This window comes from Scyliorhinus torazame, chromosome 6 (genome assembly GCF_047496885.1).
Source record: "Scyliorhinus torazame isolate Kashiwa2021f chromosome 6, sScyTor2.1, whole genome shotgun sequence".
NCBI classification, from domain to species: domain Eukaryota; kingdom Metazoa; phylum Chordata; class Chondrichthyes; order Carcharhiniformes; family Scyliorhinidae; genus Scyliorhinus; species Scyliorhinus torazame.
In genome coordinates, this window is record NC_092712.1 from 292,995,922 (window position 1) to 293,474,837 (window position 478,916).

A 478,916-nucleotide genomic window follows, 5' to 3' on the forward strand; every position below is an offset into this window, starting at 1 on the left:
GTGGAATGCCCTGCCTGCAACAGTAGTGGACTTGCCAACACTAAGGACATTCAAATGGTCATTGGATAGACATATGGACAATAAGGGAATAGTGTAGATGGGCTTTAGAGTGGTTTCACAGGTCGGCACAACATCGAGGGCCGAAGGGCCTGTACTGCGCTGTAATGTTCTATGTTCTATGTTCTAAGATTCCTCAGAGCTCCAGTTTATAAACATTTTTCAGGCGGGACCAGAGGTTTTTGGAAACACAAACATGCAGACCTTAAAAGGATTGTTGTTCAAACTAAAGGACGAAACTGTTTAAAGGTAGGTGGAAGATTCAAATATGGAAGCAACATTTTTCAGCCCTAGTCGTATTTCAGTTATCATCAATCAAAACAAATTCAACCGAATAAAAGTGTCCCCTTGTAACAGGGCATAAACAATAAAATCTTATTTGTAAACAAAACAAAGGAAATGTAATAAATTAAATCATGACATTGCTTTCTGTGTCTGACAATGCACTCCAGTTCCTCCTGTCTCGGAAGGCTAAATCATATGTGTAAAGATGTTTTCGATTCAAGGGCAGCAGTTTGGTGCAGTGATTAGCACTGCTGCCTCACAGTCGCTGAGGAAGCGGGTTCAATCCTGGCCCCGGGTCACTGGCTGTGTGGAGTTTGCACATTCTCCCTGTGTTTGTGTGGGTTTCACCCCCACAATCCAAAGATGTGCAGGGTAGGTGAATTGGCCTCGCTAAATTGCCCCTTCATTGGAAAAAAAATAATTGGGTATTTGAAATTTATATTTAAAAAAAAGATGTTTTAGATTCAGACCTAAAGGAATGTTCATGCTGTTCATGCAAATTACTTGATTCATCGACCAGAAACTAAATTAGACCAGTCACGCAAATACTGTGGCTACAAGAGCAGGTCAGGGGTGAGACATTCTGTGGTGAACAATTCATCTTCTGACTCCCCAAAGCCTGTCCACTCATCATCTACAAAGCACAAGTCAGGAGTGTGATGGAATATTCTCCCCTTGAATGAATGCATCTCCAATAACACTCAAGAAGCTCGACACCATCCAGGACAATGGCACCCCTTCCACAAATATACACTCCCTCCACCACTGATGCACTTTGGCAGCCATTTGTCTCGTCTACAAGATGGACTGCAGGAATTCACCAAGCCTCTGAGGCAGCATATGCCAATCTCATGACCGCTACCATCTAAAGGGACAAGTGCAGCAGATGCATCAGAACAACATCACTTGGAAGGCCTCATCCAAGCTACATATCATCCTGACTTGGAAATATATCGCTGTTCCTTCACTGTCGCTGGGTCAAAGTCCTGGAACTCTCTTCCTTACAACACCGGGGGTGAAACTATACCACATGGACTGCAGTGGTTCAAGATGTGGAGATGTCGGCGTTGGACTGGGGTGAGCACAGTAAGAAGTCTTACAACACCAGGTTAAAGTCCAACAGGTTTGTTTCAAACACTAGCTTTCGGAGCGCTGCTCCTTCCTCAGATGAATGAAGATGTATGTTCCAGAAACATATATATAGACAAATTCAAAGATGCACGACAATGCTTAGAATGCGAGCATTTGCAGGTAATTAAGTCTTTACAGATCCAGAGATAGGGGTAACCCCAGGTTAAAGAGGTGTGAATTGTCTCAAGCCAGGACAGTTGGTAGGATTTCGCAAGCCCAGGCCAGATGGTGGGGGATGAATGTAATGCGACATGAATCCCAGGTCCCGGTTGAGGCCGCACTCATGTGTGCGGAACTTGGCTATAAAAGAAGTCCTACCAACTGTCCTGACTTGAGACAATTCACACCTCTTTAACCTGGGGTTAACCCTATCTCTGGATATGTAAACACTTAATTACCTGCAAATGCTTGCATTCAAAGCATTGTCTTGCACCTTTGAATTTGTCTATATATATGTTTCTGGAACATACCTCTTCATTCACCCGAGGAAGGAGAAGTGCTCCGAAAGCTAGTGACATCGAAACAAACCTGTTGGACTTTAACTTGGTGTTGTAAGACTTCTTACTGTGGTTCAAGAAGGCAGCTCCTCACCACCTTCGCAAGGGCAATTAGGGATGGGCAATCTACGCTGGTCTAGCAGCAAAGACCACATCCGTGAAAGAATAAAAATAAAATCGGCTTTAACTCGCTGTTACTTATATTTTTAGAACAAAAATCTATTTGTAAGCACTTTCGAGTTTTCTGAAAGCGTTGTGGTTAAAGAACAAATGTTCAGAAGCTTTTGATGTGACGGTTTGATTCTTATTTCAAAAGTTTCCTGTTTCCATGTGTTTCATCTATTTAGGGAAATAAGAAAAAAAAACTCCATTCAGTCTGCAGAAATTAGAAATCTATAAAATAGTCTCAATGACAACAAGAAGAGGAAAATGACACAATCAAAGATCCTTCCCTTATTTCGATGCCTCCGCTGTTTGCACTATTTGTCCAACATCCTGTATTAGATTAGTATAAATTTCCTCCAGATAAACTTAGGGAAGGAGGAAGCTACACTCTTTGGTCTCTCTAACAAACTCTGTTTCCAAGCCAATGACACCATTCCTCTTCCTGCCCACTGCCTCAGGCTAAACCATACCCTTCACAAACGTGGCATTCTATTCAATCCTGAGATAAGCTTCAAAATCCATATCATCTCTCCCGTCAAAATCATCACTTCCACCTGCATAAAATGATTACAGCACAGGAGGAGGCCATTCGGCCCCTTGTTCTGGGCCGGCACACTGCAAGAGCCACTCACCTCCCCATTCCATGAACTGGTGTATTCCCTGTCGACCGCAAATTTTTTCCCTTCAGATAATTTTGCTGGATTCCACCCATCCCTGCTGTTGCCTAAGCTCAACTGCTGCTGGAACCTTCATCCAAGCCTTTGGTATGTCCAGACTCACCTTATTCTAATGTTCTCCACGCCAGTCTCCTATATCGCACTGTCCATAAACTTTTTATTTGAAATATGTTTTAATTGTTTTTTGCATTTAACAACAATGCTGAATGAAGATTTAAATAAAAGAAAAGAGAACAACAGATCCAAAGGCAACACACACAATAGCACAGTTGTTAGCACTGTTGCTTCACAGCTCCAGGGTCCCAGGTTCGATTCCCGGCTTGGGTCACTGTCTGTGCGGAATCTGCACGTTCTCCCTGTGTCTGCGTGGGTTTCCTCCGGGTGCTCCGGTTTCGTCCCGAAAGACGTGCTGTTAGGTAATTTGGACATTCTGAACTCTCCCTCCGTGTACCCGAACAGGCGCCGGAATGTGGCGACTAGGGGCTTTTCACAGTAATTTCATTGCAGTGTTAATGTAAGCCTACTTGTGACAATAGAGATTATTATTATGATGACAGTACAAAACAAGACGAAAACGGGGAAAAAAGGTGATCTGCTATAAATACACAGGAAACCTATATACAGGTTTTGAGGCCTGTACAGGTATTAGGCCCCCAGTAATCGATTATCCCAAACGTGCTGTTTCACTATTTACATGTGGCCCCATGGACTGCCAGCAGCCACAGCATTTTGGGGGGAACTGGGTTACAGATTTCCACTACACTTTTGTGTTCAAAAAACGCTTCCTGATTTCTCTCCAGAATGGTCTGGCTCCAATTTTAAGGTTATGGTCCCTTGACCGGGATTCACCCATCCAAAAAAATAACTTTTCTGGATCCACCTTATTGAATACTTTCATCATTTTATACACCTCAATGCTCTTCACAGCTTAACGTGATACACCAATAAGATTGGGATGTAGGGGATCAAAGGAAATGGGGTGTGGGAAGGCAGGATCAGGCTATTGAGTTGGATGGTCTGCCATGATCATAATGAATGGTGGAGCAGCCTTGAAGGGCCGAATGGCCTCCTTCTGCTCCTATATTCTATGTTTCTATGGTACCATGAGGAGCAAATACCAGCTCTGAACAATTCATGTTGCAAACAAATAGTTCTGATAAAATAATACATTACAAAATTAAAAATAAGGAAAGTAGATCATAAATGATTTTTAAAAAATTAAATGGAGTGAGAGGAACAGGGAGCCATCCATGTGCCAAGCTGGAACATAAAGGGATAGAAGTTATGTTGCGGTTATACAGAGGCTGACAAATGTTTGTCCGGCAAAGGTATTAAAGGTTATGGAACCAAGGCAAAATAGATGGGGTTGAGATAGTGAACAAAGAACAAAGAAAAGTACAGCACAGGAACAGGCCCTTCAGCCCTCCGAGCCTGCGCCGACCATGCTGCGTCTAAACTAAAATCTTCTGCACTTCCGAGGTCCGTATCCTTCTATTCCCATCCTATTCATGTATTTGTCAAGATGCCCCTTAAAAAGTGGAAGGCGGGGAAGGCCTCAGGGAAGGCTGTGCTTGGGGAGCAGTGAGATTAATGTTGTGGCTGTGGTGAAGAGTGCATTGACCTCAAACAGGCTCGAGGTGTTGAATGGCCGACTCCTGTTCCCACATCCTATGTGTCATCTGAAAGACAGCACCTCCTACAATGTGGCACTCCATCGGTACTGTGTTGGAATGCCAGGATAAAGACTTCCTCTGAAGAAGCAGAAAGTATATCTTCCTTTCAACATTTTCCAGCAAAGGATAATAGCTGCCAGAGAACAGATTGCAACCAAAAGGCGCTTATTCATTAATTTGGGTGGCTTGCAGTTGCGTCAGTGAACTTCTCTGTCTGGTTGTTCCCTCACAGTTGCCTCACTGCCTGGCTCCATGAAGCCCAAATTACTTCCAGCCTCAAAATTATTCTGTGGAAACATGTTTTTCAGAACTCGATCACTCCCACTTGGGGATTGACTTCATCGCTCATGCTTTACAGCTGGAACCAGTCCAACAAGAGCTAATCATTTAACTGCGGCTCAGATTAAGGGGAGAGAAATAAATAATTAGCACTGCGATTTTCAAAAGAATTTATTTTATGGCAGATTGTTTACTCGAGGAAACATTTTCTTTCAGGACTTCAAAAATCAGAAGGCAAATATGAAACGAAAACTCAATGGAAAGATCAAACGGAGGAGGAAGTTGTTCCGTTTAAACGATTCTGCTTCTAGGCACCACATTCGATATCATTTCTGATAACCCGTGTTCTCCTGCAGCCTCGAGATATAGGTCAGTGAGCTGGTAAACCACAAACGTAGAGCAATGTCCTGTGGTTCCAGGTTTGAATCTCACCATGCTAGATGGTTACGTTTGAACTTGAATTCTGAAATAAATGTATTAAAGGCACCTTTAACATAGAAAAGTGTCCCAAGATGCTTCACAGAGGTGTAATCGGACAATAACATTTACACTGAGCCACAACAGGAGTTATTAGGAGTATTTGAACAAAGAGATGGACTTCAAAGAGGAAAAGGGGGGGAATTCTTGTATTTGGCATCTAGATCAATGAAGGCATGGTCACCCTAGGTGGGAGATGAGGTGATGGGATGGACCAGTGAGTGTTATTTTGAGATGGTCCCTCTGATCGGTGGAGTCAAAGGGCGGGTTTCCCCGACCCCCGCCCCCCCGCCGGGTCAGAGAATCGCCGTGAATCCCGCCACGCCGCTCCGACGGCGGCTGCCAAATTCACCGGTGCCGGTTTTTTGGCGGGGTCGAGGATCGCGCCGCGCCGGTCGGGGGCCGTTGGCAGTGGCCCCCCCGGCGATGGGCCGAGCGGCCGCCTATTTCCAGCCAGTCCCGCCGGCGTGGATTAGACCAGGTCCGTACCGGCGGGACCTGGCTCTGAGGGCGGCCTGCGGAGTCCTCGGGGGAGCACGGGGTGATCCGGCCCTGGGGGGGGGGGGCACGGTGGCTTGGCCCGCGATCGGGTCCACCGATCTGCGGGCGGGCCTGTGCCATGGGGGCACTCTTTCCCTCCGCGCCGGCTGTGTAAAGCTCCGCCATGGCCGGCGCGGAGATGAAACACCCTGCGCATGCGCAGGAAATATGCCAGCGGTTCTGGGAACACGCTGGCGCTCCTGCGCATGCGCCAACTCACGCCGTCCAGTGGAGGCCCTTCGGCACCAGTTGGTGCGGCGCCAACCACTCCAGTGCCAGCCTAGCCCCCGGAAGTGCGGAGGATTCCGCAACTTCCGCGCGGCCCGACGCTTGAGTGGTTCACGCCACTCTTTACCGCTGGTATGGCCCACTCGCCGGTTGGGGGAGAATGCCGGCCAAAGGGTACCAACGACAGATTGTAGTCATACCCTGCTACTTGTTTCATACTTGTTTATTAATATTGCATCTAAATAGATTACAAAGTAGGAATCTAGCTACAGAGCATGATGTCCCCACCTCTCTCAGAGTCTAACACAGGACTGATTGATGTCAGTGATACATCATCATCTATGTACGTCATGTATTCGCACATCAATCCTGTTAACCCTTCTTCCACTGCCACCTCCCCCCAAGTATGCTCTCTACTTTTTAACAACATGAAGCTTCAACTATTTACATTACATTTCTGTAACTCCCTTTTTATAACTACAGCTTCTACTGAACTCCAATTCCCGTTCTTCCCCCTCCCCAAGTCACAGTTATGAGGGATTCAATCTCCCACAGTATTCTCAGTCCTTAACGGAGATGTCTTGGAGACATGTAGGCTTTCTTCCTTGTCTTGGAGGGCATCATCATCAGCAGAATGGGACAGCAATTTTTCAGCACTTTTGATCAGCAGAGCGTAGGTCTGAAGATTACTGAACTGCAAGGGAAAGAAGTATTTTCCAATGACAGACTGATCCAAGGCAGAAGACTGGACTCTTTGGGGCTAGAAGAGCAGAGATCAGGATTCCCTGAAGAATGTGTTGCTCCCCGAAGCACACAGGGGGAAAAAACCTTTAGAAGACGAATGATCTTCAGCTCCAGGGAAGACTCTCTCAGCTATATCACACACTACTGCATACGGCAAAGTATCCACCTGACTTGCCCTTCCACCTTCCATGACCACCAGGTGCTAAGGCCATGACAAAACACAAGGACATTTATTGCAATGCTTCCTGACAGCTCTGTCTGACTCCTCCACAACTACTGGCAACCTTCAGGGAGCTGTCTCTGCAGTTTTTGAATCTTTCACCTGGTCCCCCAATGCATTCCCACTCCTACATGCACTGAAAAGTGTACCGGCTGACACGTTTCACATTGGGCAGGCCACAATTGGCCAACCCAGCGTAATATTGTGTGAACTCACTGGGTGCCAGTTTTACATTTGCTTATGGCTGCGTCCACTTCACGTGCATACCAAAGGTAAAATTCAGGCCGTATCACACAAATGAGTACTATGGTATAGAAATGTCAGTGTCAGTATGATGCTAGGTATGTAGGCCCTATGTCCCAATGACTGGCGGATCCTATGAAACAGCATCTCCCTCTCGTTATTCGCAATGGGCATGGGTACAGAAATGAACCCAACCAACCCTAGCTGGCATAACTCAAAACACAGTGTCCAACATTAGATGTGATTCCGTGATTGGACAACATTTGCTAAATAATCCGCAGTGTGCTAAAAATTATGTTGACAACCAATTTAGGATTATCAGTTGGGCTCGCAGTGTGGTGCATTTGCATGTACTGGAAGTGACATATATTAACATGCAAGGCCCTGTTCTTTTCAGGCAGAAAGAACATTGATGCACTATCAATTGCCACAAAGACAAGAGTAGTGGAATAATCGAGGCTTTATTGAGCAAAGATGTTGTGCCTCCTGTAGCTGGGACCAGAATGGCTGCAGCACCGGCGAGCACACACATTTATACACCGCCTACTGGGCGGAGCCAGCAGGCAGGGATTTACCCAGGTACCTCTACTATACGGGCAGTGCCGTAATATATGTAATACAACTAGTGGTGACTACCACAAACATGGACACACATTTCTCTTGTTTCAGCTAAAGAAAATATGTGATAACCATTTGCTAGTTCATTGCTCAGGGCACTGCCTTGATCAATCAGAGTCAAGCTGCCTGGTTTATTTTTGTAAAATGTATTTATTGATGCAAGGCCAGTATTTTGCCCATTCCTAGCTGCCTTTAAGAAGCTGGCGGTGAGCTTCCTTCTTGAACCACTGCAGTCCTTGAGGTGTACGTACACCCACTGTGCTGTTAGGGAGGGAGTTCCAAGATTTTGACCAAGTGACAGTGAAGTAATGATGTTATTTTTCCAAATCAGGATAGTGAGTGACTTGGAGGGGGAATGTTTCATAATTGTATGGAAACACCTCAGAGTGCAACTTTTAAAAAAAAAAAAATTTTTATTCAAGGTTTTCATAAAATATCAATAACAAAATGAGAAAGAAAAAAGAACCCAACAGGGTTAAGTACAAAACACAATCTAAAAAAGCAACCCCCCAAACCCCTCCCCCCCCGTACCTAAATAATAAATTAAATTAACACCCCGACTTAAGACAACAGGTGTATACACCCCCTCAGACCCTTCCAGTGTAAATAACATAAACAAATGTTATTTACCCCCACCCCCCACCCCCTGAGCTGCTGCTGCCATTGACCAATGTCTATCGTTCTGCCAGAAAGTCTAAGAACGGTTGCCACCGCCTAAAGAACCCTTGTACTGACCCTCTCAAGGCGAATTTCACCCTCTCCAATTTAATGAACCCTGCCATATCGCTGATCCAGGATTCCACGCTTGGGGGCCTCGTATCTTTCCACTGAAGGAGAATCCTTCGCCGGGCCACCAGGGACGCAAAGGCCAGAATTCCGGCCTCTTTCGCCTCCTGCACACCCGGCTCCTCTGCCACCCCAAATATTGCGAGCCCCCAGCCCGGTTTGACCCTGGATCCTACCATCCTCAACACCGTCCTCGCTACGCCCTTCCAAAATTCCTCCAGCGCTGGGAATGCCCAGAACATATGGGTGTGATTTGCTGGTCTCCCTGAGCACCTAACACACCTGTCCTCACCCCTAAAGAACCTGCTCATCCTTGTCCCGGTCATGTGTGCCCTGTGCAGCACCTTAAACTGTATGAGGCTGAGCCTCGCGCATGAAGAGGAAGAGTTCACCCTCCCTAGAGCATCTGCCCACGTCCCCTCTTCGATCTCCTCTCCCAACTCCTCCTCCCACTTACCTTTCAACTCCACCACCGAGGCCTCCTCCTCCTCCTGCATCACCTGGTAAGTTTCCGAGATCTTCCCCACTCCCACCCACTCCCCCGAGAGCACCCTGTCCTGTACTGTGTGTGGCAGTAGCCGTGGGAATTCCACCACCTGCCGCCTGGCAAACGCTCAGAGTGCAACTTGATCTAAGTAGACAACCTTTGCACCATTTGTAATGACCATTGTGAAATGTCTGTAATGTTTCTTTGACTGTATTGAAGGACCTCAAAGTGCAACATGATGTATATAGAAACCGCTGGCTTGGAATACAGAACAAGGCCAGCAGCGCAGGTTCAATTCCCGTACCGGCCTCTCCGAACAGGAGCCGGAATGTGGTGCCTCGGGGCTTTTCACAGTAACTTCATTGAAGTCTACTTGTGACAATAAGTGATTATTATTATTATATTATTATTGTATTGCATTTTGTGTGATGGCCATTTTGAAATGTTTGTAATGTTCTTTCAGGTATTTTATGAATATAGTATACTTTTGCAATAAAATGTTAAAATTCCAGGTTGGCCTTTTGGCTAAGATCATGTGCAGGATCAACTGTGAGATAAAGTATATGCCTGGTCTTCTCAGCTTGGATCCAGTTTGGCTCTTATGCAGGGACCATGAACTAGATTCAGTTTGCATTTGAATTGTTTTCTGGAGCAAGTAATAAGATGGAGTAAATGTTTATTGCTGAACAACAATTGACCTGTAAACCATGGGAAACCTCCTTTCTGTATATCTCAGTCATTTACTTTAGGATAAGAAGATTGTCCTCCTCCTTTGTTGGCATGCTGGCCTTCATTCCTTCTTCAGAATGTCCATTCCAGCCACAATCGCTACTTTGCGTTCCCACGCACCCAAACTACAGAATCATAGAATCCTTACACTGCCCCTTGAGGCTGCATCGACCTGCCAAAAGAGCACTCTACCTAGGCCCCCCCCCCACGTATCCCGGGAACCCAGTAACCCCATCTAAACTTTTGGACACGAAGGAGCAATTCAGTATGGCCAATCCAACTAACCTGCACATCTTTGGACTGTGGGAGGAAACTGGAACACCCGGAGGAAACCCACGCAGACACGGGGAGAGAGTGGAAGCTCCACACAGACACTCACCCAAGGCATTTTAATAACCTCTGATCCACACACTGTTATTGTTCGCCTTTAATAGTGGCCAAAAACTGTTTGTAACTTACGTCTGCCCCCATATGTTTGGCTGACCTGGTGTTTTTAATCCACCGAATTAGATTTGTCCAAAACCAATTTAGCGTGGCTAATCCACCTACCCTGCACATCTTTTTGGGTTGTGGGGGCGAAACCCACGCAAACATAGGGAGAATATGCAAACTCCACTCGGACAATGACCAGAGCCGGGATTGATCCTGGGACCTTGGCGCCGTGAGGCAGCAATGCTCACCACTGCGCCACCATGCTGCCCATGAGATCAATTATTACACCATTGCCTGGCGACAAGCATGTTCCCTTTCAAATAGTCCAGTTGTAAGTTTGTGGCGATTTCGAAGTCCTGTGATAAAAATGTGTTCTCCTTTAGTTGTTGCACCTTTGTGGATGCTTTCTCACATTTCTGGCCCACGGTGTGATCACAGAATCACACAATGCATAAGAGGCCCTTTGGCCCATCAAGGCTGCACCGCCATGTGAAAGACACCTGACCTACCTACCTAATTCCATTTGCCAGCACTTGGCCCATAGCCTTGAATGTTGTGACAGACCAAGTGCTCATCCAGGTTCTTTTTAAAGGATGTGAGGCAACCCGCCTCTACCACCCTCCCAGGCAGTGCATTCCAGACCGTCACCACACTCCGGGTAAGAGATGTTCCTCACATCCCCCCTCAACCTCCTGCCCCTCACTTTGAACTTGTATTGACTTGTGACTGCCCCTTCAACTAAGGGGAACTGCTGCTCCCTGTCCACCCTGTTACATGCCCCTCATAATCTTGCACACCTCGATCAGGTCATCCCTCAGTCTTCTCTGCTCCAGAGAAAACAACCCAAACCTATCCAACTGCTCTTCATTTGAAAAAAAATAAACTTAGTGTCAAAAATTATTTTTTTTCACTTAAGCGGCAATTTAGCGTGGCCAATTCACCTACTCTGCTCAACTTCTCTTCATAACTTAAATGTTCCATTCCAGGCAACATCCCAAGCGGCATGGTAGCACAGTGGTTAGCACTGTTGCTTCACAGTTCCAGGGTCACAGGCTCGATTCGCGGCTTGGGTCACTGTCTGTGCGGAGTCTGCACATTCTCCCCGTGTCTGCATGGGTTTCCTCCGGGTGCTCCAGGTTCCTCCCACAGTCTAAAGATGTGCAGGTTAGGTGGATTGGTTATGCTAAATTGCCCTTAGTATCCAAAATGGTTAGGTGGGATTACTGGGTTACGGGGATAGAATGGAGGTGTGGGCTTAAGTAGGGTGCTCTTTCCAAGGGCCGGTGCAGACTCCTTCTGCACTGTAAATTCTATGATTCTATGAACATCCGAGTGAATTACCTCTGTACCCCCTCCAGTGCAATCATATCTTTCCTATAATGTGGCGACCAGAACTGGACATAGCACTCCAGCTGTGGCCTCACTAACGTTCTATCCAACTCCAGCATGACCTCCATGCTTTTGTAATCTATATCTCGATTGATAAAGGCAAGTGTCCCAGTTGCCTTTTCCACCACCCTAATAACCTGCCCTTCTGCCTTCAGAGATCTATGGACAAACATGCCAAGGTTCCACTGTTCCTCAGAACTTCCTAGTATTATGCTGTTCATTGAATATTTCCTTGTCAAATTACTTCTTCCAAAGTGTATCATCTCACACTTTTCAGAGTTAAATTCTATCTGCTACTTATCGGCCCATTTGACCATCCCATGTGTATCTCCCTGTAACTCAAGACACTTAACCTCACTGTTAACCACCGAGCCAATCTTTGTGTCATCAGCAAACTGATTGATCCCACATAGTCATCAGTGTTGTTTGTGTAAATTATGAATAATAGGGGACCCAGCGCAGATCCCTGTGGTACGCCACTGGACATTCGCTTCCAGTCACTAAAGTAGCCTTCTGTCATAAACCTCTGTCTCCCACAACTAAGTCAATTTTGAATCCACCTTATCAAATTACCATCGGCAGGATTCTCCAACGGCGTGATTCTCCATTTTACCGGCAACCTGGGGGTTTCCCGACGGCGTGGGCTGCCCCACAATGGGAAACCCCATTGACCGACCGGCGTTACGGAGAATCCCGCCGGCGGGGTGAGGCAGAAATGTGGCGCGGCAGGCCGGAGCATCCCGCCCCATGTATCCCATGTGCATTTGCCTTCTTTATAAGTCTCCTATGTCGGACATTGCGAAAGGCCTCGCTGGAATCCATATAAACTACATCAACGGCATATTTTTAGTTTTGTATTTTTGTTGAAAATTAAGTGACTTGTGCGAAAATTTCTGGAAGTTTATCAGACACCTTGCAAGTGGGGAGGACTGAGTTACAGATAGTCAATATGTAGAGCAGGTAACCTCCGTGATCAAATTCCCAATGTGTATCATTATCATTCGCATTTTACAAAGAGAGCGCTAATTTGGAAAATGTTTTCGTATTTGGGTTTGCAATGCGGCAAGACTGGGATGAATAGTCCAACCCTGTAAGGTAGGTGATGTGTTGGGTGTTCTGGATCACATACAGGTCATCAACACTTGAAGTAGTGCAACACTATTTTATTAAAAGGTTAACTATTTAAACATACTTGAACTGTGGGTAAATACGATACTAGCTTTAACTAAAGACCTTTGCCTTGTCCTAACCAGTTGATGCACTTAGCACACGGTGAATTCTGTGTTGCAGGTTGTGAGCTCTGTGCTCCTAGCTAGCTGCAACTCGAATGAGCGGGAACTCTGGTGCCCCCTGTCTTTATGGTGCGTGTGCTCTCACTGGTGATTGGCTGCAGTGTTGTGTATGTTGATTGGTCCCACTGTGTGTCCATCAGTGTGTGTCTGCACCATGATATACTGGTGTATATTATGACATCCCCCCTTTTATATAAAAAAATGTGCCTGCGTGACAATAAATAGTGTGTGGTGAATGTCCCTGACTACATGTGAGAAAATATTTACAGGACTATGTACATAAAACTAAGCTATTTACATGGGAAGGTGCCTGGTGCAGAAAAAACAGCGCGTCACACAAATAACGAGATGAACACTATATACAAACCACTTGAACGATTAAACGGAAGAACAGAACAGACCAGAAAGTCCATTAGTGCACAAAGTTCACAAATTAAGTCTCTGACGTGGGCGACGAATTCTGGTTGACCGCCTCAAGGGTGGGTCAGGAGACACCGGCTGAGGAACGGGCTGGACTGCGTCAGAGTGAGGAGGATGCAGAGTAACCGGAATCTCCGCATAGTCCAGGTCAGGGACAACAGGAGGGCGTGGCACTGGCGGAGGATCACGTAGCGAGCGTGGAACGAGACGCAGGGCATGTCGATTACGGCGCAGAATGGAACCATCCGGTAGACAAACCAGGAACGGGCGGGGAGCCACCTGCCGAAGAACCACAGCAGTTGCAGACCAGCCACCATCCGGAAGATGGATGCAGACGTTGTCATCTGGAGCCAGAGCAGGGAGATCAGCTGCACGGGAGTCATGAGCCGTCTTGTGCTGTGCATGAGTCAGTTGCATTCGTTGAAGGACCGGAACGTGGTCGAGGTCTGGGACGTGAATGGACGGCACCGTCGTCCTCAGGGTACGACCCATGAGCAGCTGGGCTGGCGGCAGGCCAGTGGACAGTGGGGCCGAGCGATAGGCCAGCAGGGCGAGGTAGAAGTCGGATCCCGCATCGGCAGCCTTGCAGAGGAGCCGTTTGACTGTGTGGACGCCCTTCTACGCTTTGCCATTGGATTGGGGGTACAGGGGACTGGATGTCACATGCACAAAGTTGTACCTCCTGGCAAAGTTGGACCATTCCTGGCTTACAAAGCAGGGACCATTGTCCGACATCACAGTGAGTGGGATGCCGTGACGAGCAAAGGTCTCCTTACAGGCACGGATGACTGCAGACGATGTGATGACGTGCAAACGTACCACCTCCGGGTAGTTTGAAAAATAGTCTACAATCAGAACATAGTCCCTGCCCAGCGCGTGGAACAGGTCGATGCCGACCTTGGACCAAGGGGACCTGACCAACTCATGGGGCTGTAGGGTCTCACGTGGTTGGGCCGGCTGGAACCGCTGAAAGGTGGGGCAGTTGAGCACTGTGTTGGCGATGTCATCATTGATGCCGGGCCAGTACACTGCCTCTCGGGCCCGTCGGCGGCACTTCTCCACGCCAAGATGGCCCTCGTGTAGCTGTTCCAAGACAAGCTGGCGCATGCTGTGCAGGATAACAATGCGGTCCAGCTTCAGGAGGACACCATCGACTACCGCCAGATTGTCTCTGATATTGTAGCACTGTGGGCATTGGCCGTTGAGCCACCCGTCTGTTAGCATGACACGCTGTAGCAGGGGGTCAGCCGCAGTCTCGCGGCGAATTTGGACGAAGCGTTCATCCGTGGCCGGTAGATTGGAGGCCACGAAGGCCACATGGGCGTCAACCTGGTAGACGAATCCCGCTGGGTCACACGGGGTGTTGACTGCCTGGACAGAGCGTCGGCTATGATCTGGGGCGAAATTCTCCGGAAACGGCGCGATGTCCGCCGACTGGCGCCCAAAACGGCGCAAATCAGTCGCGCATCGCGCCGCCCCAAAGGTGCGGAATGCTCCGCATCTTTGGGGGCCGAGTCCCAACCTTAAGGGGCTAGGCCCGCGCCGGACGAATTTCCGCCCCGCCAGCTGGCGGAAAAGGCCTTTGGTGCCCCGTCAGCTGGCGCGGAAATGACATCACCGGGCGGCGCATGCGCGGGAGTGTTAGCGGCCGCTGATGGCATTCCTGCCCATGCGCAGTGGAGGGAGCCTCTTCCGCCTCCGCCATGGTGGAGACCGTGACGAAGGCAGGAGGAAAAGAGTGCCCCCACGGCACAGGCCCGCCCGCGGATCGGTAGGCCCCGATCGCGGGCCAGGCCACCATGGGGGCACCCCCCTGGGGCCAGATCGCCCCGCGCCCCCCCCCCCCAGGACCCCGGAGCCCGCCCGCGCCGCCTTGTCCTGCCGGTAAGGTAGGTGGTTTAATCTACGCCGGCGGGACGCCTGGCTTTTTCATGGCTGTGATGGCAGTCACCTTGTCCGCATCCGGCCGCACACCCAACTGGGAGATGTGGTCCCCTAGGAACTTGAGTTCCGTCTGGCCGAAGGAGCTTTTGCTCTGTTGAGGCGTAGGCCCTGCTCCCGTATGCGTTTGAACACACGCTGGAGGCGACTGATATGCTCCTGCGGGGTGGTGGACCAAATGATTATGTCGTCGACATAGGCGCGCACACCTTCAATGCCTTCCATCATTTGTTCCATGATCCTGTGGAACACTTATGACGCCGATATGATCCCAAACGGCACCCTGTTGTAACAATATCTGCCAAAAGGGGTGTTGAAGGTACACAGTTTCCTGCTGGATCTGTCTAGTTGAATTTGCCAGAATCCTTTCGAGGCGTCAAGTTTGGTGAAGAGCTTGGCGCGAGCCATCTCGCATGTGATCTCTTCGCGCTTGGGGATTGGGTAATGCTCCCTCATTAAGTTGCGATTCAGATCCTTTGGATCAATGCAGATTCTGAGCTCGCCGGAAGGCTTTTTTACGCACACCATGGAACTGACCCAGTCGGTTGGTTCCGTAACTCTGGAGATCACTCCTTGGTCTTGGAGGTCCTGCAGCTGCTGTTTGAGACGGTCCTTGAGGGGTGCTGGGACTCTGCGAGGTGCATGCACCACAGGCGTGGCGTTCTATTTGAGTATGATCTTGTAAGTATATGGGAGCGTGCCCATGCCTTCGATGACGTTGCAGTGCTGGTCGATGATGGCGTTGAGTTGCGCCCTGAAGTCAGCGTCCTGGAAGGCAGACGCGTCATCAGGAGAGAGAGAGTGAACTCTTTGAACGAGGTTTAGCAGCTTGCACACCTGTGCGCCAAGCAGGGAGTCCTTCGAGGAGCCCACAATCTCAAAAGGAAGGATGGCTTCTCGTGACTTGTGCGTCACTTCGAGTTGGCATGAGCCGGTAGCAGGAATGATGTTGCCATTGTAGTCCAATAGCTGGCAGGCCGATGGAAGAATGGTTGGTTTGACACAAAGGCTTTGGAAAGCAGACCACGCCATGTGATTGGCGGAGGCACCAGTGTCCAGGCGGAATCGTATTTGGGACCGGTTGACCGTCAGGGTGGCACACCACTCATCGTCTGGATCGATGCTGTATACCGACAGCGGCTGGTGTCTTTGCTTCGGGGACAGCCTGTTTTTCGTTACGGCACCGACTCAAAAAGGTGCCTTCGGGTCCTCGGTGTCACTGCTGTGCGTGAGGTCGGAATTGGACTCGGTGACTGTGGGTTGAATTGCCCGAACATTCCTGCGAGGCTGGCTGAAGCAATATGAATTGGAAGGCTGAGCTGCTCGACAGCAAGCAGCATAGTGGCCAAGTCTTCCACATCGTAGTCATTGTCGAGATTTTGCGGGGCATTGCCACTTTAAATGGCAGAGCCACAGTTGCCGCACATAGTGATGTCAGCACGTTCGCTGCGCCACCGCGCATGCGTGGTGTGGTCATGCATGGTGCGCGCCTGTGCATTACGTTCCTCCACGTCGCCATCCCCTTGTTTGGTGCGTGCAAGCACGGGAGTCCGCGAAAAGCACGCAAAATGGCCGCCTTCATCCAACGGTGCTCAATCACTTGGACCCGTTTCACCTCGTGGGGACCTTGCCGCGCCGTTTCAGCCGCTTGTATATGGGACTCCCGACTGGTGGCATTTTCATGTAGGACACAGGTCTCGATGGCAGTCGCTAGTGTGAGTTGCTTTACTTTGAGGAGCTGCTGACGTAGGGAGTCCGACTGAACACTGAAAACGATCTGGTCGCGTATCATGGAGTCGGAGGTGTCCTCCTGAAGCTGGACCGCATTGTTATCCCGCACAGCATGCGCCAGCTTGTCTTGGAACAGCTACACGAAGGCCATCTTGGCGTGGAGAAGTGCTGCCGACGGTCCCGAGTGCATACTAGCACTTCTTAGACCTACCTGCAAGTGATCTGCCTTCCGCCAGCATTCCATCATCCTGCAACATGGACAACATCAGCCCATCGCCGCCGCTCTGCATCGCCGGCAACCTCGGGGCCAACTGGAAGATTTTCAAACAGCGCTTCCAGCTCTTCCTCGATGCCACGGACAGGGAGAGCGCCTTGGACACCAGAAAGATCGCTCTTCTCCGCTCCACGGCCGGGGACCATACCATCCACATTTTCAACTCTCTCACCTTTGCAGATGGCGAAGACAAGACAAAGTTCAAGACGGTTCTCCTCAAATTTGACACTCACTTCAGCGTAGAGGTGAATGAAAGTTAGAGCGCTACGTGTTCCAGCAGCGTTCGCAGGGTAAGGACGAACCTTTCCAATCTTTTCTAACGCACCTCCGCATCCTTGCGCAATCTTGCAGCTACGGGCCCACCCCACTCCTGGTACCATGATGTGTTGGGTGTTCTGGATCACATATAGGTTACCAACACTTGATGTAGTGCAACACTATTTTATTCAAAGGTTAACTATTTAAACATACTTGAACTGTGGGTAAATACGATACTAGCTTTAACTAAAGACCTTTGCCTTGTCCTAACCAGTTGATGCACTTAGCACACGGTGAATGTCTGTGTTGCAGGCTGTGATCTCTGTGCTCCTAGCTAGCTGCTACTCGAATGAGCGGGAACTCTGATGCCCCCTGTCTTTATAGTGCGTGTGCTCTCACTGGGGATTGGCTGCGGTGTTGTGTATGTTGATTGGTCCCACTGTGTGTCCATCAGTGTGTGTCTGCACCATGATATACTGGTGTATATTATGACAGTAGGGGGCCTCTTAAACATTGGCTGTTCTTGGAGAATAAGACAGGGAATTCCAGGATTTGGCCCAGCAACAACAAAGGAACAGCTGTATATGTGGAAGTCAAGGTGTTATGTTACTCAAAAGGAAAAGTGCAGTAGGTGGTATTCCTGTCTTGCTGTCTGGACCTCCTGGGCAAGAGGTCAGTGGAATGTCGATGTAAACATGGTGAATGCTACAAGACCATAAGACATAGGAGCAGACGTAGACCACTTGGCCCATCGAATCAGCTCTGCTATTCATGGCTGATCTGATAAAATCCTCGACTCCACTTTCCTGCCTTATCCCCATAACCCTTGATTCCCTAACTGATTAAAACTCTCAGACTTACTACCCTCTGAGAGAAGAAATTCCTCCTCATCTCTGTCTTGAACGTACGACACCTTACTCTGCGAGTATGCTTTCTATACCTAGACTTTCCCACAAGGGGAAACAACCTCTCATCTATAGGATATATACACTGTGGCCATGGTACACCAGAAATGAAAGAGGTGAATAGTGAGTTCAGTTGCAAGATCGGCAATCAAGTGAATTGCAGGGTTGAGTTTTGAGCTTCATTGAGATTGTGCTCACTTCACTGATCACATCACATCAGCGTTGAAACAAAATCAAAGCCATATTGTTGATTTTTGGCACGCATATTCGCCCTGAAAGAGCAGCTGTCCCTAAGCATTTCATTTCCCTTCTGTTTTCATTCTGGCTATGCTTCCACAATAAATAGTCTTATCATACGAGAACGCTTTGGTACTCGACAACATGTGGAAGGAATCAATAGGTGCTGGTAGGATTCAGCTGTGGCTTACTGCACGCAAGGTGTATATTTCAGTTGATAAATGACTTGTTGGCTGGGTTTGGTCTCTTCCCCTCCTCTTCCTCTTTCTTCCATCCTTCGCAAGCCCCGCTCAACAGCTATCTTTCATTTACCATGAAAAAGTATGCCACTGTGATAAGTTTGCCCAGAACAAATGTTTGCACTGAAGTAAGCCCTCCGGTATAAGAAGTATGGTGGCACAGTGGCACAGTGGCTAGCACTGCTGCCTCACAGCACTAGGGACCCGGGTTCAATTCTGGCCTTGGGTAAGTTTGCACTGTGTGGAGTTTGCACATTCTCCCCATGTCTGCATGGGTTACCTCCGGGTGCTCCCGTTTCCTCCCACAGTCCAATGGTGTGCAGGTTAGGTGGGGATAGGGCGAGAGCCTAGGTACGGTGCTCTTTTGGAGGGTCGGTACAGACCTGATGAGCCAAATGGTCTCTTTCTGCACTATAGAAATTCTATGATTCTATGAAGTGACAATGGTGCAATCAGGGACGATCTACCATTTAACTCCAAATGGTGTGGTGATAACACCAGTGATACTTTGACTGTGCTGACTGGTAATCCTGCCTTGTTTTCTGTATGTCCCTGGTATCAGCTGTGACTTAGCATGCTCACCCCCTAGTTAGAAGTCTCACTCCAGAAACCTGACTGTCACTCAACAGATTGGGGCGCCATCTTATGTTAAACCAGGGCTCAGTCTTCCAACTCAGATGGTGAAATTGGAATTTCTGCCGTGGTGGGATTCGAACCCAAGTCCCCAGAGTAATTATCCCGGGTCTCTGGATTACTAGTCCAGTGATAATAGCACTACACCATCACCACTGCTCTGACCTAACTCAGATGTATTCAAAGATCTCAAAGCACTACTTTAAAAATGAGCAGAGTTCTCCCCAGTGTTCTGATGATTAATGTATTTCTCCATCAGCGTTAATAGGGCTTCAGAAAGATCAGTACAGCATTTCCGCTGGCGGAGGAATCCAGAACAAGGAGGCATAATTCTAAAATTAGTGCCAGGCAATTTAAGAGCAAATTAAAATGTAGTGAAAATCTTGAATTCTCAAGATATTGTGGATGCTGGATGAATTGAAGCTTTCAGGATTGAGATTGCTAGGTAAGTGTTCGGTAAAGACAGCATGGAACATGCAACCAAGGTGGCTGAACAGAAATGATGAGCCATGATCTAACTGAATCGTGGAACAGGCTTGAAGAACTGAAAGGCATACTCCTGTGTCCTTTAGATCTTGCTGGCCACAAAATTAAGTTCTGTCAGTGGGGGGGGGGGTTTCCGCACCCTCCCCGGGGCTAGTTCCTCGACAGCGGGATGAGGCCTGCCATTGGCCGGATATTCTGGTCCTGCCACTATCAATGGAATTCAATTGAATCCACTGCCCCCCCCCCCCCCCCCCCCACCCAACCACCACGTGCCCCCCCCCCAACCACCACACCACCCTGGTCACCAGGAAACCCACAGCGGGTTGCTGTCGGCAGGACCAAATTATCCCACTGGCGAGAATGGTCAGGAAAACCACCCACCACATGTCTCACACTGAGCTAGCAGGTTGACCATCCCTTCCGCACCGAACGCTTGCCCCGTTTTCTATCTCAGAAATCAAAGCTACCAGAAAAGAAAGATAACATTTAGCACAAGCAGATTGTGATCGTTGTGGTGGAGACTGTTTTGACAGTCTTGTGTCAACAAGAATCCATTGCCCACTGTTAAATTTCAAGTCAATCTCTTTAAAAAGTAAATTAGTCCTATTGGATCTCAAGAGAAAGAGTGCACACAAATATACAGAACCTCCAACGTCCCAAAACCACACGTGTGGCCCGATTTATTCTCGAAATAAAAACGTTTTACAACCTAGCAACCTGTGACATTCATGTTCTAAATATGGAAGAGAATCATCCCTCCAAAATGGGAATTAGAGGTGGATCAAACCAAAAGGGGAATTTTCCATTGCATAGCAGCCAGGACTAGGGAATGTCTTCCAGCAGTTGAATCGAATCCAAGATTCAATTCTTGTTAGAGACATTAAATTTCTGAATAATACTACCGGAACCGTCAATTTGGGAGCGAGGCTCTGTTTGAGTGAGACTTTCAGCCAGCAACAAGGAACCGTATCCATATAAAATTGCAGGTTTTTCTTTAGGCTGCCTGCCTGCCTGAGTTAAATAGCCACAGCGACTTATACCCCCAACCATTCGGCTACCTTGCTACCAGTCATGTTCTGAGCAGGCAACAGCTGCCAGAAGATATTAGGTGATGCACGATCAATTACACAAAGATGTGAGTTGGATGCAATTGAGGCTTTCTTACACTAAGATGTGTGGCCTCCTACAGCAGCTGGCTAAATGGCTGCTGTACGAGGAGCACACATATTTATACTCCGCCTGCTGGGTGGAGCCAGCAGGCAGGGAACTACCCCTGTACCTGTAGTACAGGGCCTTACCACAAAGCACCTGATATATACATCAGTGGTGATTACCACATTAGGCTCCTTCTTTAACAACTAGGCCCCAACTGTAATGATGACCAACACGAGAACATGCAGACAAAATCCATGGAGTGAGGAGACAGCCATTTTGTATTCCAATTTTTATCAGCTGCAACTGAAATTTTAAAAATATTTAGAATACCCAATTTTCCCCCCCCCCCCCAATTAAGGGGCGAATTAGCGTCGCCAATCAACCTGCCCTGCATATCTTTGAGTTGTGGGGGTGAGACCCACGCAGACATGGGGAGAATGTGCAAACGCCACACAGACAGTGACCCGTGGCTGGGATTGAACACAGGTCCTGGGCTCCATGAGGCAGCGGTGCCAACCACACTGCGCCCCCGTGCCTCCTTAGCTGTGACTGAAATAAGTGGCTCTGTGCTTAAACCAGTTCAAATTCCAGCCAAAGTGAATGAACTTTGGGATGAACACTGGCACTCCTGATTTAAATATGCTCAAAGCCCCTGACAAAATAACCAAATTTAAAATCCTGACTCTTAATGACGGTCTGCAATTTTGTAATATTTAACATGTTGACACACTGTGGTGATAATTTTCACCTTTTCCCTTTGGCAGTAAACTGAGGGAGCAATTCACCCATCTATTGTAGAAACTGCCCGATTTTTAGTCTCCACTGACCAAGGAACAAAGATTAAAATCTTGGGATATTATGTTACTCATATTCTCTGTTCCTCATTTAGTCAATCATCCTTCCGTTGCCGATGAAATTATTCCACAAAAAGGGCACTGGAAATCTGGAACCCTCTCTCCCTGGTCTCAGTTGGAAGTTTCAAAACGGAGTTTGATAGATATTTGTTCGGCAAAGGGTATATTTTTAAAAATATAAATTTTGAGTACCCAATTATATTTGTTTCCAATTAAGGAGCAATTTAGAGTGGCCAATCCACCTAACCTGCACATTTTTGGGTTGTGGGGGTGAAACCCATGCAGACACGGGGAGAATGTGCAAACTCCACACGGACAGTGACCCAGGGCCGGGATTCGAACCCGGGTCCTCAGCGCCGTAGTCCTTGTGCTGATTACTATGCCACGTGCGGCCGCAGCAAAGGATATATTGAGGGGATATGGGGGGGTGGGAGAAATGCCAAGTAAATGGAGTTGGGGGCTTGTTGTTAAAGAAGGAGCCTAATATCTTCACGCATGATCTGGTTGAGCGGCACAGCAGGCCCGAGGGGCTGAATGGCCTATTCCTATTTCAACGTTCCCTCAATGGCAAAATATTGCCTCATCCTGTAACGGCAGTAACAGGGCTGTCTTCCGATTGGCATTTCAGATCCTGAAACAGGATAAACTAGACCAACTCTATTTATGAAAGCGCTCTTTTAAAAAAAATAAATGAAGCATGGTTTTCCAAATGTTAAAGGTCTTTAACAATGTTCTGTTGAGGGACTTCATAGAATCAACTGTGATAACTTTTGTAGTCTATTGGAAGAGGCAACAGTGAGATGGCAATCAAAGAAGTCGACATCTGCTGGTGTTTCATTAACATGTTTAGATATTAGAATTTATGCTCGAAGTTGAGATACAAAAGGTGCTGTTGTGTTGTTCTGAACACTGAGGTTTTATGTGCAGTCCATTGTTAAGAGAATTGGAATGGTCTGCACTGGCAATTAGGTTTTAGAGGAATGGAAATGTCCCAGGGCTGTTACTGATTCTTGCTTAATTTTCCATAACATGCACCGCAGAACAGGGCCCCCACATTTCTAATTATGATTGTTGTATGCTAATTTATTGGGCTGTTTTGCCAGAGATTGAGCCAAATTTCCTAAAGAAAGATTTTTGTTTTTTAACTTGTGTAAAGCCCATATTTTCAAATCTGTTTCATATTTGCTGCAGTTTAGTTTAACAGTGGACTTTTAACTATTTATTTATCTGGGTAGAAAGAAATCATCACATCTTCTGCCAAATAGCATCCCTGATGTGAAGTCACATACCGTGGTTAGACTACACTCATTGGGGCAGCATGGTAGCAGGGGCAGCATGGTAGCATTGTGGATAGCACAATTGCTTCACAGCTCCAGGGTCCCAGGTTCGATTGCGGCTTGGATCACTGTCTGTGCGGAGTCTGCACATCCTCCCCGTGTGTGCGTGGGTTTCCTCCGGGTGCTCCGGTTTCCTCCCACAGTCCAAAGATGTGCAGGTTAGGTGGATTGGCCATGATAAATTGCCCTTAGTGTCCAAAATTGCCCTTAGTGTTGGGTGGGGTTACTGGGTTATGGGGATAGGGTGGAGGTGTTGACCTTGGGTAGGGAGCTCTTCCCAAGGGCCGGTGCAGACTCGATGGGCCAAATGGCCTCCTACTGCACTGCAAATTCTATGATTGCTTGATTAGTCAAATGGGGCCATACAATTGTCTGAGACACCAATGCTGAATTCAATTTTAACAATAGCAAATTCTGGAAATGCGCGGCACGTCAGGTAGCATCTGTGGAGAGAGAAACACAAAGCTAATGGAGAGGATTTGTGACAAGGAAGTACTGAGGGTTTTGGCCAAGGTTAGTATCATGACTGGTGCAGGCTTGGAAGGCCGAAGGGCCTGTTCCTGCGTTGTATTGTTCTTTGTTCTTTGATTTTTTTAGCCCCTGCATGGAGTTGGGCAGGAGCAGAATTTTGTGCCATGGACCTGTGTGTCCCTGCCTGGCGGTCTCCAGTGGCTGAAGTAGGCCGCCCTATGGAGGGGTTCCCCCAAACCCCAACACTCAATTAACAGTGTGGCCCTGCTTCAAGGCCATTTTAAATTTTATTTTAAGTTTTAAAATGTTCGAGAGAAGGCACCTCCATTTTGGAATCTCCTCTCTTTAGCTTATCTGCCATGGCATCCAACTGGCCTTCCAGCTTTGAGAGACCTTAATTGGAGTGGGAGGGCCCAATACCAGACCATTATTGGTCCAAAGTGGGGGGAAATCACAGGTGAGTGACTGCTTCCCACACCATGTAGGCTTCTGACCTCCATTTAAGCCTGACAGCAGGGTTCGGAAGCCCACAGGGAAAATCCTGCCTGATAATGATTCTGGGCAATTACCTATTGTCAGAACTCAGAAAGGTTAGAGATGGAACAGATACTAAGCAAGTACAGAGGCAGGGAGAGAGAGAAAGAGAGGGTAAGAATGATAGCGAAGATCTGTGACAGGATGGAACATGAGAAGAGATTAATTGTCAAAATGGATGATGGGGCAAAGTAGTGATAGTAATGGGACAAGTATCAAAACAAATAAAAAGTTTCTAATGAGGTCGAATCAAGAATAGCAGGAACATCACAATCTACATGCCTAGTCAGATAGTCGTTCCGCAACATCTCCATGTTTTACTAGTTAATAAACAAAGAAAAAAACGCAACATTATTTTAATGCGTGTGTGAATTTTCTCCTGGTTTACTCGCAACAGCCTCCAGCAGACCAGTGCTTCGCTCCTGGATGCTCCAGGCCATTCCTGGAGGATTAGCAACCTTAGGACGGTGTTTTTAAAAATTCCTTCACAGGATGTGGGTGTTGCTGGCTAGGCCAGCATTTTTTGCACATCCCTAATTGTCCTTGAGCTGCCTTTTTGAACCGCTGAGGTGCAGGCACATCCACAATGCTGGTAGGGGAGGGAAATCCAGGATTTTGACCCATTTTGAGTTCCGTTTCGACACAGACCTACAGCTCCTGCCTTCAGTGGGTGATCGACCTCCCGTTGCTCTGTAGACCCTGAGGCTGCAGTGACGGTGACAACAGTCTTGGCCCATGCCTTTTTCAGAGTGTCGTCACCCCATTTCCACCAGGTGGAAGCCTGGAAACGGGGTCCAATAACTCTTAATCGTACAAGTAACTGAGAAAAGGCAACAAAGTTCTGGGTTGTGAATGTTGAAATAAACGGAACTTCAGGAGAGAGAGGAAAAACAGAATCATTTGCATCTTAGGCCAGATTTGTAATTAGAAGGTAAATAGAATTATTTTTCCAAGATCTGCATTTTCAGTGTCAGTAAGGTAGAATAATTTTGCTTCTGCATTTCAGGGTATATTGTTTAGGCTCATTTATTATCTTACAGTATTGGTGAAATGTGTTTTAGCTGTGACAGGACTGTAGTACTTAGAAACCTTCCTGTAAACACTACACCAGGAAAGCAACTAAAGTGGAAGAAGAATTTGCATTTCACATCATAAGGAGGTGCCTTTGGCACCTTGTAGCCAATTAAATACTTTCAAAAGCGGAAATGTAGGGAAAAATCAACCAACATATACACAGAACGTTCCCACAACGCCCGTAAGATCATGACCAGATTGTTTTGTGGTGTTGGATGAGTTGCTAAATACTCACTCAAACATCAATAGGAACACCCCTCCCTTTCTAAGATTAATGTCACGGGATCTTTTGCGCCCACCATAGAAGAAGACGGGATCGTGGTAAAACATCTCACGTACAACAGAGCTGCAATCCTTCAATACTGCACTGGAGCGTAGTCAATGTCATGGGAGCTTTAACCCACAACCTTCTGAATCAGAGATGAGGGTGTTACCTCTGAGCCATGGCTGATATTAGTCACACACTAAATTTAAAAATGAAGTTAATCCACAGACAACAGAAAAAGAAACATTTCATGATATGATTAGATAAACCAATGGGACTAAGCCACTTTGGACCATCCTGCTGTGCAACAACTCAGGGAAGAGTTGTTTAATCAGTACGGAGTCTGATATTTGAGGAATATCGCTAGCTTTTTCTGGAAAGTGTTTGCTCAGTTCTATGGGAATGGAAAATAGTAATGGGTATATAAAAGAACAGAAAACCCTGTATGGCTTGATGATCTCTGCCTGAATTTCCATTACCCGTTGCTGGCCACAGGCTAAACTCTTTGAAAGGAAGGCACATTTGTGAAACCTATTCTAAAAACAAAATCAGAGCAAATTAAACGGGTGAATCTGGTGTTTGTGCTGTGTCAGCCATGAATTAGTGGTAATATTATCAACCCTGAGGCAGAGGTTTGTTAGTTCAAGCCCCATTCCAGAGACCTGAGTGTCATGATATTCAAACACACACATCATGATAGACACACCAACAGACAAATCAGAACACACAACACCACAACCAATGACAGAAAGATATGAAAGCACAGACACGACCCCGGTGGTCAGTATTAGCTGCAGAGGAGGACCAGGACAGATCTGTTACCAAACACACTCAGGGAAACAGCACGTGCAGAGTATCCAGAACGAACTGTATTATAAGAGTTATAATAAAATAGAGTTGTACCACATACAACTGTGTTGGCTCATCTGTGCACCAGAGCACCCAACACCACATGGTACAGGAGTGGATCGATACCTGCCGGCATACCTCAGTGTACAGAGACAACCAGCAGTGCCCAGGCAAAATGATAGAGCTCCCGGTTCCGCAGCCGCTCCAGTGCTACGGCGATCTCCGCGAAAACTGGCGGCGATTCCGGCAATGGTTCGAATTGTTCCTGGTGGCAGCTGAACTCCAAGACCTGGATGATAGCGAAAAAATTGAATTTCTCCTCACCATCGCCGGTGCAAGGGCAAGAGAAATATTCACAAGGTTCAGGTTCTTCAGGAGGCAGCAAAGGTACGATTACCAGGCAGTCCTGGACAAATTCTCCAAGTACTGTGAAGAAAACGCAATCCAATCGGCAAGTAAAGGTAAGAAAAGCTGCAGTACTCACCTCGTGGCTGGGATCCCGGAGCCCGAATTCCCAGAGGCCGAAATCCCGGGCCTGAGAGAGGGCTGGGTCGAGGTTGGCGGCCATCTTGCTAAAGGTATCACGCTAGCACAGTTGCGCGAGCAGTGCGCAGAACCGGAAGTTTCGTTTGCGCATGCGCGAGATGCTGCGCATGCGCAGTCAAGAAAACGGCCATCGGTAAAGGAACAGCGATCTGAGCATGCGCAGTCGCTTCCTACGTGCTACATACCGAGCGTCAGGATGTCAGAGGCCCCAGACTGCACCAATTTAAAGGGGAAATGTCCCAAATCCAATTTAAAAGGGAAACATCCCAAATCAAAAAAACAAAAATCTGTTAAAGCTGTAAAACAACCTTCCCTCACCTGGAATGACAGCACATTGCCGCAAATTGACCCAGGAGATGAATTTGACCTCCGAAGAACCCTCCGACAAGCAGTTACCTACGCACAAGCCGATGATTCCGACCTCGAATACTTCGATGACGATCTTTACAGTGTTTCCGGACCTCGCGAGCCCAATGATAGCTCCGTGGTCCTATATGACTATGACTCGGACGAACCTTTCGTGTTGCACATTGGCGGCCCCCACATTGAATCCGACGCAGATGCGGATTCATTTTTCGGATTTGAGGATCTTCAATCCAGCAGATATGACGTTCCAACTTATCAGTACCGGATGATGCTGCAGCCTGACATTAACAGACAGGGAGCGGTGCAAGCACACGGAGAGCGCCCTGCTGCCACACAGAGCGTGGTCCACGTCCCGCTCAACGTTCCCGACTCTATGAAAGAAGACATGCAAGACTCCAGAGTGCAGTCCTCGCATGAACCAGAAGTGACTCCAGTGTCACAAGCTTCCACAGCAAGCTCGTGGACAGACTCCACAATTGCAGAAATGCAAGACTCCAGAGCGTAGTCCTTGCACGGACAAGAAGTGACTCCAGTGTCACAAGCCTCCACAGAGAGCTCGTGGACAGCCTCCACGATAGAAGCAACGCAAGACTCCAGAGCGCAGTCCTTGCACGAACAAGAAGTGACTCCAGTGTCACAAGCCTCCACAGAGAGCTCGTGGACAGCCTCCACGATAGAAGCAATGCAAGACTCCAGAGCGCAGTCCTTGCACGAACAAGAAGTGACTCCAGTGTCACAAGCCTCCACAGAGAGCTCGTGGACAGCCTCCACGATAGAAGCAATGCAAGACTCCAATGTGCAGTCCTTGCAGGAACAAGACCATGAGGGTCTAGCAACCTCTCCTGACCAACCAGCGGCAGACGATGCAAGTCTGCCATGCTCACGTGAACAGCAAGAAGGCTATAACAGCCTACCATGCTCCACTACACAGCAGCATGACCATGACGGTCTCTCATGCTACAATGAAGGGCACAGCGCTGAAGACTGTTCAAGCCCAACTGAAGACAAGCCAAAGGAATCGCCTCGTCCAAGCCCGAAGAAAAAAGGTTTATGCGCTGACCTTCAGGATCATTATAGCCGAACAGAGATTAATAATGCTGCACGGCCACAGAAGGATGCTGAGGATTTGCTAACGAAATTAATTGAATGTTTAACTTGCAAGGAGCAGACTGAGAATTGCCAGTGTTTTAGTACGGATCGAAAAAATGGACAAGACATTGATCCTCAGGTAATGGAAATAACACAACCTGAATCATATCTACAGCAGGGACAAATGTCTCCCTTCAACACAACGCCGCAAAATCCCAACTTCGGAGACCAGCAGTTAGTCAGTAATGACTCTTCAAACCTTGAGGGGAACATTAATTGCATTGAACCTATACACACTCCACTGATTATTGAGCAGAACATTGGAGCAAGAATCCTGAGGACACCGACATCGAGTAGCCAGATAACGAATTTAAAACCCACAGCAGTTTCAAGTGAACCAAGTGTGCTTTCCACTAATGGTGAAGATGCAGATAAGGTCGACCCGATTATCCATTGTACCACACTAACCCCAGTGATTAAGCAGTTATGTATGGGGAGTATAATGTGAGCAATTGAGAACAGTAAAAGAGAGACTGTGACCATGCCAGTCCCAGCAAAATCAGACCCAGAGACCATGAAGGCATGTACATTAGACAAAGATACATATGAGGTACCTGAGAAGAAAAGTGAAACGGAATGTTCTTTGGAAAATAGTACAATGTCGATAGAAACATTGGATCCTATATTCGAGACCATACATATGGGAGAATTTGGGGGTAATAAACAAGGTTCTGCAATGTCTGGGGGAAGATTTAAAATTCCAAAGAAGAAAAGCCCAAATGAAGGACAACGGCAAGACAATGACAGTCCACCGACATGGTGTGCACCACCAGATGAAAACTCTGACAATTTACCCAACCCTAGTGAACAGCAAGCTGCTAATGAGGATCTATCCACGGGATGTGAGACGAGTGACGACAGCATCCCACTTCCCATGCAAAAGGTGCAAGGTGACAGACCTCGCCTAGTGCGTACCGAGGCACTCGACGATCACGGTGGGACCACTGACGACTGCGGTGGCGGCGCACCGCTTCCACCCTCGATGGCTCGACCCTCTCCACTGGTTGGTGCATTCCTGCATGTTCCGACTCCAGAAGAGCAGCTTCAGGGAATCTCGGCTGCCTCCAGTGAACCTGTTGGGACTCCGGACGGGGGGCATCGACGGAAGGCAGACCGGACTCCAGATGGGGAGCAGCCAAGCGCCGACTCTGATTTGCGCACGCCAGACCTTGCTCCGGACGGGCGGTGTCGCGGCCTCGGTGATGGCACGCTCAGGGTGACGGCGGATGCCACGGCGACAGGGAATGGATCGCGTGGCAGTCCCACTGGGTCGGCAGTGGCAACCAGCACCGGCGGTCCAAGATGGACACACCAATTCGCGCCATCGCCAGACGTTGATGCGAGCAACAATTCTCTCTCCAAGGCGACATGCTTCGACGTTTCTCTGCGGAGTCGCCCTTCCGGCACAGCAGGTGGCCGGAACCAGCGTGCACAGTCTCGGCCAACTTCCACATCTGGCACCGTCATCGCCTTGCATGATATTGGTGATGGTGCTACTTCGATGGCAACGACCCATCGGCTACAAGATGCCGTCCACCACAAACATAAAAAGAAAAAGACTCCACCTTGTTCCTGGCATGCAGGGCGGATGGATTGGTGCGTAGGCGCAATCAGCGAGCTTTGCGCCGCCTTCCATGCTCGCAACTGAACCGTACGCACACGCCGGATCCTCCACTGGTTCCCAAGGATGACTTCGTGGAGATGCCACGGATCATGCCCCTTCCATCGCCACCAGAACCAAACCACAGCCAAGGCACCACTAACAAAGATGTTGAATGTTATATTTGCACGAATGAAAAAACCAAGCACTGCACGAAGTACAACAAATGGTAAAGTAGAGACTTCGGCAACAGCATGACCTCCAACAGTCCAAGGTGAACCAGTGTGACCCCAAATCTCCACAGCTGAACCAGCTTGAGGACCAGCCCATTCTTGAGGCGGTCACCCATTAGACTGGACTTATAACGCTGTTCATACGTTCAAAAAGTCAAACACTTCTGTATTATAACCTGTTGTTGTTTATTGTTCCAGATATCGTCTGACCAGACCAATGTTCAAGTTTTTTTTTTCTCTCGCATCCAAGTTTTGTTATGGTACAACCTTGTTAGTGTGACGCACCCGACATCGCCCCATGTAAATAGTTACGTCATATACACACGCTGTACACAACACACACACACACTCTTAGGTGCACTCACGACACAATTATATTTATAACCACGTAGGCACATATCTTTGTAAAAAGGGGGGATGTCATGATATTCAAACACACACATCATGATAGACACACCAACAGACAAATCAGAACACACAACACCACAACCAATGACAGAAAGATATAAAAGCACAGACACGACCCCCGGTGGTCAGTATTAGCTGCAGAGGAGGACCAGGACAGATCTGTTACCAAACACACTCAGGGAGACAGCACGTGCAGAGTATCCAGAACGAACTGTATTATAAGAGTTAAAATAAAATAGAGTTGTACCACATACAACTGTGTTGGCTCATCTGTGCACCAGAGCACCCAACACCACACTGAGCACGTCATCCAAGCTTATATGTCAGTGCAGTCCTGAGGGAGTGCTGCACTGTTGGAGTTCCCATCCTTTAAATGAGATATTAAACCAAGCTACCTTAAAAGATACAAAAGATCCCACAACAGTACTTTGAACAAAAACAGGGGAGTTTTCTGCTGTTTCAGTTTTACCAGAGGAGTGGGAGGATGAGGAGGGGGCTTAAATTTACAAAAAATCTTGGCCAAAGCAATGGTTTTAAATCTGACCTTTAAAGAGGAAAATGGAGTAGAGAAGCGGAGGGGTTTAATGGAGAACGTTTCAGATAGCTGAGCGCGGAGACACCAATGGTGTGGCGAAGGGGTATTGCACAAAAGGCCAGGATTCAGGGGAATGGAGACGTCAGTAATAGGGATGGGGTAAAGATGGCATGACGGGCAGCATGGTAGCACATTGGCTAGCACAGTTGCTTCCCAGCTCCAGGGTCCCAGGACCGATTCCCGGCTTGAGTCACTGTCTGTGTGGAGTTTGCACGCTTTCCCCGTGACTGCGTGCGTTTCCTCCGGGTGCTCCATTTTCCTCCCACAGTCCAAAGATATGCAGGTTAGGTGAATTGCCCATAGTGTTCAAAAATGTTAGGTGGGGTTACTGTGTTGCGGGAATAGGGTAGAGGTGTGGGTTAGGTGGGTAGGTCTTTTCGATGCAAACTCGATGGGCCAAATGGCCTCCTTCTGCACCGAAAATTCTATGTCTATGTCTATGGCTGGAGGGTGTCACAGAGGTATGGAGGGCCAAAGCCGCAGAGCCATCCGAACATAAGGGTGGCAATTGGAGGTATTGGAAGATCAGGAGTCAACGTGAGTCATTGACAGAAGGGTTGATGTGAAGGGTTGGATAAGCGTAGCAGAGTTCTGAATGTGCTGAAATTCACAGATAGTTATATCTAATTCAGAGGAAGATTGTGACAATAACCTAAAGTTCCGAATTGTTTCCCTTTATAGGATACACGATTCCCACATGCAAATGTTCCTTTTTACGAAGCAGTCTTGACAGGTTTCTGTTAGGCCAGGGATCTGGTGCAACGCCGGGTAATTAGGGATGAGCTACAGTGCAGATTAGTCATGACCTAATGATGGAACAGGCTCAGGGAGCTAAATGGTCTCCTTCTGTTATGTTCCCTCACATAAAGGGAAGATTCAGTTTTATTCCCTGAGATGAGTAATATGTGGGGTTGTCAACTGTGATTAAATATATTCCTGGAGATTTTATCACGTGACTTGTCCCCGCACTCCAGGCTTTCGCCAGCCAACACCTCCATCCTAGTGACACACTGCCTTCCTACACCAATTGGAAAGCAAAGTTTTCAAAATGCCTCAATGATTGTTCTCCAGGGTTGCACACCGCAGTGTCCTGGTGATTGATCTTCAATTCCTGGAGACTCCAGGACAATCCTTGAAGGTTGGCAACTCTATATCTACAATCTATGGTATTCGAATGAACAGCAACACTACACTGCTCTACTCTGATAGCATTTTCCTAATGTTCACCTGTTAACCTTTAGGGGTATATCTATTTGAGGCCTTTCACTTCCCATTCAGGTCCTCTATCTTCTCTGTCAGTCAACCTTGCAACAAAGATCAATATTCTTCTAATCCGACTTCAGGTGATTGCCATTGACCTCGGCTGTATTAACTGGCTGACTGTGAGACAATGACCGCTCTTCAGACCCTTATACAATGGCTGTGTTTGATTGAAGACTGAAGCCTGCCTCTCACCAGCACACTCTTCCAGAGTGCAGATAAAAGGAATTCTGCGTGCATACCTGAGTTAATCACCCAAACCAACAGAGGCCCAATAAGCCTTGCAAGCAAAGAATTGCTTGCTTTAATTACTTTCCTAGCTACACAGAATTTATAGGTGTAACTTAGACCATAACATTTTCTTTCATTTTACTATTGTTTCCTGCCTCTGATGAAAGTGACTGGCTTCGAATTCCTCAGCAAGAATTCAGCTGCCCAGGACTTCCGGTGGTGGCATATAGAAGGAGGTCGCCCGCAAGGTAGATCCCACCAGAGTGCTCGGTTTTTGGCCCTTTTAACCCAGTTCCTGGGGGTAATTCATGGGACAGACCTCTCCCATTTGATAGCCTTTTACAAGGAGATATCAAAGTCCGCAAAAAATACTTGAAAGAAGGTTACAAGGGTGTGGTAAACATCACTAGTAACATTGCATGTCTTACAGTACTGCCCCTGTATTACAGGTACAATAGTAAATCCCCACCTGCTGGCTCCTCCCAGCAGGCGGCATATACAAGTGTATGCCCTCCTGCGCTGCTTCCATTCTGGTTCCAGCCGCAGGAGGCACAGCATCTTGTGCAATAAAGCCTTGATTGTTTCACCGTTCTTGTCTCGTGATAATTGATGGTACATCAATTTATTGTACAAGATTTTATAAAATAATTTTTATTAAAGGTTTTCATAAAATATCAATAACAAAATGAGAAAGAAAAAGAACCCAACAGGTTTAAGTACAAAACACAATCTAAAAAAGTAACCCCCCAAACCCCTCCCCCCCGTACCTAAATAATAAATTAACATTAACACCCCGACTTAAGACAACAGGTGTATACACACCCTCAGACCCTTCCAGTGTAAATAACATAAACAAAAATAAAGTAACCCCCCCCCCCCATACTCCCCGAGCTGCTGCTGCCATTGACCAATGTCTATCGTTCTGCCAGAAAGTCTAAGAACTGTTGCCATCGCCTAAAGAACCCTTGTACCGACCCTCTCAAGGCGAATTTCACTCTCTCCAATTTAATGAACCCTGCCATATCGCTGATCCAGGATTCCACGCTTGGGGGCCTCGCATCTTTCCACTGAAGGAGAATCCTTTGCCGGGCTACCAGGGACGCAAAGGCCAGAATTCCGGCCTCTTTAGCCTCCTGCACTCCCGGCTCCTCTGCCACCCCAAATATTGCGAGCCCCCAGCCTGGTTTGACCCTGGATCCTACCACCCTCGACACCGTCCTCACTACGCCCTTCCAAAATTCCTCCAGCGCTGGGCATGCCCAGAACATATGGGTGTGATTTGCTGGGCTCCCTGAGCACCTAACACACCTGTCCTCACCCCTAAAGAACCTGCTCATCCTTGTCCCGGTCATGTGTGCCCTGTGCAGCACCTTAAACTGTATGAGGCTGAGTTGCACAAGATTTTAAAAGATGAACATCTTAATCAAGCCTGATCACCTGGAGCTGAGCCCTCACGCAGCCAACGCCACATCCACCTTCGACCACTGGCTAGCCTGCTTCGACGGCTACCTCAGAGCAGCCAATGAAGAACTCTCGGACCCACAGAAGCTCCAAGTCCTCTACTCACGGGTGAGCCCTGAAATGTTCCCCTCATCCGGGATGCGCCCACGTACACAGAAGCGATGACGCTACCAAAGGCACATTATGTTAAGTCGGTGAATCAAGTGTACGCCAGGCACCTCCTGGCCACGAGACGGCAACTCCCAGGAGAGACACTGGACGATTTCTTGCGGGCCCTACAGGTTCTCGGTAGGAGCTGTGACTGCCAGACATTTTCGGCAGTCCATCACACCAAACTATTAATCAGAGACGCTTATGTCACAGGCTAGAAGTCTACGCACGTTCGCCAGCGACTATTGGAAGGGGGTACACTCGATCTTGCAGAGACTAGGCAGTTCGCTAACTCACTAGAAGTGGCCTCCTGTAATCTGGAGGCTTACACCCCCGACCGCGCGGCACCCTCGTGGGCATCGTGGGCCCCACCAGCTGCCGACTCGAGCTCACCGCAAGCCTGCGCCGCGCGGCAGCCAGCCAACTCCGGGGGGCCCAAGTGTTATTTTTGTGGCCAGAGCAAACATCCCAGGCTGCACTGCCCGGCGCGGAGCGCGACCTGCAACGGGTGTGTGAAAAAGGGCCACTTTGTTTTGGTTTGCCAGGCCCGGTCGGTTGCCGCTGTTTACAGGCCCGGCATTACTACACCCCCCACATGTGATCCAGGGGCGCCGCCATCTTCTCCACCACAAGCCACGTGCGGCCCATGGGCACCGCCATCTTTGATGCCACCCGCCATGTGTGCCCCGTGTGCGCCGCCATCTTCGCCGCCATTTTGGACCGCGCCTCAGGACCCCTGCTCGGCTGGCTGTTCGTTGCAAGCTGATATCTCCACCACTGCTGATCAGCCCGGGACCTCCCAGCATCCTCCGCAGCTCGCCTCCATCACCCTGGACCAGTCTCGGCCCCGCAACCTCGCGACCGCTACGACGATGGTGAAGATCAACGGGCACGAAACGACCTGCCTCTTTGACTCCGGGAGCACAGAGTTTCATCCATCCTGCTACGGTAAGGCGCTGCTCCCTCCCTGTACTCCCCGTCACCCAGAAAATTTCCCTGGCCTCCGGATCCCATTCCATTGAAATCCAGGGGTACTGTGTCGCGACACTACCGTTCAGGACGTAGAGTTCAGCAACTTCAGGCTCTACGTCCTCCCCCACCTCTGCGCTGTCCTGTTACTAGGCTTTGATTTTCAATGCCACCTCCAAAGCCTTACTTTGAATTTTGGCGGACCCCTGCCCCCCCCTCACCGTCTGCAGCCTCACGACCCTTAAGGTCGAGCCACCTTCACTGTTTGCGAACCTCACCCTGGACTGCAAGCCCATCACCACTAGGAGCAGATGGTTCAGTGCCCAGGACAGGGCCTTCATCAGGCCGGAGGTCCAATGGCTTCTGCGGGAGGGGATCATTGAGGCCAGCAACAGCCCCTGGAGAGCTCAAGTGGTGGTAGTGAAGACTGGGGAGAATCACAGGATGGTCATTGACTACAGACAAACCATCAACCGGTAACGCAGCTCGACGCGTATCCCCTCCCATGCATATCTGACATGGTCAATCAGATTGCGCAGTATTGAGTCTTCTCCACAGTTGACTTGAAGTCCACCTACCACCAGCTCCCCATCCACCCGGAGTACCGCCAATACACTGCGTTCAAAGCAGATGGCCGCCTCTATCATTTCCTTAGAGTTCCCTTCGGCGTCACCAATGTGGTCTCGGTCTTCCAGCAAGATATGGACCGAATGGTTGACCAGTACGGGCTGCGGGCCACCTTCCCATACTTGGATAATATCACCACCTGCGGCCACGATCAGCAGGAACACAACGCAAACCTCCAAAAAGTCCTCCATACTGCCAGACTCCTTAACCTCACCTACAATAAGGAGAAATGCGTTTTCCGCACCAACCGCTTAGCCAGCCTTGGCTGCATAGTGGAAAATGGAGTCCTAGGGCCTGACCCCGACCGCATGCACCCCCTCCTGGAACTCCCTCTCCCCCACTGCCCCAAGGCCCTGAAACGATGCCTGGGGTTTTTCTCGTATTACGCCCAATGGGTCCCGAATTATGCGGACAAGGCCTGCCCACTCATCAAGTCCACAGTTTTCCCCCTGGTGGCTGAGGCCCGCCAGGCCTTCAACCACATCAAGACGGACATCGCCAAGGCCACGATGCATGCGGTCGACGAGACCCTCCCCTTTCAGGTGGAGAGTGATGCATCAGACGTAGCTCTGGCCGCCACCCTCAACCAAGCGGGCAGATCCGTGGCTTTCTTTTCCCGCACCCTCCATGCCTCCGAAATACGGCACTCCTCTGTCGAAAAGGAGGCCCAAGCCATTGTGGAAGCTGTGCAACATTGGAGGCATTACCTGGCCGGCAGGAGATTCATTCTCCTCATTGACTTATGGTCGGTTGCCTTCATGTTTAACAATACGCAGCGGGGCAAGATCAAAAATGACAAGACCTTGAGGTGGAGGATCGAGCTCTCCACCTATAACTATGAACTCTTGTATTGCCCGGGGAAGCTCAATGAGCCCCCTGATGCCCTATCCCGCGTACAAGTGGACCAACTCCGGGCTCTCCACTATGATCTCTGCCACCCGGGGGTCACCCGGTTCTTCCATTTTGTCAAGGCCCGCAACCTGCCCTACTCCATTGAGGAGTTCAAGACCATAACCAGGTACTGCCAAGTCTGCGCAGAGTGCATGCCGCACTTCTACCGGCCAGATAGAGCGCATCTGGGGAAGGCCTCCCGCTCCTTTGAGCACCTCAGCATGGACTTCAAAGGGCCCCTCCCCTCCACCGACCGCAACGTGTATTTCCTCAACTTAATTGATGAGTACTCCCGGTTCCCTTTCGCCATCCCATGCCCCAACATGACTTCTGCCAAGGTCATCAAAGCCCTGCACAGCATCTTTACCCTGTTCGGTTTCCCCACCTACATCCACAGCGATCGGGGATGATCCTTCATGAGTGATGAGCTGTGTCAGTTCCTGCTCAGCAAAGGGATCGCCTCGAGCAGGACGACCAACTACAACCCCGGGGAAACGGGCAGGTGGAGAGGGAGAACGGGCCGGTCTGGAAGGCCGTCCTGCTGGCTCTTCAGTCTAGAAATCTCCCGCTGGCAGGAGGTCCTCCCCAACGCGCTCCACTCCATCTGGTCGCTCCTGTGCACCGTCACTAATGAGACCCCTCACGAACGTGTGTTTGCCTTCCCCAGGAAATCCCTCTCCGGGGTCTCACTCCCAACATGGCTGACAGCTCCTGGACCCGTCCTCCTCCGGAAGCATGTGCGGAGCCATAAATCGAATCCCTTGGTTGAGAAAATCCACCTCCTCCATGCAAACCCGCAGTACGCCTACGTGGCACACCCCGACGGGTGACAGGACACAGTCTCCCTCCGGGACCTGGCACCCGCTGGGTCCCCACCCACAACCCACAACTTGATACCGCTCCTTCCCCCCCGGTTGCCTCATTCACCCCTGCGCCACCCACCTTCCCACCAGCAAACCTCACCGCAGCCCCCACCCCAGCAGGATCCGTCCCCTCACGGAATGCACTAAGGGGTGACGAAGCAGAGGACAACACGCTCCCAGAGTCGCAGGTGACCATGTCGGCGCCCACATCACCACCAGGAGTGAGGCGATCGCAGCGGAGGGGCAGAGCCCCCGACAGACTCAATCTGTAATGTTTTTCTTCACCCGTGCCGGACTCTTTTTTAAACAGGGGGTGAATGGGGTAAACACCACTAGTAACATTGCATGTATTACGGTAATGCCCCTGTATTATATGTACAACAGTAAATCCCCACCTGCTGGCTCCTCCCAGCAGGCGACATATAAAAGTATGTGCTCTCCTGCACTGCTCCCATTCTGGTTCCAGCTGCAGGGGGCACAACATCTTGCATAATAAAACCTCAATTGTTTGACCATTCTCGTCTCGTGGTAATTGACGGTACATCAGAGGGGTAACCCTTCAGAGGAGTTGGGGAAAGTGCGGAGTCTATTGGGAACAAAGATGGCAGAGGCAAACCCGTCGGGTGGGGCTGCACCTATTACAGCGGACAAGCTGATCGAGGTAATGGCGACCAAATTTGAAAGACAATTTGGCAAGCATTTTGAGAGGCAAGGGTGGGAGTTGATGAAGACCCTCAAAAGGTCAGTGGAGGATGTGCTGGGCCCGATAAAAGTGGCATTGGGAAAGATCTCGGACACAGTGCGGGGGCAGGGTGAGATGCTGAAGGGGTTGGAGGAGATCCTGCCGCAACACAGTGGCCAGATAGCCTTATTGGACGCTGAGCTGCTGATGGTGAAGGACAGGAACAAGGGCCTGAGGGATAAGGCCGAGGACCTGGAGAATAGGTCGAGGAGGCAGAATCTCAAGATCGTGGGGTTGCTGGAGAGGTTTGTAGCCACGTAAAATGGCTGCTTCCCGATTAATTTGGCCAAAACCTGATTTAAAATGGCTAACCGGAAAGGCTGATGGGAAAAGCAGGTAACAAGACACAAACGGACAGCTGCAGGCAGAATATCATATTCGGCTCTGGGGAAGTCGGCCCAGATTGATACTCAGGGCTATTAACAGCCCATCAACCCATACATTTTCAGTTATACTCAGGACTCTTAACAGCCCATCAACCCAGACATCTGCAGTTTAATCGGCTATCCCCGGGAACAATTGCAACATATTAGCAATTGAATACCGGGCCAGACCTGTCGGCGCCTGCAGTGGCTGAAACAAAGGCAGGTGAACGACCACCCCCCGATCGGGGAATCGCCTCGCAATTGGACGTATCGAACCCAGTGATTGGGAACAAATCCAATCACTTGGGACTCAGGGTCAAGGGCCACCCCGGGAGGCGGGAAGCCCCTGGGCCCTATAAAGTGAGGGGCCAAATTCAGGTCTCTCTCTTTCGCCCTTCTTCGCCTGCTCGAGACCTTAGAAAGAACAGCAACCGGCAACTGTAAGTTTGAATCCAGCGATCGCTATCCGATAAAGACTCCTAGCCATCGACCTGTATCAGCCTTTTGAATCCCGCGGGTCAGATCCGATTGGATAAGCCATTCGTTCCCTGACCTGGTGGGCTCTTCCTAAAGTTAAGTATTGACCAGTAGTGATAAGTTTATTATATAGATAGTAGGATTATTGCATAAACATTACTTGTTGTATATAATAAATGACCATTGATTTCAATCTTACTAAGCGGTGTGCTGACTTATTAATCATAACTCGAGCTTGAACCACGTGGCGGTATCAGAAAGATACCTGGCGACTCGTGAGCAAAGGTGACGTAATCAGAGCTAATAAACTAAGGCTAAAAAGAGCAACAGGTTGGAGGGCCCATATCCGACTGAATACTTTGCTGCGATGTTCGCAAAATTGTTGGGGGAGGAGAATCGGATTCACCCCCAGAGTTGGACAGGACTCACCGATTGCTCCAGGTGAAGCCTCAGTTGAATGAGCCACCACGAGTGGTGATAGTGTGCTTTCATAGCTATCGGACGAAGGAGAGGGTCCTGACCGGCCAAAGGAAATTGAGAGGTGAGGTGGGAAGGCAGCAGTATTATAATATGCCAAGATGTCGTGGCAGAGTTGGCAAAGAGGCTTGCGGCCTTCAACACAGCAAAGTCGGCTTTGTATAAGAACAATATGCATTTTAGTGTGGTGGATCCGGCGAGGTGGAGAGTCACACACAATTCCAGGGATCATTTCTTCGAGAGGGCAGAGGCAGCGGAGGGATTTGTTGAAGTACGCGGACCTGGACTGAGCGGAGGGGGTTTGATTGGGACGTTGATGGTGGTTGGGATGGGACTGTTTGGGGATGTTGTATTGTTTTTCCTTTTTGGATATAGATATGGTTAATTGTAATTTATGATTCTGTAATGAGGTAGTTGATGTTTTAGCACACTGGCTTAGCACACTGGACTAAATCGCTGGCTTTTAAAGCAGACCAAGGCAGGCCAGCAGCACGGTTCAAATCCCGTACCAGCCTCCCTGAACAGGCGCCGGAATGTGGTGACTAGGGGCTTTTCACAGTAACTTCATTTGAACCTACTTGTGACAATAAGCGATTTTCATTTTCATGTTTTTGGGAGTGCGGGGGCAGCCAAGCGTGTTGGGGATACAGATAAATGGAGAAATCCGAGTAGTTTGGGGCCCAAAATGGAGGGTGGGGATGTTAATGAGTTTGGGTTTTGGCGATTTCTTTGCAGAGAGAGGGGTCGGGGAAGTTTTGTTTCTTTTCTGTTACTCATTTGATGTGGGCCATGGTGGTGGGGACTACCTCAATAGCAGGCAGAGGTTGGCTTGTGAACTGGCCAATTGGAACCAATGAGCCTAGAATGTGTTGTCGGTGGACGCGGATGGTGAGGAGAGATAATAGTTCGAGAGGAAGTAGTTGGGGGATTGCTGGGATGGGGAGGGGAAAGTGGGGGGGAAGGGTAGATTGCTGATGGTGACCAGGGATTTTGTTCTTTGTCTCATCCTGTGGGTGGGGCTGGGTGCTGTCTTCGGTGTTCAGGAGTCTGTGAGATGGAGGGGTTAATCCCTCGTGGTAGAAATGGCTGACTTGAGGAGGAGGGTGAGGGAGAGTCAGAGACCTCTGATTAGATTGGTCACGCGGGATGCCGGGGGGGTTTGGTGGCCCAGTGAAGAGGACAAGAGTTTCCTCTCATTTGAAGAATTTGAGCGCGGATGTGGTGCTTTTGCAGGAGATCTATCTGCGGGTGAGGAACCAGATTAGGCTTCAGAAGGGTTGAGTGACAATAAAAAGATTTTCAAAAATAAAAGAAAGGTTGAGTGAGTCAAGTGTTCCATTTGGACTTTGATAGCAGGGCTCGGGAGGGTAGCAATTTTAATTAATAAAATAATTTGGTTTCAGATGGGGAAGGTTGTAGCCAATCGGGGAGTGGGGGTGGAGGGGGTAGTAACGTAAAGTTACTGGGACATTGGAAGTCAGTGGTGTTGGTAAAGGTGTACACTCCAAACTGGGAGGACGTAGCATGTATGAAGAAGGTGTTGGCCGCCATACCAGACATGGACATGCACCAGCTGATCTTGGAGGGGGTGGATTTGAACTGTGTTTTAAATCGCAAGTTAGGCAGGTCTAAGACAAAGACGTTGGCCCCTTGACAAAGGTATTGGCAGCGTTTAAGACGGAGATGGAAGAAATGGATCCATGACGGTTTCTGCACCCGGGATTAGGGAATTCTCTTTCCTTTCTCTGATGTGGATTGACGTCTTCACCATGGGGAGGTCTCTGCTGTCACGGGTGAAGAAGCGGATTATTCTGCGAGAGTTATTTTGGATCATGCTCCACATTTGGCAGAAGTGGTATAGGAGACGTGGCCAGCATGGAATTTGGATGTGGGGCTGTTGGCAGATTTGGGGTTTTGTGTAAGTATATCAAGGGTGATTGATGAGTGTGAGTTTAATAAGAATGGGGATGTTTCGCCCTCGGTTCTGTGGGGTGAAGATGGTGGTGAGAAGGGAGATAATCTTGCATAAGACGCAGATGGAAAGGGAGGCAAGGGAGGAACGCCAGTGGTTGGTGGATGAGATCTTGGAGGTAGATGGTAGGCACTTGAGTAATCCCACCCCAGATCTCTTGGCCAGAAGGAATAAACTGCAGATGCAGTTTGATTTATTGGCCACAGATAAGGAGGTTCGCCAGTTACGGCGCTCAAAGGGGGGGGGGGTAATGTACGAATTTGGGAAGAAGGCCAGTCATCTCTTGCCTTGCCAGTTGAGGCGCAGGCGGCCTACTGAGAGATTGTTCAGGTTTGAAACTCGGGTGGTGTGTTGATGTCTGTGCCAGATAAAGTCAATGGGGGCGTTTGAAGCTTTCTATAAGAATCTTTATAGGTTGGAGCCGCCTGGGGAGGAGTCGGATGTGGTGGAGATTTTGGAAAGCTTGGCGTGTCCTAAGGTGGAGGAGGAAGATCAGGAAGGGTTGGAAGAACCTTTGGGTGCGGATGAGGTCCTGACAGCAATTGGGCGAAGGCAGATAGGTAAAGCTCCAGGGACTGATGGGTTTCCGGTGGAATTTTATAAAACGTTTACAGGGCGGCTGGTACCGTAACTGGTCCCGAGACGTTGATCCTCCCAAGACATGGATGCAAGCGTCCATTTCGTTTCTATTAAAAAAGAATAAGGACCCGGTGGAGTGTGGGTCATACCGTCCAATTCCCCTATTAAATATGGATGCTAAGATATTGGCTAAGGTGCCCAGAACTAAGGTTGGAGCAGTTTTTCCCTCAAGTTATTGGGGCAGATGCCCACCATGGAAACCATTCCTCACATTTTGCAGCCAGAAATGTTCAGCTCGCTCTGCTGTTCTAGGGTAGTCTGTTATGTTCCGATGAAATATCAACAACCTGACTCTCTCACCATCAATGCTGTCTGTCCCTGTTGCAAATCTCCAGCATTTTCTATCACATCTCCTGCTTCTTCAGTATTTTGCTTTCACGCTATTGGAAGATTCCTGTGCATTCAATGGAATGGAACAGGATCTGGAATAGACGAGTCAGCTCTTCAGTATGTAAATGTTAAAAGAATCCTATTCTTGCAAGTCCGCAATCAGTATCTACGGAACACTGATGCGTGAAGGTTAACAGCTTTTACAAACTCATAAATCGAATTGTCTAAATAGACTGGTTCATTGGAGATGGAATACTTTCCATGGTAAATATCTCGGCACAAGTGAACAGTTCTTTTATCTTCCCAATTGTGATCTTCAAAATGAGTGAGATTGCATTTGTGAATAATGGGTGAGAGAGACTTTTATCAATTTTAATTACATTAGTTCTGACTTTGGGGAAAGTTTTCAGACTTTGGGTAAGAGATGCAGGGCGGATACAAAGAAGAACTACATTACACAGCGATCGGTGTTGACCGTGAGCTTGTTTTGCCAGTCAACGAGGTCATGGCCGATCCATGGCCTAACTCCATACTGAACCTTTGAACCATATTCCTTAAGGGCTGGTTTAGTACAGTGGGCTAAACAGCTGGCTGTAAGGCAGAACAAGGCCAGCAGCGCAGGTTCAATTCCCATACCAGCCTCCCGGAACAGGTGCCGGAATGTGGTGACTAGGGCCTATTCACAGTAACTTCATTGAAGCCTACTTGTGACAATAAGCTATTATTATTAATACCTTTGGTTAACAACAGTCTACTGGTTCCAAGTTTAAAATGATCAAGTGATCATCAGCTGACATTTACAGAAGAGAGTTCCATACTTCTCTCATCCCGTATCACTAATTTCACTTCGGGAAGGTCTGGCTCTAACTTGTAGGCTCTGTGGTCCTAGACTCGCCAATCTGCAGGAATAGTTAAATGTTGCGCCAGAAAGCTGCAGTCTCAAATTATTCTGAGGCTTCATACATTTTTCTAGCCCTCAATTTTTGTGTATGACTCTTTAATTCATGTCAGGTTTTAATTTACTCACTCCAAATTAAAAGAATGATCATAAAGCATCTCATTTTAAATCTTGAGTAAATGCAACAAAACTAAATTCCTTCTCCCTCTACTGTGTTCATCTCCTCTGCCCCCACATAGAATTTCTAACATTCCAGGATAGCCCTGGAATCTGCAAGAAGGGTCACAAAATACCCTGCTCAGTATGCCTCGTGAGATCTAACGAGATCTCGCGAGACGTCACAATCTGAATCCTGCCCACAATAGGTGGGACCCAAGTCTGCATATTGAAGTGTGCAGTAAGGCATGCTTTCATATGCACTTGCCGGAGTTACTCAAGGTGCAGGATCAGAGGTGGGGGGTGGGGAGGCGCGACGAGCCCCTTAGAGGTCAGTTGGAGGCGGGTCCAGAGGTTGCGGTAGGGGGTTTCAAGATTGGGGTGCTATTTCAAAAGGGTGCCCTGATCTTTTCCTGCACTGGCAAGCAGAGCTCGTTAGAGTAGGAAATGGGACTGAGTGCAGTCTTGGCAGAACGTACCTCACCGAGGCCCCGAAAGGAAGCAGAGTCCCGTTCAATAACGGTATCGTTCACGGCGCTCAACACGGACTCTGTTTCATTTCCGTTAGATCGTGCCCGATGTGTTCTTCTCCAATTTTTGTTCAATGAATATAAAAAATATTGAAGATGGGAGAAAAGGCTGTTGATTGGATAGGGTGGCCAGTGGTCATGTGATGAAGCCTTGCAGGAATTTGTTCAATCAGAGTTGGTTACCCAGATAACCGAGGTGCACACGAAGATGTCAATTTCAAGTCAAGTTTACACACAACAGGACATTGTGTGCATACACCTGGATCATCATTGTAGTTAATGTTTGAGGATAGAACAGCTTTCTCCCAATCTTTGTAACCTTCTCCCGTTCAGCAATTCTCCGAAATCACTGTTCTCCTCCAATTCCAGCCTCCTGCACATTCCCGATTTTCTTCACGCCACCATTGGCTATGCCTTCAGCTACATAAGCCCAGAGCTTCGGACTTCCCACCCTAAATCTCCCTGCATTCCTGCCAGCTTCCCCTTCATTGAATCACTCCTTAAAAACCTGCCTTGTGTTTGTTCTTTCACAGGAAGTGGGCGTCGTTGGCTGAGCCAACGTTTATTTCTTTGATCTCGTTGGCCAAACTGTTGGTCATGTGTCTCCTTTATGCAGCTCAGCATCACCTTTTGCCTGATGACGCTACTGTGAAACACCTTGGGACATTTTACCATGCGGGAATAATGATCTCGGACCACGCGTCACGCTACTTGGCATTTAGGCCTGGGCTGGGTGGGGAGGGGAGGGGACCAGTGTGGAGGCTAGATTCAGAGTTGTTGGCAGACAATGAGTTCTGTGGTAAGGTGGCGCTGGCGGTTAAGAACTACGTTGATCTGAATCAAAATGGGGAGGTCTCTGTGACCCTGCTGGGAGACATTGAAGGTGGTGGTCCGGGGAGGAAATTAATTTGTTTAAGACCCATGGAGACAGGATTGAGGGGGAGGGAGGGGGCAGAGACTGTTGGACTGTGGGGGTGGATCGAAGGTGGTCCCGACTAGGGAGTTGCTGGCGGAGAGGAAGAAGCTGCGGGGGCAGCTCGATCGGCTAACAATGGGAAGATTGGTGGATCAGCTGCGAGTATGAGTACGGTGAGAAGGCGAGCTGCTTGCTTGCCCATCAGTTGTGGTGGCAGGAAGCGACGAAGGAAATTGGCCTGGTGAGGGCGGCAGGCAGTGAGGCGGCGTCAGAGCCGGAGAACATAAATTGAGTGCTTGAGGCCTTGTATTGGGGGTTGTACAGGGCTGAGCCAGTGGGAGAGGAGGAGGCAGACGTTGGTCAATTTCTGGATGGGTTGGTATTCCCGGAGCTGGAGGAGGGGATACGGCAGGCACTGGGGGAACCGCTGGGGTTGCAGGAGGCAGTGGAATGTATTGGGATGAAGCAGTTGGGTAAGGCGCTGGGGCCAGATAGCATTCCGGCAGAATTTTATAAGCAGTTTGCGGGGGAGTTAGCCTCTCATCTTCTGAGTATGCTTAATGAGGCAATGGAGAAGGGGGAAATGCAGGCTACATTGGCACAGGCATCTATTTCGCTGACTCCGAAAAAGGACACGGATCCGATGGAGTGCGATTCCTAAAGGCCCATCTCGCTGTTAAACACGGATGTTGAGGTGTTGGCCAAGTTGTTGGTGAAACGCCTGAGGAGTGTGTGCTGGAGGTAGTGTCAGAGGATCAGACAGGGTTCATGTAGGGGTGACAGCTCTTGAGTAATATTAGGAGGCTATTAAATGTGGTTATGGTCCCGTCGGAGCGGCAAGTTCTGGAGGTGATCGTACCAATGGGCGCGGAAAAGGCTTTTATCAGGTGGAGTGGCGGTACCTTTCGAGATTTTGGGAAGCTGTGGGTTTGGACCAAAGTTTGTGGTTGGGTACGCCTACTTTATGCGTCCCCTATGGCAAGTATGAGAATGAATGAGAGCAACTCGGGGTATTTTGGGTTGCATAGGGGACCAAGACAGGGAAGCTGTTGTTGCCATTGTTGTTCGCATTGGCGATTGAGCCCTTGGCGATTGCGCTCTGGGCATCAGTGGAGTGGCAGGGTATCGTGACAGGAGGGTAGGGAGTTTAGGGTGTCGCTGTACACCAATGATTTACGGTTGTACATGGCAAACCTGCTGGACAGTATGGATCTGTTGGGGAAATTTGGAGCCTTTTCCAGGTACAAATTGAATGTTGGGAAAAGTGAGGTTTTCCCGGTGAATACTCTGGAGCCAGGTGCGAACCTGGGGGCACTGCTGTTTAGGGTCGCTAGGGTCAGATTTTGGTACTTAGGGATTCAGGTGGCGCATGATTGGGCTGCGGTGCACAAATGGAACTTGACAGAGCTGGTAGAGAGGGTAATAGGGGACTTTAAATGGTGGGATACCCTGGGCTGGATTCTCCAATCGCCGGCGCCGAGATCGCATTCGGCGATCAGCCGGAGAATCCACGTTTACGGCAGAATTGGGGCGGTGCTGTTTCTGCGGTGCTCCGCCCCCTCAAAACAACGTACTTGTGGAGTACGCCGCAAGCTGAATGGACAGCCTCAGGACGTCACCTGAGACCCTTCCCCAATGCTCCGCCCCCGATGGGCCGAATACCCAACGACGTGGGACACGTGTGCTCACACTGTTTGGCGACCTTGCGTGGCGGCTGCGCACTAAGTCTAGCGCCACCACAGTTGGGGGGGAGCCATTCCACTGGCAGGGGTGGGGGGGGTCGACGGGGGCTGGGGGGACTGGTCGGGGGTGGTCTGGGGGTGGCAAATCTGGTTACAGGGGCAGCTTTTGTCAGGCTGGGTCCGCACATGGCCGGCGCCATGTTGCACGGCGTGGCCGCCGCCGTGCGCATGCGTGGCCACGGACACGGCCATTTTCCGGCCGTATCCGCAGGTAAAGCCGTCGCTGTGCGGCTAATAGCCCCCCACCGGACAGTGGATCGGTGCGAGGGCGGCGCCGACTTTCTGGTCGTAAGACCAGAAGGATCGTGCGGACATAGCTGCAGGATCGGAGAATCCACCCCTCTGTACCTGACATTGACAGGGAGGGTACATGTGGTAAAGATGAATGTGCTGCCAAGATTCCTATTTATCTTTCAGTCCCTCCAGATTTTTTCCCCTCAGGCCTTTTTCCAAAGGGTGGACAAGCTGATTTTGGAGTTTGTTTGGGCTGGCAAGACGCTGAGGGTCAGTAGGACCCTGTTGCAAAGACAAAGGCAGGAGGGTGGGCTGGTGTTCCCAAATCTGCTACATTATTACTGGGCAGCAAACGCTGAGAAGATAAAACAGGGGGGGAGGTGCAGTGGGGGGAGGACTGAGTCCAGTTAGAGGAGGACTCGTGAGAGGGGATGAGTCTGAGGGTCCTGGTGATTGCCCCGTTGCCGTTTTCCCGGGAGGTGGAATCTTCAATTAAGATTTGGAATCAGATGAGGAGGCACTTTAAATTGGGGCATATGTCGGTATTGACTCCGCTATGTGGGAATCATAGATTTGTACCGGTGGGGACGGATGGCATGTATGGGAGGTGGTGAGAGGAAGGGTTAGTGAAGGCGAGGGACCTGTTTGGGGAGGGTAACTTCGCAGAGTAGGAGGAAGTGTGGGAAAGGTTTAAGCTGCCAAGAGGGGGTGAGTTTCGGGACTTTGCGCAGAAGAAGCTGCCCTCATTCCTTCAGTTGCCGGAATATACATTGTTAGAGATATTGCTGCTCCCGGATGTCTGTGGGGGAGGAAGGATTGGGAATATCTATGGATTGTTGGGAGGAAAGGGATCGGCTTTGCTAACAGGGATCAAGCGGAAGTGGGAGGAGGAGTTGGGGATGGAGATGGGATGGGGGATTTGGAGTGAAATAATGCACTGAGTTAACTCCAACTCCGCCTGTGCGAGGATGAGTATCAAACAATTTAAGGTGGTACATCGGGTTCATATATAACTCAGACCCGGATGAATGGGTTCTTCCCGGGGATTGAAGATGTGTCTATGAGTTGCGGGAGGGGGCCAGCTAATCATTCCCATATGGTTTGGAGGTGTATAAAGCTGGACAGATTTTGGTAGGCAGTGTTTGAGAGTCTGTCAGGGATTGTGGGGGTCAACAGCTCTCCAGACCCTATGGTGGTGGTTTTTGGGGCTTCAGAGGCAAGAGGGGAGGGGGGCCGATGTTGTGGCCTTCGCCTCTCTGATTGCCCAGCGACGGATACTGTTGAACTGGAGGTTGGCGGTGCCACCGGGATTGTGGCGTGGTTGGTAGATTTGCACGAGTTCCTCAGGTTAGAGAAGATAAAATTTGCCCTGAAGGGGTTGGAGGCGGAGTTCTACGTGCGGTGGAGGCCGTCCCTGTCCATGTTTGAGGAACATGTTTGTCGCTGGACGTGAGCGGGAAGGGGGGAGTAAAAAAGGGGGAAAATTGAACAGACTGTATGTACCATGTTTATTTTTGCACGATGTTGTTGTGTTGGAGTGTGTTTGGAATAAAATAAAGTAGAAAAATACTTGCAATTCAGATGCACCATTGCAAAGCAAAGTTCTATCTCTGGCCCAGTAACAATCTGAATCTCAGAAGAAAAATCTTACTTGTATGACTGTGAAGTATCCCGCATCGCATTGCAACCACTCCTAAATTCTTTCTGACTATGGCTGTCAAGTAATTGACAAATTGCGAGAGATTTTGTGATTGGGTTCATTACTTATCAGAATTGGCTCAAGACTGGTTCATTTAGGTTCTATGCAATAGACAGAGCACAGGAGCAACTCATTCTGCCCAAATGGTCTATACCGGCATTGATACACCACCCAGCCTCCTCCTACACTAATTACTTCTTCCTACCCTGTTCCCAGATTCCTCTATTCACTTTTTCCTCAGTTATACACCAAGCCTCCCCTTAGATGTGGCAGTGCCATCTCCATGTGGCACCAAGTTCCAAATTCTCACCACCCAATGGTCTGGGTTATCTCGTGGGTTTTCAGACTCCAAAATCTTGAACGTATAGATGACCTGACCCCACATTGGCTGGCAGCAAGACTAGCTCAACTATTCTCCAGGAGGAAGCCTCTCAATTTGCTGCTTCTGCTTTCGCCATTCTTTTAAGGGTGGCAAGTGGCTAGAGACCCTCAATGCTACCAGCCCAATTAGTTCTAGAGTTCTTCACCCCCCCCACCCACATCGGGAGAGATGGGCACTGTTTGTTTTGTTATGCTCTTGTCGTAGCATAAGCTGCTTCCTTGATGTGCACTCTGACAAAGGAAGGTTCAGACTTGGAGATAGCTTTAACACATTTATTAAAACTATTAACAATTCTCCTACTTGGATTCGATGCTACTGTTAATCCTGCTACTGCTACTCAGACTGACGAACCAGTCTGCTACAATCCACGTGGTGGGTGTGATGTTCAATCAACCCTGTGTCTGTACTCACTGAAAGTCTCCACTGGAAAGAGGAAGATCATGTGTGTCGTGTCCTTTTTATATGGGTTGGTGTAATGCCCTCCTGTGGTGGTGTCACCTCTATGTGTATCGTGAATACCCATTGGTCGTGTCCTATCTTACTGACCTATTGGTTGACTATCTGTGTGTCATGTCTCTGGTGCACTCTCTAGTGTCTAGCTAGGTGTAGTATATGTACATTAACCCTTTGTGTACTTACAGTGATGTATATCACCACACTGTTGAGGCAAGTCGATGAGCATGAGGACCCTTCGACATGCAAAGGCATACATTAAAATAGAAATTCTGAGGGGCGAAGCTGGTAGGCACCCAAAGTGGAACGGAAATTTCCCGGGTGGATCAGTTGGGCTGTCCCATCATTGGCTCCCGGCCTATAGCAGGGAGGCTGCCACCATGAAGTTGGCATCCTCCACCAACAGCTGAAGGCCGCTCCGCAACTGGCAAAGTGCTGGCGAGGCTACAAAATTACACCCATGGAACAGGCAACTGATCCATCAGCCAGCCCACCTCTTGATAAATTGAATGCCTTGTAAATCCATCTAATGTGATTCCCTGCTAGTTACCCAGTACCCTGCCTTCTAAACCAACAACAAAATTTAGCATTTTCTATATAGACATTTCTCCCATGTTATTTATTTGATCACTTAGTACCTATCTTAATGTCTAAGCTCTCATGTTCTGGATGCTCCCACAAGTGGGAACAGTTTCTCCAAAACCACCTTACCAAACTTTATCAGAATTTTAAAGACCTCTGTCGCGTCTTCACTTAGGAGGGGTTATTGGGTTACAGGGATAGGGTGGAAGTGGGTCAGTGCAGACTCGATGGGTCGAATGGCCTCCTTCTGCACTGTATGTTCTATGTTCTTCAATTTTCCAGAGAAAAGAGCTCCAACTTACTCAATCTTCCCTGATTGTTACAGCCTCTTAATTCTGGGAACATCCCGGTAAGTGTTTTCTGCACTTTCTCCAGTGCGTCAATATGCTCTTTGTAGTTCAGGTATCAGAGCTGCACACAGTGTTCCCAAGTGTGGTCCAAACAAGGTTGGCTGTAAATTCAACATTACCTCCCTGCTTTTTGTTTTCCGGTCCTCCAGGAATGAACCTTTGTTTGCACTTTATTAATGTCCTCATCGACTTGTCTTACGGAATTTACTGATTCATGTATCTGCATCCGTACCGAGATCTCTTTGACTCTGTCCTCGGATGGGGAATTCAATAGGGCATCTCCCCAGGGAGGAACAGTAATGACAATCCAGCTCTTTCCCCTCGGTGTGGCTATTGGCAGCTGGCAGTGCAGAACAGGCAGGGGTAGGTGGAATTTTTCACAATAGTATTTGAAGTATTGTTAGAAAAGAAAGATTGGAATGTTGCTTTTGGCCTGGGATGTCAAGCGATTTCAAAAGCAGTTGGGAGAACTCTCCACAATATAAAAGAGAACATTACAATAGTAAGCTGCTTTTTCACTCAACATCAGCAAGTCTATCTGGGCTTTGGCAGTTAAAAATGTTTTTGTACTTCCTTTCTGTTTTTACAGAGTTGATTTCGTTCCTTAACTTTCTTCAACAGCATTTCTTTTTGGCCAAGACAGAACGAAAGAAAAACTTGCATTTACGTAGCGCCTCCCAAGCTGTTAACGGTCTTTTACAATCAAGTAAGCACTTTTGAAGTGTCATCGCCGTTGTAATGCAGTCAACATGGCCGACGATGTGTGCAGAGCAAGATCCCACGATGTGATAGTAAAGTCGCCATAGTCCCAGATAACCATAGGCTGCTTTGAGGGGGGAGAGCTGACTGGTGGCGATTTAACCTGAGGGTCAACACACGTCAGGCGAGGGGCAAGGTTGAGAAAGCGGGGCCTTCTAAAATGACCTCAGTCGGTACGGGAATTGAACCCGTGCTGTTGGCCTCGCTCTGCATCACAAACCAGCTTTCCAGCCAACTGAGCTAAACCGGCCCCCCAGTGATGTGATAATGGTTGGGTTATCTGTTATTTTTATTTGTTCATGGGATGTGGGCATCGCTGGCTGGGCCAGCATTTATTGCCCATCCCTGAGGGCATTTAAGAGTCAACCACATTGCTGTGGGGATCCTTACCTGACAGCCAGGTAAGGGTGACATATTTCCTTCCCTAAAGGACATCAGTCAACCAAATGGGTCTTTAGGACAATCAACAATGTTTTCATGGTCATCTTTAGACTTTTAATTCAAGATTTTTATTGAATTTAAACTTCACCATTTGTCATGGCAAGATTCAAAGCCAGGTCCCCAGAACATGACTGTGGGTCCCTGGATTACTAGTCTAGCGATAATACCACTACACCACTGCGTCCTTGGGATGTTGGTTGAGGGATAAATATTGTCTAGAATACTTGCTCTTCGAATTGTGCCGTGTGATCTTTTATGTCAGCGGAGCAGGAAGCCAGGGCCATGGTTTAATTTCTCATCTAAAAGATGGCCAAACTTTGTGGACCCATTTGCCTTGTGGATGCACTTGATAAAAGTGCAGATTTATTTTTAAATAAACGTTTTATTGAGGTATTTTCTTTGGCAGTTTAACAGCAACACAATCCACAATATAAATAATAAGAAAAGAAAAAAATATATACATAGTGCAAATTCCGCCACTCTCTCCTGCAGGACCTGGCATTACTTACCCCCCCCCCCCCCCCTTCTGCTGACGTTTAATTTTCTGCGTGGAAGTCGCCGAATGGTTGCCACCTCCAGGCGAACCCTAACAGAGACCCTCTCATGGCGAACTTAATTTTTGAAAGCCAGGTCTCCAATTTCGGGGGCTTTGAGTCCTTCCGTGCGAGCAATATGCGCCTCCGGGCTACCAGGGAAGCAAGGGCCAGGACATCTGCCTCTTTCTCCTCCTGGATTCCCGGATCCTGCGATACCCCAAAAATCGCCACCTCCGGACTCATTGCCACCCTCGTATTTAATACCGTGGGCATGGTGTCGGCGAACCCCTGCCAAAATCCCCTCAGTTTTGGACATGCCCAAAACATGTGGACATGGTTCGCTGCCCCCCCCCCCCCCCCCCCCCCCCCCCCCCCCCCCCCCCCCCCACCCCCGCACACATCGCTCATCTGTCCTCCACCCCAAAGAATCTGCTCATCCGGGCCACCGTTAGGTGAGCCCGGTGAACCACCTTAAACTGGATCAGGCTGAGCTTGGCACATGTTGCGGTGACCCTCCTCCATCTCACCCCCCCCCCCCCAGCTCCTCCTCCCACTTAAGCTTCATCTCCTCGGTCTGCATCTCCTCCGAAAAGTGCAGATGTTAACAGACTGACTATCAACTTCTGGGAAGCCGATAAGCAAACATTCTCTCTGGCTTTAATCTCTGAGGCACATGATTATCATACTTCTGGTTGGGGCTTTGGGTTCAGACCTTGTGGAGGGCTCTGTCTCTCTCATGGCATTCATTTTCTGAATTGACAATGGGCGGGATGTTCCCTGTTATATTACTTGTTTGTAATATGTCGTTACCCTTTGTTTTACTTCCAGAATGGTCTGATGGTTAGATTTCAAAGAAACTAACAATCTTCAATTCAAAGCAAAATAGGTTTAATGAATAACGAATTAAATACTAATGAGTTTGTTCACTCTTACAGAACTATAACTGGTGATAAAGTAAATCGGAATATGAATTAGCTATATTTAACTACAAGCATTAACTATGCTTTAGCTCTCTCTAACTGCTGTCAAGTCACTCCTGGTTCGAAGAGACCAAGATCAGTTTGAGTTCACTTATTTATACATGAATCTAGTGCTACCATCTAGTGGTTGTCTTACACTATGATGTAGTTATTAACTCTTGTATACCAGCAGATATGCATACCACTACATTTCCCTCCGCGGGCGAAGAGTGGTGGCAGGCAGTCAAAACGGCCTTTTCTCCTCCGACCAAAATGGCACATTTTAATGTCTGATTGTCTGCCTCGCGCCTCATTAAACGTGCACCAGCTGGACTTACGTTGTTTCTCCAGCGCGTGGCCTGTGATTCACTCGTCCCGCCATGACCTCAGTAGATCCTTGTTCCTGGCGCCATATTTAAACTGTACCAACAAACACCGATGTTTCAATATCTGCCGCCCAGGACTGCTCGAGGAGAGAGGTGGGCCCCAAAAGCAGGAAGAGTGCAGCACCCAGGTTTAATGACACCTCGCTGGGTTACCGTCTGGGTTACTGTTAATGCCTGCCGTGATCTTCTCTGTCTGTGGTGATGAGTGCCAACTCAACCCACGGTGATACAGTGCTTCAGCTGGATGAATGATCTCTTCCGCTTAGCCCACAATCTCACAAGCCCCTCACACATTCACAGGATGACAGCCCACAGAGATCTTACATATTACCAGCACAGGGCATGTCACCACTCACTCTCCCACACCCCCCCTGACATCTCCACCTGGCCTCACATCCTGTGCAGTTCGTGTCCTACGTAGAATCATAGAAACATAGAAAATAGGTTCAGGAAGAGGCAATCTGTCCTTCGAGCCTGCTTCGCCATTCATTATGTTCATGGCTGATCATCGAACTCAATAGCCTAATCCCGCTTTCTCATCCCATACACGGATGCATTTAGCACCCGCACATGGCAGACATTCCTTATCATCTACCTTAGCATACTTCCTGATCACACTCTCTCCGTCTGTCTTCATGTAAGCCAAGATCACCCACAATATGAGGGAAAGGATTCAGGCCAGTGGCAGAATGCCAGAGATCAAGGCTCTCACCCAGTATGTCGAGCGTGCAGTATGGCAGGGGGGACCGGGACTTGTCCTGTGGCACCGTCTCTAATGGTGTCGCTCAAGAGATCAGCAAATTCACAGTATTCAGCTAATTTCTTCAATGTAGCTGCGAATTGTGTGATTGATTCACCTTCTTGTTGGTTACATTTATGGAACCTGAAACTCTCAGCAATATCCAAAGGTTTAGGTGGGAAGTGGCACGACAATATTGCCACAATCTCATCATAGATGTATGCACGAGCGTACATCTCCCCCATCTCCAGCAGCACCAAAGGCACCAACGACCCACCAAAGCCTCTTCTCATCAGATACCAGACCCATCACTCGGAGTCAAGCACGGATTCTTCACACCCACCGTTACAGAAATAAAGAAAATATGCAAAAACCCCAGATCTAAGGGGAGTTACACATAATGCAATTTAACCCAAAACTCAATAGCCTTCATGCTTCATGCACTAGCAACATCAATCCATACTATTGTGCAGAGAGGACCAGCAGCCTCATGTCCGGATTATGATCGAACCTTCACTCCCTCCCAAGAAAGCACAAAGAAGAAACAGGAAGGAAAGGTGAGAACCACCAGAGCCACAGGATAACAAGGGATCAGGACCCAACCCAGGCTCCGTATTGCCCTGACGCATGCCAAGCAAACAGCAACGAAGAAGTGAAGAGAATAGCTTGCTCAATCAACCAAAATGGTCAACCACCCCCCAGGGGAACACCAGGATATCTGGCAGAGAACGCAGCTCATCCCCAGGCCCCTGTGTACCTAAGATGAAAATCCTCAGGGTGCCCCCAACAAGTACCCCTGAAATGGGATACTCAAAGCCTCCGGAGGCAACAGGATACTAGCCACAGCGCAGGACCTGGCCTAGCCCAACATATCCAGACACACAGGAAACCAGAACCCCAGGGCCTCTAGCACAGTGCTAAAACCTGCCCCCAAGCCAAACCATTACATCTCCCATCCCATCGAGGACATTGTCCCCACTAATACCAAGAAGAAAAGGATGATCACTCCAGACACAGTCAGGGAGGGACCCAAACCCAAGAAGAAGGACTGTCATGACCCCTAACATTTGAGCATCCTGGGAGGGAGTGCCAAATCACTCCTCCCTCGTACAACCAGGGGAACCTATCTCAGGGGGACAGACTAGACCAGGATTAGGGACCGCACACTGTTCACCCGGATGAAGAGAGAAAGAAAGAAGACCCCCCTCAAGGGACACTCACCCAAAATGACCCAGAATGACTGCCATAATAGCATGGATGCCCTGAGCAATACCTATCCTCAGCTACCCATGCACATAGTGCCCCAATATTAAAGCTTCCTGTTCTAATAGCTCAAAAGAAGGCCACAGAGAGAGAGCCAAATGAAGGAAGGCTCACCCCTCAAGAGTCAGAAGGAACCCAGTCCTCCCCAGTATACAAAATCTGCCCAGACCATCAAAGAATAAAGGCATGTAATTCTTAAATTCAAATAACTCCAAATTTATAAACAATATAAATCCCAAAAAACCCTGACATGGATTAGTTCTAACTGGGAGGCTATCCTCAATCACAGTGAGGACTGTACTAACCCTACCAAGCCTAACCGACCACCCTTCAACCCACTCCAGCTCCACTCAACCTTCTTATAAACAAAATAGGGGGTGATTAAACAAAACACTCGCCTTCCGCAACCACAAGGACTATAAGACAGTGTGCACAGATTGCATTTCACATGCTTGACTTAACAAGATACCCGCCCTCACGCTCACATCTTGCATTCCTTTGCAGGAGAAAAGACAACGTTAAATAATCAATAACATAATCACAAGGCAATAACATCTAGGATTATAGAAGAATTGCAGAAGCGGCACAGTGGCGCAGTGGTTAGCACTGCTGCCTCACGCTGCCGAAGACCTGGGTTTGTACCTGGCCCTGGGTTACTGCCTGTGTGGAGTCGGCTCATTCTCCCCGTGTCTGCGTGGGTCTCACCCCCGCAACCCAAAGAAGTGCAGGGTAGATGGATTGGCCATGCTAAATTGCCACTTAATTGGAATTTTTTTTTTAAATAGAAGAATTGCAGGGTGAATTGCAGAATAAAGACATTGCAAAAGAAGATAAAGGATAAGCTAGGATTAGTGGGCACTCTTCAGGATCTCGCAAGGATTCAAATGATCAAAGCATAATGCACCTTCACTTCCACTTTCCGTCTCCCTGATGCCCAGGCAGTCCACAGCCTAGGTAGTGGGGGGGGGGGGGGGGAGGACACTCGCCCAGGCGCACACAGCAACATTGAAGCAAAGGCCTGCTCAGCAGCAACTGCATAACTGCAAGCTGGGCCCCACCCAAGTCCACTCTGACTGCCACAAATAAATAAGGATTTGTACATGATTATCTTTACAAAAAATTGGCAGCACAGTGGGACAAGTGGTTAGCACTGTAGCTTCACAGCGCCAGGGTTCCAGGTTCGATTCCCCTCTGGGTCACTGTCTGTGGAGTCTGCATGTTCTCCCCGTGTCTGCGTGGGTTTCCTCCGGGTGCTCCGGTTTCCTCCCACAGTCCAAAGACGTGCAGGTTAGGTGGATTGGCCACGCTAATTTGCCCTTAGTGACCATAAAGGTTAGAGGGGGTCATTGGGTTACGGGGATAGGGTGGAAATGAGGGCTTAAAGTGGGTCGGTGCAGACTCGATGGGCCGAATGGCCTCCTTCTGCCCTGTATGTTCTATGTTCAAATATGAAATGTGCGCCAGGCTGAAATAAATGATGAAAGGATGAGCAGAGTTGGAGCTCATGAAAACACAACTGCTCCTGTGCCCACATCACGGAGCCCCCCTCTGTGTGGTGTTTTAAAAAAAGAAGCTTTCAGACCAGCCAGGTACAAAACAAACAAGAGCTTTATTGGAAAGGTGTTTTCACACAGGCTGCTACAGCAGACTGGCTGCTAGCCCATCCAATTTGTTGATAACATCATTAGTGAGTCAAGTGATTGGACTATTAAAATGACTTTATTCGAACTAGGAACAAACATGAATACACAACAGTGGTTGATATCCTTGTGTCACCACCCCCTGCGTCGATTGATGTGGATGTGGCAATGCCCCATGTAGATCTTACCCTTCCCCATCATGAGACCTACCTGTACCATCACACATTGGACTGCCCCCATGAGACCATCAAGTGCCTACCCCTGTACTGTCTCTTCCCGATCTACAGGCAAAAAATGCCTACCCTGACTGTGACTGTACCATCTGCAGCTGAGTACAATTCCAGAAACCACCCCCCTCTGCCCCCGAAGAAGTGATGACGACGCCCTATGCACAGTACGCTGAGCACAACAGACAGTGGACTGATGGAACCCCCCAGGCCCCTGCACTGGGAGAAGGATTGTCAATTTTGAAAGCTCAGCAATGGAAGCTGAAACATTTCTTCACTCCAAAGCTCGCACTGTGGCCGCAATACGCAATATCCTTCTGTAAGGGACTCTCTCCCAACTCTGACCCAGAGGACACTTCCTAACTAACCCCCGGTCATGTGTCTGAGTGCAATCATCCCCAATTTTTTCCATCCCCTAGTCACATCCAGCCCATTGCCTTGCCTCCAATCTGTCTCCCCTCCCCAGCTGTGCTTTTGCCATCCAACCCCTTCCCTTGCCTCTGTCTTGTCTCTACCTCTCCACCGTCCTCCAAGTTGATCCCTCACCCTGCCTTACCACTGGTCTGGCTTACAGAGCCTTGCCTCTGGAACTCCTTGAAAGTGAAGTGTTGCTGCCCGCAATACCCACATGGAGTCCAAAGTGCCACGGGCACTGCACGACGCAAGGTAGGCATTCCCGACATGGTGCAACGGGAAATGTACGTCATGATTGAGGGCGATGGAAAACAGAATTTTTCCCTCCCGGGATATTTTCCCCTCCCAACCACCATTAGACCCGCCACAGGCGGGTTGTGGTTTCAAGACCAGTGGAGTGCAAATCAATTGGGAAAGGACTGAAGCAATCTATTCTCATGATGGGTGTGTGGAAAATTTTGGGCAGCTTCTTCACCCTCATTAAAGATTCCAGGCCCCAACATCAGCAACAAACAGTAACAAAAGCTGCTAACAACTTCTCAAAAACTTTTAATAGCTACGACCACTCGAATGGAAGTTATTCACTTTGAAAGTTGCGTCCAGTGGTTAAAGTAAACACTGAGCAGCAAGCGGATATTACAGGGTTGTTCCATGTAGTCTGTCTAAAATGTTTTGGAAGGTTGTCTTTTCATTTAATTTCCTGGCCCGGTGTAAAACAAAGTCCTTTATTGCTACGTCTCTCATGTTAAGTCACATGCCAACCCTCCCAGATTGTCCTGGAGATACCAGGAATTAACTATTAAATTCCTGGATATAGCTGCAAAAAATGTAGAACAGGGTTTCTCAAAGTGCGGGTTGCGACCCACGGGTGGGCAGGTGCCAGGAGGGTCGCAGAGCGATCCGTTGTGCCATTCCCGCGGTGGTCCTATTGCGGGAGCAGTGCCCAACGGCCACGACCAGCTTTTACATTGAGAATGGCGGCCGCTGCTGCCTTTTAAATTAAAATAAATTAGGCTGTGTGGAGTCTTCTGGCCAGAAGCAGCAGCAGAGTGCAGAGCACGCACTCTGCGTGTACAGTTGACGTCAAGCAAACGTTCGAGTTTAGGTACCAAATCACAGAACAGAGTTGTTCCATTATCCAGCTGCAGACAAGAGCACTGTGAACATGGATCATTTTCTTAAAAGTAACAGATGGCCAGTGACTCAAATAGGCATGTACCCACTGGACAGGATCTCACAACAGGATCTGCTGGAGAGAGCTGCTCAAGAGAGTCTAGGGCAGACAGAATAGTGCTGGTGTTAGCTCTGTACAAAGCTCCAGAGCCTCTGCTTAACAGCCTACAAAAAAAAAACGTATCTTGGGAGCGAAGCAGTATAAAGATAATTTCTTGAGGGATGATTTTTGTCAATTGTGTCAATGCAGATAAGGATACAAAGCCCATGTGTGTTATATGCTGGGAGGTACTGGCAAATGAGAGAAGTTCCAGATATTGGAAGAGAAATGGTGGGTGAAAAATTCCTTTTGAGGCTGAGACCCCAGAGTCAGTTATTAACTTAGAGCTCAGTCCAAATTAAAAAACTACACTGCTGTAGCTGACCTGTAATATCACATTAAAAGCACACCAAAAGCCCATGAGGCTGTCAGCATTCTGGTGTAGCATCTCCCAGGAGTATCCAGTGCTGAGTAAAACAAGCATTTTGTGGCTATTGCCCTTCACTGCGACCTACACGCGCGAGGTTGGATTTTCCGTTTTCATAAAAATGAAGCCGGCACATAGGAACTGGCACCTGATATATGCATTGCCCTCTCCGCCAATGAACCTAATTCAAGTGAGATCATGAGGACCAAGCAGACCCCCCTTTCACATTTAAGGTAAGCGAACGTGGGTTCCTGACACTGTGAGGCAGCAGTGCTAACCACTGTGCCAACATGTCTCTGGGCAGCACTGCTGCCTCACAGCGTCCAGGGACAAGGGTTCAATTTTGGCGTTTGGTGACTATCTGTGTGGAATTTGCACGTTCTCCCCATGTCTGCGTGGGTTTCCTCCGGGTGCTCCGGTTTCTTCCCACGGTTCAAAGATGTGCAGGTTAGGTGGATTGGCCATGATAAATTGCCCTTAGCGTCCAAAGATTTTTAGGTTGGATTACAAGGTTGCGGGTATAGGGCGGGGTAGTGGACCTGGGTAGGGTGCTCTTTCAGAATGTCAGTGCAGACATGATGGGCTGAATGGCCTCCTTCTACACTGTAGAGATTCTATGGAGAAGACATATAGGAGCATGGGGAGTGGGGGGTGGGGGGAGAACAGTACTTTGAATGACAGACAAGAATCATCCAATCAGATAAGAATGATTCTGTTTGCTCCGCAACTGGGTGTGTGGAGGTGGAGTGTCATGAATATGGACATGTCATATGAGCAATGGTGGAATTGTAGTTAAAGGAGTAAAACCATGTGATGAAGCTTCCATCTTTGACAGCCCTAATTCATCTGCAACTATAGCTACTGCTGTATTTCTCGCACTTTACTCCAAACATGTCACTTAAACCTCCCTGTTCACCCTGACAGCAGTTGTGTTTGGCCCCTTGTACTTTATGAAGTAACTCAGCAAACACTTTGATGTCCAAACAGGATCCTTTTATTATGTCCCGTGGTAGGATACAGAGCATGTTATCATGGATTCTTGCTACTCCCCTGGAAATTACACCTAGCACTGACCAATTAAATGTACGTCTTATTACCCTCTCCTTGTTCTCCTGAAGATGGCCGGATAAACCTCTCTTTATATCGGGTCACAGGTCACATGACCTTGGTCTGGAGACTGCATGGTGTATCTGTACCGCCACCTGCTGGTTGGAGGTCTCACACCATCCAACTATGATATAGCCCATAGGCATATCACCATAACAGCCTGTTCTAAATGCAAGGGAGCTTGTAACATGAATGTTCTCTCAATCCACTGGAATTCCGATGGGAACGTCTCTTGTTCAGAATTCTTACATGCCTTCTACTTCCTTCGGCCCCCATTGTGTACTTGCTGAAGATTTGTTTGCGCCGTACTCTCTTATTCAAAGGAATTTCTGTCTTGTTTCCTGATTTGGAATAGTCGATTTTGAACAAAGTCTTCTTTTTTTGTCCCCCTTTGATGTTGTTTAAACACGTATCAGGAAATGGAAATGTTTATCCCTTTATTCCAGGCAATAAGGTTTGAATGTTAACGGCCCCACACAAAAGCATGCCGAGGCGAAGAATTTGATTCACAAGGAGTGAAGGGAAAATCACATCCGAAGACCCAGTAATTCCTAAGAGGTAAGGCTTCCTACCAGAAGGTCAAATGTGGAAAATTACCTTGTTGTGTATTGAGGAAATCTCCTTGGTCCCTGCGGTTAAGTCTAAGAAAAGGCTCCGAAGTGTTATTGGATAGATTAAAACTGAGGATTTATTCATTGTTGCCAATTATGTTGAATTATGTGTTATGCTATTACGAGTAGTATGACACAAGCTTATAAAAATGTTACACTGAAGCCACTTTTCTTGGCCGCAGAATTTCTATAAAAACTGAACAGGAGTATACCGTTCGGCCCCTCAAGCCTGTTCCACCATTTAATTATATGATGACCATTTTTCCACCATGTTCGTTAATGACCTGACCCTGCAAAATTCTATCATATCAAAATTGAAAATTTTTCTCCATCTGCTGTATTTTAAGGTTTTCACTAACCTTTCTGTTAAAAAGTGACTTCATTTCTGAAAGATCTGGGGCGGGATTCTGCAGGATTCAGCCCTAATCGGCGGGGCGGGCAACTCCAGCGGGAAGGAGTGGCGTGAACCACTCCGGCGTCGGGCCGCCCAAAAGGTGCGGAATCATCCGCACCTTCAGGGGCTAGGCCGGCCCCAGAGTGGTTTGCGCTGCGACGGCCGGCAGGAAAGGGGCTTGGCGCCATGGCATCCGGCGCCGAAGGGCCTCCGCCGGCCGGCGCATGCGCGGGAGCGCCAGCTTGTGCTGGCGTCATCCCAGCGCATGCGCGGGGGGGGTTCATCTCCACGTTGGCCCTGGCGGAGGACCACAGCAGCCGACGCGGAGGAATAGAGTGCCCCCACGGCACAGGCCCGCCCGCGGATCGGTGGGCCCTGATCGCGGGGCACCACCCGGGGCCAGATCCCCCCCACCGAGGACCCTGGAGGCCACCCGCGCCGCCAGGTCCTGCCGGTAAGGACCTACTCTAATTTACGCCGGCAAGACCGGCAAAAACACGGGCGGCCACTCGGGCACTCACGAGCCGGAGAAACGTCGGGGGGGGCTGCTGCCAGCGGCCGCCGGCCGGCGCGGCGCGATTCCCACCCCCGCCAAATCCCCGGTGCCAGAGAATTCGGCAGCCGGCGGGGGCGGAATTCATGCCGCCCGCCGGCGATTCTCCGACCCGGCGGGGGGGGTCGGAGAATCCCGCCCCGACTTTACATGTAAGATAATACCACATTTCTCTGACTCGCCCGCCTGAAAAAACAGTTTCTCTGTCTCCACCTGTCGTTTGCTCTGATTTCATTCCCAACTGAAAAAACTATGTCAATGGCGTTAAATCTTTTTATCCTTCAAATACCTGGGGCGGGATTCTCTGACCCCACGCCGGGTCGGAGAATCGCCGGGGGCTGGCGTGAATCCCGCCCCCGCCGTGTCCCGAAGTCTCCGCCACCAGAGATTTGGCGGCGCAAGAATCGCGCCGCACCGTTCGGCGGGGGCGGGAATCGCGCCGTGCTGGTCGGCGGGCCCACCCCCGCCGATTCTCCGGCACGCGATGGGCTGAAGTCCCGCTGCTGGTATAGCTGTCCCGCCAGCGTGGATTAAACCATCTTTTGAACGGCGGGACAAGGCGGCGCGGTCAGACTCCGGGGTCCTGGGGGGGGGGGCGCGGGGCGACCTGACCCCGGGGGGGTGCCCCCACGGTGGCCTGGCCCGCGTTCAGGGCCCATTGATTCGCGGGCGGGACTGTGCCGTGGGGGCACTCTTTTTCTTCTGCCTTTGCCATGGTCTTCACTGTGGTAGAGGCGGAAGAGACCCCCTCCCCTGCGCATGCGCGGGCTGACATCAGCAGCCGCTGACGCTCCCGCGCATGTACCGACCTGCGTCGCCCGGCATAGACCTTTCAGCCACGGCTGACGTGCCGCCAAGGGCCTTTCCCGCCAGCTGGTGGAGCGCAAACCACTCCGGCGCGGGCCTAGCCCCTCAAGGTGAGGGCTTGGCCTCTAAAGGTGCGGAGACATTCGCACCTTTGGGGCGGCCCGACGCCAGAGTGGTTCCCGCCACTCAATTAGGCCGGAACCCCCCGCCCCGCCGGGTAGGGGAGAATCCCGCCCCTTGATTTCATTCCCAAGAGGATGGTCTCTAATTTTAAGATTTTGCACTTGTGTTGCATTTTATGATTGATCGGAATGGAAGGAACGCATTGGGTATCTCCCATCTCCATTTCATTGCAAAAGAAAGATTTTACCTTTACAGAGCACCTTACACAACCTTAGGGTGTCCCAAAGCACTTGATGGCCAATCAAGTATTTCAAAAGTGTAATCCCTGTTGTATTGTAGGAAGCACAACAGCCACATTGCACACAGTGGTATGTTGCTCATAAAAACAGCAATGAGATAAATGAACGGATAATCTGTTCTAGTTGTTGGGGCTGGGAGCTGGGGGGTGGATTGTGCCCCGTCACCTTCCCCACCTCCACCCAAATCACTCTGGAGTGAGGAAGGTTTAAGGATGGCATTCCCACTGAGGGGCCAATTCAGGCCCTTAAGTGGCCAATTCATCCTTTGAAGGCCGGTTTCCACTGGTGCTGGTATTTTAGTAGCAGGAGGTGGGGATTTCACCATGTCGGCAGATCACCCAGTAAAGATTTAGTTGGGGATTGGAAGTGGGGGTGCGGGAGGGGTAAGGGGTGACCTCTTGATTGGAGCCCCCCTCATCTGAAACATCCCCATCTGCCTTACTGGTTCTGATGAGCCAGGCACCACTTACCTGGGTTCCAGGCCCCGCTCCAACTTGCTTACTTCCGGATGGGTACAGTCCCAGAAATGGCCACCATTCTCAAAGCTGCTGCTGCGACTGAAGGGCTGTCAGCTCTCGGATTAGCTGGCAGAGTTTGGAGGCAGAATCTCTGCCCTTAAAGCAATGGGGCCTTCACGTCGGGCAGTGCCTGATGGGCACAGGGCACGGAAATGACTGGGATGGGGGGTTGCCCCCAGCTTTCCATGTCGCTGTCAATGCCACCAGCACCTGTATTAAATCCTTTGGCAGGTAGGATCAAGGATAACCCTAAAGCTTTCTATAGATATGTCAGGAGTAAAAGAATGACGAGGGTAAGAGTCGGGCCAGTCAAGGACAGTAGTGGGAAGTTGTGCGTGGAGTCCGAGGAGATAGGAGAGGTGCTAAATGAAAATTTTTAGTCAGTATTCACACAGGAAAAGGACAATGTTGTCGAGGAGAATACTGAGATACAGGCTACTAGACTGGAAGGGCTTGAGGTTCATAAGGAGGAGGTGTTAGCAATTCTGGAAAGTGTGAAAATAGATAAGTCCCCTGGGCCGGATGGGATTTATCCTAGGATTCTCTGGGAAGCTAGGGAGGAGATTGCTGAGCCTTTGGCTTTGATCTTTAAGTCATCTTTGCCTACAGGAATAGTGCCAGAAGACTGGAGGATAGCAAATGTTGTCCCCTTGTTCAAGAAGGGGAGTAGAGACAACCCTGGTAACTATAGACCAGTGAGCCTTACTTCTGTTGTGGGCAAAGTCTGGGAAAGGTTTATAAGAGATACGATGTATAATCATCTGGAAAGGAATAATTTGATTAGAGATAGCCAACACGGTTTTGTGAAGGGTAGGTCATGCCTCACAAACCTTATTGAGTTCTTTGAGAAGGTGACGAAACAGGTGGATGAGGGTAAAGCAGTTGATGTGGTGTATATGGATTTCAGTAAAGCGTTTGAAAAGGTTCCCGAAGGTAGGCTATTGCAGAAAATACGGAGGCATGGGATTCAGAGTGATTTAGCAGTTTGGATCAGAAATTGGCTAGCTGGAAGAAGACAAAGAGTGGTGGTTGATGGGAAATGTTCAGACTGGAGTCCAGTTACTAGTGGTGTAACACAAGGATCTGTTTTGGGGCCACTGCTGTTTGTCATTTTTATAAATGACCTGGAGAAGGGCGTAGAAGGATGGGTGAGTAAATTTGCAGATGACACTCAAGTTGGTGGAGTCGTGGACAGTGCGGAAGGATGTTACAAGTTACAGAGGGACATAGATAAGCTGCAGAGCTGGGCTGAGAGGTGGCAAATGGAGTTTAATGCAGAAAAGTGTGAGGTGATTCATCTTTGAAGGAATAACAGGAAGACAGAGTACTGGGCTAATGGTAAGATTCTTGGTAGTGTGGATGGGCAGAGAAATCGCGGTGTCCATGTACATAGATCCCTGAAAGTTGCCACCCAGGTTGAGAGGGTTGTAAAGAAGGCGTATGGTGTGTTAGCTTTTATTGGTAGAGGGATTGAGTTTCGGAGCCATGAGGTCATGTTGCAGCTGTACAAAACTCTGGTGCAGGCGCATTTGGAGTATTGCGTGCAATTCTGATCGCCGCATTATAGGAAGGATGTGGAAGCATTGGAAAGGGTGCAGAGGAGATTTACCAGAATGTTGCCTGGTATGGAGGGAAGATCTTATGAGGGAAGGCTGAGGGACTTAAGGCTGTTTTCGTTAGAGAGAAGAATGTTAAGAGGTGACTTAATTGAGGCATACAAGATGATCAGAGGATTAGATAGGGTGGACAGTGGGAGCCTTTTTCCTCGGATGGTGATGTCTAGCACGAGGGGACATAGCTTTAAATTGAGGGGAGATAGATATAGGACAGATGTCAGAGGTAGGTTCTTTCCTCAGAGAGTAGTAAGGGCGTGGAATGCCCTGCCTGCAACAGTAGTGGACTCACCAACATTAAGGGCATTCAAATGGTCATTGGATAGACATATGGATGATCAGCGAATAGTGTGGATGGGATTTAGAGTGGTTTCACAGGTCGGCGCAATATCGAGGGCCGAAGGGCCTGTACTGCGCTGTAATGTTCTATGTTCTATGTTCTATGTTAAACCCTGATCCCTCTTTCTACCAGGCGGGGGGCAGTTACAATCTTTCCCCATTGTCTTCTACTTCCATTACAGTATTTCTAAAAATTGCCATACCCTGTTTGTCTCCTAAAGCATACCCCGAAGAAGCTAAGCTGTCTTGGGCAGTGAGTCTGAAGAATTTATAGCATCTCCTGCACTGAACAGTATAAGGAACTTTGATATCATTTCATACCATCAAACAATATCGCAAATTTAAACAGAACTTGAAACAAAGCTTGCTGAAGTTCAAGCCTCCTGACCCCCAAACTACCACTCGGCTACACACCAACTATCTTTACAAATGCTCTATTCTTTGGGCTCCATAATAATTCCCACTCATACTTCATTGAACAAACTTTATAACTTAGAACAATCTTAGTCAGGAACTGCACATTTCTCACATGACCTACTGACCGGGGCTTGGTGAGGAACGTTCAGCCCAGCAGGTTCCCGAGGCCTTCAGTGCAAGGCAGCAGCATTGGGGAAATGGAGCCACCCTCCCATTTTACAGCTCTTGCTGCCGTGAGGCAGGTAAGTTTGAAGGTCCCAGCCCCTTGAGAAGGCAGGGAGTGTGTAAGTGGGCAGGATGGGAGGACATGAGGCGGCAGCATGGAGAGGTAAGGTGGGTAGGATGAGGGTGGTAGAATAGGTAGGAGGGGGGTGTTAGGATGAAGGAGTAGGATAGGAAGGGGGTAGGATGGGTATGATGGAATTGGTTTGGGGAGTTAAGATGTCTGGATAGGATGGTGGGGGCAGGAATGGTCAGCGGGGATCGGTTGGTCAGTTGGGTGTATAGAATGGATCAGAAGGGATGGATGGTCAGTTCAAGATAGCCGGGGGTAGTCAAGAGGGTCAGAGGGTAGTCTGGGTGTGTGGAGGCATAGTCAGGGGTTAGGGGCAATCGTGGGGTTGCAGGTAGTCAGGGGTAAAGGGGACAGTTGGGGGTGGGGGGTAATCGTGGGGCTAGTTGAGGTAGATCAGTGGATGGGGTGTGTAGTCGGGAGCTCCGTTGGTGGTGTTGGGGGTGATCACTACTGGAGGGCAGGATTTCCTGGCCCTGCCTGCTGCTGGGATCATCCAGCTCCACCGAAATTCAATGGACTTTGGGCCAGGCTGCCTAATATCCTGCGGCTGGTCCCACCAGAGTGGAGCTGGAAAATCCCAGCCATAGTTATCCAGGAATTGGATGTGGTTTTAATTCTTCCAACTGTTCCACGGTAACTATTCTGCTAAAAGAGTTGGAACCATCTGATGTCTCCAACTCAAATTGGAGAATTGGATGGTTCCCAGTACTGGGTTCATTGTTCACCGCAAGTTTGAACTTCCCGGGAAATTCCCATGCCATCCTTGCCTGGGTACTGCTGTGGGGTCCCCTTAACACATCTTCTGAGGTGCCTCCAGGGTACCTGCCCCCCTGGAGGGGAACTCAAGTTCTGTGCCAATACTTTTGGTCCTAAATTCTTCGCTGCATTTGCCTGCCCTGGCTATCATCTGCCTACTGCTATCCTTTAGAAACTTAAATTTACATAGAACCTTCCAATCAATTGCATATTTTCTAAATATTCAAGCCTTCAGGGCATATTGTCACAGTACCACAGAGCATTCATTCTCCATTAACAGCAAGGTTGTTCTTTCTGGTTCCACTCACAAACATATCCTGCATTGCAGTTTAAATGTGGAAATTGTGGCGGGAATCTCTGTCCCGCCAGTCCCCTTTCCCTGCTCGGCGCACCCTCACCGGCAGCAGGATTCTCCATTCCCACAGCCGGCCAATGGGGTTTCGTATTGTGGCCACCCCCACGCGTCGGAAACCCGCGGGCTGCTGGCAAAGGGTAGGATCCCGCCGACGGAGAATCCTGCAGAAGAATTTTCTCCTCCTCGCTTTCTCTTTTGATCCAAACTCACTCATAGAAGAGCGCGAGGACAAGGCATCCATGGTTGACGAGGGAAGTCAAGGACAGCATAAACAAAAACAAAAAGCATACAAAGTGGCGATGGTTAGTGGGAAGCCAGCGGATTGGGAAGCCTTTAAAAGCGAACAGAGGACAACTAAAAAAGCAATAAGGGGGAGAGAAAATGAAATATAAATGCAAGCTAGCTAGTAATATAAAAGAAGATAGGAAGAGTTTTTTTCAATATATAAAAGGTAAGAGAGAGGCAAAAATAAACATTGGACCACTGGAAAACGTGGCTGGAGAAGTAACACTGGGAAAGAAAAAAATGGCAGACGAACTGAATAGTTACTTTGGATCAGTCTTCACGGTGGAAGACACCAGTGGGATGCCAGATCTCCAGGAGAAGCAGGGGGCACAGCTGAGTGCATTGGCCATCACTGGTTAGCCTGACTTTGGTCATTGGTAAGATTTTAGAGTCCGTTATTAAAGACGTGATCGCGGAGTACTTGGAAGTCCATGATATAACCGGACTGAGTCAGCACGGCTTCGTCAAAGGGAGGTCATGTCTGAACAAGTCTGTTAGAGTTCTTTGAGGAGGTAACAACGAAGTTAGACAAAGGAGAACCAGTGGATGTGATTTATTTAGATTTCCAGAAGGCCTTTGACAAGACGCCACATAGGAGATTGCTAAATATGTTAAGAGCCCATGGTGTTAAGAATAAGATCCTGGCATGGATAGAGGATTGACTGACTGGCAGAAGGCATGAGAGTGGGGATAAAGGGGTCTTTTTCATGATGACAGCCGGTGACTAGTGGTGTGCCTCAGGAGTCTGTGCTGGGACCACAACTTTTCACAATATCCATTAGTGATCTGTAATAAGGAACCGAGGGCACTGTTTGCAGATGATACAAAATCTGTAGTATTGAGGAAGCAAGGGGGCTGCAGAAGGATTTGGACAGGCTAGGAGAGTGTGTAATGAAGTGACAGATGAAATACAATGTGGAAAAGTGTGAGGTTAGCACTTTGGAAGGAGGAATTTAGGCATAGACTATTTTCTAAATGGGGAAATGCTTAGGAAATCAGAAGCACAAAGGAACTTGGGAGTCCTTGTTCACGATTCTCTTAAGGTTAACGTGCAGGTTCAGTCAGCGGTTAGGAAGGCAAATGCAATGTTAGCATTCATGTCAAGAGGGCTAGAACAGAAGACCAGGGGTTTACCTCTGAGGCTGTATGAGGCTCTGGTCAGACCCCATTTGGAGTATTGTGAGCAGTTTTGGGCCCCGTATCTAAGGAAAGATGTGCTGGCCTTGGAAAGGGTCCAGAGTAGGTTCACAAGAATGATCCCTGGAATGAAGAGCTTGTCGTATGAGGAACGTTTGAGGACCATTTGCATCAGTCTTCACAGTGGAAGACACCAGTGGGATGCCAGAGCTCCAGGAGAATCAGAGGGCACAGGTGAGTGCAGTGGCCACCACTAAGGAGAAGGTTCTGGGGAAACTGAAAGGTCTGAAGGTGGATAAGTCATCTGGACCGGATGGATTACACCCCAGGATTCTAAAAGATGGACTACATCCCAGGGTCTGTACTCGTTGGAGTTTAGAAGGATGAGGGGGGATCTTATTGAAACTTACAGGATACTGCGGGACCTGGATAGAGTGGACATGGAGAGGCTGTTTCCCTTGTAGGAAAAACTAGAATCAGAGGACACAGTCTCAGACTAAAGGGATGATCCTTTAAAACAGAGATGTGGAGGAATTTCTTCAGCCAGAGGGTGGTGAATCTGTGGAACTCTTTGCTGCAGAAGGCTGTGGAGGCCAAATCACTGAGTGTCTTTAAGACAGACATAGATAGGTTCTTGATGAATAAAAGGATCGGGGGATATGGGGAGAAGGCAGGAGAATGGAGATGAGAAAAATATCAGCCAGATTGAATGGCAGAGCTGACTCGATGGGCCGAGTGGTCTAATTCTGCATCTATTTCTTATGGTCTATGGTCTTATGGAGAAACCCAGCAAAGAACTGGTGACAGAGAAAGATAGACACACTGAAGGACTGGGAACATGGGAAGACACACATTGGGAAACCTTTATAACTTGTTATAATCACAGTAATTCCTGGAAACCTGAAAGATATCTGCATAAATATCACAGTGCTGGTTAACTCTTTGCAACCACTTTGAGCTGTGACCTATTGGTTGCTTAGGAACCCAGCCAGCCATGAGAAGAAGTCTAATAATATGGTTTGGACCACATAAATGACTCATTACTCTAAAAGCATCATTTTATTCCAGCTCTCCTGTAGAGGACAATTTTCTTTCTTTTTGCCCTGAGCAAAGCACTTCCATCAACTAAAGTCTCATCAAAGATGTATGGGAGAAATATGTTCGCATAATACCAGGATGTAGACTTCAGTAATATGGAAACACCAGGGAAGCTGGGATTGTCTGCTTACAGCAGGGAACTTTCGGGAGCGATTTAATAGAGGTGTCCCAAATCATGAAGCAAATAAGGCAAACAATTTACAGTGGCAGAATGGTGGATAAATAGAGGATACAGGTTTCCGATCACTGATTAAGGAACCAGAGCTAAGATGTGAAGAATTGTTTTTCTGCAATGCATTGCTATGATCTGGAAAGTGACTTCAAGAAAGGGCAAAGGAAACAAATTCAGTCTATGATCCTGTAAACATCAAGCACAGGTCTGTGGCTGTATCCCTCTTGTGATCCCCAAGGACTGGAGAAAGTGGCAATTATGGTCATTTTGGTTTCAAAGAAAATAAGAAAATTAAAATGACAGCATGAATAATTATGCTAAACAAAACATTTACATTAAAAGGGTCAAAGGTAAAAAAAATAGATATTACCTTTCTTCCAATTCTGGCTTCATACTTGCATCTGATTTGAATCAAAAAAATTGTGATTGTGTACTGGATCTATTACATTATAACAACTAACACATGGCATTGAAAAGATCTGGATTTTTAAAAACTAAGCATCCATTCTTAGTTTGTGCACAATTGCCAAAAATAAGGCACCACAAGCAATTTGGCAATTACTATAATGTGAAGCACATAGCTCAGTAAAAATCAGAAGGTAAGCAAATTTGGTTTTACATTGAGGTTTATAGGAGCAATGCGATGGAGACAACAGGGCCGTGATTCTCCCCTACCCGGCGGGGCGGGGGGGTCCCGGCGGGATGGAGTGGCGGGAACCACTCCGGCGTCGAGCCGTCCCAAAGGTGCGGATTTCTCTGCACCTTTAGGGGCCAAGCCATCACCTTGAGGGGCTAGACCCGCGCCGGAGTGGTTTCCGCTCCACCGGCCGGGAGGAAAGGCCTTTGGCGCCACGCCAGCCGGGGCCGAAAGGACTTCGCCGGCCGGCGGAAGTCCGCGCATGCGCGGGAGCGTCAGCGGCTGCTGACGTCATCCCCGCGCATGCACGAGGGGTGGTCTCTTCCGCGTCGGCCACGGTGAAGGCTGTGGCTGAGGCGGAGGGAAAAGAGTGCCCCCACGGCACAGGCCCGCCCGCGGATCGGTGGGCCCCAATCGTGGGCCAGGCCACCATGGGGGCACCCTCCGGGGCCAGATCGCCCCGCGCCCCCCCCCCCCCCCCAGGACCCTGGAGCCCCGTCCCGCCGCCAGTCCCGTCGGGAAGGTAGGTGGTCTGATTCACGCTGGCGGGACTGGCATGACAGCAGTGGGACTTTGGCCCATTGCAGGCCGGAGAATCACCGGAGGGGGCCCTCCGACCGGCGCGGCGTGATTCCCGACCCTGCCGAATATCCGGTGCCGGAGAATTGGGCGGCCGGCGGGGGCGGGACTCACGCCAGCCCACCGGCGATTATCCGACCCAGCGGGGGGTCCGGGAATCCCGCCCCGATCAGTCAAATACATATCAATGTAAGGTGGTGTCCAGGAGACAGGAATGTCAACTTGCCAGTGTAGTTTTCGATCTCAACCAGGCCCAATTGGATGTATTGCTTAGTGAGGCACATCCCGATAAGCATCATTCCAACCTGAACAGCCACGCCTTCCGCATTCTAGACTTAAAACAGTGGAATTCCTTCCAGAAATCTCTTCACTTCTCTTTCCTCCTTTATGACACTCTAAATCCTGGGCGGGATTCTCCGTTGCCCGACGCCGATATCATAATCGTCGATCGCGCGGAGAATCGATTCCGACGCCCAAATCGGGGCTGTAGCCGGTTTGACGCCCGTCAGCCATGCTCCAGCCCCTCGGAAATGGCAGCATCATGTTGTGTGCCATTGTAACTGTGTTGACGCGTCATCGGCCAGCCCTTCCGCGATGCTCCGCCCCTGATGGGTCAAGTTCCCGACTCGGCGGGAACTCGGCGTGGCGACTGTGTCCAGCTACAGTATCCGTGCTACTGGCCGGGGAGGCTTCCACGAGGGCTGGGGGGACTGGTGAGGTGTGGCTATGGGGTGACCTGTGCGGTCACGGATTGGGTTGGCTCCGCGCACGGCCAGCGCCATGTTTTACAGAGTGACTGCTGCAAGTCGTCAGCCATGCGCATGCACGGCCAGGGACCCAGCCATTGTCTGGCCGTTTTTGGCGCGGGAGCCGGGAGTTTCACCTGGCACCGCTGCTCACCGCTCATCAGTCCCAGAATCGGTGAGGGGTCACCGACGACGTCTCCCTTGTAAAGCTTCTGTGGATTCTCCATTCGGGCTGGCTTAGCCACTGAAACAGAGAATCCAGCCCCCTATCTCTTTGATCAAGTATGTGGTCACCTATCCTAATATCTCCTAATGTGGCTCGTTGCCAAATTTTGCTTCACCATGGCCCATCTTGCTACATTGAAAGATCTACACAAATGCAATTTGTTGTTGTTGCCACCTCACACAGTAGATCCTAGCAGCCTCTGATAGTGTAATGAACAGAGTGCCAATCACAAGTCAACAATATGCTCCATAGTTTAAGGAGTCGTGGGTGGTGCGTACGTATGACGTTATGGGTGTACATCGATTGCTCAAGAGACAAATCAAGAGAAAGATACAGGATTGCAACAAGCAACATTCCCGCCACTGAATCTTAGACAATCAATCTAGAACCATGCAAAAATTAACCCCCCCCCCACCCCCATGGATCTGACATTACTGTTTATGAATAGAAAACAGTCGTGGGAAGGTGGTGCAGTGGTTTAATTTTTTATTAAAAAAAGGAAAACATTATATGTAAAAAAAAATTTTAAATGAATAGAAAACAGGTTCCTGAATCAAGGTTTTTGACAATCCTTTTTTCTTTACAATCTATATCAATGTTCAAACTTCACTCACACTTTGGCATGGCATACGTTTGTAAATCACAGCTTTCAATGTTAGGCTTTTCCTGATGGTGATTATTTGAGCCAAGCTGTCAAGCTGTCAAGATTGACTCAAATATTAAAGCAACCAGCAACTCCCAGAAAATCAACCAAATTGGTCCGGCAAATGTTTGCAACTTCTAACGGTGGCCATAGCAACAAGCATTATTATCAAGCAATGGCACAATACCAAAAAGAAGCAAATAGCAAGAACACAGATGTTCGTCTTGCTGTGGTTACCTTCTTGTTTCAACCAGGTGCCCACCTGGCAGATGGACTTTGCAGCGATAGAAGGGGAGTAACCATAATACCCTCAACCAGATTACGACAGTCACCTGAAATCATACATGGAAACTTGTCAAGTTTTTCTTGATTCGTGTTGGAATATACTCAAAGATTTTGACTGTGGGTTGTTTATAACCTCTTCAGAGAGACCCGTCCCATTATATCTGTGAGCTTCTGTGCAAAAACATCTCGAGTAAAAAATAAGTTCCCTTAAAGGGTAAGTCAACATGGCAGAAACTAACCACGATAAGGACTGGATGACCTACATTCTAAAGCAAATTATGGCAAATCAAATACTCTTGCACAGTTATAGGAAACATGGCAGCCAAATCTTGCGCAGCAAGTTCATGCAAACACCAATGGCATAAGAAGAAAATATAGCTAATCCATTTTGGTTGCTTTGGTTGAAAGATAAATAATGGGCAGCGCACTTAAGAGAACTCGTCTGTTGTTCAGGCTATTGGCATCAGTTCCTTTACATCCACCTGAGGGGACAGGTGGGGACCTTGAGTTAATGCCCTATCCAGGCGATGGCACTTCGGATAATGCAATAGCACCACTCTCTGCTACAGGAGCGATATCCACATTCACAGCTTACTGTCACTACACTCGAGTCTTCGTCAGCCTGAAGCTATATGTCAAACCTGTCAACCCTTTCATTACTTACTTGCAAAACAGTCATAAATACTTAATTACAGACTAACAGCTGACAGGAGACTGCTTTCATCCACAATAACACTAAAAGAATGGATGAGCTCAGTGTTCCTGCGGGGAAGTACAAAACATTATAATTTCTGTACAAATTGGGCAGATAATAATAGATCTACACAGATACATGACGTTTTGATTGATGGCTTGATTCATTGACATTTACTGAACAGACATCCACACTAACAAAATAATTGATACCATTGGCAAACAGAATGTCAAAATTGCTATCTCACCCCCTCCCATCCCATTCCCCATCGCTCTTGTAGTAATGTTAATTGCTTGGTCGAAACTTGGATGCGTAAGGGGATAAATTCAATTTCAGCCGGAGGGTGAAAATAGGCGGTATCTCAAAGAATGGGGCAAGCAATCTACACTTTCTTGTTTATCACCCCATTTGAGGTTGAATTTCATTCCCTAAACTCTTTGTTCGGAGCCAAGCATTTACCCATTTGCACCCATGTATATACAGGAGATATTATCCATTGAAAAGAAGTAGCAAATGTCTGAAGCATATTTAAAATGTCAGCAAAGCACTTATGCTGACAGTTCTTTCAGATGATACATTAAACTGAGGCCCCTTCTGTTCTCCCAGGTGAATATAAAAAGTCCAATGATGCTACTCTCTCCAGTGTCCTGGCCAATTTTTATGCCTCAGCCAACATCAGTCAAGCAGATTACCTGCTTTATTTGGGAGTTTACTGTGCACAAATTGGCTGCCATGTAAAAAAATGTTGCCACAGTGCCAGATTTCCCCATTGAAAGAGAGCTGACTGCATGCAAGAGGCAAGGTTGAGAGGACGGCGCCTTCATGAATAACCTCAGCCGATACGGGAATTGAACCTGCGCTCTTGGCGCGCTCCACATCACGAACCAGCCATCCGCCCAACTGTGCCTGGACAAGCTGGGGAACTGTCAGCCAAACAGATTGACCGACAGCTCCACAAGGCAGGACTTCCTTCCAAGGGTGGTTACGTGTCCCGCCCACTGCCAATCAGAGCTTAATTCTGCCCCAGCTGCATCAAGCAAATTTTAACACCTCCATTGCTGGTCCAATCAAGATCAGCCAACTCAGCGGGGGAACGGTTCGTAACGAGACATTCCTGTTCTGTGTGACTCAGAGCCATTAGCACACATACCCAATACACAGGGGAGTTCCTGGTTACCTTGAGAAACAAGGTCAACCAAAAGCATATTAAAGGCAGACTGAGACAGTTGAGACAATAGAGCATTATAATTTGTTACCTCACTTTGGAACTGACCTCCACGCTTATTTCAGATATCAATGACACATAGTGCTCCATCTATCTTTGCAACAACCTGGATTAAATGTGTAATAGATTAGTGTTTTATCAAAGTGCAGGTCGTGACCCATTATTGAATTTCTCCCATTTCATTGAAGGGCATTTCCACTGTCACAGGGACTGGCTAAAATTACACAATCCAGGTCTTAATATTCTGGCCACCAATCTCCCATCTGCCCGGAGAAATTACAGCAATGGGAAAAACCTGTGTGGAGAGGGAAACAACTGAAAAGAAGGTGTTCTACACAACTAGAAGCTCCGCTATCACCACCCTAGACAATGCAATGTTGCAGCCTGAACTGGGGGCGGGATGGGGGGTCAGGTCTTGAGCATACAAAGCTCCCAGCACATAACCCCATTCGCCAGGAATACTTAGCAGAGTCAGGTGCAGATGCCGGCACATCTGATGTCACTCGTCTCGTAAAAATTGCCCTACATCCCAAAGGCAGCGTGTTCAATAGTCTAACACAAGAAGCCAGCCGCTGCCTTTCACTTGTTGAAATCCTGCGGAAACCTCACTCTAGGTGTAAGTCATTTGCAATGGTCACTTATTGAGTGTTGAGAGTTTGTGCTGAAATGAGTGCTGACAATCTGAACTTGCCCTGGGAGAGGTGGCAACATATTCCGTCTTCAGGAATGGGCTGGCAAAGGAAAAGGAAAAGGATCACTGACTGTGCAGACACTCAGCTGTGTCAAACACGTTGGCTACTCCAGATCTTGTGAAAATTCATCTTCAGAGTCCAAGGCATAGTCACCTATTTAAATCTAGTTTAGTCCTGGTCATTTACTCATAGATTTTCAATTAAGCTTGTCTATCAAAGTGTTTCTTGTACAAGCATTTCCAGAACAAATTAGACACTTTTAGTCATTTATTTCCATCTTCATGAACTAATTTAGAAGTCAGCAATATTGCACATTATATAGAATGCTTGGCACAAGATTTAAGGAATACCAGCAACAACAAGCAGCAACAATGAGTTCTCCCAGTGAGCCAGAGAAGACACAGCCAGAGTGAGACAGAACCAAGAGTGAGTTTGGGAATTTGAATCTAGGTGGGAATTCGAAGCTGGGTGGGGAGGAAGTGCTTTTTATCCCTGGTAAGTGACTGGTAAGTAGTGTTTCTGTTTTCTTTTTCTTTTCATTGGTATATTTATTAATTTTTTTCTTCTTTGTTTATTTATTTATTTATTTATTTGGGGGGGGGGAATTGTAATTGTTGAAGTTAACCGAAGGTTTAAGACATGGCTGGACATCTCAGACCCGTGTCATGCTCCTCGTGTGCAATGTGGGAGCTCAGGGACATGTCCACTGTCCCTGGCTCCTTCACGTGCAGGACGTGTGTCCAGTTGCAGCTCCTGTTAGACCGCTTGATGGCTCTGGAGCTGCGGATGGACTCACTTTGGAGCATCCGTGATGCTGAGGACGTTGTGGATATCACGTTTAGCGAGTTGGTCACACCGCAGGTGAAAGGTACTGAGGGAGATAGAAAATGGGTGACCAAAAGACAGAGCAAGAGTACGAAGGCAGTGCAGGTGTCCTCTGCGGTCATCTCCCTGCAAAACAGATATACCGCTTTGGATACTGTTGAGGGAGATGGCTCACCAGGAGAAGGCAGCAGCAGCCAGGTTCATGGCACCGTGGCTGGCTCTGCTGCGCAGCTGAGCAGGAAGAAGAATGGCAGGGCTATAGTGATATGGGACTCAATTGTTAGGGGAATAGACAGGCGGTTCTGCGGACGCAATCGAGACTCCAGGATGGTATGTTGCCTTCCTGGTGCAAGGGTCAAGGATGTCTCGGAGCGGCTGCAGGACATTCTGTCGGGGGAGGGTGAACAGCCAGCTGTCGTGGTGCACATAGGCACCAACGATATAGGTAAAAAATGGGACGAGGTCCTACAAGCTGAATTCAGGGAGTTAGGAGTTAAACTAAAAAGTAGGACCTCAAAGGTAGTAATCTCAGGATTGCTACCAGTGCCACGAGCTAGTCACAGTAGGAATGTCAGGATAGATAGGATGAATGCGTGGCTCGGGAGATGGTGCAAGAGAGAGGGATTCAAATACCTGGGGCATTGGAACCGGTTCTGGGGGAGGTGGGACCGGTACAAACCGGATGGTCTGCACCTGGGCAGGACTGGAACCGATGTCCTAGGGGGGGTGTTTGCTAGAGCTGTTGCGGAGAGTTTAAACTAATGTGGCAGGGGGGTGGGAACTGATGCAGGAAGTTGCAAGGTAGCAAAACAGGGAAAGAAACAAAAGGCAGTAAGGGGGAAAGTGTAACGCAGAGAAGCCATCGTCAAAAATCAAAAAGGGCGACAGTACAAGGTACAGTGACTGAGGGGAGCTTAGTGAATAGGACCAGGAATACTAAAAGGAATAAAACGGGAAGAGAAAACATTAATGGTAGGCGACGCGGCAGGTTGTTACATGAAGATATGGGTTCAACGACAAGGAAAATTAGGAGAAAGGTTAAGAGGAAATATAACTTAGGAGAGGTTACTAATCGAGGTGTTAGGATTCAGAACAGAGGTAAAAAAAAGCCAACATAAGTGTACTTTACCTGAATGCTCGTAGTATTCGGAATAAGATAAATGAGTTGATGGCGCAAATCATCGTGAATGACTATGATTTAGTGGCCATTACTGAAACATGGTTAAAGGATGGTCACAACTGGGAGTTAAATATCCGAGGGTATCAAACTATTCGGAAGGACAGAGTGGATGGTAAGGGAGGTGGTGTAGCTCTGTTATTTAAGGATGACATCCGGGCAACAGTAAGGGATGACATCGGTGCTATGGAGGATAAGGTTGAATCCATTTGGGTGGAAGTCAGGAATACTAAGGCGAAAAAGTCACTGATAGGAGTAGTCTCTCGGCCACCAAATAGTAACATTATGGTGGGGCAGGCAATAAACAAAGAAATAACTGATGCATGTAGAAATGGTACAGCAGTTATCATGGGGGATTTTAATCTTCATGTCGATTGGTTTAACCAGGTCGGTCAAGGCAGCCTTGAGGAGGAGTTTATAGAATGTATCTGCGATAGTTTCCTAGAACAGTATGTAATGGAACCTATGAGGGAACAAGCGGTCCTAGATCTGGTCCTGTGTAATGAGACAGGATTGATTAATGATCTCACAGTTAGGGATCCTCTCGGAAGGAGCGATTACAATATGGTGGAATTTAAAATACAGATGGAGGGTGAGAAGGTAAAATCAAACACTAGTGTTTTGTGCTTCAACAAAGGAGATTACAATGGGATGAGAGAAGAACTAGCTAAGGTAGACTGGGAGCAAAGACTTTATGGTGAAACAGTTGAGGAACAGTGGAGAACCTTCCAAGCGATTTTTCACAGTGCTCAGCAAAGGTTTATACCAACAATAAGGAAGGACGGTAGAAAGAGGGAAAATCGACCATGGATATATAAGGAAATAAGGGAGAGTATCAAATTGAAGGAAAAAGCATACAAAGTAGCAAAGATTAGTGGGAGACTAGAGGACTGGGAAATCTTTAGGGGGCAACAGAAAGCTATAAAGAAGAGTAAGATAGATTATGAGAGTAAACTTGCTCAGAATATAAAAACAGATAGTAAAAGTTTCTACAAATATATAAAACAAAAAAGAGTGGCTAAGGTAAATATTGGTCCTTTAGAGGATGAGAAGGGAGATTTAATAATGGGAGATGAGGAAATGGCTGAGTAACTGAACAGGTGTTTTGGGTCGGTCTTCACTGTGGAAGACACAAATAACATGCCAGTGACTGATGGAAATGAGGCTATGACAGGAGAGGACCATGAGAGGATTGTTATCACCAAGGAGGTAGTAATGGGCAAGCTAATGGGGCTAAAGGTAGACAAGTCTCCTGGCCCTGATGGAATGCACCCCAGAGTGCTAAAAGAGATGGCTAGGGAAATTGCAAATGCACTAGTGATAATTTATCAAAATTCACTAGACTCTGGGGTGGTCCCGGCGGATTGGAAATTAGCAAACATGACACCACTGTTTAAAAAAGGAGGTAGGCAGAAAACGGGTAATTATAGGCCAGTGAGCTTAACTACTCAGTAGTAGGGAAGATGCTGGAATCTATCATCAAGGAAGAAATAGCGGGGCACCTAGAGGGAAATTGTCCCATTGGGCAGACGCAGCATGGGTTCATAAAGGGCAGGTCGTGCCTAACTAATTTAGTGGAATTTTTTGAGGACATTACCAGTGCAGTAGATAAGGGGGAGCCAATGGATGTGGTATATCTGGATTTCCAGAAAGCCTTTGACAAGGTGCCACACAAAAGGTTGCTGCATAAGATAAAGATGCATGGCATTAAGGGGAAAGTAGTAGCATGGATAGAGGATTGTTTAATTAATAGAAAGCAAAGAGTGGGGATTGATGGGTGTTTCTCTGGTTGGCAATCAGTAGCTAGTGGTGTCCCTCAGGGATCAGTGTTGGGCCCACAACTGTTCACAATTTACACAGATGATTTGGAGTTGGGGACCAAGGGCAATGTGTCCAAGTTTGCAGAAGGCACTAAGATAAGTGGTAAAGCAAAAAGTGCAGAGGATACTGGAAGTCTGCGGAGGGATTTGGATAGGCTAAGTGAATGGGCTAGGGTCTGGCAGATGGAATACAATGTTGACAAATGTGAGGTTATCCATTTTGGTAGGAATAACAGCAAAAGGGATTATTATTTAAATGATAAAATATTAAAACATGCTGCTATGCAGAGAGACCTGGGTGTGCTAGTGCATGAGTCGCAAAAAGTTGGTTTACAGGTGCAACAGGTGATTAAGAAGGCAAATGGAATTTTGTCCTTCATTGCTAGAGGGATGGAGTTTAAGACTAGGGAGGTTATGCTGCAATTGTATAAGGTGTTAGTGAGGCCACACCTGGAGTATTGTGTTCAGTTTTGGTCTCCTTACTTGAGAAAGGACATACTGGCACTGGAGGGTGTACAGAGGAGATTCACTAGGTTAATCCCAGAGTTAAAGGGGTTGGATTACGAGGAGAGGTTGAGTAGACTGGGACTGTACTCATTGGAATTTAGAAGGATGAGGGGGGATCTTATAGAAACATATAAAATTATGAAGGGAATAGATAGGATAGATGCGGGCAGGTTGTTTCCACTGGCGGGTGAAAGCAGAACTAGGGGGCATAGCCTCAAAATAAGGGGAAGTAGATTTAGGACTGAGTTTAGGAGGAACTTCTTCACCCAAAGGGTTGTGAATCTATGGAATTCCTTGCCCAGTGAAGCAGTAGAGGCTCCTTCATTAAATGTTTTTAAGATAAAGATAGATAGTTTTTTGAAGAATAAAGGGATTAAGGGTTATGGTGTTCGGGCTGGAAAGTGGAGCTGAGTCCACAAAAGATCAGCCATGATCTCATTGAATGGTGGAGCAGGCTCGATGGGCCAGATGGCCTACTCCTGCTCCTAGTTCTTATGTTCTTATTAACAAACTTTCTGTTATCTGAATTTAAGAGGTTATTTGAAGTTGCATTATAACATATACAAGATGGTTGATGTATCCTGAGAATTACTGTAAATAAAAATAGACTGCTCACAACAAAAGCCTAGTCCAACCAACACAATAGACTTTAAAGTCCTACATCTCATGTATCTTTTTCTATTGTGTCCTCGGTCCTATGTCACGCAAAGTCTTGAAACAGCTGGGTGTGCCTTGGCTGCAATGTATGTTATCAACAGGATGTGCTACAGTAAACCCCAAGGCCTCTCAAACCTCCACCGTCTGGAAGCACAGGGCCTGCAGGCACATGGGAACATCATCACCTCTAGAATCTCCTTTGAGTCACAGGCTATCCTGACGTGGCTCTGTGAGTCAATAGCCCACCTATCAGCATTGTGGGAGCACCTTCCACCTCACAGAACGCAGCAATTCAATTCAGGTCGCATCATCATCTTTTCAAGGGCAACTAGGGATGGGCAATAATGCCAGCCTTGCCAGCAATATTCACATCCTGATAACGGATACAGAAAATACAGCTGTAGTACAAAGGGCTAATTGGTTGTGGAGAATTTGGACGAGATTCTCTGGCCTCCTCGCGACATTTCTCAGCGGCCGGAGCTGGCCAGCCGTTGGCCAGCAGTGGGATTTTCTGGTCCTGTTGCTGCTGATGGGATTTCCCATTGAATCCATCCCACGGCGCCAGGAAATCCAAGGCGGGGGTGCACTGTCAATACGACCGGAAGTTCCTGCCAGCATGCACAGGCGGAATATCTCACCGATTATATATATATATATATATATATATTATATATATAAATATGCATGTTTGTATAATATATAGATGCATGCGTATTTGGAAATAATTGTCTATGCTCCGAAGTAAGTATTGACAATGGAAGCTAATAAAAATGATATCTAGGCCATAGAGCCATAGAGACAGGGGGCGAAATTCTCCGGAAACGGCACAATGTCCGCTGACTGGCGCCCAAAACGGCGCCAATCAGACGGGCATCGCGCCGCCCCAAAGGTGCGGAATATTTTGGGGGCCGAGCCCCAACATTGAGGGGCTAGGCCGACACCGGAGGAATTTCCGCCCCGCCAGCTGGCGGAAACGGCCTTTGTTGCCCCGCCAGCTGGCGCGGAAATGACATCTCCGGGCGGCGCATGGGCGGGAGCATCAGCGGCCGCTGACAGTTTCCCACACATGCGCAGTGGAGGGAGTCTCTTCCACCTCCGCCATGGTGGAGACCGTGGCGGAGGCAGAAGGGAAAGAGTGCCCCCACGGCACAGGCCCGCCCGCGGATCGGTGGGCCCTGATTGCGGGCCAGGCCACCGTGGGGGCACCCCCCGGGGTCAGATCGCCCCGCGCCCCCCCAGGACCCCGGAGCCCGCCCACGCCGCCTTGTCCCGCCGGTAAGGTAGGTGACTTAATTTATGCCGGCGGGACAGGCAATTTATCGGCGGGACTTCGGCCCATCCGGGCCGGAGAATCGAGCGGGGTGGCCCGCCAACCGGCGAGGCGCGATTCCCGCCCCCGCCGAATATCCGGTGCTGGAGACTTCGGCAACCGGCGGGGGCGGGATTCACGCCAGCCCCCGGCGATTCTCCGACCCGGCGGGGGGTCGGAGAATCCCGCCCAGGAAATGGAAGGTTGTCACAACAAAAATGAATAAAGGAAGTTAAGGAATGTCACTGAGGTGCACATCAGCAAGTCAGGAAGTGGTTCTGGATTACCAGCTTCTACTCGACTGGTGACACATTTACAGTTTTGAAAATTAAAGCAGTTTCGGACTAAATAATAATAATCTTTATTATTGTCACAAGTAACAGGGCAGTACGGTAGCACAATGGTTAGCACTGTTGCGTCACAGCGCCAGGGTCTCAGGTTCGATTCCTGGCTTGGGTCACTGTCTGTGCGGAGTCTGCACGTTCTCCCCGGGATAATTTAAGCCTACTTGTGACAAAAAAGATCATTATTATTATTAAGTAGGCTTACATTAACACTGCAATGAAGTTACTGTGAAAAGCCCCTAGTCGCCACATTCCGGCGCCTGTTCGGGTACACAGAGGGAGAATTCAGAATGTCTGAATTATCTAACAGTACGTCTTTTGGGACTTGTGGGAGGAAACCGGAGCACCCAGAGGGAACCGACGCAGACACGGGGAGAACGTGCAGATTCCGCACAGGCAGTGACCCAAGCCGGGTATCGAACCTGGGACGCTGGCACTGTGAAGCAACAGGGCTAACCACTGTGCTACCATGCCACCCCAGAGATACAATGACTGGGGGGGGAGACCTCAAGGACCAGTAGAGGCCAGTTCTGATTGTCTCACCCAGTGAGCCAGTGGCACTACCTCATTGGTATAGTAGTGTGCTATCTCGATAAAACTAATTACACAGCACACAGTCAGCAGCAGCCTTGTGACTGGTTACATCCCAAAAGGAATTACAAGTAAATGAGCAACTGGAAGTCTTGCTATAAAAATAACCTTGTAAAATCCCACTAACAGCCAGTGATTGGTATCTTGCATTTGTTTAAATTACAGCCAGTGTAGCATTCACTTCCTCGCATCAATCTACTAAAAATCTGAGATGACTTTTGAATACTGATAAGTTGGCAGCACTTTGCAACTTCCTTAGATAAGTCCAAGTGGTACGGATTGTAAAGAACCGATAGCATGAAGGATTAGAGTGCCCTTGTTCAATTCCATCCTGATCCTTTTAATGTAGATTGTGGGCGAGATTCTCCGACCCCCAGCCGGGTCGGAGAATCGCCGGGGGCTGGCATGAATCCCGGCCACGCCGGTTGCCGAATTCTCCAGCACCGGAGATTCGGCGGGGGCGGGAATCACGCCGCGCCGGTTGGCGGGGCCCCCCCGCGATTCTCCGGCCCGGATGGGCCGAAGTCCCGCTGCTAGAATGCCTGTCCCGCCGGCGTGGATTAAACCATCTCTCTTACCGGCGGGACAAAGTGGCGCGGGCGGACTCCGGGGTCCTGGGGGGGCGCAGGGCGATCTGGCCCCGGGGGGTGCCCCCACGGTGGCCTGGCCCGCGATCGGGGCCCACCGATCTGCGGGCGGGCCTGTGCCGTGGGGGCACTCTTTTCCTTCCGCCTTCGCCACGGTCTTCACCAAGGCGGAGGCAGAAGAGACTCCCTCCACTGCGCATGTGCGGGAATGCCATGAGCGGCCGCTAACGCTCCCGCGCATGCGCCGCCCGGAGATGTAATTTCCGCGCCACCTGGCGGGGCACCAAAGGCCTTTTCCGCCAGCTGGTGGGGCGGAAATCAGTCTGGCACGGGCCTAGCCCCTCAAGGTTAGGGCTGGGTCCCCCAAGATGCGGAGGATTCCGAACCTTTGGGGCGGCGCGATGCCGGACTGATTTGCGCCGTTTTTGGCGCCGGTCGGCAGACATCGCGCCGATACCGGAGAATTTCGCCCTGTATATTTGACGGGTGATTCTCCCTACTGTCCAATTTTCCCTTGCCAACTCTGCATCCACCAAAAATGAACAGATAGCGCTCACTTAGATTAATTAAGTTTCCTCGGGTCATTTGCAACTTTTTTCCTTTCAAGGGGTTTATATCTCGAGGTTTTCTGCGTGTATTTTAAGTTTCCCCACATGCACGCTTTTTGAAGTCCTGCCTGATCAAGACCTTAGTCTGTAACTTGCAACTTTTCCATTTCATCTCGCAAAGCTTCATATTGCAAAGATTCAATTGGATTCAAAAAGATCCAACGGCACACTCTTAAACTGCAGGCAGGTTTCTCCTAGTGCCTGGGCCAATATTTATGCGTCAATCAATACTACTAAAATAGCGGCACGGAAGCACAGTAGTTAGCACTGTTGCATCACAGCTCCAGGGTCCCAGGTTCGATTCCCGGCTTGGGTCACTGGCTGTGCGGAGTTTGCACGCTCTCCCCGTGTCTGCGTGGCTTTCCTCCGGGTGCTCCGGTTTCCTCCCACAGTCCAAAGATGTGCAGGTTAGGTGGATTAGCCGTGATAAATTGCCCTTAGTGTCCAAAAAGGTTGGGTGGGGTTACAGGGTTATGGGAATAGGGTGGAGGTGTGTACTTAACTGGGGTGCTCTTTCCAGGGGCCGGTGCAGACTCGATGGGCTGAATGGCCTCTTCCTGCACTGTAAATTCTAATCTTCTATAAGATGATTTTGGCCATCATCACATTGCTGTTCATGGGATCTTGCTATTTGCAAATTTGTTGCATTTTCTACGTTACCACAGTGACCACATTCCCAAAGTACTTCCCCGGTTGTAAAGCACGTTGGAAAATTGAAGTCATGAATGGTACTCTAGAAATGAAAATTCTTTTTTTTTTACCTATGACATGTTGTGGATGATCAACTTAACCAATGTGTTCACATATTTAAACTGAGCTCTGGTTTTAAATGCTCTTAACTAAAGGGTTGTGTAAAAAAAAGCATCTCCATTTGGAAAAGTGGTCCTGGCTCCATTACTCTGAAGTATGTCCCTCCTTTCATTCATTCATGTCCCAAAGGCAATCTTTGGCTCATTATCTGCTGATGTTCAATCCAAAGATGGGTTCTTGACAGTGGCAGTGCGTTGCTGCCTTCCACGCTCGGGGATAGGACCAAGGAGGCAGATCCCAAGTCGAGCTTCGCTAGAGCAGAACCCACGCTGTTGATGTGAGTTATACGCTAGCCATCTCAGCTAACCACTCCCCATATATGGGACCAAAGTTCTGTTTTCCTTTTCTAATGGGTGTTTGAGTCCTGCTAAAAGAGGATGACAGGTATCAGTCACACATTGCCCAAGCACAGTCACTGCTAACACATGTTTAAAATGAAGTACCTGGCAGCTGTGATGAAGGTCAGTGCAGTTGTTCGATATGGAAAGGGGACTGTCTAAAAGGAAAGAGGGTTAAATATAGGTACAAGGTGAAATGCTGTCAGCTGCTGAGGACCCAAAGCAACCATAGATCTTAAAGTCCAACTATTCGCACCAGCGGTAATGGAGCAGAACAAAGAACAGCGTTTTCCCTTTGTTAATGACCAACTCCGTTTGTTTTGCTGATTTTGTTATATCATGTTCTCCAGCCATTAGATAACCTTCCTCCTTCACCAACAAAAAAATGCCTTTCACGGACAGCCAAGTCAATGTAAAATATGCGCTGTTAGAAATGAGTGTGACCATTCATGTATATTGAGAGAATTCAAAAATGGCATTTCAACAGTGTTGATCTCAATATGTTGTCCCTTCACCAGTTTGAACCCAGCCTGGGATGAAATGCTTTGTGTTTCCTAAGTGAAAGTGTCCTTGGAACATAGGGGCCTATTGCCTGGAAATGGGGAGGTGTTTTTCACTTGGAAAGACATTAAAAAACACATTGTGCAGGGAATAGAAATCAGGGATGAGCAACTTTGGTTTTTGTGGAGAGGCAGGACAAGTCAGAAATGTTTCTACTGGCAGGAGGGTGGGTAACTAGGGGCCCATCACGTCACCCATCACGGACGCGTGAGCCGTCGCAGCACAAAAGACGCCCCCCCCCACCCCTCCCCCCCCCCCCCGGAGACCCATCAAAATGGCCACCCGTCGCGCAGCGGGACATCGAGGCTCGCCTGGACGCAGTGGAGCAGAGGATGGAGGCCCTGTAGCCTGGACACGGCCGCAGGGTCGCACCACGCCTCAGCTGGCGCCTGTGGAGGGAGGGGGCAGAGGCCATCAGTGCCATGGCCGTAACAGCAAGGACAGGCGTTCAGTCTCAGAAGAAGATCAATGACCTTGTCAGGGCAGCCAGGGTGACTACCCCCCCCCCCCCCCCCGCCCCCCCCCCCCCCCCCCCCCCCCCCACTTCCGATATGCGGCACAGCCCTCGGTGCAACTGACATGGCTGCACCCACCCATGCAGGCTGCAGTGTCAGGATGGGTTGTGAACCTCTGCCAACATACACACAACCGCTGGTCCCCATGTATATGTCTGCCTAACACTATTGCCCTTTATCACTGCCACCCACCCGCCCCCCACAGGAGAAGCGTGCTCACAACAACCAGGAGAATGAGAAGACCGGAGGGGGTCCACATGAACTGCGACCACTCACCATCCATGAGGAGAGGGCTCTGGAACTTGCAGGTGGACCCGAAGACCGGGAGGTTGCGGATGCAGAGGTCAAGGGCGCACCACCAAGTGAGACCCCCATGGCTTGCCGCCCCTTTTCCCCTTCCCCATATCCCCCTTCCCCATATCCCCTTTCCCCCATATCCCCCATATTCCCCTTCCCCCATATTCCCCTTCCCCCATATCCCCTATATCCCCTTCCCCATATCCCCCTTCCCCCATATCCCCATCCCCCATATCACCCATATACCCCTTCCCTCATATCCCCTATCCCCCTTCCCCCATATCCCCCACCCCCATTTCCCCCTCCCCCACATCCCCATATTCACCATATCCCCCTTCCCCATATCCCCCTTCCCCCATATCCCCCTTACCCATATCCTCCTTACCCCATATCCCCTTCCCCCATTTCCCCCTCCCCCACATCCGCCATATCCCCCTTCCGCCATAACCCCTTTCCCCCATATCCCCTTCCCCCATATCCCCCTTCTCCCATATCTCCTTCCCCATATCCCCCTTCCCCCATATCCCCATTCCCCTATATCCCCTTCTCCATATCCCCTTCCCCCATATCCCCCTTCCCCATATCCCCATCCCCCATTTCCCCTCCCCTACATCCCCATATCCACCTTCCCCCATATCCCCCTTCCCCCATATCCCCCTTCCACCTTATCCCCCTTCCCCTATATCCCCCTTCCCCCATATGCCCCATATCCCCCTTCCCCCATATCCCCCATATCCCCATATCCCCCATATCCCCATATCCCCCTTCCCCCATATCCCCCTTCCCCCACATCCCCCTTTCCCCATATCCGCCTTGCCCCCTATCCCTGTCTGCGTGTCTAACCATGCATGCTGTATTGTGTATTGCAGGACCAAACGTTGACCCACCCGTCCCCGCGGATGCCGACCACCCCCAGGACGATCCAGGGCGGCCACGGTCCAGGGACAGACCCGTCCCATCAGGCATACGACGCCCCCAGGAAGATCCAAGGCGACCGCGAGCCAGGGACAGACCCGGAGCACCAGGGAGACGACGCCCCCAGGACGATCCAGGGCGGCCACGAGCCAGGGACAGACCCAGAGCACCAGGGAGACGACGCCCCCATCTAGTGCGAGTGCGGCGACGTCAAGCGGGCCACACCCAGCGACGCGGGGGGCAGCCACAGGAACAGGCCCCGTCTCAGCCGACCCAGGACACACCTACCCAGGACACACCTACCCAGGACACACCTACCCAGGACACTGACGCACAGGACACTGACGCACAGGACACTGACGCTCAGGACACCGATGCACTGGACACCGACGCACAGGACACTGACGCACACGACACCCACACACAGGGGACGGATGGACAAGAACCACCACTCCAGGGGACCCTGGATTTTGGGTCGGATGAGGAGCACGACACTATGCCACTGCTATTCTTTAAAAAAAAAAATTTGGAGTACCCAATTCATTTTTTCCAATTAAGGGGCAATTTAGCATGACCAAGCCACCTACTCTGCACATCTTTGGGTTGTGGGGGCGAAACCCACGCACACAAGGGGAGAATGTGCACACTCCACACAGACAGTGACCCAGAGCCGGGATCGAACCTGGGACCTTGGCGCTGTGAGGCAACAGGGCTAACCCACTGCACCACCGTGCTGCCCCTGCCACTGCTATTCTTACACCCTCCACCATCGCAGAGACACTCACCTCGGTTGGGCACTTTAGTGATGAGGCATCACAATAACTGGTGCGCACAACACAGCCGTCCTGGTACAGCAGGTATAGGCAGGAGCAGCCGAGGGGCCGGGCGGTCGGAGGGCAGCCCGGCGCAGGCAACCATCTGATGCCCAGACGGGTCCCGGGTTCCTGGAGATACCACACCCACCCATAGGCCCAATGCAGGCACGGACCAAGGGACGATCGAAGAGGGTGACGGCCGGCTTGCGGCAGCTGCAGATGCAGGTGGAGGAGTCACACTCTACAATGCAGGGGCAGGGAGTGGTGTGTACCACCCAGGCCGAAACCGCACGGGTGGCATCTGCGGTGGAGGCAATGGGTGCGACGGTGGCAGACATGGGTAGCAGTATGCAAGGCCTGGGGCTTTCCGTGCGGGCGGCGTCCGTGGCCCAGGACATAGCTGCCCGTTCACAGGAAGCCATGAGCCAGAGCCAGCAGCAGATCGCAGAGGCGCTCAATGCCATAGCCCAGTCCCAGCAGGCCATGGGGCAGTCTCTGCAGGCCATGGCCCAGTCTCAGCAGGCCATCGCTGAGGGCATCGGCGCCATTTCCCAGGTGCTAGCCGGCGTCGCCCAGACACAGACAGGGATGGCCAACTCCCTGAGCTCCATGGCTGCAAACTTGCAGACCCTTGTTGATACCAGGGCGGGCCTCCAGGACTGGCAGCGCCAGGTGTCGGAGGGGCGTCGGATGGCCGGTCCGTTCGCATCCCTGGCCCATGTAGAGGCCCGGAGACCATCGGGCACCCAGAGGGAGGAGGAGGTGCTGGGGCCCATCCCGGGTCCCCCTGTAGGGGAGGCCCTGGAACACCGCAACACCTCGGACTCCCCCCCCCCCCCCCCTTCCGTTCCAGGTGTATCTGGTGGGCAACAGGCAGGACAGGCTGGCAGCTCGCCATCCCAGTCGCCCGAGCCGCAGCCTGGCCCACCTAGGCCAGGCCGGCCCAGGAAACGGCCGCCAAAGGGATCCCGAGTCAGAGGGCAGGAATCACAGGAGTCCACCTCCAGTTCTGCTGTACCGTCTGGGGAACCACCTAGACGTAGTCAAAGGGCCCGTAAGGCCAAACAATTAGACACTGAGTAAGTTGGCACGGGTGCAGGACACAGATTAGTTGCAGGGGCTAGGGCACGTATATGAACTGTTTGTTATTAAAATCACTTTCACACCTACAGAAGCTGTGCTCTGTCCGATGCGTGCGGGGGGTGTGGTGTGAGGTGAGTGCCAGTGGGTGTGTGAGGGGTGATATAACGTCGGCCTCAGGTGAGTGTGCCCCCCCTCCCCCCGGGTCGCCCTCGCCATCCTCCCAGACGACGGGACCGTGCGCTGCAGTGTCACGGCCACATGCAGGGACAGTCCGGCTGGAGGGTGGTACTGTGGCCATGGGTCAGACATTGTCCAACGATGTAGAGCCCAGAGCTCATTGCAGATCGGGTTGTCATCATCCTCCATGGCCTTCAATAGACACGCTTCCACCGGCGACCGTGTGAGCCCGGCCCGTTGTGCCGCAGGTGGATGTGCAAAGGAGGGGTGGTGTGCATGTGGGTGGGGTGAGGGTGGTTGATTGTGGGTGGGTGGGGTGAGGGTGGTTTGTGATGGGTGGATGGGGTGAGTGTGGTTGATGGTGGGAGGGTAGGGTCAGGGTGGTTTGTGATGGGTGGGTGGGGTGAGGGTGGTTGATGGTGGGTGCGTGGGGTGAGGCTGGTAGGCTGGTGGGTGGATGGGTTGAGGGTGGTCGGCTAGTGCCGTAGTGTGCAGTCTGTGCCTATGCACGGCGATTCCCACGCCCCCCTAGTCCGTGAACTGGGCGGCTATCAGCCTGTCCCGTGCCCGCTGGCCCAGCCAATAATGGTGGGCAGCCTCCCGTCCATGTCCAGCCCGTCTGTCCTGACCATTGCCCCCATCCTCCTCATCTGGGGAGGTCTGCGCCTCGTCTTGCTGCTCCTCCCCTTCCCCCTCCTCTGCCTGCCGCACATCGCCCCTCTGTGGGCTACGTTGTGCAGGACGCAGCAGACCACAACGATGCGGCCGACCCTATCTGACGGGTACTGGAGGGCCCTGCCAGAGCGGTCCAGGGACCTGAAGCGCATCTTTAGCAGCCCATAGCACCTCTCTATCACACTCCTGTCGCTGCATGGGCATCGTTGAAGCCGTTCTCCGCGTCAGTCTGTGGCCTCCGTATAGGCGTCACCAGCCACGACCGCAACGGGTAACCCCTGTTGCCCAGCAACCAGCCCCTCAGTCGGGGGGGGGGGTCATCCCTCCAACATGGTGGGGATGATAGATTGCGCCAATACGAATGAGTCATGTACACTGCCCGGGTACCAGGCGCAGACGTGAAGGATCATCATGCGGTGGTCGTTCATGGAATAGGTCCCCTTCCTATTCGTGAACACGGCCCTGTTATCTGCAGGTGGCCGCATGGTGACGTGCATCTCATCGATCGCCCCCTGGACCATGGGCATCCTGGCCGCCGCAGCAAAGCCCGCTGCCCGGGCATCCTGGCTGACCCGGTCCCCAGGGAGCTGGATGTAGCGGTCCGCAATGGCATATAGGGTGTTTGGCACTGCACGGATGCACCGGTGCACCGATGCCTGCGAGATGCCGGGCAGGTCCCCACTTGGCACCTGGAATGACCCCGTGGCATAAAAGTTCAGGGCCACGATAACCTTGACGGCCACGGGGGGAGGGTTGCCTCCCCCAGTGCCACGCAGTGCCAGGTGTGCCATCGGGTGGCAGATATGGGCGACGGTTTCCTGGCTCATCCGGAGTCTCCTCCTGCATGCCCGGTCTGTGAGGTCCTGGTACGACGAGCGGGGCCGGTACACACGGGGCCTCATCGGGCGTCTCCGTCGCCGTGGCACCACCTCCTCCTCCTCCTCCTGGTGCTGCTCCTCCTCGTCCTGTCATGAGGGTGGCCCTCCAGCCTGGGTGGCTGCCACCTGCCTCCCTGCAGCATGCTCCTCTGCGGCAGCCTCCGCCGCCTCCCTGGCAAGCTCCTGGTCCCCCGGGGCAACAAGTAGAAGTGTGGCTTCCGCCACGGCGGCCAACATCGCTGGGTGATGACCAAACATAACGGCCTGCGGGGGGTGGGGGTTGGGGTTGGGGGGATAGACGACATGTCATCATTGCCCGTAACACCGCCCCCCCCCCCCCCTCCCCCGCCCGCAGCCAGGTGCCATGGACTGCATGGTCGCGACTGTTGGAAGCTGCCACCTGGCCAGGCGGACAATCTCCCAAACCCATCCCTCCCCGGCACTCGCCCTCTCCTCCCCGTCACTCACCCTCACCTCCCCGGCTCCCCCTCTCCCCGGCACACGCCCTCTCCTCCCCTGCACCCTCCCTCCCTCCCAGGCACGCGCACTCCCCTCTCCACCTCCCACTCCACACACCCCCCTCCACACACCCCCACCACTCCACACCTTCCTCCCTCCACACCCCCCCTCCACACACCCCAACTCCACACACACCCCACTCCACCCCCCCACTCCACCCACCCCACTCCACACCCTCCCCCTCCACACACCCCCCCCCTCCACCCCCCCCACTCCACCCCCCCACTCCACACACCCCACTCCACACCCTCCCCCTCCACACACCCTGCTCCACACACCCCCACTCCACACACCCCACTCCACAACCCCCCCACTCCACAACCCCCCCACTCCACTTCCGGGATTGGGTCTGGTGCAGACCTGATGTAAGCTTCGAAACAAGCTAGCCAGTGTTGAAAGTCCTTTTTGGCGTCACTTGATTGCGGATCCAGCTGCAGGCGATTTCGCCAGCTGCTGTAGGAGGCAACACATCTCAGAGTAATAAATTGATGCACGATCAATTGCACAGTGACGAGAGTTGAATACAACTGAGGCTTTATTACTCTAAGATGTGTAGCCTCCTACAGCAGCTGGCGAAATGGCTGCTGTATAGGGAGCACACATATTTATGCTCCGGGTACTGGGCGGAGCCAGCAGGCAGGGACTACCCCCGTACCTGTCGTACAGGGCCTTACCACACATGTCCTAATATATACAACAGTGGGGATCCCAAACTTCTCCTCCAACTCCCCAAAACATGCAAACCGCCCTTCTAAAAATAAGTCCTTCATTTCCATCACCCCTCGCTCCTCCCATCCCCGAAATCTCGCATTCATTCTCCCTGGCTCAAATACATGGTTCCCTCAAATCGGCATCAACTTTGACCCTGCCCCCCCCTTAAAGTGCTGCCAAAATTGCCTCCATATTTGCCACATGGCCACCACCCCCGGATTCCCGGGGTACTTCCCTGGGGCAAAAAGGAGTGGCACCATTGTCAGCGCCCGCAACCCCGACCCCTTACAAGAACCTTCTTCATCCTCACCCACAAAGCCTCCATCTCCCTGCTCCAACCCCACACCTTCTCAGCCTTCGCCACCCAATAATACTATAACAGGTTCGGAAGGGCTAGGCCCCCTGACTGCCGCCCTCTCTGAAGCACCGTCCTCCTAATCCTTGCCCCCTTTCCTGCCCACATAAATGACAAAACCAACCTATCTACCCACATTAAAAAGGATTTTGGTAAAAAGACCGGAGGCACTAAAATAAAACTGCGGCAAGATGTTCATCTTAACCGCCTGCACCCGGCCTGCCAATGATAGGGGGAGGCTGTCCCACCTCAGTAAATCCGCCTTTACCCTGCCTACCAGACTCGTGAAGTTCAACTCACGGTGCCGAGTCCAGTCCCAAGCCACCTGAACTCCCAGATACCTAAGGTAGGTTGTTGTCACACGCCCACCCCCCACCCCAAAACCCTGCCCTAACTCCCGCCCTTGGCGAAGACAACTCAAAAGAAACACTCATTTTTTCCCAAATTTATCTTGTAGCCTGAAAAAGCCCCGAATCTCCTAAGAAGTCCCATTTTATCCCCTACTGAAGAGCACGGGTTGGAGATACACAGCAACAGATCATCAGCATACAGGGTCACACTATGCTCCACACACCACCCACACCCCTTCACAATCACCCTCCATTTATCCGAGCACCTCAGCGCTGTGGCCAAGGGCTCTATCGCCAACGCAAACAGAAGAGGAGACATGGAGCACCCCTGCCTGGTTCCCCTATGCAACGGAAAGTACCCTGAATTCATCTAATTTGTGTGACCACTTAAACAGATGATGGAGTTATTTATTTCATTGCTATTTATGGGAACCAGCTGAGCGTACACAGACCGACAACTTGCTGCAACCTGTAATGATTTTACCAAACTATCAGCGATAAGAGGGGAGTGGTAAATTGCGCAAAGGGACAGCTTGTTAATCAAATTTTACGGGATATAGTTAGGGTGAAAGTGATTCACCACTCTAATTAATAACTTCAAGCGACAGGATTAAAACAAATGTAATCCCATCAGACAACTCACATTAACTGAACATGTCCTTCGTGTATATAACACTTGCACAAAACAAAGCCATGTGTCTAGTTTTGGTTACATTTCATTTAGTCTGACTCACTATAGTTAGAACTCAGATAATTACCTGAGAGATTGAAACTTAATGTGTAAATGATCAAGGCTGGCAATGGAGAACCATTGCTTTAGCAACATTTTAATTATTCCTTCAATAATCATTCTCTGCTCCAGAGCATCAGCAAAACATAAAATTACATGAAGGTTCCATGGTTTCTGAGTCCATCTGGTTTGCCTTCCCATTGTTGATGTTGTTTGAATAAATATTAATGCGTTATGCTTACACGGATGAAAACAAAATTGTTTTATAGGAATTCGATTTGTATTGGTAAATATTAGAAATAAGGTATAGTTTTATGTGGGTTTAATTTAATGTTCATGTGCCTGGAAGGGGAAATCCTAAAGCTAGATTAATGTTAAACAAAGGTGTTTGTATGTATGGGGGTTGGTTTCAATTCAAACTGTGATTCTATTATGCTAAGAGAGGGCTACAAAGTGTAAATAAACCCGCAGTGGATGCTAAGAAACCGGGGCCTTGTAAGGCAGAGAAGCTTTTAAGTTTTAGTTTAGCTAATTTGATTGTAGCTGGAGATAGGTAGTGAGTGCTCTGCTAGAAGCAATTTGTTTTCATAGGCTAAAGACAGAACATCTCTCTCAGCCTTGCTAGAAGAAAGGCCATACTATGGAGTAATGGTTAAGAAAACAAATGCTGGAAACCTAAAGTCCATTTAGTTAGGGAAACTAAACAAAGGAAGAGAAGTTTTCAAGAAGTCTGGAGCTAACATAACAGAGGAAAGAAGGAAACAAAACAGATTATTGTTCAGTAAAATCACAGAGAGTTGAAAAGGCATTGAATCATGAGAGGCCAGAAAGATATCTGCAGTAGTGCTAAGGCTTGTGAGAAATTACTACAGTTTGGGAGATCCTATTTGAAATTATTGTGAATAATTGGTGGCTGATCCTATGAGTTTGTGTAAAAGCCTTTAAGGCAAAGGAACCCTGAAGGGGGAGGAGTAATGCCTGAAAGTGAAACCTTGGTGGAACTAGCGGAGGGAAAGCAGAATTTAAAAGAAGATTTGAAAGTGTGACTTTGAAAACAAAATTTGAAATCACTTGTGTGGAAGCCAGTGAGAAAAGGTGGCTCATGGCACGGTGACGGCGTGGTTAGCACTGCTGCCCACGGCACTGAGGACCCGGGTTCGATCCCAGCCCTGGGTCACTGTCTCTGAGGAGTTAAGCATATTCTCCCCGTGCCTGCATGGGTCTCAGCCCCACAACCCAAAAATATGCAGATTAAGTGGAATGGCCATGCTAAATTGTCCCTTAATTGGGAAATAAATAATTGGGTACTCTAAATTTTTTTTTTTTAAAGAATCACCTGAGGGGGATTTTGTGGAGAAATCCACAGACATTCACTTGTGTTCAAAGAGGAGTGTGTCCTGCCACAGTCATCTTATATGCTTAAAATAGACTTGGTGTGTTAATGAGACCATTGTAGTTTAAGGTGTACTTTGTAATCCATGTTAATCTTAAATCTGAGTGTAATTGTTAAGCTAAAGGGGGGGGGGAGTAAAGGAGTATTGAATCATATTCCAATTTTTTATGTTTAATAAATGTTTCCTCCTTGTCATTTAAACTAATCAGCAGTCCTGTGACTCTTCTTCTCCATGTTTTATTAATAAAAATAAAAATAATGCTCCTTTAAACCAGTGTTCCATTCTGTGAGCTTCCCACCTAGTTCTGACATTGACTGGAATCGTCACACTTGAATGAAATGAAATGAAAATTGCTTATTGTCACAAGTAGGCTTCAAATGAAGTTACTGTGAAAAGCCCCTAGTCGCCACATTCCGGCACCTGTTTGGGGAGGCTGGTACGGGAATTGAACTGTAACGCTGGCCTGCCTTGGTTTGCTTTCAAAGCCAGCGATTTAGCCCTGTGCTAAACAGCCCCTTATGACTATCAGGAAAGAATGGCTGGAACCGTTTCTTCTGGGAAAGATAAGACCAAGGGCTGGCCTGATAGAAGGCTGTAAAATTATGAAAGAGGGAGGGTAGACATTAAAAAAAATTGTGGACAAGTTCAAAACTAGAGGACACAAAATTAAGACAGTCCCTAATAAATAGAATAAGTAATTCAGGAGGAACCCCTGTGTCCAGAGGGTGGTTAGAATTTGGAAGACCCTGCTACATGTCATTGTGGGAAGTAGCGTAGATGCGTTTAGGGAAAGTGAATTAAGTACAGGAGGGAGAAAGGAACAGAAGGAAATGCTAATCAGTTGAGAAGAAATCGTGTGGAAGAAGGTCAAGTGGAGCATAGGTACCAAAGGCCTGTTCATGTGTTGTAAATGCTATGTGGTTCTGTTTTTAGAACAACTTTCATTTGAATTTGGACATTTTGCCAATGAGTATTCTTAAAGGAGATTGTGGTTTTTTGTGGTAGGTGGATGAATGCTTGTTTATCTTTAGGAATCTACTGGGACTGAGATGACACAGTGAGCTGTGCTCCAATGAGCTGTGGCAAGTACAGAGAAGAACATGCTACCAGAGCTAAGGGTCTCGCACTCTTGATTGTCCTATCTTCCTTCTCTACTATAGCTGAGTCAGAAAGCTGTGACATTAAATCCTACTCTGGAGGCATGGGCACAATATCTAGGCTGGCATGCCCAGTACAGTACTGCAGGAGTGTTGTCCAGTTGGAGGTCCTGGCCTTCAGATGAGCCCTGCTGCCCTCTGAAGTGAAGGTAAAAGATTAAAAGAAGAGCGGGGCATTAACTGGTGAATATTTACTCCTGAGCAAGTATCGCCAATAAACAGAGAGTGGGATTTTCCAACCCTTCCCGACGGCGAGATCTTCCAGTCCCACTGAAGGTGACTCCACCCCACGATGGGTTCCCCAGTGGCAGGGTAGGTGAGCCATGCAAAACACCATGGGCTGGATTCTCCATCGGCGGGTTCCTCCGTTTCACCGGCAGCGCACTCATGCCCGCAGATTTCCCCATTGTCCCGCCCACAATGGTAAACCCCATTGGCCGGCTGCCGGGACGGCGAATCCCGCTGCCGGCGGGGGCGAGCCGCACCAGAAAACGGGTGCGGCGGGGCGGAGAATCCTGCCCCATAGACTTCAGTGGTACTGGAAGACACCATCGGAAGTCAATGGCAAGCTGCTTCTGTCACCTCCACCATTGGAAAACATACTGCACGATGTGTGTGAATGTGTGTGTGTGTGTGTGTGTGGAGATCCCAGCCAGAGTTTCGGACCATTGTCACATCACTGTGCGCAAATTCGTACATTGCAACAGTGACAACATTCAAAAGCTACCCATTGGCTGTAAAGCACTTTGTGACATCCCGAGGCCATGAAAGGTGCTATAGAAATGCGAGTCTTTCTTTCTTCCGAACTGGAGTCTTGGCTTCCAAACTCTCTAACTGGACACAGCTCAGTGAAGCATTTGTCACTCACAGGCGTCTGTTCACATCCAAGCAACCCTTCGTTAACTCCACCACTTGAAGATGATTCATTTTCTTGGAGGGGAGGACCATCATTAGACATAATTATCATGTTGCTTGTGTTAGCAGAGTGGCCATGCGCAGGCAGGGGGCACGCATACCGAACGTTTAGTGCAAATGTGGAAACATTTATTCCGACACCATTTCTCTCCCTCCCTGCTGTTTAATGTTGCCTATTTACAGGAGGCAAAATGGAAAAATAAAGTGGTCGATGCAACTATTTGGCTGTAAACTAATTCTCATCAAATGCCATTATGTAACTGTTTAAAGACTGGAGCCATGCAGTAAATTAGCCAACAGATCCATCCATTTTAATGATACCATCACAGAATCGAGAATCCTGTGTGAGAAGAGGGTGTGAAGAATTCAGCTCAGAATTGAGCTGTGGCTCAATCCGAAAAGCCACTCTCCCTTCCAAATTGTGGGTTCAAGTCCCACTCCAGAGACTTGAGCCCCCAACCTTGGTTGGCACTCCAGTGCAGTACTGAGTGCCATCTTCTGGGTGAGATGTTGAAATTAATTCTGTCTGCCCTCTCAGGTGAACAGAAAACATCCCACAGCACCATTTTAAAGAAGAGCAGTGAGATCTTCCCCCTGTGTCCTTGGCCAAGATTCATCCCTCAACCAACATCACTGCTTTAGACTGCACCACAGTGGAATAATCAGCAGCATTAAGAGTTGTTTGACTGATAGGCAGAGGCATTGGCTGCCTTCGCCTATCAGTCAAACTTGCCTCTGAGTGTACTCAGACGCAGGCATCGTCTGGTGTTAGGATACAGGCCAGACCCCAATTTATGTTAGGATACCAGACAAAAAATAAAAATAAAACATTTAACTTATGCCCTACACATTCACTATAAATATTCCAACCAAGCAACCCCAAAACAGTTCAACTGCCACTTATAAATAAAGTGAACAAAACAGATTTACTTGCTGTCCTCTGTGTAGACATTTTGGAGGAAGACCATTTCAAGAGCAGATCCAGTACACCTCTGTCTTGTCTGCTCAACCTAGCAGCATTTGTCAAAACTACAAACTACGGACAGACCTGGCTCCTCCCATTATTTACATCACCTGTATCCCGCTAAGATGTCCCATGACCTGCTTCACAAGGGCTCAACATGATCCCTCAAATTATCTATATCCCAGGAAATCATTCAAAATATAAACACTATTCCATTAGCCCTTAATAATATTACCACAATAAATATATATCTTAACCCAAACTTTAAAAAATATCTTTTTATTCTCCTCATTTTCAACATGATTAATAATTAATTAATGATTACCTCACTTTTACAACTGCTGAATTACACCTTTGGCAGACATACAGTCAGGGTACATTAACCTATGTTATTTAAAAATATTACCACAATAAATATATACCTTAACCCAAGTTTTCAATAAAAGTCTTTTTATTCTCCTCATTTTCAACATTTTCATCAAATAAACAACAATAAACAATAAACAAAAAACAAATACAATAACAATCCCCCAAACAAAACCAGCACCCCCCTCAATATACAGACCAAAACAACCGCCCATATGTTCCAGGTAAAAAATTAACAGTCAACCAGTAAGCGGTGCAATCAAAAACAACAAAAGCCCCAACTCCCTCCTTCCCCCAATGTTCAATGGCAACCAATTCTCGAACATGCATAATAAACAGTCCCCATGAATTGAAAGTCCCCTCCTTCATCCTCCTCAGCTCAATTTTCACGTTCTCAAGAGTCAGAACTTCAAGTAGGTTCCCCCGCCATGCCAAGGCACAGGGTGGAGAAGCTGACCTTTACCCCAACAGGACCCGTCTCCGGGCAATCAGCAAGGCAAAGGCTAACATCTGCCCCCGCACCCGCCTGCTGTCCTGGCCGGTGCAACACCCCGAAAATGGCTTCTAGAGACCCTGGTTCCAAGTTCACGTGTACTACCCTTGAGGTGATACTGAAAACCTCCCTCCAGTACTTCTCCAGCTTCGGACAGGTCCAAAACATATGTATATGGTTTGCGGGGCGCCTCCCACACCGCTCACATAATCCTCCACTCCCTCAAAGTGCCGCCTCATCCTCACTCTCGTGAGGTGCGCTCTATACATGACCTTCAATCGTATCATCCCCAACCTCGCGCATGAGATTGAGGCGTTCACACTCCGGACCACCTCACACTACACACCTTCTTCCATACCATCCCCCAACACTTCCTCCCACTTGGCTTTAATCCCCTCCATGGAAACCCCGTCCTCTCTCAAAATCTTCCCAAATGCCAACACCACCTCCTTCTCCATTCCCCCTGCCATCAATACCTCTTTCAACAGCAAGGGGGTGGCACTATCGGGAAGCTCTGAACCTCCTTCCTTGAAAAGTCACAGAGCTGTAGGTACCTAAACCCTTCCCCTTGCCCCAGTCCATGGGCGGGATTCTTTTGGTCTTTTAATACCATGATCCCCCTCTCCTCCCATCTCCGAAACCTCCCATCCAGTCTCCCCAGCTCAAACCAGTGATTCCCCCTGACCGGCATCTCCCCTGACCCAGACCCAGCTTAAAGTGTTGCCTCAACGGCCTCCAGATTTTCAGCATTTCCACCACCACTGGACTCCCAGAGTACTTGCCCAGGGCCATCGGGAGCGGCGGGTGTTGCCAGCACCCTCAACCCCGACCCCTACACAGACCCCTCTGTATCCTAACCAACCCAACTCCGCCCCCCCCCCCCAACCCAAGTCTTCACCTTTTCCGCATTCACCACCCAATAGTACTACAATAAATTCGAGAGGCCCACCCCCCCCCCCAACCCCGACAGAGTGAGGTTGTCCCACCTTGCCAAGTCAACCCAAGCTTTTAATAACATTACTGCAACAGACATAATATACAATATATATACCAATTCCATACATTCATCACACCGCATACCGCAGTTCAATGACAGAGGATGGGCCAAACTCGGATCTGGCAAGCGAGCCCCAGGAGGGCATCCTCAAAGCTCCCCTGAAAAAGTGCAGCGTCCCCACCGACATCTGGGAATCCCTGGCCCAAGACCATCCAAAGTAGAGGAAAAGCATTTGGGAAGGAGCTGAACACCTGCAGTTTCATCACCGAGAGCAAGCTAAAGCCAAGCATCGATAATGAAAGGAACGTGAGGCAACTGAGGCATCCCACCCACCCACTCCTCCAACCACCAACTGCCCCACCTGTGACAGAGGTCTTGCATTGGACTCCTTAGCCACCCGAGAATTCAGCTCTCATGTGGAAGCAGGATATCCTCGACTCCGAGGGGCTACCCGAGGAAAGACACTGGTGGAGTGACAAGGGCTCGGGCACAAATTCTGCCACTCTGGGAGGGCACACCAGCGAAACTTATCCAGGGCAGCCCCTCAGCAATCATTGTAACCCCTGGCGCGCAGATTGGTGCCAGGAGCCTGGAAGCCCATTTGAGCATTGTCATCCACAATCATGATGCCAGCAGCTGCAACCTGCATGGCAAGAAGCTCAGCTTGGATGGCAACAAGCAGTGGTCTCATGATCTCAGTGTGAACTTCCACTGCAGCACTCTGGTGTTGGTAGCTTCTGCATTTCCTGGAGTGTGTGGTGTTCTTTGTGTGGTGTTCTTAAACAAAGCTATACATTTATTAACATTACTAATCAACACGTACTCCTAAAGAATACCCAGTTGATTATTAACATATAAACTACACTCATCTACAACTAATCTCTATACTGATACAAGCTATGATCTGCTCTTACTCACACTAACTGTACTTCTAACTCTCTCTAGCTAACTCCGGCACACTCTCCCCCCACAAGGCTTAACATCAATGCCTTATATACTTGTAACTGTAGCTCCCTCTAGTGGCTACTCTAGACATTTCATTATGCCTTGCACTTCATACATTTATGATAATACCACAGAATAAAAGATCTGACATCGACTACCAGACACTGCATCACAGTTGGGTCTTAAGTGTCCTCTCGGAGTTGGTCGCCACCTCCATGATGGAAAGGATTGGCATAAAGCTCTGGACAAAGCGCCTGCTCACCGACAACTGCACCTTCCAGGGACATGATACACAAACTATACTTAACCCCTTAGTCTTGCTGCAACCCACCTGTGCGCAGCGACCCACCAGCTGAAGATGTAGGCAGTGGTCCCGAAACTTTCCAGTAACATGACACACTTCAATGAAACAAACAATTCCACGGTTGCCATTGAGGGGAAGAGCCAACATTGCATCCAATTCACGAGTGCTGCCTTCGGATGCCTAAGGATGAGAGTCTTGGTTGACCACGGCATCCATGCTGATACCAAGAACCCCACGTACACGAGACTTCCGGTAGTGACCATGGAGTGAAATGAAATGAAATGAAAATCGCTTATTGTCACAAGTAGGCTTCAAATGGAGTTACTGTGAAAAGCCCCTAGTCGCCACATTCCGGCGCGGCTGTTACGGGAATCGAACTGTGCTGCTGGCCTGCCTTGGTCTGCTTTCAAAGCCAGCAATTTAGCCCTGTGCTAAACAGCCCCCTGTGTGAGTGAGTGGTCACACGCAGGACAACACCAGCTCAGGGGTGTGGATTTGAGTCCTTTTTGCCAGAAAATGGGAACATTTTGATGGGAAAATGTAGCTGAAGGTGTGAAGGAGAAGTTGCCCCCCGGGAATGGCATGTTTGCTGGTGACTGGGAGAAGAAAGTTAAAGACCTTGCCAAGGAATTATGAGAGACCTGTGGCGCAGCAACAATTGGAAAGATGGCAGAGAGCGAAGAGTCCTCGCATGTTGGAAAACCCCAGATGGAGCAGCTGATGCCGTTTATTAGAGAAGAGTTCCACCAGCAAAGAAAGGAGATGCAGGAAGACCAATCGAAGGAGCGGTCGCATCCCTGGAAGGCTTGATGGAGAGAGTTGAGAAGTGCTTGAAGGCGCAGGGGTCGCAGATCCGAGAGATGGAGAGGGTGATGTCTGACCACAGTGGTGGCATTGGAGGAGGAGGTGGGGCTCCTGGGGAACCTTTGTAAATCGTTAAGAGCAAAGGTATTGGAACAGGAGAACATATCTAGAAGGCAGAACCTGGACACCATTGGCTTGCCTGAAGGGTGGACGGCACGAGTGCTACGAGATATGTTTTGAGGATGCTGGCAGGCTGGTGCTGGAGATAGTGCTGGACAAGGCCCCAGAGGTGAATAGAGCGCATAGGTCTCTAAGGCAGAAGCCAAAAGTGGGGAAGGCGCTGCGGGCGATGATTGTGAGGCTCCGCAAGTTTGTGGAGAAAGAGAAGATCCTGCGGTGGGCCAGGGAGAAGTGGAACTGTGAATGGGTGGGGAATAAGGTCCGAATATACCAGGACATTGCAGCGAAGCTGGCTAAAAGGAGTGCTGGATTTAACAGGGCCAAGGTGGCTCTTTATCGACAGCAGATTAGGTTTGGGATGCTGTAACTGGTGAAACTATGGGTGAATTTTGAAGGCCGGGAGTATTATTTTGGCCCCCAGAGGAGGCCAATGACTTTATTAGAGAGCATAAACTGGGGGAGAGCTGGACTTTGATGGGAGACGGAAGAGTTGGAACAATGGAGTTCAGAAGGCGTGAGTGGTGTGGGGGCCGGGGGTTTTCTTTCTTCTTGGGAGGAGTGATTTCATTGTGCCGATTATTTGTTAAGGGGTAATAAGTCTGTAAGGGGGCAGCTGCCCCCCCACCCCCCTCCAGCCGCCTGTAGTGATGTTTATTCTTTGGAGGAGGTGACCTGTGGTTTTGGATGTGTCTTTGTTTGGAAGGGGGAGGGTGGGGTCCACAGGGAGCCATTTACACAGATCAAGGAGGAAAGAAGGGAGGAGGGGTAGATAGGAGGACCCTTCGGATGGGAGCTGCCATGCTGGCAGGTAATGCAGGGGAACGGAAGTGATGTGGGGAAGATGGCAGCGAGGGTTGTCCGGGGTGGGGGGGGGGGGGGCAGGAGAGGGGGGAAGGGGGAGGGTGATGCGACATGACAGTGTTGGAGGAGAAGCGTGATCATGGATGGAGAAGAGGGCCATCTTGGAAGGCCTGGTTCAGGGTGAAATTAAAGGGGACAGAATCGGCATGAGAGGATGGCGGGTAATAGAGGGGAGTGGAGGCGCAAGCCTCTGGTAAGGTTCATAACATGGAACGTACGGGGGCTGAGCGGGCCGGTGAAGAGATCTCGAGCCTTTGCACTCTTGAGGAGCTTGAAGGGGGGAGTGGTCTATCTGCAGGAGATGCACCTCCAGTTGATGGATTAGGTTAGGTTGGGAAAGGGATGGGTGGGTCAGATGTTTCACTCAGGGTTTGACTCGAAGTCACGGCGTGTGGCTAGTCTTCTGAGTAAGAAGACGGAGTTTGTAAATGCCAAGGAATTGTGGGACCCCGGTGGGAGATACGTGATAGTGAGCGGTGTGCTGGAGGGGACGGCAGTGATACTAGAGAATGTATCTTCACCGAATTGGGATGACGTGGGCTTCGTGCAGGGTTTGCTGGGAGGGATTCCAGACTTGACCACACACCAGGTGACTTTGGGAGGGGACTTTAATTGTATGTTGGAGCCGAGGGTGGACAGATCGAACCTCAGGTCAATGGGAAGGCTGCGGATGGTGAAGGATCTGGGAGGGTTTATGGAAAGGATGGGTATGGTGGACCTGTGGAGGTTTAAGAACGTGGGGGGAGGGAGTATTCCTTCTTCTCGCACGTGTATACATCCGAATTGTGGTGAGCCGTGAGGCGTTGGTTGGGGTAGTGGGGGCGGAGTACGTGGGGCTCGTAATTTCGGACCGCATGCCGCACTGTCTGAAGATTCAACTTCGCTCGAGGCAGGAACAGAGACTGGGATGGAGACTAGACCCGGGGCTGTTAGCGAACAGGGGGTTCTGCGATGAGGTGCGGTCGGTGATTAAGGACCATGTGGAGCTGAACCAAAAGGGGGAGGCATCAGCGGCCACATTCTGGGAGGCATTGAAGGCGGTGGTTCGGGGGGAGATTATTTTGTTCAAGGCGCACGGAGATAGGAAGAGGAGAGAGGAGTATGGATGATTATTGGATGAGATAGTCGAGGTGGACAGGGAATATTCGAGAGACCCTACTGTGGAGGGATTGGCGAAGAGAAAGAGGTTACAGGGGCAGTTCGATAGGCTGACGACGGGAAGGGCTGTTCGGCAGCTACGGAGGGCGAGGGGGTGCAGTACGAATGTGGAGAGAAGGTAAGCCGCATGCTAGTCCACCAGCTACGGAGGGAGGCCATGTTCGGAGAAATCCTGAGAGTACAGACAGGGAAGAGGCAGGTAGTGTCGGAGCCGGGGAGGATAACTGAGACATTCAGGGTGGATTATGGGAAATTGTATAGGGCCAATCTGGGGGGTGAAGAAGGGGATATCGGCCTTTTCTAGATGGGCTGGAATTCCCACGGCTGGATGAGAGGATGAGGCAGGCACTAGAGGAGTCATTAGGGGTGAGAGAGGTGATGGAAAGCATTAGAGGGATGAAGTCGGGGAAGGCCCCAGAGCTGGATGGTTACCCGGCGGAGTTTTATAAGGAGTTTGCGGTGGAGTTGGCACCACATTTATTGGGTTCATTTAGCGAGGGGCTGGGGAAGGTGTTGCTTGTTTTAGCCTTAGTTTAATTTCTCTAATTCTGTCACCTTTGCTCTTGAATCGCCAGGTATCTTTCTGATACCACCACGTGGTTCAAGTCCGAGTAATGATTAATAATCCAACACACCACTTAGTAAGAGTTAAATCAACACTCATTTATTATATACAGCAATTAATCACATCATTTTTGTTACTTTCCATTCCCTGACCGGGGGGGACACCTCCCACATGGTCTCTGCTCTGACCATAGCTATGCACAAAATTTTTAACTAACAATTCTAAGGGTGCTATGTCAGACAGGGACATGCATTACAAAACAACAAACTTGGAACCTCTAACTTATCCTTAATATACTACACTCGCTAAACATTCCATTATCCTACCTTCCCCAATCATACAACAAAATCACAGCATTTCATACAATCTTTCCTGGCTTGGCAGTCAAGCTCAGGATCATACAAATTTATTTTTTGTTCATGCAAAAGTTTTTGTACATCTCTTTATTTACAACAACAATAAATGCAAGTGAATGCACTTTATTATTTTATAATAGATCGCGGGGGTCGGGGGTCTGGTCGTAACCGAATATAGGGGATCTGATCCTATATACCGGGGTTCGAGCGCGGTAGGCTCTCCTTCTCCATTTACGTAGGCGCATAGTCTGCACTACACAGCAGAGTATCGCCAACGCTAGTAGTGTTTCAATCACATAGGACAGGGAGTACCAGGCTATGAACCTGGCACACTTCCCAAGATGATGCAGTGTCGCTGGTGACTGGGCTCTGGGTACAGCGGGGCAGTGAAACATTAACGGCTGGGGGGTTTGAAGTCATGGGGTTTGCGGTCACGCGCAACCAAATGTCCAAAAACAGTATGTTTTTTTTAATTAAATATTTTATTGAAAATTTTTGGTCAACCAACACAGTACATTGTGCATTCTTTACACAATATTATAACAACACAAATAACAATGACCTATTTTGTAAACAAAAAATGAATAAATAATAAATAACAAAAATGGAAACTAGCCCTAATTGGCAACTGCCTTGTCACAAGTAACACTCTCCAAAAATATAATTTAACAGTCCAATATATAATTATCTGTAGCAACGACCTATACATACTATACAGTATATATTAACAACCCTGAGAGTCCTTCTGGTTCCTCCCCCCCCCCCCCCCCCCCCCCCCCGATCCTGGGCTGCTGCTGCTGCCTTCTTTTTCCCATTCCGTCTATCTTTCTGCGAGGTATTCGACGAACAGTTGCCACCGCCTGATGAACCCTTGAGCCGACCCCCTTAGGACGAACTTAATCCGCTCTAGCTTTATAAACCCCGCCATGTCATTTATCCAGGTCTCCACCCCCGGGGGCTTGGCTTCTTTCCACATTAGCAATATCCTGCGCCGGGCTACTAGGGACGCAAAGGCCAAAACATCGGCCTCTCTCGCCTCCTGCACTCCCGGCTCTTGTGCAACCCCAAATATAGCCAACCCCCAGCTTGGTTCGACCCGGACTCCTACTACTTTTGAAAGCACCTTTGTCACCCCCATCCAAAACCCCTGTAGTGCCGGGCATGACCAAAACATATGGGTATGATTCGCTGGGCTTCTCGAGCACCTCGCACACCTATCCTCCACCCCAAAAAATTTACTGAGCCGTGCTCCAGTCATATGTGCCCTGTGTAATACCTTAAACTGAATCAGGCTTAGCCTGGCACACGAGGACGACGAGTTTACCCTGCTTAGGGCATCTGCCCACAGCCCCTCCTCGATCTCCTCCCCCAGCTCTTCTTCCCATTTCCCTTTTAGTTCATCTACCATAGTCTCCCCTTCGTCCCTCATTTCCCTGTATATATCTGACACCTTACCATCCCCCACCCATGTCTTTGAGATCACTCTGTCCTGCACCTCTTGTGTCGAGAGCTGCGGGAATTCCCTCACCTGTTGCCTCGCAAAAGCCCTCAGTTGCATATACCTGAATGCATTCCCTTGGGGCAACCCATATTTCTCGGTCAGCGCTCCCAGACTCGCGAACTTCCCATCCACAAACAGATCTTTCACTTGCGTTATTCCTGCTCTTTTCCACATTCCATATCCCCCATCCATTCCCCCCGGGGCAAACCTATGGTTGTTTCTTATCGGGGACCCCCCCAAGGCTCCAGTCCTTCCCCTATGCCGTCTCCACTGTCCCCAAATCTTCAGTGTAGCCACCACCACCGGGCTTGTGGTGTAGTTCCTCGGTGAGAACGGCAATGGGGCTGTCACCATAGCCTGTAGGCTAGTCCCCCTACAGGACGCCCTCTCTAATCTCTTCCACGCCGCTCCCTCCTCCTCTCCCATCCACTTACTCACCATTGAAATATTAGCGGCCCAATAATACTCACTTAGGCTCGGTAGTGCCAGCCCCCCCCTATCCCTGCTACGCTGTAAGAATCCCTTCCTCACTCTCGGGGTCTTCCCGGCCCACACAAAACCCATGATGCTCTTTTCAATCCTTTTAAAAAAAGCCTTCGTGATCACCACCGGGAGGCACTGAAACACAAAGAGGAATCTCGGGAGGACCACCATCTTAACCGCCTGCACCCTCCCTGCCATTGACAGGGATACCATATCCCATCTCTTGAAATCCTCCTCCATCTGTTCCACCAACCGCGTTAAATTTAACCTATGCAATGTGCTCCAATTCTTAGCTATCTGGATCCCCAGGTAACGAAAGTCCCTTGTTACCTTCCTCAGCGGTAGGTCCTCTATTTCTCTACTCTGCTCCCCTGGATGCACCACAAACAACTCACTTTTCCCCATGTTCAATTTATACCCTGAAAAATCCCCAAACTCCCCAAGTATCCGCATTATTTCTGGCATCCCCTCCGCCGGGTCCGCCACGTATAGTAGCAAATCGTCCGCATACAAAGATACCCGGTGCTCTTCTCCTCCCCTAAGTACTCCCCTCCACTTCTTGGAACCCCTCAACGCTATCGCCAGGGGCTCAATCGCCAGTGCAAACAATAATGGGGACAGAGGGCATCCCTGCCTTGTCCCTCTATGGGGCCGAAAATATGCAGATCCCCGTCCATTCGTGACCACGCTCGCCACTGGGGCCCTATACAACAGCTGCACCCATCTAACATACCCCTCTCCAAAACCAAATCTCCTCAACACCTCCCACAAATAATCCCACTCCACTCTATCAAATGCTTTCTCGGCATCCATCGCCACTACTATCTCCGTTTCTCCCTCTGGTGGGGCCATCATCATTACCCCTAACAACCTCCGTATATTCGTGTTCAGCTGTCTCCCCTTCACAAACCCAGTTTGGTCCTCGTGGACCACCCCCGGGACACATTCCTCTATTCTCATTGCCATTACCTTGGCCAGGACCTTGGCATCTACATTTAGGAGGGAAATAGGTCTATAGGACCCGCATTGTAGCGGGTCCTTTTCCTTCTTTAAGAGAAGCGATATCGTTGCTTCAGACATAGTCGGGGGCAGTTGTCCCCTTTCCTTTGCCTCATTAAAGGTCCTCGTCAGTACCGGGACGAGCAAGTCCACATATTTTCTATAGAATTCGACTGGGAATCCATCCGGTCCCGGGGCCTTTCCCGCCTGCATGCTCCTAATTCCTTTCACCACTTCTTCTACCTCGATCTGTGCTCCCAGTCCCACCCTTTCCTGCTCTTCCACCTTGGGAAATTCCAGCCGATCCAAGAAGCCCATCATTCTCTCCCTCCCATCCGGGGGTTGAGCTTCATATAATTTTTTATAAAATGTCCTGAACACTCCATTCACTCTCTCCGCTCCCCGCTCCATCTCTCCTTCCTCATCCCTCACTCCCCCTATTTCCCTCGCTGCTCCCCTTTTCCTCAATTGGTGTGCCAGCAACCTGCTCGCCTTCTCCCCATATTCGTACTGTACACCCTGTGCCTTCCTCCATTGTGCCTCTGCAGTGCCTGTAGTCAGCAAGTCAAATTCTACATGTAGCCTTTGCCTTTCCCTGTACAGTTCCTCCTCCGGTGCTTCCGCATATTGTCTGTCCACCCTCAAAAGTTCTTGCAGCAACCGCTCCCGTTCCTTACTCTCCTGCTTCCCTTTATGTGTCCTTATTGATATCAGCTCCCCTCTAACCACCGCCTTCAACACCTCCCAGACCACTCCCACCTGGACCTCCCCATTATCATTGAGTTCCAAGTACTTTTCAATGCACCCCCTCACCCTTAGACACACCCCCTCATCTGCCATTAGTCCCATGTCCATTCTCCAGGGTGGGCGCCCTCCTGTTTCCTCCCCTATCTCCAAGTCCACCCAGTGTGGAGCGTGATCCGAAATGGCTATAGCCGTATACTCCGTTCCCCTCACCTTCGGGATCAATGCCCTACCCAGCACAAAAAAGTCTATTCGCGAGTAGACTTTATGGACATAGGAGAAAAACGAGAACTCCTTACTCCTAGGTCTGCTAAATCTCCACGGGTCTACACCTCCCATCTGCTCCATAAAATCTTTAAGTACCTTGGCTGCTGCCGGCCTCCTTCCAGTCCTGGACTTCGACCTATCCAGCCCTGGTTCCAACACTGTATTAAAATCTCCCCCCATTATCAGCTTTCCCATCTCTAGGTCCGGAATGCGTCCTAGCATCCGCGTCATAAAATTGGCATCATCCCAGTTCGGGGCATATACGTTTACCAAAACCACCGTCTCCCCCTGTAGTTTGCCACTCACCATCACGTATCTGCCCCCGTTATCCGCCACTATAGTCTTTGCCTCGAACATTACCCGCTTCCCCACTAATATAGCCACCCCCCTGTTTTTCGCATCTAGCCCCGAATGGAACACCTGCCCCACCCATCCTTTGCGTAGCCTAACCTGGTCTATCAGTTTCAGGTGCGTTTCCTGTAACATAACCACATCTGCCTTAAGTTTCTTAAGGTGTGCGAGTACCCGTGCCCTCTTTATCGGCCCGTTCAGCCCTCTCACGTTCCACGTGATCAGCCGAGTTGGGGGGCTTCCTACCCCCCCCCCCCCCTTGTCGATTAGCCATCACCTTTTTCCAGCTCCTCACCCAGTTCCCACGCAGCTGTATCTCCCCCAGGCGGTGCCCCCCCGCCCATCCTCTCCCATACCAGCTCCCCCCTCTCCCCAGCAGCAGCAACCGAGTAATTCCCCCCTCCCACCCCCCCCCCCGCTAGATCCCCCGCTAGCGTAATTACTCCCCCCATGTTGCTCCCAGAAGTCAGCAAACTCTGGCTGACCTCGGCTTCCCCCCGTGACCTCGGCTCGCACCGTGCGACGCCCCCTCCTTCCTGCTTCTCTATTCCCGCCATGATTATCATAGCGCGGGAACCAAGCCCGCGCTTCTCCCTTGGCCCCGCCCCCAATGGCCAACGCCCCATCTCCTCCACCTCCCCTCCTCCCCCCATCACCACCTGTGGGAGAGAGAAAAGTTACCACATCGCAGGATTAGTACATAAAACCCCTCTTTGCCCCCCACATTCGCCCCACCACTTTGTTCGAACGTTCTTTTTAATAACCCGCTCATTCCAGTTTTTCTTCCACAATAAAAGTCCACGCTTCATCCGCCGTCTCAAAGTAGTGGTGCCTCCCTCGATATGTGACCCACAGTCTTGCCGGTTGCAGCATTCCAAATTTTATCTTCTTTTTATGAAGCACCACCTTGGCCCCGATTAAAGCTCGCCCTCCTTCTCGCCACCTCCGCACTCCAGTCTTGATAAACGCGGATCACCGCGTTCTCCCATTTACTGCTCCGAGTTTTCTTCGCCCATCTAAGGACCATTTCTCTATCCTTAAAACGGAGGAATCTCACCACTATGGCTCTGGGAATTTCTCCTGCTCTCGGTCCTCGCGCCATCACTCGGTATGCTCCCTCCACCTCCAACGGACCCACCGGGGCCTCTGCTCCCATTAACGAGTGCAGCATCGTGCTCACATATGCCCCGACGTCCGCTCCCTCCACACCTTCAGGAAGACCAAGAATCCTCAGGTTGTTCCTCCTTGCGTTGTTTTCCAGTGCCTCCAACCTTTCCACACATCGTTTCTGATGTGCCTCCTGCGTCTCCGTCTTCACCACCAGGCCCTGTATATCGTCCTCATTCTCGGCTGCCTTTGCCTTCACGACCCGAAGCTCCCGCTCCTGGGTCTTTTGTTCCTCCTTTAGCCCTTCGATCGCCTGTAGTATCGGGGCCAACAGCTCTTTCTTCATTTCCCTTTTTATCTCTTCCACACAGCATTTCAAGAACTCTTGTTGTTCAGGGCCTTATGTTAAACTGCCACCTTCCGACGCCATCTTGGTTTTTGCTTGCCTTCCTTGTCGCTGTTCTAAAGGATCCACTGCAATCTGGCCACTCTCTCCTCCTTTTTCCATCCGTATCCAGGGGGGATTCCCTTCTGGTTTACCGCACAGTGTTTTTAGCCGTCAAAATTGCCGTTGGGGCTCCTATCAAGAGCCCAAAAGTCCGTTTCACAGGGAGCTGCCGAAACGTGTGACTCAGCTGGTCATCGCCGCACCCGGAAGTCTCCCAAAAACAGTATGTTGATCATGATGAAGGAAGTCCTCATGGCTGTTCTTGGTCCTTTTCTTTCTTTGTGTTCTCTTTATTTTCTCCGGTCCTGGAGCTTCTGGAGATCTGTAGAAACAAGCATAGTGTCTGTAACTATCTTTGTTTAATATCTGGTATGCTAGTGTGTCTGTCCTTTGGTGCCAATTATTCCCTTTATAATTGGTCACTATGTGTGACTCGCTCATTTTTTTTCAAAAAACAAATTTTAGGAACGGCACACTTCCCAATCATGAACCAGTGCTGATTTACCACCCAAATGTTCCAGGATGTAAATAGCAGATGGCCGGAAACCTAAGGGTTACCTAAACAAACAAATCTTTTTGAAATGAAAAATGCCAAATGAGGTGCGTATCGGCCGCGACGGGTAAGATTTGGATGGAGTCCCCGGGTAGGACGGCTACCAATGCCGTATCTCCCCTACCCAAGTGTGATTTACCAGCGGGGGGGGGGGGGGTCCCCAGGCAGGGCGGGTCTCAAGCCGTTTCTCCACAGCCTGAGCAACCGACAAGAACGGGCAAAAATGTAGTCATCGTGGTGGGGCTGCCGTAGTGGTTCTATCCTTCGATCCAGAAGGGCAGTTCCGAGCGGGCGTCTGATACCCGGACAAGATTCAGCTGAAAAGCTAGTGCCTCTGAACAAGCGTGTGGCAACGGTGGGTCTCTGAGGGCAAGTCCTCAGAGGTTTCGGCCGAATGGGCGTGTGGCAGTGAGAAAAATTCTCCTGTCGGACAACATTTAACAAACGTACAAACAGCATAAAACATTCTGCAGGTTCCATCAGAATACGGGACATCGTAAATCACATTTGGGCTGGGGTGTAATTAGCATATGGAGGGAGTGCAGCGTGACCGAAGAAGAAAGGAAGGAGGAGTGAAACAAAAATGAAGTGGCCTTGCTGAGGTAACGCTACCATGAGAAGTGGTGGGTAAGCACTCACAGTTTGCATGGGGCAGCTGGGACCTTGTAGCTGCTGTGGGTGGTGTTCTCTTTCATATCTGGGGGCTAGTCTAGCTGGTGGGGGTCTCCTGCAATCTCGGGCGAAGTGTCCTGGCTGCCCACAGTTGTAACATGACCCCTGGGGCACATAAGGTGGAGCAGGCTCTCTGGTGCATTGTACCCTTGGGTATGGTTCCCTGGGTGGGGGGGGGGGTCGGGGCTGTTGGTGTCTTTGCTGGTTCGGGGGGCATTTGTGGGCTGATTCCGTTGCAGTTTCTGGGCGGCTTGACATTCTCGTGCGTAATGTCCTAATTGTCCGCAGTTGTAACATTCCGGCGGTTTCTGGGGGGACTGTTGCTTCCTTCGTTTACCCAGGCGGGGTTCTGGTGCGTTTTAACTGGATGCATGTCTGCCTGCTCTTCCTCGGGTTCCCTAACTGCGGGTTTGTCTGCTTCTGCCTGCTGTTCTTCAGGATTTTTAACTGTGGGTTTACTTTGTACAGACTGCTCCCAGGTGCGGGACAATCTTTTTAAAACCCATTTCTCATTGTGGGCTTCCTCTGAGGGGGTCATAATTCATACAGGCTTTTTGTCCTGCCTCTGTGGCATGGGAGATAAGGGTGTGGGTCCATTTGGCCATATTGTCTGCGGACAAATGGGCGCGTTCTAAATTACCGAAAACTGCTGTGAAATGAATCCACAGGCGTCCAGCAAACGCTGTGGGGTGTTCTGTCTTTTCCTGCCTGCACTTATTGAGGCCATCTACGGGGTCACCCCGGTTATACCCGATCGCATCCAGGATCGCGGTATGCATTTCTGCAAGGGTGCCTCCTCCTACATTCTGTGGTTCGGGAAGGGCTGCTGCTACCGATGGATCTAAACTTAAAACCATGAGCTTTACATGCTCTCTCTCGTCCAGGCCGTACATGTTCGCCTGATGTTTAACTGTGGCAAAGAAATGGTGGGGGTCTGAAGCGGGGAGGAACGGTGTGATCTTCTCGCACGCGTCCCGTAATTGGGTCACTGGTAAGGGGGTGGAATATAGATATTCCACATCGTCCAATGTGGCTATGCGGTGGGTTGTTACAGGGTTCATTGGAGCCTGAACTACCTGCTGTGTGGGGAGTTGGTGTGCTTTTCTCTTTTGGGTCTTTCCCTGCGCACATGTTCCCTGAACATATCTCTGCGCTGTTTCTTGTAACTCTTCCCAATCAGGGCCGTCTTCCTGGTCTAACTTTTCCCCAAAGGTTTCCTGAAAACCTTTCTGAACAGAAAGCAGTGATTGCAGCTCTGCAATCTGCTTCCGGCACTTTGCATGATCTAAGGTGCTCTGTCTTTGTTCTGTGGTGGCAGCGTGGAGTGCTCTTAAGGCTGCCTTGAGATCACTACACTGTTTCTGTAGCGTCTCTACCTGTTTCTCTGTCTCTTTTCTTACTAGGACTGCACGTTGCGTGTCCTGATAGGCCTTTTCATACTGTGACTGGAAACTGCTTAAATGGGCCAGACAAGACTGGTGACCCCGTTTGGCATCAGCCACCTCTTCATCCTTTGCTGCCAATTTCCTCCTTAACTCTAAATTCTCTTTTTCAACTTTGCTTACATCGACTTTACTCATCCGATGTAGGCCCTCAACTTCTTTGTGGAGATTCTTGACGACCTCCTCTGTGCCTCGCAATTGTGCCAAACAGGACACGATTGCCATCGGCTTGCGAGCTTTTCCCAAGCTCTTTTTGTGTATCTCGCTCAGGTTCTCCCACCAAGTATGCCCTATACTTTCGGGACCTGTTTCTTCGTTATTACAGAAATCATTCCACAGGGGCCATCCTTTGCCCTTGAGATATTTCCGGATTTCCTCGTCCCAAATGGGACACTGTCCCACTCTACTGCTGCTGGTTGCTGCGACCGCAAATTCCTCAGGGTTCATGAGGCGCTGCATTGCCTGCATGGCCATCTTTCCTATCCGACTGCTTCTTCTAAATTTGGAACAGGGGGCTAAGGCGGTGTTGTAAATGCGGGTACGGCTTTCGCTACTTTCCGAAAATACAGACTTCCGACAGTTTTGACGCAACAAAAATCTATCAGTTTTACCTTATAGCCCTGTTAGTTACGCATGCATACACACACTTCCGAATTATGACTATTGATCAGAACTGCTTGAACACTTGTGGTTTTCTGTTTCCAATTGGGTTTCTAGTTCAAATTTCTTGGGTTCTCCGGGAGTGGTTTTCCACTTCTAGATCGAGTCCCGTCAGGATGTCACCAAAATGTTGTTCGTTTTAGCCTTAGTTTAATTGCTCTAATTCTGTCACCTTTGCTCTTGAGTCGCCAGGTATCTTTCTGATACCGCCACGTGGTTCAAGTCCGAGTAATGATTAATAATCCAACACACCGCTTAGTAAGAGTTAAATCAACGCTCATTTATTATATACAGCAATTAATACTTATACATTAATTCTACTTCTAAGCTACTTCCTACAACTAACAGGTCAATACTTAACTTTGGAAATGGCCCACCAGGTCAGGGAAACGAATGGCCTTTCGTATGGATTCTGAGCCTGCGGGATTCAAAGCTGGTACAGGTCGATAGTCAGGAGTGTCTATCTCGTAGCGAGCGTTGGAGTAAGACTTACGTTTCAGCAGAAGGGTCTCCAAGGGTGCGGAGAGGAGACGAAGGGAAGAAGGGGCAGAAGGGTCGATTTGAACTTGGCCCCTATTCTTATAGTCCCCAGGGGCTTCACGCCTCTCGGGGTGGACCTTGTACCTGGTTCCAAATGATTGGACTTGGTCCCAATCACTGGGTTCGATATTCTCCAATGCTGGAGCGATTCCTTGATCGAGGGGTGGTCGTTTACCTCGCTTTGTGTCAGCTCCTGCTGGCGCCGAAAAGTCTGGGTCAGCTTTGTGTTACTAATTTGTCGCATATTGTTCCTGGGATTGCTACTTTATATGCAGATGGCTGGGGTGTTGTTATGTTGATGGTTGCAGGTATCGATTCGGTCTGGCTTCCCCAGAGGCGAATACACTGTTTTACCTGCAGCTGTCTGTTTGAGTCCTGTTGGCTGATTTTCCCATCAGCCTCTTCCGTTCCCCATTTTAAATAGGGGTTTGGCCATTCTAATCGGGAGTTAGCCATTTTAAGCGGCTACAAAGGGGGAGCTGCCGGAGACAATGACACAGGTGACGATCACGCTACTTCCAAAGAAAGGGAAGGACCCGCTAGAGTGTGGGTCAAACAGGCCCATATCACTGCTGAATACAGATGAGAAAGTGTTGGCTACTCTCTAGTAATATTAGCTGGATTTGAATGTGAGCATGGCCTTGTCGAAGGGACAAGTACCAGAGGTAGTGGTCGATGGATGTGGAGAAGACTTTTGACCAGGTGGAGTGGCGGGACCTGTTCGAAGTTCTGGGGAGGTGCGTGTTCAGGCCGAAGTTTGGGGCTTGTGTACGTCTGCTGTGCGTGTCTCTGGTAACGGGTGTACGGACAAACTAGATTAGCTCACGGAGTTTCCAGTTGCATAGGGTAACGAGGCAGGAGTGTCCGCTGTCACCGCTGTTGTGTGCACTAGTGATAGAGCCCTTGGCGATGGCTCTTCGGGGGTCAGCAGATTGTCAGGAAATTATTAGGGGGTGTAGAGAGCACCAGGTGTCGCTGTATGTGGACGACCTGCTGTTATATGTGGCAGACCCGCTGGAGAGTGTGGGGAGAATTATGGGTTTATTCGAGAGGTTCGGGGCTTTCTCGGGTTATAAGTTGAACGTGGGCAAAAGGGAGGTGTTCCCGGTGATCAATGTGGTCAGGGGCTAATTTAGGGGTGTTGCCATTTAGGGTAGCCAAGGATAGGTTTTGGTATCTGGGGATCCAGGTGACAGGGGAGTGGGCGGCATTGCACAAATAGAACTTAACAAAGTTGGTGGAGGAGATAAAGGAGGACTTTAGGAGGTGGGATACATTACACCTGACGCTGGCGGAGAGGGTTTGAGTGGAGAAAATGGATATCCTGCCATGATTCCTATTCGTATTTCAGACACTCCCGTTCTTTATTCCGGAAGCCTTTTTCCGGAAGCTGCATGCAGTGATTTTGGAGTTCATGTAGGCAGCGAGAGTGCCAAGAGTAAATAGGGCCCTGCTACAGAGGCAGAAAGGAGTGTTGGCGTTACCGAATCTGTTGGATTACTATTCGAGTGTGGAGAAAGTGAGGCGGTGGTGGGAAGGAGAGGGGTTAGAATGGGTTGGGATGGAATCTTGTAGGGGGTGTCATGATATTCAGATAAACATATCATGGTGCAAACACACATACACACTGATGGACAGATCAACGGACCAAACAACACACACACAACACCACAGCCAATCACCAGTGAGAGCACACACACTATAAAACGGGGAACACCACAGTTCCCGTTCATTCCAGCAGGAGACAGCTCAGGGCACAGAGCTCACAGCGTGCCACTCAGACATTTACCATGTGCTGAATGCCTCTCCAAGATAGTGTTAGGGCTAGGTCCACAGGTTAACGGGTAAATTACGAACCACAGTCATAAGTTTACAGATGTTGTTATCAAGAGTAATAAAACAGAGTTGTACCATCTGCAACCGTGTTGGTTCGTCTGTATAGCGGAACACCCAACACGACAGGGGGTTCAGCAAGAGGACCATGGCGACGGTGGTTCTACCGCTGGCACCAAGGATATATACGGAGAGCCCGGTTGTACAGTCCACGATTAGGGTGTGGAACCAGCTGAGGAGATACTTTAGGATGGAGGGGATGTCGGTGTTAACACTGCTGCGTGAGAACCACGGGTTAAAGCCAGGGGATTTGGCATTTACATGGAGAGACGTGGGGCTGGTGAGGGTGAGGAATTTATATTTGGAGGAGAGGTTCACAAGTTTGGAAGATCTGTGGGAGAGGTGGAGCTCCCGAAGGGAAGTGAATTTAGGATATACAAATGAGGGAGGATGTGGAAAGGGATCCCAGGCTGCTGAAGTTTACCCTATTGGAACGGTTGATGCTTCCGGATGTGGAAGGGAAGGGTAGGGTTGGGGACATTTACGGGTGGCTGGGGGAGCAGAGGGGAGTGCAAGTGGTGAGGATCAAGGAGAAATGGGAGGAGGAGTTGGGGGCGTATAGGTTGGGGAGTGTGGAGTGAGGCGCTGCACAGGATGAATTTGTCCTCGTGCGCGAGGATGAGTTTGATACAGTTTCCACATAGGGTGCACATGACTCAGGCAAGGATGAGTTGGTTCTTCCAGGCGGTCATGATGGGGAGATCCAGGGGGTGACAGACGAGTGTGAGAAGTGTGGGCGGGGACCAGCAAACCACGCGCATAGTTTCTGCGGCTGTGAGAAGCTAGAGAGATACAAGGTGGGAGTGTTCGGGACGCGAGCAAAGATTTTGGGGGTGGAGGTCGGCCGGACCCTATGGTGGCGATTTCTGGGGTATTGGAAATGCCGGAGCTGATGGAGGGGAGGAGCGCCGATGTCGAGGCCTTCACCTCACTGGTCACTAATTTTGCTGGAAAGGCGGTGGTCAACGCCGCCAGGGATGAGGGCCTTGGTGGGGGGACCTATACGACTTACTCCGTTTGGAGAAGATTAAGTTTGAATTGAGGGATCAGCAGAGGGCTTTTAGACATGGTGGGAATTGTTCACGGCCGTGTTTGAGGAATTGTTCGTCGTGGTGGGGGGTGGGGTGGGGGGGGGGCGGGGGGGGGGGGGGGGGGGGGGCGGTGGAAGAGGGGGGGTGAAAAGGGGGAAAAATCTTGTACAGACTGTAAAATTGTGAGCTGGGGAGAATGTTCTCCAAATTCTTTATGTTTTTGTATTTCGAATGTGTTTGGAATAAAATACATCTTTTTTTAAAAAGAGCATCGTGTACAAGTCAGTCGTCCTCCCAACCCCTCTATACACGGCTCAGAAACTTGGAGGATGTACAGATGCCACCTCCAGTTCCTGGAGAGGTACCATCAATGCTGTCTCCACATCAGCTGGGAGGACAGGCGTACACCAATGTCCTTGAAGGAGCCAAGAGCACCAGCACAGAGGCCGTGATCATCCAAAGCCAAATCCGCTGGGCCGGCCCCGTGCTGATAATGCCAGTCCCCACTGCCAAAGCAAATCTTCTTCGCCCAGCTCAAGGAAGGCTCCCGAACAAGGGGACAAAGGAAGTGCTTCAAAGACACCCTGAAGTGCTTACCTCAAGAAATGCAACATAGACGTCAATGCCTGGGAGACCCTTGCTCAGAAGAGGCCGACTTGGAGGAACCTCCTGATTGAAGGGACACAATTCTTCGTGAACACCCAGAGGCAATAAGGGGTCCGGAAATGGTGGCTGAGAAAGGAATACCAGCGATCCCGAGTCCAAGGACCAATCCCATCTCCCAGAAACACCTGCCAAATGTCGGATATGCGGCTCGAGGATCGGGCCCACAGAACGCATGACCATTGACAGGGAGTTTTTTATGTGGACAATCATACTCGTTAACAGCTGATTGCCGAAGAAGAAGAATACAAATGGGGTCAGAAGAGATCACTGAACCCTGTTTGGTGCTGTGGAAATATTACCGATACAGCAGCAAAATCAAGGGTTAAATTGTGCTGCAAGAAACTGACTGTTGGTTTGTCTAAGACACAACACTGCCATCTAGTGTTTGTGAATAGTGCCCACTTGTGTCTGAAAAAGAGCCATGTATTAGCATTTATTTAATTTTGTCCATCATACCAGAAAACCTCAGGGAAGTGGATTTTGTTTGATGTGTGTTCATTTATACACCTAGCTTTGACAGTTACCTTATCTTATTTGGGACCTGTTCAGGACCAATTGAAGGTGACAGTACAGATTTGGTTAAGTTTCCCTTCCAGCCCATTTATCACAATACACTTACATCAAGGGGGCCTTAAGGCAGCAGAAATCTAACACGGATTAGAGCAAACACATAGATTAAGAAGCAATTTATCTGCCTACACATCAAGCTAGAATAGTGTTTATATTTCTCCTCAATCATGTCCACAAGAACTCCACCATCCACCAAGGGCGGCACGGTGGCACACTGGTTGGCACTGTTGCCTCACAGCGCCAGGGATCCGGGTTCAATTCCGGCCTCGGGTGACTGTGTGGAGTTTGCACTTTCTCCCCGTGTCTGCGTGGGTTTCCTCCGGGTACTCCGGTTTCCGCCCACTGACCAAAGATGTGCAGGATAGGTGGATTGGCCATGCTACATTGCCCCTTAATGTCTAAAGGTTAGTTGGGATTGCCTGAGAGGGCGGAGGATTGGGCCAAGGTAGGTGCAGACTTGATGGGCTGAATAGCCGCCTTCTGCACTGTAAGAATTCTATGATTCAAAAACTCTGGTGTTTCCCACATCCTCCTTTTGCTTCACACATCATTGGAGCTTGCACCTTCAGCCACCTTGGCCCAAGTTACTCGAATTCCCATCCTAAACGCTTCTATTTCCCAGCCTCCCTCTCTCTCTCTCTCCCTCCTCATAACTAACATCTTTGACCAAGCTTTGACCCTCTTAACATCTCCTTCTATTGGGTGGCATAAAGATGATTATGCCCATGGAGGGAGTGTTTACATTACGGCTTGGAAACCTTGGCTGGGATTCTGCGGGAATCGGCGGGGCGGGCAACTCCGGCGGGAAGGAGTGGCGTGAACCACTCCGGCGTCGGGCCGCCCCAAAGGTACGGAATCCTCCGCACCATCAGGGGCTAGGCCGGAGCCGGAGTGTTTTGCGCCATGCCCGGCCGGCGGGGATGGGGCTTGGCACCATGCCAAATGGCGCCGAAGGGCCTTAGCCGGCCGGCGCGAGTTGGCGCATGCGCGGGAGCGCCAGCGTGTGCTGGCGTCATCCCAGCGCATGCGAAGGGGGGATCTTCTTCGCGTCGGCCATGGCGGAGGACCACAGCGGCCAATGCGAAAGAATAGAGTGCCCCCACGGCACAGGCCCGCCCACGGATCGGTGAGCCCTGATCGTGGGCCAGATCCCGCCGCGCCCTCCCGAGGACCCCGGAGGCCGCCCGCGCCGCCAGGTCCTGCCGGTAAGGACCTACTCTAACTTACGGCCGGCAAAAAACGGGCGGCCACTAGGGCCATCGCGGGCCGAAGAATCGCCGGGGGAGGCGCTGCTAGCGGCCGCCGACCAGTGCGGCGCGATTCCCACCCCCGCCAAATCCCCGGCACCGGCGAATTCGGCAGCCGACAGGGGCGGGATTCACGCCGGCCACCCGGCGATTCTCCAACCCAGCGGGGGTTCGGAACCGTGAATCCCACCCTATATCTTTCTCCAAAGTAGTACCCTGAAGGCACCAAAACAATAACAACATCACCCTGCCAGATTATTAATCAAGATGTGAATTTTGTCCACTACTTCACATTGCACTCTAAGGAAGAATGCATGGATTCAACAACAACACATCCTACTGAGTGGACCATCATTGGAAATGCATATTGGCATATCGAAATCTACTGTCAAGGGAATTAACAATCCCAGTTTTGGACAACCTTGCAATAACGATTCAGAGTTGCTGGACTGGATTCTTCAATTGCTGATGCCGAAATTGCGTTCAGAATGCGTTTGTACGCTGGAATCGGGGCTGGCGCCCTTTTTCCGATGCTTCGCACCCTCAAAAACGGCGTACTCGAGGAGTACGCTGCACACTGTCGTGATGGCCTCAGGGCGTCACCTGAGACCCTCCCCCGATGCTCCACCCCCGATGGGCCAAATCCCCGACAGCATGGGGCGCTTGTCCTCACAGCTTTCAGGGAGCTCACATGGCGGTTGCGGACTGTGTTCAGCGGACTGAATGCCAGGGTGGCACTGCCAAGGGCCAGGGTGTTTGGGAGGCTTGTTCATAAAATGAGGGTGGATAGGGGTTTGAAGGGTGGGAGAGTGCTGGGCAGGTAAGTAGGGGCCTCTGGGAGGTTGGGTGGGTGATGCGTGGGGGTCCTGGGAGGGAAGGGATGCTGTTCGGGGGCTTGGCGGGGCCTGAAGAGGGGAGACCCCCAGGGACCCCATAGCGGGGTGTCCTTACTTGGGCGGTGTGGGGTAGTGCCCATTTGGGGGATGACATTGCCCATGGGTGGGAGGTGTGTGAGACCCACAAGCTCACATAGAGATTGGGAACCCTTTCAAAATGACGGCCCAATCTCTGAGTTCAGCTCCCCAGTGCGAAAAAAAATTCTGCGCGGATGCTCCGTTTCTGAGACTAAGGACGCTGAAATCATGTTCGGCGATCGGGCGGAGAATGGGATCCTATGCCGAAATCGGGGCCGGCGCCAGCACTGGTTTGACGCCGGTCAGTCATACTCTTCCCACTCCAAAATGACGTCATCGTGACACGTGCAATGCCATTGGCATCTCATTAGTCGGCCCCATTAGTCGCACCCGATGGGACGGGTTCCTGTCGGCGTGGACCACGTGTGGTCACACAAATCGTGAACCCAGCGTGGCAGCTGCGGACTGTGTCCAGCACCGCCATACTCAGCCAGGATCCGTGCCATTGGTCAGGTGGGGGGGGGTTGGTATTCACCACTGTTGTATATATTAGGAGATGTGTGGTAAGGCCCTGTACTACGGGTACGTGGGTAGTCCCTGCCTGCTGGCTCCGCCCAGTAGGCAGAGTATAAATATGTGTGCTCCCCATACAGCAGCCATTTTGCTAGCTGCTGTAGGAGGCCACACATCTTAGTGTAATGAAGCCTCAGTTGTATTCAACTCTCGTCTTTGTGCAATTGATCGTGCTTCAGGGAGTTGTGCGAGGGCTGGGGGTCTGGTGAGGGGTGGCCAGGGCGTGGCCAGGAGGTAGGTTGTGTGGTCACGGATGGCGGGTTGGATCCGTACATGTTGTATGGTGCGACCGTGCAGGTCATCAGCCATGCGCATGCGCCGCCCTGGACCTGGCCATTCTCCAGCTGTTTTCGGCACGGGAGTTTCAGACAGCGCCGGTGCTAGCCCCTCTCCGGTACCAGAATCGGTGAAGGGTTCGCGCCGATTTGACGGTCGTGAAACATCACGGTTCCCACACCAGCGTTGGCACTTAACCGCAGAAACGGAGAAACCAGCCCCAAGTGTTGACGCCAATGGAGAATTTGTGGGCTTTTACAACAGAAAAACCGAGCGCTGCATTTGGAGCGATTCAGCTACTGTTAAGGGGTTAGCACTGGTGCCATGTGGAACACAATCGATTCTAATGGGAAACAGTCCATGATTGACACCCAAAAGCTGACAAGATGCAGCTGCATATAAACACTTCTCCCCCTACACACACCAGCCCAGCCAACAAGATGGCTGTAAGGAGAGTGGCACCAAAGTTCGCGGGCGCAGAGCTCGAGACCCTCTTGGGCGCCATGGAGAAGAGGAAGGAGGCTGCCAGACGCCGCCGTTCATCGTGCTTGGGTGCAGGCGGCAGAGGCCATCAGTGCCATGAGCAATGTCGCCCGGACCGGCCAGCAGTGCCGGAAGAAACCGCACAACCTTCTCAGGGCGGCAAGTGACAGTAGGCAGCACTGTGTCACTGGCACAAACCCCGTTCCTTCCCCCCCATCCCCGTAACCCGCGCCCCCCCCCCTCAAACAGAGGATGGCCGAACCCCCACCCTGCCCCACATGCCGGCACCCATACAAGCTGCCATGGCTGATTGCCCTGGCACTGGGGCCGCCAGCTACCCACTCGCTGCAGACTTGCGGCCCCTCACCGTGGCAGAGCAGAAAGCCCTGGGCATGATTGGCGACCCGGAGGAAAGGGAGGGCGCTGACATGGAGGTCAGCCACGGGAGAGAAAGTGAGACCCCGCAGAGTTGCGGACCCAGTGACACGTGTTTCGAACCCCCCCCCACTCCCAACACCACCCCCACACCACCCTCACCCCCACAGCACCCTCACCCTCACCCTACAGCACCCACACCCACACCCTCACTCTACACCACCTTCACGCCCAACACCCCACGGCCCGTGGCCTAATCATGCATTTTGACTTGTATCCTTCAGGATCTGCTGAGGATGGGGCGGGTCCATCTGACGTCCCCCACCCCCAGCCAGTGTCACAGCCGGAGCCCCTCCATGAGCCGAGCAGCGACGGGGAGATCAGCTCAGACGCCAACCCTCCGCCTGACACTCAGGAGACTCGGAGGGTGTCACTGATTTCCTGTCACAGCTGTCTCCAACACCCTCCGCCATCCCAGAGACACTCACCTCAGTTGTGCACTTTAGTGAAGAGGTTCCTCGGACACTATCTGGTGCACACCACACAATTGAGCCAGTACAGCGGGTGGAGGTAGGAGCACCCAAGGGGGCGGATGGTTGGAGGACAGGGCGATCCCAGGGACTAACTGCCATCCAGATGGGTCTCGAACTGCTGGAACAAACAGTCCCATCTATAGTGGAGATGCAATTGCAGAGCCGGGGATTACATGAGACCATAAGACCATAAGACATAGGAGCGGAAGTAAGGCCATTCGGCCCATCGAGTCCACTCCACCATTCAATCATGGCTGATTTCAACTCCATTTACCCGCTCTCTCTCCATAGCCCTTAATTCCTTGAGAAATCAAGAATTTATCAACTTCTGCCTTAAAGACACTCAACGTCCCGGCCTCCACCGCCCTCTGTGGCAATGAATTCCACAGACCCACCACTCTCTGGCTGAAGAAATTTCTCCTCATCTCTGTTCTAAAGTGACTCCCTTTTATTCTAAGGCTGTGCCCCTGGGTCCTAGTCTCCCCTGCTAATGTAAACAACTTCCCTACATCCACCCTATCTAAGCCATTCATTATCTTGTAAGTTTCTATTAGATCTCCCCTCAACCTCCTAAACTCCAATGAATATAATCCCAGGATCCTCAGACGTTCATCGTATGTTAGGCCTACCATTCCTGGGATCATCCGTGTGAATCTCCGCTGGACCCACTCCAGTGCCAGTATGTCCTTCCTGAGGTGTGGGGCCCAAAATTCTCAGGGGCTCACAGTATTCTAAATGGGGCCGAACTAGTGCTTTATAAAGCTTCAGAAGTACATCCCTGCTTTTATATTCCAAGTCTCTTGACATTGTATTTGCTTTCTTAATTACAGACTCAACCTGCAAGTTTACCTTTAGAGAATCCTGGACTAGGACTCCCAAGTCCCTTTGCACTTCAGCATTATGAATTTTGTCACCGTTTAGAAAATAGTCCATGCCTCTATTCTTTTTTCCGAAATGCAAGACCTCGCACTTGCCCACGTTGAATTTCATCAGCCAGTTCTTGGACCACTCTCCTAAACTGTCTAAATCTTTCTGCATCCTCCCCACCTCCTCCATACTACCTGCCCCTCCACCTATTTTTGTATCATCGGCAAACTTAGCCAGAATGCCACCAGTCCCGTCATCTAGATCGTTAATATATAAAGAGAACAGCTGTGGCCCCAACACTGAACCCTGCGGGACACCACTCGTCACCGGTTGCCATTCCGAAAAAGAACCTTTTATCCCAACTCTCTGCCTTCTGCCTGACAGCCAATCGTCAATCCATGTTAGTACCTTGCTTCGAATACCATGGGCCCTTATTTTACTCAGCAGTCTCCCATGAGGCACCTTATCAAAGGCCGTTTGGAAATCAAGATAGATAACACCCATTGGCTCTCCTTGGTCGAACCTATTTGTTATCTCTTCAAAGAACTCTAACAGGTTTGTCAGGCACGACCTCCCCTTACTAAATCCATGCTGGCTTGTCCTAATCCGACCCTGCACTTCCAAGAATTTAGAAATCTCGGGCGGGTTTCTCCGACCCCCCCCCGCCGGCGGAAATCAGTCCAGCGCGGGCCTAGCCCCTCAAGGTGAGGGCTGGGCCCCTCAAGATGCGGAGAATTCCGCACCTTTGGGGCGGCACGATGCCGGACTGATTCGCGCCGTTTTTGGCGCCAGTCGGCGGACATCGCGTCGTTTGCGGAGAATCCCGCCCCTCATCCTTAACGATGGATTCTAGAATCTTGCCAACAACCGAGGTTAGGCTAATTGGCCTATAATTTTCCATCTTTTTTCTTGTTCCCTTCTTGAACAGGGGGGTTACAGCAGCGATTTTCCAATCCTCTGGGACTTTCCCTGACTCCAGTGACTTTTGAAAGATCATAACTAACGCCTCCACTATTTCTTCAGCTATCTCCTTTAGAACTCTAGGATGTAGCCCATCTGGGCCCGGAGATTTATCAATTTTTAGACCTCTTAGTTTCTCTAGCACTTTCTCCTTTGTGATGGCTACCATATTCAACTCTGCCCCCTGACTCTCCTGAATTGTTGGGATATTACTCATGTCTTCTACTGTGAAGACTGACGCAAAGTATTTATTCAGTTCCTCAGCTATTTCCTTGTCTCCCATCACTAGATTCCCAGCGTCATTTTGGAGCGGCCCAATGTCTACTTTTGCCTCCCGTTTGTTTTTAATGTATTTAAAGAAACTTTTACTATCATTCCTAATGTTACTGGCTAGCCTACCTTCATATTTGATCCTCTCCTTCCTTATTTCTCTCTTTGTTATCCTCTGTTTGTTTTTGTAGCCTTCCCAATCTTCTGACTTCCCACTAGTCTTTGCCACATTATAGGCTTTCTCTTTTGCTTTGGTGCATTCCCTGACTTCCTTCGTCAGCCATGGCTGCCTAATCCCCCCCTCTGATAACCTTTCTTTTCTTTGGGATGAACCTCTGTACTGTGTCCTCAATTACTCCCAGAAACTCCTGCCATTGCTGTTCTACTGTCTTTCGCACTAGGCTCTGCTCCCAGTCGATTTTCGTCAGTTCCTCCCTCATGCCCCTGTAGTTACCTTTGTTTAACTGTAACACCTTTACATCTGATTCTACCTTCTTTCTTTCAAATTGCAGACTGAATTCTACCATATTATGATCACTGCCTCCTAAGTGTTTCCTTACTTTAAGATCTTTTATCAAGTCTGGCTCATTACATAACACTAATGTCCAGAATGATGTTATTAATATATTCATGTGATCAAATTCTTAAACTGACCTTGTTCCAACCAGGAACTAACATAGATACATAACATTTTCCTTCCCCTTTACATTGGAGGTTCTTGCAGTAAAACGCAAACGCGAACCGCAACTGGGTGGAGAATCGGGCATCCGGCCAAAATCGATGTTCGCGCCCAATGCCGATTCAGGCGCAATGCCGCAGTCCCTCACAGGTGCCGATAACGAGGCTTGCCGGCGGCGGAATGCAAAACCGGCATTTGGATACATTTGAATGTGATTAGCGGATTGGAAACAGTCTGCTCCACCCTTCCGCGATGCTTCGCTCCTCTCAGGCAGAAGTTTCACGGGTGTGAATTACTACAATCATTTACAAACATGTACTGGGCACCATGTGGCAACCAGGAGGGTAAAAAACACTGAAGGAGCGTTGGAAACTCTCGGGCTTGCTAGGACAGGGTGGCTACCCAGGCTGGGGGCAGTAGCGGTAGTGACTTGGTGCCAAGTCCATGGACTTGGGGTGTCCCCTTCGGGACCCATTTGCATTCATTTACATGCTCCCGCTGGCGTGTGGCGTGGAACCCGTTCACCCCGCCAGCAGTGTTCGGGGCATGCCGTTCACTTTGGCGCCTGGCGCCGATACCGATTTTGCCCCAACGCCCGATTCTCTGTCCGAGCAGGGATCACATTCTGGGCATCCGGGGACAGAGAATCCAGCCCAGTCTCCCAAATGGAGAATTCCCCATTGGGGAAATGGGGACCCAATATAATGTTGACAATCAAAATTCACAATAGGAACAATTAACAGTCAATAAGTTAGATGTTTCGTTGATTTATGTGCGGTTATCGGTGAATCTTAGGTGTCTGCCCCCTCCCACCTCCAAATCCACACTCTACCAGACCACCCCACACACCGGCCACCACCCACCAGGGCCAGAGGCCCCCACGGTGCCAGGCATCGATGGGGCCCAGGGTACGGAGAGGGGGGGGAGAAAATGTGTGTGTGTGGGGGGCAGAGTCCATAGTGTCATCTGGGGCCACCATGTAGCCCATCAGACCTGGTTGGACACAGGGGTATACACCATGCTAACATATCGGCCTTTCACCCCCTGCAGACAATGGATATTGGAACTCAACCAGAAATGGTGGCCTTCCTGCTAGTCACCGCAGCCCTGGGGGATGCCCTGCAGCTGTACAAGCTGGAGCTGCTCGAGGAAGAGGAGGAAGCTGCAGCAACAGATTGTGCAGCAGCCGAAACCTACAGCAGCGGAACAGGAGGCAGTCGCTCACAATGGAGAGCCAGCCGCCCAACAGGCCGAAGAGAGGGAGGTGCAAAGGAGGTGGCACATGAGGCCCCCTGTGTACCAGCAGCGCCTGTCATTCGAGGACCTACTGTACCAGGCATGCTGTCGAAGACTCTGGTTGAGCAAGGAGACAGTGCAACATATCTGCCAGATCATGACGCACCTGGCCCTGCGGGCCAATGGGGAAGGACACCCACTCACAGTGGCCATCAAGGTGACAGTTGCCCTGAACTGTTACACCACGGGCTCCTTCCAGGCGCCAAATGGGGATCTGTCCGGGATCTCACAGAACTTGGTGCATCTGTGCTGTCACAGAGGCCCTGTATGCCCGGTCGGCACAATAGATACATTTCAATATGGACCGAGCCCACCAGGATGCCCAGGCAATGGGGTTTGCTGCCATCGCCAAGATACCCAGGGTCCTAGGGTGATTGACGGGATGCATGATGCCCTAAGATCACCTGCAGATGACGTCGCTCGACACAAACCGAAAGGGGTTCCACTCGATGAACGTGCAGCTAATATGTGACCGTCAGCTGCGCGTCATGTCCGTCTGTGCCCAATACCCGGGCAATGTGCATGATGCCTTCATCCTGACACACTCGACGATTCGCCGGTTGCGTTGGCTCCTGGGTGACAGGGGTTATCCGCTGTGGTCATGGCTGATGATGCCTATCCAAAGGCCACAGACCGACACGGAGACCCGCTACACAATACCCATACTCAGCATCATACTGGAGGCCCCTGGGGCATGATCGAGCAGTGCTTCAGCATCCTGAAGATGTGGTTCAGGTGCTTGGACTGCTCTGGAGCGGCCCTCCAGTATGATGCTGAGAGGGTCGCCCGAATCGTGGCGGCCTGCTGCGTCCTCCACAACATCGCACAACAGAGGGGCGACGTGCTGAAGGAGGAGGATGATGGCCAAGTCCCCGACGACGACAAGGATATGGGTGAGGGCAAAGATAGGCAAGGCTCGGCAGGCACGGGAGGGTGCACAAAGTGTGCACCACAGCCACTTGCACGGGATGCTCTGATCGCCCAAGTTGACCGACAGGGTGGGGGGTGGTGCATGGACACCGCATCCCACCACCCACCCCCACCCCTCTGGCCCTGGCTGCTGCTCAGGTGTCCCAGATATCGCAGCACCTAGTACTCCCCCCCCCCCCCCTCGGTGCCCACCTGATGCACCAGGGAGGGCACAGAGCTCATTACAAGCCACTCAGACATCCACCAAGTGCTGAGTGCCACTACAAGGTAGAATAAGGAATAGGTCCACAGAATCAAGGGTCATGATCGAACCTCAGTAAACAGTTTACCAGTGTAAATAGATGTTTAAAATGAAACTGCGTTGCACCATTCGCAACCGTGTTGGTTCATCTGTGTAGCAGAGTACCCAACACGTCAATGACGCGTCAGCCTGTCCTGCCTGCTGCCCCCCATGAGATGTGCCAGTGTCAGATTGGGGGTGTTCAGAAGGACAGAAGTGCTCCAGCACCTTCCCTGCAGGAGGCGCTGGCATGGGCCCCATCTATTCCTCCTCCCTCGGGATGCTCACTGGCCCCCAGGCTACTCCATGGGACGGAAAGGAGGCAGGAGTGAGCTCAGGAGGCTCCACGTTCACCTGGCGCTGCCAGTCTTGGAGGCCGGCTCTCGTCTGAGCCATTGTCCCGAGGCCCTCAGCCATGGTGCACTGAGACTGGGTCATGTCCCTCAGTGAGTGAGCCATGTCCCTCTCTGCCTCCGTCATGTCCCTCTGTAACAGGCCAAGGTCAGTCAGTGCCCGACCAATGATCTCGATGCCCTCAGCCTTTGTAAAGCTCTGGAGCGCAGTAGCAATGTCCATGGGAATGTCTGCCTGTGACTGGTCTCCCTCTCCTGCACCTCAGCCGTGGACAGGACAGTGTGTCCCAAACCTTGGACATCCTGACACATGGCTCTGACGTCTTGCTCCAGGCCTTACACCATGGCCACCACCCTTTCAGTGTTGGCCTGGGTGCCACACATTGTCGGCGCCATCTCTTGCGATTGACGGCTGTTGGACTCCTCCAGCTCGACTTACAGGTGCTGGAACGTTGCTCACAGCCGCTCCTGTAGATTCTGGCTCCACATCTGCACCAGTGACGGGACCATCTTTTCCAGAAGTGCAAAATCTGTCTGAGTGACAGCTTTTCCCTGGGATCAGGGAACCCTCCAACCATCCCTGCCTCCACCTGATCTGCTGCAGCATGTGTGAAATGGTCACCAGAAGGTGAACCAGGAGCCTGATGGCTAACATTATCCACCGAGGTGTTAGTCTCTACGATGTTGGAGGGTGCAGGCGAAAGCAGTAGCGAGACGTCGGTGTCTTCCCCGCAGTGATGCTCCGGGCTGTGCTGAGGGTCTGGATGGGGGCAAGGGAGGCCCGAGAGTCCGACCTTTCCTGAAGGCGATCCTGCAAGACAAAAGACATGAGGTGAGAACTTGGGAGGGACAGGTCTGTGGGAGAGGGGTGACTCACCTGCTCTAGGGACATCTGCATTGCATTGGGCTCTCAGTTGTCTGATGCATAGCGAACTCGATTGCAGCCACTGCCCTCTCCTCAGCCTCCCCGTGAGTTTCAGAGCCCTTTCCTCTGAGGGGGTGTGGACCCGAATATCTGGGATGCCCCATCCCGTCTTCAGATGCTCCCGATGATTATGGGTCGCCTTATCCTTGGGGACACCGAAAGCACTCGAGTTTTATTGGGGGTCTGTAGCCAGTGGCATGTGTGTGCAGGGCCCCTGGTCAAAGAAGACAATACCATGTATTGGGGTTTTGTGGAGGGTGGGTTGTAAGGGAGATGCAAGCAGGCCGGGTGTTGTTGGCCTCTTTGGGGGCTGATGTGAGGGGTGAGATACAGGACTGATGCCAGGGGCGCAGAGGAGGTGATTCATCCCAGCTGCCCTAAAGAGGTTGTTCATCTTTCGGCATTGCATGCCGGTCCTCCTGGTGAGGCTGGCAGCACAGACAGCCTCTGCCACCTCAACCCAGACTTTGTTCAGAATGGCAGACTCGAGTCTCTGCCCAACCTGGGGAAGAGGGAGCCCCTCCTCTCCTCAATGGCATCTAGCATTTTGTGAATCTCCGGCTTCTGGAACCTTGGAGCAGGTCTTTGTGCAGTCGACGTCATGGCTGGAATGACAGTCTGTGGTGAGGGGAGGGCTTAAAAATAGCTCCATCTTGTCAGGCTATTAACACGAATCACAACCCCAGTGAATCAGACGCTAGCGTGGCCAGGAATCGCTCGAGGTGCACGTGGGCAGCGTGCTGGTCCATTCGCATGACCTGAATTTCTCCCGTCCGGCGCTCCCGCCATGATTCAACTCTGGCAGCAGCACTTAGTCTCCAGAACAGAGAATCCAGCCCAGTATTTTTGGTGTGGGCATTAAGCCTACCATTATTTACCCAGCAAATTCTGGGCCATTATATCGTAGATAATGTTGGCTGGGGTCAGGGTTAATGGAAGTTCAGTTGAGCTTGTTTTTGATGTCGGACGTGGTGTTAGTTCAGTGTGTTATCACAGTAACACATTGTACGGTATTATAAAGTGTGGAAACTTTATGAGTTCGCCTTTGAAGGATAAAGTTTCTCACAGTCATCAATTTCTATCTGTGTGCAATTGAATTGCGACTTATAAACTTGTCTAAAATTGTGACGGTGTGCACTTTTTAGCTTTGTTACATTACATGGGGAGGCAGTGACATAGTGGTATTGTCACTGGACTAGTGGGTCCAGCGTAATGTTCTAGGGACGCTGGTTCAAATCCCACCATTGCAGATGGTGAATTCAAGAAAATTATGGAATTAAATGATGGCCATGAAATCCTTGTAGATTGTTGTAAAAACTCATCAGGTTCACTAGTGTCCTTTAGGGAAGGAAATCTGCCATCCTTACCTGGTCTGGCCTACATTTGAGTCCAGACTCACAGCAACGTGGTCAGCTCTTTACTGGAAGGGCAATTAGGGATGGGCAATAAATGCGAAGCCCACATCCAAAGAATGAATTTTTTTTAAACAATTCACCTCTGTGCTTCTGAAGCTATCCCATCAGCTCTTGTGGTGTTAAGATTGAGGGTTATTTTTGCTGCTAAATACTGGAGACTATGCCATAAATTAATTTGCACAATCTATTCACCAAAGCTCCTTCACCAGCACCTCCCGAACTTGTGCCCCCTCCCACCTAGTCAAGGGCAGCAGATACATGGGGTCACCACCACATGGACGTTCCCCTCCAAGCCACACACCATCCTGGCCTGGAAATATATCATCATTCCTTCACTGTCACTGGGTCATCCTGGAATTCCCTTGCAAACTGCACTGTGGGTATACCTACACCACGTGACACACGACCACCTTCTCAAGGGCAATTAGGGATGGGCAATAAATGCCGGCCGAGCCAGCGATGGCCACATCCCGTGAACGAATACTTTAAAAATAATAAAACTCACGTTAACTCGAGTCTGGTTTACATTTGTTTTAGTCAGGCATAACATTTCATTGTTTAACCTTGAAACGTCAAGAGGAATGGAACATGGTTCATTCTTTTGAATGAGAAAGTTGTGGGTTTAGCCCCACTATAGCAGTGCCTGGGAGAGAGGGATGCACCTGGTGCAAAACACTGGGGTCTGGAGGCGAGGGAGGTCCAGGCTGATTGTCATAAATTGAGTTCTCATCATTGACCATGCTGAGCAGCAAGAGGCTTCAGACCCGAAAAAACAGCTTTTAACAAAAAAATAGGAACTCACAGTTTCCGATTTTTTGAAAGCCCGCCAGAGCACGCAGAGCTGTCCGAAGGTCTTTCCCGCACAGCGCTCAGGGGCACCAAGCCCGGGCTCTGGTGCACGAGAAGGGCCTTAATCATCAGAAGGATATATCAGGCTTGCGTGGGCTTCTTTTTACTGGTATGGAGGTGAAGGAACTTATTGATTTGATATGGGGAGGTGTGAGGGGGGAGGGGCGGGCACATAGCTGAGGCAACCTTATGTTCTTGAGGTCTTGATGACCTTGATCCAAACCCACTGGACTTCCACATAAAGGCGACCTGCGAGAAGACACACTACCCGCTTTGACATAATAATAATAATCTTCATTATTGTCACAAGTAGGCTTACATTAATACTGCAATGAAGTTACTGTGAAACCTAGTAAACCTCCTGTCATTGCCAATACCGCATATCCAAAGTTTAAATACATGATCTGAAGGGGGTGGGGGTAAGTGTCAGTTATTCAAGAATTTTGTCCTGTTAATTTAAGGCCCACTTGACATTGAATTTCTCTTTCCCCCCCAAACCAACAAATTAGTCGGAATTCTCAGGCTGTTGGGCTGTTGCCAGCAGCACACCGGCTCCCATGGCTTTCCAGGCGGCCTAGGGTGACTTCAATGGGAAATCCCATTGACAAGCGGCGGGAGTGGAGAATCGGCCCGCCAGCGAACGTTGCGCTGCCGAGAAATACGCGGCTGGGGGACCGGAGAATCCAACTCATTTTACAGCCCAGTCTGGTTATTGTGAACAAAATATAAGGGCCCTGATTCTATGTAACCTCCCAGCAACTCGATTTGGATCTTTTTAATGTAAGACTGCGTTTCATGCTCGTGGATGGACTTCTATGACTGGTATAAACGATATGAGAAATACACCAGTGATACAATGTGTCAGAGAGGCTCCTTGTTGTGCATGGGGATCAAAATTCACAGAATATTTGTTGCGTGCCAACTCACCCTCATCAGAGTGAAGAGGACCCTTTCTCCTAGAACCCTTTAACATAGAACATACATTGCAGGAGGAGGCCATTCGGCCCATCGAGTCTGCACCGACCCACTTAAACCCTCAATTCCACCCCCCACCCCCACCCCCGGTAAGGGCTGGTTTAGCTCAGTGGGCTAGACAGCTGGTTTGTGATGCAGAACAAGGCCAGCAGCGCGGGTTCAATTCCCGTACCAGCTGAGAATTCTGAATTCTCCCTGTGTACCCGAACAGGCGCCAGAATGTGGTGACCAGGGGCTTTTCACAGTAACTTCATTGCATTGTTAATGTGACAATAAAAAGATTATTACAACCCAGCAACCCTTCCCAACCTTTTTGGACACTAAGGGCAATTTAGCATGGCCAATCCTTGTTATTTTTGATCATGATGTGTTCGGGACAGGAAGTGTTTTGAAAATGCGGCATAGGGAAGTACTGTAAACCTGTGCTCTGTGTCAAAATTTACTATTCTTTGCAAATATTACATGGATCCTCTGGCTTAGCTGAATTACTTAAAGAGCCAAGGTTAAGTAGGAGACCGGGGGTAGTAAAATGAATGTGAAATGAATTTGTTGGTTATTCACTTCAGTGGACTATACACATTAAAGTAGGGTGCCATTGGCATTCTAGAGAGGAGGTGAAGGGTTATTGCTCTATCTTTGGACTAACCGTACTAAAGAAATAGATTGCCGAAGCACGTGGGTTTAATGCAAGGTCAACAGAGTTTTATTGTACAGGTCTTCACTGTATAAGGGTTGGTATTAGATTAAGGGCTAAAGCCCGCAAAGTAGCCAATGAACTCATGCGTGTCACCTAACTCAGTTCTTAAAGAGACATTGCACACAACTACAATGACCCACATATATAACATCCCTCCTCCATTACTTTGAAGGTCCAACATAACTAATATTCTAACATAGTCACTTACATCCATATACAATAAGAAGTCTTACAACACCAGGTTAAAGTCCAACAGATTTGTTTCAAATACTAGCTTTCGGAGCAGTGCTCCTTCCTCAGGTGAATGAAGATGTATGTTCCAGAAACAAATATATATAGACAAATTCAAAGATGCAAGACAATGCTTAGAATGCGAGCATTTGCAGGTAATTAAGTATTTACAGATCCAGAGATAGGGGTAACCCCAGGTTAAAGAGGTGTGAATTGTCTCAAGCCAGGACGGTTGGTAGGATTTCACAAGCCCACGCCAGATGGTGGGGGATGAATGTAATGTGACATGAATCCCAGGTCCCGGTTGAGGCCGCACTCATGTGTGCGGAACTTGGCTATAAGTTTCTGCTCGCCGATTCTGCGTTGTCGCGCACCCTGAAGGTTGCCTTGGAGAACGCTTACCCGGAGATCAGAGGCTGAATGGCCTTGACTGCTGAAGTGTTCCCCGACTGGAAGGGAACATTCCTGCCTTGTGATTGTCGCGCGATGTCCGTTCATTCGTTGTTGCAACGTCTGCATGGTCTCGCCAATGTACCACGCTTCGGGACATCCATTCCTGCAGCGTATGAGGTAGACAACATTGGCCGAGTCGCACGGGTATGTGTAATGGTGATATTCATGTCGATGATCTGGCACGTCTTGCAGAGATTGCCATGGCAGGGTTGTGTGGTGTCGTGGTCGCTGTTCTGAAGGCTGGGTAGTTTGCTGCAAACAATGGTTTGTTTGAGGTTGTGCGGTTGTTTGAAGGCAAGTAGTGGGGGTGTGGGGATGACTGTGGCAAGATGTTCATCTTCATCAATGCCATCGCACCTCTCTCACACACCTCAACCACCTTGTACGCCAGCTCTACAGCAGACTACGCAACCTGGAAACCAAGATAGAGGCCATATTCTCAACTTGCGCTCAGGACGCAGGGGACCAGCTGTGGAACACCGCCAAACAGATGAGACAACAATACTATGCCACCTATATGCACACCAAGAACAGGAAGCTTGAGAAACTCGGCATCACCACCAGCAGCAACCAAGCCTCCCCCAGTACCACAGTAGAAAACAATACAGGGAAATCTATTGTCAACTTGTCAGACAACACCCTTCAACCAGACAAAATCGAAGTCCTCAGCAGAGGGCTCAATTTCTGCACCACCACCAAAATGGACCCCATCAGTCTCGCGGCAGACACGGAGGATTTCACCAGGAGAATGAGGCTCCGGGAATTCTTCCACAGACCCCAAGAGGCCGACAGCGAACCCAAGGAGACTACCAATGAACCAGAACAGCAGACCGAGAGATCTGCGGTGCGGCAACCAAAGAGGAAAGAGCCGAATTGGACACCTCCAGAAGGCCGCTGCCCTAGACTCGACACGTCGCGTCAATGCCAGATTCAATAGTCGCATTCACAAGACAGCCCCGAACGTCACCCAAGCACAATGCAACGCCATCCGCGCTCTCACGACCAACCGCAACATCGTCATCAAACCAGCAGCCAAAGGAGGGGCCACCGTCATACTGAACAGAACGGATTACTGCAAAGAAGTGTACCGACAACTCAACAACCAGGAACACTACAGACAGTTACCTGCAGATCCGACCAAGGAACACATCCGCCAACTCAACAGACTGATCAAGACCTTGGATCCAGACCTTCAGAGCACCCTACGTGCTCTCATCCCACGCAATAGTAAGCTCAGAGAAGGAGGCAAAAGAGGGGGAGGTGTGGCGCTGCTAGTCAAGAGCAGTATTACGGTGGCGGAGAGGATGCTAGATGGGGACTCTTCTGCCGAGGTAGTATGGGCTGAAGTTAGAAACAGGAAAGGAGAGGTCACCCTGTTGGGAGTTTTTTATAGGCCTCCTAATAGTTCTAGGGATGCAGAGGAAAGGATGGCGAAGATGATTCTGGATATGAGCGAAAGTAACAGGGTAGTTATTATGGGAGATTTTAACTTTCCAAATATTGACTGGAAAAGATATAGTTCGAGTACAATAGAGGGGTCGTTTTTTGTACAGTGTGTGCAGGACGGTTTCCTGAAACAATATGTTGACAGGCCAACAAGAGGCGAGGCCACGTTGGATTTGGTTTTGGGTAATGAACCAGGCCAGGTGTTGGATTTGGAGGTAGGAGAGCACTTTGGGGACAGTGACCACAATTCGGTGACGTTTACGTTAATGATGGAAAGGGATAAGTATACACCGCAGGGCAAGAGTTATAGCTGGGGGAAGGGCAATTATGATGCCATTAGACGTGACTTGGGGGGGGGATAAGGTGGAGAAGTAGGCTGCAAGTGTTGGGCACACTGGATAAGTGGGGCTTGTTCAAGGATCAGCTACTGCGTGTTCTTGATAAGTATGTACCGGTCAGACAGGGAGGAAGGCGTCGAGCGAGGGAACCGTGGTTTACCAAGGAAGTGGAATCTCTTGTTAAGAGGAAGAAGGAGGCCTATGTGAAGATGAAGTGTGAAGTTTCGGTTGGGGCGATGGATAGTTACAAGGTAGCGAGGAAGGATCTAAAGAGAGAGCTAAGACGAGCAAGGAGGGGACATGAGAAGTATTTGGCAGGAAGGATCAAGGAAAACCCAAAAGCTTTCTATAGGTATGTCAGGAATAGGCGAATGACTAGGGAAAGAGTAGGACCAGTCAAGGACAGGGATGGGAAATTGTGTGTGGAGTCTGAAGAGATAGGCGAGATACTAAATGAATATTTTTCGTCAGTATTCACTCAGGAAAAAGATTATGTTGTGGAGGAGAATGCTGAGCCCCTGGCTAATAGAATAGATGGCATTGAGGTACGTAGGGAAGAGGTGTTGGCAATTCTGGACAGGCTGAAAATAGATAAGTCCCCGGGACCTGATGGGATTTATCCTAGGATTCTATGGGAGGCCAGGGAAGAGATTGCTGGACCTTTGGCTTTGATTTTTATGTCATCATTGGCTACAGGAATAGTGCCAGAGGACTGGAGGACAGCAAATGTGGTCCCTTTGTTCAAAAAGAGGAGCAGAGACAACCCCGGCAACTATAGGCCGGTGAGCCTCACGTCTGTAGTGGGTAAAGTCTTGGAGGGGATTATAAGAGACAAGATTTATAATCATCTAGATAGGAATAATATGATCAGGGATAGTCAGCATGGCTTTGTGAAGGGTAGGTCATGCCTCACAAACCTTACTGAGTTCTTTGAGAAGGTGACTGAACATGTAGACGAGGGTAGAGCAGTTGATGTGGTGTATATGGATTTCAGCAAAGCGTTTGATAAGGTTCCCCACGGTAGGCTATTGCAAAAAATACGGAGGCTGGGGATTGAGGGTGATTTAGAGATGTGGATCAGAAATTGGCTAGCTGAAAGAAGACAGAGGGTGGTGGTTGATGGGAAATGTTCAGAATGGAGTACAGTCACAAGTGGAGTACCACAAGGATCTGTTCTGGGGCTGTTGCTGTTTGTCATTTTTATCAATGACCTAGAGGAAGGCGCAGAAGGGTGGGTGAGTAAATTTGCAGACGATACTAAAGTCGGTGGTGTTGTCGATAGTGTGGAAGAATGTAGCAGATTACAGAGGGATATAGATAAGCTGCAGAGCTGGGCCGAGAGGTGGCAAATGGAGTTTAATGTAGAGAAGTGTGAGGTGATTCACTTTGGAAGGAATAACAGGAATGCGGAATATTTGGCTAATGGTAAAGTTCTTGAAAGTGTGGATGAGCAGAGGGATCTAGGTGTCCATGTACATAGATCCCTGAAAGTTGCCACCCAGGTTGATAGGGTTGTGAAGAAGGCCTATGGAGTGTTGGCCTTTATTGGTAGAGGGATTGAGTTCCGGAGTCGGGAGGTCATGTTGCAGCTGTACAGAACTCTGGTACGGCCGCATTTGGAGTATTGCGTACAGTTCTGGTCACCGCATTATAGGAAGGACGTGGAGGCTTTGGAGCAGGTGCAGAGGAGATTTACCAGGATGTTGCCTGGTATGGAGGGAAAATCTTATGAGGAAAGGCTGATGGACTTGAGGTTGTTTTCGTTGGAGAGAAGAAGGTTAAGAGGAGACTTAATAGAGGCATACAAAATGATCAGGGGGTTGGATAGGGTGGACAGTGAGAGCCTTCTCCCGCGGATGGATATGGCTGGCACGAGGGGACATAACTTTAAACTGAGGGGTAATAGATATAGGACAGAGGTCAGAGGTAGGTTCTTTACGCAAAGAGTAGTGAGGCCGTGGAATGCCCTACCTGCTACAGTGGTGAACTCGCCAACATTGAGGGCATTTAAAAGTTTATTGGATAAACATATGGATGATAATGGCATAGTGTAGGTTGGATGGCTTTTGTTTCGGTGCAACATCGTGGGCCGAAGGGCCTGTACTGCGCTGTATTGTTCTATGTTCTATGTTCTATGTTCTATGTAACAGGAACCTCTGATAGAATCTCTTTTTCTGTCAATGGACTAGAAGTTACACAGTCAGATTGGACGGTGACAGTTACCTTTTGAGGTCGTTCTGGCACTGACATACTAACCCATGTTGACAATAATTGGCCCGCATGGTGTCGCCACACGAGTTTGTCTGTCATTTGGACCATATAGGATATTGGACCAGTCAGAGCCAATATAGTCGCAGGAACCCACTTCTCACTAGTAGTGTAGCTGTGCGCTAACACTTGTATCTCCTCATGAAAATGAGTGTTTTTGTGAGTTACTTTCTCATCTGAAGATCTGTGACTGTTGGTTTTGCTCTGTGTCAGATGTCTCCTCTGGCAGGAGTAAGTCAAAGGTTGGCCTCAGCTTTCTTTCCATCAATAGCAAAGCTGGTGAACTGTGTGCCGTTGCATGTGCCGTATTTTAGTATGTTGCTGAAAACGTGTTCACATGGTGATTAAGTGAACCTTGGTCCTTGAAAGCTTTCAGTACATGCTTCAAGGGCTGGGCAAACCTCATGGCTAAACCATTTGTGGATGGGAGGTATGATGCTAACTTTATAAGTTGAACTATACATATCTTTAAGTAGTCTTCAAACTCTTGGGTTGTAAACTCATTGGCCCATTGTCACTCACAATCTACTCTGGTTTTCCAAATCTCACAAAGATCTCACTGAATTTCTCAATGGGTTGTTCCACAGTGGTTGACATCATTAGGACCACCTCAAGTTATTTTGAGTGTGCGCCTCAATGGCCTTGAACATGTGCCTCTTGAATGGACAGGCAAAGTCAATGTGTAGACGTTACCATGGCATTTTAGGCCTTTCCCATGGATGCAAAGAGGACAAGGGTGATGCGTTCCTTACCTGTGCACATGACTGGTACAGTCCTGCTTTTCCATCTAACTGGGCATCGATTCCTGGCCACCAAAAGCAGATTTGTGCTAGTTCCTTCATTTGAACTATACCTGGGTGTCCTTCATGTAACTGTTCCAATACTCTATGTTGCAAATTTCTCAAATGTCTCATTCCCCACAACAGATATCCACCTTGTCCTGTCGATCTGTGTTTCCTGGAAATGTACAATTTTAATTCACAATATTTTCCTGCTATCCTCCCTTTTGATACAATTTCCAGTACTTTCTCCATCACAGGATCATTTCTGATATGTCTTTGGGCTTGAGCTGCAGTCACTGGAACACTTGTGCACAATAAAAAATATTATCATGGCCAGGTAGTATTTGACCAGCTGACAAAGGCAGACAAAGGCTGACAAAGGATAATATATCTTCATTGGCTTGATTTTCTGACTGCCGGTTGTGGTGATATGCCTGTGCACAGTTTTGTATACCGTTGCCTATCAATGTATATGGTTACCAATGCAACCTCCAACCAGCTGGTGGCGATGGAGATCTACCATGTGATTCCAGATATCCGGCGGTTGGTAGTAAGTCGTACAAGAACATAGAACATAGAACAGTACAGCACAGAACAGGTCATTCGGCCCTCGATGACCTGCCGAGCATTGGCCGAAACCAAGATCAAGCTATCCCACTCCCTGTCATTCTGGTGTGCTCCATGTGCCTATCCAATAACCGCTTGAAAGTTCCTAAAGTGTCCGACTCCACTATCACAGCAGGCAGTCCATTCCACACCCGAACCACTCTGAGTAAAGGATATTCACACTAGAAGTTGTTCCAGGCGAATTCACTGAATTCATTTATTCATTACTGTTTGTATCACAATTCGTTAGTTACCTTACCACGTGTTCATCTTGTTAATAAATCGCCTTACTAGTCAAAGAACTAGATATTCTGTGTGCATCTGTACTATGGCCATAACACAGAACGTAACAACAGTATTTGATCTCGTAGGAATGTGCAGAAAGTATTTAAGACCGTTAATGGACCACACTGCAGCCAATGAAAGGATACCTTAGTCTGACTCAAAAATATCTGTGCAGGGCCTGTGGTCCGTCAGTAATGTGAAGTGGCGACCATACAGGTATTGGTGAAATTTCCGTACACCAATTATAATACTCAGTGCCTCCTTTTCCAACTGAGCATAGTTAGATTCAACACTTGTTAACATACGATAAGCAAAAGCAATTGGGATGGATTCTCCTCTGGAGGGATTCTCTGGTGCGTAGACAGTGTACCCACACCCGGGGATTTCTTGATGGCGTGGGGCTGCCCACATAGGGAAACCCCATTGGCCGGCTGGCAGGATGAAGAATCCCGCTGCCAGTGGGGGTTCACCACAGCAGAAAACGGGTGTGGCAGGCCTAAGAATCCTGCCCAGTGGTTTTTCTTCCCCTGAAGGTACTATGCGTGACTGCTGCAACATTGTACGGTGAAGCAACACAAGAAAGTTGTAATGGTAACTTTGGGTTGAAATATGCCAACACTTCGGACTTCTTCCGTGCTTCTTTTCCTGATTGATTTGCGTTTTTGCAGTCTGGTGTCATTGCCATCCCTGTTTTGTGTACAACAATGTATGGTTTCAATAGGGTGAACAGGGGCGTCATTCTCCGACCCCCCAGCGGGTCGGAGAATGGCCGTTGGCCGCCGTGAATCTCGCCCCCGCCCCCGCCGAAGTCTCCGAAGGGAGAAAAGTCGGCGGGGCGTTAATGGCGCCGCTGCCGCGGAGAATGTCACGGGTCTGCGCAAGGCAGCCGATTTTCGGCCTGCCGATATTCTCCCTTCCGGATGGGCCGAAGTCCCGTCGACGTGATGGCCGTTCACGTCGACGTGAATTAAACCTCCTTTTCATGGGCGTGACCCGGTGCTCCAGGCTCACGCCGACCAGCGAGGAGGTGAGTGACGGCCTGGGGGGTTGGCTCTGGGCAGGAAATGGCGTGGCCGCAGACTGATTGCGTGAGGAGAGGTGTGTCTCGGGTTGTGTGTGTGTGTGTGTGCGGCGGGGGGGGGGGGGTTGGTTAGAGTAGGCTGGGCTCCGGGGGAGTGCCGGGAGGGGGTCCGTGCTGGGGTGGAGGTTGGGGAGGGGGTCCGTGCCGGGGAGGAGTTTGGGGGGGGGTCCGTGCTGGGGTGGAGGTTGGGGAGGGGGTCCGTGCTGGGGTGGAGGTTGGGGTTTGGAGGGGGTCCGTGCCGGGGTGGAGGTTGGGGAGGGGGTCCGTGCCGGGGTGGAGGTTGGGGGTTGGAGGGGGTCCGTGTCGGGGTAGAGGTTGGGGAGGGGGACCGTGCCGGGGTGGAGGTTGGGGGGGCGTTCCGTGCTGGGGTGGAGGTTGGGGAGGGGGTCCGTGCTGGGGTGGAGGTTGGGGGTTGGAGGGGGTCCGTGCCGGGGTGGGGGTTGGGGAGGGAGTCCGTGCCTTGATGGAGGTTGGGGGGGGGTCCGTGCTGGGGTGGAGGTTGGGGAGGGGGTCCGTGCTGTGGTGGAGGTTGGGGGTTGGAGGGGGTCCGTGCCGGGGTGGAGGTTGGGGAGGGGGTCCGTGCTCGGGTGGAGGTTGGGGGTTGGAGGGGGTCCGTGCTGGCGTGGACGTTGGGGGTTGGAGGGGGTCCGTGCCGGGGTGGAGGTTGGGGAGGGGGTCCGTGCCGGGGTGGAGGTTGGGGGGGGTCCGTGCTGGGGTGGAGGTTGGGGAGGGGGTCCGTGCTGGGGTGGAGGTTGGGGGTTGGAGGGGGTCCGTGCCTGGGTGGAGGTTGGGGAGGGGGTCCGTGCTGGGGTGGAGGTTGGGGGTTGGAGGGGGTCCGTGCTGGGGTGGAGGTTGGGGGTTGGAGGGGGTCCGTGCCGGTGTGGAGGTTGGGGAGGTGGTCCGTGCCGGGGTGGAGGTTGGGGGGGGGTCCATGCTGGGGTAGAGGTTGGGGAGGGGGTCCGTGCTGGGGTGGTGGTTGGGGGTTGGAGGGGGTCCGTGCCGGGGTGGAGGTTGGGGAGGGGGTCCGTGCCGGGGTGGAGGTTGGGGGGGGGTCCGTGCTGGCCTGGAGGTTGGGGAGGGGGTCCGTGCTGGGGTGGAGGTTGGGGGTTGGGGGGGGGTCCGTGCTGGGGTGGAGGTTGGGGAGGGGGTCCATGCCGGGGTGGAGGTTGGGGGTTGGAGGGGATCCGTGCCGGGGTGGAGGTTGGGGAGGGGGTCCGTGCTAGGGTGGAGGTTGGGGGTTGGAGGGGGTCCGTGCTGGGGTGGAGGTTGGGGTTTGGAGGGGGTCCGTGCCGGGGTGGAGGTTGGGGTGGGGGTCCGTGCCGGGGTGGAGGTTGGGGGGGGTCCGTGCTGGGGTGAAGGTTGGGGTGGGGGTCCGTGCCGGGGTGGAGGTTGGGGAGGGGGTCCGTGCCGGGGTGGAGGTTGGGGAGGCGGTCCGTGCTGGGGTGGAGGTTGGGGGTTGGAGGGGGTCCGTGCCGGGGTGGAGGTTGGGGGTTGGAGGGGGTCCGTGCCGGGGTGGAGGTTGGGGGTTGGAGGCGGTCCGTGCCGGGGTGGAGGTTGGGGGTTGGAGGGGGTCCGTGCCGGGGTGGAGGTTGGGGGGGGGGGTCCGTGCTGGGGTGGAGGTTGGGGAGGGGGTCCATGCCGGGGTGGAGGTTGGGGGGGAGGGCTCCGTGCTGGGGTGGAGGTTGGGGAGGGGGTCAGTGCTGGGGTGGAGGTTGGGGAGGGGGTCCGTGCTGGTGTGGAGGTTGGGGAGGGGGTCCGTGCTGGGATGGAGGTTGGGGAGGGGGTCCGTGCTGGGGTGGAGGTTGGGGAGGGGGTCCGTGCCGAGGAGGGTGATGGGAGGGCAAATGAGTTGGTCCACCTGGCCAGGTGCCAGCCTCCAACAGTTGGACCCATGCGGTCCATGCCACCCGGCTGGGGGGAGGAGGGGATATGGGCAATGACGACATGTCGTCGTTCCCCTCCCCCCCACCAGGCCGTCATGTTTTCAGATCATCCAGCGATGTTGGCCGCCGTGGTGGCAGCCGCTCATGTCTATGTTGCCCTGGATGAGGAGGAGGAGGAGGAGGAAGAGGAGGAGCGTGCCAGAGAGGCGGCGCAGGCTGCCGCAGAGGGGCAGGCGGCAGCCGCCCAGGCTGGAGGGACACCTGACCGACAGGACGAGGAGGGGGAGGAGGACGTCGCGGCCCCACGGCAACGGAGGCACCCGAGGGCGCCCCGTGTGTACCGGCCCCGGCAGTCATACCAGGACCTCACGGACCGGGAATGCAGGAGGAGACTCCGGATGAGTCGGGAAACCGTGGCACACATCTGCCACCTGCTGGCACACCTGTCACCGCGTGGCACTGGCGGGGGACACCCTCTCCCCGTGTCCGTCAAGGTTACGGTGGCCCTGAACTTTTATGCAACGGGGTCATTCCAGGCACCGAGTGGGGACCTGTCCGACATATCGCAGACATCGGTGCACCGGTGCATCCGGGCAGTGACAGATGCCCTTTATGCCATGGCGCACCGCTACATCCGCTTCCCCGTGGACCGGGCCAGCCAAGATGCCCGGGCTGCGGGCTTCTCTGCCGTGGCCGGGTTCCCCATGGTCCAGGGCGCGATCGATGGGATGCACGTCGCCGTGCGGCCACCTGCAGATAACAGATCTAACTAATAGGAAGGGGACCTACTCGATGAACGTACAGGTGGCCTGCGACCACCGCATGATGATCCTGCACGTCTGCGCCCGTCACCCAGGCAGTGTACACGACTCATTCGTGTTGTCGCGGTCATCCATCCCCGGCATGTACGAGGGACGCCATCCCCGGCTGAGGGGCTGGTTGCTGGGCGACAGGGGCTACCCATTGCGATCGTGGCTGATGACGCCTATACGGAGGCCACGCAATGAGGCGGAGAACCGCTACAATGATGCCCATGTAGCGACAAGGGGAGTGATCGAGAGGTGCTTTGGCGTGCTGAAGATGCGTTTCAGGTGCCTGGACCTCTCTGGGGGCGCCCTCCAATATCGGTCAGATAGGGTCGGCCGCATCATTGTGGTGTGCTGCGTCCTGCACAACATCGCCCAGCAGAGGGGCGATATGCCGCAGGCAGAGGAGGGCGGAGTGGAGGAGCAGCAGGAAGAGGCACAGTCCTCCCCAGATGAGGGGGATGGGGGCAATGGTCAGGGCAGACGGGGTAGACACAGGCGGGTGGCTGTCCACCGTTAACGGCTGGCCCAGCGGGCACGGGACAGACTGAGAGACGCCCGCTTCACTGACTAGATGGGCGTGGGAATCGGGTAGTATGGCCACAGACCGCACACCATGGCAACAGCCGACCACCCACACCCCCCACCCATCCACCCACCCAGCACCCTCACCCCCCTCCCCAACCCCACCCACCCCACCCGCATGCACACCACCCCCCCCCCATTGCCGGTCCACCGGCGGCACAACGGGCCGGGCTCACACAGTTGCGGGTGGACGCGTGTCTATCGCAGGCCACGGAGGATGATGACAACCCGCCCTGCGATGAGCTCCTGGCTCTACATCGTTGGACTATGTCTGACCCATGGCCACAGTACCACCATCCACCCGGACCATCCCTGCATGCGGCTGTGACACTGCAGCGCACGGTCCCGTCCTCTGCCCGGGGGATGTTGATGGCGGCCCAGGGGGAAGGGGGCAGACTCACCTGGGGCTGAGGTAAGACCACCCCTCACACACACACTTGCGCTCAACGTACATGACACCCCCGCACACTTTGGACAGAGCACAAAGGCAGCTTCGGTAGGTGTAACATTGACTTTAATAACCAAAGGAGTTCATGCACGTGCCCTAGCCCCTAAAACTCATCTGTGCCCTGCACCCGTGCCAACTTACTCAGTGTCTAATTGTTTGGCCTTACGGGCCCTTTGACTACGTCTACGTGGTTCCCCAGACGGTACAGCAGAACTGGAGGTGGACTCCTGTGATTCCTGCCCTCTGACACTGGATCCCTTTGGCGGCCGTTTCCTGGGGCGTCCTGGCCTAGATGGGCCAGGCTGCGGCCCGGGCGACTGGGATGGCGAGCTGCCAGCCTGTCCTGCCCGTTGCCCACCCGATGCACCTGGGACGGAAGGGGGGGGGGGAGTCCGAGGTGTCGCGGTGTACCGGGACCGCCCCTACAGAGGGAGCCGGGACAGACCACACCACCTCCTCCTCCCTCGGGGTGCTGAGACTGGGCCATGGCCTGCAGAGACTGGGCCATGGCCTGCAGAGACTGGGCCATGGCCTGCAGAGACTGGGCCATGGCCTGCTGAGACTGGGCTATGGCGTTGAGCGCCTCTGCCATCTGGCGCTGGCACTGGCTCATGGCCTCCTGTGAGAGGGCAGCCATTTCCTGGCCCACAGACGCCGCCTGCATGGAAGGCTCCAGGCCTCGCAAACCGTTCCCCATGTCTGACACCGTCGCAACCATTGCCTCCACCGCGGACGCCACCCGTGCGGTGTCAGCCTGGGTGGCATGCATGACCGGGACCACTCCCAGCTCCTGGACGCGGGTGGCCTCCTCCACCTGCGACCGCAGCCGCCGCAAGCCGCCCGTCACCCTCTTCGCTCGTCTCCGGGTCGGTGGTTGCATCGGATCTATGTGTGGGTGTGGTAACTGCAGGAACCCGGGATCCATCTGGGCGGCAGATGTTCGCTTGGGCTGGGCTGCCCTCCGACCACCCGGCTCCTCTGCTGCTCCTACCTCCACCTGCTGTACCGGGACGGCTGTGTTGTGCGCACCAGTGAGTGTACCAGACGCCTCATCACCAAAGTGTCCAACCGTGGTGAGTGTTTCTGCGATGGTGGAGGGTGTTGGTGACAGCAGTGGCGTTGTGTCGTGCTCTTCGTCCCACTCTGACTCCATGGCACTTTGGGGTGGGGGTTCGTCTCCACCCATCCACTCTGAGTCACTGTCCGGTATTTCGTCTTCCCGGGTAGGGGTGTCCTGGGTAGTGCTGTCCCGGGTAGTGCTGTCCCGGGTAGGGGTGTCCTGGGTAGTGCTGTCCCGGGTAGGGGTGTCCTGGATAGTGGTGTCCTGGGTAGTGGTGTGCTGGGTAGTGGTGTCCTGGGTAGTGGTGTCCTGGCTCGGATGTGACGGGGGCCTGTGGCTGCCCCCCTCGTCGCTGGGTGGTCGCTCCCGCACGTGACGGGGGTGTCGTCTCCCTGTTGCTCCAGGTCTCTCCGTCTCCCATGGTGTGCGAGGGCCATCCTGCGGGCGTCGCATGCTGGAGGGTCCGAGTCTCTCCGTCACCCGTGGTGTGCGAGGGGCATCCTGCGGGCGTCGCATGCTGGAGGGTCCGGGTCTCTCCGTCTCCCGTGGTCTCCGAGGGGCATCCTGCGGGCGTCGCATGCTGGAGGGTCCGGGTCTCTCCGTCTCCTGTGGTCTCCGAGGGGCATCCTGCGGGCGTCGCATGCTGGAGGGTCCGGGTCTCTCCGTCTCCCGTGGTCTCCGAGGGGCATCCTGCGGGCGTCGCATGCTGGAGGGTCCGGGTCTCTCCGTCTCCTGTGGTCTCCGAGGGGCATCCTGCGGGCGTCGCATGCTGGAGGGTGCGGGTCTCTCCGTCTCCTGTGGTCTCCGAGGGGCATCCTGCGGGCGGTGTGCATCTGCGGGGATGGGTGCCTGGACGTTTGGTCCTGCGATACACAATGAAGCATGCATGGTTAGACATCAGGCAGTGATCAGGTGATACGGGGGAGGGGGATATAGGGGAGGGGGGATATGGGGACGGGCTGTCGGTGGCTCACTTGCTGGTGGGCCCCCTACCTCTGCATCAGCAACCTCCCGGTCCTCAGGTCCGCCAGCCAGTTCCAGGGCCCTTTCCTCGTGTACGGTCAGTGGCCTCTCATCAGCGGGCCCTCCTTCAGTCCTCACATGCTCCCTATTGTTGTGTGCGCGCTTCTCCTGTGGGGGGGGGGGGTTGTGGCAGGGGTGAAAGGCAACAGTGTTAGGCAGGTATATGAATGCACGCCATCGGTTGCGCGTGCATTGCAGAGGTTAAGGTTAGGGCTGGATTCACTTGGGGATATGGGGGAGGGGGGATATGGGGGAGGGGGATATGGGGGATATGGGGGAGGGGGGATATGGGGGATATGGGGGAGGGGGATATGGGGGAGGGGGGATATGGGGGATTGGGGATATGGGGGATATGGGGGAGGGGGGATATGGGGGAGGGGGGATATGGGGGATATGGGGGAGGGGGGATATGGGGGAGGGGGGATATGGGGGAGGGGGGATATGGGGATATGGGGGATATGGGGAGGGGGGAGGGGGGATATGGGGAAGGGGGGATATGGGGGATATGGGGGAGGGGGGATATGGGGAGGGGGGATATGGGGGAGGGGGGTATGGGGAGGGGGGATATGGGGGAGGGGGGATATGGGGGAGGGGGGATATGGGGAGGGGGATATGGGGGATATGGGGAGGGGGGATATGGGGGAGGGGGGGATATGGGGGATATGGGGGAGGGGGGATATGGTGGATATGGGGGAGGGGGGATATGGGGGAGGGGGGATATGGGGGAGGCTCACCCTGCCTGCTCTGACGAGGTCGTTCACCTTCTTGTGGCACTGGGTGCCTGTCCGTGGTGTCAGGGCCACAGCGGTGACGGCCTCTGCCACTTCCCTCCACAGACGCCGGCTGTGGCGTGGGGCAACTCTGCGGCCGTGCCCGGGATACAGGGCGTCCCTCCTCTGCTCCACCGCGTCCAGGAGCGCCTCCACATCACGTGACTCGAACCTCGGGGCTGAGCGACGGCCAGCCATCCAGTCGGGTGTTGCGGTCGGGTGTTCCGGTCGGTTGGGGGGAGCTGCGCGGCCTTATGAGCCGTCACGCCGTGCAGCGCGTATGACACTGCACGGCGTGAACCACTGCGCAAGCGCGGATCCCGTTACGTCGCTGCTAGCCCATTTTGGGCCGGAGACTATCGTCCCATTTTTATGACGTGACGCAAGTGGGATTTGCGCCGTTTTTCGCGCCGATCGGCGGACTTTCCGCCGATAACGGAGAATTTCGCCCCAGATTCTGGACCAATTTTTCATAATAGTTGATTAACCTTGGGAATGAACTAAGTTGAGTGACATTCGTTGGTCATGGAGCCTCCACAATAGCTTACATCTTTTTAGGTGCTTATGTAGACACTTATTATCAATTACTTGTCCTAGATATGGATGCCTGGAAGAAAACACATTTATCTTCCCTGGCACAAAGCCCATACATCTGAAGGCACTTCAGTGCAGCTTCTAAGTGTCGGAAGTGTTCTTGTTCATTTGTGCCAGTTATCAATATAGTGGGCGGGATTCTCCCGCAATTGGCGGGATGGTCCGATGCCGGCGCCAAGAATGCCACAAACCACTCCAGCGCAGGCCAGCCGGAAGTTCCGGTGGCTATGCTGGCGGCGGAGGGGATGGCGCCACGCCAAACTGCGCCGAAGGGCCGCCGCGAAGTGGCGCATGCGCAGAAACGCCGGCGTGGTTCCACGCATGTGCAGGGCGGTTCTCCTCCGCGCCGGCCATGGTGGAGCCCTACAGCGCGGAAGGAAATAGTGCCCCCACGGTACATGCCCACCCGCAGAGTGTCCCCCGATGCCAGGCCACCATGGGGCCCGGAGATTTGCCGGGGTGCGGCTGACAATGGCCCTCAACAGGCGTGGTGTAAACCCCACCCCCGCCCAAAAACCGGCGCCGGAGAATACGGCAGCTGGCATCTGAGCGGCGGGGCAGATTCCCGCCACCCCCTGGGAATTCTCCGACCTGGCGGCGGGTCGGAGAATCCCGCCCATCATCTAGGTCAGGGTTTTTTTAAACTGTGGGTCGCGACCCACGGGTGGGTCATGGGCAGGCATCAGGAGGGTCGTGGAGCAATCAGTCGCAGCATTCCCAATCACGGGAGAAGATGCTTTTAAGAGTGTCGGTCGCAAACGGGCGCAGAGGCAGATGTTGTAGCCTTCGCCTCGTTGATCGCCCGCAGGTGGATCCTGTTACGGCGGAGATCAACCTCTCCACCCTGCACCCTGGCGTGGCGGGGGGGTCCTGCTGGAATTCTTGACGTTTGAAAAGATGAAATTTGAACTGAGGGGAAGGATGGAGGGGTTCTACGATTCATGGGCGTTATTCATTATGCACTTTTGAGAATTGGATCACATCAAACACTAGGTGGGGGGGCTGGGAGGGTTGGGGGGAGGGGGACTGTATGTGTTAATGGTGACTATGGGTGATTCCTGATTCCTTTTTGTCATTTGTTTATGTTAACATGCAGGCTAATGTCTGGGGTTTGGTGGGAGGATGGGATTGTTGTTATTGATATGGGGATTGATATTACATTCGTTACTGATTATTGTTTATTGTTGGGTGTAAATTTGGGAGAAAATGTGAAAAAGGTGGAGAATACAAAATATTTTTATTTTTAAAAAAGAATGTTGGTCGCAACCAGTTTTTAAATTGAGATTGCCAGCCGTGACCGGCTTTTAAATGCGAACGATGCAGTCTTCACGCTAGAAGCGGTGGCAGAGAGTAGGTCACGTGCCTTGCACGTACACTAACGTCAAACGCCCTGTTTTCCCATGCTTTTGCCACAAACTCGTGGAGGAAAGATTCCTATTCCTCCTAGCTGCGAGCAAACAAGCAACAGGATTGCGAAAAACGAGGATGGATCATTTTGTTATAAGGTAAAGAGGGCCAGAGACACAAACAGGTCAGGATCTCACAACTAAATTTGCTGGAGAGAGCTGCGCAGGAGAGTCCACAGAAGGACAAAGCAGTGTTAGTGTGAAATGCTCAAGAGAGTTCATGGCAGGACAAAGCAGTGTTCGTGTGAACTGCTCAAGAGAGTTCATGGCAGGACAAAACAGTGTTAGTGCGAACTGCTCAAGAGAGTCCACAGCAGGATAAAGCAGTGTTAGTGTAAGTTGTTTAAAGAGCTTCAGGCCTCTGGTGAACAGCCTACTAAGAAGAAACTGAAATCTGAAACAAAGCAGTATAAAGATGATTTCTTGAGGTATGGCTTTGTTAATGGTGCCAATGCAAATCAGGATGCAAAGCCCATGTGTGTTATATGCAGAAAAGTACCAGCAAATGAGAGTTGGATGCCAACTATGTTTTACATTAGAGACGTGGCGGCATGGTGGTGCAATGTTAGTACTTCCGACCCGGGCACTGAGGGCTTGGGTTCAATCCCGGCCCCAGGTGACTGTCTGTGTGGAGTTTGCACATTCTCCCCATGTTTGCATGGGTCTCACCTTCAGAACCCAAAAAGATGTGCAGGGTAGGTGGATTGGCCATGCTAAATTGTCCCTTAATTAGAAAAATATATAATTGGGTACTCTAAATTTAAAAAAACAGGAAAAAAATGTAGCTTGCAGGCATGTTATTAATTCGAAATGAACTGAACCTCGAATTACAAGGGAAGGATGATGATTGCTTTTGGCACTGTGAAGAAATAGATGCTTTCCAAAGTCATTGAAAATTTGGCAAGTGTGAGTACAAAGCCAAAACTATTACATGTTCCCCACACTACTAGGATAAGTTGAAGAAAACAGTGTTTGTAAGGGACTTGTCGATAGACATGGGTGTTTGCTGGTACAAAGTACAGGAACAGATAGAGCTAAGAATTCTCCTACGGGTGGGCATGTCTCAGCTCTATCAAAAAAGCAGTGCAACTGTAAAGATGCAACAGTCAGACCAGGAGCTTTCGAGGACTGCGGTAGAAGGAAAGATGGCGGAGAGCTCTGTAGCGTCGTTGCCCGCTCAGATGTCCACGGAACAGTTGGTGGAGTTTTAGATGGTCGAGTTAATGCAGCAAAGGCAGGTGGCCTAAGAAGATCGGGCTAATGTGGCTGACCCGATTCAGGTAGCCATTGAAAGAGTGGAAAATAGGTTGGAGGCACATAGTGTGTCACTCCAAAAAATAGAAGAGTTGGTTGCGACCATGAGGACCGGTTGGCTTTGTTGGAGGCAGAGATTACATTGGTGTCAGAGGGGCAAAGGAGTCTTAGGGAGAAAGTGGACGATTTGGAGAATCAGTCGAAAATCTCCGGATTGTGGGATTGCCCGAAGGCTTTGAAGGAACACAAGCCACAAAGTATGTAGCTAACCTGTTTGGGATGCTGGTAGGGGAGGGGGCCTTTGATCGACCCCCACGAGGTGGATTAAGTGCACACATCCCCGAGGAGGATGCCAAAGGCGGATGAGCTGCCGAGGATAATGGTGGTACGACTGCACAGATGTTTAGACAAGGTGAAGATTCTGCGGTGGTCGAATGAGACAACAAAGTGCACCTGGGAAAAGAATGTGATTTGGATCTACCAGGGTTTGGGTGCGGAGTTGGCAAATTGCCAGGCTGGGTTTAACAGGGTCAAAGTGGTCCTGTTCAAAGAAGGAGTGAAGTTTGGGGTGGTGTACCTGGCCTGGTTGTGGGTCACATACCAGGAGAACTACATGGACACACTGGAGGAGGCGAGTGGATTCTTGTGAGACCATAGGCTTGGGGACTTGTAAAAACTTTGGACGATGGAGATACCAGTGGGGGGGGGGGGGGGGGGGGGATGTTGTATCATGTTGTATATTATGTGGGTTATTGGGATTGTAGGTCAAGGTGGAGGAGAGGGTGCGAAGTAGTAGGGTGTTTGGGGGAAGGCAGTTAACTAGCGGATAGGCTAGTTAACAGGAGTGAAGTGGGGGGATAGATCTGTTGCAGGGGAGGTGGTTTTCTTTTTCTTGTTCTCTGTTGGGGCTGGTGGGGGGGGGGGGGTGACGGGTGAGTTGCTAACGTGGACTGAGTTGATGTGGAGCAGTTGCTTAAGGAGTGATGGCAACGGACATCTTGGGAAGGCCTTAGGGGGACGTCGGGTGTGGACCTGCGGGAGCTGGTTAAATCAGAGATATGGCTGACTGGAGATGCTGGGGGAGACGGGGACCCGGCGGATTACATCAACGTTCGGTGATCAAATGGATCGGTTAAGAGGTCGCGCGTGTTTGCACTTTTGAGGAGTCTGAAGGTGGACATCGTGCTTCTGTAAGAGACTCATTTGAGGGTGGCAGAACAATGAGGCTGAGAAAGGGACGGGTGGGACTAGTGTTTCATTCAGGGCTGGATATGAAGACGAGAGGGGTGGCAGTGTTGGTTAATAAGAGTGGGTGTCGTAGGAGGTGGGGAGCAGAGTGCTGAGCCAAGGGGGTAGACTTCTGATGGTGTGCGGGAGGCCCATTTTTTTGATGAAAGTTTATGCTCTAAACTGGGATGATGTGGAGTTTCTGAGGTGAGTCTTGGCAAAGATCCTGGGGCTGGACACTCACCAGTGATCATGGGGGGGGGATTTTCATATGGTGTTGGATCCGAGGCTGGACAGGTCGTGCTTCAGGTATCCGAGGGTGTCGCCAATGATGAAGGAGTTGCTGGGGTTTATGAAGCGAATGGGAGCGGTGGACCATTGGCAGTTTGAGAGACTGAGGGCAAAGGAATTTCCGTTCTTTTCACATGTACTCAGGGGGTATTTCCAGTTTGATTTTATTGTCCTGGACAAGGCACTGCTGGCGGGAATAGTTGGGACTGAGTATTCGGCGATCGTGGTGTCTGACCATGTGCCACACTGGGTGGATTTGCGGGTAGAGGGGGCAAGCGCCCAGAGGCTGGAGTGGAGGTTTGATGTGGGGTTATTGGCCGATAAGGAGGTGTGTGAGAAGATAGGGGTGGCTATCCGGAGCATAATAAGAAGTGGGAGATCTCGGCGGCTATGCTGTGGGAGGCATTGAAGACAATGGTTAGCGGGGCGTTTATTTTGATTAGGGTGCATAGGGTGAGGGTGGAGTGAGCGGAGGGGCTGAGGCTGAGGAGGCGCTGCTGAAGGAGAGACAGAAGCCCCAAATGGAGTTTGGGTTAGTGCCGACAGAGGAGGTGGTGGGACAGCTGTGCAGAGCCAGAGGGTCAGTGTACAAGTATGGGGAGAAGGCACGCAGGATGCTTGCGCATCAGTTGAGGAGGAAGGCGGTGGCAAGGACGATTGGGTGGATGAGAGACGGGGGGGTGGAGGGGCAAGTTGGTAATAGGGTCGGTGGAGGTAAATGGGGCTTGAGGCATTTTATCGGAAGTTGTATAGTTCGGAGCCTTCGGCGGGGGATGAGGGCATGGTCGGTTTTGGATTGTCTGGAGTTCCCGAGTGTGGATGAGAGAGGGTATCGGGGCTGGGGCCCCCAATTGGTCTGGGGAAGGGGATGGAGTATGTGGGGGCGATGCAGTTGGGGAAAGCTCTGGGCCCAGAGGAGTTCCCTGAAGAGTTTTGTAAGAGGTTTGGGTTGGAGCTGGGCCCCTGTTAGTGGAGATGTACCATGAGTCGGGGCAGGCTTTCGGTGTCTCAGGATACATGTGGCACAGAGGTGGGCCCACCTGCATAAGTTGAATCTGGCAAAACTGGTGGAGGGAATGAAGGAGGGCTTTAGGAGGTGGGATGTGTTGCCTTTGTTGTTGGCTGGAAGGGTCCAGACAGTAAAGATGACGGTGGTCCCAAAGTTTTTGTTTGTGTTTCAGAATCGCCCAATTTGTGTCCCCAAATCTTTTTTTAGTCGGGTGAATAAGATGATACTGGGGTTCGTGTGGGAGGGTACGGTTCCCCAGGCCAGGAGGGTACTTCTGAAAAGAGATGGGTGGGTGGGGGGGCGGCTGGCGCTGCCGAATCTGCAGAATTATTTTTGATCGGCGAACAAAGCTATGATAGGGACGTGGACGGTGGAGGAGATGTCGGTGTGGGATCAGAGGGAGGAGGCTTTGTGTAAAGAGATCAGTCGGAGGGCGCTATTGTTGACACCTCATCCATTCTCGACAGCCAGGTGCTCCATGAGCCCAGTGGTGGTATCAGCATCGAGGGTGTGGAATCAATGTCGGCAGCACCGTGGGATGGAAGGTAAGCCCCTCTTGGGTGCCGATTTGCAGCAATTGCAGGTTTGTCCCGGCGGTTCTGGATGTGAGTTTTCAGAGGTGGGGCCAGTTGGGGTAGTGTATTTTCCGGGCCTGTTTGTAGGAGGTAAGTTTGTGGAATTGGAGGAGCTTGAGGGGGTGTACTTGCTGCTGAAGAGGAATGGGTTCGATGTAGATTAGATTTAGATTTATTGACACATGTACCGAGGTACAGTGAAAAGTATTGTTCTGCATACAGTCCAGACTGATCGTTCAATGCATGAAAAAACATAGGACATACGATAGATACACAATGCAAATACATAGACATCGGCAGGAGCATATGGAGTATAGTGCTAACAACAGTAGAGAAGACGTGTAGCGAGAGTAAACATAAAAGAGCATGGTTAGTATGGTGGTATGCATTAGGGGTATTATGGTACCCTGTAATGCCGAGAGGCTATTGGTGGATAGACGCCGGGTCCCGATTGGATCAGCCACCTACTGGCTCCACCCAGTAAGGCGGAGTATAAGAGCCCGGGTTCTCCCAGCAGCCGCATTCTGTAACTGTGCTGCTGGGGAACAAGTCTGCATAAGAAATCCATCGATTGACTCCTTCTCATCTCGTCTCATGAGTGATTGATTGTGCTACAGTTAGAGATAGCATTAGTTTCAGAATTAGGTTTAAAAGGTTAGTATGAATATAAAGGATGGAGGAAGAGGATCTGTGGGGGAGAGCTCACAGAGAGTTACCACACTCACGCGCCATCTTGGATTTCCATTCAGGTACCTGCTGGTGAGGGACTTCTTGAGGAAGGAGTTGGATTTGTTCCCGCAGCTGCCTACTCCAGCGCTACAGGACAAGCTTCTGTCCGAGAATGAGATAGGCGAGGGCAAGGTGTCAGATATATATGGGGAGCTGATGGAGAGGGAGGGCGTTCTGGTGGAGGAGGTCCGGTGCAAATGAGGACTAGGGAGGGGCGGTGCATGCCGGGGTGTTGAGTGAGGCACTGGGGAGGATAAACTCATCTTCATAGTGTGAAAGACTGAGTTTCATACAGTTTAAGGTGGTGCATAGGACTCATACAATAGGGTCAAGGATGAGTCATTTTTTTCCAGGGGTGGAGGATAGGTGTGGGCTGTGCAGGAAGTCTGGCGAACCCTATCCATATGTTTTGAGCATGTCTGAAGTTGGAGGGGTTCTGGAAACAGTTTGCGAATGTAATGTTGAAGATATTGGGAGTGGGGGTGGCGCCGAGCCCGTAGGTGGTGATATTTGGGATGTGGGGGGATCTGGGAGTGCAGGTGGGGAGAGAGGCTGATCTTTGCCTCCCTGATAGCTTGGAGGCGGGTCTTGTTGAGCTGGTGGGTCTCGGAGCCACCAAAAGCAGGGGCATGTGTGAGTGGCTTGGCAGAGTTCCTCCACCCAAAAAAAAGATCAAGTTTGCCATAAGAGGGGCGGAGGAGGGGTTCTCCACAGGACGGAGGCTATTCATTGACTTCTTTAAGGGACATTAACACATCAGTGGCGAGGGGGAGGGGGTGGTTTTTGTGTTCTGTTTGGGTTGGGGGGGGGGGCTGGGTTACATTTTTTAAAAATCGAATTAAAATAATGTTACCTCTGTTGATCATAAATGATCTGCATTTAAAACAACATGCACACTGAGAGTTTATAATGGATTCTATCGTTGGCATCCCCGACAGCAGTTGTTCTTCATTCTCTGCTCTGTTGAATAGCAGCCTCTTAAATATAGGAAGATACCAAATCTTAGACTTTGTGATTTGCAATTTGCTTGTAAATTAATTAAAGCAATAAACATATCTAATCTCCAAAGTAATTGTATTAACCAACAGTTTGCTACATCACATGTTAGAAAGATTAATCATTTTACTGATAAGGGGAGGTAGTATTCAGCAGGGTTATTTAACTGACAGCAAGTTGCTCCGACAGCCTTAGTCTTCTGATTTTACCAGCATGAGTTGTCGGGTTTTCATTCTTCTTTGCAGCCTATCTGTGACCAGAGCATCTACTGACTTCATTAGACAGACGGACCTGGGCTTAGTTCATGGGATATTGGAACAATGGGACAACAGAAGTGTGGAATGTTATCTTGGGATCCCCTATGCTGCACCTCCAGTGAATCGCCTTCGATTTCAGCCTCCCCGTCCACATCCTGGATGGAATAATACACTGAATGCAACCGAATTTGGACCAATGTGCCCTCAAGAACTTCTAATCCATGATCAGGTGGCTGGCAAAGAAGACTGCCTCACGTTAAATATCTACGTGCCCCACAGAGGGATTAATTCAAGCAAGTTGTTACCCGTGATGGTGTGGCTTCACGGAGGGGCCTTTGTCCTCGGCTCTGGGAATTACAAGGCTCACATACTGGCTGACTTTGGCCAAGTTATTGTGGTGACGATCAACTACAGATTAGGGGTGTTTGGATTTCTTTCCACAGGAGACAGTGCGGCTGCCGGCAATAGTGGGCTGCTTGACCAGCGTTTTGCAATATCATGGGTGAAGGCCAACATTAAGACCTTTGGCGGTAATCCAGAGGCTATTTCGATATTCGGCCAGTCTGCAGGAGGAGCTAGTGTTGGTCTACAATGTCTGTCGCCTCTCAACGTGGGGCTCTTTAAACGAGCAATTTTACAGAGTGGAGTGGCCGTTGCACACTGGGCAACAAGCTTGGACGATCCTTCCATCTGGGCGAAAAAACTTGCCTCCCTGTTACTTTGCCCAGTTAATGATAGTTGGAGTCTGATTAGCTGCTTGCAAGCAAAAAAAACAGTGGAACTCGTGAAAGGTGCGATTAAATTGCACGACTTTAATTTTAAATTTGCTCCGACTGTGGATGGGTCATTTCTTCCTAAACCACCGCAGGAACTTTCAAGAAACATAAGCCTAGTCAAGCGATTCTCCTACATGGCAGGGGCCAACAGCCGTGAGGGGAATTTCGCTTGGCCACAAATAAAGAAGATCAAATCTCAAGCTGACTTTGTTGACTTGATGTCGTCTTTTCTCCATTTGCCAGCTGATAAAGTGTCAATGGTGTCTGATGCCTTATTGTGGGAATACAGGGATTGGAAAGACCTTAACAACAGCTTACTTCACCTTCAAAGAGAAGCACTAGATGTAGTTGGCGATGCAGGGTCAATCGCACCACTGGCAATGACAAGTGACTTTATAGCTAAAGCGACCAAAGATGTTTACGTTTATTACTTTACCAGACACCCGAACGCATCTGTGTCCCCTGAGTGGATGGGAGCAGGGCATGGAGACGAACTTGTGTTTGTATTTGGAGTTCCAATAACGGGAGGACCACTTGTTGGAAAAGAAGAGCTAGACCTGAGTCAACAGATAATGTCCTACTGGACAAACTTTGCTAAAACTGGGCAAGTAGCAAATGCGTTTTATCAACATCCTTTCAAAAGTAATTTTTAGTACAAGATAGATAAAGCAGATAGAAAGATGACTTGTGGTTTAAAGTATCCCTTTCACTGTTTCACTTTCTTAATCAAATCATTGAATCCCTACAGTACAGAATGAGGCCATTCGGCCCATCGAGTCTGCACCGGCCCTCCGAAACAGATCCAACCTAGGCCCAGTCCCCTGCCCTCTGCCCATGACCCCACCTAACCTTTGGACAGTAAGGGGCAATGTAGCATGGCCAATCCACCTAATCTGCACATCTTTGGTCTGTGGGAGGAAACCGGCGCACCCGGAGGAAACGCAAGCACACACGGGGAGAACGTGTAAACTCCACACAGTCACCCACGGCCGGAATTGAACCCAGGCCCCGGCGCTGTGAGGCAGCAGTGCAAACCACTGTGATGTTTCTCCATTAGGTCCTGTTTGAGGATGCCTTGTGAGCCAGCTTGCTTTCAATTATTTATGGAGCTGAGCCATTTATAAAACAAAACATTTACCACAAATCAGTGAAATTATTTGCTTCCCAAATATATCTGCTGACTGTGGATAGGAATACTGGACGTTTACAGATTCACATGTTTCTTGCTGTCACCAGTGCACAATTGTAAAAATCTGTAAATTATTGGCATTGACTTTAGTGCCAGAAAATGTTGGTAATTCTGTGGGGGGTGTAACCTCCTTTAAGACCTACAAACATCTGGGAGCTCCATGCTCCTCCAAAGTTGTTTCCCTGTGTGTCTCCCCACCCTAACCAGTGGGCAGGCTTTCAATAAACCAGGCTGATGTTCTGGAATACATCCATAACGCCCTTCCAACACACCCGTGACTCCTCCACATCACCTTCCTCGATCTAATGAACTTCTTTGTCAAGCATTTTAGTCACGTCTGCTAATAACTCCTTCTCTGACTCAATATGCAGTTTCATCTGATTGTATTCTTTGAAGCATCTTAAAATGATTTTCTGGGGCTGTTTAGCACGGGGCTAAACAGCTGCCTTTGAAGGATGGGTGGAGGTGAATAGTGAGGGTCAGCACGGGGGTGTGTGACTGTGTGGTTACTGGGTGGGGTCCCATGAGAAGCCAGGCTTCAAGGGCAGATTGGGTGCCTGAGGAATGGCTTGCATCCTTGCCTCATGAGTAATAAAGACCCTCTCCCTTGAGGAAGCACAACTGAACTCCACACTCAAGCAGCACTCTAAGGACCAAAGGATTGAACTCTATCGAATATCACTTGCAATTGACTTGTCTCTAAGGAAGAAGTGTGTAGGGCTGTGAAATGGGTGAAGGAGGGTTCCCTCTAGGTGCGTGCTTGCCATGCTCATTGCTGGCTTTACTCTAATCAGCTGTGCTTCGTCTGTCACAAGAGATAGTCAATTGATTGGAATGCAATTACACCCTTCATTGGCAAATCAACAGAGCCAATGAGATATGCAAAGCTAAAGGGAAATGTCACTAATTTTCAGTCCCAACCAGAGTTTTGGAGCTGCTGGTAGTGGTGGTGCCTCCCTGTCTGCCGTGCCATTTCAACTAAACAAAACTGTCTTTTGTCTGGAGGAAGATCTGCTGTCTGGACAGGAGGCGGCAGTCTCTGTCTCTGCCTTAAATCTTTGCTGGTGGAGGAGTGAGAACACTGCAAGGAGCTGAGCATTGAAGAGTGAGACCAAGACTGTAGAACTCCACATCAGACCTAGGGGCTGGGCTTGGAGCAGGGCCTACCTTTAACAACTGCAGCCTGCAGGAGAGGGAGAATCAGGTGGATTATATCACAGCGACTGGGGCTAAGTTTGGGCCTGCGGATTCCAACACCAACACACACAGATGGCAAAGGGCTTGAGGCCTCCCACCCTGCAAGAAGGGGAGGTACAGGAGGTTTGCAGAGACTGGGGCTGAGTCTATGCTGATTTTTCAACATCTCCAGAAGCCTCAAACTCTGAAACAGGGAGAGGAAGGTTGTAGCGCACAAAGACTCACGAGAGACGAATAGAGATGAAGTCGATGAGGCTTTATTAAGCGTGACTTGTTCCCCGCAGTTCAGTAGCAGACTGGCCTGCGGGGGAGAACTCCAGGTTCTTATACTCCGCCTTCAGGGCGGAGCTAGAGGTCAACAGCCAACCAGGACCCGAGATCTGTCAGCCAATGACATCACGGCTTCACAGTCCCACATGACCCCTAATGAATACTACCACAAAGGTCAGTGTGCTTTCTTTGTTGAAGGGGGGCGTTGTAGCGAATCTTTCTTCCCTTGATTGTGCTGAGCCAGGGACGGGAGGTGAAGAAAACAACCCTTGCTGTTTTTGCTGGGCCCCTCCTGGGCTGAAGACCCTGCCCTCCCACTCACTGACAATAGAGGAAGACCTTGAAGCTTAATTCGTCCCGCCCCTCCACCTGACCTGGGCATCGATTGATCATTGTGCCCTATCCTTGAACCTCCCTCCTGCTCCTCTCCTCCCACTCTGTGGTGAATGTATTCACCATAATGCATGCATGATACCATAACCTGTGACCTATGACCTGGAAGTGGTGATATGAACTGCGTCAAGGTACTGTACTGTAACCCCGGTATGGCTCCGCCTCTGGCTCCGCCCACACCAGGGCATATATAGGCCGGCCTCTTGTGAGTGGCATTCATCTGTACTACTGACTCTGGCTAGGCAAGTTCATGACTAATAAAGCCTTATGTTCACTCGCTCTCGCTCCCTCTCTGTGGATTGAAGGTACATCAATTTATTAGTCATAGACAGCACCATGGAAGCCGCTCTAAAGCCAGACAGGCTCGAACTCGACGCCCGCGCAACCGAAGCCAAGGAAATATTTGAACATTGGCTTTGATGCTTCGAGGCCTACATCGACTCCTCAGCAACGGCTCCCTTGGAGACCCTCAAACTGCGACTCCTCCACGCTCTGGTGAGTCATCGAATCTCGGTAATGATTGAATATCATAGAATTTACAGTGCAGAAGGAGGCCATTCGGCCCATCGAGTCCGCACCGGCTCCCGGAAAGAGCACCCTACCCAAGCCCACATCTCCACCCTATCCCCACAACCCAGTTACCCCACCCAACACTAAGGGCAATTTTGGACACTAAGGGCAATTTAGCACGGCCAATCCACCTAACATTCACATCTTTGGACTGTGGGAGGAAACCGGAGCGCCCGGAGGAAGCCCACACACACATGGGGAGAACGTGCAGACTCCGCACAGACAGCGAACCAAGCCGGGAATCGAACCTGGGACCCTGGAGCTGTGAAGCAATTGTGCTAACCACCATGCTACCGTGCTGCCCCTAAAAAGCGGCTATGTTTGAGGAAGCGGTCGCAACCCTCAAGGCGCACTTCGTGAAGCCCGTGAACGAGGTGTTCGCTAAGCACCTCCCCACTACTCGCCGTCAACGCGCCGGAGAATCGTTCGACGAGTATCTGGAAACCCTGACCCTACTCGCAAGAAACTGCAGCTACCGAGATGTGACGGCGGAGGAACACATGAACTCACAGGTCCGGGACACCTCGTGGCGGGGGTCCGCTCGAACTATATCAGGCAGCACCTCCTGGAAAACGGGACCTCCAACCTGCGGGACACGGTAAAGCTAGCCACCTCGCTAGAGGTGGCCTACCAGAACTTCAGCGCGTTCCCGGCGACCCCCTCCTGGACACTATCATCACGACCCCCATCGGACCCGCCTATGCCGCAGGCCTGCGCCGCGCTTCTGCCAGCCCAGCCCGGAAAACCGCAATGCCACTTCTGTGGCCAGGGCCAACACCCCTGACAGCGCTGCCCAGTCTGCACGGTGACGTGCAGCGACTGCGGGAAAAAGGGGCACTACGCGAGAGTCTGTTTGAGCCGATCCAAGGCCCAGAAATCGAAAGCGCACCAGGCCCGACCCATGAACTCACAGCCCCACAGACCCCACAATGTGGCTGCGTGCCTGCCCGGAACGCCCTCCCCTGACGAGTCACCGGCATCATGCGAATCGTGGGGGCTGCCAATTTGGCCGCCGGCCCCAACACCGACCGGCACGTGCGACTCATAGGGGCCACCATCTTGGCCGCCATCTTCAACCCCGTCCGACATGTGCGACACATGGGGGCCGCCATCTTGCGACTCCACCGACCAGCAGGCTACCCACAGATGGGCGCGGTGACCCTTGACCAGTCGCAGCCGAAACCACTGAGGAACTCCATGATGGTTGTCCGGGTCAATGGGCACAAGACCCCCTGCCTCTTCGAGCACAGAGAGCTTTGTCCACCCCGATATGGTAAGGCGCTGCTCCCTCCACACCTACACCGCCTCACAAACAATCTCCCTTGCCTCCGGATCTCATTCGGTCCAGATCCGGGAGTACTGTATCGCCAACCTCGCGATACAGGGCGCAGAGTATACCTGTTTCAAGCTCTACGTCCTCCCCCACCTCTGCGCCCCCCTACTGCTCGGATTGGATTTTCAGTGTAATCACCGAAGCCTGAACTTGCAGTTCGGCAGACCCTTGCCCCCCCCCTCACAGTATGCAGCCTCGTGACCCTCGAGGTTTCCCTCGGGGATACGGGCCCCCGCACTTCCGGTTTCGAGCCCGTGCATGCGCATGGCGGCGGCCGCGGACTGAGTCCGCAGCCGCCACACAAGCTTTCCGAACAGGCAATAGTTGGTTAGACCACGCCATCGGGATCCCGGCTGGTTGGGAGCAGGGGATTGCTAGGCGGGCCCTGGCAATGGCACCCGGCTGCGCGGAGTACTCCGTGAACACGCCCATTTTCAGGTCCCAGAGAATCGCGGACTGGCGCCGGGCCCAATTTTGGCATGAAAGTTGATTCTCCGCCCCTGCGCCAAAAGCGATTTCGGCGCGGGGCTCCGGGGGATCCAGCCCTAGTTCTTTCAAATATCTTACCCTTCATCCCCAGTGAGCTCCTCCTCCCCCACCTCTATCTATTGGGTGGGGGGGGGCGGTGGGTCCGTTCCAGGGTGGTGCCGCCTCCGTTCGGCCTCAGGGAGGCCAACCTCTACCATATCTCCTCCAGGTGGTTTCGCCGCCTGGCACAGGAGGAATGTTTGGAGGGGGTGCTGCCTACTGTATCGTCTGGTTGGTGGACAGCGTGCAGTGCCACACCTGCAAGGGGGTGCGGAACACCCACAAGAACTGCCCCCCTCCAAGACCACAGACAACACTTCCGCCCGCCGCTCCTGATAAATGGGCGCCCGGTATGGAGAAGGGTGGGGAAGTAGGAGAACCTCCTCCTGAACCTGCTCCTGGGCCAGGCCAAACTTGTCAGGCAGCGGGCGATCAAGTGGGTCATCTGAGCTGGCTGTCTGCGCTTCTACCACGGCAACATTAATGGCTGGGTTTCCCTGGAGAGGGAGCATGAGGTGTCCACCAGCACCCTTGAGACCTTCCATGTCTGCTGCGCACTGCAGGGACTGATGTACCTTATCGACCCTTTTAATCACATTTTAATTTGATGTTTTAAGTTTCATTTGTGGTTTGTTTTTGTTTAGGGCGGTATCTCTTTAAGGTGCTGCCCCTTTTAATTTGTCCTTCAGTTCTTTTAATTTAGTTTATTTGGTTTCACACCCAATAGTTGAGTCCCAAGCATTGAACCCCACAGTTCAATCGAGAGTTTACATCACACAGGATATACTGAAGTGATTGGCAAAGCAAGGCTGCATGGTGGAGTCTATCATCACTCACCCCGTTACAGGTCATAAGAACATAAGAACTAGGAGCAGGAATAGGCCATCTGGCCCCTCGAGCCTGCTCCGCCATTCGATGAGATCATGGCTGATCTTTTGTGGACTCAGCTCCACTTTCCGGTCCGAACACCATAACCCTTAATCCCTTTATTCTTCAAAAAACTATCTATCTTTATCTTAAAAACATTTAATGAAGGAGCCTCAACTGCTTCACTGGGCAAGGAATTCCATAGATTCACAACCCTTTGGGTGAAGAAGTTCCTCCTGAGCTCAGTCCTAAATCTACTTCCCCTTATTTTGAGGCTATGCCCCCTAGTTCTGCTTTCACCCGCCAGTGGAAACAACCTGCCCGCACCTATCCTATCTATTCCCTTCATAATTTTATATGTTTCTATAAGATCCCCCCCCGCATCCTTCTAAATTCCGAGTACAGTCCCAGTCTACTCAACCTCTCCTCGTACTCCAACCCCTTCAGCTCTGGGATTAACCCTAGTGAATCTCCTCTGCACACCCTCCAGCGCCAGTACATCCTTTCTCAGGTAAGGAGACCAAAACTGAACACAATACTCCAGGTGTGGCCTCACTAACGCCTTATACAATTGCAGCATAACCTCCCTAGTCTTAAACTCCATCCCCCTAGTAATGAAGGACAAAACTCCATTTGCCTTCTTAATCACCTGTTGCACCTGTAAACCAACTTTTTGTGACTCATGCACTAGCACACCCAGGTCTCTCTGCACAGCAGCATGTTTTAATATTTTATCTTTTAAATAATAATCCCTTTTGCTGTTATTCCTACCAAAATGGATAACCTCACATTTGTCAACATTGTATTCCATCTGCCAGACCCTAGCCCATTCACTTAACCTATCCAAATCCCTCTGCAGACTTCCGGTATCCTCTGCACTTTGTGCTTTACACTCATCTTAGTGTTGTCTGCAAACTTGGACACATTGCACTTGGTCCCCATCACCAAATCATCTATGTAAATTGTGAACAATTGTGGGCCCAACACTGATTCCTGAGGGACACCACTAGCTACTGATTGCCAACCAGAGAAACACCCATTAATCCCCACTCTTTGCTTTCTATTAATTAACCAATCCTCTATCCATGCTACTACTTTCCCCTTAATGCCATGCATCTTTATCTTATGCAGCAACCTTTTGTGTGGCACCTTGTCAAAAGCTTTCTGGAAATCCAGATACACCACATCCATTGGCTCCCCGTTATCTACCGCACTGATAATGTCCTCAAAAAATGCCACTAAATTAGTTAGGCACGACCTGACCTTTATGAACCCATGCTGCGTCTGCCCAATGGGACAATTTCCATCCAGATGCCTCGTTATTTCTTCCTTGATGATAGATTCCAGCATCTTCCCTACTACCTAAGTTAAGCTAACTGGCCTATAATTATCCGCTTTCTGCCTACCTCCTTTTTTAAACAGTGGTGTCACGTTTGCTGATTTCCAATCTGCTGGGACCACCCCAGAGTCTAGTGAATTTTTGTAAATTATCACTAGTGCATTTGCAATTTCCCTAGCCATCTCTTTTAGCACTCTGGGATGCATTCCATCAAGGCCAGGAGACTTATCTACCTTTTGCCCCATTAGCTTGCCCATCACTACCTCCTTAGTGATAACAATCATCTCAAGGTCCTCACCTGTCATAGCCTCATTTCCATTAGTTACTGGCATATTATTTGTGACTTCCACTGTGAGGACCAACCCAAAAAACCTGTTCAGTTCCTCAGCCATTTCCTCATCTCCCATTATTAAATCTCCCTTCTTATCCTCTAAAGGACCAATATTTAACTTAGCCACTCTTTTTTGTTTTATATATTTGTAGAATCTTTTGCTATCTGTTTTTATATTCTGAGCAAGTTTACGGTCATAATCTATCTTACTCTTCTTTATAGCTTTTTTGGTAGCTTTCTGTTGCCTCCTAAAGATTTCCCAGTCCTCTAGTCTCCCACTAATCTTTGCCTCTTTGTATGCGTTTTCCTTCAATTTGACACTCTCACTTATTTCCTGAGATATCCGCAGTCGATTGTCCCTCTTTCTACCGTCCTTCCTTTTTGTTGGTATAAACCTTTGCTGAGCACTGTGAAAAATCACTTGGAAGGTTTTCCACTGTTCCTCAACTGTTTCACCATAAAGTCTTTGCTCCCAGTCTACCTTAGCTAGCTCTTCTCTCATCCCATTGTAATCTCTTCTGTTTAAGCACAAAACACTAGTGTTTGATTTTACCTTCTCACCCTCCATCTGTATTTTAAATTCCACCATATTGTAATCGCTCCTTCCGAGAGGATCCCTAACTATGAGATCATTAATCAATCCTGTCTCATTACACAGGACCAGACCTAGGACCGCTTGTTCCCTCGTAGGTTCCATTACATACTGTTCTAGGAAACTATCGCGGATACATTCTATAAACTCCTCCTCAAGGCTGCCTTGACCGACCTGGTTAAATCAATCGACATGTAGATTAAAATCCCCCATGATAACTGCTGTACCATTTCTACATGCATCAGTTATTTCTTTGTTTATTGCATGCCCCACCATAATGTTACTATTTGGTGGCCTATAGACTACTCCCATCAGTTACTTTTTCGCCTTACTATTCCTGATTTCCACCCAATAGATTCAACCTTATCCTCCATAGCACCGATGTCATCCCTTACTATTGCCCAGATATCAGAGAGCTGAACACATCCTGCCAAGGAAATGGCTGATCATTGACGCAAGATGAGATCTCAACTGCTACAGCCCCCTCGAGGTCCGGGGTCCTGGTGTTTTCCTCCAACTCACCCCCAGAGTGGGTCAGCCTCTTCTACACTTTGTCAGTCCATTGCATCCTCATCACCGGAGGGGAGTGGCTGCAATGAGAGGCCTGAGCTTTGAAACCCTACTGATGAACCACCTCCCAGATTGCGGGTACAGGACTTCCCTCGTCTGCTGCAAACCATCCAGGAGTGTGGCCAGGGCTCCCTCTGTGAAACACAGTGCTGGCTTTCCTGCTGCCATCCCCCCGATGAATCTGGAACAAGTGCTGGGGAAGCGTTTATATGGAGCTGATTGCAGTGATTACGTTCCCCCGGGGCGAGTGAATCCACTCATTTATAAATGTAAAATTCAGTTTAACACATTTATTGCAGTTGTTGAATGTTGCTGAACTCCACTGTGCACCTTGACAGAGACGTTAGGCAGGCAACTTCTATCGATCCCCACTGCTCCACGCACCACCCCGCCCCCACACAGTATAAATCCCACCCTATTTCCAGTTCTCTCCAGGTTTGTTAAAGAGTCATCCAGACGCGAAACGTGAACTCTGTTCTCTCTCCACAGATGCTGTCACACCTGCTGAGATGGTCCAGCATTTTCTGTTTTTGTTTCCGACTCCAGCATCCGCAGTGATTTATCACCAAGGATTCAGTTGTACACATCCAATAGCCATTGTCTGAGCGCTCTATTAGCATACCCATCTGGGTCTTCTACACTATCCTTGTCTCCCCCTCCTGGCTGCAGGCTACCCGCTCCTAGTGAATCATCGCATATCGATCCTGTCTCTATGCTATTCTCCAAATTTTGCACAGTGCCAATATCTGCGCTGGTGGCTGTCAGTGTGAAATTAACCAACGGTGTTGTGTCTTCATCGTAACTGTCTTCTTATGACATGGTGGCACAGTGGTTGCACTGCTGCCTCACAGCTCCGGGGACCCAGGTTCAATTCCGTCCTCGGGTGACTGTCTGTGCGGAGTTTGCACTTCCTCCCCGCGTCTGCGTGGGTTTCCTCCGGGGGCTCCGGTTTCCTCCCACAGTCCAAAGATGTGCAGGTTAGGTGGATTGGCCATGCTAAATTGCTCCCTAGTGTTCAAAAGGTTAGGTCGGGTTACTGGGTTTACGGGGCTAGGGTGGAGGCGTGGGCTTAAGTAGGGTGCTCTTCCAAGGGCCTGCGCCGACTCGATGGGCCGAATGGCATCCTTCTGCACTGTAAATTCTATGATTCCATGATTCTGTTCCTCCACTACCTGGCTAGGTTGCTCTACTTGGGTATCTGCGAGGAGGATGGCACAGGGGTAAGGCTGTGGTGGGGGAGAGGGGGGTGGGTGGAATAATGAGAGGTGCCATGCTTACACCAGTTGTAGCTTGCAGGTGAGAGCAGAGTGTGGATGAGGGAATGGTGGGATATGAAAGGGAGGGTTAAGTACATAGATATTGTCACCACTGTGGTTTCAGCATCCCTGCTGCACAGCTGCAGCAATGGCATTCCCAATAATGAATGGTCGGTCAGCACCTTCCACTCCCTGAGGGTTAGGGTAGGAAAGTGCACGTGCCCCCTCCAGTTTGCTCCTGTTGCCTCCAGCTGTGCACTATTTTGTCCTGCAAGAGAGGGAAGTGTGTCCGAGAGAGTCGTGCAACCTGTTTGGGTGATGTGGACATCATGGTTGAATAGTCAGCTGTGTCAGCCAGATGTGGTTCTATTGCAGCAGCACTCGGTGTGTGAGGCTGTAGTGAAGTGTAGGAATGTCAGATGTGCGGGGTGTTGCACCATTCTCCTCTCCTTCCCAGGTCAGAATCATTTGTAGAATGATTTCCAGTACCTATTCCAGTCACAATGCAGGTGAGCAATGCAACCTTACAGAGGTGAAACCTGTCTATACGTAGTGCAGGTGAGTTTTAACTGGTACTATCTCCTTATGATTTTGGGACCCCAACTGAAGCTTCCAGGTAATGAAAGGTGCTGTTAGCACTGGCGGGATGCTGAAATCACTGAAATGAGCAGGCAGCACAAAGTTGGCAGTCCCCGGGTCCATTTTGGGAGGTCTCTCGAATTTAGTCCCCAGACAGAGGAGATGTACAAGACAAGTTTTTTACACAGAGGGTAGTGGGTGCCTGGAACCCGCTGCAGGAGGAGGAGGGACGATAGTGACGTTTAAGGGGCATCTTGACAAATACATGAATAGGATGGGAATAGAAGAATACGGACCCCGGAAGTGTAGAAGATTTTAGTTTAGACGGGCAGCATGGTTGGCTCAGGCTTGGAGGGCCGAAGGGCCTGTTCCTGTGCTGTACTTTTCTTTGTTCTTTGACAGCTTCTTGGCTATTCACATCAGTCTGAGGTCCCATGTCGAGTCTGTGGGCATGTGTTAGTGTGATGAATGCCTGTTGCCACTGAGAGCAAAAAACAGACAAATATTACTTCAGCCCATTGAGTGGACTGCTACATTCTATACCTATAAGGTTTGTGTGCACAAGAAAATCTTACTAGACAACACGTAGCATTTGGATGGGAAAGTGCTATCACAATAGTTTCCATATATACCAACAACTTGCCATATTAATCTCTTTATTCTTATTTATAGAAAGCCAAATTCGCCCATGAAAGTCCCAGTTGTCTGGCCCAGATACAATAAGAGAAGTTCCCAGTATCTACAGCTGGACATCGGATTGTCAAATCAGAATATAAAGAAAAATCTGAAGCCCGAACAGGTTACTTTCTGGAATCAGTACATTCCCAGCTTACTGAAGGTTAAAGAATGTCCAATAGCAAAGGTACAGTTCAATTAACTTTACTGTTTCAACGCAGTAAGGCTTGTTGTATCAACTTAAGATCGCAGAAATAAAGAAGGATTTTTCAGTTGCACTGGGCTAGGAAGTAATTCTGGGTGGGTTGTCAACTGAATAGATCTACACGTGGCAAGAAGGCTGGTAGAGTGATGGGAACCTGTTTACAACTGGACCAAACTTTGCTGTGGCTTGTTAACTCAGCCAGGGCATTAATGTCCTGCCTCCAAGTTACCCAGCCAAACTGTAGGCAGGTCAACCCACACCTCCTCCCTTAGATCCTTCATTCTAAAGTCTGACCTGAACCCATCTGGGTGGAGAATATGGTTAAGACTCACAACCTTGGTACTCTTTTAAAAGTTTATTGTTCCACTGGTAACTCACAAACATCAGGTCCCTGCTCCCTTCAAGTCAAATCAAAACTTGCGAATGCTGTTCTGTACCTGCCAAACTGCACCCGGTCCTGTTGATCAATCAAGAGGAGTACGTCCCCATGCGGACAGATGATCAGTCCCGCCTACAGTTACTTTGCAAGTATCTGCCCTTGCTCCTAAACACACATATCTTACATTTCAAAAATCACACCCATGACAATGATCGTTGCTACCCTTCCCACTTTTTGTTGTGCCTTCTTACATCTTGCAACATTCCAACATTCTGGGTTTGTGACTAGTCCATGAACCTACAAATCTGTTTCAATGGGGAAGATTTTAACTTATCAGCATCATTAGATTGGCGGCTGTGCTTCACTCCAGTGAAACAGTTTTCGGGCTTAGCATGCACAGGAAATGTGAAGGCCCACTCAGACATACTGGAACCCACAGCTCGTTAGCTTGGAAGTACTTTTTACAGTTCTACAGATTGGCCACAGGGGTTCAACGATTGAGAAAAATAATTTTAACTGGATAGACAAACACTGGTTTTGCGGTCTGATTGCCTCCACCATCTCTTGATTTGTCACTTCACTGCGTCTGTGTTCCATCTCAAGGTTTTTTTTCCTCAAGTCCCGTGGAATGCTGGGAGGTGAAACTTGACCAATTTCTGACAAATATCCTTTTTTTTTAATCCAATGCAGTTTCTTGAACGTTAAAGGTTGTCTCCTTTTAAATTCATTTGCATTCTTTTGAAGGGCTGCCTGCAAATCAGAAATGTGGGCTGGGTGATATGCCAAATCTCGCAAAGGATTTCAATTTAAGAGAACCCTGGCAAGGGTCAGAATGGTTGAACTGTGCATTGATCTCTCCCCCCCCCCCCCCACCCCCCCCCCCCCCCCCCCCCCCCCCCCCAACCACCACCACCCCGGCTCCTACTCTCACCTGCTGTGAGACCCTGCTGTGGGATTTGAGGGACGGAAGTGAAGTGTTGTTTTCCCAGGGCTGGAGGAGGCTAGGCGCTCAAACTAAGCAGGCATGGATGGAAGTGACTGGTTCCTGAAACCAGAAGACAGTGCGCAAAGAGGTCTAAGGACTTCAGAAGGGCAGGAAGATTGAGTGGCGTAACACGTTCAAGTGCAAAGCACCACACTTTCCCTTTCCCAGCATTATCCTGCACAGTAAATAACCAACACATCTTACAGCCCCACCCACTCTTTTCTCTCCAGGCACCTACTCACACCCTCATCTCAACAGACAGCTACAGACACTGACCCAATCTTTGTGCCATCTCACACCCATGCCTCGCAGTCACCCTTCACAAATCTTGTTCCTCCCTCCGCTCCACGCAATCCATTTCTCAACCTGATAGAACTGTTTCGCTCGCTGGTGAAGAGAGCACCGAGCTGCAGGTAGAGGCATGGAAGTGATTGTGGGGGGGTGGGGGGGTGGCCCGGTCCTCTAGTGATAGTCAGCTTAAAGGTCACTGGCAATGCATGCCCACCTGGTCCACTGAGAATGAGGTCTTGTTCCAGAAGGCCGAAGGTAATCTAACTAGCGAGAGCCTGAACTAGGTAATGGGGGCGAGGGATCAAATTTGGAAAGATGTGATAAATGAAATACAGAAAATAAGGCAAAGCGGCAAGGTCAATTAATAAGGCAGAGGTGGATAGATTCATGACTAACAAGGGAGTCAAAGGTTATTGGAGATAGGTAGAAAGTGAAGTTGAAGACATAATCTGATTAGCCATGATCTTATTGAGTAGCAGAGCAGGTTCAAGGGGCAGAATGCCTACTGCTGCTCTTAACTTGTTTGCTTGCATGTTGGAACGTAAGCTGAGTAGCACTAGACAGGCGAACTGATTTCCAAGAAGTTGGAAATCACCAATCAAACTGTACCGCACTCTTACAAGAGGTTCTGTGAATAGTGCTCTGTCTCTTTTCGAAATGACTGCAGCTATTCAGTTCTAGGGTTTGAAGGTCTTCCCAGTTTCACTGAAGAATCTCTCCATGCTGTGCTCTTGCCTGGCTGACCCTGGCGGGCAGCAGACTGCTCAGGAAAGCTGTGAACTGGCTGTTACAGCTAGAATGCTGGGCTATGGGCGGCACGGTGGCACAGTGGTTCGCACTGCTGCCTCACTGCGCTGAAGATCCGGGTTCGAATCCAGCCCCAGGTCACTGTCCGTGTGGAGTTTGGACGTTCCCCTCGTGTCTGCATGGGTCTCATCCCCACAAACCCAGAGTTGTGCCTGGTAGGTGGATTGGCCACGCTGAATTGCCCCTTAATTAGAAAATAATTGGGTATTCTCAATTTATTTTTTAAAAATAGAATGCAGGGTTAACTCCTCCGATCACTGCTCGCCAGCTCCATGTGGATTCCCCGTGCACTTGCAAACCACCCAGGAATGGGAGTGGTCATGTCGGATTCCTGATCTGGCAGAATTGTTCAGGGTTTTAACCCCCAACCGCATCTGAACTCACTTCTTTTGGCGGTTAAAATTCTGCTGCTATTTCTGCACTTACAAAAAATGTACTAAAAATGGTTAGCAGGCCAAAAAATGAAGAATGTACAGAGAATGCTTTTTGTGTCTGTGTATAAAGTTAAGGTGGGCTGCAAAAGATTACAAATGGTGCCTCACATCCCATACATGATTGTGATTCACTGGCTGACACAGTGGTGTTAATTGTTTAAGGTGAGTTATGATAGCCCTGCCTATCACCTCCTTCTCCTCAAATTCCCAACTTTGCAAATAAAATGTTGTTTATCTATGCAGTTAACTCTCAGCTGTTGATAGATGCAGAAACAAATGTAATCCCAATGCGTAGTCATGTTTGCTTTGTGAATTCGGGTCCACGCTGTCTTTTATTCAAATCATCACTCAAAAGGTGTTTCTCAATAAGTATTCAGGACTTTGTCCAATTTACTGGAATGGTTTCAAATTTGAGGACGTTACAGCCTGCCAGCGGCATTGGGTTTTATTATTTGAGTTCATGCCGAAATGAATGCACTTCATATCAATCCAATGTAAAACAATACTTACCACTCGAGACCACAGTATGTGAAATGCTATGTATTAGATGACTTGAGTTTTCCGATGTCATTCATCAAAATGTCTCATATAAAACTAAATGACAAATTGTCTTAATGGATTGAGAAATGATTTAGGAACAGGGGACAGAGGGATCTAATATAAAGGGATAAATGGAAATCTTCAGGAAAAGTAATAAGAAATGTTCCACTGGGATCTTGTTTGGGAACCATGCTGTAGTGGGATTATTAAACTTCACGGACCATATAAAATTTTTTGGGCAGGTAATTAGTAGAAAGGAATGTTGGACCAGTTACGCATTTGAGCTGATATACTGCAGATGGATTTTAGCTTGGGAATAAGTGTAGAGTAGGTAACATGTGCATAAAAGAAAAGGGATTTATTTAGTATTTCCGTTGGTAGAGGTCATAAAAGAAAAGAAGTTGAATGATCATTGATCATGCCCTGAAAGTATTCAATCAAAGCAAAGCGGTTACGAATGTAGAATTCTGGATGCTGGAATCCGTCTCCAGAACATTGGATTATAAATCAAAGAAAGTTATAAAACAATGTTAAGATGGATTCTGGAGTGAGTGATATAGATTTGGTCACTGTACCTCAAAAATATGTATATATTAGAAAGGGTTCAGTGCAAAGTGGACATGATACAAAGATGTGCAGGTTAGGTGTGGTTGTGTGGATAGGGCGGGGAGTGGGCCTGTGTGGAGTGCTATTTCTTTTTTTTTAATAAATAATTTTAATTAAAGTTTTCACAAACTATCAACAACAAAATGTAAAAGGAACCCAATAGAATTAAATACAAACAAAACAAAACAACCCAGTGCCCCCTCCCCCTATACATCAATAATATATTAACACCCGCCGAAACACATAGCAAACATAGCAAATATATACACCCCCTCAGATCCCCCAGTATAGACAAACATAAATGAAATAGAATCCCCCCCCCCAACCACCCCCGGGTTGCTGCTGCTGACCACTGTCTACCGTTCTGCCAGGAAGTCCAAGAACGGTTGCCACCGCCTGAAGAACCCTCGCACCGATCCCCTTAAGGCAAATTTCACGCTCTCCAATTTAATAAACCCCGCCATATCGTTGATCCAGGATTCCACGCTTGGGGGCCTCGCATCCTTCCACTGAAGAAGAATCCTTCGCCGGGCTACCAGGGACGCAAAGGCCAGAATTCCGGCCTCTTTTGCCTCCTGCACTCCCGGCTCCTCTGCCACCCCAAATATTGCGAGCCCCCAGCCCGATTTGACCTTGGATCCTACCACCCTCGACACCGTCCTTACTACGCCCTTCCAAAATTCCTCCAGCGCTGGGCATGCCCAGAACATATGGGTGTGGTTTGCTGGGCTCCCTGAGCACCTAACACACCTGTCCTCACCCCCAAAAAACCGGCTCACCCTTGTCCCGGTCATGTGTGCCCTGTGCAGCACCTTAAACTGTATGAGGCTGAGCCTCGTGCACGAAGAGGAAGAGTTCACCCTCCCTAGGGCATCTGCCCACGTCCCCTCCTCGATCTCCTCCCCAACTCCTCCTCCCACTTACCTTTCAGCACCTCCACCGAGGCCTCCTCCTGCATCACCTGGTATGTTGCCGAGATCTTCCCCTCTCCAACCCACGCTCCCGAGAGCACCCTGTCCTGTACCGTGCGTGGCGGCAGCAGCGGGAATTCCACCACTTGCCGCCTGGCAAACGCCCTTACCTATAGATACCTAAAGGCGTTTCCCGGGGGGAGCCTGTACTTCTCCTCCAGCTCACCCAAGCTCGCAAGCTTCCCATCCACAAACAGGTCCCCAACCTTCTTATCCCTGCCCTGTGCCACCCCGAAAACTCTCCACCTATTCTCCCTGGGACAAACCGGTGGTTCCCCCGTATCGGGGTCCACACCGAGACCCCCACTTCCCCCCCTGTGCCACCTCCATTGCCCCCAGATTTTGAGGGCAGCCGCCACCACCGGGCTCGTGGTATACCTCATTGGAGGGAGCGGCAGCGGCGCCGTTGCCAGCGCCTCCAGACTCGTACCCTCACAAGACGCCGTCTCCAGCCTCTTCCATGCCACCCCCTCCGCCTCCATCACCCACTTGCGCACCATCGCCGCATTGGCGGCCCAGTAGTACCCACAGAGGTTGGGCAGCACCATCTCCCCCCCCCCATCCCTACTCCGCTCCAGGAACACCCTTCTCACCCTCGGAGTCCCTCGCACCTGTTGACCCGCCTAAAGAAGGCCTTCGGGATAAGAATGGGAAGGCACTTGAACAGGAACAAAAACCTTGGGAGCACCATCATCCTGACTGAGTGCACCCTACCCGCCAGGGACAGCGGCAACGCGTCCCACCTCTTGAACTCCTCCTCCATTTGCTCCACCAACCTTGTGAAATTAAGTCTATGCAGGGCCCCTCAGCTCCTGGCCACCTGGACCCCAAATATCTGAAGCTCCTATCCGCCCTTTTTAGTGGGAGCTCGCCAATTCCCCCTCTCCTGGTCCCCTGGGTGAACTACAAACAACTCGCTCTTCCCCATGTTGAGCTTGTACCCTGAGAAATCCCCAAACTCCCTGAGGATCCTCATTACCTGCGGCATTCCCCCCACCGGGTCCGCCACATATAGCAGCAAGTCGTCCGCATAGAGCGACACCTTATGCTCCTCCCCACCCCGCAGCAGCCTCCTCCAGTTCCTCGACTCCCTCAGTGCCATAGCCAGGGGTTCAATCGCCAGTGCGAAGAGCAGGGGGGACAAGGGACACCTTGTGTCCCTCGATGCAACCAAAAGTACTCAGACCTCCTCTTGTTCGTGGCCACACTCGCCATCGGGACCTCTTACAACAGCCTAACCCACATGACGAACCGCTCCCCAAACCCAAACCTCTTCAGCACCACCCACAAGTACCCCCACTCTACCCTATCGAAGGCCTTCTCAGCGTCCATCGCCACCACTATCTCCGCCTCCCCCCTGCCTCGCCGGCATCATAATAACGTTCAGGAGACTCCAAACATTCGCATTCAACTGCCTCCCCTTCACGAACCCCGTCTGGTCTTCGTAGATGATCTTCAGCACACAATCCTCAATTCTCGTGGCTAAGACCTTCGCCAGCACCTTGGCATCTACATTTAACAATGAAATCGGCCTGTAAGACCCACACTGCAGGGGATCCTTGTCCCGCTTCAGGATCAAGGAGATCAGTGCCCGGGACATCATCGGGGGCAATGCACCCCCCCTCCCTTGCCTCATTGAAGGTCCTAACCAGCAACGGGCCCAACAGGTCCACATATGTTTTGTAAAATTCGAACGAGAAACCATCCGGCCCCGGTGCCTTCCCCGCCTGCATGCTCCCTATCCCTTTGGTCAGCTCCTCCAGCCCAATTGGGGCCCCTAATCCCGCCACCAGTCCCTCCTCCACCTTCGGAAACTTCAGTTGGTCCAGAAAGTGGCCCATCCCTCCCTCCTCCAGTGGGGGCTCGGACCAATACAGTTCCTCATAAAAGTCCCTGAAGACCCCTTTGATGCCAACCCCACTCCGCACCACACTCCCCCACCCCCCCACCCCCCCGCCCCCCCCATCCTTAAATCCCCCAATCTCCCTAGCTGCGTCCCGCTTCCGAAGCTGATGCGCCAGTATCCGACTTGCCTTTTCCCCATATTCATAAATCGCCCCCTGGGCCTTCCTCCACTGCGCCTCTGCCTTCCTGGTGGTCAACAGGTCGAATTTGGCCTGGAGGCTACACCTCTCCCTCAACAGTCCCTCCTCCGCCACCTCCGCATACCTCCTGTCTACCCTCACCATCTCCCCCACCAGCCTCTCCCTCTCCCTCTGCTCTCTCCTCTCCTTGTGGGCCCTAATGGAGATCAGCTCTCCCCTAACCACCACCTTCAGCGCCTCCCAGACCATCCCCACTTGGACCTCCAGGTATATCTTTATGCTTCTTCGGACCCGCTCACTCACCTCCTCATCCGCCAACAGCCCCACCTCCAAGCGCAACATGGTGGGTTCCGCTGTGGGATAAACAATGCAAGACCCTCACCGGCAACCAATGAGGAGCCACCCCTGCCGCCGGAAAACATGCCAGCGGGGGCGAGGGTTGGGGATTTGGAATATCCCGCCTTATGTCTTTTCCTTATTAATTCTTGGGATGTAGGTGTTGTGAACAAGGCCAGAATTTATTCTCATTGCTCTTGTACAATTGTGAGGTGTGTTTGACCATTTTTGTGGGCAATTATGAGTCTACCCCATTAGGGTGGGACTGGAGTCACATTTGATTCAGACTAGGTAAAGGGAAACAGATTTCCTTCCTTGGAGGCCATTAAAGTTCAAAGTTCACAACAATTATTACTTTTTTTTCTCTAAAATTTAGAGTGCCCAATTTATTTTCTCTAATTAAGGGGCAATTTAGCGTGGCCAGTCTACCTATCCTGCACATCTTTGGGTTGTAGGGGCGCAACCCACACAAACATGGAGAGAATGTGCAACCTCCACACGGAAAGCGACCCATAGCCAGGATCGAACCTGGGACCTCGGCGCCGTGAAGCAGCAGTGCTAACCACTGTGCCACCGTGCTGCCCTCAAAGTTCACAACAATTAAGCAAGGTTGAAGATTTAAAAAGAAAACTTTATCTCCCACAGAATAATGGATACCTGGAACAGACTCTCAGAGATTGGAAATAATTTGAGGTCAAAAATGCCATTTTCAGCAAAGGAATTGGTTTGATAAATGTTGAGAAATAAGTTGATAGTCATAGAATTATTGATAATACTGCCCAATGGAGTTCAGGCAGGATTTAAAACCTTTAAAGGTGATAATAGGGAAGAGAAAGTCCAAAGAGAATGACCAAACATGGCCTCTGAACGTGATGCTCATGATGAACAGAATAGGCCTTTCTTGCTTCAGAATTTCTCACACTCTGACTATTTCTCCTTTGTCAGCCCCTCTCTGGCCCTCTTGTTCCGACGGAGAATGGTCTTTTGCGAGGTATCAGAGTTCAGCAGAACGATAAAGTAACAGACATTTTCAAAGGAATTCCTTATGCACAACCACCTATTGGAGAACTTCGTTTTCGAAAGCCAAGACCAATAAACGCTTGGAAAGGCATTCGGGATGCGAGAAAATATGGAAGTATCTGCATGCAGGACCAGGTGATTGTGAAGGATGTCCATGGTGATGAAGATTGTCTCTTCTTGAACATATGGGTACCTAATGGTGTTCAAGGTAGCGTATCAAAACCCTACAAAGTTTCTGTTATATGAACCAAGGGGAAAGTTGGTAGAGGGCAAACTTTAGTGATTTATTTCAGAATTATTTCATTTCTTAGGTACTTATTATTTTAGTCCTTGAATATTTGATGTCTCTTAGTTTTAATAATGGGGAGTATGGAATCCTATTGATTGAACTCCTAGAAGTCAATGATGAAAGAAAAGGCTTTTTAAAGGGGACAATGCCAAGTTATTGAAATTGTTTGATGATTTTGTGGTGCTTGCTTTTTGTTCGTAGATAGAGCATTTCCTCTGTGTCTAAATGTGAACCAATCAGAACAATGGATCATGTGAACCATTTGAGTTCTTTGCTCTACAAATAAATGACATTAATTGGCAGTTTTTTAATTATATTAATTCCAGAACCCAAATTTTTACTTAATCTCAAGACTCTTTATGCAGAATTGCAATGCTCACTAAGCAGCTGCAATCTTAGAAGTTTGTACATATTATTATGGGATAGCGTGCTGCTCCAAATCACGTGCCTTATTCATAGAAGAATGAGTCTGATTCAAGAGTGATCTACTTTCCAGAACTTCTGGCATTACAACTCCAGATGCAAAGCCAAGAACAAAAACATTCGGCCACAGGGTACCCAGCAATCATAAAATAAATGCAGTAACGTTTTGCCAACTGCAGGTGTGCCAGGTGATCAGAGGTCATTCATGAGATGTCATGTGATCAGATGTCACATGATCAAGTGTCATTGAACCTCCACGGTCGTGTTCAAACAGAGTTGGTAACATTAGCTTCTCCAGGATTGGTAGCAATGCCACTTTTCTCAGTGAACATGAACTGTGCTTTGAAAGATGAAACTGGTTGCATTGGTATGGCATCGCAGTGGTTAGGTTACTGGACTCATAAATTAATCGCATTGAAGACTAATCCCGAAAGTGTGTGTTCAAATCCCACTGTGAGAGCTAGAGGAAAATTCAGTTTCAAAAATCTGAAAACAAAAAGCTGGTGCACGTGGTTAGATTTTCAGAAAAAAACTAACTGGCTCTTTCAGTAAGAGAAGCCTATTATGGCCGATGGTGAAGCGATTGGAATCACACAATGAGATTGGCCCAACTCCCCTCTGAAGGGGTCTATTAAACTCTTACCAGGAGTTCAGGAAGAACTCCCACATCAAGGAAAATAAACTTCTGTTCCTGAGAGATACCTTATTCAATAAGATTGTTGTGAAACAGCGATGCCTGGTCAATGGGGACATTTACGTTTGAATCTCATTCATCGGTAAGATTACAGGCGGAATTCCGGCCCTTGCCATGTGTGTGCGACCATGCCAGCTCGCTCTGCACACCTATTAACAACTACAACCCAAAGGCTCATTTGTCCATCTGCAGTATCCATGAGTTAGATCACAGCTGGACTATTGTCTAATTGCAGGTGCCAGAGTCTGGGAAGATCCCAGGCCTCGGAGGTGGCGCAGAAGAGATTTATTAGTTTGGAACCAGGTATAAATGACTTTAGTTGTGTGGAGAAAATAGTAGAGCAGCACGGTAGCACAGTGGTTAGCACAGTTGCTTCACAGCCCCAGGGTCCCAGGTTCGATTCCCGGCTTGGGCCACTGTCTGTGTGGAGTCTGCACATCCTCCCCGTGTGTGCGTGGGTTTCCTTCGGGCGCTCCAGTTTCCTCTCACAGTCCAAAGATGGGCAGGTTAGGTGGATTGGCTATGCTAAATTGCCCTGTGTGTCCAAAAAAAAAAGGTTAGGTGGGGATACTGGGTTATGGGGATAGGGTGGAGGTGTGGACTTAGATAGGGTGCACTTTCCAAGGGCCGGTGCAGACTCGATGGGCTGAATGGCCTCCTTCTGCACTGTAAATTCTATGATAATCTCTGATAGAGCTGTGATTGTTCTCTTCAGAACACAAGAGATCAAGGGGCAATTTAACAGAGGTGTTCAAAATTCTGAGGGGTTTTGAGTAAATACGGAAAAGCTGTTTCCACTGGAAGCTAGGCCAGCGACCAGAAGGCACGGACTGAAGCTAATTGGCAAAAGGGCACCAAGGGAGCTAAGGAAATAATTTTTTAGGCAATGAGTTGTTACGCTCTTGAATGTATTACTTGAAAATCATGGGTTTGAGCCGGGGGGATGGATAGTGTACACAGGAGGTGGGGGGAAGTGGGGCTGGTCAAGGTGAGGGATTTGTATTTGGAGGAAGGGTTCGCCAGTCTGGAGAAGCTAAGGGAGAGGGTAGAGCTGCCGAGGGGTAGTGAGTTCAGGTATCTACAGGTTAGGGACTTTGCACAAAAGGTCTGGAAGGGGTTCCCTAGATTGCCGGGATACACCCTGCTGGAGCGACTGCTGCTTCCGAATGTGGAAGGGGAGGGAAGAATTGGGGAAATATATAAGTGGCTGGGGGAGCAGGGAGGCGAGTGGGTGGTGAAAATCAAGGAGAAATGGGAAGCGGAGTTGGGAATGGAGATCAAGTGGGGAGTATGGAGTGAGGCACTGCGAAGGGTAAACGGGATCTCCTCTTGTGCAAGGATGAGCCTGATACAGTTTAAGGTGGTGCACAGGGTGCATATGACTCGGGCGAGATTGCGTGGGTTCTTTCAGGGGGTAGCAGGTGGGTGTGAGAGGTGTGGGCGGCGGCCAGCGAATCATGCGCACATGTTTTGGGGTTGTGAAAAATTGGGAAGATTCTGGGCGGGAGTGTTCGTGGTCTTAGCCAGGGAGTGGACCCAGACCCTTTGGTGGTGATATTTGGGGTTTCAGAGAAGCCGGAGCTCATGGAGAGGAGGAAGGCCGATGTCTTGGCCTTCGCCTCTCTGATTGCACGGCGATAAATTTAGCTGGAGTGGCGGTCGGCATCGCCACCGGGGGTAGCAGCATGGTTGGGTGACCTGTATGACTTCCTGCGGTTAGAGAAGATAAAGTATGAGTTAAGGGGCTCAGCAGGGGAGTTTGAGAAAAGGTGGGGGATGTTTGTGACCGTGTTTGAGGAGCTGTTCGTCGCTGGGGGGTGGGGCGGTGGGTGATGGGGAGGGGAGGGTGATAAAGGAGAAAAATCTGTACAAACTGTATATTTGATTGTTTCCCAGGGTGTTTATTTGCTGTAACCTACTTTGATACAAGTTTGAATAAAATGCCTGGGGAAAAAAAAAAGAATGTTTTACTTGAAAGTGTGGTTGAAGCAGATTCAAAAGTAATTTTGAAAAGCATACTTGAGGAGAAAAAATGAGCAGTGTTATGGGCAGGAAGATGGGAATACTTAGTTATTTAGTTCTTTCAAGGAGCAAATACAACCACGATGGGCCAAATGATATTCTTCTGTGCTTTACGATTCGCTGATTTTAATTCCATGTTGTCTTCTCAAAATTCATTTGAAAGCGAGGAAGTTAATTTGATTAATCCAACAGTCGTATCCGACACCACCTGGTCATTCTTTCAAATGCACCGTATGAAGGCCTTTCAAAAGGGAAATGTAGCCAGGACAAAATGTGCTGAAGCCAGTGGAAATCTGAGCCTTCCGAATAGTTCAGTAATTTGAATCCCTTTCTGCCAAGTGGAAACACATTTGTTATGTGGTAACCCGAGATCTTTGTGTAGCTCTTTCATGGCTCTGCTTATATTTTTCCAGTCTCTACAAACGCTTACCTTTTCAACTTTGTATTCTGGGGGGGATAACACCGAGATGAAAGGGATCGTCTTTTATCCAAAAGTGTTTGGCAAACTCTGCTTCATGTCGATGCCAAATACTTGGCTTGATGAGGTAATATTAAAAACACGTCATTAAATCATAAAAACAGTACATTGGGAGCACAATGAGAATAATGGGCAATATTTTGCTGCCCTCCTTCCCCATTATGAGGATAGCCCTCCTTTGAAATGTTCCCGTTCTATCTTCATTTACCAACAAATTGAGACCAGTGTTATTCATGTGACTGGTTTGAACTGGGAACATTTGTAAAGTGCAACAAACCCTCCTTACAATAGAGCCAATGATTTAATTAAAACGTGCTGAGCATCAACATGGTGGAATTGCTGAGATGTTAAGAGTCGGGTTTGTTTTCTTTGGTATGGAAGCTTTGAGGTGATCTCATTGAAGGAATTTCGTAAAGTTAAAACATTCACAAAGTGAAATGTCCAAAATCTAGGCAGTAGAAATTTCAGAAATTGGAAGGGAATGTCAGGGAGACCTTTTCTAATGAAAAGAAACAAAAATGTTCTAGAATCAGTGACCGGAAAAACCAAAGAGAGCACTAAAGTTGTGAGAATAAATAGCAATAATAATAAAAAGGTCCCTTCTCATTTGTTCCCTATCAAAGTTTATGAATCTAAGTAGAATAGAAAAGATTAATCCTGTCACTCTTTCAAGTTACCCGTGCCAGCAAATTAAAGGGATTTAGATGCACAAGGCAGGTTCAGGAAGTAAGAATGTCAGGAAGCACCACTTTGCACAATGCAATTAACACATCGTAAAACCATCCAATAACTGTGCTAGCACACAAATGTGATGCAGAGAATTCCAACACCGGGATTAGTAACTTTATCCAAGATAGAGGTGTTCGCATGGATTCCACCAATATTCCATCAACGTTATACCACTCGGGAGGATCCCAGAATAATTTCTGGATATGTTTCACTGGAAGGATAGGCTAGATGGGCTGAATGGCCAATCTCATCTGGACTCGAACACTGAGACCTGAAATTCTGCAGTGAACCACCAGCCCCTTACCTATCTTTTTTTTTAACAAACAATTTTATTGAGGTATTCTTGGCATTGTAAACAGTAACAATATACATTAGTGTGCAAATATCAATTACAAAAACATAGTGCAAATAACAGATCCTCTCTCGCAATTAGACCCGCCTATTCTTCCCCCCTACTCTCCACTATTCTACCCCCCCCTCCCCCGCTGATGATTAGTTCCCCGCGAAGAAGTTGATGAATGGTTGCCACCTCTGGGCGAACCCCAATAGTGATCCTCGTAAGGCGAACTTGATTTTTTCCAAGCCGAGAAAACTTGCCATATCTGATAGCCATACTTTGGTCTTTGGGGGCTTTGAGTCTCCCCAGGCCAACAGCATTCTTCGGCGGGCCACCAGGGAAGCAAAGGCCACAATGTCGGCCTCTATCCCCTCCTGGACTCCCAGGTCATCCGACACCCCAAAATCGCCACCTCTGGACTCATCGTCACCCTTGTTTTCAGTACCCGGGCCATGTGGGCCCGGTGAACTACCTTGAACTGAATCAGGCTGAGCCTGGCACATGTTGCGGTTGCATTTACCCTCCTCAGAGCGTCTGCCCATACACCTCCCTCCAACTCCCCACCAAGCTCCTCCTCCCACTTGAGTTTCAGTTCCTCGGTCCCTGTGACCTCCGCTCCCATAAGCTTCTTATAAATATCTGAGACTCTCCCCTCTCCTACCTCTCCCCTGGAAACTACCCTGTCCTGAATCCCCCTTGGTGGAAGGCGTGGAAAGGACGGGACCCGTCTACGTACAAAATTCCGCACCTGCAAGTACCGAAAGTAATTTCCTCTTGCCAGCCCGAACTTCTCCTCCAGCGCCCTCATGCTCGCGAAGCACCCTTCCAGGAACAAGTCGCCCATCCTTCCGACCCCCGCCCTCTGCCACATTTGAAACCCGCCGTCCATCTTCCCCGGGACAAATCGGTGGTTGTCCCATATTGGGGACCAGACCGTCGCTCCCACTTCCCCCGCATGCTTCCTCCATTGGCCCCAAATCCGCAGAGCCGCCACCACTGTAGGGCTGGTGGAGTACCTGGCCGGCGGGAGCGGCAGAGGAGCCGTGACCAGGGCTGCCAAGCTGGCGCCCCTGCACGAAGCAGCCTCAACCCGCTCCCAAACCGACCCCATACCCACCATCCATTTCCTTATCATGGCTATGTTAGCCGACCAGTAGTAGTTGCTGAGGTTCGGCAATGCCAGTCCCCCCTCGCTACGGTTCCGCTCCAGCATTCACCTCTTTACCCGCGGGGACTTCCCCGCCCAAACAAACCCCAGGATGATTTTATTGATCCTTTTAAAGAAAAACCGCGGAAGGAAAATAGGGAGACACTGAAAAATAAACAGGAATCTCGGGAGGATCATCATCTTCACCGTCTGTACTCTCCCCACTAGTGACAGCGGGAGCGCATCCCATCTCCGAAACTTGCTCCTCATTTGCTCCACCAGCCAAGACAAGTTCAACTTATGCATCCTGCCCCAGTCCCGCACCACTTGTATCCCTAAATACCTAAAACTTTCCCCAACCAGCCTAAACGGTAGCTCCCTCCGCCTATTCTCCTGACCCCTCGCCTGCACCACAAACATCTCGTTCTTTGCCATGTTCAACTTGTACCCCAAAAACCGGCCAAATTCCCCTCAGATTTCCATAATCCCGTCCATCCCTGCCACCGGATCCGACACGTACAAAAGCAGGTCATCCGCGTAGAGCGAGCCCTTGTGTTCTACCCGCCCCCCTGGCCATCCCCTTCCATCCTCTTGCTGCTCTCAGAGCAATTCCCCTTACCCACCTTGCCCCATAACTTGAATGGGAGACCACGAGACACCTCGGTGGAATTTATCCTATGCACCCACTTCTCTCTCTCTCCACTCATTTTATTAACTTGATTAATTGAGAATCACCTTGTCATGTGGCATTGCTGATTAACTCTGTTGAAATTATGGGTGGGATTTAATGGGACAAAAACAAAGGCCCGTTTTGGGAGTGTTTAGCGGGATGTCTCTCAGTGCCTGCAGCACCAAGAACGACCCCGCTATTTTTTTCAATATAAATTTAGAGTACCCAATTCTTTTTTTCCAATTAAGGGCCAATTTAGCATGGTCAATTCACCTATCCAGCACATCTGGATTGTTGGGGTGAGACCCACGTAGACACTGGGAGAATGTGCAAACTTCACAACAGACTGTGACCTGGGGCCGGTATCGAACCTAGGTCCTCGACACCATTTGGCAGCAGTGCCACCGTGCTGCCCCAAGACCCTGCTATTTAACGGGACTTTGTCTTCTTTTTGGTCTCGGCGGGGAACGTCCTGTCGAGTTCGCACTCACATCATTTCCTGCACTGACGAGCTCAGCTCACCAGTGCAGGAAGACTAGTCGCAGATCATGGCACCATTTTAAATGCCGCCCTGATCTTCTGAGCTTTCTCAGCCATCCACCATGACCTCCGGACTCCTCCACTACACCCAAATTACCTCTTGTGGGGTCCTCAAAAGGCCCCCTCACCCCACCGCTTATGGGCAAGGCACCTCGGGCCTGATACCTGGCACCTTGGCACTGCCAAGCTGGCACCCAGGTCGTGTGCTGCCAGCCTGCCAGGGTGCCCAGGTGACACTGCCAAAGTGCCTAGGTGTCAGCGGGAGTGTGAATATGCCACCCTGCCCATAGACCGACCACCTACAGGTCTCTAATAAGAACATAAGAATTAGGAGCAGGAGTAGGCCATCTGGCCCCTCAAGCCTGCTCCGCCATTCAATGAGATCATGGCTGATCTTTTGTGGACTCAGCTCCACTTTCCGGCCCGAACACCATAATCCTTAATCCCTTTATTCTTCCAAAAACTATCTATCTTTATCTTAAAAACATTGAATGAAGGAGCCTTAACTGCTTCACCGGCCAAGGAATTCCATAGATTCACAACCCTTCGGGTGAAGAAGTTCCTCCTAAACTCAGTCCTAAATCTACTTCCCCGTATTTTGAGGCTATGCCCCCTAGTTCTGCTTTCACCCGCCAGTGGAAACAACCTGCCCGCATCTATCCTATCTATTTCCTTCATAATTTTACATGTTTCTATAAGATCCCCCCTCATCCTTCTAAATTCCAACGAGTACAGTCCCTGTCTACTCAACGTCTCCTCGTAATCCAACCCCTTCAACTCTGGGATTAACCAACTAATGGCCTGGGAGACCTCCCCAAGTGTCGTTACGCCTAGACCACGTTTGTGGAAACCATTGCTAAACAGCACCATGGTGAGGTCTGCCAGGCATGGGCATTAAGGGCCCAGGCCCCGGGAGAATATGATGCAGACATACTTAAATCGGCCTAATGGCTCACTTAAATAGGTTCATTTGGATCTGGCCCAGCGAGGGTGAGATCCAAATTGCGATGTCTCACGAGATTACGTTGAATCTCGCGAGACATTTCGAGCATCACAAATCTCTTGAGTGGCCTCTCGCGAGATTCAATGGCTCGACACGTTCCCCAAGTTGGGTGGGACGAGGCCATTAAATCGCGCCCATCATTTAGGGATGAAGCCTTTGCTGCGTGTGTTGACATTCCCACCTTTGTATCAGGAGGCTATGGAATCGGGCCCATCTTCAGAGGGTGCCAAGAGCAGAGCCAAGAGGTTTTTTTTTAAATTTAGAGTACCCAATTCATTTTTTCTAATTAAGGGGCACTTTTGCGTGGCCAATCCACCTACTCTGCACATCTTTGGGTTGTGGGGGCGAAACCCAAGCAAGCACGGGGCAAATGTGCAAACTCCACACGGACAGTGACCCAGAGCCGGGATCGAACCTGGGACCTCGGCGCCGTGAGGCATCAGGGCTAACCCACTGCACCACCATGCTGCCCCCCTGCAGAGCCGAGAGTTGACATACTGTGGGATATTCATGCTTAATAGGAGTAGAGTGGGGACTCCCCATCATGTTTAGCCTAGTCTTCTGGTAGAGAGCTGTGAGTCAGGCTGACAACAGATTTTCAATAGCACCATGTGATGTTTTCAGTCAAGCTGAGAGGCCAGCCGTGGCTTGGTTAACACCTGATCGAAATGACAGTACAGCCTGTGTCAGCCTAGATTTCCCGCTTAAACCCCTAATCTTCTGTAGTATATATAAATGATTTGGAGGAAAATGTAACTGGTCTGATTAGTAAGTTTGCAGATGACACAAAGGTTGGTGGAATTGTGGATAGCAATGAGGACTGTCAGAGGATACAGCAGGATTTAGATCGTTTGGAGACTTGGGCAGAGAGAAGGCAGATGGAGTTTAATCCGGACAAATGTGAGGTAATGCATTTTGGAAGGTCTAATGCAGGTAGGGAATATACAAGAGTATTGAAAGTCAGAGACATCTAGGTGTACAGGTCCACAGGTCACTGAAAGGGGCAACACAGGTGGAGAAGATAGTCAAGAAGGCATACGGCATGCTTGCCTTCATTGGCCGGGGCATTGAGTATAAGAATTGGCAAGTCATGTTGCAGCTGTACAGAACCTTAGTTAGGCCACACTTGGGGTATAGTGTTCAACTCTGGTCGCCACACTACCAGAAGGATGTGGAGGCTTTAGAGAGATTTACCAGAATGTTGCCTGGTATCAGAGAATTTACAGTGCAAAAGGAGGCCATTCGGCCCAACGAGTCTGCACTGACACTTGAATAGAGCACCTTACCTAAGCCCACCCCCCCACCCCATCCCTGTAACCCAGTAACCCCACACAACCCAACCTTTTTGGACACCAAGGACAATTTAGCATGGCCAATCCACTAACCTGCACATCTTTGGACTGTGGGAGGAAACCGGAGCACCCGGAGGAAACCCACGCAGACACGAGGAGAAAGTGCAAACTCCGCACAGAGAGTGACCCAAGCCAGGAATCGAACCTGGGACCCTGGAGCTGTGAACCAACTGTGCTAACCACTGTGCTAACGTGCCCACCTCCCCCATGACTATTTCAGGCACTTTCCCCACCCCCCCAGATGGGGACATGACCACATCCAAGACTAGTCCGATTTTGCCAGCCTGGTCTTCAGAGGCCCCTTTGGCAAACAACCCTCCAGACCTTTGCAAAAACCTTAGCTAACACCTTTGCATCGGTGTTCAGTAAAGAAATAGGCCTACAAGATCCACATTCCACCGGATCCTGGGTCTTCTTCAGGATTAGGGAAATCAAGACCTGCACCAACGTGGTGGGCAATTCCCCCCGTGACAGAGTCATTGTACATTCCCAATAAATGACTAAACCTCCCCCCCCCCTCCCATCTGCTCCGTAAACACCATTATCTCTTTTGCCATCCCCGAAGTTACTAAGGACTTGGGGCTCGACCTCTCCATTCTCCGGTCCAACACGCAGTTCAAATCACCACCCATGGTCAGCTGATGAGAGTCAAGGTCGGGGAAGGCTGCCAATGCCTTTTTTTAGAAAATCCATGCCAGCCCAAATGGGAGCGTAAATGACCAAGACTTGTCACTCACCATCACAAATACAAATCTTCTCAGGATCCAGCACCATGGAGGCTGCTCTGAAGGCCACCATCTTATTAAACAAGCTCGCAACCCCTCTCGACTTCAAATCAAAATTTCAATGGAATGCCTGCCCCACCCATCCCTTCCTTAGCCTTGACTGATCCCGAACCCTCAAATGAGTCTCCTGCAAGAAGATCAAATCGGCTTTCAAGCTTGTCAATGAAAAAACACCCTGGATCTTTTGACCGGACCATTTAGCCCCCTCACGTTCCACATAATCATCCTGACGGGGTTTCTAAATGCCCTCTCTATTCGGATCTGCCATATCCACTTTGTACAGCAATCCAGTCAAATCCAGGCCTGCCTCGGTTTGGGGCCCAACGAAAAGGGAGCGGTTGAATAAACTTGGTTTGTTCTCACTGGAACGACGGAGGTTGAGGGGCGACCTGATAGAGGTCGACAAAATTATGAGGGGCCTAGACAGAGTGGATAGTCAGAGGCTTTTCCCCAGGGTAGAGGGGCCAATTACTAGGGGGCATAGGTTTAAGGTGCGAGGGGCAATGTTTAGAGGAGATGTACGAGGTAAGTTTTTTACACCGAGGGTAGTGGGTGCCTGTAACTCGCTGCCGGAGGAGGTGGTGGAAGCAGGGACGATAGTGACATTTAAGGGGCATCTTGACAAATACATGAATAGGATGGGAATAGAGGGATACGGACCCAGGAAGTGTAGAAGATTTTAGTTCAGTCGGGCAGCATGGTCGGCACAGGCTTGGAGGCCGAAGGGCCTGTTCCTGTGCTGTACTTTTCTTTGTTCTTTGTTCTGACTCAAATGCCACCCACTGAGACACAGATGACACAAAGGTTGATCAACTACCACAGGCAAGGTGCATCTCATAAAGTGCACAATGTGAGGTAATAAAGAGGGTTCACTTTCTCGGCTGTGTCACTGGTGTTGCTGCTTCTTATTTGCAGAAGCACTGAGGAAGAAACTGGCCGTCATGGTTTGGATTCACGGAGGGGCATTTGCTATCGGAAAAGCCCAGGGCGGCAGTCTCAAAAACAGTACTAAGTACGATGGCAACGAGCTGGCACACAGTGGGGAGGTCATCGTCGTGAGTTTCAACTACCGCCTGGCTGCACTTGGCTTCCTCAGTACCGGGGATGGCAGTGGAAAAGGTGATGCCGTTTTTTCTACAAACAGCACGAAGGACATTCACATTAAAATACACTGCGGAGAACGCAGACATATTGAGTGCAGATCCTTTATGCAATAGTGTGCAGTAAAAACAACAACTTGAATTTTTATAGTGCATCTCCACAGGAGTATTATTGAACATAATTTAACACTGAGCAACTCAAGGAGGTATGGTGATATATGACCAAATGTTTGGTCAAAGATGTGGGGCTGGATTCTCCGATCCCCGACGCGGAAATCGCGTTCGGCGACGCAGCGGAAAATCCCAGATGGTGACAAAATCGGGGACGGCGCTGCTCTCGTGATGCTCCGCCCCCTAATAAGCGGTGTACTCTAGGGGTGCACCACACGCTGTATCCACGGCCTCAGGCCATTGCCCGAGACCCGCCCCGCGATGCTCCGTCCCCGACCGGCCGAGTTTCTGATGGCGTGGGACTCTCATGGTCTCACCCGTCGGGAACTCAGCGTGGCAGCTGCGGACTCAGTCCAGCACTGCCACAGTCGGGGGAGGGCCGATCCACAGGCAAGGGAGGGCTTTATTCGGGGCTGGGGGCACTATGGGGGTCCGGGCTGCCAAAGGAGGGACTATTTTTGCGGTCCGGGACCACGGGCTACATCCGCCACGAAGCAAGGCGCGGCCGCTGCAGGCCGCCGCCGCGGGCATGCGCAGCCACGGACCCGGCAATGCTCCGAGCCGTATCGGCAGCTAGAGCTGGGAGTTCTACGCTGCCTGGCTGCTACCCCCCCACACCTCCCACCAGAGCAGGGAATCGGTGGCCATTTTGCACCAGCTTTCCTGGCGTAAAACATCACCGTTTTCACGCCAGCGTGGGGACTTTGTCTCCCAAACAGAGAATCCAGCTCCTGGGTTTTAAAAAGCAACTGAAAGGAAGATAGGGAGGTAAAGAGGCAGAGAAGGCAGGGTATTCTATAGTTTAGGGCTGAGGGTATGGGTGTCAATAATGAGGTGATGAAAATCAAGGATGACAAAGGGGTCAGAATTGGAGGATTGCAAAGATCTTCAAGATTGTTGGGCTGTATGAGGTAACAGGGTCAAGTAGAAGTGAAGCCATAAAGGGATTGAGGATTCTAACATCAAGACAGCACCGGATGAGGAGCCCGTCGGTCGACGAGCACGGAAGTGATGGGTGAGTGGAATTTGGCGCCAGTCGGGATATCGGCGATAGAGTTTTTGATGAGCTGAAGTTTACAGAAAATATTAGGGGAGAGGGCAGTGAGACGACTTTGGAATAGTCAACATCATGGGTAACAACGGCACGGACAAGAGTGCTCAGGTGCTCTAAACCGGGGCAGAGATGGAGGATTGCCAATGGACAGGCTGCTTTGTATCTTCCCAACTGAAGGCAGCAGAAATAAAAAGGTGGAGATATGAAAGGGGGCTGTGGCTATCAACTTGCACCCAGAGAGGGAGAGAGAGCGAGATATCCACATTTCCACGTTTTATGATGAAGTGCTTCCTGCTAACACCCGTGAATGATCCAGCTCCAATTTGAAGATGATGCCATCCAGACTCCCACGCTTTGGAAATAATTTCCCTCTATCCTATCAAATCATGTTTCACACCTTCATTAGATCACTCCTTTACCTTCCACACCCCAAGTCAACAAACGTAATCTATGCACTCATAATTCTCATACTCCAACCCTTTTAACCCCAATTCTGCGCTTCACCCTCTCTGAAACCGAATTATTCTTCCTGGGGTTTTGTCATAACCTGCACGGGACGTGTGAAGTGGCAATGATTAAACTCCCCGTGACCCTCGCCGAATACGAGCTCCCCCGTTAAAGGGGGCAGGGATCCCTAAACCATGTATAGCTAAACTTCTGTATAAAGTCAGCCAGTTTGGGTGGCGACAACTCCGAGCCCCGACTCATGCAGCGTAAATAATAGTTATTGTAATAAAACTTTCTTTCTTTCTACCACTCGGTATGGACTCCAATCATGGTCTACTTCAGGTTTGGTACCCAGAATTGAACAGAGTACCCCACACGGAATCTTAGCTTTATACAACTCCACACAATGATGTATTTTGTTTTCCTGTTGTACACCATAACAAGAGGCTGGATGTTGTGCCACTCTGGTGGTTTGAGAAAGTCATAAGTATAAGGTAGTCGCTACAAAATCAAATCGGGCATTTAGCTGAACCACTTATAACCTAGGAGGTGGAATTCCAATCACCCATCACACCTGTTCTCACCGACCAGCAGCGGCACCTGTTCTCGTACTGCTTTCATTTTAGAATCTGCATTTTTAAATCCCTCCACACCTTCACCCCTACTTGACTCTGTTACCTCATGCAGTCCAACAATCTTTGAGACTTCTATCACATTGGGTACTTAAGATGAATAAAATATATGTATTGAAGGAGTATCTAGATAAATAGATGAGGGAGGTTAGACTAAAAGGTTATGGCAATAGGCTTAGAGTGGAAGAGGATTTGTGTGGACATTAAACACTGGCCTAGATTAAAGCAGCCAAGCCTGGCTGTAGGGTAATCTGTGAAATTACCCTACAGAGAATGGCACGCGTGAATGTGGCTTGCGGCCCAGACCCTGGCCTGTCTTTGACTTCACTCATGGGTGAGAGCTTGGTAATCTTCACTGTCAAAGCTCTTTCTTCGTGCGGTAGTGAGGAACCTCCGTGCCTGTAGAAATTTACCCCAACATGAGGCATCACTTCCAGACAGAAGACACTGAGGGCGAAAACAAGTAATAGAAAACTGAAACCCAATGCTTCTTTTCAATCAAATTTAGGTAATTATGGCTTGTGGGATCAGCACCTGGCCATAGCCTGGGTGAAGAATAATATCGCAAGCTTTGGAGGAAATCCAGAGCTCATCACTCTCTTTGGTGAATCTGCTGGAGGTGCCAGTACAAGCATGCATGTATTATCGCCAATGAACAGAGGGCTCTTCAGGTATTTATGGAATAGAATGTTATATTCTTCCTTTCTGATCACGGGTCATCAGCAATTTGTTTTTTGTAGTGCACAATTGACTTGTTTACATGTGCAGTACCTTTCAAAGGCATTAACATTGGTCATCAGTTCCCAAGCACTGTCCTGATGCAGCCAGGTCTTACTGTGAACATACCGGGAGTAAAACCTTGATCCTCTAAAAAATATTGTGCATCTTTATTGTTTTTCACCACTTTTGATCATTATTCATAAAAATATTGGAGTAGGGGAAAAAAGGCTCTTTGGCCAACAGTCAGGAATTCTCCAATCAGGTAACAAAGAGTTTGTTCGCTTTCCAATTGGTAGATATGGCAGAATGCCACAAGTGTGGGTATGGAGGGTGCCACAAGTGTGGGTATGGAGGGTGCCACAAGTGTGGGTATGGAGGGTGCCACAAGTGTGGGTATGGAGGGTGCCACAACTGTGGGTATGGAAGATGCCACAAGTGTGTGTATGGAGGGTACCACAAGTGTGGGTATGGAGGGTGCCACAAGTGTGGGTATGGAGGGTGCCACAAGTGTGGGTATGGAGGGTGCCACAAGTGTGGGTATGGAGGGTGCCACAACTGTGGGTATGGAGGATGCCACAAGTGTGGGTATGGAGGGTGCCACAAGTGTGGGTATGGAGGATGCCACAAGTGTGGGTATGGAGGATGCCACAAGTGTGGGTATGGAGGGTGCCACAAATGTGTGTATGGAGGGTACCACAAGTGTGGGTATGGAGGATGCCACAAGTGTGGGTATGGAGGGTGTTACAAGTGTGTGTATGGAGGGTGCCACAAGTGTGTGTATGGAGGGTGCCACAAGTGTGTGTATGGAGGGTACCACAAGTGTGGGTATGGAGGGTGCCACAAGTGTGTGTATGGAGGGTGCCACAAGTGTGTGTATGGAGGGTACCACAAGTGTGGGGATGGAGGGTGCCACAAGTGTGTGTATGGAGGGTACCACAAGTGTGGGTATGGAGGGTGCCACAAGTGTGGGTATGGAGGGTGCCACAAGTGTGTGTATGGAGGGTGCCACAAGTGTGGGTATGGAGGGTACCACAAGTGTGGGTATGGAGGGTGCCACAAGTGTGGGTATGGAGGGTGCCACAAGTGTGGGTATGGAGGATGCCACAAGTGTGGGTATGGAGGGTGCCACAAGTGTGGGTATGGAGGATGCCACAAGTGTGGGTATGGAGGGTACCACAAGTGTGGGTATGGAGGGTACCACAAGTGTGGGAATGGAGGGTGCCACAAGTGTGTGTATGGAGGGTGCCACAAGTGTGTGTCTGGAGGGTGCCACAAGTGTGGGTATGGAGGGTACCACAAGTGTGGGTATGGAGGGTACCACAAGTGTGTGTATGGAGGGTACCACAAGTGTGGGTATGGAGGGTGTTACAAGTGTGTGTATGGAGGGTGCCACAAGTGTGGGTATGGAGGGTGTTACAAGTGTGTGTATGGAGGGTGCCACAATGTGGGTATGGAGGGTACCACAAGTGTGGGTATGGAGGGTACCACAAGTGTGGGAATGGAGGGTGCCACAAGTGTGTGTATGGAGGGTACCACAAGTGTGTGTATGGAGGGTGTTACAAGTGTGTGTATGGAGGGTGCCACAAGTGTGGGTATGGAGGGTGTTACAAGTGTGTGTATGGAGGGTGTTACAAGTGAGGGTATGGAGGGTGCCACAAGTGTGGGTATGGAGGATGCCACAAGTGTGGGTATGGAGGGTGCCACAAGTGTGTGTATGGAGGATGCCACAAGTGTGGGTATGGAGGGTGTTACAAGTGTGGGTATGGAGGGTGCCACAAGTGTGGGTATGGAGGATGCCACAAGTGTGGGTATGGAGGGTGCCACAAGTGTGTGTATGGAGGATGCCACAAGTGTGGGTATGGAGGGTACCACAAGTGTGGGTATGGAGGGTGTTACAAGTGTGGGTATGGAGGGTACCACAAGTGTGGGTATGGAGGGTACCACAAGTGTGGGTATGGAGGATGCCACAAGTGTGGGTATGGAGGGTGCCACAAGTGTGTGTATGGAGGATGCCACAAGTGTGGGTATGGAGGGTACCACAAGTGTGGGTATGGAGGGTGCCACAAGTGTGGGTATGGAGGATGCCACAAGTGTGGGTATGGAGGATGCCACAAGTGTGGGTATGGAGGGTGCCACAAGTGTGGGAATGGAGGGTACCACAAGTGTGGGTATGGAGGGTGCCACAAGTGTGGGTATGGAGGGTGCCACAAGTGTGGGTATGGAGGATGCCACAAGTGTGTGTATGGAGGGTACCACAAGTGTGGGAATGGAGGGTGTCACAAGTGTGGGTATGGAGGGTGCCACAAGTGTGGGTATGGAGGATGCCACAAGTGTAGGTATGGAGGGTGCCACAAGTGTGGGTATGGAGGGTACCACAAGTGTGGGTATGGAGGATGCCATAAGTGTGTGTATGGAGGGTACCACAAGTGTGGGAATGGAGGGTGCCACAAGTGTGGGTATGGAGGATACCACAAGTGTGGGTATGGAGGATGCCACAAGTGTGGGTATGGAGGGTGCCACAAGTGTGGGAATGGAGGGTACCATAAGTGTGGGAATGGAGGGTACCACAAGTGTGGGTATGGAGGATGCCACAAGTGTGGGTATGGAGGGTACCACAAGTGTGGGTATGGAGGGTACCACAAGTGTGTGTATGGAGGGTGCCACAAGTGTGGGTATGGAGGGTGCCACAAGTGTGGGTATGGAGGGTGCCACAAGTGTGGGTATGGAGGGTGTTACAAGTGTGGGTATGGAGGATGCCACAAGTGTGGGTATGGAGGGTGCCACAAGTGTGGGTATGGAGGGTGCCACAAGTGTGGGTATGGAGGGTGCCACAAGTGTGGGTATGGAGGATGCCACAAGTGTGGGTATGGAGGGTACCACAAGTGTGGGAATGGAGGGTGCCACAAGTGTGGGAATGGAGGGTGCCACAAGTGTGGGTATGGAGGGTGCCACAAGTGTGGGTATGGAGGGTGCCACAAGTGTGGGTATGGAGGGTGCCACAACTGTGGGTATGGAAGATGCCACAAGTGTGTGTATGGAGGGTACCACAAGTGTGGGTATGGAGGGTGCCACAAGTGTGGGTATGGAGGGTGCCACAAGTGTGGGTATGGAGGGTGCCACAAGTGTGGGTATGGAGGGTGCCACAAGTGTGGGTATGGAGGATGCCACAAGTGTGGGTATGGAGGATGCCACAAGTGTGGGTATGGAGGGTGCCACAAGTGTGTGTATGGAGGGTACCACAAGTGTGGGTATGGAGGATGCCACAAGTGTGGGTATGGAGGGTGTTACAAGTGTGTGTATGGAGGGTGCCACAAGTGTGTGTATGGAGGGTACCACAAGTGTGGGTATGGAGGATGCCACAAGTGTGTGTATGGAGGGTGCCACAAGTGTGTGTATGGAGGGTACCACAAGTGTGGGTATGGAGGGTGCCACAAGTGTGTGTATGGAGGGTACCACAAGTGTGGGTATGGAGGGTGCCACAAGTGTGGGTATGGAGGGTACCACAAGTGTGGGTATGGAGGATGCCACAAGTGTGTGTATGGAGGGTGCCACAAGTGTGGGTATGGAGGGTACCACAAGTGTGGGTATGGAGGGTGCCACAAGTGTGGGTATGGAGGGTGCCACAAGTGTGGGTATGGAGGATGCCACAAGTGTGGGTATGGAGGGTGCCACAAGTGAGGGTATGGAGGATGCCACAAGTGTGGGTATGGAGGGTACCACAAGTGTGGGTATGGAGGGTACCACAAGTGTGGGAATGGAGGGTGCCACAAGTGTGTGTATGGAGGGTGCCACAAGTGTGTGTCTGGAGGGTGCCACAAGTGTGGGTATGGAGGGTACCACAAGTGTGGGTATGGAGGGTACCACAAGTGTGTGTATGGAGGGTACCACAAGTGTGGGTATGGAGGGTGTTACAAGTGTGTGTATGGAGGGTGCCACAAGTGTGGGTATGGAGGGTGTTACAAGTGTGTGTATGGAGGGTGCCACAATGTGGGTATGGAGGGTACCACAAGTGTGGGTATGGAGGGTACCACAAGTGTGGGAATGGAGGGTGCCACAAGTGTGTGTATGGAGGGTACCACAAGTGTGTGTATGGAGGGTGTTACAAGTGTGTGTATGGAGGGTGCCACAAGTGTGGGTATGGAGGGTGTTACAAGTGTGTGTATGGAGGGTGCCACAATGTGGGTATGGAGGGTACCACAAGTGTGGGTATGGAGGGTGCCACAAGTGTGTGTATGGAGGGTACCACAAGTGTGTGTATGGAGGGTGTTACAAGTGTGTGTATGGAGGGTGCCACAAGTGTGGGTATGGAGGGTGTTACAAGTGTGTGTATGGAGGGTGCCACAATGTGGGTATGGAGGGTGTTACAAGTGTGGGTATGGAGGGTACCACAAGTGTGTGTATGGAGGGTGTTACAAGTGTGGGTATGGAGGGTGCCACAAGTGTGGGTATGGAGGGTACCACAAGTGTGTGTATGGAGGGTGTTACAAGTGTGGGTATGGAGGGTGCCACAAGTGTGGGTATGGAGGATGCCACAAGTGTGGGTATGGAGGGTGCCACAAGTGTGTGTATGGAGGATGCCACAAGTGTGGGTATGGAGGGTACCACAAGTGTGGGTATGGAGGGTGTTACAAGTGTGGGTATGGAGGGTACCACAAGTGTGGGTATGGAGGGTACCACAAGTGTGGGTATGGAGGGTGCCACAAGTGTGGGTATGGAGGGTGCCACAAGTGTGTGTATGGAGGATGCCACAAGTGTGGGTATGGAGGATGCCACAAGATTGGGTATGGAGGGTGCCACAAGTGTGGGTATGGAGGGTGCCACAAGTGTGTGTATGGAGGATGCCACAAGTATGGGTATGGAGGGTGCCACAAGTGTGGGTATGGAGGGTACCACAAGTGTGGGTATGGAGGGTGCCACAAATGTGGGTATGGAGGGTGCCACAAGTGTGTGTATGGAGGATGCCACAAGTGTGGGTATGGAGGATGCCACAAGTGTGGGTATGGAGGGTACTACAAGTGTGGGTATGGAGGGTGCCACAAGTGTGGGTATGGAGGGTGCCACAAGTGTGGGTATGGAGGATGCCACAAGTGTGGGAATGGAGGGTGCCACAAGTGTGGGTATGGAGGGCACCACAAGTGTGGGTATGGAGGGTACCACAAGTGTGGGTATGGAGGGTGCCACAAGTGTGGGTATGGAGGATGCCACAAGTGTGGGTATGGAGGATGCCACAAGTGTGGGAATGGAGGGTACCACAAGTGTGGGTATGGAGGGTACCACAAGTGTGGGTATGGAGGGTGCCACAAGTGTGGGTATGGAGGATGCCACAAGTGTGTGTATGGAGGGTACCACAAGTGTGGGAATGGAGGGTGCCACAAGTGTGGGTATGGAGCATGCCACAAGTGTGGGTATGGAGGATGCCACAAGTGTGGGTATGGAGGGTGCCACAAGTGTGGGTATGGAGGGTACCACAAGTGTGGGTATGGAGGATGCCACAAGTGTGTGTATGGAGGGTACCACAAGTGTGGGAATGGAGGGTGCCACAAGTGTGGGTATGGAGGATGCCACAAGTGTGGGTATGGAGGATGCCACAAGTGTGGGTATGGAGGGTACCACAAGTGTGGGAATGGAGGGTACCACAAGTGTGGGAATGGAGGGTACCACAAGTGTGGGTATGGAGGATGCCACAAGTGTGGGTATGGAGGATGCCACAAGTGTGGGTATGGAGGGTACCACAAGTGTGGGTATGGAGGGTACCACAAGTGTGGGTATGGAGGGTGCCACAAGTGTGGGTATGGAGGGTACCACAAGTGTGGGTATGGAGGGTGCCACAAGTGTGGGTATGGAGGGTGTTACAAGTGTGGGTATGGAGGATGCCACAAGTGTGGGTATGGAGGATGCCACAAGTGTGGGTATGGAGGGTGCCACAAGTGTGGGTATGGAGGATGGCACAAGTGTGGGTATGGAGGATGCCACAAGTGTGGGTATGGAGGGGTACCACAAGGGTGAGTATGGAGGGGTACCACAAGGGTAGGTATGGAGGGGTACCACAACGGTAGGTATGGAGGGTCACCACAAGGGTGGGTATGGAGGGTCACCACAAGGGTGGGTATGGAGGGTCACCACAAGGGTGGGTATGGAGGGTCACCACAAGGGTGGGTATGGAGGGGTACCACAAGGGTAGGTATGGAGGGTCACCACAAGGGTGGGTATGGAGGGTCACCACAAGGGTGGGTATGGAGGGTCACCACAAGGGTGGGTATGGAGGGGTACCACAAGGGTAGGTATGGAGGGGTACCACAAGGGTAGGTATGGAGGGGTACCACAAGGTGGGTATGGAGGGGTACCACAAGGGTGGGTATGGAGGGGTACCACAAGGGTGAGTATGGAGGGGTACCACAAGGGTGGGTATGGAGGGGTACCACAAGGGTGGGTATGGAGGGGTACCACAAGGGTAGATATGGCAGGGCACCAATGATCAAAACATGGGGACAGAGTGGTTAGGATTTGGGAATGACCTCTGCATGGCGTTTGAATGCAGTTAACATTTATTTTTCCTCCCCAGCACAACATTTGGGCCTTGGGACCTTCTGGACGTTGGGATTTTCTTGTCCCTGCCCCCCAGCAACTGCTGGAATGCTTAAAGGGTAGCAGCCAGGATTGCTGATGCTGGCTTTTCTAGCGTGTCCAGGTGTGAGGCCCAGGTAGAAAGGCTGTGCCAGTGATTCACAGGGATTCTCCTGGGACCATGTCAATCGTTTGAGAAGAGCAAACAAGATTAAGTCCAATATCACGAGATCTGAGCAGAGATCTGGATGTTTTTCTCATCTTATTTCCATTTTTTTTCTCGTCCTCAAACTACACCCCCCCCCCACTCTCCTCCCAAACCCCTCTCCAAACTCCACCACCTGTTCCCCGATCCCTGACTGCTCTGCAGACGTGCCATTTCACAGAGTGGTGATGCCCAGGCAATATGGACTGTGAATCGAAACCCACTCCGCGCTGCTCACCGAGTCGCCCAGGCTGTGGGATGCCCACTGGAGGATAACGCTGCCATGATGTTTTGCCTCAGGCAGGTGCCTGCTAAAGATATCACATTGGCGGTTCGAGTGACAGAACTACTTAGCAAAGAGGAGATTGTATTTTTCCTTCCATTTGTCCCTACAATAGATGGTAATTATTTTAATAATAAGTTATGAAAATATCAAAGAAAGCCTCAGCCAAATACAAAGCCCAAGACACACAACAGTGTCAGTTAACATAGTATATTAAGGTGTTAGGCATGGCTCACAGGTAACAATCTCAAAGTCACAATTTGTGGATTTAAGGCACACTTCAGAGACTTGAACAGAAAACTCTGGACTAACACATCAGTGCAGTACTGCAGGAAAGTCTTTCAGGCAAGATGTTTAACTGCTATCTCAGCTGGGCATAAAATGTTCCATGATATGATTGAAAGAAATATAGGGAGTTCCCATTGGTGTCCTTAAATTACAATTAAAAATAAGATTATTTAGTCATTATGTCATTTTGTTTACAACATGACCTGGCTGTGCAGAAATTTGCTCCAGCATTTCCGAATTAAAAATTTTTTTTTAAAAAGAGTATCCAATTCTTTTTTTCCCCCAATTTAGCGTGACCAATTCACCTACCCTGCACATCTTTGGGTTGTCGGGTGAGACCCACACAGACATGGGGAGAATGTGCAAACTCCACACAGGCAGTGACCTGGGGTGGGATCGAACCCTGGTCCTCAGCGCCGTGAGGCAGCAGTGCTAACCAATCCTTTTTGAAATTATATGATTATCTACAGGTCAAATTTGTTTAATTGGCTGCAAATCATTTTGGGATGTCGCAAGGTCATGAAAGACAATGGACATGATCTAACCAAAACAAAACAGAGTGCCATTCTATGTGGGATTAGCGGGGTTGTTCCCGGCACTTGTATCCCACCACATACAGGCAGGGCATCCCTGGGTCTGATTCCCAGTGTGGGCACAATGCCAGCTTTGCACATTGACACTGCCAGACTGGCACCCTGACAGTGCCCCTGTCAGCCTGGCAGTGCTTGGTTGGCACCTGGGTAGCACCACCAGGGTGCCCAGGGAGTGCTGCCTGGTTGTCAGGTTGGCAGTGTCAAGGTGCTTGGGTGGCACTAGCAGTGCCAGGGTGCCATCCTTCCCGGAGGCCAACCACCCAGTGCCTCTGATCGCCTAGGAGACCGACCACCCAGTGCCTCTGATTGCCTAGGAGACCCCACCCCATGCACTGCTCCTCTTGGTCCCCGTTTGTGGGGACCAGTACTGAATGGCGCCCAGCTGGCATCTCTCCGCCGGCAAGACAGTAGATGCTGGGTGGCCGTTGGATCGGGCAAACACCGAGGTAAGTCAGCTTATAAGCCGTCTTCACTCTCCAAGACTGGATCTCGCCCATTGTAGATCTCTCAAGGCATAACAACTGTCGGGAAGCCCAGGGGATGCTACTCCCAGCATTCACCAGCCATGTTGTGACCCTGTTTGGGTGCAACCCAGCCGGTAGATCGCGCTGACTGTGCGTGGGATTTTCTGTCCCCTCCTGCCAGCGGGCTCTTCCAGTCCTGCCGAAGGTGACCTCCTGCAGTGGTGTCCCTAGTGGTAAAGTGTGCAAGTCACATAAAATGCTGTAGATATCGACGGGACTGTAAAGCCCTTCCAACAATCAATAGCAAGCCACCTCCGTGCTGGAAAAAATACGCTGCGGTGGGGGTATAGGTGGTGGGGGGAATCCCGACCACTGTATAAATGTGAGCCATTCTTTTTTTGCTGTTATTTGAACCTTGCTTATTTCCTCATATATATTTTGTACTACTCGTTTGTATGTTAATCCATCAAGTGGTGTGGGTGTTGCTGTATGGGTGTATTGGAGAGAGTTGAACTGCTTTGGTGCCCCAAGAAGTTTAATCCAGCTTTGACTAAACCAATCAATTGGCCGGCGGCTCTTGCATGTGGGATCTCCTCCCTTAAACTCCTCCTCCGATACAACTTATTAATATAAATTCTGGTTAGAGCTCCCAGAAATGGGATGTGTTGCCCCTAACTTTCTGGTCCAGGGGCCACTGTTACCCTGCAAAATCCCGGCCTTAATTTCCGCTTGCCGCAGTTGATGTTTATTCTTGTTCAAGTTCCTCCTCTTCACGCCGGCAGTGTTACTCCTCTTCCCCCTAGTTCATACTCACACTCTTCTATCCTCTCAATCACCTCTCCCCATCCCATACCCTGACCATTCAACATGCTGCGGTACGAGGTTTTGATGTCGGGGGAAACTATCGAAAGATCAGCAGTTTCGGATCACATCGTTCAGAAGTCCAATTTGTGCAAGTGGGGATGACTTTTTGAATTGAAAAACCTGGATGTGATTTTGTTTTTAATTGACCTTAACTGTAAAACTAAGAACTCGGGGTTTAATTCCTAAAGCCATGAGGGAGGGATGGGAGGCAAGATTGTGCCTTCTCACCACAATCATAGCTCTCCGTGGTAGCATCCTCACCTCTAACTCTGAAGCTTTTGTGTTCTTAGTCTAGGTCCAGAAACCTAAGTGCAAAACCAAAGCTCCACTCTAGAGCAATACCGAGGGAGTGCTGCACTTCCAAGGTGCTGTCTTTCAGTGTGCTTCTACCCCAAGGCTTAATCTCTCTTAAATCATGAAAGATTCCATGGCAATGCAAGCCTTTATTTCTTGTTTCATTGGGTAAAGCATTTATCCACTGTGTTATTGGTGAGGTGGATTGGATTGGATTGGATTTGTTTATTGTCACGTGTACCGAGGTACAGTGAAAAGGCAGGGGAGAGGCTTACTCTATGTATATCTAAAAGGCAATTGTCATATTCTTAAATCACTAATATATGCCACTCTTTTCTTTGTTTTGGGCAGATTTAAAACATTGATTCCCATCATTCTAATTACAGGTGACTTTCTCCCTTCTGAGCCAGAGACCCTGTTTGAGAATAGTAGAGGTATTGACTATTTGCTGGGCTGTAACAACGGAGATGCCCATTTGTTTGTGTCGGCCTGGTTCCCCGGAGTGAACATTCCTTTTGGAATCAGTGAGGCTAAATTCCGAACAGCGGTGGAAAAGGGGATGGGTGAGTATCAATAAATCGAGCGACTATTGTGCAACATTTCAGATGAAATCAAGGGATGTTCCCAGGCTTTCTTGGGATTTGGGATGTTACCACCCCCACCCCCACCCCCCACCCCCGCACGACCCCTCCCCCAACCCTGCCATTCTGGAAAGGGTGGATTCTTCATCTTCTGATAGCTCCGCTGGGAGCTGCAAAGTTGAGACCGTTCTGTCTTAATGAGCCCCAATTGTCAAGACACATCTGCTGCAGGGTTGCTGAGCTTCACTGCTTCTGCTGCTGTTCACCGCAGGCACAATGTGAGGGAATGTCAGAGGCTCATACCGGTTACAGACATGCACTCTAACCCAGTGCATTCCCCAATATTCATTCCTGACTGTCCACAGCCAAGAGAAAACCCCCTTTGTGAAGCAGTTGGGGGGATTAGGCTGAAGCGTGGCATAAAGTTTCATTTTAAACATAATAATAATAATCTTTATCAGTGTCACAAGTAGGCTTATATTAACACTGTAATGAAGTTACTGTGAAAAGCCCCTCGTCGCCACATTCCGGCACTCGTTTGGGTACACAGAGGGAGAATTCAGAATGTCCAATGCACCTAACAGCATGTCTTTCGGGACTTGTGGGAGGAAACTGGAGCACCCGGAGGAAACCCACGCAGACACTGGGAGAACGTGCAGATTCCACACAGACAGTGACCCAAGCAAGAATCGAACCCAGGATCCTGGCACTGTGAAGCAAATGTGCTAACCACTATGCTACTGTGCCCCCCATGCCGCATCCGAAGGCAATGCACCAGCACTCAGACGTTGCAGTAAGGAACAGGTGTTGAGAAATGCTAAAAGCTTCATTTGTATTTTTGTCACCTGTAGCCATGGCAAATCAGCTACCCTGAAGAGACTCCCATCTGGCATCCTTCGTAAACTCGAGCCCACCAAAAACTCTGCTGCCCACATCCGAACCCACACCATAACTCATTCACCCACCTGGCCTGTGTTTGTCGACCTATCTTGGTCCCTGATTGAGCAACGCCACAGTTTTCAAACTTAACATTCTTGTTTTCCAATCACTGCGTGGTCTCCGCCTTTTTTATCTCTGTAACCTCCTCCACCCCTACGACTCTCCAAAGGTGCCTCTAATTCTTCAGTACCCCTGATTTGGACATTTCACTGTGTTTAAAGGCACCATATAAATGCACAATACATAAGCAAAATTCTGCGGTGCTGGAAATCTGAAATGTAAACAGAAAATGCTGGAAACACTCAGCAGGTCTGTCAGCATCCGGAGAGAGAGAGGGAGAGAGAGAGAAAGACAGACAGACAGGGTTAACATTTCAGGCCTGTTGTTCTTGTGTCTGTTGCAGGCTCTTTGGGCGAGGCCGCTGTGGAGTCAGTTATATTCGAGTACACTGACTGGGAGAATCCAACGCAGTTTTCCAGAAGGAAGGAGTTGTCGCAACTGTACACAGATTTTGAATTTTGCGGCCCAGCATTCAGCTCTGCTCAGAAGCATGTGGTGACCAGCGGGTGAGAAATTCAGTCAGAGTAAATTGGTGGACGTGCCATGGCGACTGTCATACACATTAAAGATCGGTTTTTGCTAACCAGAACTGAGATGGGCTCAGGCAAGTGGATAGGATTAGGATACAGATTCATGATCCCATTGAATGGTACGACAGGCTCAAGGAGCTAAATCTGCTTATGCCCTGAGTAGAAATATATTTATTTTGTATCCTTTTACGGCATGTGGGCATCACTAGCACGGCCAGTATTTGTTGACCATCCCTAAGTACCCTTGAACTTTGTGACTTGCTGGGCCATTTTCGCGATTAGTTAAGAATATGGAACTGCTATATATGGAATATGGAGCTTTCTCCCCAAAAACGCCTAAGGCAGATTGAATTGTAAATTTCCCAAACTGAAATCGATAGATTTTCATTGGGCAAGGAGATGAAGGATATGGAACAAAGGTGGGTAGATGTGCTGAAGGTGCAGAACATCCATGAGATTCTAACTGAACGGTGCAACAGGCTCAAGGGGTTGAATGATTTACTCCTGTTCCTATTCTAAATTCCTATGCTGTTGAAAATATTTCATTGTAGTTGCAAGCATGAAGATTGCATTTACATGTTAAATGTTTCTTCCACCTAGAAATGCCAGTCGGACATATGCCTACCAATTCACATACCCATCCAAGATGCCAAATGTAATCTGGCCAGAGTGGATCGGTGCCATTCATTCAGAAGAACTGCAGTATATCTTTGGTAGACCCTTTTCTATGCCAGAATCCTACAACGATCTGGAGAGGGAGCTGAGCCGAGTCATGATGAACTACTGGACCAACTTTGCGAAAACAGGGCAAGTCCAAGGAGCGGGTAAATGCGTGCAGGATGTGTGCAGTGGTGACATGTCAAAGCCAGGCTCACCCAAACTGGATGTGGGTGCCATTGGCATTGCTGCAGTTGGCTGGGGCAGTAGGTGGAGCTCTACACGAAAGGGGCCAATATAATAAAGCTGAACGCATGGATAAGAAATGCTTTGCTCTTTCTAAAAGTCGAGGGTGGAACCTCCAATTAGTGAAGTTCAAGCGCAATTACTTCACCCGCTTGTCCTACCAAATCAGGGGTACATCCTGTGTAAAGTATGCAGCCAAGGATGTATAGCAAGCCCGATTAAGTGGTTAAATGTGAATCTCACCAATCACAAGTCTCTTTAGTTTCGGACAATTCGATGAAATCCATTTAAGGTGATATTGTGTTCAGATATGGTTAGTAGAAAAATGTTGCAATCATTGTCCTGGAGACTCCAGGAATTAAAGATTGATCTCGTAGATGCTGATGCAAGGAAACCCAGGAGGAATATCATATTTCAGTGGTAGAACAAATTGTGTGTTTTAATTTCATTTTCCTTGAAGACTTTTGATTATTCATTATAAGAAATATTGGGAATGGAAAAAAAATGTCTGTTTGACCAGGATGGATAGATGGAGATCATGCATTTAAATCTCCAGGAATATGCCCAACTAGTGTGTTATTTTAATTCTTTAACAGGATGTGGGTATTGCTGATGCGGCCAGCATTTTTATTGCCAGTTACTAATTGACCTTAAGAAGGTGGAGGTGAGCTGCCTTCTTGAACCACCACAGTCCATGTGGTATGGGTACACCCAGCTGTTAGGGAGGAAGTCCCATGATTTTGACCCAGCGGCAGTGAGGGAATGGTGATATATTTCTAAATCAGGATGGTCTGTGGCTTGGAGGGGAATTTGCAGGCGGCGGTGTTCCCATATATCTGCTGCCCTTGTCCTTCTAGGTGGTAGACGTTGCAAGGTGCTGTGGAAAGAGCTTGGTGAGTTGCTTCAGTGCATCTTGTAGATGATAATCACGGCTGCCTCTGTACATCGATGGTGGAGGGAGTGAATGTTTGTTGATGGGGTACCAATCAGAGCAGCTTTGCTCTGGATGGTATCAAGGTTCTTGAGTGTTGTTGGAACTCCACTCATCCAGACAAGTGGACAGTATTCCATCGCACTTTTGGCTTAAACCTTGTCGGTGATGGACAGGCTTTGGGGAGTTAGGAGGTGAGTTACTCCCTGCAGAATTCCTAGCCTTTGATCTTTTTTTGTAGCCACAGTATTTATATAATTAGTGCAGTTCAGCTTCCGGTCAATGGTAACCCTCACGCTGTTAATAGTGGGAATTCGATGATAGTAATGCCATTGGATGTCATGGGGAAATGTTGGATTTTCTCTTGTTGGAGAGAGTTCTTGTGAGGCACAAGCACTCATCAGTCCAAGCTTAAATGTTGCATATGGACACAGACTGCTTTAGTGTCTGGGGATTGCAAAAGGTGCTGAACATTTTGCAATCATTAATTAACCTCCCCACTTCTGATCTTATGATGGTGGGAAGGTCATTGATGAAGCAGTTGAAGATGGTTGGGTGTCACCAGTCCTCCAGGGCTACACATTTTTCTAATGATGTCTTTAATATATATAATGGTGCAAAAGTAAAGAAATGTTTTATCTTGAACAAGATACCATTTTAAAGTTTGTCCCTCCTTTGTGCCTTGTTGTACTATCTCTGCTGGAGATATTGGGGGTGATTTTGAGCCCTCTCCATCCGTGATAAAGTCGGAGAGAGGCGAGAAATGTCATTCTCTTTGGCATGGTTGTCTTTCGGAATCTTACCTCTTCTTCGCCAGTGGAGTAGTGTGAAATATTAGATATAATAAGCATAGTGAGGGAGAAAGTACTGGAGAGATTAGCATCAGATGGATTGTATCCCAAGCTGCAGAAGGAAATTAATGTCGGATGCTCTTGAGGATCATTTTCCAATCCTCACTACCTTAGAAGATACAAGCAAAGTCTCAGAGGATTGGAGTTCTGGGCATGTTGTATCATTATTTAATAAGGTGCAAGGTATACGCCAGAAAATTATAGGCTGGCCAGTCTGACTTGACGGTGAGCAAATTAATGGAAACAATTCTGAGAGGCAGGATAAACTGTCACTTAGAAAGGCACTAATTGATCCGGGTTAGTCAGCATGGTTTTGATGGGGAAGATCGTTGCTTGCTAACTTAGTAGAATTTTTTGAGGAATTAACAAGGAGGGTTGATGAGGGCAGTACAGTGGATGTTAACTACATGGATTTCAGTATGGCATTTGACAAGGTCCCCACGTGGCAGACTGGTCTGAAAAGTGAGGTCTCATGGCATACAGGGGGAGATGGTCGGTTGGATCCAAAATTGGCTCAGTGACAGGAAACAAAGGGTAATGGGCGATGGATGGTTTTGTGAATAGAAAGCGGCTTCCAGTGGTTTTCCACAGGTCTCCATGTTTGGGCCCCTTCTGTTTGTTGTATACATGAATGATTTAGACTTAAATGTGGGAAGCATGATTGGGAAATTTGCAGATGACACAAAAATTTGTCGTGTAGTTGACAGTGAAGAGGACAGCTGTCAGCCAGGATGATAGCAATGGTTTGGTTGGGTGGGTGGAGAAGTGGCAAATTGAATTCAATTTGGAAATGTGTGAGGTAATGCATTTGGGGAGAGAAACAAAGCAAAGGGAGTCCTCACTAAACGGGAAGATGTTACAAGGGGTTGAGGCCTTGGGAGTGCATGTCGACAGGTCCTTGAAGGTGGCAGGACAGATGAACCAAGTGGCCAAGAAATCATATAAATGCTTTTCCTTACTGAACGAGGTGTTGAGTACAAAAACAGGGATGTAATGATGAAACTGTATAAAACACTGGTTAGGCCACCACTGGAATTTTGTGTACAGTTCTGGCCATCACATTGTAGAAAGGACATAATTGATCTGGAGAGAGCATAGAGGAGATTTACAAGAATGTTGCCAGGGCTTGAAAATTGCAGCTATGAGGCGAGTTTGGATAGACGAGGGTTATTTTCCTTAGAACAGAGGAGGCTAAGGGTGAGCACATAGAACATACAGTGCAGAAGGAGGCCATTCGGCCCATCGAGTTTGCACCGACCCACTTAAGCCCTCACTTCCACCCTATCCCCATAACCCAATAACCCCTCCTGACCTTTTTTGGACACTAAGGGCAATTTAACGTGGCCAATCCCCCTAACCTGCACGTCTTTGGCCTGTGGGAGGAAACCGGAGCACCCGGAGGAAACCCACGCAGACATGGGGAGAACGTGCAGACTCTGCACAGGCAGTGACCCAGCGGGGAATGGAACCTGGGACCTTGGCGCTGTGAAGCCACAGTGCTATCCACTTGTGCTACCGTGCTGCCCCATGTAATGGAGTAATGGAGGTATACAAAATTATGAGGGGCCTAGACAGAGTAGACATGAAAGACTTGTTTCCCCTAGGTGAGGGGTCAATTACCTGGGGGTGTAGATTTAAGGTGAGATTGGTAGAAGGATTAGAGAGTACTTGAGGAGAATAAATTTCACCCAAAGAGTGGTGAGTGTCTGGAATTCAGTGCCCAAATTGGTGGTTGAGGCTGAAATGCTCACCTCATTTAATTTTTCTTATATTTATAAATTTAGAGTACCCAATTGTTTTTTTGTCCAATTAAGCGGCAATTTAGCGTGGCCAATCCACCTAACCTGCACATCTTTGGGTTGTGGGGGTGAAACCCACACAGACATGGAGAGAATGTGCAAACTCCACCTGGACAGTGACCCAGGGCCAGGATTCTAACCCGGGTCCTCAGCGCCGCAGTCCCAGTGCTAACCGCTGCGCCACATGAAATGAAATGAAAATTGCTTATTGTCACAAGTAGGCTTCAATGAAGTTACTGTGAAAAGCCCCTCACCTCATTTAAAAGGTACCTGGATCTGCATCTGAAGTGATGTAACCTGCAGGGACCAGGGGCTGGAAAATGAGATTGAAATGAGTGGCTACTTTCTTTTTTCTCTTTTTTTCGGCTGACGCCGATACGCTGGGCTGAATGACCACTTTCTGAAGGCTGAATGGATATCTTTTCAGTGGTTCTATAGGTCGATTCTATTTGCTGGTTTGGTCACCACTGTGTATAAGTTCCAAAAAATTTTATTATTTCTTTTCCTTCGATAGAAATCCTAACCTTCCTCAATCAGTTCCTGTTAATTGGCCAGAGCACAGAATTGGGAAGCATTATATGGACCTGAATGTGAACTTCAACCAAGGATCAGTGGGTAGCAACCTCAGAGCAAAGTAAGACCGCAGTCTCCACGTACCCATTTTGCAATGTCACTTGTCCAAACACATGGGGAATATGATTCATTTGATACTTTATGTCTAACAGGCAGTTTGGACTGTGGAATGAGTTGATCGCAAAGATAGTTTCCAGAAACCTCGAATGTCTTCAGGACCAGATCCCGGCTTTGAATGGGACAGCCCCAGTGCTTAACCCACCGATTGTCAAAACTCAACAAGGTCAAGTGAAAGGTACGAAGGCAAGCATTCTAACTGCTTGACATACTACAATATACTGAGCACAATTAGCTTCTGAATACACTGACAGTGAAAATGATGTGCTCGCAATCTGTCAACGTTCCGTTAGAATGGCAGCTGTTGATCAGCGGAGGCAATCTCATCACTGAGGCAAATGTTCAGGGGTTCAAGTCCTAATGCAAAGGCTTAAGCACAACATCCAGATTGACTCTCCAGTATCATGCTGAAGGAATGTACGGCACTGTCGGAGGTCTTTTTCAGAGATGTCCAACTGGGGCCCCATCAGTCCTCTCAGGCAGATGTAAAATAGCCTATGGCAGAAGAACAATGGTGTTCTCCTGGTGTCATGGCGAATGCTCATCCCTCAACTGATTTCATAAAACAGATTATCTGGTAATTATCATTGCAGTTTGTAAGATCTCACCATGTGAAAACTGGTTGCTACATTTCCTATTATTTGGGGCCAGTGAATAATGTCTCGATTGCATTGACTCTATTTCAATTACAGAAAGAAAGACTTGCATTTATATATCACCTTCAATCGCCTAAGGATGACCCAAAATGTTTTATAGCTGGTGAAGGGCCTTTGAAGTATAATCACTCTTATGAAGCTGGCAGACACATAGGTGGATCATAGGAGGATGCCACAACAATAATGAAATAAATGACCAGCTCACCCACTTTAAGGCCTTTGTTCTGGATAGATGCTGTCCAGGCTAACTTCTCCTGCTGTTCTTCAGATAACGCCATGGGGTACTTTACAGCACGCTGAGATAAAGATTTAGGTTTTTTTGTCCCCCCAGGATGCTGCTGCTGCTGACACTTACTGCTCCCCTAGAAAGTCAAGGAAAGGTTGCCACAGCCGGAAGAACCCCTTCAAGGACCCTCTCAAGGCGAACTTTATTCGCTCCAGGCTGAGAAACCCAGCCATGTCGCTAACCCAAGTCTCCACACTCGGGGATTTTGAGTCCCTCCGCATTAACAGAATCCGTCTCCGGGCTACCAGGGAGGCAAATGCCAGGACATCGGCCTCTTTCGCCTCCTGCACTCCCGGATCCTCCGCCACCCCAAATATCGCTACCGCTGGGCTCGCCTTCACGACAAGCGTCCAAAACCCTAGACATCACCCTTGCAAACCCCTGCCAGAATCCTTTAAGCACCGGGCATGCCCAAAACATATGGGCATGATTTGCCGGACTCCCCGCACACCTCAGCACCTGCCCTCCACCCCAAAAAACCTACTCATTCTTGCCGCCGTTATATGCGCACGATGCACCACCTTAAACTGGATTAATCCGAGCCTGGCACATGAGGAGTTCACCCTGCCCAGGGCATCGGCCCACAGGACCCCATCCAGCTCCTCGCCCAACTCCTCCCACTTATCCTTCAACTCCCCCACTGAGGCTTCCTCTACCTCCTGCAGCTCCTGATATACGTCCGACACCTTCCCCTCCCCTACCCAGACGCCAGACACCACCCTATCCTGGATCCTACGTGGGGGCAGCAGCGGGAATGTCCCCACCTGTTTTCTAAGGAAGTCCCGAACCTGAAGGTACCTGAACGCATCCCCCAGGGGCAGGCCGAACCTCTCCTCCAGTGCTTGCATGCTGGGGAAAACCCCGTCTATAAACAGGTCCCCCATCCTCCTAATACCTGCCCTATACCAGCCTTGGTATCCCCCATCCAACCTACCCGGAGCAAATCTGTGATTATTCCGTATTGGGGTCCACATCGAGGCCCCCTCCTCTCCCCTGTGTCTCCTCCATTGCCCCCAGATCTTCAGTGCCGCCATCACCACCGGACTAGTGGTGTATCGCGCCGGCGAGAACGGCAGCGGAGCCGTTGCAAGTGCCCCTAGACTGGTGCCTCTACACAACGCCGCCTCCAACCGACCCCACGCCGCCCCCTCCTCCATCATCCATTTCCTGATCATGGCCACATTGGCCGCCCAGTAATAACTGCAGAAGTTCAGCAGAGCCAGTCCTCCACCCCCCCCCCCCCCCCCCCGGTTACGCTCCAAGAATACCCTTTTGACTCGCAGGGTTTTATTTGCCCACTCAAATCCCGTAACATTCCTATTCACCCGCTTAAAGGACTTGGGGATGAAAATGGGGAGGCACTGAAATACGAAGCGGAACCTGTGGAGAACCGTCATCTTCACAGTCTGCACCCGTCCCGCCAAGGAAAGCGGGAGCATATCCCACCTTTTAATCTCTCCCTCCATCTGCTCCACTAGCCGGGTTAAGTTGAGCCTGTGCAGGGCATCCCAGTTCCTGGCCACTTGTATCCCCAAGTACCGAAAGCTCCTCTCCACTATCCTGAGCGGGAGCTCCCTCAGTCTCTCCTCCTGGCCCCTAGCGTGGATCACGAACAGCTCACTCTTCTCCACGTTTAACTTGCACCCCGAGAACCTCACGAAGTCCTCCAGGATCCGCATGACCTCCCCATCCCCTCTAACGGTTCCGAAATATACAACAGCAGGTCATCCGCGTAGAGGGAGACCCAGTGCTCCTCCCCTCCGTGCACCAGCCCCCTCCAATCCCCCGAAGTCCAGAGCGCAATGGCCACCAGCTCAATTGCCAGGGCAAACAGCAACGGGGACAGGGGACACCCCTGTCTCGTCCCCCGGTGCAGCCTGAAATATTCCGACCTTAGCCGGTTTGTGGACACACTCGCTACAGGGGCCTGAGACAGCAGCTTGACCCACTCTATAAATCCCTCCCCAAATCCAAACCTGCCTCGCACCTCCCGCAGATACTCCCACTCCACCCTGTCAAAGGTGACTCGTATTACCTCCCGTAGAACTCCCTGAAGATTTCATTAACCCTCTCTGGGCTCAGCACCATGTTGCCCTCCCTATCCTGCACTCCCCCAATCTCTCTGGCCGCCTCCCTCCTGCGCAGCTGGTGCACCAGCATCCTACTCGCCTTCTCCCCATACTCATAAACTGCCCCCTTCGCTTTCCTCAGCTGCGCCTCTGCCTTTCCTGTGGACAGCAAGTCAAACTCCGCCTGTAATTTCCGACGCTCGTTCAACAGCCCCCCCTCTGGGGCCTCCGCGTACCTCCTATCTACCCTGAGTATCTCTCCCACCAGTCTCTCCCTCTCCTTCCTCGCCTTCTTCTCTCTATGGGATCTAATGGAGATTAACTCTCCCCTAATGACCGCCTTCAGAGCCTCCCAAACCACTGCCACCATCACCTCTCCTGTGTCATTCGCTCCCACATAATTCTCAATACTCCTCCTTATCCGCCCGCACACCTCTTCGTCTGCCAGCAGCCCCACATCCAGTCGCCAGAGAGGGCGCTGACCCCGTTCCGCCCCCAGTCGCAGGTCCAGCCAGTGCGGGACATGGTCCGAGACCGCAATGGCCGAGTATTCTACCCCCTCCACCTTCGGGATTAATGCCCTACTCAACACAAAGAAGTCTATTCTTGAATAGACTTTATGGACATGGGAGAAAAAGGAAAACTCTTTCATCCTTGGCCGTGTAAACCTCCGGGGGTCTACTCCCCCCATCTGGCCCATGAACTCGCACAAGGCCCTGGCCGCCGCCGGCCTCTTTCCCGTTTTGGACTTGGAACGATCCAAGCTCGGATCCAAGACCGTATTAAAGTCCCCTCCCATAATCAGGTGACTTATCTCCATGTCCGGGATCCTACCCAACACACCCCTCATAAAGTCCGCATCGTTCCAGTTCGGAGCATATACATTCACTAACACCACCCGGGACCCCTGCAGCTTGCCACTCACCATTATATACCGGCCCCCCCTTGTCCGCCACGATGCTCCCCGCCTCAAATGCCACTCGTTTACTGACCAAAATGGCCACTCCTCTGGTCTTTGAGTCTAACCCCGAGTGAAACACCTGTCCCACCCATCCTTTCCTCAGCCTCGTCTGGTCCGCGAGCTTTAAGTGCGTCTCTTTCAACATGGCCATGTCCGCCTTCAACCCCTTCAAATGCGAGAACACGCGGGACCGCTTGACCGGCCCATTCAGGCCCCTCACGTTCCACGTGATCAGCCTGGTCGGGGGGTTAACCACCGCCCCCCCCCCCCCCCCCCCCCATCTCCCTTTTTCGGCCAGCCGCGTGCCCCCGCCTCCCTCCTCCAGCTCTCCCGCCGGCGGTCCCCCCGCCTGACTCTCCATCCATACCCCTCACCTGGCTCCCCTTCAGTCAGCAAAGCAGCAGCACCCCCCCCCCCCCCCGCCAAGCATCCGCTTAGCTCTGGTTTCCTCCCCATTGTGCTTCCGTGAGTCAGCTAACCCATGCTGACCGCGGCCGCTTCCGCCTCTATATACCAACCCTTAACTTGATGTCTCCTTCAGGCCCCCCTCCCCTCCTCCCCCGCAGGGTAGAGGGGCAAGCGCCATCTGGGATCCCCCCGGGGCGTTTCCCGCCCCCTCGCACCGAACACCTGGAAAACAAAACACCTGGAAAACAAGCAAAACAAACAACAAAACCCCCTAACCAAACTAGGGCAGACATGCCCATAAACGTATGCTTTACCCGCCGTCCTCCCCTCGGTCCCTCCCCACCCGCACATTTCACCCCCATACAACAGTCCTTTAGTTCAGGTCCAGCTTCTCCTGCCTGATGAACGACCACGCCTCGTCTGGGGTGTCAAAATAGTGGTGCCTGTCCTGGTATGTTACCCAGAGTCTCGCCGGGTGCAGGAACCCAAACTTCACCCCTTTACCGTGGAGTACCGCCTTTGCCCGGTTAAAACCTGCACGTCTCCTCGCCAGCTCAACTCCCAGGTCCTGGTAAATTCGGATCTCACCATTCTCTCACTTACTGCTCCGCTCTTTCTTCGCCCACCGCAGGACTCGCTCCCGGTCTGCCAAGCGCTGAAACTGTATCACCATCGCCCTCGGTGGCTTGTTTATCCTCGGCTTTCTGGCGAGAACCCTGTGCGCCCCATCCAGCTCCAAGGGCCGCGGGAAGGCCCCCGCGCCCATCAACGTCCCCAGCATTGTGGCCACGTACGTGCTCGCGTCCGCCCCCTCCGCTCCTTCGGGAAGGCCCAGGATCCGCAGATTGTTGCTCCGAGACCTGCACTCAAGATCATCCAGCCTCTCCTGCCATCTCTTATGGAGCGCCTCGTGCGCCACCACTTTCACCACCAGGCCCAGGATCTCGTCCTCGTTCTCCGCCACCTTCCTCCTCACCTCCTTTATCTCCTCCTCCTGCGCCTTCTGGGTCACCACAATTCTTTCCATGGAGGCCAACATCTCCGTTTTCAGCTCCATGAAGCAGTTTTTAAGGAGCTCCTGCTGTTCTCTGGCCCACTGGGCCCACACCTCCCGATCTTCTCCGACCGCCATTTTGTCCTCCCAATCCTTCTCGACCTTCTTCCCCGGGATCGCGCGTCTGCCGGCTCCGCTCCTGGTCCTCTCCATGCACCAGTGGTGGGGGGGGGTCTCCCACGTCTGTTCCCACGCCGGTGCCTCCTGTCAATTGCCGCTCCTTTTAGCGGCCCGAAAAACTGATCACAGCGGGAGCTGCCGTTTGCGTGACCTAGCAGGTTATGGCCGCTACCGGAAGTCCGATAAAGATTTAGTTTAACATCTTAGAATGATAGCTCTTCTGATGCTGCACTGAAGGGTCAGCCATGATTGCCTACTCAGGTATTTGACGTGGGACTCAAACTCATGACCTCTGACTCAGAAGCAAGAGTGCTACCACTGAGCCAAGCATGACCTATTAAATGCTCGTCTCCATGCAGGATCGAGAGCCGCCTCCATTACTTTCTGTGCCTATAGATTCAATATGCGCTCCCATGGTGAGGTAGCTGCATGCATTGAGAAGATAATATTCAATGATAATCTATGATTAATCTAGGACAAAGGTTCGGCACAACATCGTGGGCCGAAGGGCCTGTTCTGTGCTGTATTTTTCTATGTTCTATGTTCTAATACAAAGCAAATTTACAAGCAGATCAGCCACAATCTGATTGAACTCCTGGGCGAAATTCTCTGGAAACGGCGCGATGTCCGCCGACCGGCGCCCAAAATGGCGCAAATCAGTCGGGCATCGTGCCGCCCCAAAGGTGCGGAATGCTCCGCATCTTGGGGGGCCGAGCCCCAACCTTAAGGGGCTAGGCCCGCGCCGGACGAATTTCCGCCCCGCCAGCTGGCGGAAAAGGCCTTTGGTGCCCCGCCAGCTGGCGCGGAAATGACATCTCCAGGCGGCACATGCGCGGGAGCGTCAGCAGCCGCTGACGGCATTCCCATGCATGCGCAGTGGAGGGAGTCTCTTCCGCCTCCGCCATGGTGGAGACCGTGGCGAAGGCGGAAGGAAAAGAGTGCCCCCACGGCACAGGCCCGCCCGCAGATCGGTGGGCCCCGATCGCGGGCCAGGCCACCGTGGGGGCACCCCCCGGGGCCAGATCGCCCCGCGCCCCCCCCAGGACCTCGGGGCCCGCCCGCGCCGCCTTGTCCCGCCGGTAAGGTAGATGGTTTAATCTACGCCGGCGGGACAGGCATTTTAGCAGTGGGACTTCGGCCCATCCGGGCCAGAGAATCGCGCGGGGGGGTGGGGGCCGCCAACCGGCGCGGCGCGATTCCCGCCCCCGCCGAATATCCGGTGCCGGAGAATTCGGCAACCGACGGGGGCGGGATTCACGCCAGCCCCCGGCGATTCTCCGACCCGGCGGGGGGTCGGAGAATCTCGCCCCTGATCCTAATTCCTGTGTTCATAAATTGTTCTCTGATTGCTTCATACAGCAAAGAAACTGGAAATTGAAACAAAATTAGACACAAATTCAGAGGAAATGGATCCAGTCAATTATTCAGAGTCCCTAGGTGTTACTTAAAACAGCAAAGATATACTAATTAGCTCCTAAATATAATAAGCTCCCTCTGCATATTTACCTGCAAAGACATATACAAAATAAATATGGAAAGATTGAAGCTGATAAAACATTTTGGTCTATTGTGAGTTTTGAATACTTATAACTCACTGCCCCACTGGGGTTTTCAAATTCCACTCTAAATACTATGATTCCACTTTTAGTTCAGTCTCCAGGTCATGAATTTCTTCACGGTTACCATGACAAAATGAAGCCTTGTAGCTGCACTTCATTATAACAACTGGAGCATGAAGACTTGCACTGGATCACAAACACTGGTACTTATTATTTGGGGGAACCTGGAGTACAGTGGGGCCATGTTGGGGTAAAGAGCTGGGGAGAGGCAGAGCACAGGGTATACTTCTGGCCCCCCTCTCTTCAGCAGAGAATGATGCACGATGCAAAACAGAAGAGAAGGCAAAAAATGCTTGACATGGCAAGCAACTCGATGGCTAAGACCAACCCATTTTATTTTCAAATAACAATTGATCAATGATTAAAATGGTCTCCTACCCTAAGTATGCAAAGAGTAAAATTACCTCCATTTAAGTAGCAAATTTGACTTTGTTCATTCACAACTTTGGAGAGGTACAAAGATTGATCTTCCGTGGAGCATTTGTGACATACTGCCCCATTCTGCATGCAGTGAGATACAGAGGATCAAGAATGAGAGGGCACAGATATAAAGTGATTTGCAAAAGAAGCAAATGTGGTGCTAGAAAAAACATTTTCACACGAGTGGTTCAGGTCTGGAATGCTCTGTGGTGCATGTGGTGGAGGCAGATTCAACCAAGGCATTCGAGAGGGCATTAGATGATTAAGCCACAATGTTGGTTTGGAGAGTTGGTGCAGACATGATAGGCCAAATGGTCTCCTTCTGCGTCGTAACAACTGTGATTCTGTGTTCAAGAATAGGTGGTGGCGATGTTAACCCATAGTCTGAACCTGGGCACTGCATTTGGCCTCAGTGCCCAGCATAGAGGGGTCGATGAAAAAGGCATTCAGGATGCAATCCCAAGGATGGCATGGTGTAGGGCTGCACGGTGGCGCAGTGGTTAGCGCTGCTGCCTCACGGCGCCGAGGACCCAGGTTCGATCCCGGCCTCGAGTCACTGTCCGTGTGGAGTTTGCACATTCTCCACATGTCTGCGTGGGTCTCGCCCCCAAAACCCAAAGATGTGCAGGGTAGTGAATTGGCCACGCTAAAATTGGCCCTTTATTGGGAAAAAAAGAATTGGGTACTCTAAATTTTTTTTTAAAGGATGCAACTCCCAGTTACTGACCACTCCTGCTTTAAAGGGGGACATCGGGGCAAAACAGGGATCGGTCCATGTGTGCTGCCCACTTCACTGTGATCAAATAGCTTGTCAATCTTCCCTTTTTACAACTCGAGGCTCCTCAGAGTTCTGTAGTGATGAGCACCTCAGTTAAATGGAATGCTTTTCAGATAAAGTAAACTGAAAATATCGGAGCCTGTGACCTTCCCTTGGACTGGCAGGATGAGTGGTTTCCTGCCTAGCAGCCATTTAGACTGAGACAAAAATAAATGTCTGTTCAGGTAGGTTTACTTGTCGACTGACTGAGGTAAGGCTTTGAATGAAAGCCAGCTAGATAAAAGGCCAGCGGGTGAACTGGCAAGAACATTTCAGAAATCCGCACTAACCCTAGTCCAACCAAAATAAACTCCGAGCACGCTCAAGGCTGAAAGGAAAAAGAAAATTCTAGAACTGGCCAGTCATATTCTCAGTATGTTCCTATCATGTTTTAAGCTATCCCAGCGTGAAACTTGCTAACAATGCCTTTTCAAACTGATTTAAAGATATTTGTGTATTAACAGTGGACCTGCCCTCTCATGAACAAATGTTGTGTTAAAAGACAGTAGGTTAAAGACCATTTTCAAAAGCAGGCCACGCTCTGCAGGCGGCTATTGATGGTAATGATAGTGTATCATTCCAGTGTCTAAGGATGTAGCCTCGGGAGATCATAACATGTTTTTCTAACCTGGTTCACTCTTCCCTCCTCCCAGGGTAGTACACTATGGTTTGGCTGTTTCTGAAATAACAAAGCTTTCTGAAGCAGTAATCCCATCAATTGAAAATAGCTGAAAGATATTTTTTGAAGTATAAATTACTAAATGTGTCCGTGCATGGATTCCAGGCCTATTCCAGAGGGTTGAACACATAATCCAGCCTGACGTTCCATCGCAGCACTGAGGGAACAGCACACTGTCAGAGGTGCCACCTTTTGGATGAGACTTCGTGAAGTCGAGGTCCCATCTTCCCCCTCAGGTGGACAGGAGACACTCGATGACACTGTTTGAAAAAAAATAGATGAGTTCTCCCCAATATCTTGGCTAATGTTTAGCCCTCAATCAACATCAGTAAACCAGGTTATCTGGGTATTATCTTAATGCTGTCTCTGAGAACTTGCTGTGCGCAAATAATCTGCTGTGTCTCTTATATTGCAGCAGTGCTTCATTGGCTGTACAAGCATTTTGCGATGTCCTAAGGCCTCTAAAGGGGAATATAAGTTCCATCTTTATTGGATTGATCTATAATTTCATAATTATTTTGCATGTGAAATAAAGCTTAAAAAAAATGTGAAACATAAGTTGCAGGGCAGAACTGGACATCTGTGTGTGTGTTTGTGTGTGCGGAGGGGGTGGGTGGACTGCTATTTCCCATTGAGATAAGCATCTCCTGGTGCCAGCATTCTCCTTTGTATTCAATACATGCACATTAAAAGGAGGCATAAATGCTCATTGATATCATAAACTGTGTTTAAAGGAGGCTTAATAAACTGTACACATCTGGGTCGCACAGTGGTTAGCACTGCTGCCTCACGTCGCTGATGACCCGGGATTGATCCCGGACCTGGGTTTGATCCCGGCCCGGGGTCACTGTCCGTGTGGAGTTTGCACATTCTCCCCATATTTGCTTGGGTCTCACCCCCACAACCCAAAGATGTGTAGAGTAGGTGGATTGGCCTTGCTGAAATTGTCCCTCAATTGGAAAAAAAAATAATTGGGTACTTTAAATTTAAAAGGAAAAGAAAACTGTACGTGTGTAAAGTGTAGAAACAAACAATAAGAAATAAGTAAATTTTACTATTAATGTTGAATCTGTGCACGATGTGGCAGCCTTTTCCTTTGCCAATGTGGGGTGCCGCAACAGGTGGATATGGGCGGCACGGTAGCACAGTGGTTAGCACTGTTGCTTCACAGCGCCTGGATCCCAGGTTCGATTCCCGGCTTGGGTCACTGTCTATGCAGAGTCTGCATGTTCTCCCCGTGTCTGCGTGGATTTTCTCCAGGTGCTCCGATTTCCTCCCACTTGTCCCGAAAGACGTGCTGTTAGGTAATTTGGACACTCTGAATTCTCCTTTTCCCGAACAGGTGCCGGAATGTGGCAAGTAGGGGCTTTTCACAGTAACTTCATTGCAGTGTAAATGTAAGCTTACAATAAAGATTATTATTATTAATGTCCCCAGCTGTAAACTTCCTTTGCCCTTTTAAAATATTCCATGTTCCTTCAAAACACCCTCAGGCCTGCATAGAAGTGATTTCGTGGAAGGTGGGCTCAGATCTCTGTAGCTTCTAGCTACAACATTCTGACTGAGGCAAGTTATTAAGCTAAAGTTGCTGTCAATAGAAAAGTGTTTGGAAAAATTCCACTGCCCAGTCCAATATGACAATGTTTCCACTCCAATTCTTATCACGCACATATATAATTGTTTGTGAGTACTTGCAGCAAATGTATTGTGTCTCTTTCTTTTTCCATTTCTTTCTTAAGGCTTCACAGTTCAAGATTTCCTGGGAGGATTTCTGCACGTTTTCTTGCAAATTCCGTATGCATCCCCACCTGTTGGACATCTCCGATTCAAAGTAAGTCTCTGAATTGACCACTACCACCATTGTTCTGTGACATTCTGAAATTCCCCTTCAGTCTGTCCTTCCTGTGGATATCAGCGGAATCTGAGTAAATTGGATTTCCAGCTCAATATAAGAGATTCCTGGCACCAAAAGGGAGCCAAGTGGGTGTCGGATGCTCCTCCACAGGGACACAGAGGAAATCATCTTCGTCAGTCCGCACACATTTGCTAGCACCTATCTTCAAACGATCTGCAGTTGTCTAGTAATGTGTTTCCCCCTCTGCTAGGTAGAGGCAATCAATCAAGAGTCCAACGTTTGAGGGCATAAATATAACCACAGAATTGGTACTTGACACTACGAGGCCATTCGGCCCATCAATTGTGCACCAGGTCTCCAATTGAGCATTACGACTTTGTGCCTTTCCCCAATACATTACCTCGACACATTTTTTCTATTCAAATAATCATCGAATGCCCTCTTGAATGCCTCGATTGAACCTGCCTGCCTTCAATACACTCCCAGGCACTGCACTCCACACCTGAATCATTCGCAGTGTGAAAAAGATTTCACATTTGCTGTTTTTGCAAATCACTTTAAAAACTGTGCGTTCTCCTTCTTGGTTTAGATGATCTGGCTGGATGGCATAGAGTGTCACTTGGTCCTGGCTCCTCTGCCAAAACTGATCAGTAGATCTCCTGGACTGCAAATATAACTCCTAGCTTCTCTTCTCCAGAGGGGGGGGCATGGTGGCGCAGTGGTTAGCACCGTTGCCTACGGCGCTGACGACCCGGGTTTGATCCCGGCCCCGGGTCACTGTCCGTGTGGATTTTGCGCATTCTCCCCATGTCTGCGTGGATTTCACCCCCACAACCCAAAGATATGCAGGGTAGGTGGCTTGGCCATGCTAAATTGCTCCTTAATTGGAAAAAAATAATTGGGTACTCTAAATGTATTTTAAAAAAGCTTCTCTTCTCCATTACAGATCATCTTCTTAAGCCCCTTTCCCCTGTCTACCCCACACGAGGAACATAGCAAGAGGAGAGGGCAATTGAGCCCCTTGAGCCTAACCCTTAATTGAGATCATAGAATCATAGAATTTACAGTGCAGAAGGAGGCCATTCGGCCCATCGAGTCTGCACCGGCTCTTGGAAAGAGCACCCTACCCAAGCCCACACCTTCCCCATAACCCAGTAACCACACCCAACACTAAGGACAATTTTGGACACTAAGGGCAATTTAGCATGGCCAATCTGCCTAACCTGCGCATCTTTGAACTGTGGGAGGAAACCGGAGCACCCAGAGGAAACCCACGCAGACACGGGGAGAACATGCAGACTCCGCACAGACAGTGACCCAAGCCGGGAATCGAACCTGGGACCCTGGAGCTGTGAAGCAATTGTGCTAACCACTATGCTACCGTGCTGCCCACGGTATCATGGCCGATTTGTGCCCTAACGCCATAAACATTCCTTTGACCCTTATCCTTTAATGTCTTTGGTTAACAAAAATCTATCTGTCTTGAATTATAAATTAACAGTTTCCTGTTTAAAGAAGACTATGTACTTCAATGTTTTTCCTAATTTAGTTCCTTTGAGGTTCATTGACTCGTCAACCAGTGGAAATTGCTTTTCTTGATCTACTCAATCTGTTCACTTTAATTTCTTGAAAACATCAAACTAATCACCCCAACCTTCCAAATTCTAGATTGTCTAATCTCTCCCCATAATTTAATCTTCTGAACTCCAGGCAAATCTCGCGGCACTCTCTCCCAGGCCAATACGTCCTTAAATATCCACAAAACAAAAACAAAACACTGTGGATGCTGGAAATATTCAGCAGGTCTGGCAGCCTCTATGGAGAGGGGAACAGAGTTAATGTCTTAAGTTGAACAGTTGCAATGAAAGGTAATTTACATTAAGGCCTCCTATAATGTCACCTAATTCCATCTCTGCCTCAAGACATTCTGCTCAAACCCTCATCCCTGCCTTTGTTACCCTAGACTTACTCAAATTGTCTCCTTGCAAACCTCCTATTTTACACCCTTCATTAAACTTGAGCTTATCCAAACCCATGCTACCTATATCTTAACTCACCATCAAGTTGCATGCATCCATTGCCTTAGTGCAAGCTAACCTACATTGGCTCCCAGTCTGACAATACCTCATTTTAAAAATTCTCATCCCTGTTTCCAAATCTCTCCATGGTCTCACTTTCCCTATTTGTGAATGGCAGCTCAATCCCTGCCCCCCACCCCCCGAGATCAATGTGCTCCTCCATCATTAGCCTCTTGTGCATCCCTGACGTCTATGTCCCCACCATTGGTTTCCTTGCCTTCAGCTGCCTAGGCCTTAAGCTCCGGGCATTTTTTCCCTAAACCTCTTTATTTATCTGGCCTCCTTAAAACTATCTCTTGGCTAAGCTTTTGGTTTCCAGACATAATATTCCAATGCCCTCCTACCAAGCCTCCCATCCTCCAGAAACCTTACCTCATCCTGTCCTACATCAGGTAGTGATGGTGAATGAAAGTTGTTCATGGGATTTCTCCCTTTCGTTTGTATGTCAGCCCCCTGAGGATGCCAAGCCATGGAGTGGAACACTGGATGCCACAGAGTTGGGACCTGCTTGCCCACAATCTCCCACCAAGTTACCTGACAAAATCAACCGAACGAATGAAGATTGCCTCTACCTCAATGTCTATGCACCAATCAGGGTAGGAAATGAGTTATTAATGCTACAAATCCTGTCGGCACTGCACTCTACAGAACAGTTTATTACAGGTACAGTGCCTCAAATTCAGCTATCCGAAAACTGGCGATATCCAAAAACTGGACATTTTTTAAACTGCCATACATGAATTTTATTACTATTACTATATTACTAGATGAGTAAAATACCTTGCTGGCTTGTTGAGCATTGGTACGGTTGTGTGTCAACTAATTATCAGTTTCACGCACCTTTCTTTTCCCCCACTCCAAGTGGCCCCTGACTCAACCCAACCTGGTCCAAAGCACCTGACCTGGAAACCGGCAAGATATGAAACCCAGCATGGATTCGGCCCTAAGATTGCCAGATTTGAGACACTCTACCTGTATACCTAATATAACATTACAGTATGAGTATTAGTGACATAAACCTGGGATCTTGCTGTTCTAATTGGGTCAAGACCTTACGATACCTTAACCCACTAAACCAGTTAGATGGACCAAGTACTTGATCACATAATCCAGGCTCACACATCTGGGCGGTACTGAGAGCAGGCTGCATTGTCAAAAGTGCCGCTTTCTGGATGAGATGGAAAGCCAAGACTTTGTTTCCCCTTTCAGTTAGATATAAAAGATCCCACGGCGTTATTCCAAAGGGAAGGGGGGTTCTCCTGATTTCCTGGCCAATAGATATCCCTCAAATAACACCAATGAAAGTATAGATCATCTGGTCATTATCACATTACTGTTCATGGGATCTTGCTGTGCGTAAACTGAAGACAGTGTTTTCTACATAACAACAACAAGTACACTGCAAAGGCACTTCAGTGACTGTGAAGAGCTTTTGGGGGCAGCACGGTAGCATTGGGGATAGCACAATTGCTTCACAGCTCCAGGGTCCCAGGTTCGATTCCGGCTTGGGTCTGTGTGGAGTCTGCACATCCTCCCTGTGTGTGCGTGGGTTTCCTCCGGGTGCTCCGGTTTCCTCCCACAGTCCAAAGATGTGCAGGTTAGGTGGATTGGCCATGATAAATTGCCCTTAGTGTCCAAAATTGCCCTTAGTGTTGGGTGGGGTTACTGGGCTATGGGGATAGGGTGGAGGTGTTGACCTTGGGTAGGGTGCTCGTTCCAAGAGCCAGTGCAGACTCGATGGGCCGAATGGCCTCCTTCTGCACTGTAAATTCGATGATAATCTATGTCCTGGGGTGGTGACCAGCACTGCATAAAGTTCAAGTCCTAATTCATTAATTGTATGGAGTAGAATCACATTATTATGCTTTGTCATATTTTTCATTATTTTTTCCTCTGGTTCTGGTCATCTTTTCGCAATCGGTAGAGCAACCCAGTACTCACAGAGGTTATAACCTAATAACATGTGACCATAAAAAAAGTTTTGCAGACAGGTTTTTGACTGCTATTTGAATGTTTGCGAGGCAGTATGAATGAGCTGTAAACTAAATTAGATTATGGGTAAGGATGAAGGAGAACTTGATCTTTCAAGTGGCTCTTGTTCTCCTTTGTCACACAACAAGACAACCCCCCCTTCCCCTCCCCCCCGCATCCCCCACCATCACCGATGGAATCCACAGCCTTTCTTCCAGCCTTCATGTGAAGAAACATTTTCTAATTCTGATACTCAATGGCTTCAGTCTGACTTTTAAAATTGTGCCTCCCCTGATCTTGTTTGCCTACCCGAGGAAATGGCTTCTTGCTATCCATCCTATCAAACCCTATTAACATTCTAAACGTCTCCGTCAGATCACATGGCTCTCAAATCCTGCGAGGATTGGGAGAGAGGTCCAAGGTCACTCCTCTCATGACTTACCATCCATTTTGCTTGACCTCCTCACCCGGGCAGGCATTCGGCTTCAGCTGGGAATTCTGTCCATGATGACAAGTGGCAAGATTAGATAACAGGCGATGAATGCCACATATACAAAATAAGTCAATTCACCACGCAGCCAGCCTTTGCAGGTGTTATTAATCCCACTCACCTTTCAACCAGCATTCAAACTAGTTCTCAGCCTGCAGCAGAGATACTGTTGTGAAGTCAAGTTTATTAAGCCATGGGATGAGGAGTGGCATTGTGTGTCAGACATGGCCCTTTCATTCACGAACCGAGTTTGAGCCTAGTATTATGGCCAGGGTTTAGAGAACCCCAAAGTGTATCATGGAGTTCACCTGACCCATAACTTTGAATAGATTGTGGTTATGGGGAACACAAGGGCCCACTTTACAGGTGTGATGCAACGGAGAACTAAAGTACTTTTAAATTGAAACAATATCTAAGTACCCCACCTCCTCGCATATGGACCCCAATGCCCTTTCCTGAAGCAGGAGGATGGGGTGGGGGGCGGAATTCTAGTTCATGGGAGCTTATCCACAAAGAGGTTCAAGTGACAATTAAAGTCCTCGCCCACAAACAATTAGCTGAAGCCCATTCCGCAAAGTCCATGAAGACTTCAGTAACAAACTCCAGGGAGTGATTTGGAGGGCCATACACATTCATTATCAAAACAGGTTCTCCATATGCAATGTCATAATATACACCAGTATATCATGGTGCAGACACACACTGATGGACACACAGTGGGACCAATCAACACACACAACACCACAGCCAATCACCAGTGAGCGCACACGCACTATAAAGACAGGGGCATCAGAGTTCCCGCTCATTTGAGTTGCAGCTAGCTAGGAGGACAGAGCTCACAGCCTGCAACACAGACATTCACCATGTGCTGAGTGCATCGACTGGTTAGGACAAGGCAAAGGTCTTTAGTTAAAGCTAATATTGTATTAACCCACAGTCTGAGTATGTTTAAACAGTTAATGATTCAATAAAATAGTGTTGCACTATTTCAAGTGTTGGTGACCTGCATGTGATCCAGAACACCCAACACATCATGATACCAGGAGTGGTGGGATATTAGCACTTCTTAGACCTATCTGCAAGTGATCTGCCTTCTGCCAGCATTCCGTCATCCTGCAACATGGACAACATCAGCCCGCCGCCGCCGCTCCGCATCGCCGGCAACCTCGGGGCCAACTGGAAGATTTTCAAACAGCGCTTCCAGCTCTTCCTCGAAGCCACGAACAGCCTCGGACACCAAAAAGATTGCTCTTCTCCTCTCCACAGCCGGGGACCATGCCATCCACATTTTCAACTCTCTCACCTTTGCAGATGACGAAGATAAGACGAAGTTCAAGACGGTCCTCCGCAAGTTTGACACTCACTGCAGTGTAGAGGTGAATGAAAGTTTTGAACGCTACGTGTTCCAGCAGCGTTTGCAGGGTAAGGATGAATCTTTCCAATCCTTTCTCACGCACCTCCGCATCCTTGCGCAATCTTGCAGCTACGGGCCCACCTCCCACTCCATGATACGCGACCAGATCGATTTCGGTCTTCAGTCGGACCCCCGACGTCAGCAGCTCCTCAAAGTAAAGCAACTCACACTAGCGACCGCCATCGAGACCTGTGCCTTACATGAAAACATCATGCGTCAGTATTCCCATATACAAGTGGCTGAAACGGCGCGGCAAGGTCCCCACGAGGCAGAATGGGTCCAAGTGATTGAGCACCTCCAGGGCCTCAGCCTGGATGAGGGCGGCCATTTTGCGCGCTTTTCGTGGACTCCCGCGCTTGTACGCACCAAACGAGGGGACGGCGACGTTGAGGAACGTAATGCGCAGGCGCGCACCACGCATGACCGCACCGCGCATGCGCGGTGGTGCAATGAACGTGCTGACGTCATGACGTGCGGCAACTGTGGCTCCGCCCACTTAAAGCGGCAATGCCCCGCAAAATCTCGACTGCCTACGATGTGGAAGACTTGGCCACTATGCTGCCTTTTGTCGAGCAGCTCAGCCTGCCAATTCATATCGCTTCAGCCAGACTCGCAGGAATGTCCGGGCAATTCAACCCAAGGTCACCGAGTCCGATCCGGACCTCCCACACAGCAGTGACACCGAGGACCCGAAGGCGCCTTTTCAAGTTGGTGTTGTAACGAAAAACAGGCTCTCCCCGAAGCAAAGACACCAGCTGCTGTCGGTATACAGCATCGATCCAGACGATGAGTGGTGTGCCACCCTGACGGTCAACCGGTCCCAAATACGATTCCGCCTGGACACTGGTGCCTCTGCCAATCTCATGGCATGGTCTGCTTTCCAAAGCCTTCGTATCAAACCAGCCATTCTTCCATCAGCCTGACAGCTATTGGACTACAATGGCAACATCATTCCTGCTACCGGCTCGTGCCAACTTGAAGTGACGCACATGTCACGGAATGCCATCCTTCCTTTCGAGGTCGTGGGCTCCTCGAAGGATTCCCTGCTTGGCGCACAGGCGTGCAAGCTTTTGAACCTCGTTCAAAGAATTCACTCTCTCTCTCCCGATGACACGTCTGCCTTCCAGGACGCTGACTTCAGGGCGCAACTCGACGCCATCATCCATCTTCGAAGACATGGGCACGCTCCCATATACTTACAAGATCGTACTCAAACAGAACGCCACGCCTGTGGTGCATGCACCTCGCAGAGTCCCAGCACCCATCAAGGACCGCTTCAAGCAGCAGCTGCAGGACCTCCAAGACCAAGGAGTGATCTCCAGAGTTACGGAACCAACCGACTGGGTCAGTTCCATTGTGTGCGTAAAAAAGCCTTCCAGCGAGCTGAGAATTTGCATTGATCCCAAGGATCTGAATCGCAATATCATGAGGGAGCATTATCCCATTCCCAAGCGCGAAGAGATCACATGCAAGATGAAAATGAAAATCGCTTATTGTCACAAGTAGGCTTCAAATGAAGTTACTGTGAAAAGCCCCCAGTCGCCACATTCTGGCGCCTGTTCGGGGAGGCTGATACAGGAATTGAACCGTGCTGCTGGCCTGCCTTGGTCTGCTTTCAAAGCCAGCGATTTAGCCCTGTGCTAACAGAGATGGCTCGCGCCAAGCTCTTCACCAAACTTGACGCCTCGAAAGGTTTCTGGCAAATCCAGCTCGACAAATCCAGCAGTGTACCTTTAACACCCCCTTTGGCAGATATTGTTACAACAGGATGCCGTTTGGGATCATATCGGCTTCAGAAGTGTTCCACAGGATCATGGAACAAATGATGGAAGGCATTGAAGGTGTTCGCGTCTATGTCGATGACATAATCATTTGCACCACCCCGCAGGAGCATATCAGTCGCCTCCAGCGCGTGTTCAAACGCATACGTGAGCAGGGCCTACGCCTCAACAGGACCAAATGCTCCTTTGGTCAGACGGAACTCAAGTTCCTAGGGGACCACATCTCCCAGTTGGGTGTGCGGCCGGAGGCGGGCAAGGTGGCTGCTACCACAGCTATGAACACACCAGAGGACAAGAAAGCGGTCCTCCGATTTCTGGGCACGGTCAACTTCCTAGGGAAGTTCATCCCTAACCTCGTCTCTCATGCCACGGCTCTCAGGAACCTGGTCAGGAAGACGACAGACTTCCAATGGCTTCCTGCCCACGAGCGCAAATGGAGAGAACTCACCACGTCTTAGCTTTTTTTGATCCACCGAAAGAGACAAAAATTTTGACTGATGCCAGCCAGTCTGGCAATCGGGCAGTGCTCCTGCAACGCGATGAGGCCTCATCATGGGCCCCCATTGCACATGCATCACGTGCCATGACCCCCATGGAACAGCGTTACGCGCAGATAGAAAAGGAGAGCCTGGATCTTTTGACCGGTGTCGTCAAGTTTCATGATTATGTGTACGGCCTTCCCCAATTCACCATCGAGACCGACCATCGCCCGCTGGTCAATATAATACAGAAAGACTTGAACGACATGACGCCTCGCCTCCAGCGTATTCTGCTCAAGCTCCGGTGATACGACTTCCAGATGGTATACACCCCGGGCAAAGACCTAATCATTGCCGACGCTCTCTCCAGGGCAGTCAACACTCCGGGTGACCCAGCGGGATTCGTCTGTCAGGTTGACGCTCATGTGGCCTTCGTGGCCTGCAATCTACCTGCCACGGATGAACGCCACGTCCAGATTTGCCGCGAGACAGCGGCTGACCCTTTGCTACAGCGTGTCATGCGCCACCTAACAGACGGGTGGCTCAAGGGCCAATGCCCGCAGTTCTACAACATCAGAGACGATCTGGCGGTAGTCGATGGTGTCCTCCTGAAGCTGGACCGCATTGTTATCCCGCACAGCATGCGCCAGCTCATCTTGGAACAGCTACACGAGGGCCATCTTGGCATGGAAAAGTGCCGCCGACGGGCCCGAGAGGCAGTGTACTGGCCCGGCATCAATGACGACATCGCCAACACAGTGCTCAACTGCCCCACTTGTCAGCACTTCCAGCCGGCCCAACCACGGTGAGACCCTACAGCCCCATGAGTTGGTCACATCCCCTTGGTCCAAGGTCGGCATCGACCTGTTCCACGCGCTGGGCAGAGACTATGTCTTGATTGTAGACTACTTTTCAAACTACCTGGAGGTGGTACGTTTACACGACATCACATCGTTTGCAGTGCCTCCAAGGACACCTTTGCTCGTCACGGCATCCCACTCACTGTGATGTCGGACAATGGCCGCTGCTTCGCAAGCCAAGAATGGTCCATCTTTACCAGGAGGTACAACTTTGTGTATGTGACATCCAGTCCCCTGTACCCCCAGTCCAACGGCAAAGCGGAGAAGGGCGTCCACATAGTCAAACGGCTCCTCTGCAAGGCTGCCGATGCTGGGTCCAATTTCTACCTCGCCCTGCTGGCCTATCGCTCGGCCCCACTGTCCACTGGCCTGTCACCAGCCCAGCTGCTCATGGGTCGCACCCTGAGGACAACGGTGCCGTCCATTCATGTCCCACACCTCGACCACGTTCCGGTCCTTCAACGAATGCAACTGTCTCGTGCACAGCACAAGGCGGCTCATGGCTCCCGTGCGGCTGATCTCCCTGCTCTGGCTCCAGATGACAACGTCCGCATCCATCTTCCGGATAGGGGCTGGTCTGCAACCGCTGTGGTTCTTCGGCAGGTGGCTCCCCGCTCATTCCTGGCTCGTCTACCAGACGGCTCCATTCTGCGCCGCAATCGATGTGCCCTTCGTCTCATTCCGCGCTCGCTACGTGATCCTCCACGGTCGCCTCGCCCTCCTGCTGACCTTGCCATGGACTATGCAGAGACTCCGGTCACTCTGCATCCTCCTCACTCTGACGCAGTCCAGCCCGCTCCCCAGCCGGCGGCTCCCGACCCACCCTTGAGACAGTCAACCAGAATTCGTCGCCCACCTCAGAGACTTAATTTGTGAACTTTGTGGACTTTCTGATTTGTTCTGTTCTTCCGTTTAATGGTTCAAGTGGTTAGTATATAGTGTTCATCTCGTTATTCTTGTGACACACTGTTTTTCTGCACCAGGCACCTTCCCATGTAAATAGCTTAGTTTTTATGTACATTGTCCTGTAAATATTTTGCACACACGTAGTCAGGAACATTCCCCATCCACTATTTATTGTCATGCAGGTACATTTTTTATAAAAGGGGGAATGTTATAATATACACCAGTATATCATGGTGCAGACACACACTGATTGACACACAGTGGGACCAATCAACACACACAACACCGCAGCCAATCACCAGTGAGAGCACACGCACTATAAAGACAGGGGGCATCAGAGCTCCCACTCATTCGAGTTGCAGCTAGCTAGGAGGACAGAGCACACAGCCTGCAACACAGACATTCACCATGTGCTGAGTGCATTGACTGGTTAGGACAAGGCAAAGGTCTTTAGTTAAAGCTAGTATCGTATTAACCCACAGTCTGAGTATGCTTAAACAGTTAATGATTCAATAAAATAGTGTTGCGCTATTTCAAGTGTTGGTGACCTGTGTGTGATCCAGAACACCCAACACCCCTTAACAATCACGTAACTGGGGACCACGTGATGCGGGCTTTTCCACGGTCTCTGGCCCCACTCGCTTTATAATCCATCATTTATCCCGGATGCTCAGCACAAGTTTGCCTAATCCATGATCTAATAATCGATGTTATTTCCCGAGAAGACTTCTGAATTATCATTGATAAGAATATGCCAAAGAAAATGAAGAAATCCGGCGATAACACGGCAAATCGGATTCAGCGGGGGCAGGGCCGCCATTTCAATATGGCGACTTGAAGCGCGGGAGGTCTCTGGATCTGGTGTTTGCTGAGATGTTCTCAGAGGCGCTGAAAATGATGACTGCCAACATTATCCGAGTTATTGATCAGAGGTTTGGCGTGTTGACGCAGGACTTGAGTGCTCATGAGACCCAAGTTGCAGAATGCCAATAAAAGGCTCCGTGAAATGGAGGAAAGAATCCTGAATGTCGAAAATGTGTGCTACCTCAGCTAAAGCTCATATTCAATCCTTGGGAAGCCAGCTATGTGGCATGGAAGAAATCCTGGAAGATTAGGAGGACCGAGGTCGGAGAACAAATATCCAAGTCATCGGTCTGTCTGAGGGAGTGGAGGGTAAGCTTCTGTCAAGTTCTTTGAGAACTAGCTGTCTCAGTTGTTTGGGCTGGATGTGAAGGGTGGGCGTTTCAAATTGGAAAGGGTGCACCATATCCTGTCTTTGAGGCCAAGGGTCAATCAGGATCCCAGTCCAATAATCATTCACTGCCACAATTTTAAAGATTATCAGAATGTCCTGCAGATGGCGAGGCATGGTGGGGCCTGCTCTGTGAGGGATCGAGCATTTCCTTTTTCCAGGACTTTTCGGCGGCGACGCAGCTGAAGCTTCGATGAAGTTTGAAGGCAACTTAAGGCAGTGGGAATGAATTATGTTGTGCATTATCCTACGACCCTAAAAGTGTTACCCAGCGACTCTGTTAAGTCTTCTGATAATCCGCCGACTGCCTTGGCCTTCGTTAAATCTATGAGGGGCAGGAAATTAGACTGATATTCTGCAACTTGGGACTCTCAAATCCTCATTCTCACAATCTCTCTTTAATCCGGACTCTCTCCCTATTATGATGTTGTTTTTATTGTAATTCATCCTGTTAAAGGGATGCATTAATATAAGAACACTGCAATGAATGTATTTTTCTGGTCCATGAGAGCGTTTTGGGGACTCCCATTATCCTTGTGTATGGTAGCTGTGTTGTGTGCTAGTTATCCTTCGTCTTTACATATTGTCCTGTACTAAACATGGCAGATTCCAGTTGCGCCATGCCGAAGGATGGGTGGTGAATACAGGTCTTCGTAGGTGTGCTTAAAATGTGGGATGAGCATTTGACTCCCATTCCCTTGGTGGTTCTTTTCTCCTTCTTTATGAGAGGTTGTATCCGGTTGGTAATGAGAGTGGCCATAGGGTTAGTCCTAAGGGTCCTCACTTTAGCTGAGGAATGTCCCTTTAGAGCTTTAGGGATTGTGATGTTTTTTCAGTATTCTTATCCAGGGGTCTTTATGATGTTGACTAAATCCTGCTTGACAGGTCTTATATCCATGTAAGGAATACATTGGAGTCATTTTGGTGCCTTTGGTAGAAGCGGAGTTGGGGGAGGGATGTCATGGCGTACACTCGAGTGTGGGGCAAAAAGCCTATCCTATTTTCCTGGTGGTTTATGCAATAGCTGTGACTAATTTTGAACTTTGCTCATGGAATGTAAGTGGAATTCATCATCCTATCAAAAGGAAAAAGATCCTCTTTCTTCTCAAGAAGAAGAAAGTGGCCATAGCCTTGTTACAGGAGACTCACTTGGATGACAGGGAGCACTTAAAATTGAGATGGGTGTGGGTGGAGTGTGTCTCTTTCACCTCTTTTTCAACGAGCAGTAGGGGTGTGGTAACCCTAATCAACAAGAATGTCCCATTGGAGGTTGAGAACTGTGCTAAGTATAATAGTGGTGGGTACGTGATAGTTAAGGGGTTGGTACACGGGGAAGCTGTCTCTATGTGTACACTAAATGTGTATAGCGCACTTAATTACTCCCAGGAGTTTGTCACTAAGGCTTTTCTGGACTTTGCTGAATTGGCCTCGGCTAATTTGTTTGTGGGAGGCAACTTCAATGGTCATCTGAATCCCTCGATGGCAAACTCTCGGTCACTAGGAATCACCCCCCCCCCCACACCACCACCACCACCACCACCACCACCCAACAGGCCAGAGCTCTGCAACGGCATGTGAAAAAGTTGGCAATTTGGATGTGTGGAAGCCGTTGCATCCTAGGAATAAATATTTAACTTTCTTCTCAGCCCGCCCCCCCCCCCCCCCATCAGTGTCACACTAGAATTGATTATTTATTTGTGCGCAGGACGATTCTACATTTGGTCTCCTCTTGTTCTATAGGTAGCATTTAATTTCTGACTGTGCTCCTGTCTTCCTGGAATTTCTGCTTGAGGGCTTGCCCCACCTCACCCCGCCCCGCCCCCCATCCCGGTCCAGATCATGACAGTTTAACACCTCCTTACTCAGAGATGCACGTTCATTGCGTATTTAAAGGAGTTTGAGTGTTTTTACTCAGTTCATTTAATTTCTGACATAATTCCCTCCACATTATGGGAGGCTTGTATGGCCTATGCTGGGGGACTGGTTATTTCTTACAAGGCCAATGAAAGATGTAGAATGCTGACGAGCCATTGTCGGTTGGAGGTCTGTTTGGCTGATGCCGAAGAGAGGTTTAGGAGGACCCCTGACAAGTAGTTATCGAAGGAGGTTAGCGCGGAGAGGGTGACTTTGGACTCGTTATTGATGTGGCAGGCTGGGAGAAGTTTTAAATTTGTAAGGCAGAAACTGAGTTAGCACTCGGCCTGTCTGACTAAGATGAAGGCAGATTCTAGGCCTACATACCTGCAATGTCTGGGGAGTGGGAGGCTACTGAAGACGTAAGAGATTAATGCCTCTCGAGATTTTTATGCTAAGTTACTGAGATCAGAACAATCTGATGATGTGATGGCAGGCATGGAACATTTTATCCTCTTCCCTTGGGCTCCCAGTAGCATCGGAGGTTCAGTGCTTGGCCCTTAATGCACCTATCTCTTGGGATGAGGTGGCGGTGGCTATTAGGGAGCTTCAGACAGGCAAGATCCCACGGCTGGATTGTTTTGGCTGTACGTTTTTTAGGAAATTTAAAGATCTACTGATGGAACCATTGGCGGGTCCGTATTGTCACTATTTTGAGGCAGGGTTGCTGCTGTCAGTGCTTCAGGAAACTAATAAATCCCTGATTTTGAAGGCGGGTAGAGATCCAGAGGTGCGTGCCTCTTACAAGCCAATCTCCCTTTTGAATGTGGACGTAAAATTGTTGTCTAAGGTACTGGCAAAACAGTTGGTGGGTATCCTTTCAACACTTGTTCCAGAGGATCAGACAGATATCAAGGGTGGGTTTTCCAGTAATAATGTTAGGGGATTGTTGAATGGGATTCAGGTCTTTCAGAAGACCGCCCTGGATGGGTTGGTGATATCCTTGGATGTGGAAAAATCCTTTGATCGGGTTGAATGGAATTATTTGGTGGACACATTGTGGCGATTTGGGCTGGGTGAAACTTTGTCAGCTGGATTCAGGTGTTGTATCACAGGCCTGGAGCGATGGTGCGGATGAATGGCTATAGGTTTGAGAATTTTGGCCTCCAGAGGGGGACCAGACAGGGATAAGCTTTATCCCCCTTCTTATTTGCGCTGGCCATAGAGCCTTTGGCCGAGGCTTTTGAGCGGAACCCTTAATATCAGGGCTGGAGTGTGGGGATAAACAGCACAGGATTATGCTTTATGCGAACAATGTGCTGCTATTTGTGTCAAAGTCAGACATTGGGCATGATTCTCTGGAAAAGTTTCCCGTCGGCTCTGCTGGCGTGTTCCGCACTGCTATTCAATGACACTTAGGGCGGGATTCTCCGTGGTGCGGCACCCCCCCACAGGCAGTGGGATCCTCCGTCCCGCCAGCCGGCCAATGGGGTTTCCCATTGTGGGCACACTCACGCCCTCGGGAAATCCGGCTGACAGAGAATCCATACCCTTAGTCATTTTTATGTGCCCAAGGGGAGTTTCTCACCAGTTTAACCCACATAGAGGTCGCGATCCTCCGGCCAGGAAAAGCGGCTCGCCGCAGTGCAGTGTGGACGGTGAAAGCCGGGAGACCCCGCTCCCAGGATAATCCCGGGATCTACCTGGCTCACAATGCCTCGCGTAATTCAACACAATCTCATGAGACGTTGAAAGGTGAATCCTGCCCACAGGGATCACTTTTTGGCAAAGCTGTATATTAGAGCGAGGATATAAACCTTACTCTAATTTGCAGACTCCCAAACTACCAAAGGCTTTGGGATTCACTTCGGGGGCCTTGGGCAAGCAACGTTTGGTACAGGTCCCCACAAATGGGGACCAAATGGCACTTGTGTGGGTCTCCAAGGGGATTGGAGGCCCCAGCTGCATGTCCTTTGTGCAGGGTGGTGCCCTGGCACTGCTTGTGTACCTGGTGTCATAATATACACCAGTATATCATGGTGCAGACACACACTGATGGACACACAGTGGGACCAATCAATACACACAACACCGCAGCCAATCACCAGTTAGATCACACGCACGATAAAGACAGGGGGCATCAGAGTTCCCGCTCATTCGAGCTGCAGCTAGCAAGGACAGAGCTCACAGCCTGCAGCAAGACATTCACCATGTGCTGAGTGCATCGACTGGCTAGGACAAGGCAAAGGTTTTTAGTTAAAGCTAGTGTCGTGTTAACCCACAGTCAGAGTATGTTAAACAGTTAATGATTCAATAAAATAGTGTTGCACTATTTCAAGTGTTGGTGACCTGCATGTGTTCCACGGATCCAGAGCACCCAACACAACACCTGGGTATCTTCGCAGTCCCATCCTGGCACCCTGGCAGTGGCACCTAGGTGACAGACTGGCATTGCCAAGATGCCCAGGTGACACTGCCAGCTGGCAGGGGCACTGCCAAGGTGCCAAGTTGGACCTGCCAAAGTGCCAAGCTGGCATTTTTTGCACGCGCGCGATCAGGCCCGGGGTGCCCGGTGTGGGTGTTGGGGAGGCTGGGAGACACGTTCAGAGATGCTTCTTTGCCGTCCTTTGAGCAGCTATGACAATAATTTGACATCCCAAGGCATTTCCTTTTTCAGTAGTTATAGTTTACAGGTTTTATCCTTAAGACAACCTCAAGTCTTACTCCTCTATTTCCCTGGTGCAGGAAATCCTGAATTGAATGGAGCCTAAACAGTTCATTAGTAAGTTAATCTTGTTAAAAATGGTGTCCTGAACTCGCGCTACACCATGGAGTTCCGGCGAGCGGAGCTCCCCATTGTAAAAATAGGGCTAAGTCCAGCCTCGGCCGCGCATTCCCCGTTCAGATCCCTTATTAAACGTGAGTCGCATTGCATAGCCATGTGTTTCTCAGCACTGCCAATGTTGGGAAACACACTGCTAAATGTGCTCACTGGGGGACTTTGTTTCCTTTGGAGAAGACCACACCCAGAATATCTTTTAGCCTGGGGAACTGAACTCTGAGATTGGGCCGCCATTTTGAAAGGGTGCCCCAATCTCTAAGTATGCAACACTGGCACCCAGGCAGTGCTCCTGCCAGCCTGGCAGAGCCATCTGGGCACCGTGGGAGTACCAGGGTGACAGTGCCAAGTTCAGATGGACAGTGATAAGGTGCCCATGTTCCAAGGGGAGGGCCAGAGAGTCACCCTACACTTACCCTGACCCCGGGAGACCAACCCCGCCAGGTGCCATTCTGCCTGGTCCACATTTGTGTGGACCAGTGCTGAACGACGCCCGGCTATGGCCTCCCTGAGGAGGCCGGAGAATCGAGGGAAGCCGGTGTATCCTGGGTAGGTAGCCCTCAGGTAGGTTAACGACCTACTTCCACGAGCGCTGTTTTATCCCGCCCCTTTTGGGCAGAGTTCCGACTCTGACGCCTCGCAAGACTTGGGTGTCATAGAATCTTACGAACTGATGTGGCACAGAGGCCACCTATTGGCCCATCAGACCTCAGCTGGCTAGCAAATTAATTCCGTGCTCCCTGCTCTTTCCCCATAACCCTGCAATATTCTTATATTTTCAGATATTTATCCAATTCCTTTATGAAAGTTATTATTCAGTCTGCTTTCGTATTCTTTCAAGGCCAGATTACAACAACTCATGGTGTAAAAATAATCCTCCTCATCGTCCCCCCTGACTCTCGTGCCAATTACCTAAAATATGTGCCCTTTGCTTGTCGGCTTGTCTGGGAAACGGCAATTGATCACTTTCCATTGCTGGCCTGAAGAACAAAAGAAACAGATATACATAGAATCGGAAACATGGATTAAATTCTATAACCTAGAGTGTTGGATTTTCTTTTTCAAGACATTGCTTTCAGAGATATTCCTGGATGAAATGTGAATCATTTGTTACTAATGGCTGTTGGAAATTGGTAGTGTAATTGATTCAGAAATTACCTAAGTGTTCATTTACAACTCAGTTCTGAAAGTATTGATTTATTTCTGTTGACAGGCAGGCAACAGTTCTCGATCGCTGCCCGTTATGGTTTACTTTCACCATGGTTCCCTCCAGTCAGGGGCGGCTGGGGCGTATGACATGAAAAATCTTGCAGCATATGGACAGGTAAAAAAGGAATGCAGATAATGTTCACCTCTTCCTGAAGGCATGGGAGAGGGGCAAGAGCTGAAAATTCCTAAATCAACAGGTTCAAAGACACAGCCATTTCCTTGGCCAGTCCAGTGTGGAAATATTCAGCCGCCCACTTTAGTATTGTGGTTGCTCTTTTCTGTCATTTAACATTGCACATAAATCACGCTCAGTTATAGATGTTTCTTACCTTCATTGGAAGAACTTCCGGGCTGATTAACAGTCTGATAGGGTGGTGTAATTATTATACCTGTATCTTCACACTTTTCCCTTGGAGAATAGTGCGAATTAGTATAAGTACATGTGGTCTGATCAACAAACCATAATGCGAATGCTCCATCCATGACCGTAACCATCTTTATATCAGTGATAGAGAGGGTAGTCCAATCATTAGGCGGTATGGGGGGGATGTTAGTCGTGATGGGCATGTTTATGGCCAGCTACAATACTGTACATTTGGTGGGGACAACGGGCACATCCACTATTGAACACATCACTCCGGATGCCAACATGGAATTCAGAACAGGAACTCTAGTTTCCACTTGGCTGGGACTGCCTAGAACATAGGAACAGGAGTCGGCCATTCAGGCCATCGAGTCTGCTGTTCCATTCAATTAGATTATGGCTGATCATTTACCTCAATGCCACTTTCCCATGCTACCTTCATATCCCTTCATAACATTAGTCTCCAGAAATCTATCAATTTCCATCTTGAATATGCTCAATAATTGATCTTCCACAGCCCACTGGGGTACAGAATTCCAAAGACTCACCACTCTCAGAATGAAGAAATTCCTCCTCATCTCTGTGATAAAAGTCTTGCGCCTTATTCTGAGGTTATGTTCCCTGGTTCTAGACTCACCAGCCAGGGGTAACATCTTGGGTTGGATTCTCCGTCGGCGGGATCCTCCATTTCGCCGGCAGCGCACTCAAGCCCGCGGATTTCCCAACAGCTTGGGGGTGGCCAGAATAGGAAACCCCATTAGCTGGCTGGTGGGACGGAGAACCAGAAAACGAGAATCCCGCCCCTTATCTACATCTGCCCTGTCACACCCTGTAAGAATGTTGTAAGTTTCAATTAGGTCACCTCTCATTCTTCGAAATTTTAGAGAATACAGGCCCAGTTCCTTCAATCTCTTCTCATAAAACAAATCCCCCAAACCCCAGGGATTAGTCTGGTGAACCTTTATTGCACACCATCTATGGCAAGTATATCCTTCCTTAGGTAAGGAGACCAAGGCTCTACATATTTGCAGCAAGACGTTTTTACTTTACTCAAATTCCCTTGCTATGAAGGCCAACCAACTATTTGCCTTCTTTATTGATTGTTGCACCTGCGTGGTAGCTTTTAGAGCCTCATGAACAGGACACCCTGGCCTGTTTGGAAACCAACACTTCTCAACTTCTTACCATCTTAAAAAAATATATACTTTTATTCTTCCCTTTTTCACATTTTCATCTAAATTTAAGCTCGCCAACAAACAATTAACAGTAACAAATACAATGTCAAACCCCTGGTCAACATTCCCTTCCTCCCACCAACCCCCAACATTTTAAATACAAACATCAAAGAAAAGGAATCAGGGATCCACCATCCACCCATATATAGTGACCAACAACATACTCAGTTCAACCCCCCCCCCTAATTTTCAATGTCATCAAATTCTTGAAAGTGCATAATGAACAAAGCCCATGAATTGTAGAACCCTTCCATCCTTCCCCTCAACTCGAACTTCCTCTTCTCGAGTGTTAAAAACTCCAGCAGATCCTCCCGCCACCCCAGTGAACAGGGTGGAAAAACTAACCTCCACCTCAACAGGTTCCGCCTTCGGGCTATCAGCGAGGCGAAGGCTAAAACATCTGCCTCCGCACCCGCTTCCAACCCCGGCCGATCCGATACCCTGAATATGGCCTCCAGAGGACCCGGCTCAAGCTTCACATGTACCATCTTCGAAATTACCCCAAACACCTCCCTCCAATACCCCTCCAGCTTTCAACAAGACCAAAACATATGAACGTGGTTTGCAGGGCCCCCCTCTGCAACGTACACAAACATCCTCTACCCCCTCAAAGTGTCGGCTCATCCTCGCCTTTTTGAGGTGCGCCCTATACGCTACCTTCAGCTGTACCAGCCACAATCTCGCCCACAAAGTTGAGGCATTCACCCTCTGGAGCACCTCACACCACAACCCTTCCTCCATGCCCTCTCCCAGCTCTTCCTCCCATTTTAAACTTCTTGCCATTTAAGAAATATTCTCTCTCTCTGTTACTCTTCCAAAGTGGATAACTTCCCACTTATTCGCATTATATCCCATTTCCCATGCTTTTGCCCATTCACTGACAGCCTCCTCGAATCCTCCTAATTTATATTCCCACCTAGTTTTATGTCATCAGAAAATTTGGAAATATTATAATTGTTTCCCATATCCAAATCATTTATATAGGTTGTGAACGGCTGTAGCCCTAACACTGATTCTTGCAGTACCCTATTAGTAACAGCCTGCCATCCCGAGAATGACTCATTTATTCCTACTCTCTGTTATCTGTAATTCTCAGACCGTACTAGTATAATACCCCCAATCCCATGCACTCTACTTTTATTTACTAACCTCCTATGTGGGACCTTATCAAAAGATTTCTGAAAATCCAATACAGCACATCCACTGGTTCTCCTTTATCAATGCTACAAGTAACAACCTCATAAAACTCCAACAGGTTTGTCAAATATGATTTTCTTTCCATGTTGACTCTGCTCAATTTCACCATATTTTCCAAGTTTCCTGTTATCACATCCTTCATGATAGATTCAAACATGTTCCCCAGCACTGACATCAAACTAACGAGTCCTTGGATCTCCATTTCCCATCTCCCTTCCTTCTTAAACAGTGGGTTTACAATTGCTACTTTCCAATCTGCGGGAACCTTTCCAGAATCAATAGAAATTTGAAAGATAACCCCCAGTGCATCTCCTTCAGCACTCTGGGATATAGCTCAACTGGTCCAGGGGATTTAACAATCTTCAACTCTTCAAATACTACCTCTTTACTAATATTAATTCATCTCAGTGCTACAATTTCACAAGTGCTTGGATGCCTAGTATTTCTGGGAGATTTTTTGTACCTTCTTCCATGAAGACAAACACAAAGTAATTTAGTTCCTCCGCCATTTCCCCGTTCTCCATTATAAATTCTCCCATTTCCACCTGTAACAGGCCCACATTTCTCCTAAATAATCTTTTCCTTTTCACATACCTAAAGAAGCGTTCACAGCCTGCCTTTATGTTTCTCGCTGGCTTACATTCATATTCTCTTATTTCTTCCTTTATCAGTTGCTTCGTCCTCCTTTGCTGGGTTCTAAATTGCTCCCAATCCTCAGGCTTTCCACTTTTCCTGACATCCTTATCAGCCACTTCCGTCTGGAGTGGCATTGGAATACTGCACTTTCGGACTGAGGGAGGAAAGTTACCACCGAGCTAAAGACTCACTTCATTCAGTCTAGGCAGCTACCCGTTTGAGAAATCAGTGAGTAAAACAAAGGAAAACATTTTCAAAGCTTTCTGTGGTGGAGTGAGAGAGAGCAGAGTTGAGATTCGGTCAACAAATAAGACAAAACATATTCAATGTTAACAGCAAATTAAATTAAAAGTAATTCATATGGCATAATTCTTAATAAAGACATCACGAGAGGTTAGTGTTGCAATTCATAGTAAGGTATTAAAATACTTCAATTTAGTCACTAAAATAAAAGCAAAATATTGCAGATTTGAAATAAAACCTAAAGGTTTATCTCTGAAGAAGAGTCACATTGGACTTGAAATATTGACTTTGTTTCTCTCTCCACAGATGGTGCCAGACCTGCTGGGCTTTTCCAGCATTTATTGCAATTTATTCACCTTCCTTCTGTTTAATAAAGCACCTTGAGACCTTTATGGGTGTTAGTGAATGTCCGTTGTTCAAGGGTTTGACCAGAATGGGGCCAATTAGCTAATGCTGTGATATAATTAATTGGACTTTGCAGGTTGTGGTGATCGAATTCAACTACCGTCTTGGGCCTCTTGGCTTCCTTAGCACTCTGGATATGAACGCTCCTGGCAACCTTGGTTTCTTGGACATGACCAAAGGCCTTCAGTGGATAAAACACAACATCCAAAACTTTGGAGGAGATCCCAGCTCCGTCACATTGTTTGGCCATGGGGCTGGAGGGCTCGCAGTGGGTTATCTTCAGTTGTCGCCCCTAACCAGAGGCCTCTTCCACAGAGCCATCTCCAGCAGTGGCAATGCTTTGGTACCCGGTTTCATCGCAAAGCCTGGCGGCTATTACTCAGACCCTCTTCTTGCCAGCCAAGAACTGGCAAAAGCGCTGGATTGTCCAACCGACAGGAATGCAAAGTTGGTGGAATGTCTCCAAACCAAACCAGTGGAATCTCTTCTCGATGCCCCAGTTCCCACGCCAAAATATGGTCCAACTTTCCCTCCCGTTATCGATGGCGTTTTCTTACAGGAGCTGCCTCAGGAATCACTTCTCAAGGGAAACTATATGAAAGTTCCTTATATTATAGGACTTACAAACGATGAGGCAGGGGTTCAGCTTGCTGATCTTTTGGGTAATGGTGATGGAATTGCAATAGAGACTTATCATAAATTGGTGCTGGATTATGCCGACAGTCGTTTCCAGTAAGTATAAATCTTGTCGTTTTTGTAATGTATTTTTCCACTCTAATTTTCTTTCCACTCATATTCCTGCTATGGTAGAGATCAACGAGAGCTTCTGTTACTGCATCCACATTTCATGCAGGAGCCAAAGATAATGTGTCCAGCAGGACATTAGAATGGGGCTGGCGAGAGAGAGATATAGAAAAAGTAGGAAAGGGAATCACAGTCAAGTTCAATTCTGCCTGAACACAATGTCCCCATGCATGAACCTATCATCAGGAGGCATTGGGAAAGAATGGAAATCAGTGTAAGAAAATCTGTCTGATTGTGTTTTTCTCCCTAACCTAGGACATTAAAACCAATGTTAATGCCCTGATTGCAAACTCAGCAATGGCTGGGGATCTTGTCCACCACCTTCGTGGTTTATAGTACTCAGGCCCACACCATGGAATTGGACCATGGAATTGGTGAGCACTGTTGCTTCACAGCGGCAGGGACCCCGCTTTGATTCCCGGCTTGGGTCACTGTCTCTGCAGAGTCTGCACGTTCTCCCTGTGTCTGCGTGGGTTTCCTCCCACGAGTCCTGAAAGACGTGCTTGTTAGGTGAATCTGACATTCTGAATTCTCCCTCTATGTACCCGAACAGGCGCTGGAGTGTGGCGGCTAGGGCATTTTCACTGTAACTTCATTGCAGTGTTAATGTAAGCCTACTTGTGACACTAATAAAGATTATTACTATTGAGGACTATCAATACAAATTGTTTGCAAGCCACCGATTCTTGATTTCGGGGAATCTCTGCTGCTTATAACCGGAGATCAGCAGAACCAAGTTTCTAATGTTGATAGACGTTTCACTCATTTCATGGATTAAATGTTTTATTTGTTTTAATTAAGTCCCTTAATTTCCTTCTCTTAGATCATAACTTCCATTGTTTATGCTGGATTTTTTTTATTTATAGTGATTAATATCTTTGTACGTCCTCCATTGTTACCATGAAGATTCTGTAACACCCCTCCAGGCTTCTTTTGGGAGATAACATTTTGGGATATAGGTTGAGTAATTTGAGACATGACATGGTAAGTGCGGCATGCTAGGGAGGAACAGATGACTTTAGACCAATGGGTCCCAAAGCTCTGAACCACTGGGGATTTTCTGCAAATCAGGCGTCTAGATCTGTTGTAGCTTAATTGACAGAGATTAGTTGCTATGATCAGTAAACAAACCCATTATTGGTGATCACAAGGATGTAGAAGGCAAACTAGATGGACCATTAGCAATTGTTGTTGATCACACGACTACCAGGATGGTAGAAGGCAAACTAGATGGATCATTAGCAATTTCTGTATAAAGAATTGCCTAGATTCCTGGAAGGTGTGACAGAACATCCATGGAGCGGCACGGTGGTTAGCACTGCTGCCTCACAGCTCCAGGGTCCTGGGCTCAATTCCGACCTCGGGTGACTGTGTGGAGTTTGCATTTTCTCCCCGTGCCTGCGTGGGTTTCCTCCCACAGTCCAAAAATGTGCAGGTTAGGTGGATTGGCTCTGCTAAATTGACCCCGTGTTCAAAATGTTAGGTGGGGTTATGGGGTGGAGGCATGGGCTTAAGTAGGGTGCTCTTTCCAAGGGCCTGTGCAGACTAGATGGGCCGAATGCCACCTTCTGCACTGTAAATTCTATGAGCTCCTACCAACAGTGATCTTCAGGCCTACGGTAGAACCCTTTCACAGATCCAAAGGTGGATCTCAAATAGTTTCATTCTGCTTCTAGTTTTGACTATTCGAAATGCAGTGCAGTTTCCACGCAAAATAAAAGTTTGTCTGGTCGCCAAGCAAGTAAAATACAAAATAATTTGAATGTCATTTCCTGCAGATACAATCCATCCCAGATTGCAGATATTGTCAGCTATTCTTACAGAGACTTCACTTGCCCAAATGACCCAGCTGCCCTCAGAGATGGTTTCAAGAACCTAGTTCAGGACCACGCGTGGTTGACACCAAGTTACCAATTAGCAGACCAACACTCAAGCAGGGCAGAAACCTTTCTGTATATTTACAGGTAAAGTACCTCTAAAGTCATAGAATCGACTTGATCAATTCCATATGAGTGTACCGAGAATTATTTGAAGGAGGTACATACTATTTTTTTTGTCAGACATGGGTTCATTTCTAATCGCTCTGCTTCTGGGGGGGGGGGGGGGGGGGGGAGAAGAAACAATGTTTTCTTCTGCTTGTTTCCCACTCAAACCCAAGCATTCAAGCTTCACTCAAGGACTTCAGCATATAATCCAAGATCAACTGTACTGTCGGAGGTGCCGTCTTTGAAATATACGTTGAATCAAGGCCCCATCAGCATCTACAGATTCATGTAAACGGTTGCACTATTTGAGAAAGGCTGGGGAATTTTCCTAATGTCTCAGGCAACACTGAAACCTCAACCAGCCTAGTCATGAGAAATAGGAGTAGGCCATTCGGCCTTCTCTGCCATTCAGTAAGATCACAACTGATCTGCTTGTCGTCTTAACTTCCTTTTCTTGCCTGTCCCTAAATCCCTTGAGTCCCTCGTCAATCAAAGGTCTTGAATATATTAAATGATCCATCCTCCACTGCTGTTTGGGGAAGAGATTTCCAAAGACTAACGACCCTCGGAGAAGAAATTCCTCCTAATCTTTACCTTAAATGGGAGACCCCCTTATTTTTAAGCTCCCTAGTTTTAGATTCCCCCATAAGAGGAAGCATCCTCTCTGTACCTACCCTGTCAAGGCTCTCAGGATCTTATCTGTTTCAATAAGATTACTTCTCATTCATGAATATCTGCTCAACCTTTCCACATAAGGCATCCCCTTCATCCCAGCAATCAGCCTAATAAACCTTCGCTGAACTGCTTCTACTGCAAGTATCTCTTCCTTAATGAGACCAAAACTGTACAAAGTACTCCAGGTGTGGTCTCACCATGCCCAATACATCTGTAGCAAGACTTCCCTACTTTTATACTCCAGCCTCCTTACAAGGCCAACATTCAATTTGCTTTCCTAATTACTTGCTTGCTAACTGCATGCTAACTTAACATTTTTGTGATTCATATATCCCAGTACTGTACAGCAGTATTCTGCATTTTCTCTCAATTAAATAAGATTTTGTTTTACTATTTTTCCGACCAAAATGGACCTCACATTTTCCCACATTATACTCCATCTGCCAAATTTCTGTCCACTCACTTTACCTTGAAACACCTGGATCCCCGTGCCTGCCTTTCTTAGTCACACCTTCCTGTCTCTGACCATGGACCAAATCTGAAGTACCTAGCCTAATGGGTGTGACTGCCTTCAGAATGAAGTGTCCAGGTAACTTTCATCCTCCCTGATGTATTGCAATATCTGAAGCTCAGGCTCAAGCTTATCAACTTGGAGCCAAAGATTCTCAAGCTGCAGACACTTACTACAGATGTGGTTGCCATGGATCATATAGGTATCCACCAGCTTCCACATGCTACAGCTGAAAGACATCAACTGCCCTATCACCCTTATTTTGTTTTAATTTAACTGATTGGGTTTCAAGTTTAGAATATCACTCAATTATTGTTCATAGTTATGTTATGGAATTTAACTAGTTGTGCCTTAAATTTAATATAATACATATCTCCCCAGTACCAGTTTAAACTATTGTCACAGTTTAGAGGGGGGAACATACTTAAAACTTACTAATTACCTAACTGTATAGTTTATTAATGCCACTGACCTTCAACTTTTGGTCTCACCATCTCCCTCTCTTGGGCCATCCCTCCCGTAAAAGGACAGAATAACACTGAACTCCCGCCCCTACCAAATTTCTGGATTTTAAGCACTTGATGTTGTCATGCTCAGTCTTGAGCTGCCACCTTTGGGCAACTTACTTTGTGTTTGTGCAAAGCCTCCTGCATTTATACTAGCTCAGATTCCAGTGAGATGAGCAGCCACTCCTGGCTAGAAAACCAATTCTTACTAATTACCTTATTGACTACCCTGCTGATCCATCCAGGCAGGGACTTTGTTTGCTTATCACTGCCTAAGACTAACAGAAGCCAAATTTTACCGTAATGATTAAGTTAAATGCTAAATGCAAACTTGACTGGATATTACAGAAATTGACTCTCAAACTCCCTCATGTACCAAGTTTGCAGATTTTGGTACTCAGGTTTAAGCTGCCACCTTTGCGTAACTTACTTTTAATTGTTCTCCTACTCTCTCCCACTCACACTTCTATTGCTGCCTTTTCCTGTGTGTTCGTCTTCAGTTGAGGCTGAAGTTTTGGTATCAAAACTGGGACTGAGGATACCTCTGCGAATGCAATCTGGAAATTCATGGAAAGCACACATATTGCATTCCTGTTATCTATTCCATCCATTACCTTTCAAAAGAGCTCATTAATTTTTTTCAGATTAACATGCCTTTACCAGATATATGCCTGTAATTAGCTCATGCATTTCAAAATGCTCAGTATCTCAAGTCATGATGTCTCCGACAACTCATTACACTATCTGGTGTATCTTTTTGTTAAAAGAAGGCAGAGATGTCACATTAGTAACCCTGAGCTGAATGAATCTTTGCAAAGATTCTGGTATTCTCCCCAGAATAATTTTGAGACTGTAAAGAGGATTAAATGAACAGCACAGCGCTACAAAAAAGTTAGAACACTATTCACATGAATCAATTGCGCTGTAGTTCAATTTGACTGGACAAACAGTTGATAAACCAGAGAGGGATTTATCTGATGTTGTGGTTAGAATTGGACTGGAGTTATTTATTTTCAATTAATTCTTTCAAATCTTTATTCATTAATGTGAAGTACTCACTACAGATCTCTTAAAACTGATTTTTCAGTTCTTAAGGTTATTGTGGCTCCTCTGTTAATGAAGTCCACTGCCATGTGGCAATGTGCTGTTTACATTTGGGCTGGGATTATGACACCAATAAAAAAAAAGGTCTAAAATGAACCAAGCTCTTCAATTTTCATTTGAAGTAGATTTCAAGGAAAAAAATAACATACGCCACAAATAATCAAAGTCCCAGTCACTTTTCTATTTATAGTCAGACCCATCCATGGGTTATTACAAGTGATTATACCTAGCAATATTGTTGCACTTGACTATATTTTTAAAAAAGGTATCTGTATAATGGCATAATAAAATCTAAATACTGCAGATGCAGTCTTAAATGAAAGCAACCTGGCCTGATCTGTCAACATCTGTGGAGAAAGAAACAGAATTAACATGTGGAGACCAATACGAGTTCAGAAAAAGAGTCATACTGACTCGAAACGTTAACTCTGTCTCTCTCCACAGATGCTGCCAGACCAGCTGAGTCTTTCCAGCACTTTGTTTTTATCTCTATAATAGTAATCTTATTTGTGCTCATCTAAGGTGCAAGTGAACCGATTCCCTTTTTCTGGTCATCATGGGTTAAGCATCACTCTCCGGTCAAGCTCACCAATTAGGTATGGAGTAAAGCTGTGTCAAAAAATGTAAGTGCGTCCTTATTGGTGCAATGAGACAAGTTTCCCAATTCTCCAATAGACCGTCCTTTGCCTACACTTAGTCAATTCATATGAGGGGTGGTTCTGTGGTAGTTGCTACACTCACTTGGAATTAGGTGACAATTTTAATACTCATGTATTTGGAAAAAATAAATCAAGTGCTGATTTTCTTTCCAGCCATCCTTCCTCCTTTTCCCAGAATCCTCCATGGATTGGGGCTTCACACTTGGATGATTTGCTTTATCTACTTGGAGATCCTGTTACCAAAAATTCAACCCATCAATATGATGAAGCAGAAAAACAACTATCTTTCAGTCTCATGGCTTACTGGACAAATTTCGCACATAGCGGGTAAGGAAATATTTCCAGTGATGTTAAAAAGTTATTCTTATTTCACCACCAACACACAGTAGCAGCAGTGTGTACCATCTACAAGATGTAGTGCAGGAACTCACCTGGGCTCCTTCGACAGCACATTCCAAACCCACAACTACTACCATCTAGAAGGACAAGGAGAACTTGGGAACACCATCACCTGGAGGTTCCCCTCCAAGCCACTCACCATTCTGACTTGGAAATTATCACTGTTCCTTCATTGTCACTGGATCAAAATTCTGGAACTCCCTCCCGAATGGCACTGTGGGTGTACTTACACCACATGCTACAATGGTTCACCGCCACCTTCTCAAGGGCAATTTGGGCTGGGCAACGAATCCTGGCCTAACCAGTGAAGTCAACATCTTATGAATGAATATGAACAAATATACCTCTCATTCTTCACACTCCCCGCCTTTCCTCATCCAAGGTTAAGTGGTCTGCTGTCAGGTTTCTACCAGTGCTGTTCTGATACTGACTACAAGGAGGAGCAACAGCACAGCATCCATGGGATCTTGGCTCCTGATAATTAAACTTCAGCATGGCATTTCACCAACACCATAAATAAGAATGCACACCGATCCAGTTTAGTCAATGGAAGCAAACATATTCCAGCAGTGGTCAAACCTCCTGAATTTTAGAGCCACTGACAATAATCATCTGACATTTGAGAGCTGCAAGAACCAGACAACCTTCACAGACACATTTTTATTACTATTGCACACACTTTGAGAAAATATATTTAACAAAAATAAGTGCAAATACTATAAAAAGTATATGCATGCAAAATGTTTACTAATGTATGCATTTTTAAGTTTTCTCTTAACTTGAATAATCAAAGTACATATAACGATTTAGATTCTAAATCGTTATATTTTAATCTGTATTCAATTAATGTTTTCTAAAATTAAATTCTGCCATATATAACTATTATAACAGTGATGCACTTTAAGATGCTACTTAACAGTTATCAGGCCTAATCACTGCTAAAGGCCTGGTAAGTCTCCACCCTGCGTAGAAGTCTTTGAAAATCCCACTGATTATGGTGTCAAGGAGTTTTATCATGTGTTGATTTGTAAGAGCCGCGCAATGTTTTGATTTTACTAATAGAAAAACAAAATTGCGAGTCTGCTCCAAAATGGGGCTGATCGGGGCACGGAGTTCGACGGGAAACTGCGAATGGAATCTCACGATGGTATTAGGATGGACACTGAATCAATCATGGACTCACTAGGCAGCAAAACAAATTTGAGATGAGCTTAAATAAATCCTAGATTTTGTTTGTAGCCCTCCTTCCAATACTGTTGCTAATCGCATTCATATGTTTTGGTCCTGTCCAAAGCTAGAGAATTACTGGAAGGAGGTTTTTAGGGTAATTTCTAAAGTGGTGCACGTGAAACTGGACCCGGCCCCCGGGAGGCCATATTCGGGGTGTCGGACCAGCCAGGGTTGGAAATGGGTGCGGAGGCAGATGTTGTAGCCTTCGCCTCGTTGATCGCCCGAAGGCGGATCCTGATGGGTTGGAGAGCAACCTCCCCACCCTGTTCCCCGGCGTGGCGGGGGGACCTGTTGGAATTCTTGACTCTTGAGAAGGTTAAGTTTGAACTGAGGGAAAGGATGGAGGGGTTCTACAATTCATGGGCATTATTCATCATGCACTTTCAAGAACTGGATAACATCGAACATTAGTTGGGGGGGTGGGTGGGAGGGTTGGGGGGAGGGGGGCAGTGTGTGTTAATGGTGACTATGGGTGATTCCTGATTCTTTTTGTAATTTGTTTATGTGAACATGCGGGCTAATGTTTGGGGTTTGGTGGGAGGATGGGATTGCTGTTATTGATATGGGGATTGACATATTTGTTACTGATTATTGTTTATTGTTGGTGGGTGTAAATTTGGGAGAAAATGTGAAAAAGGAGAATAAAAAGAATATTATAAATAAAAACATATTGCAAAAGCCTTCTCCCTCCCTTACAGGTCCCACCTTTATTAACCCCCTACTCTAAGCTAAACTACCCCCCCCCCCTTCTGCTGACGATTAATTTTCCACGAAGAAGTCGACGAACGGTTGCCACCTCTGGGCGAACACTAGCAGTGACCCTCTCAAGGCAAACTTGATTTTCTCCAGAGAAAGCTAGCCACGTCCGATAGCCAGGTCTCCGACTTCAGGGGCTTTGAGTCCCTCCAAGCTAATAGTATGCGTCTCCGGGCTACCAGGGAAGCAAAGGCCAGAACGTCTGCCTCTTTCTCCTCCTGGATTCCCGGGTCCTCCGACACCCTGAAAATCGCCACCTCTGGACTCAGCGCCACCCTTGTTTTTAACACCGTGGACATGACATCTGCAAACCCCTGCCAAAATCCCCTAAGCTTCGAACATTCCCAGAATATGTGGACATGGTTTGCTGGTCCTCCCGCACACTTTGCAGACCTGTCTTACACCCCAAAGAATCTGCTCATCCGGGCCACTGTCATGTGAGCCCTGTGAACGACCTTAAATTGTATCAGGCTGAGCGTAGCACATGTTGCGGACGCGTTGACTCTACTCAACGCGTCCGCCCATAGACCATCCTCTATCTTTCTTCCCAGCTCCTCCTCCCACTTGCGCTTCAGCCCCTCGGTCTGCGTCTCCTCCGACCCCATAAGTTCCTTGTAAATGCCCGAGACGCTCCCTTCTCCTACCCACCCTCTGGAAACTATCCTGTCCTGAATCTCCCTTAGCGGTAGGAGCGGGAAGGTTAATACCTGTTTACGTAGGAAGTCCCGCACCTGCAGATACCTGAATTCATTTCCCCTCGCCAATCCAAACTTCTCCTCCAGCGCCCTCACTCGGAAAGCTCCCCTCTATAAACATATCCCCCATCCTCTCAATCCCTGCTCTCTGCCATATCCGAAATGCCCCGTCCATCCTTCCCGGGGCAAACCGGTGATTACAGATTGGAGACCAAACCGATGCTCCGTCTGCTCCTACATGTCTCCTCAAAGAACAAAGAAAAGTACAGCACAGGAACAGGCCCTTCGGCCCTCCAAGCCTGTGTCGACCATGCTGCCTGTCTAAACTAAAATCTTCTACACTTCCTGGGTCCGTATCCCTCTATTCCCATCCTATTCATGTATTTGTCAAGATGCCCCTTAAATGTCACTATTGTCCCTGCTTCCACCACCTCCTCCGGCAGCGCTTTCCAGGCACCCACTACCTTCTGTGTAAAAAACCTGCCTCGTACATCTACTCTAAACCTTGCCCCTCGCACCTTAAACCTATGCCGCCTAGTAATTGACCCCTCTACCCTGGGAAAAAAACCTCTGACTATCCACTCTGTCTATGCCCCTCATAATTTTGTAGACCTCTATCAGGTTGCCCCTCAACCTCCATCGTTCCAGTGAGAACAAACCGAGTTTATTCAACCGCTCCTCATAGCTAATGCCCTCCATACCAGGCAACATCTTGGTAAATCTCTTCTGCATCCTCTCTAAAGCCTCCACATCCTACTGGTAGTGTGGTGACCAGAATTGAACACTATGCTCCAAGTGTGACCTAACTGAGGTTCTATACAGCTGTGACATGACTTGCCAATTCTTCTCAATGCCCCGGCCAATGAAGGCAAGCATGCCCTATGCCCGTATGCCTTCTTGACTACCTTCTCCACCTTTGTTGCCCCTTTCAGTGACCTGTGGACCTGTACACCTAGATCTCTGACTTTCAATACTCAAGGGTTCTACAATTCACTGTATATTCCCTATCTGCAACAGACCTTCCAAAATGCATTACCTCACATTTGTCCGGATTAAACTCCATCTGCCATCGCTCCGCCCAAGCCTCCAAACGATCTAAATCCTGCTGTACCCTCTGACAGTCCCCATTGCTATCTGCAATTCCACCAACCTTTGTGTCGTCTGCAAACTTACCAATCAGAGCAGTTACATTTTCCTCCAAATCATTTATATATACGAACAGCAAAGGTCTCAGCGGAACACCACTAGTCACAGCCCTCCAATTAGAAAAGCACCCTTCCATTGCTACTCTCTGCCTTCTATGACCTAGCCAGTTCTGTATCCGCCTTGCCAGCTCGCCACTGATCCCATGTGACTTCACCTTTTGTACCAGTCTACCATGAGGGACCTTGTCAAAGGCCTTACCGAAGTCCATATAGACAACATCCACTGCCCTACCTGCATCAATCATCTTTGTGACCTCTTCGAAAAACTCTATCAAGTTAGTGAGACACGACCTCCCCTTCACAAAACCATGCTGCCTCTCGCTCCTCCACGGAGCTGGTGGAGTACCGTGCCGGCGCGAACGGCAGAGGCGTAGTTACCAACGCCCCCAAATTGGTGTCCTTGCATGAAGCCGCCTCCATATGCTCCCATGCCGACCCCTCCCCCCACCACCCACTTCCTGATCATGGCTATATTCGCCGCCCAGTAATAGTTACTAAAATTTGGCAAAGCCAGCCCGCCCTCTCCCCGACTCCACTCAAGTATTACCTTCCTTACCCATGGGGTCTTTCCCGCCCAAACAAAGCCAGTGATCACTTTGTTGACCCGTTTAAAAAAGGACCGCGGAATAAAAATGGGGAGACATTGAAACACGAACAGGAATCTCGGGAGGACCGTCATCTTCACCCTCCCAGCTAATGACAACGGGAGCGATTCCCATCTCCGAAAATAGTTCTTCATTTGGTCTACTAGTCGGGCCAGATTTAACTTATGCAGCCGGTCCTATTCCCGCGCCACTTGAATGCCTAGGTACCTGAAGCTTCCCCCTGCTAATCTAAACGGCAGCTCCCCCAATTGCCTCTCCTGTCCCCTTGCCTGGATCGCAAACATCTCACTTTTCCGCATAATTAGCTTATACCCCGAAAACCGGCCAAATTCCCCTAGAATCCTCATGAATTCTTCCATCCCCTCTAATGGGTCTGATACATACAGAAGAAGGTAGTCTGCATAGAGCGAGACTCTGTGCTCCGTGCTCACCCCCCCTCACCCCCCATGACCAGCTCCTTGAGGCTCTCCGAGCAATTGCCAAGGTGCTCTCCCTTGTTGAAGACATTCATGGCCGAGGATGCACCTGACTGTTTATCTCCCTTCAGCGTGTGATGTAACAGTTTTACGAGCCGTGCTTTAGCCATCTCCAACATGGTTTCAGATCTTCACGAAAACAGTATGATTTCACTAAGTTGGTATTGGGTTTGAAATTAGATTTTGTAGTCAGTCCAAACACATTTAGAACTCTGGTTTTTGAAATCATTTAATCCATTTCACTTTGGCCACTTACTGCTAATGCACTAAGAATTTTGCTCTTGAGCCCTTGAAATTTTAGCAGATGTTTGGTGCACGATATAGCTTTAGAAGAGAGCTTCCAAGTTTCTCTTTCGAGCATATTGTTGGCATAATCTTGTAGTCAGAGCTAGACCATTGTGAAATCAGAATGCACATTTTCCACATTAAGAATCATGACAATCTGGAACTCACTCCACATAAAGGCTGTGTTAATTGGAATTTTTTCAGAGATCGGTATACCTTTGATAGGCAAGAGTATCAAGGGATAAGGAGTAAAGGCAGGTAAATGGAGTTGAAGTACAGACCAGTCATGACTGATTGGATGGTTGCCGGAGGTCTTGAATGGCTTATTCCTGTTCCTAATGTTTCTTTAATTTTCACAGTAACCCAAACAGAGGACCTCACAGGATATTGAGCTGGCCCAACTACACAGCCTCTGGCACAGCATTCATGAACTTCACTGCAGACAGATCAAGTTGGATAAGCAGATCTTACCGCAGACAGCAGACAGCATTTTGGAGCAAAACAGTCCCCGAGATGCAATCTGAGGAATGGTGTAATAAACAAAAAGAGCCACCTTCACCTGTGAACAACATGACGACAGCTAGACCTACCAGCACCCCAGCTAGACCTACCAGCACCCAGACTACAGTAGAATGTAATGGAGAAACCCAAGATATTCTATCAATGAAGCTCACTCCCAAAGAAATAGCCACTGCATTCTATGTTAGTTTTGCTTTCCTATTCATCCAGGCATTTCTTATTTTAGGACTGGTGTACAAATTGCACATGCAACAGAAAAAGGTGAAGAAATTACAGGATCCACTTGTATTGTCCAAAATGTTCGAAGTACCTTTCAAGCGAGTTACTGATGAAAACGCTCACACTAAATTTTGAAAAATCAGTTTTATTGCAAACCTTTTTCAAAATACAAAACATTTGGTCTGTTCAAGTTAATCCTTTTTACAAAAAGTAAAATGTGCAACTGGAAGATCTGATCCAAAGATTAGTCATATTCTGGGAAAAGGTAGAATCTAATCACGAGCAGCAGTGTCATGGATTAGGCAGCTGGGTGACTGAGTAAACAGAAAACCTATTCTGTTCATTATGAACATTCCTTACTGTCATATTGAAAGGAGCACCAGGAATAAAGATGGGTGCCTAACGAAACAGATCTATGTCTGTATTTTTGGTTCATTTACGAATTAATTTTAATCAAAATTAATACATTTAGGTCAAAAAACATTAAATGGAAAGCACACAATTACCAGTACAAAACATATTTTTCTGAACACCAGTTAACATTTAGTGAAAACATATTATCCAATACCTTGAAACCAAGAGAGTTGCTAATAGAATGGAATAAGATACAGCCTGTGGATGGAAGTTAATTCTCTCAACATTGCACACAGAAAATCACAAGTTAACTTAACTTGTTAAACAAGTGTTGCTTCCCCTCCATACGATAATGCTGTGAAAAATCTTAAACCTTCAAAACACATTTCATAAAAGCACTTCCAGATTGTCTTAAACTTGAATGAATTTTGTGAATGTCAGATTTAGGTTTCCGAACTAATACCGCAAAGAGAAAGACAGGCAAGTTCAGTTAGTTTAACTTTAGGGTGCCACAATATGATCTGACTGTACAATATGCATCAATAATGAAAACATTTTCTCATTACAAATTGCTTTTAAAAAAAAAAGACTACTGATTTTGACAATAATTGAGCAATAAACAGTAAGAAAGGATAAAATGGGAACAACATTTTTGATAATCTGACTGTTTGCAAAGAAACATTAGCCCCTTTTTTCTGTTGCCTCTTCAATCATCAGTAAATTATAATTGCATCAATCCACAATGTAGGAGATGAAACCGTGATCTGTAGTCTAAACAGATTTATACAGTACAAAGATTGTGACAGCCTTACTTAAACCCCCTATAAGTTACATAAAGACTGTGATGGACATATTTATTTAGGCTTTAAACCTTCTAAAATTAAAAAAATCAGCACCTCACAAAGCTGCACTTTCTAATTCTTAGGTCCATATAAAGTCATTAAGGTCGGCATTCACCAAATTTATCTTGACTTGGTCATAAAACTTTGCATCATCCCTTTTTAAATACTTCACAAGTTTTTTGTGTAAACATATACTGTGGCTCCTCCCCAAAACTGTGACATAATAGTTTTAGTCAAATTATTTTACAGTATCTGGATTTTGCTCAAGAGTATGAATATAACAGATTTTAGTGAACTTTACTGGATTGAAATAACTGCCTATTCAGATACCATTGTGTCAATTCTTTCAGCACTGCAGTTACAATATGATTATTACTCAGTTATAAGAGCAGTGGAATGCATTTCTCGATTCTAGAAAGCATCTTTCAAGTTGAACTACAAAAAAATAGTCTTGGGATTTTCTTTGTGACGTGAATGGGACACTGCAGCTAATGATTTAATGCTGTTAGGAAGTGTTGGCTTTGCCTCTTCGAAATGCGTCAGTAAGGTCAGGTCAGTGAGCTCCTACCACATACCAAAGGTGACCTTTCTGATTATGAGACCACCAAAACTAGGGGCCAATCTAACAGAGAAAAGGAGTAATTGAGGTGAATAGCATTGAAATATTTGAGAAGCAAGAGGAAGAAAAGAATAGAAGGATAATCTGATTGGGGTTGGATAAAGGAGGTGGAGCCAACTTGTGTTGAGCATTAATACCAGCGTAGTTTCTCTGCTATACATGTGTAATTCCAATACACTACAACATGCTTTACAAATTACATCTTCAACAAAGATATAGTCTTAAAATTTCTTTTTTTTAAGAGTATCCAATTTTTTTTTCCAAATTAAAGGGCAATTTAGCGTGGCCAATTCACCTACCCTGCATATCTTTTTGGGTTGTGGGAGTGAGACCCACGCAGACACGGGGAGGATGTGCAAGCTCCACATGGACAATGACCCGGGGCCAGGATTGAACCCGGGACCTCAGCACCGTGAGACAGCAGTGCTAACCACTGCATCACTGTGCCGTCCTCTTGAATAAGATTTTAATTTACATTGGTATTCTTCCATCCGGCTGTTATAAGACAGACCAGATCTTGTCACAAGAAAGGACAGAGGTGTTTCACAACAGTATCAATTGCATTGCCATCATGACATTTTTCACCTTTTGACAAGTTTCAAGGTGAATTGGGTATTTGTGAATTAAAACCGCTCCCAATATGTCTCTTTAACAGCAGGGTCACACCTTATTTTCAATGAAATGACAGATCTTTATTGATTGAACAGTGATATAGATGCGTTTAAGGAAAACTAGATAAGTACTTGAGAGAGAAATGGATAGAGGCATATGCTGACAGGGTTGGATAAAGTAATGGGGAGGCTCATGTGGAACTAACACTGGCATAGACTGGTCAGGACAAATGATCAGTCTCTGCGTTGTAATTTTGCGGTTTCAGGAAAGTTTTGGATAATGGCTGGGTATCTGTAATGTGGGTCTAACTTTTCTATATTGAGGAGTTATCCGACTGTAACTTGCCAGGAACAATGTTTACCAACTTGGAAATAAATAAAATTCAAAGTATTAGCTACCTCCAGTATCACCGTAGTATCAAAATACCATGCAGTTTCCGGAGGCCAATGTTTCCAACTATTAAGGAATTCACCTTGGCTCGGTAGCATGCCACACAAGTATGTTTGTCTAACAGCATGGTTGAAGAGTGGCACTATACCCTGCTGTCGATAGAGTTTAGTTTATTCCTTTCTTCAAATTGCCTGTCCACCACCATGGAAAGAGCTTCTAGAAATTTCTCTACTGTTACAGACGATGACTGGAGAGAAAGTGGAGGGGAGAAAAAAGAAAATCAATTCAAACACTTCTCAATGCAATAGACCAGATCAGTGACCCATGTACAAATAAAATGGAATCAGAAAAAACAATTTGAGGATGAACAAGACAAAAAAAATGCTATTTTCTAATAAGGGTTAATTTAGAAGGATCTGAAAAATGACAATATGATATTGCTATTTGTCTTTATAATTTAATATTGCAATTATTATTTAACCTTCGTATTCATACTCACTACTAAGTAAAAAAAGTTTAAATATCTTAAAATAGTTGTAAGTGTGCCAAGATGCCAATCTCTGAATCTTTGAAAGGGACCCTTCAGCACTAGCAGGATGAAATCTGCAATAACTACCTGTGAAACGAGGGATGTTAACTGGAGACCTGGCTCCCAGCTTTCTGGAAAATAGTATGCAACACTACAATGCCAATTTCCTTCTTAATCACTATTTTAAAAAAAAATTCATTCACAGGATGCGGGCATTACTGGTAAGGCCAGCATTTATTTATATATCCCTAAATGCCTTTGAGAAGATGGCGGTAAGACACTGTCTTGAACCACTAGTCCATGTGGGGAAAGCACTTCCATGGTGCTGTTAGTTTGAGCCCAGAATTATGACTCAATAGTATGATACAGGAACAGTGATAAATTTAAGTCAGGATGGTGTGTGACTTGGAGGGGAAATTGCAAACGGTGCTATTTCCATGCGCTTGTTGCCTTAGTCCTTCAGGTGATAGTCACAGGTTTGGGAGGCCCTGTCGAAGAAGTCTAGGTGAGTTTTGACAATGCATCTTGTGAACAATATGAACTGCAATTACAGTGCACCAGTGGAAGAGGGAGCGAGTGTTTACGGTTGTGGATGGGGGCTTGGATGATCAGACACACTTGCTTTGCTCTGGATGGTGTTGAGAATGGAGCATTATTGGAGCTGCAACATCCAGGCAAGTGGAGAGCATTCCAGAACCATGGTCTTGGCTTGTGCCTTATAGATTGTACAAATAAGTGTTGGGAAGTCAAGGGGAGTCATTTGCCACAGAATCCCCACCTTCCTACCTGCTCTTAAAGTCACAGTATTTACATGGCTGGCCCAGTTAAGTTTCTGGTTAGGTTCAAGGACATTGATGGTCAGGCATTCACAAAGATAATGCCATTGAATGTCATAGGAAGGCTGTTAAAGACTCTCTTGTTGAAGATGATCATTGCCTGGTGCTTGTTATTTGCCACTTATCAGCTGAACAGTGTTCAGACCTTGCTACATATGGGAAATGATAAGATTTATTAGTTGAGGAATTGCAAATGAAACTGAACATTGTGCAATCAATGAACACTCCCACTTTGGACCTTAAGTTGAAGGAAAGGTCATTGATCAATAGCTAACGATGACTGGGCCTCTGACATTGCCCTGAGAAACTCCTGATGCACTAGGTATGACGCTAGTCTCTGAAGGCACTTCCCCCCCCCCCTCACTGACTTCAATTTTACTTGGTTCCTTGATGCGGCCACTGCTGCCTTTGTGTCAAGGGCACCTCAGAAAGCCAACACTTTTGTCCATGTTTGGACCACAACTGTAATGAAGTCTGGAGTTACATGATCTGACAGAACTAACACTGACCAGGACAAATATAACCCAGGCTGCTTTGGACTAAGAGAATGGTTCTTTTGAGCAGGGGAATACTATGGATAAATTGCTATTCAAACCATTCAAATATGAAGAAACATCTGCAACCACCCAAAAGACAGGGAATAGGAAATTGAAACCACACATGGATTGCAGTGAACCATGCAGAGATACTATGCATGTTAAAAGTTTCTGTGTTGCTCAAAATTTCAGGAAGAATTCCCCAAATAAGCAAGATAATTGCTCGGTCATAAGGGTCCAAAACTAAAGAGTGAATTTGCATTTATATGACGCCTTTTATGGCCTCAAGGTGTCCCAAATGACTTTATAGTCAATTAGGTACTTTTTGAAGTGTAGCCACAGTTGTATTGCATGGAAAAACAGTATCAATTTGTGCTCAAGCTCCTACAAACAGTAAAATTATAATTACCACATGTTTTAGTGATGTTGATCGGGAGATAAATATCAGGTGACAGTCAAGAGACCGGTGACAACTTCTTCAAAATAGTGCCATGGAATTTCAACTCCACCTTGAGGGGGCATTCTGGAGACTCTGTTTATTGTCTCAGGTGAAAATTTGACCGTACAACTCTCCCTCAGTATTATACTTGGGCGCTCTGGGGTGGGACTTCAGAGGAGAGAGCGTATGGCCACTGAGCCAAAATTCCATGTGATCAAATAGTTGTTTGGTGGTACAGAATTTGAGTATTGTTGAAAAAAACGCAGGTTATCAAACATGTGCTTTTTGCCAAACAATCCTAACTCAGTGTGCTAAGAGGTATGCTGACAACCAATTCAAGATTATCAGTCGGGTTTGCAGTGTGTCTCACTTACACATTCAAGCAACTACATATATTAATACACAGAGCCTTGTTCTTTGCAGACAGGGAGAACATGTACACACATTGGGGCTGTTTCAACCAAACAAAATAGACAATAGCCATTCTCTGGTTCATTCCCCAGGCCAATGCATCGAACAATCTGGTCAAACTTGATTTGAATTTAAACAAAGCTTGGCAGTAAGTCATCAGTTAACTGATGGCAACCCCTTTACCAATCAGAGTCCACTTGTCAACTAATCTGCACCCTCTTCTCGGAAAGTATAAATTGCTGTTCCTTTTACGTTTGGTATTCTTGCAAATTGTCCTGATGAGTGCAAGATGAAAAGTTGCGACAACAGTGTCTTTTTTCAGCAATACCCTTGTGATCATATGGATAAATATATCAAGCTGAATAAATGTGTCCCCCTCTTATCACTAATACTTTTGGTCAGTCATTCCAGTCAACCTAATCCAAGTGTAGTATCACATGAATACCAAAGTAGAAATCTCAAAATACTGGAAAAACTTTGCAGGTCAGCCTCGGTGGAGAGAGAAACAGTGTTAATGATTCTGTGAATTTCCTAATGTTGTCCAACATGCTGAGCATTTCCAGCATTCTTGGTTCTTATCTCAGATTTCTAGCATCTGAAGTATGAGCGCAGTGATCTAATGGAATTATCCCCTGAGCATCCAACATTCTCCAGTCATCTAAAACTAACTATGTCAGTCACTGAAATAATCATTCTTGCAAACGGAGTGCGAAAGAACCTACCTGAATGTACAGTGCATGAGCTAGGAATGGTAGTTTTCGCAAGACTCGTCCACTAAGTCCTTCACTTTTCCTGTATTTCACAAAATAGGAAAATAAATCTTCACAATGGTAACTTAGATGCCACAGAAAATGTCACCCCTTACATAAAAAAAATTAGAAGTACTTCGATCATTAAGCTGATAACTCATAAACAAAGAAACTGAAAGGTTCAGATTATAATAGCAGCATCTGGTTGTCAGGCACTTTACAATTAGAGGGCAGCATCTATAAAAATAGATTTATTGCAGGGAAGTAAAGGAAATCTACACTGGTGTAAAACTTTGATCACAGGATGCTATGCTGAGATGCCATTGTAGTGTATAATAGAGGGATAGGAGGATGGGTTTTGTCCCCAATTAGCCCACTGGCTGAATTATGGACCCAACCCTGCCAGTATAGGGAAATATTGAGCAGATGATGGGACATTTCCACAGTTGAAGGGGCAGGGGAGTAATCAGGGGATAAATACAGGGGTTACTTCAGTGTACCCTCCTAAATTCCACTATACAGAGCATCTGTCTGCTTGCCCCTCGTTCACAAGTAATGCCTTGAAACCAAAACAAAGTTTAAAAAAAAAAAAAAATCACTATACACACTGTCCACTTGACTGCAGCTAGAAGTTACTGGGTCAAGATCGATCAACTAGTGTGATTACCCTCTAAGTAATAAGCTTGCAAATTTTTATTCTGTTAACATTCCCAAATGTCTAGGTGAAAAGAACAATTAATTGACAATGTACAAACAGTACACAGTCCTCGTACTTCCATCTTATGTTAGCATTGTAGAGGGGCGGCATGTGGCGCAGTGGTTAGCACTGGGACTGCGGCGCTGAGGAGCCGGGTTCGAATCCCATCCCTGGGTCATTGTCCGTGTGGAGTTTGCGCATTCTCCCAGTGTCTGAGTGGGTTTCACCTCCACAACCCACAGATGTGCAGGTTAGGTGGATTGGCCACGCTAAATTGCCCCTTAATTGGGAAAAAAATAATTGGGCACTCTAAATTTTTTTTTTTAAATGTTCGCTTAGTAGTGAAAAGTGCACATGGAGATGTGGCAAAGATATACCAGTGCTACTGAAACACAGTAAAGAAACTTACGCCGCAATATTCTTCAGTGCCAAACTAAGCCTGGACACATCGTTTTCCAAGAAGCTGATCATCTGCAGTTCTCTCAGGGTGAGCAGTTGCTGTCTAGGGTAGATGATCTGGCACTAAAAATCAAAATAGAGGTAATAAGAGACTTTTTCCCCGGGTGGAACACACCATTACAAGGGGACATAAATTTAAGGTGAAAGGTGGAAGATATAGGAGGGATATCAGAGGTAGGTTCTTTACCCAGAGAGTAGTGGGGGCATGGAATGCACTGCCTGTGGAAGTAGTTGAGTCGGAAACATTAGGGACCTTCAAGCAGCTATTGGATAGGTACATGGATTACGGTAAAATGATATAGTGTAGATTTATTTGTTCTTAAGGGCAGCACGGTAGCATTGTGGATAGCACAATTGCTTCACAGCTCCATGGTCCCAGGTTCGATTCCGGCTTGGGTCATTGTCTGTGCGGAGTCTGCACGGGTTTCCTCCGGGTGCTCCGGTTTCCTCCCACAGTCCAAAGATGTGCGGGTTAGGTGAATTGGCCAATGATAAATTGCCCTTAATGTCCAAATTGCCCTTGGTGTTGGGTGGAGGTGTTGAGTTTGGGTAGGGTGCTCTTTCCAAGAGCCGGTGCAGACTCAAAGGGCCGAATGGCCTCCTTCTGCACTGTAAATTCAATGATAATCTATGATTAATCTAGGACAAAGGTTCGGCACAACATCGTGGGCCGAAGGGCCTGTTCTGTGCTGTATTTTCTATGTTCTATGTTCTATGTAACTCCAGATACTTCATCTTTTTCTCCTGCCAATCCTTCCAAAAAGAAATTAATTTAGCAATCTCAGCACAACAGCTCATGTTTCACCCGCAAACAGAGGGAATGATACCGTACCTTCATCAGCTCCTCCAGACAAGAGAGGTAGATCTTAAAAATGGCTGTGGCAGATGGTGGTCCAATGTACTGCTTGATATCTGCTCGGTCCACAAAAGCTATGTCTATTTTTTCTGTGATGTTTGATGTGGTCAGAATTACAACATTGGGAAATCTAGGGTGGAATTCAGAGAAAGGAATCACATACAGAACGAAGAACTCGGAAATGCAGAAACTGCATTACTGTCACTGTAGTATAGCATCTCATATTCGAACCCAATCACAACAAAAACTGCATTGCAAAAATCTTTCAACAATTTCAAGAGCCTTGGTCACAAAGTTCACTGGTCCGTGCAATTTTCGATTTGAAACCGCTACCATGTCTCCACAAGTGAGGAAATAAAAGACACCGAGGTTGACATACACTTATAACAAGTCAGATCGTTCAAAAATTGTGGTAGCTATGGATTTTGTTGCTATACAGTTGATAAACTACACTTCACAAGTTTCCCGTTGCTTTCTCCATGGCAATGCCTCAGCCAGAGTTGGCATGCCCCTTTTCTCTTGTAGTTTAAATTGCAGTGATCATTTGAAATTTGTCCTGATGAGTGCAAGATAAAAAGCTTCAGCAATGACTCTCTTTTCAGCAATAAACTTTGCTTTCCAGTAATTCCCCTCTTCATATAAGAGTATCTTTTCAGCTACTTAATTAAAGAGCCCTAATGTACCCAAAAGCAACAAAGAACTTCACAGCAAATAATGAAAGGTAGCCCTGTTCTGATTAATCTGTAGATATATACAAAAATATACTCACACTTATACATTCAAACACAAGCATGCATTCACACACATTTTTATAAATAAAACAAATGCCAAAGTAAATGGCAACATTAAATATGCTGTTTATTCTTTTCTAAAAGCTTAAGTATCTTTCACCCAGTTTTACTTGTTATATTGAAACTCCCTCACCTGCACTATCCTATATTGTACCCAAATTTAATCAACACCCTTGTTCAGATTTAGTTTTTTTTATAGCAGAAAGAGAAGTTTTAAGTCACTAAAATAAAGTCAACTAGAGCTGCAATACAAAAGATTGTTAGGTGAATGTTATGGAACCAAGAAAGATAAATGTAATTAAGATACAGGTCTGCCATGATCGACTGAATGGCAGAACAAGCTCGAGGGCTGAATAACCTACTCCTGTTCTCATAATGACACAGGCGATTATTCCCCATGCAGAATGTTACGATGAAGGTTTACGGTGTAATTGTCCACTTTCACCTGTAGAGGACAGAAAGGCAAACAACAACATTTAAGAGCTAACTGCTGGTCACCTTTTAGTTAAAAAGAATTGTATTTACAAATATTTGCCTGTCAATCTACCTTCTCTGTTGGGACAGGAAGCACTGCGCCATGAGAGACATGGTATAGGGAGTCCGGCAGAAAGGAAAAATATATTAAACCAAGCATTTATCTCCTTTATTTAAACTCTACAAATCCCCATCACCTTCCATTCCAGTTTGTTTATTGTTTCATTTTAGCTAAAAATCCTTCGTCCACAAAATCACTCATCCAAAGACTAATCAATCAAACGTTAAATTTAACTCTATTTGTTCTGTTTTTCCAATGAGAAATTATTCAGTGGGCCTGTCATCAGTTCTTAATATAGATAATTTAACACATCTCCTACTAAATTGGGACCGCTCAAAATAATATTCACATTAAAATTGTGAAAGAATGTAAATAAATAGTTTCAGCAAATGCAAGAGCAACGCCTCTGAACTTCATCCAAATATTAGCATGTCAGTCTCTCATCATTTAAAATATTCTGCTCTTCTATTTTTCCTACCAATGTGGTTAACTTCACGAGCCAATATGCTATTCTAGCTGCCATGATCTTGACCATTCATGTAAACCATTTGGCTGCTTCTTTGGTGCCTCCTAACAGCTTATTTCCCCATCTAACTTTGTATCATTAACAAATTTGGATACATTAATCTCGCTCCCCTTAATATAAGTCATTGATATAGATTCTTGTGATGTCGCACTAGTTGAAGCCTGCCAAACCAAAAGTGATTTATTCCTAATTTATGCTTGCTGTCCATTAATAAATCCTCAATTCATGCAAATTGTGCCCTTTTACCATAGTCACAGCAGGCAATAATGAAAGCAAATGGTATGCTAGTTTTATTACAAATGAACTTGAGTATGGGTAAAGAAGTTTGAATGCAATTGGATAGGGCCTTGGAAAAACCACACCTGGACTCCTGTTCATAGTTTTGGTCTCCTTACCTATGGATGGATAAAAGAGCCTGTGAGGGAATGCAATGATGGTTCATAGGATTAATTCATAGAAATATAGAATATCGGAAAAGGCCATTTGGCCCTTCAGGCCTGTTCAATCATTTGCTATTCCTAGGAGGGGAATGTCCTCTGAAAGGAGATTGGGGATGCTAGACATGTATGTCTGGAGTTTAGAAGAATGAGAGGTCATCAAATTTAAGTATGCAAAATTCTTATGTGACGGAGAGGATGGGAATTATAGTCTCAGAAAAAGATGTTGGTAATTTAGAATTGAGGTAAGGAGAAATGTATTTTCTCAAAGGGTTGTGAACCATTGGAAATCTCTATCCAAGAGAGTAGTGGATGCTCAGTTGCTGAATATAAACAAGAGGAAGAACATAGAACATACAGTGCAGAAGGAGGCCATCCGGCCCATCGTGTCTGCACCGACCCACTTACGCCCTCACTATCCCCGTAACCCAATAACCCCATCTAACCTTTTTGGTCACTAAAGGCAATTTATCATGGCCAATCCACCTAACCTGCACGTCTTTGGACTGTGGGAGGAAACCGGAGTATCCGGAGGAAACCCACGCAGACACGGGGAGAACGTGCAGACTCCGCACAGACAGTGGCCCAGCGGGGAATCGAATCTGGGACCCTGGCGCTGTGAAGATTGATAGAGTTCTGGATATGGGAGTCGAGGGATATGGGGATAGTGCAGGAAGGTGCCAGTTTCAACAATTTGTGCACCGACACCTCGGGTCTCTGTTCCTCCACCCCTTTCAGAATTTCACTATTTTTTTTAGTGTCTCTGCTCATTCTTCCTGCCAAAACATATAACTTCACACTTCTTTGCCACATATTCACCCATTCCATCAACCTATGACTTAGCAACATTGAAAATAGGAGATGGAGTAGGGCATTCCACCTTTCGAGCCTGCTCTGCCATTCAATATGATTATGGCTGATCCTCTATCTCAACACCATATTCCCATGCTCTCCCCATAACCCTTGGACCTTTAGAGTCTAGAAATCTATTTCCTTCTTTTTTTAAAAAAAAAATATTTTATTGAAAATTTTTGGTCAACCATCACAGTTCATTGTGTATCCTTTACACAATAATATAACAGTATAAATAACAATGACCTGTTTTATAAACAAAGAATAAATAATATATAACAAAAACGAAAACTAAAACTAAATGGCAACTGCCTTGTCTCAGATAAAGACTCTCCAAAAATATGATTTAACAGTCCAATATACAATTATTTATAGCAACGACCTATACATATTATACATATATATTAACAATCCTGAGAGTCCTTCTGGTTCCCCCCCCCCCCCTCCTGGGCTGCTGCTGCTGCCTTCTTCTTTTCCATTCCCTCTATCTTTCTGTGAGGTATTCGACGAACGGTTGCCACCGCCTGGTGAACCCTTGAGCCGATCCCCTTAGGACGAACTTAATCCATTCCAGCTTTATAAACCCTGCCATGTCATTTATCCAGGTCTCCACCCCCGGGGGCTTGGCTTCCTTCCACATCAATAGTATCCTGCGCCGGGCTACTAGGGACGCAAAGGCCAAAACATCAGCCTCTTTCGCCTCCTGCACTCCCGGCTCTTCTGCAACCCCGAATATAGCCAACCCCCAGCTTGGTTCGACCTGGACCCCCACCACCTTCGAAAGCACCTTTGTCACCCCCACCCAGAACCCCTCTAGTGCCGGACATGACCAGAACATGTGGGTGTGATTCGCTGGGCTTCTCGAGCATCTCGCACACCTATCCTCTACCCCAAAAAATTTACTGAGCCGTGCTCCAGTCATATGCGCCCTGTGTAACACCTTAAATTGAATCAGGCTTAGCCTGGCACACGAGGACGATGAGTTTACCCTACTTAGGGCATCCGCCCACAGCCCCTCCTCAAACTCCTCCCCCAGCTCTTCTTCCCATATCCCTTTCAACTCATCTACCATAATCTCCCCCTCGTCCCTCATTTCCCTATATATATCTGACACCTTACCGTCCCCCACCCATGTCTTTGAGATCACTCTGTCCTGCACCTCATGCGTCGGGAGCTGCGGGAATTCCCTCACCTGTTGCCTCGCAAAAGCCCTCAGTTGCATATACCGGAATGCATTCCCTTGGGGCAACCCATATTTCTCGGTCAGCGCTCCCAGACTTGCGAACTTCCCATCCACAAACAGATCTTTCAGTTGCGTTACTCCTGCTCTTTGCCATATTCCAAATCCCCCATCCATTCTCCCCGGGGCAAACCTATGGTTATTTCTTATCGGGGACCCCACCAAGGCTCCCGTCTTTCCCCTATGCCATCTCCACTGTCCCCAAATTTTCAAAGTCGCCAGCACCACCGGGCTTGTGGTGTATTTCTTCGGTGAGAACGGCAATGGGGCCGTCACCATAGCTTGTAGGCTAGTCCCCCTACAGGACGCCCTCTCCAATCTCTTCCACGCCGCTCCCTCCTCTTCTCCCATCCACTTACTCACCATTGAGATATTGGCGGCCCAGTAGTACTCACTTAGGCTCGGTAGTGCCAGCCCCCCCCCTATCCCTACTACGCTGTAAGAATCCCTTCCTCACTCTCGGGGTCTTCCCGGCCCACACAAAACTCATGATACTCTTTTCGATCCTTTTGAAAAAAGCCTTCGTGATCACCACCGGGAGGCACTGAAACACAAAGAGGAATCTCGGGAGGACTACCATTTTAACCGCCTGCACCCTCCCTGCCAGTGACAGGGATACCATGTCCCATCTCTTGAAGTCCTCCTCCATTTGTTCCACCAATCGCGTTAAATTTAACCTATGCAATGTACCCCAATTCTTGGCTATCTGGATCCCCAAGTGACGAAAGTCCCTTGTTACCTTCCTCAGCGGAAAGTCCTCTATTTCTCTGCTCTGCTCCCCTGGATGCACCACAAACAACTCACTTTTCCCCATGTTCAGTTTATATCCTGAGAATTCTCCAAACTCCCGAAGTGTCCGCATTATCTCTGGCATCCCCTCCGCCGGGTCCGCTACATATAACAACAAATCATCCGCATACAGAGATACCCGGTGTTCTTCTCCTCCTCTAAGTACTCCCCTCCACTTCTTGGAACCCCTCAATGCTATTGCCAGGGGCTCAATCGCCAGTGCAAACAATAATGGGGACAGAGGGCATCCCTGCCTTGTCCCTCTATGGAGCCGAAAGTATGCAGATCCCCGTCCATTCGTGACCACACTCGCCACTGGGGCCCTATACAACAGCTGCACCCATCCAACATACTCATCTCCAAAACCAAATCTCCTCAGCACCTCCCACAGATAATCCCACTCCACTCTATCAAATGCTTTCTCGGCATCCATCGCCACCACTATCTCCGCTTCCCCCTCCGGTGGGGGCATCATCATTACCCCTAGCAGCCTCCATATATTCGTATTCAGCTGTCTCCCCTTCACAAACCCAGTTTGGTCCTCATGGACCACCCTCGGGACACAATCCTCTATCCTCATTGCCATTACCTTGGCCAGAATCTTAGCGTCTACATTTAGGAGGGAAATAGGTCTATAGGACCCGCATTGCAGCGGGTCCTTTTCCTTCTTTAGGAGAAGCGATATCGTTGCCTCAGACATAGTCGGGGGCAGCTGTCCCCTTTCCTTTGCCTCATTAAAGGTCCTCATCAGTAGCGGGGCGAGCAAGTCCACATATTTCCTGTAAAATTCAACTGGGAATCCATCCGGTCCCGGAGCCTTCCCCGCCTGCATGTTCCTAATTCCTTTCACTACTTCCTCTATTTCAATCTGTGCTCCCAGTCCCACCCTTTCCTGCTCCTCCACCTTGAGAAATTCCAGCCGGTCCAGAAAGCCCATCATTCTCTCCCTCCTATCCGGGGGTTGAGCTTCGTATAATTTTTTATAAAATGCCTTGAACACTCCATTCACTCTCTCCGCTCCCCGCTCCATCTCTCCTTCCTCATCCCTCACTCCCCCATTTCCCTCGCTCAATTTCCCTTTTCCTCAATTGGTGGGCCAGCAACCTGCTCGCCTTCTCCCCATATTCGTACTGTACACCCTGTGCCTTCCTCCACTGTGCCTCTGCAGTACCCGTTGTCAGCAAGTCGAATTCTACGTGTAGCCTTTGCCTTTCCCTGTACAGTCCCTCCTCCGGTGCCTCCGCATATTGCCTGTCCACCCTCAGACGTTCTTGCAGCAACCGCTCCTGTTCCCTACTCTCCTGCTTTCCTTTATGTGCCCTTATTGATATCAGCTCCCCTCGAACCACTGCCTTCAGCGCCTCCCTTCCACTCCCACCTGGACCTCCCCATTATCATTGAGTTCCAAGTACTTTTCAATGCACCCCCTCACCCTTAGACACACACCTCACCTGCCATTAGTCCCATGTCCATTCTCCAGGGTGGGCGCCCTTCTGTTTCCTCCCCTATCTCCAAGTCCACCCAATGTGGAGCGTGATCCGAAATGGCTATGGCCGTATACTCCGTTCCCCTCACCTTCGGGATCAACGCCCTTCCCAAAACAAAAAAGTCTATTCGCGAATAGACTTTGTGGACATAGGAGAAAAACGAAAACTCCTTACTCCTAGGTCTGCTAAATCTCCACGGGTCTACTCCTCCCATCTGCTCCATAAAATCTTTAAGTACCTTGGCTGCTGCCGGCCTCCTTCCAGTCCTGGACTTCGACCTGTCCAGCCCTGGTTCCAACACCGTATTGAAATCTCCCCCCATTACCAACTTTCCCACCTCTAGGTCCGGGATGCGTCCTAGCATACGCCTCATAAAATTGGCATCATCCCAGTTCGGGGCATATACGTTTACCAAAACCACCGTCTCCCCCTGTAGTTTGCCACTCACCATCACGTATCTGCCACCGCTATCCACCACTATAGTCTTTGCCTCAAACATTACCCGCTTCCCCACTAATATAGCCACCCCCCTGTTTTTCGCATCTAGCCCCGAATGGAACACCTGCCCCACCCAACCTTTGCGTAGTCTCACCTGGTCTATCAGTTTCAAGTGCCTTTCCTGTAACATAACCACGTCTGCCTTAGGTTTCTTAAGGTGTGCGAGTACTCGTGCCCTCTTTATCGGCCCGTTCAGCCCTCTCACATTCCACGTGATCAGCCGGGTTGGGGGCTTTTTACCCCCCCCCTTGTCAATTAGCCATCCCCTTTTTCCAGCTCCTCACCCGGTTCCCACGCAGCTGTGTCCCCCCCAGGCGGTGCCCCCCCCCGCCCATCCCACCCCATGCCAGCTCCCCACTCTCCCCAGCAGCAGCAGCCCAATAATTCCCCCCTCCCACCCCCCCCGCTAGATCCCCCACTAGCGTAGTTACACCCCCCATGTTGCTCCCAGAAGTCAGCAAACTCTGGCCGACCTCGGCTTCCCCCCGTGACCGCGGCTCGCACCGTGCGACGCCCCCTCTTTCCTGCTTCCCTGTTCCCGCCATGATTATCATAGCGCGGGAACCGAGCCCGCGCTTCCCCCTTGGCCCCGCCCCCAATGGCCAATGCCCCATCTCCTCCACCTCCTTTCCTCCCCCCACCACCTCCTGTGGAAGAGAGAAAAGTTACCACATCGCAGGATTAATAACATAAAACTCCTCTTTCCCCCCTTTTTACCCCCCTCTTCGCCCCCCATACTCGCCCCACCACTTTGTTTCAAACGTTCTTTTTTTTAATAACCCGCTCATTCCAATTTTTCTTCCACGATAAAAGTCCACGCCTCATCCTCCGTCTCAAAGTAGTGGTGCCTCCCTTGATATGTGACCCACAGTCTTGCCGGTTGCAGCATTCCGAATTTTATCTTCTTTTTGTGAAGCACCGCCTTGGCCCGATTAAAGCTCGCCCTCCTTCTCGCCACCTCCGCACTCCAGTCTTGGTATACGCGGATCACCGCGTTCTCCCACTTACTGCTCCGAGTTTTCTTTGCCCATCTAAGGACCATCTCTCTATCCTTAAAACGGAGGAATCTCACCACTATGGCTCTAGGAATTTCTCCTGCTCTCGGTCCTCGCGCCATCACTCGGTATGCTCCCTCCACCTCCAGCGGACCCGCCGGGGCCTCCGCTCCCATTAACGAGTGCAGCATCGTGCTCACATATGCCCCGACGTCCGCTCCCTCCGCACCTTCAGGAAGACCAAGAATCCTTAGGTTGTTCCTCCTCGCGTTGTTCTCCAGCGCCTCCAGCCTTTCCACACATCATTTATGGTGTGCCTCGTGCATCTCCGTCTTCACCACCAGGCCCTGTATGTCGTCCTCATTCTCGGCAGCCTTTGCCTTCACGACCCGAAGCTCCCGCTCCTGGGTCTTTTGCTCCTCCTTTAGCCCTTCGATCGCCTGTAATATCGGGGCCAACAGCTCCTTCTTCATTTCCTTTTTGAGTTCTTCCACGCAGCGTTTCAAAAACTCGTGTTGCTCAGGGCCCCATATTAAACTGCCACCTTCCGACGCCATCTTGGTTTTTGCTTGCCTTCCTTGCCGCTGCTCTAAAGGATCCACCTCAATCCGGCCACCTTCCTCTCCTTTTTTCATCCGTATCCAGGGGGGATTCCCTTCTGGTTCACCGCACAGTACTTTTAGCCGTTAAAATTGCCGTTGGGGCTCTTATTAAGAGCCCAAAAGTCCGTTCCACCGGGAGCTGCCGAAACGTGCGACTCAGCTGGTCATCGCCGCACCCGGAAGCCAATCTATTTCCTTCTTAAATATATTCAGTGACTTGGCCGCCACAAAACTCTGTGTTAGAGAATTCTACAAGTTCACCACCCTCTGAGTGAAGAGGTTTCTCCTCATCTCTAGTCCCCAAGCCAGAGGAAACAACATCCCTGCATCCAGCCTGTCCAACCCCGTCAGAATTCTATTCATTTCAATTAGATCCTCCCTCATTTTTCTAAATTCCAGCGAATACAGGCCCAGTCAACCCAATTTCTCCTCATATGACATGCCATCATCCCAAGAATCATTCTGGTGAACCTTTGCTGCACTCCCTCTGTGGCAAGTATATCATTTCTTGGATAAGGAAACCAAAACTGCACACAATACTCCTGGTGTGGTCTCATCAAGGCCCTGTACAGCTGTGATAAGACAATAAGACATCCTTGCTCCTGTACTCCAGTCCTCTTGCAATGAAAACCAATTTCACAGTAACTTCATTTGAAGCCTACTTGTGACAATAAGCGATTTTCATTTCATTTCATTTCATTTCACATCATTTGCCTTTCTAACTGCTTGCTTTCAGGGACTGGTGTTCTAGGACACCCAGGTTTCCTTTGTACTTTAGTATTTTTTTTCTTTATTAATTTATGGGATGTGGGCATCACTAGTTGGGCCAGCATTTATTGCCCATCACTGAGAGCATTTAAGAGTCAACCACATTACTATGGGTCTGGAGTCACATGTAGGCCAAACCGGTTAAGGACGGCAGATTTCCTTCCATAAAGGACATTAGTGAATCAGATGGGATTTTGTGACAATCGGCACTGGTTTCATGGTCATCATTAGACTTTTAATTCCAGATTTTTTAATGAATTCAAATTCCACCATCTGCCGTGGCGGGATTCAAACCCAGGCCCCCAAAACATTACCCTGGGTCCCTGGATTACTAGTTCAGTGACAATACCACTCTGCCACTGCCTCCCCTAGAGATTTGCCATCCATTTAAATAATACTCTGCCATTCAATTTCTCTGTCCGATGTGGACAACTACACATTTATCCACATTATACTGCATCTGCCATGTACTGACCTCTTGAAGCTCATCACTTTTATAAAGTCGTGCTTTATATGGAAAAATTACTTTGTGTATTTATTGGGTTGAAAACTGCTGGTTGAGTTTTTAAAAAACTGAATAACAGCGGTTCTTTGTAACAAGTGACTTGAGACAGAAGCGAAGATGGCAGAGCATTTGCATCACTGTACCTTAAAACTCCAAAGCCATTAAAACGGAGTCAACCTGCATAGAAAACCCCAGAGACAATCAACTTGAAGGAGTGTGAATGGATCATTCTCCTGACCCCTTCACACAATATCCAGCCGATCACCTGTGTACTGAACTGGGTGGGGATGAAGCATTTGGTGTAAACATTTTGGACAATGGACTCTGGGCGATAATGAAACTTGCCCAACCATAATCTAATCATGTAAACCATGGGCCTGCAATCAACTAGTTATGATCATATTAGATAACTGATCAGTTGGTGAGAGAGGATCACATGATGTGCCAACTAACCCACTCTTTTGTGCTTAAGAAATGGTTTTTCTGTTGGCCAAACAGAAGCTGGTAAGACACAGAAGACGACAAACCCCAAGTGGGGCACTCTCCCTCCCTCTCGCTCTCCATCCTTCCTGCAAACCAGTGCCTTGCCTGCTGTTTGCTCATTCGTATGCCACATGCAGTGTTTTAGAGATCAACTGCTGACTCCATAAGAAAAGATAAATCATCCGTCAATATCTTTAAACCGTCTCGACACTGAATCCTCAGAGATCATCAAGTTCAGCCTGAATCCATCCAAGTTGTTGCTTGTATTGGACTTTAAAAAAACTACTTAATCTATCCTTCCACTTTATACCTTTCTTGTGTGTGTGTTTGTGTGAGACAACCCTCGAATGTGTGGTTGTATGAGATGGAGAGTTAGAGCATTTATTTTGATCAGATGTTAAATACAATCGACACTATTCTCTATTCGTTAGCAAAAAAAAATTACAAGGAAACTTGTGTGTGTCTTTCACAGTCACAGCATTTAAACAGTTAAGCACTCACTTAATTGGCAAGCATATCCTTATTTTAAAATCTGTTGCAGTCAAACAAGCAGTGGGAAGAAGAGAGCCATACTACCCTTTCATCTGAAAGCAACAATACCTATCATCCTCAGATCCCAATACTTCCAGGTTGTGTATTAAGCGTAAATTTTGAAATTGTACCCTCTACACCCAAGTCTAGGTCATTAATACATATTTTTAAAAAAACAGTCGTCCTAGAGCCAACCCTTGGGATCCCTACTGAATACCTTCTGCCAGTACAAAAATAAACCACTCACCACTACCTTGTTTCCTGTCCCTCAGTCTATTTCACATCCATGCTGCTACTTCCCCTTTTACTTTATGAGCTTCAACAGTGGCGACAAGCCTAGTACATGGTACTTCATCAAACGTCTTTTAGTAGTCCACGTAAATCATATAAACCCTCTGTTACCTCATCAAAAAACTCAAGTTAGTTAACTAAGGTTTGTCTTTAACAAATCCATGCTGGCTTTTTTTTTGTTAATGAAGACACACTTGTCCAAGTGTCTGCTAGTTTTGTCCCGGATTTCCGAATCCTAAAGCTTTCCCATCACCAAAGTTAAACAGATTGGCCTATAGTTGGTGGGGTTATCTATACACTCTTTTCTGAACAAAAGGTTTAACATTTGTAAATTTTCAGTTCTCTGATCGTATCCTGGTTTCTAAAAAGGACTGGAAGATTGTCAGTGCCTCTGCAATTTCCTTCCTTATTTCCCTCAGAATCATAGCATCCAGTCCTGGTGACTTATCGACTTTAAGCACAGCCAGCCTTACAAATAACTCCTCAAACAATTTTTAGCTCATCCAGTGCCTCAACTGCCTTCTTGATTGCCATGGTCGTACTGAATAGCAGAGCAGGTTACCCCTGCTTCTTTTTATACCATGATGTGGAGATGCCGGTGTTGGACTTGGGTGGGCACAGTAAGAATTCTGACAACACCACGTTAAAGTCCAACGGGTTTGTTTCGAATCACTAGCTTTTGGATCGCAGCTCCTTCCTCAGGTGAATGAAGAGGTGGGTTCCAGAAACACATATATAGACAAAGTCAATGATGCAGCACGATACTTTGAATGTCAGTCTTTGCAGGTAATTAAGTCTTTACAGGTCCAGACGGAGCGACTGGAGAGGGGGATAATCACGGGTTAAAGAGGTATGAATTGTCTCAAAGCAGGACAGTTGGTAGGATTTTGCAAGCCCAGGCCAAAGGGTGGGGGGTGAATGTAATGCGACATGAATCCAAGGTCCAATTGCACCCAATAATTTGTTTTATAACATTCACCGTTAATGAGAAGTACATATGAATTAACAGTGCACAATAAATGGCATGTGACACCAAGGCAGATTCCATGCATTCCTCAACAATCTACTTCGATGTCAGTAAATACTAATCTCATTGAAACTCTAAGTCTCCCTCATGAGGCATTCAAAACCTTTAACTTTCAAAGACCAAGCCTCTGAATTTCCTCAAAACCACTACAACTAACTTGGACTGCCTCAACGCCTGCACATCTCCCAGGTTTTCAGTCTTGTCTCCTGAGACTCCGTTCCACTGGATTTACAAGTTTGCAATCCAACCTCTACTCACAGGCACAATTTCAACTCTTTAAAAAACGGCTACCTTCATTGGGCTAGCACTACACCTGGACTTCACCAAACTCAACTCCCCAGCTGTACCAATAGCTTCCAGGACTGCCTCTGAGCCCTAGCCCTTCCCAGCACACACAAGTGACATTGTGGCATTTTCTCAGTTCTCCCGGACTTCCCCAGTGCCTCAACTACACAAGAAATATCAGACAGCTGCTGGGACTTCTCCTGAGTCCCAACCACATAGATCCAGCTAATAGCAACACTTCTGCTGCTCAGAGTCTGCTAACAGCAGCACCTTTCCCCTGCTGCCAAACACTCACTCCCCCAGCAAACACACAGATAAATTGAAACCCTAGAACTTCCTTAAGGTCCATCCACCTCCATGACGATGTAGCCTTCCAGGGCTTACTGAATGTTTTATATTAATTCTAGCTTTAACTCTGAAAACAAAACAACCTGTTGGGCTGCATTTCTTTCCAAGCAGTATAGAAACCTTGGGCTGGATTCACCGCCACCGATTCTGGGACCGGTGAGGGGCTAGCAGCAGCGCTGGGTAAATCTTGCGGCTTTATTCTCTTAGCAAGTGTCTTGAATGTCAAACTTTGTCTACTTTAAACAAAACATTATTGATCCCCAATCGGATCTTACTAAAAACCTACGATCTGATCTAGGGTCACAACATGTGCAGACTGTTTTTAAGTAGTCCAGGATACTTTGAAGTGATGCTAGCCTTGCATGAACTTGGAGGTCCCTTTGCTGAGGGCGTGTTAAGCACTCAGCTGCATGCCACAGGCAATATAATGAACAGACAGCACAACGTTTGTGCGTTGCCTGCATCGTAATGAACGTGCAAGGGTTAACCACGTTACCAACCTTCCCCTCTGGATAGCACTGATGTGAAAACCAGCGAACAAAAAAAATAATTAAAAATGAAAGGTACTTCTTTCCATTCCTACCTGTTTTGCAGGCAGAGTAAAGGAATGGGATATCAATAGGTTTCAGGGAAAATGTTCAGTCACATATCAAAGCAATAATGACGATCATGTGGCAAAGCAGATTGCTAGTAGAGCAAAACTAAGAAAACTAGTGACTCAACATCAGAATCTGCAGGATTGTACAAAAGATCCAGAAGATGATAAGCCCTGATAAAACAACGACCAATTCAGCTATTCTAAATGTGATTCATTAACTGGTTAAACTGTCAAAGTACAATGTGCTATGTAGAAACAGCTGTAACAGTTAAAAGCTTACCTTTTGATCTGGTCTATTTGTGTCAACACAGCATTAACTACTCGAATGGCATCAGATGGCTCTGTGCCAGCCTGTGAAGCATTCCTGGCTGCTGTCAAACTTTCAACCTATAGCACAAGGGACACAAGTTAACCTTGTAAAGCAGGTCATGGTCCAAGTTCAGCCTTCAGAATAAAGTTTGCTGGTCAAATTCCTCCAAAATCGATTTATTATTTAAGTAACAAATACAAACTTACCACACGAGTTTCTGCATGGGTGTGTTAAACAAATTAAACTAATTTCAATAATGCACTAATGGGTTCAATGTCTTTGATACAGGACTCCTAAAAATAGTGACACCCTCAGACAACGAAAAACAAAGAGTGCCACAGAGGCATTTTTAGCAAAGATTCTTTGGAATCCATTTGCCTAGATCATTAAAATGTCATGGGCAAGTACAGAAAATAACAAAAAGGCTAATGGAATGTTGGCTTCTCTAGAGGACTAGAATACAAGGTGATAAAAGTCAAGCCATAGCTATACAAAGGCCTGATTAGACTACATCTGGCGTGCTGCCAGCAGTTCTCAGGAACACACCGTAGAAAGAATATATTAGCCTTGGAGGAATTGTAGCATAGATTTAGCAGAATAATATCTGGGATGGAATTCTCTGGCCATTGCGATTCACTTTTCCCGCCTGTAGCGCACCCCCGCCCATGGGCTTCCCAGCGGCATTGGGTGGCTTCAATGGGAAATAATTGACAAGTGGCGGGAGTATTGAATTCCTTCTCCAGCGAACAGTACGCCGAAGAGAAACGCGCGACTGGATGAACTGGAGAATTCAGCACCTGGTCTTCTAGTGTTAAATTACAAGATATTGTAGGCCCAGAACTTAGAAAGCTGAATGTTTACCTGATTAAAGTTATCAAGATTTTAAGGGAAACATTAAGGGTAGATAGAAATAAACTATTTCCGTTAGTTCAAGACTCTAGGACTGGGGATCATAACCTAAAAAGAGACAGATCATGCAAACCAAGAAACGTGTCTATACACAAAAGCAGGTAGATACTTGAAACTCTACAAAGAGCAAATGATGCCAGATCAATTATTAAATCTTTGTCACAAGTAAGCTACATTAACATGGCAATGAAGAGATGGCAAGCAAAGGTGGGCATATGGAGTTAGGTCACAGATCAGTCACAACCTCACTGAATGATCAAACAGACTCAAGGGATTAAGTGGCCTTACTCCTATTCTTATGTTCCAGAAATAACATATTAGCAAACCAACTAACAGAAATTTGATGACCCCTTTAGGTTCCTTTAGAGATTCTTAGTGCATGAATTTCACTCTGAAAGTGGGGGAAGTTTTGAATTGGGCTAAAATCAAACCATCAACAGGGTGGAACAGTGGCTAGCACTACTGCCTCAGAGCGCTGAGGGCCCAGGTTCCATCCCTGCCCCAGGTCACTGTCTGTGTGGAGTTTGCACATTCTTCCCGTGGGTCTTATCCCCACAACCCAAAGAAGTGTAGGGTAGGTGGATTGGCTATGCTAAATTGTCCCTTAATTGAAAAAAAAAAAAAAAATGAATTGGGTGCTTTAAATTTAATAAAAATCAAACCCATCAAGTTCTGGGGATTTCAGTTTGAACAATTATGACCAAGAATATTGGATATCCAAGGCTGACTAGAAGGACTTGCTCTAGTTTTAAGTGTTCCAGGTGATGCCAAACAGTAAAAGCCAAGACTTAGCAACACAAGCACATGAAAATGGAAAGCAAATCGGCAATCAGTGCTAATTTCATAGAATTTAGTGCTGAAGGAGGCCATTCGGCCCATCGAGTCTACACCAGCCCCATGAAAGAGAACTCTACTCAAGCCCACGCCTCCACCCTATCCCCATAACCCAGTAACCCCACTTAACCTTTTTGGACACTAAGGGCAATTTAGCATGGCCAATCCACCTATACACATCTTTGGACTGTGGGAGGGAACCGGAGCACCCGGAGGAAACCCACGTACACACAGGGAGAACGTGCAGACTCCGCACAGACAGTGACCCAAGCCGGGAATCGAACCCAGAACCCTGGAGCTGTGAAGTAACTGTGCCAACCACTGTGCTACCGTGCTGCCCTAATTGCACATTGGATGGTAAAGTCTTCAGAATCATCCATCCAGGGGAGACAAATTAAAAACAAAACATGAAAACCTCTGAACAAGTCGTCCCAAATTCTATAAGGCAATGAAGCATGCTCATGGTTCGGGCACATAAATATTTACTTAAATAACTTCTGCCTTCATCCTGCTGTCCTGTCCAAGTCTCCTTAGAAACAAGTGATTGCGCATAGGAATGGGGTGGGCCATTCACTTCTTGAGCGTGTTCCATCATTCTGTTAGAAAATGATTGACATGCACCTCAAATCTATGAATATTCATTGATCCTGTCCCAGTACGGGGCAGCACGGTAGCAGTGTGTAGCACTGTTGCTTCACAGCTCCAGGGTCCCAGGTTCGATTCCCGGCTTGGGTCACTGTCTGTGCGGAGTCTGCACGTTTGCCCCGTGTTTGCGGGGGTTTCCTCCAGGTGCTCCAGTCTCCTCCCACAAGTTCCGAAAGACATGCTGTTAGGTGAATTGCACATTCTGAATTCTCCCTCTGTGCCCCTGAACAGGCACCGAATGTGGCGATTAGGGGCTTTTCACAGCAACTTCATTGCAGTGTTAATGTAGGCCTATTTGTGACAATAAAGATTATTAAAATGGCAGACTTTGAAATTCACTTTCATGTCTCAAATTCTCATCTTGTGCCAGCCATGGGTACAAGCTCCACTTCAGCACTTGAGCGCAAAAACCTACAATGACAGCCCAGTGCAGTACTAAGGGAGCACTGCACAGTCGGAGATGCCATTATTCAAATCAAATGTTAAGCTGAGACTTTGTCCGTCGTCTCAGATGGACTTAAAAGATGTTTTGACATTACTTCGAAGAAGAATCATAGAATTCCTACAATGCAGGAGGCCATCCGGCCCATTGAGTCTGCACCAGTCCTTGGAAAGAGCACCCTAATTAAGCCCACGCCTCCACCCTATTCCTGTAACCCCACCTAACCTTTTGGACACCAAGCAGCAATTAAGCATGGCCAATCCACCTAACCTGCAAATCTTTGGACGGTAGGAGGAAACCGGAGCACCTGGAGAAACCCACGTAGAAATGAGAATAGGGTGGCATAGTAATGCAGTGGTTAGCACTACAGCCTCACGGCGCCGAGGAACCAGGTCCGATCCCATCCCGGGGGTCACTGTCCGTGTGAAGTTTGCACATTCCCTCAGTGTCTGCGTGGGTCTCACCCCCACAACACAAAGATGCGCAGGGTAGGTGGAATGGCTATAAGACCATAAGACATAGGAGTGGAAGTAAGGCCATTCGGCCCATCGAGTCCACTCCACCATTCAATCATGGCTGATTTCAACTCCATTTACCCACTCTCTCTCCATAGCCCTTAATTCCTTGAGAAATCAAGAATTTATCAACTTCTGTCTTAAAGACACTCAACGGCCCGGCCTCCACCGCCCTCTGTGGCAATGAATTCCACAGACCCACCACTCTCTGGCTGAAGAAATTTCTCCTCATCTCTGTTCTAAAGTGACTCCCTTTTATTCTAAGGCTGTGCCCCCGGGTCCTAGTCTCCCCTGCTAATGGAAACAACTTCCCTACATCCACCCTATCTAAGCCATTCATTATCTTGTAAGTTTCTATTAGATCTCCCCTCAACCTCCTAAACTCCAATGAATATAATCCCAGGATCCTCAGACGTTCATCGTATGTTAGGCCTACCTGGGATCATCCGTGTGAATCTCCGCTGGACCCGCTCCAGTGCCAGTATGTCTTTCCTGAGGTGTGGGGCCCAAAATTGCTCACAGTATTCTAAATGGGGCCTAACTAATGCTTTATAAAGTTTCAGAAGTACATCCCTGCTTTTATATTCCAAGCCTCTTGAGATGAATGACAACATTGCATTTGCTTTCTTAATTACGGACTCAACCTGCAAATTTACCTTTAGAGAATCCTGGACTAGGACTCCCAAGTCCCTTTGCACTTCAGCAGTATGAATTTTGTCACCGTTTAGAAAATAGTCCATGCCTCTATTCTTTTTTCCAAAGTGCAAGACCTCGCACTTGCCCACGTTGAATTTCATCAGCCATTTCTTGGACCACTCTCCTAAACTGTCTAAATCTTTCTGCAGCCTCCCCACCTCCTCCATACTACCTGCCCCTCCACCTATCTTTGTATCATCGGCAAACTTAGCCAGAATGCCCCCAGTCCCGTCATCTAGATCGTTAATATATAAAGAGAACAGCTGTGGCCCCAACACTGAACCCTGCGGGACACCACTCGTCACCGGTTGCCATTCCGAAAAAGAACCTTTTATGCCAACTCTCTGCCTTCTGCCTGACAGCCAATCGTCAATCCATGTTAGTACCTTGCCTCGAATACCATGGGCCCTTATTTTACTCAGCAGTCTCCCGTGAGGCACCTTATCAAAGGCCGTTTGGAAATCAAGATAGATAACATCCATTGGCTCTCCTTGGTCTAACCTATTTGTTATCTCTTCAAAGAACTCTAACAGGTTTGTCAGGCACGACCTCCCCTTACTAAATCCATGCTGACTTGTCCTAATCCGACCCTGCACTTCCAAGAATTTAGAAATCTCATCCTTAACAATGGATTCTAGAATCTTGCCAACAACCGAGGTTAGGCTAATTGGCCTATAATTTTCCATCTTTTTCCTTGTTCCCTTCTTGAACAGCGGGGGGGGGTTACAACAGCGATTTTCCAATCCTCTGGGACTTTCCCTGACTCCAGTGACTTTTGAAAGATCATAACTAACGCCTCCACTATTTCTTCAGCTATCTCCTTTAGAACTCTTGGATGTAGCCCATCTGGGCCCGGGGATTTATCAATTTTTAGACCTCTTAGTTTCTCTAGCACTTTCTCCTTTGTGATGGCCACCATATTCAACTCTGCCCCCTGACTCTCCGGAATTGTTGGGATATTACCCATGTCTTCTACTGTGAAGACTGACGCAAAGTACTTATTTAGTTCCTCAGCTATTTCCTTGTCTCCCATCACAAAATTACCAGCGTCATTTTGGAGCGGCCCAATGTCAACTTTTGCCTCCCGTTTCTTTTTAATGTATTTAAAGAAACTTTTACTATCATTCCTAATGTTACTGGCTAGCCGACCTTCAAATTGCCCCTTAATTGGAAAAAAATAATTGGGTACTTTTAACTTATTTTTTTAAAAGGCATGGGGAAAATGTGCAAACTCCACACAGACAGTGACCTGAGGCCGGAATTGAACCCGGGTCCCTGGAGTTGTAAGGCAACAGTGCTAACCACTGTGCCACCTTGCCACCCAAAGAGCTGCAGAGTTTGTCTTAGCTAGTATTTTGCCCTCAACCATCATTAAAAAAATAGATTATCTGGTTATCACATTCTTGTTTGTGGAAGCTTTTTGCACACAAATTGACTGCCACATTTTAGTATGCTTTCAACAATTATTACATCTCAGAAGAATCTGACTGACTTAAATTATGAAAGACGCTATGAAATGTAAAGCTTGCTTTTTTTGATAACTAATAAAATCCTCTGTCAAAAACACATCCCATGGTCTTTCAAAAGTTTCATGCCCCCCATTTGCACTACATCCACTACTAAGCTATTCCACATATGCACCATCTGTTGCTTTGAGCTTATACCTCAGCTGTGTCTATGTCTTTTCTTGTCTAAACTTGAATCCCCGTCCCCTGGTCCTTGAACTTGTGTTGATAGTGAACATTGTTTGGGGATCCAGTTTCTTTTTGGGACTCAAATACTTCATGAAGTTACCTCTAAACCAGCACTTTTTCCAATGTACACATTCCCAATAAGCAAAACACAAGATGCATTGTTCCATTTATGTGCCTCATTTTATTTGTTCCCCCCCCCCCTCCCCCAGGTTAGAATCAACTTATAGAACCGTGCTTGGAACTAATGCACAATTAGCAACGCCGTGAACATTAGTTAAACTCTTGGTCTGAAGTGAAGACTGATAATGTTTTTTTGACATTATGTTACTATTTTAAGAACAGCAGAGAAGTTCTCCATGTTCATACCCCTAAGTAACACCACCAAAAATAGAATAACCGGTCATTTATTTCATTGCTGTTTGCAGGATCTTGTTCTGCACAAATTGGCTGCTGTGCTTGTTTACATAATATTGACTGCACTTCATTGGCCGTAAGTCTTTTGGATACATGGACATGGAAGGTTCTACATCAATGGGATTATTACCCAACTATTAATAGCACAATGTGCTTAAATTTTAAACTAATGCAGCTAATAAAACATGGAATGTAGTAACCAATTTCCCTACCAAATCTGTCAGTTAGCACAACAGTACAAAGCAGTTCAGTGACATCTAGTGGCAGATACCCATGTTTGAGCTGAATTTCTATAAATACTGTAGGTATTGCATAAAATCACAGATTTTAAAGCACAGAAACAAATCAATGTGGTCTCTGCCACTGTCTGTGCTCCACACAAGCTTCCTCTCACCGTACTTCATCCCCAAATACTCAAAATAAAGTAACTTGGAAAACATCACATGAACTTATTCAAACTTGTCTCAATGGTGTTAATTTGGATGTTCTTAAGGCCAGAATGCATCTTACCTCATCAATTAAAACAAATACAAGGGATTCCGTGTCCATAATTAAGTCCCGAATGGTTTGAAACATCTTTGTGACAAGTTTTCCACTCTGTTTAATGAGACATTTTAAAATTAAGTTACTATTAACATGCTTTTGCTCTAAAGTGATCCTCTAGATAAACATCAAAATGTTTGTGAATTTTAGCTTAATGATGACACAAAATTTTTATTTCCATTTTGGCAACTGCGGCAAACTGATACCTGCCAATCTCATTGGTTCACAAATTCAAAGGTTTGTATGTCCGACCTTGCGTTCGGTCATTACTAAAAACTGAAGTGTTTAATAATAGTTTCTGAATAAATATGACTGGTTTTCCATGTTTACTTAGAATGACACTCTTAGTTTATTTATTTGGTCATGAGATGCAGACGCTGTTGGCCAGACCACCATTTGTTGCCCATCCCCAACTGCCGGTGAGGTGATGGTGAGCCACCTTCTTAAGCCACTGCAGTCCGTGTGTCGTCAGAACACCCACAGTGCTGTTAGGGAGGGAATTCTAGGAATTTGACCTAGCAACAGTGATACTTTCCAAGCCACGAAGGTGTGAGACTCGGAGGCAAACTAGAGTGTGTTGGTATTCCCAAGCATCTGCTGCCCTTGTCCTTCAAGACGGTAGAGGTCGAGGTTTGTAAGGTGTTGTCGCAGGAGCCTTAGTGAGTTGCTGTATTCATCTTGTAGTTGGTATATGCTGCTGCCACAATGCGTCGTGATGGATTAAGCAGATGTTGTAGATGGGGTGACAATCCAGTTGGCTGTTTTGTCCTGGATGGTCTTGATCTTCTCGAGATTTGAAGGAGCTGCACTCATTCAGCAAGTGGAGAGTGTTCCGTCACACTCTTGACTTTTGCCTTGTAAATGGTGAACAGGCTTTGGCGAGTCAGGTGGTTGAGTTACTCTCTGCAGAATTCCCAGCCTTTGTCGCCACAGCATTTATCTGGCTGCTCCAGTTCAATTTCTGGTCAATGGTAACTCCCAGGATGTTGATAGTGAGGTATGCTGTGATGGCAATGCCATTGAATGTCAAGGAAAGATGGTTAGATCCTCTTTGGTCATTGTTTGGCATTTGTGTGGTGCAAATATTGCTTGCCACTTATCAGCCCAAGTCTAAATATCGTTCAAAACCGGTTGCTTGCGGACATGGGCGGTTTCAGTATCTGAGTCGTCGTGAATGGTGCTGAACATTGTGCAAAGTGCAATTATTAGTATTATTATCAGCAAACATCCCACATCTGACCTTATGATGGTGGGAGTCATTAAAGAAGAAGCTGAGGTGGTTGGGCCTAGGACACTACCCTGAGGAACTCCTGCAGCAATGTCTAAAAGTGTAGACTTATCACCCTGATTCCCATTGTCCCATTTGGGGATGGCACACTGGTTAGTACTGCTGCCTCACAGCACCAGGTACCCAGGTTCAATTCCTGCCTTGGGTAATGTCTGTGCGGAGTATGCACTTTTTCCCTTGTCCGAGTGGGGTGCCTCCGGTGCTCCAATTTTCTCACACAGTACAAAGATGTGCAGGTTAGATGGATTGGTCATGATAAATGGCCCCTTAGTGTCCAAAGATATGCAAGTTAGGTGGGGTTATGGGGTTGCAGGGGTAGGGCGAGGGAGTGGGCCTAGGTAGAATGCTCTTTCAGAGGGTCTGTGCAGACTCAATGGGCTGAATGGCCTCCTTTTGCACTTCTGGAATTCTATGGTTCGATGGTTTTCAGTTCTTCTAGGGCTCCTTGATGCCACTCAGTCAAATGAAGCTTTGATGTCAAGGGCAATCATTCTCACCTCGTCTCTTATGCAACCTATCTGTAGATCACTCAAAATATATCAACGAAAAATCTCAAAATTCATAATCTAGGCTATAGGCATGAGTGATTTAGCAAATGTTAGTCATTAATCAACTTTGTTGTGCTGAAGAAAATCAACAAATCTGGGCGGCAAGGTGGCACAGTGGTTAGCACTGCTGCCTCACAACTCCTGGGACCCGGGTTCAATTCCGGCCTCAGGTCACTGTCTGTGTGGAGTTTGCACATTTGGGGCAGCACGGTAGCATAGTGGTTAGTATAATTGCTGAACAGCTCCTGGGTCCCAGGTTCGATTCCCGGCTTGGGTCACTGTCTGTGCGGAGTCTGCACATTCTCCCAGTGTCTGAGTGGGTTTCCTCCGGGTGCTCCAGTTTCCTCCCGCAGTCCAAAGATGTGCAGGTTAGGTGGATTGGCCATGCTAAATTGTCCCTTAGAGTCCAAAATTACCCTTAGTGTGAGGTGGGGTTATTGGGTTATGGGGATAGGGTGGAGGTGTGGGCTTGGGTAGGGTGCTCTTTCCAAGAGCCGGTGCAGACTCGATGGGCCAAATGGCCTCCTCCTGCACTGTAAATTCTATGAAACAGCAATTAACAACATGATTTAAATAAAATAAGTTATTTAGGAAAGAAATAGTGTACAAAATAATTTTGTCACAAGAAAATAATCTGAATGTGAATATGTATGGGGTGGATTTACCTCGGAAAACCACTTGGAGAAGAGACTGTGGCTGTTGATTTCTATCAGTTGTCCATACCGGTACCTGAAACACATACAGTTGCAATAACTGCTCCTTGAAGATTCTAAAATAAATGCAAGTTTATTGGTAATCTAATCCGGACAACAATTAATGAACATATTTTTTCATAAAAATACAATGAAATGAGCTGAGACTATTTCTCGCTCTGAACTATGGCTATTTTGTATTCCCAACAGCAAAATCATTTCAGTCAGACATAAAAGTGACTCATGGAGTGTCCCTTTAAGAAATGCTTTTGTCTTATCACATGGCTTCGGTGAAATCATTGTGTGGGTGGAGCTGGGCTGTGGCTGTGTGAGTTTTTACTTTTGTCTACACATTTGGCTGCTGTGGGCTCAGATAGAGAAGTATTTTGGCCTGTCTCTATTTTCAATTTTAAAGAGTTAATCCAAGGAAGAAACCCAATGATTATACTTATCTGCTGTTTTGGTAAAAAGGGTTTTTTGGTTTATGGGATCTTGTTATTGAATTGGAACAGTCAAAGGGGGAATTCATTAAAGGTTATACATAGATGGCAGTAGCTTTGTGTGGGGGCTTTATGTTTGTAGTTGATAATAATTCTTACTGTGTGTGTTTATACAAATGTTAACTAAATTTGTAGAATAAAGCTTGTTTTTTGATCAGACTCTTGTGCTCATCATAACCAAAATCAATAAACAGTTATAGGTCATGTGAACTCCATAATGTACTTTATATATTACTCAACTGTGTGAATACACCCACAGTTGCAATATGCAATTTTTTATATCCCCATTGCTGCTATCTCATCCAGGATGCCAGCAGCTTAAATCCTGATGTGAGATACCGTGCTGAATAACGGAGATGTAAGTATTAGAGGTCAAATATACCCTGCAATTCATATTTAACTAATTTAACTTACCAGGCCTACAAACTGTGGCCATTATGGGTCACGTGTGAAATATCATACTGTAAATACCTTAATAATCACCAGAATTTGATTGCTATCCCATCAGGCTGGATGAATTCAAGTTGAGATCCCAAAATGAAAGACTAGAATGTTTATACTAAACCACTATCATGCAGATCCAAGATTTGGGAAACAGTTGGAATTAATTGAAAAGTTATTATATACGTATTGTGCAACAATATTTTGGGTGCCAATTCTTCTCCCTCCCATACCCTCCCATGATATCCATAAGAATGGCCTAATAGAACCAGCCGTCAGGTGCTTTATTCCTGGCAAAAAAACATTTTTGTAAAATGTGAGCCATTAATGCAGAATATGACAAACATCCATTATTCAATGCAATACTTTTGTGGAGCTTACCGGTGAGAAAATCGAATGGTAAGTTTTTGAGCCAGTGCTTTGCATAAAGATGTTTTACCAGTTCCTGGGGGACCTATGATAAGGAGAGAAAACAAAGAAGTTGTGACACTTATGTCGTTCTGATTTAGTTATGGCCTAGAACGGACTGCCTAAAAGGGGACTGGTAGCAGATTCAACAGAAAATTTCCAGTTAAATTTAATATATATTTAAAAGGATTCTTTTAAACACAGGGCCAATGGGGAGTAGGCAGGGGGTGAGGGACTCAGTGGATAGTTATTTCAAAGAGCCAGCAGACATGATGCGTCAATTAGTCTCCTTTGCTGTAGGATTCTATTTGGGCAACTAGAACTTGGCTGACTTTTCCTATCTCCCTCACAGCTAGGCCGTGTCCACCCAAGCACCCACAGCAGTCCTGCCAAGCTGATAAATGAGTCATTTTTCATTACAGCATAGACACAGCTTTTGAAAGGTCCTTTAACTATGGCATCACAATGAAGTACAATCTCTACCTCACGCAATTTCCATGCACATCACAGGCAGCAATCACAGGCAGGAATTCAGTCCAATATTCATCTTTCCTCATCAGATAATCCTGAAGTATTTTTTAAAGCTGGCTTTATACATTGCTCTTTATGCAACGCTTTAACGGACAGATTGTGCCCAGCTCCTGCGGACTGAGTTCCAATGAGCAAAGAACACATTTGAATAGTTTCGTTTTATACCATTGTTTGCTCCTTACTTCTGAAAGATAGTCATCCTACATTATTCAAAGCCCTTCACTATCCAGATAGAGGAGTCACTTGTGCGTCAGTCACATGAACCTTAAGAATGTATTGATGCAGAGTTTGAGCAGGAATGCTGCTTAGATGCTGAAAATACAAAACTGTACCATAATGCATTCTTCTTACAAAGCTTTGCAATGCTTTTCAAAATCAATTGTTTAAGAGAATATTGTTCCATCCAATTGGAATATTGTTCATGAAAAAGATTTAGAACAGCATGTAGTAGGGCAAGTAAGGTACAACACGGAACGTTACTCTACAAATTATTTATTTGTCTTTGTGCTCATGGCATTGTAATCCATAATTATTCCCAGCTATCTAACTTACTCGACAAAATTACAATTCCCTCCAACCTCCTCCCCTCCAGTGCCGTATTATTGACTACATGCAAGTTCCATGGTACAGGCTGTTCTGACTCCACATTCATGTGGCCATTCTTCACATATGGATTCTCTGATTCGCGAAGCCAGAAATGCAAATGGGTGGAGAATCAGGCACCACGTGAACATCGAGGTTTGCACTGCTCCAGTTCCTCCCTGCAGGGGAAAATGAGGTTTACTCCCCGTGCCGGGCGGTGGGGCCATACAAAACCGTCATTTACATGTATTTAAATCTACTTAGCGGGTTGGACACAGGATGCTCTGCCTCTCTCAGGTGGAAGTCATGCGGGTGCGAATTAGTGCAAGTAACAAATGGGGCCTGGGTGCCATGGCTGCTGAAGGGGAGCGAGAAGTACAGAAACTTTTAAAACTCTCCTAAATTGTCACGCTTGCTTTTTTGGGGGGTGGGGCACTCGTCGGTTCCCAGCACCTTTGAGGCGCTCCTTCAGATGAAGGGTTGGCTCTTGGGCGACAAAGGTTACCCGTTGACGTCTTGGCTAATAACGCCTGTCTGCAGGCCCCAGACTGACGCAGAGACCTGTTATAACAATGCTCATGCAGCAACCAGGAACATCATTGAGTAGTGCATCGGCATCCTCAAGATGCGCTTCAGATGTCTGGAGCGCTCTGATGGGGCTCTCCAAAATAGTTCCAGGAGGGTCTCCAACGTCATGCCGGCCTGTCGCAGAGTAAAGGGGGGAGACATGCTGGAGGAAGAGGAAGAACGGCAGGCGTCACCTGAGGAGGAGGATGCCCAGGAAGAACCAGGCGTGGTGTCCGCGCTGGTTGGGCGGTCTGCCCTGCATGTGCTCCTGGGCTGCCGCACACGGGACAACCTCATCACCTCCCAATTTGCCCGTTCAGAGGCCTGGCCACCGGCAGCTCTGCTTCCATGCCACCTCTCCATCACACTCTTTCCTACCCACCCTCCAAATGGTGCCCCCCTTTCCCCATAGCCTCTCACAACCTTCCCTGTGACTCTTTCCTTCACTGCACCTTGCCTGCCCCTCCTCCCTTCACTGCACCCCACCATGCAGCTTCTTTTACCACCTCAGAGGGTCCTACCAGCATCACCACACGGAGTTGGCCCTGGGTTGGCAGTATCAGCGGGTCTTGTCCATGGGACAGAGGATGATGATGACATAAGAACAAGGAACAGGAGTAGGCCATCTGGTCCCTCGAGCCTGCTGCACACCATCAAGATCATGGCTGGTCTTTTTGTAGACTCAGCTCCACTTATCTGCCCTCTCACCATAATCCTTGATTCCTGTGAGATGACCTCTGATGCTCCGCATCGTTTGACAAAGTCTGACTCCTGCCTTTAGGATCACCTTCCACCATCCGCCCAGGTGTTCCCTGTATGAGCACTGACCAATCCATCTCACGGGCTTATATCCTTTGGGGAGGTTGGCAAGGAGGGGCGAATATGGAGATGGTATGGGGTGATGGGTCACTCACTGGGTAACCGGTCATACAAGGCGACTTCATATTTCTAGTCCCGTCCCGTCCCTGCCACCTCTTTCCAAGGACGGAATGGGGACCTGTCTGGGATCTCGCAGACATCCACACATAGGTATATCTATGCTGTTACGGATGCCCTATGCGCCCTGGCAGGGGACTCTGCAACCTTCGGTCTGGCCCAGGCACACCAGGATGCCCGGGCAACAGGAAGATATACACCATCCTCCAACACCTTCCCCACCTCCCAACCCGGCACATCCTCTGCACCCAGTCCATGCCATCCTTAACACCCTTCAGAGACAGAGGATTGAGGCAGGTTGGAATGTTGGTGAAGTGTTTACTGGCAACTAAACACATTATTGTGCTCTGACCCCTAATTATCACCTATGTGCTACACCCATGCCAACTTAAGTAGTGTCCAACTTTCTAATTTTACGTGGTCTACCGCTCCTTCTAGATATGACCCCAGACAGCACATTAGATGTGGAGGTGGCCTGCTGTGTGTTTCTCGCCCTCTGACTGGCGATACCTTTGGCAGTCATCCTCTGGTGGGCCTGGACCTGTCTGGCCGACTTTGGGGTGTCACTGGCACCCTGTTCTACCCGCTGCCCATCCGATGCGCCAGTGTCAGGTGGGGAGGATTCGGAAATGCTAAGGTGTTCCAGTACCTCCCCTTCTGGAGGCACCGGCACAGGGCCCATCATTTCTTCCGCTCTCGGGAGCTCGATGGACTTGGGCTACTTTATGGGAAGGAGGCGATGGCGGAGTGAGCTCCAGAAGCTCCACCGTCACCTGGCGCTGCCAGTCCTGGAGGCCTACCCTTGTATGAACCAGAATGCCCTCAACCATAGAGCACTAAGACACGACACGTCCTTCAGCAAGTGAGACATATCCCTCATTGCCTCGGTCATGTCCGTCTGTAACTGGCCAAGATCAGTCAGCACCCAGCCAAGGTCAGTCAGCACCCAGCCAATGCCCTCGATGCCCTCAGCCATGACCTTTTGTGACTGGACCAAGCTCTGGAGTGCTGCAGTAATGTCCGCGTGGGCCCGGGACATGTCTGTCCGTGGTTGGACTCCCCTGCCCTGCGCTTTAGCCATCGACCGCACAGATTGCCACAGCCTCGGATGTCTTGACTCATGGCTCCAACTTCTTGCCTCAAGGTTGCCACCGTGGACGCCACTTGTTCAGTGTTGGGCTGGGTACCACGCATTGTCGGCACTCCTGCGCCGGAAGGCAGTTGGACTCCTCCAGCAGCACCTGGAAGGTTTGTATCTTGTAAATTCTGGCTCTGTGTCTGTATCTCTGCCAGTGATGGGATCATATTTTCCACAAGCGACCGCCCGCTCCCTTGGGAGCTCCTACCTCCACCTGATGTGCATGTGTGAAGTGTGCACCAGAAGGTGACCTAGGAGCCTCTTTACTAAACTTCCCTACCGAGGTGACAGTCTCTGCGATGGTGACAGCAGTAACAAAAAGTCGGTGTATTCCACGGACTGGTGCTCTGGAGTGTGCTGGGGGGTGAGGTAGCTCGGATGACTCAGCCTGGTCTGATTGTGATCCTGCTAAGACAAGAGACATGGTGAGATCTTGGGAAGGAGTGATCTGTAGGAGAGGGGTGACTCGCTTGTTATAGGGACATCATTTTGCATGGGGAGCTCACATGGTTGCTGACCTCTGCTTCGGGGATAGGCTTCTCTTCTACTTTGCCCGCTAGCTCCATCACCCTCTGCTCTGCGGGGGGTCTGCACTCACAAGTCTGGGATGTCCCTGCCGGTTTACTTGTGCTCCCTACGACTATGGCCGCATTGTCCTAGGACAATGTGAGACGTATGGAGGCGGGTTCTACAGGGAGGGGGTTTGTAGCTGGTGGCATGTGTGCAAGGCATCTGGCTAGAGGACAATACAGGTGTTGGGGTTTGGAAGAGTGTGGGATGTAAGGGAGATGCAGGCAGGTGGGTTTTGGTTGGTCTCTAGGAGAGTGGTGGATGATGTGAGGCGTGAGGGACAGGACTGACAGCAGGGGGACACAGGTAGTGACACACCAAAGTTGTCCTAAGGAGGTTGTTCATCTTCTTTCAAAACTGCGTGCCAGTCCTCCTGTGAGGTTGGTAGCACTGGCCGCCTTTGCCACCTCCTCCTAGGCCCTGTTTTTAGGATGGTGGGCTGGAATCTCCTGCCCACCTTGGAGAAGAGGGTGCCCCGCCTCTCCTCCACCAGGTCTCCATGCAGCCATACTCTTGGTTGGAATGAGAGTGTGTGGGAAGTGGAGTCTTTATAAGCAGCTCCAGCTCGTCAGGCACTCCAGTGCCAATTCCAACCCTAGCAAATCAGACGCCAGCGGGAATGGGAATTTCACGTGGGCAGAGTGTTGGCTCATTAACATGTCCTGACTTGCTCTCCGAATAGCACCCCCAACAGTTCCGGGAACCGCAGACAATTCAGTCCTGGCGGCAACACTGAAGGCACGATCAAATGGCAAAGCTGCTCCCAAAAAGCAGCTCGCCGAGGGGCAGCATGATTGTTAAAAGCCAGGAGAGCCCGCTCCCAGGATCTATCCTGCTTGCAATGCCTTGAGATCTAACGAGATCTCGTGAGATGCTGCGATGTAAATCCCACCCATCACTTTTTGGCAAATCTGCAAATTAGAACGAGACAACTAGTCTCACTCTAATGTGCAGATTCCTGAGGAACCTGAAGCTTTGGGATTCATCCCCTTCGCCTGGGAGACCTCAGGCGAGTGCCTTTCAGCATTGGTCTCCACAAACAGGGGCCAGACGGAACAGCACTTGTGGGGTCTCCCAGGGGATCGGAGGCCCCCAGCTGCATATACTTTGGGCAGGGTGGTGCCCTGCCACTGCTGGTACCACCTGGGCACCCTGGTAGTGCCAGCCTGGCACTGCAAAGGTGGCACTGCCAGGGTGCCACTGGCATTTTTGTACGTGCACGATCGGGTCAGGGACCCTCCCACAGTGCGTTCGGGCTGGGGAGTCGCTTTGGGGGCCTCAGAGATCTTGGCGCTATTTAAAAATGGTGTCCCGATCGCTCGCTACACTGGGGAGTTCTGGCGGGTGGAGCTCCCCTGTATACAAAACTGGACCATGTACGGCCTTGGCCAAGCGATCCCTGCTGAGGCCCCTTACACAACATGAGTCGCTGCTAAACGCGCTTTGCAGCGTTTGTTCCCAGTTAGTTGAATCACACCCTTAGGGTCTCCCAAACGGAGAATCCTGCCCATGATCTTCACAGAATTCCTGCATGCTATTCCAGCAGAGAGCATCACAAAATCTGCTCCAAGGATTTAACTATGCACATTTTCTAATAGGAATCGCTGATAAAGATCAGGTGCAAAAACCTGGCTGGCCTCTCTCCTTCCTGACCCAGTGGGGTCCTGAAGCAAACATTGGATGATTGGCTTACACCAGTATCTTTGAATCCCTTAAACCTATTCGACCATTAAATTGGATTAGGACTGATCTGTACCTGGTGAAATACTTCCTTGTCATGTCATCAACACAAGAAAGAGGCTTGTGATGTTTTAAAAAAATAAATTTAGAGTACCCAATTCATTTTTTCCAATTAAGGGGCAATTTAGTGTGGCCAATCCACCTACCCTGCACATCTTTGGGTTCTGGGGGTGAAACCCACGCAGGCACAGGGAGAATGTGTAAACTCTACACAGACAGTAACCCAGAGCCGGGATCGAACCTGTGACCTCGGCGCCGTGAGGCAGCAGTGCTACTCACTGCGCCATCGTGCTGAGGCTTGTGATGTTTGATCTCTTGACATGACAACAGGTCGCCATGTGGAGTCTTGAAGATTTCTTGCTTGGGAAGAACACACTTCTAAAATGGGCAACGAGATCTGCAGGGATTCAAGACCTATCGTAGTCAATGTTTAGACAAAGAGAGGACAGGTCTCCAGACGCATGGCAGGTACCATTAGGAGATAAAATACTGCGAATGGATTGGAACACAAGAAAAGGCATTGATCGTAAAAGAGTCAAGACTAACCATGGAGTAGCACCACTCGATTCCAGGCAATCAAATTGCTATCAACATTTCGGTCAGAAAACAGCATAGTGGTTGAGACGTAGTCAAGTAACTGTAAGAAATAAAGTTAATATAGGTTACCACTTAACAAAAATAAATTAATTTAAATATATCAAAGTGCAGAAATAATAGAATCTTCAAGATGTATGAAACGTAATGATAGCATAGCCACAAAAACAATGGGGTGAAATCTCTGTGCCCGGGATTCTCCGTTCCGCCAGCAGCGCACACTCACCCGCGGGTTTCCCGGCAGCGTCGGTGGCGACAATGAGAAATCCCATTGGCCAGCGGCAGGAACGGAGAATCGCACTGCCAGCGACGGTGCGCTGCCAAGGATCACGGGGCTGGGGAGGCGGAGAACTCGCCCCAATATTTCAATCTAAATACAGCCTAAATCCTAGTTTGAGGGTACATGCTGTTGTGGAGCCTTAAAACACTGATGGCAGGCTGGTTATTCCATAAAAAAAGAGAAGACAAAATGAAAACGGAAAGTTATGACTCTAACTTACTTCAATATGTTGACACTACAAACATCTGTTTCAAATACAATTCCTTTTGAAATTTAGAAACTTTATTTATGGCAGAGTTGGCACCACAAATACAGAATACTTTGTCGGAGAGAATTCTGTGAAGAATGACTTTCGCAATCAAATATTTTTAAAGAAGCTGTGGTACATTGATATAGACATGAAGAGTTGACACAGACATGAAGTGGTCCATGCTAAATAATTAAACTTTATTCAGTTACATCAACAAATCTTATAAATTAACATGAAGAGCAAAAAGTAATTAGTCATTAGCACTTCAAGCACTTTTACCTTCATAGCCAGGGCATCGTTGCAACTTTTGACGGCACTTACTTGTGATTTTACCTCACTATCGTATACCAAGCTTTCCCAGAGACCATGGAATTCACCTATGAAAAAGGAATTAAAAGCTATATTTAGTGAAGAACATAAATACATTTCAAGTATGCTGAAAATTTTAATTCACAAGAGCCCCACGTGCAGTTTGTTTTCTACAAGAATTCTGTGATGAATGTAGGAATTTCAGATGTTACACTATAGTTATTTGGTGCAGTAAGGGTTAAAAACATAGGTTAGAGTGTGTTTGACTACTGCAGTCATGTTTTAAAAGAAATCCTACTTTGAAAGGTTGGGAGTCATGGGAGCAATTAAACCATCGTAAAAAAGCTTGGGCTAATGGAATTGTATTTTGATTAAGGGAATTCTCTATGGAGCTAATTAGATTTCAGCTTGGTAAGGTGATGTCGTTGCTAGGTGGAGCTAAGGCATCAGGCATTTTGTAGAAAGCAGAGTTTATGCATGAGTCTGACAGGAATCCGATCTTGTCCTTAAAGCAGTGTCAAGAGATCTCTCTTTCTCAGAGAACATCTCTGTAAAGCAAATATTCCTGAATGCCAGCGGTATTTAAGGTGGATGTTTATTTTTCTTTTGACAAAGGGCCACCTGGACTCAAAACGTTAGCTCTTTTCTCTCCCTACAGATGCTGCCAGACCTGCTGAGATTTTCCAGCATTTTCTCTTTGGTTTATTTTTCTTGTTGTTTAAGTGGAAATAAAGATAGCAATCAAGGATATTGTATTTGCCGCATTGAGTAGTATAGTTTAGGAGTAATTGTAAGGCATTTTCTCGTGTGATGTTAAAGATTTTAAGACTGTGTTAGTAATAAAGTTTGGTTTAATATACCAGTGGTTAGCACTGTTGCTTCACAGCACCAAGTCCCAGGTTCGATTCCCACTATGTCACTATCTGTGCGGAGTCTGCAATTTCTCCCCGTGTCTGCGTAGGCTTCCTCCGGGTGCTCTGTTTTCCTCCCACAAATTCCAAAAGACGTGCTTGTTAGGTGAATTGGACATTCTGAATTCTCCCTCACTCCGAACAGGAGCCGGAGTGTGGCGACGAGGGGATTTCATAATAATTTCATTGCAGTGTTAATGTAAGCCTACTTGTGACACTAATAAAGATTATTAGATCCCTATTTCTCGGTGTAATCACTCCTGGAGCGAAGCATCCTTTCCTCAGTCTTACAAAACGAAAATAAAATATTTGGGTTTCTGACCAGTACCCTAGCCACTGTTGCGGTCTGGTCTGGGATTGTAATAATAGTAGAGACTCTTTACTGGGATTTTAAAGTAGAATTCATTGTTCGGCTTGGGATTATTGAATTTAAATACAGCGAGTGTGTGAGGAAGGGTTGCTTTCTTTCAGATTTTGGAGTTTAAATAGGAAGTGACGGGAGATGGCTCTTTCAGGTGCAAACGTTTTCCTGTGAGGCGATCTCCCAGTCAGGTTCCACAAAACTGCAATCGGGTTTTGTGGTACATACCTGCAGGAAGGAGCCAGTTATTTGATGCTGTCATATTCTCCTCTTCTCCCTCCAAAATATCAGAGGATGGGCCTTCTTCATTCAGACGAAATATATAAATTGAAACGTTGGATTTTGTCAGGTCAATGGGCTGTAACAGAGAATGAAGAGGATGGCTTAATAGCAGCAATCATGTTTTTGGATCTGAAAAGTTATAAATTCGCAATTTTGGGGTTCTGTATGCACTGGGTAGAAATAACTAGAAAAGGTAAATACCCTATTTTGTAAGACATTACAATAGAATGAAGAAGCTTTTATTTTTTTAAATAAAAGCCAAAGCGATGCTGTCTCACAACTTAATTATCTGCCCCATTCACACACTGATCTTTCTGGCCTCAGACCTCTACACCTTTCCAATGAAGTGCAATGCAGGTTTAAGGAACAGTACCCTGTCTTTCAATTAGTCACTTTACAACCTTCTGGACTCATCATTGCAGATCATTACCTTTGCTACTATTTGATTTTAGATGGCAACTGTCACTGATGATAAATGCTTCCCTGTTGCTACAGTTGTATAGAATGTAGGTGAGACCATATCTGGAGTACTGTGTGCAATTTGGGCCTCCTTGCTGAGAAAAGACATAATCGCATTAGAAGTAGTTTAGAGAGGGTTCAGTTGACTGTTTCCTGGGATGAGAAGAATGAAGTACGGCTGGGCCTGTATCCATTATTAGTTTGGAAGAATGAGAGGTGATCTTATTTTATTCTCTCAGATGGTCATTGGTCTGTGGAATTCTCTTCCCCAGGAAGCAGTGGAGATAGGGTCAATGAATATTTTAAGGGCAAGTTAGAGAAATTCTTGATTGAATAGGGAGTCAAAGGCTATAGGGCAGGCATTTTCAAAATGGGGATGGCGGCCCAAAGCCATCCATCGCGCCATTCCCGCTCGCGTGAATTCATGTGCAACGGCCGCAGCAGCCATTTTTAAAAAAATGCCAGCTGCGAGCGGCTTTAAAAATGACTGCGACTGGCTTTAAAAATACGGGTGCGCTGTGCACATGTGCCCGCTCATCAGTGCACATGCCCGGAGCCCCGAGAGAAACACCGCCTCCTCCTGACGTCAGCGCACTGACCCAGGAGAATTTTACAAAAAAATTCAATTCAGTCTTCCTGCATCTGTCTTGAATATGCTCAATGGCTGAGCCTGCAGAACTCTTTGATAGTAAATTTTAGAGATTAAAAAGGTTCACAATACTTTGAGTTAAATAATTCCTCCTCATCTATGTCTAAAATCATCTCATTGTAATTTGCAGACTATATCCCCAGGGTGTAAACCACCCATCTGAGGAAAACTTACATTCTGCATCTGCCTATTTCAATGAGGTCATTTTTCATTCTTCGCTACTCTAGACTATGGAAAATAAGCCCAGGCTCACTTCTTGCATTAAAGTTAAGAGATAATGGTGGATTGCAAAGGTCAGCCGGCGTGGGTCGCGAAGGTTGGCCGCGTGGGTTCCGAAGGATGGGCAGTTGGTAAAAATGGGTCCCGGGCAAAAAAATTTGAAAAACACTGCAATTGAGGGTAGACAGGAAAGTGGAATTGATGCCACAATCCAATTATCCATGATCTTATTAAAGGAACAGCAGGAGCGAGGGGCAAACTACTGCTCCTAATTCGTATGTTTATATGAACCTACCTTTTGTTTCTCGGCTTCCCCATTGCTATCCCTTTTCATTCATTTCATCATTTCAACTCTCCTGCCCTCCTCCCTTTCATTTCCTTGCCCCGTACTTGCTTTAAAGCTATTGCACCACTAACCTTTCCCAGTTTTCATGAAAGGTTGACTTGAAACATTAACTATTTCTCTTTCCAGAAAATGGCAATCAAGCTAGAATGCAAGCTTATTTTCCTTTGTGTTTTTCTTTCCTTCCAGCTAAACATATATCACATATTGTGACACATTCCAGATCACTTGCAAAATACAATTTTAGAGAAATATTACAAAAGTTCATGACTCATAACTTTTAACTCTTCCCTCCATCTACCTCTTACCTGTCTCTCCTTAAATGAAAGCTCCGTGTCTACAATGCACACAGAGTTCACATGCTTCGCCAGAAATTCGTCATCAAATTCCATCCAGACATAATCTCCGAACACCACTCTGTGCCTGCTTAGCAGCTGTAACACACTCAGCCTCACATCTTCTTGCTTCACAGTACTATAAAAACAGAACTTAAGCCATGTAAAAATCATCGCCTGTAATAACAGTTGCTGCAAAGGTGCAGATTTGCTTGCTGCATTTTAAATTAAACAACAATGTCATAATACGTTTTCTGGCTTGTTTCATATCTTAATTTATTGCTGGTGCTTCAAATATCTTGTTCTGTGATTCATGTGTTTTAGAATACAAAGCTTTCAGGTTGAAGGTAAAAAGATTAAATGCAGATAAATAGGTGCATCCAGCTAAGAAACCGATGAACAATCCTGGGGTGAATGCAATTCAAAACGTTTTGGAGATAATTACATTTAAAGGTTGGGGTCAGGTTGACTTAAGGAGTAAACAGTTAGAGTGGTCAATCATAAAACAGTAGGAGGGGTTACTTAGATAAAGAACTGGAGACATGACACCTGCAATCATCACAGTAAGAGCAGTCCAGAGAGATGTTTTTATTTTGGGAGTGAGAGCAAAATCAGCTTTAAAGCATTGTAAAATCGATTTATTTCCTCAATCAAAGATCTGTTCAAGGACATCCCAGAGCATGCCAGTGTGTCATGTAGGGATAGATGGAGCTTAGGGGAATTCACTTAAATTTATCTGATAATGTTAGTTAGACACAGTTGGACCTGAAATGTCCAGTCTGAGCTCACTGAGAGAAGATAGCCAAAATGATGGTTAATTAAACCTACATTGTAAGCAGAGAAAAAGATAACTTCATCCTTGACCAAATACCACGCAGATTAGGTTTACTCTCAGTTTGAATTTTGAGAGAGAACAGAAGCTAGAAGATTGCCTTGTCTGAAACTGGATGAAAAATACACAATGGTCCTCACAGAGTCTTGTGGCAAAAGGGAGCAATCAGCAGATTTGCCTGGAAGTATTGAGAAGGCAGCTAGAACAAGGGACTAAGACATCCACACTCAATAAATTGTAAATGAAAGTCTTAGAATAGCTGGAATAAAGTTTTAACATACAACTCTGGTCTATTTATGTGCGCTACAGACGTAAATGAAGATTGATGTGTCTTATAATGAAAAGGCTTGGGGGAAACCAGGAGTAAAACTGAGTGTGCAATATACATGGTTACAACTTACAGTTTTTTAAGACCACTTGTTTTGTTTAACTTGTTTAGATATAATAAATGTGCTAGCATCTTCAGACAGAAACATATTTTGCTGTTATGTAGTGTTAATCCTGTCTAATTATTTTCATATGCTTATCTGAATGCAGTATTTTTATTTGTTCATTTTAAAGTAACTAGTTCATCTCCCATGGCATTGCATATGATGAGTCAAGGCCAAACGTCGTCTTCAGATAAAGGCATAATTCAACCCCAATTTTCAACTAAACGCCATGCACTGTCCTTATTTGTATTCACCAAAAGTGCTTGATTAAACGTAGGATGCTGTAATTACAGCCTTTTGCTAGTGGTAGCACTGCTGTGCTTCACCAGAGGAGTCTGCATTTACAGCGTGACAGATTTACACAATTCAGTTCCGGGTTGGGGCTGTCATGAGGCTGTGTGACAGCACCCCCAGGCCTGCTTCTCGTCTCGTTATTGTGAGAGATTTTCCAGGCTTTATGAGACTCTCTCCTCTCGGCTTAGGCCACTTTGGAAGCAGGCTGGGCTAAGGAGAGGAGGTGGTGGGGGATAAAAATTAAAAGACAGAATTCCACCATCTAAAAGTTGTAATTCTGTCAGACAGCAGAGATTTCTCACCGCTGTCTGGATTTTCAAAAGGCCTTTAATACGGTGCCCCATAAGAGACCAATGAATAAAGTCAGAGAATGTGGAGTGGTGACAGTGACAGATTGGATTACGAGCTGGCTTCAAGATAGAGAGCAAAGTCGGATTAAAGGACCGCTAATTCAAGGGGCAGCACGGTAGCGCAGTGGTTTGCACTGCTGCCTCACGGTGCCAAAGACCCGGGTTCGATCCCAGCCCCGGATCACTGTCCGTGTGGAGTTTGCACATTCTCCCCGTGTCTGCCTGGGTCTCACCCCCACAACCCAAAGATGTGCAGGTTAGGTGAATTGGCCATTCTAAATTGCCCATGCTAAATTGCCCCTTAATTGGGAAAAAAAGAATTGGGTACTCAAATTTTTTTTTAAAAAAGGACAGTTATTCAGAGTGTAGAAGGTGAGAAGTGGTAGTCCACAAGGATTAGTGCTGGGACCACTGTTATTCCCAATTTACATTAATGATTTAGACTTTGGTATCAAGAATACAATTTTGAAATTTGTTGCTGACACCAAATTAAGAGGAAGGGAATAATCAATATTCAGGAAGACTGCAACAAATTACAGGGGAACAGTAATGCTTCCTCCGGTTTCTTCCCACAAGTCCCAAAAGACGCGCTGTTAGGTAATTTGAACATTCTGAATTCTCCCTCCGTGTAGCCGAAAAGGCGCCGGAATGTGGCGCCTGGGGGCTTTTCACAGTAACTTCATTGCAGTGTTAATGTAAGCCTACTTGTGACAATAAAGATTATTATATGATAATAAATTTGCAGAATGGGCAAGTAAATTTCAACACAGATAACAGAAAAATAGTACATTTTGGGAGGAAGAATAGATAAGTCACTTATTACTTGGAAGGTGCAAGTCTAGGTGTGGTATAGGAACAAAGGGATCTTGAAGGACAGATATGTAAATGCCTAAAAGTTACACCACAGGTTAGCAAGGCAACAAAATAAAACAAACCAAGCACTCGGCTTTATTTCCAGAGGGATAAAATTGAAAAGTAGGGAAGTTATTCGAAACTTATGTTGAACTTTGGTTAGACCACACTTAAGAGAACTGCATGTAGCTTTTGTTGCCATAAAAGGGATGTTTGGGCCTGGAGAGAGTGCAGAGTATTTACAAAGATAATACCCGAAATGCATGGTTATTCATATCAGGAAAGGATTGACAGGCAGGATCTCTCTCGAAAAAAGCAAAGCCAAGGTGACTTGATAAGAGGTCTTTAAAATTTTGAAAGCATTTGATAAAGTGGACACAGCATGAATGTTTCCTCCGGTGCAGAAGAGCATAACTATAGGCCATCCATACACAATAGTCACCAAGAAATCCAATAGGGACTGCATAAGAAACTGCCTTACCCAAAGAGGTGTGAGAATGTGGAACTCACGAGCACAGGGAGTGAATGAACGGAATAACATAGATGCATGTAAATGGAAGCTTGACAAGCATTGAAGGGAGAAGCGTCTGCAGTATTTTGCTTTTGTGTTTTTTTTTTTTTAAAAGCGTCAATTCTGAACAGAATCAGCACTTACCTTCAAGTACCTTGTAACCCAAAACTACGTCAACAAATTGCACTGCATGAAACAAAGTGCTTACCTGTTCTGTTTCACACAGACTTCCACGTGTATTTGCATGGATTCAAAAGACGGTAAAGCTTGCTTTAATTCTCCAGCTGCCGCATCCATTTATAGGTACTGAAACAGAAGATTTAAAAAAAATTTAAACAACTGATGTGCTATCATGACATAAGTCAGTCCTGTATTCATTTTCAGTGGATTCAATAACAGATTATACACTCAGGAACACACATTAGGTTATACCCCAACAATGCACACATGCAAATAAAGGTATGCCATTTTATAGCACTATTTGAGACAGTTGTACATTTAAAGACAATAAAAACAATTATGGATGCTTCGTTCATAAATTTTAGTCACTCTTGAGCTGCACAGTACACTGTAGGACTGTCAAGTGTTTTTGATTCTGTGGGCCTAGATGTAGAGCAGGATCATGCCAACCAAGGTTTAACCAATATAGTCCCTATATATCTCAAGCAGGGACGTTACAAACTTGAGGTTCAAATTCAGGATTTATCTACCAGTGAAGTAACAGTGCAAAAGATATTGTAAGTTGTAACAAATTACACAAGACAGATCAGGAAATAAGAATCACAAGGACAAAATAATTGAGTTGTACAAGGGTTTTATGTCATCCAAGGGCTGCACAGATACCCCTTCTAAGTTTGAAAATGTTACGATTCCATTGATTATAACTCCTTGATTCATCTCTGAATACATTCAATCACAGTAACAATAAGTGATTATTATTATTAATATTCCTCCTGAAGGCACTGGTCCTCCTAATAATGGCCCTGAACTTTTAGCTGTGAGGATGAACCGTCTAAAACAAATCCAGACAATGAATGTATCAGGAGGAATCTAGGGAAGAAACAGTACACAGCCAATGAACTACATTTTGAAATGTCCATAGAATCCCTATTGCACAGGAGGTGGCCATTTGCCCCATCAACTCTGAAACAGGACCCTATCTAGTCCCACTCCCCTGACCTATCCTCATAACCCTCGTCAAATGTGCACATCTTTGGACACGAAGGAGCAATTGAGCATGGCCAATCCACCTAATCAGCAAATCTTTGGACTGAGAGGAAACCCATGCAGACACGGGGAGGGTGTGCAAACTCCACAGTCACCTAGGTCAGAATTGAACCCAGGTCTCTGGCGCTGTGAGGCAGCAGTGCTAACCGTGGCCACCGTGCCGTGTCATCACTGTTGCAAAGGTACAGGCCTGTGCCCTGGAGAGGACACTCCAGCTCTGTGGTTTACATTGGCACAACACAGAAATAAACAGTTAACAGTTATAAACTCTCACTCAATTGGCATAAAGCAAGAGTGCCAGGGACTACTTCCGACAGTGGGAAAGATCATAATGACTAATGACTGAACTTTATGTTATACTAGAGGCAAAGTAAAAGACAAACTCCCACTTCTGTGTGGACAAGAAACCTTTATTCTACAGCATCTCATCCGATAGCTACCACACAACTCAAACTGGGGAGTCCCCAGTCAGATAGATGCAGTCCTGCCATAACCTGCTTGCTTCATTGGGTGCTTGGCCTTAAAAGAATCATCTCTTGATAGATGAATTGCCAAACTATACACCAGGCAAGCCACCAGTCCTTCACAATTTAAGATGGAATATAAGGACGAAGCGTCCTGGCCTTACTTACGACCTTCTGCAGGTTGATAATGCATGGAAGACAGCTGTGATCGACAAAAAACATACAAGCCTCAATGTAGCCATTGCTGTGCTGCAAGATACAAGGTTCACTCAAAGTGGACCCCTTGTAGGGATACATTACACATTCTGTGGCAAGAAAAACACATAAGGCAACACTCAAGCACAGAATGGTGTTTGTTTGCAGTAAAGAAAATCCTTCTACTCATGCTAAAAGCAAAATTCTAAGGATGTTGGAAACATGAAATCAAAATGGAAAATACTGCATAAACTCAGCAGGTCTAGCAGCATCTGTGGAGAAACAAATACTCATGGTGACTGAATCTGCCCACAAAAGCCTGAGAGAGACTTCTTACTCTTTGCTTGTGAACAAGCGTGGACCCAGTTAACCTTATGTGCACCAATGTCCCGACATTCACATGCAACCCTGATGTTAAGGATCAATTCTATGGGGCACTTGACACTGGCATCATAGAATTCCCAGCACTGAAGGACAGTATGTTCTAGGGAACTTGAATGCAAAAATGGGTACCTAATACACAACTTGGCCAACATGCACAGGGCACGCAGGAATCAGCAAGATGAATGAAAATGGGCAGAGATAGCTGGAGCTTTCTTCTATCAGACTCTTGTGTGACAAACACCTACTTTCAAATCAAGCTATGCCACAAAGTGTCCTGGAGATATCAGAGATCACACCACTGGCATTAGCAAGAACTCATCACCAGATGTATCACCCTCAACAGTGTCCTCATCACTGGTAGCTATCTTAGTACTGAGTGTGACACTGGCCACTCCCTGGTGTGTAGCAAGGCCAGGCTTCAGCTGAGGAATTACAAACAATGTCAAAATCATCCTCAGATACAGCTTACCACTGATGATCTGTCCCACTGTCAAAGTAAACCCTGACACTCCTGCTTTAAACCAATTGTGCGGGAGCTTATAATTGGTAACTGTTTCTTCCTGTGCTGTGTCAACATAAACCACAAGCTGGAGTGCCCTCTCCAGGTCACATGCCTGCACCTTTATAACAATGGTGATATCTCTAATGTAGTTCATTGGCCATGTAGTGCTTCGCCTCCCAGTTATTCTCTTCCTCTTGGTATAACCATTGTGTGGATTGGTTTAGGAGATTAATCCTCAGAACTGCATGTCATCACTGACAGGTTATCAGGTGGACAAGTGCTTTGGTGCAGCTGTGATGTATCAAGAGGTGAATCAAAGAGTTGTAATAAATAGAATTGTAACATTTTCAAACTTACTAGGAGTGTCTGGACAGCCCTTGGATAATACATGACTCAAGACGCTCAAACAACTCAATTATTTTGTACCAGTGACCCAGAAAGGACCCAGAAAGGACCCAGACGTTCTTTAATATCTTTGATCAGGTTCATCATGTCAACAACACCCAAGGCCAGAGGGCGGTGTCAAAGTGGGATCATCTGCGCAACACCATCTCTGCAATCACTATGCAGGAAAAAAGATCAGAGGAATGCCGAAATAAAATAGAAAATGCTGGATAAACTGAGCAGGTCTGGCAGCATCTGTGGAAAGAAACCGAGTTAATGTTTTGGATCTAAATGACCCTCCTACAGAACTCTTTCTCTGCACAGACCTGCTGAGTTTATGCAGCATTTTCTATTTTTATTTCAGGTTTTCAGCATCCACAGCCTTTTGCTTTTATCAGAGGAATGCTGACTGGTCTGAGGCTTATTGGACAGATATTGAGCCAGTAACTGCAACCAAGAGGAGAGGCCTCATGAATTAAAGCCCCCAGCACACAAAAATTAAATGCTCTCTGAGCTGCTGGAATCAAATCTCAACGGATGATTTGGCATTGGGCAAATCAATGCAGGTTTTGCAACAGCATAATATCTGCTGCTGAATCTGGGAATGCTAGAGGGACACATGAAGGAATCAAGAAAGTAACAGGCCCAGCAGCAACCAAATAAGCTCCCTTGAAGACAAAGGTGATCAACACTGAACCTAACATGCAGGCGGAAAGATGAATGGAACACTCTCTCAAGCTCTATACAATGAAGAACATGGTCAGTGAAGAAGCTCTCAGCACCATTCCAGGTTTTCCTACCATGAAGGAGCTGGACAGTGAGCCCAGGAAACATGGCATTCCACAGGATATCATCAAAAGTGGGAATCCAGCACTGCTGCAGCATCTCTATGAACTTTTGGTGTCGTTGCTAGAAGGAAAGATTTGTGCCTCAAGGCACACATGATGCAAAAACAGTCCCCACAAAAACAATTACCGAGGCATCTCCTATTAAATATCGTGAAAGCCTTTGCTCATGTTACTCTGACCAGATTGCAGGCCCTGGTGTTAAACATCTACAAAGTCTCAGTGCAGCTTCAAAGTTGGGAGATTTGCAGATGATTGTTTTTCACTTTTGTAGGAAGAGCTGTGAGCAGCGCAAGCCACTCTACATTACCTTGATAGCTCTCATCAAGGCCGATGCCCTGGTTAGCAGAGACACTCTTAAAACTGTTGCGGAAAATAGTCTGCTTGCCTGAATTCCTGGGTTTCCTCTTCCCACGAGGAGATGCACAGTTTCATCAGTTATGATGGAGCACCATCCGCAGCTTTCCAGATCAACAGCGAGGTAAAGCAGGGCTGTGTCCTGGCACCAATTCTTTGGTATATTTTTCTCCATGTATGCCTTTGGCAATTCAAATAATGATGTCTACCTGCATGCCAGAGCTGAGTGCAAGCTGCTCCATGTGGCAAGACTATATGCTAAGACCACTGTGTAATGTCCCAGTCCATAAGTTGTTGTTTGCTGATGATGGCATACTGGCAGCTCATACTGAAGATCGCTTTCAACAGCTTTTAGATCGGTTCTCCCTGGTCTAAGGAGTTGGACTGATAATCAGTGTCAAGAAGACCGAGGTTATAGGCCATGGCGCAGAGACTCCGCCTTCCATAATCTTTGACAGCCTCACCATGGAGGTCACTGACAGCTTTGCACACTTTGGATCAACAATTATCAACCTGTCGATTGAAGAATGGCCATGGCCACAGCTGTCACATTAAAGTTGAAAAGTAGAGTGTGGACGAACAGCAAACTAACTGAAAATACAAAGCTGCGCGTGTGCCAGACCCGTGTTCTCAGCACCTGCAACCCAAGAAAAGTGGCTGAACAGCTTCCACCTCCACTGCCTCGGACAAATATTGGGCATCGCCTGGCAAGGCAGAATGCCGAATATGGAAGTACACCAGTGTACAGGATCACCAGCATGTCTGCCTTCGAGTCAGTGGTAACTCTGTTGGTTGGGTTGCTTGGGCCAAATGGATGACATCCATGCTCACAAAGTCATGCTCGAGCTTCTATGGTACAAAAATTCTATGTAAGTGACATAAACCTCAGGCGCAGTCTAACTTTTTCTGAGATGGCTGGATGCTAACTAACTTAGCTGTTATAATGCACGCAACACAGCTAATTTGCAAGTTGGACAGAGGATGGGCTGACAAAAAGCAGAGTGCTGGGATAAATGGGGCCTTCTCTAGCTGCTGAACTGTAACTAGTGGGGTGCCACAGGGGTCAATCCTCGAACGTCAACTGTTTACAATCTATATAAATGATCTGAAAGCAGGGTCAGTGTATAACATAACAAACTTTGTTGATGATCCTAAAATAGGTGCGAAAGCAGGCAGTGAAGAGGAGGTAAACATTTTACAGATGGATATAGATAGGCTAGGAGATTGGGCCGAAATTTGGCACATGGAGTTTAATGTAGATACGTGCGAGGTTATCCATTTTGGTCGAAAAAAATAGAAAGATAAACCATTTAAATGGAAAGCAGATTCAAAATGCGTCTGAGCCAAGGGATCTGGGTGTCATTTATGAATCGCAGAAAGTCGGTATGCAGGCACAGAATGTAATAAAAAAGGCTTTTATTGCAAAAAGACTGGAGTGTAAAAGTAGAGAAGTGTTGTTACAATTGTAAAGGATGTTGGTGAGACCACATCTGGAGTAGTGTGTCCAGTTTTGGTCTCCTTATTTGAGGAAGGATGTGGTGGCAATGGAGGCAGTTCAGAGGAGGTACACCAGATTGATTCCCGGATGAAAGGGATGATGTATGAAGGCAGATTAAACGGTTTGGACTTATACTCGCTGGAGTTTAGAAGAATGAGGGGGGATCTGGAACAAGAAGCATATAAAATACTAAATGGGATTGATAAGTAAACATAAACCAAATATTCCCGCTTGTGGGGCAATCTAGAATGAGAGGTCACAGATATAGGTTGAGAGGCAGTAGATTTAGAACTGAGAGGAGGAGGAACTACTTCTCGCAGAGGGTGGTAAATTTGTGGAACTCGCTACCCCATAAATGCAGCGGAGTCTAAATCATTAAATGGTTTCAAAAAGGAGGTAGATATATTTCTGATTTTAAAAACGGGTTAAAGGGAAATGGAGGGTGGGGTCCTCGACGCCATAGGCAGCAATGCTAACCACTGCGCCACCTTGCTGCCCTGACTTATTTTCATTTTCAATCTTTATTTCCGCCTCCCTTCCGTTCGAAATTCCTTGTCATTGGTGCCGTGGATGGTAGCCAGGAAGCGATGAGCCATGATCTGATTGAATGGCGGAGCAGGTTCGAAGGGCAGAACTGCCAACTTCTGCTTCTAATTCCAATGCAACAAGTCTCACAAAATCACGTTAAAGTTCAACAGGTTTATTTGAAATCACAAGCTTTCAGTGCACTGCTCCTTCATCAGGTGAAATGGAAGCAGGTTCACAATCACAGCATGTATAGGAAAGAGACAATTGCAAGATAATTACAGATTGGAATGTGAAGATGGGTTGGAATGTGAAGATGGGTTGGAATGTGAGTCTTTACAGGTAAACAAGTCTTTACAGGAACAAACAGAGTGAGTGATAATCACAAGTAATAGAACATAGAACATACAGTGCAGAAGGAGGACATTTGGCCCATCGAGTCTCCACCAACCCACTTAAGCCCTCACTTCCACCTTCTCCCCATAACGCCTCCTCACCTTCTTGGACACAAAGGGCAATTTATCATGGCCAATCCACCTAACCTGCACGTCTTTGGACTGTGGGAGGAAACCGGAGCACCCGGAGGAAACCCACAGGGAGAACATGCAGACTCCGCACAGACAGTGACCCAGCAGAGAATTAACCTGGGACGCTGGCACTGTGAAGCCATAGTGCTATCCACGTTGCTACCGTGCTGCCCAATTAAGGCATGAATTGCCTCAAGTCACGACAGTTAGTAGGTTCATGTCACATTACATGTAACCCCCACCATACTGTCCGGGCTTGCAGAATCCTACTAACTGATTGAGACAATTCACACCTTGATTACCACTTGCTCCACTCACAATATTTGCTCCTGTAAAGACTTGTTTACTTATAAAGACTCACATTCCAGCCATTCTTCACACTCCAATCTGCAATTATCTTGCAATTGTGTCTGTCCATACTGTGATTGTGAACTTGCCTCCACTTCACCTGATGAAGTAGCAGCGCTCCAAAAGCTTGTGATTTCAAATAAATCTGTTGGAATTTAACTTGGTGTTGTGAGACTTCTTACTGTTCGTATGAACACAGCAGGGTTCCACAAACACTAACATAATGCGCATATATCAGTGATGATGGTTTAATATCGATCAAGCAGCCTGGAGGAACTTCATTGCAAATCCGACCCTACGTCTAAAATACAACACCTTCAACAATATAGCATTGCCCTGGAGTGTCAGCCAGAATACTAACTCAAGGGTGAGGGCTTCTCCAGGGAACCAGACTCACAATTCCTTCAGCTTCCCTCACTCTCGCCAGCTGCAATTCAAATCCACCGCCCACCACACCACAGGCTCAGGCCGCGCACGGGCGTCACACGGAGAGCGGGGCGGGACCGCCCTATTGGCGAGAATTGCCCCAACCCGAGAGGCTCATTGGTTACCTTCGGCGTCAATCATTTTTTATTCCCAGAGCGGGCCCTCCTGATTGGCCGAGGTTCCCTGTCACTCATCTATTCGCAACCGGATTGGTCGCTGCCTGGACTGCCGTCGAGGAGGGGGGCGGGAAAGGACCCCAAAAGAAAGGTGACTTGCAAATTTCCAACACCCGACAGATTGAATGATCCGGATTCGTTAAATTATATTTATATTTTTAAAAAAAGAAAATCTGCGGCCACAGGAGGCACCTAACGAAGGGAAGTCCTGTCAGGCAGGGACTAGGGCGAGCAGGACGCCGTTGGCCGCGCGCGATGCGCGGAATCGGCTGCGCGAGGTGGTGAGGCGAGTGCGCTTGCGCGCTGGCGGAGGCCCGGAGATGGGGAAGAAGCACAAGAAACACAAGTGCGAGTGGCGCTCGTACGATGGTGAGTGAGCCGCCGAGCCGAGCGGCTTCTCTTTGCCCCACTCAAATGTAATAACGCAGAGGTAACGGCGGGGAGAAGAGAGGTATTACTCAGGGAGGGCCGGGGCTGGAAGCGTCCAATCAGAGAGCTGGACCCCGGCTGGTGAGATGGGGGAGGGGCCCGCCTGTTTGCACTCCTCAAGTACAGAGGCTGCAGCTCCTCTCTGCACTTACTCTCAGTTTCTTTTCCAATTAAGGGGCAACTTAGCGTGGCCAATCCACCAACCCTGCACATCTTTTTGGGTTGGGGGTTGAGACCCCACACAGACACGGGGAGAATGTGCAAACTCCACACGGACAGTGATCCGCGGCCACGATCGAACCCGGGTCCTTGGCGCCCTAGGCAGCAATGCTAACCACTGCACCACCTTGCTGCCCTGACTTATTTTCATTTTCAATCTTTATTTCCACATCCCTTCCGTTCGAAATTCCTTGTCATTGGTGCCGTGGATGGTAGCAATTAGTGGGTCATGGAATTTGTCACGCGGCATTGCCCTTTGTCGTGTTTCTGCTCCATACGAGCCTCCTGATCTAATCAACATAAACAAAAAGAACAAAGAAATGTACAGCACAGGAACAGGCCCTTCGGCCCTCCAAGCCCGTGCCGACCATGCTGCCTGACTAAACTACAATCTTCTACACTTCCTGGGTCCGTATCCCTCTATTCCCATCCTATTTATGTATTTGTCAAGATGCCCCTTAAATGTCACTATCGTCCCTGTTTCCACCACCTCCTCCGGTAGCGATTTCCAGGCACCCACTACCCTCTGCGTAAAATACTTGCCTCGTACATCTACTCTAAACCTTGCCCCTCTCACCTTAAACCTATGCCCCCTAGTAATTGACCCTTCTACCCTGGGGAAAAGCCTCTGACTATCCACTCTGTCTATGCCCCTCATAATTTTGTAGACCTCTATCAGGTCGCCCCTCAACCTCCTTCGTTCCAGTGAGAACAAACCGAGTTTATCCAACCGCCCCTCATAGCTAATGCCCTCCATACCAGACAACATTCTGGTAAATCTCTTCTGCACCCTCTCTAAAGCCTCCACATCCTTCTGGTAGTGTGGCGACCAGAATTGAACACTATACTCCAAGTGTGACCTAACTAAGGTTCTATACAGCTGCAACATGACTTGCCAATTCTTATACTCAATGCCCCGGCCAATGAAGGCAAGCATGCTGTATGCCTTCTTGACTACCTTCTCCACCTGTGTTGCCCCTTTCAGTGACCTGTGGACATGTACTCCTAGATCTCTTTGACTTTCAATACTCTTGAGGGTTCTACCATTCACTATATTCCCTACCTGCATTAGACCTTCCAAAATGCATTACCTCACATTTGTCCGGATTAAACTCCACCTGCCATCTCTCCGCCCAAGTCTCCAAACAATCTAAATCCTGCTGTATCCTCTGACAGTCCTCATCGCTATCCGCAATTCCACCAACCTTTGTGTCGTCTGCAAACTTACTAATCAGACCAGTTACATTTTCCTCCAAATCATTTATATATACTACAAACAGCAAAGGTCCCAGCACTGATCCCTGTGGAACACCACTGGTCACAGCCCTCCAATTAGAAAAGCATCCTTCCATTGCTACTCTCTGCCTTCTATGACCTAGCCAGTTCAGTATCCACCTTGCCAGCTCACCCCTGATCCCGTGTGACTTCACCTTTTGTACTAGTCTACCATGAGGGACCTTGTCAAAGGCCTTACTGAAGTCCATATAGACAACATCCACTGCCCTACCTGCATCAATCATCTTAGTGACCTCCTCGAAAAACTCTATCAAGTTAGTGAGACACGACCTCCCCTTCACAAAACCATGCTGCCTCTCACTAATAAGTCCTTTTGCTTCCAAATGGGAGTAGATCCTGTCTCGAAGAATTCTCTCCAGTAATTTCCCTACCACTGAAGTAAGGCTCACCGGCTTGTAGTTCCCTGGATTATCCTTGCTACCCTTCTTAAACAGAGGAATAACATTGGCTATTCTCCAGTCCTCCGGGACATCCCCTGAAGACAGTGAGGATCCAAAGATTTCTGTCAAGGCCTCAGCAATTTCCTCTCCAGCCTCCTTCAGTATTCTGGGGTAGATCCCATCAGGCCCTTGGGACTTATCCACCTTAATATTTTTGAAGACCCAACACCTCGTCTTTTTGGATCTCAATGTGACCCAGGCTATCTACACACCCTTCTCCAGACTCAACATCTACCAATTTCTTCTCTTTGGTGAATACTGATGCAAAGTATTCATTTAGTACCTCGCCCATTTCCTCTGGCTCCACACATAGATTCCCTTGCCTATCCTTCAGTGGGCCAACCCTTTCCCTGGCTACCCTCTTGCTTTTTATGTACGTGTAAAAAGCCTTGGGATTTTCCTTAACCCTATTTGCCAATGACTTTCCGTGACCCCTTCTAGCCCTCCTGACTCCTTGCTTAAGTTCCTTCCTACTTTCCTTATATTCCACGCAGGCTTCGTCTGTTCCCAGCCTTTTAGCGCTGACAAATGCCTCCTTTTTCTTTTTGACGAGGCCTACAATATCTCTCGTTATCCAACGTGCCCGAAAATTGCCGTATTTATCCTTCTTCCTCACAGGAACATGCCGGTCCTGAATTCCTTTCAACTGACACTTGAAAGCCTCCCACATGTCAGATGTTGATTTGCCCTCAAACATCCGCCCCCAATCTATGTTCTTCAGTTCCCGCCTAATATTGTGATAATTAGCCTTCCCCCAATTTAGCACATTCATCCTAGGACCACTCTTATCCTTGTCCACAGTACTTTAAAACTTACTGAATTGTCCCTCTTCTCCCTGGCTTACCCTCAAAGACATCTAGTCTGATAATACAATTGTCTCTACATTTTACACTCTCGTCGCTGAGTAAATAGGTTTCTCCTGAATTCTCCATTGGATTTATTAGTGACAATCCAGGTCACAATCCCTTTATATTTTTAAGATGAAAACAAATTACTGTGGATGCTGGAATCTGAAACAACAGAAAATCGTGGACAGACCACTGCTGCCTCATAGCGTTGAGGACCTGGGTTTGATCCCAGCCTCAGGTCACTGCCCATGTGGAGTTTGCATGTTCTTTCCCCTGTCTGCGTGGGTCTCATCCCCACAACCCAAAAACATGCAGGGTATGTGAATTGGCCATGCTAAATTGCCCCTTAATTGGGAAAAAAGAATTGGGTACTCTAAATTTATAAAAAAGAAAATGCTGAGGGCAGCACGGTGGTACAGTGGTTAGCATTGCTGCCTCACAGCGCAGAGGTGCCAGGTTCGATCCTGGCCCTGGGTCACTGCCCATATGGAGTTTGTACGCTCTCACCCTGTCTGCGTGGGTCTCATCCCCACAACCCAAAAACGTGCAGGGTAGGTGAATTGGCAATGCTAAATTGCCCCTTAATTGGGAAAAAAAGAATTGGGTACTCTAAATTTATAAAAAATAAAATGCTGAGGGCAGTATGGTGGCGCAGTAGTTAGCATTGCTGCCTCACGGCGCGGAGGTCCCAGGTTCGATCCCGGCCCTGGGTCACTGTCCATGTGGAGTTTGCACATTCTCCCCGTGTGTTTGTGTGGGTTTCGCCCCCACAACCCAAAGATGTGCAGGTTAGGTGGATTGGCCACACTAAATTGCCCCTTAATTGGAAAAAATGAATTGGGTACACTAAATGTATATTTAAAAAAATGCTTTACAGGCAATCTCAGCATTTCTGACAGTGGAGAGAGAACGGAACTAACCTTTCGAGTCTGGATGACTCTTTGTCAAAGCCCGTTATATTTTAGTTTTGGCCCTGTTCCTGTTTAGGTTAAAATACTTAGCAAATGCAGTGTGATCACTTGCAAACTGGTAAACTCAAAGCAGGGCACATTAAAATTAGCTTTTGAGTTTCCTAATAGCAATTGCAGAATAGCATTGACATTGAAAATTTATTAGGGGAGAAAAGAAGGAAGACATTAAGCTTGCAATACAAACTTGGAATTGGACGAAATAAAAGGTTACCAACTATACTCCATTGTAATTAAGTGAAATTATTTTTTACGCAACAGCTTTGATTATAGTTGGAAGCATTTTAATCTCCGATTTGCAGTGAAAATCTGCCAGAACATTTCAGAGGCTGTTTTTTCAAGTTGTGTGATAGATTCTGATTTAATGGATATTTTGTATTCAGATAAATACAGCTTAACGCTAAGGGCACTAATTTGGCAATTGATGTGGTGTGACCTTGAGGGGGCAAACTCGTATTACTTGGGCATTAGAGCAACTTGGTGCAGTGTACCCATGTCTCTGAGCCAGAAGGTTTTTAGGTTCAAGCTCCCCTCCAGAACTGCAGTACTTAAGATTGCATTTCTCACAAGATGAGATTCAAACAGAGACACAATCTGCCTTTTCAAAATGGAAAGGAGTCCATGGCATTGTCAAGGAAAAGAAAGGGTGTTGTGTCGTCCTTGTGTCCTGACCTGTGATTATTAAAACATCAGGAACAGATTGCTGTTTGTGGGAGTTTTGTGTGTATGGATTGGCTGCTATATGTGACAGCAAAACAACAGTAATTAAAGCTCAAAGTAAATCAACTTATTGTGACTTTCTCCGGGAAATGATGCATCTTCTTTTGTCGTGAAAAAGGGCAAACCAAAAAGGGAAGGAGGAGAAAAATAACTTGTATAAAACTTTAATTAGATTTTTTGAAGTGATTATTAATGACAATTTGTTTTTATTGCCTCTCAATTTAGAGAAAATTATTGCAAAAATTGCTGACATTGGTTCTTATTCATTTATGTGTGGTGTTTTCCTCTTCATTACAGGCTTTAGCGATAAACCCCCTGAAAAGCCACTTAAGCTGGTACTGAAGGTTGGGGGAAGTGAAGTTACTGAGCTCTCTGGTTCAGGCCACGATTCCAGCTATTATGATGACCGGTCTGATCATGAGCGAGAACGACATAAAGACAAGAAAAAGAAGAAGAAAAAGAAGTCAGAGAAAGATAAACACATTTCAGATGAAGAACGTAGGAGGAGGAAGGCAAGTTGACAAACTTGGTTCGATGAAGGACAGCTTGCATTTATGTACTGCCTTTGATGTTTAAATAAATGGCCCAACACTCTTCAGAAATAAATAAGAAAACAGGCATCCAAGGGAGGGGGAGGGAGATTGGGACGATTGACTGCGATGTAGCTTGAAAAGATTGCAAAAGGTGGTGAGAAAATATGGCGGATGTAGGCTGTTAGCAAGGGAGTTCCACAATGTTTTGCCAAGGTGGCTGAAGGCTCTGCCAATGATGTTGGGACAAAGGTACATGGGATATATGAGAGATGAGAGGACCGATGCATATAGGAAGGTAGCTGAGGCTGGAGAAGCCAGTTTTGAAGGGCTGTGATGGCTAGGGGTGAGATGGTGACATTCAATTTGGTGAAAGTGAGAGAGGGGGTTGCTGTAGGTCAGGTGAAGTGAAAGGTGAACAGGAATTTGTGCAGATCAAGATGCAATTTGCTGAATTTTGCACAAGGTGGAAATTAGGAAGCAAGGTGGGCATTGTCATAATATTCGAGGTGTGGCAAAATTGGATGAGAATTTCAGCTATGGCGGCATTAGGATAGGAACAGAAGGGGGCCTTTTTCAGGATTTGAGTTTACAAACTAGAAAGATTATGCTTGAGGGGAATAGTTTTTTTTTTAGCAAAGCCAGTGTGAGGACTAGAAGAGGAATAGGAATCATTAGGAGCTGAGTGCAGAGGGTATCAAAGGAACAGAAGTTTGGTCTTATAGAAGCAATACAAGAACATTAGAAAGAGGAGTAAGAGTAGATAAGGCCTCCTATCGAGCCTGCTCCACCATTCAATACGATTATGACTGATATTGAGCTTCAATCCCATTTTCCCGTCCACTTCACACACCTGTTAATTCCCTGAGAGACCAAATATCTCTCTGTCCAGTCTTACGTGTTCAAAGATGGAGCATCGACAATCCTCTGGGGCAAAGAATTCCAAAGATTTACAACCCATTTAGTGAAGTAATTTCACCTCATCTTAGACCTCATTGATTGGTTCCTTATCCTGAGGCTGTGTTTTAGATTCCCTGAACAATGGAAGCAATCTCTCAGGGTTTACCCTACCAAGTTCCTTCAGAATTTTTGTAGGTTTCAATGAGATTGCCTCTTATTCTTCTGAACTCCAAAGAATATAAGACCAATTTATTCACTTGGGCCTGTACTCATTAAAGTTTAGAAGAATGAGAGGTCATCTTATTACGACATACAGGGTAACACCTGAGTGGTTGTTGGAGATTCTCTAACCGTAGGGCATAATTTCAGTGTGAAGGGGTCATCCATTTAAGACAGATCAGGAGAAATTTCATCTCTGACGGTAGTGAATCTTTGGAGTTGTTTACTGCAGAGGGCTGGGTCATTAAGCATGTTCAAGGCTGAGATAGACAGATTTTCAATCAGTAAGGGAATCAAGGGTTATGGGGATAAGGCAGAAAGGTGGAGTTGAGGATTATATTAGATCAGTCAAGATCTCATTGAATGACAGAGCAGACTCGATGGGCCGAATGGCCGACTTCTACTCCTACATCTTATAGGCTGGAATTCTCTTGCAGTTCACTGGCGATGGGATTCTCTGGTCCTGCTGGCAGTGCACCCCACCCATAGGTTTCCAGGCAGCTTAGGATGGCTTTAATGGGAATTCTCATTGACAGCGGCAGGACCAGAGAATCCCGCCGTCAGCGAATGGCGTGTCGCCTCCCTCCACCGATAAACATGTGACTGGGAGGCCGGAGAATCCCACCCAAGATCTTATAAAACTATCCTTAACTTCCTGAGTGAGCCAAGGATGAATTCTACTTGCTGAGTTTTTGTTCTTCAATGGAAGAACATTCTGAATTATTTATTAAATATATCCCACTGTTCGTTTTCCTCCATACCTTCAATTTGCCCAGTTAACCGTAGCCAGTTCTCCCCTCATCCTATATAATTGACTTTGTCTAAGTTTAAGACTTTTGTTTCCAGTTGGAATATGTCACTTTCAAACTTAACATGGAGCTGAATGGTATTCTGGTCACTATTTCTCAGTGGATCTTTTACCATGACTTTAGTAATTAACCCTGCTTCATTACACAATACTAAATCTAAGAAAGCTGTATTCCTTAGTCGGTTCCACCATGTACGATAAAAAACTATCAGAAACATTCTTCAAATTCCTCTTCTAGACCATTCTTGCCAGTTTGATTGTCCTTGTCTTTATGAAGATTTCCCCACAATTATTATATTTCCTTTGTTACAGGCTACAATAATTTCTTGTTTAATGCTCTGTGCAAAGGCATAACTACTGTTAGGAGGCCAATAAACTTTTCCCACCAGTGTTTTCTGACTCTTGCTATTTCTGATTTCCACCCATGCTGATTCTACTTCACGGCCTTCAGAGGTCAGATCTTCCCTCACTAATGTTTTTATCTCATCCCTTACTATTAGGGCTTTCCCACCTACTTTCCATTTGTCTGTCTTTCTGAAATATTGTGTACCCTGAAATTTTAATTTCTCAACCGTGATCACCTTGTAACCATGTTTCTGTAATGGTGATTAGATCTAAATTATTTACCTCTATTTGTGCCACTAATTTATGAGAGAATGTCCAAGGGACGAACACACCATCTGTAGTTAACCAGAAACGCTAAAGATAGTATCAAACTTAAAGAAAAAACATATTATTGAACGAAGGCAGGTGGAAGTTCAGAAGATTAGATAGAACATAACAATCATCAAGGAGGCAAAATAGGGTACAAAAAAAAGCTAGCCACAGATTTAAAAACAGCTTCTATAAATAATTTTAAAAGAAAGTGAGTGGAGAATTGATAATGGAAAACAAGGAAATGGCAGATGAATTGAACAGGTATTTTACATCAGTTTTCACTATGGAGAATACAAGTAACATTCCAGAAGTATCTACAAATCAAGAAATGGAAGTGGAGGAGGAGCTCAGGAAAATTACAATTACTAGAGAAGTCATACTGAGTAAATTGTTGGAGCTGCGGGCTGACAAGTGTGGGTCCTGTTGGATTTCATCCTAGGGTCGTAAAAAAAGTGGCTAGTGAGATAGTTGATGCATTAATTTAAATTTTCTGAAATTCCCTAGATTCAAGGAAAGTCCCATTAGATTGGAAGATAGCAAATGCAACTGCCATTATTCAAAAAGGGAGGGAGACAGAAAGCGGGCAACTACAGGCCAGTTAGCTTAACATCTGTCATACAGATAATGTTAAATGCTATTATTAAAGAAGCTGTAACAGGGCACTCGGATAAGTTCAGGGTAATTGGGCAGAGTCAACATGGTTTTGTGAAAGTGAAATCATGTTCAACTAACTTATTGGAGTTCTTTGAGGGAGTAACTTGTGCTGTGGATAAAGGGGAACCAGTGGATGTACTGTACACCGATTTCTAGAAGACATTTAGAAAATAAAAACTTGTGGTATTGGGATAATATATTGGCATGGATAGAAGCAGAGTTTGGGCATAAAAGGGTCTTTTGTTTTGTTTGGCAAGATGTATCGAGTGGTGTGCCACAGGGATCAATATTGGGACCTCAACTGTTTACAATTTATATAAACAACATGGATGGATGGGATGGTTGCCAATTTGCAGATGACACAAAGATAGGTAGGAAAGTAAGTTGTGAAGAGGGCTTAAGGAGGCTACAAAGGAGATGTAAATAGGTTAGGTGATTGGGCAAAAATCTAGCAAATGGAATATAATGTGGGGAAATGTGAAATTGTCCATTTTGGCAGGAAGAATAAAAGAGAAGCCGATTCTCTAAATGGTGTGAGATTGCAAAGCTCAGATGCAGAGGGATTGGAGTTTCTTAGTGCATGAATCGCAAAAGGCTAGTATGCTCGTACAGCAAGTAATCAGGAAACCTAATATAATGTTATCATTTATTGTGAGGGGAATTGAATACAAAAATAGGGAAGTTATGCTTCAGTTATGCAGGACACTAGTGAGACCACACCTGGAGGATCGAGTACAATATTGGTCACCTTATTTAAGGAAGGATGTAAATGCATTGGAAGCAGTTCAGAGAAGGTTTAGCAGACTAATACCTGGAGGAAAGGTTGGATAGGCTTGGCCTGTATCCGTTGGAATTTATAAGAATAAGAGGCAACTTGATTGAAACATACAAGATCCTGAGGAGTCTTGACAGGGTGAATGTGAGGAGGATGTTTCCTCTTGGGAGAGAATCTAGAACTAGAGGTCACTGTTTTAAAATAAAGGGTTGCCCATTTAGAATGGAGATGAGATGAAATATTTTCTCAGAAAAGGTTGTGAATCTTTGGAACTCTCTTCCTGAAAAGGTAGTGGAAGCAGTGTCTTTGAATATTTTTTAGGCAGAACGTGCTAGATTCTTGGTAAGCAAGAGGGTGATAGATTATCACAGGTAGGTGGGATGCATATTTGAGGTGACCATCAGATCAACCATGACTTTAAGTGGCGGAGCAGGCTCAAGGGATCGAATGGCCTACTGCTCCTTGTTCATATGTTCCTAGCTATCTTATTGCAGATGCTTTATGCATTCAGATAAAGAATCTTTCAATTTCATTTTTTATTTCTAATCCTGTAATGACCTTATTCATTGATGTACACTTTTTGATAAACTTTTACTGTCCCATTCTGCTTGTCTTTGCCAACGTCACTGTACTGTTCGGATACCTCAACCATTCTCTTTCCATTCTTAAGTCTTCTTTCACCTCAACCCCCTCCCACCCCTCGTGTTTTTAAATGCACAATTATTATGTTAGCTAGATCAGTGTTTTTCAAACTATTTTTTCTGGGACCCACTTTTACCAACCATCGGACCTTCGGGACCTGCGTTGGCCGATGTTTGCGACCCATGCTGCCGATCTTAGCGACCCGCCATTATAGCTTATCTTTAACGTGGCAGGTGAGCCCGCTTGGTCCTCACAATTTCACTAGTTTCGTTATTCACTGTTACATTTTTGAAAAGGACTTCAGTTCTTTGATTTAGGTTCTCGCTGATCCTTTGAGAAAAAGCAAAAGGTTTGCCCTCAAACTCGCCATGGTTAGTCTTCAAATGCCTTTGAAGATTTGAGATTTTTAAACTTCTATTTGTCAGTACTTTCCTGCATGCAACACACATGGGCTTTGCGTCCTGATTTGCACTCACATAATTAAAGCCATACCTCAAGAAATCAGCTTTATACTGCTTTGTTCCCGATTTCAGTTTCTTCTTAACTGATTGTTCACCAGAGGCCCTGGAACTCTGGATCAGCTTACACCAGCACTGCTTTGTCATGTTGTGGACTCTCCTGAGAAACTCTCTCCAGCAGATTTAATTGTGAGATCCTGACCTGTTTGTGTCTCTGGTCGTCTCTCTTCCTTATTACAATATAATCCATCTTCACTCGTCACACGGTCCTGTTGCTTGCTTGCTGGCAGCTACACAATGGAGGAATATCTCCTTTATGATTTTGCACCCAAAGCATGGACGTACAGGGCCAGTGTACATGCTGGGCGCAATTCCATCTCTCTGCCATTGCCGCTGGTGGAAGGACTCCATCGTTCCTATTTAAAGGCCGATCGCGACTGGCATTCTTTCTTTTACTTTGAAATTTTATTTCCAAAACCTGATTTTTCCAAGTTTATGACTTTTTACTGCTGAAAATTAAAACAATTTCAGTTCAACATGTGAATCCTTACATTTACACACAAACTTTGTTTTCAATATATTCCCAGGTCTTTCGAAATGTAAACAAGTTATGAGAAAAAGTACAATCTTGTTTTTACTTTACAAACTATGACTTTAGAGGCGATGAAGTAACTTGTCAAACACACACAATGTCACTATTTCTTACTGGTTCCACTGCATTGCACTGTCCTAACATCCAAGTAATCTCCTGCTCCATTCTCACCAAAAGCACTTACTTCCTGGTTTCCAGAGAATGGCTACACAAAGTTATGACTGTGTAGGTTTTTTCCACCATTGACATGTGACTGGCAACAAACCTGGCCTGGCTTCCTTCTCACTGTCACACTTCAGTCACAGACTGCTGACCACTCTTCACGTCGTGGGAATGCAAGCAGACATTCTGCCGGCCTTTGAACAGCTTGGCCACGGAGCCACAGGCCGCATACTACCGATCGGCGGCGGGGGAAGAGTTGAGCACCGCGCAGAGGACGAGCACCAAAGCAGAGCTCCAAACTGGATTCACCACTGTTAGTATCGCGCGCCCACATGGATGCCTGTTAGCCCATGTCCCCAACGCCCCGCGCAGTGAGAAACACAGTCCAGCGGCACACCACCCCCTCAAATGCCGCAAACTATCGGAGACTGCCCGCAACCGTCATTCTTTTTTTAAAAAATATATTTTATTCAAAATGTTTGGCCAACCATGACAGTACATTGTGTATCCTTTACACAGTAATATAACAATATAAATAACAATGGCCAGTTTTAAGCAAGAAATAAATAATATATTATGGTTATTTCTTATTGGGGACCACACCGAGGCTCCCGTCTTACCCCTATGCCATCTCCACTGCTCCCAGATTTTCAGAGTAGCCACCACCACCGGGCTTGTGGTGTATTTCTTCGGTGAGAACGGCAACGGCGCCGTCACCATAGCTTGTAGGCTAGTCCCCCTGCAGGACGCCCTCTCCAATCTCTTCCACGCCGCTCCCTCCTCTTCTCCCATCCACTTACCTACCATTGAGATATTGGCGGCCCAGTAGTAATCACTTAGGCTCGGTAGTGCCAGCCCCCCCCTATCCCTACTACGCTGCATAAATCCCCTCCTCACTCTCGGGGTCTTCCCGGCCCACACAAAACTCATGATATTCTTCTCAATCCTTTTGAAAAAAAGCCTTCGTGATCACCACCGGGAGGCACTGAAACACAAAAAGGAATCTCGGGAGGACCACCATTTTAACCGCCTGCACCCTCCCTGCCAGTGACAGGGATACCATGTCCCATCTCTTGAAGTCCTCCTCCATCTGTTCCACCAACCGCGTTAAATTTAACCTATGCAATGTACCCCAATTCTTGGCTATCTGGATCCCCAAGTAGCGAAAGTCCCTTGTTACCTTCCTCAGCGGAAAGTCCTCTATTTCTCTGCTCTGCTCCCCTGGATGCACCACAAACAACTCGCTTTTCCCCATATTCAGTTTATATCCTGAAAATTCTCCAAACTCCCCAAGGATCCGCATTATCTCTGGCATCCCCTCCGCCGGGTCCGCCACATACAACAACAAATCGTCCGCATACAGAGATACCCGGTGTTCTACTCCTCCCCTGAGTACTCCCCTCCACTTCCTGGAACCCCTCAGTGCTATTGCCAGGGGCTCAATCGCCAGTGCAAACAATAATGGGGACAGAGGACATCCCTGCCTCGTCCCTCTATGGAGCCGAAAATATGCAGACCCCCGTCCATTCGTGACCACGCTCGCCATCGGGGCCCTATACAGCAGCTGTACCCATCTAATATACTCATCTCCAAAGCCAAATCTCCTCAACACCTCCCACAAATAATCCCACTCCACTCTATCAAATGCTTTCTCGGCATCCATCGCCACCACTATCTCCGCTTCCCCCTCTGGTGGGGGCATCATCATTACCCCTAGCAGCCTCCGTATATTCGTATTCAGCTGTCTCCCCTTCACAAATCCAGTTTGGTCCTCATGGACCACCCCGGGACACAATCCTCTATCCTCATTGCCATTCCTTGGCCAGAATCTTACCGTCTACATTCAGGAGGGAAATAGGCCTATAGGACCCGCATTGCAGCGGGTCTTTTTCTTTCTTTAGGAGAAGCGATATCGTTGCCTCAGACATAGTCGGGGGCAGCTGTCCCCTTTCCCTCGCCTCATTAAAGGTTCTCATCAGTAGCGGGGCGAGCAAGTCCACGTATTTCCTGTAAAATTCAACTGGGAATCCATCCGGTCCCGGAGCCTTCCCCGCCTGCATGCTCCTAATTCCTTTCACTACTTCCTCCATTTCGATCTGTGCTCCCAGTCCCACCCTCTCCTGCTCCTCCACCTTAGGAAATTCCAGCTGGTCCAGAAAACACATCATTCTCTCCTTCCCATCTGGGGGCTTAGCTTCATATAATCTTTCATAGAATGCCTTGAACACTCCATTCACTCTCTCCGCTCCCCGCTCCATCTCTCCCTCCTCATCCCTCACTCCCCCATTTCCCTCGCTGCTCCCCTTTTCCTCAATTGGTGGGCCAGCAACCTGCTCGCCTTCTCCCCATATTCGTATTGTACACCCTGTGCCTTCCTCCACTGTGCCTCTGCAGTACCCGTAGTCAGCAAATCAAATTCTACGTGTAGCCTTTGCCTTTCCCTGTACAGTCCCTCCTCCGGTGCCTCCGCATATTGCCTGTCCACCCTCAGAAGTTCTTGCAGCAACCGCTCCCGTTCCCTACTCTCCTGCTTTCCTTTATGTGCCCTGATTGATATCAGCTCCCCTCTAACCACTGCCTTCAGCGCCTCCCAGACCACTCCCACCTGGACCTCCCCATTATCATTGAGTTCCAAGTACTTTTCAATACACCCCCTCACCCTTAGACACACACCCTCATCCGACATTAGTCCCATGTCCATTCTCCAGGGTGGACGCCGTTCTTTTTCCTCCCCTATCTCCAAGTCCACCCAATGTGGAGCGTGATCCGAAATAGCTCTGGCCGTATACTCCGTCCCCCTCACCTTCGGGATCAGCACCCTTCCCAAAACAAAAAAGTCTATTCGCGAATAAACTTTGTGGACATAGGAGAAAAACGAAAACTCCTTACTCCTAGGTCTACTAAATCTCCATGGGTCTACTCCTCCCATCTGCTCCATAAAGTCTTTAAGCACCTTGGCTGCTGCCGGCCTCCTTCCAGTCCTGGACCTCGATCTGTCCAGCCCTGGTTCCAGCACCGTGTTAAAATCTCCACCCATTACCAACTTCCCCACCTCTAGGTCCGGGATACGTCCTAACATGCGCCTCATAAAGTTGGCATCATCCCAGTTCGGGGCATATACGTTCACTAAGACCACCGCCTCCCCCTGTAATTTGCCACTCACCATCACGTATCTGCCCCCACTATCCGCCACTATGGTCTTTGCCTCAAACATTACCCGCTTCCCCACTAATATAGCCACCCCCCTGTTTTTCGCATCCAGCCCCGAATGAAACACCTGCCCCACCCATCCTTTGCGTAGTCTAACCTGGTCTATCAGTTTCAAATGCGTCTCCTGTAACATAACCACATCTGCCTTAAGTTTCTTTAGGTGTGCGAGTACCCGTGCCCTCTTTATCGGCCCGTTCAGCCCTCTCACATTCCACGTGATCAGCCGGGTTGGGGGGCTCTTTACCCCCCCCCCCCTTGTCGATTAGCCATCCCCTTTTACCCAGCTCCTCACCCGGTTCCCACGCAGCTGTGTCCCCCCCCCCCCAGGCGGTGCCCCCCCGCTCCGCCCACCCCACCCCACCCCATACCAGCTCCCCCTTCTCCCCAGCAGCAGCACCCAGTAAATCCCCCCCTCCCATCCCCCCCGCTCCGCCCACCCCACCCCACCCCATACCAGCTCCCCCTTCTCCCCAGCAGCAGCACCCAGTAAATCCCCCCCTCCCATCCCCCCCGCTAGATCCTCCACTAGCGTAGTTACACCCCCCATGTTGCTCCCAGAAGTCAGCATACTCTGGCCGACCTCGGCTTCCCCCCGTGACCTCGGCTCGCACCGTGCGACGCCCCCTCCTTCCTGCTTCCCTATTCCCGCCATAATTATCATAGCGCGGGAACAAAGCCCGCGCTTCCCTTTTGGCCCCGCCCCAATGGCCAACGCCTCCACCTCCCTTCCTCCCTCCCCCACAACCTGTGGAAGAGAGAAACGTTCCCGGGTCGCAGGATTAACAACATAAAAATCCTCTCTCCCCCATTTTTTCCCCCCTCTTCGCCCCCCATATTCGCCCCACCACTTTGTCTCGAACGTTCTTTTTTAATAACCCACTCATTCCAATTTCTCTTCAACAATAAATGTCCACGCCTCATCCGCCGTTTCAAAGTAGTGGTGCTTCCCTTGATATGTGACCCACAGTCTTGCCGGCTGCAGCATTCCAAATTTGATCATCTTTTTATGAAGCACCGCCTTGGCCCGATTAAAGCTCGCCCTCCTTCTCGCCACCTCCGCACTCCAGTCTTGATATACGCGGATCACCGCGTTCTCCCATCTACTGCTCCGAGTTTTCTTTGCCCATCTTAAGACCATCTCTCTGTCCTTAAAACGGAGGAATCTCACCACTATGGCTCGAGGAATTTCTCCAGCCCTCGGTCTTCGCGCCATAACTCGATAGGCTCCCTCCACCTCCAGCGGACCCATCGGGGCCTCCGATCCCATCAACGAGTGCAGCATCGTGCTCACATATGCCCCGACGTCCGCCCCCTCTGCACCTTCAGGAAGACCAAGAATCCTTAAATTCTTCCTCCTCGTATTATTCTCCAGCACCTCCAGCCTTTCCACACATCGTTTATGGTGTGCCTCGTGCATCTCCGTCTTCACCACCAGGCCCTGTATATCGTCCTCGTTCTGGGCAACCTTTGCCTTCACGACCCGAAGCTCCCGCTCCTGGGTCTTTTGCTCATCTTTTAGCCCTTCAATCGCCAGTAATATCGGGGCCAACAGCTCCTTCTTCATCTCCTTTTTAAGCTCTTCCACGCAGCGTTTCAAAAACCCGTGTTGTTCAGGGCCCCATATTAAACTGCCACCTTCCGATGCCATCTTGGTTTTTGCTTGCCTTCCTTGCCGCTGCTCTAAAGGATCCACCGCAATCCGGCCACTTTCCTCTCCTTTTTCCATCCGTATCCAGGGGGGATTCCCTTCTGGTTTACCGCACAGTGCTTTTAGCCGTTAAAATTGCCGTTGGGGCTCTTATTGAGAGCCCAAAAGTCCGTTCCGCCGGGAGCTGCCGAAACGTGCGACTTAGCTGGTCATCGCCGCACCCGGAAGTCCCGCAACCGTCATTCTTAAAAGACGGCCGCTGCCGTTGCGGGTCTTCTTCCCGCAATCGGAATGCCAGAACCGATCGCTCAGCGACCCTCCAACACCTGCCTGCGACCCACCTGCGGGTCACGACCCTGAGTTTGAAAAACCCTGACCTAGATGGAATTAGCTATCCTGCTTTATGAAAATAGTGACAAAGTTGCATTGTGCTCAGTCTAATGATTGCCAAGCTTCATGTGCTTGTCAGAATTTGCAAATTTATGGGGCAGCACGGTGGCACAGTGGGTTAGCCCTGTTGCTTCACGGCGCTGAGGTCCCAGGTTCGATCCTGGCTCTTGGTCACTGTCCGTGTGGAGTTTGCACATTCTCCCCGTGTGTTTGTGTGGGTTTCGCCCCCACAACCCAAAAGATGTGCAGGCTAGGTGGATTGGCCACGCTAAATTGGCCCTTAATTGGAAAAAATGAATTGGGTCCTCTAAATTTATTTAAAAACAGAATTTGCAAATTTGCCAGCCCCTTGGTGTATTTTATTGTTTATATTTTGTATTGAAGTTTTAGTCTTGCAAACACGAAAACTTGTTTCACACCAGAATAAACTCTATATTTAATTTTAAGTTGATCAAGCAAAATGTATTTTGGCAACAAATTCCCACTTTGTTTAATTTGCTTACATTTCAAAAGATTGGTAGATTAATTTTGTTTAGTTCAATAATGGTCAGAAGTAAGCTGTTCTCAGGTTTTGTTACCTTTTGTGAAAGGGAGCGATTGAGCGATGTGCCATAGAGAGCAACCTATCCAGCTGCATCACAGCTTGGTATGGCAACTGCTCGGCCCAAGATCACAAGAAACTGCAGAGTGTGGTGAACTCAGCCCAATGCGTCACACAAGCTTGCCACCCCCACATTGATTCTGTTCCACTGCCTAAGGAAGGCAGACATTATCAGAGACCCCTCCCACCCTGGCTTTGCCCTCTTTCAGACCCTTCCATCAGGCAGAAGAAACTGAAGTCTGAAGACCTGAGCATCCAGACATAGGAACAGCTTCTTCCTCACAGTTACTAGACTCTCCCTCGGACTGATCTGTTCCCTGTAAGAACACTATTCACGACGCCTTATGCTGCTCATGTATTTGCTTTGGCTGTCCCTCGTTCCACACTGTAACCAATCACTATTTGTCGATGTACCATCTGTCACTGTACTCTTGATTATTCTTTTTGTCTACTATGTACATACTGTGTACGCTCCCTTGGCTGCAGAAAAATACTTTTCACTATTCCGGTACACGTGACAAATAAATAAATCGAACAGGTGGAGACAACTCTCAAGTACTGGTATGTTTCCATATGAATTTATTCTTGCAGTAACATCAGTAGATTTAGTAACGTTACAGAATTATGAAAGTTTGTCTGTGAATGTGTATGTGCGCCTCTCTCTCCATGGTAAATTTTAGGATGCTTGTGTTTCCTTTGGGCGTAGTGCTGACAGCCAAGTGCTCTTAGAAATATGTAGAAGTTACAAGAAACAAGTTGTTTGACCCAAACAGTCCGTGACTCATTTGGCCCTCTTTGCAAGCAGACATTCCGAAGTCATATTTACTTGCCCTATGTGTTTTTCGTTATTCATGTATTGAGTGTAATCTCTAATATTGATATCTCAGTATTAATATCTGCCTCTGCCTATAGCCTTGCGTGTAAATTCCACAGCCTCCCAACTCCATGTAAATAAATTTCTCATGTCCTCTGTTCTAAATCTGGATTTGATCTTCTAGCTATGGCTCCTCATCCATGGCCCCTCAGCTGGTGAAAAGTTAGTTTGTATTCTTTCTTGTCCAATATTTTATCATTTTAAACTCAGTTGCCACATAATCTCATATCTAACATAAAAAATACTTCAAGTCCCCTCCGTAGTTGTAGTTCCTTAAGCCAGGTCCACCCGAGTGCATCTGCATCTAAATCTCATTCACCTTCCAATAGATTGGAGTCCAATACTGCACACTACTCCAACTGAGATTTTTTGGGGTTTTTTTAACATCTCACTTCTCATGATGAAAATTGGAATAGCATGTTGGAAAGAGGTGGTGAACTCCGAAGTTGTTAAGAGTGAGATGATGGACTTCCAGGTGCGGCTATGCAGAGCTAGGTCGCATATTCGGCAGCTCCCGCTTGGAACGGACTTTTGGGCTCTTTTACAGGGCCCCCACGGCATTTGTTTGACATTTCCCGGTGTGGGAAGAAGGCTGCAGCATTCCCCTGACAGTGTCCCCCAGGAGTGTTGTGTCTTTTGGCTACCAGACCCGGCAGAAACAGTGAAAGATTTGGCTTGTGTTGCAGCAGTAGACGAGGGCCTCTTCCAGCATGCAGGCGGGGGAAGGGCAAGCTTAAAGCTGCAATCCGGCTTGACTCTATCAAAGGTGAATTCTAGCAGCAGAGGGAACAACTGTGAAAAGATATACCAGGGCCATTGAAGAAGCAGGGACGAGGCTTCTGGTGGTGGCCATGGAGGAGTAGGTCGCGCATTCGTCAGCTCCCGTCTGGAGCCGACTCTCAGACCTTTTTCAGGAGTTTCCATAGACTTTTTGGGGCAGACTGGTGAAGCAAACACTGCCAACTTCTATGAAACAGACCAGAAGTGTAACGGCCAAAGGAGCGGCACTGGAGCAACGGGAGAAGCAAGGGAAAGAAAACAAAATGGCGGCGGCCAGGGACAAAGGGGAGCTGCAGGAGTACATCAAGCGCTGCTTCGAGGAGCAGCGCAAGGAGATGCGCAAAGAGATGTTGGCGCCTATGCTTTCGGCAATTGAAGGACTCGGGATCACGCAGAAGGCCCACGAAGCTAAGATCCAGGAGGTACAGAAAAGAGTCAGTCAGAACGAGGACGAGCTCATGGGCCTGGCGGTGAGAGTGGAGCAGAACGAGGCGCAACACAAGAGGTGGGCGCGAAGACTCGAAGACCTGGAGAACAGGTCGAGGAGAAAGAATCTGCGAAACCTGGGTATCCCTGAGGGAGTGGAGGGGGCTGATGCCGGGGCATACACGAGCACGATGCTCGAGGCGATGATGGGCACGAAGGCCCCTTCGAGGCCGCTGGAGTTGGACGGGGCACATCGGGTGCTGGCGAAGAAGCCCCAGGCAAATGAGCCGCCAAGGGCGATGGTGGTGAGGTTCCACCAGTTCACGGACAGAGAGTGGGTCCTGAGATGGGCCAAGAAGGAGCGGAGCAGTAATTGGGACAATGCAGAGATCCGAATATACCCGAACTGGAGCACGGAGGTTGCAAAGCGGAGAGCGGGTTTCAACCGGGCCAAAGCGGCGTTGTACCGGAAAGAAGTGAAATTCGGAATGCTGCAGCCAGCGCGACTGTGGGTCACATACAAGGGCCAACACTATTACTTCGAAACGCCTGAAGAGACGTGGACCTTTGTACAAGCCGAAAAGTTGGACTCCATCTGAGGATTTGTGAGGGTGGGGGGGATGTTTTGGGGTTTGATGTGTGATGGTCGTTGTAAATAGGGGGTCAATCACGCGCAGGAAATGTTACATGGGCTGGGGGAGAGAGACAAGGCCACGACAGGAGCTGCACCAGAGGGGGCGGAGCGGGCTTTGGAAGGCGCGGGAAGAAAGGCGGGAAGGGGAACGAATGATTGCATATGGATTGGGAGACTCCCACGCGGGGAGGTCAATGGGACGGCGGGGGAAGCCGGGGTCAGCAGGCGTCAGCTGACTTACGGGAGTGACATGGGGGAGCAAAAAAGCTAGACAGGGGTCTAGCGGGGGGAAGGGGGGGGGGGGAGGGTTGCTGCTGCACTGGCCGATAGGGAATGGGACACAGAAGAGGTGGTCGGGACGGGGGTCCCCCCTCTGGGGGACTGGAGGGTGAGGGAGGCGTGGACACGGGACTGGCCCAGAAAAGGAGATGGCTAGTCGACGGGGCGAGTGGGGGGGGGGGGGGGGTGAGAGCCCCTCCAATCCGGCTGATAACGTGGAATGTGAGGGGTCTGAATGGGCCGGTGAAGAGGGCTCGAGTGTTCGCGCACTTAAAGGGACTGAAGGCGGACGTGGCCATGCTCCAAGAGACACATCTGAAGGTAGCTGACCAGGTCAGGTTAAGAAAGGGATGGGTAGGACAGGTATTCCACTCGGGACTGGACGCGAAGAATAGAGGGGTGGCAATATTGGTGGGAAAGCGGGTGTCATTTGAGGCCAAGACTATTGTAGCGGACAATGGAGGGCGATAAAGATGGGACATGTTACCGCTCTCGCTGGCGGGTAGAGTGCAGTCGGTCAAAATGGTGGTCCTTCTGAGGTTTCTGTTTGTGTTTCAGTGCCTTCCCATCGTGAGCACCAAGGCCTTTTTTTAAGAGAGTAGGCAGGAGTATTATGGGGTTTGTGTGGGCGAATAAGACCCCGAGAGTAAGGAGAGGGTTCCTGGAACGCAGTAGGGGCCGAGGAGGGTTGGCGCTGCCAAACCGGGGGGGCTACTACTGGGCAGCAAATGTGGCGATGATCCGCAAGTGGGTTATGGAGGGAGAGGGGGCGGCATGGAAGAGGATGGAGATGGCGTCCTGTAAAGGAACGAGCCTGGGGATGTTGGCGACGGCACCGCTGCCGCTCTCGCCGACAAAGTATACCACGAGCCCGGTGGTGGCGGCAACGCTAAGGATCTGGGGCCAGTGGAGACGGCACCGGGGTGCAATGGGAGCATCGGTGTTGTCCCCGATCAAGGGTAACCACCGGTTTGTCCCGGGGAAGATGGACGGTGGGTTCCAGAGCTGGCATCGGGCGGGGATTGGAAGAATGGGGGACCTGTTCATCGACGGGACGTTTGCGAGCCTAGGGGAACTGGAGGAGAAGTTCGAGTTACCCCCGGGAAATGCCTTTAGATATATGCAGGTGAGGGCTTTTGTGAGGCGACAGGTGAGGGAATTCCCGTTGCTCCCGGCACAAGAAATTCAAGACAGGGTGATCTCGGGTGTATGGGTCGGGGAGGGCAAGGTGTCAGAAATACACCAGGAGTTGAAAGAAGAGGGGGAAGCGCTGGTAGAAGAGTTGAAGGGTAAATGGGAGGAGGAGCTGGGGGAGGAGATCGAGGAAGGTCTGTGGGCTGATGCCCTAGGTAGGGTTAATTCCTCCTCCTCGTGTGCCAGGCTCAGCCTGATACAATTTAAGGTGGTCCACAGAGCGCACTTGACGGGGGCGAGGTTGGGTAGGTTCTTTGGGGTAGAGGACAGATGTGGAAGGTGCTCAGGGAGCCCGGCGAACCATGTCCATATGTTTTGGTCATGCCAGGCACTGGAGGGGTTCTGGAGAGGAGTGGCGGGAGCAATATCTCAGGTGGTGAAAGTCCGGGTCAAGCCAAGCTGGGGGCTAGCAATATTTGGAGTAGTGGACGAACCGGGAGTGCAGGAGGCGAAAGAGGCCGGCATTCTGGCCTTTGCGTCCCTAGTAGCCTGGCGAAGGATCTTGCTAATGTGGAAGGAGGCGACGCCCCCCAGCCTGGAGGCCTGGATAAATGATATGGCTGGGTTCATAAAGTTGGAGAGGATTAAGTTCGCCTTGAGAGGGTCTGCGCAGGGGTTCTACAGGCGGTGGCAACCGTTCCTAGACTATCTCGCGGAGCGTTAGAGGAAGGTCAGTCAGCAGCAGCAGCAACCTTGGGGGGAGGGGGGGGGCGGGTGCCGTCCTCTCTAAGTCCGCCCCGCAAGAAGATGGCGGACGGATCTTGCGGGGCCGCGGAAGGAAGGAGGTCCTCCTTCAGAGAGGACGACCCGACGATCGGTGGGCACCGATCGTCAGGCCACCTCACATTTGAGGTATCCCCCGGTGCAGAATCCCCCCTCGCCCCCCCGCAGGCCGCCCCCCCAGCGTTCGCGCGCTGTTCCCGACGGCAGCGACCAGGTGTGGACGGTGCCGGGGGGAACCCGCCGTTTTGGCCTGGCCGCTCGGCCCATCCGAGCCTGAGAATAGCAGGGGTGCCGGAGAATCGCCATTTTGGGTGTCTCCGGCGATTCTGCGGCCAGATTCTGCGATTCCCGGAACTCGACCGGGCCGTTCCCGCCGCTTGGGAGAATTGCGGGAGGGCGTCGGACCGGCGACCCGGGAAATTATGGCGGCCTAGGCAATTCTCCCAACCGCGCGGGAGTGGAGAATCTCGCCCAACATGTTTGCATGTAAACATTAGCACAGAATAGTTGGCCAAATTCTGAGATTCCCCTCTCAAAGTCTTGCACCAAAACTGCTTTGCCTTCCTGATATGTCAGATTGTTTCCATCTCCTTCTCAAATTCTGATATTATGGAAATTGACCGATGTGAGTTGGTGACTTTTCTTGCGTCAATACTCATCACTGAACACCCATTCTGCCACTTAGTATCAACTAGCCTGTCTAGCAGTCCATTTCTTCTGTGTCTCAATCTTGCTCTTGCTGTTGTTCAGCACCCAGCTCATTCTGTGATGTACTCTTGGCTCGGATTTAGAGGAGTAAGCTGATTTAAGAGCGCTGGCAAGATCTGACATCTAGTGTTTGGATTATAATGTGAATCTGAGATTTGAAATACTACAGATTGATATCTGACCTGAACTGAAGGTGGCTCTGTGATTAAGCAGGGGAGAGCTGTTTGGGAAATATTGGAGAGTGCTCTGGGATTACACGGTGAGAAGGGACGCAAGCCATTGGAATTTACCTGGAATACAGGTAGTGGGGTTTCAAGCACGACAAGGTGCTGAGGTTAGGAGCATGCCGGGTTAGAGCTAAGGTGGCAGTATGCTGGATAAGGATGGGTTTGGCAGTATTGAAGATCTGCGATGAGTTGGGCTTGGGCTAGGGAGCAAAAAAGCACGGTTACTAAGAGAAATGAAGGGGGAAAATGTTTTCTTAATTTCACTACTGGTTCCTGATGGGCAACTTGAAATCATGATCAATTATTTTTGCATGCGTGGTAGATTGCACGTGGTAAATCCTACTGCCTGACTGATGGTTTTGGTACTGGGTTCTTCAACCTGACAACATTTGAGAGAATAAAATATACCTGAGTATCAGATAAACAATGTCCTGAAATGGGCTGAGCTTCGGAATATCATGTTGTTCTTGTAACATCTAAATAGCTGTAGAATTTCTAAGTTTGAATTTTAGCCTTGACCCTAAAGGGTGACCTAGTCTCTATTTGAGACCAGAGAAACTGAGAAGGAGACCATTTTTGGATTTTTCCGATTGCGGCTCCTGGTGGAATGTTGAAGTATCAATAATATCTGTAAATAATTGTTCGGAGAGATATTTTTACAAGGAATAAGTGTTGAAATGATTTCTAAAGTTGTGAGATGCAGTACTTTATAATTTTTTGCAAATGTCCACAATTAGAGACTGGCATTGCAATCAGTGGTTAGAACATGATCTTAACTTTAGTATCTGATATTCTGGACTTGCTAATTGCATCCACTCTAGGTAATGGAGGCAGGGAGGAGAACAGCATGCACATTAACCCAGGAGCATATAGCGGATAAAAATGGCGTATGTGCAAAGGACTTGAACATGGAAACGTGTCTTGGATTCTTGTGTAGAGCAATGCTAATTTTCCGGACACCGTAGGATCTTGTGTGGCTGTGTAGTTTTCCTGAAGGAACAACTAGTGTTGCTAAATACTAAACAAATCCTTAATCTCACTTAGTTACAGGTTCAAGACCAGTTGGCAGTAGCCAACTTTTGTTTGCCGATATTATATCTCGAAGACCAGGTATGTATTTTGGTAGTTCCAGGCAGTATCTGGAACTGAAAGGTTGAACACTTCACAAGGGCCGGGTGTTTTGACTCACACCTTGAGCTGGTCAAGACATTAAGACCAATGGCTGCGCATTTTAGAATATTTTCTGGTATTGAAAACTGTTTCGCTTCTATAAAATCTTCCTATTGACTGATTTCAATACAACGCGAGAGTCATATCAGTTGTCTTGGGCAATAAAATCATTACCATATTATAAAAAACATTAAATATTTGATAATAAAATAACCCCGTACATGTTACAATTGACTGGTTGTTTAGCGTCTTGAACATTAATTTATTAGTGCTATGCCAAACAAGGCCCAGTTTATCTAATGTACAAACAGAAAATGCTGGATGCCTTTTTGACCCCTTCGTAGACTTTTTGCACAACTAGAATGAAAGCATCATACAGTTCTGCTTGCTGTGCTTTAGCAATGATACAAACATGCATTTTTGTATGGAAAGTATTGAGTACCATACCGTGTCCATTCCAACTGGCTTTATGACCTGTGTACTTGTACTCAAAGGAAAAAAGACAAATTGAAAACATGGCACCATTCTTGCCACTTGAACATTCTTCTAAAATAAACAACTTTTTAGCATGTGCTTTCTGAGACTTTTTCTCCGTAAAGGTAACCCTTTACACTATTGCATGTTTGTACCCTATTATTACCATGGTGGCACAAAACTAATGGTACTCTTCCATAAATTGTTAGTGTTCACGATATTCACTGATCATCTGTATCAGTGACAACCTAAATGAAATCAGATGTGATGATATATTCTGCCAACTGACATTGGTTGTTTTGCGACACAGGAAGAGAAGAAGCGAAAACGTGAAAAAGAACACTTAGACAGCGAGGCTGATGCTGACGAGTTTGATCCAGGAAAAAGGATTGAAATTGAACCCCCAACAGATCGACCAGTCCGATCATGCAGAACAAAGGAACAAGGTAAGAATATTTTGTTCGTCAGGTTTTTTGTTTTGTTTCCTTGGCTGGACTGCCAATGCAAAGTGCAGCTAGAAGTAGGAGGAAGTATTACATGGGATCATGTTTATATAAACGATGCAATTACAGAGAGAAATACAGTTAATATTTCAGAACCCTAATTTCAGATGTCCAACAGTTGCAGTATTTAGCTTTTGTTCCATGTGTAACCCTGCATTGTAGAGCCTTATGCACATGAAACATTAACCCATCTTTCCCTTTAGAGGCCATGATGTTTTTATTTCAGATTTAGGAATACTCGCGCATTTCAACCTTTTGAGCTTTCCACCAGTGATTCAAATTGAGCTCTTAAAATTGGGACAAATAATCATTCTTCTCTAGTGTTACAACAGCCATTTAATGGCTTACTGTCTTGTATAGTTAATTGAATTTTTATTTGTGTTTATATAAAATATGCTTAGTCGCTAAACAGTTTATTTAAAAATGATTATTATATCTCTAGGCGTGTCATTTTATTCAGGGTTGAAAGATCTAGTACTACTTCATCCTTTGAATCAAACATAACAAAATACACTTAGAAGTATTAATAACCAAAATCTCAAATATACCAACTGCTCAAAGATTTTATAAAATCATGAAGCACAATTATCATGTAGAATAAAATATAAAATATACAAGAGAGAACTGTAATAGACTCACATGGATGGAGAGCATTCCTACATATCTATCTTTATCATTATTTTAAATGTTGCCATTTCAAAATAGCTACACGTGTTGGGCTTTACAGTTACGGTTCTGCCTCTTCCTTTACTGCCACTGTTGTGTTCTCCGGAGCTTAGTTCTGCAGATTCACTTCACACAGTGGGGCAGGGTGTGTGCAAAATTAGCAGAGGTGTAATGCTTTACAAAGCTATACTGCATTTGTTATGCCTTCAGTTGCGACTCTTTATGCTAGTTTTAATGCTGTGGAATAGCAGAATGCTCACATGGGCTAGTAAATAGTTAACTTGTTACTACTGGTCTAGTAATATTATTGCTTAACTTTTTCATTCTTTTGCACAATGGATTTTCATGACTACGATTTTGGGTATAAAGTTTGCCCAACTACTGATAAACTGCTAAATAATTACACCACATTGTGTCATATTAAACCAAGCAAATCACAATGATGCAAAGTTTTTAATTGGTGGTCTAGGCCAGCTTGCTGGGTCAGTAGTGAGATTGTTGCAATTATTCTGGGCTAAGCAACGAAATAGCATGCAGAGAATCTCACCCCTGATCACTCTCCAGTGACACCGGTCTGTAATGGGTGTTTGTGGTTGCTCAGTGTGACAATATGCCCTGAGACACTGGTGGTCAACTAGCTTGCCAGAAGTTGCAATTCAGGTTTGCAGTTAAAGACCAGACACTTGAGCAAGGCACTGGCGAGTCAATAGGTCGACAGTGCAACACCCAAACATGACAACTGCTGTAGGGAAGGAGAGCTAAAAAAACTAATACCGAGTTGCTGCTTGGATTGTAAAAATGGTTGTTCGTTACCAAAGAAGTACTTACACTTATATAACAACCCTAGGGCTGTCTCAAAATAGTCAATGAAGTCGTTTAGAATAGAATAATAGAATTTCTGCAGTGCAGAAGAAGGCCATTCGGCCCATCGAGTCTCCCCCGACTCTGAAAGAGCGCGCTACTTAGGCCCACTCTCCGCCCCATCCCCGTAACCCCACAGCCCCCCTAATCTGCACATACATGGACATTAAGGGGCAATTTATCGTGGCCAATCCACTTAACCTGCACATCTTTAGACTGTGGAAAGAATCTGGAGTACCCGGAGGAAATCCACGTAGACACGGGAAGAAAGTGCAAACTCCACACAGATCACCCAAGGCCGGAATTGAACCCCAGTCCCTGGTGCTGTGAGGCAACAGTGCTAACCACTGTGCCGTCCATTTTGTAAGTGTAGTTACCTTTATAATGCAGGAAAGTTTATTTGAAGTTTTATACTGCTTATCTCCTTTCCCTAGTATTCAAGATAAACTGGACAAATCATTTTCTATATTCCCAGCCTTTACTCACAATCTGGCAATTAGCAAAACAACAATCATTCTCAACTGTATTTGGTTTACCTTTATTTACTCATAATAAACTACACAGCTAGATAGCCACTTCTTTTGTGGGAATGCAGCCTTGTTCAGTTGACTATCAGCTCTGATTAGAGAACCATATCATTGACTTGGGGGATAACAAGTGTGGGGCTGCATTAGCATGAGGTAGCCTGGCACTGGAACAACCTGTCATTGAGGTGCCACATTAAATCTTGCACATGCTAGGTTGCATAATCGTGGAAATATCCAAATAACATTCCTGCAATCAGTTTTTAAATGCTTCAACGCGTAGACAGAATTTTTTGATAATATTGGCAAATAATATTTGCATTCATATTGTGGCAGTCACGTTAAAAGATGGCGAATCATGCCAGGCATTAATTACCTTTTTAGAATGCAGTAATTTATGTAATCAAATACAGATTATTTATGTACCATTACCTTTCGACACTAATAAAACCTTTGTTTGTATTAAAAGTGGAAAGTGAGAATACACCCCTGCAGCAGCTATTGGAGCATTTTTTGCGCCAGTTACAGAGGTAAGTTCTACAATTATATTGTCACAATGCAATATCAAAATATAAGTCAAAGCCAGCAACAATTTTTTAAAAACTTTCACTTTTACAGCAACTTTAACAATGGCCCATAACTTCCTATCTCCGGGTTGTTGTGTACAGGGTGAGGGTTGGGAGATACCAAAAAGACCTCAGGGACCCCACCCAGATGTTCCCATGTAAGAATTGCACAGCAGTTGCCTGGGAAGTTCAAAGTTCCATGGGGCAATTATCTTGCACAAGGAAGCATTCGGTACTGGGATTTAAATTGCAGTCTACTGGATGGTTCCACCATTTCTTACAGGAATAGTTACCCCTGCCAACTAACCCCCACCACTGATGACTTCCCAGCCAGTTTACTCCCACACCCTTCCTCCCTATCGACTCTCTCCTCCCACCTCTCCCCCTGCCAACTGCACACCCACCAAATACCCTCACGCTGACTACACCCCTCCCTCGCTGACTACACCCCCCCCCCCCCTCCCCACACATACACCCCATATACCTCAAGTGAGCAATCATCAGCAGTGATCCTAGACCACAAGTGAGAAGCAATTCTATCACAGGTTGGAGAAACGTAATCGAACTTAACAGTGTTCTCATACCCAAACTCTTTATGCATAGCTGTCATTACGTCACCGTGGCACAGTGATTGGCACTGCTGACTCACAGCTCCTGGGACCTGGGTCCAATTCCAGCCTCGGGTGACTGTGTGGAGTTTGCACTTTCTCCCCATGTCTGCGTGGATTTCCTCCGGGTCCTCCTGTTTCCTCCCACAGTCCAAAGAAGTGCAGGTTAGGTGGATTGGCCATGCTAAATTGCCCCTTAGTGTCCAAAAGGTTAGGAGCAGTTATGGGGACAGCGTGGAGGCATGGGCTTAAGTGAGGCGCCCTTTCCAAGAGCCGGTGCAGACTCGATGGGCTGAATGGCCTCCTTCTGCACTAAATTCTCGGATTACGATTTTCTGGAATGCAATTTGGTTAGAAGGGATGCTTTCTCTGACAGGGTATTGTAAAAAAAATCAGAAAGCTTCATCCAGTCAAGTAAAATCATTAATGCATTGTCAAATAAATCTTCTTACCATGTTTAAAATGTTGACAACACGTAGCTGCCTGAGGCAATATTTCCCAGTAGGGATGAGACCGTGATAGACTTCTTTTGCCTACCAAAGACCAGGCCACTGAGACCCAACTTAACCAATGTCACCAGCCTAGCTGAGATCTGCTAAGTTGGAAGAGACCAAAGTACTGTTTGTTGAATACAAAAACACTATATCAAGTAAAACCGATATCCATTAATGGTTAGAGATGAGGAAGGGGAAAAAAGAGGAGTGACTGTTGGAAATTTGTATTAGGCATTACCTAAATTATCAAAAATCATTTCTTTTTTAGGAAAGATCCTCATGGATTTTTTGCATTCCCTGTTACGGATAGTATTGCACCTGGTTACTCTATGATAATAAAACATCCAATGGATTTCAGCACCATGAAGGATAAAATCATGGCAAATGAATACAATTCCATTACAGAATTTAAGGTAAGATTAACACAGGAGACATGAATAACCTGTATATATTCAAAAAATAGAAATTAATATTTTTTTAAAATTTAAATTACATTTGTGTATTCCTAATTCCTCATGGAACAATTCTTTTTGAAAAGTTGTTTGAAGGTAACATTAAGATGATTTTACAGTTCACCATAAAGGTTGGTTTATAAAGAGCAATTGTTACCTTAAAAGGACCTCATTGGAAGAAATGGCCAGACAACATTAAGGCAGCATACTCTGCCCATCATCTGGAGGAATGACTGGAACGGGTGAAAGAAATGTGCATATATTGTAGGACGGAATATGGGCAGGATATTACTGCTGATTGGTCAGGTTTAAGTATATGTTAATATTCCTGCTGCTGTTTGGTCAACTCCGCAGAATGGATGGTCATGTGTTTCTTGAATAAAGGTGTCATTAAAGGCTGCTGTTTTGGAGAACGGTGTGGCGTTGATAGATCTCAACGGCCTTTCTGATGCATCTTGTATTCTAGTGCATGAGTATTTGATGATAGCTGACATGTCCCATTCACTGTGCCTGTGTTTTAAGCAGGTTTGATGTCCTTAGGTCTGGTGTGCAGGCTGCAGCCTGTTGCCCCAATGCAGGCGTGTGCCCAATTGTACTGTATGCTGTAAATCCTTGGTTTACCGTGAGACGGTTTCTTGTTTTTGTGGATATAAAAGATGATTATGATTCATAGATTATCATAGAATTTACAGTGCAGAAGGAGGCCATTCGGCCCATCGAATCTGCACCAGCTCTTGGAAAGAGCACCCTACCCAAGGTCAATACCTCCATTCTATCCCCATAACCCAGTAACCCCACCCAACACTAAGGGCAATTTTGGACACTAAGGGCAATTGATCATGGCCAATCCACCTAACCTGCACATCTTTGGACTGTGGGAGGAAACCGGAGCACCCGGAGGAAACCCACGCACACACACGGGGAGGATGTGCAGACTCCGCACAGACAGTGACCCAAGCCGGAATCGAACCTGGGACCCTGGAGCTGTGAAGCAATTGTGCTATCCACAATGCTACCGTGCTGCCCTTGATGGATGCATGATGATGGAGCAACATTTCGGAGAATTCACTTTACAGATTAAATTGCTGCTTGTTCAAACTCTTCTATAAAGATGTTTGTGACAATTGGCGACAATGAAGATCCCATAGCAACACCATTTGTTTGTTTGAAATATGAACCATTGTCATCAATTTCACTAACATCTGTGGGCTCTTTACCCATACTATCAATTTCGCTAACATCTTCTGTGGACTCTTTACACAAACTGCAAAATAATAGGAGAGAATTCATGATTTCAGTCCATTTCCCCAATGTAGACGAGTCTGAAACAAATGCTGTAAAATGTTTGGTTTATTATGTGATAGTTTATTTTCTCTGGGGGTTTGAAGGATCGAGTGGATCTTCTTAGATTACTTAGATGTGGAGATGCCGGCGTTGGACTGGGGTGAGCACAGTAAGAAGTCTTACAATACCAGGTTAAAGTCCAACAGGTTTGTTTCAAATCACTAGCTTTCGGAGCACTGCTCCTTCCTCAGGTGAATAAAGATGTATGTTCCAGAAACATATATATAGACAAAGTCAAAGATGCAAGACAATGCTTTGAATGCGAGCATTTGCAGGTAATTAAGATCCAGAGATTGGGGTAACCCCAGGTTAAAGAGATGTGAATTGTATCAAGCCAGGACGGTTGGTAGGAACATTCCTGCCTGGCAATTGTCGCACGCTGTCCGTTTATCCGTTGTTGCAGCGTTTGCATGGTCTCGCCAATGTACCACGCACTCTACACCAGCATCCCCATGACGACGGCATTGTTGCAACAGCCTCCGTATTCAACACCGACAACTGCCAATCTCCAGACGCAATTCTGCAACTCATCCGCTTAATTCTGGATCACAACGTCTTCACCTTCGACAACAAGTTCTCCATCCAGACGCACGGAACAGCCATGGGGACCAAATTCGCACCTCAATATGCCAACATCTTCATGCACAAGTTTGAACAAGACCTCCTCACTGCACAGGACCTTCAGCCGACGTTATACACCAGATATATCAATGACATTTTTTTCCTTTGGGCCCACGGCAAAGAATCACTAAAACGACTACACGATGACATCATTAAGTTCCATCCCACCATCAGACTCACCATGGACTACTCTCCAAAATCGGTTGCATTCTTGGACACACTCATCTCCATCAAGGACGGTCACCTCAGCACTTTGGTTTACCGCAAGCCCACGGATAACCTCAGGATGCTCCACTTCTCCAGCTTCCACCCTAAACACATTAAAGAAGCCATCCCCTGTGGACAAGCCCTCCGTATATACATGATCTGCTCAGACGAGGAGGAGCGTAACAGACATCTACAGACGCTGAAAGATGCCCTCGTACGAAAGGGATATGGCGCTCGACTCATCGATCGGCAGTTCCAATGCGCCACAACAAAAACAACGCACCAACCTCCTCAGAAGACAAACACTGGACACAACCGACAGAGTACCCTTCGTCATACGGTTCTCCCTGGAGCGGAGAAACTACGACATCTTCTTCGCAGCCTTCAACACGCCATCGATGAAGATGAACATCTTGCCACGGTCATCGCCACACCCCCACTACGTATCTTCAAACAACCGCGCAACCTCAAACAAACTATTGTTTGCACAAACTACCCAGCCTTCAGAATAGCGACCTCAACACCACAGAACCCTGCCATGGCAATCTCTGCAAGACGTGCCAGATCATCAACATGGGTACCACCATTACATGTGAGAATACCACCCATCAGGTACACGGTACATACTCGTGCGACTCTGCCAATGTTGTCTACCTCAGACGCTGCAGGAAAGGATATCCTGAAGCATGGTACATTGGAGAGACCATGCAGACGCTGCGAAAACGGATGAATGGACATCGCGCGACAATCGCCAGGCAGGAATGTTCCCTTCCAGTCGGGGAACACTTCAGCATTCAAGGGCATTCAGCCTCTGATCTCCGGGTAAGCGTTTTCCAAGGCAGCCTTCAGGACGCGCGACAACGCAAAATCGCCAAGCAGAAACTTATAGCCAAGTTCTGCACACATGAGTACGGCCTCAACCGGGACCTTGGATTCATGTTGCATTACATTCATCCCCCACCATCTGGCCTGGGCTTGCGAAATCCTACCAACTGTCCTGGCTTGAGATAATTCACACCTCTTTAACCTGGGGTTACCCCTATCTCTGGATCTGTAAAGACTTAATTACCTGCAAATGCTCGCATTCAAAGCATGGTCTTGCATCTTTGACTTTGTCGATATATATGTTTCTGGAACATACCTCTTCATTCACCTGAGGAAGGAGCAGTGCTCCGAAAGCTAGTGATTTGAAACAAACCTGTTGGACTTTAACCTGGTGTTGTAAGATTTCTTACTAGATTACTTAAGTCAGATATCTATGTCTGTTACTTTGTGTATTAGTAATCTGTGCAAGGTGGAACCGATGTATGGGAGTCAAATGAGAATTTAGCATAGCATGACAAAGCTCTTATTATAGATGTTTCCTGTCACTGCTGGAGCAGGCTCTTCTAATGAGAGCGTTGGAATCTGATTGGAGGAATAATGGAAAGATTGGGAGTTCAGGTATCGGTGTCAGTGGGCTTATAGTAGATTTGATGTATTGGTGTGCTGCTGTGAGACATGGTGGTGATTTGGAAAATTGTTGTTCTGCCTCTTATAGTAAATTTAATCCTCAAATGCTAATTGTCAAAAGTGTTAGAGGAAACAGGTTCCCCTCTTATGGGGTCATGAGTTCACAAAGATGTTCGTGAAATTGATGGTGATGGTTCCTATCTCAAACAAAGAAATGGTGCTGCTATGGGATCTTCATTGTCACTGACATCTTCATAGAAGAGTTTGAACAAGCAGCAATTCAATCAGTTCATCTGTAATGTAAACTCTTGTCGCCAATATGTTGCTCCAACACTATCACCCTTTATATCCACAAAAACAAGAAACCATCTCACAATAAACCAGGTGTTTACAGCATACCATGAGATTGTGAACCAGTCAGTATTGGGGAAACAGGCTGCAGCCTCCACACCAGACTGAACATCATCAAACCTTCTTCGAATATAGTGAATGGGACAAGTCAGCTATCGTCGAATACACTCAATAACCACCACACCCAATGGTCCAACTACAGACTTACTTCATCCGTTATGCATTGGCATACAAGACGCATCAGAGGCCATGACGATCTACCAACACCACACTATTCCACCATGACAGTGGTCTTCTCATCAGTGACATCTGGCTATCCTTAAGAAAGACGTGGCCATCCATTTTGCACATGTGACCAATTGGCAGCAAGAATGTTAACATGCATCAATCTATGCAAACACAATAGCCTGACCAATCAACTGTAAGATTCCACCCATATTCCTATCCTCCACTTCACTAGGTTTACTGCTTTCACCTGCTCTAGTCATTCCTCCAGATTACAGACAGAATATGCTGCCTGAAACAGTGAAGCCTACCAGTTCTTGTAAGGAACTCTTTTATAAGGTAACAACTGCTCTTTTCGGAGCAGATTTTATGTGATGTACTTGTAACACCGTCTCTCGATTTTAAAAAAAAGTTCTCTCATTAAATGACCATTTAGTTTCAAAACATTTATTCCGGAATTATTTCCTTAATTGAAGTGGGTTGGGCGTAAGAGGTCTGAATGACCTTTCTGCTGTGTTAGATGCATTCAATTTACTTCCCCCAGAGTGAAAGGTAATTAAGTCTACCAGACACACTTGTGTAACATTAGGAAGTTAGCATTATAACTGACTACAAAGTTAATGATGGTAAGTCTTTAAAAACAAATTCTTAAAGGAGAGCATAATTATCCATATAAGAACGCTACTTGCCTTCCCACCATATATATTTTTCTGTTTAGAGTCATCTATAAGTACAAGTGGAATATGTGCTGAAAATAGCATTTACTGGTAATTGTTTCCTTGTACTTTAGCAGCCCAAACAACATGTTTAAATATGCCGATCAAATAGCATTCATTAATGCAGTAGAACCTGGTTGCAGATGTGATGTTTGAATCTGCATAATCAATGGTTGCAGAATTTGTGAATTACTGTAAAAATTAATGAGTTCCAGGCTCTCTTGGGTTTACTCTTGCATATGTGAAAATGTGCAGTTGAGGCTAAAAGGGTTTAATTATGAGGATTGGTTTCATAGGCGATTGTGTTCAAATTTAAGGGGTAATCTAATTGAGCTGTTTAAGGCGATGAAAAGATTTGATAGAGTCTGCACAGAGCATGTAACTCCTCTTGGGGAGTACGAGAAAGCATAACCCTAGAATCAGAACTAGCAATTCCGGTAAAAGATAGTGGTCCTCTGGAACTTCCAGTCCCCAAAAAGGTGTTAATGGACAATTTCAAAAGTGAGATTGTTAAGTTTTTGTTAGGCAGGAGGATTAAGGGTTACAGAACCAAGATAGGTAGATAAAGTTGAGAAACAGAGCAGTCATGATCTAACTGAATGACAGAACGGGAACAGTTCTTATGTTTTTCAATGGCTGCCTTCTATATCTAGAATGTGTGAAACTCTATTAAGGAAGTTTGTAGCCAGGCTGATTTGGGAAAACTGAGCGTAATTTGACGGGAAGTTACAGACGTTCATTTATTGTTCCAGAAATTTTTTTTTAAAAATAATTTTTATTAAAGGTTTTCATAAAATATCAATAACAAAATGAGAAAGAAAAAAGAACCCAACAGGGTTAAGTACAAAACACAATCTAAAAAAAACAACCCCCCAAACCCCCCCCCGTGCCTAAATAATAAATTAACATTAACACCCCGACTTAAGACAACAGGTGTATACACCCCCTCAGACCCTTCCAGTGTAAATAACATAAACAAAAATAAAGTAACCCCCCCCCGAGCTGCTGCTGCCATTGACCAATGTCTATCGTTCTGCCAGGAAGTCTTAAGAACGGTTGCCACCGCCTAAAGAACCCTTGTACCGACCCTCTCAAGGCGAATTTCACCCTCTCCAATTTAATGAACCCTGCCATATCGCTGATCCAGGATTCCACGCTCGGGGGCCTCGTATCTTTCCACTGAAGGAGAATCCTTCGCCGGGCTACCAGGGACGCAAAGGCCAGAATTCCAGCCTCTTTCGCCTCCTGCACTCCCGGCTCCTCTGCCACCCCAAATATTGCGAGCCCCCAGCCCGGTTTGACCCTGGATCCTACCACCCTCGACACCGTCCTCGCTACGCCCTTCCAAAATTCCTCCAGCGCTGGGCATGCCCAGAACATATGGGTGTGATTTGCTGGGCTCCCTGAGCACCTAACACACCTGTCCTCACCCCCAAAGAACCTGCTCATCCTTGTCCCGGTCATGTGTGCCCTGTGCAGCACCTTAAACTGTATGAGGCTGAGCCTCGCGCACGAAGAGGAAGAGTTCACCCTCCCTAGGGCATCTGCCCACGTCCCCTCTTCGATCTCCTCTCCCAACTCCTCCTCCCACTTACCTTTCAACTCCACCACCGAGGCATCCTCCTCCTCCTGCATCACCTGGTAAGTTTCCGAGATCTTCCCCACTCCCACCCACCCCCCCCGAGAGCACCCTGTCCTGTACTGTGTGTGGCAGTAGCCGTGGGAATTCCACCACCTAGCGTCTGGCAAACACCCTTACCTGTAAGTACCTGAAGGTGTTCCCCGGGGGGAGCCCGTACTTCTCCTCCAGCTCACGCAAGCTCGTGAACTTCCCGTCCACAATCAGGTCCCCCAACTTTCGTATCCCTGCCCTGTGCCACCCCGAAAATCCTCCATCTGTTCTTCCTGGGGCGAACCGGTGGTTCCCCCATAATGGGGTCCACGCCGAGGCCCTAACCTCCCCCCTATGCAGCCTCCACTGCCCCCTAATATTGAGTGCCGCCACCACCACCGGGCTCGTGGTATACCTCCTTGGAGGGAGCGACAGCGGCGCCGTTGCCAGCGCCCCCAGACTCGTACCCACACAGGACGCCGTCTCCAGCCTCTTCCATGCAGCCCCCTCCCCCTCCATCACCCACTTGCGCACCATTGTCGCATTGGCGGCCCAGTAGTACCCACAGAGGTTGGGCAGCGCCAGCCCCCCCATCTCTACTCCGCTCCAGGAACACCCTTCTCACCCTCGGAGTCCCTCGCGCCCACACAAACCCCATTATACTCCTGTTAACCCGCCTGAAAAAAGCCTTCGGGATAAACACGGGGAGGCACTGGAACAGAAACAAAAACCTTGGGAGCACCGTCATTTTGATTGACTGCACCCTACCCGCCAGGGACAGCGGCAACGCGTCCCACCTCTTGACCTCCTCCTCCATTTGCTCCACCAGCCTTGTAAAGTTAAGCCTATGCAGGGCCCCCCAGCTCCTGGCCACCTGGACCCCCAAATATCTGAAGCTCCTCTCCGCCCTTTTTAGTAGGAGCTCGCCAATCCCCCTCTCCTGGTCCCCTAGCTGAACTACGTACGGCTCGCTCTTCCCCATATTGAGCTTGTACCCCGAAAAGTCCCCGAATTCCCTAAGGATCCTCATTACCTCTGGCATTCCTCCCACCGGGTCAGCAGGTCGTCCGCATAAAGCGACACCCTATGCTCCTCCGCACCCCGCACTAACCCCCTCCAGTTCCTCGACTCTCTCAGTGCCATAGCCAGGGGTTCAATCGCCAGTGCGAAGAGCAGGGGGACAGGGGACACCCCTGTCTCGTCCCTCGGTGCAACTGAAAGTACTCGGACCTCCTCCTATTTGTGGCCACACTCGCCATCGGGACCTCATACAACAGCCTAACCCACCTGACAAACCCCTCCCCAAACCTGAACCTCTTCAGCACCTCCCACAGGTACCCCCACTCTACCCTATCGAAGGTTTTTCAGCGTCCATCGCCACCACTATCTCCGCCTCCCCCTCCCTCGCCGGCATCATGATAACGTTCAAAAGCCTCCGCACATTCGCGTTCAACTGTCTCCCCTTCACAAACCCCGTCTGGTCTTCATGGATGATCTGTGGCACACAATCCTCAATCCTCGTGGCTAAGACCTTCGCCAGCACCTTGGCATCTACATTTAGCAAGGAAATCGTAAGACCCACATTGCAGGGGATCCTTGTACCGTTTCAGGATCAAGGAGATCAATGCCCGGGACATCGTCGGGGGTAAAGCCCCACCCCCCCCCCCCCCCCCCCCCCCCCTTGCCTCATTGAATGTCCTAACTAACAGCGGGCCCAACAGGTCCATATATTTTGTATAGAACTCGACCGGGAAACCGTCTGGCCCCTGTGCCTTCCCCGCCTGCATGCTTCCTATCCCTTTGATCAGCTCCTCCAGCCCAATCGGGGCCCCCAGTCCCGCCACCAGTCCCTCTTCCACCTTTGGAAACCTCAATTGGTCCAGGAAACGGCCCATCCCTCCCTCCTCCCGTGGGGGCTCGGATCGGTACAATTCCTCGTAGAAGTCCCTGAAGACCCCATTGGTGCCAACCCCACTCCGCACCACGCTCCCTCCCCTGTCCTTAACTCCCCCGATCTCCCTAGCTGCGTCCCGCCTCCGAAGCTGATGCGCCAGCATCTGGCTTGCCTTTTCCCCATACTTGTAGACCGCACCCTGGGCCTTCCTCCACTGCACCTCCGCCTTCCTGGTCGAATTCGGCCTGGAGGCTGTGCCTCTTCCTCAACAATCCTTCCTCAGGTTCTTCCGCATACCTCCTGTCTACCCTCACCATCTCCCCCACCAGCCTCTCCCTCTCCCCCCGCTCCCTCCGCTCCTTGTGGGCCCTGATGGAGATCTGCTCTCCCCTCACCACCGCCTTCAGTGCCTCCCATACCATCCCCACTCGGACCTCCCCGTTGTCGTTGGTCTCCAAGTACCTCTCTATACTTCCTCGGACCCGCTCGCTCACATCCTCGTCCGCCAACAGCCCCACCTCCAAGCGCCACAGCGGGCGCTGGTCCCTCTCCTCCCCCATCTCCAAGTCCACCCAATGCGGGGCGTGGTCCGAAATGGCTATTGCCGAATACTCGGTATCCTCTACTCTCGCTATCAGCGCCCTACTCAAAATGAAAAAGTCGACTCGAGAATAAGCCTTATGGACATGTGAGAAGAATGAAAATTCCCTAGCCCCAGGCCTTGCAAATCTCCAAGGGTCCACCCCTCCCATTTGGTCCATGAATCCCCTCAACACTCTAGCCGCCGCCGGCTTCCTACCCGTCCTAGGCCTGGAGCGATCCAGTGCAGGATCCAACACCGTGTTAAAGTCTCCCCCCATTATCAGGCCCCCCACTTCCAAGTCTGGGATCCGACCCAACATACGCCGCATAAAACCCGCATAGTCCCAGTTCGGAGCATACACATTGACCAGTACCACCCTCTCTCCCTGCAACTTACCACTTACCATTATGTACCTACCGCCATTATCTGCCACAATGCTCGACGCCTCGAATAACACCTTTCCTACCAAGATCGCCACCCCTCGATTTTTGGCATCTAGCCCCGAGTGAAACACCTGACCTACCCACCCTTTCCTCAGTCTTACCTGGTCTGCCACCTTCAGGTGTGTCTCCTGGAGCATAACTACATCCGCCTTGAGCCCCTTCAGGTGCGCGAACACGCGGGCCCGCTTAACCGGCCCATTCAGTCCCCTTACATTCCAGGTTATCAACCGGATCAGGGGGCTACCCACCCCCCACCCCCCTCCCCCGCCGACCAGCCATGACCCCTCCTCGGTCAGCCACGCGCCCGCACCCCACACCCGGCCAGTTCCCCACAGCGGCATACCCCCGTCTCGACCCACCCCACTCGCTCCAGCTCCTCCTTGATCTTAGCAGCAGCAACTCGATTCCCCCAGCTAGGACCCATCCTAGCTGGTTTACTTCCCCCATTTCACTTCCGCGAGTCAGCTGACTCCTGCTGACCCCGGCCACTCCCGCCTCCCCTTCGACTCCTCCCATTGTGTGGCACACCCTCCTCTCCCGCTCCCCATTCACAGGCCCTCCCCCTCTGTTCTAAGCGCGGGAAACAATCCTCGCTTCCCCGCCCCGGTCCTCTTTCCCCCCCCCCCCCCCCCCCCCCCCCCCCCCCCCCCCCCAGTCTTCGGCGTGGGAAAAAAATCCCGCACTCTCCACCTACCAGGCCCCGCCACCAACCAAAACAGTGCTCAACCTGCCCCATCCACCCTCCCCAACCCGAAAGAGAAAAACACAGAGAAAAAGAAACCCAAAACAATGCAGAGGCTCCCCCCTCGAACCAAAAATAGGCATAACATATCCACCACAGTCCCCAATCGCCCATCCCGGCCCTCAGTCTGTGTCCAGCTTCTCGGCCTGAATGAAGGCCCACGCCTCCTCCGGAGACGCAAAATAATGGTGCCGGTCCTTGTAGGTAACCCACAATCGCGCCGGCTGCAACATGCCAAACTTCACCCCCTTCCTGTGCAGCACCGCCTTCGCTCAATTGTACCCGGCCCTCCTCTTCGCCACCTCCGCACTCCAGTCCTGATATATCCGAACCTCCGCGTTCTCCCACCTGCTGCTCCTCTCCTTCTTGGCCCACCTGAGCACACACTCCCGATCGACGAACCGATGGAACCGCACCAGCACCACCCGCGGAGGCACGTTAGCCTTGGGCCTCCTCGCCAACACTCTTAAGGGCCCCTTCCAGCTCCAGGGGCTCCTGGAAGGACCCCGCTCCCATCAGCGAGTTTAACATGGTGACCACATAGGCCCCCACGTCCGGCCCCTCCAGCCCCTCCGGGAGACCCAGAATCCGCAGATTCTTCCGCCTCGACCGATTCTCCATCTCCTCAAACCGCTCCTGCCATTCCTTGTGGAGCACCTTTACCGCCAGGACTAAGATCTCGTCCTCATTGTCAGAGATCTTTTGTTGTGCCTCTCGGATCGCCACCCCCTGGGCCGTCTGTGTCTCCAGCAGCTTATCAATAGAAGCCTTCATCGGCTCTAGCAGGTCCGTTTTAATCTCTCTGAGGCAGCGCTGGATACCCTCTTGTTGCTCCTCTGCCCACTGCCTCCATGCTGCCTGGTCTCCGCCCGCCGCCATTTTGTCCTTCTTCCCTCCCTTCTTCTGGTCCACCACCACGTTTTTTGTCACCCCGCTCCTAGTTAAAGCCATATACTGACGGAGAGCTATTATTAACTCCTTCCCATACCGGGAAACGTCGAAAAAGTGCCCTTGGGGGCCAGAAAAGAGCCCAAAAGTCCGTTTTTGCAGGAGCCGCCGAATGTGCGACTTAGCTCCGCATAGCCGCAACTGGAAGTCTCGAGAGGGAATCCTTTTGGCAGTGTTCGCTTCACCAATCTACCCCAAAATGTCTGTGGAAACTCCTGAAAAAGGTCTAAGTGTCCGTTCCAGACGGGAGCTGCTGAATGCGCGACCTACTCCTCCATGGCCGCCACCGGAAGCCTCGTCCCCGCTTCTTCAGTGGCCTTGGTGAGATCTTTTCACAGTTGTTCCCTCTGCTGTTAGAATTCAACTTTGATAAAGGCCCTCAGGTCAGTTTGCAGCTTTAAGCTTGCCCTACCCCCGCCTGCATGCTGGAAGAGGCTCTGTTTATCCTGCAGTTACAGCCAAATCTTTTACTGTTTCTGCCGGGTCTGGTAGCCAAAAGACATAAAATTCCTGGGCGACACTGCCAGGGGAATGTTGCAGTCTTCCTGCCACACCAGGAAATGTCATACAAATGCCGTGGGGGCCCTGTAAAAGAGCCCAAAAGTCCGTTCCAAGCGGGAGCTACCGAATATGCGACCTAGCTCTGCATAGCCGCACACGGAAGTCTCTGTTCCAGAATATGTTAAAATGAACTGAGAGCTATTTTAAATTAACAATCTTTAAATCATATTTGGCTATTTAGTGCCAATAACGTGATGGGAGGAGGAAAAGTAGTAAAATAGGCCTAGCACAGCAAGGCTGAAACGACCTGTGTATCGGGTTATAATTGGTATGCAAGACCAACTCTTATTAGTGCATTCCCTTTTTAAAAAAATCTCATGCCAGTTCGTTCTATCCACTGCAGAAAATTGAACAAAGAAATAGTAAAACATTTTAAGTAATTTTTGTTTTGTTGCTTTTCTCGGCAGGGTGATTTCAAGCTAATGTGCGATAATGCAATGACTTACAACCGACCTGAAACGGTGTACTACAAAGCCGCAAAGAAGCTACTTCACACAGGATTTAAAATGATGAGTAAAGTAAGATGATTTTTTGTGACCTGGGTGTCTGATGTATAATGTGACTAGTGATGGGTCAGCACAGTATTTTACTGAAAACACCAGCAAATCTAGATTTTCATTCTGCTGCCTGCCAGTATGGGGCCATCACTGCTGTGATTAAATCATCATTTTGGGGAAATAGCATGTAACTAGTGCTGAGGGACATGCTATGGTGAAGAGGGAGGGAAATTATAAACCATATGTCTGTTCTGATGTTGACACAATCTTGGAACACAGAAATTGGTCTCTTGCTGCCATTACGGTGCTGCATTCTTAAACTAAGTCAAACGAGAATGATATTTGTGTTGAATCATCACTAGCATAATTAATCCAATGTGTACATCACTCAATTATTCCACCTAGTTTGTATTGCTAGGAATGCATAACGTAAAAAGGACTGTAAACCAGGTACACTAGATATGCACTGTATCGTGATGCATAATTGAAGTAAGTTAATATTTAACGCTTTCATTGTGGTTGCATGGATTATCATGCTACGATGTGTTTTGTGTCTGTTTTTGTTTTGTGGAGAGTAACATTTTCTAAACTATGTTCAGCATTACCCTGATTGTGTTTTATTTCCTCCATTACCCCTTCGCGACCTTGCATTATGGTGTTGATGGCTGGTAGAGTCTTTGCCAAGACGTGCCATAGTCTGTGATCCATATGCCATATGTCACCACTGGTGTTCTTCTCCATTGAGCACCAGCAATGCTCATCTGTAATCACTCTCATTCACAGAGTGTCAGTCATTAAACACTGTACACATCAATGACCAGCGATTACTAAATGCTGTGCATGTGCATGCAGTTCACCCCAGCACTTGGGGAGAAGTAAAAAGCGTGCCCTCTGTGTTCTTTGCTTACAGGAGCGTCTGTTAGCTTTGAAGCGCAGCATGACATTCATGCAGGAGATCGATTTTTCTCAGCAGGCAGCACTGTTAGGTGATGAAGATCTAACGCAAGAGGAAACTGTTGCAGAAGTTACTGTAGTACCTGTCGAAACAACAACCAAGAAATCCAAGAAGCAAATTAAAGAAGTCATCAGGTAAATTGATTTTGATTTGAAATTGCCGCTCCTTTTCCAAAGCAGCCCTTGAAAGTTGAAAATAAGGTGATATATTTTAGAGGAGAGACCTTTTTGAAATATGCTGGTTCTTTTTTTATTCATGTTGCTCATCTCTAATTGTCCTTGGGAGCAGTTAGTCAACTGTATTGCTGTGGATCTGGAGCTACATGTAGGCCAGACCAGGTATGCACAGCTGATTTTCTTCCCTAAAGTGAACCAGGTGGGTTACAACAATCAATGATAGTTTTGTGGTCGCCATTACTGCAACTAGCTTTCAGTTCCAGAAATTTTTAATTGATTGTATTTAAATTTCACCTTAATATTATCCTACTGCAGTGGCCTTTTCTCAGAGCAGCTTGCTTCTATTGGAAGACATTTTGTTTTAGAATCTGACTATTCAGTTGCATAAGGATATCTAGTATACCCAGTAAGGTAATGATTTGAGGTTATTCATGGCCTGCGGTTTTGCAATACCTCTGTCTGATGTGTCTTTCAGTAGCCTGGCCCTGATAGCAGCATTGATTGCTTGCTAAGATGTAGTGATGTGGTTCTGGTCACCTTGTCCCAGTGTTCATTATCCTTATGTGACGTTGACAGGAACATACTGGACCAGGATCCTGGCCTAATTCATGTTCCTTCTGTGAATCCAGAATACTGAAACCAATAAGAATAATTTATTAGTGCTGACTATAATAAGTTAACTTGTCATCGACTGCGTACGCCACCTGACCGCTGTGCTTTATGCAATTGAGTTCACATTTTGAGATCCTGTAACAAAGTTATCTTGGTTCTGCCATTATAGGCTAGATTGGAGATGTGTATTCAATTTTCTCAGAATTGCATAACATGGGTGCATCCAATTTACTACAGTGCTCACTTCCTGCCATCCAGCTTTACGCAAATAATTTGTTCTCTTTCCAGTTACTTGTATGAGCCAGAAGGCAACGCGTGCAGCTCGACAGACAGTACAGCTGAGGAACATGTCCTAGCCCTCGTGGAACATGCGGCAGATGAAGCTCGTGATAGAATTAGCAGAAATGCTGCCAACAGCAAGGTATATCAGTGTGACCGCTAAATAAAGAATTTAACGTGCCTGTATTTAATATTAGCTCGTCTGTGAGTTAACTGGAAATGTGCAGCAATAAGTTCTATTCTGACCATTGCATTTTTATGGCCTTTGACTTGAGCCGTTTATGTTGTAAAACTATACATTGCGGAAAGAAACCATTTGCCCTGTAACTCCTGTGCAAATTCTTAAAACAGCTAACCTTGGTCCCATTCCCCTGCCCTTTCCCTAAGTTTCTCTGTCCAATCACTTTCCTTCTAAAAACTGCAATGAATTATGCTTCTCTTACTATTAAGTATTCCATTCTTGTGAAACCTCTAAAAGAAAATATTTCTAGACTCTTGCTTTGTTCTTTTGGTGAATTTATTTTTCTGCCCTCTAATAGCTATCGCGCTGACCAGTGAAGATCACCTATCCTTAATTTACCATGATAAACCTTTATTTGGTGTTATTTGAAATTGCCATCGGTGGACGTAGCACAGCTGTTAGTTGCTTGTATTGTAGGTGTGAATTACCAATGGCTCTTGGCATAGAAATACACAAGATACTAGAGTTATCTAGATGCGTATCATTGCAGTGTCTTCAAACATCATGTTTTTGAATAGACAAGGCTGTTCATTTTTTAAAAAACATTGCTTGACCTATCCATGGCATGTATAAAACCAATTGATTTTAGATGGAGTAACTATATTAAAGGACTTGGACACCCTAATTTTAGAGTAACTTCTAAGCAAAAAAATGATTCTATAATGGATGGGTATTTTTTCGTCAGAGTTACTACTTATTCATACTGCAACTAGAAACTGTATATTTGATCCAGCACACATTTTAACTATATTTTGTTGCAGATTGGCTACCTCAGAAAGGAAGGTGAAGGTCCTCTGCTCTTTGCTGTTGTAAACCAGTCTGACCCAGAAACGGAAGGCAAGTTGGCTTTAATGTTGGATTCTTTTTAAAAATATTCCAAGGGTGAAAGTTGGTCCGAGCAGGATCTGTGCACTATCTCAGAATATAAGGTTGCACGTTGACAAATGCTTCCACAACATGCCTGATTTCCTTTTCAAACTGAATATTGACTAAATATCCCAGCGCATACTGGAGGAGTAGCACCTCCTCTTCCAATTAGGCACGTTACAGCCTTCCAGACTTAACATTGAGTTCAACAACTACAGATTGTGAACTCTCTACTCCACTTTCACCCCATTCTTATTTCTATCTATTTATTTCCATTGATCTGTTTTTCCCTCACATTGTTTCCCCCATCCGACTTGAGCCATCTATTCCTAGTTGCCCTTTACTCACCTTTTTTCTGCCATTTACACATTCTAATCTCTTTATGTACCACTACCAGCACTCTTCTAATAATAATAATCTTTATTGGTGTCACAAGTAGGCTTACATTAACACTACAATGAAGTTACTGTGAAAATCCCCTAGTCGCCACACTCTGTCGCCTATTCGGGTAGATTGAGGGAGAATTCAGAATGTCCAGTTCACCTAACAAACACTCTTTCAGGACTTGTGGGAGGAAACCAGAGCACCTGGAGGAACCCCACGCAGACACTGGAAGAACATGCAGACTCCGCACAGACAGTGACCCAAGCCGGGAGTCAAACCCGAGTGCTGGCGCTGTGAAGCAACAGTACTAACCACTGTGCTGCCCTTAGCCTTAATCACCCCTATTTACATTACTTTTGGCTTTCTGTCCACAACATCTTTGTCAATCTCCACCTATCTACCACTGTGCCATCCTGATTGGCAGAGCAGACTCAAAAGGCCGAATGGCCTATGCCTCATCCTAGTTTCTCTGATTCAGTAATGCCAACATTTACACAGAAAATACTGGACAGTCACAGCAGGTCATACAGCATCTGTGGATGTACAGCACCTATCGCTGGCCCCCTATCCAACCCCACAACAGTATAAATCTGACCGTATTTCCTCTTCTCTCTAGCTTTAACAAAGAGTCATCCAGACTCGAAACGTTAGCTCCCCTCTCTCTCCACAAATGCTGCATGACCTACTGTGATTGTCCAGTATTTTCTGTGTAAATATTGGCATTACTGAATCAGAGAAAGTAGGATGAGGAATAGACCATTCGGCCTTTCGAGCCTGCTCTGCCATTCAGGACGGCACAGTGGCAGAGTGATTAGCACTCAGAGCCAGGAACCCATGTTCGATTCCGGGTGACTGTCTTTGTGGAGTTTGAATATTCACCCCGTGCCTCTGTGGGTTTCCTTCGGGTGTTCCGGTTTCATCCACAGTCCAAAGATGTGCAAGTTAGGTGGATTAGTCATGCTAAATTGCCCCTTAGTGTCCAAACGTTAGGTGGATTAGAAGGATAGGGCTGGCAAGTGGGCCTAGGTTTAGGTGCTCTTTTGGAGCGTTGGTGCAGATTCGGTGGGCCGAATGACCTCCTTCTGCCGTGTAGACATTCTGTGATTCTAAGATGATGGCTGATCCTCTAACTCAATGCCACATTCCTGTTTTCTCCCCATATCCCTTGATGCCAATAAAATTGTCTCCATCTCTTTCTTGAATACATTAAGTAACTTGGCCTCCACAGATCTCTGGTCGAGAATTGCACAGATTCACTACACTTTGAGCGAAGAAATCTTTCCTCTTGGCAGTCCTAAATGGTCCATCCCATCTCCTGAGATTGTGTCCCCTGATTCTACATTCCCCAACCAGGGAAAACTGTATCAGCCTAGTGAATATCCACTTCACTCCCTCTATGGGAACTATATCCTTTTCATTGGTAGGGAGACCAAAATTGCACGCAATACTCCAGGTGTGGTCTCACCCAGGCCCTGTAAGACATCCCTATTTCTGAACTCAAATCCTCTTGCAATAAAGGCCAACATACCAGTTGCGTTCCTAATTGCTTGCTGTACCTGCTTTTCCACCTTCATTGACTGGTGTACAAGGAAATCCAGATCCCGTTGTACATCCACACGTCCCAATAAATGATAATTTAAATAATACTCTTCTCCCACGTCATATTGCATTTGCCATCACCATGAAACCTCCTTACATCCTACTCACAACTCACAATTCCACCCATAGAATTCATAGAATCCCTACAGTGAAGAAGGACGCCATTCAGTCCATCGAGTCTGCATAGACCCTCTGAAAGAGCACCGCACCGAGGCACACTCCGCTGCCCTATCCCCGTAACCCCACCTAACCTATACATCTTTGGACTCTGGGAGGAAACCACAGAACCCAGAGGAAACCCATGCAGACACGTGGAGAATAAACGCCACATAGTCACCCAAGGTCAGAATCGATCGCAGGACCCTGGTGTGCTGTGAAGCAGCAGTGCTAACTGCCGCCCAGTTTTGTGTCATCAGCAAACTTGGAAATGTTATATTTGGTTTCCTCATCCACATCAATCAATGAGCTTGAGGTGATGTGGAGCTTATGGTTTTCATTCATTCACAAACTACATCTTCCTCCTAATTCATGAATCATACAGCAAAAAACAGACTTTCCTAAGAATAGTATTATTTCCAACAAAACGAGTGAGTGGAGGGTAGTTACATAATATAAATTGTGTATGTAAAATCAATCCTTGTCACTTTTGGTCGTACGTTCGTACGTTCTCCAAGTGTAGTTGACAGATGAATAACCCAACTATCCATTCTGACTGAGACTCGTATCATTATAGGAAGCCTTTTCTCCCCACTGACATCAAGTGGACACAATGTAAAACAGGCTAGCTAATTCTGATTGTTGGTGTTATTGGCACAGAACGATTTCAATCCCTATCTTCATGTAATTTTCAGCAGTGAATATAATAGAATTTCATCGATCTGTTAACCTGGTTTGATTGTGCAACAAATATGAAGTATTGATCATTGTACAGGAATTTCATGGGAATGGGGATACTATATCATTGTGAATTGAGTAATAATAAATGGGCCATTTTCATGACAGCAAGGCGTGTCAGTGGAATGCCGTGTCAGTGGAATGCTGTGGCTGCAGATACGGGGCCCCGCACTTCGGGTCGGTGTCCACGAATGCGCACGGCTGAGGCCGCCCCGTACGACAGGACGGACTCGGACCGCAGAGCAGCACCAAAAATGTAGCCCCCACCCTCGAGATCACGCGCGCTTGCGGATCCATGGCGCCCGATCGCTCCCCAAGGCGTCCATGAGGCCCTCCCCGGTGAACGATCCCCCGCCGACCCCCCCCCCCCCCCCCCCCTCCCCCACCCACCAGGGTGGTCGCGGAGTGAGTCCACAACGCCACCCGACGTTCCCGACCACCAGTAAGCGGTTAGAACCATGCGCGTGGAGAACCGCGGGGGGGGGGGGGGGCTCTGTCAATGGCCCCCTACCCGCGCCGCGTAGTTTGCGCGCGTGTGATTCTCGACCGACTCTCCGGGGACCAGAGAACCGCGGGAGCGGTGCCGGTCCGAATTTCCAGCTTGACGGCCATTCTCCGCCGAACGTGATTTCGGCGCGGAGGCTTAGAGAATCCAGCCCCAGATGTAGGTACAGCAAGTAATTAAGAAAGTAACTGGTACATTAGTCATGGTGCATTAGAGTAAGGATAGGGCTTTGGTGAGACCGTATCTGGAGTATTGTGTACAGTTTTGGTCTCCTTTCCTCAGGAAGGATACGCTTGGCTTGGAGGGAATGCAACAAAGGTTCACTAGATTTGATTCCTGGCATAAAAAAGGCTAACTTATGAGGAGACATTAAGTAGAATGGGCCTATGTTCTCTGGAGTTTAGAAAGATGATAGGTAATTGTGTTGTAACTTAAAAATGTTTTGACAGAATAGAAGCTAAATTGCCCCATAGTATCAAAAGATGTGTAGGTGAAGTGGGGTTACAGGAATGGGCAGTGGAGTGGGGCAGGATAGGACACTCTTTTGGAGGGTTGGTGCAGACCCGGGCCAAAAGGCTTCCTTCTATACTGTAGCGGTTCTATGTTGAGAGACTATCTTCCCTGGCTAGAGGGTCTAGAACTAGGGGTCATTGTTTCAGGATAAGGAATCAACCATTTAGAACTGAGATGAGGAACCTCTGTACCTGGAGTGCTCTAAAACTGCAATTCTCTGTTGCAGAGAACTACGGACACTTAATCTGTACATGCTCAAAACTGGACAGCAATAGACTTGATACTAACTGTATCAAGCAATAAAGGGATGGTCTCCTCATTAAATTTGATAATGTTTCATTACACACTATACTTTCGTGCAGGGCATGTTAAAGATAGAAGATTGTTGCATCCAGTAAGATTTGGTGCTCCGTTAAACTCCAGACGTGAGACATTACTGCCAATTGGCGAAATTCCAACTTTGGAATAATGGAATTCTGCCCGCTGAATTTTTTTCCGACCACCGCCTCCAAGCTGAGAGCCTGCACAATCTCTGTCTTTAAGGAGGCCAGGAGCAGGCTTGGGGAATTGACCACTCTATCCACAGAGATTGGGCTGCAGCGTTGCTGGTGGCCACTTGGTGGAGCTGCAGGGTTCAACAAGCTTGCAAGTGGGTAGAGCAATGGAGTTTGGGTTCAAAAGACCCAGAGTGGTCGGGAGAGGAGCAGCAGAGTCAGGGTTTGGAAGTACCTGGGAAGCAGTGGAGCTGAGGATCAGAGAGGATGTATATACGCAGATATGTCAAAACTAGAAATTCTACAAGTTAGTAAGCTAGATTGTGCACTTTGCATGACTTATTAATTTGTCAAGTTACGAGAGTGAGATGTTTAAATTTGGGCACCTGAAGGGAAAGTGTGAAGGTTGATACCTTCTGATCTCCAGCAAAAAGAAATGCCCAAGAATTCGTCACTACATTTTTTTTAAAGCTCACGTGAGATGTTGCACTTTAAGTAGCTTTAAAATGAAATGTTGGAGTTCTTGTTTGTTGCAAAAAAAAGCTCCAAACATAAATCTTTCTTAAATAATGTCACATAGCATATTGTGAATCATACTTGAAGTTATTGTGAATAGTGTTATTAACGGAAGTTTTTTTTATTTATTCGTTGTTCATGGGATGTGACTGATGCTGGCAGGGCCAACATTTATCGCCCATCCCAGATTTCCCTTGAGAAGGTGGCGGCGAGCTGCCCTGAACCGCTGCAGTCCATGTGCTGCAGGTACACCCACAATGCTGTTTGGGAGGGAGTTCCAGGACTTTGACCCAGTGCCAGTGAAGGAACGGTGATGTAGTTCCGCGTCAGAATGATGTGCGGCTTCGAGGGAAACTTACAGGTGGTAGTGTTCCCATGCATCTATTGCCCTTGTCCTTCTAGGAGGTAGAGATCACGGATTTGCCAGCACAGTAAAAATGCTACTTCAGGTAGTCTTAGTGGAAATCAACGTAGAGTTTATGTGGACCCATGTTATTTACGGTAAATATATTTTGTCAAGGCGAAACTCTAAAATAGATGTGACAGATTTATTTCTTGCAGTCTTGTATCAGATTTGAATATATATTTAGACTTCTGTGTTGGCATTGCAGAGGAGGAGGTTCACCAAGTCGATCTGAGTTCCCTGACAACTAAACTCCAACCAGGTATCAATACTATGGGATTTAAAGATGATAGAAGAAACAAAGCTTTATCGGGTAAGGTTTGCTCTATTTCTCCAGCCCAAACTTTGTTTTTGAGTAGGACCCGAATGTTGCTTGCGCGTTTCGGAAACCTGTTTCAATTTGACTTTCACAGTTCAAGCCCTGTTTCAATACATACAGCATCAGTCTTCATATCCAGTCGGTCTGGAAATATTGCATCCAGTGTCAATTTTCATTATTTTTCAGTAACCTTCAGTATTGTGTTGAAACACTGAGCACGTTGTTGCAATTTAACAAAATGTTCATGTGCAAATTTGTGTCTTTGTATCTTTCACAATAGACCATACTATATTGTGAATATACACTATTCACTTCATTCTTCATTCCTTTCTTATCCCACCAGTGATTTCTATTAAACACCAAATCATCCTCTTGAGGACAAGAGGGGAGAACATTGAGAATTGAGAGGAAAAGCTACAAAAATTTTTTTGGGGACGGTTGGAAATTATCTGTGTTTGCTGCATAATATTTTTTAAGAGGTTTGATTGGAAAAATACTTTGGACTATTTTTTTGAACCTGGAAGAAACTGAATCAGAGTATTATGTAAATTGGGTATGACTTGACGTGTCAGACCCAAAAGCCATTTTTCTCTTGTTTAAAATAAAAATTAGGTTGGATATAAAAGCATTTAGAAGTCTTTCTTTACCCATTACAGTTACTTACCTGAACTGTGTGTACACAGCACAGTCCATAGAAAACAATACCATCTTCCCCAACCTTACCCCAGAGGAGACGGAGCTCTTGTATTCCACGTATGGAGAAGAGACTGGGGTGCAGTGTGCCTTAAGGTAAACGTATTTATTAATTTGTACTCCAGAGAAAGCCTTTGCTCTTCTTATTGAATGGAGAGCAGTCATTATATACAAGTGGTTTTGATTTTTAAAAGCTTTTGTTTGAATTTGTGTGCAAGTATATAATGGTACCGTGCTGCCAATCATTAGATGTCTGCATTGTAATCTTGAGCGGTGGAGAACCATCGTAATGGTTGGCATGTTATCTTAACTAATTTCATGTGCAGCACAAAGTCATTATGAAAAGAAATGGCTGCTAAATTATTTGACGGGAGCAACTTTAACTTCATTTGTGCAATACTGGGTTCTTTTTTAAAGTGACTTTTCCCAGCTCGGGAAGATGCATTTTTCAAAGGACTTTTAAATGCTAATAGAACAGGATGAAATAAAACCAATATTTTGATTGGGCAGGATTGCTGCCAAACTGCTACCTGCAGTTCAGACCGAAATCACCTGACCGTGTAGAGGTATAGAAAATGGTCACCAGATGGCAGCAGACCATTATACAAGCAGAGCTCATAATCTTCAACTGGAAATATTTGAATATAAATGTGATGGTAATGATTAATTCATTTTCCCCTGCTCCAAAACAGATTATGTGGAAAATCTATTTTTACAATTGCCTGTTAGATTTTGTAATGTTAATTTGTCATCACTAAGGTCCAAAATCAACTAATAGCAACAAACATTTTGCTCTATAGTTGTAACTTTTTTGTTTGATTTTGCAAGAAATATTTTGAAAACGCAAGAGCCCAAAACTTGGCAGTGTATTTTTTTTTAATGCATGTTTCTCTGCAGCTTGCAAGAGTTTGTTAAAGACTGTGGAAACTCTACAAAGAAAATGGTTGATGACTTGTTGAATCAGATCACAGCAGGGGAACATTCCAAAGCTGTCTATCATCTATCACAGGTGAGAACTTCTTTTTGCATGACCAGAATAAACAGTGCCTCTGCTTTTAATGGGGAGGACTGGAGAATGGAGAGGGGGGAGGGGGGGGGGTAACTAGTTAGTCACCAACACTTGGAATCAAAACAGAAATTGCTGGAAATTCTCAGGTCAGGCAACATCTGTGGGTAGAAAAACAAGAGTTAACGCTTCAGGTTGTTGACCTTTCAACTCTTGGGAGTCAGGGGCATTGAAGGAGGATGTACAAGAGCGTAAGCTGTTGACATCAGGAGATCTGCAGTTCTAACACTCCCAGGATAATTTCAAACTCAACGAACTGTAGAGTACTTCCTGTTTCCTATGTTTCATTTCTTTTTTAAAAAATATGTTTATTTAAAACCAAGTCATAAGCACAACCAAGTTGCACAATAAAAGAACGAGACAAACCAGCAAAAGCACATATTAACTTAACCCCAAAATGCACGTGGCACAGTGGTTAGCACTGCAGCCTACGGCGCTGAGGACCCGGGTTCGAATCCCGGCCCTGGGTCACTGTCCGTGTGAAGTTTGCATATTCTCCCCGTGTCTGCGTGGGTTTCACCCTCACATCCCAAAGATGTGTAGGTTAGGTGGATTGGCCACGCCAAATTGCCGCTTAATTGGAAAAAAAATAATTGGGTACCCTAAAATTTAATTTTAAAAACTTAACTGCAAAAAACTAAACTAAACCCCCTAACAGCTGACAGTAACTAGCTCCTTAAAGGAATTGAATGGCTGCCATCTTGGGTAGAACCCGTCTACTGACCCTCTCATGGTGTACTTAACCTTCTCCAAATATCAGAAAGGCCACCCAGTGCTGAGGCACTGGGCGGAGTAGGAGACCTCCACCTAAGCAGACCTCGTCTCCGGGCTATCAACAAGGCGAAGGCGAGGATATCTGCCTTCACCCCGGGCTAGTCTGATACCTCAAAAATGGCCACCAGCGGGCATGGATCCAAATCAACATTGGCATTTCCGACTCGGTGTTTAAGAAAGAGGCCTAAAAGCTTACCAACTTGAGACAAGACCAGAATATATAAGTGCAATTAGCTGGTCCCGAGAGCAACGCTCGCACTTGTCCTCTACCCCAGATAAAAATCCACTCGTGCTCGCTTTAAAGTGCGCCCTGTTGAGACTTAGGCAAGCACATGAGGACATGGAGTTGACCCTGTGAAGAGCCTCACTCCGTACCTCATCATCCAGAATGGGACCTAACTCGCCCTCCCATTCACCCTCTCGTCACTCAACGGAGCTGACTCCGCTGAGATGATATGGCCATATATGCCCCAAAAAGTCCCCCGACCAAAGACAGGGAAGAAGAGGTTGGTGCCAAGGGAAAAGAGGGAACTGCCTTGCGCAAAACAAAATCTGAAAAGACTGGAACCAGGCAGTTGGAATTTCTCTGTCAGCTCCTTAAAACTGGCAAACTTCTCCTCCATAAACAAATCTCCAAATCCTTCCCCTCCCATGACTTAAACATTGAGTCCAAACCCGCTAGCAGACAAGGGTGGTTATTGCAGATGGGAGCTCCCGAAAACTGGGGACAGAGCTTAAAATGCTGCCTGAACTGCTTTCAGATTCTCAGGGTGGACACCACCACTGGTTCACAGAAAATTTTACTGGAAAGAAAGGCAATAATGTAGTTACAGTTGCACCAGGCTAGAAACCGTGCAGGAGCTTGCATCTGTTTGTCTCCCTATGTAAGCAGGATCACTGAGCTACAGCAATATCTTCTGAAACAAAAACAGAAAATGCTGGACAATCTCAGCAGGTCTGACAGCATCTGTGGAGAGGAAAGGGAGCTAATGTTTCGAGTCTGGATGACTCTTTGTCAAAGCTAGAGAGAACTGGAAATGGGGTCAGATTTATACTGTTGTGGGGAGGCATGGAGCGGTGGGGTTGGATAAGGGGCCAGTGATAGATGGAGATAGAAAAAGTTGTCGAGGACAGAAGACAAAAGGAATGTAAATGGCGGTGATTAAGGCTAAGAAGGGTGCTGATAGTGGCACATAAAGAGATTAAAATGTGTGAATGACAGAACAAAGTTGAGCAGTGTTTTATAGGGCAACTCAACAGTGGGCCCAAGTGGAGTGGTTGGAAGGGAAGGGGGAAATAATGATGAGGAAAAAACAGATCAATGGAAGAAATGAAAATAAATATAAATTAAAATAAATTGATCGAAATAAAAATACATTGATAGAAATAAAAATGGGGTGAAGGTGGAGGAGGGAGTTCACGTCCAGAAGGCTGTAATGTGCCTAATCGGAAGATGAGATGCTGTTCCTCCAGTTTGCGCTGAGCTTCACTGAAACATTGTAGCAGGCCAAAGACGGACATGTGGACGTGAGAACAGGACAGTGAATTGAAATGGCAAGCGACGGGAAGGTCTGCGTCCTGCTTGAGGATGGACCAGAGGTGGTCTGCAAAACTGTCACCCAGTTTGCGTTTAGTCTCTCCAATGGAGAGTAGACCCACTGGGAGCAGTGAATGCAATAGACCAGATTGAAGGAGGTGCACGTGAAACACTGCCTCACTTGAAAAGGGCTTGAGATGGTGAGCAGAGAGGAGGTAAAGGAGCAGGTGTTACACCTTCTACGATTGCATGGGAAAGTGCCGTGGGAAGAGGGTGAGGTGATGGATGAGTGGACCAGGGTATCCAGGAGTGAACGGTCCCTGCAAAATGATGATGAGGAGTGAGGGAAAGATGTGTTTGGTGGTGGAGTCCTGCTGGAGTTGGCGGAACTGGTGGAGGATGATTCTTTGAAAGCGGAGGCTGGTGCGTGAAAAGTGAGGACAAGGGGGACCCTTATCCTGGTTCTGGGAGGGAGGAGCGGGGTGAGGGCAGGAGATGGGTCGGCCATGGTTCAGAGCCCTGTGGACCATACTGGGTGGGAAACCACGATTAAGGAAGAATGAAGACATGTCAGCAGAACCGTTTTGGAAAGTGGCATCATCAGATATCTTCTGAATACTGGCTACCCAATAGTAAAACAATAAATTAGGTAGAACCAAGCCCTCAGACTGCCTATCTCTTGGGAGCAAAGCCCCATGAATCATTGGAGTCTTACCTTCCCAAATAAAGAAGGGCATTAATTTATTGACCTTGACAAAAAATGCTTGGGGAGAAAAATCGGGAGACAATGAAAAATAAATACAAATTTTGGGAGTACATTTATTATAATAGTCTGAACCCTGTCCGCCAAGGACAGGGAAAGTCTGACTTGACACCAGACTAATGTATTTTAATTGATAAAGTGAGGCCCAATTGTAGGCCACGTGGACCCCCAGATAACGCAAGCTAGTCTTGGCAAGACTTAGCGTCCCCAATTGGGCTCTCCTCCCTGGAGGGTTGACTGGAAAGCATTCACCCTATGGAATTGCTACAATGCAGAAACAGGCCATTTGGCCCATCAATTCTACACCAACCCTCTGAAAGAGCATCATACCTATGCCCACTCCCCACCCTATCCCCATAACCCTATCTACCCTGCACACCTTTAGACACTAAAGGGCAATTTAGCTAATCCACCTAACGTGCACTTCTTTGGACTGTGAGAGGAAACCCGGAGCACACAGAGGAAACTCTTGCAGACACGGGGGAAAAGTGCAAACTCCACGTAGACAGTCACCCAAGACAGGAATTGAACCCGGGTCCCTGCCATTGTGAGGCAGCAGTGCTAACCACTGTGCTGCTGTCCAAGTTCAGCTTGTACCAAGCGAAGGAGCCAAACTCTTGAGCAGTTTCAATATCTCTTCCACAGAGGGTACTGTGTCCATAGTAGGACATCCACATAAAGAGACACCCAAAGCTCCACCCCTCCCCGATTTATCCCGGGAATGAAGGGCTTGTCGCATGAGGAGTGGTTGAGGGCTCTGGGTCTGTACTCTATGAAGTTCAGAAGGATGAGGGAGGATCTCACTGAAATTGAGAGGACTAGATTGATTGGATGTGAATCGGTTCCGCTAGTAGGAGAGACTAGAACCTGAGGCACAGTCTCAGACTGAAGGGACGTTTAAAACTGAGATGAGGGGGAATTCCTTCAGTCAGTGGGTGGTGAATCTGTGGAACCCATTGCTGCAGAAGGCTGTGCAGGTCAAGTCACTGAGTGTCTTTAAGACAGAGATAGATAGATTCTTGATTTAATAAGGGGATCAGGGGTTATGGGAAGAAGGCAGGAGAATGGGGATGAGAAACATATTAGCCATGATCGAATGGCGGAGCAGACGTGATGGGCCGAATGGCTTAATTCTGTTCCCATATATTATGGTCTTATTGTTGCTCTCTTTGGTTGGCTCTTAATTTGGCTCTGTTTAATTACGTTTGCTCAAGAGTCGCCAGGTATCTTTCGACGCCGCCACAAGGTTCAGAACCGAATACTGATCAATGACTCGATACACCAGTTAGTAAGTTCAAAAGCAATGCTCATTTATTTACACACAGTCAAATCTACTCATGCATAAACTCTACAAACTAAACTACCACTATTACTAAAGCCTATACTTAGCTTCGGGTACCCACTCAGTCAGAGGAACAATGGCCGTTGCTCGGTTCTTAGGCTGCTGGGTTGAGCTGTTTACAGGGTAGCAACTAGGAGCGTCTATCTCGTAGCGTGGTTTGACCTGGAACTTACTTGGTCTGCTGTAGCTGTGTTGCTCTTTTTAGCCTTAGTTTTATTAGCTCTGATAATGCCACCTTTGCTCACGAGTCGCCAGGTATCTTTCTGATACCGCCACGTGGTTCAAGCTCGAATTATGATTAATAAGTCAGCACACCGCTTAGTAAGATCGAAACCAACGGACATTTATTATGTACAGCAATCAATACTTACACAATAATCCTACTATCTATATCAAAACCTACCACTACTGGCCAATACTTAACTTTTGGGGATGGCCCACCAGGTCAGGGAAACAAATGGTTTATTGAATTTGATCTGGCCTGCGGGATTCAAAAGGCTGATACGGGTCGATGGCTAGGAATCTCTTATCGGGTAGCGATCGCTGGAGTCAGACTTCCTGTTTCTGGTCGATGTTCTTGCGAAGGTTGCGAGCAGGAGAAGAAGGGAGAGAGCGCGAGATCTGAACTTGGCCCCTCAATTTATAGGGCCCAGGGGCTTCCCGCCTCTCGGGGCGGCCCTTGACCCTGAGTCCCAAGTGATTGGACTTGTTCCCAATCACTGGGTTCAATATGCTCCAATAATGGGGCGATTCCTCGATCGGGGAGTGGCCGTTCACCTGTCTTTGTTGCGGCCACTGCAGGTGCCATGTTGCAATTGTTCCCGGGGATAGCCGATTTAACCGCAGATGTCTGTGTTGATGTGCTGCTAATAGTCGTAGGTATCGATCTGGGCCGTCTTCCCCAGAGCCGAATACACTATTCTGTCTGCAGCTGTCCGTTTGTGTCCTGTTGGCTGCTTTTCCCATCAGCCTTTTCGGTTAGCCATTTTATATCGGGTTTTGGCCAAATTAATAGGGAATCGGCCATTTTAGGTGGCGACAGATCCTCCTTGTGATCCTTTCTATTCCCTGACCGCGGGGGGGGGGGGGGGGGGGGCCTCCTACATGACCACTACACTGACCCTAGCTATGCACAAAAATTTACCTAAACTATTCTTGAGGGCGCTATGTCAGGCAGGGGCATGCATCTAAAAATAAAAACTTGGAACCTCTAATTTTACCTAAATACTCTCATCAAGCATTGCATCTTCCTATCTCTCTAAAACATACAACAACAATCATAATATTCCATATACTCTTTCCTGGCTTGGCAGTCAAGCTCAGGATCATACATTTTTTTTTTTTTTGTTCATGACACGTTTTGTATATCTTTTATTTACAGAAAAACGCAAGTGCATGTTTTATTCTGGTTTCATAGGTCGCGGGGGTCTGGGGTCTGGTCATACCCGAATATAGGGGATCGGATCCGATATACTGGGGTTCGAGCGCGGTACGCTCTCCTTCTCCATTTGCGGAGGCGCATAGTCTGCACTGCACAGCAGAGTATGGCCAATGCTAATAGTGCTTCAATTACGTACGACAGGGAGTACCAAGTTATGAACTTGGCACACCAGGATAATGCAGCATGGCTGGTGACTGGGCCCTCGGTACTGCGGGGCAGTGAAACATTAACGGCAGGGGGGTTTGGAGTAATGGGGTCCGCGTTCCCGCGCAACCAAATGTTCTTCATGAAAATTTTGATCACGATGAAAGAAGTCCTCATGGCTGTCCTCTTTCTTTTTCTTTCCTCGTGTTCTGTTTTCCTCCGGTCCTGGAGCTTCTGGAGTTCTGTAAAACAAGCATCGTATCTGTAACTACCTTGGTATAATATCCGGTATGTTAGTGTTGTCTGTCCTTCTTGGGGCCAATTAAACCCTTATAATTGGTCACTATATGTGACTCCCCCATTTTTTTTTTTTCAAAACAAATGTTAGGACACGGCACACTTCTTAATGGTGGACCAGTGCTAAGTTTATCATCCAAATGTTCCTGGGTGTAAATAGCATGAGGCAGCAACCCAAGGGTCGTCTAAATAAATAAACTGTTTTGAAAGGAAAAGGTCGAATGAGGTGCGTATGGGCCGTGTCGGGTAAGATTTGGATGGAGTCCCCGGGTAGGACGGCTACCAATACCGTATGTCCCCTACCCGAGCGTTTTTGACCAGCAGGAGGTTCCCAGGCAGGGCGGGTCTCACGCCGTTTCTCCACTGCCTGAGCAACCGACAAGAACGGGCAAAAATGTAGTCATCATGGTGGGGTTGCTGTTGTGATTCTACCATCAAATCAGATAGGGCATCTGGCACTTGAACCAGTACCAGCTGAAGTGTCTGCAGACAAGCTAGTTCCACTGAACAAGCGTCTGGTCTGTTGACCGGGTATCTGTGGACAAGTTGGTACCGCTGAACAAGCGTCTGGCCGCGGTGGGGGTGTTGGAAAGAGCTAAAAGGTTTCAGGTGAATGGGTGTGTGACGGTGAGAAAAATTCTCCTGTCGGACGAACAACACTTAAACAAACATACAAACAACATAAAACATCCTGCAGGTTCCATCAGGAAGGACAACACTTTTCCCCAAGTGTCTCCTTTAAATCATCATGTGGACACCTCAGTTCTCTGTTGCGAACAGGGTCGCAAAGGGGTTGGCGGATTGGGTCTGACTCGAGGTCGTCCCCTTCTCCTGGGTGCCAAATTCTGGAGTGAATTAATGTTGAGAGGGCTGCGTGGTATGAGTTGGGGTTGCTTTGGTCGTTGCGGATGAGTCTGTAGGAGTTGTCGCGGTGCCAATGGCGTTCGTCAAGCTGTGTGGGGACAAAGTCGGGGTTGTCCGTGTGGTTTGGTGGTCGGTGGTGTGGTTTGTTTAAGAAAGTGATGAGGAAGGGATCACTGGAGTCGAACTCTGAGTCGCTGGGTGTGGGTCCAGAATAGTAGGGAGGCGTGCTATGGCTGTCGTCAGAGTCACAGTCGCTGTCTCTGCTGCTGCAGTCTGTGGGCGTTCCGGGGCGGAGTGTAAATTTTGAGGGTGGAGTCGGGGGCGAGTCCGTGTCTGGGCTGGACGTGGTGGGGGTTGGTGTGGTCATGTTGGCTGTGGGCGGGGTTTGGTCTGCTGCGTCAAGCATGACGTGGTGGGCGTGGTTTGACTGTGCTCCATAAGCCTTTAGCTGGTTTATGTGAAACCACGCAGTCTTACCATTTTGGTATTTGATTTTATATACCGATGGGCTTACTTTGTCCGTAATGGAGTACGGACCCGAGTATTTCGGAGACAGAAATGTGCTGGGGTTATACACAGACAACATCACTTGTCCTATATTATACTCCGTTGCATGTACTGCCTTATCAAAACAGGCCTTGCTCTGTTTTCTTTTAATGCCCAGTTTAACAGCGGCTGCTAACTGAGCCGTTTTTACATTTACAAGTAATTGTTCAACGGCTTTCTCGTGGGTGAGGGCCGTAACTTCAGGGCTGGTCAGGTCTAAACCCAACAAGTACTCTGTCCCTTTCATGAGGCGTCCGGTCATGAGGGTGTGCGGGGTGTAACCTGTGGAGGTGGAAACAGTGTTACGCAAAAACATCAGCGCAAAGGGGAGGACAGAATCCCAAGTGGTGTTGTTTTGCTGGACCATTTTTCGGAGGGTGGTTTTTAGGGTCCGATTCATGCGCTCCACTATACCACTCGACTGTGGGTGGAATTTTTGGGTTATGCCAAATATCGTGAGGACGTTCTGCATGACCCTTCCCGTGAAGTGAGAACCTTGGTCCGATTCAATACTGCGGGGGAGTCCCCATCTTGTAAAGATGTGGTGGGTTAGGATTTTGGCTGTGGTTTTCGCGGTGTTGGTGCGGGCTGGAAATGTTTCCACCCACTTTGTGAAAGTGTCTATGACCACCAGAACATATTTATAGCCATTCCTGCAAGGGGGCAATGGACCTATAAAATCGATCTGGAGGTTAGTCCAGGGGCCGTTAACCTGGTCGGGTGTGGCTGAGTTGTGCCTTTTTGGCATTTCTATCTGGGTTGTTCTGTGTGCAGATGAGGCAATTCTCAATGTAATGGGATACATCCTCTTTGAGATTTGGCCACCAACAAAGCTGTTTGAGGTGGGCTGCGGTGGGATCGATTCCCTGGTGTCCATGACCGTCATGGAATAAACAGATTAATTGGTTCCGATCTTGCTTCGGAACTACATAAAGGGTGTCTTTCAACACCACACCGTCATGTGTGGTTATCGTATTTCTGTACCTCTCGTATGAGGCTGGAAACTTCCCTTTCACGATCTCAGTGAGAGCGCTATCCTGCTTCTGGGCCTCTACTAGATCTTCGATCCTAGTCTGCGTGACCTGAACTGCACTCACTGGGGCGCTTTCGGGGGGCTTCCAAAAATACCCATGCCTGGATCCTGCCTTAGCCAGTGCGTAGGCTTATACATTTCCAGGGGGGGAGGAACGATTGTGGCTGCGGACTTTTATAATGCCAAAAGTCCTGTCCTTGGCTTTTTTCAGAATATGGCGGAGTAATGGGGCTGAGGGGAATGGGGCTTGATTCCCAGAGGGGCAGAAATTCAGTGAGGCTGTTGCAAATGTATAGACTGTCTGAATATATGTCTGCTGGGCTGGGGAAGGAATCGGGGTGCTCTATAATGTAAGTGATGGCCGCAAGCTCTGCTGCCTGCGCGCCTAAGTGTCCGGGTAATTTTAATGCGATTTCCTCGAGGGCGCGTCCCTGCGCGTCCTCCACATAAATCCCACAACCTGTTATGCGTTGCCCATCCAGGACTGTGGAAGATCCATCCACATAAATCCTAATGGGATCACACGTGTCCGGGTGAGGGGGACTTTGAGATGGAGTGGCTTGTTTTCTGGGGGGTGTTTTCGCGATAAAGGGGCCTGTATTATGGTGGGGCGAGGTGATTTCACACTCGTGGGGGGTTCCGGGGTACTGTAGATTGTCCGCTAAGTATGTGTGTGTTTTGGTCCGTTTGACTGTGATGTCCCGTCCTTGAGAAGGGTCCACCTAGCAGCGTGGATTTGGCTGACGGTACCGTATTTAAGTCGTCCGTCTAGTAAAACTTGGGTGGGGGTGTGCTCGGTCAAAATGGTGGTGTGGTTCAGTCCGGTAATGTATGAAAAGTACTGGACTGCCCAGAAAACTGCGAGCAGGTGCTTCTCACAGGCTGAGAATCCCTGCTCCACAGCATCTAGAATTCGGGAGGCATAAGACCCTTAGCTGGTCATGCCGTTCCTGCAGGAGCACGGCTGCAAGGGTGCGGTCTGTGGTCGCTACCTCTATTGCGTAAGGGGAAAGTGGGTCTGGAACTTGTAGTGCGGGGGCGGCTATGAGCGCCTGTTTTAATGATTCCACAGCATCCGTATGCTGCGGAAGCCACTCCCAGGGAGCTCCTTTCTTTAAGAGATCTGAGAGGGGCACTGCCTTGCTGGCGAAACCGTCAATATGGTTTCGGCAGTAGCCAACCAGTCCTAAAAACGACCGGAGGGCTGAAACGTTTTGGGGAAGGGGCAATTTGGCGATCGAGTCAATTCTTTTGTGCTCGATCTCGCGTTTGCCGTGTGTGATGATAGTACCCAAATATACCACCTTTTCTTCCAGTATCTGGGCCTTTTTGGGCTTGACTTTACAGCCAATGGAATGTAGTAATTCCAGGAGTTCGGACAGAAGCTCAATGTGCTCTTCCTTTGTGTCTGTCTGCAGTAGTAGATCGTCTACATACTGTACCAGACATTTGGGGCGAGAAAATTTCGCTAGTCCATTTGCCAGCTGTCGGTGGAAAATGGAGGGGGAGTTGTGGAAGCCTTGTGGCAGGCATGTCCACGTGTATTGCTGCGCTCGGAAATTGAAGGCAAATTTATACTGGCACGCCTTTGCCAATGGAATGGACCAGAATCCATTACTTACGTCCAAAACCGTGAAATATCGGGCATGGAGTCCCTGTTTGAGCATGGTCTCGGGATTTGTTGCAACGGTGGGGGCTGCTACGGGGGTGACTTTATTGAGTTCCTGATAATCTATGGTCAAGCGCCATGATCCGTCGGGCTTCCTTACTGGCCAAATCGGGGCATTATTAGTTGAGGCTACCGATCTTCGGACGCCCTGCTCTAATAAACTTTCTATAACCTTTAGGATTTCTCCCTCTGCTTCTAGGGGGAATCCGTATGCTTTTGGGGTCTTGGGTCCGGTCCGGTTATTTGTACGGAACCAGTCATCCGTCCACAGTCGTGTTTGTGGGTCGTGAATGCTGCCCTGTTTTTTTGCAGGACTGCCCTAACCTGGTGGTCCATGCTGAGTGTGGTGGGGTTGAACCAAAACTCGCCTACTGCGCTAATTTTGTTCATATAATCCCCTATATTGAGCGTGGCAAGGGCTCTAGCGGATTTCGCCATCTTCCAGACACACTCGTTGACTGGATCGAAAGAGAGGTGGTGAGAATTCATGAAGTTGATCCCCAAAATGTGCTCCGCTGTTGGGGGCAGGTCGACTAACACTACGGGGTGTTTTGTATTAATGGTTCCGATTTGGATGGGTACAGGGGTTGTGATGTGTCCCTGCTGTGAGTGGCCGGTGAAGTCGCTGAGGGTGATAGTGGCTGTAGTGGGCCACGTGTCCTTACCAAGGGTGGAGGAATTTAAGGTTGTGCGGGACCCTCCTGTGTCCCAGAGAAGCTCGATCGGCTGTCCTTTGCTGCGACTACGGGTCGTCCTGACCTATCCCAAAGGGTATCGCAGACCCAACTGGGGGAGCCTGTACACCGTCAGTCCGTTCCAGTCAAGTCTGTCTGATCGGACTGGGCACTAACGCTATGTATGGGCTCTGCCTTTTTCTTATTGAAAGTACCTGTCTGTTGGGCTCTCTGTGGTTTTTTAGGGGCCTTGCATTCTTTGGCAAAATGTCCCAATTGTCCGCAATTGTAGCATTCTTGCGGTTTTGCTGGGGGGCTGCTCTTTCCCTCGTTTACCCAGGCGGAGTTGTGAAGAGTGGTTCTTACTGTCTGCGGCGGCTTGTTTTTCCTCGGGGGTTCTAGCTGCGGGTTTACTGCGAGCCGACTGTTCCCAAACGCGGGAGAATCTTTTGACCACCCACTTCTCATTATGAGCCTCCTCCGAGGGGTCATAATTGCTACAGGCATTCTGTCCTGCTTCCGTGGCATGGGAGATAAGGTTGCGGGTCCATTTGGCCATATTGTCTGCGGACAAATGGGCACGGTCTACGCTTCCGAAAACGGCTTCAAAGTGAATCCACAAGTGTGCTGCGAACGCTGTGGGGTGTTCAGACTTTTTCTGTCTGCACTTATTTAGGCCATCTACGGGGTCGCCCCGGTTATACCCGATCGCATCCAGGATCGCGGTATGCATTTCTGCAAGGGTGCCTCCTCCTACGTTCTGTGGGTCGGGAAGGGCAGCTGCGACCGATGGGTCTAAGCTGAGGACCGTGAGCTTTACCTGCTCTTTCTCATCCAGGCCGTACAAGGTTGCCTGATGTTTGACGGTGGCAAAGAAATGGTGTGGGTCTGAAGCGGGGAGGAACGGTGTGATTTTAGCTCACGCGTCCCGTAATTGGGTCACTGTGAGGGGGGTGGAATATAAGATTTCCGCCTCGTCTGCTGTGGCGGTGTGGTGGGTTGTTACAGGGTTCATGGGAGCCTGTATTACCTCATGTGTGGGGGGTGGGGGTGCTTTCCTCCTTTGGGGCTTTCCCTGCGCACATGTTCCCTGAACATATCTGCGTTGTCTCCTGCAATTCTTCCCATTCAGGGCCGTCTTCCTGTTCTAAACTTTCCCCAAAGGTGTCTTGGAATCCCTTTTGGACAGAAAGCATTGATTGCAGGTCTGCAATTTGCTTTCGTCACTTCGCATGGTCTAAGGTACTCTGCCTTTGTTCCGTGGTTGCGGCGTGGAGCGCCCTCAAGGCTGCCTTGAGATCACTACATTGCTTCTGTAGCGTCTCCACCTGCTTCTCTGTCTCTTTCTTAACCAGGACTGCACGCTGCGTGTCCTGATAAGCCTTCTCATACTGGGATTGAAAACTGCTTAACTGCGCCAGACAAGACTGGTGACCCCGTTTGGCGTCAGCCACCTCTTCGTCCTTGACTTCTAACTGCCTTTTCAATTCCAGGTTCTCTTTTTCCATCTCGCATACATCGATTTTGCTCATACGATGTATGCCTTCTATTTCTTTCCGGAACGTCCTAATGACCTCCTCTGTGCCTCGCAATTGTGCCATACAGGACACGATTGCCATCGGCTTGCGCGCTTTTGCTAAGCTTTTCTTACGAATTTCACTCATGTTCGCCCATCAAGTATGCCCTATACTCCCGGGACCTGAGTCCTCGTTATTACAGGAACCGCTCCACAAGGGCCATCCTTCACCCTGTAGAAATATCCGAATTTCCACTTCCCAAATGGGACACTGTCCCACTTTACTGCTGCTGATCGGTGCGACCGCAAATTCTTCGGGGTTCATGAGGCGTTGCATTGCCTGCATGGCCATCTCTCTTATCTGCTTGCTACGTTCAAATTTGGAACAGGAGGCTAAGGTGGTGTCGTAGATGAGGGTACGGCTTGCGCTAATTTCCGAAAATACCGACTTCCGACAGTTTTGACGCAACAAAATCTATCAGTTTTACCTTATAGCCCTGTTAGTTACGCATGCATACACACACTTCCGAATTGTGAATTATTAACCAGAACCGCTTGAACACTTGTGGGTTTTTTTTTTTTTTTGTTTCCAATTGGATTCTATTCAAATTTCTGGGGTTCTCTCGGAGTGGTTTTCCACTTCTATGTCGGGTCCCGGCGGAGTCGCCAATTATGTTGCTCCTTTTAGCCTTAGTTTTATTAGCTCTGATAATGTCACCTTTGCTCACGAGTCGCCAGGTATCTTTCTGATACCGCCACGTGGTTCAAGCTCGAATTATGATTAATAAGTCAGCACACCGCTTAGTAAGATTGAAACCAATGGTCATTTATTATGTACAGCAATCAATACTTACACAATAATCCTACTATCTATATCAAAACCTACCACTACTGGCCAATACTTAACTTTTGGGGATGGCCCACCAGGTCAGGGAAACGAATGGTTTATCGAATTGGATCTGGCCTGCGGGATTCAAAAGGCTGATACGGGTCGATGGCTAGGAATCTCTATTGGGTAGCGATCGCTGGAGTCAGACTTCCTGTTTCTGGTCGATGTTCTTGCGAAGGTTGCGAGCAGGAGAAGAAGGGAGAGAGCGCGAGATCTGAACTTGGCCCCTCAATTTATAGGGCCCAGGAGCTTCCCGCCTCTCGGGGCGACCCTTGACCCTGAGTCCCAAGTGATTGGACTTGTTCCCAATCACTGGGTTCGATATGCTCCAATAATGGGGCGATTCCTCGATCGGGGGGGGGTGGTCGTTCACCTGTCTTTGTTTCGGCCACTGCAGGCGCCGAGAGGTCTGGCCCGGCATTCAATTGCTAATATGTTGCAATTGTTCCCGGGGATAGCCGATTAAACTGCAGATGTCTTGATGTGCTGCTAATAGTCGTAGGTATCGATCTGGGCCGACTTCCCCAGAGCCGAATATGCTATTCTGTCTGCAGCTGTCCGTTTGTGTCCTGTTGGTTGCTTTTCCCATCAGCCTTTTTGGTTAGCCATTTTATATCGGGTTTTGGCCAAATTAATAGGGAATCAGCCATTTTAGGTGGCTACAGCTGCTAGGCTGGTCTCTCTCTTCGCTGAGAGACAAAGCCAAAGGAAGAAGATTCTCCCTTGGGGAATATCTTTTACACTAAAAAGGGCTTCGCGCGCTTTTGGGCAGGCCTTGAACTTGGCCTCAACTAATTGGGTCATTCCCAATCAGTCATATCGATCTTCCTCCAATAGAGCGGTGGTTCCCTGATTGCTGGGCGTGTCCTGGTGACCGTTCGTCTGCTTTGTCTTAGTCTAGTCTGCCTTAACAATGTGTATCTAAATGTTTCCCTTTTGTCCCCGGGGATAGCTTATTAGTATGTAGATTGCGTGGCAGTTTCTGTCCTGTCTGAGAGTTTAAGGTTCTAATCAACAGACAGAGCTTGCACCTGCTTGTTTCTTAGTATTGTCCAATTTTCCCCATTCTTTGCAAGTGTCCATTTTGTAATCGGGACGTGGCCACCCCAGATGGCTGCACTATAATAAAAAATTAATTTTGTTTAGATGGTACAAACCTGGTGATGGTAGTCAATTTAACTCAATCAAAGCTGCAAGGTATTAAAATAAAATTTAATTTCACCCGTGTTGCGACTCCGGATCAAGCGGGGCTGGAATTCACCGGGCCCCAGCCCAGGGTGTCATGACAAAAGAAACCTGACCATTTATGTGCGAGTTAAATTAGGTAACACCCTTGCCTCTGAGTGATAAGGTTCCACATTTGAATGCCACTCCAGGAAGTGAGCCTAAAAATCAAGACTGGTACTCTAGGATAGCACTGAAGGAATTGCTGCATTATTAGAGGTGCTGTTCTTTGGATGAGATGTTAAATCGAGGTCCCACCTGTTCTCTCAGGCAGATTTCATGGAACTATTTTGAAAAAGAATAGGGAGTTACCCCAGTGTACGTGCCAATATTTTTCCCTCAATCGGCAACAGCAAAAACAGATCATTGTGTCATTGTCATGATGCTGTTTTGCTGTGTGCAAATTGGCTGCCGGCATTCCAACATTGCAACAATCACTGCATTTCCAAACTACTGCATGGCTGTTGAAGCTCTTTGAGACGTCCAGTGTTTATGAAAATTGGCATGTAAATACAAAGCTTTCTGATCACGTATAGTAATTTGTTTCAACTTGATGGTAATCTAATGCCAGTTTCACAATGAAGTATAGATGATTCCAAGTGAAAATAAATTATCTGCCAATTGTCCTCTAACCATATCTGCTTCTTTAAAAAATTGTAGAAAATTGTTCCTATGTTTTAATATATTTCAAAAATAGTGTACTGCTTTGCTGGCTTGAAAAGATCACATATCAGATACTAACTAATAAATTTGAAACATCTTTATCCAGAGAGGGAGTTTAGGGTGTCAAATTTGCTACTATATGGGGTAGTTGGGGCCAATGACATTGATACACTTAAGGGGAATCCAGATGGATACCTGTGGGAGAAAGGGAGCGAGAGAGATGCTGAGTAGGGTGACAGGACTTGTGTAGAGCATAAACTGTGTCAAATGTTTCTGTGCTTTATGTTGTATGGAATGATTTTACAACATTAACTTTTTCTTTCAGAAAAGAAATATCGATCAAAAAGCAAGTAAAGATATCAGTATGAGTCTTGATGAAGTACAGGTGAGTCTATCGCGCTAACAGTATTATGGTAGAGTAAAATTTGATACAAACCATAACTATTAGATGTAAATTATGCACAGTTAAACAAAGGTCCAAGATGCTTAAAGTGAAATTATGCAGGCCTGAGTTTGGGGTAGAATTGTGCGCGTGTATTGATCATCCCTACTAGTGTTTACGTTTGCCTGCAGTACGGTCTGATCATGTCTGCAGCTTGAGTGAAAGGATAGAATGCTGAACATGACAGTTGATTGGAATATTGTCCTGTCAACTTGGACCCGGGTTTGAATGAAATCCATATAGTACAAGGACATTTTCCTCTCTCAATTTCTTAAATTGATTCAGTTGGCTTGTCCTTGGTCTAGTTTCCAAAATATTTTTGTAGAATGCAACATTGCCTCTAATATGGTGCAAATTCATTCACACTCAGACTGTAGGTGTACTCCAGTTGGGATATTGTATGTTGGTGCAATAAGGACTACGATTATGAGGTTGAGATTAAGCCGAAGGGTGGAATAGACCGAGGTTATGGTGCTGGATTTGACACCTACAGCTGACTCCACTCCTGAAATACAGGGTTGACGCTTGGTGCCTTCTAAAGCTAAGCAGTTGTTGGGCATCTAGAAACTGACAATAATTGGAGCATTGCACAGGTCCCATGGGTGAGTTTAACATGAATGAGAAGAAGTGATTACCTTGGGTTGTGAACATTGTCTTCAGAGCTTAAGAAAAGGCACCAAGAACCTTTTGTTTTCATTCCATTTTCATGTTGGCCTACAAGAAATAATAGGACCATATGATTTCAGTTAGAAAGTTGAAGAACGTTATTCCAGAGATTGCCCTTAACACTTTTGCCAGCTGACGTGCCTTATTCTGTTGATATCTGATTTAACAATATCTGTCTTGGGCATGTTACATTGACCAATTAGAATTATTGCAGTCACTGGCATGAGTAAAATCAGAATCAAATGTCATTTTGGTATTCCTATATTAAGATACTTATTCTGGGGTGCGTAAGAAGAATAACTGCTTTCAGAGGCTTTCATTTCACTGATCAAAAATCGTAAAGTGTGATGGTGTGTCCGAGGTCAGATCTTTGGCCTCCTCTCCAAATAGAAGAGCGAAGGTAGTCTGAAGCAACCTGGGAAGTAACTCCCTGCTTTGTGCCAACTATTTTTAGAAAAATGTACTTAACCTACTATTGGGGATAATATGATGTGCTTTATTTTCTATATTAGCAGGAACATTATGAAATTTACAATGAAAGCAATGCATTATATATTAATATGCTGTAAGGATTACTATAGCAGATATCACAGCATCGAATAGTTAGGCAGATGTTGCATGATGTGTCTCATGGCCAGTGGTCTAGGATGTTTTATCCTCTTCGTGGTTTGGAAAGGCATTTCCAAATCCTTTTCCCTCCTGATACAACCACAACAAGCAAGACATCAACGTGAAGTCTGACTCAATGATCATAGACCTCTTTTTAATTACGAAAACAAGGAAGAAGAGCTACAAACCCCAGTACTAGCCCTTAGAACTTCAGTAACACCTATTAGAATTATAAAAATTGAAAGAAAAGTGAAGCACACCGTAAGGTTACTCCCCCCCCTGTTGCCTACCTTCTTGGCAACAACCCCTTTATAGATTTTCAACCATAAATATCCAATAATCATCTTTAATATTGTCACAAGTAGGCTTGCATTAACACTGCCATTAAGTTACTGTGAAAAGCCCCGAGTCGCCACACTCTGGTGCCTGTTCGGGTACACTGAGGGAGAATTCAGAATGTCCAATTTACCTAACATCACGTCTTTCGGGACTTGTGGGAGGAAACCGGAGCACCCGGAGGAAACCCACGCAGACACGGAGAGAACATGCTGTCTCCGCACAGACAGTGACCCAAGCCGGGAATCGAACCTGGGACCCTGGCGCTGTAAAACAACCATGCTAACCACTGTGTTACCGTGCCACCCAAGTCAAGGAATTATTGTCACTTTATTAGAGGTATACCGTACGACTTCTTAAACATTTCCTCTCAGATTTTGAATTTCAAAAGGAGGTACAGAAACAAACTGTTTTTCGAAAACAAAGACACTTCCGGCTTAAGATTGGGTGGCCACCTCCAATTTAAAACTTGCAGCTCTGCAGCAGTACACAAACAAACAGCGGGTCTTTAAGGCTTCTCCCCCCCCCCCCCCCCCCCACAGCCACTCCAACTGAGTTAAACATCCATCCTTATCATTTTCCCCTTTCATCTCTGGTTACATTGTCCTCAAACATCGCTTTGACCATAACCTCCAAATATAAAAATCTTTCATGTTTTCTATTTTGCTTTTATTTTTGGGTCAATAAAATTTAATACATTTCCTCCCATTTACTCATGAAACCTTAAATGTTCCTCGTCACTTCTGAACTCCCTTCTGAAATTCAGCAACTGAATAAAACAAGTTACCCACTTATCTCACGATGCATATTTTCGATCCAACCTCTTTACTTATAACCTCAGTTTACAAATGCATCAACCTAACACCTTTTAACCATGCATGTCTGAGCACTGACAGGCGATCTGTCTCTAGTAACCTACAACCTGTTTAATTAAACCTGGATACACATACGCTGCTTTATTTACCTATACAATATCAACATAATTCTCCCCCCCCCCCAAAAAAAAAAAAGCACAGTTCCTCATTACACTCCCTGAATTAGTCTGGGGCATTTTTCTGCTTTTTGTTTTGCTTCAACGAGAGGCTGTAGATTTACTGGCATGTGGGGTCGTTGGGGTCATGATGTTCAATTTGCACCATGTTGGAACACTGGTTAGCACTGCTACCTCACAGTGCCAGGGACCCAGGTTCAGTTCCAACCTTTGGTAACTGTCTGTGTGGAGTTTGCACATTCTCCCCATGTCTGTGCAGGTTTCCTCCCACAGTCCAAAGATGTGCAGGTTAGGTGGATTGGCCATTCTAGATTCTCCCTTGGTGTTCTGTGGTTAGGTGGGGATGCAGGGACAGAGCGAAGGGGTGGGCCTTGGTAGGGTGCTCTTTCAGAGGGTCAGTGTAGACTCGGATTGGAAATTAGTAAACGTGACACCACTGTTTAAAAAAGGAGGTAGGCAGAAAGCCGGTAATTATAGGCCAGTTAGCTTAACATCGGTAGTAGGGAAGATGCTGGAATCTATCATCAAGGAAGAAATAGCGAGGCATCTGGTTGGAAATTGTCCCATTGGGCAGACACAGCATGGGTTCATAAAGGGCAGGTCGTGCCTAACTAATTTAGTGGAATTTTTTGAGGACATTACCAGCGCGGTAGTTAACGGGGAGCCAATGGATGTGATACATCTGGATTTCCAGAAAGCTTTTGACAAGGTGTCACACAAAAGGTTGTGTGGCACCTAATGAAGATGCATGGCATTAAGGGGAAAGTAGTAGCATGGATAGAGGATTGGTTAATTAATAGAAAGCAAAGAGTGGGGATTAATGGGTGTTTCTCTGGTTGGCAATCAGTAGCTAGTGGTGTCCCTCAGGGATCAGTGTTGGGCCCACAATTGTTCACAATTTACACAGATGATTTGGAGTTGCGGACCAAGTGCAATGTGTCCACATTTGCAGACATCACGAAGATGAGTGGTGAAGCAAAAAGTGCAGAGGATACCGGAAGTCTGCAGAGGGATTTGGATAGGTTAAGTGAATGGGCTAGGGTCTAGCAGATGGAATATGAGGTTATCCATTTTGGTAGGAACAACAGCAAAAGGGATTATTATTTAAATGATAAAATATTAACAACATGCTGCTGTGCAGAGAGACCTGAGTGTGCTAGTGCATGAGTCGCAGAAAGTTGGTTTACATGTGTTGTGGGTCTGGGTTTACAGAACCCCAAAGTGTTTCATTGAGTTCAACTGACCCACAACTTGTAATAGATTGTGGTGTGGGAAGCACACGGCGTACTCTCCACGTGTGATACAGCAGAAATGGACAAGTGGATTTTAAAACAAAACAATGTTTATTCTATGAACTCAAGTTAACCCTTTTAAAACAAACATTGAATATCTTAACACCCATTACTTCAAAGGTCACCCCAAAAGACTACAACACTAAATAATCCTTCAAACTGTTCCTTTAAACATTCAAAAGACTTCAAACCTACAAAAATAGGAGCACATTTGGTTACATTCAATATATTTATAGTCTTTGGATTGCCGAAATCAACAGACCAGCTCTGTGTTTCTTCATGCAGCTCACAGCAAAACACACACACACTCCCAGCTGTGTTCTCAAACTGAAACTCAAAAAGCAGAAGTGAGCTCAGCTCCCCCCACCCTCTGACATCACTTCAGTAATATGATCAGCCCCATTTCTTAAAGGTACATTGCTTAAACATTCTTTTCTTAAAGGTACTCTCACATGACACCTTCCCCCCCCCCCCCCCCCCAAGAAAAGAAATAAACCATCAACTTCAAGATGGTTTCATTTTTCACCTTTGCACCATCAATTAAGAAATGCACACAGTAAAAACATTTACCGGTTCAAAAAAAACAACACACGCAAACAGGTATAATAATATAGTCCATTTTTGTTTTCCGTTCTTCATCCTCCAACCGAAATCCTTCTCGATTGACAGTCTCTTTGAACAAGAAAGTCTCTGCACGATCCATCCATTCCTCTACGCCTCGGCATTTCTCTTTAAAGTCAGATACTTCAGTTCAATCTGATCACAGAGTCCCTTGCAATTCACTGTATATTCCCCACCTGCATTAGACCTTCCAAAATGCTTAAAAAGCGCGGGAGCTGCGAGTCGGAGCGGAGATTTAAAAAGAGCGGGAGCTGCGAGTTGGACCGGAGATTTAAAAAGCGCAGGAGCTGCGAGTCGGAGTGGAGATTTAAAAAGCGCGGGAGCTGCGAGTCGGAGCGGAGATTTAAAAAGAGCGGGAGCTGCGAGTTGGAGCGGAGATTTAAAAAGCGCAGGAGCTGCAAGTCAGAGTGGAGATTTAAAAAGCGCGGGAGCTGCGAGTCGGAGGGGAGATTTAAAAAGATCGTGGCCTAGTTTTGGGAGCCGTTCGGAGGAGGAGGAGCAGTCTCTGTCAAGAGAACCTGAGAACATCTGAGACCCTCAGAAGGTAAGTACGTGATTTTTACTCATTTTTACTTTTATTACCTTTTCAAATTGTGTGTGTGGGGGGGGGGCACTGAAGTGACATAACAGAAAAGCTGTGACCTGAGTGGCTGGTTGGGAATCTACACTAAATTAAAAAAATTAAGCATTGGTAACTAATTAAACATAATTACTTAATTATAATTTAGAGGGATATCTAAGCCAGAGATCGGAGAGTACTATATTTAGCTTTCACATATTTATAGTAGAAATCTAGTGCTAGGAAACAGATAGTTAACAGTAACTTTTTTTAAAAAATTGTTTTAACTTTTAATTTTAATTTACTAATTAATTGACGCAATGTCAGTTAGAGGGGTGCAGTGCTCTGACTGTGAGATGTGGCAGGTCCGGGAGGCTTCCAGCGTCCTGGATGGCTTCATCTGCAGAAACTGCACCCAACTGGAGCTCCTCACAGACCGCATGGTTTGGTTGGAGCAGCAATTGGATGCACTTAGGAGCATGCAGGTGGCGGAAAGCGTCATAAATAGCAGTTATATAAGTGTGGTCACACCCAAGGTGCAGGCAGAGAAATGGGTGACCACCAGAAAGGGCAGGCAGTCAGTGCAGAAATCCCCTGTGGTTGTCCCCCTCTCGAACAGGTATACCCCTTTGGATACAGTCAAGGGGGATAGCCTATCAGGGGAAAACAGCAGCAGCCAGAGCAGTGACACCACGGCTGGCTCTGATGTTCAGAAGGGAGGGTCAAAGCGCAGAAGAGCAATAGTAATAGGGGACTCTATAGTCAGGAGCACAAATAGGCGCTTCTGTGGACGTGAAAGAGACTCCTGGATGGTATGTTGCCTCCCTGGTGCCAGGGTCCAGGATGTCTCCGAACGGGTAGAGGGCATCCTGAAGGGGGAGGGCTAACAGGCAGAGGTCGTTGTACATATTGGTACTAACGACATAGGCAGGAAGGGGCATGAGGTCCTGCAGCAGGAGTTCAGGGAGGTAGGCAGAAAGTTAAAAGACAGGACCTCTAGGGTTGTAATCTCGGGATTACTCCCTGTGCCACATACCAGTGAGGCTAGAAATAGGAAGATAGAGCAGCTAAACATGTGGCTCAACAGCTGGTGTAGGAGGGAGGGTTTCCGTTATCTGGACCACTGGGAGCTCTTCTGGGGCAGGTGTGACCTATATAAGGATGGGTTGCAACTAAACGGGAGAGGCATAAATATCCTGGCCGCGATGTTTGCTAGTGTCACACGGGACGGTTTAAACTAGTATGGCAGGGGGGGTGGGCACGGGAGCAATAGGTCAGAAGGTGAGAGCATTGAGGGAGAACTAGGGAATAGGGACTGTGTGGCTCTGAGGAAGAGCAGACAGGGTGAAGTTGCTGAACACAGCCTGAAGTGCATATGTTTTAATGCAAGAAGTATTATGGGTAAGGCAGATGAACTTAGAGCTTGGATTAGTACTTGGAACGATGATGTTGTTGCCATTACAGAGACCTGGTTGAGGGTAGGGCAGGATTGGCAGCTAAACGTTCCAGGATTTAGATGTTTCAGGCGGGATAGAGAGGAATGTAAAAGGGGTGGCGGAGTTGCGCTCCTGGTTAGGGAGGATATCACAGCTGTACTACGGGAGGACACCTCAGAGGGCAGTGAGGCTATATGGGTAGAGATCAGGAATAAGAAGGGTGCAGTCACAATGTTGGGGGTTTACTCCAGGGAAATTGCAAATGCACTAGTGATAATTTACCAAAATTCACTAGACTCTGGGGTGGTCCTGGCGGATTGGAAATTAGCAAACGTGACACCACTGTTTAAAAAAGGAGGTAGGCAGAAAGCGGGTAATTATAGGCCAGTGAGCTTAACTTCGGTAGTAGGGAAGATGCTGGAAACTATCATCAAGGAAGAAATAGCGAGGCATCTGGATGGAAATTGTCCCATTGGGCAGACGCAGCATGGGTTCATAAAGGGCAGGTCATGCCTAACTAACTTAGTGGAATTTTTTGAGGACATTAACAGTGCGGTAGATAACGGGGAGCCAATGGATGTTATATATCTGGATTTCCAGAAAGCCTTTGACAAGGTGCCACACAAAAGGTTGCTGCATAAGATAAAGATGCATGGCATTAAGGGGAAAGTAGTAGCATGGATAGAGGATTGGTTAATTAATAGAAAGCAAAGAGTGGGGATAAATGGGTGTTTCTCTGGTTGGCAATCAGTAGCTAGTGGTGTCCCTCAGGGATCAATGTTCACAATTTACATAGATGATTTGGAGTTGGGGACCAAGGGCAATGTGTCCAAGTTTGCGGACGACACTAAGATAAGTGGTAAAGCAAAAAGTGCAGAGGATACTGGAAGTCTGCAGAGGGATTTGGAGAGGCTAAGTGAATGGGCTAGGGTCTGGCAGATGGAATACAATGTTGACAAATGGGAGGTTATCCAATTTGGTAGGAATAATAGCAAAAGGGATTATTATTTAAATGATAAAATATAAAAACATGCTGCTGTGCAGAGAGACCTGGGTGTGCTAGTGCATGAGTCGCAAAAAGTTGGTTTACAGGTGCAACAGGTGATTAAGAAGGCAAATGGAATTTTGTCCTTCATTGCTAGAGGGATGGAGTTTAAGACGAGGGACGTTCTGCTGCAATTGTATAAGGTGTTAGTGAGGCCACACCTGGAGTATTGTGTTCAGTTTTGGTCTCCTTACTTGAGAAAGGACGTACTGGCACTGGAGGGTGTTCAGAGGTGATTCACTAGGTTAATCCCAGAGCTGAAGGGGTTGGATTACGAGGAGAGGTTGAGTAGACTGAGACTGTACTCGTTGGAATTTAGAAGGATGAGGGGGGATTCTTATAGAAACATATAAGATTATGAAGGGAATAAACAGGATAGATGCGGGCAGGTTATTTCCACTGGCGGGTGAAAGCAGAACTAGGGGGCATAGCCTCAAAATAAGGGGAAGTAGATTTAGGACTGAGTTTAGGAGGAACTTCTTCACCCAAAGGGTTGTGAACCTATGGAATTCCTTGCCCAGTGAAGCAGTAGAGGCTCCTTCATTAAATGTTTTTAAGATAAAGATAGATAGTTTTTTGAAGAATAAAGGGATTAAGGGTTATGGTGTTCGGGCCGGAAAGTGAAACTGAGTCCACAAAAGATCAGCCATGATCTCATTGAATGGTGGAGCAGGCTCGAGGGGCCAGATGGCCTACTCCTGCTCCTAGTTCTTCTGTTCTCCCAACAGCCAGCGGGAGATAGAGGAGCAGATAGGTAGACAGATTTTGGAAAAGAGTAAAAACAACAGGGTGATGGGAGACTTCAACTTCCCCAATATTGACTGGGACTCACTTAGTGCCAGGCACTTAGACGGGGCAGAGTTTGTAAGGAGCATCCAGGAGGGTTTCTTAAAACAATATGTAGACAGTCCAACTAGGGAAGGGGCGGCACTGGACCTGGTATTGTGGAATGAGCCTGGCCAGGTGGTAGAAGTTTCAGGAGGGGAGCATTTCGGGAACAGTGACCCCAATTCAGTAAGTTTTAAAGTGCTGGTGGACAAGGATAAGAGTGGTCCTAGGGTGAATGTGCTAAATTGGGGGAAGGCTAATTATAACAATATTAGGCGGGAACTGAAGAACCTAGATTGGTGGCGGATGTTTGAGGGCAAATCAACATTTGACATGTGGGAGGCTTTCAAGTGTCAGTTGAAAGGAATTCAGGACTGGCATGTTCCTGTGAGGAAGAAGGATAAATACGGCAATTTTCAGGAACGTTGGATAACGAGAGATATTGTAGGCCTCGTCAAAAAGAAAAAGGAGGCATTTGTCAGGGCTAAAAGGCTGGGAACAGACGAAGCCTGTGTGGAATATAAGGAAAGTAGGAAGGAACTTGAGCAAGGAGTCAGGAGGGCTAGAAGGGGTCACGAAAAGTCATTGGCAAATAGGGTTAAGGAAAATCCCAAGGCTTTTTACACGTACATAAAAAGCAAGAGGGTAGCCAGGGAAAGGGTTGGCCCACTGAAGGATAGGCAAGGGAATCTATGTGTGGAGCCAGAGGAAGTGGGCGAGGTACTAAATGAATACATTGCCATCGGTATTCACCAAAGAGAAGGAATTGGTAGATGTTGAGTCTGGAGAAGGGTGTGTAGATAGCCTGGGTCACATTGAGATCCAAAAAGACGAGGTGTTGGGCGTCTTAAAAAATATTAAGGTAGATAAGTCCCCAGGGCCTGATGGGATCTACCCCAGAATACTGAAGGAGGCTGGAGAGGAAATTGCTGAGGCCCTGACAGAAATCGTTGGATCCTCACTGTCTTCAGTTGATATCCCGGAGGACTGGAGAATAGCCAATGTTGTTCCTCTGTTTAAGAAGGGTAGCAAGGATAATCCAGGGAACTACAGGCCGGTGAGCCTTACTTCAGTGGTAGGGAAATTACTGGAGAGAATTCTTCGAGACAGGATCTACTCCCATTTGGAAGCAAATGGACGTATTAGTGAGAGGCAGCATGGTTTTCTGAAGGGGCGGTCGTGTCTCACTAACTTGATAGAGTTTTCCGAGGAGGTCACAAAGATGATTGATGCAGGTAGCGCAGTGGATGTTGTCTATATGGACTTCAGTAAGGCCTTTGACAAGGTCCCTCATGGTAGACTAGTACAAAAGGTGAAGTCACACAGGATCAGCGGTGAGCTGGCAAGGTGGATACAGAACTGGCTAGGTCATAGAAGGCAGAGAGTAGCAATGGAAGGATGCTTTTCTAATTGGAGGGCTGTGACCAGTGGCGTTCCGCAGGGATCAGTGCTGGGACCTTTGCTGTTTGTAGTATATATAAACGATTTGGAGGAAAATGTAACTGGTCTGATTAGTAAGTTTGCATACGACACAAAGGTTGGTGGAATTGCGGATAGCGATGAGGACTGTCAGAGGATACAGCAGGATTTAGATTGTTTGGTGACTTGGGCGGAGAGATGGCAGATGGAGTTTAATCCGGACAAATGTGAGGTAATGCATTTTGGAAGGTCTAATGCAGGTGGGGAATATACAGTGAATGGTAGAACCCTCAAGAGTTTTGAAAGTCAGAGAGATCTAGGTGTACAGGTCCACAGGTCACTGAAAGGGGCAACAAAGGTGGAGAAGGTAGTCAAGAAGGCATACGGCATGCTTGCCTTCATTGGCTGGGGCATTGAGTATAAGAATTGGCAAGTCATGTTGCAGCTGTATAGAACCTTAGTTTGGCCACGCTTGGAGTATAGTGTTCAATGCTGGTCGCCACACTACCAGAAGGATGTGGAGGCTTTAGAGAGGGTGCAGAAGAGATTTACCAGAATGTTGCCTGGTATGGAGGGCATTAGCTATGAGGAGCGGTTGAGTAAACTTGGTTTGTTCTCACTGGAACGACGGAGGTTGAGGGGTGACCTGATAGAGGTCTACAAAATTATGAGGGGCATAGACAGAGTGGATAGTCAGAGGCTTTTTCCCAGGGTACAGGGGTCAAATACTAGAGGGCATAGGTTTAAGGTGAGAGGGGCAAGGTTTAGAGTAGATGTCGAGGCAAGTTTTTTACGCAGAAGGTAGTGGGTGCCTGGAACTCGCTACCGGAGGAGGTGGTGGAAGCAGGGACGATAGTGACATTTAAGGGGCATCTTGACAAATACATGAATAGGATGGGAATAGAGGGATACGGACCCAGGAAGTGTAGAAGATCGTAGTTTAGTCGGGCAGCATGGTCGGCACGGGCTTGGAGGGCCGAAGGGCCTGTTCCTGTGCTGTACATTTCTTTGTTTGTAATCATTAAAACCTCCTTTTTCTCTCCTTCCCTTTCAAAGTACCTTTTAAGCATATTCACATGACACACTCTGTGAGTCTTCCCTCTATCTGGTGTTTTTAACCACATATTTCACCTCACTTAATTTCCTTTCAGTCTGATACGTTCCACAAAACCTAGCTTTTAAAGGCTCCCCTACCACTGGTAACAACAGTAAAACTTTATCTCCACTGGCAAAACTACGAACTTTGGATTTCTTGTCCACTACCCGTTTCATCACATTTGTGCAACTTTCAAATGTTGTCTAACCAATTCACCTGTTCTGTTTAATTGTTCCCTAAAATTTGACACTTAATCCAATAGTGTAATTTCTGATTTCTCACCCACCAATTTTTCTTTAATCAATTTAAGTAGTCCTCTTACCTCATGACCAAAAATTAGTTCAAAAGGACTGAATTTGGTTGACTCATTAGGTGCATCCCTAATTGCAAACAGTACGAATGAAATTCCTTTATCCCAATCCTCTGGATAATCTTGACAATAAGCCCTCAACATTGTCTTTAATGTCTGATGCCACCTTTCTAACGCTCCCTGCGAATCTGGATGGTACGCAGTTGATTTAAATTGTTTTATTCCTAAGCTTTCCATAACTTCTTTGAATAACTTTGAGGTAAAATTTGATCCTTGATCCGATTGAATTTCTGTGGGTAGTCCATATCTAGTAAAGAATTTAAGTAACTCCTCCACAATCTTTTTAGCTGTAATATTACGTACTGGAATGGCCTCTGGAAACCTAGTAGATACATCCATTATAGTCAAAAGATATTGATTCCTACTTTTTGTTTTAGGAAGCGGCCCTACACAATCAATTAGGACCCTTGTTAAAGGTTCCTCAAATGCTGGAATGGGTATTAAGGGCACTGGTTTTATCACTGCTTGAGGTTTCCCTATCACTTGACATGTGTGACATGATTGACAAAATTTAACTACATCTTTATGTAGTCCAGGCCAATAAAAATGTTTCTGGATTTTAGCTTGAGTTTTCCTTATCCCCAAATGACCTCCCACTGGTACCTCATGTGCCACTCGCAACAGCTCCTTTCTATACCCTACCGGCAATACTACTTGATGAACTTCTGCCCATTTTTCATCCACCTGCATATGTAAAGGTCTCCATTTTCTTATTAAGTCATTACTTTTACGGTATTAACACTCTGGTATACATGCAGATTCCTCTTCCGTGTATGCTTTCTGATACATCCGCTTTATTTCTACATCTTTCTGTTGTAACTCCACCAATTTTCCTGAACTAAAAATATCCGCCTGATCCTCCACCTGTTCTTGTTCTTTTTCAACTATTTGATCAAAAATCGTTTCTGATAATTGCACTTCAACTTCATCTTCACTCTTTGATTTCTCCTCTTGTCTTAACCTGTGACTTTGTGACCTTGTTACTATATAATCCGGAAAAATCCCAGGATATTCGTCCTTCAACTCTTCAGTTGTCTGGACTTTCCACTGGTCTATCAACCACAGTAGGCATCACTCCCATCTGCGATCCAGCTATATCATTACCCAAGATAAACTGTATTCCTGGACAAGATAGTTTCTCTATTACTCCCACTACCACTTCACCACTCTTTACTGGATTTTCCAACCTTACCTTATATAATTGAATGCTACTCCTCTCACCCTGAATTCCACATATTACCACCTTTTCTGGCAACATTCTTCCCAAACTACATAATTCCTCATCTCTTACCATTAAAGATTTACTAGCTCCTGTATCTCTTAAAATGGTGACTTCTTTACCTGCTCCTCCTGATACACATGAGTAAACTTTACCCACACAAGTAAATTCTTTAAAGTCATCTGGCACCTTCATATCAATTACTTCTTGAACAGGTTGTACAATCGTTTGCACCTCCTTCGCTTCCCTTGGGCTTTCCTTTACCACTCTAACAAATCCCACTGTCTTATCCTGTTTTACCACATCAGCCTTCCCAGTGCTTTTCTTCAACCACCAACACTGTGACTTTACATGGCCTAGTTTATTACAGTGAAAACATTTGAAACTTTTTATTTCTATTCCACCCTCTTGGATTTCCTTTTAAACCTGAGGTACACTCTCTTTATTATCTCCCATCAGATCACCTTTACCGTTACCATTTCTCATGTTCCCAGTTTCTATCCCTCACCGGCTGAAACTGATGTCGGAAACCAAGCCTTGATTTATGAACTAATTCATAATCATCTGCCATTTCTGCTGCTAATCTCACAGTTTTAACCTTCTTCTCTTCCACATGAGTTCTCACTACATCAGGAATTGAATTTTTAAACTCCTCCAAAAGTATAATTTCTCTGAGAGCTTCATACGTTTGGTCTATCTTCAAAGCCCTTATCCACCTATCAAAATTACTCTGTTTGAGCCTTTCAAACTCCATGTATGTTTGACTAAATTCTTTCCTGAAATTTCTAAACCTTTGTCTGTAAGCTTCAGGCACTAGCTCATATGCACCCAAGATGGATTTTTTCATCTCCTCATACATTCCAGATACCTCCTCCGGTAGTGATGCAAACACTTCATTAGCTCTACCTACCAGCTTTGTTTGAATCAGTAATACCCACATGTCCTGTGGTCATTTCATTTGTTTAGCTACCTTCGCAAATGAAATGAAAAAGGCTTCAACCTCCTTCTCGTCAAACCTTGGCAATGCTTGGACATATTTAAATAGATCCCCATAGTCTTCGACTATGACGCTCTGTCTCACTGTCCTCATCAATCTCATCTAACTGTATGTTTCCCTTTGCGTCTGCCAATTTTAACTGATTTTCATGTTTCATAGCCATTTTATGAAGTTCAAACTCTCTCTTTTTCCCTTTCCTCTCTATCTCTTTCTTTGTTTCTTTCTTCTCCTTTTATTTTTCCTCTCTATCTCTTTCTTTGTTTCTTCTCTCTCCTTTTTCTTTTTCTCTCATTGCATAGTCAAGCTGCTTTAATTCTTTTTCATGTTCAAATTGGGACGTCTTGTTGAAGTTGTACAAGACATTGGTGCGGCCACACTTGGAATACTGTGTGCAGTTCTGGTCACCCTATTATAGGAAGGATATTATTAAACTGGAAAGAGTGCAGAAAAGATTTACTAGGATGTTGCCGGGACTTGATGGTTTGAGTTATAAGGAGAGGCTGGATAGACTGGGACTTTTTTCCTTGGAGCGTAGGAGGCTTAGGGGTGATCTTATAGAGGTCTATAAAATAATGAGGGGCATAGATAAGGTAGATAGTCAACATCTTTTCCCAAAGGTAGGGGAGTCTAAAACTAGAGGGCATAGGTTTAAGGTGAGAGGGGAGAGATTCAGAAGGGCCCAGAGGGGCAATTTCTTCACTCAGAGGGTAGTGAGTGTCTGGAATGGGCTGCCAGAGGTAGTAGTAGAGGCGGGTACAATTTTGTCTTTTAAAAAACATTTAGATAGTTACATGGGTAAGATGGGTATAGAGGGTTATGGGCCAAGTGCGGGCAACTGGGACTAGCTTAATGGTAAAAACTGGGCGGCATGGACTGGTTGGGCCGAAGGGCCTATTTCCATGCTGTAAACTTCTATGATTCTATAAATTGCTTAATCTGCAACTGGAGCTTTGCCATTTCTAATGAGCCAGAATATATCTCAGGCAAATTTAAATGCTCAGCTAAGTACCTCATCTTCTCGCATTTTGCCAGGCAAAGTTAACTGCAATGCTTTTGCCAAATCTAACAGTCTGCGTTTAGTCTCTGTCCGTAAGGTATTGCGTGTTACTGTGTCCACCCCCAAAAACTGCTGAGCCTCTGAAAGAGCCATTGTCCACAACACACTCCCCACTTAAACTAAAATACCACACCTGAAAAGCAACCACAATATGCTCACCCCTCACTGCTTTTAAGTTTGTTAAGCCAATCCAATTGATAGACTTTTATCCCCCTCGAGCCCCCAATTGTTATGGGTCCGGGTTTACAAAACCCCAAAGTGTTTCATGGAGTTCAACCGACCCACAACTTGTAATAGATTGTGGTGTGGGAAGCACACGGAGTACTCTCCAGGTGTGGTACAGCAGAAATGGACACGTGGTTTTTAAAAAAAAAAACAATGTTTATTCTATGAACTCAAGTTAACCCTTTTAAAAGAAACATTGAATATCTTAACACCCATTACTTCAAAGATATCCCCAAAAGACTACAACACTAAATAATCCTTCAAACTGTTCCTTTAAACATCCAAAAGACTTCAAACCTTCAAAAATGGGAGCACATTAAGTTACATTCAATATATTTATAGTCTTTGGATTGCCAAAATCAACAGACCAGCTCTGTGTTTCTTCATGCAGCTCACAGCAAAATACACAGACACTCCCAGCTGCGTTCTCAAACTGAAACTCAAAAAGCAGAAGTGAGCTCAGCTCCCCCCCCACCCTCTGACTTCACTAATATGATCAGCTCCATTTCTTAAAGGTACATTGCTTAAACATCCACTTCTTAAAGGTACTCTCACATGACACAGGTGATTAAGAAGGCAAATGGAGTTTTGTCCTTCATTGCCAGAGGGATAAGACTAGGGAGGTTATGCTGCAATTGTATAAGGTGTTAGTGAGGCCACACCTGGAGTATTGTGTTCAGTTTTGGTCTCCTTACCTGAGAAAGGATGTACTGGCGCTGGAGTGTGTGCAGACGAGATTCACTAGGTTAATCCCAGAGCTGAAGGGGTTGGATTACGAGGAGAGGTTGAGTAGACTGGGACTGTACTCGTTGGAATTTAGAAGGATGCAGGGGGATCTTATAGAAACATATAGAATTATGAAGGGAATAGATAGGATAGATGCGGGCAGGTTGTTTCCACTGACGGGTGAAAGCAGAACTTGGAGGCATAGCCTCAAAATAAGGGGAAGTAGATTTAGGACTGATTTTAGGAGGAACTTCTTCACCCAAAGGGTTGTGAATCTATGGAATTCCCTGCCCAGTGAAGCAATTGAGGCTCTTTCATTAAATGTTTTTAAGATAAAGATAGATAGTTTTTTGACGAATAAAGGGATTAAGGGTTATGGTGTTCGGGCCGGAAAGTGGAGCTGAGTCCTCAAAAGATCTGCCATGATCTCATTGCATGGCGGAGCAGGCCCGAGGGGCCAGATGGCCTGCTCCTGCACCTAGTTCTTATGTTTTTATGATGGACTGAATGGCCACCTGCACTATTGGGATTCTAGGATTGAATTCTATGATGACAGTATATAAAAAATGGTTATAGCATAGAAGAAGGCTGTTTGGCCCATTACGTCTGAGCCAGCTCTTTGCAAGAACAGCTCAGGTGATATACTTTCCCTGCAGCTATGCAAGTTATTTGTTTTCAGATGCTCATCAAATTCCCTATTGAGATCCAGAATTTAATCTGTACCAGAACACACTTGGAAGTGTATTTCAAATCTTACAAATGATTGCTACATTTTTTTTTTAATCTTCTGCATTTTGCCATTGTTTCTTTTGCCAATGACTTTAAATAGGTGTTCTCCTGGTTCTTTACCCTTCCACAACGGTAACCATTTCTTTGTATTTGCTGTCTCTAGAACTATGATAAAAGGTATGGATAAAGTAGAGATGGTCAAAGGTATGGATAAAGTAGACTTAAAGCAGATCCTTCCTCCTCTGGGACATTCTAGAATGAGAGGTCATAGTCTCAGGATAAGGGGTTGCAAATTTAGAACCGATGAGGAGAAACTACTACTCCCAAAGGGTCATGAATCTCTGGAATTAGCTACTCCAGCGTGCGGTGGATGCTGGGAGGAGTTACAGATTTTAAATTAGTAATGGGTTGAAGGGTTGAGGAGAACAGACAGGACGGTGGAGTTGATGCCGTAATGAGATCAGCCATGATCGTATTGAAAGCTGGATCCACTCGAGAGGTTAAATTGCCTAATCCTGCTCCTAGTTCTTACGTTCTCAGAAAGAACTATTCTGTCTAATTCCACCTTCCGGATATTGGTCTGTAATCCTGTAGGTAACAGCACCTCGAGCACAAATCTGGTGTTCTTGATTAATCAGGGAATTTGTTCATTAATAAGGGGATCAGGGGTTATGGAGGAAAGGCAGGAGAATGGGGATGAGGAACATATTACTGGGGTCACTGTCTGCAGAGTCTGCACATTCTCGCTGTGTGTGCGTGGTTTTCCTCCGGGTGCTCCGGTTTCCTCCCACAGTCCAAAGATGTGTAGGTTAGGTGGATTGGCCGTGCTAAATTGCCCTTTGTGTCCAAAATTGCCCTTCGTGTTGGGTGGGGTTACTGGGTTATGGAGTTAGTGTGGAGATGTGGGCTTGGGTAGGGTGCTCTTTCCGAGAGCCGGTGCAGACTCGATGGGCCGAATGGCCTAATTCTACTCCTATGTCTTAAGCTCTTTTTGTGATTTTGAACACTTCCATCAAATCTCCCCTCAACCTTTTCCTAAGGAGAGCAGCTCCAGATACTCTAATTTATCCCTATAAACCGAGGTTCCTTCACCCCAAAACCACTCTCATAAACATTTTCTCCACCTTCTCTAAAGATTTCACATCCTTCCTAAAGGACGGTGCTCTGAATTAGACACAACGCTTCAGTTGAGGCAAAACCACTGTTTTATATAAAGGTGGCTCATAACTTTCTTGCATTTATGCTCTGCTCCTCTGTTTGCAAAGCATAGCATATGCCTTTTTAATCTTCAGTCTACCCTACCACCTTCAATGATTTATGCACATATACATCCCCAGGCTTCTCTGTTTCTGCACCCTTTCTATAATTGTACCCTTTATTGCCTCTCTTTGTGGTTCTTATCAAAATGTATCACTTAAATTTATCTGCCACATGTCTACCATCTGGCTTATGTCTTCTGGATGCCTTGTCACTATCCTCCACGTAGTTCACCGACACTTGTTGGTTTTGTATCATCTGCAAGTTTTGAAATTGTGCCCTGGGAATCCAAGTCTTGGTCACACACAGACTTGATTTATAATTGATCTTGTGTCATCAATCTGCCTCTTCTAGCCAATGGAAGATTATGGTGTCCAGTTTGTATAACTCTGGTCACAATATGGTATGACTGGATTTAGATGTAAATATGTGCTTTTTGCAAGAAACAGGGAGCAGTTTCTGGGATTGCTTAATGGAGCAGAAAGAGAATAAAATTTGATCTGTCCTTATGGCAGTCTCTTAGGCATAAACTGCTGTAATCTGTTTGATTTGAAATGACAGCAAAATTTGCAAAAACTGTTAAACTAGGCAAGTGCTCTTGTGATAATTCTTATTTGTGTTGTATAACAGATTTTAGACTTCAAATTACATTTTCAGTATCTAATTGTTAACGTTTCAATTATTGTATATTGCCCTATTGTCTGATTTAACTACTTATGAATTTATCTCTTCTACCCAGCCCTCATCTTTTGCTTTCCCCTTTACTGTCATTGTCATAACTAGCTTCTTATTTTGTTGTAGGCTCCAGCAATTTTTATAAAAGAGGAACCCAAACTGCCGACTGCCTGTCCAGAAGCATCTAAACCAATAATGGTGAGAGGACATGAGTGTTCCTAGGTTATGCTGAAAGTATTGTGCAAATAGTATTTAAGTAGAAAGAAAGACTTCCATTTATATACCACTTTCACAACTTCAAGTTGTCTCAACACACTTCATAGCCAATGAAATACTTTTTGAAACATAGTCACAAAGTAGGAAACATGGCAGTCAACTTATGCACAGCCAGCAAAGAACAGAAAATTGGATCATATTCTAATTCAATACAACTCATTGATTGGCAGCTTGCATTTCTCTGGGATCTTTAATGTTTCAAAAACTAGGAGACTTGGGAGTAGTGACTGAAAGTTTGTTGAAGAGATTTGCTTTGAGAAGATGACTAGAATCTTTAGTTGGAAAGTTTCACATAAGGTCTGTGAAGAAATGGTTAGATGGGCATCCTGCAGCTGGAGGCCTACAGTACCCAGGATGTAGCCCATTGGTGCAAATTTGATTTTCCTGTTGGTGAATTTGATCCAAGTGATGCAGCATGGCATTTGCAGCTTTCATCTTACTGCTGCAGAACCTGCAAACCAGGAGAAGCACAAGAGAGGAGAAAGCATTTACAAATTTACTGGGGGTGGGGGGTGGTTTAAGCCTCTCAGGTTGAGCTAATGAGTAACTGAACAAATGATGAATGGTGGGTTTTGTATTGCTGGGAGACAGAGGAATATTTTAAGTGCTTTGGCACTAGCCTCAGACTGTAACATCAGTTATTGTGGCTGGTATATTGGTAAGAACCCAGACCATGGTGAATGGCCATCTATTTAGATAACACTCATAGGAGACAGAACAATGGAAATAACCACCCTGATATAACACTACCTTGATGACCTTTCAAAACAGCTACAAATGCCCTTGGAAATTAATGAGGAACAGGAGTAATATCTTTAGAAGAGGAGGGAATAATGAAATCTGTGTATCTTCAGCAAATGCTGCAAATCCAACATGGAAGATAAAAAATAAAGGAAGCTCTGAGATGAGACGAATTTAGACAAAGAAGGGTTACTTGCATTGTATTTTACTGGGTGGAAGGCAAAAAGTATTACAAACTCTACTTGTCAGGCTTGTCAGTATTCACGGTGAGCCTCTTGAAACACAAACGTATGGGATGGAATTTAATGCCTCCAAGGAGAATTTAGAGACCGGAAAACATTTAATTGGGCGGGAGGGTGCCAGGTGTGCTCCCCGCTGCCTTCGCACCTCTGCCCCGAAGAGACCAGGTGTGCTCCACGCTGCCTTAGCACCTCTGCCCCGAAGGGACTAGGTGTGCTCCCCGCTGCCTTAGCACCTCTGCCCCGAAGGGACCAGAAGGCTTGTGGATGGTTTTCTCACTCTGATGCCAATTGAGGCCTTCGAGCAATTAATGCCCATTTAACGGTCACATCACACCTCTGGCATTCAACCAACGGTGAGTAGGTCAGTCGCCAAGCAGGGAACCCGCAAAGCAAACTCTTGAATGGTGGCCTGGGTCCCTCGCTGATCTTGGGCCTCTGGTTAGAAACATACAATCTACAGTGCACAAGGTCATTCGGCACATCGAGTCTGCACCGGCCCTTGGAAAGAGCACCCTACCTAAGCCCACACCTCCACCCTATCCCTGTAACCAAGTAACCCCACCCAAACTTTCTGGACACTAAATGCAATTTAGCATGGCCAATCCACCTAACCTGCACATCTTTGGACTGTGGGAGGAAACCGGAGCACCTCGGAGGCAACCCACGCAGACACGGAGGACGTGCAGACTCCGCACAGACAGTGACCCAAGCCGGGAATCAAACCTGGGACCCTGGAGCTGTGAAGCAATTGTGCTACCGTGCCTGCCATTGGTGCGTTGCCAGCAGCAGAAATCCCTCCCCACCTCCCTGCTGGTGGTGCTGACAGCACTGAGGAGGCTAATGGCTCTGGAAGGGGGTGGGAGGGATTTCTGATCCCCCAGGGCCCTTGATCCCAGGAAAGACCTGCTACTGATCATTTAAGTTCCTAATTGGTACGTATATGGTGGCCTTCCCCAAAGGAGGTGACACATGGCTCTAGCCAGCTCTCCAGCTGGCAGGCGAGACCTCCATCACCTGGATTAAATTCCACCCTCTGTATGGGGCTGACATTTTTCATCTTTGTCATTATACTTTTATAGTATTCTGTGATACAATAGTCCTTATTGGTCAGAAGGTGATGTGTCCTGGTTCATCATATCAGAGTGAGATTGTATTATGGATCTCAGAAACACAGAACTAGCAGATGTTTCAACAATTTTACAGATTAGTGTTGAGTAGGAAATCAAAATGTCTCTTAGCATAATTTGTTGGATAGATTTTCTCTGATCTGAATTGTAAATTGATCATAACCCATGAAAATTAACATTTATTATCCTGTAGCGGGTCTCAATCTATGTTTTATAGGTTAAAAGTTTGTACTTTATTAATTGCTACAGGCTGGAGGGGCAAATGGTAGTGCAGGCGACAATCGGAGTGGCTTGGATTTCATGCCTGTAAAGTCTTATTCTGATGTCTCCTTGGATATTTCTTTATTGAACTCACTCGGTAAGTGCAAGTTCTGCTTGAAACACAGTTCTTTTTTAAATGACTTCCTACGGATCGGCTTACCTGTATCCCCACAGACACTTGTACACGATGAAATAAATGCCATTTAAAATATTTTCTTCAGGAAAAGTAATTTCCTAACACTATTGACCAGGTGAAGTTACCAGCCTGGTTTTGCTTCACTCGTAGATTTATCTTGATGTGCTTTTAACTTCATAAGCTCAATACATTGCTGCTAGTTGTTATCCTTTAACATTGCTTATCTGGGATCTGGAGTGTTATTGGGATGTCTAGTTGCTAACTTTCCCTGCCTCTATGGCAGTTGTTCAGATACTCAGGAAATGTTGTAAGCAAATTATTGATGGAAGTTCCTCGAAATTGGCAGCTACTTTATTCCTTGTTATCTTGACCACTCCAAGTTACCTCATGATCAAAAGAATGAAGGAAGAGGACTACGGGGGAAGAGTAATGTATGCAATCTATCTGTGCCTTCAATGATTTGGTAAGGAATAAAAGCATGACTTTGTGACAACTTGCATATTAGGTAACAGTAAAGTCGCCATGGTCCCAGATGACCCCTTTTGAGGGGGAGAGCTGACTGGTGATGGTTTAACCTGAGGATCACCACACCTCAGGCGAGGGACAGGATTGAGAAGGCGGGGCCTTCATGAATAACCTCAGCCGGTATGGGAAATGAACCTGTGCTGCTGGCCTCGCTCTGCATAACGAACCAGCTGTCTAGCCAACTGAGCTAAACCAGCCTCCAGATTTGCATATTAGTTCCTTTAACATATAGCGATATTTATGTAAAATTTTGTGTGCCAAGGAAACCTAACAGTGCAGTATTTTTATTGACTTAACACTGAGTTGAAGACAGTAGCTCAGTTCTGCCGTGGGTCAGTGGATAGCACTCTCATCCCTGAATCCGAAAGCTGTGGGTTCAGGTCCCATCTCCAGACACTTGACCACAAAAATCTAGACTGACAACCCTGATGGAGGTGATGTCTTTTGGATAAGACATTAATCTAAGGCTTTGTCTGCTCTTTCAGGTCTTCCCGGCTTGGGCAATTGTCTGTGCGGAGTCTGCACATTCTCCACATGTCTGCGTGGATTTCCTCCGGGTGCTCCTGTTTCCTCCCACAGTCCAAAGTTGTGCAGGCTAGGTGGATTGGCCATGCTAAATTGCCCTTGGTGTCCAAAAATGTTGGATTGGATTGCAGGGATGGAGTGGAGGTGTGGTCTTAAGTAGGGTGCTCTTTCCAAGGGCCGGTGCAGACTCAATGGGCCGAATGGCCTCCTTCTGCACTGTAAATTCTATGATTATTTCCGAGAAGAGCAGGAGCATTTTCCTTGGTTTTTTGGTTGAAACTTCTGTTAACCCACATAATTAAACACATTATCTGGCTTTATCACATTGCTGTTGTTGAGAGTTTGCTGTGTGCAACTTGGCTGCGGCGTTTCCTACGTTGCAACGGTGACTCCACCTTTAAAAGCGCTTTGGGACATTGAGATTGTGAAAGGTGCTATATAAATGCAAATGTTTTTCCCATTTTCCTCTTCCTGGTTTTATACTGAACTGCTGAATTGGCAGCTTCAAACACTGCCACATTTTCAATTGTATGTTGCTGGGACTTCCTGAGTTCGGTTCAATCTAAAATATTCTCCGATCCTCTTGGATGAGATTTTCTTGCTAATTTTTTGTTTCAACTTTGTTCTTTCCTTTCTTGAATCCACGTATCTTGAGCAGCTGAATGAACATGCATCACAGCACTGCAGGACAATTGCTTAAATCATTTTTACTTGTTTAATTATGTATGTAACTTCCTATAGTGAATTTTGGTTTCAATTATCTACCTGAAATACCTCAGAAAATTAGCAAGAAATCTCCAGTGCTGTCAAATATTAGCAAACAGGAGTCTTGTATCCAAGTCTTCTTCTGCCAAAATTCACTTATTGAAATAATGCCATAAATGGGGAATTGGATAGTCCAGTAGGTTAGCACACACTTTCAGCTCTGGGTTGAAAACCAACTACGACTGATGAGATGGAAGATTCTTTTGTCGGCAAATTTCCCATTTAAACATAATCTATTGTCAATTCAGTTTTTGCTGGATTTGGGTTCCAAGCTTTATCCTTAGACCACAGGACGATTAGTATGTGAAATTGAAAACTGTCACGGCAGTGTGACAGGGAGGCATTCTGCAGTGGTTAGGTAGATTATTGGGCCACAGTAAACGCAGCATTACTTATACGAGACCTGAGGTTCCTTAATGTTGACTGGGTAACTGAAATGGAAAACGATATCCCTTGCCCCCAGAAAATACTTTTTTTTTTTAAAAGTACAAAATAAAACTTTTACAAATAGCATTTTGCATACCCTGTCCCTTTTTAAAAAAAAAAACTTGTCCAGTTTCCTAAGATACCTAGGACATACCTTAATTGAAAATTTGTCACGTTTTAGGGAATGTAGTGAAGAAGGAGCCTGATCACGATGATAACCAGAGAAATCTGGATGAGACCACCAAGTTGCTGCAAGATTTGCATGAGGCTCAGACAGAACGTGTCGGTTCCCGACCTTCCTCAAATCTCAGCTCAATCTCCAGTAACTCCGACCGCGAGCAGCATCACCTAGGTATAAGCTAAGTTAAAATTAGCCTTGGTTCAGTTTGTGCCTGCAGTGCATAAGGATTGATTATTTTTCAATAACCTCAAGACCCTTCTCGGTTTTTTGGGGATTTGTTTTTTCTGCACGTTCTGTTGTGGTACTGTAGAATTATATTATGAGAATAATTACAGATGAGGGAGGCCATTTTATCCAGTTGCTCTTCCTTTTGTAAAAATCTGCTGTTGACTTTCCTCTTTTTTTCTTCCTTTTTTCTCCACCTCCATTTTACCCTTCTCCAATGCGTCCACCATCCCACCCCATTCCAATCATTGTATCTAACTGCTTTTTGAATTATTCCAGAGATATTGTCTCCTCTAACCAACCCAGAAGACTATTCCAGGTATTATTCACTCTCTGTGAAGAAATGCATCCAGGTATCAATTCTGTAATTGCCTTTTACCAGTTTACATTTGTGTTCCCTTATTCTGCAGTCAAGTTCTGCTTTCTGTTCCACTCAATGCCTTTTTACCTTTTTAAGGTCCCCTCTCATTTACTTCCTGCCTTAGTTGAAGAGTGGAAGCTTTTCTAGTCATGTCCTCTGACGGCTAGAGCCAGAGCCAATCATTAATCAGCTAATCGTGGTTCTGCAGAACCTCTAGGCTCAGCTATATGGGTTCATCATTGTTTCTCAAGCTAACTGCAGACGACTGTCTTATAAGATGTTACGTACGGGACTTCCGGTTGCGGCTATGCGGAGCTAAGTCGCACATTCGGCGGCTCCCGCAAAAACTGACTTTTGGGCTCTTTTCAGGGCTCCCAACGGCACTTTTTCGACGTTTCCCGGTGTGGGAAGGAGTTAATAACAGCTCCCCGTCAGTATATGGCTTTAACTAGGAACGGGGCGACAAAAAAGGTGGTGGTGGACCCGAAGAAGGGAGGGAAGAAGGACAAAATGGCGGCGGGTGGAGACCAGGCAGCGTGGAGGCAGTGGGCGGAGGAGCAACAGGAGGGTATCCAGCGCTGCCTCAGAGAGATTAAAACGGACCTGCTAGAGCCGATGAAGGTTTCTATTGATAAGCTGCTGGAGACACAGCCGGCCCAGGGGGTGGCGATCCGAGAGGCTCGACAAAAGATCTCTGACAATGAGGACGAGATCTTAGGCCTGGTAAAGGTGGAGGCGCACGAGGCGCTCCACAAGAAATGGCAGGAGCGGTTCGAGGAGATGAAGAATCGGTCGAGGCGGAAGAATCTGCGGATTCTGGGCCTCCCGGAGGGGCTGGAGGGGCTGGACGTGGGGGCCTATGTGGTCACCATGTTGAACTTGCTGATGGGAGCGGGGTCCTTCCAGGGGCCCCTGGAGCTGGAAGGGGCCCATAGAGTATTGGCGAGGAGGCCCAAGGCTAACGAGCCTCCGCGGACGGTGCTGGTGCGGTTCCATCGGTTCGTCGATCGGGGGTGTGTGCTCAAGTGGGCCAAGAAGGAAAGGAGCAGCAGGTGGAAGAACGCGGAGGTTCGGATATATCAGGACTGGAGTGCAGAGGTGGCGAAGAGGAGGGCCGGGTACAATCGAGCGAAGGCGGTGCTGCACAGGAAGGGGGTGAAGTTTGGCATGATGCAGCCGGCGCGACTGTGGGTTACCTACAAGGACCGGCACCATTATTTTGAGTCTCCGGAGGAGGCGTGGGCCTTTGTTCAGGCCGAGAAGCTGGACACAGACTGAGGGTCGGGATGGACGATTGGGGACTGCGGTGGATATGTTATGCCTAATTTTGGTTCGTGGAGGGGGGGCCTTTGCATTGTTTTGGGTTTCTTTTTCTCTGTGTTTTTCTCTTTCGGGTTGGGGCGAGTGGATGGGGCGGGTTGGGCACTGTTTTGGTTGGTGGCGGGGCCTGGTAAGTGGAGAGCGTGGGCTTTTTTTCCCGCGCCGAAGACTGGGGGGGGGGAGCGGGGCCGGGGCGGGGAAGCGAGGATTGTTTCCCGTGCTTAGAACGGAGGGGGGAGGGGGAGAGCCTGTGGATGGGGAGCGGGAGAGGAGGGTGTGCCACACAATGGGAGGAGTCGAAGGGGAGGCGGGAGTGGCCGGGGTCAGCAGGAGTCAGCTGACTTGCGGAAGTGCAATTGGGGGAGTAATCCAGCTAGGATGGGTCCTTGCCGGGGGGGGGAATCGAGTTGCTGCTGCTAAGGTCAAGGAGGAGCTGGAGCGAGTGGGGGGGGGGTCAAGTCGGGGGTATGCCGCTTTAGGGAACGGGCCGGGTGCGGGCTCGTGGCTGGCCAAGGAGGGGTCATGGCTGGTCGGCGGGGGAGGGGGGTGGGTAGCCCCCTGATCCGGTCGATAACCTGGAATGTAAGGGGACTGAATGGGCCGGTTAAGCGGGCCCGCGTGTTCGCACACCTGAAGGGGCTCAAGGCGGATGTGGTTATGCTCCAGGAGACACGCCTGAAGGTGGCAGAACAGGTAAGACTGAGGAAAGGGTGGGTAGGTCAGGTGTTTCACTCGGGGCTGGATGCCAAAAATCGAGGGATGGCGATCTTGGTGGGAAAGAAGGTGTCATTCGAGGCGTCGAGCATTGTGGCAGATAATGGCGGTAGGTACATAATGGTAAGTGGTAAGTTGCAGGGAGAGAGGGTGGTACTGGTCAATGTGTATGCTCCGAACTGGGACGATGTGGGTTTTATGCGGCGTATGTTGGATCGGATCTCAGACTTGGAAGTGGGGGGCCTGATAATGGTGGGAGACTTTAACTCGGTGTTGGATCCAGCACTGGATCGCTCCAGGTCTAGGGCGGGTAGGAAGCCGGCGGCGGCTAGAGTGCTGAGGGGATTTATGGACCAAATGGGACGGGTGGACCCTTGGAGATTTGCACGGCCGGGGGCTAGGGAATTTTCATTCTTCTCACATATCCATAAGGCTTATTCTCGAATCGACTTTTTCATTTTGAGTAGGGCGCTGATAGCGAGAGTAGAGGATACAGAGTATTCGGCAATAGCCATTTTGGACCACGCCCCGCATTGGAGGGAGCGGGGGGAGAGGGAGAGGCTGGTGGGGGAGATGGTGAGGGTAGACAGGAGGTATGCGGAAGAGCCTGAGGAAGGATTGTTGAGGAAGAGGCGCAGCTTCCAGGCCGAATTCGACCTGGTGACCACCAGTAAGGCGGAGGTGCAGTGGAGGAAGGCCCAGGGGGCGGTCTACGAGTATGGGGAAAAGGCAAGCCGGATGCTGGCGCATCAGCTTCGGAAGCGGGACGCAGCTAGGGAGATCGGGGGAGTTAAGGACAGGGGAGGGAGCGTGGTGTGGAGTGGGGTTGGCATCAATGGGGTCTTCAGGGACTTCTACGAGGAATTGTACTGACCCGAGCACCCACCGGAGGAGGGAGGGATGGGCCGTTTCCTGGACCAATTGAGGTTTCCAAAGGTGGAAGAGGGACTGGGGGCCCCGATTGGGCTGGAGGAGCTGATCAAAGGGATAGGAAGCATGCAGGCGGGGAAGGCACCGGGGCCGGACGGTTTCCCGGTCGAGTTCTATAAAAAAAATATGGACCTGTTGGGCCCGCTGTTACTTTGGACCTTTAATGAGGCAAGGGAGGGGGGGCTTTACCCCCGACGATGTCCCGGGCACTGATCTCCTTGATCCTGAAGTGGGACAAGGATCCCCTGCAATGTGGGTCTTACAGACCGATTTCCTTGCTAAATGTAGATGCCAAGGTGCTGGCGAAGGTCTTAGCCTTGAGGATTGTGTGCCGCAGATCATCCATGAAGACCAGACGGGGTTTGTGAAGGGGAGACAGTTGAATGCGAATGTGCGGAGGCTTTTGAACGTTATCATGATGCCGGCGAGGGAGGGGGAGGCGGAGATAGTGGTGGCGATGGACGCTGAGAAAGCCTTCGATAGGGTAGAGTGGGGGTACCTGTGGGAGGTGCTGAAGAGGTTCAGGTTTGGGGAGGGGTTTGTCAGGTGGGTTAGGCTGTTGTATGAGGTCCCGATGGCGAGTGTGGCCACAAATTGGAGGAGGTCCAAGTACTTTCGGTTGCACCGAGGGACGAGACAGGGGTGTCCCCTGTCCCCCCTGCTCTTCGCACTGGCGATTGAACCCCTGGCTATGGCACTGAGAGAGTCGAGGAACTGGAAGGGGTTGGTGCGGGGTGGGGAGAAGCATAGGGTGTCGCTTTATGTGGACGACCTGCTGAATGTGACGGACCCGGTGGGAGGAATGCCAGAGGTAATGAGGATCCTTAGGGAATTTGGGGACTTTTCGGGGTACAAGCTCAATATGGGGAAGAGCGAGCTGTTCGTAGTTCAACTAGGGGACCAGGAGAGGGGGATTGGCGAGCTCCCACTAAAAAGGGCGGAGAGGAGCTTCAGATATTTGGGGGTCCAGGTGGCCAGGAGCTGAGGGGGGCCCTGCATAGGCTTAACTTTACAAGGCTGGTGGAGCAAATGGAGGAGGAGTTCAAGAGGTGGGACGCGTTGCCGCGGTCCTTGGCAGGTAGGGTGCAGTCAATCCAAATGACGGTGCTCCCAAGGTTTTTGTTCCTGTTCCAGTGCCTCCCCGTGTTTATCCCGAAGGCTTGCTTCAGGCGGGTTAACAGGAGTATAATGGGGTTTGTGTGGGCGCGAGGGACTCCGAGGGTGAGAAGGGTGTTCCTGGAGCGGAGTAGAGATAGGGGGGGCTGGCGCTGCCCAACCTCTGTGGGTACTACTGGGCCGCCAATGCGACAATGGTGCGCAAGTGGGTGATGGAGGGGGAGGGGGCTGCATGGAAGAGGCTGGAGACGGCATCCTGTGTGGGTACGAGTCTGAGAGCGCTGGCAACGGCGCCGCTGCCGCTCCCTCCAAGGAGGTATACCACGAGCCCGGTGGTGGTGGTGGCGGCCCTCAAAATTTGTGGGCAGTGGAGGTGGCATGGGGGGGGGGGGGGGGAGTTGGGGAGTTGGGGCCTCGGCGTGGACCCCATTACGGGGGAACCACCGGTTCGCCCCAGGAAGAATAGGTGGAGGGTTTTCGGGGTGGCACAGGACAGGGATACAAAGGTTGGGGGACCTGTTTGTGGATGGGAAGTTCGCGAGCTTGGGTGAGCTGGAGGAGAGGTACGGGCTCCCCCCGGGGAACACCTTCAGGTACTTACAGGTAAGGGCGTTTGCCAGATGGCAGGTGGTGGAATTCCCGCGGCTACTGCCACACACAGTACAGGACAGGGTGCTCGCGGTGGGGGGGGGGGGAGATCTCGGAAACTTACCAGGTGATGCAGGAGGAGGAGGAGGCGTCGGTGGTGGAGTTGAAAGGTAAGTGGGAGGAGGAGTTGGGGGAGGAGATCGAGGAGGGGACGTGGGCAGATGCCCTAGGGAGGGTGAACTCTTCCTCTTCGTACACGAGGCTCAGCCTCATACAGTTTAAGGTGCTGCACAGGGCACACATGACCGGGACATGGATGAGCCGGTTCTTTGGGGGTGAGGACAGGTGTGTTCGGTGGTCAAGGTGCCCAGCAAATCACACCCATATGTTCTGGGCATGCCTAGCGCTGGAGGAATTTTGGAAGAGCGTAGTGAGGCCGGTGTCGAGGGTGGTAGGATCCAGGGTCAAACTGGGCTGGGGGCTCGCAATATTTGGGGTGGCAGAGGAGCCGGGAGTGCAGGAGGCCGGAATTCTGGCCTTTGCGTCCCTGGTAGCCCAGCGAAGGATTCCCCTTCAGTGGAAAGATGCGAGGCCCCCAAGCGTGGAATCCTGGATCAGCGATATGGCAGGGTTCATTAAATTGGAGAGGGTGAAATTCGCCTTGAGAGGGTCGGTACAAGGGTTCTTTAGGCAGTGGCAACCGTTCTTAGACTTTCTGGCAGAACGATAGACATTGGTCAATGGCAGCAGCAGCTCGGGGGCGGGGGGGGGGGTTAACTTTATTTTTGCTTATGTTATTTACACTGGAGGGTCTGAGGGGGTGTATACACCTGTTGTGTTAAGTTGGGGTGTTAATGTTAATTTATTATTTATGTACAGGGGGGGGGGGGGTTTGGGGGGTTGCTTTTTTTTAGATTGTGTTTTGTACTTAACCCTGTTGAGTTCTTTTTTCTTTCTCATTTTGTTATTGATATTTTATGAAAACCTTTAATAAAAATTATTTAAAAAACAAAAAGATGTTGCGTATGGTTTTGTGATTCACTTGTGTTCCATGCATTCTATTCACAAAACCCTGCAGTGATGAGTGGAAATGATCATAGCCTTAATAAAAGAATATTAGTGAAAGTTTGATAAGGTTGCCCTCATCTAAGGTGTATATCTAAAAGTATACTTACAGGGGTTTTGGTAGTGAAAATGTTGTTCTTGTATGCAGCCCAAAAAGCTTGCCACATGTTACCTGAACAGTTTTCTCTAATCATGTAAAGTATCTTTAGCTATTCGCTTGAAGGAAAAATAACTTATCACTCACATCCTTCCACAAAAGAAATACATGATCATGTGTGTGAAGTATGTGTGAAAAATGTGATCTTGTGTGCTAATTTTCAGGAGATAAAAAGTGGATGAGTATAGTGCAACTTTACAAAAAGGGCATTAAGCTAATGATCTTGCCCTTGTTTTGAAAGTCTCTAGCACGCATATATATAATTTTGGGAATAGAAGTCTCAACCAAAGTAGATACTTTTAATATCTCGTGAATCATTAGTTAACAAGAAATTAATGCAATGCTACCAAGTGCAGCGACAGTGAGACGGGTGCGGGAAATCCAGTTTTTGTCATTCTAGCCTTCAGGACGTTATCGGTCTTCTGCCTTGTTTTTCTCAAAGGATGCAATGCCAGGATAGGATTACTCTTAAGTAATGTTAGCCCATGTCTCCAATCAAGCTGTGCAATGTTAACACATCTGAAAGCTGGCAGTTATTAATTGTAGGTCTGTTGAATACTACCACTATCATATGTGGTTATCAAGTTGGAAGGAAGTGTTTTCTCAGTCAGTATGACAACGTGAATGGTTTGCTTGTTAATTATTCAAACATAAATGTCACAAATGACACCAAGTCTTTTTTTTGCCACAAGTCATCGGGTTCAATTCCCTAATTTAACAATGCTGTATGCAACTACACATTATTTATTTCATTCAAAACTGCTTTAACCACTTATGTAGCTTATTTAACTATAGTCAGTTGAAGAACAAATTTAACTTGGGTAGGCATAGAAGGAGATGTTAAGGTTGAGGTGGTGAAAGTGAAAATCAGTGAGCTATGTAAGAAAAACAATTGCTCCTTGACTAACGTATTTGTGTGTGTGCCCCAGAACAAAAGTTGTGGTTCAGTGCACCATTGCCAAAAAGCTCATCAGACTCCTGCTGAACACACACTGATATAAAGCAGAGGCATTCAGCACCCAGGGCCTCACTTTTTGTAGTCCTTCAGAAATCGTAAGCCTTTTCCTGTTCATCCAAAAAACTGTGTAGAATAGAACAGCACTCTTTGAGAATGTGGACCTGTGCTTAAATATCGCTGTTGTCCCAGAACCTCAATACAAATGTGATGAGTGTCTCAAATTGCATAGAGTCACTTCAAATGGAATCAGTTTTGTCCATTTTGAATGTTCTGACATCCCCCCCCCTCTTTACAATTGAGGAAAGATCTCAGAACTTTGGAGAGCAGCACAAAAATAGCTGTGCAGTTTCAACTGCTTATTTGGCTGCAGGTCTTTCTCAATGTTGGGGAAAGGTGTGTATATGCCAGCAGTATGGAATTGGCACGAACTAGTGGTCAGGGCCACTCTTGGCATTGATCCCTCCAATACTGGCTGCCTGAGGTTGTACATGACAAATGGCTACTTTGCTAAGTTACCAGAACTGTACACCTCCATCCTCAGAGGAGCACATTGAAGAAAAAGAAGGTTCTGCACTAAGTGATCATTGTCATGCTGGTCAAGTTTTATTTGTTGACAGATGGAAAATGTGTGCCGAAATATAGGTTATAATTTTCGCCTGTCATGTTCAGAGATAATCTTTATTAGTGTCACAAGTGGGCTTACATTAACACTGCAATGAAATTACTGTGAAAATCCCCTAGTTGCCACTCTACGGTGCCTGTTCGGGTACACTGAGGGAGAATTCAGAATGTCCAATTCCTCTAACAAACACATCCTTCAGGACTTGTGGGAGGAAACTGAGGCACTCGGAGGAACCCCACGCAGACACAGGAAGAACGTGCAGACTCCGCACAGACAGTGGCCCAAGGCGGGAATCAAACCCAGATCCCTGGTGCTGTGAAGCAACAGTGTTAACCACCATGCCACCCTAATACCAGTTATCAAAACAATAGTAATGTTCAGCTTCAATGTATGTTGAGTCCTCTTTCTCAACGCCCTGTGTAGTATTTGCATGATGTAAATTGTACATGAGCAGGGTGCTCATGAGATGACATGTTACATAGATGAGCTAGAATTTTTATAACCCAGCACTAACAGGCAGAAACAGTGAATGCCCATATGTTTAAATCCTAAGTTGTCAGCATTTTGTGTGATGCGTGTATCTGTGACGGTATTTAAACTGTATATGGTATTGCAGTGCGAATTCACAGCCTTTCAGTTTACCTCAATTGTCCTAACTTCCCATGATATTTAAAAAATCTTGCTGCATAGTTTAATCTGCCTTTAATCTCCTTTTAATAAAGTAAAGAAAATTGTACGGACTCTTAAAAAATGTTACTGTGTGGCAAGCCTTGGTCAGCAAAAATCAGAGTCTTTGTTTTACCTGCATTTATTACTCTGAAGAGGACACCCTTGAGGTCAATATTACCATGCCGACTGATGCTATTAAGTATTTCCTTTAACCCCAACACAAACCTCATGCTTAATTGCGTCTGATTAAATTTTCTTGTGCATCTGCAATCATTCCCAGTACAGAAATGCTTGCATTTGTACGCTCCGCATCTTAAAGGGAATGTATCCCTGTACTCCCTCTGATTTCTGATGTAAACTGTAGGGGTTTACAGTGATGTGACACTGACAGAGTACACTTTCCCAGAACAGATATTTTCACTTGCCTATCTTCAGTCATCTTGCAAACCCCCTTGGCAACAGTGTTGGATTGGATTTAAGTTTATTGTCACTTGTACCGAGTTACAATGAAAAGTATTGTTCTGCGTATAGTCCAGGCAGATCGTTCCATACATGAGAAACATAGGACATACAATGTAAATACATAGACATTGGGTGAAGTGTATAGACTGTAGTGCTACAAGCTGCCAAGACGCTCGGGACACACTGCTCGGAGTTGCTGGTCGGTGCGGAGTGTGTCTGACGGGGATACCCACGGTAAAAGATTCGTGGAGAAATCAGATCAGTCCAGTCCATAAGAGGGTCATTCAGGAGTCTGGTAACAGCGGGGAAGAAGCTGTTTTTGAACCTGTTACTGCTTGTTCTCAGACTTCTGTATCTCCTGCCCAAAGGAAGAGAGAATAACAAGGATGGGAGGGGGTCTTTGATTATGCTGCCCGCTTTCCCAAGACAGTGTGAGGTGTTGACAGAATCTGTGGATGTGAGACAGGTTCGCGTGATGGACTCAGTTGTGTTCACGACAAAGTGCTAAAGCTGTGAGTTGCATCATTTGTGGTGGAATAACAAACTTTTTTTTAGCTCAACTATTTCTTTAACTTTTATTGCTATTTGAAAGCACACTGTCACTATTTCTTTTTAGCAAGATATTGTTCCTTCCTATTGTCACTTCTTAAAGGCAGGTACTGGAACTTCTAGCTCCCTGCTCATTATGGAATTAGACATATTCATAGAATCATAGAATTTACAGTGCAGAAGGAGGCCATTCGGCCCATCGAGTCCGCACTGACCCCCGGAAAGAGCACCCCACCCAAGCCGACACCTCCACCCTATCCCAGTAACCCCACCCAATCTTTTTGGACATTAAGGGCAATTTAGCATGGCAAATCCACCTAACCTGCACATCTTTGGACTGTGGGAGGAAACCTAAACACCTGGAGGAAACCCACGCAGACACTGGGAAAACGTGCAGACTTCGCACAGACAGTGGCCAAGCAGGGAATCGATCCTGGGACCCTGGAGCTGTGAGGCACAGAGCTAACCACTGTGCTACCATGCCACCCACTTCTACAAAGCAGAAGCGGGCTGTTCACAACTAATCCAGGTTGGTGAATATTTGATCAGTGGTCCTAATCCCAAATGCCTACCCTGTTCCCATATACCTTAATGATTCCCCCTTTTGTTTAACTGCCTATTTACCCACTTAATATTTGCATGGTTCCTCCATCTTTGAGTAACTCTGCTAATGGATTCCACACCCTCATAGCAATCTTGTGTTTAAAAGAAAATGGTTCTCTCACTCTTTGACCTCCAAGTCTAATATGTCTCTTAAATCAGTGTCCTGCCACCTTTGAATCAATGGAAATTGTCTGTGTCCATCCTGCTCTGTATTACATCAGCAAGACAAGGAAGAGGGGAGAGATAGAGCATGAGGCGATGCAGAAAAAAGTCACACGGCTCTGATCTGCAATGTCAGGTATGCAAATAGAATAGAGAGATTTGGGGTTTTCAGCACGGAAATAAGACTCCTGAAACAAAGTATTTTAGAGAGCTTTACAATAGTAATGGTACGCATATGGAAAAACCTAATATAGCTTAAATAAAACTGGGAGTAAAGTGAGAAATACAGCTTCAAACTGGTAAAAGATAATTTTATAAATAGTATATAGTTCTTCATGCAGAAAGGAATCAATACTTGGAAAGAACTGTCATTTAAGAAACAAACTGATGCAGCACTATGAGTGAATTAAAATGGGTTGTATGGTCTTCATTTGTAATTACTTTGTGACCTGTTTCTGTAATATCGTTTTTTTTAATGCATTCTGGCTTAGCTGATGGCTCAGTAATTATGTTGCTATGGCATCTGAAGAGTGAAAGTAGGATTAATCATTCTGTAATTGGTACTCATGTAGTCCTTATGGCCATGGTCTAATAGATTGTGAAATGTACGATTTTTCAGGTAACATAAATGTAACCTTTCAGGTGTTTGAGGATCTCATTCTGCATGCAGTCTGCATCTGCTTTAGTTACAACTACTATTGTTTATTTGCTAATTCAGTGCCCTGTATAGTGTGCACTATACATTTTTTCCAGTAATAAATAGCTTTATAAATCATTTGCAAAAGATTAAATACGCAAACTTTACCAAATTTATAACTTTTACACAGCATGCATCCAAAAATAAGTTGTTGAATTCCTTGGGCAAGAGCTTCCGAACCCGCCAAAGGTTCACCCCAGCCACGGGCTTCCCAGCGGCATGGATGGATTCAATGGGAAATCCCATTGGCAGCGCCAGGGAATCCCGATGCCAACCAACGGCTGGCCACCTCCCGCCATCGAGAAGCACGCCGCAAGGAGGCCAGAGAATCTTACCTCTTGTTATTTTAATAATTAAACGTTTTTATAGCATTTTGCTCTTTAGAGTTGCAGTATCTGCAGAGGTCGATAGATGCAGTACAAGACATCTCATCCTCTTCAGCGACATCACTGAAGCACAGCCACTTAACCTTTCAGTTAAGTTTATGGATGTCCTCGGAAATTTATGAGAGGCTCTTTTAAAATAAAATTTAAAATTCAACTGAGCATTGGAGTGGAAAGACAAAAAACGACAGTTCAGCCCTACAGTACTTGGATAGACAAAGGGTAACGCTGATTAGAGACCAAAAAATAATCATCTTGTGGAGACAGAGGGCATGGCTGAGGAACTTAATGAGTACTTTGCATCTGTTTTTAAAGAAGGGGATGCTGTCAGTGTCACAATTAACGAGGAGGTAGTGGAGACCTTGGATCTGATTAAAAATAGATCAAGGAAGTACTCAAAAGGCTGGCCGTTCAGTTGGAGGATTGCAAGTGTTCAGAAAAGAAAGGGATAAACTCAGCAACAACCTGCATAATTGGAACTTTGAAAAATATGAGTTAATAAATAAAAGCCAGCATGGATTTGCTCAATGCGAATCATGTTTGACTAACTTGATTGAGCTCTTTAAAATAACAGAGGATTGATGAAAACGATAGTGGCTGCATGGATTCTAAAAGAGTGGTTTTTCAGAATGGAGGAAAGTGATATCATATCGCTGAGGATTAGGTATCAAAACCACTGCTCTTTTTGATACAAATCACTTGAACCTGGGATACAGTGTGTAATTTTGAACTTTTCAGATGAGTCGTGAAAGTTGGGAGGGAAAAAGTAATTTAGTGCAGAAGGTGGTAATTTTAAGGACATACACCGGAAAAATCAGAAAATGAAATTTAAAGCAGTGACATGATTAATTTTGATAGGAAGAATGAGGAGAGGCTGTAAAAACTAAAATTATATAATTTGAAATGATATGCAGGATTTGAGACCCCTGGGGAAGGGAGTCTATGTTTAGAAATCTTTGACGGTGGCAGGACATGTTGCGAAAGCTGTTGAAAAGACTTACAGGATCCATGACAAGTATAAAGAACAAGGAGATTATGCTGAACCTTTTTCCAAAGCACTGGCTAGGCCCCAGTTGGAAGTATTGTATTCAATTCTGTGTACCACACTTTTGGTAGGGTGCCAGGGCTTTGGAAAGGAACAGGGGAGATTAAGAAAAATGTGGGGGACTGCAGGTTTGTGTTGACTCCAGAAACGTTCTTCGAGCAGAGAAGGCTGAGGAGAAATTTGTTGAGATGTTCAAAATGATCAAGGGTTTTGATGGGTCAAATGATGAAGAAGGGTGGTAACTAGAGGACACCGATTTAAGGTCATTGGCAAAAGACCCATGTGTGACATGAGGAAATAAAAATCATGGCCTGGAATTTTCTGCCGGTTCTCGCCAGTGGGATCACCTGGTCCTGCCAACAGCGAACTCCCACCTGGGTTTCCCAACGGCGGGGATGCATAAAACGGGGAATTATTATTAACACTGTCGCCGGCCAATGGTGGGCGGCCTTCCTCGCCGCAAAACACACGGGGGGGGCCCGCCCAGGATCTGGAATGTACCACTTGAATGCATGGTGGGAGCATTGTAACCTGCAACGGGAATTTGGATAAACACATGAAGGGGCAGAAATTTGCAGGGCTAAGGGGAAAGTGGGAGTTATTGAATAACGTTGTCAAAGAATGGAACCGATTGGCCTCCTGTGCCAAACGATTCTATTCTTACTCATCCACTGGGCTCCCACTTCTGTGCAATTACAAAACTTTAGAAACCATTCTTTTGCAAAATTGCTACTGGTTAATGCTCCATGTTGAAAGTAGTTGGTTGGGAGCTGATTTCTTTCAATAGTTTTACTGCTGATTCCTCTACTTGACCCATTGATATTTGAATGGAAAAGCCCAGTGTTTTAAACAAGTCTAAACAACATTTTCTTTTATAGCACAAGCTTGCACTCTGCTCTGCCCAATCTAGCATTAGAATTGAATGTGTTTGCTGCTAGAGTAAGGTGCTTCTAGCATGCCCCATTAGACAATACACATTTGGGTTTTTAAAACTTATTCCCAGTAAGTTTTGTAAGTGCAAACTGATAACAACAGTAGTGAGGCTAACAGGGCATCTTGGACTTTGGTGAACAATGGAGCAAGTAGCATGTCTCCTAAGCAATGAGATTTAAGGATTGAAAAATATCCAGAACTGAACAGCAGGGCAAATTAAAATGGTGAATTCAATGTCAAAACAGTCACAGAACGAAGAAAGGAGACAGAACGGAAAAACGTCTACGTTTTAGAATGTTACATTTATAAAACTTGGCTCAATTTACAACCAGAAAGAATGAAACTCCACACTTAGAATTGTTCACTTTTTAGGCAAGAGGTGAGTAGCAATCAAAAACAATTTCTGACATTAAAGGCTATTTATGTTCATCATTAATCTTATCACAGAAAGTTAAGTCTAATGGGCAGTTAGTGTGCAAATACAACAATTTTGGATTAAGTGAAGAATGCTGTTTCCATGAAGCTAATGGCAAGCAACACAATTGGCCAACAACTTGTAATTTGCACTTCACAAGGCATCTCTTCCTGATACAGGTTGTAGGTCAGTTTGCGTGTCAGTAACTATGCACATCATTTGTATGCCTTTACATTTTCAGATTTAGTTTTTAAACCTGGCCTCTGTTTGATCTAAGGGCTTTCTGTATTTGGATAATAGATCTCCATGGTAACAATATGGTGGTGTGACCTCACTTCACAATTAAACAATTTATCTTCAATCATAAATATTTAATTTGGCACCAGAATTGTGATTACTTGGTAAAAGCAGTGCCATGACTAGACCATCCTAGTTTCACCTAAGGAGCTGAGCCAGATTCTGCATTCTGAATTAAATATATGTGATTGACTTACTGTTTAAATGCTTCTTTGTAAACGTGTTGACTTTTGTCAAAATGGCACCCTGATTTTCTTCTTTCTCTGTAGGAAGTCCTCCTCACCTGAGTGTCGGAGAACAGGGAAACCTGGTCCAAGACTTCCGTGAATTTCTTCAGTCGCCGAGTAATACAGCTGCAGGCAGCCTAAACCGGAATAGTGAAAACACCTAGTACAGAAGTAGGCCATCCTGTGGCAAAAGTAGACCATCCTGTGGCAAACGTAGGCCAACCTGTCAAGCAAAAGAATGGATTCCTCTTCACTTTTACATACAGACCTGAGAGTATAAGAAAGAGACTTTCCAATAGCTTTTAACTGCACGGAGGACAATTTCTAACTTGAAATCTCCTGAAACGCGAAGGAAGTCTCCAGTTCTCATTTCCGTGTGCATTGAATGAACAGAAGTTATTAGATCATGTATGTAACATATACTGTCCAGTCTTTACATAACCGCACGTGTTTATGTTATGTGAATTGAGAAATTTCCACTTGTTTTTGTCAGGTAGGTGTGTTCTAGCAGTTTTGAAGTTTGTACAGTTTTTAAAAGTAGCTTTGTATATAGGATTTCTTGGTTTTAATCTTGTTCATCAGTGTCGATGGTATGTATGCATTTTCAAGCATTCATTCACCTTTTCAAAAACGTATTCTAAATGTTGATGTTTCTTGGGAAAATGGCACTTAACAAATGTATAAGTGTGCATGATCCATTCATCTGCTTCCACCCCGCTGAGAATAGGTGCAACAAACTTCAAAGTAACACAAAAGCAAAATAGTACGGATGCTGGAAAAGCTCCGATGGTCCGGCAGCAGCTGTGGAGAGAAACAGTGTTAACGTTTCACGTTGTGTTGCCTTTCATCAGAACTGGGTTCACCAGAAGGGTTCCGACTAGTCTGAATTCCTCTTTAACACACTACAGGACTGTGATATCAGGATTTATACATACCTTAGAAAGGTAAATGAGATAGTGACCACTATCTTAGTCTGCTAATTTTTATGTATTAAGCTAAATGACAGCTTGTGTGGGAGTTTGTTTCAAGAAGTGTCTTTACTAGGATTTCGAAAAAGTATACCAAGACTTAACTGAATCTGGTGATTCCTGACCGGATCAGTTGAAATTGAGGTGGACTTTTCAAATATGTGGTTGGGTAGCAGACCACTGACTCTTGTAGCTTGTTCCATGAGCTCCCATTGCAGCATTATCTCTGGTTTTGCTGATCTCAGATTGACAGCTTTCGTGATGCTCATCTTAATTTTTGATTAGCCTGACTTTCTTTGTGGGGACGTTTGCATTACAACATGGGAGATTGTCCTAAGTCCGAAAATTGGACCCGCAATTATTAGACAATGCACCTGTAAAGGAACGGGTCCAGTTTTCGGCCGTTATTTTAAATGGAGGAAAATGGGATGGCCGTATGTAGGTATGGCCACTGATCCACTCAATAGGGCCAGTTTAGCTCCAATCGTTGGACAGCTGGCTTGTGATGCAGAGCAAGGCCAACGGTGTGGGTTCAATCCCCACACTGGCTGAGGTTATTCATGAAGGCCACGTCTTCTCAACCTTGCACCTCGCCTGAGGTGTGGTGATCCTCAGGTTAAATCACCACCAGTCAACTCTTCTTCCACCCGCTCCCTCAAAGGGGAAAGCAGCCTATGGTCATCTGGGACTATGGCGACTTCCTTAGCCCGAGGAATATCTCCCCCATATTCTCCAAAGTTTGGCAATTTCACATACCTCTTGATTTTACTAGAATATTGATGTCCTGCAGTTTAACCAAATATACTGTTATCACTCTGTTTACTTGTCATCATATTTGTGGTACTTAGTTTCGGACAATTCAACTTAAACTAACACATGATCTTGTCAATATGCCTTATTATGGACTATGCTAACTCATTTCTTCTATTTGCTCCCAATGCCAGCATTTCATCCTTGCATTGTATACTCAAAATACTTTCATATACAACCCAAGTTTAGACAGACAGACACGTGGCTCTTGTAAGTTTCACAGCTCAAGTGAACAAAAATGTTGCATGTCCACCACCATCATACTTGCAACATTGAAAGAATGTGCTTATAAGAAATTGTTTCTAATAAATATTCTAAATTAGAATTTGTTGCAGAAAAAAATCAAAACCTTTGTAACATGCATATTAAATTTAAATTTTTATTGGAATAGATTTGATGGAGAGTCATTGCTGAACATGAAACCACGGGGGAGGCAGTTGTAATGCCGCTGGATTAGTTATCCAGAGACCCAAGGTAATACACTGGGGACATGGGTTCGAATCCTGCCATGGCGGATGGTGAGATTAGAATTTAATTTTAAAAGTATAAATCTGTAATTGTCTAATGATGACCATGTGTTAGGAAACAAAGGCAGTTTTTAAAGGATTTATATTTGTATTGGTAAACATTAAGTGTGTTTAATTTAGTGTTTCTGTGGAAGGAAGTTAGATTCATGCTGGACAAAGGTTTTTTTATGTGTGGGGGTTGGTTAAGTTCCAACTGTGATTCTATTGTGCTTGGAGAGTGTAGAAGCTTGAAGAGTAAATAAAAGCCGTGAAAAGTATAAGTCGTTGCTTACCAGCTGGTGCCCTGAAAGGTAGAGAAGTTTTAGTTTAGCTAAATTTGAGGGCAGTTGGGGAAAGGATACTGGGAACAACTCCCAAGTCTGCCAGGAAAAGCTGGATAGGACAAGAGAGTTCCAAAGATGCAAACTTCCTAAGGAACAAGATGTAATCCAGGGAATTGGGACAGAGAGAATGTTTATGACACCTGAGAGCAAGTAGAATTTAAGGAAGAGTAAATAAAGTGTTCTGAGTTAAAGAGACAATTTCAGTAATTAGATTTAAAGTGGGACCGCAGACTACAGAGGTACAAAGAACAAAGAACAAAGAAATGTACAGCACAGGAACAGGCCCTTCGGCCCTCCAAGCCCGTGCCGACCATACTGCCCGACTAAACTACAATCTTCTACACTTCCTGGGTCCGTATCCTTCTATTCCCATCCTATTCATATATTTGTCAAGATGCCCCTTAAATGTCCCTATCGTCCCTGCCTCCACTACCTCCTCCGGTAGTGAGTTCCAGGCACCCACTAGAGGTGGGTGAAATGTTTGATGCTATCTTAATACAGTCTGGGATAGAGAGTTTTAAATATTATGAGCAGTTTGCACAGCAGTCAAGACAAAGAAATCCTAAAGGGGTTGGTGAAATTCTGGGCTGGATTTGCTGTTAAAAGTGGAGTGGAAGCTTTGTTTAAAAGTGACATTTGTAAAACCTGGACTGGAGTTTGGAATGTAAACCATGAAGGGAAAGCATTATTATTAAGAGAGCATTGAGTGTTTTTGGGAGTGAGTTTGGAAAGTTATAGGAGCAGAATTAGGCGATTCGGCCCATTAAGACTGCTCTGCCATTCGATCCTGGCTGATAGGGTTCTCATCCCTATTCTCCTGCCTTCTCCCTGTAATCATCTGGGGAGATTCTGAAAAGAAAGCCACAGACACTAACTTGGTTTCAGAGCAGAATGATGTATTTGACCACAGCCAATCTGTGTGCCTAAAAGGGACTGTGTGGGTTAATGGGACCATTAAAATATACTTTGTAATCCGTGTTAATCTTCAAATTGATGTGCATTTGTTAAGCTAGAGGGGAGTAAAGGAGTATTGTATAATCAACTTTTCATGTTTAATGATTTTATTCTTGTTGCTAAAACTAATTAGCAGTCCTGTGACTCTGTTCCTCCACGTTTTATAAAAAATAAATAAAAATGACTATCTTTTGAGCCAGGGTTCCATTCTGGTATCTTCCCACCCAGTTATAACATCAATTGGGATTGCAACACATGATTGTCGATTAGTAAACACCCATCTGGTTCCCTAATGTCCTTTAGGGAAGGAAATCTGTCATCCTTACCTAATTTTGCCTACATGTGACTCCAGATCAACAGCAATATGTTGACTCTAAATGCCCTCAGGGGTGGGTAATAAATACTGGCCCAGCCAGGCCACCTACATCTCGTGAACATATTTTTCTAAAAACAAGTAAAATGAAACAAAAGCCATGTGGTGAAATTTATGAAAATGTTGTCAAATGAACTTCGCGATGACCAAAATATTGTGTTTTCTTTATCTTCTGGAAATTCTGGTTCTGTACAGTGGTGGCCCCTCAGATACTGAAGTAGTCAGTGTCCATATGTAGCAAGACCGGGACAATATACCAGCTCGGGCTGACAAATGGCGAATACCATTACCTGGCACCTATGTGGCACGAACTGCCACCTCCAACGCGAGAGAATCTAACCATCTCCCCTTGACATACAATAGCATTTACATTGCTGATTCCCCCGTTATCAACATTCGAGGATGGGGTTTCCATTAACCGGAAACTGAGCTGGACCAGCGACTTAAATATTGTGGCTAGACATGCGGGTCAGAGGAATCCTGCAGTGAGTAACTCACTATCTGACCTAATATATTTTTCACTTGCCTGGGTGAGTGCCGATCCAACAGCATTAAAAGCTGGATGCTATACAGGACAAAGCAGCCTCTTTGATAGGCACCGAGTGCAGATCCAACAACACTAAAAGCTAGACACCACCCAGGCCAAAGCAGCCTCCTTGATTGGCACCCCATCCAGCACCATAAGCATCTCTCCCTCCATCACTGATGTGGAGATGCCAGCGTTGGACTCGGGTGAGCACAGTAAGAAGTCTTACATTGTAAGACTTCTTCCTGTCCATCACTGATGCACGATGGCAGCAGTGTGTGTTGCATACACAATGCGCTGCAGCAACTCATCAAGGTTTCTTCAACAGCCCCTTTCAAACCTGCAACCTCGACCACTTGGGAGAACAATGAGAATGCCATCACCTGCAAGTTCACCTTCAAGCTGCAACCATCCTGACTTGAAGCTATATTGCCATTCATGGGCATTGGATCAAAATCCTGGAACCTCTTTCCTAACAGCACTGTAGGTGTACTGACACTACATGGACTGCAGCAGGTCATGAGGGGTCCTCACCACCACCTTATCAAGGGCAACAAATGCTGGCCTAGCCATAACACCCTCCTCCTGTGAACAATTTTTTTTATTGTCATTTTTGACATTGTCTCGTATTATGCCAAAGAATCAGGATTTAGATTATTTTGAAATGACTTCTGTAATAGATCCCTGGTTTGTGGAACAACAGTTTAAGTTGCTCTTATAAATTTTCAACTCCACAAAGTAAAATTTTGATATAATGCAGTTCTAATACTGTGAATGCAGGGATTAGGTGAAATCCAGTTGCTATTTACAATTGCTTTTCTGGTATTTCTATAGCTTCAGAAGTGACACAATTCCAACATTCTTGTGAAAATTTTTCAAATTCTCTTTAGTTATGCAGACTATAACATTAAATATTTCAATCCAAAGTGGTTTAAAATTACTTCGACTTAGATTTTTCATTTTCTTCACGATATCCTTTCTTACATCACTCCTTTATTGAAATTTTTGAAATATTTTGTCTTGGCAGAGCTAATGACTGGGCCTCATTATGCTATCACCTGTATACTGGCTCAGTGGTAGTCTTATACTTGTGCCCTAAGTCAGAATAGTGCATGGTCCAGCCCCACTCTAGGACACTAACAAGGCTGATATTTCATTGAGGTACCAGGAAAGTATTGCACTCAACTTTTGAAATGAGGCATTAATCTGAGGTGATGTAAAATATCCATGGTACTATTTGAAAGTAGGCGGGCCTGGCCTATATTTATCTTTTCGCCAACACCATCGAAACAAATCAATTGGTCATTTATCTCAGTCTTCTTTGTAGGGCCTCAATGCACAACTTGTCTGCCATGTTAGCCTACATATCAACAGTGACTATACTTCAAAATTAATTCATTGCCTGTTGGATACTTTAGGGGCATCTTGGAAACATGAAAGATGCTGCATATTGCAAGTTTATCTGCGGAGATTCGTAATTATGACTGAGTTTTCAGTTGTATAATGTGTCACAGAAGAACATCCAGCTTTTCGTTTATTATTAATTTATCCCATTATACTCAGTACTTTTTTTTTGCAACAGGATGGGCGGGATTCTCCGAAATGGAGGCAGAGTGTTCCCGTCGTCGTGAACGCCGTTGAGGTTCACGACAGCGCGAAACGGCCCCAATCCCGACCGACTCAGGGCCCGATAATGGGCTAGGAGCAGCGCCGCGTCATTTACGCGCGCCAAACCTTGGCGCCGTGTAAAGGTAGCGCCGCATACATGACGCAGCCGGCGCCGCAAAACTGCCATCACCCGCGCATGCGCAGGTTGGCCAGCGCCAACCCGCGCATGCGTGGTTGCCGCCTTCTCCGAGTCCGCCCCGCAAGAAGATGTCTGACGGATCTTGCGGGGCTGCGGAAGAAAGGAGGTCCTCCTTCAGAGAGGCCGGCCCGATGATCGGTGGGCACCGATCGCGGGCCAGACCCCATTTGAGGCCCCCCCGGTGCAGGATCCCTCCTCGCTCCCCTGCAGGCCGCCCCCCCCCCCCCCCCCCCCCCCCCCCCCCAGCGTTCCCGCGCTGTTCCTGCCGGCAGCGACCAGGTGTGGACGGCGCCAGGGGGGAACCCGCCGTTTTGGGCAGGCCGCTCGGCCCATTCGGGCCGGAGAATCGCAGGGGTACTGGTGAATCGCCATTTTGGCTGTCTCGGGCGATTCACTGTACCGCGCCGTGCAAAACGCGATTGTGCCGGTCTGGCCGCTTCCGTGAATCACGGGAGGGCGTTGGACCGGCGTCGCGGGAAAATTTGGCGACCCAGGCGATTCTCCCAACCGGCACGGGAGCAGAGAATCGCGCCCAATGTGTTTTGCTGCATTTCAAAATATACACCAGATGAATTCCACTTTTCTGAGGGAGGGGTTTAATCAGCAAGCATGAACGTCGATATACTGCTGTTTGTGTGTTCGAAAGAATGGTAATAGTACTTTTTATGAAAAGTTGTAATAAGGGAATAAATTATGTAAAGTTGCCAATATTATCCTGTTTAAATCACTTTTTATGTCCTCCATAAACTGCACACCATTAAATGTACAAATAAGCCAATTGCAGTTCACTTGTCTACTTATGATTGACATTGCAAACTTTCTTGCTGGGAATGATGGTAATCTCCTCACAGACCCTATAATTGGTATGGAAGTCATTGCCAAGGTGGGTGTAGCATTTCTCAATAATAATCTCTCCCCCCCCCCCCCCCCCCCCCCCCCCCCATCCCCCCCCGGAGTAAGAGACCGAAGGCGGCTTTGATTACCCTCCCCAATTATGTTTTTTTAGCTTCTACCTAAGACGATTGTCCCTATTCCGCTGAAATTTTTTAATTATTCAAAAGGTTGTGGGTTCAAGACCCACTCCAGTGACTTTAGCACATTATCAAAGGCTGACGTGGCAGTTGAAGCACTGAGGGACTGCTGTACTGTCTGAACTGCTGTCTTTATAAAATCAAAATCGCTTTTTGTCACAAGTAGGCTTCAAATGAAGTTACTGTGAAAAGCCCCTAGTCGCCACATTCCGACGCCTGTTCGGGGAGACTGGTAAGAGAATTGATCCCGCGTTGCTTGGTCTGCTTTAAAAGCCAGCAATTTAGCCCTGTGCTAAACCAGCCTTAGATATTGAACCAAATCCCCATCTTCCCTCAAGTAGATGGAAGATCCCGTGGCACTATTTCAAAGAAATGCTGGTGATTAATCCCAGATTGGGTACTCTAAATTTATTTTTATTAAGAAAAAACTCCCTATCTATGTCCATCAAAATAATCTCTATGTCCATCAAAATAATCAACTCTGGCTCAGTCCCGAAGGAGACCGATAAGGCAACATTTAACAATCTCCTAATACTGGCTGACAACTGTCGGCCCTTAACAAATCCAGTCTGCTCCTCAGAAATCACCCCCAGGGCTCCAAAGGCATTGCCCAGAAATCACCCCCAGGGCAGGGCTCCAAAGGCATTGCCAACAACTTAGCATCAGCATTTAACAACAAAATATGCTGATTCAACCCACATTCCATTGGATCCTTGCCCTTCAGTCTCAAGGAAATCAATTCCTGCGTCAGCGTGGCCGGCAACACCCCCCGGAACACAGAGTTATTAAACATATCCAGCGGAAGTGGGACCAACTGACCAGCAAACTAAAATTCAATGGGGGAACCCATCTGCATTAACCGAATAAAACTCATGATCTCCTCAAGCCCTATCGGCATCTTCACCCTTTGCCTTCCCTCCTGCTCCGCCTCTGGGAAAGTCAACCCATCCTAAATTACTTCATTGATGATCCTTCCTCCAGGGGCTCTGACTCATACAATCCACGTAGAAGGCCGCCGACATCTCATTAACCTTCTCTGGGGCTGAAACTACCCCATTGCCTGAGTCCCTAACCTGCACTATCGGCCAGGAGGCAGCCTGCCGCCTCAGCTGGTCAGACAACAGACGACTAGCCTCCCCATACTCATAAAACGCCCCTCTCGAACGATGCAGCTGGTCACCGCCTTAACCGTTGGCAATAACTCAAAATCCATTTGCAATTTCTGTCCGCCAATAACTCTGGCGTCGGGACAATCGAGTGCTGGCAGTCCACCACGAGAATGGAGTCCACCAGTCACTGCCTCTCCACTTTCCCAGATCTATCCTGATGTGCCTTAAAGGAGATTATCTCTTTCCCCCCCCCCCCACTAACAACCGCCTTCTGCGCATCCCAGAGCGTGGATGGCAAGACCGCCTCATTCCTGTTGTACTCAACCTACTCCCAATGGAGAGTGGATACCCGCTCACAAAATCTCTTATCCACAAGCAACACGGGGTCACTGACAGCAGCCTGGTTCCAACGTCACGTCCACACAATGCGGAGCATGATCCAATATACTTATTGCTGAGTACCCCCCTCACCACCCCTCCCTCTGCCCCCCCCCCCAATCCCAGGTGAAGAGACTTACCAACCACAAACATGTCAATCTGAGAGTAGACCCAATGGACATGAGGAAAAAAAACTTCTTATCCCTCAGAAACTTAAACATCCATGGGTCTGCTCCACGCCTCATATGTTTCATGATCTCCAATAACACCTTCGCCACCCGTGATAGACTCCGAGACTTGGGACTCGACCTATCCAATCTAGGATCCAAAACACAATTGAAAGTCCCCCCACCCCATAATTAGCTGATGGGAATCAAGGCCTGGGATAGACGCCAGCACCTTGTTAATGAATGCCATGCCATCCTAATTCGGTGCACACGCGTTGACCAATACCACCGGTGTGCCCGCCACTACATCTAGGTGTTTCCCCAGGATCCACTTCTGATTTGAGGTTGCCTTCTGCCTGCCATGCCCTGATGCCTGAGATGAACTTGGCAGGCATCACCTGGAGGGCCTGTACCTTGAAGGCCTGGGCCTTTTTCAGGCAGCACCAATGTTGTTGTGCTTTTCTCTTTCGTGAAATGAGACTGGAGGTGTGTCATGGACGTCCACAAGTGCCTGTACCATGCATTTGATGCCCTGCACCATGCAGCTCACACCCTCAGCTATAGAGTGCATGGCCTGAACCATGGGGTGTACATTCCCTGCCATGGAGTGCACGTCCTGCACCAATGTCTCCACTGTGGATGTCACCCTCTTAAGTGTTGGCCTGGTTGCCTCGGTGTGATGACTCGCACTCCTCAGACTGCTATGGGACTCCTCCAATCGGCCTTGCTGTCCAAGAAGGGATGCTAACACCCCTCCTTGATTGTCACGACTCTGCTTTCATAGCTCCAGTAGTTGGGGATGACCGAACCCAGGGGCACGTCACCTGACTGGGGCGCAGCCGTGTCCAGGGCTCCAGTTTCCCCAACGCCCAAGCGCCAGATTCCCTCGGATGTCGTTGCCTCCACCTGTTGTGGATCGTCAGTTTTGAGGTGCTCACCCGTTACTGACCCAGGGGCCTGCGTACCAGTTAATCCCACCATGGTGTGAGTATCTGCACTGGTGGAGGGTGCGGGTAACAGCTGTTATGACTCTTCAGTGCTTTTCTCTGAAATATTTCCCTCACATCTGAGGGCGAGAGGATAGGCCGGACTGATCAACTGATTGACGTGTAAGGGAAGTGAGATGGTATTAGTGCATGACAGGGACATCTGGATAGCAGAAACTCAACTCAGAAGCTGGCACGGCGGCTGGATTTTCTGAGGGTTCTCACTTTTTTGTCTCTTTCACCCTCAGAACAGGTGAGCTCCAGGGCTTTCTATTGGAGCAGAGTGAGGATCTTTAACACCGGCATTACTCGGGGCAGGTGTGCCCGCTCACAAAGTATGTGCTTGAGGTACAATTAGGTAGATGGGGAGATTGTAGGCAGGACGTCTGGCAGGTCAGATGGTAATGATGCCTGGAATGTGTGGTAGGAGAGTGGACGTGGGGATGTGAAGAGGAGAGGAGCTACTGGGGGGATAAAGGAGGGTGCAGGAAGGTGAGTGTTGGACACTGTGAGGTGGCTTTGAGTGAGTCCCTTGTGGAAGTATGATGGGCGTGTGAGTGGGTGTGTGGAGACAAATGAGAATGGTGACTTACCTTGGCTGCCCAAAGAAGGTTATTCATCTTCTTCCTGCACTGGATCCCCGTCCTCTTATGTAATGAACTGGTGATCACTAGCGCTGCCACCACCTCCAATGTGGAGGTGCTCACCTTGCTGGCTGTCGTGTCTTCCCGAGCAAGGGTAGAGGATGTCCCCCCTCTGCTCCACTCCATCTAACATCTTCATGAGGGCTCCCTCAGAGAATCGTGCAGTCGTCTTCCTGGCTACTATCCCCCCCCCCCCCCCCCCCCCCCCCCCCCAATCGGATTTGGAACAAGTGCTAGGGAGGCGTTGATTGATGAGCTCAAGTGATGCTGATATGAGCGAATCAGAGGCAGATTGCCACGCGCACGGCGTGAAGCTCGTGAAAATTCTTTTTTAAGAAGTGACTGAAGATACGGCAACTTTTCTTGCCGGCATTCTCTGCGTTTTTTTCACTGAAACAAACACTTCAGCTCCAGGGCAGCGGGCAGAACATGGTGGCGTGGCGATGCCAATGACACCCGTAAATCAGACGGGACCCTCCAGCTCCAAAGGACATCAAAGGCCACAGGGTGCGGAAGATAGCAGGCTACCTCGCCTCCACTTCTGATGTGCATCCTGGGGCACACCAAGGCATAGCAGTAGACCACAGAAGGGCAAGAAGAGTGAGGAGCACTGAATGGGCACTCATGAGCTAGGGGAATGGAAATTTGTCACAGTAAAATGTTCATTATTAAAACTCACACCTCATACATGTGAAACCTCTGCCACATTAACCTTCACAGTAGGCCTGCCCGCATCCCTATCCCTGTTTCTCTCCACATCCTCCAAACCCCCCCCCCCCGTTTCTCTCCGCAACATCCAAACCCCCCCCCCCCCGGCGCAGTGGTCCAAGATCAAAATCCTTTGATACAGACCCAGTTCAGAGGATGGGTGTGAGCCTGCTGTCAGCAGAAAGGCAGGAGCAGACTTTAGCAGAAAATGAGAGGCACTGCAACTTTCCTCACAGCGTATTATCACCACTCTCCTGCCTTGTTGGGTTACGCATTGACAGTGCCAACACAGGCCAATCATCCTGGAGTGATGCTACACAGACCCTTAGAGTGGGGAACAGAATAGCTGCGGAGGGGTGGTGTGATTTGGGGGGGCAGGGAATGTTCATATTGTAGGGGTGCTAGGTTGGCATTGCCAGGGTGCCAGGACAGTACCCAGGTGCCAGGTTGGCAGTGCCATGGGGCTGGGCCTGAGGGGGGCCATGCTCAAGGAAAGAGGGTGAGGGAGATGTATGATGTATGGGCATCATGAAGGATGGGAGGATAAAGAGAGTTTCATGAGGGGGGGCTTAAAAGGGCGACCCTAAAGGTTGGCAGGCTCTCACTGAACCCAGGGCAGGGTATGCTCACTTGGGCGGGGGGCGGCTACGATGCCCATGAGGATGGACGGGTTTTGGACATGGTCATCTTCATGTCTGGGTGGTGGTGGGGGAAGGGGAGCAGGGAGCTTCTCACGCTAACTTTTGTTGATGGGATGTGGGGGTGTTGCCCATATTTGTGGGGAGGTTGCATTGTCCGTGGATGGGGGTTGTGAGGAACCGTCAAGCTCACTGACATCGGGACATCATTTCAAAATGGTGCCCCAATCTCTGAGGTGCCGCCACGCCGGTGAGTTCAGCTCCCCACTGCTGAAAAATTTCCAAGTGTGGGCTAGACCAGTGAGAAACTCCTGAAGCCCCAAAAACATAATTAAAGTATGGGTGAATACCGGTGTGAATCTCACTCGGTTAATAAAGGCAAGTATCACATCTCCCTTTGTAGCTACCTTATATATTTTTTCCTATAAATTTAAGAGTACCCGATTATTTTTTTTCCAATTAAGGGGCAATTTAGCATGGCTAATCCACCTAACCTGCATATCTTTGGGCTATGGGGGTGAGACCCACGCAGACACGGGGAGAATTTTCAAACTCCACACAGACTAACTACTGCGCCACCATGCTGCCCTATAGCCAATTTATCTACGTGTCCTACTGTCTTCAGAGATCTATGGACATCAACTGGGACCAGCAGCCTGGCTTCACACAAGGGAGCTCCAGATCCATAGCATTAAAACCCTGTGAACTTCATCATTTACGCTCTAAAGCCTATCCTCCACAGCCTATAATATATATCAGGAAGCGCAAGGGGCCCAACACTGACCCCTGGGGAACTCCACTAGAAAGCTTCCCCCAGTTTGAAAATCATCCATTAATTTGTTTTCTGTCACTCAGCCAAATTTGTATCCATGTTGCTACTGTCTGCTTAATTCTGTGAGCAATGACTTTGCTCATAAACCTGTTGTGTAGCACTTCATGAAATGCCTTTTGAAAGTCCAGGTGCATCATTTCAACAGCATTACCCTCATCAACTTTCTTGGTTACCTCATCAAAAAACTTGAGCAAGTTAGTGAAGCACAATCTTCCCAAAGCAAATATATGCTGGCTTTCCATAATTAATCTGCATTTTCCCAAGTGATTATTGATTTTGCCCCCAATTATTCTTTCTACAAGCTTCCCCACCAGTGAGGTTGTTGGGCTTATCTTTACACCCTTTTTTGAACAACAGGGTTACATTTGCAATTTATTAATATTAACGCTTATTGATGCTTCACAGAGTTTAGGTTACAGAACTAGATCACCAAGATTGACCTTTTTGTATTGCAGTTTAGAATGTTCTGCTACAGCTTTGAAAGACGGACAGTGTATTTTTCACATAATTCTAACTATAAGCTTTGTGCCTTGATGTTATGCTGCTGTAGAAACTGATTAAAATCAGGCAATGGTGAACAGTTTGACATGACACATGATTAGTTGAGAAGATGAACTATCCAGGTGACATTGCCAGTAAATGACCCAATATCACATTGATGTATTAGAGAGGTGAGGGGCCATTAATGTTTTCCCCAGAGTTTATGGATGGAGTTTTCTTTAAATAAAATCACATTATCAACTTACCAAAGTAAATATTTAGTTCAGCTGTGGCTCATTCGCTCGCATTACCAAGCTTCACCATGTTCTGACACATACAGAATTTTTAAAAGCTGTGAAATAACACAGATCTACTTGTCGTGTTGTGTGTTCTGGTGTACAAACGATCCAACACGGCTGGAGATGGTGTGACTCAAATTTTATTTACTACTTAACTATAACTGCACACTGCTAACTTGGGTACGTGCATTACCAGCTAATCTGTGGACCCTGTCCTATCACTATCTGGGCAAGACACTCAGCACATGGTGAATGTCTGAATGGCAGGCTCTGAGCTCGGTGCTCTGAGCTGGCTGCTGCTGGAATGAATGGGAACTGTAGTGTCCCCTGTTTTTATAGTGTGTGTGCTCTCACTGGTGATTGGGTGCGATGTGTGTGTTTTGATTGGTCCTACTGTATGTCCATCAGTGTGTGTGTGATTGCACCATGATATGCTGATCTAAATATCATGACATCCCCTCTTTTCGCAAAGAATATGTGACTACATGATAATAAATAAAGAAGCGTGGTGAGTGCATCTAATCATGTGTGTGTAATATTTACAACAATATGTACATGTGGCTATACTATATACACAGGAAGGTGCCAGGTGCAGAAACTAACTATGTTACACCAAGAACGAAATCAATGTCATGAAGGGCAGCACGGTAGCCTTGTGGATAGCACAATTGCTTCACAGCTCCAGGGTCCCAGGTTCGATTCCAGCTTGGGTCACTGTCTGTGCGGAGTCTGCACATCCTCCCCGTGTGTGCGTGGGTTTCCTCCGGGTGCTCCGGTTTCTTCCCACAGTCCAAAGATGTGCAGGTTAGGTGGATTGGCCATGATAAATTGCCCTTAGTGTTCAAAATTGCCCTTAGTGTTGGGTGGGGTTACTGGGTTATGGGGATAGGGTGGCGGTGTTGACCTTGGGTAGGGTGCTCTTTCCAAGAGCCGGTGCAGACTCGATGGGCCGAATGGCCTCCTTCTGCACTGTAAATTCTATGAACAAACAATAACAAAATCTTAAACAGTATGGCAAAAAGTCAAAAACAGTACGTCAGAACAAGTCAGTGAATCCAATATGAAAAGGTTCATAAATTAAGTCTCAGGTGGGCAACAAATTCAGGTTAACCGCCTCAAGGGTGGATCAGGGTCCACCGGCTGAGGAACGGGCCGGGCGACTGTCGAGTGAGGAGGATGCAGGGTGTCCAGAAGGTCAACAAAGTCCATTGCAGGGACAACAGGAGGGCGTGGCACCGGTGCAGGATCACAAAGGCCTGCCAATTGTGGCGGCGAATAGAGCCATCAGGCAGACGAACCAGGAACGAGCGGGGAGCTATCTGTCGGAGAACCTCAGCGGTTGTCAACCAGCCGCCCTCTGGAAGGTGTATTCGGACATTATCTCCAGGAGCCAGGGCAGGAAGATCAGTCGCCCGAGCATCATGTGTCGCCTTTTGGTGCTTACGCTGTTGCTGCATCCGCCGACGTACTGGAGCATGATCGAGGTCTGGGATGTGAATGGATGGCACAGTGGCCCAGAGGATGTGACCCATAAGCAGCTGGGCCGACGATAGGCCCGTGGACAGTGGGGCCGAGCGATAGGCCAGCAAGGTGAGACAGACGTCAGATCCTGCATCAGCAGCCTTGCAGAGGTGCCTTTTAACCATATGGACGCCCCTTTCTGCTTTGCCATTCGACTGAGGATGCAGAGGCCTGGACGTCACGTGTGTGAAGTTGTATGAGCTGGCGAAGGAAGACCATTCCTGACTCGCAAAGCAGGGGCCATTGTCTGACATCACGGTGAGCGGAATGCCGTGGCGAGCAAAGGTCTCTTTGCAGGCCCGGGTGACAGCCGATGACGTGGTGTCGTGCAGGGGTATGACCTCTGGGTAGCTGGAAAAGTAGTTGATGATGTAGTCCCTGCCGAGCGCATGGAACAGGTCCACGTCCACCTTCGACCAGGGGGACGTGACCAATTCATGGGGCTGAAGGGTCTCACGGGGTTGTGCCGGCTGAAACCGCTGACAGGTGGGGCAATTGAGCACAGTGTTAGCAATGTCCTCACTTATTCCTGGCCAGTACACAGCCTCTCGGGCCCTCCGCCGGCACTTCTCAACGCCGAGATGGCCTTCGTGCAGTTGTTCTAAAACAAGCCGGTGCATGCTGTGTGGGATCACGATGCGGTCCAGCTTCAGGAGGACACCATCAACGACTGCCAAGTCGTCCCGAGCTTTGCGCAGGTCAAAGAGACACAGCCTGAGTGAGTGAGACACAGACAGAGTGAGAATTTGAAACTTGGTAATTTGGTGCAGAGAGGTAACCAGGAAAGGTAAATGATGAATCTAATTCTGTTGTTTTTCAGTTAAAAGTGCAGTGTAGATTAGTGTCTGATTGGCTGAAGCTGCCCCCACCCTAATTGCTGAGAGGCAGTTATCTGGCAGTCACCTGAGGCCTGTTTAGGGGCACAAAGGTACACATTGTATTCTTCTCTTTGAAGTTTAAGTAGTGTGAGTCATCCTAAAGTCTGTATAAAAGACAGACAGAAAGCGTGCGTAGTAAGCGTTGCGCAGGTCAAAGAGACACAGCCTGAGTGAGTGACACACAGACCGAGCGAGAATTTTAAACTTGGTAATTTGGTGCAGTGAGGTAATTCGGTGAAGAGTGGGAGAAGGTGCATTTTCCCTACTGTTTTGTTCTCTCTCTTTCTTCTGGCCTGTAACATTTAATCAGCAGGGAGAGAACCTGAGAACATCTGAGACCCTCAGAAGGTAAGTAAGTGATTTTTACTCATTTTTACTTTTATTACCTTTTCAAATTGTGTGTGTGTGGCGGGGGGGGGGGGGGGGGGGGGACTGAAGTGACATCACAGAAAATCTGTGACCTGAGTGGCTGGTTGGGAATCTACACTAAATTAAAAAAATTAAGCATTGGTAACTAATTAAACATAATTACTTAATTATAATTTAGAGGGGTATCTAATCCAGAGATCGGAGAGTATTTAGCTTTCACATTTATAGTAGAAATCTAGTGCTAGGAAACAGATAGTTAACAGTAACTTTTAAAAAAAACTTTAACTTTTAACTTTTAACTTTAATTTACTAATTAATTGACGCAATGTCAGTTAGCGGGGTGCAGTGCTCTGACTGTGAGATGTGGCAGGTCCGGGAGGCTTCCAGCGTCCCGGATGGCTTCATCTGCAGAAACTGCACCCAACTGGAGCTCCTCACAGACCGCATGGTTTGGTTGGAGCAGCAATTGGATGCACTTAGGAGCATGTAGGTGGCGGAAAGCGTCATAAATAGCAGTTATATAAGTGTGGTCACACCCAAGGTGCAGGCAGAGAAATGGGTGACCACCAGAAAGGGCAGGCAGTCAGTGCAGAAATCCCCTGTGGTTGTCCCCCTCTCGAACAGGTATACCCCTTTGGATACTGTCGAGGGGGATAGCCTATCAGGGGAAAACAGCAGCAGCCAGAGCAGTGACACCACGGCTGGCTCTGATGTTCAGAAGGGAGGGTCAAAGCGCAGAAGAGCAATAGTAATAGGGGACTCTATAGTCAGGGGCACAAATAGGCGCTTCTGTGGACGTGAAAGAGACTCCTGGATGGTATGTTACCTCCCTGGTGCCAGGGTCCAGGATGTCTCCGAACGGGTAGAGGGCATCCTGAAGGGGGAGGGCTAACAGGCAGAGGTCGTTGTACATATTGGTACTAACGACATAGGCAGGAAGGGGCATGAGGTCCTGCAGCAGGAGTTCAGGGTGGTAGGCAGAAAGTTAAAAGACAAGACCTCGAGGGTTGTAATCTCGGGATTACTCCCTGTGCCACATACCAGTGAGGCTAGAAATAGGAAGATAGAGCAGCTAAACATGTGGCTCAACAGCTGGTGTAGGAGGGAGGGTTTCCGTTATCTGGACCACTGGGAGCTCTTCCGGGGCAGGTGTGACCTATATAAGGACGGGTTGCAACTAAACTGGAGAGGCATAAATATCCTGGCCGCGAGGTTTGCTAGTGTCACACGGGACGGTTTAAACTAGTATGGCAGGGGGGGTGGGCATGGGAGCAATAGGTCAGAAGGTGAGAGCATTGAGGGAGAACTAGGGAATAGGGACTGTGTGGCTCTGAGGAAGAGCAGACAGGGTGAAGTTGCTGAACACAGCCTGAAGTGCATATGTTTTCATGCAAGAAGTATTATGGGTAAGGCAGATGAACTTAGAGCTTGGATTAGTACTTGGAACTATGATGTTGTTGCCATTACAGAGACCTGGTTGAGGGAAGGGCAGGATTGGCAGCTAAACGTTCCAGGATTTAGATGTTTCAGGCGGGATAGAGAGGAATGTAAAAGGGGTGGCGGAGTTGCGCTCCTGGTTAGGGAGGATATCACAGCTGTACTACGGGAGGACACCTCAGAGGGCAGTGAGACTATATGGGTAGAGATCAGGAATAAGAAGGGTACAGTCACATTGTTGGGGGTTTACTCCAGGGAAATTGCAAATGCACTAGTGATAATTTACCAAAATTCACTAGACTCTGGGGTGGTCCTGGCGGATTGGAAATTAGCAAACGTGACACCACTGTTTAAAAAAGGAGGTAGGCAGAAAGCGGGTAATTATAGGCCAGTGAGCTTAACTTCGGTAGTAGGGAAGATGCTGGAATCTATCATCAAGGAAGAAATAGCGAGGCATCTGGATGGAAATTGTCCCATTGGGCAGACGCAGCATGGGTTCATAAAGGGCAGGTCATGCCTAACTAACTTAGTGGAATTTTTTGAGGACATTAACAGTGCGGTAGATAACGGGGAGCCAATGGATGTTATATATCTGGATTTCCAGAAAGCCTTTGACAAGGTGCCACACAAAAGGTTGCTGCATAAGATAAAGATGCATGGCATTAAGGGGAAAGTAGTAGCATGGATAGAGGATTGGTTAATTAACAGAAAGCAAAGAGTGGGGACAAATGGGTGTTTCTCTGGTTGGCAATCAGTAGCTAGTGGTGTCCCTCAGGGATCAATGTTCACAATTTACATAGATGATTTGGTGTTGGGGACCAAGTGCAATGTGTCCAAATTTGCAGACAACACTAAGATGAGTGTAAAGCACAAAGTGCAGAGGATACCGGAAGTCTGCAGAGGGATTTGGATAGGTTAAGTGAATGGGCTAGGGTCTGGCAGATGGAATACAATGTTGACAAATGTGAGGTTATCCATTTTGGTAGGAATAACAGCAAAAGGGATTATTATTTAAATGATAAAATATAAAAACATGCTGCTGTGCAGAGAGACCTGGGTGTGCTAGTGCATGAGTCGCAAAAAGTTGGTTTACAGGTGCAACAGGTGATTAAGAAGGCAAATTGAATTTTGTCCTTCATTGCTAGAGGGATGGAGTTTAAGACTAGGGAGGTTCTGCTGCAATTGTATAAGGTGTTAGTGAGGCCACACCTGGAGTATTGTGTTCAGTTTTGGTCTCCTTACTTGAGAAAGGACGTACTGGCACTGGAGGGTGTTCAGAGGAGATTCACTAGGTTAATCCCAGAGCTGAAGGGGTTGGATTACGAGGAGAGGTTGAGTAGACTGAGACTGTACTCGTTGGAATTTAGAAGGATGAGGGAGGATCTTATAGAAACATATAAGATTATGGAGGGAATAAACAGGATAGATGCGGGCAGGTTGTTTCCACTGGTGGGTGAAAGCAGAACTAGGGGGCATAGCCTCAAAATAAGGGGAAGTAGATTTAGGACTGAGTTTAGGAGGAACTTCTTCACCCAAAGGGTTGTGAATCTATGGAATTCCTTGCCCAGTGAAGCAGTAGAGGCTCCTTCATTAAATGTTTTTAAGATAAAGATAGATAGTTTTTTGAAGAATAAAGGAATTAAGGGTTATGGTGTTCGGGCCGGAAAGTGGAACTGAGTCCACAAAAGATCAGCCATGATCTAATTGAATGGTTGAGCAGGCTCGAGGGGCCAGATGGCCTACTCCTGCTCCTAGTTCTTATGTTCTCCCAACAGCCAGCGGGAGATAGAGGAGCAGATAGGTAGACAGATTTTGGAAAAGAGTAAAAACAACAGGGTGATGGGAGACTTCAACTTCCCCAATATTGACTGGGACTCACTTAGTGCCAGGCGCTTAGACGGGGCAGAGTTTGTAAGGAGCATCCAGGAGGGTTTCTTAAAACAATATGTAGACAGTCCAACTAGGGAAGGGGCGGTACTGGACCTGGTATTGTGGAATGAGCCTGGCCAGGTGGTAGAAGTTTCAGGAGGGGAGCATTTCGGGAACAGTGACCCCAATTCAGTAAGTTTTAAAGTGCTGGTGGACAAGGATAAGAGTGGTCCTAGGGTGAATGTGCTAAATTGGGGGAAGGCTAATTATAACAATATTAGGCGGGAACGAAGAACCTAGATTGGGGGCGGATGTTTGAGGGCAAATCAACATTTGACATGTGGGAGGCTTTCAAGTGTCAGTTGAAAGGAATTCAGGACTGGCATGTTCCTGTGAGGAAGAAGGATAAATACGGCAATTTTCGGGAACGTTGGATAACGAGAGATATTGTAGGCCTCGTCAAAAAGAAAAAGGAGGCATTTGTCAGGGCTAAAAGGCTGGGAACAGACAAAGCCTGTGTGGAATATAAGGAAAGTAGGAAGGAACTTGAGCAAGGAGTCAGGAGGGCTAGAAGGGGTCACGAAAAGTCATTGGCAAATAGGGTTAAGAAAAATCCCAAGGCTTTTTACACGTACATAAAAAGCAAGAGGGTAGCCAGGGAAAGGGTTGGCCCACTGAAGGATAGGCAAGGGAATCTATGTGTGGAGCCAGAGGAAGTGGGCGAGGTACTAAATGAATACTTTGCATCAGTATTCGCCAAAGAGAAGAAATTGGTAGATGTTGAGTCTGGAGAAGGGTGTGTAGATAGCCTGGGTCACATTGAGATCCAAAAAGACGAGGTGTTGGGCGTCTTAAAAAATATTACGGTAGATAAGTCCCCAGGGCCCGATGGGATCTACCCCAGAATACTGAAGGAGGCTGGAGAGGAAATTGCTGAGGCCTTGACAGAAATCTTTGGATCCTCACTGTCTTCAGGGGATGTCCCGGAGGACTGGAGAATAGGCAATGTTATTCCTCTGTTTAAGAAGGGTAGCAAGGATAATCCAGGGAACTACAGGCCGGTGAGCCTTACTTCAGTGGTAGGGAAATTACTGGAGAGAATTCTTCGAGACAGGATCTACTCCCATTTGTGAGCAAATGGATGTATTAGTGAGAGGCAGCATGGTTTTGTGAAGGGGCGGTCGTGTGACCAGTGGTGTTCCGCAGGGATCAGTGCTGGGACCTTTGCTGTTTGTAGTGTATATAAATGATTTGGAGGAAAATGTAACTGGTCTGATTAGTAAGTTTGCATACGACACAAAGGTTGGTGGAATTGCGGATAGCGATGAGGACTTGTCAGAGGATACAGCAGGATTTAGATTGTTTGGAGACTTGGGCGGAGAGATGGCAGATGGAGTTTAATCCGGACAAATGTGAGGTAATGCATTTTGGAAGGTCCAATGCAGGTAGGGAATACACAGTGAATGGTAGAACCCTCGAGTATTGAAAGTCAGAGAGATCTAGGTGTACAGGTCCACAGGTCACTGAAAGGCGCAACACAGGTGGAGAAGGTAGTCAAGAAGGCATACGGCATGCTTGCCTTCATTGGCCGGGGCATTGAGTATAAAAATTGGCAAGTCATGTTGCAGCTGTATAGAACCTTAGTTAGGCCACACTTGGAGTATAGTGTTCAATTCTGGTCGCCACACTACCAGAAGGATGTTGAGGCTTTAGAGAGGGTGCAGAAGAGATTTCCCAGAATGTTGCCTGGTATGGAGGGCATTAGCTATGAGGAGCAGTTGAATAAACTTGGTTTGTTCTCACTGGAACGACGGAGGTTGAGGGCCGACCTGATAGAGGTCTACAAAATTATGAGGGGCATAGACAGAGTGGATAGTCAGAGGCTTTTCCCCAGGGTAGCGGGGTCAATTACTGGGGGGCATAGGTTTAAGGTGAGAGGGGCAAGGTTTAGAGTAGATGTACGAGGCAAGTTTTTTACGCAGAGGGTAGTGGGTGCCTGGAACTCGCTACCGGAGGAGGTGCTGGAAGCAGGGACGATAGTGACATTTAAGGGGCATCTTGACAAATGCATGAATAGGATGGGAATAGAGGGATACAGACCCAGGAAATGTAGAAGATTGTAGTTTAGTCGGGCAGCATGGCCGCACGGGCTTGGAGGGCCGAAGGGCCTGTTCCTGTGCTGTACATTTCTTTGTTCTTTGTTTGTTCTTTGTTGTAAAACTGTGGGCATTGTCCCTTGAGCTACCCGTCCGTCATGTGGCGCATCACACGTTGCAGAAGGGGGTCGGCCGCAGTCTCACGTCAAATGTGGGCCAGGCATGCGTCAGTGGCCTGCAGATTGGCACAAGTGAAGGCTACATGTGCGGCGACTTGGCAAACGAACCCCTCAGGGTCGGGCGGTGTGTTGACTGCACTGGACAGAGCGTCTGCTATGATGAGGTCCTTACCCGGGGTGTAGACAAGTTGAAAGTGGTGCCTCCGGAGTTCAAGCAGAATATGCTGGAGGCGAGGGATCATATCGTTGAGGTCCATTTGAATGATGCCAACCAGCGGGCGATGGTCAGTCTCCACGGTGAACTGGGGAAGGCCATACACATAGTCGTGGAACTTGTCAACGCCAGTCAACACGCCTCGGCACTCCTTTTCAATCTGCGCATAGCGCTGCTCTGTGGGGGTCATGGCCTGTGACACATAGGCGACTGGGGCCCATGATGAGGCGTCATCCTGTTGCAGGAGGACCGCCCCAGTGCTGGACTGGCTGGCGTCAGTCGAGATTTTCATCTCCCTTGCAGGATCGAAAAACGCCAGTACCGGGGTGGTGGTGAGCTTGACCTTGAGCTCCTCCCATTCACGCTGGTGGGTGGGAAGCCACTGGAATTCAGTTGTCTTCCTGACAAGGTGCCGGAGAGCTGTAGTGTGGGAAGCAAGGTTGGGAATGAACTTCCCTAGGAAGTTGACCATTCCGAGAAAGCGTAGCACCGCCTTCTTGTCTGTGGGCTTCTGCATGGCCGTGATGACTGCCACCTTGTCGGCATCCGGCCGCACCCCCAACTGGGAGATGTGGTCCCCCAGGAACCTCAGCTCGGTTTGTCCAAAAGAGCATTTGGCTCGGTTAAGACGCAGGCCCTTGTCTCGTATCCGTTTAAAGACGCTCTGGAGGCGACTGATGTGCTCCTGCGGTGTGATGGACCAAATGATGATGTCATCTACATAGACGCGCACCCCTTCGATGCCCTCCATCATCTGTTCCATGATGCGATGGAACATTTCAGAGGCCGATATGATCCCAAATGGCATCCTATTGTGGCAGTATCTGCCAAATGGAGTGTTGAAAGTGCACAACTTCCTGCTGGACTGATCCAATTGAATCTGCCAGAAGCCCTTTGAGGCATCAAGCTTGGTGAATATTTTTGCCCGAGACATCTCGCACGTGATCTCCTCACGTTTGGACGTTTGGGTATGGGGTAATGTTCCCTCATTATGTTGCGATTTAAGTCTTTCGGGTCTATACAGATCCGGAGCGCGCCGGAAGGCTTCTTGACGCACACCATGGAGCTGACCCATGGAGTCGGCTCCGTTACCCAGGAAAGCACTCCTTGGTCCTGAAGGTCCTGCAACTGCTGCTTGAGGCGGTCCTTGAGGGGTGCTGGGACCCTGCGAGGTGCGTGAACTATTGGGGTGGCATCCTGTTTAAGCTGGATTTTGTACGTGTAGGGCAATGTGCCCATGCCCTCGAAAACATCCTGGTTGTGCGCGAGGAGTGAGTGGAGCTGCACCCTAAAGTCTGCATCTGGGAAATCGGACGTGCCTTCTGGAGAGAGAGAGAGTGTACACGCCGAACGAGGTGGAGGATTTTGCATGCCTATGCGCCTGGCAGAGAGTCCTTTGAGGAGCCCACGATTTCGAATGGTAGTGTGTCTTTACGTGATTTGTGTGTCACTTCGAGCTGGCACGACCCCGTGGCGGGAATGATGTTGCCATTATAGGCAACGAATTGACAGTTGGATGGCGAATAGGTGGTTTAACCTTCAGGGTCTGGAATGCTGACCATGCGAGGAGATTGGCGGAGGCACGAGTATCCAGGCGGAATCTGATCTGGGATCGATTGACCGTCAGGGTGGCACACCACTTGTCGTCCGGATCAATGCTGTGCACTGACAGTGGCTGGTGCATTCGACTCGGGGACAGCTTGTTCTTGTTGATGACAGCAACGCGGAAGGGCTCCCTGTCCTCAGTGTCATTGGTCTGGGTGACGTCGGGATCGGACTCGGTGAACGTGGATTGAATTGCCCAAAAGTTTCTGCGAGGCTGGTTAAACGGGTACGAGTTGGCAGGGTGAGCTGCTTGACAGCAGGCAGTGTAGTGGCCCAATCTGCCGCAGCGTAGGCATTGTCGCGCTTTGGCAGGACATTGCCGCTTTAAATGGGCAGAGCCACAGTTGCCGCACGTCGTGACGTCAGTGCATTCATTGCGCCACCGCAGGGAGGTACTCGATCGTCTGGACCAGCTCCGCCTCGTGGGGCCCGTGCCCCGCCGTGTCGGCCGCCTGGATGTGTGAGTACCGGCTGGTGGCGTTCTCATGCAGGATGCGGGTCTCGATGGCAGTCGCCAGGGTGAGTTGCTTGACTCGAAGGAGCTGCTGGCGCAGGGTGTCCGACATGACTCCGAAAAACTATCTGGTCACGTATCATGGAGTCAGAGGTGGTCCCATAGCCGCAGGACTGCGCGAGAATGCGGAGGTGTGTTAAGTAAGACTGGAAAGGTTCGTCCTTACCTTGCAGGCGCTGCTGGAACAGGTACCTCTCGAAGCTATCGCTTACTTCGACGCTGAAGTGTTCGTCGAACTTCAGGAGCACCGTCTTGTCTTTGGTTTTGTCCTCGCCGTCCGTAAATGTAAGGGAATTAAAGATGTGGATGGCGTGTTGCACCGCCGTGGAGAGAAGAATGGCAATCTTCCTGGTGTACGATGCATTCTCCCGGTCTGTGGCCTCGAGGAAGAGTTGGAAGCGCTGTTTGAACAGTTTCCAATTGACCCCGAGATTGCCAGCGATTCGGAGCGGCGGCGGCGGGTTGATATTCTCCATGGTGCAGGACGGCGGATTGCTTTTTTTAAAATAATATTTTATTGAAAATTTTTGGTCAACCAACACAGTACATTGTGCATCCTTTACACAACATTGTAACAATACAGATAATAATGACCCTTTTAAGTTTAAACAAAAACAACAACAAATAAATAAATATTAAATAACAAAAAAAAAAACTAGCCCTAATTGGCAACTGCCTTGTCTCAGGCCACACCCCCCCCATCCCCCCCCATCACTCCTCCCCCCCCCCCCCCCCCCCCCCCAAGTCCTGGGCCGCTGCTGCTGCCTTCTTTGTTCTCCCCTATCTATCTTTCCGCAAGATATTCGACGAACGGTTGCCACCGCCTAGTAAACCCTTGAGCCGACCCCCTTAGGACGAACTTAATCCGCTCTAACTTTATGAACCCCGCCATATCATTTATCCAGGTCTCCACCCCCGGGGGCTTGGCTTCTTTCCACATTAGCAATATTCTGCGCCGGGCTACTAGGGACGCAAAGGCCAAAACATCGGCCTCTTTCGCCTCCTGCACTCCCGGCTCTTGTGCAACCCCAAATATAGCCAACCCCCAGCTTGGTTCGACCCGGACTCCTACTACTTTCGAAAGCACCTTTGTCACCCCCATCCAAAACCCCTGTAGTGCCGGGCATGACCAAAACATATGGGTATGATTCGCTGGGCTTCTCGAGCACCTCGCACACCTATCCTCCACCCCAAAAAATTTACTGAGCCGTGTTCCAGTCATATGTGCCCTGTGTAATACCTTAAACTGAATCAGGCTTAGTCTGGCGCACGAGGACGACGAGTTTACCCTGTTTAGGGCATCTGCCTACATCCCCTCCTCAATCTCCTCCCCTAGCTCTTCTTCCCATTTCCCTTTTAGTTCGTCCATCATAGTCTCCCCTTCGTCTCTCATTTCCCTATATATATCCGACACCTTACCGTCCCCCACCCATTTCTTTGAGATGACTCTGTCCTGCACCTCTTGTGTCGGGAGCTGCGGGAATTCCCTCACCTGTTGCCTCGCAAAAGCCCTCAATTGCATGTACCTGAATGCATTCCCTTGGGGCAACCCATATTTCTCGGTCAGCGCTCCCAGACTCGCAAACTTCCCATCCACAAATAGATCTTTCAATTGCGTTATACCTGCTCTTTGCCACATTCCATATCCCCCATCCATTCCCCCCGGGGCAAACCTATGGTTGTTTCTTATCGGGGACCCCCCCAGTGCTCCGGTCTTTCCCCTATGTCGTCTCCACTGTCCCCAAATCTTCAGTGTAGCTACCACCACCGGACTCGTGGTATAGTTCCTTGGTGAGAACGGCAATGGGGCTGTCACCATAGCCTGCAGGCTGGTCCCCCTACAGGACGCCCTCTCTAATCTCTTCCACGCCGCTCCTTCCTCCTCTCCCATCCACTTACTCACCATTGAAATATTAGCGGCCCAATAATACTCACTTAGGCTCGGTAGTGCCAGCCCCACCCTATCCCTACTACGCTGTAAGAATCCCTTCCTCACTCTCGGAGTCTTCCCGGCCCAAACAAAACCCATGATACTCTTTTCTATCCTTTTGAAAAAAGCCTTCGTGATCACCACCGGGAGACACTGAAACACAAAGAGGAATCTCGGGAGGACCACCATCTTAACCGCCTGCATCCTCCCTGCCATTGACAATGCTACCATATCCCATCTCTTGAAATCTTCCTCCATCTGTTCCACCAACCGCGTCAAATTTAGCCTGTGCAATGTGCCCCAATTCTTAGCTATCTGGATCCCCAGGTAACGAAAGTCTCTTGTTACCTTCCTCAACGGTAGGTCTTCTATTTCTCTACTCTGCTCCCCTGGATGCACCACAAACAGCTCACTCTTCCCCATGTTCAATTTATACCCTGAAAAATCCCCAAACTCCCCAAGTATCCGCATTATTTCTGGCATCCCCTCCGCTGGATCCGCCACATATAGTAGCAGATCATCCGCCTATAAAGATACCCGGTGTTCTTCTCCTCCCCTAAGTATTCCCCTCCATCCCTTGGAACCTCTCAGCGCTATCGCCAGGGGCTCAATCGCCAGTGCAAACAGTAATGGGGACAGAGGACATCCCTGCCTTGTCCCTCTATGGAGCCGAAAATATGCCGATCCCCGTCCATTCGTGACCACACTCGCCACTGGGGCCCTATACAACAGCTGCACCCATCTAACATACCCCTCTCCGAACCCAAATCTCCTCAACACCTCCCACAGATAATCCCACTCCACTCTATCAAATGCTTTCTCGGCATCCATCGCCACTACTATCTCCGTTTCACCCTCTGGTGGGGCCATCATCATTACCCCTAACAACCTCCGTATGTTCGTGTTCAGCTGTCTCCCCTTCACAAACCCAGTTTGGTCCTCATGAACCACCCCCGGGACACATTCCTCTATTCTCATTGCCATTACCTTGGCCAAGACCTTGGCATCTACATTGAGGAGGGAAATTGGTCTGTCGGACCCGCATTGTAGCGGATCCTTTTCCTTCTTTAAAAGAAGCGATATCGTTGCTTCTGACATAGTCGGGGGCAGTTGTCCCCTTTCCTTTGCCTCGTTAAAGGTCCTCGTCAGTAGCGGGGCGAGCAAGTCCAAATATTTTCTGTAAAATTCAACTGGGAATCCGTCCGGTCCCGGGGCCTTTCCCGTCTGCATGTTCCTAATTCCTTTCACCACTTCTTCTACCGTGATCTGTGCTCCCAATCCCATCCTTTCCTGCTCTTCCACCTTGGGAATTTCCAGCCGATCCAAAAACTCCATCATTCTCTCCCTCCCATCCGGGGGTTGAGCTTCATACAATTTTTTATAAAATGTCTTAAACACTTCATTCACTCTCTCCGCTCCCCGCTCCGTCTCTCCATCTTCGTCTCTCACCCCCCCTATTTCCCTCGCTGCTCCCCTTTTCCTCAATTGGTGTGCCAGCAATCTGCTCGCCTTCTCTCCATATTCATACTGTACACCCTGCGCCTTCCTCCATTGTGCCTCTGCAGTGCCTGTGCTCAGCAAGTCAAATTCCACATGCAGCCTTTGCCTTTCCCTATACAGTCCCTCCTCCGGTGCTTCCGCATACTGTCTGTCCACCCTCAAAAGTTCTTGCAACAACCGCTCCCGTTCCTTACTCTCCTGCTTCCCTTTATGTGTCCTTATTGATATCAGCTCCCCCCTAACCACCGCCTTCAACGCCTCCCAGACCACTCCCACCTGAACCTCCCCATTGTCATTGAGTTCCAAGTACTTTTCAATGCATCCCCTCACCCTTAAGCACACCCCCTCACCCGCCATTAGTCCCATGTCCATTCTCCAGGGTGGACGCCCTCTTGTTTCCTCCCCTATCTCCAAGTCTACCCAGTGTGGGGCATGATCCGAAATGGCTATAGCCGTATATTCCGTTCCCCTCACCCTCGGGATCAATGCCCTACCCAACACAAAAAAGTCTATGCGTGAATAGACTTTATGGACATAGGAGAAAAACGAGAACTCCTTACTCCTAGGTCTACTGAATCTCCACGGGTCCACCCCTCCCATCTGCTCCATAAAATCCTTAAGCACCTTGGCTGCTGCCGGCCTCCTACCAGTCCTGGACTTCGACCTATCCAGCCTTGGTTCCAACACCATGTTAAAGTCTCCCCCCATTATCAGCTTTCCGGTCTCTAGGTCTGGGATGCGTCCTAGCATTCGCCTCATAAAATTGGCATCGTCCCAATTCGGGGCATACACGTTTACCAACACCACCATCTCTCCCTGTAATTTGCCACTCACCATCACGTATCTGCCCCTGTTATCCGCCACTATAGTCTTTGCCTCGAACATTACCCGCTTCCCCACTAATATAGCCACCCCCCTGTTTTTCGCATCCAGCCCCGAATGGAACACCTGCCCTACCCATCCTTTGCGCAACCTAACCTGATCTATCAGTTTCAGGTGCGTTTCCTGTAACATGACCACATCTGCTTTAAGTTTCTTAAGGTGTGCGAGTACTCGTGCCCTCTTTATCGGCCCGTTAAGCCCCCTCACGTTCCACGTGATCAGCCGAGTTGGGGGGCTTCCCACCCCCCCCCCCCCCCCCTTGCCGGTTAGCCATCATCTTTTTCCAGCTTCTCGCCCAGTTCCCACGCAGCTGTATTTCTCCCAGACGGTGCCCCCCCGTCCATCCTTTCCCGTACCCACTCCCCCCTTTCCCCAGCAGCAGCAACCCAGTAATTCCCCCCCCCCCCCCCGCTAGACCCCCCGCTAGCGTAATTACTCCCCCCATATTGCTCCCAGAAGTCAGCAAACTCTGGCTGACCTCGGCTTCCCCCCGTGATCACGGCTCGCACCGTGCGGCGCCCCCTCCTTCCTGCTTCTCTATTCCCGCCATAATTATCATAGCGCGGGAACCAAGCCCGCGCCTCTCCCTCGGCCCCGCCTCCCATGGCCAACGCCCCATCTCCTCTCCCTCCCCACCTCCCCCCATCACCACCTGTGGGAGAAAGAAAAGTTACCATACCGCAGGATTAATCATACAATCCCTCTTCGCCCCTCCCCCCCCCCCCCCCCCCCCCACTCGTCCCACCACTTTGTCCAAACGTTCATTTTCGTAGTCCAATCATTCCAATTTTTCTTCTACAATAAAAGTCCACACTTCATCCGCCGTCTCAAAGTAGTGGTGCCTCCCTTGATATGTGACCCACAGTCTTGCCGGTTGCAGCATTCCAAACTTTATCTTTTTTTTGTGAAGTACCGCTTTGGCCCGATTAAAGCTCGCCCTCCTTCTCGCCACCTCCGCACTCCAATCTTGATAGACGCGGATCACCGCGTTCTCCCATTTACTACACCAAGTTTTCTTCGCCCATCTAAGGACCATTTCTCTATCCTTAAAACGGAGGAATCTCACCACTCTGGCTCTGGGAGCTTCTCCTGCTCTCGATCCTCGCACCATAACTCGGTATGCTCCCTCCACCTCCATCGGACCCGTCGGGGCCTCCACTCCCATTAACGAGTGCAGCATCGTGCTCACATATGCCCCGACGTCCGCCCCCTCCACACCTTCAGGAAGGCCAAGAATCCTCAAGTTGTTCCTCCTTGCGTTATTTTCCAGTGCCTCCAACCTCTCCACAGATCGTTTCTGGTGTGCCTCCTGTATCTCCGACTTCACCACCAGGCCCTGTATATCGTTTTCATTCTCTGCTGCTTTCGCCTTCACAACCCGAAGCTCCTGCTCCTGGGTCTTTTGTTCCTCCTTTAGCCCTTCGATCGCCTGTAGTATCGGGGCCAACAACTCTTTCTTCATTTCCTTTTTTATCTCCTCCACGCAGCGTTTCAAAAACTCTTGTTGTTCAGGGCCCCATATGAAACTGCCACCTTCCGATGCCATCTTGGTTTCTGCTTGCCTTCCTTGCCGCTGCTCCAAAGGATCCGCTGCAATCCGGCCACTTTCCTCTCCTTTTTCCATCCGTGTCCAGGGGGAACACCCTTCTGGTTTACCGCACGGTGTTTTCAGCCGTTAAAATTGCCTTTGGGGCTCCTATCAAGAGCCCAAAAGTCCGTTTCACAGGGAGCTGCCGAAACGTGCGACTCAGCTGGTCATCGCCGCACCGGGAAGTCCAGGACGGCGGATTGCTGATGCGTTGCAGGTAGGTCCCACAGGCGCTGGCTTGCATCCACTTCTGGTATCATGTCGTGTTGGGTGTTCTGGTGTACAAACGATCCAACACGGCTGGAGATGGTGTAACTCAAATTTTATTTACTACTAAACTATAACAGCACACTGCTAACTTGGGTATGTGCATTACCAGCTAATCAGGACCCTGTCCTATTACTATCTGGGTGAGGCACTCAGCACATTGGGAATGTCTGAATGGCAGGCTCTGAGCTTGGTGCTCTGAACTGGCTGCTGCTGGAATGAACGGGAACTGTCGTGTCCCCTATTTTTATAGTGCATGTGCTCTCACTGGTGATTGGGTGCGATGTTTGTGTGTTGGTTGGTCCTACTGCATGTCCATCAGTGTGTGTTTGATTGCACCATGATATGCTGATCTAAATATCATGACACTACTGACAGCCAATACAAATGCATAGTTTGAGCAAAAACACAAGAGTGTCCATGTGCAGGAAATAACACAATTTGCCCCTCTTCAGTAGTGTTTAAATTGATGGTGTGATCAGATTTTATTCTATCCTACACTCGATTTTGGTTTACAAAAATAAGTCACTTTTTATAGCACGCGGGGGGATATCAGGGCCGGGGCTGGAGGCGGTGGGGATATCAGGGCCGGGGCTGGAGGCGGTGGGGATATCAGGGCCGGGGCTGGAGGCAGTGGGGATATCAGGGCCGGGGCTGGAGGCGGTGGGGGGGGGGGGCTGGGTTTCAGTCTTGGCATCTCAGAGGGTGGGGGAGTTCGCAGGCCTTAGCAGGCTTTCATGTATGTGAGCCTCGAGGTTTAAAGGGGTCTGAAGTCCGGTTTGCAGGAAGCGCTTCCCATGTGACACAGATGTGGCGCCAAATGAAAGATGTTTTGCTGAACTCTTTTCATGAGTCTTCCCATTCAAGAGATGATGGGGCAGTGTCCTGTTCCCCCATGAGGTTAGAATGCAGGTCACTTGAATGCACTGAGGGCGGGGAGGGGGGAGGGGTGTGGGGGGGTGGAGGGGTGTGGGGGAGTGGAGGGGTGGGGGTGGGGGGGGTGGGGGGGGGGGGGGGGGGTTGGACGCATGTGAACCGCTAAGGCTCTCAAGGGTTGAAGTTCTTCATTCAGGTGGAGTTGAGAGGGACAACTGTGGGGAGGTTGTTATTGTGTGACAGGAGAGGAAGTGAAGCTTAGTAGAAAGCCTCTCACAGAGGGGGATGCGCATGGGTGGATGTCTCAGATCCAGAGAGGGCTGAGGGTCAGGGCATTGTCAGGAATACTCATCATTCACTTTGATGTTCTCTTCCTTTCAGTTTTTAATTCTGCACGGGCGTTGCAGAATTGGCCTACTTGGTGTGGGGGACTTGAGATGTGTCACCACCAGGGAGGGGGTGTCAGCTGGGCTGGACACCCCCAAGGTCTTTTGGGTAGAAGGCCCCGGGCTACACTCCTGCCGAGCCTCTTCCCTTCGGGTGCCTTGGTGGAGCCTGGGTGCCTACACGGAATAGAGAGACAACTTGTGTGACATTCAGATGCCCCACCATGGGGAGTGGGTGGGGGGGGGGAGATCGCCATGATAAGTGTTTGGACCTGTGAGGTGGCTGGGAGGGAGATCAGCATGGAGGTGTGATGGGCGTGAGGAAGGGTGAAGGGGAAGTCATTAGGAGGCAAACTTACCCTGGTTACATGAAAAATGGTCATTCATCATCTTCCTGCACTGTTGCCTCGTCCTATGGAGCGAGCTGGCACTCACTATCGTGTTCACGACCTCCCAGGCGGGGGCGATGACCTTACTTGATGAACGTCGACACATCACGGGTAGAAGATGTCACGGCTCTGCTCGACACCATCCAGGACTTTGGTAAGGGCTCCCTTGGAAAAACTTGGTGCTGTCTTCCTGGCAGCCATTCTCCAACTGGACTTGGGGCATATGCAAGGGAGTGCTGGGCAGGCGTTTGGAAGGGTCATCCCACTGATTACAGAGATTAAGGGCGGGGGTTTTGGCTGCGTCCACCGCAAGATCATCACAGACGAGACGGGGACCACATAAAGGTACGTTGACCTCGAGCGGGAATTTCCGGTCTCCGTGCGGATGCAACAAAGGAATCCCGCCTTAAGGCGAACGAATCGGAGACAAGTCGCCATTTTAAAAACAATCTTTAAAAAAAATATTTTTATTAAGGTATTTGAAAAATTTTATAATAATAACAATGACATAAACATGGTATAATAAACACTAGCATCCCCAATCCAATCTTCAAACACCCCAACCATAAAACAACAATCCGGCCCTCTTCTCCCCCCCCTCCCCCCTTAGAATACTTCATCTGCTGACATTTTAATTTTCCCTGAGAAAGTCGACGAACAGTTTCCACCTCCGGGAGAACCCTAACATTGACCCTCTTAAGGCGAACTTTATCTTCTCGAGACTGAGAAACCCAGCCATGTCACTAACTCGGGTCTCTACACTCGGGGGCTTCGAGTCCCTCCACATTAGCAAGGTCCGTCTCTGGGCTACGAGGGAGGCAAAGGCCAAGACATCAGCCTCTTTCGCCCCCTGAACTCCTGGCTCTTCCGACACGCCAAAGATCCCTAACTCCGGACTCGGCACCACCCGTGTTTTAGTACCGTGGACATTGCCTTAGCAAAACCCTGCCAAATCCCTCCAAGCTTCGGGCATGCCCAAAACATGTGGACATGATTTGCTGGGCTTCCCACGCACCTCGCACACCTATCCTCTACCCCGAAAAACTTGCTCATCCGAGCCACTGTCATGTGTGCCCGGTGGACTACCTTAAATTCTATCAGGCTGAGCCTGGCACATGATGAGGAGGTATTAACCCTGCTTAGGGCGTCTGCCCATAGACCCGCCTCTATCTCTCCTCCTAATTCGTCCTCCCACTTGCCCTTAAGCTCCTCCACCGGAGTTTCCTCCGCCTCCGAAAGCTCCTGGTAAATATCCGATACCAGCCCCTCCCCCACCCAGGTTCTGGAGACTACTCTATCCTGTATCCCCCGTTCCGGCGGAAAGGCCGGAACCTGCTTTCTCAGGAAGTGGGATAGGTTTAACTTGTGCAGGGTCTCCCATTCCTGAGCCACCTAGATTCCCAGATACCAAAAGCTCTTCCCTCCCATTCTAAGCGGCAGTTCTCCCAGTCTCTTGTCCTGCCCTCTCACCTGTGTCACGAACATCTCGCTTTTCCCCCATGTTCAATTTATACCCTGAAAAATTACGAAATTCCCCTCGGATCCGCATAACTTCCCCCAACCCCTCCAACAGGTCTAAAACATACAAGAGCAGGTCATCTGCGTAAAGCGAGAACCGGTGCTCCTCCAGCCCCCCCCGAACCAGCCCTTTCCAGTTCCTAGAGGTTCTGAACGCCATGGCCAATGGCTCTATGCCAGAGCAAACAGTAACGGGGAGAGGGGGCACCCTTGCATCGTCCCTCGGTGTAGTTTAAAATACGCCAACCGCAACCGGTTCGTACGCACACTCGCTACTGGTGCCTGATAGAGCACCAGATTCCCATCTACCCTTGGAAACCTCAACTGATCCAAAAACTGCCTCAACCCCTCCACCCCAGCCGGGGGTTCCGACTCATATAGTTTACTATAAAAGTCCTTAAATACCTCATTCACCCTCACTGGGTCCAGGACAGTATTCCCGCCTCTACTCTACCTATCTCCCTGGCCGCCTCCCTTTTCCTGAGCTGGTGTGCTAACATTCTGCTTGCCTTTTCCCCGTACTCATAAATCGCCCCCTTTGTCTTCCTCAACTGTTCCACCGCTTTCCCTGTGGTCAACAGCCCACACTCCGTCTGTAACCTCCGCCGCTCCCTCAGTCGCCCTGCGTCCGGGGCTTCCGAGTATCTCCTGTCCACCTGGAGTATCTCCTCAACTAACCTATCCCTCTCAACCCATTCCGCCTTTTCTCTGTGGGCCTGTATCGAGATTAATTCCCCTCTGACCACTGCCTTCAGAGCTTCCCAAACCGTCGCTGCAGAGACCTGCCCCGTATCATTTGTTTCCAGGTAGTTCTGGTTGGACTTGTTAACCCGCCCACAAATTGCTTCGTCCGCTAGCAACCCCACATTCAGTCTCCACAGCGGGCGTTGCCTTCTCTCCACACTAACCAGTAGATCCACCCAATGTAGGGCATGATCCGACACTGCGATTGCCGAGTACTCAGTATCCACCAACCCCCAGTATTAGCGTCCTGCTCAGAACAAAAAAGTCGAGAGTATACCTTGTGGACATGTGAGAAAAAAGAAAACTCCTTCACCCTTGGACGTGCAAACCTCCATGGGCCTACTCCCCCCCATCTTTTCCATAAACCCCTTCAATTCCTTTGCCGGCCAGCCTCCTCTCTGTCCTGGATTTTGACAGGTCCAATTCCGGATCAATGACTGTTAAAATCTCCTCCCATAATCAGGTTATGTGACTCTGAGTCTGGGATCTTACCTAACACCCGCCTCATAAATTCCACATCGTCCCAATTCGAAGCATATATGTTCACGAGTACCACCCGCTCCCTCTCCAGCTTCCCACTTACCATTATGTACCTACCTCCCTTGTCTGACACGATTCTTCCTGCCTCGAATGCCACTCGTTTGTTGATCAAGATCGCTACCCCTCTGGTCTTTGAGTCCAGCCCTGAATGGAATACTTGGCTAACCCATCACTTTCTCAATCTCGTCTGGTCTGTAACCTTTAGGTGTGTCTCTTGTAGCATTGCCACGTCCGCCTTCAGCTCCCTCAAATGCGCAAACACACGAGCCCACTTGACCGGCCCATTCAACCCTCTTAACGTTCCATGCAATCAGCCTGGTCAGGGGGCTTACAGTCCCTGCTCCCCCTGCCAACTAGCCATCACCCTCTGAGGGAGATCAGCATCAGTGGAGAAATGGTGCTGGGAAAACTGATGGGATTTAAGGCGGATAAATCCCCAAGGCCTGAGAATCTGCGTCCCAGAGGTGGCTCTGGAAATAGTGGATGCATTGGTGGTCACCTTCCAGGATTCTATAGGCTCTGGAACTGTCCCTGCAGATTGGAGGGTAGCTCACGTCACTCCGATATTCAACAAGGGAGGTAGAGAGAAAGGGAATTATAGACCAGTTAGCCTAACATCAGTAGTGGGGAAAATGCTTGAATCCATTATCAAGGACTTTATAGCGGAACATTTAGAAAGCAGTGGCAGGATCAGTCAGAGTCAGCATGGATTTATGAAGGGAAAATCATGCTTGACAAATCTGTTGGAATTCTTTGAAGAGGTAACCAGTACAGTTGACAAGGGGGAGCCAGTCAATGTGGTATACTTGGACTTTCAGAAGGCATTTGACAACGTCCCGCATATGAGATTATTGTGCAAAATTAAAGCGCATGGGATTGAGGGAAATGTATTGAGGTGGATAGAAACTGGTTGGCAGAGAGGAAACAAAGAGTAGGGATTAATGGGTCCTTTTCAAATTGGCAGGCAGTAACCAGTGGGGTACCACAGGGATTGTGCTGGGACCCCAGCTATTCACAATATATATTAATGATTTGGATGAGGTAACAAAATGTTACATCTCAAAGTTTGCAGATGATATCAAATTAGGTGGGAGGGTGAATTGTGACGATGATGCAGGGATCCTACAGCAAGATCTGGACAGGTTGGGCGGGTGGGAAAACCAATGGCAGATGCAGTATAATTTGGATAAGTGTAGGTTATTCATTTTGGAAGCAAAAACAGGAAGGCAGATTACTACCTGAATGGTTGTAAATTGGGAGAGGGGAGTGTGCAGCGGGACCTGGGTGTCCTTGTGTACTATTCGTTGAAGGTAAGCATGCAGGTGCAGCAGGCTGTAAAGAAGGCTAATAGTATGTTGGCCTTCATTGCAAGAGGTTTCGAGTATAGAAACAGGGGTGTGTTGCTGCAATTGTACAGGGCCTTGGTGAGGCGACACTTGGAGTATTGTGTGCAGTTTTGGTCTCCTTCTCTGAGGAAGGATGTTCTTGCTCTCGAGGGAGTGCAGCGAAGGTTTACCAGACTGATTCCAGGGATGGCGGGACTGTCATATGAGGAGAGATTGACTTGGTTGGGATTGTTCTCGCTGGAGTTCAGAAGAATGAAGGGGGATATCATAGAGACTTATAAAATTTTAACAGGACTAGACAGGATAGATGCAGGGAAGATGTTACCAATGATGGGTGTGTCCAGAACCAGGGGTTGTAGTGATCTGTACATACATCTGCACATACACCAGGGACTGCAGCGCAGATGTAACAGTCACAGCACCACTAGAGGACAGCATCAGAGACGGGTATAAAGGGTCGAGCCCAAGGTAGGATCCGCCTCTTTGAGAAGCACAGAGCTAGGGAGCAGCAGCAGACAGAGACAGCTCAGCATAGGCAGTTTACCTTAGTTTCACTGCTCATACCTCTTGACTGTTTTACATCTAGTTGAGCTCTGGAAGCAGAACAAACCTTTTGAATAACGAGCTTGTGTTAACTGTAAGTCTTCAGTCTTCATTCAGACTTAGAGAATAACATAGGGGTCACAGCCTGAGGATTTAGGGTAAACTATTTCGGACAGAGATAGGGAGACATTTCTTCACACAAAAAGTGGTGAGCCTGTGGAATCCATTACCACAGGACGTAGTTGATGCTTAAACTTTGAATATCTTCAAGAGGAGGCTGGATATAGCACTTGGGGAGAATGGGATCAAAGGCTATCCCAGTAAACCCTTAACCTAATGGTGAATTCCAGGCTCATGTTTTAGCATGGATATAAAGGGTTTGGAGGGAGTGAAGAAAAGATTCATGAGAATCGTTCCAGGGTTGAGTGAGAAGTGGTGCATAGTAGTATTGTCGCTGGACTAATAATCCTCAGACCTAGGGTAATGTTCCAGAGTACTGGGATCGAATCCAACCATCGCAGTTAGGGCGCTATGGTAGCACAGTGGTTTGCACTGATGCTTCATAGCACTTCTGGCCTTGGGTGACTGTCAGTGTGGAGTTTGCACGTTTACAGTGCAGAAGGAGGCCATTCAGCCCGTCGAGTCTGCACTGGCCCTTGGAAAGAGCACCCTACTCAAGCCCACACCTCCACCCTATCCCCTTAATCCAGTAACCCCACCTAACCTTTTTCTTTGGACACTATGGGCAAATTAGGATGGCCAATCCATGTAACCTGCACATCGTTAGACTGTGGGAGGAAACTGGAGCACCCGGAGGAAACTCACGCAGACACAAGAACGTGCAGACACCGCACAGACGGTGACCCAAGCCGGGAATCGAACCTGGGACCCTGGAGCTGTGAAGCAACTGTGCTAAGCACTGTGCTACCCTGCTGCCCCCACTGTGCTACCCTGCTGCCCCCACTGTGCTACCGTTCTCGCCGTGTCTGCGTGGGTTCCCTCCAAGTGCTCTGGTTTCCTCCCACAGTCCAACGTTGTGTGGGTTAGGTGGATTGGCCATGCTAAATTGCCCATTAGTGTCCAAGGATGTGCAGGTTCAGTTAAGGGGATACTGGGATCGGGCAGGTAAATGGATTTGGGTGGAGTGCTCTTTCAGAGGGTTGATGTGGACTTTATGGTCCAAATTGCCTCCTCCTACGCTGTGACTTTATTTGTGTGGATAGATTAAAGAAACTAGAGTTGTTCTCCTTAGAAAAGAAAAGGTTGAGGGGGGATTTGGTAGAGGTGTTGAAAAACATAATGAGTTTAACCAGAATAGAGAGAAGCCACTCCCCTTGGTGGAAGAGGTATAAACCAGTGGAGACTAATTTAAGGTGAATGGCAAAAGAACCAACAGTGACAAGAGGAAAATCCTTTTTGGCAGCGAGTGGTTAGGATCTGAAATGCTCTGCCTGAGGGAATGGTGGAGGCAGATTCGATTGTGGCTTTCAAAGAGAATTTGGTAAGCACCTAAAGAGAAACAATTTATAGGAGAACCAGCTAAATTGCTCTTGGAGAGAGCTGGCATAGACTCGATGGGCCAAATGGCCTCTGAATGCCTTTAACCATTCCACAATTCCCCAGTAATAGGGCGGTAGGGTCACATTAATTACATGGATAAGAATTCTATACTAGTAGACAAGCAATAGTACTGCCCATGAATAACCTAGAATGCCAGCTTCCTATGAATGGAAACTAACCGTGCAATATTAGAGGTTACCAGGCTCCAGTCCTAATCTCCATGTTAGAATGCAATCATTCACTATATTAGTTGACACTAATCAAATATTTTTAAAGTAAATTTATCCAAAGCAAAGATAGACTGTTAGATTACAGTGTTCCAGTATTTACAACGGTACGTTAAGTAGTCTGAGTTCAACACAATACCTTTGGGATGGCCGTGCCCAATGGATAAAAATAATCTTTTTTGGGTCCTGACCCATCATATATTCCTTTGACTAATGGGAGGGGGTTAACAATCTACAGAGCCTGGGAACTGACACCTTTGCCTGGGACACCTCGCTATGGTGCAGTTTAGCACTGGTTTCCACAAACATGGTCCAGAGTGTAATGGCACCTGCAGGGGTCTCCTAGGCTGTTAGAGACTCATGGGCAGTCAGGCTTTGGGCAAGGTGGTATCCTCGCATTTCCGCTGACACCCAGGCATCTTGGCAGTACCAGCCTAGTACCTTGGCAGCTTGGCAATGCTATCTGGGCACCCTGGAAGTGCCACCCTGCACTGCCAAGGTGCCTCGGTGGCACAGCCAGGCAGGCTGTGCCAAGGTGCCCAGTTGCCCATGCCAGGGATGCCTCCGGGATGCCTTGCTCTTAAGAAGTGGGGTTGAGGGCGGGGGGTGCTCAAGGACCCCTTAAGAGGTAAGTTGTTTACTAACCTTGTTTCTTCATCCACCTATTCAATTTAATCTTGATTGTTTGACATAGCTTCTGCTCTGACCATTAGCTCAGGAAGTGAACTCCATAGCCGAGCAACCTCTCCCTTTGTAAAGAAGTTTCTCCTGCCCTCCATCCCAAATGTTTTGCATTGAATCTTGATTCTATGGTCTTTTGTTATAAACCCCAGAGACGAGGGTGATCATTGATTTTTTTTTCTTGCGCTTCCTGACCCCCCCCTTTCCCACACGTTCATACGAAATGTCTCATCCTTTTTTTCTGGTATCCTTGAATTGAAGTTACAGGCACCACAGATCCATCTAACCACCGTAACATAAAGCTAAGTAGCTGAATCATGAGTCATATTGAACTGGCCAATACTTCCAATAATTATACAGAAGTGTGGGGCCTCCGAGTTTGCACGGTTAATCAAAAAGAGCATCAAAAACTTTAGTCGCTTTCATATCCAGTTATTTTTGTGTATCCTGCGAGGCGAAGATGACCATGTTCATCATCTAGGGGTTTGACGGGGTTCTGGTGGGCACATAGATAACTGCTGAGACTAATCTGGTTCTGCTGCAAATTGAACAGGATGCCGCAGATGATTGAGTTTTGAATAAGCTGCTGGCTTGGGCTTTTCCCCACCTCTGATGTGCACTTGCTCTCGAAGGTCACACCATTTTTTATTTTGTTGCACCAGGTGCAGCGATCCTGTGCAAGCTTCTCCCAGGACTTGAAATCGGTACAAAAACTCTGAAGGGAAGCCTTCAGAGTGTCCTTGTCGTACTCTCTTTGACCATTTAATGCTTTGATGAGACACAATTGGATTAAAGCAGGAGGCTGCCAATTAGCCAGGAGAACAAAACATTTGGCCTAAATGCTACATGGCTGTATGGGGCTTCAAAGGCATTAAGGCAAGAAAACCTTCATCTACTACAGATGAAAGGCATCTACAGACCTTCATATTAGATCAGTAATGAAAAATTATTTGTCCTTTCTAAACAAATGAAGTTCAAAGGCTTTTGAGTGTTTCAAACCAATTGACCTGGCCGCATTCCAAACTACAAATATAAGTGCATTTTAAATTTTACAACAATGGATTTGCTCTATATGGTAGCATGGCCCCTTTAAGGGGACAGGCCTGGCAGCCCATGTGACTGGCTTGGGGCCAATCGTGCAGGGGTGCCGGAACCCCAGCCAATAGTCCTGGGCCCTGGGAACAGGGGCTTAGACAGTGGGCTGGACTCTCCGATTCTGGGGCTATGTTCCCTCACCGGCGTGGGAACGGTGGCGTTTTACGCCAAATAAAATGGCGCAGAGCGGCCACCGATTCCCCGTTTTGCTGGGGGCTAGCAGGCCGGCAGCATAGAGCACCCAGCTCTAGCTGCCGATACACCCCGGAGAATTGCTGGGTCTGTGGCCATGCATGTGCACGGCGGCGGCCTGCAGGGTTCACGCCGTGCAACGTGGTGCCGGCCGATCAGGGACCAGGCCTGCGAAACAGTCCCCCCTTTCGGCCGGCTCGCACATCCCGGATCACCACCCCCACAGTGCCCCCAGCCCCGAATAATGTCCCCTCTGCCCGCGGATCGGCCCTCCCCCGACTGTGCTGCCGTGCCGAGTTCCCGACGGGTGAGACCATGGGAGACACATGTCATCGGGAACTCAGCCACTCAGGGGCGGAGCATTGGGGGGTGGACCTCAGGCAATGTCCTGAGGCCGTCGATATGTGGCACGGCGTACGGTGCATTGAAAAAGTGGCGCCGCCCCCGATTTGGTCAGAAACTTGGATTCTCTGGCCGGTCGCCGAACGCTATTGCAGCGTCGGCGACCGGAGAATCCAGCCCAGCGTCTCCAGAGCTGAAACCTATCCTTTTGTGTTCTGTGCTTATAGATGTACCAGCCGTTACTTTTCATTAATAAACATTTCTGTTACTATTGGAAGCCTCCAGAGTTCTAGAGTGTTGGTCCAAGCAACCACACTCCTCTAGAAATTCCAAAATGTGTTCCCAATGTTCCTTGGGAATACTCAGTTCCCAGGCACATAGGAGAGGGAACAAGTGGTGTGTGTGCTGACCATTCCCCCCCACACCCCCTTTGCACTGGCACCTACAGCAGGTGCAAGTTCAAGGTGGGTGTGTAAATGAAGTGCTAAAGGGTGTCCCTGACCCCCATTTTCCTGAAGGCTCTTTGGATAAGCACCCATGCTTCATTGTTGACATCTTAATTGTGAACCAGAGTATATACATGTAAAAACAACACAAAAACAACACAATGTTCATTTCTCACAGACGCACAGGTTCCAGAAAAAGTAACCCATAATGGGAAGCCACCAGATAATTGGAGCTACGGGACTTGTTGCTGTAGGGTAGCGACTAAAAAGATTCCACAGTTAGTCACGATCCCTGCTGTAGTTGCAGGGTTTTCCTACCTGATTCTGCAGAGGTTGGGATGTGGGAGGCTGTAAGTGACTTGAACCCGCCAACCGACAGACTAGGGGCTGTTTAGCACAGGGCTAAATCGCTGGCTTTGTAAGCAGACCAAGGCAGGCCAGCAGCACGGTTCAATTCCCGTAACAGGCGCCGGAATGTGGCGACTAGGGGCTTTTCACAGTAACTTAATTGAAGCCTACTTGTGACAAGAAACGATTTTCATTTCATTTCATTTTTAGGGGCTGTTTAGCACAGGGCTAAATCGCTGGCTTTTAAAGCAGACCAAGGCAGGCCAGTAGCACGGTTCAATTCCCGTAACAGCCTCCCCGAACAGGCGCTGGAATGTGGCGACTAGGGGCTTTTCACAGTAACTTCATTGAAGCCTACTTGTGACAATAAGCGATTTTCATTTCATTTTCATTCACATGGAGTCAGGTGAGATGCAGGATATTTCGACTGACTGCCTGGCCACTGCCCAGGTGATTGGGCAGGCAGGGCAAATACAGGGGTGAACTTTGACTTGAAGTCCTTTCAGTTTGATTGGCATTTTTCTAGCCAATTTCTTCTAATTGGTGCATCCCAACACATGTGGTTACCCTTTGCACTTGTTTTAATGTGAGACAATTAGCAACATATTATGATGAAATTGGGACTGAAGTCACCAGAAAGCATGTTACAACAATTAAGTGTTGTGCAACAGGAAGATGCAAGAACTTTAGTATCGAACAACAGCAAGCTGCAATTTAATAGCAACTTAAATAATGGAAATAGGTGGGGACACGGATACTAAAATGGGGGAAATTTGATATATTTCAATACATTTGATATATTTCAATACATTTGATATATTTCAATTTAATAGTACACGCTCATTAGGAGATTTAAAAAGGCGTTGGAGAACTTAATCAAAAAGAAGGGCATTGAGGAACATTTTGAAACAATATGGAGGGGTTTAAAGCTCTCCCACCAATGGCGGCACAAAAGGAGAAGGACTATACGAAAAGCTGGATGCAGGGGATAAGCTAGATAAGGTCAAAGAGGTACGGCGGGGTGAGGTTATGGAGAGATTTAAAGATAGGGACTGCAATTTTAAATTTACTGCATGGAGGAGTTAGGAGCTTCAGTAGGATAGCAAACCCAGGGGCTTTGGATGATCAGGGCGTGGTGTGGTGTAGGCTCTATGAAAGTGACATTTGGACAAGTGAGGGCTCGTAGTGAGTGGAGGATGGATGGCTGACAAAAGCATTGGAACGAGCACATCTGAGGCCGGAAAATCTATTGATAAATATTTTGGAGGCGGCAGAGCATATGAAGTAAGGAGTTGGTTGGGGAGGGTCACAATTGGTGATGAGTACGGTTTTAAGGTTCAGCGATGGGTTGAACAGGATATCAAATAAGCAGGGTAAACTCATCGTCCTCGTGTGCCAGGCTAAGCCTGATTCAGTTTAAGGTATTACACAGGGCACATATGACTGGAGCACGGCTCAGTAAATTTTTTGGGGTGGAGGATAGGTGTGCGAGGTGCTCGAGAAGCCCAGCGAATCATACCCATATGTTTTGGTCATGCCCGGCACTACAGGGGTTTTGGATGGGGGTGACAAAGGTGCTTTCAAAAGTAGTGGGGGTCCGGGTCGAACCAAGCTGGGGGTTGGCTATATTTGGGGTTGCACAAGAGCCGGGGGTGCAGGAGGCGAGAGAGGCCGATGTTTTGGCCTTTGCGTCCCTAGTAGCCCGGCGCAGGATATTGTTAATGTGGAAAGAAGCCAAGCCCCCGGGGGTGGAGACCTGGATAAATGACATGGCAGGGTTTATAAAGCTAGAGCGGATTAAGTTCGTTCTAAGGGGGTCGGCTCAAGGGTTCACCAGGCGGTGGCAACCGTTCGTCGAATACCTCGCAGAAAGATAGATGGAATGGAAAAAAGAAGGCAGCAGCAGCAGCCCAGGATCGGGGGGGTGGGGGGGGGGAGGAGGAACCAGAAGGACTCTCAGGGTTGTTAATATATACTGTTTAATATGTATAGGTCGTTGCGACAGATAATTATATATTGGACTGTTAAATTATATTTTTGGAGAGTGTTACTTGTGATAAGGCAGTTGCCAATTAGGGTTAGTTTTCATTTTTGTTATTTATTATTTATTCATTTTTTGTTTATAAAATAGGTCATTGTTATTTGTGTTGTTATAATATTGTGTAAAGGATGCACAATGTACTGTGTTGGTTGACCAAAAATTTTCAATAAAATATTTATTAAAAAAAAAGAACAGGATATCAAGGACTTGCACAGCCTGGTTCAATCTGAATGCGTAGTTAAGGAGGGAGATGGAATCAACAAGAAATAAGAGTTCATTGTGGAGATCAAAAATGCTGGCTTCAGTTGGGAGGGGAGATCAATTGGGGAGTATGGAGTGGGGCACTGCGTAGGGTAAACGGGACCTTCTCTTGTGCAAGGATGAGCCTGGTACAGTTTAAGGTGGTGCACAGGGTGCATATGACTCGGGCGAGAATGAGTGCGTTCTTTCAGGGGGCAGCAGATGAGTGTGAGAGGTGTGGGCGGGGGCCAGCGAATCACACGCACATGTTTTGGGGTTGCAAAACAATTGGGAAGATTCTGGGCGCGAGTGTTCGCAGTCTTAGCCAGGATAGTGGAGGAGGGGGTGGAACCGGACCCTTTGGTGGCGATATTCAGGGTTTCAAAGAAGCCGGAGCTCATGGAGAGGAGGAAGGTCAATGTCATGGCCTTCGCCCCTCTGATTGCACGGTGACAAATTTTGCTGGAGTGGCGGTCGGCATCGCCACCGGGGGTAGTGGCTTGGTTGGGTGACCTTTACGACTTCCTGTGGTTGGAGAAGATAAAATATGAGTTAAGGGGCTCTGCAGAGGGTTTTGAGAAAAGTTGTGGATGATTGTGACCGTGTTTGAGGAGCTGTTCATCGGAGGGGGGGTGGGGGTGAAGAAGGGGGAAACATTGTACAGACTGTTTAGTTGATTGCTGGGATGTATGTTTCCCAGGGTGTTTATGTGTTGTAACCTGTTTTGATACATGTTTGTAATAAAATACATTTTTTTTTAAATGCTGGCTTCAGTATTCTTGATGTTCTGTTGAAGAGAGTTATGACTCATCCAGAACAAATTATTATTAATATAAAATACACAATACAATGTGTAACTAAAGACAACCAATGCACGATTAAGGGACTGCATTTCCTATGTTCTTCAGTGGCAACGCCTTTGTAAGGTTGTTTGGAATGATTGAATGACCAACCGCAAAATGGTTTCATTTTCAGGACCCAGATAAAAAGCACTTCCACCCACACAGAAGGAGACCATTCAGCCCATTGAGTCTGTACTGGCGCACCAAAGGAGCAATTCACCTAAAGGAGGCCACTCGGTCCATCGAGTCTGCACTGACTCTCCAAATGGACATTCTTCCTCTTGTTGCTAACTTTTGGTTGGCTCTTAATTCGTAATTTGCTCTGTTTGTTTAACCTTTGCTCTAGATTCGCCAGGTATCTTTATGATACCGCCACGAGGTTCAAGTTCAAGTAATGATCAATAATTCAACACACCAATTAGTAAGATTCAAATCAAAACACATTTATTATACTCAGCAAATCACTACTCATGCATAAACTCTACTTTCTAGACTATTCCTATCACTAAAAGGCCTATACTTAGCTTCGGACTGGCCCACCCGGTCAGGGAAACAAATGGCCTTTCGTTCAGGTCCTGAGTCTACAGGATTCAAAAGCTGGTATGGACTGGTAGCTAGGAGCACCTATCTCGTAGCAAGCGTTGACTTGAGACTTACTTGGTTGGCGGCCGCTAGACAGTTCACTCTCGGGTTGCTTCGCGTTGCTGAGTGACCCTGTCAAGAAGGACGATTTGAACTTGGGGGCTTTACTTTATAGTCCGCAGGGGCTTCCTGCCCTTCGGGGCGGACCACATACCTGGTTCCAAGTGATTGGACTGCGTTCTGATCACCTGGATCGATTTCTCCAATACTGGAGTTTGTCATGATATCCACATTAACATATCATGATGCAATCACACACACACACTGATGGACAGGTAGTTGGACCAACCAACACACACACAACATCGCAGCCAATCACCAGTGAGAGTACACGCACTATAAAACAGGGAACACCACAGTTCCCACTCATTCTACCAGGAGATAGCTCAGAGCTCACAGCGTGCCACTCAGACATACACCGTGTGCTGACTGCCTCACTAAGATAGTGCTAGGGTTGGGTCCACAGGTTAGCTGGTGAAGTACGAACCACAGCCAGAAGTTAATAGTTATTATTGTACAGAATAATAAAACAGAGTTGTACCATCTACAACCGTGTTGGTTTGTTTGTGTATCGGAACATCCAACACGACAGAGTTGTTCCCTGACCGCTGGGCGGACCCTAAATGTCCGTTGGCCTTCCTTTGTCTTGGCTCCTGGTGGTGCCGAGGAGTCTGGCTTGGCTTTATTCACCTTAACTGTTGCAATTGTGCCTTGGAATTGCTCATTACTCTGCAGATGGCTGCTGGTTTCAGTGCTGTCTGATTCCTTACAGGTTTCAATACACATGATTTCTGTATTTGCTAGTCTTGGCCTGTGTTGGCTGAATTTCCCTTCAGCCTTTGCGGTTCTCCATTTTAAGTCGGGAAGTGGCCAACCCAGGTGGCTACACTCTTTTAGCTAATACTCCAATTCTGTCTCCATGATACTCTGAGGCAATGGATGTTCACAGACATCTTTAAACAATAAAATATTTCTGACACATAGGGCAGAACTTTATGGCTCCCTCCAGCCGGTGGGATCTTGAGGACCCTCCCAAGTAAATGGATTTTCCAGCATTTTCCGTCCCCGTCCCGGCTGTGACAGGGGCATAAAGGTCCACCCATATGCTATACCTTTGATGTAAAACAGGACACATTTTTCAAGTATACTGATTCAAGCACTGCACACTCCGTTGTATATTCCAATTGCCTTCTGTCACTCAACTGAAGGTTTTGTCGAGGTAAATTTAATTGCATACAAATTTGCCCATGGTGACCAACTGTTGATAATATTGTGAAATATGAAGAGTGCAATGGTGCAGTGTGAGACATTGGGTAAAACAAGGTGTAGGTTTTTCGTTTATTTCTGTTTCACGGAAAGGCGTCAGCAGATGTTAAGTTGCAAATATTATGAAGGGGCAGTGTTCAAATTAATGGCGGTAATAAATGTTACTTTTTAAACTCTTACATCTGTTTCTCATTTGGCTAATTATATTTTATTTCATATTTGCTGTATGCAAATTGGCTTCATGTTTTCTTACATTGTAACTGACTACACTTCAAAAATACTTCATCAGCTGTAAAGTCCTTTGGGACGTTTGGAGTGGTGAAAAGCGTAGGGCAAATGCAAATCGTTCTTTCTTTTAAGCTCATTGACGTCAATTTAGAGCAGCTTAAACTGCCTTCAATTTATGGGAGCGACGACCTGGAGGAAAATCTCCAGGGAGACATTGGGCCAATCCATGACTTTGCACGACTTCTCGAATTATATTTGTAAAGGGTTTGGATATGATGGACAAAGGCACGTAGGGAGGCAATGGCGGCAAGGAGGGGATTGGCGGCAAGTGGAGGGGGGGAATTGGGGGCAGGCATATAGGGGTGGAGGGAGGGCTCTGACAGGACAATAGGTTTATGAGGGGGGAATGATGGGGGCATAGGATTGAGGGAGGCTGAGGGTTGTATGAAGGATCGCAAAAACAAATTGACCAAAACTGCGGAATGAACGGAGGTGGACTTGAAATCAGAGCCTGGGTGCAAAGCTTCCTGCTTATCAAAATGGCTCTTTTAGAGCCCACCCAGACTTTCTCGACAGTCACCTTATTGTGAGGGCCATGAAGAGTCCAGCACGAGTTTGTAGAGTCAAACAGAAAGTAACTTTTATTTCCAAAAATATTTACACAGCACCAGCAGTTCACTACTGTTTCTCTCTCTAGCCGGTACCACACTAGCCAGCTCTATTTATATTACTAAAAGGTTACCGATGCCCCACCTTCTTATCGGGGGAGCTCATATTCCCCAAGACTCCTGGGGTAACCAATTGTCACCAGCCCATAGGTTCCGGGCAGATGATAACACCTCTTCCCCCCCCCCCCCCAAAGTTCCTGGAATCTACCGAAGACCCCGGCGAAGGAGGGCTTCGGACTCTTTGGACATCAGGCTGAGCTTCATGCACACGAGGCGACGGATCAGGCAGCGTAAAACGCTTCTTCTGAATGGCTCTAGGTACATAGGATAACAGGATCCAACTCTAGTTGCAAATAAGAGTGACTCATGTCCAATTTTGTGAACGAGAGTCTGCCCACAGATAGAGATCCTCTATGCAGGGCATGGGGTATCAGTCTAGCCAGGAAGCTGTGATTACAGTTGATATATAATCACCGCACAAGTGGACTGTGTTATCTGGCTTCATTTCTGGTATGACCGGCGTTGCCCAGTCGGAAAAACAGACGAGCCTGATAATACCCAGGGACCACAGAGAGTGAGCTCTATTTCCACTTTCCCCAGCAAGGCATAAGGAACCAGGCATGCCCAAAAATACCATGGCGTGGTTTCCGGGTCAACCTGAATACAGCCTTTTTATCTTCCCCAAACCGGGCTGGAAGACCTCTGGGTATACCAGTCCTGACCCAACAGGCTAGTTCCGTGGCCTCACACCACAATGAGTGGGAGGTGCACTGACTGACATCCGTAAATGTCAAGGGTCATCATAGTCCCAGCAATGTCTAGCGGTTCCCCCGTGTAGGTGGCAAACCTGGCCTGTGTGTCAGTCAAATCAAGGATTTGAATTTGCCGCTTGATGTGGTCAAACGTCTTCTGTCCAACCATGGAGACAACTGCGCTGGTATCCAACTCCGTTTCAAGCAGGTGTCCATTCACCCTAATCGTCATCTTAATGGGCTGCAGGGGGGGCTGCCACACATTGCAACTGCAGGCAGTCATCCTCCGTCCCCTCATCCTTGTGTTCATCCAAATGGAAAGTACGGGCCCCGGGCTGGCTCCTGCTTCTGCCGGAGCATCTGGCTGTTTGCCGCGGCTACGACCGACATCCACGCAGGGGTCGGCACTCACAGGTCCTATATTTACCTGGCTCCTCATCCAAGGGACCTGGAGAAAGATCTTTTCGGGAAGGAACTTCCAAAGGCCACCAGCGTGGGCCTAAGGCATGGCAGAGGTGCGGGGTGGTGCTTCTGGACGGGAAGGAGCATGCCCAGGGCATTCACCTTTATTCCCTATAACTCCTGTACTCCCTGTTCTGCGCTTTCTCGTGACAACACTATCCAGACGGCCTGTTTAAAAAGTCAATGTCGGCTCGGCTAACAGTTTCCTCTGGGAGGCCACGTTATTGATGCCACAAATCAACTGGTCTCGTAACCTCTCTGACAATGAGCCATCATATTCACAATACTCTGCAATCCTGCGTAGCCTGGATAAGAACTCAGCAATGGTTTCCCCCGGGGTTCTCTCTGCAGTGTTAAACTCGTAACATTGGACTATCGCAGATGGGGTTGGATTAAAATGTCATCCCACCAAAGTCACAAGCTGAGCAAAAGTTGTGTCAGGCTGGAACGTAAGGCTTCTTATCACCCCAAACGTATGTGCGCCACAGGCGGTTAGTAAAATGACCACCTGGCGGTCGATTTGAGTGATGTTATTCGCCCGGAAGAAGTGAAGCATTCTTTGTGGGTACTGGTTCCAATCCTACAGCGCAGAAACAAATACATCCAAATGTCCGAAAAGAGGCATGGTGCAACAGAAAAGAAAAGCTTGCAACCTGTATCCAATAAAGGTCCAGGGAGGTGGCTTCAGCAATGTAGACAGCTATCCAATTTTAACCCTCGTCGCCAGTTTTGTGAGGGCCACAAAGAGTCCAGCATGGGTTTGTAGAGTCAAACAGAAAGCACCTTTTATTTACAACAATATTAATGTAGCACCAGTAGTTCACTACTGGTTCTCTCTCTAGCCGGTTCCAAACTGGTCAGCTCTGTTTATACAGCTGCAAGGTTAACCATGTCTTTATCAGGGGAGCTCATTTTTCCCAAGATTCAAGGGATAACCAATTGTCCCCAGCCAATCGGATCTGGACAGTTTGTAACACACCTGAAAGTGGGATGCTCCAATAGAAACCCCCCCCACTAGATATTGCACGTATATCACATGCCCGTCACCGGCCCTTTAGATTTTCATATGAATTGTTTGGGAGTTGGCTCCCGACAGTAACGTGAAAGTGGCTCCTGCCAAAGGGAAGTACCAGGAACGTCCTCCTAAAGTGATAGTGGCTCTGATGCTGGGAATGGCGGGCCGCTGGTTAAATTCTGCCCAAGGAGTATACACTCAATGGAATTGATAAAGCGTTTAAAGGGGATGCAGAGGTTCAAATCCTTGAAGTTAAAAGTGCAGGAGGTTAAATCCGTAAAGTAGGCTGGTAGCATGTTGGGCTTTATTAAAAAACAAGGGGCACAGAGTACAACAATAATGACACTGCAGTAATTGAGTACAATGAAAAGATTCAACCATAGTGAGATTGCTGTCCAGTTTTGGGGCACCATTAACAAAGGATATCAAAACCATCCACAATTTGGAACAAAGATTCAACAGGATGTTGTCAGGAGAAGCTAGAGCTATAAGGGCAATTTCCATTGGAGCAGAGAAGGCTAATAGAAGATCTCATAGAAACTTTTAACATTATGGAAGCTTACAAATTGTCGCTTGGTAGTTCAGAACTTGAGCATTGCTGAAAAAAGAGACCTGTCAAAGCTTTTTTGTCTTACACTCATCAGGACATCTTGCAAGATAAACCAACAGTAAAGGGAACTGTCTTTGCTGATGAGTGTAAGATGAAAAACTTCAGTAGTATGTCTCTTTTTTCAGCAATGTTCAAATTATGACAGCTTTTGATAGGTTAAACAAAGGAACCGTATTCTCCTTTGGCTGATGAGTCAGTGGTACGGAGTTGTCATCTCAAAATTGTTGCCATGAATGTCAGAAGAGAGTTTAGGATTAATGACTTTATGCAGAAAGTTCTCAAATCATGCCATGCTTTGGTGCAGGGAATAGTCAAGGCATAGGACATTCCATCTTTTAATAAAAAATCGAAACAAAAGATGGGGCCAATAAAAGCAAAATATATTGAAACTAATGAAAGGTCACAGAAACGTAAACTCTATTTTTCGCCCCACAGATTCTGCTAGACCTGTTGAGTATTTCCAGTATTTCCTGTTTTTATTTCAGGTTTCCAGCACCTGCAGTATTTTGCTTGTGTGAGAGTACAGGGCAATGAGAGAATGGCTTAAGTTTTGGATTGCTGTAGCAAAGCCCCTGCGTGAGACAGAATGGCTAGTGACAATGGTTCACATCAATTATGTAGACGCTTGAATAAATTTGCTGTGTTATAGAGACAGATAAATCATTTTCTTCCAGATTCTACATGGCAGCTTGATCAGAAATCCAATAAAGTGCTGTACAATTATATGTTACATAATATAAATGTAGTTATGGGCTATTGAGAGCTTCACACAAAAGTGTTGGCAGCTCAGCCAACTCCTGAGCTCTACATCCGATAAGGATGCCCAAGTATTAACCTACCTGCAGAAGTAAGATTAGATAAGAGCCCACCTAAGGGGAGATGGTGGAGTAATGGTTATGTCGCTGGACTAGTGAGACAGGGCATGAGTTCCAATCCCACACTACAGCTGGTGCAATTATTGAGAACTTTAATGCTGAACATGAAACTATCACTGGTTATTGTTAAAAACCCACCTGATAACGAAGGAAATCTGCCATTGATTCTGGTCTGGTCTATGTGTGCTGCCAGACAGATGGCAATGTGGTTGACTCTATTGTGGCAGTAATGCCCCCATCCCATGAAAAGAATAAAAAAATATATAAACTCACAATCACAACCAATGGCGTCCTCACCTTTCAGAAATATGGAGCAATGCAATAAAATCCCATTGTTATAACATTTTGTGCTTTGGCTCAGTGATAACTTTACAATCCCAGTTGATGTTATAACTGGAGGGAAGATCCCAGAATGGAACCCTGGCTCAAAAGATCGTAACTTTTACTCTTTTTTAAAATATCTATTCCTTATTTCTAATGTGTATTAATACAAATATAAATCTCTTAAAACTACCTTTGTTTTTCTAACACCTCCCCCTTTGAAATAAATAAATGTTTGTTACATCCACTCTACACAAACTTAACATCACAAATGTCTAACCACATAACTTATTACATTATTTAGGTATACTATCCTTAGTTCACAATTTCATGTTGTATAATTACAATGATTCAACCAAAACAAAGGCAATAACTTTCGCAGTATCATCAGAATCTATAATTCAAGTCTTGTGTTTCATTTTCTTCTGATTTCCAGTTTTCTACTCAGAAAAGATTGTTTCATTTAAGTCTACAGGGCAATTCTCCGTTTCGTTACTTGTAGGCATAATTCCATCCTCAAGCCCTCTTTCCAAATTCACATGTCGTAAACTCGCATTTCGATTTAACACCGTCAAAATGTCATTTTTGTGCATTAATGCCTCCTTTCTTCTTGTCAAAATCTCTGTTAGCTGTTTCAAGAATGTTGTTAAGAAGCTTCTTATGCTCACTCAGAATACTAGTGTATTCTTGCTTTGTTTGTTCTTTGAATTTTTTGTGATCTTGTTGATACTCCCAATCCCATTTCAAACTAGTTCTTTTCAATTAGGCTTGAGCCATAGCAATCCCTTCCGATCTCTGAAGTTTCATAGTTCGTTTTAATCCTTCAACCGATCTGGATAATTTCTGAACTATCTCAGTCCAGTTCTTAGCGCAGGTTAAATGGTCTTTGGCAAACTGTCTACCTGCCTTTCTTCGAACCACTATATCTGATGTAGTATCACCAACAAGCATTTTAATATCAGTCTCTGGTCACTAAAAGATCACATTGCAATTTCAGTACTTGTGGTTGACGATTCATAATTTTCAATTTTGGAAGTACTTTAGTTGTTTTCTTGTTGTTCATTACTGACTATGATACACCAGTAATATTACTTGGATCAGTTCTTTCCTCAACTGTATCAGTATTCCACATTGAATTTTTATTCACAGGAACAACTTTCGAATTTTGACACTCCATACCATCCATCTTCTTCTTAATTTCCTCCATTTTGCTTAAATGTTCGAAAATCACATTGTTCTTTTCATGCCGTTGTTCTAACGGTTCGTTAGCTTTGCTTTTTAATTCTGCACTGAACCAATTATTCTGATTTACCAAAACCTCCTTTTCTCATTCGGGGCATTTTCTGCGATACTTCGTAAACACTTCCGATGCTGCAAGTTTTAACTGAAGATCAACGTTTGCTAAGTTTGCTTTTTCAAGTTTATCCTTCAGCAGTTCAAATCCTCAGTCAAATGTTCCACTTTCCCTGACTGATTCTCAATTGTTCTCATCAGTTCCCTTTTTTTCATTCGCAAACTGACCTCTCAAACTTGAAAGTTGATTTTCTGTGTTAATCAATTCCTTCAATTGCTTGCTATCTGCAGTAAGTGTTTCATTTTTCTCCACAGTAGTTTTTAAACATTTCTTGAGATCAGTTGTCATCAAGTTACTGTCTCCACAAGCCAAATCATTAACCAGAATTAAATCTATTCCTCCAATCAGTAATTTAGGAATAATTCCCACCATAACAATTCCATTCACAAAATTACTTCTTGAAATACAAACTGTATCATCAGCTACCATCAATGATTGAGCTGCTTCCTTGTATCTCAAAATGTTCATTTGTTTACTTATTTAGTTAGACTAGTAAGGGAATGCTTCCTTTGAAACAAAACATCTAGAACTCCCAATAGCCTGTCTTCCTTCATCTGTACTCAAATAATTGTCTGAATTATCTTCAGGTCTATCCCCCTTTCTCATTGATTCTGAAGGAGAATGTTCGACCTGCATCACACTACAGTTTTAACAGCCATTTCCTTTTCAGATGCTGCCTTTCCTACTACTGCAACTGGTCTTCCATAAAATTTCCAACAATTTGTCCACATATGTTCCACTTTGTTACAATAGAAACACTTGGGCCTGTGAATGTCCCTTCCACACTCAGCATCTTCCTTTTTGATCTGGAGTGACCATTCCAAACTCTTCGGCACAGTGGTTAGCACTGCTGCCTCACAGCTCCAGGGACCCGGGTTAAATTCTGGCCTCGGGTAACTGTCTGTGCAGAGTTTGCACTTTCTTCCCGTGTCTGCGTGGGTTTCCTCCGGATGCTCCAGTTTCCTCCCAAAGTCCAAAGATGTGCAGGTTAGGTGGATTGGCCATTCTAAATTTCCCCTCAGTCTCCAATGGTTAGGTGGGGTTACTGGGTTACGGGGATAAGTTGGAGGTGTAGGCTTAAGTAGGAAGCTCTTTCAAGGGCCTGTGTAGACTCGATGGGCCAAATGGCCTCCTTCTGCACTGTAAATTCTATGATTCCTTGAATATTTGTTTTCTTTTCTCCTTCCCACTTTCTATCCAGCTCATAATGGAAAAAGAAGTTTGATTTTATGGACCAGCTAGCTCTGCTGCCTGTCTAGCAGTTTTAAATTTTTGTTCCTCAAAATGCATTCTAATAACCAAAAGAAGTGAATCTTTAAATTGTTCTAAAAGAATCATCTCTCTAAGGGCTTCATGTGTTCTCTCTATTTTTAACGTCCATATCAACAGTCAAAATTATTTTGCTTTACTCTCTCAAATTCAATATAGGTTTGTGCAGATGTTTTCTTGCATTTTTAAATTTCTGCCTGTATGCCTCAGGAACCATCTCATATGCACGAAGGACAGCTTTCTTTACTACATCCTAATCTGCAGATACCTCTTCTGACAATAATGCATACACCTAACTAGCTCTGCCTACCAGTCTACTTTGTAAAAATAATGTCGAAATTTCTTTGGCCATTTCATCTGCTTAGCTACCTTTTCAGTAGAAATAAAGAATGCTTCCACATCCTTTTCCTCAAATTTTGGAAGAGCTTTAATTTAAACCTTTCCATGCTAGATTCATGTCTAAAACTACGTCCTTCCTCCACCTGCTCTAATGTCTCTGCATTAACTACCCGAATTTACGTTGAAATACACTCTCTCCTTTTCTCTTTCTGCCATTGCTAACTTCTCAATTTCCAATTCCTTCTGAAAAGCTCTCTCTTTGTTTCTTTCCTCTCTTTCGTTTTTCCTGCATCTCTAGTTCGAGTTTATTCATTTCTATTTCTATTTCTTTTCCTTTTTCCTTTTCCTGCATTTCTAATTGTTTCAATATTCACTGAGTTTTAGCTAATTCAATTTCCTCACTTTTCAGTTAACTTGGTCTATCTGACAATTCTTGCAACTTTAATTGTTTAACTATGCTCTCAAGGCTCTCATCTTTCCTTACCCTACAGGTAATCGAGTTCCAGTTTATCTGCCAATTCAGTTAATTGGCTCTTGGTTACTTTCTGTAAAGCTGTCAAAGTTACATCTTTCATTTTTAGGAAAGTATTAGCAATTTTCAATACCATTTTGGATTTTAACCTGCACACAACACCTCACAGTAACTCCAATGGGCGGCACGGTAGCACAGTGGTTAGCACTGTTGCTTCACAGCTCCAGGATCCCAGGTTTGATTCCCGGCTTGGGTCACTGTCTGTGCGGAGTCTGCACGTTCTTCCCGTGACTGAGTTTCCTCCGGGTGCTCCGGTTTCCTCCCACAAATCCCGAAAGACGTGCTGTTAGGTCACTTGGACATTCTGAATTCTTCCTCAGTGTACCTAAACAGACGCCAGAATGTGGCGACTAGAGGATTTTCACAGTAACTTCATTGCAGTGTTAATGTAAGTCTACTTGTGACAAAACACATTATTTTAAAAATTCTTTTGTCTGGTACCATTGTAAGACACTTACTCTTTTTTAAGGGTTCACAGATCCCACCATTCAACAATAAATCCCAGACCAAGTTTTACTATGCAGATTCCAGCAACTTGCTTTCCATGTTTCAAAATTTCCCAACAAATTATTATCAATCAATAACCAATGCCATTTTCTCCACATTTGAAATTCTGCAAGAGCCCCACTTCTGTTACAATCCCAGTTGATGTTATAACTGGATGGGAAGACCCCAGAATGGAAACCTGCTTGAAAGATTGTGGTCGGGATTCTCTGAAATCCCGGCCAAATGTTTACGCTGGCATCAAAACTGGCGCGAGCGATGCCTGCGTCAACGGGCCTCCAGGCCCAGGTATTCACCCCTTCTTCGGGGCTAGTATGGCGCCGGAGTGCTGTGCGCTCAAAAACCAGAGCGACACGACCGGCGCAGGTCCGCGCATGCGCGCCACGGCCGACGCGTGTCCACGTGCGTGGGTTGCAGTCTACACGCCAGCCCCCGGGGCAATATGGCAGAGCCCTACATGGGGGCCGGCGCGGAGGAACACACACCCCCGGAATTAGCCCGCCCGCCGATTGGCAGGTCCCGATCACGGGCCTGGCCACCGTGGAGGCCCCACCGGAGTCGGATCCCCCCCGCTCCCTAACCAGGACGGCCCCCGCAGCCAGAACTCCGAGGTCCTGCCGGGTGGGACAATACGTAACCCACGCCGGCGAGACTTGTCGGACCTTGGTGGACACTCGGCATCGGCCGATTCGGCAGTTTGCGCCCGGTGACCCAGTGTTCGTTCGGAATTTTGCTGGTGGTGCCCAGTGGGTTCCTGGTGTAATCTTTCGCCAAACGGGCCCTATATCTTACCAGGTGCAAGCCCAGGGTCGTCTCCAGCGCAAACATGTAGACCACGTTCGGTCCCGAAGACTATCCCCTCAAAAGAGGGGATGAGCCCCCGGAGCTCATTTCTACAGCCGCAGAGACCAGAGACAAGGGAAGGTAGTCCTCACTCTTCCACTGGTGCCTCACTCGAAGGTCGTTAGAGAACCGAATGGAGATAGAGACGCTGACATGACGGAGGCAGCAGACTCTGACTCCGAGATGGAGACACAGGATGCATCAGAGGGGGAATCCTCGGGTCCACGGGCCGTGGATGTACAACCGTTGCGCCGTTCATCATGGAAGCGCCGGTCTCCGTCTCGTTACACGCCGCCTGATCCAGCGCCGCGTGCAAATGGTGTCCGGCCTGCGGCAAAACGAGTCCGACGCCCTCCTTCGCCAGGGTCTTCGGTGGATTCCTTGGACTTTGAGGGGGAGGGATGTTATAACCTGCCTACTTACCATTGGCTGGGGACTAATGACAATCCCACAATCCTGTGGGAGTATGAGCTTCCCCAATGAGGGGGGCGGAGAAACCATTAGTAAACTCCAAGTATAAATAAAGCTGGCCAGTTTGGAAACAGGAGGAAGGAGTGTGCAGCAAGGGAAGTTGCTGCTGCTGTTATATATATATATGTTATTGTAAATAAATGTTATTACTTTGTACCCTTAAAACTCGTGCTGGATTCTTCGTGGCCCTCACAAAACCCCTGATAATAGAATCCCCTACAACTACAACTTGCCTAGTTACTCTCTCCCCTTGAATGGCCTGCTGAACCATGGTGCCTTGGTCAGCTGACTCATCCTTCCTGCAGCCCTGTTCGCCATCCACACAGGGAGCAAGTGCCTCATACCTGTTGGACAGGGTCAAGGGCTGAGGCTCCTGAGTTCCTGACTGCTGGTTCCCTTTACCTGCCTGACTTGCAGTCACACCCTGCTGTCCCTGGCCACTGGCAGGATTTAAACTACTTACTCTGACAGGTGTGACTGCCTCCTGAAACACAGTGTCCAGGTAAGTCTCCTCCTCCCAGATGTGCCTCAGTGTTTGAAGCTCAGACTCCAGCTCATCAACTCTGAGCCGGAGCTCTTCGAGCAGCCAACACTTACTGCAGATGTGGTCGCTGCAGCTCGCAATGGGATCTGCCAGCTCCCACATCAAGCAGCTCAAGCACATCACCTGACCGGCCATCACTAATTAATTAATTAGTTAGTTTAATTTAAGTTTACGAGTTTAGCTGTGGTTTTTTTTAAATTTGGGGCAGATTTGCTATCAACCAATCAGATCACATCTTCCCTCTGACGTCACTTTTGGGGGGAAAAACTGGAAAACAGGGAGTTACCGTTAGGTTTTTATACTCACACAGAGACTGCTCCTCCTCCTCCGAACGGCTCCCAAAATTAGACCCGAAGAAAGAGAGAGAACAAAACAGTCGGGGAAAAAGCACCTTTTCCCACTCTTCACCGAATTACCTCACTGCACCAAATTACCAAATTCTCACTCTGTCTGTGTCTCACTCACTCAGCCTGTGTCTCCTTGACCAGCGCAATGCTTGGAGGAGGTGGGTTTGTGTAGGGGGTTGGGGTTGCAGGCGCTGACAACAGTTTGCCCCAGGAAAGTATTTAGGAAGTCTGGTGGTGTTGGCCACACTGAAGATTTGGTGGCAGTCTCGCAGTATTTTAGATTGGGAACGGGGTCGAGGGTGATGCTGAGGTGAAATTGGTGATTTGAGCCGGGGAGGATGGAGGCAAGGTTCCAGGGATGGGAGGTGGGGCAGATCAGGGATCTGTTTCTGGGAGGTTGGTTTGTGAGCTTGGAGGAGTTGATTGCGGAGTTTGGACCGGCGCGGGAGAAGAGTTTCCGCTACATGTAGGTGCGGGACTTTGCGAGGAAGGTCTTTCCGACCTTCCCAATAGCACCCGCCTCTTTTTTGTTGGAGGAGGTGTTGTCAACAGGGGAGTTGGAGAGGACGGTCATCTCGGCGATTTATGGGAGGATTTTGGAGGAGGCTACGTGTCATAGAACATAGAACATAGAACAATACAGCGCAGTACAGGCCCTTCGGCCCACGATGTTGCACCGAAACAAAAGCCATCTAACCTACACTATACCATTATCATCCATATGTTTATCCAATAAACTTTTAAATGCCCTCAATGTTGGCGAGTTCACTACTGTAGCAGGTAGGGCATTCCACGGCCTCACTACTCTTTGCGTAAAGAACCTACCTCTGACCTCTGTCCTATATCTATTACCCCTCAGTTTAAAGTTATGTCCCCTCGTGCCAGCCATTTCCATCCGCGGGAGAAGGCTCTCACTGTCCACCCTATCCAACCCCCTGATCATTTTGTATGCCTCTATTAAGTCTCCTCTTAACCTTCTTCTCTCCAACGAAAACAACCTCAAGTCCATCAGCCTTTCCTCATAAGATTTTCCCTCCATACCAGGCAACATCCTGGTAAATCTCCTCTGCACCCACTCCAAAGCCTCCACGTCCTTCCTATAATGCGGTGACCAGAACTGTACGCAATACTCCAAATGCGGCCGTACCAGAGTTCTGTACAGCTGCAACATGACCTCCTGACTCCGGAACTCAATCCCTCTACCAATAAAGGCCAACACTCCATAGGCCTTCTTCACCACCCTATCAACCTGGGTGGCAACTTTCAGGGATCTATGTACATGTTCTGCATGTGCAACTAGGGGCTAAATTCGAAACGAAAACCTTAAAAGGTAATAATCTCTGGATTATTATCTGAGCCATGAACAAATTGATATAGGACGAAGAAGATTAGAGAGACGAATGAGAAATCAGTGTGGAAGAAATGAGTTTCGATGCGTTGGGGCAGTTGGATAAAGTGGGATCTATACTCTTTCTAATGGTCTTCACCTGAACTGTGCAGGGATCAGTGTTCTGGCAAATTTTATAACTAGACTGGTAGAGAGGGCTTTAAATGAAACAGTCGGGGAAAAGAAGGAGAGAGAGAATGACAAGTTAGTATGTCATGGAGGGGATTAAGGCAAAGTGGGAAGAGGATTTGGGGGTGTCATTGGAGGAGAGATTGTGGTTCGAGGTGCTGTGAAGGGTGAATGCCTCGACCTCATGTGCAAGGCTGGGGCTGATACAGCTGAAGGTGGTGTACAGGACTCACCTGATGAAATCAAGGATAAGCCACAGTTCGTGGGTGCCAAGGATATCTGTGGGAGGTGTCCTGCTAATCATGTGCAAATGTTTGGGTCCTGCCCAAAGTTGGAAAGGTTCTGGAGGTCAGTTTTCAGCACCATCTCGCTGGTTTTGTGTGCAGATGTGGGCCCAGTCCCCTGGAGACCATATTTAGGGTGTCAAACAGGCCAGAGTTGCAGACGGGAGTGGTGGCAGATGTTTTAGCCTTCGCCTCGCTGATTGCTCGTAGTTGGGTCCTGTTGAGGTGGAGGTCAGCTTCTCCATCCTGGTGCCTCGGCGGGCGGGAACTTATTGGATTTCTTAGCCTTGGAGAAGGTGAAATTTGCCCTAGGTGGGAGGGGGGGGGGGGGGGGCGATGGGTTCCACAAGCGTTGGGGTTTGTTCATTCTGCATTTTTGAGAGTTGGTTATCGTTGATCGTTAAGGGGGGAGGGGAGAGAGTGATGGGGCGGGAAGGGGTTCTTATTGAGTGGGGGTTTTTATATGTTGGGTGTGGTTTTTTTTGTAAAATGCTGAAAATTTGGAATAAAAATACTTCTTTAAAAATTAAAAAAAATACATAGAGGAACAATCATAGGACTGCTAATTTGTTTCAACAAGAAAAAAAATCATTTATTAAACATGAAAAGTTAGATTACTATACAATACTCTTTTACTCCCCCTTAGCTCAACAAATACTCACAGATTTAAAGATTAATGTGGATTACAAAGTACATCTTAAGCTATAATGGTCTCGTTAACAGAAAAAGTCCCTTCTAAGCACAAAAGACTGTGGTCAAACACGCACACCGCTCTGAGCACAAGTTAGTCTCTGTGGATTTCTTCTCAGAATCCCCCCAGATGATTATCACATATGAGTTTCCAAACTTCACTCCCAACTGCATTCTTTAAATTATTCTCTTCCAAGAATGCTTTCACTTCCTGGTTTGCATGTAAATCTCCAGTCCACGTTTTAAAAATGACTCTTTTAAACAAAGCTTCCGCTCCACTTTTAACAGTGATTCCAGTCCAGGATTTTACATAACCCCTTTAGGATTTCTTTGTCTTGACTGCTGTGCAAACTGCTCAGAGTTGCTTTAACTCTCGATCCCCAGACGTTTTAAATGGCTTCAGACATTTGATCAACCTCGTAAAGCTGCTACCCTACTTTAAATCTGGTTACTGCAATAGGCTCTTTAACTCAGAACACGTTATTTACTTTTCCTTGAATTCTTCCGATCAATACCTTGGTCTCTGTTCACTTAACTCCAGTCACCTTAAACACTCTTTCTGCCCCAATTTACTGGTTATCTGGACTGCAGGTTGCACTTTAGGAAGCCTGCCTCTTTGCATCTCCCGTCCTGTCCAATTTTTCTTCTGGCAAGGTTGAGAGCTGTTCACTTCCTGAGATCCTGGCCGGAATTCTCCGGTCATTGTGATTCACTGTTCCCACCGGCAGTGCATCCCCGGCCAGTGCGTTTTACGGTGGTGTAAGGTGGTTACAATGGGAAATCCCATTGACAAACAGCAGGAAGATAGAATCCCGGTGACAGCAAACGGTGCACCAATGAGAAACACATGGCTGGGGGACCGGATAATCTTGCCCCCTGACTCTAACTTCCCACAAATTCAGCTAAAATTAAACTTAAAATCTTATTTAATTCTTACAAGGGCCTCCAGTTACTATGCAACCCCCACATGCTTATATCTTTTATTTATTCTTCATGCCATAGCCCTCTCTAAGCATAATAAAAACAGTTAGAACTTAACTAACCCCCACTCCTTTGTCCAGCATGAATCTAACTGTAGATCTTGACTGCTGTGAAAACTGCTCACATTTGTTTTAACACTTGATTCCCAGGCTTCAGATGTTTTCCCTTCCAGGCACTGAAACATTAAATTCAACCCACCAACATTGATGGGCCCTGATCATATTCCGGCAATAGTTCTGAAGACTTGTGCTCCAGAACTTTCCGCACCTCGAGCCAAGCTGTTCCAGTACTGCTACAACACTGACATCTACCCAGCAATGTGGAAAATGGCCCAGGTGTGTCCTGTACACAAGAACTAGAACAAATCCAACCCAGCCAATTACCGCCCTATCAGTCTACTCCCCATCATCAGCAAGTGAAGGAAGGAGTCATCATCAGTGCTATCAGGCGGCACTTATTCAGCAATAACCTGCTCACAGACGCTCAGTTTGGGTTCCGCCAGGGTCACTCAGCTCCTGACCTCATTACAGCCTTGGTTCAAACATGGACAAAAGCGCTGAATGCCAAAGGTGAGAGTGACTGCCTATGACATCAAGGCAACATTTGACCGAGTATGGCATCAAGGAGTCCTAGCTAAACTGGAGTCAATGGTAATCAGGAGGAAAACTCTCTGCTGGTTGGAGCCAAACCTGGCACAAAGTAAGATGGCTGTGGTGGTTGGAGGTCAATCAATTCAGCTCCAGGACATCACTGCAGAAGTTCCTCAGGGTAGTGTCCAAGGCCCAACCATCTCCAGCTGCTTCATCAATGACCTCCCTTCCATCATAAGATCAAAAGTGGGGATGTTCACAGATGATTGCACGATGTTCAGCATCATTCACGATTCCTCAGACACTGAAGCAGTCCATGTCCAAATGCAGCAAGACCTGGACAATGTCCAGGCTTGGGCTGACAAGTGGCAAGTTACATTCGCACCACACAAGTGCCAGACAATGACCATCTCCTACAAGAGAGAATCTAATCACCGCCCCTTGACATTCAATGGCATTACTTTCGCTGAATCCCCCACAATCTACATCTTGAGGTTTACCATTGATCAGAAACTGAACTGGACTAGCCATATTGATACTGTGGCTACCAGGACAGGTCAAAGGCTAGGAATCCTGAGGCGAGTAACTCACCTCCTGACCGCCGCCCCCACCCCCCCCCGCCCCCACCCCCACAGCCTGTCCATCATCTACAAGGCACAAGGCAGGAGTTTAATGGAATACTCCCCACTTGCCGGGATGAGTGCAGTTCCAACAACACTCAAGAAACTCAACACCATCCAGGACAAAGCAAAGCGCTTGATTGCTCACCCTTCCACAAACGCTCAAACCCTCCACCACCAACAAACAGTGGCCGCAGTGTGTACCATCTACAAGAAGCACTGCAGTAACTCACCAAGGTTTCTTAGAACAGCACCTTCCAAACCCACGACCACTACTATCTAGAAGGGCAACAGCAGCAGATACCTGGGAACCCCACCACCTGGAGGTTCCCCTCCAAGTCACTCACCACCCTGACTTGGGAATATATCGCTGTCCCGGCCCGCAAAATAGTCGCCCCCCCCTTCGGCCAGCTCGCGCGCCCCGGACCACTTCCCCATTGTGCCCCCAGCCCCAAATAATGTCCCCCCCTGCCCACGGATCATCCCTCCCCCAACGGTAGCGGCGTTGGACTGAGTCCATAGCTGCCACGCCGGGTTCCCGACGGGTGAGACCACACGCGACCCACGCCATCGCGAACTCGGCCGGTCTCGGGCAGAGCATCGGGGAGGGGCGGGTCTCAGGCAATGTCCTCTTGGCTGACATCCCCAAGTGCAGAATCGAGGGAGTGCAGCACTGTTAGAGGTGCTTTTATTGAGTGGATGAGATGTTAAACAGAGGCCTCCAGCTGTCCTCTCAGGTGGATGTAAAAGATATTTACCCCTCAGGCACTATTACAAAAACAGATGATATGACCACAGTCACCATTTCTACATGGGAGCTTGCTGCCTGCAAATCAGCTGTCCCCTTTCATTGACTGCCCTTAAAACCACTTCAGTGGCTGTAAAGGTGCTGGTGAAAGGTGCTACATGAATGCAAATCTTTTGTTCGTTTATCCCTCAAATGAGAGCTAAGGAAAATGGGTGATCTGGTTAAAAGTTGCTGCCTGCTTCTCCCACGGTTACAACAATGATGACAGTTGAAACAATATATATATATATACTTCAATGACCACGTTGGGCTTCAGGACGGTCG

General features: G+C 47.9%; 3 protein-coding genes across 13 annotated transcripts; 2 read left to right on the forward strand and 1 right to left on the reverse strand.

The window, feature by feature from the left end:
* The first annotated feature begins 157,293 nt into the window (after window positions 1-157,293).
* On the forward strand, window positions 157,294-255,069 carry LOC140425507 (uncharacterized). The gene is made up of 18 exons (XM_072509848.1): window positions 157,294-158,739; window positions 169,822-170,007; window positions 178,365-178,647; window positions 189,824-190,027; window positions 192,821-192,983; window positions 199,967-200,202; window positions 202,974-203,150; window positions 204,511-204,673; window positions 205,298-205,504; window positions 209,696-209,815; window positions 209,907-210,049; window positions 220,700-220,791; window positions 223,343-223,489; window positions 237,953-238,063; window positions 242,105-242,760; window positions 244,611-244,796; window positions 248,426-248,599; window positions 254,283-255,069. Exons 1-18 carry the CDS (start codon window positions 157,312-157,314, stop codon window positions 254,794-254,796), a joined length of 5,190 nt encoding a protein of 1,729 aa, XP_072365949.1. The 5' UTR covers window positions 157,294-157,311; the 3' UTR covers window positions 254,797-255,069.
* On the reverse strand, window positions 254,791-309,716 carry trip13 (thyroid hormone receptor interactor 13). Of its 5 annotated transcripts, none has more exons than XM_072509859.1 (14): window positions 309,591-309,716; window positions 301,992-302,089; window positions 298,487-298,652; window positions 296,455-296,584; window positions 294,925-295,022; window positions 294,068-294,158; window positions 287,431-287,503; window positions 286,082-286,145; window positions 283,548-283,634; window positions 276,859-276,965; window positions 262,967-263,120; window positions 262,085-262,197; window positions 260,952-261,021; window positions 254,791-257,725 (listed from the first exon to the last, which is right to left on the reverse strand). In XM_072509859.1, the coding sequence occupies exons 2-14, from the start codon at window positions 302,078-302,080 to the stop codon at window positions 257,621-257,623; spliced, it is 1,347 nt and encodes a 448-aa protein (XP_072365960.1). In that variant the 5' UTR covers window positions 302,081-302,089; window positions 309,591-309,716; the 3' UTR covers window positions 254,791-257,620. The 5 variants fall into 5 exon arrangements, with proteins under 5 accessions (XP_072365960.1, XP_072365962.1, XP_072365958.1 ...); XM_072509861.1 differs by lacking the exon at window positions 309,591-309,716 and adding an exon at window positions 309,437-309,539 and having other exon boundaries at window positions 294,967-295,022; XM_072509857.1 differs by lacking the exon at window positions 309,591-309,716 and adding an exon at window positions 309,437-309,539.
* Window positions 309,717-309,825: 109 nt separating this feature from the next.
* Window positions 309,826-419,133, forward strand: brd9 (bromodomain containing 9). 7 transcript variants are annotated; one of them, XM_072509850.1, is made up of 19 exons: window positions 309,826-310,010; window positions 314,859-315,077; window positions 334,611-334,742; window positions 337,320-337,380; window positions 338,787-338,931; window positions 351,077-351,187; window positions 352,077-352,255; window positions 353,198-353,330; window positions 354,191-354,266; window positions 359,813-359,917; window positions 360,580-360,712; window positions 361,514-361,625; window positions 377,384-377,443; window positions 395,780-395,851; window positions 398,289-398,397; window positions 400,859-401,029; window positions 414,663-414,796; window positions 415,399-418,223; window positions 418,453-419,133. In XM_072509850.1, exons 1-17 carry the CDS (start codon window positions 309,962-309,964, stop codon window positions 414,770-414,772), a joined length of 1,977 nt encoding a protein of 658 aa, XP_072365951.1. In that variant the 5' UTR covers window positions 309,826-309,961; the 3' UTR covers window positions 414,773-414,796; window positions 415,399-418,223; window positions 418,453-419,133. The 7 variants fall into 7 exon arrangements, with proteins under 7 accessions (XP_072365951.1, XP_072365956.1, XP_072365950.1 ...); XM_072509855.1 differs by lacking the exons at window positions 400,859-401,029; window positions 414,663-414,796 and adding an exon at window positions 398,783-398,899; XM_072509849.1 differs by lacking the exon at window positions 414,663-414,796.
* The last annotated feature ends 59,783 nt before the right edge of the window (window positions 419,134-478,916 follow it).

Bases quoted from the DNA above. Each gene is read 5' to 3' on its own strand.
- trip13 (XM_072509859.1), bottom strand. From the start codon at position 302,080: ATGGATGCGGCAGCTGGAGAATTAAAGCAAGCTTTACCGTCTTTTGAA. The intron at 276,966-283,547 runs GTAAGATGCATT...CTTGTGCTATAG, and splicing joins TATTTGTTTTAATTGATGAG to GTTGAAAGTTTGACAGCAGC. The intron at 261,022-262,084 runs GTAAGTTTCTTT...TGTGAAATACAG, and splicing joins GCACTGAAGAATATTGCGGC to GAAAAGTGAAGGACTTAGTG.
- brd9 (XM_072509849.1), top strand. From the start codon at position 309,962: ATGGGGAAGAAGCACAAGAAACACAAGTGCGAGTGGCGCTCGTACGAT. The intron at 352,256-353,197 runs GTAAATTGATTT...TTCTCTTTCCAG, and splicing joins CAAATTAAAGAAGTCATCAG to TTACTTGTATGAGCCAGAAG. The intron at 353,331-354,190 runs GTATATCAGTGT...ATTTTGTTGCAG, and splicing joins GAAATGCTGCCAACAGCAAG to ATTGGCTACCTCAGAAAGGA.
- LOC140425507 (XM_072509848.1), top strand. From the start codon at position 157,312: ATGAGTTGTCGGGTTTTCATTCTTCTTTGCAGCCTATCTGTGACCAGA. The intron at 158,740-169,821 runs GTAGCAAATGCG...ATTTATAGAAAG, and splicing joins ACTTTGCTAAAACTGGGCAA to CCAAATTCGCCCATGAAAGT. The intron at 200,203-202,973 runs GTAATTATTTTA...TTCTAATTACAG, and splicing joins ATTTGTCCCTACAATAGATG to GTGACTTTCTCCCTTCTGAG.